Here is a 576,716-nt window from a genome sequence, read left to right on the forward strand (position 1 = left end):
GGATATGGCTATGTGGGTCTTAATCCAGAGAGCCTGGGATCTCTGAGACCTTAGAATGCAGAAATGGATGAGTGCCCTGAGCAGCCACCTCATTTCAGTAGAGAAGACCTGAGGCAGCTTAGTCTGACCTGAAATTAATTCCCGTTTTTAATGAATTGCCCAGGGAATTCCTTTTCCAATTTCCCTTCTGGTTTTATAGTTTTCTTTAGATTTCCTTCCCTTCATTGTTCTCTCCATCCCTCCTGGGTCTGGAACTGGGAAAATGGTTTCTTCTCGGGCTGAGCCCTCATGGTGTATGGTCATTGGTACTGAAACTTCCCTGTGGCCCCTGAATTCCCCACTCATTTCCTTCCCAATAGGAAGCAGCAGGTTTAAAGTGGTGGCACTGTCTTCTTTCCATGTCATAAAATTTTCTTCCATGTGATTTAAGAACCTCTGGGACGTCGCACGGGTCTCCCAGTGGACAACAGTGGTTAAACCCCAGCAAGCACACTGCTAGTGTTAGATTCTGGGTTTATGATGACGTGTGACCCCAGCAGCCAAGCCATCACCAGCTGGCTTGGCGAAATTTTCAAAGCACTTAAAAAAATCCAGCTCTCCCTACACACCAATGAGGTGTTGATTAATATGTCTAACTTTAATGTAGTTGATTAAGGCCATAAAATCCATGAAGGTCTGTGTGGCTTACCCAGGCCCCTTCATTTAGCCCAAAGACAGACCATTTTTGCTGTATTGCAAACCCTGCAGGAGGAAACAAGAAAAGCTTTATTCTCTGTGTCCTTGTGCCATTTGGAGGCTGCTCCCTTTGCTCCTCTCCTTCCCATTACCCCCACCTACCCCCACCCACCCCTAGAATATAGAAAATGGAAAGCATAACTTGCCTAACGCTGAAGAGAAAAGTAGATATGGATGCAGTGTCTTTCATTTGAAAAGTGCCCTTCCTCAATGAATGCAAAGCCTTTTACAAAACTGCCATTTCCTAACACAGAAGAAGAGAACATTTATAAAGATGGAAGAACCCAGGCACAGATAGAGACAAGATGGTCCAAGGTCACCTTTGGGAGCTGGGGGTAGAATAAGGAAAGGTTGTTGGACTTGCCCAGAACTGCACAGTGTGGGGACAAGCTACCATGATGATGGCCTCTGAACACCAACTGCTGAGCAGGCAGTGGTTGCGTGAGAGCAGTCACTGAGAGCTGGCCTCAGACCCTTCTTTGCTTGGCATTTTCTCAGGACTCTTAGGGCCGACAGGATCTTTCCCTGATCCAGGTCCACACTGTCAGTTTCCAAGAATTAGTCAGAGGCTCCTGTGTGTTGAATGAACTGCCAAGTCATCACCAAGCCTTGGCTCACAACACTGAACTCATAATTACACCAACACAGGTGACCACAGGGGTCCCAAACTAGGATGCTTGACATTTACAGATAGCAATGGCATGACTGCTCATGTAAATTATATCATAAAATGCAAAGGAATTTAATTATTTTCTGTTGCTTTGGCAGCAACACAAAATGATTTTAAATAAAATATTTAAGAAGGATTTTTTTTTCATGTTGAGTCCTGAGAGATTTACTTTCTGGAGTAGCTATCCATTCATAAACAGTTAAAAGAGAGTTTATGTAAATATAACCTAATATTCATAATTAAAATTGAGTAAAATGTTGATTTTAAAAACTTCCTTTTTGGTATGTGTAACCAGTGGGTGGTGGTGGATGTGAAATAGCTTCTGTGCTCCATTTTGTTAAAACTTTTCATCACAGTACTGTAATGAATGGTGTAAGGTGAAGGCAGTCAGTGTAGTGGTGCGAATCCAGGCTTTGGAATCATTCTCCTGGGGTCAAGTCCCAATTCTGCTACTTACCAGTTATGGGACCCTGGGCAGTAATGTGGCCTCTCTGAACCTCGGTTTTGTCTTATGTAAAATGACAATAACCATCCTCTAATCTGTAGAGTGGAGGCTTAAATGAATAAATTGTGTGAATCTCTTAGTTCCATGCCTGCTACATAATAAGCACTTGAGAAACAGAAGTGGTTGTTATGAAGAGGAATGTGACAAATTTCAAATATGTCAATGCAAAGCATGATGGAGGGGGAGGGTGGAGGAGGAAGAATCTGGAGGGTGAAGAATCACTCACTATACTAGGCTACTACAGCTGGAGGAAGGGATATTTCACTTACAAAATGTGGACAATGCAAGAGAAAGATGGGTATTGACTCAGAAGAAAGTACCCTTCAGTAGCGTTAGAGAGACAGGCTGCCGGATTCTTTGAAGGACATAACCACAAGACCTATGGAGAAGACTCTATTGTGTAAAAGTGAGAGAGAGGAAGAAAACGTGAACAGTTGCTCAGACCATGCTAGCCTTTCACTGGTGTCACAGTATTTGTGTGGCATCTTGGCTAAAGCAAAAATATTTGGGGACAGACTTTTCCACTTAGAGCTATAGGCCCCTCTGTCCTCTGGAGCTCATCCTGGAAGCCTGCTACCTGCACCAAATCACCCCGTCTTGTATGGCTGGAGCTGGATGTCTGCAGATCCTCATGTCAGAGGATTTTCTGGGATGGGACAGCATCTATTGCTCCCTCGTCTATAAGTGAGGCAGGACAATGCACTATGGAGAAACTGAGGTGCTTGTAGGAGGTTCAGACCTCACTGGTTTGAGCAGGTCATGGAATGCTAAATTTCCATGAGGTGGGTCCATATGTCTCAAAGGTGCCTTGATTGTTCAGTTCTTACTCCAAAAAGGACATAACTAACCTTGGCCAGAATCAACCTTTTGCATTCCCTTCCATAACAGGAACAACTTTGGCAGTGGGACCAGAATATTAGTTCATCAGCCAAGGTCATCCTGACTGAGGCAAAGCCCTCTGTGCTTCTCCCTAAGAAAGCATGGGGGCTCTCCTGGGGCATGTGGATGGCCTAACAGATCCATGACACAAGCTAGTCCTGGTCCTTAAGGACACCCTTGGTGTTAGGCTCAGCAGATGAACATGTCTCCTTGGCAGGAACAATAGCCCAGGAACCAAGTCAGTTATGTGGAACACTCCACCTATGTTTTAATTTTCCCACCTATATACAGTGAGGATAATCCTAGCATATACTTCCTAGAATTATTTCAAGGATGAGCTAGTATACCTGAAGTGCTTAGAACAGTGTCTAGCATATTCAATGTGCCAATAAATAAAAATGTCACTCAATAAATAGCTCTCAATAAATGTCAGTGATAATGGTGATGAAGAAGAAGGGGAGGAGGAGGAAGGCGATGTCACCCAATGTCAACTAAATTCAAATTCCTCCAGAGAATTATCTTAGAATTTAGTAGGAGAAAAATTGTTTTCTCCAAGAGGAACCTATAAGAATATAAACTTTTTGTCCCTGCGTTTAGGATTCTCAAAGTTAAATTTTAATCCTCAGTTACCATCATGTTCACCCTCGTGGTTAGAATATTTGCTTTTTGTTCTCTCTTTGGTCCTGATTTTCTATTTTATTAGTCTAGTCTTTTATGTCCTTGATAGTAAGCTGTCTGGAATTCCAGTTACAAGAGGTGAGATATCAAAGATAAAATAAAGAGAAGACACTCCATAAAAGTTTGCTGAATTTATTGAATTGTTGAATCTTTCCACATAAACCAGACTGTTTCTGAAAAAACAAGTAGGTACAAGAGAGAACAGTAACAGAAAAACATACTTCTGATTTTCTTGTTTATATATCAAAATTCTACCTATGAGAGCAATCCCATTTCTCTTATTTTCTGTAGCCATAATGCAAATCCCCTCTTCCTTGTGAGAGGGTCTGAGAATCTGTGTGAGGGCAGATGCTTCAAGAGGCTGATGGTACAAGTTACACACCATCTGTTCACCCTCTGCCTTGAGGCACGTGCAATTTCTTGTTGGAGTGGGCAACTTTAACAGCTAATTTCAGCTCTATCTCTTATTATCCTTTCACCACTGCCCTGCCCTGCCTCATGGAGGGAGAAAGGAAGAAAAGAAAAGGAAAAGAAAAGAGAAGAGAAGCACACCTGCATCCCTTGAAGATCAAAGAGATCTCATTTGGAGCCATTCTTGAGGTTGCTATGGTGATGGACAATTCTGACCATCAGGGTGCAGGAGCCGCTGGTGCTGAGGAAAGCACTGAGCTGCAGAGTTATGGACACACAGGTGCAGAGAGAGCACCAGAGTGCCTCCTGGTTTGAGAAAATGACTGGCTTGTTCAGCCTACTCTCCACACTCCTGCAAAGCCTCCTGATGGAAAGTCAGCCTCTTCACATTCATCTGAAACATTATCTGTCCCTTCTCACAACTCTCAGCATGCTGTGGGGCTCTGGTGAGTCCTTTCTCCATCATGCTCTAATGGGCCGTCCAACGAACAATTTAAGGAGTGAACAATTTGCCTCTGAGTTCAGCTAATCCCAAGAGGAGACCAATTTCCCCTCTGATAGGTCCCTATGGGACTGCCTTTCCTACTGCACCCCCAAAGCTATAATCTTTTGCCTCTATTTCATACCAGGACTGGCTTTCACCTGTTTGCAGAGTGACAATAGGGTGTTTTAGGCAGACATGGTTCAAAGTCTAACCATTCAGAGGACATCCTCCTCCAAAGCTTTTTCTCCGTGTGCTTGCCCAGCCTTCTTTGCACGCCTCTGTTCCCTATCCAATTGTGTGCTTTTCTCACTTTGAGAAATGTTTGTTAAATCCATTAGATAAAATTCACAGCGTCTAAAACCTGAGCCGACTGGTTTGTGCTAACTAAAGCGAATTGGCAAGGATAGCAGTGAAGCAGAAAAAGCAGACAGAGACTGTCTCACACCCAAGGCTGTGGGCCCCCATGGAAAACAAGATGGGTGGAACCAACAAACATTCCCAGCCTTGTTCTTCTGACTGGCTCTCCCACAAAGTTGGGAAGGCTGAAGTCCCTTTTTCCCAGCCTCCCTTGAAGGTAGGATTGGCCATGTGACATCATCCTGGTCAGTGATGTCTGCTAGGAACTTCTAGAAGGTTACTGTTTTTCCCAATAAAAAAGTACCACCTTTCTGTTCCTCCTGCCTTCTTCCTTTCTTGCATGAAGACACGATGGCTTGAGTAGCCATGTTACAACCATGAGAGAAGTACCAAAGGATCCCTGTGGCCTTAGCCTTGGCACCATCAAACCTCTGAACCAACACCAGCGCCAGCTTAGCTCCAGATTTCTTGTTCTAGAGAAAAATAATCCCCATTTTTTTAAAACCATTGCAGTCAGATTTTTCTTTTACTGGAAGCTGAATGCTTTCCTCATTGGTATAGGCCCTCTCATTTCTACGTTCTCTTTCTCAGAATGTGTAGGGAGAAGCAGACGCCAAGGCCAATGAAGGGCTACTTCTTGGAAATTTTAAACTCAGAGTTATTTATCTCATTCAAATCATTTGACGATGCCTAGTGGTGTTCTGTGCATCATGTCTGTTGTTTATAGAAGTTGATTAAGTTAGGATTTTCTGATAGCTTCAGAAATTCTGCTGTTTGCTATGACGAATGGAACAGTATCCCAATTTCTTCTGATCAAACCATTTTGAAATGGAGGACGGGAAGAGAGATGGGAAAGACAGCACAGCAGAATGGTGAAGTTACCTAGCACTATAATTTTCTGCGGGCATAGATGAAAGGTCCCTTCAGTAAGAAAAAATTCCTAAATGGCACAATAATGAAGAGAGAAATGGAGCCTTAATTTCCTTTTTATTTTTTGTATAAGAAGCCTCAATCCCCAAAACTCAATCTTGGGTCCCTTTGAGAAATTGTCCACAGAGAAGAAAATGGAAGAGGGAACAAGGATAAATCCAACCCTCAAACATGACAATGGAAGATTACAAGACATTTTTCCAAACCACTTTTATTGCATTATATTCCCCAGTGATGTTGGCAAATGTTTGGAACTCTTCGTTCCACCTCCTAGACCCTGGACCTGTAGTTCATTCGAAGGTAGAGGTCATTTCCTCCAAAGTGGCAAAGAAAACAGGCCATCCAAGCACTTCCTACTTCCCTAACATTGCTTCTCCACCACATCCCCAGACTATACAAGAACAAAGTGAATCAAACTCCAGTCCCCCAGGTTTCTCATCACTTTCATGCTACTCCAAAGCTCTACTTCAGGTTTTTTCAAGGGACTTTTTCTCTTTGAAGTTGCATAGGTTCATCAGGAAACTTTTTTTTTTTTTTTTTTCAGATTTGCTACCCCATATCTGATCCAAGTTTCTGAGAGAAATCAGGGAAGACATAGACCACCTGCCCAAAGAGCTTAGAATGGTGCCTGGCACATAGTAGACACACAATAAAATATTTATGAAATTCATCTAGGAAAGTCATTTTGTAACAGAAGAAGATTCTATTACAAATGTTGAGTTTAGCTTTAAATTCTCGAAAGATTTTTATTTCATCACTTTCTAATTGCTTGAATGGCATTAGTATTTCACAATGGTACGATTAATTGACCAATTCTAGACCTTTGCTTAGAGGGCAAATGTGGCTTCATCACAGGAGAAGATCAGTATCTGAGCAGGGAAAGTGCTCGCCGTCAGTGGGGTGCTCCCCAGCTGCCTGCCAGGGTCCGGGGGGTCCTATCCCACTGGGAAATGGGGAATTGGTATGATGAGGCCCTGTTGATTTACCAGCCAACTGTTCTAGTTAAAAACTCAAAGAGCAATTTTCTTCTAAATGCAAATCATAGGCCCATTCACTAAATGAGTTAATTTGAATGACAATACGGTAGCAAAGAAACGCGGACTCTGCTCTTTCATCCCAGACTAGACCTCTATTTCTTAAAGAAAAAGCAAGGAGGAAGGGGAGGAAAGAAGAGTGAAAGGCAGGCAGGATCCCTGATGATGATTTGATGGCTCTCAGCTCCCAGAAATTACAATAAAAGGACAGAAAATTACAGCACCAATTTCTTCAAAATGGTCCTGTACTTCTTCAGGGACAGTCTGAGACACTGGCGTATTCATATATACAGTCTTTGAACTAGAAAAGATATTTGAGATCTCAGCCCTCCCTCTGTTAAAAGCCCAGTCCCCCTGCATCTGAATTGAAATCCAAACTGAAAAAGGTTTCTACCACCCCCTGGATCTGGCCCTGCTCCCACCTTTGTCCCCTCCCATTTGGGGGAGGACGCCTCACATCCATCACATTCCTAATCACTCAGCCTGGGGGATATGCAGGAGGGTGCTGGGACTCTGACTTCTGTGTCTATGACAAATGATGCCCTTTCTACTCTGTGACACCCTTCAGGTGACACCCACCTACATTCTCAGAGAAAAAGGATGCCATTTCAGTTATTGTACAGAAGAGAGGAATTTTAAATGGGGCGCCTACAGGTATTTTATTATCATTCTACTTATTAATTACTGGAGTCAAGATTTTTTCATATTACTAAGCCCTGGTCTCATTCACCCATTTCAGAGCTCAGACTAGGCTGAGTCATAGGGGGACAGCCTCAAGCATTTATTTTGAATAATGAGACTGTTCAGTGAGGGAAAGGAGAAAAATAGAGACTGCAAGAGGACAAGAGGAAGTGCTGAAGGCAGAAGTTTGGGCAGCTGTGAAGTCAAGAGAGTTTGCAGACATCTAGGCAGGGAAAGCTCTCATCCCCACTCCTACCCTCCACCCCTCCTTCCCTAGTATGTCGGGGTCTCCAAGACCACCCCACGTTCAGTGTTTTGCCAGGAAGACTCATGAGATTCAGTATTCAGTCACACTCATGGCTAAGATTTATTACAGTGAAAGGATACAAAGCAAAACCAGCAGAGGGGAACAGGCACAAGCTTCCAAAAGTCCTATCTCAGTAGTCATACAGGACACACTTAATTCCCCAGAAGCAAATCGGGACAACACGGTTGGTACCATGCTACCCAGGGAAGCTTGACAGAGACTCAGGGACCCAGTTTTATCAGGGGCTGGTCATGTAGGTGAAATGCCCAAGGTCGCGAGGCCCCTCCACAAGACCACCAGAGTCGAGAGTCAAAGCCAAACGGCAAGGGTCATTTATTGCAGGTTCGAACCTGGACCTCCGCGCACTCGTTGCCGGTGACGCTAAGAGGTTCTGGCGGAGTTTAGTACAGCTCTTTTATAGACCGGTACAAACATAGTCGCCGATTGGTTGACTTTTAAACAAAGACACTAGTCGCCGTCTGATTGGTTGGACGGTTGCAGTGGGGGGGTCAGCAAGCGTAATTACAGAAGCGAGAGTGGCTGGTTAAGTTTCGGTTTCCTGAGGTTTTGTTTCTCAATTGGAAATACTTAAGGCGGGGCCATGGTCGCAAAAAGAAATAGTGCAAACAGAAGGACTGATGCAACCCTAGCAGTGCTGCGGCCTCCACCAGCCCAACGGCAGGGCGGCGGGAGGCTGTGCGCCCAACTTCAGGCGGCGCTCCCAAATGTGGCAAGCCCAGCGCCGCGCCCTGGAATGGTCCTTTTTCGGCCCTTCTCCTCCGGAAAGAACAGAAAAGAAACTCCAGGAAAAGCACAAATTGAATGCAGGGCGTCAACTCAGTCCTATTCCCACCAAAGTAGAACATAGCCCCCTCATAGGCACCCTCTGCCTACCATGGCCACAAATTCCGGACTCCCAGAAGGAAAGCAGCTGTTGAGCATGAATCCCATTGTTCGCACAGTTTAGGTGCAGGGAGCCACTCTCACCAGTCAGGGTGGTGGGAACCTTCCTGAGAGCCAAGTTCCCAGAGCCAAGCTTGTGAGCAGGCCTTTCAAAGACAGTAGTCGCGGGCCTGCTGTGTCATCTCTGTCCACACACCCTCCGGGGTCTGCTCTTTGTCCCCTGTGGCACTATCCCCACCAAGAGGCCCACTCAGGGGGCTGAGGCCACTGCAGGGCCCCTCAGAAAGGGCCAGACAAATCTGTTTACATACATACATTTCAAGTGACCTTCTCTTCCTGGGGTGTCAGAGCTTCTGACAAGATCTCTTTGCCACACTTCACCGGCCCCAGCTTCTCCCTGCTCACCCCACTCCTCCACTCCTGAAGTCAGCCACCGTGGCTGGCTGGGTTTCATGGTCTGCCTGGCCTTTGGGGGTGAGTGTGGAAGCCCCCTGGCCACTCCCCACTCCAGAGGAGGTAGAATTCATTCATCAGGTATTTGCTGGGCATCTCAGGACACATAAATGGGCCACAGAAATGACAGAGAGTGGGGGGTTGGATACTGCAAATAGCTCCAGCAGGCAGGACCCTGATTTGAGCGTAAATCACTCTGGAAATCTCACCCAGAAGCACAAGTCAGGGATGAGGGAGAGAGTCCGGGGTCTGGGTTCAGATTCTGGCCCTGCTCCTTGCTAATTGTGGGGTCCCAAACTCTATGTTTGCAAAGTGGGGGTGATAAGCTCCACCTCATGTTTTTGGGGAGGATTAAATGAGATACTCAACATAAGTGTTCTCTTGCTTTTCATTTTTTCTTTTCTAAAGGGCTCCAAACCTTCCCTGGTTCTCTCAATAGCTAAATTCCAACATTAAAGGCGTTCGAAGTCAGCTTTGTAGTATAAACAATAACCTTGCCTCACCCTCCCAGCAAGGATTATTGACCCAGACAAGGTCTGTTTGCTCAGCAGGAAAAGACTCTGAATAGAAAGTCTCCCACGGAAATCCCAGAGCCCCAGAAAGCTGGGCTGAAAGAGAAAAAGTTTAAATAAGTTGAAGGTGAGAGTTGATCATAGTCAGCAAATAGTTATTATAGCCCTAGTCCTGAGATGGGTACAGTGGGGACTAAAAGAGAAGTAGGGGACGAGAGCTAGTGGTCTTTGCCCCTGGGAATCGGAGTTCTATTAAGAAGAGAAGCGTCAGACACTTGGGGTAATAAGACAGCTGTACAGAATAGAATAAAATCAAAAGCTTCGTTATAGGGAAAACTGACTCTAGAATATGCTTAAGGAAGAGTTGGGAAAGGGGTGAGATGTGCTGGGCAGGCAGCCTCTAAGATGGCCCCAATATCCCCCTCTCCTGGTATTCAAACCGTCGGTCATCCCCTCCCACGTGTCCTGGGCTTAATGACTTGGCTCTAATAAGCAGAAGTACTGGGATGTCATTTCCGACATTAGGTTATAAAAAGACTGCACCTTTCATCTTGGGTGTTCCCTCCTGACTGCTCTCTCACTTGCTCACTTGCCAACAGGGAAACCAGCTGCCATGTTATAAGATGCCCTAAGGAGAGGCTCACATGACAAGGAACTGAGGTAGGCCTCCTGCCAGTGGCCAGCAAGGACCTGAACACTGCCAGTGACCATGTGAGTGAGCGTGGACATGGTCCCGACTAGCCAAGATGAGACCGCAGCCCTGGCTGATGGTTTTCAACCTTATGAGAGACCTTGAGCCAGAGGCGTGTACCTAAGCCACGCCTTGACTTCTGACCTACAGGAACTGAGCTACTAAATGTTTGTCGTTTTAAGCCACTAAGTCTTGGGGCAATTTGTTATGCAGCAATAGATAGCTCATATAGCTGAGAAAGATGAGTAGGCTTGCAGGGGTCGGTGCCTGTAGGGGGAAAAGGAGGTAGAGGGGGAGAGGCACAGAGACAGGCAGACACGGGGGTGGGGAATGAATATAAGTGAATTTCAAGTGAACCCTTTAGTGAGAAAAACTATTGAGGAGTCCAGTTCCTGGTTAAAAAGCTATGTGTAATTGCATGATTTTTTAGGCCCAACCATAGTCAATTTCAAAGGCTTTGCCTGGCAGGCCTGTGAGGAGCTGCCCTCCCCACTGCTGCCCTGGTGCACAGCCCATGTCATCACAGTCTCTGGAGGGAAGTGCAGTCAAGGACTCAGGGCCCCCATCCTCACTCCACCCCCGTAGGTCATGCTCTTCGCATATTTATGTTCCTAGCTCAGAGGCACCTTCATTCCTAGGTCTCTCAATCTGAGGTCTTGGGTGGAGGTCCTCTTCAGGTGCCTGACTCTGCTGAGACCTCCTTATGTGGGGTGGGGGGGATGCGGAAGGAAAGGGAAGCCCCGTCTGACTCGGGACCCAGTACTTTCCCACTCTTAGCCCTTCCCCCACTTCCCCAACCTCAGGATCCGCAAAACTGAAATCTTTTGTGCTTAGAGCCCGCCCCCCCACCCCCCAACAGCTACGCTGATCCACCTGACGCTGGGCTAGTGTGCCTTTCCATGGGGGAAAAGGGGGCAGGAAGAGTTGGCATCTTTTCCAGCTTTAGACTCTTGCTTATACCATTGCAGTAAGTGATGAACAGCTTCACTGTTTCATTTTTGACCTGTTGCTTTCATCAGCTACTCGGACACCTGGCAGCTCAGCGCTCTCTCTCCCAGCTCACTTGAGCTCCTGACAGCTATCACAAAGGTATGGAGGGGGCAGTGTTTGTGGCTGAGGCTGGACTCCAGCTGGAGAAAATGAGAAATAAGAGCTCTAGAAAAGCTCAGCTCATCACCAAAGAAGATTCAGAGAAGGGGACCAAAGCTCCATATAGCGATGATGAATACAAAGTACGTTCCTTGTCATCGAATTGTCACCTTCAAGTAAGTCTCCACTGGTTTCCTAGGGCATCATCCGGTTAAGGACAAGTGCAACGTTCGCCCTCTAGGACCCCGCTGTACTGATGACTTTGCTATGCAAAATATGCTCCTTGGACCAGAAGCATTAACATCACCTGGGAGCTTGTTAGAAATGCAGAATCTCAGGCTCCAGGCAGACCTGCTGCATCAGGATCCACGTGCTCACAGATTCACATTAAAGTTTCAGCAGCACTGGCCTAAAACAGGCTGACAGACTCACACACTGAAACACAAACAAAAATAAAACCCTAAGGTTATTCAGTTAATAGGGGAAAGTTGAGAATGGGGCTTAACTAATTAATGTAATCACTTATTCAATTATTTATTTAAAAGAAAACATTTATTGAGCATCTGCACTGGACATACAAAGCTGAAAAAATATATGGCCTTGCCCCAAAAGAATCTACAGCTGGAAGGAGTGTCAGACATGTAAACAACCAAAGAGAAGGAGGTGTAAACGGCCGAAAAAAAGAGGTGTTACAAGTACTACTACGGATGTATTTACAGGTACAGAGGGGGCACAAAGGAGGGGACATTCCCTCCACAAAATGCAAGAAGGGTCAAGAAAAGCTTGAGCTGGGTCTTGCAATATGGGTAAGTTTTTTTTTTTTTTTGGCTGTGTTGGGTCTTCGCTGCTGCGCGCAGGCTTTCTCTAGTTGTGGCGAGCGGGGGCTACTCTTCGATGCAGTGCGCAGGCTTCTCATTGCGGTGCCTTCTCTTGTTGTGGAGCACGGGCTCTAGGGACACGGGCTTCAGTAGTTGTGACACGTGGGCTCAGTAGTTGTGGCTCACGGGCTCTAGAGCGCAGGCTCAGTAGTTGTGGCGCAAGGGCTTAGTTGCTCCGCGGCATGTGGGATCCTCCCGGACCAGGGCTCAAACCCTTGTCCCCTGCATTGGCAGGTGGATTCTCAACCATTGAGCCACCAGGGAAGCCCTGGGTGAGTTTTAACCAGAGTAGGGAAAGACATTCTAGGCTCAGGTTTATAAAAGCTTGGCCCACTTGGAAATAGTTTGGTGTGGCTGGGGAATGGAAATGGCAGGTGGGTTTGGCAAAAAATGATGCTGGAGCAGGATACAGGGCACACTTGTGAAGGCCTTATGTACCCATGCTAGGGAATTTGGGCTTTCTCTTGTAAGGATCCGCAGACAACGTCTCGGGTTGCTTTTGCCAGCAAGTAACAAAAGAAGGCCCATCTAAATGTGGCTTAAATGATAAGAAAATTTAATTTTCTCATATAATAAAAAGTCCAGCAGTAGAAAGTTTCAGGAACTCATCAAGGTATGGCTCTGCGTCAGCTTCCATCCATGATCACAACCAGGTCCAAGGATCACGCCTTCAACACACAAAATCCCAAAGCAAGACAAAAGGGAGCTTCTCTCACTTGTGCCTTTTCTATTAAGGAGGAACGTACTTCTCAGAAACCCTCGGAAGGGCCAGTTGATCAGAAGTGGGGCATATCCCTGTGCCCTCGTTGCAAGGGAATCTGGGAGGATGGATATTTGGCATTTCTGCATCCTTCCCAGGAGGTCAGCTCTGCCAGCAAGAGAGAAAAGTGTTGGGAATGGCTGGCGAACGGCAGCTATGAACACACCCCACAAATGGGTGTTGAGCAGGAGAACCATGTGATAAGACGAGCACTTGGAAGCTGGCTCTGGTGGCAGCATGGCAGAAGGACTAGATGGGGAGATAGAAAGTAATAGAAGTGCAGGTTGAAGACAGATCAGTGGGAGATGGGATGGTGGACCGTTAGTGGCCTCTGGAGGAGCACCTTTCTCCATGTACCCAAGTGAGATATCTCCTGAAACCCACAAAAATAGAAGCGGGCACTTTCAGGGGCTGAGGTGCTCCATGAGCTAGTGACTTCTGTGTTATTCCAATCTCTGTAATCCCATCTCAACCTGCCAGATGAAGAGGCCTGGGGAAATTAGGACTGCATAGCACGCACCGGAATTCATTTCCCTTAAAACTATAATGACAGTTAATATTGAGCAGCTTTCTGTTGGAAGGCTCAAAAAGGCTGCCTAGGTGCCAACTGATGTAAATATTTAAGAGGGTTTATAGAACTGGATTCCCAAAAAGCCTTTCAGCCTCACCTTCCACCAGCCGTCCTATGTACAAGTCACCTGGAAAGGGTTTTCAAAAGACTAAGACATAAAGCTCTGGCCTTTGAGAGCTCGTTCCTGGCTTGAGGAACAAAACTTACACATGTGTATGGTACAAGATGATGCTCTGATTAAGGATGCTGTGGTTGGAAGGGACTAAAGCCAATACAAACAAAGGACAGAGGATAGGAGACTGAAAATTCATGCCAGCCAAGGGTAGGAAGTGAAGTAAACAGAGCCCCGTGACATCACAAATCCCCGAGAGCTGAGGTCCTTCTTTCCTTCTCTCAGTGCATCATGGGTGCTTATACCCATGTGTCTCTGTATTGATTCCATTCTCCTGCTTCTTTAAAAAGCAAAAACAAAAACAAACTAGCCTTTTCTGCTTACTATTTCTGCACAAGGCCCAGTATGGCCACCTGGATCTGTGTGGCCTTCCAAGTCCATCGCCTACTGCCAACTAACCACAGTTTCAATATTTGGAACCAGGCCATGTCGTTAGCAGATGGTCAGCCTATGAATGGGGCTGCCCAGGGTCAGGTGTCTCTCTCTTGGTTCCAGTCAGCTGTACCTGGGGTCTCAATAAAGGTGGGAGAGAGGGGCAAGGCCAGATGTGCCTAGCATAGTCAGTCAGGACCTGGTGCATGTTGACATGGACACCCAGGAGGCTTAAGGCACAGGAACTAGGGGTGGAGAGTTTGTGGAGCCGGTGAGGAGACTCTGAGGTGGAGGTAGTCCTCTCTTTCTCCCATCGTCTCTATTTTGTGGATGTCCTTCCAAGATGACAGAGTCAGATCCCAGAAGTAGGAACATGAAAAGCGTGTAACTCTTCCCAGGCCACAGAGAAAAGGGAGCAGGGTCACTGGGAACCACATTACTAAGGTCATATTTTCTGAGAATTCAAGTCACTTCACCCTCCGAACCTCATTCCCTCATCTTAAAAATTAGAGGTTGCACTGAACAATTTCTAAGGTTCCTTCCAGCCATGTCATTCTATGACTGTGGGCTTTTTTTCTTAAAGAGACGGGTCAGAAGAATAAAGAAGTGAGGAAAAAATCTTCCCATCATAGAAGGAGGGCATCATTACTCCTTTGTTGCAGTACAGTGTTTTGTAAGCATTATCACCTCTCATTTTAGAGAATAATGTGACCTGGGAAGAATTAAGATCTTAACTCTGAGGTGTAATTAAACAAAACAAAAACAAATGACCCCGAAGGAGACCTCTGTTCCCTACTGCAGTCTGTTCTGATGGTAATGGAAGAAAAGATGCTGGAAAATCCTCTGTATGTGACATCTGAAATGATAACCTTCCATGTCACTAGGCAGAAAAAGCTGAGGGCAGCTCCAGGGTCTGGAGCCTGAGAGAACTGAGGGGCTGGGTTGCTCCCAAGTGACTTTGGAGGTTAAGGAAAGCACTAGGACTGGAAGGACAGGGTTGCATTAAACTGATAATCAGGAGGGTTTATGGAGGGGCAGTTACTACCATGGGTCTCAGAACTTTCACTTGGACTCAATCCCTCATCCTGAAGCAGCCAGGCCCCCTGGCTGCTTCACCTAGAAGAGGTATTGCAACCACCTGACATCTGTCTGAACCCAGCTGCCATTCGTGACAAACGCACTGGACTCTATCACATGGGAGCAAATTAACTTGACCTTTAGGAGAAAAGGAAATACGTCACCTTCCTAACACAGGCAGATAGGCAGATGGCCCCTGTTATGAAGAATAATCTCACTGTACAGCTTTTCAAGCAGGTAGAGAAAGGCCCTAAAAAAGAGCTGGGAATGAAACATTGAGATCAGAGCAAGGGCACATGGCACAAAGTTTAACTCTCATCAGCTTTCCACAGTGCGCTCACAAGTACCATTTTCTCGGAGTCTGATTTCTCTCCTTCCCTTCTAACCTTTCCTGGACATCTGATTAGCTTAGAAAGAGAGCCAGGGTCTTTTGTGTCACGAGACTGATTTGGCAGGGAGGTCAGCAGTGCCATTTTAGGGCATGGGATGTAAAGGGATAGGTTTCTTTCTAAGCAGGTGTCCAGGACAGCTTCCTTGGTGGTCCTTTGTGGGAAGGATGATAAGAAGGGGGGATGTGAGATCCAGATATACTCCCCCTACAACCCTACTCATGAACGAGCATCTTCCTTTGCAGAAAGCAGTGGGATCCAGTCCTGGTCAGGAGCCTCCGTCTTATTTCAAGACAATCTGTCCTGTCTAGGGCACTTTGTTCCCATCGACCCGGGCAGTGCTTAGCTGGCAAGAGACACATGGAAAGCAATCCCTCTGACTAGAGAGGAGCCTGTCCCAGGTGGCCTCGAGGTAGGTGCCATTTCAGTCAGCTTACACCTAGGCTTGAGGCTTTGCTGGTTCCCCTGGTGTAGCTGTATGGCATCTTGGAGTGAGAAGGTGGGCTGAGGCTCCTTGGAGAGAAATTCTTCTGGCCTGATGAATGGAGAAAGGTTGCCAGCTGTCAGGACGGGAGTTAAAGGCCATGGGAACAGGAAGAGAACATCCTTCCTTCTGCCTACACAAACTCACCCAGGCTCACCTCTTCTGTGAAACCTTCTCTGACCACTTCAACCTCCATTGACCTGCCCCTTGTCTGAACTCCTAATAGAATCATTGTCTGAACACTTAGGGGATCACAGAGCCGGGAGGATGTTTCTTAGGGATCATCCAGCGCGTTGAGTGTTGGGATGAGAGCATTTCACAGATGAGGAAACTGAAGCTTAGCAAGGTGAAGTGACTTACCGGAGGCTTACCAGCTAGTTAGTGGCAGAAGTGGAACTAGAACTGAGCTTTCCTGATCAAGCAAGTCCCTCTTTGTCACATAGCATATATTCCCATGGATTATCAGTGATCTTTTCATGTGTGTTTCATCTCCTGCTTTATGTCTTGTATGAGGGTCTTTGAAGGGGCAAAGGAAGGCCTTATTGTCCTGTGTGGAAAGGCTTATGTAATGAGTTCCGCAATCTCAGCATGGAGCTGAAGGGAATGCCAGTGACTCAAAGCCTCCTGATTGCCTCCAAGGAAGACCGTATGGCAGCCTTACTCGCTGATGCCCCAAGAAGCCTCAGATAAAAGGGCCACACTTCCCTCTTCACCCAGGCCTTCCCATGGGCTCCCGTCTCCACACGGCTGCCTGGGGTCCCTCCTGGTCCTTATGCCTGGATTGTGTTTGGATCCAGAGTCTTGGAAAGCATGGGTTCCCCCAACCCCTCATCTCCCAGGTGTGGGATGGGGAGAAACTCTCACCCTCAACATCTGGCTTATCTCCCTTTCTGGATTTTGTGGGTCATCTCTCCCCACTAAAGAAGAAAAATCTGCTCCAGCCTTCTTTTCTAGAAGAAAAGGAATTTACTAGTTTAATCCAAAGGGTGCAATAATAACAGCTAACCCTTATTGAGTACCTACAGTGTGCCAAGTACTATTGTAAGACTTGACATGTATTAACTCACTTTATCCTCCAGCAACCCTGTGAGGGGGATAACATCATCATCATCTCACTTTGCAGTCAATGAAACTGAAGCTCAAGAATGTGAACTTGCCCGAGGTCACACAGCTGGTAAATGGCAGAGCTGAGATTTACATCCAGGCTGTCTGGCTCCAGAGTCCAGTGGGGGAGGAAAAAGAGGGACACGTATTGAGTACCAATATATTCAATACGTATCTGTATGGCAGGGACCCAAATCACTTATTCCTCCATTCCAAAAGTCTATTGGGATAGTTTAATACTTTTTTGGAATAAGGTCCTAAAGAGCCCCCTGGGGCCTCTGAGTACTTCTGAATCTGGCATCCAGGATCAGGTGAAGAGTTTGTTCTTACCTGGGTGAGATGACAACAGCTAACATTTTCTGAGCACTTGCTGTATGTCAGACACTATGCTTAGCACTCTACAGAAAGTGTCTTATTTCCTCTTTATCACACAACTTTATTGTATGTAATCCCCTCATTTTACGGATGGGGAAAGTGATTCTTGGAGAAGTTAAATAACTTGGCCGAGAGTGCATGGGGAGTAAACGGCAGCGCCCCTGCTCTAAGCCCTGCCGTTGTGTCCACCTCATCCAGAGTGGCGAGCTGAGCAGCAGTGTAACTTGACAGCCCTGAGAAGTTTTACACCCTGTAGGTTCAGGACTTCCTGTCCCTCACCATCCACCTTGGCTGCTTACCCAGCAGGGCGGGCAGTGAAGTTCAGCATTGACTGTAGGTCTGATTGCAGCAGGGATCAGCGAGCTGATTCTAGCTATGACTGTGACCTTGGGCAGGACCACAAGCCACGAAGAGAGAACTGATTCATTGGGGATGGGTGAGGTCCAAGAGTAATTCTTTTCTGGCCATGATTCGTTACAGGTGGGCAAAGGGAAAGCAGGGATACAGGGAAGCAGTACAATGTAATGGTTGAGCGTGAGGATTCTGGAGCCAGACTCTTTGGGTTCTAAATCATAGACCTGCTACTCAGTAGCTACATGATTTCGAGAAAATTATTTAATCTCTCTGTGCTCTAGTGTCCTCATTCACAAAATGGAAATGATAATAGTATCTACCTCATGAGATTGTTATGAGGATAAAATTATGCAGTATTTGTAAAGCTCGTAAAATTGTATACGGCATATAACAAGTGCCACATAATGTTTGTTAAGTAAGGACGAACAGCAGACCGCTTAACTTAAAACTTTATACCTTATCTTTGTTGTTGTTGGGATGGAGGTGAGATGCCGTCGTCGAGGTGCAAAGTGGGGCTTACGCTGTGTGGCCATAAAGGGGAAGAGTTTAGGAAGGCCAAGCTTTCTTTGATTGATTCATCCCTCAAGTCATATTCCAGACACCTAGGAAGCAAGATTTGTGTTTCTCATGAGTTTTCATTCACCACAGTGACTGACAGATGGAGAACAGATACATAATAAATACACGTTGAATGATTCTCTCCGACATTCCTTACACTCCTGTAGCCCCTCTCCTAGTTTAGTCCCACATTAAGGCTTACCTAGATGACTGCCGGTCTTTTAATCGGCTTCCTTACCTCCATCTCCTGCTGTCTCTGACAGGTGCTGAACACAGCTGCTCGACTACCCTTCCCAGGGCACATGCCACCCCAGTGCTCAGAAACCTCTGACGACCTCTCTCTGTTCTCATCACGAGCCTCTTGGCCCAGACTTCGGGCTCTGCACAGTCTGTTCTCCGGGGACGTTTCTAAAACTGTTTCCTCCAACTTCGCTTTTGGCAGCTGTGTTCCTGCCAGACTGTTAGCCACCATTTCCCCACGGGTCTCTTCCACTTTCCCATGTCTGACCCTCCCCTCATCTCCATATGTTCAAATCCTGCCCTGCTTTCAAGAATTACTCAAATGCTCCCTGATCCCTCCAGCCAGAAGGGGCTTTCACTTTCTCTGAATTCCATAGCACTTTGAACTTGCCTTCCATGCTTATCATATCCTGGTCTGCCTTCTAGTTATGGATGAAGATAAATTACCTTCTCTTCTGCAAGAATTTAAGCTCTTCAGGGCAGGACGTGTCTAATGCATCTTTGTATCTACTATAGGGCCTAGAAGTGTCTCTCACACATGCTAAGCACCGAACAATTATTTTTTGGATGGATGGATGGATGGATGGATGGATGGATGGATGGATGGATAGATGGATGGATGGATGGATGGATAGATGGATGGATGGATGGATGGATGGATGGATAGATGGATGGATGGATGGATGGATGGATGGATAGATGGATGGATGGATGGATGGATGGATGGATGGATGGATGGATGGATAGATGGATGGATGGATGGATGGATGGATGGATGGATGGATGGATAGATGGATGGATGGATGGATGGATAGATGGATGGATGGATGGATGGATGGATGGATGGATGGATAGATGGATGGATGGATGGATGGATAGATGGATGGATGGATGGATGGATGGATGGATAGATGGATGGATGGATGGATGGATGGATGGATGGATGGATGAGCAGATAAGCTCTCTTGATGCTGAAAAAGTTTCCGTGGGGATTCCTTTCTCTTTACTTTTTCAGAAGACACTTTAGCCCCAGGATCCACACTCACTTAAGCGTCCTTCACTGGGACTCTAAAGTCTCGATTTGCTTGATCTGACACGTGTGTTAGGTGGCCCTCAAATTTCAAGATGGGGCCCTGAAGGGCATAGAAGTGGAAGAGTTAATGCCTAAATCCAAGACCTAAAGGAAATCCCTCTTTACTGGTCAATATTCAAACCATTTACCAGGATACTCAGGATAACTGTCCTGTGCCATTAGAGCTTAGGAGATAGATGCCCCCAGCGTTGAAATTATTTATCAGTCACCGGAGGTACTGAGTGTAGAATTTATAGCTGGGGGAGGAAAAAGAGGGACACGTATTGAGTACCAACTATGTCTTATAAAAAGAAGTCATCTATCCACAAAATAACCTTGTGAGATAAGCACTATTTTCCCCATTTTACAGATAAGAAAACTTAAAAAGGTAAAGTAACTTGCCCAAGATCACGCAGCTGAAAGTGGTGAAGCCCGGATGCAAACTCAACTCTGACAGCCATCCATCCTGGATCTTTTCACAAAGCAATAATGTCACATCCTTTGTTAGCCCTCACTGTGGTCTCGCCCAAGTTAGAAAAGTATATGCTTCCTTGTATTGATGCCTTGAATACTCCATTGCTCTAGGTAGCCTCTTCATTTCACACCTCCACTGGACTGGTCAAGGCAATTGACTTTAATGGTGGGAACAAAGCACTCTTGAAGTCTCAGTGGTACAACATAATAAAGGCTAATTTCTCACTCATATTAAGTTGAGTTGAGTTGGGCAATTCTCCTCCAAGCCATCACTCAGGGATCCAAATTTCTTGCAGCTTGAGACACTGTAACCTTAACATGTAGCTTCCAATATTACCTTGGAAGAGGAAGAGGATGGGGACAATTGCACAGGGGGTTTTATGGTCAGGCTTGGAAGTGTCATACCTGATCCCACTGAACAGAAGCCAGGTGCATAGCCTCAACCTAAATCTAAGCGAGAATGGAAAATGTAGTCTTCATATGTGTCCAGGAAAAGGAAATGGAATTGGTAGGCATTGGGCTCTGACACACCCGCTGTATCAATCAGGGTTTTTGTAGAAAACAGATGGCACACCTAGCTGGGACTTTGAATTTAACAAAGGTACTATTTACAGAGGTGTGAATGGGGTTAAGGGAAGGGATTTTGAAGCATCCAGGGACTAGCAGAAACAGGAATTTTATATCTCCCCTGTTTATGAAGTTTATAGCTCAAGGGCAAGGAGAGGAAAACATGTTATTAGAGCTCAAAAGAGCTGGAACCATGGAAGGAGGGCTTCCTGATAGAAGCTATGGTTGTAGAGGGATGCAACCACCGCTAGAACTGCAGGAAATACCCCAACCCCCTCTCTCCTTCTACCCTCAGATCTCCTGTCAAAGCCAATTGGGAGCCAGAGGGCAAGAGAGGCTAGGTGATGCAGCCACAGTGGTCATGCTTCCAGGGTGCAGAGAATAGCAGACAATAGATCTTGAGGATAGGGATTCACAAGAATAACCAGCATCCTAACCATTCCACCTGAGTATCTCCCTTCCCTAGGGAGTATCACTGTCCCTCAGACCCTGCCCTGTGTGCTCTCTCCCCATAGTTCTGCCTGTCCAGATTCATCTACCCCAGCTGGGCACCCTGTATCCCATGCCCCACACCCTCCCCTGTCCCCACCACACCCTCACAAATGGGATGGGGGAGAATGCCGGATTGCCAAGAATCCTTAGTTTTTTCCAATTTGACATGTAGAACCCAATACAGGGCTTTATAGCAAGTTATATTTCACTCTATAAGTCAGCCACCCTCTGTGAGGAGAAAGGAGAGGGTCAGGGTGGAGAGAACCCCAATTCTTTTTTTTTTTTTTTTGGCTGTATTGGGTCTTTGTTGCTGCGGGGGCCACTCTTTGCTATGGTGTGCGGGCTTCTCATTGCGGTGGCTTCTCTTGTTGTGGAGCGTGGGCTCCAGGCACGCAGGCTTCAGTAGTTGCAACCTGCGGGCTCAGTAGTTGCGGCACGTGGGCCCTAGAGCACACGGGCTCAGTAGTTGTGACACGCGGGCTCTAGAGTGCGCGGGCTTCAGTAGTTGTGACACATGGGCTCAGTAGTTGCGGCGTGCGGGTTTCATAGTTGTGGCGCACGGGCTTAGTTGCTCCGTGGCGTGTGGGATCTTCCGGGACCAGGGATCGAACCCGTGTCCCCTGCATTGGCAGGCAGATTCTTAACCACTGGCACCACCAGGGAAGTCCCGAGATCCCCGATTCTGAGAGACTTGACCTTCTAGGCCCTGAATGACTCAGTCCTTCACTGCTTCCCATGGTCACTCTCCCCTCCTCCACCCTGTCCCTGTCCTTTTCCACCTTCAGTAACCATCCCCCGCTCTGGCCCCCCAAACCTGCATCAGACCTGGCTCAGTGCTGATTGCGATGAACTGTGCAGATACGTTCACAGGAACTTGGCACTCTGGCAGGGCCTGGAGAAGCAGCTGCAGTAATTACAGTGGATTTCTGGAATGGAAACTAATGATGCAAGGTCAGATCTAAAGTGCTTTTGATCCTCTTCATCATTAAAAGGCCATTAAAAGTACAACACATATATTATTGGACATCAAATCTACACTGATGTAAAAAGAAATTAGGCTGATAATTGTTCCCAAGGCCATTATCTCCAGTGAGTGGGGGCACATTGTACCTTGTGTGGTTCCACAGAAAGGCTTTCATTGACCCTGATCAGTTCAGTTTAGACAACACTGATTAAGCACATTCTTCGTGCCATCTTAATCAGAGGTCTACTTCTGTGACTGCCCTGATTTAAACTGTGACTTTCAAGGACTTACACTCTGCTTTAAAAACTGAGCCCCAGGGGAAAAATAAACTTACAGGCCTTGAAAGACCACAAAAGTTCATGGCAACAGCACTGAAAGGGAGCGCATGACCTAGTGGCTCCAGCGAGAGAGGCAAAACCACGTGTAAAATGATAAAGAGACCACAGAACCATCTACTAGAGTGCATCGCATGTAATAGATATTCAGTCAATATTGGTTTAATTAAGAAATTAACCAATGACCTAAAAGATCTTTCTTTATAGACTTCATGTAAGGATGGGGCTTAGGCCATTCTTAATGGGCTTAGATCCTCACTACTTCCCCTGAACTACCAGCAAAGAAATTCTCATCCAGAAGCCTTACCACAGGCCAAGCCCTCCTCACTTAACCCCATCCCACATTTCTAATTATCCGGCAGCTACCACCCCCTTGTGTCACCATGGCGCTCCTGGCCTGGCTTCTCATTGCCACTATCCTCCATTTGTCACCCAGGGTGTGAGGTTAGGTGACAACACCACAGTCTTATTTCCAGGCTCTCTAACATAATAAAGAGGATGAGGAAAGTGTTAAGGTGGGAGAGTGGAACACTGACTTCTCCAGAGATAAGATTGCGGGTGGGAGACAGTGCGGAAGTAAACGGCGGTACAGAGAGTCTCAGAGAGAGAACGGGTTATTAAATACTGGGTTGGCCAAAATGTTTGTTTGGGTTTTTCCACACGATGTTATGGAAAAACCCCAACGCACTTTTTGGCCAGCTTAATGCATGGCACACGGCTCATCATTTCTTAGCTCCTGGACAAGAATAACTTCAGAACATGACGGACCCAGTCACTGCCAAAAACAGAAATAGGCAAAAAGGCTGTAACCAGTACAGGTGTGAGCTGTGACCAGAATAGGGTCTCTCAGAGCCCCTCACCCTCAGAAGTTGGGACCGAGATATGACAGTAATCTAGGGAGAAGGGGATGACTGCAAGCCCAGATGAGACCAGGGGCAGGAAGGTCATTCTTAAGGTGCAGGCTGTTCTTCCATCCAAGGTCACCTTCAGAAGATATCACCAGGGTTTAATGTTCACCAACAGGGGACTGGTTAAATAAATGATAGTATAGCTACCAATTATTGTACTGTCTGTATATTGATATGGAAAGATCACCAATAAAAGGAATAAAAATACTAAGGGTCATAAAGGTAGTATAATATACTACTGTTTGTATAAAAAAGGAGTGAAAAAGTGAAAAGAATAAGACACCAAATAACATTGGTTTCCTGTAGGAAAAGGAAGTGAGTGGCTGGACGTCTGAGGAAGGAAGGAGAATTTTCATTTTCATATTTGGATGTGACTATTACTTATTCAAAATATAAAATAAAGCAAAACCATTTTTAGGTGAATGGGGAAGGGAACTAGCATTTATTGAAAGTATATCAGGAGCTTTGCATATATTGTCTAAGTTGCTTCTCTCACTCCTATTGAATACTACTTTTTATTTTTATATGTATTTTTGATTTATAAAAGTAATACATACTCAATGAAGAAAATTTGAGAAACTTTAACACATATGAGAAACAAACATACAAACAAACAAAAAATCCCTAGCTGTAATCCCAACTGCCTTCTGAGAGGACTACTGTTAAAATTTTGGTGTAAAGTCTTTCAGTTGCACAGTTGTTTTTATGAAAATGGAATCCCCGTGTTCGTACTGTTTTGTAACTTGCTTTTCTCACTTCTCACCGTAACATGAATATTTTCCCTTGTCAACATTATTCTTCTAGAAGATAATTTTAAGTGGATGCATGATACTGTTTAATATGGCATGTCATTATTTAACAAATTCTCTACAAATACTGTTATAAACATTCTTTTATATGTATTTTATTTATAGCTCTGATTATTTTATAATCCTCATTTTTTTTCCCCAGAAGAGTTAAATAACTCCTTGAATTCACATGGGTAATAAACAGTACATCTGAGATTAGCATTCATTATGTCTGCCTCCAAAACTGGAGTTCTTTCTGCCACCTGACACTGCCTGCGCCTGCTTACTAAAGAGCAGATTTTTAAAATTTGGTTGTATGGAAATGTTGTAAGTATTGTCCTGCTCCAGCAGGAATACGTTTGAACCGAACATGACAGCTTCCTAGAGGTACAGAAAGTAAAACTAGATGTTACCAGAGCTACGCAAACCTCAGTTCTCAAAGATGAGACTTGGGGCAGTCATCTGTGCCGTGCTGTCTGTTGTCAATGCAGCACAGTCACTGCCTTCTCCTAAAATCTCCTCAGCATTGCAGGAGGGAAGTCTGGAACTACATTTCTAAGGATCTTTCTTCCTTCATGGTTCTGGGTTATATGCTGCCAATGAGAAGCACTTATGAGATTAAGAGAAGTACCTTTTCTCTGGTGGCAACTGGGGGCAAATATATAGGCAGATGGCAGAACCAAGGTTTGCGCTGACTTCTGGGCAAGCTTCTGCAAATCACCTGCGTGGGTAGTGCCAGCAGCTGAGATTGGAAGTGGCTTGAGATTCCAGTACGTTTTGATTTCCTAACCTTTAGCAGTGTCTTCCCCAGCCTTCACTCCTCCAGCTAATCCAGTGTTTGTCTAAGTCTCTAATTCCCTGTATTAAACCCTTCCTACTTGGAACAGCAAAGTAGTTTCTGTCTCCTGACCATCCATTAGCAAGACTTTAGAAGAGAAACATGGTCTTTCTGAAAATCAGGAAAAATCTTTTTTTTGGACCCCCTGTCCTCCCCTAAAAGACTTACAAAGCTAGTGGGCTTGTGTGATTTTTCATTTGCCGCTGTTCAGGTCACTTTTTAAAGATATGCTGCATTTTTTTCCTGACAAACATTAAAAGGGCAGCTATCATGTGTCAGGTTCCCTGGATGGTGCCGGAGATCGGAGATATATACATAGCCTGGTGGAAGAGGCAGTCAGAACAATCAATAATACAAGTCATGGTCAGTTTGGTAAGAGCCAATTGAACTAAGTCTCTTCTGTGTCCTATGAAAAGTATATGGTGTCCAGGTGTCACCTCTCCTTGGGAGCCTCCCTACCTCTATAAGCAGAATGGTTCTTCCAAGGTAATGTGCATGCGTGTACCTCCAGCATAGCTCTTAGATATAAAAGCCGATTTCAGCAATTTGGTCTGTCTCTACAAGACTAATCTCCTTGAAATAAGAGTGTGGCCTACTTACAGCATACTTATCTGGGTGCCCGTATATAGGCTCATTTAACAAAAGTTTGCTGAGTGAGTAAGCGAATGAATCTCTGCCTCTCACAGCCAATTTAGGATTATAGGTTCTTTCATCTTAAAATGGGAATTCTGTGCTCTGTGTAAATGCAGGGGTGTAAGTGGTGTTGAGCACATTAATTTCCTGAATGTTTGACCAATGAACCCTTGCTAGAGTCATGAAGTGCCCCATACTTCCCTTTAAAACAATATAAAGTTATGCTAATGCAATTATCATAATTATTTAAAAATCATGCATGCATAAAGATAAGGAAGGATTGAAGCGACTAGATAAAAATAAAAATAGTTTATTACACAGGGATTTTTATACGTTAGACTATGAGTGAACTTGTTCTTTAATTTTGATTTCTGTTAACGTTAAACTGTTTAGCAACAAGTACTCTAAAAATTGCTTGTAACAATGGCGGCCTCAGCTGTGCAGTTCCCTCATCTGTAGGTAAGGGTGGTGGAGTAGACTCCCCTCTCTTTGTGGGACTCTCTTTGAGTCCCACACACTCAATCTGTCAGCAAATTCTGTTGCCTCCACCTTCAAAGCATTCCCCAGATACGACGATTTTTCTTCCACTATGACCACTCTGGCCTGATCCACTCTCATCTCTCACTCAGAAAATATTAATAACAATAATAACATCAAATATAGAAGCAGCACTTGCTATGGGCTGTTACAAATATTTTAACTCATTTAATCCTCACAACAGCCCTATGTTCTAAGAGTTTCACATTTATTAACTCACTTAATCCTTACAAAAACCCTCTGAGGTAGGTACAATGTTTATCCCCACCGTATGGATGAGGAAACTGAGATACAGAGAGATTATGTAGTTTGCCTGAGGTCATGCAGCTAGTGGGTGGCATAGCTGGGATTTGAACCCAGGCAGTCTGGTTCCAGAGACTCTGCTCTTAATACCTAAACTCTATCACCCTTCTAGATGTATCTCCTAACTGGTCTCCGCTACTACCTCTATCCCCACAGGATATTCTCAAGGAAGCTACCAGACAAATCACTTTTTTTTTTTAGCTGAAGCCAGATCACGTCATTCCACTGCTCAAAACCATTCAATAACTTTCCATTTCATTTAGGCTAAGCCCTTATGCTGGTCTGCAGTGTCCTTAGTCCACCGGGTCTCCCATGACCTCTTTCGCCTCCTCCTGCCACTCTCCTCTCCAGTCACACTAGCCTCCCTGCTACTCTTTGAACAGGCCAGGCATGCTCCTGTCTCAGACCCTTTGCATTTGCTGTTCCCTCTACATGGAATGCTCTTTCCTTAGTTAGCCACATTCCTCACTCCCTCATCTCCTTCAGCTCTTTGCTCTAATGTTACCTCCTAAGTGAGGCCTCCTCTAACTGCCCCCTCCCCGCCATCCCCCACTTAAAATGTTAACCCTCCACCTCCACTGTAGCGCTCTTCATACCCCTTCTTTGCTTTTCCCCTTTCATAATTCTTATGTTTCATGTACGGTCGTCCCTCAGTAGCTGGTGGTGGGGAATGGTACCCGGAGTCCCCGCATATACCAGAATCTGCAGGTGCTCAAGTCCCATAGTTGGCCTTCCATGCCTGCCGAGTCTCCTATTCGAAGATTCTGGGTGGAATTTTCAATCTGCTGATGCGGTAACCCCCAAATGGGGAGAGCGAACCGTATATTCACTGAAAAACATCTGCCTAGAAGTGGACATGTGCAGTTCAAACGCTTGTTGTTCAAGGGTCAACTGTATTTATTGTCTGCCTCCCTCCTTGAGGACAAGAATCTTTGTTTGTCTTCTGCTCTGTCTCTCAGGCTTAGAACAGTGTTAGACACGTAGTACGCACTTAATAAATATTGGTTCAATGAATAGTTTCCAAGGTCCTTCCAACTACCGCCATGTTCCTGCTCACATTTAAAGAAACGAGTGAGCACTGCTTTGCTGATCACTGGGCATACACGCTGGCCGTGGGAATTGCCAACCACTGCCTTATGTGTGTGAGAATAAGGGAAACGAGGAAGGGGAGGATGGGAAGGTGAGGTGAGATGTGAGGAGCTCTGGGCCATCAAGCATAGCGAGTCTCCACTAGAGCTACTAAGACCTGCCTTATTAATACTTAGCCCTGCATTATAAATCACATCATTGTCTTAAGAATATATTTTGAGAATGAAAAAAAAAACCCAATTGTTCCAACAAAGCTTATTACTTTTTGTTGGTGGCTCCTTCCACAAATATGCTTGGGATTGGCTCTTCTGGGCTACTTGGCATAGTCCAAGTCTGTGAATTGGAGGAGTGCTGGGTTCTAGGGAACCTCTGGTGGGTAAGACCAACTCCAGGGTAACTAATAGAATCTCAGATAGCCTGCTTTTCTTAAGAATTGTTTTTGTGTCATGACTCAGAGGAAACTGTCTTGGAATACTTGTTGGAGGGGCTCCAAATGAGCTTGGAAGGCTTGAGCCCAGGAAGCTATAAGACTGGAGTAAGGGACTAAGTTAAAATGTTGGGGGAAAGTCACCAGAAAAGAACAGTCTTGGGGCAGAATAATTAATCCACTGGGCAGGCATCTCTTCAGGGGGGCTCCTGAGGTATCCATTGGGAATGTAAAGTACCTTGGTCCAGGAAGTATGAAGCATGATGGCCTTTAGAGGATAAAGTCCTCCTGGTCCCTGGACAGCTTCTTCCAGTTTTGCAGCCTCCTTGGAAAGCCAGGAAGAAGTCAGATCATCAGCCTTTGAAGCTTAGAAATCCTTCTTCCCCAGGTAGGCCATGAGGTGAGCTGATGGCGGTATTCAGCTGCTCTGTGCCAGCTCACCTGGGCATACGCCCAAACAGGAGCAGCTTCGAGAGGCCAGCTCTGATGGTCAATTGCCCCTCACCCCAACTTCTCTTCCTTAATTTTTAGGTCTTTCTGGCCTTTTTCCTTACTCTGCCACTGCTAGCTGTATGAGTTTGAACAAGTTACTTACATTCTCCGAGCTGTAGCTTCCTCATCTGTATAACAGAGTCTATTAATACCTAGCTCATGGGATTGTTGTGTGGATCAAACGAGATGTGTGTACAGCACACAGTAGCTACTCAATAAATGAGTGGTGGCTAATGGCGATGGTGATACCAGGCACAGAAATAAGATAGAAGGGGGTTGCTTGGCAGAAATGACCTTAGGGTCTTCCTGGAGGCTCCCAGCCTGAGGTCACGAGCAGGTCACTTTGAGTTTAGGCTGAGTACGCGGAGGGAGAAATGCCTGTTTGTACCATCATCACGATGCCCGCCCCCTTTCTTCCTCTACCACGTGCAAGCTGTGCACTGCCCTGTCTCACATCCTTTCCTCTCTACCCCATTTCCCCGTGAAAGCAGCTGAAGATGCACATATGATGGGCCCTCTGAGCTCTGTCTAATTGCCAAGCTCATAAGCGCTCAGCACCGTGCTGGCAAACGAGGCAGTGGGGATGCATAATGTTAAGCTCTGGTTATATGAATAAGGAGACATGGCCAAGTGATAAATAAGCCAACTCAAGAAGAAACATAATGTTAGGGAGGATAATATGAAAGAATAAAGAAAAGACTGAGGTAGAGAGGAGAGGGTGCAGTGGAGTTGGGTAGGAGGGGGTGGGATAAGGTGCAGAGCTCGGCTTGCTTCAGTGGGAGCCTGCAAGGACAGTGAAAAGAGCACAAGCTTAGGAGTCACACCCAGGTTTGCATTCTGCCTCAGACACATCAGCTATGTGACCCTGGAAAAGCTGCTTAAATTGTTTCCTCACCTAGGAAAATGGGACTAACAAGAACATACCTCCACTAAATGGCTGTGGGAATTAAGTGATGTAAAGAGCCCTGCAGGTTCAAGGAACACGGTAGGTGCTCAGCAAATGTTATTTCCCTCTGCATGCTCGGAATTCCCATAGCCTCACAGCCAAGCCCAGAAGAGGTGCCCTGGACCTAGCCCAGACTCTTCACCTCATCCTCATCTTGGAGCAAAGAAAGGAGCTGAGCCTCTGGGAAATGAGGCAGGTAGGAAAGCTAGGAGCAATGGTCAGTCCAGACAAAGCCAAGACTTCTCACCCTTTCAACCAAACTGCAGTGAGCACTTACAGTACACTCAGCCCTTGGGATACAAAGATGGCTAAAATGTAGACTGTATCCCAAAGGAGCCAGAGGTTGGGAGGAAGAGACAGACACATAATCATGATAGCTAAGGAAGGAGGAAGGGCTTCACTCATTTATGTATCCTGATTTCAAAGAATCTGCTTTATTGTCCCTACCATCTAATTTGACTTGGAGTTTGGAAAAAAATCCTGACAGTTTCCCCGGAGATCTGAGCAAAGTGCTGCAAAAGTGCACAGAATGATGAATTCTGCTTAGGAGAGGCAGGAGGCATTTGATCAAGGTAATGACAACGATGAGAGTTAACGTTTATCAGTGTTCACGGAGCACTAACATTTCGGGCGCCAAGTGCTTCACACATACTCATTTCAATCCTCATCACAGCTTTATGAGGGAAATACTATTCCTATTTTACAAGGATAAAGTCACACAGTTTGAAAGTGGCAGGATTTGAAGCCAGAGGATCTTATTCTAGATCCCACATTCCTAACGTCTATGCCAAATGGCCTCTCTGAATCTTGAGGAATAAATATCGTGACCATTCTGAGATCAAGGCCAGTTTCCCATCCTCCCCAACCCCGACTGGAACTACACCCAGACCAACAGAGATCAACCATTCATCTATTCATTTCATGTTCATTTAGCACCTACTCTACGTAAGGCTACGTAAGACTCAGAACTGTGGGACTTGTAGGGGGAGCAGCAACCTATGGCCCCCTTTCTCCACCCATGAGCTCTGTTTTGCTGTAATTTTCCATGACTCCAGAGCCTAGAGAGTGGAATTGGGACAGTCAACTGGGCTTCCTTCCCACCTCTGCCCCTGGTGGGCAGGAATGGTGGGACTGAGAGGCTCAAGATGTGAAGAAGGGCTCAAAGGTTTGGAGACTCAAAGGGGCTTCCAAAGCAAGGCTTTCTCCTCTATTTCAAGAGTAGAAGAATTCTCTAAAGGCAATCTTACATGAAGCAGATAAAGTGGAACTGCTGTGATAGAAGTGAGCTGGGGGTTTTAGAAACCCGCTCATTTAACATTCTCTATATCTTCTCCCATCTTCTCAGGTGACTCCTGAAGCCTCACCGTGGAACGCAGTTTGAAACCCCTGTCCTAGGTAGAGCACTGGCGAAAGCTTGATGGTGCCCCTCCTCAGCTCTGCTGGCTGTTGAACATTGGCAGCATCTGAGCAAGCAAATGAGGTCAGGAAGCAAGGGAGTCATCAATGACTACTGTCATTTGGAGGTTAATGACTGTTTACATGATTCTCTGCCTTACCGTGTGCTCTGAATAGCCTACCACAGAGACATAGGCTCTGGGGTGGGATCAAGGAGAGAGAGGGTCACAAAGGGTGGGCCAGGTGGGGCTGTGGGCAAGTGGGACTTGTGAGTGGAGGAGATGACAGATATTTGCTCCTTGTGGCAAATACAGGAGAGGTCAAGGTTGAGAGGAGATGGAAAAGAATTAAGTCAGAGAGCCATTCAGAATGAATGAAACCCTCACACTTGGTTATATCGCAGATGATCAAGGACACCATCATTAAATTCTGATCAAAAGGACACCATTCACAAGGGCAGGGGCAGAGCAGATTTTGGTTCCTTTCTGCTCTGTGTACTCTTCCCCAGAACGGGGGCCCGGCACTGCTTCTATAGGTGATACATCATGCTGCCTAGAAATTACTTCATGCCACTATTCATTCCCCATGGGGAAGTCCGAAATATTTAGGCAGTATTACAGGCTGGTGCAGAGACAGAGCTTGAGAGTCAGAGGTGAATCTGAGTCTAGGCTTTGTCACTTATAATTTGTTTGACTTGGGCAAGCTACTTATTCTTTCAGTTCCCTCCTCTGCAAAATGGGAAGAATACTAGTTTCTCTCTCATAGGGTTGTTGTAGGAATAAAGGAGTTAATACATACAAAGCACTTAAAACAATACCTGGCATATAGTGGTTACTCAATAAACGTTAGTTATTATCATCAAAGCTAAAAGGCCAAGTAACTACTAAGAGCCTCCTCTCATGTCAAAAATAGCTGGGGTCAAAACCTGGTTTGCCAGATTAAGGGCAATTCAAAACTGTATTTTTTTTTTTAAACATGATAAAGCCTTCTCTCTCAGTCACATCCAAGTCTACTGCAGGTTCATAGCAGAGTGTAGCAGGCGGTTTTGTTCCGTGAAGTAATTCAGAGGTCCAGGCTCATCCACCTAGGCTCCATCATTGCTTAGGAGTTGGGTTTTTTACTAATGGCATGCAGCCTGGAGGCAAGGGATGGAAGAAAGCTTAGAGGATCGTGCAGGCTTAGACTCACACTTGGAAGAGCCTTACATTCTACTGGCCAGAACCTAAGTCACATGGCCTGACTACAAAGAGCAGTCTAGCTACGTGCCTTGGAAAAAGATGAGAATGTTAGGAGAGCACTGGCCAGTCTTTGCTGCATCTTTCAACATTTTTTTTACCCTTAATTCAGATATGCATAAAAAGTGTTCATATGGAAAATACTGAAAAAAACTAGAGAGACTATTGTAACGAACCCCCATGACCTATCACTCGGCTTCAACAGTTTTCGTCTCATGGCCAATCTTGTTTCATCTATACTCCCACCTAATTCTCCCTCCCTCTTGTATTACTTTAAAGCAAATCCACGATAGTGCATCATTAAATCTATAATAATTTCAGCACAGTACATTTTCAAGCACTTACTATGTGCCACTCACTGTGTCTGCACTAGGAATACAATGATGAATAAGATACAATTTTTGCCTTTAAGGAGCTGCAGCTGAGTGAGGAGCTTATTGACTAAAGCTTATTGAGATAAGCTAGACTGAATCACAATGAGAAGAGAAAACAGAACTCTCTAACTTGGAAGGATATATCCTCCAAAAAAATCACCCTTGAAACGGGCAAAGTGACCACAATAATTAATAAACTTATTTCCCCTGACCTCCCTGCCTCACCAGTGGTTTTCCATAAGCATCTTCCCTCTTCCTTGAGAAGCTGCTCCTCCGAGAGCCACTGTAGCGTAGGAGCTCTGTAAGTCACAGGGCATGAGCTTACCGGTTGGTAGAGGAGTCTGATAATGGAGTGGCTGCTGAGAGGGGCTAAAAGAGGCCCTTTCTGGCCACGTGAGCTCCTGGGGCTCCCACTAAGCAATGACCTCAGGCTTTAACTCTGTCTTTTCTTGGAGGTGGGAAGGATAAGTGGCCTCCAGGGGTTAAGAGGCAGAATCTTAATCAAAAAGAAACTGAGTGTTGACAGCTCTGCTGGCTCCAGGCTCTCTCTGATCGGAGCTCAGGACACCTTCATGGGTCACTAACCTTGCCCCAGATGTTCTGCCCTAGATCATCGCCTGCACCTCAGTCACTCAGCATGCCAGGCCAAGCCAGGAAGAAAACACCACCCGTATCTTCCACCTCCTTCAGGGCCCCCACCGTGCAGAAGGCTAGAGTAGGAAATTCAAGTGCAAGTAGGCTTGGAAATTAGACAAACCATCATTAGGTAAAACATACATGCAGATCGAACTTCATATTAAAAAATGTTTCCATATATAAAATTCCAACATCGACTTCAGCCACAGAATATTCATCTGCATGAGACTGTGAAGCAAACCTGGGAAAACTGTTTCTGCTCGGAGGTGAAGCACAGAAGGCAAACAGAGTCACATCTAGAGTTCTGGAGGGGCTGGGTGATAGCTCAGATAGCCTTTTATTATAATCCAGCATCTCTGTGTGAGCACAGCAGGCTGAGCTGGGAACAGACACTCTGCTAGGACTCACCTTCCACAGGCAGCAGGCAAGCAGAGGCCCAAAGTGAGAGTGAGCTCAAGCAAGGCACCTCCAGAGCACAGGGTCAGTCTGTTGCCTCTCACCTCACAGAATCTCCACTTGTCTCACTTGCCAGTCTATTTTCTCCTGTTTTGGAAATGGGTAGAGAGTGAACAGAAAGAAGTATGGAATGCTAGTTCTAAAATTGTTGGAGAGAACCGGGTGGGGGAACAAGGTGAATCGAAGACCACGGTTAATAATGTCTCCCCTTAGTGTGAGCCTGGACGATCAAACTTCAAATAATCAAATGTGCTAAGGATACATGGGGTCTGGGTCACATAGTTTGGCTCTTCACGGCAGAAGGGCAACATTACACAGAGGCTAGAAGAACAGGCTGAAGAGTCACAGTCCTGGATTCAAGTCTCGTTCTGCTCAGCCACCCATCAGCCATTTGCTTTGTAAATAATTGATCTCAGAGCTTGCCGAACAGGCTGTAGATGCACCACAAATGCCGTCAATTGCAAATTTTCATATAATTATAAAATACTTAAAGCGATTTTTTAAACTATTCAACATTTTATAACAGTTGAAGTTATACTTGAACACTATTTGAACGGCTCCTTGTGAGATATCTTGAATACAGTAATTGTTATTTTGCTGCGTATTACTTTATACCTAGTACCCACTTCCAGAGAGCAATGAGTGACTCCATCATGTATACCTTTCCTGACCCTCCACTGAATAGCTTTGTCAATTTTTTTTTTTTTTTTTTTTTTTGCGGTACGCGGGCCTCTCACTGCTGTGGCCTCTCCCGTTGTGGAGCACAGGCTCCGGACGCGCAGGCTCAGCAGCCATGGCTCATGGGCCCAGCCGCTCCGCGGCATGTGGGATCTTCCCAGACCGGGGCACAAACCCGTGTCCCCTGCATCGGCAGGCGGACTCCCAACCACTGCGCCACCAGGGAAGCCCTGTCAAATTTTTTAATATCGATGTAGTGAATTTTTTACCTAGCCCCATATAGATGCTCCAAATCCCCTCAAATTTACCCCAGAATGCCAAACAAATATTTTTCTCTGTGTGCCATCTTGTGAAAAAGACTGGAAAGCAGTGATTTAATCTCTGAATAAATTTCCTCACATGAAAAATGGGAATAATAATAGTACATATAGGGTACTGTGAGGATGAAATAAAATGTATAAAACACTTAGAAGTGTCTGGAACACAGTAAATGAATAATAAATGCCAGATATTATTTTTCCTTCTCTTTAGAGATGGGGATAATAATACCATCTGCACGTGGCCGACGTGAATATTATGCATGTGAGATAAAGCATGTTAAGGGCTTAGTACACTGTCTGGCACATAGTAGGAGGTCAGTAAACGCAAGGTCAGTAAGTTACTCGTGCTCTAATTATTCAAATGTACATAACTTTTTATGTTAAATTGTAACTTTCCAGTGCAGTTCATATGTGTACAACTTTCTGGTTAGACTGTAAGCTCTTTAAACTGATTTCATTCTCTTCAGGACCTACTACAGTCCTAGAACCATAGAAGCTGCCCAAAACATGACTGGAGATTGATTCTGCAGAGCTGTAAGCCTTTACGAAGCAATTTTATGTCTACTCTTCTTACGTAATTTCTCAAAGCAACAACGAAGAGCTATCTATATTTTAAAGGTAAGAAAACTGAGGTCGAGACAAATTATGCAGCTTGCCTAAGATATCAGCAGGTTAGTTTCTGAGCTACAAGCAGAACCCAGGTCTGTTGACTCCAAGTAGAGTGTCCTTTTTACCAGATCCCATTACTGCACTGGGACTGCTGTATACAGCTGTACAGGGGAGTGCAATATTGTAGACACTGCAGATTTGTATACTTAAGTGATTTTCCTGGCAGATAGCAGTAAGAGTTTTGTTATACTAAGAAGTATATTACAATAATTGTTTAAAGGAGTACCTTCATCAAATTTCCACAATTAGGCACCTTCTAGATTAGTGGAGGGCCTAATGCACTACTACCACAACTAGATTTTCCTCTGATGATTCAAACAATATTTTAGGATATTAAGCCCTTTGGATTATCAATTTGAACCTAAAAGATACTTAGAGCAGGGGTCAACAAACTTTTTTCTATAAAAGGTCAGACAGTAAATATTTTAGGCCTTGGGGGCCACACAATCAGTCTTTGTCACAACTACTAAACTTTGTTGTTGTAGCCTTTGAAAGCAGCCATAAACAATATGTAACTGAACAGGCACATCTGTGTTACAATAAAACTCTGCTTAACAAAAAAAGGGCCTTAGGCTATAGCTTGCCAATTACTGACTTACCAAACTCTGGCTATTTGAATTATCAGTGAGAATTTCTTGAAAGAGCGTTACCTCAGTTAGATCAAACTTGTTGATCCTCAACAGGTGTGAAGCCAGAGTCTGAAACTAGAGCTATCTGATTTCAAACTCTTTCTTCTGTAACTTGAGCACGTGTATGTTCTCATTCTTGGTGTAGTGACCCGCCAGTACGCAGTGATCAATTGTGAGGTATGTTTGCAAACAATTTCCAGTGTTTATGGATATTACTTTAAAAATAATGGAATAGGTCAGAAGGGACTCACACTTGTTTTGAATTCTTGAATGGAAAGAACAATCAGATCTAGTCCAGAGTGGGTTGTCACTGCCACTCTTGGCTTCTAAGGAAACTCTGACTCCTCAGTTCTTTTGGCCTTTGTCTCTACAAATTCCTCTTCCCTTGGCTTAGATGAAAATAAAGCTGTGTTCTATGAAAGAAGCTTTAGAAGGAAACAAAGATAGGAAAGAAAACAAACAAAAGAGGAGTTTCCAAATTTAAACAGGTAGACTTACAAAGCCTGTTATGTTATGTAATGTAAGAAATTAAGTTTCTTGATTGTAACTGAGATAAAGAAAAAGACCCAGTCAGCTGGGAGATAAAGAAAAAGACCCAGTCAGCTGGTCTAGCAAACAGATAGGGCCTTGTTCCTCTTTGTTACCAGATTAAGCTGTCTAGGCTTCTAACCCAGGCAGCTTCAGGTTGGCACTACTTATTTCCTGGATGGAATTTCAGTCTCTACAATGTGACCATAAATCCATGACCATTTTAGAAATTTGGGGCCGGAAGGAACTTGGAGGTTAACTAACCCCTGCTGCATGCTTGAGGTTCCCTTTGGCAACCAGTTCTGCTTGGACATCCCTTCAAGGACAGGGAACTGTCATCTAGATTAGCTTGTGTCACGATCAACAACACTATTAGGAAGTTCTTTCGTGTGCTGAGTTAAACTTACTCTAATTGTTGCTGCTTCTGCGCACTGTAGTCACGTAAAACAACGCTACCTGCTTCTTCACATAGCGGCCTCACCAATATCTAAAGATGTTACCATGGAGTACCAAGCACAGGATTCAAGATGAGATTCAAGAATCCAATATTTTCTGTCTGGAGACTTCTGTTTTTGAGGGGTAGGGTAGAATGGGAGGGGGTGTCATAGCACTCTATTGGCAATACTGAGTTTATGGGCAACTAAATTCTCTAAGTCTTTAGTTACATCTCCAACAGGCTGAAGTGAGACACAACTGACCTTCTGAATCTAAGAATAAACTCCGTTTGTAAGCTGTACAGTATGTTAAGGGCTCTGGTATTCATTATCCAATGCAGCGATTCTAAGCCCTGAGTATATGCTAGATTTACCCTTTCATTTCAATTTTTAAGCAACTTTTAGGGGTCCTAATTCTCGCCAACAATATAATTTACTATTATCTCAGCTTTTAGTCGCTAAAGCTTTTGATTAACGATGCAGAAAGATAACAGCTCACGTTTGTTGAGCTTTGTGCCAGGCACCGGGCTAAGAGATTTTCATATGTTAACTTATTTAACACTCACAAAAACCCTATGAAGTAGTTATGTACTAGTACTATTTTCATTTAATCGATGGTTTAGTGAAGGTACAGAAAAGTTACTTGCTCAAGGTTGCAGTGCCAATAGGTAGAGGACCCAGGATTTGAACCCAAGTAGACTGACAAGAGAACTCATCCTTTTAACTACTATATCATATGGTTCCCATCACTGTCCTTTTTCAAAGCATTAATAAACTATGTGAACAAGTCGGGATAGAGCTCTATGGCAAACCAGCAGAGACTTGACTTAATCAAACCTTTTGAATGAAGAGCTGATTCTTAATACAACTACCTATGCTCATGCAGCCTCAGCTGCTCTATCTTATCCACAAGAACAGTTACTGCCATGCTGAAATCCTAGAGACAGTATGCAGAGACACAGTGATCCATGAGTGGTTAAAAGCCAGGCGGTCCGCATTTGTATCCTGGCTCTATCACCCTCTAACTTTATCACCACAGGCAAATTATTTAAGACTTCTGAGCTTCAGTTTCCCAGTCAATAAAATGATAGTACTAACCTTACTATTATGGTGATTATAAATTAACTCAGGTAAAGTATTTAGAAAAATTCCAGGTACATAGAAAGTGTTCGATAAATGTTAGCTATTACTGTAATGCTCTTTACTCTAAAGCCAGAAATACAATTAGTCTGGTATGTCTGGTTCTTACACAGTTATTACAGTTAACTTTTTAATAATCTAGTCTAAAACCTTACTTATAACTTACCGAATTTATCAGTCTACATGTTGGTACTCTACCTTCTTATTTTTAAAAATAGAAATATCTGCTCATTTTCAATCATTCAGCACCTCCTAGTTCACCATGCTTTCTTAAAGACTACCAAGAATCCTGATCTCTCTCTACACTGAGAACCACAGACTTGAAGTATACTCTGATATCTTGACATTTGGATGTAATGGAGAAAAACAGCAGGAACTCCCTAAGGTGGCATCTCAGTTTATGGCCTATAGAGTCATCACCAGTCTGTGAACCTGACTGTAAGAAATCAAGATTGGTGGTCAGGACAGTTGAAACAGAGCCACTTTCGATCCTCAAGGCCAAGTCTGAGAGGGGCCCAGGATATGAGCTATCACAGCACAGCTGGCATTTAGCACATTAAGTTACTTCTGAGCCCAGGATGAAAGCCAGCTGAGTAGACACTGCCCAAGAATTGGGACATATGCAGCATATGAACCTGAAACACTGCACAGCTGTTACCCATCTTACCAATCCTTTCCAGAGACAGAATCTTGAAGTTAGAGAAGAACTTTCTAGATCTAGTCCAACGGTTGTAAACTAATGGACCATGGACCAAAAGTAGCCACAGATTTCTTATTTGCCCTGCTTAGTGTCTTATATATTTTTTGAATTAGCTGCCAGTATTTAAAAATTTGAAATTTTGCATATAAATAGATTTGGCTCATCTTGAAAAACAAAGATCTGGCCACATTATGTCCTTAGCACAATAATCAGCTGAGCCTGAGTAGTAGCTACCCAGTTTAGACATATGGAACCCAAACAGACAACAACATTTGCAAACTCTGATTAAATCTAAACAATTCATTTCACAGGTGAAGAAAATTGAGCTCTAAAATGATCTGACCTGTCCACATTAAATGGCAGAGTCAACATTGAAGGCCAGGTCTTCTCAACCCCAGTTCCATGATTTTCAGTAAGTACTGTTGATCTTTCTTCTAGGGAATGTGAGGTACAGGGACTTACCGGCTTGTAGGAACAATGACAAGGAGAAACAAAACTTAGAACTATGTCTTCTGCCTTTGCACCCACTACCCTTCATTTCCTATGCTGGGCCAGAAAATTCTTAGGGGCTGCAATCCACTAGGGAAGTTAAGTCTAGCCAGAAACTCCAAGTCCCAGCATTCCTCAGACTGCTGACTACACCCACAGTTCAAACTATCTGTGCTCTCTGTACATAGCACTGCACATTCCCAGCCTCCGCCAGATGCTCTCACGCCCAGCTGGGTTATGAACAAACATGCTGCTTTCCCTTTGTTAATGGCCTTTTCTCTACCCACACAGGTACTTTGGGAACAATGACCTCCACGGGACACTGATGCTGGAGGAGAGGTTACAGTTACAGATGATAGGAGGTCAGTAGGAGCTCTGAACTCTCTTCCTGGCTCTCTTCCCAAAACACCAAATGGCTATGCCATGGCCTTCAATACATCGTTTTTACAAAAAAGTGCAGGTTCTGTCCTGATTGACAAAGGATGCCCTAGCCACATTCCCCTTGAGAATAAAGACACTGACCTGTGAGAATCTTTGAAATCTTTAGCTTAAAAGGCCCCAAATACACAGTATCATAGCATCATTATACCTCAGAGACAGCATTATATTACCTAAAACTGTCCAAGGGGATATCTAGTTTCCTTTCTATCTTGGAGATGACAATGACAAAACTATAGTCTGTGTAAGTAATTAGGATAGGAACTGCAGGAGGAATGGAATAGTTAACAAAGGAACCATTCACAAGAGATCATTTTCTGTAGAAATACAAAATCAAGATTGTCTTATTTAAGAATAAGGAGAGAGTGAAGCCACCATTAAAATCCAAAAGGAGGGGTTTCAGACAGCTTCCGGGTTGGTGAAGCAGAATGCCTCCATGTGCCACTGTGCCGGGCTCCAAACTCCAAGAGGACTGAAGTTTCTTTGTTCTCGACCTCACCCTATGAATCTCTTCATCTGGCTTTTGGTTCCTGTGCTTTAATACCCTTGGTAATAAACCACTCATCTGCTGTGTGGCAGACAGGGTCTTGGTACTCGAGCCTGGTGTCAGGTCTGAGCCTCTGAAGTGGGAGAGGCGAGTTCAGGACACTGAACCACCAGAGACTTCCATGCCCCATGTAATATCAATCGGCGAGAGCTCTCCCAGAGATCTCCACCTCAATGCTAAGACCCAGCTCCACCCAACGGCCAGCAAGCTCCAGTGCTGGACGTCCCATGCCAAACAACTAGCAAGACAGGAACACAACCCCACCCATTAGCAGAGAGGCTGCCTAAAATCATACTAAGTTCACAGACACCCCAAAACACACCACTGGACACGGCCCTGCCCACAAGAAAGACAAGATCCAGCCCCACACACCAGAACACAGGCACCAGTCCCCTCCACAAGGAGGCCTACACAAGCCACTGAACCAACCTTACCCACTGGGGGCAGACATCAAAAACAATGGGAACTACGAACCTGCAGCCTGCGAAAAGGAGACCCCAAACACAGTAAGTTAAGCAAAATGGGAAGACAGAGAAATATGCAGCAGATGAAGGAGCAAGGTATAAACCCAACCAGACCAAACAAATGAAGAGGAAGTAGGCAGTCTACCTGAAAAAGAATTCAGAGTAATGATAGCAAAGATGACCCAAAAACTTGGAAACAGAATGGAGAAAATACAAGAAACGTTTAACAAGGACCTAGAAGAACTAAAAAACAAACAAAAAATGATGAAGAACACAAGTGAAATTAAAAATTCTCTAGAAGGAATCAGTAGCAGAATAACTGAGGCAGAAGAACAGATAAGTTCCCTGGAAGATAAAATAGTGGAAATAACTATGGCAAAGCAGAAAAAAGAAAAAAGAATGAAAAGAATTGAGGACAGACTCAGAGATCTCTGGGACAACAGTAAACACACCAACATTCGAATTATAGGGGTTCCAGAAGAAGAAGAGAAAAAGAAAGGGTTTAAGAAAATATTTGAAGAGATTATAATTGAAAACGTCCCTAACATGGGAAAGGAAATGGTCAATCAAGTCCAGGAAGCACAGAGAGTCCCACACAGGATAAATCCAAGGAGAAACACGCCAAGACACATATTAATCAAACTATCAAAAATTAAATACAAAGAAAAAATATTAAAAGCAGCAAGGGAAAAGCAACAAATAACATACAAGGGAATCCCCGTAAGGTTAACAGCTGATTTTTCAGCAGAAACTCTGCAAGCCAGAAGGGAGTGGCAGGACATATAAAAAGTGATGAAAGGGAAAAACCTACAACCAAGATTACTCTACTCAGCAAGGATCTCATTCAGATTCAACAGAGAAATCAAAAGCTTTACAGACAAGCAAAAGTTAAGAGAATTCATCACCACCAAACCAGCTTTACAACAAATGCTAAAGGAACTTCTCTAGGCAGGAAACATAAGTGAAGGAAAGGACCTACAAAAAAAACCCCCACAACAATTAAGAAAATGGCAATAGGAACATACATATCGATAATTACCTTAAATGTAAATGGATTAAATGCTCCAGCCAAAAGACACAGACTGGCTGAATGGATACAAAAACAAGGCCCGTATATATGCTGTCTACAAGAGACCCACTTCAGACCTAGGGACACATACAGACTGAAAGTGAGGGGATGGAAAAAGATATTCCATGCAAATGGAAATCAAAAGAAAGCTGGAGTAGCAATTCTCATATCAGACAAAATAGACTTTAAAATAAAGACTATTACAAGAGACAAAGAAGGACACTACATAATGATCAAGGGATCAATCCAAGAAGATATAACAACTGTAAATATTTATGCACCCAACATAGGAGCACCTCAATACATAAGGCAAACACTAACAGCCATAAAAGGGGAAATTGACAGTAACACAATAGTAGTAGGGGATTTTAACACCCCACTTTCACCAATGGACAGATCATGCAAAATGAAAATAAATAAGGAAACACTAGCTTTAAATGACACATTAAACAAGATGGACTTAATTGATATTTATAAGACATTCCATCCAAAAACAAAAGAATACACTTTCTTCTCAAGTGCTCATGGAACATTCTCCAGCATAGATCATATCTTGGGTCACAAATCAAGCCTTGGTAAATTTAAGAAAATTGAAATCTTATCAAGTATCTTTTCCGACCACAACGTTATGAGACTAGATATCAATTACAGAAAAAAAACCTGTAAAAAAATACAAAGACAGGGAGGCTAAAAAATACGCTACTAAATAACCAAGAGGTCACTGAAGAAATCAAGGAGGAAATCAAAAAATGCCTAGAAAAAAATGACAATGAAAACACGACGACCCAAAACCTATGGGATGCAGCAAAAGCAGTTCTAAGAGGGAAGTTTATAGCGATACAATCCTGCCTCAAGAAACAAGAAACATCTCAAATAAACCAAAAAAAAAAAAAAAAAAAATCAGAAATAAATAAAGTAAACAACAGTAAAGATCAGTAAAACTAAAAGCTGGTTCTTTGAGAAGATAAACAAAATTGATAAACCTTTATCCAGAATCATCAAGAAAAAAAGGGAGAAGACTCAAATCAACAGAATTAGAAATGAAAAAGAAGTAACTGACCCTGCAGAAATACAAAGGATCATGAGGGATTACTACAAGCAACTATATGCCAATAAAATGGACAACCTGGAAGAAATGGACAAATTCTTAGAAAAGCACAACCTTCTGAGACTGAACCAGGAAGAAATAGAAAATATAAACAGACCAATCACAAGCACTGAAATTGAAACTGTGATTAAAAATCTTCCAAGAAACAAAAGCCCAGACCAGATGGCTTCACAGGCGAATTCTATCAAACATTTAGAGAAGAGCTAACACCTACCCTTCTCAAACTCTTCCAAAATATAGCAGAGGGAGGAACACTCCCAAACTCATTCTACAAGGCCACCATCACAGATACCAAAACCAGACAAAGATGTCACAAAAAAAGAAAACCAGAGACAAGTATCACTGATGAACACAGATGCAAAAATCCTCAACAAAATACTAGCAAACAAAATTCAACAGCACATTATAAGGATCATACACCATGATCAAGTGGGGTTTGTCCCAGGAATGGAAGGATTCTTCAATATATGCAAATCAATCATTGTGATACACCATATTAACAAACTGAAGGATAAAAACCATATGATCATCTCAATAGATGCAGAAAAAGCTTTCAACAAAATTCAACACCATTTATGATAAAAACTCTCCAGAAAGCAGGCATAGAGGGAACTTATCTCAACATAATAAGGGCCATATATGACAAACCCACAGCCAACATTGTTCTCAATGGTGAAAAACTGAAATCATTTCCTCTAATATCAGGAACAAGACAAGGATGCCCACTCTCTCATCACTATTATTCAACATACTTTTGGACGTTTTAGCCACAGCAATTAGAGAAGAAAAAGAAATAAAGGAATCCAAATCAGAAAAGAAGAAGTAAAGCTGTCACTGTTTGCAGATGACATGAAACTATACATAGAGAATCCTAAAGATGCTGCCAGAAAACTACTAGAGCTAATCAATGAATTTGATAAAGTAGCAGGATATAAAATTAATGTACAGAAATCTCTTGCATTCCTATACATTAATGATGAAAAATCTGAAAGAGAAATTAAGGAAACACTCCCATTTACCATTGCAAAAAAAAGAATAAAATACCTAGGAATAAACCGACCTAAGGAGACAAAAGACCTGTATGCAGAAAACTATAAGACACTGATGAAAGAAATTAAAGATGATACCAACAGATGGAGAGATATACAATGTTCTGGATTGGAAGAGTCAACATTGTGAAAATGACTCTACTACCCAAAGCAATCTACAGATTCAGTGCAATCCCTATGAAACTACCAATGGCATTTTTTACAGAATTAGAACAAAAAATTTCACAACTTGTATGGAAACACAAAAGACCCCGAATAGCCAAAGCAATCTTGAGAAAGAAAAACGGAGCTGGAGGAATCAGGCTCCCTGACTTCAGACTGTACTACAAAGCTACAGTAATCAAGACAGTATGGTACTGGCACAAAAACAGGAAGATAGATCAATAGAACAGGACAGAAAACCCAGAGGTAAACCCATGCACATATGGTCACCTTATCTTTGATAAAGGATTCAAGAATATACAATGGAGAAAAGACAGCCTTTCGATAAGTGGTGCTGGGAAAACTGGACAGCTACATGTAATAGTATGAAATTAGAACACTTCCTAACACCATACACGAAAATAAACTCAAAATGGATTAAAGACCTAAATGTAAGGCCAGACGGTATAAAACTTAGAGGAAAACATAGCAAGAACACTCTTTGACATAAATCACAGCAAGGTTCTTTTTGACCCACCTCCTAGAGAAATGGAAATAAAAACAAAAATAAACAAATGGGACCTAATGAAACTTAAAAGCTTTTGCACAGAAAAAGAAACCATAAACAAGACAAAAAGGCAACCCTCAGAATGGGAGAAAATATCTGCAAACAAAGCAACTGACAAAGGATTAATCTCCAAAATATACAAGCAGCTCATGCAGCTCAATATCAAAAAAACAAACAACCCAATCCAAAAATGGGCAGAAGATCTAAATAGACATTTCTCCAAAGAAGATATACAGAGTGCCAACAAACACATGTAAGGATGCTCAGCATCACTAATCATTGGAGAAATGCAAATCAAAACTACAATGAGTGTTCAGAATGGCCACCATCAAAAATCTACAAACAATAAACGCTAGAGAGGGTGTGGAGAAAAGGGAACCCTCTTGCACTCTTGGTGGGAATGTAAATTGATACAGCCGCTATGGAGAACAGTATGGAGGTTCCTTAAACAACTAAAAATAGAACTACCATATGACCCAGCAATCCCACTACTGAGCATATACCCTGAGAAAACCATAATTCAGAAAGAGTCATGTACCACAGTTTTCACTTCAGCACTATTTACAATAGCCAGGACATGGAAGCAACCTAGGTGTCCATCGACAGATGAATAGATAAAGAAGATGTGGCACATATATACAATGGAATATTATTCAGCCATAAAAAGAAATGAAATTGAATTATTTTTAGTGAGGTTGATGGACCTAGAGTCTGTCATACAGAGTGAAGTCAGTCAGAAAGAGAAAAACAAATACTAACACATATATATGGAATCTAAAAAAATAAAATAAAATGGTTCTCATGAACCTAGGGGCAGGACAGGAATAAAGATGCAGATGTAGAGAATGGAGTTGAGGACATGGGGATGGGGACGGGGAAGGGTAAGCTGGGACGAAATGAGAGAGTAGCACTGACATATATACACTACCAAATGTAAAATAGATAGCTAGTGGGAAGCAGCTGCATAGCACAGGGAGATCAGCTTGGTGCTTTGTGACCACATAGAGGGGTGGGAGGGAGACACAAGAGGGAGGGGATAGGAGGATATATGTATATGTATAGCTGATTTACTTTGTTATACAGCAGAAACTAAGACAACATTGTAAAGCAATTATACTCCAATAAAGATGTTAAAAAATATGTAATATTAAAAAAAAAAAGAATAAGGAAAGGAGAAAGCAGGTGGCAACTGAACTGGACCGCAGTTGGCAAGGCTGAACAGCTAAGCAAGTACTCAGAGTCAGAGCTTCTTCCTTGTATAAAGAACCAAAAGTGAATGCACTGTCGAGGGGCAAGTGCTCAAACATGCATAGTATCAATGAAAGTTGAAACCAAAGAGCTTGCCACGGCCTGCCTCTTCCCTTCCAAGGATCCTGGAACCGCTCCCTCCATGTTTCCAAAAGGGAGACTGCCATCAGGAACCAGTAAGTGTAGGGGCAAATTCTCCTTTGTGCTTCCTTCTGGGCATGGCACTTAAAAAATTCCCTAGAGTCTGTATCTGGCATAAATTAGGGTGTTAAAGCCCAGTCCCCAAATTGTCAACCCCTAAGCCACACATCTATTCTATATGAGACTACTGATCCTGGCTATTGCACAGCCTCCCAGGAGCGCAAATGAAAAATCAGGTGGTTGGCTATGGTCAAAGTGGACGTGTCTATTGCACCTTAAGTAAGAGAGATTTATTCTCATCGAGGCAGAGGAGATTCTTATAGAGGCACCATTTAGACTCCAGTACTTTTCCTGCTTACTGAGTATACAGTGATTACAGTCTCTCTAGCTAAAGGATGATGACAATCGCTCTATGAGATAGCTTTTTAGATGTGGTTTTTCTTTTTTAACTCTCAAGCCCCTCGGAAGCTGAGGCCATTCATGTTCTCAACTTTCTAAAGAGGGAACCCAGGAAACAGGTTAGGCTCTATATGATAGAAAAAAACTAAAGCTCAGAGAGGGAAGCAACTAGTCTCATTCACCTGGGACACAAAGAAACCCTGAATTAGGGCTGACAGCCCTTTGACAACAGGCATGAACTCTTTAAGTTCAGCTCAGCACTAAATCAGACTTGAGTGATAGGACCAGAAAGAACTTTTGTAACTGTTTTGTCATTAGTATGCAGGATGGTGGTATCCACATTCTATAAGCCCAGGCTAATAACTTTGTTTTCTAGGTAAGGCTCTTTCACAAATGGGTCTTGTAACAAGGAAAAGACCCAGATCTTCCTAATCTAGCACTGGTCACAAATTTAAAACCATGTAGAGTTTTACACGCAATTCAAAACCATGTAGGTTTTTAAAGTACCAGGCCCTCATGGTGAAAGTATAACAGTGGTGAAGAAATGTCAGTCCTCCCAACAAGGCAGCCTGTATAGTATGTACTTGATGATTTGCAAAAAAGTGGCTCAGAAAAGCTTTTCAGAAGGAAATGGTCAGCAGTATTCATTAGCCCTTCACACCTGCAGGTTTAACAATTTGGTTAGTTCTTCATTTTTCCTTCCTGCTTAAAGCCACTGGCTGCTTAACTATTAAGGTCAGAATCTAAACAGAGACCCTTCCCTCCCCCACCATACTTTTTCATTTTAACTCTCTGCTTCAGAGTTTCACTTCCTGTATGACAGAGTTTAAGCACCTACTGAACAGATCTTCCAATGGATAACAATGATCAACTTTTGACAAAATACAAAAAAGCTACCCAAAGTCATTGGATACTGAACAAAAAAAGCAGGTGAATTCTGGAAAGAGGCTGAAACTTAGAAGGGAAGGGTACAAGGTGAGTTTCTCATTTTTATGGCTTTTAGGCTGATAGAAAACTGCTGTCTTTCTGCCTGAAGAAACAGAGGACACCACAGAATCAGAGCAACCACAGCTGCTGGAAAGTGAGGATGGAAATCTCAGAAGATAGAAAGGCAAAAAAAGAGAGCTCCAAATTCTGTGTGTAAAATCTACCCAAATCTCTAGCTGACTCCTGAACCATACATGTGTGGGGCAGGCTCCAGCTAACGATAAAATAATTGGGATTTGCACTGTTACCCAAGACACAGGTTACAGTTTGAGTTCAATGAAGTTAAACGCCTGCTAACACAGACAAAAAAAAATCAGCATTCTTCAGAGGAATATAACAGAATCCACAACATTAACATTTATAACATGCAGGATACAATCTAAATTTACTCAACATTTGAATAACCAGAAAACTGTGATTCTTTTTCTAGAGAAAAGACAAATAGAGACCAACTTTGAGATGATTCAGATATTAGATTTAGCAGAAAAGGATTTTAAAGCATTTATTATAATGATGTTCAAAAAAGTAATGGAAAACATGCTTGTAACGAATAAAAACAGGAAATCTCAGCAGAGGAAATAAAAACCCATGGTTACTGATGTTCTGATGACAAGTGAGATGAGAATTAGAAAAATAACTCATATTCAAAAGTACCTCTGCTTAGTTGGAGATTTTTGTTTCAAATGACTTATTTGTACCAAAACTAAATTGAAAATTGCTTACTGACACTAGATGGTTAGTTCTGGGAGACCTGAATGGAGAGGTAGAAAGCATATAGGGAAGTTTGGTGGGGATATTTTACATACAGGTATTTTCATTTAGAGATGATGTGAAGAACAGGGCTTTTCTGTCTAGGATTCCTGATATTTAATACCAGGCCTGCTACTGGTTCCTACATGGATCAAATTTTTCTTTCAGAAGGTAAAACAATGCTATGAAATACTCCTACCAGGCATCTAAAAGAGGCAGGCTACAGAAAAGAGGAAGTGTTCTTATAAGGAGAAAAGTGATGTTTAGAGAGAAAGCAGAGAGAGCATCAAAGTCTTGTCGTCCAAAGTGATTCTGATGTGGAATTACTAAAAGGAAGTATTTGGAAGAGTTATTCCCAAGTCCATTTTGGGTCTCATACTGGTTCCTCTCTCCTTTGTTCACCAAACTCTATGTAGTATGAGATGCATACTTCAGAAGAGCCAGGGACCTCCCTCGTGGGGCAGTGGTTAAGAATCCACCTGCCAGTGCAAGGGACATGGGTTCGAGCCCTGCTCTGGGAAGATCCCACATGCCAGGGAGCAACTAAGCCTGTGCACCACAACTACTGAGCCTGCGCTCTAGAGCCCTCGAGCCACAACTACTGAGCCTGTGCGCCACAACTACTGAAGCCCGCGCACCTGGAGCCTGTGCTCTGCAACAAGAGAAGCCACCGCAATGAGAAGCCTGTGTACCGCAACAAAGAGTAGCCCCCGCTTGCCGCAAATAGAGACAGCCTGTGCACAGCAATGAAGACCCAATGCTGCCAAAAGTAAATAAATAAATAAAGTAAAAAAAAAAAAAAAAAGGAAACAGAGCCAGCTTCCCAACCCCACAGATTCCTGGTACTCTCAAAAGCAGGACATGATAGGAAAGGGCACAAATCATTTTCTGGATAAAACAACAGGTCTCAACTCACAAAAAGTGACAATAGCCACAATAAGAAACAACAAGCCTGAAATTGTTAGCTTGGGAGTGGAGGGGATAGTTCCTCTGGCACTGAGGAGTATGATTATTTGATTCAATTAAATCAAATAAACAATGTCCAAAATAATAAAATAAAATTTCCCTAAGATGGTTCTGATCAACTCTGTAATGTGCACCAACTAAACTCAGTTTTCAGTGTTAAAATGGACCAAGGACTCTCTGAGCTAAGCCACTCAATCTGAAACAGGAAAAAAAAAAAAAAAAAGTAAAGCATAACTATAAAACTCTTCTTTTTATCAACATTTTCCACTATAAAGCTGGCCACATCATCATCTAATGATATAATATTCTAGAAACTTTACAAAATTCCTTTTTAAAATTTATTTTTTGTTATCAAAGAGAATGTCCGGAAACATTGAGTACTAAAGAATCTGTTCATGGTATTGTTTTACAAAAGTTCCTAATGGAGTATGAATATTTTATTTTCTGTTGTATCCTTCACTTATTAATGATGAGGTGGATGAACTGGTACAATTACTCAAAAAAAAATTCCAGACAAAAACATCCATTCTCATTTTGAATCTGTTGATTGGAGTGAATTCAGTGGTTACAATACCACCACTGGCTAAGAATCAAGCTCCCCGCAGGAGGGAGCTATTTGAGTCATCTCGTTAGGTCACATAGGTCTCTCAGATATAGGCACCATGTTTGAAGTCTCACACAAAATGTCTGTGTCACTTAAATTACACAATGTGGCAGTGTTTGTTTCATGGGGACATAATCTTGAAAGAACGGGCAAAGTAGAAAACAACCTGTTTGTATGTTATACGTGAGTACATTATCGGACTGTGCATGGTTTTGAGGGCACGGTAGCCCTTGTTAAAGAGGAATTCCACCAATGAAGCATCTGTCAGATCCCAGCTGCTCCTGGCGCTGGGGGTGTTGACTCATTTAACCGTGAGTTGTTAGGTTGGGGCCTTCCTCATCTACTGTTTGGCTCAAACGGTTTGAACTGAGTTTGGTTGTCTTTCCCATCCATCTTTATTTCTCAGCCTCAGGATATGTGGGGTACTTGACTGTTTCTATCTTCTCTCGAACTTTGTAGGAGGGATAGAGGCCCGTCCTTCCCAGTTTTCTGTTGACACCTTTAGAATAGCCATCCCAATGATTTCCAGCCACACCAATGATATCTCCAGGTTCCATGGGGATTTCATCTGCAGTTCGAGGCTGGTGAGGATAAATGGCAATCTGGTTGTGGGCATTTTGACCTCCAAAATAGTAGATGTCATCCAAAGAATGGAAGTTTGCAGAGGCATCGGGATGCAGTGTCTGCATGATTTCATAAGCAACTCGACAGACCTTGGGAAAGTATGAAAAAAAAATTGGTTAGTATGTGTAAGATCTCCTTCATAGCAATCCGAAAGCTCTTGGCCAAAGAGACTAGGACTAGACTAGGACCAGGACTGAGAGAATGAGAAGCAGTGGATTCTAGTCACAGGTTTTCAGTCCATTTGCTCTCAGATGATGGTACAAGTCATTCTTCATTTCTGTGCTTGTATCTTTTTTTTTTTAACATAAAAGATAATTACAATTAAGATCTCTCAGAGAAAAAAATATGTGTATATACAGTGCAAAGTATTTTATGAATATGAATTCATAACTTTATATTTATTAAAATATAAAATTTTAATTTTAATAAAAATTTATTAAAAGCCACAGAGTGTTCCATGTTGGGCACTAGTGGTACAAAAATGAGTAAGACACAGTCTATGCCCTTGGTGAATTCAAGGTTCAGGATTAGAATCAGGATTATAAATACTTTACACAAATGCTGCTGCTCCCTTTCCTTCATTCAGTGTTAATCAATCACATACTCTTTTCTGCTAATTTGGACTGGGTCTCAGAACTCTTCTCAACCGAAATTCATGTAATTACTGACAATCAACTATTGCCAAATGAGCTAAAATATATCTGCCACTTCCGTTCTAAAGTGTGATGTGTGTGATGTGTAGACAGTAGCATCTAGACTGAAATCAGATGAACTAGGCTTTGGGGACGAGGCATCTACCTGATGCACTTAAGGCTACTTAAAAGATTCCTCTGTCCAAAACATACCTACCATTCCCACTGGATGGCAGCTGGAATTTCACAATCTGAGCTTCCTTGCTTGAGCTTCATACTTGGTGATAAACTATAACTATCTTAATGGAGGTATAACATTTTAAGCAATTAACAAATATATTCATTATAGAGTAAATGGGTTTCAGAAACTTTTCTAACAATAGGTGAAGACCAAAGAGAGAATACTATCATTTTGCTTAGAAAATTCTTCCATTATACACTGTGAACACAGGACTCGACTCAGGTCAATTTTCCTACATCTCCAGTTGTAGTTACCTCCGTTAATGAAGTTTTATTGTCCCTACACCAATACTTTTGCACATACTTAAAATGATACTAATAGTAATTGTTAATCTGCTCAGTGGAGCAATTTAGGATTACCCAGCAGTTCTTTAAAACTTTGGCATTCATGATATCAAAAACTAAATTCTTAAATGTTATGAGCAAATGGAATCTGATTAGGTTAATCATCAACTTAACTCCTTAAAAAGTCTGAATTTTAGGAACCCGAGGGGAGGTTTTCACATGCTATATGTAATTTGTAAATGAAACTAAGTTTAGATAGTATTTTTAATTTTGCAGATAGGGACTAAAATACAAGGAGATCTGCCCAAATTCTAGTGCTAGAATTTCAACTAGACATGGAACCAAGAAAATAACTTTGCTTTCAAATTTGCTACTTCATCAACAAACTAATTTTATATTGGTACGATTGAGATCACTGGTTGAATACTGAAACTATAACAAAATGAGGCTAAAAAAGATTTGGAACTTGAACTTCAAATTCAGCCAAAGGCCCACACAGCACAAGCAAAATCAAGTTAAGCCTTTGGAAAGAAACTAAATAATTAAAACAAAGCGGCTCCAATAATAGCAAAGTACAATAACAATGATAGAGGCATATTTACTGAGTTTTTTCTGTCAGACATTGTTTCTAGGTCTAATTTAATTGTCAGCAGCCCCATAAAATTTTATCATGCTCGTTTTATGGATGTCAAAGGTCAGTTAAGGAATATGCTCAAGGTTACACTACTATTAAGTGGCATATTCAGGTTTTGAACCCAGGCAGTCTGTGTATGCTTGTTAACTGCTAAGCATATTTTTTCTTGCAGATCCTATTCTCCATGTTCACATTTTAATAGCAGAAAGATATCACTTAAGGCCAAGGCTGGCCTTGGGAAAACCTGAGAGTCTTATATTCAGGGCCCCTCCACCCACTTGTCAATTATCCCTAGCCAGGGATGCAAGACCTTGTACTGTCTTTCGGATGACCACAAGGCCCACCGTGGTAATGAACCCTAATGTGTTTCCTCCTTTCATTAATAAACTTCTCACTCTCATAAAAACAACACTGCCCTCAGTCCCATACCCTTAGGGATGTGCTTTCTTTTGGGGTAACCCTAATAATCAGTTTATGTTTTGGTATCAATAGCTGTTGATGTATTAGGCTGCTGGATAACACATGTACTTTCTTTTTTTTATTTTTTTTGCAGTATGCGGGCCTCTCACTGTTGTGGCCTCTCCCGTTGTGGAGCACAGGCTCGGGACGCGCAGGCTCAGTGGCCATGGCTCACGAGCCCAGCCGCTCCGCGACATGTGGGATCTTCCCGGACCGGGGCATGAACCCGTGTCCCCTGCATCGGCAGGCGGACTTTCAACGACTGCATCACCAGGGAAGCCCCACGTGTACTTTCTTAAGCCAAAGAAATTATGAATGGTAGAACTTGCAGACACAGAGTGGACCAATATAAGACTCTTTGTCCTTCTCATAATAATGGCAATAATGAGAGCAGCTGAGCTTACTGAGCACTGTTCTAATAGCTGCGCTTGCATACATGCTTCCTCTCAACTCATTGAACTCTCACAACAACCCTATGAGTTGGTTACTGTTATTATTTATATTCTACAGCTGAAGAAACTATGCCAAAGAAAGATTAATTTCCAAAAAATAAAAAAAATGAATAAAGGAGCTAGTAAATGACAGAAATGTAATTAGAACTCTCTGTCTCTAAACCATACACTGAACTGCCTTAGGTTCTGAGGATAAGTACCTAGTACAGTGCCTGCCACAGAGTAGCCACTCAGTAAGTACCTTCTGAATGAATACTGCTCCATGCATAATACCAGTCCAACTGGTGATATTTAATCCTTAAGATCCATATATAACATTCTGAGTAATTAAAAATTTTTCTCTATATTAACCATGGGGCAATATACTGCAAAGGGCAAGAAAGATTACTATGGTGTCAACGTTTGCATTTAATCACCCTAGGCTTCCTCTCTGGGCTTAACAAATCCAAATCACGTGACAGGTAAATGAGGTCTTTCAGTTGATGTCAATACTCAGGTTTGATACTTGACACGTAGCATGATTGAGAGGGGTAGTCTACGGTTTGCAAAGCAGTGCTTGGCCACACATATGTTTTATTTCATTTGCTGTTGATGTGGCACTATATCATTTTTAGAACACTACTAAGCACACAGTAATGAGTAAAAGCAAAAATCCTGCCAAAGGATAAAACATAGATATGACTGTATTTACAAAAAAAAAATTAAAAAGTGGAGGAAGGTCCATTAGTTTGAATTTTATCCCTGAGTAACAACCAGCTGAGCTTTGCATGAGCCTCCAAAGCTTTCTCAGAGCAGATGGGATCTTGGCTTTTGTCAAAATTGACAGGGCCAGAAGGATCTCCTAGTGTGAGAAGTTGGAAGTGGGCTCTTGTCTCACTGCGTGAGGCTGGGATATCTGTGAACTTTTACTGTAAACTGCTTTGTTTTGCTATTCAATGAGAGAACAGTATCTACTGTCGTTTCATGAACCATACCTCAGTGGAAATTCCTATCGAGAGCCATCTGTCTAGAATAAAATGAATGTAGTATCTGGTTTCTCCCTCTGGGCTTTCCAAAATCTGATTCAAAACGTGACGAGGCCAGTTGTGTTGTGTGTGGATTTGGAATGAAACAACAGAGAATGCCAGGAGAATGTCATATTAAGTGCCACAAAGAGAAGTGTCTCAGGGGGAAAAAAAAGTAATTTTGTCCTATGGTGATTTTAATGATTGAGAAACTAATGAACAATGTTGACTGTTCCTTAAAAAATGTTGATTACCCATAGTCTTTAAAATGGACATCTACAAACCATTTTTGTAAATCAGATTCCAGAGTTATAAAATCTGATTCTAAAACTTGATAAACAGTATTTTAAAAAAGAAAACCTTTCTGATATTTTGCCCATCTACAACTGAGTGAGCTGTCAACTGCTGGAATTGGAACTCCAATTCCTTTGCTTCAGATTTTAGATGGTTTCATTAAATATGAAAGTAACTTAAATGACATAGGAGATGCTTAGGGCATAGGCAACTTCCAGTAACACAGAACAAGATTAGAGTATTTGGTAGAATAGTTTGGAATGCGATGCACTGCACAGCTTTCAAAACTTACTTGATGCTGTTGAAAAGTGTTAATATTGCCTCTAATTTTCAGACTAAATCCTGAAGATTGTTTTCTTCAATTTATGAGGCTTTTAGGACAAACTTGGCTATGAGAAAGAGCTCTGATGAAGGAATTCAGAAAACTGAGTGCAACAATAGTAACAAAATTAGAGAGTAGAGTCATATTCTTGGCTTTTAAAAACTTTTCACTTAAGGAGAAAGAATTCCCAGACCTCACTTGTGGATATAAAACCAAGAATGATTAGAAGCCGTAAGACTGAGAAGAATGGGTCCAAAACCTTATAAAGAATCCTGATTAAGGTGCCATGACATTTGTGCCTACAGTTTCTCAAACATCAATCCGGCCTTGCAATTTCCTTCTAACAATACATTTCATTCTTCCAGTATTGTCTACAATAGCACATGGTCAACAGATAAACTCTATTGTCATATAGCATAAAAGTCCTCAAAGGGTAGTATACAGGAGACAGAAAGTTTACATGACTGAAACTTCAGGATTGTCAAAACATTATGAAGAAGATACTAAACTTTTATCCCTTCTAACCATCTCTTGAAATGAGATTATTCTGGGCTGAGATTTGGTTCTCATTGTTTTATTCTCTTATCACCCTTCTGGATGTAAGGCTTTAGTCTTCTTCTGGTTTTTGCAGGAAAGTCTGCAGATTAATTTCCCTAAAGTCAAAACATACACCAGTTTACCTGCATTTGCTAAAGCAAATACTATTACTTATCACTCACCCTTTGGGAATGAAGAGCTTTTGTTTTTGAAAATTCATATTATATGGTGACGCTCTCTTTCAATAAGCTTAATAAAATAGAGTTAAGGTGGTACCTCGGCACAGGAATTAATATGCCGAATGTTGCCGGTTATTATTCTTTATGAAGAATTGTTACACACATCCAATGCACACAATGACTATGTGGAACCTAAGCATCACCCGTGACCATAAGTAGAGGTAATGGAGTCCTTGAACAGCATATTTCATGTTCCTTCTAAAACGTGAGATCATATAGTCTGAAATGGGGCCATGTGAAAAAAAGCTGTTAAAATAAATACTGTAGAGTCTAACAGGCAAAGATATACCTATACCTATTCCTTTATAAATAATAATAGCTAACATTGCATTTAACATAATGCTGAGTACTATTCTCAGTGCTTTACATATAATAACACTTTAATCCTCACAAAAACTTTATGCAGTAGGTATTACTGTTATTACCATTTTTACAGGGAGGGGGGAAAAAGTCAGTGATAGGCTAAGTAATTTGTTCAAACGCCACAGAGTCACTAAGTGGTCAAAGTTGGATTTAAACCCAGGTAGTCTGACTCCAGAGCCCACAATGTCTCATTCTTGTTCTCTGTCTCATGAAGTCAATGGCTTGATACTTTGATGTCATCAGTGACGTTTTCTCAAACTCCACTGCTACTGCTGATGAGACATTTTGGGGGCATTCTTCAAGCGATTCCGATTTTGGTTTATGGCAATTTTGGTTTGGTTTATGCTACAAGCCACCAACCAACTCGTTCACACCACAAAAATATTAAACTGTACCAAATGCCTTTTTACTAAAAATATTTTCAAAAAATACTGGGGTGCAGGACTTCCCTGGTGGTGCAGGGGTTAAGAATCCGCCTGCCAATGCAGGGGACACAGGTTCGAGCCCTGGTCCGGGAAGATCTTATATGCCGTGGAGCAACTAAGCCCATGCACCACAACTACTGAGCCCATGTGCCACAGCTACTGAAGCCTGTGTGCCTAGAGCCCATGCTCTGCAACTAGAGTAGTCACCGCAATGAGAAGCCTGTGCACTGCAACAAAGAGTAGACCCTGCTCGTCGCAACTAGAGAAAGCCTGCACGCAGAAATGAAGACCCAATGCAGCCAAAAAAACCAAAAAACCAAAAAACCAAAGAAAACCGGGGTGCAAGGAAGCCCAAAGATTAATCACTGAATGTGGAATTATTCCACAGTCTCAAATGCTACAGCTGTTAGTCACCAAGAAAGGAGGCGATCACATTTAGCAAACTGCTACTCACTATATAAATGTAAGGTATTTTTTACTGTTAAACTTTTATTCTGAGCCCTAACATGTTTTGAGGTATTCAAGTCTATCTTGGGACACAAAATATTGGTTTAAATGATCAGAGTTATTTTGGATGAACCTTGACTTGCCAAGAGTTTTTAGGAACAATATAATATATAATCACAAATCTTATTCCTTTGGATACAACCAGACCTCTCATTACTACGCTTTCTTCATATAAACTGTTTCTCTGGATCTGAGGTCTGAAGAAGACACAGAGGTTGATATTATGCATAAACTAGAACAAAGTAGTGTGAACAATATGCTCTTCAAACCTGGACAGGTTTCCAGTATCATGAAGTGACAGAGGCCCTGACTTCTGGGTCAAAACTAGACTTATGAGGCTATGAGGATCAAAAATTCTACAGCACATCCTTGAAAAGGGAAATAAACAAAAGATTTTCTTTCCAGAATGAGTCTAATGGCATTATTAAGGAGAGCTGGACAAAGGAAAGCAAAACATAGAGCACGTCCTTGTAAGTCTCAGTGTCTACCTCCATGTAAGGCTAGTAAATGTTTAGACATGTATATATTTATTTACTTTTAGAGCTTTATAACTAGAGCAGTGGTTCTCACAAGGGTGATTTTGCCCTTCCACTCCCCCCACCCGGGACATGTGGCAATGTCTGGAGACACTGTTGGCTGTCACAACTTGAGGTGAGGGGCTACTGGCCACGGACGCTGCTAAGCATCCTATAATGCACAAGACAGCACCTCACAGCAACTTATCCAGCCCCAAATGCCAACGGTGCCAGGCTGAGAAACCCTGGACTAAAGGAATAGACTTTAGGAAGGCCTAAAATCTAGACCTACAGAGGAGGTGGTACATCTGGGAAAGTGACTCTTGATTCAATCATTCTAACAAGAAGCATTCGAAAATGTGTTATTTGCACCTGTTGATCATGTAGGCCCATAGCCAGATTCTCAAAAGCAGTTGAGAGGGACTAGGTAGTTACAACTCCTCCCCCCATCCCACCCCCTTCTCAAAGATAGGATCCTCACCCCAATTAGGGAGAATATCAGCTATGGATGCCTTCATGTTTTCCCTCTGATGAGGACTGCTGCCATGTGACTCCTGTTCTGTGCAGCTGTCTTTGCGTCTTAAGTTGTATTCTTATGCCACATTGAAGGAACTCATACAGGCTTTGCTGGGATAAGTATCTTTCCAACAATCATATCACCATACCATTGTGACAGTGTGCACTGTCACGTAATAAAAAACTGTCCATTTCTTAATACTCTCTGCAGTATAGTCCCATGTAAATGATGTGTCTTTCCTTTTCACACTTTCTTTTCTCTGCTTCTTCTAAGCTTTCAGACGTATACTTATTTTACATGGCTTATATTTCTTTGTAATTATTCTCTGGTTATTTCATGTGGATATTTTGCTCACTAGATTCTGGACCAGGGTAAGAGCTGTATCTTCGATCTCCTTTGAAATTCCCTCTACACCTAGTATAGGTCTGAGCATAGACAATCATTTAACAGCGTGTTGAACAAACTAACCAATAATATGCACATAAATGAGACAGTTGAATAAAATCCACAATAAATCTTTCTATGCTGATATTCCACTGGGCATATAAGGCTGATTGGAGCACTCATAAAAACACACACACCAAACCAACAACATATTAAATATCTATAACAATAAACTCAAAGAATGATGATAATATGGTATTGCTTAAATATAATGTACAGTTTCTTGCTTGGTAGAAATGTTAAAAGGACCTGAAAGAGGAATTACATTTACTCTTTCTTATTTTCTATAAAGCAATCAAGTGAGGCAAAATGCTGAGCATTTAAGCCTCTCAGTATCAGTGCACTGAGGTGTAGAAATGGATGGGCTCTGGTTACGTACTGATTGTATGCAAAATCAGCAAGTATTAAGTAAACTTAATTACTTGCTGTTTCTGTTAAATGCTGTGAATAAGCCAAGTACTTTAAACAACCCCAGTAGCTGGCTTCAGTAGAGATGTATTCAACAATTGCTTGCAAACAATTAAATATTCAGTGCACTCAAATAGCTATGTTTTCTGGAATCTTCTCATTCTTTCACAAAAGGGATCATTCCCCAATATTAAAAACATTGTACCTGAGTCTTGAAAACTAACATTTTTTTAAAATCCAAGAACTTCCTGACCCAATATAACCAAAGAGTATTGATCACTTAAAAATGCTTACCTGGGATGAAAAAGTACACACTAGGAAGTCTGCCTGGGAGAGAAAGTGTATATCCAGGATCACACCTCGAAGTGAATTTTCTGTGTATCGATTATGTAGTCCAGCTGACCAAGAGATAGAGTTATCACTAATAAATTCATAACTGGGGTACCTGAAAAAAGAAATAAATTTATACAAACTCACTGAAATCATAGAATTCTGTCAGGAAATAGTATCCTATCAGCAGGAGGTAGCCAGCTCCTTTAACCAAGAGTCCCCCTCTTTCTGACAGTAAGGAAAGCTTTAATTCTGGCATTCAATAGAGTAGCTGACAAAGCATCTTTGAATCCATTGATGGGGCAGAAACCATTCTGGGGTGTCCTGTATGTTAAAAGTTATTGGCATGACATAAAATACACATATGCACCAGAATGTCCCTTTCAATTCATGAAAGAATGGAAAACAGAAAGCTCTTTATTTTCATCGTAATAAGTGGTTTTTCAACCTGCTTTCATATTTTTTTCACACAGACACATTTTCATTTTATGCATTCCTTTCCCACTTTTATCCTTAAGCATATATCTTTATTAAAATATAACTTATACATTGCTTTTGCTTCTTCCAGTTTTATTGAGGTATAAGTTTTTAAAAGATCTATTATTTTATTTGTTTTTGGTTGCATCAGGTCTTAGTCATGGCATGCGGGATCTTCGCTGAGGCATATGGGATCTTTCATTGTGGTGCACAGACTTCTCTCTAGTTGTGGCCTACAGTCTCCAGAGCGCGTGGGCTCTGTAGTTGTGGCGTGCGGGTTCCAGAGCACATGGGCTCTGTAATTTGCAGCACATGGGCTCTCTAGCTGAGGCACACGAGCTCAGTAGTTATAGCGTGTAGGCCTAGTTGCCCCGCGTCATGTGGGATCCCAGTTCCCTGACCAGGGATTGAACCCGCGTCCCCTGCATTGTAAGGTGGATTCTTTACCACTGGACCACCAGAGAAGTCCCGATTGAGATATAATTGACATACAGCACTGTATACGTTTAAGGCACAATGATCTGACTTACACACATCATGAAATGGTTACCACAATAAGTTTAGTGAACTTCCATCATCTCATTACAGACAAAATTTTTAAAACAGGAAAAAAAATTTTCCTTGCGATGAAAACTCTTAGGATTTAGTCTCTTAACTTTTGGTTGCTGTGGCTAGGACTTTCAATACCATGTTGAATAAAAGTGGTGAGACTGGGCATCTTTGTCTTCTTCCTGATCTTAGAGGAAAAGCTTTCAGCTTTTCACGGTTGAGTATTATGTTAGCTGTTAGTCTGTGATATCTTATGGCCTTTGTTATGTTGAGGTATGTTTCCTCTACACCCACTTAGTTGAGAGTTTTATTATAAATGAATATAGAATTTTGTCAAAAGCTTTTTCTGCAACTATTGAGATGATCATATGATTTTTATCCTTTGTTTTGTTAATGTGGTGTGTCACATTGATTGATTTGCAAATATTCAACTATCCTTGCATCTACTTGATCATGGTATATGATCCTTTTAATGTACTGCTGGATTCGGTTTGCTAATATTTTGTTAAGGATTTTTGTATCTCATCAATGATATCAGCCTGTAAGTTTCTCTTTTTGTGGCATCTTTGTTTGGTTTTGGAATTGGGGTGATGTTGGCCTTGTAGAATGAGTTCAGAATTGTTCCTTCTTCAACTTTTTGGAATAGTTTGAGAAGCATAGGCATTAACTCTTCTTTAAATATTTTATAAAATTCACCTGTGAAGCCATCTGGTCCTGGATTTTTGTTGGAAGTTTTTTGATCAATCTTGATTCAACTCCATTACTGGTAATTGGTTTATTAATATTTCTTCCTAATTTAGTCTTGGGAGACTGAAATTTTCTAGGAATTTATCCATTTCTTCTAGGTTGTCCATTTACTCACATATAGTTGTTTGCAGTAATCCCTTTTGATCCTTTGATTTCTGTGGTGTTGGCTGTAACATCTCTTCTTTCATTTCTGATTTTATTCATTTGGGTCCTCTCTCTTTTTTCTTGATGAGTCTGGCTAAATGTTTATCAATTTGTTTACCTTTTCAAAGAAACAGCTCTTAGTTTCATTGATCTTTTCTATTGTTTTAAGTGTCTATTTCACTTATTTCTGCTCTGATGTTTATCATTTCTTTCCTTCTACTAATTTTGGGCTTTGTTCTTCTTTTTCTAGTTCCTAGAGGTGTAAGGGTGGGTTGTGTGTGTGTATAATTATTTCAAGTGGATCTTAAGTTTGAACACATTCTAACAACTCCACAGTGTTTATTCCTGCCTTCCCCTGCCCACATTTAATGTTTTTTGATATCATATTTTACATCTTTTTGTTTTGTGTATTCCTTAACCACGTATTGTGGATATAGATAATTTACTACTTGTCTTTCAAGTTTCCTACTAGCTTTACAAGTGGCTGATCTTCTACCTTTACTGTATGCTTGCTTTTACCAATGAGATTTTTCCTTTCATAATTTTCATATTTCTAGTTGTGGTCTTTTCTTTTATGCTTAGGAAAGTCCCTGTAACATTTCTTGTAAAGCCTGTTTAGTGGTGCTGAACAATTTTAGCTTTTGCTTGTCTGTAAAACTCTTTCTCTCTCTTTCAAATTCGAATGGTAGCCTTGTGGGGTAAAGTATTCTTGGTTGTAGGTTTTTTCCTTTCATCACTTTGAACATATCATGCCACTCTCTTCTGACCTGCAAAGTTTCTGCTGAAAAGTCAACTGACAGTCTTATGGCAGTTCCCTTGTACATAACTAGTTGCTTTTCTCTTGCTGCTTTTAAGATTCTCTCTTTATCTTTATTTTTTGTCATTTTAATTACAATGTGTCTTGGTGTAGACCTCTTTGGGTTGATCTTGTTCGGAACTTTCTGTGCTTCCTGGACCTGGATGTCTGTTTCCTTTCCCAGGTTAGGGAAATTTTTGGCTATTCTTGTTTTAAATAAGTTCCTTACCCCTTTCGGTCTCTCTTTTCCCTATGAGATCCCTATAATGTAAATGTTGGTATGCTTTTGTTGTCCCAGAGGTCTCTTAAACTGTCCTCACTTTTAAAATTCTTCTCTTTTTTTTGTTCAGCTTGGGTGATTTCCACTACTCTGTCTTCCAGTTTGTTGATCTGTTCTTCTGCATCATTTAATCTACTGTTGATCCCTTCTAGTGTATTTTTTACTTCAATGATTAATTATTGCATTCTTCAGCTCTGTTTGGTTCTTCTTTACCCTTTCTCTTTGTTAAGTCTGCCACTGTGTTCATCAATTTTTCTCCCGAGTTCATTCAGCATCTTTATGATCATTACCTTGAACCCTTTATTGGGTAGACTGCTCATCACTTTGCTTACCTCTCCTTCTGGGGTTTGTTCCTTCATTTGAAACACGTTCCTTTGTCACCTCATTTTGCCTAATTCTCTGTGTTTATTTGTATGTATTAGGCAAGTCAGTTATGTTTCTCATTCTTGGAGAAGTGACCTTATGTAAGAGATGTCCTATGGGGCCCAGCTATATACTCCTCTCTGGTCACCAGAGCTAAGGGTGCCTTGTATGTGGGCTGAGTGGGCACTTCTGTTGTGGTGGGGTCAACTACTGTGGGCATGCTGGTAGGTAGGGCTAGTTCCCATCCCGGTTGGCTGCCAGGTCCTGCCTCATGTGGAGGCTGCTAGCTGTTGGTAGGTGGGTCTGGGTCCTGACACAGCTGGCTACATGGTCTGGGAAGTCCCAGGGCCAGTGCCAGTCCACTGGTGGGTTGGGCTGGGTCCTGGTGTGCCTGGTTGCAGGCCCGCAAGTCCCAGGGTTGGTCTTGTGTTGCTGGTGGGCAGTGCTGGGTCCCAGTATGGCTGGCTGTGGGGTTTGGGGATCCCAGTACTGGTGCTAATCAACTAGTGGGCATGTAAGCCCCTGGTTCTAATAGGCTAGAAGGAGGACTCCAAAATGTTGTTTGCCAGCACCAGGGTCCCTGTGGTAGAATGAGCTTCCCACTGCCTGCTGCCAGTATATGTGTCCCCAGGGGGAGTCCCAGTTGCCTCCTACCTCTCTAGGAGGCTGCAACCTGCTTTCAAATTTGGTCACTGAGCTTTTCCTTTAGAATATAAACATCATGATTAAACTTCATTTAAATTTTTAGTTTAGAATTTGTGATAACTGAGACTTGTCTCCCTTAACCCCCATAAGCACCATCTTAACAAATAATGGTGACAGAAAACCATTCTAATAAATTTATGAAAGCAAATTCCTTGTAGATGTCCACCAACTAATATTGTGGTAGTCCTGAGAAGATATGTGTTAAAAAATATTAAAACAGGATGTGTTTAAAAAGTCTACTATATGTTCAAATGATTCTACTCTGAATTAGAGGTTTAATTATACTCTAGTATAGAGTGAATAAATTTTCTCAGTGCATGAGACAGATCAGAGTTAAGTTGTAAACTTTCAGAAGTTACATGCAAAGGGGATAGTCATTGTACCTACTTTATATGATTTTTTAAGAATTAAATAAACTAAGCAATGTAAAGTGCTTAGAAGAGTATCTGACATGTAGTAAATGCTCAATAAATCATTAACTGTGATTGTTAAACATTCTTTCCCCATATATTCACCTGGTTTTATCTCTTACTTCCCTCTTAGATCTCTGCTCAAATGCTGCCTAATTAGTGAGGAGTTTGGCAATCCCTAACCCTTTTACTTGCTTAATTTTTCTCTATGGCTCTTACTATCACTGAACATAATATATATTTACTGTTTATTTACTGTCTGCATTCATTCCCCACCTCCATCATCCCTAACTAGAATGTAAGCTCTATAAAGAGAGGTATTTCATCTGCTTTGTTCACTCTATTATTCTCAGCACCTAGAAGAGAATCTGGAATATAATACAAGGTCAATAAATATTTGTTGAAAGAATAATAGTTCCTATTTATAAGCCCTGAGGCAGCAGGAGTCAGCTTACATGTCTTTTTCCCACACAGTATTTCCCAAAGGTTAGGACTATGCCTTATTTTCCTTTGCATCACAGCATCTAGCACTCCACACAATGCTATGTGGATGAATACATGAACAAGTTAGTGTTACCTATGTCTGGGACGTTTTCCTAATTCCCTAACAGCTGCTTCAGATTTCTCTTCATTCCACAACCTCCAAGGCGTTTTCTCTCATAGCCTCTAGTAATGACTGTGAAGAAAAAGTCTCTGAGCACTGTTTCAGTGATTGGTATTCAGTGTTCAGATCCATTTGGCCTCATTATTTTTGACATTTTGCCCTCCTCAACTTTGAATCAGGGAGATGAAGGAAATGTCACATTTGTTCTGAAAAGAAAACCACCAAAAAAACTTTTAATGTGATTCCTGTGAAGATGCAGATCCAGTCATGGGACAGAAACAGAAACAAATAAATATGAAAAGGCTGGAGGGTGGAGGAGGGGGGAAATCGTTAAAACACACCAGTACAGGTTTTATCCTAGAATAAAGACTAACTCTGTCAGCATGGTTTGGGTGCTCAGTGAAACAAACACAAGAGGTATCCTTTTACTGAGAAGTGATGGGAACATTATGCCCTTCCTAACTTAAAGGCCTCTTCCTGGAACCAAACCAAAAGGTCATCTAAGTTCCTCAGGCCTTATCTCTATATGCAAAAGATAGTTTGATGAAGGATACTGAGTGTTGAAAAACAGAAACAAAGTGAATAATGAGGGAAGGAGATTTTGTACTTCCAATAATGAGCATGAAACTTTCCACACAAACATGCTTCTTTCTTGTCTTACGCCTACAAGTATGCCAGCAGAAGTCTTCCACTGTGAGGCTGCAGAGATTGGCAATGATTAAAAAAAATATTTTTTTCTTCTTCCATCTTGCAAAAATTTATTTTTTATCTCACCCACAAAGTTGTAACTTGAAATTATAAACTAACATCAAATTTTCTTTTGTGAGGTCTTTCTCCAGACGGGGGGATACTCCTCTTCTTGACTTCACTACCTAGTATACAACTCCTTCAGGACAATTATATAATGACACTGATTATTTGTTACCCGTATACCGCCTACCAGTTGGATACGCCCTGAGATAAGGAGCCACATATTATCTTTTATTTCTTTGTGTATTCCTAATGCCCTGTAACTGTCTAGCATATTACATGTAGTTCAAAAAAATAGTGAAGAACTTTACCACTATTGCTGATTCTTCATTTCACATGGCAACCAAATGCTTTACAACAACTTTTAAACAAATTTCCTTACCTCTATTCATTTAAATGAACCTAATTTTAGGAAGAGCTTGTCCAGCATTTTTGATAAAGAGCAAACTAAATATGTAAATATTTAATCTGAGAGATTTTTAATGGCTTGTTTTTTCTCCTGTTTCACTCCTAAACCCAGTCTCCACAATCTTAGAATACAATGCTGGATAGACAACTTTAATAGTTCTTACTTCTTTGCCAAAGATTCTGTGATTTAAACACTCTAACAGTGAATTACCTAAGAGAGAGAGCTCCACATTATCAGCAGCTGTCACAGTCACTAGGATGCTGGTGCTAAAATCTCGTGAATGAACTCAGTCTTAATCTAGAGAGACCTGAGGTGTAATACTAAGCAACAAAGCATTAACTACTAATCTTGACCCCTTTTACAAAGAATAAGCTAGTCAGAAAAATGGTTTCTTCTCTAACTGTACGAATACTATGCCTCATTTAAGTTTAATTCTCCATCTCTTCACCCTCTTGAAGCAGAAAAGTCTTATAATCACCTTGGATTCCATACACCTTGTTGAAAAATTAATTCATGCTTTGGTCTCCTAAAACAATAACAGAAGTTTTATGATTTGCTTAGGTATCAAAACCAATCCTGAGAGGTCAAAAGCAGAATTAATTCAGAGTGGAAAAAACATTTAAGTAAAATAATGAAGGAGAAAAACGGTATTTAAATTCCTGAGAAAAACATTAAAATGACTCAGAAAACCAAAGAATTTCCAAAGAGGAAAAAAATATGCACAAAATGCTATTGCTACATTTATAACAAAATGCTATTGCTACATTTATAAATGCTATTGCTACATTTATAGCCTGGAATACCATGGGGAGAGGAGTTACTAGCTTCTGACCACACACACATACATACACAAAAGAAAAAATCAAGCTTTACAATTCTTACAATCCAAGTAGATACTACTGCCATCTGTACTATAAGGGTTGCTCGGTGTAAAAATATCATGCTGTGCTATGGATCACAGCTGTAAAATATTCATATCCTTTTATCTAAATACTTCCAAGTCCAGAAATCTAGATTAAGGAAATAATATGGATAATTTCAGGCATACCTCATAGCACTGGAAATTGGAAATAACCTGTCGAATATTAAGAGAATGGTCAAGTAAGCAATGGCATTTCCATTCAGTGGATATGTAGTCACTAAAAAAAGAGATTTACAATGACTTTTTTTAGCAACCTGGGAAAAGGGATCTAGTGCTGTATTAAGTAAAAAAAGAGTTCAAATTATATAGAATATGATCAACTACAAAAATGTATAACTACATAAATGACTGAAGGGAATATGTTGATATTTAAATAGTTGTTGCCACTGAGTAATGAGACTGTGGGTAATATTTTTTCCTTGCTTGTATACTTACCAACTCCATATTTTCTAATGAGCATGAGTTATTTTGCCAGTCAAGGGAAAAACTTATGATGCATTCAAGAACAAGTCAAAGAGTAAATAAAGTAATACTTTAACATTTTTTCAACTAAGCTACAAATTCAGTCTGATATTTTAAAATGAAGGACTAAGATGAACTATTTCTACTTTGTTTCTCTCTAATAGGTCTGTAATATCAAACTGGAAAAATATCTGTGAAAATTTTTTCTTGTTTTATGTCCAAATGTTCATTTAATCCCTAACTCTTATACTTAAACAAGAATTATAACTATATAACTTGGCTTATGTTTGGCTGATGAATTTCTTGGTCTTTTGTTTGTTTGTGCGCACGCACACCTGCGTGCGTGCGTGTGTGTGTGTGTGTGTGTGTGTGTGTGTGTGAGAGAGAGAGAGAGAGAGAGAGAGAGAGAGAGAGAGTGTCTGTGTGTATAATCAATAGAGGGAGCCTTAAAGAAAAAGCAATTTATATCAGGTTAATCTAGATTCTTACGAGGTAGAAATAGGGTTTAAATGATTATCCAATGATATGGATAAATACCTGCATTATAGTATTCATTCCAGATTTGTTTTTCTTCCCAACCCACATTTGTGACATAAAAGAGGGATTGAGAAATAAATTAATTAAAAGTCAAAAAGGTCAAATGATAATTGCTAATAAAATGTTTTCAAACAGATAGGACTGAAATGAACATAATTCAATACTTACTGGGCACTTACTAGAACTAGGTATAGTTTCTAAAGTGCTTATAACCTAGTGAGGGAGACAGAAGTAAGCAAGTGCTAAATACTAAGAGGAATGCACAGAGGAGAACCACTTAGTCAAGGATTCAGGGATGATTTCTGGAGTAGATGGTATTACTCTATAGTAGCACTACTCATACTGTATTGTAACTGTCCATTCCCCTACTAGATTGGGAATTCCTTGAGAGCAGAGAGTGTCTTGCTTATCATGGAATCCCCACCACCTAGCACAGTGCCTGAAATACAGGCAGGCAGGCTCAATACAGCTCAGTACAAGTTGGCAGTCCTTATTATTTCACTTACAAAACTCATCTTTTGATTTTTTGCCTTTTTAAAAAATATAATTTCCAAATTCCAGAAATTTTTATAAGATGAAAACTTACATCTTACACATGGTTTCAGTTGCCTGTGATTGTTGGTGAAGATAGTAAGAGCAAAATGGCAAGCACCTGGTGTGTTTTATTGCTAACAGTCTTGTGAGTTGGTTAGTATGATGGACTAAATGTTTGTGTCCCCCCAGAATTCATATGTTTAAGCCCTAACCCCCAATGTGATAATATTTTGAGGTGGGGCCTTTGGGAGGTACTTAGGGTTAAATAAGGTCATGAGGGTAGGACCCTCATGATGGAATTAGTGCCCTTCCTTACAAGAAGAGACACCATTAAGCTTGCTCTCTCCCTTCCAAGCACATAAAGGTCATGTGAGTATATAATGAGATGACTGCTGCCTACAAGTCAAGAGAAGGGGTTTCAGAATGAAATCTACACCTTGCTGGCACCTCACATATGCTTTGATCATAATAACAGTTGCACAAGTACACAGTTGTTTGAATTTAAAACCCCCAATAATCAGTAATAACATTCATTGTAACAAGAATCACAAGTCATGGGAATTAAGGATTCCTTTCAACTGAAAAGAGATGGTTCACTCTAGAATCATTAGTTCATCTAACTTACTTTGTTTTTGCCTCCTTTAATAAAGAAGGGTCATCTGTGGCCAAATATACTCTTTTTTTATCCACTTGCATTCTGCGAGCAAGAAGCTGAAAATGTTCTTCAACGTGTACCATGTATTCCTCAATGGGGTGGAAGGCTGCTTCTGTTCCCACTTTGTCTGTGCGTCTGACATGGACTCTGCGGGGGCAGAGGGAGAAAGTCAGATTCTGCTGATAATGTTCTGATCCACTGAGTACTTTTAGGGTACTCAGCTTTATACCCCTATTCATGGTGGCATTATGGACATTTTAAACCAATTTTTCTTTCATTTTCACCATTAGAAAAAATAAAACCAATATTTAAAAAAATTCAAACACATATATTCTAAATATATTTGCATATTAATACAAGGGGAATTAGACAAAATAAGTTAAGTCTTTGAAGAATGCTTTCTTATCAAGAGAAAGTAATTGGCATTAATAAGGAATAAATGGGAGATTCCAGAATTAGACCGCATATAAGGCAGCAAATACCAACCAGCCTTCCAGAAAAAACTGGATATAATTTTTAATATATTTGACAATAAAGGATGCCAAGATTCACAGTTGTTATTATGGAACATTAAATATATCATTTGTAATGTTTTGATGCCAAGTTTTCTTTTTCTTCATTTTATCCTGTACTGTCACTGTAATGCCAGCTTGTTGAATTTAAAGTTGTGCAAGGAAAACTCAGACCTGTACGGATTCTTCCTATAGCACAATCAAGGCAAGGCAAACCTTTTAAGAGTTCTTACTATTTTAAGTTCATGGAGCCATGCCAGCCTTTTTGTTGTAGGCATAATGAATTTCCTTTCCCGGCTTTTTACTCTATCAAACACAAGCAGATACTGATCTCATCTGTCCTATTTAAGGAAAGCTCCAAAACTGTAAAACTGGGGACACAGATTTGCATTGTCCTGCACTGAATAAGGCATTGACTTCCAACAGTATTTTAATGAAAACAGGAACAATAGTTAGAGTTTGTTTTCATAAGTTAAAACACTACTTAAATTTGCTCTTCCCACATCTCCCCTCTTCCCAAATTACTAAACCACTATTCAAATGTTGGAAAAGAAAAAACGTAGATTTGTTTCCTTTAGGTCACAATATGTAGGCACGCCTTAAGTCAAGCTTAGGGCCAGCTTTTTATTATGTATCTGGAGTGAGGGTTTAACTTCACTGGAGTTACTCTGACATCTTGGTGGCTGTTCTTTCCTTTGCATTTCAGGTGATAGTCCAGATGTGAATACTATCATATGAACACCTATCGTATCATCTTTTCCTTCCCACGTTCTTCTTAGTCACTGGTTCTCTCAGGAAATTTGGAATTGTTCACTGTGCTCCATGGAGATGAGATAGGGCAGAAAGAACAATTCCACTGAATTTCAATGAAAAGTTTCATGAGAAGAAACACTATTTGAAACTCTGATTTTACTGTGTTCTTGCTTTAGCTCTACTATTTAGAACAGGGGTCAGTAACTTCTATACATATGAAGACTAAGAAACAGGGAAGAAACGGGGTAGGAGTATGAAAATAAAGATAAAAACAAAGGAGAGCTATAACAAGAAGGAAAAATCAAAGGAAGAGGAGCATTTGACATAGTGGCAGAGTACTACTAAGCAATTTTCTCAATTTTCCAAGTATTCCTGAAATTAGGCCTGGACCAATAATTTGAGAGAGGATCTTAATGGAATTTTTATGAAGAATCAGAATGTTAGGCCTGTGAAGGATATTAGAAGTCATTTGGTTTAATGTAACTCTTTCATCTGACAGTTAAAGAAACTGATGTCTCTGAAGATATTTCAGGGAACAAAATGACAATATAAGGCAAAGGGAGGCTGGTTTCTTTCACATACATTTTAACCCAGTCTTTACAAAAGTAAAAGTTATTTGTGTACTTGCCTGATTTTCACTATCTATCAAAGCTCCTCCAGGGCAAGGAATCTGGTTTTATTTATTCCCAATTGCACCAAACACAACAAATGAATGAATGAATGGATGATGGGCAGACACAAAAATCTAACTGTTTAGTATATTGTAAGTAGAAACCTTAGCTACTACTACCTAGCCTAGCATTTTCTTTTGTTTTGTTTTGTTTTAATAAATGAAAAAAAGAGTGACAATTAATGAAGGCCCAGAATGACCAAGTAAGTTGTCCAAAGTCACATAACTTGTTAGTGGTGGAAGCCAGATTGGACCCCCAGATTCTTGAACTCTAATGCACCCCTCTTTCATTACAGCACACTACTTAAGTGTGCAAATAACTTAGCTGTCTGCAGTACTTCAAGTTTCTATATTTGGCCAATTCTCAATGTGGTGGATACTCCACGAAAAATTAATACAGGTAGTTTTCTGGTATGTAAAACGACAGGAAGTCCAGACAAAGTTAAGCAGGTGTAAGTCCTGGTTTTGCCTTTATAAACCCTGGAACTTTGGGAAGAGATTTTCTTTCCTTAGTTTCCTCACCTGTAAAGTGGTTATCTCTGCCCACATCACAGGATTGTGTTACAGAACCAATGGGATAATGCAGTTGAAGTTACTTTGGTAATGTAACTACTATAATGTATCTTTCTCCATCTTCCAAGATCCTGTTCAAACACTGCAGCTATGAAGCCTTTCTTGGTCCTTTCTTGGGAATGGAAGTGCATTTCCCCTCCCTCGACCTCTCATAAAACTTTTTATGCTTTCTCTCAGGGCATGTATCACATTCTGCTCATATAATGTTAGTTGTGTAAGTCTCTTTTCCCATGGACTGTGAGGAGTTAGAAGGATCCATTAAAAAAAATGTAACCTCTGTCCCCCACAGTAGCAAGTATTCAATAAACATTCTGCAGATAAGTGAATGAATCAACACATGTATTAATATTAACCAATAGCTGACTTTATTACAAACAATAGAAGCTGCAGAATGCCATAGTCTAGCCTACAAATCTATTTTCAGGAATTACTTAAGCATCATCAGTCTCTCTGAAAGGTAATAATATTTTACAGTGTATATTTTTTCCCACAGAACTAAAATCCTTTTTCATCCTTATATTATCACATCATCATTTTTAGGGCAGGTATTGCCTTCCCTATTTTACAGATGGAAAAAAAAAATCAAAGCTCAATAATACTATTATTAAGTAACTTGGCCCAGAATTAGGGAAAAGCCAGGAATATTACTGAGGTCACTTAACTCTCAGTCTAGTGTTCTTCCCATTAGGCCAAGAACATTTCCCGTGGTGTGAAATCTGGCATCAGGACCCAGGAAAACTCCTTACTCCACAACTTTTTATGTATGGGTATAGGAGCACATGCTTGTGAGCAAAGATGCTCTTTTGGATTTTTTTTTGCTTCCAGGATTTCCTGATATATCTCCCTTAACATAAGCATGAGACTGTACATATATACATGATAACTCCCAAGTGGGCCAAGAGATAACTTTAAACAATAATTTTAACATTATCTTACATTACTAATGATATCTTTATTCTCAAAGTAGCTTTCAAAACAAAAAAGAAAACAGAACATCAAAACTGCAAAAGAATCACCAGTGGCAATTAATGAAATCCAAGAATAAGGTGCAATAGAAAAGCTATAAGTATGAGAGCTTCATCTCGTAACCCTGTTAGAGTAAGACAGGAGTCATGTATAGCATCTAAAATATTCCCAACAAAATAAGATTTTGCTGGTTTCCCCAGGAGAGACTGTTAATTTCAGAAATATGGTTTTATATATTTGTTGAATGAATAAATGAACAAATGATTAAGGGTGACTAAATTATGATGACTCAGCTGTTCTAAATGAACAAAGGAAGAATAATCTCCCTGTGGCCTAAGGTGAACTCTGGAACCTCTGTTTTTGGGTGGGGCTACGAAAATCACGCTATATCTTGTAAAGTTCACACTGTATTGTAAAGGTATGTATCCCTGCTACTACATATCCCTTTTAGGAGGAACAAATCAGGTTCTTACCCAATAACTGGATGTTTGAAGCCTAGCTTCTTGGTGGCCTCTTCTATTTCTTTTTCCAGCCAAGGTTGTGGGCGGATCAAGTATTTGACAAACTGGGACACCCACCACACTGCAGGATCACCATGGACTCGTACAAGTCGATCTGCAAGGTCTTCTGGTACAGCCAGGGGTAAATATGGAGGACGAGGATGAAGACTGTCTACAATGGGGAGCTCAACCACCTGAACATTTTTGTCCTTTACTTCACCTGAGGGAATATCAAAACGTATCATCACCACATTGTATTCCTTGTACAACTACCATTTGACAAGAACTCACTCTGGGTGCTTTTATCTTCACAGAAACTCTAAAGAAGTAATATAATTTTCATTTTACAGAGGAAGTTAAGTAACTTGCCCTAGATACCAGAGTAAAAGTGACAGAGCTGAATGTCACATTCAGGTTGGTCTGCCCCTCAAGTTCATGGCCTTTTCTTTTCTATCATAATGTGCTGCCATATCAACACTTCATACCCCAGATAACAATGGTACCCATTTTTCTAGATTCCATATATATACGTTAATATATGGTACTCTTTTTTCTCTTTCTGACTTACTTCACTCTGTATGACAGACTCTAGGTCCATCCACATCACTACAAATGACTCAATTTCGTTCCTTTTTATGGCTGAGTAATAGAGGGGTGGGATGGGGAGGCTGGGAGGGAGGCTCAAGAGGGAGGGGATATATGTATACATATAGCTGATTCACTTTGTTGTACAGCAGAAACTAATACAACATTGTAAAGCAATTATAATCCAATAAAGATAAAAAAAAAAAAATGGTATCCGGCACTCAAAGCATCTAATCAGAGAATAACCATATCGCCAGTGGACATGGCTCCCTAGGCAAAGGTTCTGTTTTTTATACTTGTTTTTTAAAAATTTTTATTGGAGTACAGTTGATTTACAATGTTGTGTTACTTCTGCTGTTCAGAGAAGGACAAATATTGTATGATATCACTTATATGTGGAACCTATAATTGTTGTTTTTGAATTAGACATAGTGTTCTCAAAACTTCCAGCTTGCCATTATAGCAAATGGCTCTTGCATACTTTCATGACAGACCACAATGACTCTAGAGATATCTAAAGATCACAATTTTAAGGCAAGCATCTCTCTCTTTTGAAGAAAAAAATTTGATAGTTCTAAAGTATTTTTTTTTTCTTGGCCAAAATTAGACCTATTATATTCTCAATGATGATGAATAGAATCTGTGTTGATTGTTTACCTGGATATTTTAAATTTAAAGTTAGAACAGAGATAGAGAATTTCTGTAGATGACGACTGGTTTAAAAACCCAACTTCTATATACCATTAATGTTACTGCTGTTCTATCAACTTTATAATGCAATGAGAACAAACCAAAATGTGATAGACAGCATCCTTAGAGTTTACGTCACATACTGAAGACCACATGGTAATAACTAGAAAACACAAAGATATCAGGCAGAAAGATTTCACAAATGTAAAACGTACTGACTTAAATTTTCAATAACAAAAAGTATTAACCTGAACATACAAAATAACTCCAGTTAAGATGTTGTCATTGTGCATAATAAATTAGAATCACAGTTAAACACTGGACTGTCAAAGGAAGAATGTACTTGTAGAGAACAGACCTAGAATATGTTTAAAATGTATCCACCAGAATGAAGCACAGTCCTTAAATTCTGTTTTTCTACATATATGAAAAGTATTTTTAAATAAATTACATGATCTGGGTATGTGATCACTCAAACCAATTGCATAGTTATTAGAAAGTCAGTATAACTAAGAATTAAAAACTTCTGGTTAATATTCTCTCTCTCTCTGATATATAAAACTCATTTCAGGAGTCTTAGAACAAAGCCCTTGAAACATGACATTTGTTGAGGGAATAAATGGGAATAAACAAATTTACCACCAGTATTTCAGTTGTCTAGCATGCCAGTTAAGAAAGAGTTGGGCCCCTTTATCAGATGAGAAACTGTAATTAAGAGTGTGTGGGGAAAGAATGAGCTGCATTTTAAATTAATCTCTAATAGTCTCCTTAAGGCAAGGAAAACTGGGGTGCTTTCCCTGATGTGGAGATGATAAGTAGTACATGTATGAGAGAGGAAAAAATAAGGAAGAAAGGTAGCTCTTTTTTCTTATAAAAAACAAAGAGGGAAAGAAAGAAAGATCCTAGCTTCTCATATACAACCATAAACAAAAGCAAAATTAGTACGGCTACCTTCTTTTTGTGATTACTTCCTGAAAAGGTTATTCTAAATGTTCCATGTTAACTAGCTCCAAACTTCATTCATGTGAAAGTATTACCTTCTAATTGTCCTAAGACCTCAAACTTCTGTACAGCTAGCCCTATTGACTATTTCATTTCAGAAGTGAAAACTATGCTTGTACCTTCAAGACACAGAACTCAGTTTATTTTTATTGACTCTTTTATTCATTCATTCATTCAAATATTTACTGAATACTACTATGTCAAACTCTGTACTAGGCAGAGTATAGAGTGATGACATGGTTCCTGCCTGTCAAGATTTCCAGTTCAAAAACCTCACCCAGAACTAGGCTGCTTTTGGTGAAAGAAAAACAAACAAAATAAAACAAACCATCATCACCAACAAACATGCTACCCAAAACATATCGATACTCAGCTGCCTAGTAAAATATTAAGAAAGGGGTATTCATATTTATAAATGAAAAGAACTGTCACAGCATGAAAGTTTAGCCTCCTCAATAATGATACATTTCAAAATGAAAGATAATTACATAGTACACACTATGTTAGAAGGTCTTTTCTTTTACTTGGTTTACCACATAACATTTTTCATTCTATTGGAATATACATTCAAAAGAATTTAAATCTGGAAGAGATCCTAGAGATAATCTTACTCAGTGTTTTCTAAACTTCAGTCATTTAAGTACCACCTTTGTAATTCTCCCCATATCCATATACCATCTGTACTATTTAATGTTTTAAAAATTCACTTTTTAAAACTTAAATTGATTTATTTTATAGATGGTAATTAAAAATATAACTTCACTAAAAACAAACCATGTTATTAAACTCTATACAGATACTATTGCTTATAAAGAGTTCTGAGCTCAAGTCAGATTTTTTTTTTTTTTTTTGGCGGTACGCGGGCCTCTCGCTGTTGTGGCCTCTCCCGTTGCGGAGCACAGGCTCCGGACACGCAGGCTCAGCGGCCACGGCTCACGGGCCCAGCCGCTCCGCGGCATGTGGGATCCTCCCGGACCGGGGCACGAACCCGTGTCCCCTGCATCGGCAGGCGGACTCTCAACCACTGCGCCACCAGGGAAGCCCTCAAGTCAGATTTATATTAAAAAAGATTATTAGTGAGGTTTTAAGGGGTGATAATTGCCTCTCCCTTTATATCTCCTATGAGTTTGAAACCAAATGAAAAGCAGAGAGAGGAATAGAAAGGCAATCAAAATATCAGCTTGATTACCAATAAAGATGAACTGGAGAACACAGTTTTGTGTTCTGGATCGATGGTCTCATGGGTTTCCTAATAGTTCCCACCCAGTCCTAAGCAGAGTTGGTCAACAAAGGCCTTCTATGCACATGGTGGAGGAGGAGCGTGTCTTCTGAGAATGCGCCACACCATGAGATGAGCCAGAAAGGGCTTGACCTCACATGTTTGGTTCTTCCTCTTAACTCACCAGTTGTATAACACAGGACTTTCCTTCCAAGTAGGGGTGAAATGAGGTAGACAGAGCAAAAAAGCACTTCTGTACTTTTCCCTTCTAAGGAATGGAATTAACTTTGCTTCTATAGAGATTTTTGAGGAATAAACGATCCACAGTATCTGCCCCCACCTACCTCCATCCCCAAACAACTATCCAGTGTTAAAGAACTATTAAAGATATCTTGATATCAAATTGAGACTGATATAATCAGAAAGACTGAACAAGGAATAACTCTCTCAGGTATGAGATTCAATGTTCATTTTAATGTTTTATCAGAAAACCACCTGACATTATCACATGTGCCACCTAAAGTCACCTCTAGTAATCTGTGTGGTAGGTTTCAGAATTTAGGAAACACAGATTTATTTAAACTGCCTCATTTTCCAGAAGAAATAGACTAAGAGAGGTTAAGAGAACTTCTCAACGGTAATACAGCTAATGATCAGACTCTAGTGTTTACTCCACTACTTGTATTACCTTCTGCTTTCTGGAACATAAATTTTTAAAAAGCATTTAAGTATGGCCCTATTGACCAATCAAGAGTGCCCTGCCACTCTAAGAGGACTCTAGTGTTGGTTAAAAAAAAAAAAAAGCACTGCATCAACCTTCTAGCAAGAGAATATTTCAGATGTACAAATCATACATAAGTCAGTACTATTCATCTGTAAAGAATCAGTGCAAACTAGCCTGGGCATTACACAACTGACTGCCCAGTTCAACTTGAATTGATTCGGTCATTATTAATTATCTCATATTCAAGACTACCTCTCTTGTGGATAATCCTCTTTTATCAGGTCATTTGCTGAGGGCAGCTCTGGCAGGAGCATAGGTAGCTCTTTGAAAGGGATGATCTCCACAGTTACAGGCAAGTACCTTTAGAAGAGCCCTCTTCCCTGCTAGTCAATTCATGAGAGCCCCATTTAAAAGCACTACTCTGTCATCATTTCATGTAACATTAAGTCAGAGACACCAGCCCTGCAGCTAGTCAATTAGAATTATTAGTCTTCCAAAGACTCAATAGAAAGGGCTTGAGAAGCTTAATATCCACCATAAATGAATGGGTTCTGCTATAATGAAAAATGTTTCAAGGATAGAAAGATTTTGGGTCCCAGTGCATACGATTTCTTCTGTATTTACTGTCTTGTTGTGAGAGAAGCAGCACTCAGGAGGGGGAACTCTCCTAAAAACAGAATTCATAGAGCTCAGAATTGTCAAGGCAGAGAGGTTTGGAATACGGTTGCCAGTTGAGAAAAATCTTCAATAAGACATCACTATCTAGAACTTAAATTCACTTGGTGGGAGGAGGGGGTTATTAGTAACTTATCTGAAAGTTCTGATATTCTATCATCACTAACTTGACCAAAATTCTGTGCTATACTGAAAGTACAGAATAGCAGTACGTTGTCTAAACTAGTAATACTTCCTGCTCATATTACAGCAAGGAATTTGTATGATTAAATTATATCCACAAAGACTACCTGGACTTTTGGGATTTAATTTTCTTTGCCACTGTGTGGCCAAATAGGACTGACTAAATTCTCACTCAACTCTCTGAGACTTGTTAGAGAAGGCAAGAGTAAAAGACCGAAAGTTAACTAGCGTGGTGAGACCTCTAGAGGCACGGGGGAGCGTTCTTGATTTTACTTGATTTATAGATGGCCGTTTAAAAAAAAAAAAAAAAAAAATCACATAAATGTGTGAGCTCTGTTCTTTTGGATTTTAACATGACGACATTAATATTTATATCCTCATTTAATGACTGAGCTCTGTTCTCGTTTAAAATATGAAGGAAAGATACACTATTAAAAAGTGAACATCTGGGCTACTTTCCTTTTGTTTTACAACCACTGCGGCTGATAGAGATCTCTTCCTGAACTTGAATGAACAACTGTCACCTGCCATATGAATTCCATCACTGCTCTACTTAAGCAACAACTCAAAAGACTGTTATTACTGCCAGTTTGAAGCCTTGAACCAACTGAGTGAAAAGTTCTAAATTCAATCATATGAAACCCACTGCAGTGTTAGCAACATTCTTAAGAATTAGCATATCACACTGTGGGAACGACTGTGCAGCATTCTTATGAGGTGCTGCCTTCTTTTACTAGCAACAGAAATGCCTGGCAAAAGCAACCAGACTCATGGTTCACGGACCTCAATGATATTCTGACAGACTTGACTCTGGATTGAGGACTGAAAGAATAGCTAATGGAAAATATGTAATAACTTAGTGAATTATGCAGTTCAGGATAAAGTAGGCAGGACAGTGTCAAAAGAAAAAAGACCAAAGATATTTGTTTGCTCTGTACCACTAAACAGAAGGTTTCCTGCAGTCATTCTTAATGTTTCTGAAACAAATTTAGTCATTTAACTTTTATATACATATGTGTTGCTTTGCCAAGAGGTTCCAGACATTCCACAGACAGCTTGCTCATAAAGGGGATGCTGCCAATAGTTTCTTTGATCATTCAGATTACGCAGGCCCTGGAACTCCATGGCTAGAGATTTTCGGGGAGTTTGTTGTTTGTTTCTTAGTAATACTTTCTCCTAACTTAGAACCTCCTACTAACCCCAAGGATCCCAAGGAATCCTTGAACAGCTTTTCTCATTGGTAAGAAACAAGAGAGTGGAGGAACGGAAAGCAGTAGAAACAAAGACAAGGCTTAATATCATCAAATTTAGCGAAGAGCCAAACCCCAACCTTTCTTTCCCCCATTCTTGTAAAAAAAAAAAAAAAATCACAATTCCATTCTCATATTCCTCTTATTCTTTCATCACATGTCATGTCTCCTTGAAAGAAATAGCCAGGAGGAAGGACCTCATGGTAACACCAGCCTTTCATTGCTTGAGAATCCCTGCAAGCGGTGATGGAGTGAGCAGGTGCGCTGTCAGGATCTCACTGGATAGAGCTGTCAGTTGGCATGCTGCATTCCCTTCTGCTTTGGGGGAATGTTATAGTTGCCTCTGTGGTTAGCACATACCTGGAGAGTTAGGAATGCGATATTTCATGCTGGATTCACAGCTACTTGTAATTTTTATGCTGTTAGCTTCCAATTATGTTAATCAGGAAGGCCTAATTAGGGTTCCTTGATGATAGGGTAAAGGTCCATCCTCATACTCTAAGATACAAGAATTACAACAAGAAATCCTGGATATTCCATGAGAGAAGAAAATGAACATACAGTCATTTTGGAAGAAGGAGATAATAACAAAATAGTTAAGACTTCTGTGGGATGTGAGGAGAGAAGACAAATTAAGTGTGGCACCATGCTAAAGCACTGATAAAACAGACAAATATCTTGGCCTACTAAAATAGGGACTGGAACATCAAACCTCCCTCATATTGTATGCTAGACCAATCCATAAAGTACCAGCAGCTCCAAGAGTCACCCTGCCATCATGCCCATCTTTAGCTCCTGCTGCCACCTCAGACTGCAGCGTACGTCTTCTTCCCCAGCTGCCTCCTCCTCCACTGTGGAAGAAAACAGATGGGCAATGGGGTACGGCTTTACATGACAAGCCACAGCTCCTGCTGTCACTGAGGCTCCAATCTGGTATAAGTCACCTGTTCCTCCCTCATTTCTCCTCTTCTGGGTTGTATTAGATCTCTAGAAAGAGAGCTAGTACTTCACAATCTCCAGCCTCTGGTGGCAGAGCTGAGAAAAATACTATAAAGACATTATTCAAAACATGGCTATATTTTACCCATTCTGGTTTAAATGGAGGAAGAGCAGGGGATATCCATAAATAAAGAAAAAGAACTATGAGGCAAAAGGCATGAAACCTTAATTAATGGAGCATGGAAAGGGGAGGGAGGAGGAAGATAAACATAGCAAACAGGGTAAAGAGGAGAAGTCTGAGATGGAGAGTAGTCTTTTGATTATTACTGCTTAAAAAAGATAATACTTTGTACAGGTTTGATACTTCACACGATGGCTCCCATGACACTTTTCGTTTATGCAGGGACTGCACAGCCACAACCTTCTTTAGAATCTACGCTAGAATTTGCAAAGGAATATGTCTATCACTCCTTTGCCAAGAAGATTCCTACTATTTCTTATTATATGCAACATATTTTTCAACCTGTAGATAGTTATCTATCAATAAGCCACAAAGTCTTACCTGGTAGATCTCTAAATCAGAGGCCACCATTTATCATAATCCCATCTTCATCTCAACTGATAAGGATTCTGGCAGGGATACAGGTCCAGAGTCTGTTCTTTCCACATGCTTTACTCCTTGTCAATCACCCATGCTATAAGCCACTTCTAACACAGCTCCTGCATCCACCCCCTCCCCACCTCACCTCTCTATCAGCATCTTGAATTAAGAGCTAACATTTGCTGAACAACTATATGCTAGGTACTACACTAAACATTTTCCATACATTATCCCAATTAGTCTACAAAGTCTTTATGAGGTGAGTACTCATTTTACAGACGAAGTTAACTCAGTCTGTTCAAGGCCACCCAGCTAGCGTTCAGAAATAGGAGCTGAACTTAGACATTCTGATTCCAGAGTTTAAAGTCTTACTCCAACCCTACTCCATTACCTATAAGTTTCAGAGAAAGCCAAAGTGACTCCTCCTGTAATGAAAAACAGAGGCGGGAGGGGGCCAGGCTCCAAGTGTGAGTTTAAATAGCCAAAGGAAGAGGTAGCAGAACTCCCATGTGTAAGGTACAGATCTCTCTCTACAGAGTGCACTGGATCTAGAAATTAATATTAAGTAAAGGATATAAAAACTTCAAACAGTTATCATGTGTACCCATATAAAGCTATTAGAAGCCATGAATTATGGCTTAACAAAACAATTTCATTCATTGTCATTTTGGGTTCACACTGGGATCCCATAAGAAACAAAAATAATAGCTAGACAGCTGACCTCAAATTTAAATTATTTGTATGAAATAATTAAGGTGCTTTTTAGTCAATTTAAAGCTCATGGTTAAGAGTTAATAATACCTTCACAATTTGATTGTAAAGAGAAAATATGAATTAGACAACCTATGACAGTCTTATTTCCTAATAATGATATAATAAGCTTTCCATGAAGAAGAAATAGCCTACTTCAGAACAAAGAATCAGGAAGCAAAGTTATTATAAAGAGATTATTAAATTTGTAAACCATTCTCCCTATTACCTATTTACATACTTATTTTCAACTATTAAACATTAAAGCAAAACATATTCTACAATCTAAAATACTTCTGTCCTTAAAAAATACTTTCACCTTTAATTTCTTAAGTGGTATATTTAGGGATAAATAAAAATAAACAAATTTCAATTTATTCATAAAGACCTTATAAAACTGACTGAAGTATCTACTCCTGTTGATATGATCCAAAATTCAGGGTATAATAACTGATGGCATCCAAAATAAACCACAAAATAAATACAAGTATTTTGTATTTTCAGAAAAAATTTCAGCCTTGATTATTATAATAATTAACTTTATTCATGTCAGAAGAATTTCTGAAAGATTAAAAAATATCAGAGAAAGAACTTTTAGAGGGGATACAAAGTAATTTTAAGTCAATTCAATAGTTTACTAAGTTGAACATACATAAAAGGGGTAATCACAATTGTGTTTATATATAAATTAACTTGTGCAGTTCAACTACTACCTCTCAAGAATAAAAAGAAATAATGTTTTTTAAGAGGATGGAGATCTTCCAAATGACAAGAGGATGATTCTCTTCTATCTGAAAAGATGAAAGCTGAGAGGGGATATGTTCAAAGCCTATAAAAATCATGACAGATTTAGATAATGTGTTCAAGCTGTGTTCACCAAACCTTAGAATTAGGAACCTTTCACTGGTGCTTGAAAAAAGTACTTTGAGAATAACTAAAATAAAGCCCATTTTACACAATAGGTAGAATTCTTACAGAACTCAATATCCCAAGAGAAGATAAAAGTCAAAAATGATATGTTTGGGGAAAAATGTAAATGTTCAGACCTTGACATCATGGATGGCAACTATATCTCCTATAAAATGTCACTGAGGACTACTGTTAAATCAGAGTTCTGAACTGGATAAATCAACGATATGACCCAAAATGTCCTTAGGCTTCAATGCATAGGAAACAATATATACAATATAATAAGACTATGTTACATTTTGGCTATAAAGGATGCTTTTTCTTTGTGTACTAACAAACTATTATTTCTTTTCCTTGCAGTATGGACATAAGAGGCAGATACACCATTGAAACAATGATACAAGGAAGAAGAATAGAATATTACTTATGCCTGCTGATATTGCTTACTTGGTTAGAATAGATTATAAAATTCATAAAATAAAGGATACTGGAGTTCTGACATTGGTACCTCATAGTTAAGTTTTGTAGAACAAAACTCGTACATGACTATTTGCTCTCACCAGTATCAAACAACCAAAAAAGGATTTATTGAGAACTGTTTTAGTCAAGGTCACTTGTTGCAAGGACTAGAAACCTGATCAAGTTAGCTCAAGTGAAAAGGACATTACTGAAAGTATATAAGGGAATTGCCAAGAAACAAAGAACAAGAAGTACAACTGTATCTTATAGAAAATGGGAAGCCTGCAATTCTTACTACCTCTCTGTGGCCCCCTGGTCTGGGCAGGTCAGCGACACTTTCTGCTAACTGACTTCTCTCTTGCTCGGGGCCCATCTTGTAGCCATCATCTTTAGACTACAAGATTTTACAACTTAGTCTCACCCTCAGATAAGCTAGAGTCTCTGTCTTGTAATGATACTAACATTTACTGAGACCATGTGCTGAATACTGTGCTAAATGCTTATGAATATTATTTCTCTTAATTAACAAAACTACCCTACAGGGCAAGTACCCTTATAGATGACCAGTGAAGGAGTTAGAATCCAGAGCAATCGGACTCCAGAGCTGGAGTGCTCAACTGTAAGATTAGATTACCTGTCAACAGGTATCTTATTGGCACAGCCCAGCCTAAAGGATTAGTTTCTCAGGATCAGGTAATCACCTTGGCCTGTACAGCTGTAACTACCTGTGTGCGCACACATATGTGTGTCTGTGTGTGTGTGTGTAGGAGGGGAGGAGTGGTTACATGATATACACAAGGCAGCAAGAACTGTATTGTCCAAATAGATGTTATTAGATGAAGTGCGAGGAGTTAATAACTGATGTATAGTAAACCATTGGCTTTTAGGAATTTAAAATTTTAGGAATTTCACTCTCAGAACATAGGGTAATTTTAAGAACCATCCATGTACATATCTCTATCACTGCATTTACCAAGTTGTCTTATAATTATGTTTTTGTAGCTGTCTCCTGCACAAGTCTGGAATGATGACATAAACCTTAACATATTCATCCTATTGCCTCATCAACTATCACTATCCCAGGCATACAAAAGGCACAAAATTAAGTTCTTAGTTGAACGACTGAACTTAATATATAAAGCACTATAATCAACATGAATCCCACAGTCTGCTGTAGGAAATAATCACTTAGTAAGTGAGACGACCATTCAGCATCACAATCTCAACACTATAGGTAAATTTCGAGATTTGAGAATATCACCAGTTTTATTGCTTTAAGATGCAAAATAGTCAAAACTACTCAGGTACTGCCTTTATTTAAGAACTTTAGTTGTCTCTTAGATAACAAATACATGAAAAGTGGTATAGAAATACTTGTTAAGCTATATTTATATAACAACCTTATTCTTCTTGTTACTTGCACAGTACTTCAGAAATATATAGGCATTCTTCCTTGGATCTACCAACCATTTTAAAAATATATACTACCTAAATAGGATAGAACAGGAAAGAAGACAATACTCTTGCTTTTGTTATGGTTTCACTGTACTTTTTGAGGGAGTTGAATGGACCCAAAGAATTGTCTTTGAGAGTGACAAACACTATAGAATCTATATTTCAGTTATAAAATAATATCAGAATTTGTAGTTAATTTTTACATGATGTACAGAGCTTGATGGAACTGGAAATTATGCTAGACATGTTTTAGGTATGTTTCATTGCTAGAACAAAGTCTGTTCCTTCATTCAGAATTTGTAAGTTTCACACTTTGTATTAACTGGAAGTAGATAATTAAATTAATTTAAAAGAGTTTCACTTAGACTATTTCTACACATCATAACCAAAAATACAAAAATAAATTGAACCTTACATTTAAAACTAAGATTTTCATGTCCCTTGTTATTGCTGCTTGCGACCATTACTATCATTATAATAAAACATAGTATACTTTTTTTTTAGTTTCAGAGAATTTTCACATATTAGTTCAGCTTATTTGCAACAGAGCTCCTTATTCTCCTTAACAAGACCTACCTTCAAGAGAAATTATCTACCAGAGCCTAACCTATGGAAGTTTTACTGAAGCCTAAGCAACCTGAGGGGAGGGAAATATCCATCTCAAGTTCACTAAAAGACAGACCTAATCATAGGACTATAGAATACTTCCTTTCCCCCATGCCATATTACCACATCAATAGAGCTGCTGAATAATAACAAAGGATTACTGCTGAAAGAACTGCCTATTAAAGGAGTCTCTAAGAAAACCTAGAAAAAAACCAAGAGAGATGAAAAAATGAGGACACTAGAGGAAAATTTAGCATCTGACACCACAGCTAATAGTAAACACAGCCTAACTCCTAGCCAGATAAACATAAAACCTCACACTAAAGGCCTATCTATTTCAGTTCAGTTTTTACCTAATACATCATGTCCAGTTTTCAGCAAAAAATTATAAGATATGCTAAAAGGCAAAAAAAGAAAATACAGACTGAAGGAACAAAGCAACCATCAGATCCAGACTCATATATGGCAGACATTTTAGAATTATCAGACCAGGAATTTAAAATAACTATGATTAATATGCTAAGAATTCAAATGAAAAAAGTGGACAAGCTGCAAGAAGAGATGAGTAATATAAGCAAAGAAATGGAAACTCTAAGAAAGAATCAAAAGAAAATGCTAGAAATAAAAAACACTGTAACAGAAATGAAGAATGCCTTTGATGGGCTCATCAGTAGGCTGGACATGACCAATGAAAGAATCAATGAGCTTGAACATATGACAACATAAACTTACAAAACTGATTGGAAAGAGAAAAAAAATGAAAAGGATGAAACAATATCCAAGAACTATGAGACAATTACAAAAGGGGAACATATATGTAATGGGAATGTAGAGGAGAAGAAAGAGAGAAAGGAAGAGAAGAAATATTTGAAGTAATAATGCCAGAGAAGTTCCCAAAATTAATGACAGACACCAATCCACAGATGTAGGAAGCTCAGAGACAAATACCAAAAAAATAAATCTATACCATGAATGTTATACTGAAACTATAGAAAATCAAAGACAAAATCTTGAAAGAAGTCAATGAGGTAAGGGGAAACCTTATCAATAAAGGAACAAGAATAAGAATTACATAGGCCTTCTATTCAGAAACTATGCAAGCAAGAAGGGGGTGGAATAAAATACTTAAGTTTTGAAAGAATAAAAACCCAGCTACTTAGAATTCTGTATTCAGTAAAATTGCCTTCAAAAGTCAAAAGGAATGAAGACTTTCTCAGACAAAAACTGAGGGAATTTGTCACTAGCTTCAGAGAGAAGGAAAATGATATGTCGGAAACTCACATATTCATACACATGTATACAGAAAACAGTATTAGAGAAGGAATAAATTAAAGTAAAATTAAATCTTTTCTTTTTCATATTCTTTATTAATCCAAGAGATAACAGTTTGTTCAAAGTAATAACAGCAACAAAATATTTGGTGGTCATAGCTTATAGAAAAGTGAAATAAATAATAACAATGCTTTAACGGATGGGAGGAAGGAATTGGGAATACTCTGTTATAAGGTATTTGAAGCGCTCATAAAGTGGTGGTATACTGTTATTTGAAAGTAGACTTGTAGTAGTTATAAATGTGTATTACAATCTTTAGGGCAACTACTTAAAAGAGAAGTTGTAATTTATATGCTAAGACAGGAGAGAAAATGGGGTTATATATAATGAGCAGTTAAAACCAAAGAAGGCAGATGAATAGAGGGAGATAATAAAGAAACAAGGTCAACACATAGAAAAGTCACAAGTATGGCTGATATTAATCCAACTTTATCAATAATCACTTTAAATGTAAGTGGCCTAAATACTCTGATTAAAAGACAAGGACTGTCAGAGTGGATTAAAAAGCAAGACCCAACTATACGTGTCTACTACTTTAAGTATGAAGACACAGAGACATTAGAAGTGAAGGAATAGAGAAATATATACTATGCTAACATTAATCAAAAGAAAGCTGGAGTAGCGCTATGAATTTCAAACAAAGCAACAAAAATTACCAGTGATAGAGAGAGGCATTATATAATGACAGAGGGTCAATTCTCCAAGAAGACATCACCATCCTTAAAATATATGTGCCTAATAAGAAGGTGTAAGATTATATGAGGTAAAACCTGTTAGAATTGGAAGAATAAATTCACTATTTATTTTAATTCGAGGATTATTCACAAATTCACTATTAGTTAGAGATGTCAACACCACTCAATCAGTAATTGCCAGAATCAGCAGGCAGAAAACAAGTACAGATATAATTGAACAGGAAAGTATCATCAATCAACTGGATCTAATTGACATTTATGGAATACTTCATCCAATAACAGCACAATGCACAGTCTTCTTAAGCTCACAGGGAACGTTCACCAAGTTAGATCATATTCTGGGCCATAAAACACACCTTAACAAATTTAAAAGAACAGATATCATGTGAAGTATGCTCTCAGACCACAATGAAATTAAATGAGAGATCATTAACAGAAAGATAGCTAGAAAATCCTAAGATATTTGCAGATTAAACAACACACTTATAAATAACACAAAAGCCAAAGAAGTCTCAGGAAATTAAAAAACTTTTTGAACTAAATGAAAATGAAAATAAAACATCAAAATTTGTGGGGTGCAGCAAGAGCAGTACTTAGAGGGAAGTGTATAGCATTAAATGCACAAACTAAAAAAGAAGAGCCAAAATCAATTATTATCCAACTTAGGAAACTGGAAAAAGAAGAGTAAATTAAGTCCAAAGTAAGAAGAAAAATATCACTGAAAATGAAAGTAGGAAAAAATAGAGAAAAATTAACAAAACCAAAAGCTTATTCTTTGAAAAGTTCAATGAAATGATGAACCTCTAGTCAGGGTAACCAAGAAAAAAGGAGAGAAGGCACAAATTACTAATATCAGTAATGAAAGAGGGACCATGGCTACTGAACCTGTGGACATTCAAAGGATAATAAAGGAGTATTGTGGACAACTCTATGCCCACAAATTCAATAACTTAGATAAAATGAAGCAATTCCTTGAAAGACACAGTCTACCAAAATTCATACAAGGAGAAATAAGTCATTTAAATAGGCCTATATTGACCAAAGAAATTGAATAAACAATTAATAACTTTCTAAAACAGAAAGCCTCAAACACAGATAGTTTCACAGGTGAATAATACCAAATATTTAAGGAACAAATGATACCAATTCTTTACAATCTGTTCCAGAAAATAGAAGCAGAGTGAGCACTTCCCAACTCATTTTATGAGGATATCATTACACTAACACCAAAAGACATTATAAGAAAAGAAACAGGCCAATATTTCTCATTAGCATAGATACAAATTCTCAAGAAAACATTAGCAAATTAAATCTAATAATGTATAAAAAGAATTATACACCATGACTAAGTGGGATATACTCCAGGTTATTCAAGGTTCAACATTTGAAAATCAATTAATGTAATTCATCACATCAACAAACTAAAAAAGAAAAATCATATGATAATATCGATAGATGCAGAAAAAGTATTCCACAAATCCAACATCCATTCATGATTCATGATCCAACTCAATCTTTAGATTTAGCACAATCCTAATAAAAATCCCAGCAAATTACTTTCTGGATATCAACAGTGATTCTATAGTTTATATGGAGAGAAAAAAGACTCAGAATATCCATGACTATTGAAGAAAAAGGCCAAAGAGCACTGATACTACCTGACTTCTAGACTAACTAAAAAGTGACAGTAATCAAGACAGTGAAAGAATAGACAAATAGATCGATGGAACACCACAAAGAACCCATAAACAGACCCACACAAATAAAGTCAACTGATCTTTGACAAAGGAGCAGAGGCAATCCAATAGAGAAAGGACAGTCTTTTCAACAAATGGTGCTGGAACAAATGGATATCCACAGGCAAAAAAAAAAAAAAAAAAAAAAAAAAAAAAAATCTAGACACTAACCTTATACCTTTCACAAAAATTAACTCAACAAAGATCATAGACCTAAATGCAAAATGCAAAACAATAACACTTTTAGAAGATAAACATAGGGAAAAATCTAGGTGGCCTTTGGTTTGGCAATGAGTTTTCAGATACAACACCAAAAGTACCATCCATAAATGAAAAAACTGAAAAGCTGGACTTCATTAAAATTAAAAACTTTCACTCTGTGAAAGACATTGTTAGAAGAATAAAATGAAAAGCCACAAATGGGAGAAAATATCTGATAAAGGACTTACAACCAAAAATTTAAAAGAGCTCTTAAAACTCAACAATAAGAAAACAACCCTATTATAAAATGGGCAAAAAAGCTGAACAGAGACCTCACCAAAGAAGATATATAGATGGTGAATTAGCATATGAAATGATGTTCAACATTACAGGGAATTAGTACATTGCAAATTGAAACAGGATACCAGTACATGCCTATTAGAACGGCTAAAATATAAAACAGTGACACCACTAATGCTGGGGAGGATGTGAAGCAAAAGGAACTCTCATTCATTGCTGGTGGGAATGCAAAATGGTAGCGCTACTGTTACGGACTCAAAGTTTGTGTCCTCCCGAAACTGATACACTGAAGCTCTAACTTTCAATGTGATGGTATTAGGAGGTAGGGCCTTTGGGAGGTAATTATGTTTAAATGAGGTAATGAGAGAAGGCCCCAATGTTGAGATTATTGCCCTTAAGAAGAAGAGGAAGAGACACCAGAGCTTCCTTGCTCTATCATGTGAGGATACAGCAAGAAGGAAGCTGCCTACAAGCCAGGAAGAGGTCCCTTAAGAAGAACCAAATTTGCTGGCACTCTCATTTTGGACTTCCCAGCCTCCAGAACTGTGAAAAATAGTGTCCTGTTTAAGCCAGTCAGTCTGTGTTATTTTGTTGTAGCAGCCCAAGCAGACTAAGACAGCCACTTTGGAAGACAATTCGGCAGCTTCTTACAAGGCTAAACATAGTCTTACCATACAACTCAGCAATCCCTCTTAGGTCTTTACCCAAATTAGTTGAAAACTTATGCCCACACAAAAACCTGCACGTGAATGTTTATACCAGCTTTATTCATGACTGCCCAAAATTGAAAGCAACAAAGATGTCCCTCAATAGGTGAATGGATAATGTTTATCCATACAATTCAATAATATTAGCAATAAAAACAAATGCGCTGTCAAGCCACAAAAAGACATAGAGGAACCGTTTTAAAAAAAAAAGCAGTCAGAAAAGACTTCATAACATATGATTCCAACTATATGACATTCTAGAAAAGGCAAAATTATAAAGACAGAAAAATCAGTGACTGACAGAGACGGTGATTAGGGAGAGGAATGAATAGGTGGAACACGGGATTTTGAGGGCAATGAAACTATTCTGTATGATTATGTAATGGTAGACGCACGACATTATGCATTTAGCAAAGCCCACAGAACTATACTACACAAAGACTGAACCCCAATGTAAACTACAGACTTTAGTTAATAATAATGAATCAACACTGGTTCATCAATTGTAACAAATGTACCACATCAGTGCAAATGTTAACAATAGGGGAACTGGACCATGGAAGGAGAACAGGGAAGGGAAAAAGAGGGAACTCTGTACTTTCTAACAAATATTTTTGTAAACCTAAAACTGCTCTAAGAAATAAAGTCTATTAATTAAAAAATACAGGCATTCAAAAAAGACTACACATACACACACATATATTTAAGTCGTATTTTTATTTTCTTTTTATATTTTCTAAACTTTATGGGTTTTTCAACAATAGGTATTCATTGCTTTATATTTAAAAAAAATATTTAAAAATAATTATGCCAAATAGAAGGAGTACATTTAGCATTAGGTGAACAATATGATCCAGATGAAACTAAATCCAGAAAATTCTGATCTCTGACAATTTATCCAATTAACACAATCTCTAATCCTTCTTTTTCTTGTTTTATATTAATTAAAAATCATGTTACCTCCCCTTGGGATTGTTTTCTGGAGAGAACAAATGAGGAAAGTGCTTTAAAAATTAAAAACAAAGATACCACAGAAACTGTTAAAAATTATTAATGTTTAGAAAAAAATAAAGTCTTTCCTTTGACTGAAGAGGGAGCTAGGTCTGGGAAGGTTTCAATGAAACCTCTAACCAACTAATAAAGGCTAAACTTATCACAAATTACAAGCACAAAGAGAGTGTTCTATTAAATCAAAGGCTTTTTCAGTTGAACTGAAAGGATACGTGGAGAAACAGCTTAAACTCAATAAAGTATGAGTCATAAGTTACCTGAAACCTCTCCCATGGAAAGAAACTTGTTCTATCTCGAGGTATTTAATTTCTACTTCAGGGCAGATGCTTTCAAGTTCACAACCTTAAGGATTTTCTGGTCAATATTGATACGAAGGCTATAATTTGATATAAGTGGAAATACAGCTTTCTCAAAGTCCTCTTTCTTCTATGGCAAACAGAGACATAAAATTTGCCCTTATATATAACAGTTTCCTACTCTTTGCTAATTGATAGAATTTTAAGGCTTAAAAGAAATCAAAGAGATAATCAAGCCCCTTTCTCTATTTATTATCTCCAGACTGTTGTTAACAAAACAACTTTTAAAATTAACAACATTAACCCTTTATTGAAATGCCTTTCATGTAATAGTATGTCATATCCATTAACAGACCTCAACCATTCACTTAAGCCCATCTAAGTAGCTTGATCAGGTTCCATTAAAATAATGTACGGTTTCTTTCATTCCAGCATGACATAGCTAAAGATTTATTTCATATTGAACTTTTTAAAAAAATGGATTCAAGAACAGGTGTCTCAGGCTAGATTCGGGACTGCATAAATAAGCTTTGTGTTAGGGGATGATAAGAATACATTTAAAATTTTAAGTGAAGAATGCCAGGCACCAGAGGCAAAAAGCATGCAGTTTTAAAAAAATGCTAAATAAAGCCAGCTGCCAAAAAGGGCAAGCTCACTGGTGGTTACAGCTGTTCACCATGATGCAACAATAACATGAAAGTTCTCTATTTCTTGAGGTATGTCTTATCCACTTGGTGGACTATGGCCTCTGCACATCATTTTTCTATACCCTGGGGTTGAACGAAAAGTTACTTTTTGCATGTCTACCATTTAATATTACCTACAATTACATCTCTTCTAATTAATTTAGGAGAGTTGACTGCATGATTCTTACCGTTCTATTTAATGGCCTCTGAGAGAATGTCAATTCTTCCATTTAGTGCCAAGAGGGAAAAATCTGTCCAAAACTCTGTTTTGAATTAGGAAATTGGGTATTGGATTGCAAATATGTGTTGTCTCTCATTCCAATGACAAAAGGGACTGTAAAATGACAAGTAAGGGAGAAAAAAAAGAGCCTGAGCTATTACCTTCTCCTTATTTCTGGTAGTCACTACCTAAACATAGAAAGGAGGAAGGACAGGAGAAAGCAATGGGCTTTTTAAAAAAAATCCACAAACTGAAGTCTTTTTCTGTATCTCTTACCTGTGGTCCCTGTTACAAAATAGTATTTGATTAATTTAAATTAAACTAATTAAACATGGAGCTGAATAACAGCATATTATGTTTTACACTAAAAAAGCAATAGCTTTAAAATGCTAGTTTGCCCTTGACAACAGATAATTTTGTCAAAATATAGCTTGTGGAACCATTTATTTCCCTGTTATTTTAAAGAATGGCATGGCTAGATAGAGGGTTCAGACTATTTTTTAGCCACAATGCAAACATTTCATTCAAACTTTCTCCAAATGATTCTTTTTTCCCCTTTTCTTTTAATCTGCTCAGCACACTCTAAAGACACAGGTAATTCATTTCAATGAGAGAGAACTGCAAAGCAGTCTATAAGAAATTTACAGAAGTGTTTTCTTATGCATCTGTGGCCACTCCCGATTTTACTCAATTACATAGGTAAACACACTACTAAAATAGAGAGAAATATGTTTAAATAAATAGTTAAGGGCATATTACAGTTGTTATAGTAAAATATGCATTAGTCTTTTTGTTAAACTGAAAATGCCACTGAACACACATTTTTACATAAAATCTATTCCAAACAAAATATCTATATCAACACAAAAGACAGAAACCACAATTGCTATTTATCACTAATGTATATGTCTTTTCAGGCTAAGAAAAATGTTCAAAGAAGAGATTTCATTTAATCAAATGAGAAACATTTAATTTAAATGATCCACAGCAGACCAGGGAACAGTGATTTGTCCATATATACATTAATTACTTCAATACTAACATATTAATATTAATGATTCAGAAAAAGAAGTAGCTTAAAGCTATTATCAGATTTTTTTTAATGTCACAAATATAGACATAACATTTATTATTCATACAATGGATGCCAGTCTGCACAAACTACAAAATTAGGGAATCTTTATGCCTCCCCTGCCTTTATTTTTGGTGTTTGGAATATTGTTCAACTGACATGGAGTAATTTATCCTTTTCTCTCTTTGAGAAAAATCCCTCCATATCCAACCATTTGATTAATAATTTAACTGTCATATTCTAAATTATGTTAGCAGAAAATGCATCTCCTGATGTAGTTGAATACTTTCCTGCGTGCTTAACTTAGAAAGTACAAATCTTTCAGGGTGACATTCATTGTTTACATCCCTGCCACTATTTACCACAAAGGGTTGAGTAATAATAACAATGCCAATCCTATGTCATATCCTCAATTTAATTAAAACATTCCTAACAAGCAATTCTATATTAACTTGACTACTTTTGCCCATGTTCTTCAAAAGCATGGTTACATTTATTGTTTTTCGCAAATCATTGCTAATGTGTTATAAAATTATGTGTTGAATTCCTATAACTACAAAACCTATCACAAAAATTGCAATTACTCTGAATGTAAACATTGATTTTCAGTTTTACCTATTCAATGACAGTTAAGAATGAATGCAAAATGCAAGGTTTATTTAACTAAAGCACTAATATTTTCAGCTGAAATATATTGTTATTTTAAAGAAATACATTACAGCTGAAAAAATACCTGCACCTCGGCACCTTCTATCAGGTTTGTTTTGGAGTCCCTTGAGAAATGCAACATAATTAGCTCAGACTGATTTTTCAGTCACATTCTGCTAAAGGATGACTGAGAAGCAGATGGTTTAATGCTCTCTTCCATATAACTCAGCAAATCAGGGGCAGAAGGAAAAACAATGCCCAGGAGTTCTGATACTTTGGCACTACTCTAAGTAAGATGTAACAGGCACATAAGCATTTTTTATCACCATTCATCAAGCACTCCAAGTGTGCAGAATTCTATATCTAAGATTTCTGGTCATTTTACAATTTTTCCAAGACCAGTTCAAATGCCATTTCTTTCATTCTTTTCGCTGGAATGACTGTACCTCCCAACCTTGGGACGGTTTATATCTTTGGTCTCTTGTTTATATCTTTATAACATCACTAACCGCATGTTGCCTCATGAAACAGATATTTTAAAAATGTTTGCATTGATCTGCTATTTAGACTGGGAGCTTCTTGAGAACAGGAACTCTGTCTTAACCATCTACAATGAGATTGGCAAACTTGTCCTGTAAAGGGCCAGATAGTAAATATTTTACCCTTTGTAGTCCATATACATCAATGTCACATATTCTCCTTTTTCTAAAAACAACCCTTCAAAAATGTAGCCAGCCTTATAAAACCAGGCTTTGGGGGCTATGGCTTAATGATTCTGAGCATTAATGTTTAAAGATCAGGTTCTGAAGTCAGACTGGGGATTTCTTATTACCTATGGCAAATTATTGACCTATATAAAATGTGAATAATGATAGCACCTACCATATAGGTTTATTGTGAATATTAAATAAGATAACATATGCAAAGTTCTTAAGCACTGTTACATGGTAAGGTTCACTACATGTTAGCTATTGCTGTACATAATATTACTTTCATAATACCTGAGCTGGGAAAGTATTCAATAAATGTTTACTGAATCAAAGATATCCAAAGACACAGACATACACACATATAGCTGAGATTTTGTATAGGAAAATGCTTTAGTCCATAAGGTACTTTTAAACATAGCTATTTTTCAACATAGTAGTTTTCAGTAAGGCCATCATATTTTTGAAACATTTTCCAAACATTTCCATGCCTACGATCTCATGTGCACTGCATCAGAAATCTGTGAATCACATAGATTAGGCTATATTTCTTTTAGTTGATAGATTTGGAAACGGAAAGTAAAATTTTTCAAGGCTCATTTTGCTTAGAGGCAATTTAATTAAAAACAAAACCAAAAAACCAAGATTTCACACTAACTGAGTAACAGTTATTGGCCAGTACTATTAGGCAAAAAGGAGACAAAATAAATCAGACAAGAATCTCAAAAAAGTCACTATAAATGTAGTTAAAGAGACATGTAAACAAACTATTTAAATATAGTATATTCATAAGTGAGAACATGAGGTTAACTGGAGAGAAATATGACAAAGGAAGTGATACTAAAAGATAAACAGGAATTCATGGGGTGAAATGGAGGAAAGACATTCTAGAAAGAAGAAATATGTTCCCAGTATATAAATAAAAGTGCACAGAATTTTCAAGGAATAAATCTGTAGTTGAACTGGTGAGATCAGGAATCCTGGGCACATTTTGAGACATGGGCAGTAGCAGAAGCGGCTTATTTCTTGTATTCTAAGTAAGGAGTTAATATGTGTCTCTCTAGACACTGAGCAGCCATGGAAGTTTTTGAGAAACAAAGTCATATTTGATTTTGGCGATATCATTCTTCTGGCAGCGTGGAGAATGGATTAAAAGGGGATAAATTCTGAAAGCAGAGGGGATAGTTAGGAGACTATTGAACTAATTTTCCCATAGAGGGGTTAAGCATATGAAGACAACTTAAAGATAAATATACTTCACTATGACCTAGTAACACCACTTCTAAGCATAGGTCCAACTTTCCAATTCACATGTCAAAATATCTGATGGAAGATAAAAACTTGAGGTGTAAGGATAGACATAAAAAGAGCAGTAGAACAGGAGAGAACAGAAATAGATCCATACATTGTCAATTGATTTTTGACACAGGCACCAAGACAATTTGATAGTGAAAGGCCAGTTTTTCAACATGTAAGTCTGGAACAACTGGATAAACATACAGAAAACAATAAACCTCAACCCTTACCTCACACTACACACAAAAATTAATATGAGAGGGATCATAGACATAAATATAAAAGCTAAAAGTATAAGACTTCTGGAAGAAAACATAAAACAGTATCTTTGCAACCTTAGGATAGGCAAAGATTTCTTAGGACACAAAAAGCACTAACTTTTATAGTTATAGAAGAAAAGCAATTAACTGGACTTTAATAAAGTTAAAAATTTTGATCTTCAAAAGATACTGTTAAGAAAATGAAAAGGCAAGCCACAGACTGAGAGAAAATATTTGTAAATCATGTTTCTGCTAAAGAATCTGTACCTAGGATACACACATACACCCCGCCTATAAATTAAAAATAAAAAGTCAAATAACCCAATTTTAAAAATTAGAAAAGACTTGAACAGACAAGGGTATTGGTTACATTATCAAAACTCATTGAATTATACATTTAAGATCTGTTTATTTCACCATAAATTAATTTTATCTCAAATCAATAAGTTCATGGAAAAGACCAAACAAATTTAAAAAAACTATTCACAAATTTACAATGGTTGAAACTATATTTGTTTGTTAATTATTATTTTAGAGTAGGAGTCAGCAAACTTTTTTTGTAAAAAGCTAGATAGTAAACACTTTAGCCTTTGCAGGCCAGATGGTCTCTATTGCAACTATTCAACTCTGCCACTGTAGTATGAAGGCAGTCATAGACAAAATGTTAACGACTGGATGTGGCTGTGTTCTAGTAAAACTTTATTTACAAAAACAGGTGGAGGGCTGAGTTTGGCTGAGGACCACTGTTTGCCAGCTCCCTTTTTAGAGCATAAGATTTTATTTGTAACACACCGCCATAGAGATCTCTGTAGCTTTGCCATATACCATCACCTCCCACGTGATAATATGGGCAGTAAAAATATCTTTTACATATGGTATGATGTGCAAAAGTTTGATAAGCACTGCCCTAGAGAAACTAACACATATGAACAAGGAGACACACATAAAGATACTCAAAGATATATCTTTGTTTATAATGGCAAAAACGTGAAATAATTTAAACGTCCATCGATGAGGGAATCATGATACAAATGTATAAGAAAATACAACAGGTGAATGAACTAAATGTCCACTTACTAACACATATATAATACAAATGGGTGCCTCTAAGATGGTCATTCATGACAAGCCATAAGAAAATAATCTTTCCTCTGAAATAGAGATGTCACATCACTTTTAAAATGTAGATATCATATTCTTAAAAGACTATCTAACCTTCTGAAGTCAATCCAGGTACTAATGGCTAGACATTTCCAAAGGATGCATATAGATGCTCTATATATTCTAAAATCTCAATGTGGGTGGCCCTATGGTTGGTACTGAATATAATCTAGAAAACAAGGGACACAGAGTGCAATGTCTCCTTCTGCCAGCCCTATTATTGGGTATTCTCAACTGCATGGATCAAGACTGGCTAGAGATGGCAGCAGAAGCAGCTAATAAACCAGCCTACTCCCCAGTTCCTACTGTCCAATTTCAGTGGACACAGCAAGATGGGCAGTGACAGCAGAGAAAAGAAAATACTGGTGATTTACCCTTTTTTCAACAGCTTTTTCCATTATGCCTTAAAATCCTATTGGAGTGTTCCAGGCTAGTTTATTCTTAGCCACAACCTAGACATACTACACAAATAGCTTCAAATATAATATTTAATACCCAAAAACTAGAGAGGAGAGGAGCATGCGTCAGTGCTTCAATACTGTGTTTTGGGCTGCTTAACTAAACATAACCTCTGCTGGTCTGAAAAACGTAGTTCCATCTAGTCAACAGACAGCTACCAGACGGATGGTCAGTCAAAGGCCCTCACTTTTATGTATTTCTAATATTGAAATCTTCCATTGTTAGTGTTTGGAGAAAACTTCAATGAAGACTACCTCCACTTTTAGGCAAGTAACTTGGAAATCAGCACCTTGGGTATGTTCAGATTCCTAAGCATTCATTTTGACACAGCTCAAATGGAGCAGAACCTTCACAGGAATTAATTCTTGATTCTTTTAGTATCACCTACATATTAGAGCTCCAAGACACCATGTTTTATTCCAAATCCCGCTTCTCCCTCCCCAAATCATCATTTATCAGCTTGGAGAGCTAAAGAACTAACTGAAGACTGACGTTTTGTAAGGAAGGTTCTCTGATTGGGGTCAGTGATGGCTTCAGCTAAGAAGGCAACCCAGTCCCCCAAAATAAAGGGAAACAGGCCAAGTTTCCTTGACAGGAGCATAGTCTAGTCCCTAATTAGCCTAGACGCTGTGATTTTACTGGACAAACTAAATAAAACCCAAGAGAAGAAGGGGATGATCTTCAGTTGTGCTGGGATTGCTGGGGAGCTGAAGCTGGCTCTCAGTGAAAGGATGAGCAAAGGGGATGGCTGTCTTCACCTTGCTCCTCCATCATAATTTCCCTCCTCTCTTTTCATTTATATTTCTGAATGAGTTTCATAAAAAGCCATCAAGTACTTCTAAGTTTCATTAATGTTGGTTGTTAAAGTTTCTTACAAGAAGCCCTGCTGAAATCCCATGACCCAACTATGCTATTTTTATTATTTCGCTTTGTTCCCATAAAACTAAAGTGGTAATAACAACATATAGGGTGATTTAGAACATATAAAGCACTGTCAAATACAGTATCACTTTGAATCCTCATAACGACTCTGTAAGGTACATAGAACAGGTATTATGAAAGGTTGTGGGATACTAAAGTCACACAACTAATACCTTCTGATTTCATGTCAATGACATTGATCTGTCCTTGTAGACTATCCGTTTCCTCATTCTTTAAAGGCCCAGCTTATGCTCCCAATGATGCCTTTAATACCTTCAGCCAGAAACAGTTTCTCTATCTTCTGATGACCCACAAAATTCTATACCTCTCTTATGACACTTAACATATCCTATCTTTGTTACAATTATAGATCAGTGTGTCTTAATACACTCAGTGTAAGTTCCTGAAGGGCAGGGACTGGGTCTTGTTTATCTTTCTATTCCCCACAGCAACTAGAAACACTCAAATTTTTACATGATGACTAGTGCACTTCCCTGCTTATGTGGGCGATCCACATATGTATAATTCCACCAAAGACCATGGCCTATTATTACTTCCTATTCCATAGAATTAGCCTATAATTTATATAAACCTGAGGAAGAGAGATAAGGAAATTCTAGATTTATATCATACCCAGAGCTCTGGCATATAAAACCAACCAAAAGGGCTAGGAGGCATTCTTAACTTTCTTTAACATTTCAACAATTATCTTAATTATAGAATCATTCTAAACTTGAATGTGATCTACAGATTATAAACAAGTAAGACTCTTACCAAAATGCAACCAAATGATTGCATTTTGAAGAGAATATGAGAGAGAGAGAGAGAGAGAGAGAGAGAGGTAGGGTGGAGTGGGGAGAGATCAATGAACCAGGAGACTACTAGCTCATATGAGAATAAAAGATTCTTTACTTTATGAAAGAATTTCCTTTGGAATTCTTTTTTTATTCTTATCTCTATTTTTATTAAATAGATGCAGTGAAATTGAGATCATAGGTAAGAGGGATTTGCACATTATAAAATACCGTCAAATGTTATACAGTTTGCATAATGACAATCTATACAGAAGTTTTAATAATGTCAATAATATTATCTGACATTTATTGAGTACTCAGTTTATGTCAGGTACTCTTCTATGTGTCTGACATGCACTTATCTCATTTAATACTCCCAGTAAGTCTATGAAGGAAGTACTATTATTATTCCTATTTTACTTAAAAAAATTTTTTTTTATTGGAGTATAGTTGATTTACTATGTTGTGTCAGTTTCAGGTGTACAGCAAAGTGAATCAGTTATACATATACATATATCCACTCTTTTTTTTAGATTCTTTTCCCATACAGGCCATTACAGAGTACTGAGTAGAGTTCGCTGTGCTATACAGCAGGTTCTTATTAGTTGTCTATTTCATATATAGTAGTGTGTATATGTCAGTCCCAATCTCCCCCACCGCCATCCCTTGGTAACTGTAAGTTTGTTTTCTACATCTGTGACTCTACTTCTGTTTTGTAAATAAGTTCATTTGTACTCTTTTTTTTTTAAATTCTTTACATCAGGGGTCCCCAGACCGATACCAGTCTGGGACGTGTTGGGACCCGGGCTACACAGCAGGAGGTGAGCAGTGGATGAGCGAGCGAAGCTTCATCTGTATTTACAGCCGCTCCCCATCACTCGCATTACCACCTGAGCTCTGCCTCCTGTCAGATCAGCGGCAGCGCTACTTTCTCATAGGAGCACGAACTCTTCTGTGAATTGCACATGCGAGGGATCTAGGTTGTACGCTCCTTATGAGAATCTAATGCCTGATGATCTGAGGTGGAGTTGAGGCGGTGATGCTAGTGCTGGGGAGCAGCTGCAAATACAGATCATCATTAGCAGAGAGGTTTGACTGTACAGAGACCATAATAAATCAACTGCTTGCAGACTCGTCTCAAAACCCTATCAGTGAGTGAAAAGAAGTTCAGGGCTCCCACTGATTCTGCATTATGGTGAGTTGTATAATTATTTCATTATATATCACAATGTAATAATAATAGAAATAAAGGGCACAATAAATGTAATGCACTTGAATCACCCCGAAACCATCTCCCCCACCACGCAGTCCGTGGAAAAACTGTCTTCCACGAAACTGGTCCCTGGTGCCAAACAGGTTGGGGACCGCTGCTTTACAGAGTTCCACTAGAATGTTTAAAACATGACTTAATTTATAATAATTCAATTTACAGCAAATCTTTAAGAACACATAACATAAAAGGTGTATCAGTACTTACAAAAACACTGATAATTTCTGAGACAGGTATCAAGGTCATGTGGCCCAGACATTCCCACAGGAAATCCAGAGCACCTGGATTCTATTTCTAGTAGCCTTGGATAGGTTCTAAATAGACTTCAGAGGATATTTCAGAAACTTTTCCAGTGAAACTGTTTTCACTCCACAATGACTCTGATGCTAATTATGTACTGCTACTTCCTAAATCATATCTCTTTTAATCTCTGAACTCATTCTGCCAGATCTTTGTCTAAAAAGAGCAGGATATATTGCTAAAGAAAATTCATTCTTATTGATAGACTATTTTCTTAAAAAAACAAAATCTACAATTTAGTAAAAGTGCCTCACACAGCTTGCAGGGTAATAGTTTCAGATTTGGACCAGGATGCAGGAGAGGTGGGTTTTCTTTCTTTCTTTTATTACATTTATTGTGCTCTGGTCAAGTGTTTGACATTGTGTAAATAACCAGAAGACCTAGGTCCTGCTACCATCTGGAGTCTCCTTCAAGATAAAATAAATAGCTAAAAAAAAAAAAAAAAAAAAAAGCTAAAAATTTGAACACAGAATAGTACTTCTTAAAGTTTTCCTCCAAAATGCTCCCAACAGCAGAGGAGGGTAAACTTATAGTACTGAGGATATGAAGGCTGCACTAAACCTATGGGCTGAAGTCTGATGTTTCATCAAAATTTTCATTTTACACCATTATATAACCTGTTTGTTTTATTATCTGAAAATGATTTAGCTTACATATTAGCAAATAAAACTGATAGTCCAGAAGAATGTACCATGTTTATCCTGGCAGTTTGCAAACCTCTGACTCACTTTCCCCAGGTTTACTCATAACTCGAAAGGAAAAGCATTTGTAGGATAAATACGGAAATAAACATCTATGGTTGTGTTTAAGATGTGTGGGTACTCCGGGCAAAACTGTTGTGTGGACGAAGCTTCAGCTCCCTATTCCCATACTGTGTAACTATAACTGAGATACCATAGATATCCTCCTCTCTCCTGAAGTGGGAAGCTGAAGATAAAGGAGATATCATAATGAAAGGTAGTTTGAGTTTTTCTGCGATATACATATATTCTAACTGGTATTTTACATTCCTGAAACAAAAATCTTCCTTTCTTTTATGGACCATGAACAGCAAAACGAGTCTTATATAGGCTGAAATAAAAGTCTTTACGTACCTGCAGTGATATGTGTTTAGGTCAGTAATTCTCAAAAGAGTAAGGTGTAGGGCAGAGAGACCTATTAGAATCTTGAAGCTGGGATAGCGAGCTTTTCATCTACGCATGGTACCAATGCTGTCTTCAAATCTCCCTGAACCACCACCCCTTCCCCACAAACACAGCCAGTTTTAAAATCACTAACTATAGTGAGCTACTGTTATAAGTGGGAGTATACCTTCTATCTCAGGTGTGTTGGTATAGAAAAAAATATTAAGGTAGCTGCAGAGAGACTCTCTGACTAGTTCAGAATTTTACTATGATTAAACGGTGGGTTTATTAAGCACAGAGATATTTTAGCACTTAGAGGTTACTCTCAGAGGTTATTTAATTTTACTGTGATTAAACGGTAGGTTTATTAAGCACAGAGATTTTAGCACTTAGAGGTTATTCTCAGAAGTTATTTCTCCTCTCTGGATCTCTTTCAATTTTTCCATGTAACTTTATGATTTTAAAAGGGAAAACTGTCTATGACGCTCTTATAAAGGCCTAGTTTTCATCTTAGAGAAAAAGGATAACTTTTCTATTGTTACAGATTATAATCTAATAATGTATTCTATTATTATGTTTTTGTTTTAAAATTTGGGGACCAAACATAGACAGTGAAAATAAACTGTATGTGAAAATCATCTTAATACCTTTTATAGCCCTTAATCATTTTCCCTTGTGATTATAGCCCTATAAAAGTGGATAGGGAGATAGGTACTGAGTATCATGAGCTTTCTTAGGATGAAACTGAGGTTCAGAAGCTATAATTAACTGTTGAAGTTCAGAAAGCTAAAAACAACAGAACTAAGATCAGACATGGGTAACTCAGAGACCAGTATCCTTTCCTCTTCCTCATATTACCTAAACAGAGAAATAAAGACATTTTTGCAGCACAAGAAATCTAAAATATTATGTGTACTTATTTCATGTTTCTACTAATCAATCACCAAAGGCTGAAAATACTATTACTGTAAAAAATACTACATAGAAGTGTGTCCATAGCCTATCCTAATAGGTATGTCTATAGATTATCAACCATATTATTAGTTTATCAATCAGTCCATCTGAGATAGGCCATTATTAAGGATACAAGCTTGTTAGATTATTTAGATGACTCCAATAGACACCTGAGTAGTTTTGCAAATGTTACAAATACTAGTTTCACAGGAAAAAGTTAAAGTATAATTTAATTTGTGTTCAGCTTGTTAAAGATTTTCCTTTTGACCTTAGTGAGATATTTGCTTAAACGATAGAACTAACATATGATCCAGCAATCCCATCTCTGAGTAATATACCCAAAGGAAATGAAATCACTATCTTGAAGAGATATCTGCACCCCCATGTTCACTGCAGCATATTTACAATAACCCAGACATGGAAACAACTCAAGCATCCACTGATGGATGAAAGGATAAAGAAAATAGTATATATATACACACACAATGCAATATGATTCAGCCGTGAGAAAGAAAGAAATCCTGCCATTTGCGACCACATGTCTAGGCCTTGAGGATATTACACTAAGTGAAGTAAGTCAGTCAGAGAAACACATGCACTGTATGATCTCCCTTGTATGTGGAATCTAAAAAAACAAACTCATAGGAACAGAGAACAGATTGGTGGTTGCCAAAGGTGAAAAGAGGTGGGGTGGGGGTGGGGAAGGTAGGGGGGAAAAGGGTGACGGTGGTCAAAAGGTACAGGCTTCCAATAAAAGGACATATAAGCTCTGAGTATGTAACATACAGCATGGTGACTATAGTTAACGATACTGTATATTTGAAGGTGACTAAGAGAGTAAATCTTAAAAAGTTCTCATTACAAGAAAAAAAGTTTGTAACCATGTGAGGTGATGGATGTTAACTTATGACAGTAATCTTTTTGCAGTATATACATACCAAATCATTATGTTGTATACCTTAAACTAATACAATGTTTATATGTCAATTATATCTCAATAAAATTGGAAAAAAATTGCTCAACAAACGTGGAAGACTAAATTACCTTCCTATTCTCTCTATAAAAAATGGTAATGCAAAATTGTTATCATACGGAGATTACCCAAATTTTAAATAAAATGCAGGAAAAACAGCATTACAGAAGTGCTTTAGGCAGTTAATAAAAATATAATGTTTTTTTCTGGAGTATATGAGTTTGTGGTATTTGTCAGCTTTCAAAACTTTACTGAGTGAACGCTAAAAAATATTAAAAATGAAATTTTTAATTAAAGAGTTATGGCTCCTAGATGACACCAAGAGCCAACTGAAAGCAATCTGGCTTCTAACGTTGCCCAATCTCCGAAGCAAAAGCAAAACAAAGAGCTCTGACACCTGAATTAAAACCTGGGTTTTAAGGAGGAACACAATCATACAACCATCCAAACGGAAACCCTGTAAGTAACACGTGTTTTCAAAATGAAACATAAGTCTCTCAGTATTCAAACTTTACAACGAATTATTTCTAGTTTCCCCAATGACTTGATGTTCTCTTGCCTCTTTTCACATGTTGTGCCCAATGACAGAAAATTCTTCTATCATATCTCTACCTGGCTGACTCCCCATACTTTGGGTCTTAGCTTAAAAATCACTTCCTCCAGAAGAATCCCAAATACATGTTAGATATGTGCTTCAGAGTACTATGGACTTACCCATAACACAATACATTTTAATTGTTCATTCAAGTTGTCTACCTTTCCCCCTAGGCTGCCCCTGACAGCATGTAGTCCAGCATGGTGCCTAGCACATAGCAAGTACTTTTATTAAATTACTTCTAGTTTAAGGTTGCCTCCATGTAAGGATGCCAACTAAAACTCTTTGACCAAAACCTTTTTTTCAAATGAGGTATGGAGAGAAGGTAACCATCCAGTTTAGGTAATTAAATACAGCAAGTGGCAATCTACTTAAACATGCACTTAAATCAGACACCTCTAGGGCATTAAATTTTATCATATTTACAAACAGTTTCTTACTAGTCATTATTTTCATTTAAAAGAAAGCTTTTCAATTAGATTTATCAAATTAAGTAATTCAGTTCAATTTATGACAATCAAATACAAGAGAAGGAAATGCAAACACCCAAATGGTTTAACTGCTAATCTGAATAAATGTGCAATTTTTAGAATGGAAAAAATAGTGGAGAACTGAGTTTAAATAGCTGAGGTGCCCTATTGCTAAATCATTTATTCAAGAGTATTTTTCTAGCAACTAGAAAAGCATCTTGGAAGCTGGTCGCCATACATAGCCTAAAACAGTCAAAATACTTTTAAAAACAAATCAATTTTTGTTGAAAGATACTTCAAACTATTAAATACCAATATTCCCATTCTGAATTATCATAAGGAATCTAGTTGGAAGAATCGGGTCTATGAACATGTAGTTAGTTCAGGTTTAGGAAACATTTTGCGATACAGAAGAATAACTGACCATTTTATCAACAACTTTAGAACAGACAGGACATCTATAGGTGACAGGGAAACGATATTACTAACTGGAAGCATAATTTCTAATATTTTGCTTCACGAAACCAAATTATACTACAAAGGATACGGTTTCATACACAAATATAAAAAAATGAAGGAGAAAAAAGGAACTCAACTTACACCAAGGCATGATTTGGCTATTCAAATGATCAAACGTGCATACTAATTCCTGTGCTGGTGACAGATTTGAACAGAAGTCACTAAATTCCACCTGTAAACACATCATGTCAAGTGTGTATGAACAATAATAATCTCATGGCAGTGGTGCCAAGGGAAATATCCCAAGGTTCTTTGTACAAGTCAGAAGAATAACAGATTTAGTTGATTTATGGCTAACTGAAGGATTAATGTTATGAAATTTCATTCTGATTCCTCTGATTCTAGAAATAGGTTAGTTTCTCCAAAAGGTACATATACAGATAATATACATAAACAGATACCGAAGTGGATGGCAACCATACTTCTCATAAAAATGAAAGTATTCTAAGTTCAAACATAAACTTCTTCCTTCTTTTAGATATAAGATTAGCATCTAAATTATTTTAGTTATAATGAGTTCTGCAAGAATACTGAAAATAACTGCTAGTTTAATTAACTAAAGGTGTCCAATAGGCACAGTTTAATTCATTAGCATGGAGAAAAATATATGATTTTATATAATACCTGCAGTTATAAAGGAAGTATCTATTTAATTAAAATTATAATTCTATGCTGCCATGATAAAATGATTTCTTTGATCAAGGACGGCAAATGACTAAGAAGAAAATACCATTGGTAACTCTTCAGTATCTAAAATTATATGAAAGATTTGGAAAAAGTTACAGAATAGGGGGAGGAAAGAGGACAGAGATATTAAATTCATCATCTTATTTAGTTCCCAAACATTCAGGACAGTTTCTAATCGTTATTCTGCTAAGTAAGGTGTTTGACATGAGCTTACTAGGAAAGACTTAGACTGGATGTAGGTAGAGTGAACGTACTAACCAGAATTCTGTCATTTGTAAGCTGTGTGATCCTGGAAAAGCCACTTAGTATCTACCAGGCCTCAAGATTCCACATAAATAAAGGAAGGATAATTTCTAGAACCTGTTTAATTGTAATGTCAAGAAATTCTGAATGCTTCAAATTCAAGCCATTGTTAATCTTCATGTTCTGTAGTTGCCACTACAGACTACAAGATGTATGAGGAAGGCTTACAATCAAACAAACCAAGTACCTAGTTGTAACATATAGGCATGGCCAACCTACACACTGAATTTGACAAGTCTAGTAAGGCTAACCTTTTACTTTTTTATTAACTGACTGCTACTCAGAAAGCTGCCTCTCCCTAGAAACAGTGAAACATAAGAACTTTGTCCTACGCTGGCTATATGCTTCCACAATCAAAGAAACTTGAAACTGAACTAAGTTCACAAAATGAAAAAGTTAGCCACAGTGAGACTAACAGAGTTGCTTTTCCTGTATCTTCCTAACCTTGACATCTAATCTGTACCAGCTATAAACTACAGACCAGTCAATGGAAGAGGTAACCTCAAAACTAAAACTCAGGTAGGTTCTAGATGAAGAGGTTCACTTTAAAATTTGAAGTGAGCTACAAAGAAAGACATATGTTGATATACCGAATAAGGTTCCTAAATAATCCTACGGAAAACAAAACTCATATCACAAGATAATACTTTAAATCCATATAGCACATTTTATAGAGCAACTTAAAGCATTTTATAGAAATTACCCAATTGACTTTCTTGACACTTCTGTGAAGTCAAGTATTACCTGTATTTTCCAAAGAAGGCAAAAAGAAACAAAGGAACTAAAGTTACTTACTTTGCCAATGACATAGCTCTCCATTGCACATCTAGGGTTTTAACTTGTGACAAAAGGTGCTCAGCTCCATAAGAAATTACATTAACTGAAATGCCTCAGCATTTTGAAAAATACTGGACTTCTCACAAGAAGTGAGTGCAGAGATAGTGTACTGACTTACTTAGCATTTCACCTGGTCACTTAGTTCAGTATCTGCCACACTGTCGGCACTCAATGAATAAGGGCTACTAAAGATAGCTAACAATTACTAGAGCTCATATATCAGGTACTGTGCTAAGTGCACTATACATATTAGTTCATTTACCTCAAAGAGGCAAGTAAATTATTACTTTTCATTTTACTGATGAGGAAATGAAGGCCTAGGTTAAGTAACTTGCCCAAGATTACAAAATGATACAGCAAAGATTTTAACAAAGGTAGCCCAACTTGGGACCTTGTTTAAAGATTGTCGTTGTAGAAAGAAGAGACTAGCAGTAAGAAACTCTATCTATACTCTATTCCCTGTTTCACCAAGTCCTTGGAGAGAAGAGAAATTTCTTGCTAATCTTTGTATCTCTTCTCAGGCCTAGCATGGTACCTTAATCACATTATTCCTCATTAAACGTTTCCTGAATAAAATTAAAATCACATGAACAAATTAGGCTTCATTGTCCTCAATTGTAAAATGGAGATAAAGGTACCTGCACTGTCTGCCTAAGTAGTTCTCATAGTGTGGTTGGTCCCTGGACCTGGAAACTTTGTCAGAAATGCAAGTATCAGGCCCCACCCCAGGCCTATTGAATCAGAAAATAGTATTTTCTGACTCAAGGTGATTCTCACACATGCTGACATTTGAGAACCACCAGTCTACCTTAAAGGATAATTTGGAGGATCAAATGAGTAAAATAATGTGAAAGCACCCAAAAAAGTGGAAGTATATCATCATCATAATCATTAAAAGAGTAAATTATGTTCCTTGAAAAAACTTAGTGATTTTGCTAGATCCAGATAAAAATGAACATCAGAAATGAAATTATCATGAGGGAATTCCCTGGTGGTCCAATGGTTAGGACTTTGCACTTTCACTGCAGGGGGCATGGATTTGATCCCTGGTCAGGGAACTAAAATCCCAACATGCTGCGTGGCACAGCAATAAAAAAAAAAAAAAAAAAAAAAAGAAGGAAGAAATTGACCATGAAACATTTTGTGAATAAAAATTATTATTCCAGATTTTATCTGGATAATGTATAGCACTCACTGGATGCAGAGAAAAAGACGACTGTAAGCCATAAGGTTGTACGTAGGAATCTGATAACTTGGTTATGCAGTGGTTCAACACAGAGAGATGACAAACTACACAGGCTTCTTACCTGACCAGTGTCCAGTGGAGATGCCAGATCTGTCTGTGCAGGTCTCACTTACAGGTCTAAACACAGTTTCCCATCCCCCAGTAGCATAGCGCCAATTGTGAGATTCCAAGATGAGTGTTCGCTGGGTGCCATATGCAATCATGAAGCAGTAGACCACATGATGGAGCTGACAGCCATAGCCACAGCCTTTGTTGATATTACACACTAGTTTCTTGGCTTTGCTGCAGTCCTTGGGATTCTGTCAGTAAGGAAGAGAAACAAAGGTGAAGATTAGCTGTACTGAGAGGTTAACTTCTCTTTATAGGTGACAAATGTCAAAAATCATATAATAAGCCAGGACTAATCCAGTATATCTTATTAATTAAGCAAGGAATTCAGCTTTAAATTATATTTCAAAGAATCCACTGAAGATTTTATGTGCATACTTACGGAGATGGCAGTGAAAAACACCAGTTACTTTGGAAACATCACTAAACAAACATGAAATTAAGCAGTTACGTTTTAAAAAATATTCTTTCACTTCTCTATCACTCAGAACATGCAAGTATGATCTTCTCTGAACTCAGAGTTGCACACACTGAAATCTTTATAAAAGAAGCAAAATAGTTCGCTTATTCCAGGTGCAGTTCAGCATTGAGATTATTACCTTCACGGATGAAACAAATCATCTTAAAAGAAAAACTATAATTTAACTAATAATTCCAACTATTCCAGAATTCGAGATGTCACCAACAAAATGTACTTCTTCATTATGGAAGTAAAGCCACTGAGTAAAAGGATATCTGAGTTCAACAATTAAAAAATATCAGTCATGGGACTTTTTCACAAAACCAATATTGATGATACCAGTAATTTTTAAAATAAAATGTAGAGCATGTTTTATATTGGATGTATTGAGAATGTGCTACGCCAATGTTTAATCAGGAGATCCATTTTTCTATTTACATGTTTTGCTATAAGATGAATAGCAAGTGGCTAAAACATTTAATATTATCTAACAGTGGGTGCAATGGGGTTAAGCAAACGTGAAAAATTCTTTTTTCCCATTCTAAAGTTTCAATTCCACTGTAATTTGTATGGGCTGTTGCTAAATATCCCTAGGCATCTTAGTTCTTCAAATAAAAATTTGTTTTGACAAGGACTCCTTAGCCTGAGAAATTTTGCAAGCTGTTCTGTCTGCAAGGGAAGAGAAAGGATGGGTACCTTCAGGAACAGAATCTTTTCTTCCACATAGCAAGAAGCAAGGTAATCAGTTCTCAATTTATATGAGGCTTTAATAAAGCAGTTGCCAAACCACAAATCTACAACTATTTTCTAGGGATACCATCTGCTCCGTAAAGTAGAGCCCTAGAAACAAAAGCTAGGATGGTAAGGTTATAAAATGATTCTGAAAGAAACGCAGCAAAACGAAAATGCCACACACCGTTACTTTCAGAAGAAGTATCTTTCATACTCAGGCGTGCCACTGCAGGCTGGTCCTTTCAGATCAAAGCAGAACCTATACCATCAAGAGCCTTCTGAAGAGTTAGAGCCCTTATGAACCCAAGAGAGCCCAGATAAAATTCAGCAAGACGTGGTCAATACTGTTTCCTCAATCAAGTCCTAGAGTTGCTGAATTCTCTTCACTTGAGACTTTGAACTCATGGCAGGCTCCTAAGGCAATAAAGATGCCCACTCAGGTGCTACAGCCACAAAAGAGTTAAGAAGAACAGAGGGGGTGTGATGTTGGGAGACCAATTTATCATTTACTTTCTTCTAATATTATACAAGGATCTGGGAATAAAGAATATTCAAAGCTTTATTATTAATTCAATAGTTCAGAGAGAAAAGAATATCGACATTTGTCAGATTTTTCATGAACTGTAAGAAATACAGCACTTTGAATATCTCTAAAATTCATATGAATGAAAATGTCCTTCATATATTTTTCAATAAACATTTCCTTTTACAGCTGCTTTTAGATGTACAGAATTATTGCAGAGTTAGTACAGAGATCCCATATACCTCACAACCAGTTTCCCATATTATTATATCTTATATTAGTCTTCACATTTTTTAAAGGAAAAAAGAGTAAAGGAACATAATAACTGAAACAGATGAACTTTAAGTTTTCAAACTGTAGATTTTTTACTTAAAAGAAGACACATCTGCATGAAAAAAAAATACATCTACTGTGTTTCTTAAGAGTTTAATTAGAACCCAGTATTTCGAGCACAAGAACTGAGGCCTAAGAGAAAGAAGAGGGTAATTTATGATATGAAGCGTAATTCAAGAGTCTTAATGTGTCTCAAAGTAAGCTGAAGAGAGAATATATTAAATCTTTCTGTTATGTATTGATAACACAGAGAAAGGGGAAAAAATCTATTATGTATGGTTCTGGAATGAGAAAGGTCTACATAGACAAGGTAACCAATGGAAGAGTCTAAGGCAGGAAGTGATAAGAGAAAATGAATGGCTGTTTGGAATGATAACAGTTAAACAAAACACTGAAAAAGCTCAGCGCCACAGCCCGATTTCGTACTGAAATAATAGTTAAAAGTCTGCAAAATTCAAAGGATCTTGCTCATAAAAGATTCAGAAATAGGAGAGACAGCGAGAAACAGAAAAAGTATATGTGTTTCTAACACAAGATTAGGCTCATCAGAACAAAGATCTAGAAAAAACAAGCAGATATATAAAAGGTAAACAAAGCAACAACTCAGATGGATAGGGATTTACTCTGATGGAAAGGAACCTTACAGAAAATCCCTTATCTGACCTAAGTTTTTGTTATCCGCCACTGTTATCAAGTAGCAACAAGTAAGAGATTTATGGGAGTCTATAAAAGGGAAACAGAGCCATCGTTATACATACATACATGCATATATATAATCCTCAAATTTCTTACCAAATAGACTTTGTCAATTACCACTGATCCTGGTTTTATACTTTTCTGTTGATGTCTGCAAAAAGCTTGAAGGTTTGTCTCATCCATAAGCAATAATATAGAGAAGGGCCTCATTACTAAAAGAAGCTTTACTTTAATCATGTTATCTCTTTAACAGGGTAGCTATTTCTGATGATAAAATCTGTTTTTCATTTGCTTCTTGTGTGCCTAATCACTCTCTTGTATATTTCTCTACCAGTAACGCCAAAATGCAGGCAGATAGTTTTGTTCTGTTATATTGCTTTATCTCTTTCCCCTCCCTCCCGTCTTATGGTACTCCCTCCACTCATCTCTCTCTCTCTCTCAGACACACACACACACACACACACACACACACACTTGAAATATGATAGACTCCAAGCAGATTTAGGCTCACTAGGAAGCACTTCTTATTCGTGAGTGGGAGATGGGGAAATACAGATTGAAAATGCTACCCCGTAAGTCCCCTGGGAGAGCGTCCTACTTCTCCGTCCTTCTGCCTTGAGTATCACTCACTGATCAAGTATAGGCGAACGTTTGTTCATTTAATAAATATTTATATAAGCACTTAACTTATACAAGGAAACTTGGGAGATGACAATCCAATAGAATAAGAAATTATATACGTAAATAACTACAATAGACAATTTAAATGTTTTAAGACCATGGTAAACAAGGAATTAAGGAATGGAAGAGGAAAAAAAAGTCACTTTCAGCTGGACTGGAAAGGGCTATGAATAAAACTGCATTTAAAATAAATCTTTAAGATATAATTTATCGTGTTTATGAAACGCTAAGTAAATGTACTTTTTCCATTATTCAATGGAGGCCTATATTGCAAAGAATAATTGTGAAGGGCAAGGTAAAATTACTTTATAAACTCTACATATTATATTTATAACGTCGGATTTTTGTATACAGGGCCTTCTTAAAGTCAGACTCATCAATAGGCACATGAATTCTTGCTTCTTTCGATGATGATGTTATTTAAGCTTTAGAATAGGAGGCAAATTTGTCAAAATTACTTAAGACAACGTGTTCTAGTTGAAGAACTGCAGAGGTTTAAGATACAATTTTTTTTCTATTTCAAGCTCTGTTATGAATTCAATTGTGTAATTCTGCTTCAATCTGGTAATTTAAAATTGAGATAAAAATTACCTCCCTCCATAACCTCTTCCTGCTCACCCATCCTTCCATCTCAGAGACACTATGAGGCTAAAATACATGCTATATGCTCAAAACTAATTCAAACATACTTCTCATTTATCCTCATAATCTCAAGAGACATTACTTCACACTGGATAAATGAACTACTTTTTTGCATTTAGTGCTACAAGGTGGCCCAGTCATGGGCCCTTGTAAGCTAACAATGTTATGTAACATTTTTACAGTTATAATTCTGCAGCAAAGCTGTCACCATAGGACATATAAGAAACAAGGACTTAAGATAAAATGGGGTTCTTCTGTATTCAGTTTCCTTTTGTTCAGCTCTTTAAAAAAATTTTAACACTATCTGAGGCATTTCTTATGATGCTGTTAGTTTCCAAGAATGACCCTATCTCAACAGAACTGAAAACTATACTTGCTCTCACTGTCCTATAAGTCAACATTGGGAAGTATATTTAAATCAAGATTCCTCTAACTAACAGTATATTAAAGGAAGCAGCAGCTCTTAAACCTAAATGATTACTAATTCGCTAAAGGCACCATCAAAATGCTAAAATATCTATTTTACTTTGGTTACAAATATGAAAATAGTCTCTCTTGGATATATTTCAAATAAGGAAGCCAGTTTAATTTCTACTTTGCTAAAAAAGAATAATTTGGAATCAACTAGTAAACCACAAGCATTATTATATTACTTAGGCACTGCTAGGATTTAGAGGTTTCTACTTCCTTCACTTAGTAAATTAGTAGTAATTGTGAATTAATGATATAATATTACAAAATATAGTACTGATTCCATGGCTTTTAAATTAAATCACAGATAAAGCCTTTTGCCAGGACTATCTAGATTTTCCATACAAATTAAAGCCTCTTCAGAGGAAAATTTTCCAGCCGCAATGTAATTTCCCTCACTTATCTGCCCAGTTACTACAGACCAAAACACTGCAGAAAAAGCCTAAATCAACAACAAATAGAAAGCATTTAGTCAATATAAACTGGATATAATATCTCCAGGCGTCTCTTGCAAAGAAAAAATGCTCAATAACAATTAGTTCAGAAGAACTGCATGTACAGAGACAAAGGTGATGTCAAATCCATTGTCACAAAAATACACTAATTGGTGGCAAGTCAAAATTTAGAATTCAGGTCTCTTAATCCATCGCCCAGTGCTCTTATCCGCCCCCCACCCCCATGATGTCTTCAATACAAGATGCAGCAAGAAACACATGCTCAGAGCACTTACCTGGTCATTGTTTCCCCAGATTTATGGATGTATCCTTGACAAATAAAATTTGATTATATTTAAGGTGTACGGCATGATGTTTAAAAATATGTAAACACTGAAATGATCACCACCATTGAGCTAATTAACATATCTATCACCTCACACAGTTACGATTTATTTTTTGGTGGGGAGAACAGTTAAGATCAACTCTCTTAGCAAATTTCATGTATACAATACAGTATTAATAACAACAGTCACCATGCTGCACATTAGTTCTCTAGAACTTACTCAACCCACATAACTGAACCTTTGTACCATTTGATCAACATCTCCCCCTTTCCCCCACCTTCCTGACCCTGATAACTACTGTTCTGCTCTCTGCTTTTATAAATTTTTTAGATTGCACATATAAGTGAGATCATGCAGTATTTGTCTTTTTTGTGTCTTATTTCATGTACCATAATGTCCTCCAGGCTCATCCATGTTGTTGTAAATAGCAGGATTTTCTCTTTTGTTATGGCCGAATAACATTCCATTGCTGTTTGTACACACACACACACACACACACACACATTTTCTTTATCCATTCATCCACTGATAGAACCATAAGTTGTTTCCATATCTTGGCTATACTGAATAATGCTGCAATGAACATGCGGGTGCAGATATCTCTTTGAGATACTGATTTCATCTCCTTCAGATAACATACTCAAAAGTGGGATTGCTGGAATCATATGGTAGTTCTATTTTTAATTTTTTGAGGAACCTCTATATTGTTTTCCATAATGGCCATACCAATTTACATTTCCACCAACAGGAATGGGGACAAAGGTTTCCCTTTTTCCACATCCTCCACAACACTTATTATCTTTTGCCTTTTTTGATAATAGCCATTCTAACAATTATAAGGTGATATGTCTCTTTGTAGTTTTGATTTGCATTTCCCTAATGATTAGTGATGTTGAGCACCTATGCATATACTTGTTGACCCTCTGTATGTCTTTTGAGAAATGTCAGTTTAGGTTTTCAGCCAATAATATGATCAGGTTATTTGGTTTTTTGCTATTGAGTTGAATTCCTTACACATTTTGGATGTTAACCCCTTACCAGACATCTAGTTTACAAATATTTTCTCCCATTCCATAGATTGCCTTTTGATTTTGTTGTTTCGTTTGCTGTACAGAAGCTTTTCAGTTTGATCTAGTTCCACTTGTTGATTTTTTTTTTTTTTTTTTGTGATACACGGGCCTCTCACTGTTGTGACCTCTTCCCTTGCGGAGCACAGGCTCCGGACATGCAGGCTCAGCAGCCATGGCTCACGGGCCCAGCCACTCTGCGGCATGTGGGATCTTCCCAGACCGGGGCACGAACCCGCGTCCCCTGCATCGGCAGGTGGACTCCCAACCACTGCGCCACTAGGGAAGCCCCCACTTGTTGATTTTTTATTGTTGTTGCTTGTGCTTTTGGTGTCATATCTAAAAAAATCAAATGTCAAGGAGCTTTCCCCCTTTGTTTTCTTCTAGTAGTTTTAGAGTTTTAGGTCTTACATTTAAGGATTAAGAATCAGAACCCTGGGGATCCTTCCAGCTCCTCTCTAATAACATTCCTTCTATAGGGAGGAGTTAAACCACAGATAGCTCCAATTTCCGATAAAGAAAGGTCACTAAAGGAATGAGCCAGGTAAGTTAAATTTTATTCTGCTCTTTGTCTGCTCTAATCATAAGACTAAACAGTTTTTAATTTGCTTGTTTAAAAAGATTTGCAACATTTAGCTTTAAAAAGATTTGCAACATCTAGCCTCTCAATAATGAGGAAAAGATTCATTAATAGCGTGGTGAAAGCACTTCATTGTATTGGAAACAATTTGATTTTATTTCTCTAAAATTATTTTCAAAACCAAAGCAGAATATGTAATGAAACAAACAAAAGAACTGAAGTACTACACAGTGGTAATTAAAATAAAGACTCTGGGCATAGTTAACCATGAAAGAGAAAGTTAAAAAGCATTCTCATTTTTAAAAGCCAAGACCAGAAATCACTGTCTCTTAACATATTAAACAAGAATATTTTCATAGCAAAGTTAAAGGTAGTTTCAGAGGGGTGCTTTCCACCCCTCTGGCAGAGAACAATCTGTTTTAAGTAGTAAGAACAACACAATAGCTGACCCACAAGTAGGCCACCCAGTGCTTCAGGAAATCAATTTCCCTGGGGTATTTCATAAAACTTCAAGAGTATAAACTTAATGGAGAAAAGATATCAAGATATATAGTTTACAGGCTATTATCCTGACGGATTGAAGCAAAAGGTAGATAGTTATTACACAGTTATAGAAGAGGCAAGCATCTTCTTGGTAAGTAAAGCCAATTAATTGGCTTACTTTAAATGCATTTTTTAAACTTCTGCTCTTTGCCTAGAAGTCTCTACTGAATGTCTGGAAGCCATTTTTTAAAAGATAGAAATCCTATAGATCCAGTTGAAAGCATGTGGGGAATTTCTTCTGCTAATGGTCTTTGAGACAGTATTCTGTCATCTCTGGGTGTTCCAGGTAGTCTCTAAAAAACCTCTATCTCAGGTTCAAGTACATCAGAGCAACCTTGGTAATACTGTCTGCTTCCATAGAGGCCACAAGGGGAAGGCAGACAAAGAATGAGATGCATCCAAGTTTAATTCTCTCACTCAAAATCTAATGTAAACACAACTCCCTCCAAGGCTAGAGAAGAAAAGTTAAGTTACCTGAGGAGCCAGATTCTGCCAATCCTACATAAATGCATAGAAGACCTATCTCCTCAAGCACCTTCAACATTTCTCCCTAAGTTTATAGCCTGATTCCCAGGTCTCAGAACCAGCTGAACTGGTCAGGTTGAAAATAGCATGCTTACAAAATTAAGGTTGAATTCCAGAAAGGCCCTCCACCCACCATCATTTTTTTACTTAACAGGATTCATGGGGTTCTCTCCTCAAAATCAAAATACAGGCATGCTATGGCAGGCAGACACTCTCTTAAAAAAACAAAGAGGGAGAGAGGAAAAGGGGGGAGGAAGTAGTAGTATGGGAAAGAGGGAGGAGGAAAGGAGAAGAAGGGAGGGAAAGCCAGAAGAGAGAAGAGAGAAGAGAGAGAGGAAAGAGGGAAGAGGAGGAGGGGGTGGGGGTGGGCAGCGGAAGAACAGGGGAGAAGGTGAAAGAAGAAGAAAAGTAAAAGCAAGCTCCAGAATGGTTAACTCTGCCTTATACAGGATTCAAAAATAAAGTAGATAGCAGACACAGAAGAGAGACACTGGCTGGAACTTTGTTCTTGTGCAAAGGCTGCTGCAGGTGCTTTGTTTTTTGTCTTAAATAAAAGTCAAAATAACTTACAAGGTTTTGCCAGCTCTTCCATTCTGCAAAATGTCATTCTTCAAGGTAGAAATGGTACTGATAGCACTTGCTTACTCACTGGCTTTTAAATCAAACCATCAACAATAATTAACCCAGATGTCAAATCTTGCTACTTTTTCTCCTGGAGAGAGGCTTGGCTCCACTTCTCCATGCAGCTAGCCATGCACTGAGAATCCACTATTAGCAGAGCAGAAATTTCTTTGGAATCCCTGGTTATTATTATTTCGATTAAAAAAACCCAACCTGTTAAGATCACTTTTCTCACTGCCTCAGTTTAACACTGCTCTAACCAATTCATGTTATTTTCTTTACTTTTGAAAATCTTAGACTCTGCATTTTTTTGCTGTTTATTTGTAAATAACTTAAGACCCTTAATAAATGGCAAAAACAGTAGAGCTACTGTGTACCTTTCACACAGCTTTCCCCAATGAGAACATCTTACTTAACCACAGTACATTATCAACATCAGGAAATAGACATTACACAACATTATTAACTATAATATAGACCTTATTTGGATTCACCAGTTTTTACATGCACTCATTTTTTTTTTGGTATAGTACTATCAAAACATGTAGAGACTCATGTAACCATTACCATAATCAGGATATAAACTGCTGCATCAAAACAAAGAAATTCTCATACACCATCCCCTTTAGAGTCACACCCTTCCCCAAACCTTAATCCCAGGGAACCAGTGATCTCTGTTCTCCAATGATCTCTTTTATCACTTGGCATAATGCTCTTAAGATCCATCCAAGTTACTGTGTGTATCAATAGTGCATTCCTTCTTATTGCTGGGTAGTATTCTGCTATGTGGAAGTACCACAGTTAATTCACCCATTGAAGGACATTTGGGTTGTTTTCAGGTTTTGATTATTACAAATTAAGTTGTCATGTACGTGAGTGTACAGATTTTTGTGTGGACATGAGTTTTCATTTCTCTAGGATGAGAATACAGCAGTATAACTGCTGAATCACACGGTAAGGACATGTTTAACTTTATAGCAAACTGCCAAACTATTTCCCAGAATGGCTGCACCATTTTATATTCCCATGAAGAATCTATGAGAGAGCTGGTTGCTCAGCATTACTTTAGCCATTCTGATAGGTGTGTAGTGGTATCTCATTATGTTTTTAAGTTGCATTCCCCTAATAGTTTATGATTTTGAACATCTTTTCGTGTGCTTATTTGTTATCCGTATTTACCCTTTGGTAAAGTTGTCTATTCAAAACTTTTACCCATTTTTTGACTGGATTGTTTCTTACTGTTGAGATTAGAGAGTTCTTAATACATTCTGGATACAGGACCTTTCTTGGATGTGTGATTTGCAAAGACTTTCTCCCAGCCTATGGCCTGTCTTTTCATCTTCTTTAACAGGGTAACATTCTCAGATCAAAAGTTTTTAATTTTGATAAAAGTCCAATTTACTTTTTTTTCTTTTATGAACCATTCTTTTGGTGTCACATTTCAGAACTTTTAGCCTAAGTCACAAAGATTTATTCCAAAGATTTTCTTTATAGTTTTACATATAGAAAGCTTTATAGTTTTACATGTCACATTTATTTTATCTGTCAGATTTACTATCCATTTTGAGTTAAATTTTAAGTAAAGTGTGAGGTTTAGGTCAAGGTTCATTTTTTGCTTATGAGATGTCCAATGATTCCAACATTATGTATCGAAAAGACTATGCTTCCTCCATTGGATTGCTTTTGTACCTCTCTTAAAAATCAATTGCCCACTCATAGGGATATACTCAAAAGAACTGAAAACTGATACTCAAACAAATACATGTAGAGGCATATCATAGCAGTGCTCAAATAGCAAAAGGCAGAAACAGCTCAAATGTCCATCAGTGAATGAATGGACAAATATTGGTATACCCATACAATGGAATGTTATTCAGCCATAAAAAGGAATGAAGTACTAACACAAGCTACAACATGTATGAAACTTGAAAATATTATGCCAAGTGAAAGAAGCCAGACAGAAAAGGTCACATGTTGTATGATTCCATTTACATGAAATATTCAGAATAGGAAAATCCATAGAGAATGCATATTGGTGGTTTCCAGGGGCTGGGGGAAGGGGAAAATGCGGGAATGGAGAACCAATGCTTAACGGGTATGGAGTTTTCTTTTGAGTTGATGAAATATTTGGGGACTGGATAGAGGCAGCGCTTGCATAACCTTGTGAATGCACTGAGTGCCACTGAATTGTTCACTTTAAGATGGTTAATGTGATGTTATGTAAATTTCACCTCAATGGAAAAAAAGGAAGTTAGCGTGCCTATGTGGGTTTATTTTAGACTCTGTTCTGTTCCACTGATCTAAATGTCTAACCTTCCTCCAACACTATCTTGATTATGTTAGCTCTACTTGTAAGTCTTAAAGGTAGAAAGTGTGATTCCTCTAACTTTATTCTTCTTTCTCAAAATTGCTTTACCTATTTTAGTTATTTTGCCTTTCTATTTAAATTTTGACATCAATTTGTCTATACATACAAGAAGAAAAAGACTTGCTAGAGTTCTGATGGGAACTGTGCTAAGCCTATGGATCAAATTGGGAAGAACTGGCAGCTTTGCTACGCTTAGTCTTCCAACCCATGAACACAATATGTCCACTCATTCATTTAGGTCTTCCTTCATCAGCATTACACAAGTATTTTAAGTATTGCTTTTTCATTTTTACGAATAAGTGTAAATGGCATGATGGCATAAAATTTTGGTTTCTAATTGTTTCTTGCTGAGATGTAGAAGTATGATTAATTTTTGTGTGCTGACCATATATCCTGTGACTTTGCTAAATTCACTTAAATGTTCTAGGAGTTTTTTGTTTGTTTGTTTGTTTGTTTTGCGGTACACGGGCCTCTCACTGTTGTGGCCTCTCCCGTTGCGGAGCACAGGCTCCGGACGCGCAGGCTCAGCGGCCATGGCTCATGGGCCCAGCCGCTCCGCAGCGTGTGGGTCTTCCTGGACCAGGGCACGAACCTGTGTCCCCTGCAGGTGGACTCTCAACCACTTCGCCACCAGGGAAGCCCTAAGAGTTTTATTATCGTGTGGTTGTTGTTTTTTGGTAGATTATTTGGGACTTTTCTATGCAGACAATCATGTCATTTGCAAATACAGACAATTTTCTTTCTTCCTAGTATGTATGCCGTTTATTTCTTTGTCTTGCCTTACTGCCCTGCACAGAACTTCCATTACTATGTTGAACAGGCGTGGTAAGAGCAGACACCCTTGCCTCATTCCCAATTTTAGGGGAAAAGCCTATGGAAATAGTCTCTCACCATTAAGTGTGATATTACCTGTAGGTTGTTACCTGAAGATGCTTTTTTAACAGATTGAAGAATGTCCTTTCTATTCCTAGTCTGCAGTGTTTCATCATGAATGGATGTTGGATTCTGTCAACATTTTTTTATCATATGTCAACATATTTTTTATCATTTTAATATATATATATATCATGACCGAGTAGGGTTATTCCAGAAAAGCAAAACTGGCTAAGTATTCAAAATTCATTCAATGTAATCACGTTAACAGTTTAAAGAAGAACTACATGATCACACCAATTAATAAAGAAAAAGCATTTGACAAAATCCAACACCTATTCCTGCTTTCCTGTGCATGATCTGAACTGCATTTAGTATTAAATTTTGGTTCGGCTATAGTGTTTTATTTTTTTGTAAGTACATGCCGTCACAGAGTATTTTAAATGGCTGCTCTGGGGGTTACAATTTATATACACACAGTTTATTACAATTTACTCATACCAACATTTTACTGTTTCAAGTGGAATGTAGAAACCTTGCTATAACTTTCAGGTCTGTTTACTCTCTCCCCTTTTGTCTTAAAAATTACCTTTATATCTCAGGGAAAACTGAGAATGAAAAAAAATTACACTGAAAACTGTATCAGACAATATTATAAATTTTGCTTTTTACCATCCATCCATTTAAAAAACTTAAGGGGAGGAAACTAGTCAGTTACCCTGTATCTACTCTTTCATTTGTACTTTTTTCATTCCTGATAGCCCATGTTTCCTTCTGTCATCACTTTCTGTCTGAAGAATTTCCTTTTTTACAGCAAGTCTGCTGGCAAAAAACTCTCTTAGTTTTCCTTCCTCTGAAAATGTCTTAATTTCATCTCATATTTTCACTGGACGAAGAATTCTGGGTTGATAGTTCTTTACTTTTGGCACTTTAAATATGTCTTACTACTTCTTTCTGGCCTCCATGTTTTCTGATTCAGATGCATTGCAGGTAATGAACTGCTTTGCTCTGGCTGCTTTAAAGAATTTTTTCTTTGTCTTTAGTTTTCAGCAAATTACTTATAAAGTGTCTGGGAATGGATTACTTTGGGTTTTTCCCTTTAGGAGTTTGCTCAACTTGATGAATATGTTGGTTTGCCAGATTTAGGAAGTTTTCAACCACTTCGTCCATCCTTCACTCTTAATTCTCTCTGAGACTCCAAAGATACAAACATAAAAAAAAAAAAATTGTTATTGCCCCACAGATCCCTGAGTCCCTGTTTACTTTTTAAAAAATCTTTATTCTCTCTGTTGCTGGAGTGGATAATTTCCATTGATCTAACGTCAAGTGCAGTGATTCTTTCTTCTGTTATAGCTATTCTACTATGAGTCCGTTTTTTTCACTGAGGTTATTATATTTTCTCAGTTCTAAAATTCCTATTTGGTTTTTCCATGTATCATCTATTTCTTTACTGAGGCTTTCTATTTTTTTACTTGTTTCAAGTCTGTAATTGCTTATTGGAGCATTTTCATTACTATAGCTTCTTTAAAATCCTTGTCAGGTTGTTCCAACATCTGTGCCATCTCAGTGTGGTGTCTGCTGATTATCCTTTGTCATTTGAATTATGATTTTCCTGGCTCTTGGTATGATGATGAATATTATCATATTATCATAATATTATCATACTCTGCTTTCTATTTAAATTATCTATTTTAGTAGGCAGTCAAACTGTTTGGACTCCTACCTCACGTTTATGAGCTGTGGCTCAAATGTCAATTTAACTGTTAATGGCTTTTCAGTGCTCTTTTGTCCTGTTCCACTTGTGGGCTACCCAGAGGCCAGTCTGAAGCCTGGGTGGTATATCATACCTAAGTTCAGTTCTCAAACCTTTTTCTATATTGATTCTGATAGGTTTCATGCATGGGATATTCAGAGGTCTGCCCAGGGTTTCAAACATAGATTCTAAAAGTCCCTTTATCTAGCTCCCTCCTCTTCACAACCCTCCCTCTACTCTAGCGGAGGGAAATGGGAACTGCCTCATTACTGCAGTGTGGCGATGGTGAACAAGGCTTTGCCCAAAGTCTCTGCAGTTGTAACACCAGTTGGGAGAGGTAGGGGCAGGGCAGGTATGGAGGACATGGCTATCTGCTCGTCCTCTACAACTGTGACACCTGAGGGGAGAAGTGGTGAAACATTTTTCATTATGCTCACTTGTGATAGGGTAGATATAATAAAAATGGGGCTTTTTCCAGCTCCATCCACTGATATTTCTAGTTTGGAGGATTCTCCAGCACCCCCACCCAGAATATACAGGAGGCAAAACAAACAAGCAAACAAACAAAACACAAGAAAACCACTGTGTATAGGATTTTTTTTTTCAGTTGCAATTAACAGGAAGAATAGGGTATAATGTATTTACTATATCTTATCCAGAAACAGAAGCCTGTATTTTAAGGCCAAGATATTCTCAAACATTTAATGCATATTTAACTCATATCTATAATGCTACTTACTTATTGGCAAACGGATGACTTTGTGTTTCCAGAGGCATTTGATCGTATAAGTTCCTTTTAAAAATGGTAAGCTGGGGCTTCTCTGGTGGCACAGTGGTTAAGAATCTGCCTGCCAGTGCAGGAGACACGGGTTCGAGCCCTGGTCTGGGAAGATCCCACATGCCGCGGAGCAACTAAGCCTGTGCGCCACAACTACTGAGCCTGCGCTCTAGAGCCCACGAGCCACAACTACTGAGCCTGTGCGCCTCAACTACTGAAGCCCGCGCACCTAGAGCCCATGCTCCGCAACAAGAGAAGTCACCACAATGAGAAGTCCGTGCACCGCAACGAAGAGTAGCCCCCCTCCCGCAGCTAGAGAAAGCCAGCGCTTAGCAACAAAGACCCAACGCAGCCATCAATCAATCAATCAATAAAACAATGGTAAACTAATTTTTTTCAACAAGTTTAAACTTGAAAATAATATGGCACTGTATCGTCCTGTGTAAAAGGAAAACATAACATTTGTTTGAATTAAAGAACTCTAGTAGTGAACACGAAGAGATCATTCAAAGCCTCTATAGGATGTAGGCTTTAAACACAGGAAGGATTCCTTATACATAAAAGCTTTCTCTTAGGGTTCAGCTTTATTTCCTTTTTCATGAATTATATAAATAGGAAAGGCAGGGCACTAGGTCTTTGGTTGCAAAGCCAAACATAGTATCTATCCTGCCCCTAACCCCTTACATATAATCAATCCTCTCACATGGCACAGTATAACAACCCCTCCTCATTTCTGATGACACTTGCAGCTTCAAGATATGGTCTCCTCTGCTAGCCTTCATACTTCTAAACCCAGTAAGTCCAGCCACCTTTAATCACTCCAGGTGGAGAGGATTCAGACCAAAATTCAAAATAAAGCACATAAACAAACAAAAAAACCTCCAAACAAGCAAACAGACAAAAACCCACCAACCTCAGGTAGATCTGAGCAAGAGAAGCGTCCAAAGCCACAGGACTATTCTATTGTCAGAAGGTTAACTAGAATTCTTCCAAGCATCCTAGATAGCCTCTGATATGCATCAGCTTGGTAGAAGAAATAACGGTGTGAAGATATATAAAAATACTGAATTTGTATAGGTGATGTATTTTGTTTAACAATGAACAGTGGTTATGACAATAAAAAGAGAATGCAGTAAAAGTGCAATTGTTATGGCAAAGACATGAAATAGTTGAGAGAAAACAGTAACAAACAATGGTGAAAATAATGACCTGTCTCTATCCATTCGGATATACTCAGTGACTCCCTACTTCTCCATATTGAAATCTCTAGGTGCTTCTTTTTCTATCTGCATCTTAATCTTTTTGGATATTAGACCCTCTTGTGATAGCATGACAACAATAGCCCAAATAAACCAGCAGAGCTTTAATATAGCGTAAAACAGAAGAAAATTATGAACTAAAGGAAAACTGTTACTAACCCTCATTCCCTCTCCACCTCCAACATGTAAGAAATTGAAGATAAAGTACAATGAAAACTGATTTCATTAGCACAGATGCTTCAAATCCCCTCTTGTAGACCCTGATAGTATTCAGAATAAATCAAGATTTTGTTCCAGTATTTAAGCAGGCATCATTTTGCATTTGAAAGCTTCGCTATCATTAACGTTATTCCTTACTATGTCTTAAGAGGATCACCGTGCTCTTAATAATGATTTTAAGTGAACAGCTAGTGCCCAAAGTTTGTGACAGAGCAGAGAGTATATACTCCTGCGTCCTTACAGACCGTTCATATCCAGTCCCATGATCTAATGAATGGGAAAAATAACTAATTGTTTGGGACAGGATCTTCAGCAGGTGGCTGACAATGGGATATGCCCAGAGAGCTGACATCTCAAATACAGACAAGAGTTCATATATAATTGAAGGAATCAGAGGAAGAAATAAAGGTAAATAGAAGGCAAAAATATTTAAGAATTACTTCCATCACTGTCTAGGCCACGGTTGGCAAGCTTTTCCTGTAAAGAACCACATAGTAAATATCTTTGGCTTTGCAGGCCACATTTTCTCTGGCACAATTATTTAACTTTGCCACTGTAGCCTGAAAGCAGTCATAGATGATACATAAACAAATGTGCATGGCTATGTTCCAATAAAACTTTATTTACAAAAGCAGTTGATGTGGTTTCGGCTGGAGTGCAGTAATTTGCTGACCTCTGGTTTAAGCCAGTAAAATCTGTAAAAATAGTGTGGCAAAAGGAAAACCAAAATCAGGTAAGATGGGTAGGAATACATGCTCCCTAAGGATATAGGAAATTATATCTTCTTCTATTCTGTATTCTACTGTAACAGGGAAGAGATAATTTTGACTCCATGTTGGATCTGTTTCTTTGACTTTCGCCTTTGCTTTTAGTTGCTTTTATTATTATATTTATACATAATGGCCTGCCTCAGGGAACCCTGCCCACCTGTGAATTGGCTGTAAGAAAGAAGAAATTAACACATCCCAGGCCGAGACTGGCTGGAGATGTTTTGCAAGACTGGTGGCCTGGGCTTCCCTGGTGGCGTAGTGGTTGAGAGTCCGCCTGCCGATGCAGGAGACATGGGTTCGTGCCCTGGTCCGGGAAGATCCCACATGCCGCGGAGCGGCTGGGCCCGTGAGCCATGGCTGCTGAGCCTGCGCGTCCAGAGCCTGTGCTCCGCAACGGGAGAGGCCACAACAGTGAGAGGCCCGCGTACTGCAAAAAAAAAAAAAAAGAAAAAAGACTGGTGGCCCTTTTTACTTTACTTCTTCCCTGCCTCTCCCTCTCTATTCTGCCTTTTTTACTTTACTTCCTTCTCTGATTCTATAGAAGAAACTGGCATCCAGACCCCTATAAGATGGTTTTTTGGGGGACCCTAGTCCGCCATCTTCTCAGTCTGCGGGCTTTCCGAATAAAGTCATATTCCTTGCCTCAACACCTCGTCTCTCGATTTATTGGCCTGTCTTGCGGCGGGCAGAGTGAGCTTGGACTCAGTAACACTACTTTGAGAAAACTTCTGAGACCTCTTATCATCTGTGAGTCACATAGATTTAGTCCCTCAATAAACCGAAGGAGATTCTCCAATGCCCACATTACTTTCTATTTAAACAAGCAGCATTCTTTTCCTGATGTGTGAGCTGCTAAAATCTAGACTCATCTTTCTGACGACTAGTTTTACCTAGTGAAACTGAGTTCCCTTGAAACCAAGTTCCCCCGCCAAATGCATGATTAACTTCTCTGTCCAAAACTGTATTCCTTTTTTGTTCTGCCCATGTTGCCCCTCAGGATTGAGGAGTATCAAAGAAAAGGGGAACTGAAACTGAGCAGGACCCTGTGGGGCCCTCCCCAGTACTAACAACCCTCTTTGTCCCCCATTTCTTGTTTGTATAAAAAGGTTTTAGTCTCCTAGGTCTTCCGAGTTCCAAAGAGCAGACTCAAAACAGTTACTAATTAGGGAAGTGAGGGAAAGCAGAAACAAAGCAGCAAGAAAAGTAATGATTGTAAAACACAGCCATAGTTCCTCCTGAAGGGATATACACATAACAATCTGACGCATACCTTTGAGTTGTTCTGCAAAAACTAAGACCCTCACCTAGGTGGTAGATGGTGACCACAAGCACACAGACTCCAGACTAGTTGGAACCAGGAAGACAGATGATTGAGATTCCTGAAACCTCACCACCAACCAATCACAAGAAAGTCCACAAGCTGCAACCATCACCCCAAATGTTGCCTTTAAAAACCCTCCCCAGAAAGCCATTGGAGGGTTCAGGTTTTTTGAGCACGAGCTACCCATTCACACACTGCTTGGCACCCTGCAATAAATGCTGTACTTTCTTTCACCACAACCCAGCGTCACTAGTTTGGCTTTGCTGTGTGTCAGGTGAGCAGACCCAAGTTTGGTTTGGTAACACTAGTCCATAAATATACTTGGAATATTAAAGGATTTGTTCTACTACATATAGAACAAAACTGAAAACTGGATGGGAACAACTGATATTCATTTTTTACCAGCTGGAAAGAAAGATGCATGATAGATATAATAGGCAGGTCAGGATATGTTTAATTTCTTCTGTGAAATAATCAGGCTTTCTACTCACACCTCTGAGTTTTAATCTACTTAGCACATAATTCTATATTCTACCACAACTGAGTTAAACTTTTTATAATCCAGAGAGAAAACCACCTCTCATGACAACTGTTACGATTAAAGACAATAATGACACTTTCCATAGGATTTCCATATTACCAACCTCCTATTTTCTTCAGATTTGTTCATTCCTGAAAAAAGAAATTTATATTCTCTACTGACTTTTGCAAATTTCTGTGTATTGCACAACTGGTAATCTCTTATAATGATAATGACGAAGACAATCATCTTAAGTGGAAAACACACACACACACACACACACACACACACACACACACACACACACACACACACACACACACACACACACACACACACACACACACACACACACACACACACCAGGCAGAATCCATGTCTGGAAACTTCACATTTTATGGTCCTACTCATTTAGCTATTTAAAAGTTATACCTCACTTTCCTCTATTTTAATGTAAACCCTGACAGTTAGCTTTTCTTTCCATAAAAGGCAAGTACCTGTCTTCAGCTTTGATTGCCAAAGCATCCAATTCAAAGAGGGGTATTTCCAATTAATACAGTCCAGCCTCAGGACTAGCTAAAGACCCACAGTGCCCGCCCCCCCACCACCACCACACTGAGGCTCCTTTGTTTTAGAGATCTCGGTTGATTTCAGTAACTGACCATTTGGGCCACTTGTTTTTTCCCTTCCCCTTGCTCTAAATTCCTGCTCTTTTGTTTTATATTTGCCAATAAAGAGTGAACTCCTGAAGGCCCTAAAAATCAGAACCCCAAGCCCACACGTTCTCTCTCTCCACACACACACACACACACACACACACACACACAACCTGGCTGTGTGGCTCCAGGTGTGCTATGTAATTCCCAGGTCGTGTAAGTAATAAACCTTTATTTCAGTTTCCTGATGATTATTGCTAATGGGTGTCTTGCAATCATAGTAAGAACCACAAGGGCCAGTCCAACCACAACACTGCTTTCTAATAGGCTGAGACCAGCACAAAACATTTATTAACTAAGTACATGAGAAACCTAATTGTCAAGGTTTCTGTAGCAAGGTCCCATTTGCTAGTGATGGGTAAATGCAAAAGAGGATGTGGCTTCCCGGGCCAATATTACAAGCAGCCCTGAAGCTTATACCCAGTCAGTCACCTTCAACAAACCACCAAGAAAAAACAAACACTGGCTCTTCAAACTACTTCTTAAATGGTGAATATAAAGACTTGGAGTTAAGACTCTTCCTTTTCCCTCTGCCATTTACTAGGCAAGTTATACAAACCTCTCTAATCCTCAATTTATTCTGCTTACTGAGTATAAAACAACACCTGCCTCATGAGAGTTACTTTGCATAATACCTAGCAATACAGAAAGTGCTTAGAAATGGCAGCTTGCAAACATTCTTCATTCTCATAACTTCCTTTAATGCACCAGAAGAACAAGAAGAAATATCTGCTCCCTTTCGCCTTCCCAATTTAAGGTCTTTAATGAGACCTTGAGATATCTGGATGTTTCACCATCTATTTTCAAAATGCCTGACCCAAACCTTGAGCCCAGTATAACACCAACGTAATGACTTGAATGACTCAATTTTCCATAGAGAAACAAGAATCAGTGCAAACCTTTCTCAGATGGGTTTTTGAAGTGATGTGAGCTATGCAAGTCACATACCCCACCCCCTGATATTTATCACAACTGGCATTTTTGGTTTAGGTAGGTCAGATTTATGATCGCATTCCACATAAGACATCCAAGCACTCAAACATCCAAGCTCTTTTAGAAAGGCTATCACAGTACCATAATGGATGTGTGAGAACTATCATGCCCATTTTCTAGGATCAGAGCGTATCTATATATATTATAATTAATCGCACAGACATGTAATTGTATGCTTTTATGATATCACTGAGCCCTACTTATGATTTATTTGATCTTCGATCCTTAGTCAATACTCTACCCTGAGCTAAGCAATTACGGGCAGGGAGCAGAAGGTGTAGTGAGGCGCACTGAACAGACAGAAAAAGTCAGGGGATAGGCCACTCAGTTTTGGTCTACGGTAACCAGGACTCACACCTACAGCATAGCTGCCTTTCGCAAAAGTTGTAGGCAGTCAGTTAACAGAGGCTGATAATTATAAGATGGTCAATTTGAGAAAGTGCTGCATACTCCAGGGAGTGCTGGAGAGTGAAAGTGAAAGTCCTAGTCAGAGGTTAGCACTCTTTAATGGAAAGCTGCTGTTCCAATATCAAATTAAAGCAAAATTTTAACTGGAGGCAACGTAGTCTTTATTGTATCTATGTACTTGAGACAGAACCCACCCAATCTTAACAGTCAGCATCTATCACTTTTCATCTAATTTTGCAATGTCTTTCTCTATTTCAGGCTTCTTACCGTTAGTGTTCTTGGGTAATCTTATGTCTCTGGAGCAGGACTGAGAACCCCCTAAAGGGACTTCAGGTTCCCTCCTACTTCAATGAGAAGAGCTTTCTTGTGGGCAGAGTGGATTTACTGAGATGTATTGTAACAGGAAAGAGCTAAAAGGACTCTGTTAGATCTGTTTCTTTGACTTTAACCTTTGCTTTTCATTGCTTTTGTTATTATAATAATACAAAATGGGCTGCCTCAGGGAACACTGCCCCTCTGCTGTTCAACTCACAGGGAGACAATCTGACCCTGTCCACCTGTGAATGGCTGCAAGAAAGAGGAAACTAACACATCCCCTCACCGAGGCTGGTCAGGAGATGTTTTGCAAGACAAATGGGCCTTTTTTTTTTTTTTTTTTTTTTGGTACACGGGCCTCTCACTGTTGTGGCCTCTCCCGTTAAGGCGCATAGGCTCCAGATGCGCAGGCTCAGCGGCCATGACTCACGCTGACTGGCCATGACTCACGCTGGCCATGACTCAGCGGCCAGCTGCTCCGCGTCATGTGTGATCTTCCCAGACCGGGGCATGAACACGCATCCCCTGCATTGGCAGGCGGACTCTCAACCACTGCGCCACCAGGGAAGCCCACAAATGGCCCTTTTACTTTACTTCCTCACCGCATCTACCTCTCTGATTCTATAAAAGAAACTGGCAACCAGACTCCAATAAGATAGTTTTCCGGAGACACTAGTCTGCCATCTTCTCGGTCTTCTGGCTTTCCGAATAAAGTCGTATTCCTTGTCTCTGGCTCACTTGTCTGTCGTGCAGTGAGCAGAGCGAGCTTGGACTCGGTAACAGTATGCTTCAGGGACGCTCATTTACACAGGTCCCTTCAAAGGCCCTGGGAGGAGGGGGACTTGTGTAGCGTGTTCACCTGGTCAAAATTTGCAAAATTTGTCTACAATGAGTTAAAATAGATGTCTCTTTCCACTTGAAACTCCCTCCCCTCCACTTCACTTCCCCAGTGTTGGTGTCGGTATTGGGTGGAAATGAAGTGGCCTTCAACATTTCTGGGGTCCTCTTATGGGAAAATTAAGCTGGGGATTCACTTAGTTTAGATTTAGAGGGACACATGTATGTGGTTCACGGTTGCTTTTGTGCACAGTTATTTTTGTGACATAAACATAGGTACAGGGCAAGAGGTTGCACTATGATGTGAACGTGCCCCATTGGTGCCCAGGATGAGAAGTATCAGGTAATAAGAGAAGTGGAGTCAGTTCTCAGTGATGCCTAGTCCACACAAAAGTTTTCTTCTCTCATTAATAACCTCAAAAATGTAGCGTATACGATTTAAAATGCAGCATAAAACAATTATATGTCGCATACTTTTTTTGATGAGAATCACATGAAACAGAATTTATATGAATTCCTTTGTATGCAGGGCACAAGCTTATAGCAGTACTATAAACACAACGTATGTCTGTATGTGAAGTTGCAAATGTTATGTATCACAAATATTAATAATTAAAAAAACTTTTTTGATCAACCATGCTAGAGAAAAATCTGATTTAATCTTCCCTTTTTCTTTATAAAAAATATTACAAAATCACTGTCAATTCACCTTATAGAAAATATTACAAATTGTAATCAAAGAGTACGCAGCCAAGAAATGTGGGGAAACAATATTATAGTGTCAGGCAGTTAACAAAAATTTTTATTCTTCTGGAGTTTTGTGTTTGTGGTATTTGTCAACTTCATAAAATCTATAATTTGTTGGGATGTTTTTCATTATAAATAGTTGATCCTCACTATCCGTGGATTCCAAAATTGCCCACTAGCTAAAATTTATTTGCAACCTCAAAATCAATACTTGAGGTGCTTTCAGGTCACTTGTGAACATGTGCAATACAGTGAAAACTGGGAGCCTCCTGAAGCACAAGTTCTCAGCTGAGGTCAAACAAGGTGCCACTTGACCTGCTTGGTTCAGCTCTCATATAAGAACAAGTATCCTTTTTGTGGTCTATTTAGACTTAACAGTATTTCATGTTCACTTTATGGTTGAAGAACTTTTCAAATAAACATATAAAAGATTAAGACCTTAAGAGAATTACTTGGTCCATTCTACTTGAGCCTAATAGTATACCTGGGGTTGTCTTCAGTAAGATTATTATAATCTTTTACTCATTTTAGTCTTTTTATACCATGCCATAGGGCCTTCAACTCTGAAGAGAAAATAATCTTAAGACAACCACAGAACTTTGTCCCACTGAAGTCCAGTTGCCCTAGTTCCTTTTTATTTTCCAGTATCTTGTGAAATTGCTTCTCCCAAGTAAAACCAAGGTATGTGATAATAAATGAATGGAAATCTAAAATTGAGACCAAACTTAACTGTACTATATGATTGTAAATCAAGCAGGATTTTCATGAGACATAATGATATTTGCTCAATTCAAAGGACTGGATAACCGCAGAAAGAGAGGCTTAGATTTAAAGGACGCTTATTATGGATCAAGACAAGGGATTTTTTTCCTCCCCACTTCTGGAAATCAAGCTTCTTTTTTTAAAATTTAATTAATTAATTAATTAATTTTTATATAGCAGGCGACAAGGGTTTAATCTAGGCTTTTTTCTTTGTACTAGGTCTTGCATTATACCTTAAACAAATCAGCATTTCTAAAAAATGCTTGTGGGTGATAATGAGAAGTGACAATAAGTTTCATGAGTATAAGTAAAAATCTAGTAAAACTGAAAATGTTTTCAACTATACAAACCAACTGAAAGTAAATTATAAAATTATCTGAATTATTTATCAAGAATACAATAAGGTATGTAAATGACTAAAATCTCCCAAAGAGATTAAAAATGTTAAAAATATTTGCTTTTATTATATCTTTTCCCTATTATTTTCTACTTAGATACAAATTATTACCATCTTTATATAACAGCTGGCTGATGGCTAAATAAGGAGAGCCTTCTAAAATCTCCATCAATAAGTTACATGAAGTGCTTATTTTTATTTTGAATACAGGTACCAAAAGTCAAAGATTTTCTCCTTTATCCCCCTTTTTAGCTTTATTTCCTAGTATACTATTTATTTTCTAAGCCCCGTTGAAGTCTTTCAGAATCCAAGTTGCTTAAATAGTCTTTTTACAGTAGTATTTCACTTAAAGTAAAGGTATGGAAACACCAGTAGATTTGAATATCAATAAAACATGCAATGGAAAAATGTAATCACTCTAAAAAAATCTGTATAAATAGCTCAACTCTTCTGATTAAACTCTCTAATCCAATTAGTTAAACCAGTGACAAATCATTCTTTTTAAAGGAATAAAAATTCAAGTCAGAAAGCATTCCTTACAAATACGTATTTTTAATTTTGTTGGAATGGGTGAAAGGACCCTTATTCACCTCCAACCAGAGAAGTTGAAGAGTGACTGGCATCTTTAATCTCTGAAAAATCATACGTTACAAATACAGTTCTTAACCTCAAAAATGGAAAAAATGATTGTAAATACATTGAATATTTAAAGAAAAATATTTTTCTAAAATATGGCTTTTCCTATTGAGATTTTCCCCATCTCCTTTAATATTAAAAATTGCATTTTCTTTTCCAATATAAAAAAAGAAAAGCATGAAAGTAAGCATTTCTTAATTAATATTTGAAACTGAAGTTAAGGTCCATGTGAAACAATGTTTTACTGTAAGTCTGAAAGATTTAAAAAGCCAATATAGTTTTAAATCATTAGCATGATTTACAAGTGAAATTCTCTAAAACAGAACCACAGAAATCAGCACATAGAAGATGAAATTCACACTACTGGTGAAAACACTTGGCCACTCAAAAACCAAGAGGAAAAAAGAAACTAAAGCAAGTGGCAGGTACTTGTTACTGGCAGGTTGGGGGTGGTGCTAAACTATGGCCAAATCATAGTTTAAATATAACTTTTGTGGTGTGAAAATTTAATGAATATGTGGAAATGGAAGAAACTCAGAAACCAGAGTTATTTCCATTTCAAATGAGGATGATAGTTCTGAGCCACCAGCTGTTTACAGTTCATTGAATGAGGTTCTAGTTGATAGGAGATAATTACCTCTTCCCTACAGGAGGCAAATGTTTCTCATTCTACAGACACCTCTGATGAATGGCCATGGGGGTATTAGACCAAGAAATCATGTCAAGATCAGTTTCATTTTTAACGAACTCTTGAAACACCTGATTTTCTGCTTTTTCCTATTTAAGTATAGGAAAATGTGCATCTTAAAATATACAGAATAAAGTCACTGGCTATTATTTTGCTTTTATAAAGCACCTTAACCTTAAAAGGAAAACAGAGTGATTATACACAGAAAGTATATATACCATCAATAGTACTAGAAAAGGATGAGCACGATCATTTCAACTTCAAGCATTTGGAGTATTAAATTCTATTTACTAATACATTGTTTTCCCCTGATTTAAGTTTCTTTTCAGTTAATGACACATTACCCCATTCATTCCAGCTCCTTCAGCTACTTGTATAGGCCTATCAATTTGATCTTCCCAAACTCTCTCAAATTTGTCTCTTCACTTCCAATGCAAACTGCCACACACCTCAGTATTTCTCAGCTTCAGTATGGTCCTCGTATCCTAAACGCTCTCCTTGCTTCTAGTCTCTTACAATGAATCCAGTTCAAGCAAAATACTACTTTTCAGATTAATATCACTAAAGCAGCACTCTCATCATGCCACTCTTATGTATAAAAATCTTTCAAAAGCAGGTTGTGATTCCAAAATAGAAAAAAGCTTATGGCATATTAAGCAAAAAACAAAATTTAAAAGTAAATCAATACTATCCTTACAAATATGTAACACTGGGTAAGCATATTAATAAGAGCTAGAAGAGAACACACACAAAAAATGAAGAGAATATATTTTAAAGGGCCTGGGACTTGGAGTTTACCCTTGATTTATATTTCCCATTTGTTGTTATAATGATGTTTATACAATAAATAAAATCGTTCAGCAACCATTTACTGCTTATGCACTATAAAGCTTAACCTGTACCCAAGGACCTCTGCAATCTGGCTCCCAAACCTACCTTTTCCAACCCTCCTTTTCACACAACCAAAACTCCAGACAAACTAAAATATTCTATTTCTCATTGGGTTCCTGTACTGTTCTTTCCCAGGTATGGACCATTACTTACATCATATGCTCCAGCTAGTATGCTCTTCTCCATTTCTGGGTGTGTAAATCCTACCTAATTATCCTTTACAGCTCAGTTCAAATAATACCTTTTCCACATAGCTATCCCTGACAGGTTCCTCCAATGAGCATTTCATCTAATCTCTCACATAAATGCAGCACTTCCTATTTTGCACTGTAGTTTTTGTATGTCCGTGTGTCAGAAGTAGCCCCCTTTAGGGCAGGGACCTTCTTTTAGCTATCTTTGTATTCCACTCAAGGAGTAACATACAGTCTTTTTGAATAAATAGGTAAAATGAGTGAACAAATACTTTCAAAAAGTGAGGGCTAAGAAGACTAAAAACCAACAGCAACTCTTACTTTTAGTTTTATTATGATTCTCCTTTTTTTCACTCAAGTTAATTTCTTAACCTAACCTTCTTACCTGAAGATACGTTATTCTCCGCTGGACCAGCTCTGTCAGATCTTTGGCCTCTTTTTCCCGCCAATCACCTGCTCCATCTGTTTGACTGAGGTAGTATAAATCCGTCATTATAGACCTATAAAAAGCAAACAACATTGTGGGTCTAACTTATTTGTATTTCATCACAGGATTACACAAAGTCATAAGAAGAGAGTCAAATTCTTCATAAAGATTGATGCTCACACTGATGCTGGTACTCATTTTTTATTTTCTATCAAGACTGTGAAATTCAACAGTGTAGTCTCTAGCAGCCGAGATTCATTCCTATAGTAAATCTTTACTGTTGAGAAGAACATACTCCCCAGACCCGCCCCCCCGCCCCAGGCCAATTAGTGCACTTATATCCCAACACAGAGCACATCAGAGATCAGGGGAAATTGGATACCCATAGCAAAGAAATAGGTAGACTAACATAAGGGAGAGAAATACATTGGTGACAGCATTTGAATATTACCTTTTTGTTCTCTCTACTGTCACCTCCTGTCCCCTCTTAAATTTCTTCTTCATACTTGGAAAAAGATCAGAGGAAAATTTTGGCACAACTCTTACACAACGGTCGAAACCAAGGGTCAGCAAACTTTTTTCAATAAAGGGCCAGACAGTAAATATTCTACGCTTTGTGGGCCTCTGTTGCTTTTGTAGCAGGAAAGCTGCCATAGACAAGATGTAAAAAAAAAAAAAAAAATGTGCGTGTCTTCCAATAAAACTTTATTCACAAAACCAGGCTATGAGCCAGATTTGGTCCTGAGGCTATAATCTGACAATTCTTCTTCTAAATTAATAAAATGATTGTTAAGATACTTTCCCATCCTGCGTAGTAGTTTCAATTACAACATGCTCAATTTCCTGCAAAGTAAACTAAAATACCCAGTATACTGACTGCTGGTGGAGATGGTTTCATTTATATTACATTAAACAAAAGCTATGACTTGCATTTACCAACAAAGAAAAGTAAAAAGCAAGACTCCTCTCTTTCTCTGACGCTCCCTACCAACCCATCAGCAAACATTTCGCCAAGCTCTGAACAAGTATCACCACTGGCATTGCTACCAACTGAGCCACCACTTTTCTCACCTGAATTGTTACAGTAACCTCTGAACAGGTCTCCCTGCTTCCACCCTTGCCAATGTCTACAGTCTATCCTCAATGTAGCAGCCACATCCTGTCAAAATATCAGTCAAATGATGTTACTCCTTTGCTCTTATTGAACTGACTCTTCATCTCAATCAGTCAAACCCAAAGTTACTAATTTGACCTACAAGGCCCCAGACAATATGGCCTCCCTTACCTCTTTTTATTTATTTATTCATTCATTCATTTATTTTTTAAAACATCTTTATTGGACTATAATTGCTTTACAATGGTGTGTTAGTTTCTGCTTTATAACAAAGTGAATCAGTTATACATACACATATATCCCCATATCTCTTCCCTCTTGTATCTCCCTACCTCCCGCCCTCCCTATCCCACCCCTCTAGGTGGTCACAAAGCACCGAGCTGATCTCCCTGTGCCATGCAGCTGCTTCCCACTAGCTATCTACTTCACATTTCGTAGTGTATATATGGCCATGCCACTCTCTCACTTTGTCCCAGCTTACCCTTCCCCATCCCCATAACCTCAAGTCCATTCTCTAGTAGGTCTGCATCTTTATTCCCGTCTTGCCCTTAGGTTCTTCATGACCTTTTTTTTTTTTCTCTATTAGATTCCATATATATGTGTTAGCATATGGCATTTGTTTTTCTCTTTGACTTACTTCCCTCTGTATGACACACTCTAGGTCCATCCACCTCACTACAAATACCTCAATTTAGTTTCTTTTTATGACTGAGTAATATTCCATTGTATATATGTGCCACATCTTCTTTATCCATTCATCTGTTGATGGACACTTAGGTTCCTTCCATGTCCTGGCTATTGTAAATAGAGCTGCAATGAACATTGTGGTACATGACTCTTTTTGAACTCTGGTTTTCTCAGGGTATATGCCCAGTAGTGGGATTGCTGGGTCATATGGTAGTTCCATTTTTAGTTGTTTAAGGAACCTCCATACTGTTCTCCATAGTGGCTGTATCAATTACATTCCCACCAACAGTGCAAGAGGATTTCCTTTTCTCCACACCCTCTCCAGCATTTATTGTTTGTAGATTTTTTGATGATGCCATTCTGACGGGTGTGAGATGATATCTCACTGTAGTTTTGGTTTGCATTTCTCTAATGATTAGTGATGTTGAGCATTCTTTCATGTGTTTGTTGGCAACCTGTATATCTTCTTTGGAGAAATGTCTTTTTAGGTCTTCTGCCCATTTTTGGATTGGGTTGTTTGTTTTTTTGATATTGAGCTGCATGAGCTGCTTGTAAATATTGGAGATTAATCCTTTGTCAGTTGCTTCATTTGCAAATATTTTCTCCCATTCTGAGGGTTGTCTTTTCGTGTTCTTTATGCTTTCCTTTGTTGTGCAAAAGCTTTTAAGTTTCATTAGGTCCCATTTGTTTATTTTTGTTTTTATTTCCATTTCTCTAGGAGGTGGGTCAAAAAGGATATTGCTGTGATTTATGTCATAGAGTGTTCTGCTTATGTTTTCCTCTAAGAGTTTAATAGTGTCTGGCCTTACATTTAGGTCTTTAATCCATTTTGAGTTTATCTTTGTGTATGGTATTAGGGAGTGTTCTAATTTCATTCTTTTACATGTAGCTGTCCAGTTTTCCCAGCACCACTTATTGAAGAGGCTGTCCTTTCTCCACTGTATATTCTTGCCTCCTTTATCAAAGATAAGGTGACCATATGTGCGTGGGTTTATCTCTGGGCTTTCTATTCTGTTCCATTGATCTATATTTCTGTTTTTGTGCCAGTACCATACTGTCTTGATTACTGTAGCTTTGTAGTATAGTCTGAAGTCAGGGAGCCTGACTCCTCCAGCTCTGTTTTCTTTCTCAAGATTGCTTTGGCTATTCGGGGTCTTTTGTGTTTCCATCCAAATTGTGTAATTTTTTGTTCTAGTTCTGTGAAAAATGCCAGTGGTAGTTTGATAGGGATTGCATTGAATCTGTAGATTGCTTTGGGTGGTAGAGTCATTTTCACAATGTTGATTCTTCCAATCCAAGAACATGGTATAACTCTCCATCTGTTTGTATCATCTTTAATTTCTTTAATCAGTGTCCTATAATTTTCTGCATACAGGTCTTTTGTCTCCTTAGGTAGGTTTATTACTAGATATTTTATTCTTTTTGTTGCAGTGGTAAATGGGAGTGTCTCCTTAATTTCACTTTCAGATTTTTCATCATTAGTGTATAGGAATGCAAGAGATTTCTGTGCATTGATTTTGTATCCTGCTACTTTACCAAATTCACTAATGAGCTCTAGTAGTTTTCTGGTAGCATCTCTAGGATTCTCTATGTATAGTATCATGTCAACTGCAAACAGTGACAGCTTTACTTCTTCTTTGCCAATTTGGATTCCCTTTATTTCTTTTTCTCCTCTGATTGCTGTGGTTAAAACTTCCAAAACTATGTGGAGTAATAGTGGTGAGAGTGAGCAACCTTGTCTTGTTCCTGATCTTAGTGGAAATGGTTTCAGTTTTTCACCATTGAGGATGACGTTGGCTGTGGGTTTGTCATATATGGCCTTTATTATGTTTAGGTAAGTTCCTTCTGTGCCTACTTTCTGGAGGGTTTTTATCATAAATGGGTGTTGAATTTCGTCAAAAGCTTTCTCTGCATCTACTAAGATGATCATATGGTTTATCTCCTTCAATTTCTTAATATGTTGTATCCCATTGATTGATTTGCGTATATTGAAGAATCCTTGCATTCCTGGGATAAACCCCACTTGATCATGGTGTGTGATCCTGTTAATGTGCTGTTGGATTCTGTTTGCTAGTAGTTTGTTGAGGATTTTTGCATCTATGTTCATCAGTGATATTGGCCTGTAGTTTTCTTTCTTTGTCACATCTTTGTCTGGTTTTGGTATCATGGTGATGGTGACCTCACAGAATGAGTTTGGGAGTGTTCCTCTCTCTGCTTTATTCTGGAAGAGTTTGAGACGGATAGGTGTTAGCTCTTTTCTAAATGTTTGATAGAATTCACCTGTGAAGCCATCTGGTCCTGGGCTTTTGCTTGTTGGAGGATTTTTAATCACAGTTTCAATTTCATTACTTGTGATTGGTCTGTTCATATATTCTATTTCTTCCTGGTTCAGTCTCGGAAGGTTGCGCATTTCTAAGAATTTGTCCATTTCTTCCCGGTTGTCCGTTTTATTGGCATATAGTTGCTTGTAGTAATCCCTCATGATCCTTTGTACTTCTGCAGAGTCAGTAGTTACTTCTCCTTTTTCATTTCTAATTCTATTGATTTGAGTCTTCCCCCTTTTTTTCTTGATGAGTCTGGCTAATGGTTCATCAATTTTGTTTATCTTCACAAAGAATCAGCTTTCAGTTTTATTGTTCTTTGCTATCCTTCCTTTCATTTCTTTTTCATTTATTTCTCATCTGATTTTCATGCTTTCTTTCCTTCTGCTAACTTTGGGTTTTTTTTGTTCTTCTTTCTCTAATTGCTTTAGGTATAAGGTTAGGTGGTTTATTTGAGATGTTTCTTGTTTCTTAATGTAGGATTGTATTGCTCTAAACTTCACTCTTAGAACTGCTTTTGCTGCATCCCATAGGTTTTGGGTCATTGTGTTTTCATTGTCATTTGTTTCTAGGTATTTTTTGATTTCCTCTTTGATTTCTTCGTTATTAAGTAGTGTATTGTTTAGCCTCCATATGTTTGTATTTTGTTACAGATTTTTTCCTGCAATTGATATCTAGTCTCATAGCATTATGGTCTGAAAAGATACTTGATACAATTTCAATTTTCTTAAATTTACCAAGGCTTGATTTGTGACCCAAGATATGATCTATCCCGGAGAAGATTCCATGAGCACTTGAGAAGAAAGTGTATTGTGCTGTTTTAGGATGGAATGTCCTATAAATATCAATTAAGTCCATCTTGTTTAATGTGTCATTTAAAGCTTGTGTTTCCTTATTTATTTTCATTTTGGATGGTCTGTCCATTGGTGAAAGTAGGGTGTTAAAGTCTGCTACGATGATTGTGTTACTGTCAATTTCCCCTTTTACGGCTGTTAGTATTTGCCTTATGTATTGAGGTGCTCCTATGATGGGTGCATAAATGTTTACAATTGTTATATCTTCTTCTTGGATTGTATCCTTGATCATTATGTAGAGTCCTTCTTTGTCTCTTGTAATAGTATTTGTTTTAAAGTTTATTTTGTCTGATATGAGAATTATACTCCCCTTTCTTTTGATTTCCATTTGCATGTAATATCTTTCTCCATCCCCTTACTTTCAGTCTGTATGTGTCCCTAGGTCTGAAGTGGGTCTCTTGTAGACAGCATATAATACGGGTCTTGTTTTTTGGATCACGGGACCCTGGCAGTGGCGGGCTGCACAGGCTCCCAGGAGGGGAGGTGTGGACAGTGAACTGTGCTTCCACACAGGATTCTTGGTGGTGGCAGCAGCAGCTTTAGCGTTTCATGCCCGTCTCTGGGGTCCACGCTGATAGCCGCTGCTTGCGCCTGTTTCTGGAGCTCCTTTAAGTGGTGCTCTTAATCCCCTCTCTTCACGCACCAGGAAACAAAGAGGGAAGAAAAAGTCTCTTGCCTCTTCGGCAGGTCCAGACTTTTTCCTGGACTCCCTCCTGGCTAGCCGTGGTGCACTAACCCCTTCAGGCTGTGTTCACGCTGCCTACCCCAGTCCTCTCCCTGCGATCTGATCGAAGCCTGAGCCTCAGCTCCCAGCCCCCGCCCGCCCCAGTGGGTGAGCAGACAAGCCTCTCAGGCTGGTGAGTGCCGGTCGGCACCGATCCTCTGTGCGGGAATCTCTCCGCTTTGCCCGCCGCACCCCTGTTGCTGCGCTCTCCTCCGCAGCTCGGAAGCACCCCCACCCCCCTGCCACCTGCAGTCTCCGCCCGCGAAGGGGCTTCCTAGTGTGTGGAAACCTTTCCTCCTTCACAGCTCCCTCCCACTGGTGCAGGTCCCGTCCCTATCCTTTCGTCTCTGTTTATTCTTTTTTCTTTTGCCCTACCCAGGTACGTGGGGAATTTCTTGCCTTTTAGGAGGTCTGAGGTCTTCTGCCAGCGTTTAGTAGGTGTTCTGTAGGAGCTGTTCCACGTGTAGATGTATTTCTGATGTATTTGTGGGGAGGAAGATTATCTCCGTGTCTTACTCCTCCAGCTTGAAGCTCCTCCTCCTCCTCCCTTACCTCTTTGATCTCATCTTCTACTACTGTCCTCCTTGTTTACTCTATTTCAGCCACATAGTCTTGTTACTAACCTCTGAACATGTCAGCCATGTTCCTACTTTAGGACCTTTGCATTTGCTCCTCCTTCCCCTGGAATGCTGGTTTTCCAGATACCCATCCACATGGCTCACCCAAATGTCCTTCAAAATTTTGCTCATATGTCACCTTCCCCAAAAGGCTATCCAGACTATCTCACTTAAAAATTCAACACCCAGTCCCTTGCTTTTCCTTCTCCTCTTTCCCTGCAGTATTTTTCTCCAAGCAATTATCATCTTCTAATATATATCATTTACTTCTTTATTTTATTATCTTTCTCCCCCTACTAGAATTTAAGCTCCATGGCAGCAGGGTAGTTTTCAAACTCCCCTCCTTGCTCCCAAACCAGCATTTAGAACAGTGCTGATCACATAGAAAACGTTCAGTATATATCTTTGAATAGATAACTGAATGAAAAAGTGGCAAAAATTTTCAAGAATTTTAGATGAGATAATATTGAGAAATTTTACCTTCCACAAATCCAATTTTGTGCTAGAGAATTTCTGGGAATAATCCTTAACTAGTAATAACTCCAGCTTTAGCCCTTCTCTGCACTTTATATTAACTCTTCTGTTCTGGGAATGCTTATAAGTATGTGTTATTTGCTTGTGAAAATTATAAAGTTAGAAATTTATTTCTATTTATCAGAAAGTATACAGCTGTCCCTTGAACAACTCAGGGGTTAGGGGTGCTGAACCCCCTACAGAGTTGAAAATCTGCATATCACTCTTGAATCCCCAAAAACTTAACTACTAATAGCCTACTGTTGACTGGAAACCTTATCGATAACATAAACAGAATTAACACATATTTTGTATGTTATATGTACGACAATCAAAATGTTATGCACCAACAAATATCAAAGTAAGAGGTCTGGAGTACAAAAATGTGGACTCTGTTCATTGTAAGTATGCAAAATCAGAAAGATTTTGAATCAGAGGAAAAAAAGCTTTGAGAGCCAGACAGATCTATCTCTCAGTTTGGGATCCAACTCTTACCAGCTTTGTGTCCTAGGAAAGTTATTTTGACATCTCTGAGACATAGTTTCTTCACTTTAAAATAAGTATTATAAAACCTTCCACACAGTTTTTAAAAAAGGATTAGTGATAATACAAACAAAGTAGTATATGTGGTGGCTGCTTGCTACAGACTGAACATCTGTGTCTCCCCCAAACGCATCCACTGAAACTTAATGCCCGGTGTGATGGTATTCAGATGTGGGGCGTGTGGGAAGTGCTTAAGTCATGAGGGTGGAGCCTTATGAATGAGATTAGTGCTCTTGTAAAACAGACCCCATAGAGCTCTCTAGCCCCTTCTTCTGTACGAGGGCACAGTGAGAAGGCACTGTCTATGGAGCAGAAAGAGGGCACTCATCAGACACCAAATCTGCCAGCACCTTGATCTTGAACTTCTCACCTTCCAGAACTGTGAGAAGTAAATTTCTGTTGTTTACAAGCCACGCAGTCTATGATACTTTTTTGTCATAGTAGGCCAAACAGACTAAGACATTGCTATTTATGCTAGAATGCCTCAGAGAGTTGCTTCAGAACTTTTACCTTGTGTCTGAAGAGTACCTACTAATAATTCCACAACTAAGAGGAAAGATCAATTGGGTATGAGGGTGACAGTAATATGTGGGACTGACAGCCAGTCAGAAAAATGACCCAATACTCAGTGCCTTATAGCACCCTGAAGAAAGGGATTGATCAGTGAGGACTCATTTAACAGATGATGAAACCAGCCCACAACAACTGTGATTTATCTAGGAGTACATGACATAGTCTCAGTTCTCTTCTATTCCTGGTTCTTAACTAGATGATAAACCATTTAGGAGCAAAGCAATGGAAGCCCACTGGAAAAATAATTAAAGTCTTATTTACTATCATAGAGAATTATCAGAACTACATACGGTTAACAGAGAATACCTGATAATAGCCCCTTTGAGTAAAACAAAACTATTAGTAATATGCAAATAAAAATTCAAAATCATAGCCACAGTTTAGAATATTCACCCAACTAATAGTGGAATAGCTTTATACAATGCTTTGGGATAACAGGGTCATCTGTGAAGCATTTCAGGCATTTGTTCAATGTGTCAACATTATCCATGCACAGGACACTTCACAGCTTGACTATTTCCATGTTTACCCTTTTAAAATAGGACAAGAGTCTAATATGTGATGCTTTATCTGTTTTTATATTATTCCCACCTAAGATTCAAAACATTTCTTTCATGAAAAAGAGTAATTTTAGTTGGAAAAACCATATCTACAACTTACTGCCTCCTTTAAGAAACTAACTTACAGTCTTACACACTGAACAGAGGTTCAAGTTTTTTTCAGATTATGAAACTAAGGCCCCTATGGGCTATTATGTAGCCTATGGTATTATTTTATAGTTGCTGTGAGAAAAGTTACCACTCATGAAATTGTGTGAGTTGATCATGGAAACACAGGAGATGTCTTTCCTTATAATGGTGTTACAGGGCTAAGCTGAAGTTTATTTAAGTTATTTTCTCAGTTTTATAGGCCTCTTTTCCGTTACTTTCATCACACCCATTATTTTTCACATTTCATAGGTTTCATCATAACCAAACATGGTCATTTGCTTTTTCCTACCCATCAAATAGGAGTGATCACAAAACTTGTTGAAAGTCTCAACTTTAAATAGCAGTATTGTTTCTGGAGATGTAGTACAGTGGGATAAATAACCAGTCTATCAGCAAATGCCTGTTGAAGGAATAAAGGAAATTCAATATGCTCTGCATGGCGTTACATTAAATTAAAGATACACACACACACAGACAAATAGCACTACATTCCATGACAATCAGTATATAGCCCCAAGCAGGTAAAAAACTACATTAGGTGTAATTTAGAGGGGAAAATTCTTTGAAATATATAAATTGACATGGTTTATGCTTTCATGTCATAGTAATCAAGCCATCACTTTACCACTGGGAATGAAAGCTGATCTCTGTATATTTTAATAAATTAGAAAACATAAAAGTGAATGTTTTTACCAAGTTACATCACTACTAAGTCTTAGCAATCAGTTATTTATATTTATCCCAATATCTGTCAAGAAAGTGGAATAACCACTTTATAACTAGAAGACCAAAGACCAAAAATAGTACACTAAGTTTTTATGATAATGCAGTCAGAGTCACAGTATAAGTCACTCTATTCCAACAGTCAACTAAAATTAAGCTTCCTTTGTAAAACTTTTTTTCTTGGCCTCCCCAGTGGAGACCACGTAAGGAAGACAAGCCCAGGAAATGACTTTAAATTCAACCTACAGTTGACCCTTGAACAACACCGTCTGAACTGTGCGAGTCCAGTTATACGCAAATTTTTTCAATAAATATCGGAAAAATTTTTTGAGATTTGAGACAATTTAAAAAAACTCACAGATGAACTGCATAGTCTAGAAATATTGAAAAAATTAAGAAAAAGTTAGGTATATCATGAATGTATAAAATATATGTAGATACCAGTCTATCCTTACATAGGCATAAAGGCATTAAATTCTATAATTTAATATAAAATTAATAATGTGTTAGTTTTCTTACTGTTTTAAAACTTTGCTTTCAAAAAATTACATTACCATACAGTATGCCTTCCTCATAACTGGAGAAACTGCATATCAGCCGATCATCATAGGTTAAGTGTTTTTTTTAAATTTAACAATGTTTCCAATACTGTATTATGAATATGATTGTAAAACTGTATGCCATAAAAATTTTAAAACAATTCATTTATTAGTGTATAGGCTAGGCTACCATGAAGCAATCATATTGATTACACTACCTCCTTTAAAGCAATCATTGCTGTTACAGGTATAATGCATGTATTGTTATAGCTGCACATAAATGCATTTTTTTCATGTTATCTTTTCATTTTTGCTTTCTAACATTAGTAATACATATAATATCTTCAGTGTTTTGTATCATATAAGACAATATAGATGTAGGTACTGACAGACAATTCATCTTGTAAACAGAGGACATAAACTTCCAGTATCAATAAAGATAGTACAGTACTGTAAATGTATTTTCTCTTTTTTATGATTTCCTTAATAACATTTCCTTTTCCCTAGCTTATTTTAAGACTACAGTATATAATACATGTAACATACAAAATATGTGTTAATCGACCGTTTATGTTATCAGTAAGGTTTCTGGTTAACAGTAGGCTACTAGTAGTTAAGTTTTTGCGAAGACAAAAGTTATACGTGGATTTTTTTACTGTGCCGTGGATTGGTGCCCCTAACCCCCACATTTTTCAAGGGTCAGCTGTAGTTCTTTGCTAAGTCAATAATGTTTAGACATTACCATCCTGCAAAATTTGTCACCTTTTAGCCAAAGACATGAGGATAATCAAACAGAAAGTTTCAGTTCTGGCCCATTATTGGGAAACATGGTGCCTAAAAACCATTCTACAGAAATTCCGGATTTTCAGTGACTCCATTCTCAAATCAAATCTCCTAGAGGTATCCCTCAAGCTGGTAAACTGGATGTCTTGGTTTTGACTATGAAGATACCAAAAAATCTAGGACGTGGGTGGTGAATCTAAAGGCCTGAGGTATTAAAAGCCTGAGAAATACAAACCCAGGCAAAGTACCAGCAGAATAGTGCTAGTCATTTGAGGGTAGAATACACATGCCTGAAGATAAGTGATAGACTAGACCAACATCTGTGACTCTAAGAGAAAGCCAGCTATGACAGGCATCAAAACCTCTTCTTCAAAAACTGGGCTACATTTATGTTCTTTGTATTTTCTGTTAATTTTCTTATTTTTATACCTTAATATTCACAAAACTCTTTTTAAATGTTCTAGTCTGTCTCAATTATGCCAATGAAGAACCACAAGGAGAGTATTTTGCTTATATCTTATTCAAAATGTTGAAGAGGGAAATTCTCCCTGAGGGCCAGCACAGAGCAGATATAATTCAAGGAAGAAAAGTCCAAGGTGAAGGAACTGACATTTATTAAAGTAAATGTGACTAAGGGAGGCTACACCACAGAGCCTAATCCATAGGTAAATATGGATCAAGGGCAATACTTTGGTTTGCTCCTGGGGCAGAAGTGAACAGTGCAAAGGATAAAAATGTGACCAGGAGACAGACAGGCAGACAATGCTCCCACTGCCTCCCATGTTGTCTCAGCAGGAATTTTAGCATACCACCATTCTGACAGCTCACATGGGTGGAGAGCAGTCCAGGAGGGCAACAACAAATACAGCTCATACTACCACATAAGGCAATAATTATGCTATTTGGTGAGTGATGTCCACTAGGCTTATGTTTAGGTTCCAGATTTTCCTATTGAGCACTGTGACAATCTCCCCTTACCTGTGCCTTCCTTGGAGGATCTAAGAATTTTCTATTTATATCCTCTTACAGGACTTTCCTTGTGCAGGTCTGAGTAGAGTCTACCAGAACCTACAATGTGTCAGTGACTGTGGAAAGTGTTTTATATATTTTCCCACATTTAATCATCACAATGCTGTAATACAGCAATTATATCTCCACGTGTAGAAGAGAAAAATAAAGCTCAGAGAAGTATTTAGCAATTAAGAGAAAGGAGTTTAGAATATAACAGCTCTGCCACTTACTTGCGTAAGCTATCTAAATTCTCTAGGTCTGAGTATAACTTTATTTATAAAATGAGGAGGCTATCAATATTACTATGTTGACAAAATAAGATAATGAATGGAGAGCCTTTATCACAGTGACTGGCATGTAGGAAATCCTTAGTAAGTAGGTTTTTTTTTTTTTTTTTTTTTTTTTTTTGCAGTACGCGGGCCTCTCACTGACGTGGCCTCTCCCGCTGCAGAGCACAGGCTCTGGACGCGCAGGCCCAGCGGCCATGGCTCACGGGCCCAGCCGCTCCGCAGCATGTGGGACCCTCCCGGACCGGGGCACGAACCTGCGCCCCCTGCATCGGCAGGCGGACTCCCAACCACTGCGCCACCAGGGAAGCCCAGTAAGTGTTATTTTTAATGTCAAAATAATTCTTGAGTTTGGAAACCACACCCAAGGAGATGTAAGGTGGGGGCAGGCAAAATAGAACTAGGGCCACAAGATGAGACATACTTTTCCACCTGTAGGTTCTCCTCCCAATGCAAATTTTATTTTAGGGGAGAGTGTTCCCTAACACAAGATGGAGAATCACAATCTGGCTGATAGAAACTAAGTGATAAGCAGAATAAGGACCACTTCATATGACAATGTCTCCCTTTGTCCAAGGATATTAAGAGAAATGTTCTAGTACCACTTAAAAATAAGCCTGGATTCCTTAGTAGAAAAACAATCATACAAAAACATTTTGTCCAAAGGAATTAAAAGCTGGAGAACGAGTACCTACATTCCAGCTTAATGTAAGAATCAATTAAATCACACATCAAAGAAATTAAGTGTGTATGTAATGAAACAAAAAACAAAGAATAATAGATTTGAAGGTTCGCAAAACTATTCAAGAGTGAAAATTTCAATTCTTGGACCTTTCAAAGACAGTTGAGTAGAGTCCACCTTATAAAGAGAGTGAAAACACAAGCTACTGGACCACAATGGTTATGACCAGCAATTCTGATCAAATAGATCCATAAGCTATTAACCTACCAATCTTGCCCTATAACCAGTCAGATATTGTACCCCTTATCTGATTTGAAGTGCTTTTGTTACATAGTCCCCTACACACAGTAGCAAAAAGCCAATCAGCTTAATTAGCCATAAGTATCATTCATCATTTTGGAAACACAGCTGATCTCAGTCTTAGCAAAGCTGCTTTACATATTACTGATAATGAGATGATGCAAACCAGGCAGGAGTGATGAGATTGCTACTTTACTAGATTGTTTCTCAATAGTTTCAGTCAACTTAATTGAGAAATAGCTCATCAGTCCTGTGAGCCCTCCTGTCCTTTAATAATTAATATAATTTAAAATAAGAAAGAAGCAACTCCAGTAACTATTTCATAAACTGGTGTTTGGCACCATAAAGATGACAAAAAGAGCCAAAGTGACAAGGATTAAGTTAAATGTATCTCTGGACAACCAAACAGCGTGGTAAGACAAACTCTTCATGACACCCTCAGAGGTTGAGGGCGAAATCTATGAGGCTGTACATCCAAGCACTGAGCCTACAACTATTACATAAATAATAAAACCATAATGACAAAAATAACCACTCTCAATTGCTGATTTCCCACTTGCTATTTCAAAGAGACAGGCCAGGGTCAATTCATGATCAATGATATCAAAAGCACCAGGTAAATGTGACTGTATTACTAAGAAGTGTGGTCACATACAATCATTAGAATGAAATCATCAACTGAAAAATCAAATAATACTAATGCTTGAGATCAATACAGCAGGTAATAATAATACGCTACTCTGTATTTATTTATTATATCATCAGCCCCTCTAAATTCTTAAAAAACCCTCTAAAAGACAAAGAATATTACTAATTAATTAGCAGTTGATCACCCAACTGTAGCAGCAGGCAGTGATCAAGCTCTACTAGATACTAGCTCTCAAGTAATAGGCTAATCAGGTCAATAGCATTTTGCTAAAAATCTCAGGTGAGCTGAATCCCATATCAAATATGATATTTGGCATCCAAGCTGCATTAGTGACAGGTATTTTAAGTAATGAACCGTGGGAGCCACATTCTAGAAAAGAAACATGGTCCCCTCACTAAAAGGAACAGCACCAAGTGGGGAGCAGAAGAAGAGTCTTTCCCCACAGTTTACAGATAGGTCCACTAATCTACAGAGAAATGTGATTTTTTCCAAGAAACCTAGACAATCTCTATCAGTGGTGAACGCATAAAGAGAACCAGGGATTCTGTAGAGCCTTAGTTCTCAAAGACCAGCAACTTCAACATCACTTACGAATGTGTTAGAAATGGAAATTCTAGGGCCTCACTCCAGACCTACTGAATCAGGAACTCTGAGGATGGGATTTAGCAATCTGTATTTTAAGAAGCTCTCCAGGTGCTCCTGATGCCTTGCTGAAGTTTGAAAAGCACTACAGTAACAACAATGACACACAAAATTTCTTAACGATTTAGGACGGAGCACTTTTGGCTTCCCTACTTTCTAATTTACCTATGTGCTGAGAAGAGACTGTTGTGAGATATGCCTCTATTTATCAGATGATAAGTACTGAATTTCAAATATCTTCAATAGTATCTATGACCACGACTTTACAAGTTAAAATGTTTGGAAACTAAATTTTTCTACTTAGTATGACAATTGAGGACATTAGCAATATTTGTGATTTACTCAACATTTAGTTTTTTATGTTAGGGTTCTAGGAAACTTATTTAGAAAATAAATAAGAGTTCTGCTCCTAAAATGGACTTAGTTAAAATATACCTTCCATAATAACAGTGCAATAAACCATTCATATTGTTCACACATATAAAAAGAAATCTAATATACACTAATAAACATATATAAAAGGATTTCTGATTTATATACTTTAGGTATGGTGTATTACCTTTTGAAGAATTAAGATGAAAGATATGCAATTTTATTTATCACATTAAGCTATAAAGGTCTAAGAGGAAATAAAAGCTGAGTATGAAAGACGTGTAAAAAGTAAGGATACATTTTTTTTCCTTTTCAATATTAAACTGAAGTCCCAGTTTTGTCGGTAAAGCAAGTAGATAGATTGATTCCAAGAGCTCAGGGTCATCAAAAGAAAATAACATTCCATATTCACTTTACTCTTTCTCCTCTCCTTGCAAGGAGAGTAGCACCATGGAACAAGACATAAGATCTAAACCAGTTCTCTGAATCTAACAACCTTAATAAGTTTAGGATGAGGTGAAGTGGGTTTTTTCCCTCAATTTCAACAAATTTTTAGATGCATTTAAGAAACTACTGAGCAAACAGTCCACGAAATGTAAACAAACAATTAGATGTATTTGGTAAGCAACATTATTTTTTATCATTCACATTCAATTAAAAGAAAGTCCATACTTCATTGCTTAGAATCAGAATTACACTCCAAATCAGAAACACTATGATAGTTTTATTTTTAGTGATTCATATATAACTGAAGTCTCAAGACTACTTTTAGATACAGGAATCACTTAAATCCTCCAAAGCAAATCAAACATGAAGTCAAGGGCACTGAGTACAAAAATCCTTCTATGTCAGGTTTTCTTCCAGTCCCATCATGCTTCCTATCAGCCCATTTCCTTCCCTATATATCCTTGACTTCTAACAGATACTCTCTGTTTTGCAGAACCCACTGTTAAAATTAACTGGAGCTTCCAGTTTTATTCAGAGGTAAAGGACTTTACTCCTACAACTTGCCCTTCATACCTTTTGTGATTCTCAATTAAAGGAGAATATTTTGACCTCAATTATTTAATTTTCTTTAGTTGCATAATATTCATAAATCTTTCAATGGAACAGGATTATTTTTACAAGGAGGTACAAAGTAGAGTGTGAAATAATCAAAGAATGCACATACATGCCTCCCCAGCAAATTAAAAAGACATAGCTTACTGAACACTAACTAAATACTGAGTGCTTAGTACTGCAGGGTAGAGAAGAAACTGAAGTTAGAGTTCCAGTCCTCAGGAGATTACACTTTGTCAGGGAAAAAAGCCAAGTTATTACAAAAGAAACAATGATGTCCATTTATGAAAGCTGTCCTCCCAGGAAATTACAAGTCCTCAATTACTTTTGAGTCCCCCATCTCCCTATATTAGATCAGTTACCAAGTTCTACAGCTTCCATTTTTTATGCATTTATCCCTTTCTATTCCTACTACCAACTACCCAGGTCCAGAAGCTCATTATCACTTACTTGGACTTCTGTAAAATCTTTCTCATTTCCTGACAACAGACTTTGCTTCACACAGCTCTCAGAATGAGCTTTCTAAAATGCACCAGTTAGACTTGTATCCAGAATAAATGAAGAATGCTTATAGCTCAATAAAAAGAAAAAAAATTCCCCCAAATTAAGCATGTGATTTGGAAAAGACACTTTACCAAGGATGATATATGGATGGCAATTAAGCACATTAAAAGATGCTCAATATCATTAGTAAGGAATTGCAAATGAGAACCATTATGATATACCACTACACTCCTGTTAGAATGGTAGGAGGAAAATGTAAAAATTGACAATATCAAGTGCAACAAGGATACAGAGCAACTGGAACTCTTACACACTGTTGATGAGAATACAAAAATAATACTACCCTTTGGGAAACAGTTTGGCGATGTCTTAGGGAATTAAACATTCACTCCATACATCAGCAGTCCCCAACCTTTTTGGCACCATGGACTGGTTTCATGGAAGACAATTTGTCCACAGACAGGGTGGAGAGGAGGGGAGTTCAGGCAGTAATGCGAGCGATGGGGAGAGGCAGATGAAGCTTTGCTTGCTCGCCCGCCGCTCACCTCCTGCTGTGCGGCCCAGTTCCTAAGGAACTGCCATACATGACCCATCGAACCCACTCCTACGTATTAATCCAAAAGAAGTGAAAACATGTTTCCACAAAAAACGTGTATGTTAATGTCTATAGTAGCTTTATATATACATAATCGCCAAAAAAATGAAAACCCAAATGTGCTTCAACTGGTGAATGGATAAACTAACTGTGGTAGATCCATACGATGGAATATTACTTAGCAATAAAAAGGAATGAACTACCCATACACAAAACAACATGGGTGAATCTCAAATGCATTATACCAAGTAAAAGAAACCACACTCAAAAAACTACATAGCGTGATTGCATTTACATAAAATTCTGGAAAAGGTAAAATTATTGGGGCAGGAGACAGATTGGGTGACTGTAAGGGACAGGTGTGGGGGTGGGGTGGTGCTGACTCTAAAGAGGCAGAAGGAATTTTCCTGGGGTGGCAGCAGTGTTCTGCATCTGGATTGCAGTGGTGGTTACAAAACTATGAGCATGTGTCAAAAGTCACAGAACTACAGACTAAAATATGTACATTTTACTGTAAATAAATTATGCCACAATAAAGTTGATTTAGAAAGGAAAAAAAGGAGGATCAGTGTTTCTATCAGAACAAAGTTCTAAGATAGAAAGAAACCCCTTCTGAAGAAACAAAAGCCCATAAGTTACTTCTCTATAACTGATGTCTTTCTAAACCAAAAAATGATGAGTGATTCAAAGGGAAATCTGAACAAGAAAACTGATAGACTCAACCTCTGATTCTTCAGAGAATACAGGCAGTCCAGAGACAACTTGTACACTGTGATTTGGGCAAGTGTAAAAAGAAAATGGGGATTTTTGTGTACTGTAAAAATCACGAGAGACAAACAAAAGTCTTTTAATTTTAATTCTTACACTTATCTTGGAAATTACCAGTAAGACGGCATATTCTACATACATACAAATCCTCTCTATTTGTACATTCGTTACTTTAAAGGTTATTTCTCTAATGTTTGGTTGTCCTTTGCTCATTATTTGTATCACTGCATTCTAATCTGGCTGCCTGGAGTTAAATTACTACCCTGCGAAGTTGTATCCCAAGTTCATTATAATTTCTGCTTAAGACAGCAAAAGAAATCGACTTGGATATTTTGGGTACCTTTCCTTTTTTGTTTTCAGTGAAATATTATTATTTAACATTTACTAAAAGGTAGTGTCAAGAAACATAATGTATTTAAACCGGAACTCACAAAAAACTTAACATTGATTTACATCAACTTTTCAGGGCCCAACATTTTCATTTGTACATGTTTTCCAATTTCTACATATAGTCACAAAATATATGCACAAAATAATTTATAAGTAATTATTTTAATTTGGAAGAGACCAAACAATGAAATCCTCAAGTAATTAAATCACTCAAACTTTACTTTTTTTTTTTTTTTTTTTTGTAGTGTGTGGTACGCGGGCCTCTCACCGTTGTGGCCTCTCCTGCCGCGGAGCACAGGCTCCGGACGCGCAGGCCCAGCGGCCATAGCTCACGGGCCCAGCCGCTCCGCGGCATGTGGGATCCTCCCGGACCGGGGCACGAACCCGTGTTCCCTGCATCGGCAGGCGGACTCTCAACCACTGCGCCACCAGGGAAGCCCACTCAAACTTTAAAATTAAACATTCTATCAGTAGTCAAGAGCCAAAATTATCCTTTAAATACCATACAGGCTTCCCAACTCAAATCCTCTTCAGATGTACACTTTCCTATAAAACTGCAATAAGCAAAGCACACAAGCACACTGCTCCAAATAACATAACTTTGGTGCCTAGAATCAGCTTAGGGTAGAGAAGCATTAAGGACAGAATTAGTCAGTATTCGGTCTAGTGGTCTAAGTATGGCTTGATTGCAAGCTAAGCTAAAAATTTCAAAGGGACTGCCAGATCTGTGGCCTAATAAGTCAATGCCCCTTGAAATTTATGCCATCTTATTGCTGTAGATTCACTAATGCTAAAATGATTCCAATAAACTGACAGATTTTATTTGTAATTTCACTTAAAACAGCAGAGCAATGTTTCAAAATCACTACAATAATGCTGATGATGTTAATATATATGAATCTGTTGGTGGTGGGTAATTCTTTTCCTCTTCATAGTGGTAGGTTGTGTTAATACAACAAGTTTTCTTCTATTGTTCACTAATGAGACAGTAATTGCCAACAGAATCCTACTGGGAATACAGACTTGCATAAATAATAGGCCTAAGGACAGGTTTTACATATCTATAATGATTCTCAGGTACATTTTGTTCTGCATGAACACACTAACACCGAAACGTGTCCTTTCCTATGGAGGATAAACTCCATATCTTCAGAAATGTGCAAACAAGAGGAACAAATTTAACTAGGCAGATTTCAGGTTCTTCTTTCTAGCAACTATATGGAAGAGAAATTAACAGAATGCTCCTTTTTATCAAAAACTTATTACCCTTTCACTAGAAGCCCTAAAAAGTTGCTATTTTAAAGTTTTCAATGCTTCAGTTAGAAACATAACTGGCAGCCTCAGTATGAGTTCCAATGAATGTACTGTAATGTAAAACTGTACATGTCACTTCAAATATTGGTTGTATAATAAGGAAGTTTAAAGAAGACATTTTAATGCATTGTTGGCTGACACCACTATCTTCTGAGTTTATTTAGGGTATAAAGATTTCTAGAAATTCATTTAAAATAATATTTTCTGGTGATGAACTACATTTGGCAATTATTGTCCACTGAGCCCTCAGGTACTCTACTGCTTCTAAACATGGTAGGTATCATTTACCATTCAGCAGGGAAATTAACAAAAGTTCCCATTTCCCATTCTTAGATTATAATCTTTACTAAACCCCAAATGAAATGTAAATGTAGTACCTTTCATGATGTCCCAAATCTGACAGAAATTCATCTGCATGTCTTTGGAGTTCATTTCCTTCTAAATTCTTTAATTTCTTCAACTCACTTTGTAGAAAAAACCAGAGCTCTTTAGCTCCATTTTCAATCCTCCTCCTTAGGACTTCATGATCCTTCCCAAGACCTGCAGTCAAAGAATAGAGAGCATCAGCATTTCCAACATTTTGATGAAAGGAAATTTTCAATTATTTGTGCTAATGTCAACATACTGAAGAGGAAAAACAATGTATCGTTACCTACCATTTCTAGTTTGCTTCTTATAATTTTCAATCTGTTCTTTGGCCTTCACAAGCTGCTCTTCTAAAGCACGAACCCTTCCTGAAGCTGGCCCCTGATCAATGGGGCCTTCTGGTATTCTGTAGTTCAAGGAAGAAAATGTAAACATTTAGCTTATAAATTATGCAACAAAATACATGTTTACTTTGCTAAAACATTATTTATTGGTAACTCTAGAAGTCACTGGACCATATCATATATTAGAAGTACCAAATGAAATTCTTCTCTCCAAAGCTATAGGGTAAGATGTAAACACTGGAATGAAACTGAACAAACACACACAAAAAAATCCGGCTCATAGATGTATGATCTTCTAGGAATTAAGGAACCTTTAGAACTGTCTCCTAAAAACTTTCATCATACAACTTAGAATAACACCATCAGTGGCAAAGCGATCAATTCTTCATTAGTGCTGAGAATAACAAAGTTGAAGGAGAGGGCGACAAAAAGGCTTAAAAGGAGTAAGAAAGCAAATAACTGAACCTGTGTCTGTGTTCAAATAGCAAATACAAATTATTTCTAAATTAACTATAATATCAGATATAAATCTGTGTTCTGATTCATGAACTCATGACCTCAGATTACTAAGCATGGGTTTTATAAAGAAGGGAAAGACAAGGATAGAAGATGAAGTACACCAGAAAAAACACCTGAAGATTAATGTTCTGTTTACGTCAGGAATGGAAAAGATCAGTCAACAAGACAAAATGTTGGAATATAGCAGAGGAACACCAGGATCCCTTGCTTATATTATCAACCTGTACAGCTTCTTTCCAAACTGTCCTTGTTTCTAACATATTTTGTTTTTATGTGACTTTTGGCAGTATTCTGTACTCCATTATGGCCATAAAAGAGATCCACATCCTAATCCTGTAACCTGTAATGCTACCTTAGGTGACAAAAGAATCCTTATATGTGTGATTAAGTTAAGGACACTGAGATAGGGAGACAGCCCTGGATTACCCAGATGGGCCATAATTGTAACCACAGTTGTTCTTATAAGAGGGGAGTAGAAGGAAATTTTATTATAAAAGAGGAGGAGGTGATGGGGTTAATTAGTTTTGAAGGTGGAGGAAGGGGTCATGACCAAAAAATGCAAGGAAGGCATCTTTAGAAGCTGGAAAAGGCAAAGAAACAGATTCTCCCCTAGAGCTTCTCTAGTGAATGTGGCCCCACTGACACCTTGGTTTTGGCCCAGTGAAACTCATTTCAGACGTCTACCCTCCCAAACTGTAAAAGAATAAATTTCCATTTATTGTTTTAAGCCACAGAGTTTATTGTATGTGTTACAGCAGCAATAGGAAACTAATACATATATTTACATACAAGCATACACATACATATATACTTTCTTCTTTTTTTTTTGCGGTACGCGGGCCTCTCACTGTTGTGGCCTCTCCCGTTGTGGAGAACTGGCTCCAGATGCGCAGGCTCAGCGGCCATGGCTCACGGGCCCAGCCGCTCCATGGCATGCAGGATCTTCCCGAACCGGGGCACGAACCCATGTCCCCTGCATCGGCAGGCGGACTCTCAACCACTGCGCCACCAGGGAAGCCCTACATATATACTTTTGAAAAAATATTAAGAAGATTAAATAATGGCTGATTTTTCTTCCAAAATCTATTTAAATGAGAAACTGCCACTAAAAGTACAAAGCACAGTGTCCGTCAATAAAGCTTAACAGGAATATTGTATCTGGGGTCAGTCATTCTACAGATGAGCTGTAATATCAAAATGCCTGGGATATCTATTCTTACCATCACAATCACTTTTGGGAAACAATTTCTAAATTATACTTGACAGAACTTAAACTTAGCTATCAACCTGAGGAGAAAACTAATACAAAGAGGGCAGACAGCAGAAGCAAGAAGAACTAAATCCTGCAGACTGTGGAATGAAAACCACATTCCCAGAAAGATAGACAAAATAAAAAGGCAGAGGGATATGCACCCAATGAAGGAACAAGATAAAACCCCAGAAAAACAATTAAATGAAGTGGAGATAGGCAACCTTCCAGAAAAAGAATTCAGAATAGTGATAGGGAGGATGATCCAGGACCTCGGAAAAAGAATGGAGGCAAAGATCGAGAAGATGCAAGAAATGTTTAACAAAGACCTAGAAGAAGTAAAGAACAAACACCTAGAAGAATTAAATAACCAACACACAGAGATGAACAATATAATAACGGAAATGAAAAATACACTAGAGGGAACCAATAGCAGAATAAATGAAGCAGAAGAACGGATGAGTGACCTGGAAGACAGAATGGTACAATTCACTGCCATGGAACAGAATAAAGAAAAACGAATGAAAAGAAATGAAGACAGCCTAAGAGAGCTCCAGGACAACATTAAACAAACAAACATTCATATTATAGGGGTTGCAAAAGGAGAAGAGAGAGGAAAAGGACCCGAGAAAATATTTGAAGAGGGAGTGGCACAATATATTAAAAGTGATGAAAGGGAAGAACCTACAACCAAGATTAATCTACCTGGCAAGGATCTCATTCAGATTCGACGGAGAAATCAAAAGATTTATAAACAAGCAAAAGCTAAGAGAATTCAGCACCACCAAACCAGCTCGGCAGCAAATGCTAAAGGAACTTCTCTAAGTGGGAAACACAAGAGAAGAAAAGGACCTACAAAAAGAAATCCAAAACAATTAAAAAATGGTAATAGGAACATATATATCGATAATTACCTTAAATGTGAATGGAGTCAATGCTCCAACCAAAAGACACAGGTTTGCTGAATGGATACAAAAACGAGACCCATATATATGCTGTCTACAAGAGACCCACTTCAGACCTAGGGACACATACAGACTGAAAGTGAGGGGATGGAAAAAGGTATTCCACACAAATGGAAATCAAAAGAAAGCTAGAGTGGCAATACTCATATCAGATAAAATAGACTTTAAAATAATGAATGTTACAAGAAACAAGGAAAGACACTACATAATGATCAAGGGATCCATCCAAGAAGAAGATATAACAATGATAAATATATATGTACCCAACATAGGAGCACCTCAATACATAAGGCAAATGCTAACAGCTATAAAAGAGAAAATAGACAGTAACACTGTAATAGTGGGGGACTTTAATGCCTCACTTACACCATTGGAAGATGAACCAGACAGAAAATTAATAAGGAAAGACAAGCTTTAAATGACACAACAGACCAAATACATTTCATTGATAGTTAAAGGACATTCTATCCGAAAAATGGACTTAATTGATATTTATAGGACATTTCATCCAAAAACAACAGATTACACTTTCTTCTCAAATGCACATGGAACATTCTTCAGGATAGATCACATCTTGGGTCACAATTCAAGCCTCAGTACAGTTAAGAAAACTGAAATCATATCAAGCATCTTTTCTGACCACAACGCTATGAGATTAGAAATCAATTACAGGGGAAAAAAACGTAAAAAACACAAACACATGGAGGCTAAAGAATACATTACTAAATAACCAAGAGATCATGAAAGGAATCAAAGAGAAAATCAAAAATTCCTAGAGACAAATGACAACAAAAACATGACAATCCAAAACATGTGGGATGCAGCAAAAGCAGTTCTAAGAGGGAAGTTTAGAGCAATACAATCCTACCTCAAGAAACAAGAAAAATCTCTAATAAACCATCTAATCTTACACCTAAAGGAACTAGAGAAAGAAGAACAAACAAAACTGAAGTTAGCAGAAGGAAAGAAATCATAAAGATCAGAGGAGAAATAAATGAAATATAAATGAAGAAAACAATAGCAAAGATCAATAAAACTTAAAAGCTGGTTGTTTAAGAAGATGAACAAAATTGATAAACCTTTAGCCAGACTCATCAAGAAAAAAAGGGAGAGGACTGAAATCAATAAAATTAGAAATGAAAATGGAGACGTTAAAACAGACACCGCAGAAAAACAAAAGATCATAAGAGACTACTACAAGCAACTCTATGCCAAAGACACCTTCAAAATGGTAGTCATGAAAATGGAAAACCTTAAGAAATGGACAAATTCTTAGAAAGGTATAACCTTCCAAAACTGAACCAGGAAGAAATAGAAAATATGAACAGACCAATCACAAGTAATGAAATTGAAACTGTGATTAAAAATCTTCCAACAAACAAAAGTCCAGGACCAGACTGCTTTACAGGTGAGTACTATCAAACATTTAGAGAACAGCTAACACCCATCCTTCTCAAACTCTTCCAAAATATTGCAGAGGAAGGAACACTCCCAAACTCATTCTATGAGGCCACCATCACCCTGATACCAAAACCAGACAGGGATACTATAAAAAAGAAAATTACAGAACAATATCACTGATGAATATAGATGCAAAAATCCTCAACAAAATACTAGCAAACAGAATCCAACAACACATTAAAAGGGTCATAAACCATGATCATGTGAGATTTATCCTAGGGATGCAAGGATTCCTAAATATATGCAAATCAATCAATGGGATACACCACGTTAACAAATTGAAGAATGAAAACAATATGTTCATCTCAATAGATGCAGAAAAAGCTTTTGATAAAATTCCACACACATTTATGATAAAAACCCTCCAGAAAGTGGGCACAGAGGGAACCTACCTCAACATCATAAAGGCCATATACGACAAACCCACAGCAAACACCATTCTCAATGGTGAAAAACTGAAAGCATTTCCTCTAAGATCAAGAACAAGACAAGGATGTCCACTCTCGCCACTATTATCCAACATAGTTTTGGAAGTCTTAACCACAGCAGTCAGAGAAGAAAAAGAAATAAATGGAATACAAATTGGAAAAGAAGTAAAACTGTCACTGTTTGCAGATGACATGATACTTATACATAGATAATCCTAAAGATGCCACGAGAAAATGACTAGAGCTCACCAATGAACTGGTAAAGTTAAGGATACAAAATTAATGCATAGAAATCTCTTGCATTCCTATATACTAAGAACAAAAGATCAGAAAGAGAAATTAAGGAAACAATCCCATTCACCACTGCAACAAAAAGAATAAAATAACTAGGAGTAAACCTACCTAAGGAGGTAAAAGACCTGTACTCAGAAAACTATAAGACACTGATGAAAGAAATCAAAGATGACACAAACAGATGGAGAGATATACCATATTCTTGGATTGGAAGAATCAATACTGTGAAAATGATTATACTACCCAAAGCAATCTACAGATTCAATGCCATCCGTATCAAATCACCAATGGCATTTTTTTACAGAACTAGACACAAAAAAATCTTAATATTTGTATGGAGACACAAAAGACCCCAAATACCCAAAGCAATCTTGAGGGAAAAACACGGAGCTGGAGGAATCAGACTCCCTGACTTCAGACTATACTACAAAGCTACAGTAATCAAGACAGTATGGTACTGGCACAAAAACAGAAACATAGATCAATGGAACAGGATAGGAAGCCCAGAGATAAACCCACGCACCTATGGTCAACTAATCTATGACAAAGGAGGCAAGGATATACAATGGAGAAAAGACAGTCTCTTCAATAAGTGATGCTGGGGAAACTGGACAGCTACCTGTAAAAGAATCAAATTAGAACACTCCCTAACACCATACACAAAAACAAACTCAAAATGGATTAAAGACCTAAATATTAAGACCAGACACTATAAAAGTCTTAGAGCAAAACATAGGAAGAACACTCTTTGACATACATCACAGCAAGATCTTTTTTGACCCACCTCCTAGAGTAATGGAAATAAAAACAAAAATAAACAAATGGGACCTAATGAAACTTAAAAGCTTTTGTACAGCAAAGGAAACTATAAACAAGACAAAAAGACAACCCTCAGAATGGGAGATAATATATGCAAATGAATCAACGGACAAAGGATTAATCTCCAAAATATACAAGCAGCTCATACAGCTCAATATCAAAAAAAGAAACAACCCAATCAAAATATGGGCAGGAGACCTAAACAGACATTTCTCCAAAGAAGACACACAGATGGCCAAGAGGCACATGAAAAGCTGCTCAACATCACCAATTATTAGAGAAATGCAAATCAAAACTACAGTGAGGTATCACCTCACACTGGTTAAAATGAGCATCATCAGAAAATCTACAAACAACAAATACTGGAGCGGGTTGGAGAAGAGGGAAACTTCTCACACTGTTCGTTGACATGTAAGTTGACACAGCCACTACGGAGAACAGTATGGACTTTCCATAAAAAATTAAAAATAGAATTACCATATGACCCAGCAGTCCCACTACTGGGCATATACCCAGAGTAAACCATAAATTCAAAAAGACACACGCACCCCAATGTTCAATGCAGCACTACTTACAATAGCCAGGTCACGGAAGCAACCTAAATGCCCATCGACAGATGAATGGATAAAGATGTGGTACATATATACTATGGAATATTACTCAGCTATAAAAAGGAATGAAATTCGGCCATTTGTAGAGACATGGATGGACCTAGAGACTGTCATACAGAGTAAGTCAGAAAGAGAAAAACAAATATCATATATTAGCGCATATATGTGGAATCTAGAGAAATGGTACAGGTGAACCAGTTTGCAAGGCAGAAATAGAGACACAGATGTAGAGAACAAACATATGGACCCCAAGGGGGGAAAGTGGGGGTGGGGGTGGGGGGATGAACTGGGAGATTGGGATTGACAAATATACACTAATATGTATAAAATAGACAACTAATAAGAACCTGCTGTATAAAAAAATAAAATTAAAAAAAAGATATGAAATTTTTAATACCTTTTCTAGCATTTTTATATAACAGATGAAGACAAATTAACTGTTAATTACTTGACCACTTCAGAAATGCATGTTTAGTAAAGAAGCTCCTGTTACAGTTATATCAGAGTAAATAAGGTATTCTATAATTTCACATGAACTTGTATGCACTAACACTGAACGTTAGCAGGAAAGATAGCCATCCTCTAAGCATGAGTTTTCCAGGCTACAGAATTTGAATTTAAAAAGCCTTCATTTGTATACAAACAACAGAATAATGATAAAATGAAGAGAGTTGGTAGGTGCACAATTACCCAGTTAATGAGCACAAATATGTATACATTCATAAATGAGGCATTTCCTGGTATATAGTTTTTAGAACTTGGCTTTTACTTTCTGAATTAGATGGCTGGGTTTTAGGAAATAATTTCAAACAAAATAAAAGTACCACCCCTTGTAATTTAATCAATATTTTAGCAGGAATATACCATAGGATAAGCATTTCCTTTTCAAAATATACTTTAGTGATACAAAATTTCACAACAGAAAGATATGTCTAGGTCCTCCTTTTTATCTCATTTCTTCATACGTTGATGGAATAACGTTAGGGGAAAATAGGCATGAAGAAATAGCATAAGGTCTTTCCAGCAGAGTTCCATTAAGTACTAATGCCAATCTAATTCTAATAAAATAGAAATGAATTAGTGATTTCTAATAATTCATTAAATTATTAGTGATGCAATAATCTAATCCAACTGTGGATAAACTATAGGTAAAGGAAAGTAATAGAGAAGTCAATGTAAAAAATGTACAGAATAAGGACTATTGGAAAGGCCTATTCTTTCCAAACCCCATAAAGAAAAAAGTCAATCTGCAAGAACAGTCTCTTTATCTGAATATTTAGGTAATTGAATGTTTTATTATATTCATTGTGCAAAAAGATATATAGAATGTCTTCTGGCCAAGACGAAATAACAGAGATCAGATTTACCATTAAGCCTGAAACAACTGAAAACCCAGATAAATTGTATGAAACAATGGTTTAATAAAACTGGAACCAGGAGAAAGATGGATGGCAAAATATGTGGTTCCTGAGTTCAGTCCCTCTCAGGGAAAGGGAAACTAGCAACTATCCATAGACAAGATTCCTTTCTGAAGATCCCAGAACAAAGAGGTGAGTCTGAAGCATCCCTTTCGACCACAAAATCTGAGGAAAACAGCATGAGAAGGGTAAGAGGAGTGTTTTCACTTTGACCACAGCCCCCCCACCAAGGTCAGTTCAGTGCTGCATTGAGGGGATCCCCTGGGCCTAAAGTTTCTCCTGTGGGAAAAGGGGAGTGCAAGAGGACATGAAGCTTCCCCAGCATTCCAGATACTTCCTGGGAGTGATACCGAGCAGGGTCCTATGGAACTCCTGGACACAAAGCTTTTCTGTGCCCCCCATTTCTTTGATGACAATCAATAGCCTTCATCAGCCTCCATGACATTCCTTGAGTTCCAACAGGCAGATTCAGGCAGTTGTTAACTAGGGATGGGAGGGGATGCAAGACCAGGGAGAAACAAACAGTCAAGAGAAACAACAGTGCAACCTTGGGGGCAAGGTCCTGGTTCCCTATCAAGGGATACACAAAACAATGTCTTTGAGTTGTTTTGCAGATACTGAAACCCCCTCCAGGTGGGAGAAGTTAAGATTAACTATGGTATGTTGTCCACAAGCATGCAGACCCTAGACCAGCTGGAACCTGAAGGTTGATGATGCTGACTCCTACTCACCCCACCACCAACCCACCAGAAGAATGTCCACGTGCTGATCATGCCCTCTTTAAACCATTACTATATAACTTCTCAGTATCCTCTTCAAGTTGGGCCACATAGTTTTTCAAAGCAGTCACCTGCTGTGTCCCCCTGTGCCTGGCAAAGTAATAAAGCTATCCTTTTCTACTTCACCCAAAACTCTGTCTACGAGATTCAATTCGGCACCGGTGTACAGAGAAGCTGACCTTTCGGCAACAGGAGGCCCACTTAAGCACTCACAGGGATTATCACGGCAATCAGTTAGAGAAGGGGAAAGGGGCTCACAGCAATGACTGTGCAAATCCTGGCAGACTGCATTCCTGCTAATGGTTGGGCCTGAGCGGAGATCCCATCCAGCGACTCTGACCATTTGCAGAGCTGAGCCCGTGACCCCAGCTGGTCAGGGAATCTGGCTGGCATTTCTGCCTTATTGGGTCCCCAACCAGAGTGCTATCTCGGTGGAGGACCAAATTCTAGTACCCTCCCTATACAGGGAAGCAAGTCAGCAGCCCCACCCAACTGCTAGGCATAGCCTCCAACCCCACTTAAGCAGGAAGCCTGTCCTGAGATGCTAGGCAGTCACCCAGCACATCCTACGGCCCACCCAAGCAAGGAAGCAAGTCACTGGCCACACCCAACTGCTGAGCATAGCCTCCAACCTCACCCAACAGTGAAGACTGGCCAAAGATGCCAGGCAGTTGCGGGCTGCCATGCAGTACATCCTACGGCCTTCTTAGGAGGAAAGCAAGTCGGTAGCCACACCCAACTGCCAAGACTAGCCTACAGCCAACCTGACCAGGAAGTCTGGCCAGGGATTTAAGGCAGACACAGAGCCCATTCTACAGGCCTGCTCAAACAAGGAGCCGAGCCAGAAGCATACTGTTGAACATAGTCTCCAGCCTCACCAGGTTGCCCAGCCAGAGACCCTGGTCAGCTCTAGAGTCCATTCTACAAGCCCGTTCAGGCAGAGAGCCAAGCCAGCAGCCTTGCCCAACTGCAGAACATGACCACTGGTTCTGTCTGACTGAGGAAGCCCAAAGAGTGACCCTCAGCAGCTTTGAAGCCTGGCCTGACTGTGTGGAGCCCAGCCTACAGTGCTGTACAGCAGCACATCATAGCCTACAGCCCACCCAGTTGCTAAGCATAGCCTGCAGACTCACCCAATTTTGGGGCAGAGCCTGTGGTCCCAATCTGATCAAGGAGTACGGCCTGAGTTCCCATCTGATCACAAAGTCCTGTGTATGGCTTTGACTGAATGTAGAGTCCAGCCAATGGCACCATCAAACCAGGGGGGCACAGCTTGAGGCTCCACCCAACCATGGATGAATGTGGAGCCCAGCGTGCGGCCCTGCCCATTCCCAGAATGCAACCAGCAGCACTCCCTGAACACCAGGCCAGAGAACATGGCCTGAAACCCTGCCTGAGCAGGTGACTGCAGAGCCCAGCAAATATCCCTGCCTGAACACAGATCCTAGCCAGCAGTTCTGTTTGAATGTGAAGCCCAGCCATGAGGCCTACCCAAATTCAGAGAAATGACAGCCCTCCGGCTCCCCAACCTCAGAGCACGTGCAGTAGCCCCATCTAACTAGAGACCCTGAGAGTAAGCATGGCTTGTCCAAGGCTGCTACCAGCTGCCCATCCAGAACCCCAAGCTGAGCTGTCCAGTAAAGGCCTTTCCCTGCTGAAGCAAATCTGTAAAGGCTGTAAAAGAGATCACTTTCTCAAAGGAGCAGATATCCACACAAGGATAGAAAGATCATGAGGAATCAGGTAAACATAACACGATCAAAGGAAACTAATAAAGCTACAATAACTATACCTAAGGAAATGGAGATCTATCAAGTGTTTAACGAAGAATTTAGAATGGCCCTCTTAAAGAAATTCAGAGAACTATGAGAAAACATAGATACACAGCTAATAAAAATTAGGAAAACAATGCATGTAACGAAATTGTAAATTCAACAAATAGAAACCATAACAAAACAGAAACAACAGGAATCCTAGACCTGAAAAATACAATGACTAAAGAATTCAACAAAAAGCTTCAATAGCAGACCTGACCAAGGAGAAGAAAGAATTAGTGAACCTGAATACAGCTCATTTGAAATTATCCAGTCAGAGGAGCAGAAAGAAAAAGAGTGAAGAAAGATTAAGGGAATTTATGAAATTCCACAAGCAAAACAATCTATGATTATTGGAGTCCTAGAAGGAAAAGAAAAGGAGAAAGGGGAAGAAGTCTTACTTTAAAAATAATTCCCAACTCTGGTGAGTGATCTGAACATCTAAATTCATGAAGTTTATAAGTCCCAAGTAGAAAATCTGATGGAGTTTTAAAAATCTGCAGAATACAAAATCAACATATAAAATTCAATGTATTTCTACATTCTAGGAAAAAACAATGGGAAATTGACATGTCAAAACACATTATTACTTAACCATAGTGTAAGAACCATGAAAAAATGAAATATGACTCAGTAAAAGAGGTATAAAACCTCCAAACTGAAAATTATAAACTTTGCTTAGAAATTGACAGGCCAATTCAAAACTTCATATGGAAATGCAAACACCTAAAGCAGTCAAAACAAATCTGAAAAAGACTAAGAAAACTGAAAGACTAACATCATCTGATATCAAGACCTACAGTAAAGTTACAATAATCAAGATGGTGAGCTACTGGCATAAAGATAAACAGAGATCAATGAAACAAAATAGAGTCTAGGAATAGGACCATACATATATGTAAAACTGATTTTTACAAAGTCACAAAGGTAATTCAGTGGAGAAAGGATACCTTTTACAACAATAAAACTTCTGGAAGAAAAAAAGATATATACCTTTATGATCATCAGTTAGGCAAAGTTTTCTTACATATGACACCAAACGCATGATCCATAAAAGAAAAAATTGATAAATTAGACTTCACTGAAATTGAAAGCTCTTTATTTAGAAAGACACTCTTAAGACAATGGAAAGACATGACACAGACTAGAAGAAAATAGCTGCAAATCCTGTATCTGTTAAAGGATTTGTGTCTAAGCTATATAACGGATCTAATCATCAGAACACAATCCAAGCAAAACAAAAATAAAAACAAAAATGGACAAAGAGGGCTTCCCTGGTGGAGCACTGGTTGAGAGTCCGCCTGCCAATGCAGGGGACATGGGTTCGTGTCCCGGTCCGGGAAGATCCCACATGCCGCGGAGCGGCTGGGCCCGTAAGCCATGGCCGCTGAGCCTGCGCGTCCGGAGCCTGTGCTCCGCAACGGGAGAGGCCACAACAGTGAGAGGCCCGCGTACCGCAAAAAACAAAAAAAATGGACAGAGAGATTTGAATAGATACTCTGCATACAAAAAAAAATTAGAATAGCAAATAAGCACATTAAAAGATGTTAAACATCATTAGTCATCAGGGAAATGGAAGAAAAGTATACTGTGTGGCTGGCCTGGTTCATTGCTTCTATTTAATGTCATGGAATATGAAACAGGGTTTCTTGTAGATAATCCTCATTCCCTATTAAAAAAAAATGCCTACATGTTCAGTTTTTCTGACATGATGTACATTTTAAAAATTATCAAATTCTCCTGAATAAGACATTTGAAGAAAATCTTCATTCAAATATGAAGTTGCCCGTCTAATACACAAACATAAGCCCCACTCTTCAGGGAATTCAGCAGATCTGTCCAAAAATATGAAAACCAGTAAATTCCTGCTTTGCAGTCAGAATATAAAAAAACACTGAATTTGTAGCCTAAGTGTAGTGATTATACAGCTCTCTCAGAGAAATTAAACTTTTGTCATCAGAAATATATTTAATAATTCATTTAAAACAGGTTGCCTTTCTTAAATATCAATACTTTCAATGATTTTGCCATGAACATTGGAACAGTTAAAGATATTAATTTAAGAAAAAGAACCTAGGCACAAATAAACAATATTAGGAATCAAAAGAGAATCATAAGCACAGGTAAAGAATTTTAAAACTCATCACAAAATACTACGAATATTTTCAGGCACTTAATTTTAAAATATGGAAGAAATAAATAACTTCCAGAGGCAATTGAATTACCAAAATAGATTCAAGAAGAAACAGAAATTGAATCAGTAATCAAAAACCTATTTAATTTAAAAAAACTCTAGGATCAGGCGTTTTTATACATGAGTTTCACAAATGCTCATAAGACAGCTATCTGAATTTTTTCCTAGGGAATATAAAGAAATGAAGTTCCAAAATTCCATTCCTGAAATTAGTATAAGATTGATAGAAAAATAGCGTAAAGGTCAAGAAAAGGAAAATTAAAGACCAATTCAATTAAAAACTTATTTTTAAAATCCTAAGTGATATATTAATAAAGATAGCAATGTTTTAAAAAATGACTTTATTCCAAGAATACCTAGTTGATAAGGAATATATAGCAAAAAATCCCTAGTAAAAATCACATTCCATGGATCAAATAATTAGAAGTATTCCTTTTAAAGTTAAGAACAACAGAAAAAATGTCTGCCATCACTGCTCTGTTCACCACTGTGCTGGAAGTCTTAGCCAAGGCAGTAAGAAAATGTAAGACTTACAAACAAAGGAAAGGAAGAAACAACTGTTGTTATTCACAGATGATATGGTCTTTAGTGTAGAAAATCCAATATAATCCACAAACTAATTGCATTAAGAGTTCAGGGAAATTTCTAGATACAGTATTAAGATATATAAAAATTAGTTTAACGTTCCTAAACAACAAGAATTACAAAATGTATCTTTTTTAAAAATCACATTTAAAATAGCAATAACAAAGTGATAAAGTACTAAGGAATAAATCTAAACAAATAACAAGATTTGTATGAGAAAAATCATACATTTTCTGAAGAATTAACCATTCCCCAAATTGACTGGATATAATTCTAACAAAAATTACAAAAGGATTTTTTAATTGAATGACAAGGCGATCCTAAGAGTCAAATGAAAGACCAAAATCCTCAAACAGACTAGAAAATTTGCAAAATAATAAACAGGAGGGAGGATCTACCCAATCAGATAACTAAACATAACTTTAGTGTGGTACTGGCATAAGGTCAGATCAATTAATGGAACCAAAGAATAAAGCAACCAGAAACATCCCAAAATATATGATGGAGGTTATCATTCTAAATTATTAGGGTAAGATAAAGTAGTCAATAAGTGCTTGCTTAGACAGCTGGCTTCCTACTTGGCAAATGTGAAAATTAAATAATCAGACAATCAAAAATTTTAAATTTTAGAAGAAATTTTATATTCCTCATGACCTTGGAAAAGAGGTGAATTTCTTAAACAAGATTTTAAAAGCCCAAACTATAAAAAGAGAGATTGATAAATCTAACTGCCTTAAATAGGAACAGGAATTTGTATGCAATAAAGTTTATAGGCAGCTCACCAATGGAGAGAGGATAATGGAAAGTATCTAAATTGTTACCTAGGTTATATAAAGAACTCCTTCAAATCTATAAGAAAAAGACAATCTAATAGAAAAATGTACAAAATATATGAACTAGCAATTCTCAGATGAGAATTTTAATGATTAATAATCCTGAGAAGTGATCAACTTTAAAATTTTAGTTGCCAGGATATTCAAATTAAAACAGAGATAGATACCATTTCTTACCTATTAGAATGATAATAATTAAAAGTAAGACATAGGGGACTTCCCTGGTGGTCCAGTGTTAAAGAATCCGCCTTCCAATGCAGGGGACATGGGTTCAATCCCTGTTCAGGAAACTAAGATCTCACATGCTGTGGGGCAACTAAGCCCACATTCCACAACTACTGAGCTCATGCGCCTCAACGAGAGAGCTCGTGTGCCGCAAACTACAGAGCCCACGCACCCTGGAGCCCGTGCGCCACAACTAGAGAGAGAAAAAAACCCACATGCCACAACTAGCAAGAAGGCCGGGCCACAACAAAGAGCCCACGCCCCAACAAAAAGATCCCACACGCCTCAACAAAGACCCCGCATGCCACAACTAAGACCTGACGCAGCCAAAAATAAAAAATAGATAAATAAATAAAATAAACAAATATAAAAAAAAAGACATTGAATGTTAGTGAAGATATAGAGAAATTGGAACTCTCATATGCTGTATTAGTTTGCTAGGGTTGCCATAACAAAATACCATAAGCTGGTAGCTTAAACAAAATAAAATTATATTTCCATAGTTATGAAGCTAAAAATCCAAACTCAAAGTGTTGACAGGTCTGGTTTCTTCTGAGGCCCCTCTCGTTGGCTTGCAGGTGGCCAACAGGCAAATGAAAAGACACTCATCACAACTAATTATTAGAGAAGTGCAAATCAAAACTACAATGAGGTATCACCTCACACAGGTCAGAATGGTTATCATCAAGTCTACAAATAATAAATGCTGGAGGGTGTGGAGAAAAGGGAACCCTCTTGCACTGTTGGTGGGAATGTAAATTGATATAGCCACTATGGAGGATAGCATGGAGGTTCCTTAGAAAACGAAAAATAGAATTACCATATGACCCAGCAATCCCACTACTGGGCATATACCCAGAGAAAACCATAATTCAAAAAGACACATGCACCCCAATGTTCACTGCAGCACTATTTACAATCGGTCATGGAAGCAACCTAAATGTCCATTGACAGATGAATGGATAAAGAAGATGTGGTACATATATACAAGGGAATTTTACTCACCCATAAAAAGGAATGAAATAATGCCATTTGCAGCAACATGGATGGACCTAGAGATTCTTAAGTGAAGTAAGTCAGACAGAAAAAGACAAATATATGATACCACGTATACGTGGAATCTAAAGCATTATATAAATGAACTTATTTATGAAACAGAAATAGACTCATAGACATAGAAAACAAACTTATGGTTCCCAAAGGGAAGGTGTGGAGGAGGGGGAGGGGGAGATAAATTGAGAGTTTGGGATTAACATATACACACTACTATATATAAAACAGATAAACAACAAGGACCTACTGTATAGCACAAGGATATATTCAATATCTTGTAGTAACATATAATGGAAAAGAATCTGAAAAAGAATATATATATGTAAATATATGTGTGTGGGTATATATATATACACACACATATATAAAACTGAATCTCTTTGCTGTATACTTGAAACTAACACAATTTTTTAAATCAACTATACTAAATTATATATATAATTAAGTTTTTTAAAAAGTAAAAAAAGAATACTGCTATAAAAATATCAAGTAAAATATCTTTTATTTAGAAGAGATTAATCAACATAGCTGTTCATCAACTACCTAAACTTTTAGTCATTACTATAGAGGACTAGAACAGCTAAGATCATTTCACCCAGTAAAAACAATTTTTTAAAAAAGCAATCTAGAAAGAGACTGTATATTATTGGCATCCTGCCAATTAACTACTAAGACTACCATAAATTTGGACTATTGATAAATATGAACTAAACTGGCTGAAAATTGGCATTACACTGAGTAACTCAGAGACGCTCATTTTTTATTTGTTTTTTTTTTTCAGTTAGAATTTTAAGTGGCTACTCATGGAACTAAAATATTCCCAGCAAAAGCACAAAAAGTAATTACATTTATTCAAATGTCAAGCTTTGCCAAGAGCTTTGTCAAATTAGACAGATGGAAGAGACCTATCAAGAGAAAATATCATTTTATGCAAATGAACTGCTTCCTGTGGTTATACTTATTCATTTTAGCTAGTGTGTAAAAATTCGAAATGGAACCCAAGAAGGCGTAGAAGGGTCAAGCAACAACATCAGTTTTAACAGAATAATCACGTGGGAAAATCTGTATTGAAATTCAGCTCTAAGGTACTGTGATATCAACACAAAATAGGTCTCAGGCTCAATTCTCCAAGGAAACCTGTGACCATGTTTATTTTGACAAGTGAAATAAAGTGTAAACCAGACCATTCTTTCATCATCCAGCAGCCAAAAACAGAACAATCTAGAGTGACAGTTGTCCTTGCTCACTTCAAATGTGACAACAGCACCCCTGTTAATGTAATTGCTTATTTATTTGCTTATTCAGTGTACTGCTGAATTTTCTTTAAATTTTACTTAGAGTTTCACTGAAAACATAATACATGAATAGAGGTTTCTTTTTTTTTTTATACAGAGGTTCTTGTTTTTTTTGTTTTAATTATTTATTATTTATTTATTTATTGTGGCTCTGCTGGGCCTTCGCTGTGGCACGTGGGCTTTTGTTGCAGTGTGTGGGCTCTTTGTTGTGGCATGTGGGCTCAGTAGTTGTGGTGTGCAGGCTCAGTAGTTGCGGCACATGGGCTCAGTAGTTGTGGTATATGGGATCTTAGTTCCCTGACCAGGTATCAAACCCAGGCCCCCTGCACTGGGAGCATAGAGTCTTAACTGCTGGACCACCAGGGAAGTCCCTAGAGGTTTGTTTCTTTCTTAAGGTACAACATTGTATACAATGAATAAGTCTAGTCCCCATGGACCCTCAACAGAGGCAAACACTGTTGACAGTGTCTTATGCACTTTTCTAGAAATGTAATATATATGCCTATTTATTAATAGCTACAAAATATTCACTTCATGGAGACATCATAATCTATTTAACCCTTCCCCTACTGATGGTGATTTAGGTTGTTTTTATAACCACTTATTTGATTCAAGTGCTTGTCTCTCCTCTCTGCTACGTTAAATCTGTGAGGGCACTGTTCTATATCTAGCACCTAAACACATTCTCTGACACACAGTAGTTGCTTCATAAACACTTTTGAATAAATGAACTAACAAACAAATCACTGGCTACCAGAGCCAAGGGGAAAAAGAAGAATGAGGTGGTAAAGGCAAGGATAAAAAACAAAGCTCTTGTCAAGTCGTCAGCTAAAGATCAGAGAGAAGTGAAAAATAAAGCACTCGTAAAACTGAAGTATGAGTAAATGGAAAATCCAATTACTTTGTCAAAAATCTAATTGACACACTTTTTTTAAACTCATGCTTTGCATTAAGAAATGAATACCTTTAAAGGAAGAAAATGCCCAAGATACAGGTTGTAGCAGGAAATTTAAGCATATTATTCTAGGTTTTCTAGGTTGAAATATTATCAAGCTATTCTACTTTTAACACTTAGTGGGTTTTGGAGAAATTTCTACATTTCAACAACATTTCTCAATAGTAAGAGCTAATTTTCTTCATATTCTCAAAAGGGCAAGAGTCTGGTGAGAATATCTTCTGGGCATTGGATTTACAGCAGATTACTGAATTTTTGCCAGAGCTTATGTACCAAGTAGACCTCTTAAAATAAACTATTATTGTGGGGCTTCCCGGTGGTCCAGTGGTTGGGAGTCCACCTTGCAGTGTGGGGGATGCGAGTTTGATCCCTGGTCAGGGAACTAAGATCCCACATGCCGCGGGGCAGCTGGGCCCACACGCCGCAACTGCTGAGCCCTCGCACCTCAACTAGAGAGCCCGCCTGCCGCAGACTACAGAGCCCATGCGCTCTGGAGCCCTTGCACCACAACGAAGAGGCTGCCTGCTGCAACTAAGACCCGACGCAGCAAAACCCCCACAAAAAACAGGAAAACAAACAAACAACTATTATTGGAAAGTTCTTCTTACAAATTAAGGGAGCAGTGAATGACTTTATTAAGAAATGGAAAGACCTGGATGGTCTGCCAGTTCACACTACTGCAAATCTTTTAGATTTGCAAGGTTCAAAGGATAAAATGATTAACACTGCAACTACTAGTTCAAAACGTGAAGCAGAACCCTTACAACAAAACCTTGCAAAGCACAGAGTATACCTGGATGTCTGGCCCAGGAATGTAGCCTCAAATTCTTCTAAGCAGATGCTTCCTGTAACACAGTGGTAAGGCCTTTATATGACACAGGCCCAAACTTGAATAGCTTGCTTATAACCCTATACCAGCCATTTCCTAGCATGAGTAAAAATTTAGAACATCTCAGAAAATACTCATATCAAACTAAGAATATTTTAAAATAAATAAAATTAATTTTTTGAAAATACATTTCCCAAAGAGTAATTTTGTCTCCTTTCAAACATACCTTCGAGGGCTTCCCTGGTGGCGCAGTGGTTGAGAGTCTGCCTGCCGATGCAGGGGACACGGGTTTGTGCCCCAGTCCGGGAAGATCCCACATGCCGCGGAGCGGCCAGGCCCGTGAGCCATGGCCGCTAAGCCTGCGCTTCCAGAGCCTGTGCTCCGCAACGGGAGAGGCCACAACAGTGAGAGGCCCGCGTACCACAAAAAAAAAAAAATACCTTCGATTTTTAAGAAATGCTTCAAGATAAGGCAGAGTTGAACCACTTAAAAGTATGTGTGGAAAGGAGGAGAAAAACACAAGTAATTATCAATGAGTTTAGGTTGTTCTCTTTTCTCCTCTCCTCCTCCAACTTCTTTTCAGAAAAATGATTATCTTATTTATATTCCTGATATAGAGTGGACACCATATTCTGAAAACATATATTTTTCTGTTTTTGCTGATGACTGGTTCTGTCTTTGCTTATTTCACATTTATAAGGTGGGAAACTGGGCTCAGGCAAAAATTAAGTTCTTATGTTCAAAGGTTTGTTTTAAAAACATTTAAAAAATTATTAAAATATCTGTAAATTTTTACTAAAATTCTGAATAAATGATGTCTTCAAACAATATTTCAGTCTTTGGAATAGATAAGTGTAGTATTACGGAAACATAACATTATTTTCCTCCACAACTCAATGATGAAAATAAACTCAGTTGAACTAGGGAAATAAGCATAAGACCCCTAACCAAACACTCAATGCTAAATTAGTCTAGATTTAAATAGATGCATACGTATACTCTTTTCTCCAAAAAACTATATATATATATATATATATATACACACACACACACATATATATAGACACATCTAAAAGTAGAAACATGTATACTTATACTCATAATAGAACTCCTTCTATTTTATTTTTTTTAATATTTATTTATTTAGGCTGCGCCGGGTCTTAGTTGTGGCAATGCGGACTCTTAGTTGCAGCATTGTGGACTCTTAGTTGTGGCATGAGGACTTCTTAGTTGCAGCATGTGAAATCTTAAGTTGCATGCATGTGGGATCTAGTTTCCTGACCAGGGATTGAACCCAGGCCCCTGGCACTGGGAGCATGGAGTCTTACCCACTGGGCCACCAGGGAAGTCCCTAGAACTCTTTTAAATTAAATAAATTGACAGATTGCTAGGACTATAACATTTTTGGGGGTTTATTTGTTTGAGCAGAGAAAGGCTTATTGCAAGTACCAAGCAAGAAGAACAAGTGGCTTGTACTCAAAAACCCTGAACTTCAGGATTATGTTTTTAAAGTAAGGGTAGTTCTCATTAGTCCATCTGAATGCTTATCACCAAACTGCTGGTTTCCAACGGGCTCAATTTTGCAAAGCAAGTTTTGTTGTTGTTGTTTTTTAAATTTATTCCCTACTCTTGTTGTTCTACATCAATAATGAAAATGATAACAGTACAGTAATAATAGCTATTATCATATATGGTACTCTCATTATCTTCAAGGTACTATGTTTAGCATTTAAGATAACTATTTCATTTACAGCAACTCAGAACAATCATGAAAAAAGAAGTATCCTTATACATATGGAAATGGAGGTCCAGAGAGGTTAAGCACCTTTGTTCAAGGTTCCAAAGCTAATAAGTGGTGTAGCCAGAACTGGAATCCAGGCTTTTTATTATTCTTCCCTCCTGTTAGTTAACAGAATAAATTAAAATACATTAAGAACAAATTCACTGTGAGATGGCATAAGCTGTAAATACCCACCTCAATGTTACCAGGATTTATTTGTCTATATTGGGCAGTGATGCTAGAGCGAATTATCCTCAGCTATTTTAAGATATGTGTAAAAAGTTTCCAGGCCTCCAAAGAAAACTTTCACTCTTTACTCCAAGCCAAGCCACTCTGGGATATATAACATTCCAATAAGTGTGACTAAATCAGATTAATTCACCACCATCACTGTAACTGCTGATTAGGGCAGCAGTATAGACGTTAAAACCACAGGTTTTAGAGGAAGTCAGACCTTGATCAGGGTCCTACTAGCTGTGTGATTCTAAACAAGTTATTTAACTTTTCTAAGCCCCTGTTTCCCTATCTGTACTATGAAAATAACAAGAGCACCACAAAGACTCACATTGAAGAAGAAATGCTTCAAAATAGTGGGGGCTCAATAAATGTTACCTATTAACACTTCCACTGTGTTCTATTGTGGAACAGCACAGACTACTATGGAATATCTTTATGGTACATCCCTAAAATTTTATAAAGATTATAAAGAATATGATGACAGCTTTGCCTTATGAATTAAGGTGCTGAGATAACTAGGATGACTGATCTTTTAAAAATGTAATAACATTCTAAGTATCAAAGTAAGTGTTTATACAGGATCATGCTCGGAAAACTCAATATACTACAATATAGAAAGTCCTATGAGAGAAATTTTCACAAATTTTAAGCTACGATTTATTTTTCAAAAAGAATCTCTTAAGTCATCAAAGAATCGTGTAGTTTCTTATCTGGTTTCTTATTATGCTATCTTGGAGATGTTAGCTGAAAACTATTAAAAGGATAAGATTTAGTAACTTCCCTAGCTATTCTGCACACCCCCACTATAGTCTCCTAGGAAAATCTGAAGGAAAATGAAAATGAAAGAAGGGTGGCTTTTAAAAATGTCAGTCACATTAAAATAGCTTATCATATAAAGAAAGGAATACAATCCTTCTCCAGATACCAGTCTTCATAGCGGCTGTAAATGAATTAAAATCTTTGGAAAGAATTCTATATAAATTATACGCCAATACCGAGAATTCTAATTGAACACTGCTGTTGTCAAAGCAATGATCAATAAGTACATTTAATCTTTATGCATACTCACAACCAAGTAAAAACTGTGGTTTTTATTATATAGTAGATCTATAGTTAAAATCATACTACATCCAGTTTGCATATGCATTTGCATGGGATCATCTCTGTGTATGTTTATTTAACTCAGTTAAAGAAATAATCATTCCAAAAGGGCAAAAAAAAAAAAAAAAAAAAAAAAGTCAACAGAATCTAAATGGGACAAAAATTAATTTCAATTCTACTGACAAAGATTAGATTCCAGATCAGCAATTAGTCAATTCATTTTACAAACTTCTTTTCCATTGTTATTAGGTAAGTTTGTATTTTCTAGCCCAGATGATATTACAGTATACTGATACTTCAAGAAACATAGAAGGGCAAAGTAATTACGTTGTTTGAAAAATAATAAGCATTTTACAAACAATAACCTCTTATCATTGCTAAAGAATTTCTGGAAGACTCAGTGAAGATATGCCACAGTATCATGTGAAAGGTAATTGTAAATATTATCTGTTGCTTTGAAAGAAAAAGGAAGGGAGGTGGAGAATACCCACTACATCCACAAATAATAATTCTCTACTCAGAGAGCAGCTACCATGTCATATTCAATTCCATGAACATGGCATGGCCCAGCCCAAGTGCTGACATATAGTAAATGCTCAAGAAATGCCTATCAAATGAATGATGCATTAAACAATGACTAGAGATAGTTTCCCACCAAGCAAAAGAGAGGAATATTTTCCACAAAAGATAGAAATACATGAAATGCATTATTCCCAATGCTGATAAACCCACACAAGTTCAAACAAGATTGCAGTAAATCATTGGACAGCAGATCCACAAGGATTATTTTAGGGGAAAAGGTGATTAAGCATGCCTGCAAATTTTTAAGGTTGTATCCTAGAGGATACACTGTCCTATAACAAATTGCAATGTCCATTAGTATCATTATTAGATAGAACTAAGCTATCTGCATGAAAGAATGACGTTCCTTAAATGCAAGTCCATCCTCTGGTAGAGTCCTCTTTTGCTTTCCACCAAAGGTTGAAGTTTGAAGGACCCTTTATGTCTTTGATAATTAAGGAAGACCTCACCACTTGTGTATTCATCCTCTAAGAGAACACAATCACATCCCCTATAAGAAGCCATTGCTAAAATAAATAGGAAAAAAAAATAGGTCATAGGTCACACCCCTCTCCCACCAAAACTGATTGTTCTTTTGTCCATAAATTATAAATGTATACTTTATTTCAAGTCACACTCACACAATCATTTTTTGTGAACTACTTTCCAGCAGAGAAACAATGATGACACAAAACCAAAGTGAAAAATCCTCATATGTATCCAAAGGCATTCAGTGCCTGTTTTAAAAATGGAGCTGGCAAAAAACCAATTGCACATACGGCTGCAAATGCACAAAACTGCAGAAAAGCTTTCATAATTAATCCCTCAGTTAATAAGCAACTGGGAACTTCCTGAAGAACTAGGAGGTGAGATCTAGAAGCAATGATCTTTGTTTATTCCCAGTTAAAAAATTTTTTTTTATTGTTTTGCAATAGATTTTACACCTTTCTAGTCACAACCAAGTCATGCAAAGAATTGTTTTAATCAATCTGTGACTTGCTTGCACTGTTAACCGTATCTGTAAAGTGCAATGCTACTAGATTATATATCACACACACGCACACGCACACATACCACAAAAGCTTGCTTTAAAAATACACATTTTTCTTGGTTACACACCAGAATAGTTTAAGAGAAAGGCAACAACTAATTTTCAGCTGAGATATTAAAGGTGGGGCCCACTTCATAAAGCGTTCTAGCCTCAAACTACACTACCTGAGAGATTAAGACCAAGGTAGCGATTCTCCTCAGCTTCCTCTCCTGTCACCAATGAAAAAATGATCACTGGTTTGCAACAGCACAATCATAACAGCACTACCAAACCTTTACTAACTTAACAGTCTCTCATCCAGCAGTATCAGGCTGCTTTGCCAATGCTAAGGAAACGATACAAAACCCCAGTGAGGTAGACATTATCAACAACTGAGGGTTAATCCTTTCAAAGAAAGACTTGGGTTTTTCTTATATACCATCTTGCCTTGTCAGAACAAGGAAGTTAAAGTTAAAAGATATAATGTATTTTAAGCTTTCAGAAGTAGAATCTTACGCCGCTTTCATGTTCTAAAATACTTCACAGTCTAAACCTGAACTAAATATCAACATTTTTTATTTGCCTTTCATCAAAGACGGTGACAAGTGATAGGCCACAGACTATTAATATCAAGTTCAAAGATAAATTTGAATTTCTTCATACTGAAATGGGAAAATTTTAAACTAATACCACACTCACTTAAGTAACAAATGTATTCACACAACTATTCTTATGAGGGAACAATTCATCATATGCCCCAAGACTAGGCTTTGTTTCCAAAGCATCAACAAAGTACTTCCTGTTTTCCTCCATTATTATACAACACTATGTATTAAATACGTGTGTGTTAACAAAACATAGATAAAATAACCCAAGCTTGCAGGATATAACATTTTCCTAAGTCAACACAGAAATGCTTTTGTTTGTTTTTCCCCTCCAATGAAATTACAAATGTGTAAAGTTCTCAAAATATAGCACTAACACCACTTCTCCCCACAGAGATTTTTGTCAAAGCAGATGGAGTGGCAGAAGGAGGTGAAAGATTAGTATCCTTTGCCCTCAGGCATATAATTACAGCCTGAAGTATGAGATCTATTTCCAAAGAACACCAGGAGCCTAGGAAAACAATGTCTCAAGTAGGATTTCACTGAAGTACTGAACCCATGTAACTATACATGGTAGCGTCTTGAAACCTTTTGTCCGGAGAAAAAATTATAGGTTTTTACTATAAAACCGACTTCACAAAAGGACTGTCGTTCTCCCATATGCCTAATATATTCTGAACACTAATCTACATTTAGGAAATAGACAAGTGACACACTGGGTGCCATGATGCTGCCATCTAGGCAATGAAACCTTTTCCGTGATTAGTATTCCCCATTGTTTGCTAAAGAGGAGAGAGACATTTCAAGGGATTTTCCCAATGGTATCTGTTTTTTGACCCCATGATGCAAAGATATAAGATCAATTCTACGGCTAAGTCAAGGTGTTCAGATTTCAGCAAAAGCACAAACTCTGCCCCTTTCCTCTCTCTTTATATCCCATGTGACAAATGAACTGGCTTTGTTGGGTTGAAAACACTCACTGCAAAGTTATTTCAAATTCCAGAGTCTTAGAATTAATGTTTTTCATGGTTTAAGTGACTATTAAAATAACAAATTTTCTGCCCATGAACTCATGGTCAACAAGTGATTTTTATTTTTATGCAATCATAAAGGAAAAAATGTGAACTTCTAGGGACAAAATCAAGTAGGCAGAGCTCTCAAACACACAGCTAAAGCAGATTAATCTGACCAGTCCACTGGTGTGTCATGTATTTGTTTCTTTCCTCACAGAGAGGGAGGATATCTCTGAATGGATGCACAAGAAAGTGGTAGAGGCAACTGCCTGTGGGAAGGGGAACTGAGGGGTTGGAGGGTGGGTTGGTGCAGGAAATTGTCATTGTATACCCTTTTGTAGTATTTGAATGTTTTACCATGTCTATGAATCATCTTTTAAAAAACTGGAATCTCATGTCAAATATTATTAAAGTAAGTTACATATACCTTTATTACTGTGAGAGGAAGGGAAAGAAATGAGAGGAAAGGTCTTCATACTGAATGACTGATGGTGAACAACTCTGAGTCAATACATTTAACAAGGTCCTTGACAAACAAAGGGTGAGTATCAAAGCAAAGATCTGGGAAGCGCCATGGTGTTCTCTGTAGAATTTTAAGTCTCAGTGCCAAATTCTTATTTTCAAGCTTGTATAGACTCACCGTTCCTTGTTTCTTCTATGTGCATACAGTTATATAATGCTATTAATAGACTCTGATATTGCAAGAAGAAGTTTCTAATGAAATCAGGACTCTTTCTAAACGATGTTCCACCATAAATAAACTCACCCAGATAATCTGTAAGAACAAGGAAGTAGTAACCATTGGTAGATTTTACGACCCTTTTTCCCTGCCAAACACTCACTACTTAAAATTGCCTGTCTTCTGCATATCATTGAAGAAAAAAACCAAAACTGAGGAGGGAGGAGGGGAAAAAGGAAAACAGTGAAAGAGAGGTTGGAGAAAGAAAAGAGAAGGAGGGAAAGAAAGGAGAGAAGAAAGAAAATCTGATAATACGATCTCTGCAGGACTAAGAATCACTGTTCAATCAAAAGACAATTGTTAGTGCTTCTTACATGCCACGTACTTAAGGACACAATCATGAATCAGAAACATCTACTACCCTCAAGGAGTTCGCAACCTGGTGGAAGAGTCAGGCACAAATGCTGAAATATGAATTACATTACACAATAACAGTTATGACTTTGTATATAAGAGTTTGGACTACAGCAAGAAGACACAACGTCTGGTGTAGCTAAGGACTTAAAAGGGCATCCTGAAAATTAAGGAAGAGTTTGTTGGATGATGAAGGAAGGGAAAGCTATCTGAGCAGAAGAAAGAGCATGAGGAAATGAACAGCAGTATGAAAGAGCACACTGTATTCAGGAAATGTGGATATAATTTTATATGGCTGGAGCGTATGGCACATAGGAGAATAGAAAGTAGAAGTGAAAAGGAAGGTTTTATGGTAGAAAAAGGAACAGTGGGAAATTAAGCTAAACGAGCTACTAGGGTCAGTTTTCTTAAACCATAGAAGAATATTTGTTTTAAAAGTAAATTAATTGTATAAATATTCACTGGGGCAAAGGTTGGTGTTAGTATTTTAAAGAAAAAAACAATTCTTTTCAGAACACAAATACAGTAATTATTGATGTATAAATGGATGGTACTATATATCAGGTCCAGTGGGCTCTCTAATTAGAAATAGTTTGTTAGACTTATTTTGGTTTACATGAACTCCAAAGCAGTACAGCTGTATTTATCTTCAAATGTTATATAACTCCCAGTTGTCATTAATTCAAATTGATTACTTTCCCCTCAAACAAGCAAATCAGTAATGTTACCACACAACTAATACATGGGTACATTTGCTTTTATAAAATCAGGCATGCATACACAAAGTATTTCTGCAAATCTAAGCCCCAGTAATGTTTATATTTAGCAATATTTTAACAGTCCAAGAATGCATGAGATTCAACGTTAGGACTGTACTGTCATCTTTTACGCCTAATTTGTAAAAGCTTCTAAATGCTACCTAAACTATATAATTTTATTCACAAAATAGTAATAGCACATATACTAAAATAGGTAAGTTTGCCTAAATAAATAATTTCAGCCTATTATGTACAGACACATACACACAGATGTGCAATGCACACACACAGGGCCTATTATTTGCTCTCTTTGTGATACAGTGTGGCTCTATACATCACTACCCTAAAAATATCTCAATTCCATCTATTATTACTTGTATAAGAGAGGGAAAAGAGCAGTAGAAAAAGAATCAGAAGACTCGGACTCTTGTCCTAGTTATAAAACAAACTAAATATTTGACTTACATCATTTCTGGGCCTCATTTTTAAAAAATCTGTTAGTCATAACTTTTTCTAAATAAATACATACTTTAATAATTTTTGTAAAAGTTATTACATACTCTTTGAAAGAATTAACGTGACTTAAAAGGAAGTACGAAGAGAGAAACCTCAAATAAATACTACCACATAGAAAGTTAAAATAAGTTAACTTTTACATTAAGATAATTCTAGTCATTTTAATGCCTACATCAAAATAGATTTGAAAGCTTTTATAAAAGTTGGATTATACTGTTTGTGCTTTTAAAATATAATACACTTAATCTTACCTGAATTTAATAGAAACATGTCAGTGAAAATTCATGAATTTCTCAATTTCAAATGGATATTTTCTAAAAGATCTAAGGTTAAAAAAATGTGAAAATATTAATAGACTGGAGTGTCTTTATAAGTACATTTAAAAATTTAGATATTATTAACTAAAACACAAGAATACTCTTATGTACCCTCAACTCAAAATTTTGTTGGCATGTTATTTTTCACACTGTCAAACTTTATAACAAATATACCAGATTCCATAATCACAAATTGTATAAATGTCTTGTATTTCATATTAAATAGAGTCACTGCCAATTTTGTTACCGATTTGTTTTACCTTTTAATTGGCTGTATTTCATAATTAAGTGATTTTTTTTTTTTCAAGAAGGACTCATGGGTACTTGGGAATGTCTGCCTGCTGAATTTATACTTACTTGAATGGTATCTTGGCTAGGAACAATATTTCTTGATCACAGTTTCTTTATTTCAGAAGTATATAGCTATTGTTACACTGATCTCCAGCACTGACTGTTCCTGAGAAGACGTTTACTAAGAGCTCCATTCAACCTTCCTCCTTTGATAGTCTTTCTGAAAACCTGGAGAAATATCAAAGTTCTATCATTTAACCTATGTATGCCAAGCAATCAAAATCACTAGGACTCAAAATATTATTTTGACTTGAGGACTCAATTGTTAACTCTTTTCAAGAAAACTTTATTATATCTTTGAATAATTTTTCTCTTCCACATTTTCCATTCTCTACTTCATGCAAGTATCTTAATGCTGGATCTTTGCTGGTACTCCATATCTATTACATTCTGTTTTAATTCCTTGCTTTTTCATCTTCATTCTCTGTGATATGTCAAGCTTTTCTTCAATGTCAGTAATTTAATATTTAGCTACTATTTCTATCCCTTGCTATTTCCACTTTATCGTTTCAGTAATTATATTTTAAGATACCATATAGCATGTATCTTTCTGAGGCAAGGCAGTCTGACTTCCATATGCTGAGTCCTGCCAGCTCTGAGGAAATCAGAAGCTGTTATTTCCAAAGGAAACTATGATAACTAGACATGCCACTCCTCAGCCTTCATTGTTACATAACAACTTTTTAAAATCCCTTTAATAATATTTACTCTCCTATTTTGGCTCCTTGTATCAAGTTTTAATAAAAACTACAAGTAATCATACCTCTGTCAAAAGGGGAACAGCTTAAAATATCCATATTTTTATAAGTGCATGTTAATGTTATTTCCTGTTACTTCCTATTATTTATAGCTAGAACCTAACCCTGGCTATCATTTCAAATCAATCATTATTCATGTTAAGAAACCATAAAATTGAGAAAGAGAGAAGGAAAAAGACAGAGATAGAATATCCTAAGAGTTGATGTGGGAGGGAAATGAGATAAAAGTGTTTTAAAATAAAGTAAATAAGAAATATATGAACAAGTAGGAATATTTATTAAAATAATTAAATATTTAGTTTACATATATCCTCAAATTGCAATACATTACTACAGCCAATGGTGACATTATAAGGTCTAAAAGAACAAAGTTGTCTTGAAGTTCAGAAGCTTGGGTTCTAGTCTGGGTGCAGTCATGCACCTTGGGGAAAATATTCAGTAAGCCAACCGATATTCCATCTCTTCAGCTGCAAAAATGAAAGAGTTAAGAGAGATAACCTTTAAAGTCCTTTTCAGTTCTCAAATTCTATGAAGAAGTAAGTAATGTATGGTACAAGGTATGGTAGCCAGACTACAAAATGGCCCCAATGAGCGTCACCTCCTGGTGTGCACTCTCTTGTAGAGTCATTTATAAAGTAAAAAAAAACAGTCATCAACTGGAAGTACAGACCATGGTCTTATAAAGTTTTTAAACATCATTAATAACCTTAGCAGTTAAAGTCAAAGAAACATCTCCAGGCCTACTCTTTCCTAGTGATGGAATATTTGGAGAGGAGAAGGGTAGAATTCAGTAAAGAGAAGAGAGGCAAAATGGCAACCTATATGGCATGCACTTTAAACACCCATCTTCCTACAGCTACCATCAATTCTTGTCAATTTTTACACTTTGACATAAAGCTACATATATATTTTTTTCTAAAAGTCCAAATACCATTTACAGAAAATGTCAGGGTGCTTCCCAAATAAATTAATCTCAAGAATTTTACCTTGAAGCAGTTTGGATTCAACAAAAGAAAAATAAAGAACAGGCAGAACAATCAGTGAAGAAAAAAAAAGAAACATATTAATCCTTACAGTGAATTTCTCTAGAATATTTTGGTATTAGAATTCTAAATAAATGCATTCCTAAGAACATATTGAAAAGTTACTCTGAAGGAGGCACTATAGAGTATAGAAAGATGAATGAAACAGCCCCTGCTTTCAAGGTAGTTACAAAGGAAGAAAGGGGTTAAGATAAAACAAATCCATAAATGTTTTTAATACAATGTCTAGTAAAATACTATGAGAGATAATATGAGACTGATTTTATGCTAGAAGGAACTGAGGAAAGGCTTTGGAGGAAGCTGACTGGACAAGAGCCTTGAAAAGTGGACAGGATTTCAGTGGACAGAAAGAATTCTCAGGGCAGCAGAGAAGAGTATGAATGTATGGACATTTAGACATGCACAGATGCATTTAATATATACAGAAACTGCATTCTCTTGAGGCTTGAACCTTGAAAGCAAAATGCACTTTTTAATTTGCTTGGTTCTCTAAATAGAGAAGTTTAAAATATTTAAATTAAGTCTGTTATATCTTTGCACATTAATATAACCCATAATTCAATTCAGCATATGCTTGCTTGTTTTCACTTACTAGACTAGTAATAATTGTTCATCTAGGGCTTCCCTGGTGGCGCAGTTGTTGAGAGTCCGCCTGCCGATGCAGGGGACACAGGTTCATGCCACGGTCCAGGAAGATCCCATATGCCGCGGAGCAGCTGGGCCCGTGAGCCATGGCCGCTGAGCCTGCGCGTCCGGAGCCTGTGCTCCGCAACGGGAGAGGCCACAACAGTGAGAGGCCCGCGTACCGCAAAAAAAAAAAAAAAAAAAAAAATTGTTCATCTAACTTAAGATTTCTTACCTGACTACAGATAATCACTTTACAGATGACTGCCCTACAGGTGTAACACTGTAGACTATAGTTGAGATAAGTGGTCATTAAAAGAACCATTTATGTAAAATATAATTTCTACAAAACTTTCTATTTCCTTTAAATGAGTAGACCAGGCAAATACACGACATCTGATCTAAAGCAGAAGTTCTATATATACAAATATTAGAAACAAAGTAAGATAAAAACCATAACTTACCATACAGGACTATCAATAATATTAGATTACTCAGTCTCTATACAACTGTGCTACAATGTCAGTAAAATACTTTAAAATATCGTACCACGTGGTATATGTGTTTGTGTATACTGGTGTAAGTGTGTTCTAACCTACACTCTAGGAATAGTAAAATACTTTATTAGGGAATAAATACTTAAAGATGTGCTTATATTTTGTTGCTGAGAATTTTTGCACATTGATCAGAGATAGTGGTCGGTAGTGTTTTGTTTTGTTTTTGTAGAGTCCTCATCTGGCTTTGATATCAGGGTAATGCTGACCTCACAGAATGAGTTTGGGGGTATATCTTCGTCTTCAACATTCTGGCCCATATAATTAATAAACTGGCATTAGTAAATCCTTACATATCAATAATTGTTCTATTTGTAAATATACTGACTTCTCCAATCAAAAGACATAAAATGACTATAGATACATGTTGTTTTTAAGCTGGCTAACATCTATTCCGCAGTCCATGGATCAAGGAGTAATTTTGATTTTCAAGTCTTATTCTTTAAGAAATACATTTTGTAAGGCTATAGCTGCCACAGATAGTGATTCCTCTGATGGATCTGGGCAAAGTCAACTGAAAACCTTCTGGAAAGGATTCACCATTCTAGATGTCATTTAACAACATTCGTGATTCACGGGAAGAGGTCAATATATCAACATTAACAGGAGTTTGGAAAAAGTTGATTCCAACCTTAATGGTAGACCTTGAGGGGTTCAGCACTTCAATGGAGGAAGTCCCTACAATGTGGTGGAAACAGCAGGAGAACTAGAAGTGGAGCCTGAAGATGTGACTGAATTGCTGCCATCTCATGATAAAACTTGAACGGATGAGGAGTTGCTTCTTATGGATTAGCAAAGAAAGTGGTTTTTTGAGATGGAATCTACTCCTGGTGAAGATGCTATGAAGATTGTTGAGATGACAAAAAAGGATTTAGAATATTACATAAACTCAGTTGATAAAGCAGTGGCAGAGTTTGAAAGAACTGACTCCAATTATGAAAGAAGTTCTACTGTGGGTAAAATGCTATGAAGCAGCATTGCATGCTACAGAGAAAACGTATGTGAAGGTAGAGTCAATGAATGCAGCAAACTTCACTGTTGTCTTATTTTAAGAAATTGTCACAGCGACCCCAACCTTCAGCAACCACCACCCTGATCAGTCAGCAACCATCAAAATCGAGCGAAGACTTTCCACCAGCAAAAAGATTATACCTTGCTGAAGGCTCAGATGATGGTTAGCATTTTTTTAGCAATAAAGTACTTTTAAATAAAGTATAGTTAAGTAATTTAATTATATACATATTTTTAGATATAATGCTATTGCATACTTAATGGACTACAGTATAGTATAAACTTTATATATGCACTGGGAAACCAGAAAATTTGTGTGACTCACTTTATTGCAATATCTGCTTTATTGTGGTGGTCTGGAATTGAACCTGCAATTCTCCGAGGTATGCCTATATATGCTGCCTAAAAGAGACTCATTTCAGTTTTAAGGACACACACAGGCTCAAAGTGAAGGGATGAAAAAGGATATTACATCTAAAGATCTGATGCAATCCCCATCAAAATTCCAATGACATTTCCCACAGAGATAGAAAAAACAATTGTTAAAGTCGTATGGAACCACAAGAGATCCTGAACAGCCAAAGCTATCCTAAGAAAGAAGAACAAAGTTGGAGGCATCACACTTAATGATTTCAAACTATAAGCTATAGTTATCAAAACAGTACGGTACTTGCATTAAAAACAGACACATAGATCAATGGAAAAGAATCAAGAGCCCAGAAATAAACCCTTGAATATGTAGTCAACTAACATTTAATAAGGGAGCCAAGAATACTCACTGAGGAAAGGATAGTCTCTTCAATAAATGGTGTTGGGAAAACTGGATACCCATTGCAGAAGAATGAAACCAAACCCCTATCTTACACCACTCACAAATATTAACTCAAAATGGACTAAAGGCTTAACAATTAAAACCATAAAACTCCTGATAAAAACAGGGGAGAAAGATCACTGACATTGGTCTTGGCAATAACTTTTTGGATATGACACCAAAAACACAAGCGACAAAAGCAAAAATTAACAAGTGAGACTACATCAAACTAAAATGCTCTGCACAACAGAAATAATCAACAGAATGAAAAGGCAATCTATGGAATGGGAGAAAATATTTCAAAGCATATATCTGATAAGGGATTAATAGCCAAAAATACATAAAGAACTCATGCAACTCAAGAGCAAAAAAAAAATCTGATTTAAAAATGGGCAGAGGGGCTTCCCTGGTGGTGCAGTGGTTCAGAGTCCGCCTGCCAATGCAGGAGACACGGGTTTGTGCCCTGGTCTGGGAAGATCCCACATGCTGCGGAGTGGCTAGGCCCGTGAGCCATGGCCCCTAAGCCTGCACGTCCGGAGCCTGTGCTCCGCAACAGGAGAGGCCACAGCACTGAGAGGCCTGCGTACCGCACAAAAAAAAAAAAAAAAAAAGGCAGAGGAACTGAATAGACGGTTTTCCAAAGAATACATAAAAGTTCCCAACAGGTACATGAAAAAATACTCAACATCACTAATTATCATATCAAAGAAATGAAATCAGTATCTCCAAGAGATAGCTGCACTCCCATGTTCACAATACCCAAGACATGGAACCAACCTGTCTGTCAACAGATGAATGAATAAAGAGTATGTGGTATATATACATACAGTCAAATATTATTTAGCCATGAAAGAAGATGGAAATCCTGCCACTTACGACAACATGGATGCGCCTTGAAGGCATTATCCTAAGTCAAATAAATCAGAGAGAGAAAGAAAAATATTGTATGATCTCACTTATAGATAGACTCTAAAAAAGCTGAACTCATAGTTCTGGTGGTTCCCAGAATCAGGGGTAGGGGGGATGAGGGTGGGGTAATGGATGAAGGTGGTCAAAGGGAACTAAGTGACCAAATTATTAGATGAATAAGTTCTGGGGATCTAATGTACAACATGCTGACTGTGATTAAGAATATTGTACTGTATACTTGAAAGTTGCTAAAAGAGTAGGTCTTAAAAATCTCACACCACACACACACAAAAGGTAACTATGTGAGGTGATGAATGTGTAACTAACCTTATTATGGTAAAAATTTCACAATATATACATATATCAAATCATCACGTTGCACACCTTAAGTGAACACAATGTTATGAGTCAACTGTACATCTGTAAAGCTGGGGAAAAGCTCATATCTCAAAGGCAAAAGCAATATTAAGTTCTTTAGCCAACTATATTTCCAATCAAAGGTAGTTTGTTATTAGCTAGGTAGATACTAGAAATATTATTTCATTGGTAAAATTAATTCAACATATATGAAAATGGGAACCAAGAAATGCTGTAGAAGCACTTTGTGAACAATTTTGTAAACAACATGTACGAATGTAGTAAATCCAGTAGACCATAATCTTTCGAATGACACCTTAGGCCTAGGTTTCAAACCCATATGGTGTCCAGCGGCTCATTCAGACATTCTCTGACACCTGAACAGAAGGTAGACCAAAACCTGTTATGAGAATAATGTCACAACTGCCTCAAGAGAACCTTTCACAAAAGATACTTCAAGAATAACTAAAAAGACTGAAAGCACGGACTTTGACAAAGTTACACAACAGACTGTGTGACTGTTTTTGCACCTACTTACTAACATTTGTGTGTGGCAGAATTCAATCTGAGTCTTGCCTGCACTGTAACACATATTAAATGTTAGCAAAACTATGGGGGAGAGGCCTATCTTTCTCACTGACTTCTAGCTTTTGGAAGCTACCAATAACTATCAAAAAAATCAAATACTAATGACTTGGTTGGTTTGCAACGATCTCCTGTGCACTTGCGCACATGCATGTATGTGTGCACGTGCACCCATGCATATGCACAGTACACAGTACCATCAGTATTGTGGAGAAATGTACTCTTCATAATGCTAGGAAGCCAGAGGCATATTTATTATTGAGATACACAAAAAAGACTTTTGCTTTCTTCTCAAGGATCAGAATAAGGTTTTACTGTTGTTAGGTTTGGCTCAAGAACTAACAGATCCCACAGTTTGTACACATCCCCTTAAATGGAAATGCACATATTGTTTGTGTACACTCTTCCAAAAAGGTGACGCTGTGCCCAAATATAAAAGGATTATTATGGCATAGTAAGAAATAAACTCAGATCTGTTCAAGATATTACCTTGTGTGGACAACTGCACCGGCAGTTTATGACTCCATCAGGGACTCTAAAGGGCCATAGGAAGCTACATTTAGATGTATTACATCTATTTCTACTCCATATGGTCACACCACTTCCAAGACATTTATGTATGGTTGACCAAATAAATTTAGAACTTACAGTATGTGGTTTCTTCCCACAGATTCTATGACCCACGTGAAACACTGCAGTACTGATCATAGTAAACTGCTGTGTCAAATGTGCTACTTTATTTATACAGATTATAAGCTATTACTGCAGTTAAGCTCAATAAATATGAAACAGAATCCCCATAGCTTACACAGGTGCATCTATATAACTTAAAGATGTAGTGATTCAAGTGGCCATTTCTAATACTGATATATGGAAACCTCTGATCATATTTAACAATTACCAAGGGTAACTGTAATAATAACTAGGATAGTTTGTCATTATCTGTAGGCTAGTAAAACATATTGTCCTGAGATAATATTTAACAGAAGAGGAACTTGAATAGGTATAAAAAAATGACAGCATAGGCAGTGTACTTAAAATTAGATCCTACTTCGTAATTCCTTGGAAGATTCTATTTTTAACTTCTGCCATTGACTTACAGAAAAATGGCTAAATCATTTTAGCTTTTGTATATATCATATGGTAAGAGATAATACTTTTGAAGTGCTACTGAATATAAATGAGAATTAACATTAAACTATACTTTTGGGTGTCCCTTTTGTCTCTATTTGCAGATACAGTATTCCATATTTATTACTCCAAACATCATACTCTCTTATGCATTTGACGTAAAATATCTCTGCCAAGCAACAGCTTTTGCATACATTTTAAAAGAACAAAAGGATTGTATTAAAATCAAACTTATTTTATTTGAACCAGCAACAAGAAAAGCACAGTGTGCTATTTTATACTATACCTCCTTCTAGCCATTGTAATTCATAAGCTAACTCTAATTTATTGAGTTAGAGTCTTTTTATATTTACATTGAGTCTTTTTGTATTTATTTGCTTTCAGACAGCTTTGTCTAGAATACTGATCAAGCTAAACAACCACTGTTTCATGATTTTACCTAAATGAATTATAAATGTCAATATGACATCTCAAAAATATTTTAAAAACAAACAAAAAATCTTCCCAGTGAAAAAATTCACCTAAAAGAAATGTGAGAAATAGCCCAGTGAAGTTTTTTTTTTTGGTACACAGTAATAGCAGATTATGTGTCATCTGTAAGTCAAGTGACACTGAAATTGATGAATCACTATGGCCATATTTACTGTTACTATTTATCTTCCATTATTAATAAGTGTCTGGAACCATAGTCAGCTCAGTAATACTAGAATAAAAGAATAAAGAATAAATGGTACAGGCTTCCCTGGTGGCGCAGTGGTTGAGAGTCTGCCTGCCGATGCAGGGGACACGGGTTCATGCCCCGGTCTGGGAAGATCCCACATGCCGCGGAGCGGCTAGGCCCGTTAGCCATGGCCACTGAGCCTGTGCTCCGCAACCGGAGAGGCCCCAACAGTGAGAGGCCTGCGTACCGCAAAAAAAAAAAAAAAAAGAGAATAAATGGTAAAAAATGTTTAATCAAGCCCCTAAACTCAAATATTCACACATTATAAAATATTTAATGCATACTCACTTTGCCTATATGACATTTATAAATGGAAGAGAAAATTCAAACTTAAAGTTTTTCAATTTAGTTATTTAAGATTTTAATATTATTATTCATGTGACACCTTTCTTAAAGAATGGTGCATTCTTCCCTAGAGGCCTTTCTGAGTAGTTATAATAAATAATTAAAATTCCTATATTTTAAATAAAGTTCATGATGGGCAACTATAATTCTCATATATAAAAGCACCAATCGTTTAAAAAAAATCATATAATTCAGTCATGAGAGCCAAAATTCTAAGTAACAAAGCCTATTCTATACTCCTTTGTAACCTAGTATATTATTCAACCATTTTGTCTCTGTAAAGACTTACAAATTTATTGAATGTGATCATCTATCCCTATCAACTTTCTCTAGTTTCAGATGCTAGTCCCAAAGAGGTTAACTGATTTTTTGGGGGTAAATGGTCACTCTGAAGAATATGTACATTTCATGAAATCTAATCTGTTATGCTAAATATTTGATATAAGATAATTTTTTCTATTAAAAAATAAAAACAAGCATTCTGAGTTCTATGAAAGTTTGTAAGGTCATGTGCTTTTTAAATTGTCAACTACCATTAGCTAAAAAGCTATTTATTGATGAACTACTAATAGATAGGAGTTCTTCTAGATATGCTTTTAAATATCATTTAAAACTTAACAACACTGCAAAATAGAGATTATTATTACCATTTTACAGGTGAAAAAATTGAGGGTCAGAAAGATTAAGTGACTTTGTAAAGATCATTAAGTTAGTAAGTGGTAGACTTGGGATCCAAACCCAAATCTGAGAAACCCACGCTCCTTTCATCTCACCCAGCTGAGCCTTGAGATGAAACCCCAGACCTAACCACCACCTTCTGCAGCCTTGTGAGAGACCCGTAATCAGAGGTACCAGCTAAGCTGTGCATGGACTCCTGATCCAGAGAAACTGTGAGATAGTAAGTGTGTATTGTTTTTTACCACTGTTTGTGGTAATCTGTTGTACTACAATTGATAATATACCTGTTTAACAGGTTAGATATAAATAATTCGATGCATTCTGTTTTAAAATTAGTTCTAAGGAACCTAAAATAAACTAAAGAACAAATCATCAAACATGACTCCCCTTTTTACTCCACAATTTATCCAGTGCCTTTCACTAAGCTTTGCCATTTCCTTCCTGTTTATAATATTAGTGGCCTACATTTTTTGATTTCAGAACTACAGAAATTCTACTTGACTCCATTTGCTCTTCAAAATCATGTAAACAGCTCCAGAAATCTTACACTGTATTTTTTCCCCAAATACTGAAAGTTAATTTACTCTAATTTTCTCTGCTCAGTGGTGATTCTGACATTATATATGAGTGTACCAAGGCAAATGAGGAAAGCGATTATAATTCCTAAGCAGAAAGCATGATCTTACCCTATATTCCACAAAGCTGGCTTTTATTAAACCATCTTTGTTGGAAATAAGAAGTGGGCAGAGCTTAGAATGAAGAGGAAAAGGAATTTTTCTCTACAGAATGGACTTCCAGCTGACTCTATAAATAAGAAAAAATGTCCACAGTCCAATCCTCTTCCCTGCCCCCTCTCTAAATACACAGACTTCCCTATTCAATATGTCAAGACAAGCTACAAGAAATTATAAAGGAAACACTCCTATCCAAGCAGAGAGCACATCAGAATAGGAGGGTTTTCAATGGTAGATGTGTATTCTGTTGTTTTTGAATATTCTATAAATGTCAATTAGGTTAAATTGATTGAGAAAATGCTGTTCAGCTCAGTTATATCCTTACTGATTTTCTGCCTGCTTGATCTATCTATCACTGAAAGAGGGATGTTAAAGTCTCTAGGTAAAATAGTGATTTATATATTTGTCCTTGCCTTACATATTTTGCCTCATGTATTTGATGCTCCGTTGTTAGGTGCATACGTGCTACGAATTGGTTGTCTTCTTGGAGAACTCCTTGATCATTATGAAATGCTTCTTCTTTATCTTTGATAATTTTCCTTATTCTGAAGTCAGTTGAATGGTTAATGGGGAGGAAAGGAATCTGACAGAAATATTATGGTCTATGTTCTAGTCTTCTGGATGCCCCCCCCACACACAACAAGCAAAGAATATTAGGACAAAAAGGATTGTGGCACTTTTATTCTGACATAGCAGTTACTTTTACAGGCACCATAGTAATGTGATTACAAATTTGGATTATGGAGGGATAAATTAGGAGTTTGGGATTAAAATATGCACACTACTATATGCAAAATAGATAACCAACAAGGACCTACTATATAGCACAGGGAACTATACTCAATATCTTGTAATAACCTATAATGGAAGAGAATGTAAAAAATATATATATATATTTGTGTGTGTGTGTGTGTATATATATATATATATCTGAATCACTTTGTTGTACATCTGAAAGTAATGTAACATTGTAAATCAACTATATTTCAATAAAAATTTTTTTAAAAAAGAAATTTAAAAAAAAAGGAATTTGGATTAGGGAGTCAGTGTCTGGATCTGAACTTCAGATCTACCTTTTACAGTTATATAAATTTCAGCAAACTACTTAACTGTGCTTCATTGTCTACATCTATAAAATGAGGATAATGTGAGTATTTAAGTCATAAGCCTGCTGTAGGGGTTGAGATAAACTGCTTATAATATGGCCTAATACACAGTAACAGCCATTATTATTTTGCTGTCTTGCTGTTCCTGCAACTAATGTTGTTGTTTTTAGAACAATCAAGAAGCTGGGAGTAAAAGCAGAAGCTAACATCTTGGCTTTGAATCAGCCAATGAAATACACATAAAACCCTGGGTATGAAGAAGAAAATTAAGAGAACATAATAAATGTTGATGAAAACAGCATGACATCTTCAATATGCTATTCTTCTACTAATGTTCTGTCCCCATAAAAGCTAGTAATGATAATCGTGTGGAAAAATATATGTGGTCCTATGGTTCTGTGCCACATAACCAATTGCTATATCCATGAAACAGGTGCAGTGGTTGAAAAATTTCTTGTCATGGAGATTGTTGCTGACCCTACAAATAAGAGTATGTTAATGCTATTCCCACACTTCCTCCTCTCCAAACCCATGATTACTGTGGGTCACCTGAAATGAATGGAGGAACTTCTACCTTGTGCAACACATTTTCTGGCAATTACTTCCATATGGATGATTCCCAAAGGTATCTTCCTCTCTCATCCTGGCCTTTTCCCTGATTTCTAGATTAACTTTCTAACGTTCTACTGGATAGGTTCTGCAAGCACATCAAGCTCAATCTATCTAGATCTCATCTTGATCTCTTTCTCCTAAGAGATTCACTATATTGGTCAATGAAGCAGAGATTACTCTGATAGTTAAAAACTTCCAATCCACCCAAACTCCTCCTTTCCTTTAACACACACCTGGGGATACAATGGGAGAGAAAGTTAAAAACAAATCCAAGAAAAACCTGAAGAACCCGGTCTTAAAATGGTCAAAAAATCCCACAAAAGGTTTTGAAAATTTGGAAACTACAGGGGCACTAAACACATAACCAGTTTTATCCGTGGTATATTAGCTTAATTCTGGGGCTCCCAGGGAGACTAGAAAGCAATTTTAAGACAGACTAAAATTTCTCAGTCTTGTGATATTACAAGACAAAGTTCTGTTTGAGACTTATCTTAAACTCATAGCTAGTGTTTTTATGCAGTGTTTGCCATATTTAGATGCTACATAGTGTAAGAGGCCAAAGAGCAAAGCCTGAAACATCTAAAAGGCAGACTAAATTTCCCACAGTATTTTAAGTCTTCAAAGAAATCCATCAAGTTCTTAATCAAAAGCATGGAAGATTTACGCCTGAGGAACAGGGAAGGAACAGAAGTGGGTTAAGTTTTACTAAAACCATAATGCAGCCATGACCCAGCTCAATCCCGATTGCACTGAATGAGATAATAAGCCCAGAGATAATATATCCCTAACAGAAGGAAACCTCTGTAACCTCCATACTAGTTTTACACAATATTTTGTCAAAATATTTTGTCACAGTATCTGACAAAAATAAAAATTACTAGACATGGAAAGAGTCAAAAAATGTGACCATTAATCAAAAGAAAAATAAAAGTTGATCAAAAGATGATACAGATATCATCCAGGTATTAGCAGACAATATAATAGTTATAGCAGAATAACTACTTAAAGAAATTATAAAAAACATGGACAAAGTAGATGAAAAATAAAGAATTTACAAAGAAATTTGAAATTATCCAAAAAAATGGACTAGATATTCCAGAATCAAAATATATAAAAATTAGTATTGGGTGTGTTTAACATCAGAATGAATGCAGAAGAAGATAGATTAAATAAATTGGAATACAGTTCAAAAGAAAATATATAAAATGAAGTACAAAGACAAATCAGATTGCAACAGACACATAAAAGGCACGTGAGACACCATAAAAGGAAATCTGCTAATATATGTAAGTGGAGTTCCAGGAGAAAAGAGAAAGAGTAGTCCAGAAGCAGTATTTAAAGAGATAATGGCTAAGGATTTTCTAAAACTGATAAAAGACATCAAACCTCAGAATTAAGCTCAGTGAATTTCAAACTGGATAAAAACAAATAAAGTCATATCTGCGTATCATTGTCAACTTGTATAACACCAAAGACAAAAATTAAAATGCAAAGTAGCCAAAGAAAAAGATATACTTCGATTAAAATTGCCGACTTCTCAACAAAAACTATGAAAGCTAGAAAACAACAGAATGACGTATTTAAAGTGTGGTAAAAAATTACTGCCAAACTAAATCCTATGCTAGCAAAAATATCTCTCAACTAAATGTTTTTAAAAAGTCTTCAGAAAAAGAAAATCTAAAAGAGTTTATTGCCATCAAATCTGTACTACCAAAAATACTAAAGGATATTCTTCAGGCTGAAATCATCAGCATGGAAGAATTAAACTGCAGGAAGAAGTAAACAACATTAAAAAGAAATAAACAACATTAAAAAGAATAAACATATAGTTAATTATAAAGGAATATGACAATTTAAATCAAAATTATAAAAACATAATGTGCAGTTTATAACAGACATTGGGTTAAAATATATGACAATAAAAAGACCAAAAGTGGATGTGGGGGAGGGGTGTTAAAGATTTAAGTAGGACAAAATTCTTGCACTGTTCTAGAAATGATAAAAATATTACTTTAAGATAGATTGCATTAAAAGGGTGTATTTGATAGTATCTAGGGTAACCATTAAAAGAATAAAAATGTATAACTAAAACTATTATAATTGAGAAAACAGAATAACAATTAAAAAAACTGTTTAATCCAAAAGGAAACAGCGAAGAAAAAAATAAGAGATGAGACCAAAAGGGAGGAAAAAATAGCAATGTGGTAGACTTATACCCAGTAATTACATTAAATGTAAATGGATAAAACAACTGAATAAAAAGGCAGAGATTAACAGACTGAACAAAAAAAACAATAAAATCCAATCCTATTCTTATAAGAAACACTTCAAATAATTAAATCTGTTTAAATATATTTAGTAAAAAACACATGAAGGTTAAAATTAAAAGGATGAAAGAAATGTCATGCAGACACTAACACAAAGAAAGTTAGTGTAGCAATATTAATACTGATACCAAATAAATAAGACTTTATAGCTAAAAAAGTATTATTAAAGACAAATGAGGTCATTAGAAAATAAGATATTCCTGTAGCAAATGAAATAGCTTTAGATGTATCAAAGAAAGTTGACAGAGGTGAAAAGAAATAGATCTGTAACCACTGCTGGAGATTTTTAACATGGCTTTCTTTTTAGCTGATAGAACAAGCAGATTAAAAAAATAATGCTATATAAATTTAGAAAATACTAGTAACACAGTTAACCAACCTAACTTAAATGACATGTGTAGAAGAGCATATCCAACAAGAGCAGAATACACATTTCTCTTAAAACATTCATCAATGTAAGTCATTTGCTGAGCCATTTAAAATTTCAAAGAACTGAAATGATACAGAATATAATTCTATCTGGTTGAAGAACACTCTAGAAATCAAAGCCAAAAAGATAACAGAATAGTCCCACTTAGAAATTAAGCAACACACTCCTTTAACTGTGAGTTAAAGAACAACAACAAAAAAAAAAAATCACAAAAGAAATTTGAAAATAGTTTTAATTGAATAACAATTAAAATAGGTCACTGTCAGAACTTGCAAGATGCAACTGTGCTCTCTAAAGCTGTGCTTAGAGAGAAATTTACAGCTCTCCAGGCAAATGTTAGAAAAAAAGCAATGCTTAAAATCAATAATATAAAATTCTTTCTGAAAAAGCTTTAAAAAGAACAGAGAAACAAACCCAGAGACTATAAGAAAAAAATTATACAACTAAGAGTAGAAATCAATAAAATAGAAACAGACATACAACAGGAGAAAAAAACAACAACCAGAGATTCTTTGAAAAAGTAAATAAAATCAATAAACTCTTAGCAAGATAAAAGGAGAAAATACAAACAAATAAACAATATCAAGAATGAAAAAGGAAACAGTACTACAGATATTACAGGTCTGAAGAAGAAAAGTAAAAAGGAATTATGAAAAACTTTATGCAACTTTTGAAAACCTTGATAAAATGGACACATTTCTTGAAAAACACATTTTACCAAAACTGACATAGGAAAAAAATAGAACATGTGAATGGTCCAATTTCTATTAAGAAGATCAAATCTAGAATTTAAAGCCTTCCCACATGTCTCCTGTCCTTACCCAAACCAAGCTCCACTCCCCTGCAGCCAAAAAAAAAAAAGACTGCAGGCCCAGACAGCGTCACTGAAATTCTAACAAAGATTTAAAATAGAACGAATACCAATTTTATACAAACCCTTCTAGAGAATAAAATTTTCCTGCACAGACTTAATACCAAAACCCAAAAGACATTATAAGAAGGAAATATTAAAGGTAAATATGTCTTGTTAACATGGAAAAAAATCCACTAGCAAATCTAATACAGCAATATATGAAAAGGTTAATACAAATTCCAGGGAGAAGCATCTGATTGTCAGACTGAGAAGGCTAGGAATCTTGAGTAAAAATCTCACTAAAATATTCTAACATAGGGAAGGAGTATTTTCCATAAGGAAAAATAAGATATTCTTTTTTAAAAAAAAATTTTATTTATTTATTATTTATTTTCTGGCTGCATTGGGTCTTTTGTTGCTGTGTGGGGCCCTCTCTACTTGCGGTGAGCGGGGGGTACTCTTCATTGCAGTGCATGGGCTTCTCATTGCAGTGGCTTCTCTTGTTGCAGAGCTCGGGCTCTAGGCGCGCGGCCTTCAGTAGTTGTGACTCACGGGCTATAGAGCACGGGCTCAGTAGTTGTGGCGCACGGGCTTAGTTGCTCCGTGGCATGTGGGATCTTCCCGGACCAGGGCTTGAACTCATGTCCCCTGTATTGGCAGGTGGATTCTTAACCACTGCGCCACCAGAGAAGCCCAGATATTCTTGATACCATAAGGAATAAGGGATGCAGGGCTGCAAAATTAAAAGTAAAAAAGAATGGAAGGTTACAGCTAGATATTCTACACACTCCAACCCATTCACTTGCTGTAGGAATACAAGCAGTACACACTTTATAAGCGAGATGAGCGATTATGGAGAGGATTGCTAACAGCAAATCCTCCAACCAACTAACAGGAACAAACACATCTCCAATTTCTAATACCAGCTTCTCAAAAAGAAGAAGTAAGATATGACCTGTGAAAAATCCTACCAGTCTCCTTTCTACCCATGTCAGTGTTTCATAATTTTGTTGCCTGAGACAAATTTTTCCACCAGAAGATTATTGCTTCAGCTCTAATCCAACCGAGGAGACTAGTACGTAGCTCAGAAAAACAGATAATCGTAAGCTAATTATACTTCCTCTGTGGTCTGTAAAATTTACAGTTTATAGCTAACATCTAAATTCCAGAAGAAAATTTTTCTTTCCTGGACCAAACAAACAAACAAACCTTATTAAAAGGCCACAAAGTCACATTTGAATTTTTTAAAATTATGCTCCCCAAAATAAATGGAAATAGAATAAGGAATTAAGTTAAGAGGAAAGCTGTCAATTAAGCACTCTTTAAATGTTACAAGTTCTGTCCGGTTCTGACTTCTGTCACTGAGGTTCACTGCTCAAGGGGTTTCTGAACAAGGTTCAATAATTTTCCAGGTGTTTTCTGCTAAATTTCAACTCTGAGAGGAAGATTGGCAGGTTCAAGTCCTAAAAAGAAAAGATCCTGTGAACTGATAGCAATTTCACATTACTAAAGGTTAAGACAAAACAAACATGAAAGATGAAAGGCATTCCTGTAGGGTGGCAGGCTTAAAAAGTGATGATTTCGGGCTTCCCTGGTGGCGCAGTGGTTGAGAGTCCACCTGCTGATGCAGGGGACACGGGTTCGTGCCCTGGCTCGGGAATATCCCACATGCCGCAGAGCGGCTGGGCCTGTGAGCCATGGCCACTGAGCCTGCGTGTCCAGAGCCTGTGGTCCGCAACTGGAGAGGCCACAACAGTGAGAGGCCCGCGTACTGCCCAAAAAAGAAAAAAAAAATTGATGATTTCTAAGTTTTTAAAAGAAAGACTACTACATGTATACTCAATGTGCTGGCAATCAACAAATAAGGAAGGGATGTTTGGGGAAAGTCAAATAAAAGCATGAAGGGAACATGGGAAAATAAGCAGGTGTACCTTGGTACCAAAGCCAACAGATTAAATCATTAATTTAGGTCAGCATCACCTCGTGACTAGATTAATACTGTATTTCCTAGTTAATTTCACTCCAGTCAAGCACATGGCCCAAATCCATCTGAAAATCTCAATCTTCCTCAACCATTTTCACTAACATCAATCCTCTGCTGAAAACCCAGTTACAGTTCCCTATTATCTATCAACCAAGCCTACACTAAACTCTGGCTGTTCAAGACCTCCATGATTTGACCTAATCTATTCAACATTACTTCTAGAGATGAGAAGAGTGGGTTAAATATGGCTACAAATTCTTTGCAGCTCCTACCTCCATTCCCTGAATATGGAGTATCCCTTTGATTTGCAAAGACTAACAGAATGTGGCAGAAGTGACACTGTGCAACTTCTCATGCTTGGCCTCAAGAGGACTTGCAGTTTCTGCTCTTTCCCTCTTGGAACACTACAGCGTAAGAAACCTGGGCTATCCTGCTAGAGTAGCCAGATAGAAGGGAACCAGCTGATGGCCCCAGCTAACCACTGAACATGTGTTAGGTCATCTGGACTGACCAACCACGATGGAGCCATCAGACGGCTGCAGCCACATGAGTGACCCCATACATAATTAGGAAAACAGCCCAGCTAAGGCCAACTGAAATTGAATAATCAGGAGCAAATAAATGTTTATTGGTTTAAGCCACTATGTTTTTATTTTATATATACGCATATATATAAAATATTTTATGTTATATATAAAACCCCAATTTCTTAAAAAAATTCAGTAAGAAAACAAATAACTTAATTTTTAAAATAAGCAACAAATTTGAATAGATACTTCACCGAAGAAGATATATGAATAGCAAATAAGCACATGAAAAAAATTGTTCATCATCGTTAATCATCACGTAAATGCAAACTGAAACTATGAGATAATACTACGTATCTATTAAAACATAAAGTAAAAATAGCTGACAACAGCATGTGCTAGCAAAGATGAGAGCTATAACTCTCAAGCACTGTGAGTGGGAATGCAAAATGGTACAGGTACTCTGGAAAACATTTTGCACAGCTTCTTACGTAAAGTTAAAATGCACTTTACACGTGACCCAGCCATTCCACTCCTAGGTATTTACCCAAGAGAAATAAAAACTCACTTACACACAAAAACTTACAGGGCAAATGTCTGTAACAGCTTTGTTCATAATTGCCAAAAAAATGGAAACACTAATAACATCTTTCAACTGGTGAATGCATTTAAAAACAAACAAGACTGATACATGCATACTATGGAATACTGCTCATCATTAAAAAAATTTTTTTTAATAAAATGAACTACCAATACACAAAGTAGCACTGATGAATCACAAGTATATTATGCTAAATGAAAAAAGCCAGACTCAAAAGGCTACCTACTGCATGATTCTATTTATATAACATTCTGGAACAGGAAACACACATAGGACAGAAAACAAATCAGTGGATGCCAGGGACAGAAGGTTAGAAGAGAATTTAACTACAAAAGGGCACAACAGAATTCTGGGGGGAGAAAGAATTCTTCTATAATTTGATGGTGGTACTGGTTACATGACTATAAGGATTTGCCAAAATTCATAGACATGTATGCTAAAACAAGTGTATTTTACCATACAGAAATTATTCATCAATAAGGCAGAATTAAATATACATACAGATACACATGTACACACGAAGATACACGCAGCAATCTCCCATACATCGTATTAAAACGTTTGTATCCCTCAGAGTAATGATTTTCAAATTATTTTCCTAAATTTGTAGTAGTATCAACAAAATTAGCAAACACTGGCTAGAAGGTTGGGTAAATGCTTTTTAAAATTATTGTCCTGAATCTTAAAAATTGTAGTTTCAGGCTTCTGTAGTTTCAGGCTTCTCTTTCCAATTCTAATCCACACACCATATCTCAAAGAAATGACCTAGTTTACAGACATCTGAATTAATCCTTTATAGTCTACCTTCTGAATATACTTTCTTATAAGAAAAAGACACAGAAAAAAGACACAGAAAAGTATGAAATATTACAATAAGGGGAAAAAAGAACACCAATGCCACTAGTGCCTCCACTGCTCTTCCTTTTATGCCAGGGGCTCTAAAATAATAATCTCTTTGAATAAAACACAAATGGCCCTACCAATAAAGTTGATGGAAAGGCCTGAAGAGGTTTTCTTCCCTAATTATTTACATATTTTCCTGAAATTATACGTGTGTGTGTGCATGTCTCTGTGTGTGTGTGTGTGTGCGTGCGTGTCTGTGTGTGTATGGGCTCATTTTCTCCATCTGTACTTTCAGATTGTATTTATGATGTTATAGAATGACATATTAAATGTCTCAGCTCTTGGAAGTTGTCTCTACATTTGTAGTAGTTGAGAATTTAATTTTTTGCCAACATGAAAGACTATAAAGAAAGTGACTTCAGAGATCCAAAGATTATTTTGCAGAAGGAACAACTCATATTAAAGGCAAGCTTTCCTTCATGCAATAGAAGCAAATACTTGGAAGTCAGACAAGCCAAGTGAACTATCAATATTTAAGTTGAAATTAGGAAAAAAGTGAGCAATTTTTTATTAGCCTAAATTGTTAAGAGGCAATATGTTTTCAAGTAGTAAAACTCTCATAACGTAGAACAAGATCTTACTACAAAGCATACTCCAAAATCAACTACTCTTGCTGATCTCCTACGTGAGATGTTTAGTTGAGATTTCTGAATCATTTACTTCTCTCTGGTTTCTATTCAGAGAGGCAAAACCGTTCATCAGACCCCTGGCTTTCCAGGCATACTGCCAGGATTCAAAGTAAGCTCCATCATTTGTGAGAAGTGTGACCTAGGGAAAAATTAAATCACTTAATATCCCATTGATTCCTCATCTGTAAAATGGTTATGAAAACAGAACCAGCATCCCATAAAGAAGCTGTGGAATTCAATGAGATAATCCATGCAAAGTCCTTGGCACAGTACCTGGCACATAACAAACTCTCAACAAATGATAGCTATGATTACTAACCTCCAAATTATCAATCTTTGGTTCCCATAACAAACGATTAAGACTCTACTGAAAGACCACTCTCTCCATGATCCTTCCTCCCTGGCTCTCCCCAAAAATAAAATAAAATGATACACAAATTCAAGAATTTAGCTGTCCACTTTCTAATTCTTGCATACTTTGTATTTTGCTGAATGGTACTACTACTCCTACAAATGACAGGGCTGATGTTTCATTCATTGAACCAGTAAAACTCTTAATACCTAGCACAGCCTTCCACAGAACATAAAGAGATCAAAATGATATCATGGTGAAAAAATGTTATGGAACTAAACAAAAGGAAAGAACTGAGTTCTAAATAAAGAGTTGAAAGGCAGTGAGGGAAGGGAGGCTCCAAGGGTGTATGACACTGCCAACTACATTCTTTCGTCACAGAAGGCTCCTCGGCCTCCACAAAATAGCTCTCTCCCCTTCTCCTTCTCCAACTACTCTGAAAATTCTATGCACAACAGAACGTTTCCACTTTCGACTCCTCAATGTATATTTTTCTCAAAAAGAAATGAATTTGTGCTCTTTTTTTCTACGCTAATTTCCTTTAGAGTCAATTACCACCTCTAGACGACTCTCACCTCTTCATCTTCTCAAATCTCCGACCTCTGTTTTGAGAGACAGCAAGCACTAAGTATACAGTCACCTTCATATTTAAGTATGAGGAATTAGAAGATACTAGATAATTTCTAAATTCAATAACTTTGAAAACAAATAGTACTATCTATTTAACACTATGTTCACTTGCTTCCTGAAAATAAAAGTCTTTGTTTTTCCCAATAGTTGATGACTTCTAACGCATACATGTCACTTTTTTTTTTTTTTTTTTTTTTTTTTTTTTTTGCCGCACCACAGCTTGTGGGATCTTAGTTCCCTGACCAGGGATTGAACCCAGGCCCCCGGCATTGAAAGCGCAGGGTCCTAACCACTGGACTGCCGGGGAATTCCCCATGTCACATTTTTTAATAGACTGGAAGTAGCAATTATAATAATTCTCTAGATTCCAGACACAGTTGTTTTATTTAAGAATGAACGTTTTCATTTAATAAGTTATAGTTAGACTAACTCAGCCTCTCAATTATTATGTGTTTGTTATAGTCCATGATGAAAATTTTAATATGTACTACTTTAAATCATACAAAGTTTACATTTATCAAAATTATCAAGATGCTGAAGATAATTTTAAACAAAATATAAGTAAATTAAACGGCATAGTTTTTCTATATTAAAATTCATAGGCAAAATAAGATTTGCCATTATAGAGTAACTCTCTATGTTAAATACATAGAGATATCACTAGCACAAAAAGTACCTTACTAAGATATTTAAATTTTTGCAAAAATAGCAGTTTACAGAAATCATTAAGTATTTTTTAATAGCTGACTGAAGCCTTGCACCTAAAAACAAAGTACAATATTTCACCATTCTTCCCTCAGTTTTTTAGAACCTACCGGAGAGATTCAGCCATTCGTCTCAAGTCTTCATTTTGCTGTTTTAAGCGTTCAAGCTTTGCCAAAATCTTGGACAGTTCTCGGCTAGAGTGATCAGGGTGGTCATTATCTCGTACCAAGTGACCACCTATATAAAATAGCAAGGTCCCCCAGGCAAAAAGAATGAGCATAATCCAACGCCAGGAACCAGTCCATGGCCGCATTTTCAGAGTTTCAGTTCACTCTCCTGGGTTCCTGGAACTCAAGGAATTGAAAACATCGTCACTCTATTTCTAGCGAGTGCAAAGGTAGTAGCCTTCTGTTCTTTCAACACATGATGCTTCAGACAAATTAGTCTCTCTGGTAGTGCTGTGATGACTCTTTCCAAGAGATCCTCCTGGTGGTATGAGTAGGAAGCTTTACTGTCCTGTGCTTCATGGACTCTACATGCTGTGGAAAGAATAAAAAATGTATTTCAATTAGTTAGGATATGTAAAATGGCATATGCTGAGATTCATGGAGTTAAAAGAACCATATTGGTGTTGACTAGCCAACTGGCTGGCAAATAATGTAATTGCCTAAAGTAAGTAAAAAGCAAAAGCTTTTAGGTCTGCATATTAAATCAAGGCTGTACCAGATACATTAATTAGCTCTAAGCCTGAAAGTCCTCCAAATGCCATCATCACTTTTCCTTCTAACAACACTGTGCAACAGCACATATACGGAGATTATAAGATTGTTATCTTTGAAAAACCACTCAAAACCAAACAAAATGTACTCAACTACATATTCTGGGCTAATGTTTCCATTATCTCAAACTGAAACATGTTCTCTGCATGAGTGAATTCATTCTTACAAAATCTCAACTCCACCCCACACCATCTCACTGCTCAGCTGCCATTACACCACTTAACGCTGCAGGTGACAGGCATATTGTCACTTTTAGGAAAAGTTCTAAAAGTGGCATGTATCAAGCAAAGGTTATCACAGCCACCAAGCAGCTGGCAACCACTCCAAACATCACAAGCAAAGGTTCATATGTATTATGGTAGATTATTCCTTTCTCAAATTTATTTAAAAATACCAACAATTGCAATAGAAGTCTAATACCAGTTAAATCTCAGTTATGGAGCATCTTAAACTACAAAATGCTTTCTCAGGCTTGGTTATTGGTTTCATTTGTCACTTCTCCATCATTAGGCTTAGAACTTCCTTTGAAAACAAAACAATTTTCTTGCCAAGGAGATAATTTGTAGGCAAAGATATAACTTTAATACCATTTGATAAGAAAAGTCTTTTCTCCAGGCACAGAGTTCCTTATAAAAGAGAAGAAAAGAAATAGTTTCTATATACAAAACTGAATGTGATGAGTACTTAACCACTAATAAAACAGTTATGAAAGACTAGATAGAAAAGTTGGAGAAGAGGTTTCAAAAATTAGAGCACAGGACTACTATTATCCTCCTTTTGAACCTCAAATCTCAAATGCTTCTAAATGGCCAAGTATTCAAAGAAAAGAAAATCTCTTCAAAGGAGTGTCCCAGAAACATTCTACTTCCTTCCCATTTATTCCTACACTATTTTCCTCATTGTTTCTGGTTTACACTGACTAAACAAAGGATGAAAAAAATTGTACTCACTGAGAATGTCAGAAAGCCAAATAAAGTAATAATCCAAAGAAAACTTGGTGTTTTGTCTTTTGTTTTAATATCTATTCTTAAGTCTAATGAGAACATTCTTTTTATTGACTCCACTGTTCATTCTGTCTCTTTCTCAAAATCCTTTCTCAAAACCCTATTCCTCTAATTTCAGGTAACCCCACTATTCACTAAACATAAGAATAATTAAAGTCTATTCAACATCTCAGGTATTCAACATCTCACAAGATCCAGTCATGTGAGGTCTACTTTTTATATTATATAGAAAAAATGCAGACATTCAGGGATTCTTGGTTAAAAAACAAATTAAAAAATCCACTCTGATGGTCTAAGGGATGGATTTAATTCAGTAAGTCAACAAAAGAAGTATTAACATTTGAGTTAATAATACTGTTTGTGACAACACATGCAACCCTGTAAAATGCTGTCATACCATATGCTGAACCTATAATGTATCCTAGTCAATTCTAAGCTACACCAGTAAGATATTAGAAATGTTTAATCTTTCCCTTCATAGAAAAAGTTAACTTAGACAAGTGTGAAAAAAAAAGACAAGTGTGATAAACAAAAGTACAGAGTTTTCTAAACAAGAATCATTTCAATAACAAATAAGAAAAAGTTGTTCTGTAACATTTTACTTAGAATTATAACAAAAAAATTATCATTAATATTCAAAGCCAGCAAAAGTATAATATAATTTGAACAGAAACAAGTTTAGAGAAACATAAATTTTGTTATACCAAGTGCTTTGGGATTTTATAAACCACCATCAAAAGTATCCAAGATATTAAATTACTATTTTTTGCAGCAATATTGATAATGCATGAGTTATAAAGCAAGAAATTATTGTAGGAGCAAAACATGGTCATTTTCTTAATTAATAGCATCATTTTAACTCTGTTTTTAGAGAGATATTTCCCCAAATTTTGTTGTTCTTAAAACAGTATTTTTAAAGGGATCAACGAAAATAAGTCAAGCTGAAAACCAAGTAGTTTTCTATGTAATTTTCCTTAGCATGGTTTAAAAGAGCAGGTATAGAATTTCTTCCTTATCTATAATGAATGCCTGCTTACTTACCTATCATGTTTACTGTTTATTTTTGAACCATGCCTGCTAAAATGTAAACTTCATGATTTTTGTTCACTGACGTATCCAAAGTACTTAGAGCAGTATTTACAACTTAGTAATAAATATTTTTTAATAAATAAGTGAATGAGTTGAGTGAAGGATGTCATAATGGCATATGACATATGACACCGAATCTGAGAACTTATCAGCTTCAACTGCATTTTATGCCCCACTTAAGAAAGCAAATACAAATGTAGAATGTAAGACAGTGCTATTATAAGGAAAATAAAATCATTCAAAACTTTACGATTTATTATTAACATATATTTTACAAGACAGCCTCAAATTATTAAAATAAACTGGTCTAAAAGGCCAATAAGTCAGCAATCTTATGGTTACCCTTCAGCCATGAGAAAATAATTCTCTATGTCGTATTTTCCTCATCTAGGAGATTCACTTTGCAAAAACAATTGGATAACTGAAGGAAGTAAATACAGCCTTTGATATGAAAGCCACTCAATCTATTTGTGAATGAATTTATTAGTGAAAGTACTTCAAATTTATTAGTAAAAATATTTCAACATTAACTACATGAGCTAATTTCTGACTAAAATTTATATAGCAGTATTTGCTAAGATTTCTTCTGAGTGGGTTGTTTTCAAGTATTTACAAATTCATTCCTGTTTGAGATTCACATACTACCCTTCATCTGCAGAACAGTAAGTGGATTGAAATGTGTCAGGTTTCCTTCTGCAAATTTATTTAATTAGCAATACCACTTTTTTAAAGTAATAGGTATTTAAATGATTCATTTCTTTTGGTATTTACAGAGACTCTGGCTTATACTGTTTAATGTCTCTGAAACAAAAAAAAATATGTAAAAAATATATGTAATTTTTCAAAGTAATTTCTTGAATCTGGAATCTAAAGCACATCATCAGTAGTAAGATCAGAAGCTTTAATGGAGTTATTATGAGGCTTACATGAATAAAGCACTTACAAGGCTTGGCACATAAGAGGTGCCCAAAAAAAGGAAATTCTATTTCAATGCTGACAAAATACGCAGATTAAAAATATGGGTGCTAGAATCGGCAAAGTCTGAACTAGAGTCTTGGTTCTGCTATATCATAGTTAGGTAACCTCACTGAGCTTCAATTTCCTTATCTGTAAAATGGATATATTACATACTACCTCTCCCACCAAATACTGGGAGAGGCTTAAATAAAATAATCTGTGGGAAGCACTTAGCACACCAGTGGCAAACTGTTATTATATCATACATATTAATACTGTAACATTATTTTAAGACACAATTATAATATTTTATATAATTTATATACCATATGTTTTTATAAGCAGTTTCTAAAATGGCTGTCAATGATCCCTGTGTCCCATATTCGTGCTGTTATGTAATCTCCTCCTCCAAGTGTGGGCTGGACCTAGTGACTTACTTCTTATACACAATAGAATACAGGGAAAATGATAGGATTTCACTTCTGAGATAAGGTTACAAGAGATATAAGCTACCACACTGTGAGCTGCCCTATGAAGAGGCCCATGTGGAAAGGAACTGATTCCTGCCAACAACCATGTGAGTGAACTTGGAAATGGATCCTCCATCAGTCAAGCCTGGACCACGCCACTGTAGCTTGGTTCACATTTTAATTTCAGGTTTTTGAAAGACCCTGAGCCAGAAGATCCAGCTAAGCCATGGCCCAATTCCAGACCAACAGATAATAAATGTTTTCTAAGCCTCTTAGTCTTAGGGTAATTTGTTATGCAGCAATAGATAATGCACATGTCTAGTTTCCTACTAGGCTGAGTACCTGGTCTTCAATTCATGTATTATTCTGTCTGTCCCCAGCAAGCTGTACGAAGTCTGGGGTACAGCGTAGGCATCCAGGATGCAGGACAGAAATGAATCTTAATTACAGTTCCTTAATATCCTGCTAATATCTCTTACAAATACTATAAAAACTAAACTCAATTTATAGCAAATAAGAGATCTGGTAAAAGTATAATTATTAGTTTTATATTATACCAGAAGTCTGAAAGCATTTCTATTAATGTTTACTAAACAGACTTCCACTTCTAACCATGAAAGAATAACTGGTATTGTATTTGTCCTCACATATAAACAACTAGAAAACTCATATATTCTTTGTTTTTTTTCTTGTTTCTTTACAACCCTTTAAAAATGTAAAATCCATTCTTAGCTCAAGGGCTGTAGCCCAGATCTGCTCATGAGACCAGTCTAATGACTCCAGTCACAGAATAAAGGCTATGCTAACAAGATCCATAACAAAACTTAAAAACAAGCTACAAAAACAAGCTAAAGGTGATCCAAAAGTAAATTAATGCCTATCAAAATAAACTCAACATTCTTTAAAGAAAGACAATAAAATACAGATACTCAACAATATAAAGTTCACACTGTCCAGCAACTAATCAAAACTTACAAAGAACATGGAAAGAGATCATCCGGTGACGCAGGCATCCAAAAACCTGCTAAAGGCTAAGGGTGGACTAGAATACAGAGCAAACACTCCACTCCAAGCCCCAAACCAAGAATAAGGCAGCAGTAGTCCACCACCTCAGGAGTTTTAAGTCTCTGCAAAAACAAGACAGACAAAATTTCTGCCCTCAAGAGGTAATATTCTAGTGGATTCTAATCACAAAGGGAAGTCACTAAAACAAGCCCCAGAGAAGCCTCTTCTTGCAACAACTAACATTCTGAGTAATTCAGTAGAAACTGAATATAAACCATATCACCTAATTACTTTCTTAGAAGTAGTGTAATCATTCCATTAGAAGCAACAACGACGACAACAAAATGCAGTACCATTTACAACACTATCAAACTGACTTTTCTTATACCTAACATATAAGAAAATGACCTTCTACTTCTTTTAGCATCTGACTATGCGAAAATGATATTTCCAAGAATCACATTCAAGTGGCTTCACTTTAATGCTAAGGCCAAAAGATGGAATCTGTGACAACGTGTTACAGAATCAAATGACTAAGAGCCTGGCCTGTTCTGCTGTGAACCATGTTCATTAGAAGATTGTCCTCTAAACTTAAAACTAATTCAGTACTTATTTAAGTAATATAAATATGTATACCCTATGCAAAGGGAAATATAGCATTATATGTCAAATATTTGCATAAACATGCCCTTTGATGAGAAACTCCACTAGCAGGAATTTATGCATTTTAACACGTGAACAAAACATATCACAAGGGTATTCATTACAATGCTGTTCGCAATAGTTCCAAACTGGAAAAAACATAATTGCCCATCAATAGAAACATGGTTGAAGAAATTATGAATTACTTTTCCAGAAATATGTATTTTTTAACTATGATGCCAACAAGTAGGAAAATGTGGCCCATAACTAAGAAGAAAATCAGTCAATTTAAAACAGACCCAGAAGACAGAGATGATGATAATAGCGGATAAGGACACTAAAACAATTACTATAAATATGTGTTAGGATTTAAATTTTTAAAAATGAATACATTGATTAAAAGAAATAAAAACTAACAAACATCTATAATTTTTTAAAAATCTAAAAATTAAAAAATTCTCTGGAAATGATTAAGAGCAAATTAGATACTGCAGAGGAAAAGTTAAGTGAATTTGAAGACAAATAGAAAATATCCTGATCACAAGAAAAAAATTACAACTATATATGGTGACATATGTTAACTAGATTTATTATAGTGATAATTTAACTATATATATATCAAATCATTGTGTTGTACACCTGAAACTAATATATGTCAACTTAGAAAAATTACCCAAAAAGAAAATTATCCAGGAAGAAAAAATCTGAAGGAGGTTTGTTTAATAAAAAAGTAAATTTTTAAAGTAACCACTGTTTACAGCACTTCAGATATCACGGTGTTTGACAGCTTTCAGCACAGTCACAGCACATTACAGTAACTATCATCGTGAACTAAAAACTGTTCAGGAGCTAAAACTCTAATAAAAGTCACCCATCAACATTAGCAAGAAAACAACTTACATTAATCAGCTTTGGAAATGTACCGGCATTCCCCATTTTTGCATTCAGTTTGAAAAAGGACTTCTCAGAACAAAACCTGTCTCAAACCTGAAGTAATGTACATTGAAAGCTAGCTTAGTCACGGGCATATAAAGAATTTCCAATGTATTTTTAAATACAAATAAAACCATAATTTGGAGGAGAAGATTAGTCACGGTGGGGCGGGGGGGGGAATACATAAGTGTTAAAAAGAGTTTCAGGGGGCTTCTTATTGGAAAAAAATACAAGCAAGTGGGCAATAGAACAACATCTTTAAAAGTGCTGAAATTAAAAAAAAAAAAACGGCAAAACTACACTTTGTTATCCATTGAAAATACCTTCAAAAACAAAAGCAGGGCTTCCCTGGTGGCACAGTGGTTGAGAGTCCGCCTGCCGATGCAGGGGACATGGGTTCGTGCCCCAGTCCGGGAAGATCCCATATGCCGCGGAGCGGCTGGGCCCGTGAGCCATGGCCGCTGAGCCTGCGCGTCCGGAACCTGTGCTCCACAACGGGGGAGGCCACAACAGTGAGAGGCCCGCGTACAGCAAAAAAAAAAAAAAAAAAAAAAAAGCAGGTTTCTGTAAGTTTTCATTTAACTTGGGTAAATACCTAGGATTGGGGATTGCTGGGTCATATGGAAAACATACACTTATAATAAGAAAAGGCCAAACGGTATTCCAAAGCAGCTGCATCATCCTGAATTGTTACCAGAACAAATGAGTGTTCCTGTTGCTCTACAGTTTCTCCAGCATTTGGTATTTTCAATTTTTTTTAAAGTAATTCAGATAGTTGTGTAGTGGTTCAATCTGGTTTCCATTTGCATTCAATTTCTCTAATAACAAATGACATTAAGCATGTGATCATCTATTCATGTGCTTATCTGCCAACCATATAGCTTCTCTGGTGAAATGTCTATTCAGATGTTTTGTACATTTCTATATTACATTGTTTACTTTTGAGATTTAAGAGTTCTTTATATATTCTTGACACAAGTCTATAATCAGATGTGTGACTTTTCAAATATTTTTTCCCACTCTGTCACTTGCCTTTGCATTCTCTTAACAGTGTCTTGCATGCAGCAAAAAAATTAATTTTTTGACAGAATATAAAAAAAATTATAATTTTTAAAAATAGATTTGGTTTTTTTTAATAGATTGTGGTTTGAGTATTATATCTAAAAATTCAATGTCAATCCAAGGTCACATATATTTTCTCCTACATTTGCCTTAAGAAGTTTTAGTTTTAGGTTTCAAAGTTAAAAATACACTTGCCCAGGATTCCCGCTCCTACCTAGGTATCACCTCAAGAAAAATGAAAGCTCATGTTCCCACAAAAACTGGTACACAAATGTTTATAGCAGCTTTATATATAGACAAAAATTGGAGGAAAAATCAACATGGTCTTCAACAGGTGAATGAGAACATTCATTTATCAAAACAAATGATCATGTATCAAAAACAAAGGACTACTACTCAGCAAAAAAAAAGGAACAAGCTATTGGCTCACTCAACAAAATAGGTGAATCTTATGAAGAGCCCAGAGATAAATCCATGCACATATGGTCACCTTATCTTTGAGAAAAGAGGCAAGAATATAAAACGGAGAAAAGAAAGCCTCTTCAATAAGTGGTGCTGGGACAGCTACATGTAAAAGAATGAAATTAGAACACTCCCTAACACCATAAACAAAAATAAACTCAAAATGAATTAAAGACCTAAATGTAAGGCCAGACACTATTAAACTCTTAGAGGAAAACATAAGCAGAACACTCTATGACATAAATCACAGCAAGATCCTTTTTGACCTACCTCCTAGAGTAATGGAAATGAAATCAAAAATTAACAAATGGGACCTAATGAAACTTAAAAGCTATTGCACAGCAAAGGAAACCATAAACAAGACAAAAAGACAACCCTCAGAATGGGAGAAAATATTTGCAAATGAAGCAACTGACAAAGGATTAATCTCCAAAATATACAAGCAGCTCATGCAGCTCAATATCAAAAACACAAACAACTCAATCCAAAAATGGGCAGAAGACCTAGATAGACATTTCTCCAAAGAAGATATACAGATTGCCAACAAACACATGAAAGGATGCTCAACATCACTAATCATTAGAAAAATGCAAATCAAAACTACAATGAGGTATCACCTCACACAGGTTAAAAAGGCCATCATCAAAAACTCCACAAACAATAAATGCTGGAGAGGGTGTAGAGAAAAGGGAACCCTCTTGCACTGTTGGTGGGAATGCAAACTGACAGAGCCACTATGGAGAATAGTATGGAGGTTCCTTAAAAACTAAAACTAGAACTACCATATGACCCAGCAATCCCACTACTGGGCATATACCCTGAGAAAACCATAATTCAAAAAGAGTCATGCACCACAATGTTCACTGCAGCACTATTTACAATAGCCAGGACATGGAAGCAACCTAGGTGTCCGTCGACAGATGAATGGATAAAGAAGATGTGGCACATATATACAACGGAATATTACTCAGCCATAAAAAGAAATGAAATTGAGGTATTTGTAGTGAGGTGGATGGACCTAGAGACTGTCACACACAGTGAAGTAAGTCAGAAAGGGAAAAACAACATATGCTAACACTTATATGTGGAATCTAAAAAAAAAAAATTTTTTTTTCTGAAGAACCTAGGGGAAGGACAGGAATAAAGATGCAGACATAGAGAATGGACATGAGGACACGGGGAGGGGGAAGGGTAAGCTGAGACAAAGTCAGAGAGTGGCACTGACATATATATACTACCAAATGTAAAACAGATAGCTAGTGGGAAGCAGTCGCATAGCACAGGGAGATCAGCTTGGTACTTTGTGACCACCCAGAGGGGTGGGATAGGGAGAGTGAGAGGGAGATGCAAGAGGGAAGGGATATGGGGATATATGTATACATATAGCTGATTCACTTTGTTATATAGCAGAAACTAACACAACATTGTAAAGCAATTATACTCCAATGAAGATGTTAAAAAAAAAAAAGGGTGAATCTTAAATGCATTTTGCTAGGTGAAGAAAGCTAGAACCAAAAGATACATATTGTGTAATTCATTTACCTAACATTATGGCAAAAGGAAAACTACAGGGTGAAAAAATAGATCAGCAGTTGCCAAGGCCTGAAGCTGTAAGGAAGGGCTGATTATCCAAGGGGCTCCAGGGAAAATTTTTACACTGATGAAACAACTCTAAATGGTACTGAAGAAGGGCACATTATCTCTGTGGTATTCAACCCACAAACCCATAATTCCAGTCTAAAAATGAGAAAAAATACCAAAAAATCCCAAACTGAGGGTCATCCAACAAAATACCTGAGCCAAATATACTTTTCAAAACTATCAAGGTCATAAAAAACATGAAACAATGAAGAAACTGTCCCAGATTAAAGAAGACTAAGGAGACATGGTATCTAGGATCAGATCTTGGAAGAGAAAAGGGACACTGGAGAAACTGGTGAAACCCAAATACAGTCTGTAGTTTAGTAAATAATATCGCACCCTGTTAATTTATTACTTTTTTTTTTTTTGCGGTACACGGGCCTCTCACTGTTGTGGCCTCTCCCGTTGCGGAGCACAGGCTCCGGAGGCACAGGCTCAGCGGCCATGGCTCACGGGCCCAGCCGCTACGCAGCATGTGGGATCCTCCTGGACCGGGCATGAACCCGTGTCCCCTGCATCGGCAGGCGGACTCTCAACCACTGCGCCACCAGGGAAGCCCTAATTTATTACTTTTGACAAATGTACCAGGCTATGTAAGATGTTAACATTAGGAGAACCTGGGCAAAAAGTATATGAAAACTCTCTGTACTTTCTTTGCAAAGTTTCTGTAATTCTAAAATTATTCCAAAATAAAAAGCTTTTAAAAGATAAAGGCAAAATAAATACATTTTCAGAAAACAAATGCTGAAAAAAACTTGTTGCCAACAGATACATTCTACAAGACATATTTAAAGGGATGCTTTTCAGGCTTAAAGAAAATCATTGTGGATGGAAACTTGAATGTAAACAATGAACAAATTTATGAGCAGGTATAAGTGAAACTTTTTCTCATTTTTAATTTCTTTTAAAATAAATTTGATTCGAAAAACAAAATACATTTGATTCTTTAAAACTAAAATAACAAATACTATAGGGTTTGTAACAATGTCATAAGATGTATGACAGGCAGAAAAAAGGATATGGTTTTTAATTTTTAAAAAAATTTTAAAAATTGATTTCTTTATTTTTGGCTGCATTGGGTCTTCATTGCTGCACGCGTGCTTTCTCTAGCTGTAGCGTGCAGGCTTCTCATTGCGGTGGCTTCTCTTGTTGTGGAGTACGGGCTCTAGGTGCATGGGCTTCAGTAGTTGTGGCACACAGGCTCAGGAGTTGTGGCTCGCAGGCTCTAGAGCACAAACTCAGTAGTTGTGGCGCACAGGCCTAGTTACTCTGCGGCATGTGGGATCTCCCCAGACCAGGGATCGAACCCATGTCCCCTGCATTGGCAGGCAGATTCTTAACCACTGCACCACCAGGGAAGTCCCAAGAAAATGGTTTTAAAGTCCCTACGTTATACTTCAAGAAGTGTGAAAGTACTTGAAAGTTTGGTGAAATAGGTAAAAGCTTCACATCGTAAATTCTATCAATGAAATATAAAACAGATAAACAATAGAGGGAAAAAAATCAATGAAACTAAAAACAAATTCCTTGGAAAGATCAATAAAATTGATAATATTCTAGATGAACTAATCAACGGGAAAAAAAGAAGACAAAAGCTGCCAATATAAGGAATGAAAGAGGAAGCATCACTACAGATGCTACAAAAGGATAATAAGGAAATACAATGAACAACATTGGGTCAATAAATATGAAACCAGACCTGAAATGGATAAATTTCTTAAAATAAACTGCCAATGCTCAATCAAGAAGGAATAAATAACCTGAATAGCCACAGAGCCTTGTATCTATTAAAGATGATGAATGTGTATTAATAAACCTTCCCACAAAGAAAACTCTAGGCCCACCTGGCTTTATGTGTGAATTCCACCAAATATTTATAGAAGACACAACAGCCACTTTATTAATGAATCAAAAATTTGAAAAACTCCAAGTGTCTAACCAACAGCTAAATGGATAAATAAACGTAACACATTCATATAAATGGAATATTATTCAGTACGAAACAGGAACAAACTACTGATTTACACAACATGGGTGAATCTCTAAAACATGCCTGGCAAAAGATGTCAGGGACAAAAAAAGAATACACATTTATATGAAGCTCTAGAACAGAGAAACTAACATATAGTGACTAAAATCAGACCACTGATTGCCAGGGAACAAGCAGACAACTGATTAAAAAGGGGAATGACAGTTATAAGAAGGTATAGATTTAAGAAAAATCATCTAAGTGTACACTTAATATATGTACATTTTATTGATGTAAGTTATGCTTCAATAAAGTTGAAAAATCATAACAGAAAATTTAAACTATCTCCATTTTGTGAATATAATTGAAAATGTCAATAATTAAAGGATGCCAATTCATTAAATGGCTAAATTATGTGCTTGCATTTTGAGTTTCAATGAGACAGATTTTCTTCAGCAAAATCATCATTGTACATTCCTACTTTTAATGAAAAAATCAGAAGTAATTATTCTACACATATGATCAACTTCAATCCAAATGTTAATGTGAAAATTTTATCTTTTACACATTTCAAAGTGAGAATCAACTAAAATAACTAGTAATATAATTAACAAACTATACTGAAACTGTTCTGAATCTTCTTCGTAGCCTATCTTTTTCTCAAAGTGAAAGAAAGCATCATAAATATTCAAATAATAATGATTCCTTAGATTGTAATAAATATCTACTATAGTTTAGAGTTATCATCTTTAGAAGAATTTTTTAACAACTGGAAAGAATAAAAAGCAAATCATTGTTACAGAGTGCTTCTTAAGGTAATTCAATGTAACAGAATAAACTGAAAATTTCAACAGAAAAATAAAATAAGTTATTCAGCAAATTTAATGAATGACTACTATAATGTAGCAAAGGTTAAGCATGACTGTTATATTTTAAAGGCTGATAAAGAGAAATATAAATGAAATTTTTAGAGAAAAGCTATTTATCAATTACAAAGTACAAATATTTAAAGAGCCCTATGCATATATAATTCAAGTCAATTCTAAATTAATATAGGTCCAAGACTATATATTTAAATATCTTCTCAACTGATCTCAGTTCATTTTCAAATTAAGTACTGTTGAAGAACTTATTTAAAATCTTTCTTACTGTCCAGCCTCCATATATGGGAAAAGGGCAGTAATAAAATTGTGTTTATTAATTTAAGAAAGAAGTAGGAAAAAGCAAGTAAAAACAGTATCATAAATTAAGATGGTCCTTTCATGCTAGTTGAAATCAACTTATTTGTATAAACGCAATTGGTGAAATAACTAAACTGATGTGTGGAATGAAGGGAGTAAGGCAGGGGAGGAAGGAAAGAGAGAAAGTGAGGGAAGGGAAAAGCATGGAAGGGAAAAAGAGGGAAGGGCAGGAGAGGAAAGAAAAGGAAATTTTTATAAAGCCCCTACCAAGATTATAAAATTCAATTTTCATTCATTACTTACAGAGTCATCTATCATACTCTCACTGTATGCTTATCAGTAAGGTCACAGTATATACACATATGAACTTAAAATGCCAGGTATCCTGACTACATGAGCACAAAATATTAATTCACTGAGACCAGCCAATATCTTAGAAATTAATCTTCCTAGTTATGAAGTACAAACACATAACCACATTTATGAGGTTTCTATCAGGAGCATCTCATTCACCTTAACTCAAGATAACACACCAGGTTGTGTTTACTGATGCAATTAATTTATACTATTCAAATGGATCCAGAAATCTGGCCTTTGCATCTGTACCTTCCACCTTAAATAAATCAATACCGCTGAAATGTGGGAACACTAACAAATTCAAATAAAATGTATATTTTACCATTTCATCTGGTTATGAAGTATATACATAATATACACTCGATTGGCAACATCATATAGTAGAAAGAGCAACCATTTCAAATCAATCACTGGCTATAAATATACGGGCAGTTTACCAAACTACAAAATGGTCACTTCACTTAATTGTGAAGATCACATTAAATAATGTAAGTAAAAGTGGTTTAGAAACTGTAACACAATTTATAAACATTGTTACTATTATCTTTCCCTTGCCATCAGAAACTAGGTATACCAGCCTTCTGCCAGTTTTTAGAATACGTCAAGTTCTTAACCTATCATGGGGCCTTCATTCTTGCTGTTCCTTCTACCTGAGCTGAAATCCCTTTGGCTTATTCTTATAATTCAAACCTCTACTTAAATGTCACCTCTTTTCAGGGACAGTCCATGACAATATGTATCAATTATGACATGCTAGGACACACATAAGAGAAAATCCAACTCAAAATGGCTTTAAAAATAAGGAAATAAATTTCTCAATTGACAAAAAGTTAATTAATTCAATTGCTCCATGAAATAGTCAAAAAATTCTTTTCATCTTTCTATTCTACCTGCTTGGCATGACAGACTCTGTCCTCGTCCTAGCTCTCTTCACGGTAACAAGTTAGCTGCCTCAATTCCAGCCACAAGTAATTATGTGTAAAAGAACAATTGGTAATTTCTTCTAGTCAGTCTCATTTTAAAGGAAACTACTGAAAGAAGTCTCCCTCAAATTTGCATATCCTATTAACAAGAGTGAGTCACCTCATCCTTTGCAAAATCAATCACTGGTAAGTGAAATGGGATTACTATTATGGCTTAGACTAATCAGGATTTATCCCTAAGGGTAGGCGCCAAAATAACATCGGTACCCTGAAAGCAAGAATGAATGACTACAAAACCCTACAAGAATGCTACAATATCTTGTCTTTAAAAAAAAAAAAAAAAAGCACTCACCACCCCCCATTATTCTCTATCACAATACTTATTGGCTTATTTATTTCCTATAATAAAAGATATGTACCAATAGAGCAGGGATTTAGAGCACAGTGCCTAAAATAGAACAAGCTTTGTATTAATATTTGTAGAAAAAAGTGAATGCATGAATATTACACAATGTGCATATATTTATTTAATATCTATAGTCAAAATCCTAGGCAAAATAAAAATAAAGTTTTCGAAGAATTAGAACTAAGATTCAAAGTCATTTTCATGTTTATTCATTTATATTTACATGCAGAAAATGTCAAAAGTAGATGCTCAGAAAGAAATATATCCAAATATAATTTCAAAACAAAGACACTCAAGCCAACTCTTGATAACCTGCAGAGTCCTCCAATACTACATTTAATAGTTAATAAGGGCCCACAGATGTATAGCAAAAATTACAAGTCTCATACAACAAATAATGACTAAAGATGCACAATCTTTCTAGAGAACTCTTTCTAAATAACAATAGAGATTTAAAAATTCAGATTCAAAGAGATTTAAAAGAGTTTCTACAGAACAACAGAGATTCAAAAGTATAATAAACATATTATGCTACTGAAAATTTTAGTGGGATATACATTTTTTAAAAACACATTTCAGGGCTTCCCTGGTGGCGCAGTGGTTGAGAGTCCGCCTGCCGATGCAGGGGACACAGGTTCGTGTCCCAGTCCTGGAAGATCCCACATGCCGCGGAGCGGCTGGGCCCGTGAGCCATGGCCGCTGAGCCTGCGTGTCCGGAGCCTGTACTCCTCAACAGGAGAGGCCACAACAGTGAGAGGCCCACGTACCACAAAAAAAAAAAAAAAAAAAAAAACCAACGCATTTCATATAAGAGGCATGATGCCCTTTAAAGGCTAATCTTTACTACTGCATGTATAAAGAATAGTATACCGATATTATTGGCTAGCATTCAATTCATTAATACATGAACCAGATGGGCGGCATAGAGACAATTTAAATATCCTAAAATAAGAGAAGTTTAGATAAATTATGGTGCAATCACTGGTGAGATGTTATAGCTCGGTTTAAAATGTAAAGTATGAAGACAAATACACATAATATAATGTTAGGTGAAAATGCAGGATGCAGAGGGATTTGATGATGTTGATGCATAGCATCATACCTTGGAAAAGTATATGCTGTAAGGTCAGACAGCTCTGGGTGTATTTCCTAATAATACTTAAATAGAATTGGGCCAGAAAAGAATCGGGCAAGGCATCTTACTTTCTCTGAGCCTGAATTTTCTCTCCTTGAAATGACTGTAATAATTCCTATCATATGGGCCTATCATTCTAAGTATAATGATGAAAACAGCTACATTTATATAGTGCTTCCTGAATGCAAGGTACTTTTCTCTTTACTTCACAATTATAATACTATTTAATCTTTTCAACAATCTTATAAGTACTATTATCCCCATTTTACAGTGGAGGAAATTAAGGTACATTGAGATTAAATAAAGTCATAAAGTCAGTAAGTGGCAGAACCAAAATCAATGATACCTTTTTTTTTTATTGTTATTAAGAACCTGCTCACTTCAAGAATTGCAAGGGAAGCTAGAAAATGTCCTTCACACGTACTTTTTAACCCAAGGATAAGCAACTATATCACTAGGATATGTCGAGTCTAACTCAATCCAGAGATTTAAGGGCCTCAAGCTTTTCCTTCTAAATAGCATACTATTAGGAAAACTAGATAAAACAACTCCAGCTGACCTAATATTTTTAAATTTAAAGTACAGTGAAGCAACTTTCAGTTCCAGACCAAGATGGAAAAGATGTACTTCTCCCCATCCCTCCCACTATGAACAGCTAAAAAACCCTGGCCACTTTTTTTTTTTTTAACACTTAATGGTTTATTAATGTTTGTTTTATAAAAGCAACCTCAGTTTCCTCACTGGGTTACTTACACATTTCTTTACTCTTGACCACCAATAATTCTCAGTATTCTCAAAAGCTTTTACAATAAACATGTAGTTTTTTGTTCCCCATTTATAGTAAATATTGTTGACTGCAAAATTCTAAAGAAGTAAGCTGTCATTCGTCAAACAATTCGCCTGAGGTAGACAGATTTGGGATATTTCTCCTTAAGAGTCGGCCACTGAACAATGAAGTAATCAGAGAGGTGAAACAAGATGACTGTGTAAGGTGGAAAGCAAAGGCAGACCTGCTAGGGATCTAGGGACTAATGGAACAACACGGCAGGCAGTAAGTTCTCTGAGTTTTCTTTTTGCTTCTTAAATCCAAGAAGGAAGAAAGAGCATAGGAAATAGCAAAAACATGGGTAAATATAATATACTCAACCTTCTGTTCTTGAGTTTTCTACATTATGTTTGACAGGTGAAGCAAAAAAGTATACAACTGTTGTAGTTCTAAATATATGTGGAGGAAATATTTAAGACCATCATGTGAGAGAGAGTAATGGAACTTTAGAGGTAAACTTTCTACACTTCACTCAAATTGGTAAAACATCAATACACCAGTAGATTGTAACAAGTTATGTATTTTTAATGCAATACTTAAAGAAACTAGTAAAACACCTATACAGAGATGCACTCAATAACATTTAGCAATGTAATCATCGGAGGCTTAATAGAGGGTGAGTTTTAGAGTCAACTAGAACAGTGTTTGCCCATTTCCTCCACTTTCTAGCTGTGTGACAGTGGCCAAATTATTCAACCTCTCTGTAAATTAGGTAATAACATTCATTATGGACCAGTTAGAGTTAAAACATAATAACTACAATTATTATAGCTATTATTATTATATTTTGGTTGAGTTAGGCTATTAACTCTGTCTCTTTAATTTATTTACTTTTGCTAGTTTAAATGAATATTTAAAGTAGTCTTGAACTGAGATATGTATGGAAAGTGCTAGTCATGGTGACTAGCATGTAGTATGGGATTGATAAATAAAAGCTATGATTAATTATCAGTAAATAAAGGAGTTATGGTTAGCCTTTCCTTAATTCCATTGACTTTGCACCATAAAATTTTAACGCCTTCTTGACATCAGTCTTGGCAGTGATTTTTTTAATTTGACATCAAAAGCAAAAAAGGGAACAGAAGCAAAAATAAACAAGTGGGACTACATCAAACTAAAAAGCTTCTACATAGCAAAGGAAACCATAAACAAAATGAAAAGGCAACAACCTATAAAATATTTGGAAGCCATATATCTGATAAGGGATTAAGATCTAAAATATATTGAGAACTCATACAACTCAACAGAAAAAATAAACAATCCATTTTAAAAACGGACAGAGGATCTAAATAGACATCTCTCCAAAGACAACATACAAACGGCCAACAGGTACATGAAGAGGTGCTCAACACCACTAATCATCAGCAAAATGCAAATCAAAACCACAGTGAGATACCACCTCACACATATTTTTATCAAAAAGACAAGAAATAACAAGTGCTCATAAGGATGTGGAGAAAAGGTAACCCTTGTGTATTGTTAGCGGGAGTGCAAATTGGTGCAGCCACTATGGAAAACAGTATGGCAGTTCCTCAAAAAGTTAAAAACAGAACTACCATATGATCAGCAATGCCACTTCTGGGTATTTATCCAAAGGAACAAAATCAGTATTTCAAAAAGATATCTGCAGCTCCATGTTCACTGGAACATTATATTGTTCACTAGAACAACAGCCAAGATATGGAAACAATTTAAGTGTCTATCAAGGGAGAATGGATAAAGAAAATGGGATATAATATATATAATGGAATAGTATGCCACATAAAAAAAGAAAATCCTGCCACTTGCAACAATATGGATGAAGGTTGACAGCATTATGGTGAGTAAAATAAAAGAGACAGAAAAAGACAAATACTGTATTATCTCACTTATATGTGGAATCTAAAAAAAACCCCAAATCACAGATACAGAGAACAGATTGGTGATTGCTAGAGGCTGGGAGTGTGGGAGGTAAGTAAACTGAGTGAAAGTGGTCAAAAAATACAAACTTCCAGTTATGAGATAAAAAGTCCAAGGGAAAAAAAAATCTCATAACAATAAAATATTCCTGTATTTTTTAAAAAGTGAAGACGAAGTATTTTATTGTTTTATATCTGGGTAGTGCTATATAATTTATGATTTCAATTTATTCCTCAAAAAAAACTATAATTATGATTTGCCACCCCTTTACAGATGAGGAACTGTAGCTCACACCAATTAAGTAATTTGCTCAAAGCATTTACAAAGCTAGTATAAGCTAAGGTCAGAGTAGACGTCTTTTGTCTATAAATTTAATGCCCTTTCATGACACTATGCTGCCAATCAATTACAAAAACATATTCAAGGTCACATAATTAGTAACTAGAAGACACAGAATTCAAAACCAAGTAAGTTAAGCCCTCGTGCCGAAGACTTTATTATGCGGTTGATACAAATGATTAAAATATAGATAGACAGATGGATATTCAAGTTCATTACTAAGTAAAGATACGTTAAAACACATCAAATTAGACACATCAGATACTCCAAATTAGCAAAGATTTATATTAAAGACTGAAAAACTAATAATATTATAATGGAATATTATACTGCCATCACCAAAAGGAATTTATTCTTGAAGAAGATATTCTATCACATAGAATGGATAGCTAGAGATTTGAGAGTATGCGGTATTTCCACACCACTCAAGTTACGTGTACTGTCCAGGAAAATCTATAAAACAAAGAAGAAAAGGAAATAAGATGATAAAAAATGACGAGTAAAGTATGTACAGTACTTAATTGTTACTAACCTTTAAATAAACAAAATTTAAATGATAAGAGATATATGGAAAGGAATGAATAGATCCACAAGGAAAAACAAAGATCAAAACTATATAGGAAACACATTTGATAAACTACAATAAAATGTATGACCTCCTGAAGTCTTTCTAGGCCTATAATTCCACACTACCCAAATAAAACCAAATCATAAATTAGGCAACATGATTAAAGAGACTGTAACATTCTCAGCTCAGGCATCTAAACCTTTGTCTATCCAAAGCTACTGAATTAAATATGTCAAGTCAATTATTCTGGTGTCACACAAACCATTTAAAAGTGAGGGCCCAGGTATCAATACATAATCAACTTTTTAGAATAAGCTTTATGTAACAGAGTGAAATAATCTCAACCATTTGCTGTATAGGCTTCAAAATAATCTCTTCTCAACCTCTTCTACAGAAAATAGCTAATCCAATGTCTTCTAAATTTTTTTCCATATTTGCCAATCCAAAATTTTTAGAGGAGACACCCGAAGTAGCATTAATAAGAATATATTTACCAGAAAAAAACTACAAAGTTATGAGTACTTCATTTAACAATAGCATAACAACCTAACAATAGCAACCTATGAAAAATTGTTAATATTCTAATGACAAAAATGATTTATGCTCCGCCATCAATTTTGCCAGCTCCTCTAACCACCCCCAATATCCAACAAAATGTAATTTAAAAACTAATTGTACAAATGTTACTGTATTGTTAAAATATTTTTCCCATAAAATAGCTTCATGTTTCCCATTAATCTAATAAAATTTCACCAGTATAATCAAAGTAGATCCACAGTCTTCTCAATCCCTGAGTCATTTATGCTACTCCCCTCCAATTCTCATTTATCTTAAGTTCCCCCACACACCCCACGTTGTACAACAGCCATTAAATCTCAGTGGTGCTTTATTATTTATGCTCCTTCCCCTCAGGAATATATTCTACACATTACAGAATACCCAAACACAGCAGTAACTTGGCCTAAACAAGATTGAGGTTTATTTTTTCCTTTTGTAAAAGTTGTCTACAGATAGGTGATATAGGAGACAGTGGTTGCAAGTATCCTCAGGGGCCAAAGCTTCTAACTTTTCCACCACTCTAGGTACCTAACTTCCATCATCAAGATCACCTCATGGCCCAAAATGTTTGCTAAAGTTCCAGTTTCCATGTCTTCAATACAGGTCAAAAAGAAGAAAAGAAACTGAACAGCAAAATGGGGTCTCTTACAGCTGAATCAGTGCAAGAACACACATAATGCTTCTACTTCTATTTCTTTTGCCAGAACTTAGTCACATAGCTGGGAAATATAGTCTTTTCTTCCAGGCATCAATGTGCCTAAGCTAAAAAAAGATCAGGATTCTATTACTACAGAAGGGGAAAACAGATTTTAGAGTTGGGTAGAATCATAGGAGCCTGCATCATGACTCGCTATCCGTTTTTCAAAACTTCTAAATAACCCTTCATATTGAGAAAAGTTTTATATTGTATCTTTAATATGGCTGATGTAAAAGATTTTCCCAATAAATGCTTTTACTTCCTTGGCCAGCTGTGGAGTGTGGCCAATCCCAAACTGTATTACAGTAGGTACACCAAGATTGCAATTCTGAAGTCTTATTGGATAGAATTTTTCATCTACCACATCTTGTGCACCAGCTAGGATATAAAAGATGATTTGTTCTGTATAAGTGACCTAACAGAATGTTGGAACACACTGTGTTGTCCTCACCAATTAGCAACGAAGCTCCAGTATGGTCTCTTCAGTTACAAATCCTGAATCTACGCTTACTTCACAGGCACATCTGCTGCATCATCATAATATTAATCCCCTTAGAGTACCATCATTTACTGAACATTTACTAAGTCTCTGTGCAAAGTGTTTTATTTATTTATTCATTCAGGCCTCATAACATCTTTATTATGTTATTTCTGTCCTCATTTTATAGAAGATAATACTAGCAAACATGTATGAGTGCTCACTACATGCCAGGTAGGTATAAAACACTCCAAGTGTTATACAGATAGATACTATAATTATCTCTAATTTGCAGATGAGAAAGAGGAAGCAGAAAAGTTAGTGACCTGCCCAAAGTTACACAGCTTATTAAGTAGCACAACCAGGATTCAAATCCTCACAAACTGGCTCCAGTGTTCACTCATTTAACTAGTAAACTATACTAATATCAAATATACCAGCAGAGGTTAAGTAATTCACCTAAGGTCACAAAGCCAGAAGGAGCCAAGATTCATAGCCAGATCTATTTCGTTATGGAGTCCTGTTCTCGACTTCAAATGAATCAAAGCAATATGGCTTGGCTGACCAAAACCATTATTATTGAGGGATTATGACTCTTTAGTAGCAAAGTAACAAGGGAACACGCAACCAAAATAACAAACCTAATCCATGAATTTCAATGGTAAACAATTTAGAAAGATGAAATACAGTGCATCCATGTCACCTAGGTAACACTATGGGTAGACACATCTCTTTCAGCAAGAACAGACCAAAACCAAAAGCAGGTTTGACAAATGGATCTAGTGGCTGTCATATATCAGTTTAAATTTTCTCACAAGTGAACAGTCGTTAGTATCTAAAAGATTTTGAATAATTAGGTATCTGCATTTTGTATCTGCTATCAAAAAAATTAAAGAGTTAAACAATCTTTTGCTGTACCAAACCTAATAGCTGTATCTAGAAGCAGTAATTTTTACAGGTATCATTAAACAGTTTTTAAGAAATAATAAAAGTAACAAAAATTCAGACATTTTGGTACCATCTGTTAGAGTTAGTGCATTTATAGTTCTCTCAACTATAATTATAACCCTGACCCTTATCCCTTGAGAGATATGTAAATCATGGCTATAAATTTCCTCAGAATTTTTTCTTAAGATTTACTTACAGGCAATTCTGATGCTAGAGACAAAAATGCCTTCTTTAAGCCTGAGCACACAACATTCAAATCACAATGCTACTACTGACTCATTTTCAAACATTCCCCTAAGAATTTCAAGTCTCTCAACTAAGAACACCATAGAAAAAAAAAATGACTACCAGATAGGGCACCTTGTACTTAGTATAGTAACTGAAACACTGTAAACACTAATGATGAAGGATGAAGCTCATGTTGCCAACCGAAACAACCATACGCATACGTCTTTAACTCTTTCATGAGCACCTCAGATCCTTTAAAAAAAAAAAAACAAAACACTTTAGGCTCACTGTATCGTTTCACCAAATACATCCTTTTTTTAAATTCCAAACTTAATGAGACATTCTCAACTTCACACCAGTTTATATCTACATTCTACTTCCAATTACCAATGCTTTTAAACTAATTGGAAGAGTTTTAAAGAAATAATGAGCAGTACTAAATTTATACTATTTCACTGTATCTCAATAGATGGAATATAAAACAGATTTGTTTTTTATTAGCAAAAAGTTTCTGTACTAAGTAAGACTTATGTTAAGGTTTCTGTTTTTGTTTTATAGCTATATTGAATCATGTTTAATCGAAAAAAAGTACCATAAAAAAAACAGTGCTCTTCAGAGAGGCATAAAAGTACCCAAAAGAATCAGCCTATTAGTTAGGGTTATACTAACTTTAATTTAATGCATCAGTTGACTAGTAACTAGTATTAGACGAAAAGCAGCCAAAGTAGGTTTTATTTACAGGATGTGCAGGATGTATCACTTGCTAAGAATATCATTCTTCAATTTAAAAGTGTTAAGAGATCTCTACTTTCACCCATCAGGGAGTAATATAATCCAGAATTAATTTTGATATGTAAGCAACTAGAAAACTGGACAAACTACATATATGACATTGGACAACAGGTAGCTCAAAAGTGATTTCAAAAAAAAGGGAAACAAAAAAGGTGAGCCCTATAATTACCTAGCATATCTTTCTGAAAGGACTTTTGGGACTGCAGGATGCTGGAGCAGAAACCCAAACAGAAGTCAGTACATTGCTGAGTTGAAAAGACAGGTGAGGATAAGCCTCTTTAGATAGACTCATCCACCAGAGGACAGACAGCAGAAGCAAGAAGAACTACAATCCTGCAGCCTGTGGAACATAACACATTCACAGGAAGACAGACAAAATGAAAAGGCAGAGGACTATGAACGAACAAGACAAGACCCCAGAAAAACAACTAAATGAAATGGAGATAGGCAACTTCCAGAAAAAGAATTCAGAATAATGATAGTGAAGATGATCCAGGACCTTGGAAAAAGAATGGAGGCAAAGATCGAGAAGATGCAAGAAATGTTTAACAAAGACATAGAAGAATTAAAGAACAAACAAACAGAGATGAACAATACAATAAATGAAATGAAAACTACACTAGAAGGAATCAACAGCAGAATAACTGAGGCAGAAGAACAGATAAGTGACCTGGAAGACAGAATGGGTGGAATTCACTGCTGCAGAACAGAATAAAGAAAAAAGAATGAAATGAAGACAGTCTAAGAGACCTCTGGGACAACATTAAATACACCAACATTTGCATTATAGGGGTCCCAAAAGGAAAAGAGAGAGGGTAAGGACCCAAGAAAATATACGAAGAGATTATGGTTGAAAACTTCCCTAACATGGGAAAGGAAATAACCAACCAAGTCCGGGAAGCGCAGAGAGTCCCAGGCAGGATAACCCCAAGGAGAAACATGCCGAGACACATAGTAATCAAATGGACAAAAATTAAAGACAAAGAAAAATTATTAAAAGCAACAAGGGAAATATGACAAATAACATACAAGGGAACTCCCATAAGGTTAACAGCTGATTTCTCAGCAGAAATGCTACAAGCCAGAAGGGAGTACTCAATATATTTAAAGTGATGAAAGGGAAGAATCTACAACCAAGATTAATCTACCTGGCAAGGATTTCATTCAGATTCAATGGAGAAATCAAAAGCTTTACAGACAAGCAAAAGCTAAGAGAATTCAGCACCACCAAACCAGCTTTACAACAAATGCTAAAGGAAATTCTCTAAACGGGAAACACAAAAGAAAAGGACCTACAAAACCAAACCCAAAACAATTAAGAAAATGGTCATAGGAACATACATATCGATAATTACCTTAAATATGAATGGATTAAATGCTCCAACCAAAAGACACAGGCTTGCTGAATGGATACAAAAACAATACTCATATATATGCTGATACAAGAGACCCACTTCAGACCTAGGGACACATACAGACTGCAAGTACGGGGATGGAAAAAGATATTCCATGCAAATGGAAATCAAAAGAAAGCTGGAGTAGCAAAACTCATATCAGATAAAATAGACTTTAAAATAAAGAATGTTACAAGAGACAAGGAAGCACACTACCTAATGATCAGGGGATCAATTCAAGAGGAATACATAACAATTATAAATATATATGCACCCAACACAGGAGTACCTCAATACATAAGGTAAATGCTAACAGCCGTAAAAGAGGAAATCGACAGTAACACAATAATAGTGGAGGACTTTAACACCTCACTTACACCAATGGACAGATCACCCAAAATGAAAATAAATAAGGAAACAGAAGCTTTAAATGACACAACAGACCAGAGAGATTTAACTGGTATTTATAGGACATTCCATCCAAAACCAGCAGATTACACTTTCTTCTCAAGTGCGTACAGAACATTCTCCAGGATAGGTCACATCTTGGGTCACAAATCAAGCCTCAGTAAATTTAAGAAAATTGAAATCATATCAAGCATCTTTTCTGACCACAACACTATGAGATTAAAAATGAGTTACAGGGAAAAAAATGTAAAAAACACGAACACATGGAGGCCAAAGAGTGCGCTACTAAATAACCAAGAAATCACTGAAGAAATCAAAAAGGAAATTAAAAAATACATAGAAACAAATGACAATGAAAACATGACGATCCAAAACCTATGCAATGCAGCAAAAGCAGTTCTAAGACGGAAGTTTATACCAATACAAGTCTACCTCAAGAAATAAGAAAAATCTCAAATAAACAATCTAACCTTACACCTAAAGGAACTACAGAAAGAAGAACAAAGAAAACCCAAAGTTAGCAGAAGCAAAGAAATCATAAAGATCAGAGCAGAAATAAATGAAACAGAAAGAAAGAAAACAATAGCAAATATCAATAAAACTAAAAGCTGGTTCTTTGAGAATATAAAGAAAATTGATAAACCTTTAGCCAGACTCATCAAGAAAAAGAGGGATAGGACTCAAATCAATAAAATTAGAAATGAAAAAGGAGAAGTTACAATGGACACCACAGAAATACAAAGCATCATAAGAGACTACTACAAGCAACTCTCAGCCAATGAAATGGACAATCTGGAAGAAATGGACAAATTCTTAGAGGTATAACCTTCTAAGACTGAACCAGGAAAAAACAGAAAATATGAATAGATCAATCACAAGTAACGAAATTGAATCTGTGATTAAAAATCTTCCAACAAACAAAAGTCCAGATGGCTTCACAAGTGAATTCTATCTAACATTTAGAGAAGAGCTAACACCCATCCTTCTCAAACTCTACCAAAAAATTGCAGGGAAGGAACACTCCCAAACTCATTCTGTGAAGCCACCATCACCCTGATACCAAAATCAGACAAAGATACTACAAAAAAGAAAATTACAGACCACTATCACTGATGAATATAGATGCAAAAATCCTCAACAAAATACTAGCAAATACAATCCAACAACATATTAAAAGGATCATACACCATGATCAAATGGGATTTATCTCAGGGATGCAAGGATTCCCCAATCTACACAAAACAATCAATGTGATACACCATATTAACAAAATGATGAATAAAAACAATATGATCATGTCAATAGATGCAGAAAAAGCTTTTGACAAAGTCAACACCCATTTATGATAAAAATCTCCAGAAAGTGGGCATAGAGGGAATCTACCTCAACATCATAAAGGCCATATACGACAAACCCACAGCAAACACCATTTTCAATGGTGAAAAACTGAAAGCATTTCCTCTAAGATCAGGAACAAGACAAGGATGTCCACTCTCACCACTATTATTCAACATAATTTTTGAAGTCCTAACCATGGCAATCAGAGAAGAAAAAGAAATAAAAGGAATATAAATTGGAAGAGAAGGAGTAAAACTATCACTGTTTGCAGATGACATGATACTATACATAGAGAATCCTAAAGATGCCACCAGAAAACTACTAGAGCTCATTTGTGAATTTGGTGAAGTTACAGGATACAAAATTAATGCACAGAAATCTCTTGCATTCCTATACACTAAGAACAAGTGATCAGAAAGAGAAACTAAGGAAACAATCGCATTCACCACTGCAACAAAAATAATATAATACCTAGGAATAAACCTACCTAGGGAGACAAAAGACCTGTACTCAGAAAACTACAAGACACTGATGAAAGAAATCAAAGATGGCACAAACAGATGGAGAGATATACCATGCTCTTGGATTGGAAGAATCAATATTGTGAAAATGACTGTACTACCCAAAGCAATCTACAGATTCAGGGCAATCCCTATCAAATCACCAGTGGCATTTTTGCAGAATGAGAACAAAAAAACCTTTAAATTTGTATGGAGACACAAACGACCCCAAATAGCCAAAGCAATCTTGAGGAAAAAAAAAAAATGGAGCTAGAGGAATCAGACTCCCTGACTTCAGACTATCCTACAAAGCTACAGTAATCAAGACAATATGGTACTGGCACAAAAACAGAAACATAGATCAATGGACAGGATAGAAAACCCAGCGATAAACCCACGCACATATGGTCAACTAATCTATGACAAAGGAGGCCAGGATATACAACGGAGAAAAAACAGTCTCCTCAATAAGTGGTGCTGGGGAAACTGGACAGCTACATGTAAAGGAATGAACTTAGAACACTTCCTAACACCATACAGAAAAATAAATCGAAATGGATTAAACACCTAAATGTAAGGCCAGAAACTATCAAACTCTTAGAGGAAAACATAGGAAGAACACTCTTTGACATAAACCACAACAAGATCCTTTTTGACCCACTTCCATAAACAAATGGGACCTAATGAAACTTAAAAGCTTTTGCACAGCAAAGGAAACTATAAACAAGATGAAAAGACAACCCTCAGAATGGGAGAAAATATTTATAAACAAATCAATGGACTAAGGACTAGTCTCCAAAATATACAAACAGCTTATAAAGCTCAATATTAAAAAAACAAACAACCCAATCAAAAAATGGGCAGAAGACCTAAATAGACATTTCCCCAAAGAAGACATACAGATGGCCAAGAAGCACATGAAAAACTGTTCAACATCACTAATTATTAGAGAAATGCAAACCAAAACTACAATGAGGTATCACCTCACACCGGTTAGAATGGGCATCATCAGAAAATCTGCAAACAATAAATGCTGGAGAGGGTGTGGAGAAAAGGGAATCCTCTTGCATTGTTGGTGGGAATGTAAATTGATACAGCCACTATGAAGAACAGTACAGACGTTCCTTAATAAACTAAAAATAGAATTACCATGTGACCCCACAATCCTACTACTGGGCATATACCCTGAGAAAACCATAATTCAAAAGGACACATGCAACCCAATATTCACTGCAGCACTATTTACAATAGCCAGGTCGTGGAATCAACCTAAATACCCACCAACAGATGACTGGATGAAGAAGATGTGGCACATATATACAATGGAATATTACTCAGCCATAAAAAGGAACAAATTTCGGTCATTTGTAGAGATGTGGACGGATCTAGAGACTGTCTTTCAGAGTGAAGTAAGTCAGAAAGAGAAAAACAAATATCGTATGTTAACGCATATATGTGGAATCTAGAAAAATGGTACAGGTGAACCAGTCTGCAAGACAGAAATAGAGACACAGATGTAGAGAACAAACATGGACCCCAATGGGGGAAAGCGGGAGGGGGTGGTGGTGGTGGTGGTGAGATGAACTGGGAGATTGGGATTGACATATAGACACTAATATGTATAAAATAAATAACTAATAAGAACCTGCTGTATAAAAAATAAAATTCCAAAAAAAAATTTGCAGTCCTCATCTTAATTACCTGAAATATTTGAACTGATTTATATCTTCCTCCTTCATATCTACCCTCTTTTTTTTTTAATTGGCATCTATGGCCCACTCTCTCCCAGTTTTCCTCCACCTTATTCCCCATTCTCATCACCTTTGCTTATTTCCCTTCAACTCCCTGACCTCTGAACTCTGGAGTGTTTTCTACGTAGACTCATCTCTAAGTTGAATTCACTCTCACAGCTTTCAATACCATCATATACTAATGAATCTCATATTTATGATGCCAGTCTCAGCCATGACCCCCAAATTCCAAAAAAACAGAAAAAAAAAGAAAAGACAGGTGAGGTCAGAGCACAGAAAGGCCAAAGCAGCAATTATTTGGCGGGGGTGGGGGCGGGAAGTCCTGAAGTCAGAGAACAATGAAAAGACCAGTTTTTTTAAGGGGGGGCGGAGGGGAATTTCCACTAAATTTTACCTGAATACCGATTTGCATATGCAAATTAAGGTTGAGCAAAAACAACTTCTGGGAAAGAATAATTGCCAGATAATAAAAGGTGAATAATTCCCAGCTTACACAGGGCCAGGAATCATCCATGTTCTCACAAACAAGATAAAAAGTCCTCAATGAATCCTTGGGACATTCAGTAAAGACACAAGCAGAGAGGTCCACCTTAGTAATAAGGCTAAGAAAGCATAAGAGTGAAGATTACTCTTTACCTGTCCCCAGAAAACCTTAAGAATATTAACATACACAGAAAGGGAAGAGGCAAGAAAAGAATTTTGATGCTGCTAAGTATGTCTTAGAAAAGCTCAGTCTCAAAACTCTTCCACACACGTGGTTCCATATTACCACGTGCTACTTTGTCCTGTGTGCCACTCAAAGGAGCAGCTGCCACTGCCACCACAGGAAAGGAATTTGAGATGCTGGGAAGCATTGCCATGCCCAAGAATAAGGGTAAAGAAGGTAAAAACAGGTACAAGGGTAAGAAAGAAAATGAATCCAAAAACGGTTGGTGTGTAAAGCGTATGAATAAGCGTATGCTCAGGTAATCAGAACGTTGGGAGATGAATGAGTAGAAGCAATGTGCTTTGATGTGTAAAGAGGCTATGCCATATCAAAGGAAAAATGAGGAAAATGGTTTAAATAAATACCTCAGATATCTTATTGGTTGGTCTGCCTATCAGGATAACAAAGCTGATGTAATTTCAAAATACAATGCAGATAAAGCTATAAGTCTGAAGGTATATGGCAAGCTTCCAAAACATGCTAAAATCAATGAAAAAGATATATTTGGTGCTGGAGATGATGAAACAATCCAGTTTGCTGATACTGGAGATGATGATAAAGACCATGATGATATATAAATTGAACTCACTGTTTTACATTACAAGTTTCCAAGATGATAATGGCTTCCTTTTCCTTCAGAAAGTTAATGAGACTTCTATGTAGCTTTGCAATTTTATATTGGCATCCCTTTCCTAAATGAATACATGAACTCCTGATGCTCAAATACTCTTAGTAGCAGTTCTTTGGTCTTCCTGATTGTTTTCTCATTAGTTAGATAAAACTCTGACACATGTTAACAGATAACTTTAAGAAGTGAACTTTTATAGAACCCAAGAATGTCTGATTCCAAAGTCCTATTTTCTTAAATGTAATTTCCTTAAAAAAAAAAAAAAAAAGAATAGTCTACATGAGTGGTATATTAGAAGATTAATGAGAAAATCCCAATATGCAAGAGAAAATGTTTAAGAGAATACTGTAATTGAAATAACAGCATCTGTCTTACAGATAAGAAAACCAGGGCAATTAAAAGGAAATAAAGGGGGAGGGTCACACAGCGAGCAAGCATCAAACAGGAATTTCAACCCAGTTATTTGAGTCCAGATTCTACTGCAAGGAGGTCTTCCACAGCAAGTATCTTCCCATGTCTAGACCATCCATCTAAACAAAGGATACCCTATCAATAGCTAGAATAAGAGAGAAAAATCATTGCCATCACAAGAATGCTACCATAATGAACAGTGACCTTTAGAAGAATCATTCTTCCTCAAGAGCTCTCTTGTTTTCCACCTAAGAAGACCTTTGAAGCTCTAAATATCTTAGTAGTATGAACTTAATTTAAAAAAAATAAAGATTCCTCCAAAATTTCCCCTCATCATTCATGAATTCAACCATAGTTATTCACTGGCCCACTGCCTACCATGTGTTTGGCACTATACTGAGTACCAAGGATACAATGATGAGCAAGACAGAGACGGTCTTTCCCCACTGTTTTAGTGGACCTTAGAATCTACTGGGAAAGAAAAAAGTGAAAGAAATAATTACACAATTAATTTCTTAGGTTTCTAAATATGCTGAGCCTGTACCCAACACAGGGCTTTTGAACTTCTTGTCTGAAACACACTTGCCCAAATATCCACCATAGTCCTTCCCTCATCAAATTCAGTGTCACCCTCTCAGTGAAACCTTCCCTGACCATTCTATATAAAAATGGTACACTCCCCACTCTGACATTCCCTATTACCTTCCTTGATGTAGTCACCTTTCTCTAGAACATTTATCACCATCTGACATACATATTTGTTTAGTTTCTTTCTCTCTACAAGTGTATAAGCTCCATGAGATCAATAATTTCTATTTTGTTGACTGGTATCACTCAGAATCTAGAACAGTGCCTATAATATAGCAGACACTTAATAAATATTGCTGAATAATAAATAAATGAGTACAATAAAGGAAAGTATGAGTATCATGAGAAGGTATTCATTTCATTTAGACTAACGTACACAATGTTTTTATCCAAATACATGTCTTTTATAACAAAATACCAATTATAAATTCTAACTATCATTCATGTATATGGTATTAATTTAGGCATCGTTTAAGTTTTTCTATAATTCCTTTTTTTATAAATTCCTTTTAAACATTTTAAAGTATTTACAATAGAATGACTTACTGCTAAAAAGATTAATATTTTTATACTAGAAGGGAGCCAACACCTAACAAAATGATTTATTCTCGATTTTATAAACTAGCTCACCTTAAAAAATGAAGACAAGATGAAATGTACCATTCTACCTGGATTTGATATTACCACATTCACTGAACTGGAATAGGCATCTTACTTTTCAGAAATAAAAAGAAAAAAAATAAAAATAAAAGAGAAAGAGAGAAACTATCTAAAAAATCACCTTCTATGGCACATAGCTAAATATCTAGGGAAAAAAATTGTTTCAAATTTAGCATACCACAGTCCAAGGGACTTTGTGGCCTGACAAAAACTCTTATTTTGAAGAGGAATAATACTTTCATTTATACCTAAATAATGTTAAAACAAATGTTAACCTTTAAAGGTTAACATGATCATTTAAACAAGTATTTAACAATATAATTTAAAAAAGATAAACAGACCCTGAGACAAGTTTTCATATTCAATCACATATCATTTGGAACTCCAATAACTAGAGTCAACATGACCCTCTAAAGGATTAAAAATAAGTAAAGTTGCTACAGCATTTTTAATAAAATGAGTTTGTTACAAACAATCTATGCGTAAAATGGAACATTTTTCACGAGTCCATTAATTTCTCCTGATACAAACACAAGTTATTGGAAGAAATTAAGAAAACAGTCATGAAGTAACAATATGACCTGCATGACTATACTTTGAAAATCTAAGAATATTGACCAGATGTAATCAGGACTCCCAAAATCCATATGTTCTCTCCCCTAATTAAGAAACTTAGAAGTCATACTAATCAAAGGAGAGGGCAAAAACAAATCTTCAGATATAAAATGCAGTTCAATATAATATCTATTAATAACTACATCCAAACTAAGTTTTCATATACATAAAAAACCTAAGAATTTTCTCAGCTCTCCACCATCTAATTATGTAGACATTCCTCAAAGTATCTACAAAACAAAATTAAAATTACTACTAAATATTTTTCAACCATTACATACATTAAAGAAACATCATTGTTCATTTTAAAACTATACCTTCTGAGTGTTAACAGTAAATGTTAAATGTAATCATTTCCTTCTGGTTAATTATATTCTTCCAGAAACAAAATGCAGAATTCCTTAGAGATTTTTTACATTTACAGGACAATGGACCATCAACCAGTAACTATGTTTACTGATACAGATATTAAGTTTAAAAAAAATTTTTTTAAATCAATTTACCCCAAACATTTAAAATTAGCTTATTTTTAAATAGTCACTGCAAAACAAAAGACAGAAATACATAAAAGATAAAGGAAAGATCACAGGAAACTCACCTCCTAGAAAACATAATTCCTTATTACCATTTCTCCACCATCTCTCAAGATATTTTACACAAATGTAAATAATCTTAGATTAAAGGAATCGTTCATACATCCTATTCTACAGCCTATTTTGCTTAATTTTTTTTCTTTCTTTTTTGCAGTATGTGGGCCTCTCACTGTTGTGGCCTCTCCTGTTGCGGAGCACAGGCTCCGGACGTGCAGGCTCAGCGGCCATGGCTCACGGGCCCAGCCGCTCCACGGCATGTGGGATCTTCCCGGACCGGGGCACGAACCCGTGTCCCCTGCATTGGCAGGTGGACTCAACCACTGCGCCACCAGGGAAGCCCTATTCAAATTATTTTTAAGAGCCTATTACGTTCTACTCACTGTTCCAGGCAATCTAAGTTCCATGAGTGTAGGTACTGATTCTATTTTATTCATTGCTTTGTTTCCAGTGTTTAGTGGAGTGTCTGGTACACAGTAGACTTTCATATATGCGCTGAATGAATGGATGATCATCCTTGTTCATTCATCCTTCCTCACTTCTACAATTATCTCCTTTTTTTTAAGTTTTAACTTTGAAATTATTTCTTTCATTTTTTTTTGCCCTACAAAGCAATAAGCCTATAAACGTCTTCACCACTCAGCATTCAGGATCTCTACTGGAGTCAAGAAAATAAATATGGAGGAAAAAAAGTAGTGTTACAATGTTACCTCTTGGAAACTCTGCTCAGCTGTGTTTAAAATTCTCAAAGTTCCTTTTTTGAACTTCAAAACATCATCCAAAGGAAACGTGAATCTAACAGCTGGTTGTAGGTCTTCCTTTGGTCTTGCTAACATTTCAGTGGAAAAAGAGCAGTATCCAAAAGGTCCAGCTGGTGCACCCAGAAAAACCTTAAAAATCCAACTAAACTGAAAAATTATGACTGAATTCACAAAAGATTAATTTTGCTTTTCCAGAAAAAATACTCTGAGAGAGGGAAAAATACCACTGAAACATCAAAACACACCAAAATGTTTTTATTCCAATCAAATTTTGGTCTTTTAAATTATTATGAAATAGATCTGTTGAGAAACCTCTAGACATACTAATTCTGTTTTCTATCATCTGGAAATCCAGGTACTATAGGGATTAAATTAGAATCATAAGCCTGGAAAGAACCTTGAGACACATATAGAGTTCATCCTTCTGCATTTTACTCACTTAAGCCTTTTTACATGCATAAGAAATATATCCACAACAAAAATTTATCCAACTCAAGGTAGAGGTGGAGATAGGAGATTAAGTCAGAGTTAAGGAAGGAGTTTGGACAAAAAGATATAAGTCATTCAAAGGATGTTGTTATTGGAAAAGACTGTTTTGGAGAGTGTCATGATCCAACTTCCATTTTAGTATGATCACTCCAAAATTCATGCTTGAATGTTAAATGCATGTGTTAAATACACATGCTTGAATGGAACATGCTTGTCGATTATGGCCATGTATTTTGCCTCTTAACTGGTTAGGATGACATGCAAAAATCTTAGCGTGAGAGGATGCTGGTTTGGATCAGATTGTGAACATCTCTTCAGCTTCAAAAAGTATATGCTACCAGTTTGTTGTGTTTTCATAAACACACCTTATTATTCTCATTAGATTGTAAGTTCTTCAGAAATAGTATCATGGTTTTATTACTCTTTATATCCCCAATACACAGTAAGTATTCAATAAATATTCTCTTTATATCCCTTAGAATACACAACAGGTATTCAATGAATATTCACTGATATCAGTGAAAATACAGATATTCATGTAGGCCATTCAAAGAGAATTTCATTACCTCAAATATCCTTAAATGTTAAAAAATATATAAAAATACATGACCACAGTTGAACAGACATTTGCACACCAATGTTCATAGCAACATTATTCACAACTGCCAAAAGGTAGGAACAGCCCAAATGTCCATTGACAGATAAATGGATAAACAAAATGTGGTACATGCATAAAACAGAATATTAATCTTAAAAAGAATGAAATTCTGATACATGATACAACATGGATGAACCTTGAAGACACTATGCTAAGTGAAAGAAGTCAATCACAAAAGGACAAATGTTGTATGATTCAACTCACATAAGGAACCTAGAGTAGTCAAAATCAGAGACAGAATAGTGATTAAAGGGCCTGGGGGTCAGGGAGAATGCGGAGTAAAGTTTTTTTTTTCTTTTCATTATTTTGACTTTTTTTTACTGAGGTTTAGTTGATGTACAATACTATATAACATAGTGTATATGTTATACATATACACTATGTATAACATAGTGATTATGTTATATAATATACATGTATAACATAGTGATTCACAATTTTTAAAGATTATACTCCACTTATAATTATTATAAAATATCAGCTATATTCCCTGTGTTGTTCAATACATCCTTATAGCTTATTTTATACATAGTAGTTTGTACCTCTTAATCCCCTAGACCCTATATTGTCCCTCCCCTCCACCGTCCCTCTCCCACTAGTAACCACTAGTTTGTTCTCTATATCTGGGAGTCTGTTTCTTTTTGTTATATTCACTCGTTTATTTTTTAGATTCCACATATAAGTGACAACATTTAGTATTTGTCTTTCTCTGATTTATTTCACTTACCATAATATCCTCCAACTCCATCCATGTTGCTGCAAATGACAAAATTTCATTCTTTTTTATGGCTGAGTAGCATTCCATTGTGTGTGTGTCTGTGTGTGTGTGTGTGTGTGCGCGCGCGCGCGTACGTGCACACGCATTCTGTATCTTCTTTATCCATTCTTCTGTTGATGAACACTAAGGCTGCTTCCATATCTTAGCAATTGTAAATTATGCTGCTATGAACATGTATCTTTTCGAATTAGTGTTTTCGTTTTTTTTGGATATGTACCTAGGAGTAGAATTGCTGGGTCATATGGTAATTCTATTTTTAGTTTTTTGAGAAACCTCCGTACTCTTTTCCACAGTGGCTGCACCAATTTATAATTCCCACCAACAATGTATGAGACTTCTCTTTTCTCCACATCCTCACCAATATTTATTTGTATTCTTTTTGATGATAGCCATTCTGACAGGTTTGAGGTGATATTTCATTGAAGTTTTGATTTGCATTTCTCTGATAATTAACAATGTTGGGCATCTTTTCATGTGTCTGTTAGCCATCTATATGTCTTCTTTGGAAAAATATCTATTCAGATCATCTGCCCATTTTTTATAGGGTTGTTTGTATTTTTGATGTTGAGCTGTATGAGCTATTTATATATTTTGGATAGCAACCCCATGTTACAGGGGCTGGGGGTCAGGAAGAATAGGAAGTTAATATTTAATAGGTACAGAGTTTTATTCAGAATGATGGAAAAGTTCTAGAGATGGATAGTGGTGATGTTTGCACAACAATGTGAATATACTTAACACTACTGAATTATACACTTTAAATGGTTAAATGGTAAATTTTGTTATATATTTTTTACCATAATAAAAAAGGAGAAAAATATATAAATCATATTACTTTATGAATGACTTGTCCAAATAATACCTTGCAATCACAGAATTCTAACTGTTCTTAACATTAAATTATTAAGAAAAATGTAGTTTAAATTATTACCCAGTTTTATACTTAAGTATCTGGCTTTTTTAAAAACAAACACAATACCCCCCCCCCCACAAAAAAAAACAAAAACAAAAAAATCCTTGAAGAAAATAAAGTTATTTTGATCTCAGCCATACCCATAATGCATTTAATCTAACTCTGTAAATCCTCTGCTTTACAACAAAAATACTAAATGTGGCCATAATCAACATATCCATATGTCCCTAACATTCACACATACATTCATATCCATCTTCTCAGCAGAAGCTTGTCTTCGCTCAATGTTTTTGCAATTCAGTTTTTATTGTATTTTCTTCTATTCTTTTTTTTGCAGGTAAAGACTATGCATGCAAAGACTATACTTTGTGCAACATTTTCAGGGTTGTTAATAAGCATCTAATAAGGAGCTACATAATGTCAAATAAAATGATAAACTGGGAATTCTTAAAAGTAATTAACACTTTGTATGCTAATTATTTCCTAAATTTTGGGAAATGTGTAAGAAAATAAGTTAAAGTTTACATTTACATTCATCTGATTACATACAAAAGCTGACTCAACTGCTACAAAATATAAAAGCAATAATATTTTGCTGCTGGTTTTTATAAAAGTGATTCATATTCAAATAAACCTAACTGAAATTCATGGAATTATAACATCGTTAAAATACAAACTTCCCAGTTCGTCAATCTACAACCCTTCAATACAATATACCACATATACATCAATTCCTATTCCGTGATTATGTCAAAGAAATTATATTGATTTAACACATAGCTAAGTTCACCAATAATACTGATCTAATTCATAACTCATTTAACATGATTCATTTATGAGTCTTGACCTTAATTTACTAACTAAAATTTAGTATTAAATTTTAATACTGGTTTATTATTCTTTCTCTGATAATTATCAAACCAGAAAATTTTCAGTACTGAATAATTTTCCAAGGTCTGCCCATAAAACCATTACTGTACACTGAAGTCTCCTTTTAAAATAAAGTCACCTAAGATAAAAAGAACAAAAGCAAAGAAATAGGTACATTCAAGTGTTTGGACTCCCTAACATACTGCCCTATGCATATTCTTTCTAGAAGTAGCTATTGGGTTGGCCATAAGGTGCCTTTGGTTTTTAAGTAAAAATAAAAGATATGTTTTCATTTTCACCAAGAACTTCATTGACCAACATATTCACCCTTTTGTTCCACTGCCTTCTGCCATTTTTCAGGCAACTTCATAATTCCATCTTCCCAAATCTTTTTATCATTTTGAGCAAAGAACTGTTCCAGGTGCCTTTTACAGTCTTCCAGGGAATTGAAACTTTTTCCATTAAGAGAACTTTGTAAAGACCGAAATAAATCGCAATCCGAAGGTGCAATGTCTGGTGAATACGGTGGATGGATGAATCAGAACTTTCCAGCCAAGCACTAACAGCTTTTGCCTGGATATCAAAGAAACATGCGGTCTTGCATTATCCTGATGGAATATTATATGTTTTCTGTTGACTAATTCTGGACGCTTTTCGTAGAGTGCTGCTTTCAGTTGGTCTAATTGGGAGCAGTACTTGTTGGAATTAAACGTTTGCCTTTCCGCAAGAAGCTCATAATAGAGAACTCCCTTCCAATCCCACCATATACACAGTATCACCTTCTTTGGATGAAGACCGGCCTTTGGTGTGGTTGGTGGTGTTTCATTTCGCTTGCCCCACGATCTCTTCCATTCCACATTATTGCACAGTATCCACTTTCATCGGCCATCACAATTTGTTTAAAAACAGAACATTTTCATTACGTTTCAGTAGAGAATCACATGCAGAAATAGTCAAGAAGGTTTTCTTCGCTTAACTTATGTGGAACCCAAACATCAAAGCGATTCACATAACTAAGTTGGTGCAAATGATTTTCAGTGCTTATTTGGATATTTTGCATATGTTGGCTATCTCCTGCATGGTATAATGTTGATTGATCTCAGTTAATGTCTCGATTTGATCGCTATCAACTTCAACTGGTCTACTCGACCATGGAGCACCGTCCAGAGAGAAATCTCCAGCACAAAACATCACAAACCACTTTTGACATGTTCGATCAGTCACAGCACCTTCTCCATACACTGCACAAATCTATTTATTGCGTTTCAGTTGTGTTTTTACCTTTCTTGAAATAATAGAGCATAATATGCCAAAAATGTTGTTTTTCTTCCATTTTCAATACGAAAATGGCTACACAAAAATTCACCAATTTTGATAAGTCTTTTTTTAAATGCACATTGCTATGACAGCTGTCATATACAGTCTAACAAAATTATTTTGAATAAAGTTAAATACAACTAAGCACTACTAGAGCCATCCTATGGAAAAAACTGAATGAACCTTTTGGTCAACCCAGTATTTCAAGCGAAAATAAATTCTTCAATCTTGAATACTTTGAATCTTTCAATACTTGATTCAATATTTGAATCTTTCAATACTTGAAAATAAATTCAAGTATTGAAAATAAATCCTTCAATACTTTCCCAATGAATTGTATTAAGCAAAAATTAAGTAAGCGAGTGTAGAGAGTCCTCCCATTAAAAAAAAAAAAAAAAAAAACCTAGAGATTTACTTTTCCTTATTACATTCCTCCTACTATATATTCCTTAAAAATATTCTGGATTTGGTGTCCAAAAGATCTAACCAGTAAAACTCACATATTTATATCAGTTTTTTAGCAACTTAACATTCAGATTTAGATTCAACCAAAACCTCCTAGACTATATGAGGAAATGAATTACAACCACAACTTTACAACATGAGTATTAATGATTTTATGTCAAAGGAAAATTAGACTTGGAGAGACAAAATAATTTGATTTTACAATGGTCTCATGACGAGTAACTAGTGAATTCAAGGACTGGAATCCAGACATTACTACTGATGCTGAAAGGAACTAGGAGGAGAAGTAACACCGGTGCATGCCAAATATGAGCCGGGCACCTTGCATGCATTTTCTCAATTAGTTCTTACCAGTGCTCTGTAAGGTAGGCACTATCTTCATTTTGAAGATGAGGAAACTGAGGTAAGAAATGATTTGACTTCATCAAGGTTTGTACAGCTAGTCAGCAGCTAAGACAGGACAGAAACCATGAGATTACACATTGATAGATTCTGTCCTCAAACCACTACTTGTGATCCAAGGAGGAAAGTTCATTTGATGTATTTTATTTTTGTGTTTGGTTTGGTTTGATTTGGTTTGGTTTTTAATTCTACAGAGAGGGGAACAATTTCACTGAATCCATTTTAACAAGATTTCTAAATCCTGTCTATGTTATTAATCCCTGTAGTGTTGCTATCATAAGTCTGCCAGACAGACAAATGATAACAATGAATATTCTCTCCCTTTACAAATTCTCCCCTGTCCTTTCTCATCTGCTTCTGCTCTTCCTCTAGATCAGGGGTCCCCAACCCCTGGGCCACGTACTGGTACCAGTCTGTCAGTGGAAAAACTGTCTTTCATGAAACCAGTCCCTGGTGCCAAAAAGTTTGGGGACCAATTGCTCTAGATCACTCAAAAGAATATGGATACCTAGAGGTCTATTATTCAGGAGCAGAGGTCAATAGTTATCAAATACTGGCTAGGGCATGGAGGATTCATACATATTTCACAGTTTTCAAATTTTGCTACATGGAACCAAAGAGTTGTAGGAGGTATTCCTTCCTAATACCAGTAAATGAAAAAGTGCCAGGTAGGTTTCATTTGTAAAAGTAACCCCCATAACTCTTTCATTCATTATACCAAGCTTGAGGTAAGAAAAATGTTTAAGTATTTTAAAAAATCAAAGTTTTAAAATTCTTACTCTAAAATATGTAAGAGGTAGAGGTGAGGTAGGTGACAGTTTGTTGTATTTTTTAAAATGAGTTCCTCATCTTTTTTCTTTCTGATCACATATTTATGATGTGACTCCTACTAAAAAAAATTTAAAACTAAAAAGAACTCTCATATTCCCTGTTGTTGCTGGATTACAGATGTCAATCATATCCAGTTGATTGATGCTGCTGCTGAGTTCAGATATATCCTTACTGATTTTCTGCTACATCTGTCCATTTCTGACAGAGGAGAGTTGAGGTATCACCTACTACAATTGTGGAACGATCTACTTCTTTTTGCAATTCTGTCGGTTTTTGCATCACATATTTTGACGACCTGTTAGGTGCATATACATTAAGGATTGTTAAGTCTTCTTAAAGAATTATCATTATATAATGCTCCTATTTATCCTTGAAAATCTTCCTTGCTCTGCAGTCTGCTCTGTCTGAAACTAATATAGTTACATCAGCTTCCTTTTGATTAGCGTTAGCATGGTATATCTTTCTCCATCCCTTTAATTTTAATCTATATGTGTCTTCATATTTAAAGAGAGTTTCTGTACACAACATATAGTTGGGTCTTGACTTTTGATCCAATCTGACAGTCTGTCTTTTAGTGTATTTAAACCACTGCTATTTAAAGCAACTATTGATATACTTGGGTTAATATCTACCATATTTGTTACTGCTTTCTACTCATTGCTTTTGTTCTTTGTTCCTGTTTCTGTCTTCCACTCTTTTTCTGTCTTTTGTGGTTTTAATTGAGCATTTTATGATTCCACTGTGTCTCTTTTCTTAGTATGTCAATTACATTTTTTTAAACTTTTTTTTAATGGTTGCCCTAGAGTTTGCATTATACATTTCCAAATAATCCAAGTCCACTTTCAAATAACACTATACCACTTCATATGTAGTCCAAGTACTTTATAAAAGAATATTCCTAATTTCTACCTCCCAACCCTTGTATCACTGTCATCATTCATTTCACTTATATATGAGCTATAATCACTGAATACATTGTTGCTACTATTATTTCAAACAAATTATGTTATCTGTTAGATCTATTAAGAAAAATAAAAGTTTTTATTCAAGCTTCACTTATGCTTTCTCTAATCTTCTTCTTCTTTTTTAAGGTAGATACAAGTTTCTGGCCTATATAATTTCCCTTCTCTGAAGAACTTTGTTTAACATATCTTGCAAAGCAGGTCCACAAGCAACAAATTCTCTCAATTTTTGTTTGCCTGAAAAAGTCTTTACTCTCCTTCACTTTTGAAGGATAATTTTACAGGATACAGAATTCTAGATTGTTGAGTTTTCCTCTCAACACTTTAAATATTCACCCCACTCTCTTCCTGTTTTCATAGTTTCTGAAGAGAAGATCTCTGTACCTAAGGTAATTCTTTCTCCTTTGGTTTCTTTCAAGATTATTTTCTGTATCTTTGATTTTCTGCAATTTGAATATGATATCCCTAGATAAAGCTTTTTGGGCACTTATCTTGCCTGGCATTCTCTGAACCTCCTAGATCTGTGGTTTGGAGTCTGACATTAATTTGGGGAAATTCTCTGTCATTATTCTTGTTTCTTTTTCTCCTTCTGGTATTTTCATTATGCATATGTTGTACCTTTTGTAGTTGTCCTACAGTCCTTGGATGTTTTTTCTTTTATCCAGTCTTTTTTCTCTTTGCTCTTCAGTTTTAGAAGTTTCTACTGACATATCCTTAAGCTCGGAGAAATTCTTTCCTCAGCCACGCCCAGTCTAATAATGAACCCATCAAAGCCATCCTTCATTTCTGTTATAGCTTTTTATCTCAAGCACTTCTTTTTTATCCTTTATTAGATTTTCTATCTCTCTACTTATATTATTCATCTGTTCTTGGTTGTCTACTTTTTCCATTAGTGCTCTTGGCATATTAATCATAGTTGTTCTAAATTCCTGGTCTCATAATTCCAATATTCCTGACACACCTGAGTCTGATCCTGATGCTTGCTCTCTTTAAACTGTGGTTTTTGCTTTTTAGTATAGTATGCCTTGTAATTTTTTTGTTGGAAGTCAGACACGATGCACTGGGTAAAAGGAACTGTAACGAATAGGAATTTACTAATGTGGTTAAGGCGTGGAGGGGAGTAGAAGCATTCTACAGTGCTATGGTTAGGCCTGCGCCCACCGAGCCGTGAACTTCACAAGTTCTTTTCAGTCCTATGCTTCCCTCCAAGGTGGAACAGGATGGCTACAGGGGACTGGAATGGGATATTTCTCTCCCCACCATGTGGAAGGCTACAGTTGGGTATTTCCCTTCCTCCAGGTCAGTTAGTCTCTGATAACACCTTAATAGATTAGGCCCTGGTAAAATACTTTCTCTTGATAGCAGATCTTGTTAAGAAAAACATGATGCCTTGGCATATTTCAAAATGGTTACTCTTCCCTCCCCCTGCAGGAAGCACCAGGCGCTTCTTCTCAGATATTCACTGTGAGGACCTGGTAGAGCTCCTAGAAGCAAACTCATGAAAGTGTGGGGGGCTCTCTATGACTGGGTCCCCCTGGAGTTTTTACCTCAGGCTTGTCCACATGGAGTCTCCCCAATTTGTTAATCACACTTTAGATTTTCCTACCCACTAGTGGTGCCCTTGGAGGTTTTTGCTAGGGTAAGTTGTCATTCTCTATATTTGCCTGTCTGTCTCTCTAATTTGAGAGCAGAGGTTTGCCCTGTGACCTCACTTCTCTGATGGATCTAAAAAGAGTTGTTGATTTTTCAGTTTGTTCAGTTTTTTACTTGTGGTTAGGATGGAGTGATGACTTCTAAGCTCCTTACATGTCAGATCAGAAACAAAACAAAACAAAATCCATTTTCAATTTTTACCTTTTAACTAACTGATAGAGTGATATATAGCACTCTTATGATATTAGGGAGAGAAGAAACAAATGGAAATCTAAATTTGTCTCAATGGCACATGAATTACCTAAAATATGATTATTCATAGTGTTTACCCTATAAATAATACCAAAATGCAAATTATTAAACAATACACTTCATCATTTCTTTCTGAAACAATGAAAACACATAGATGAATATCGTAGGTTATCGTTTAGATCCCGCATCATTATTAAACACTAAAATATTTCCTAAATAAACACTTGACTAAATTTCCATAAGAGCTTTTAAAAAAATCTATCAATAAGTATTGCAATGCACTGGTTATCCCTACTGTTCAATTGCAGAAAAATAAGCCTGTTTCTTATTCCTAAAGTAGCATTATAATGTCTTCTACATAAATTTAAGTTTTAAGATTCTTCCTCTGTGGGAAAAGAAAAATCAGTAGAAAGCTAAGATTTGTAGGTGAAATTTGACATTTGGATGCCAATTCCCAACATTTTCTATTGCCATGAAATTAACCTTTATCAAAATTACTTTACTTAGAAAATCTTAGTCAACTGTGCTATCTGCTGTTCTTATAAGCAAGAAATACAACTAATTTTTTTTTCCAAATCACACTGTAAAACAGCTCATTACTTTTTATATCTCCGACTTAAATTGTATTCAACTTGAGTTTTAACATACTTAATAAGCCTCCAAACACAGCAAGAATATCAGAATGGCCAAACCCAAGGGAACATATTAGCAGTATCTTCGCTTTACATAAATGTAAATTTTATTATTATTTCCACATCTGTGGTGCATTAGATACAACAGACATTTCTGAGCCCTTTGCACAGTGAACAGATGGTGAACCATTACAAAATTAGGAGCAAGCGTTACATCTTAAGGAATTAATAATGTTATTTATATTAATAATTATTAATAATGTTATTATTAATTACAAAATTAGGAGTGAGCATAACATCTTAAGGAATTATTAATAATGTGATTATCCTTCATTCAGAGGATAACTACAGAGTTGCACATATAATTTTCCTAGGAGGATCATGAGGAATTAGAGTGAGATATACGGAGAATGGTAATAGGGATAGCCACAAAAAGAACTGGGAAAAGAGACCACACAGTAACAAGTGAAAGATTATATAAACACTCCTAGAAAAAAGAAAATCTACCCAAAAAAGGATTGTCAAATGAGAATGAAGATGGATGCTTGTGAAAAATGGAAAAGAGTGCTCTAAAAGTTTCACTTTTAATTTGCTGAATATAAAATATATTCCTGAGACCCCACATTCCTGAAACCCCAAAACGAAGTCAATGTCTAAGTAAAACTGAGACTTAGTACTTGACATAGTTTCTAGCTAAAGTAATAGCCAACAAAATGGATCCAATTACGGCAGTTTACAAGAGATAAATGAAAACATCAAAAGCAAAAACAAAAATATTAAGACTATCTAGTCATGTCAGGTGGTTATATATGTAAAAATAAACTATTCAGCTGAGAATGGCTATGTAAAAGGGACAAGATAGCCTAGCAGACAGAGCACAGAACATAGTCCTGCTCCAAAAAACTGTATGATTGTTTTGAAACATCGTATCATCTCTAGAGCTGAAATAATATAGACTCAGTGGAATCTTTTGAGGAATAACGATATGACATAAATAAATAATACAGTTTCTTCTGGGTGAGAAAACACTACCTAAAGAGAAAAGGGTTTTCTAACCTTTTAAAAGAGAAAATTCTGATTTATTTACAAAGTTACTTAAATATTAAGCGTGAAAAATGGCTTACCTTTCTTCCCCTAGAACATAAGATGTCGAAATCACATATTTCCAATGGAAGATATTACTGCTTGAATCTGGGTCACTAAAATTACCAACTGTTTAAAATGAGACAAAAGAAAGCAGTAACATTAATTATCTACAACTATACATTTTCTTTGTTGTTAACATAAAACTTACTTACACGAAACCTCAAGGCCCCTCAGGCCTTGAAGAGATATATGTCCCTAGGTTTGAACTCTCCAGGGAAATCTTTGAAGCAAAGATTGGACAAATAGTTAAAACTATTTAAACAATTCCTGTTCACGAAATGTAAATGGTTTTCTTAACTAAAAAAATTTTTTTAGTATTTACTGTTATCACCTTACTTTAATCCTTTTTCCCTAAAAAGGAAAACACTGAAGTCCAGCTAATATAAAAAGGCCTCACTGTTTTGTTTTTTTTTTTTTTTTAAAAAAAGGGGGGGGGAGAGGAATATTTAAACAGCTTCAAGGACAAAAAGCATGTTCTAGACCAGCTCTTATTTACAGTTCCTCATCTAGAATTCAACTAACATCCAACTGCAGCAATCAGCCAAGCTTGGCAAATTAAAATAACAGTAATTTTGACAGATTATCTTCTATAAATATTCAAATATGGACGTTTGTGTGCATGCAAGGGTCTCTATATGCCAATCAAAATGCTTTGTTTAGGATCCTAAAATTGAGCATTTTTTCACCCCTCATTTCTGTAGGGGTGCCCTGAATCCTTAACTTTCATTTTAACTCTTTCACCTCAACCGATAAAGAGGCCAATTATTTCAATTCCGTGACCTGAATTGTATTATCTACAGCCTGAATTTTAAAAATTTAAGAGTAACATTCATAAAAAGACAGAAACAAAGAACCTAGGATCTTAAAAACCTAGGTCTGTAAAGACAAAAGGAAAGATCCAGGAATTGGGGTTAGGGGGGATGAGGGAGGTAGGCAGAGGATCTTGAAGGATGGCAACTGAATAACTTTTTAGTCATGTGATCAGGTATGCCTTGGTAAAGTAAAATCCAAATGTAAAGAGCAATTAATAACTTCATAAATTTGGGCTGTATGCAAAGTTCAATTAAGGTAGATTACCATTTATTTGGCTCAAGGAAAGAAGATCCTCTGCTTTGATGACAACCTGAAGGACATCAAAGTGTCAAAAGCGGAAAAATGCATTTAGTATGAAATTCAAACCAAATTTTTAAAATCCATAGATAGCCCTATTTAATCAAGAATAATGGCTTTAGTGAACACAAGCTATCTGATGCCATGAATTTTCTAATTGTCCTCCTATCCTATCTCCCATTAGTTTCCCTTAAACATATACACAATTACTGAAAAGCCTCAGATGTTCCAGGAAAACTACAAGTGATTGGCATGCCTCTGCGTCTGGAGCAGCATCAAAATTATGGAAGGAAAGTCAACCTATTCTGAGGCACTGTCCTTCTAGTGCCACCTGGAAAGAAATGGCTATAAATACCTCTACTAAAATTGCTCAAAATATTTCTAGAAAGTGGCCTTGCAAGAAACTCTTCCTTAATGATCCACTCCTTTCAACCACCCAAAACCAGGTCCAACAATGGATCCAAGCCAGACCAGTGGTTTGTTCTCAAAGCAGGAAAGAGAGAAGAAAGTTTGGTCTAGGGACTAGTAGCTTCAGCCTCCACTGGGCGCTTCTTAGAGATGCAGAATCTCAGGCCCTAACCAGTGACATACTGAATCAGAATCTGCATTTTAACAAGATTCCCAAATAATTCACATACATATTAAACTTTGAGAAGCTCTGCAGGAAGAAGAATATTAGAATGAGAGAGAAGGTATAATCTTCTGTTCAAAGATTAGTTCCACTGTAGGCCACTGTTTGGCCAATAAGCAACCAATTTTTTTTTTTTTTTTCTTTTGCGGTACGCAGGCCTCTCACCGTTGTGGCCTCTCCCGCCGCGGAGCACAGGCTCCGGACGCACAGGCCCCGGACGCACAGGCCCAGCGGCCATGGCTCACGGGCCCAGTCGCTCCGCGGCATGTGGGATCTTCCCGGACCGGGGCACGAACCCGTGTCCCCTGCATCGGCAGGCGGACTCTCAACCACTGCGCCACCAGGGAAGCCCAAGCGACCAATTTTTAACCTCTGGTTTATCAGTACTCCTACAATGTTTGTATTTTGAATAAGGGATCTTGAAAAACAGAAATCCCTTTAGAGTCAAAGGAACGAGTAATGGACTCTCAGTTCCCAAGAAAGGCTGTGACAGTTATCTTAGAGCACGTAGTCCTGTCTCATGCCCCCAAATCACATTAGCTAGACAAGTAATTTAAAAATAATAATAATGACTCCTTTCATTCTAAATCCTAGACACTAAGAGCATGCAGGATCCCTGTAGCTAAGAAAGAGACCAAGAGAGGAGGAGAAGGCTATATGTGCTGGTTATTCAGCTACAGTCTCTCAGCAGCAAATCCACCCTTTAATACTCAGCTCAGTAACGCTGAAAATAGAACTCTGGAAACTACTTTTCTCTTTTGCCAGCTAGCTTCCTCATACTGCCAATGAGAACACTAAAAGGAGAAACTTGCTTTTTCTACTCAGCATTGCCCTAGCACAGGCCCTCCACCCCAGCAGCAGCAGTTGGTGACAGCCACAAGTTTTCTCTGGCTCTCTCAGAAGTACCAGCAACAGCCAGAAGTTTTGAGCCCCAGCCCTCTGGATGACTGATGCTTTCTGCAATTTTTGACTCTGTGTTACTCCAGTGTTCCCCTTTTGCCTTTTCAGCCTCTGACACCTGATAACCCACTCCCTGTATTAAATTTTCTTGGTAGAAATATCTAGCGTAGATTGTTTCCCTGTCCAGATTCTAAATGATATATCATGACTAGATGGAATAAAATTTCAGCAAGATTTGATCAGTTTGGAAAACTACTTTCCCAAAACATGATAGTCCACGAGAAAACATTTACTGCCTCTCCTCAAAAATATGTACAAGAAGGGAAACAGAGGCAAGAAGTACAGTTGAGAAAGAAAAAAGAGGGAATATAACCTAAGAAAGTAATGTACTAAAACAAATATTATGGTAGAAAACACACTTTAGCTCCCAAAAACATAAAGAAAGGGCCAATAAAAAGTCTGAAACAAATATAAGTTTTCCACCTTAATAAAAATCACAGAATTTAAGAAGTGGAAGGAACTCTATTCTTCTGCCTCTGCCACTGTTCAGTTTTGTTAAAGCAACTTTATATTGAGTTTGAATTACTATCCTTTCAGGAAGCTGTTGAGAAATTAGGGAGAATCCAAAGAAGATTATAAAAATGATGAAAGCAATAGGAGATAGAAGCCATGAAGAAGGGTTCAAGGAGTCAAACTTTTTAGTCCAGGATAGTGTGAAGATAACTTCAAGCCAAAATTATTAGCTGCCTCCTAGTTAAAGAGTTCTGACCAGCTATGCTTCATCATCCCTACAGATGCTTAAAGGGATAGAAGAGAACAGTAAATGAAGACATAAAATGGAGCTACTTAGCTTACTGACTCTCCTTCACATCACTAAAGTAGTAGCTCTTAATGCTACTCACACATGAGAATGACCTAGAATATTTTTTTACAAAAAAGAAAAAAATGATAATGATGATGATAATGTCCAGAACACTAATGCCAGAGATCTGATTTAACTAGTCTGGGGTAAAGCCTAGGCATGTTTTTTAAAAAACAAAAACAAAAAACACCCAAGTTTTTATAAAGTACTGACAGAAGGATTCAGAACCGCTAGTAGGACATTCTATAACTGTAATACTCAAGTTATGATCTAAAGACTAGCTACATCCAGATTACCTGTGGAGCTTGTTAGAATGGCAGCAGCTCAGGCCTATTCCAAAGCTAGTAGGAATCTACATGTTACCAAGATCCCCAGGTAACCTGCATGCACATCGAAGTTTGAAAAACATTGTTCTGTAACAGTTTGAAAAGGGTGTGTGAGAAAGAGTGTGTGTGAGTTTGTGTGTGTGTGTGCGCGCGCGCGCGCACGTGCACACAAAACTCCAGCCTAAAAATAACTTTCTAAATTAAGCTTTTCTAAAGTTTTAAAATATTAATTTTGTTAACTTTTAAAGTCTATTAGCATCTACTGAGACTACTATTTTAGTGAGTGAATAATAACTAATACATGTTCAGCCTGTACTATTGCAGGCATTGTTCTTTGCTAAATGATTTAATCCTCAACACGTGTAAAAAGTAGATAATTTTATAATCCCTGTCTTACAGATAAAACCGAGGCAAGAGTTATATAAAATAAATAACCTGCCCCAGTTCACACAACTAGTAAGTGGTAAAGCTGAGAACTGAACCCAGATAGTCTTGTTTAAGAGTTTAGACTCTTAACCACAAAAAATAATACTATGTTTACCAATACCATACCAAAACATTTTGAAATAATTCAGAAGAAAAGTATAATTATTGGAAATAAAAATGCTATAAGAATAAAGGGAAAAAAATCAGTGTGCTTTTCTCTGATTTAAAAGGAAAACTATCAACAGTTATAATAGTAATATAATCACATCAATACTGTTACGGGTTTGTGGCCCACACTTAAAACAGAGAGGAACATGACAGAAAAGGCAGTAACTCAGATTACCTGTAATGCCAACACTGTCAATATTTTGGGGTGAGTGATAAACATACCAATACTGCACACGGGCCTCCTATGAAAGAAAAATGTCTGGAGAAAACCACTTTGCTCTCTGTATTTGGGAAATAACTGAAACCCCATGTTAGGAGACACATTCTCCGTGATGCCTCCTTAATTCACCCTGCACTCTTACCGCCACCGCCCCCTCCTCAGAAAAGAAAAGGACATAAGGCTATGATTATTTTTCACAATGAAACAGGCGTGATATAAAATGTAGTCTGATTTTTCTCCTCTTCTGTACCCACTGCTCCTAACTTCTAAAAAAGTTCACTCTCTGCTTCTGTCACAACAGAAGCAAAATCTCCAGTCCCAGGAAGACCCAATGATTCTTTCGAAAATGCTGAAGACTACTTTTAAAGAAGAGGTCAGACAACAGGCTCAATAAAAGACCTACTAGAAAGGTTTAATAATTCATGTGAATTCTAAATAGCACAACAGAATATAGCCAAAGTTCCCAGAGATAAATAATATTATTGTATTGGCAAACAGATTGAGTTTAAAATATGCAAAATTATATCCTATGAGTATTTAAAGCAGAGCAACAATGTCTATGATGTTTAAGCTTCATTCAGTCTAAGGACACTCCCCAAAAGTGAAGTGTACAATACCTTTTTCATTAACAATGACAAAGCCCTGGTGACCTCATTTCTGAGAATGAACAAAACTACAGACATTAAAAATGGAGTTGCTTAACCCACAGAGTTATTAAAGTGGATGCTGGAGCCAGAAAGATTTGGGGGGTAAAGATACCAATGCAAAGACTCACTGAAATGGAGTCTTCTAAAGACCTAAGTGTAAAATTATGACTTGAAGCCAATTCATTGGTTCCTTTAGGTAAGGTTTTACATGAAGAATCTAAGAAAGCTGAGGTTCATGTGAAGAACTGTAGGGATGAAACTTGACTTCCCAAACTGTGGATCTGGAGTAAGACTTCCCAGGAAGCCAACATAGACAAAACCCAGAAGAAGAGTGTTCTTAGGAGGGAACACAACCGTCGAAAAGCACAGAAGCTGAGCATTCCTGATATGACTCTTTCATTAACTAATATGACTAATAAAGTGACCCATACCAAAACTCCTTGAAAATTTCCATCAGGTTTTAATTATTCATATTAGTTATGTAAATTATTTATAGTTTTATTTTCCTTTCTAGTTAGCACCAGAAAACCACTGTCTTCACCTCTCTACCTATCTTCATAATAGTATGTTCTCAATCTGCCTTACTTTCCTACCTTATTCAAAAAGACTACATTATTTGAATAATAAGTAAAATATGCTATATTTATGAAAAAATTAAAATATACCTCAAAGAAGTGATATTTACTAAATAAAAGTTGAATGAACAAATATCACTACCCTCCTACCCTCATAACATGGAAAAAATTTAATGGAAAAAATTTACCAGCTCCATCACCAATAAAATAGAAAGCTTATTATATCAAAGAAACACAACTATTTAAAAACCACTAGAATCATTTTTTAATCATCAGGAAGAATAAATTTAAAAAGATGATTCTCAAAATTCATGGTGAATCAGAATTATTTATTAAGCTCGTAAAACTGCAGAATCCAAGCTCCGTGACCAGAGATTCTGATTCATAAAGTCTGAGTTTCTAAAGATGAACCCAAAACTCTACATTTTAACAAGCTTCCTAAGTGATTACCATGCAGATTATCCTTGAACTACACTTTAATATATACTTCACCTTCGAATCCACTGTCAACTCCTCAATAAGTCTTTGAAGTCTGGTCAGAATGTCCACTCCTGAGTCTTATCTTAACAGCCTCAACTTCTACTTAAACTACATGCTTGGAACTAACACAGAGAAAATAATTATAGCAACCAGTTATTGGACATATATTACTATGGGCTATAAAACTTTGCATGATCTATTATATATACATAAGAATTAAATGATATTTTTCATGTAAAGTACATAGTACAGTGTCTGCCTAAAACAAATAAATGCTCAATAGAAGTAGCCGCTAGTTGAAAACTAATGTCCACACAAAAACCTACACATGGTTGTTTATAGTAGCTTTATTCATCATTGCCAAAACTTGGAAGCAACCAAAATGTCCTTCAGTAGGTACTGAATGGATAAGTAACCTATGGTGCATCTAGACAGTGAAATACTTACTATTCAGTGCTAAAAAGGAATGAGCTATCAAGTCATGAAAAGACATGGGGGAACCTTAAAGTGAATGAAGTCAATCTGAGAAGGCTACATAGTGTATGATTCCAACTAATATGCCATTTTGGAAAAGGAAAAACTATGGAGACAGTAAAAGGATGAGGAATTATCCAGGGCTAGAAGTTGGGGAGAAGGGATGAAAAAGCACAGAGGATTTGGGGGCTGCAGTGAATGTACTCTTTATGGTTTTACAATGATAAACACATATCATTATATATTTGTCCAAATCCACAGAATGTACAACATAAAGAGTGAATCCTAAGGTAAACTGTGGACTTTTGATTATGATGTGTCAATGAAGGTTCATCAATTGTAACAAATGTACCACTCTGGTGGGGAATGTGGACAATGGAGGAGGCTATGCATATGTAGGGGCAAAGCATACACAGGAACCCGCTGTACCTCCCTCTCAGTTTTGCTGTGAACCTAAAACTGCTCTAAAAACAACTGTCTTTATTAAAAAAAACAAACAGTAAACTGCTATTATCCCTAACATCAGAGATATTATTTTGTGGGGGTCCTCCTAACAACCCTAAGAGGTGGTTGCTACTATTTCCAAATTGCAGTTAAGGAAACTAAGGTTTAATAACTTGCCTGGGCAAGTAACTTGCACAGAGATAGTTAAGGAGCAGAGACAGCATTCAAGAGAAACCAAGTAACTCCAAAACCCGAACCCTTTACTCTAACCTAACTTCCTGAAGCAGCCAGGCAACAACAGCCACTACAAAACCACTCCAACAGTCATAACCACCCTTTACAAGAATTTTCCTGAGCCATCTCCAGGTCAGTCATGACCTAAGCCCACTCTCACAACGTTCCTGTAAGTCTAAGAATTAAAGAAGGACAGGCATAGGACTCTGATGGATGGCTGAGGACAGGTAATCGTAATAACCAATATTAAGTATGGGTTAATGAATGAACTGCTTTGCACTAAGGAATGTTCTAATAAATATAATACTTAGTGAGTGTTTAATGTTTTCACAGTACTTTAGAATTATAAGTTACTAATAACTCCATGACAAGGGTCAATATGACTGTTAACCTTCCAGCAGAAAATATGAACAGACAGGTTAATAAAATCTAGTCTAAAGTTAAACAGCTAACACTAAATAACTTTAGATTTCATTAACCTGTCAAACTCAGTCTTGGGACTCTCCACAGATAAGGACTATGATCCTTAGTTAAGAGTCTAAGAAGCCACAGAAGGGGTCAATTCAAAATAACTAAGACTTCTATATTTCATCCACACAAAATATGAACGTAATAAATATGAAATTCAAAGTTCTCTAACATGATGTTTCCTACGCAAATTTCATAAAATTTTATGTTCCTAATGATTAAGTTTTGTATATGAATCATTTATTTTTTAAAACACTGTAACTTTTCTCAAAATATCTGTTTTTCCCCTCATCTCAAATTGCTCCCAGGTGGCTACTGTTTTCTTTCTTCCAAGTATATTTCTAGCTTGCTTCTTCCCACAACCCATCCCCCAAATGGTAAGCATTGGTTTCCACAAACCTCCCTTACCCCCACCTGAACCACAACTACATTCACAACAAATAAAACACAATTAGTCATGGCAAAAAAGATTTATATACTGATAACATCAACATAGCACTAAAACTACAAACTCAGAAAATGAAAATTACTGGTAAAAGTACATTCTATTCTGTTAAACTGTACAGAGCAGAACTTGTATTTTAACCCAGTATCTCTTAACAAGTTAACACAAGCCTTACAGCTGTTACTTAGTTTTATAAATCTTACAGTTTTACAGATAACTAAGAAAATTTTTAATGAAATGCATTAAAATTAGGCTCTTAGCCAAATAAAATATGATACATAATACAGGACAATATACGTATTTAACTCAGCCAGAAAAAACACATACCTCTTATTTGTTCACTGTCTTCTTAAAGGAAATAAAATCTTCACTACCTGTCCCATACAGAGAGTCTGATTCACTGGAGTGCTACTGCCCAAGGAACCCCAGTACTACAGGAGGAAGCCAAAGAGTGAACACTTCCTTCTACTGGAGATCTGTTCATTAAACACGTAAAAGTATGTACCTCCATTATCTAAATTTTTACAAAGAACACATATTACACTTTCATAGTTAGAAAAGATTTAGTCATTTTTTTATGTGATAAGTTTATTTTGTTCAGGTTTTTCTTTTCTTTTTCTCTTCTTTTTTTTTTTTTAAGGAAAAAGCAGATTTTAGAAATCCCTGCCTGAGGAATGATGTAACCTTAAACATATTAAATCCCATAAAAGCAAATCAGTGAAATCAGTGAGGTTCTGAAGGGTTCCAGACAGAGGCACAGAGTCCCTGAACCAACAGACACCACATTTCATGAGTAAGAACTGTGTGCTTCTCTTCCAGAGCTGTCTACAGAAAAAGCACTATGCTCTTTATATAAAACCAGGGCCCAGAACTTATATAAAGACCACAGAAATTATTTGGAATGCCCTAGAAGTCCCTCTAACTATAACGCACAGTACCTCAAACAACAGGAAGCCTAAATGACAGGAAGCCTAAACATTTGGTAAATCCTTCCCTACCTCTTCTTACTAAGTATAAACAATGTTCCCCCTCCTGAGCAGATTCTCTGGACACAACTGAATAGTGATGCCTTTCCACCTCAGATTGCCCTCCACTCCTCCACAGGGGGTGAATAAGCCATCTAATTGTAATTCAGTCAGAAATTTTTTAAGAACATATCTTTTAATGGTATAAAAATGCACTGTCCATTAAGGTAGTCAGTAGCCACTAAGCATGTGAAATATGGCTAGTTTAAACTGAGAAATGTTGTAAGTGTAAAATACACACTGATTTCAAAGACTTAGTAGGAATAAAAGAATGTAAAATATTTCATTAATTTTTTTATTAATTAGTTTAAATAATATTTTGATATATTAGGTTAAATAAAATATATTATTAAAACTAATTTAACTGTTTCTTTTTACCTTATTTAATGTGGCTACCAGAAAATTTTAAATTACATGCATGGTTCACATTATATTTCTATTGTACAGTGCTGATCTATATAAACTAATGATCATAAGCCCTTACTAAACTTCCTATATCAAGTTTTCATGCTTATATAGCATCATAAAATCTAGTCCTTACAAGAGCCTCACCAAAATTCCCTTTCCCTCTGATTTGCATAGTAGATTATATTCAGGTTCCTTCCTTTCTGATACCATCATGCAATCTTAAAATGTTGAATAAATTCTATATTTCACGTCCTCCACCACCACCACCTAAACCAAGTTATTACCAGCCTTAAAATGTTCATCTTTTATCTCTAATGGCTATCACATTTAGAGAAGGAAAGGCAGAGAATTTTTCCCAGAGGGGCCTCCAAGTTATCTTTAAAAAGCAATATGTGGTAGCATTAAAGGTTTGGTCTCTAGAACCAAAACGCATGAACCCTGCCTTCTACTGTGCAAAGCTCAGCTCCCTCATCTGTAACAAGGGTAAATACTATTAAGTTAGCACAATGTTAAATTAGTATTTCATTTAACTAATTTCAATATTAAAATATCAATACCATAGGTTGTTGTAAGATAAAATAAGAAAAGCATTTAGGACAGCATCTGGGACTTTAGTGCTAATAAGTGTTAGCTATTATTGTTATCATTATTTCCTTTTTTGTCCTGCTTCCTGAACCTATCATTCTCTTTCTACTCCTGGCTGTTCCATCAACAGGTTCTCTCTTCAGTCAAGCCTGCAACATATCCAACAAAATGTAAAGTATACACAACAGCAGATGGAGAGGGAGGTCATTTGGGGCCGACAAAAACAAAGAACACCAAACACAAGAGCCCATAAGAAAAGTGTACTGCATCACATAACAGAAAGATTCTTCGGTATGAGGAAAGCTAATTTTGGGACCCTGTAAAAGGTATCTTCAAGGGGGTTGGAATAGATGTTCCTAAAGTCCCCTTTTAATCAAACTCTATGCCCCTGTCAAAGTATCCAACCCAGATGTTAAAATCCGGAACCTATTCTATTGATAATATTCAACAAGACTAAAAACCGTACATTCTTTGTGACACTTTGACTCAGCTACTGACTCATATCGTACACCCAAAAATTAACAAGCTCCTATCTGCATCTATTGTAGAGCCTAAGTTTAGACCTCTATCACATGGCAACCCATGTTAAAAATCTGTCCACTCTTACCTAAAAACTCAAAAAGCAATATATATATATATATATATATATATATATATGTACACACATATATGAAAAGGTCAAAATGCTCACTTTATCACTCATGAACCTAGAGCAGATTCAGGTGAGATTAAGGTTTATTCAACCTTAATAAACCTTAATATTATTTACCTTTGTGAAGTCTTCGGTTTTTAAAACAATTTCACTTGATTATTCCAGTAATCCTATAGTCACATCAAAGATACAGTCTCATTTTTTATGCAGTACCTGAATTTCCAAAGTCTGATTAATTAAAAATTATTCACTTTAGTATGTCTTAATAAGCAAGCTTTTAGTCCAAGACCATGCTGGTCATAAGTGACAAAAGCCAGAACTGCACTGCACTATATCACACCATGCTAGAGCCTTTCTCAGAGAGAACCCGTAAGGGAAGGAAGAAAATGAAAGAAGACAGTGACAACAAATTTTGATAATGAGATAAATGTATGGCCAATCCTTAAATAAAACTGAATTGCTTTTCACATTTCATTTTTCCTATCTTATTAAAGTCTCAAAGTTTTATTTTCCTTCCTAAGAGTTTCTGTTAAGTTTCTTCCTTTATCCTCACAGTATTAGTTGTACTTTCATCAACAAAGTATACTCCATCTCAAATTTTACCGCTATCTGCCCTCATACATATAAGCCAAACTATGTTTTAAAAGTTATGCAGTTTAAAAGTTTCCTCATTCTGCTTTAATGAATGTTTTACTATTCACTTGAATTCACCAGTATTCTCTGAAATGGCTTTTGTTCAAAGCTACCCTCTAAAAATAACCTACTATATAAGTTCACATTCTGCTGATATATCCACTAGACTTATGTGAGAAAAGAATTGGCAGCTTCTCTATAAAGTACCTACAATGAACAATCAACATTAGCTGACACTAAGATAATAAAAGCAAGTTAACTTGCTACCTATTGTCACTACTGAGTTCATATTTAGAACGTCCTATAAACCTCCCTTTTAATCAATGACTTAATGTAATTCACTTGACTTCACTGAATCTGTTTCCTTACATGCAATAAAAAGAAAGTTGCTCTAGATATTTGGAATTTCTTCTAAGTTCTAAAGAGTTCCTGAGCCTGGGGATTTAAATCCAAGTTTATTTACCCTCTAAAAGTTGATTTATTATTTTAATGAACATATTTTGCACCTTTTCTATCTACTGTACTTGAAGGTAAGAACTATATATCTTTGTATCCTTACTCCTTTGAACGTGGTGCTATGCACATACAGGCATGTTTCAGCTGCCTTTCTACCTTAAGAGTTGAATTGTTAGCTTTGGCAGAAGACTCTTTCCATTCCCTATGTGTGATTCAATGGCAAATCACTACAATTTCTGAGAAGATAACACTGTAAAATTAGGTTAAAATCCAAGTTATGTTATTATAGCCCAGGATGGATATTCAGCATGAGTAGCATCCACAAAAGAGATGGTAATTAACTGGGACAGGGACACTGGCCCTAAACCTTGCTCTTAGTCACAGTTCTTCATAACCCTTATATCCGTTTCCCAACTGATGAATTGAAAACCAGACCTTAGAATGACATCCACATCCTTAGATCATAAAACTATAGGAAGGAAGAGTGAGGGAAACATTAACATCGATGTGTATTTTACTTCTGATTCAATCTAATAGAACTTGCTCCAAAAATTAAGAAATTTACCAAATTTGTTCTTAGACAAGGTGAAAGGCAATTTCCTATTACAGTAAAATTTGAAGAAATATTTTTTTTAAAACATAGACATAAGGTTTTTTTTAGGTATTTCCAGTCAACCTGTAATAATGTCAACGTTATCTTAAATTTAGACTGAAAGCCTATTATCCCTCTAAGTATTTTTAGTAGATGCCTAGGCCTTGATAAAAATCACTAAACTGTGTTTGGAATACTCATACATCTATAAAATTCAATGCAGAAACAAGCAGACAACAATCGTTTAACTGTGCACAGAGCAGTAGGAAAACAAAAGTTTCTGGGAACCTTAATAAAGAGTCACATATAATCATTACATCCGCATGCAGTTAAACACATGACACTCCGCTTTCGGGAATCCTGAGTTTACCAAAACTTTCACAACTAAATTTGGGTTACTTGGGGTGAGGGAAAGAGATGCGAAAGGGGAGTGAGGAGCCTTTAAAAACCCCTATTTTGACTAATCTGCAGCTGTAATTACAGCTGTTCTGAAGCTTTTCTTGGAACTGCCCAATTACATTTTTTTAAAATAATAATAACCAAAAGTAGTTTAATGAACTGAAGAATTTGATAGGAGGACTTCTTCATAGTTAAAGGCTATTTCTATTGTTTTTGCTCTGCAACTAATAGATAAGGATTGTTACATAAATGCAAGAAGCTTTCTCAGCTTCCTTGAATGTTGGCGTTTTAACATAAAAAAATACATTAGAAAATGCACTGCACTTCCTTCCTTTAGCACTTCTGCAGAAACTCACATTTTATATTTCTCCTCCCTCGCCATGCCATCTATTTGGCATACCTATGAAACAAGTCTATGACCCAAAGCAGAAATATGTATGATATCAATAAACAACACATTGAATCTGTAACAGAGAAGAGCCAATTTTGACTCCATGTTGGATCTATTTCTTTGACTTTAGCCTTTGCTTTTCATTGCTTTTGTTATTATGATCATACATAATGGCCTGCCTCAGGGAACCCTGCCCACCTGTGGATGGCTGCAAGAAAGAAGAAATTAACACATCCCCTCCCCGAGGCTGGCCATTCCAGAAGATGTTTTGCAAGAGTGATGGCCCTTTTTACTTTACCTCCTCCTGCCTCTCCCTCTCTATTCTGCCTTTTTTACTTTACTTCCCTCTGTGATTCTATAAAAGAAACTGGCATCCAGACCCCTATAAGATGGTTTTTCTAGGGACCCTAGTCCACCATCTTCTCAGTCTGCCAGCTTTCCGAATAAAGTTGTATTCCTTGCCTCAACACCTTGTCTCCCAATTTACTGGCCTGTCGTGCAGTGAGCAGAGCAGCTTGGACTCAGTAACAAATCCTTTTGATATCATTCCAAATATATTCTCTAATAGTGTATTTACATTTTAAAAAAAAGGTTACATCATACACCAGCACAAATGGAGTTATACACATTGTAGACTCATTTTTGTGTTATATTTTAGATATGATCAGCATCTCAGTTCTCTCGATAATTATTCATTCAAAGGGACAAATATTTAAAAATCACAAATGTCATTCCGGTCCAAGATGGCGACATAAGAGGCTCCCAAACTCACTGCCTCCCACAGACACAATGAATCTACAGCCAAACACGCAACAAGTTTCTCTGAAGGAAATTCAAGAACTAGTGGAGTGACTACTACACATACAGTGAAATGAGAAAAAACCTACATGGAATAGGTGGAAAGACTGAGACAGTTGTTTCGTAAAACCCACTCTCAGCACAGCAACATACAGTTGGGAGGGAATTCACAACTACCAGCTGCTCCCTAAAGAATGAAGAGTTTAGACCCAACATCTAGCACCCCAACTTTTAAGACTTCCATCTGAGGGATGGGCCCCCAAAACACCTAGCTCTGAAAGCCAATGAGCTTGCATCCAGAAGACCCAGAAGCTAGAGCAAACAAAGAAACAGTTCTTGGCGGGCTCTCTAGGGCTGTGGCTATCCCCCCAGGGCTCAGTGCAGAGGCAGCAGACAGAAACAGCCTGAAGGTCAGGTTTTTAATTTAACACATATCTAAGGGCCAACTGCAATCCTCTCCAGAGATCAGGGAGGGCATCAATGTTCTCCCTCTGCCCCACTCCAGGTCGCCAGTGCACACATCTGGTGCCTGGATTTTGCAGCAGCTGCCCAAAGGACACACCCCTTCATAGGCTGGCTCTGGTACCCATCAGGGCTGTGTTCACGGGTTCAACAGGATTGTACCAAACAAAGAAATAGTTCATAACTGGCTATCTCCCTTCCCCAGGGCCTGACACAGAGGAAGGGGACAAAACACCCATCTCCCAATCATTTCCTGAAAGAGACCTAATTACCTACTTTAAAAGCTGTTGCCTGAAGGTCAGGCTTCTAGTTTAGCATGCATCTAAGAGATATCAATCCTCCCTGAAGACCATAAGCAAGCAGACTATCTTGCATTCTCCCTGTAGATCACTCCAAATCATGCATATCTCCATGAAAGGAGCTGTACACATCTGGCACCCTCACTATTGTGACTGCTACCCGGGGGGTTGCACCCCTTGATTGCCTGGCTCTGGTACCTAGTCAGGCTTATGTCCACAGGTCCCACAGACATTAGTAAACAAATAAATGGTTCTTAAGTGGCTAATCCCCAGGGCTCAACATAGAGGGAAAAGACAGAAGAACCCAGTCTTTACCTGAAAGACATCTACTTGCATACTTTAAAAGCTGCCACTTTAGGGTCTAGCTTCCAATTAGCCTGCACAGAGGTGCTAACTGGTCTTCCCTTCTGGGACACTTGACAGGTCTTGTCATACGTCCAACTACAGGAAGCCATGAAGAAGGTGCCTTGGACAATCACAAAGGTTTGAGAGACAACCAAGAGCTACAGCTAAACTGAATGAAAAGACTCATCAACTATAATACATGAGGCCATTCCATCAAGTCTAGGAGAGGTGGCTATTTATTTAATGCACAGAAACCAACACAGAAAGTCAAGGAAAATAAAGAAAAAGAGGAATATGTCCCAAACAAAAGAAAAAGACAAAACTCCAGAAACAAAGCTTATAAAAATGGAGATAAGTGATTAACCTGATACAGTTAAAAATAATGGTCATAAAGATGCTCACCATAGATGAGAATAACACATGAACAAAGTGAGAATTACAGCAGAGATAAAAAATATAAGAGAGGGGCTTCCCTGGTGGCGCAGTGGCTGAGAGTCCGCCTGCCGATGCAGGGGACACGGGTTCGTGCCCCAGTCCGGGAAGATCCCACATGCCGCGAAGCGGCTGGGCCCGTGAGCCATGGCTGCTGAGCCTGCGCATCCGGAGCCTGTGCTCCGCAACAGGAGAGGCCACAACAGTGAGAGGCCCGCGTACCGCAAAAAAAAATTAAATTAAAAAAAAAAAAAATATATATATATATATATATATATATGAGAGTACCAAACAGAAATCACACAGCTGAACAACACAATAAGTGAATGGAAAAACTCAATAGAGGGGTTCAACAGCAGATTAAATCAAGCTAAAGAGAAGATCAGCAAACTTGAAAACAGGGCAGTGAACTTCATCCAATCAGAGAAGCAAAGAGAAAAAAAAACAATGAAAAAGAATGAGTATAGTTTAAGGGAATTATGGGATATTGTCAAGCTGACCAATACACACATTATAGGAGTCCCAGGAGAAGAAAAAGAGGCAGAAGGCTTCTTTGAAGAAAAAATGGCTGAAAACTTCCCTAACCTAGGGAAAGAAACAGACACTCAGATACAGGAAGTCTACAGTGCTTTAAACAAGATAAATCTAAGCTGAGATACATTATAATTAAATTATCAAAAGGTAAAGACAAGGACAGAATCTTAAGAGCAGCAAGAGAAAAACCACATGCTAAGTAAAAGAAAACCTCAAAAGGATGTTCAGCAGATTTTTTCAGCAAAATCGGAAAATTTTTTAAAGGACAGAAGGAAGTGGAATAATATATTCAAAGTGCTGAAAGAAAAAAACTACCAAACAAGAATACTCTCCCCAGCAAAGCTGTCCTTCAAAGTTGAACAAGAGATAAAGGGTTTTCCAGGTAAGTAAAAGCTTAATGAGTTTGGGGAGAGTTCCCAAGAGGGTGGAGTAGAAAGACCCTGAGTTTACCTCCTCTCATGGGCACACCAAAATTATAACTATTTACAGAACACTGAAAAAGACCAGAACTACCAGAAAAGATCTTCTACAAGTAAAGACATAAAGAAGGAACCACAACAAGATAAGTAGGAGTGGGTGATGTCATGGTACAGTCAAGACCCATACCCAACAGGTGGGTGGCCCAGAAACAGGAGAAAAATTACAATTGCAGAGGTTCTCCCCAAGAAGCAAGCGGTCTAAGCCCCACTTCAGGATCCCCAGCCCAGGGGTCCTGTGCCGGGAATATGAGCCTCCAGAACGTTTGGTTTTGAAGGCCAGCAGGGCTTACTTTCAGGAGACCCAGACGGCTGTGGGAAAAAGAGAGTCTTAAAGGGCACATACAAAACCCCACATGCTCAGGGATCCAGGGCAGCCAGGGAAGAAGCAGTAATTTGAAAGGAGTCTGCATCAGACCTACCTGTTGTTAATCTTGGAGAGTCTCCCAAAAAGGAAGGAGGCAACTGGAGCAGACACTGGGGACACAGACACTGGAGACAGACATTTTGGGGAGCTCCTTCTACCACGTGGACACTGGTGCTGGCAAGCATCATTTTGGAATCCTTCCTCTAGCTTATCAGCCTCAGGACCCAGCCCTGCCCCTGCTGACAAACCTGTAGGCACCAGTATTGGGACACCTCAGGCCAAGCAACTAATTGGGAGTAAACACATTCTCATCCACCTTAAGATCCCTGAGCCCTGGATAAGACCCTGCCCACCAGAGGGCCTAGGACCTGACCACACATGCCAGTGCACAGGCATAGACCTGGGACACCCCCCATCCCCCCCATCCCCCTCCCAGGACCTTTAGCCATAAACCCCAGGACTCAGCTCTGCCTACTAGTGGGTAGGCACCAGCCCCACAGTGCACTGTGCTCTAGCCTCGGGACTAGCCTCACCAACTAGCAGAGGGACACTAGCCCCAAAACAACCACAGAACCATAGCCTGCTGTGCCAGGACTCTGCCCACCTACCAGCGGGCCAGAACCAGCCCTGGGACCAGAATGAGGGGGGCCAACCAGACTGGGGGCAACCAAGCCTACCAGACTACTTACTAGTCAGACCATCACAACAGAAGGACCCATGCAACCCACATAGGGACACCCCTAGAGCATATAGGTCTGGTGACAAGAGGTATCACCTCATACCTGTTAGAATGGCTATTATCAAAAACACAAGTGATACCAAGTGTTGGTGAGGATGTGGAGAAAAGGGAACTCTTGTTCACTGCTGGCAGCATTGTAATTGCAGCTACTATCAAAAGCAGTATGGACGTTCCACAAAATATTAAAAATAGAACTACCATATGATCCAGCAGCCCCACTTCTAAGCATATATCCAGAAGAAATGAAAACAGAGCCTCCAAGAGATAATCTAAACCCTCGTGTTCATTGCAGCACTATTCACAATAGCCAAGATATAGAAACAACCTAAATGTCCATCTTCATATGAATGAATAATGAAGATGTGGTGTATATATACACAGTGCAATATTATTCAGTCATGAGAAAGAAAGAAATTCTGCCATTTGCAACAACATGGATGGGCCTTATACTAAGTGAAATAAGCCAGAGAAAGGCAAATACCACATAGTATAACTTCTATGGGGAATCTAAAAAAAAAAAAAAGTCAAACTCATAAAAACAAAGAGTAGAAAAGTGCTTGTGAGGGACTGGGAAATGGGGGAAAGGAGGGTAGAGAGAGGTTGGTACAAGGGTACGAACTTTCAACTATAAGATAAAGTCTGAGGATCTAATGTAAAACATGGTTACTATCATTGATAACACTGTATTGTATAACTGTAATTTGCTAAGAGAGAAAAATGTTCTCACACACACACACACAAAAAGATAAATAGATAAATAGGTGAGGTGATAGATGTGTGAATTAACTAGATGGTGGGAATCCTTTCATAATGTATACATAGATCAACTCACCATGATGCATGTACACTTTAAATATTTTACGATTTTATTTGCCAATTATACCTAAATAAAGCTGGGGGGGAAAGTAATAAAAAAAATCACAAATTTATGGAACTTTCTAAATAACTGATTTGTTAATTTTAAAAATGTCCTAAACATCTGAGATTTTACATAGCATGTTTTTATTTCTGTCTCTGGGTAACAGGAATTTCTAGAAAAACATCAAGAGTAAATGAAGATACTTTCTTGAGAAGAAATAAAAAAGGATGTCTTTCAGAGTTCCCAACATTTAAAGATAGGGAGACTAAAAAAGATACTTCCCAGAAAATTAAAGAAAGCTAAAGTAGTGAACATTTGCTTTATATTGATATTATCAAATGTTACAAGTGGAGGAGAATGTCGTTTAGGGAGCAAAGTAATATATTACGAAGGAAAGGTTTTTGCCAGTGACTTACTATTTAGATGTAGATAAATCTGTTCTCTAACTTCCTCTGAATATCAAAAAGAGAAAGCCACATTACTGAACTTTTTGTGATCTTATGCAGAACAAAAAAAAATAACTTTCTCATAAGTTATGGAAGAGTACTTAAGTACACATGGTAATACTAAAATACTGATTACATCTGACACATTTACCCTGAGAGCTTCACAGTATATCAAATATATTTTTCATAGTTATGGTAAGCATATCCATGTAGAAATAGCAGATATACTAATCTTCATATTTTTTTTCATTCAAGCTGGTTTGAAAAGTACAAGATTTGTGGTGAGCTTGATCAGGAAAGAATAGGAAACTCACTTCTCTTTCTATATTCTGAAAAGGTAGGAAGAAATGCCCCAATAATCCTAAATATGATGGCTAAACAATGATATTTTCCTAAAGTCTAAAGAGGCCAATGTCTTCCATGGATGCTTGTACTTAAACTGAAAGGTAAGCAAGCATTACAGGAAGAACACAGGGAGCCACAAAGCAAGAGGCAAACTCAACAGATAATAAGAGGATTTGCATATTCAAAGAGGACAAGGATAATTTAATTTAATTTCAAAGCATAGATTATATTTATAGGAGATTGTATACACTTGTAGTCAGAAAGTACCTCATAAAGGCAAAGAAATCACATGAAGCAGACAAGTCACCAAACTCAGAAATGAACAGTGTTAAGTACCAGCTCCTAGAAACCAGTCATGCATTAAGATAAAAGAGAATAGCTAATCCATTCAGTCACAAACTGAGCTCCCTGAAACACACCTACCAAAGTTTGCAAACTAGCTATTAAAAATGATCTCATTTGACTTCTGTTAGAATCATTACAGAAGGATAAGGCAAAAGCTTTTGACAAAATTCAACACCCATTTATGATAAAAACTCTTCAGAAAGTGGGCATAGAGGGAACCTGCCCAACATAATACAGGCCATATATGACAAACCCACAGTCAACATCATTCTCAATGGTGAAAAACTGAAAGCATTTCCTCTAAAATCAGGAAAAAGAAAAGGATGTCCACTCGCACCACTATTATTCAACATAGTTTTGGAAGTCCTAGCCACGGCAATCAGAGAAGAAAAAGAAATAAAAGGAATACAAATTGGAAAAGAAGAAGTAAAACTGTCACTGTTTGCAGATGACATGATACTATACATAAAGAATCCTAAAAATGCCACCAGAAAAATACTAGAGCTAATCAATGCTCTGGTAAAGTTGCAGGATACAAAATTAATGCACAGAAACCTTTCACATTCCTATACACTAATGATGAAAAATCTGAAAGAGAAATTATGGAAACAATCTCATTTACCATTGCAACAAAAAGAATAAAATATCTAGGAATAAACCTACCTAGGGAGATAAAAGACCTATGCAGAAAACTATAAAACACTGATGAAACAAATTAAAGATGATACCAACAGATGGAGAGATATACCATGTTCTTGGATTGGAAGAATCAATATTGTGAAAATGACTATACTACCTAAAGCAATCTACAGATTCAAGGCAATCCCTATCAAATTACCACTGGCATTTTTCACAGAACTAGAACAAATCATCTTAAAATTTGTATGGAGACACAAAAGACCCCGAATAGCCAAAGTAGTCTTGAGGGAAAAAAATGGAGCTGGAGGAATCAGAGTCCCTGACTTCAGACTATCCTACAAAGGTACAGTAATCAAGACAATATGGTACTGGCACAAAAAACAGAAAAATAGATAAATGGAACAAGATAGAAGGCCCAGAGTTAAACCCACACACCTATGCTCAACGTATCTATGACAAAGGAGGCAAAGATATACAATAGAGAAAAGATAGTCACTTCAATAAGTGGTGCTGGGAAAACTGGACAGCTACATGTAAAAGAATGCAATTAGAACACTCTCTAACACCATACACAAAAATAAACTCAAAATGGATTAGAGACCTAAATGTAAGACCAGGCACTATAAAACTCTTAGAGGAAAACATAGGAAGAAAACTCTTTGACATAAATCACAGCAAGATCTTTTTTGATCCACCTCCTAGAGTAATGGAAATAAAAACGAAATAAACAAATGGGACCTAATGAAACCTAAAAGCTTTTGCGTAGCAAAGGAAACCATAGACAAGATGAAAAGACAACCCTCAGAATGGGAGAAAATACTTGCCAATGAATCAACAGACAAAGGATTAATCTTCAAAATGTATAAATAGCTCATGCAGCTCAATATTACAGAAACAAACAACCCAATCCCAAAATGGGCAGAAGAGCTAAATAGACATTTCTCCAAAGAAGACGTACAGATGGCTAAGAAGCACATGAAAAGCTGCTCAACATCACTAATTATTAGAGAAATGCAAATCAAAACTACAGTGAGGTATTACCTCACACCAGTTAGAATGGGCATCATCAGAAAATCTACAAACAACAAATACTGGAGAGAGTGCAGAGAAAAGGGAACCCTCTTGCACTGTTGGTGGGAATGTAAACTGACACAGCCACTATGGAGAACAGTATGGAGGTTCCTTAAAAAACTAAAAATAGAATTACCATAGGATCCAGCAATCCCACTACTGGGCATATATCCAGAGAAAACCATAATTCAAAAAGACACATGCGGGCTTCCCTGGTGGCGCAGTGGTTGAGAGTCTGCCTGCCGATGCAGGGGACACGGGTTCGTGCCCCGGTCCGGGAAGATCCCACATGCCGCGGAGCGGCTGGGCCCATGAGCCATGGCCGCTGAGCCTGAGCGTCTGGAGCCTGTGCTCCGCAGCGGGAGAGGCCACAACAGTGAGAGGACCGCGTACCGCAAAAAAAAAAAAAAAAAAAAAAAAAAGACACATGCACCCCAATGTTCATTGCAGCACTATTTACTATAGTTAGGTCATGGAAGCAACCTAAATGCCCATCGACAGACAAATGCATAAAGAAGTTGTGGTACATACATAGAATGGAATATTACTCAGTCATAAAAAGGAATGAAACTGAGTCATTTGTTGAGACGTGGATGGATCTAGAGACTGTCATACAGAATGAAGTAAGTCAGAAAGAGAAAAACAAATGTCGTATGTTAACGCATGTATGTGGAACCTAGAAAAATGGTACAGATGAACCTGTTTGCAGGGCAGAATTTGAGACCCAGATGTAGAGAACAAACATATGGACACAAAGGGGGTAAAAACACGGTGGGTTGGGGATGGTGGTGTGCTGAATTGGGCGATTGGGATTGACATGTATACATTGATGTGTATAAAATTGATGACTAATAAGAACCTGCAGTATAAACAAACAAACAAACAAAACAACTAATACTAAACGTTCTTTGGGTTATTTGTATGGAAATAAGTTAATATAAATGTTTCAGACATTACATGAAATTTCTAAAAATCTTATATGTTCTGGTATAATGTTATAAGTCATAATTCTAGTTATTACTTTAAAATGTATATCTCAGAAATAAATTTCCTTGTCAATTGCATTATTATGACCTTTCATCAAATCTTTAACCGTGGTCATTTTTAAGTCTTTTGTCATTTACAGATAGTTCTGGGTGTACTCTGATGCTTCTGCAAATATGTTACTATAAAACGGTTTCATCTTCAAGGAATTCACGGAAAAGACTCTGACAAGTACAGGTTTCTGGTAACTGACTATACTGCTGAACTGAATGACTAAGCATTTTCAGAACTCTAATGGAAAACTGGGGAATTCATAAAAGTGCTAACAAAAGATCAAGATAAAAAAAAATAATTACATGGGACTGAGTGAACTGATGAGGATGATTATAATTTTTGTGACTTTCTGTTTGAATAAAAAAAAAAGAAATGATATTTGAAAATAAAATACTTTTTAAAACCCAAGTATTACACATGCAAAATAATTGCTTTTACAAAGGAGGTGTTTTTTGGGGAAAAAATTGTCAATACAAAATTGTGCACGACGACAGACACTTGCATTAGCTAGGGTTGGAACATAAATAGATGGTAATTCTCATCTCAACAGACACACACAAAAAAGCATTTGACAAAATTCAACATCCATTCCTGATTTGAAATCTCTGCGAACTAGGAATAGAAAGGAAATTAATCAATCTAATAAAGGGTCTAGGAAAAATCTGTAAGTAACATCATACTTAATTGTGAAAGAAAAGATACTTTCCCCCTAAGATTAGAAGAAAGACCAGGATGACCACTCTCACCAGTTCTATTCAACATTATACTAGAGGGTCCAGCCAGTGAAGTCAGCCAAAAAAAAAAAAAGGAAAGAAATAAAAGGCATCCATTATGGAATGAAAGAAATGAAACTCTTCATTCACAGAAGATATGTCTATGTAGAAAATCTAGTGGAATCTAAGAAAAAAATACTAGAACTGAAAAGTTAACAAGGTTTCAGAATTCAAGGCCAATATACAAAAATAAATTGCACTTTTATATGTTAGCAATGAACAAATGGAATTTTTTTTAAATACCGTTTATAAAAGCAGAAAAAATATACTTAGGAATAAATCTGGCAAAATATTGAAAATATCCGCACACTGAAACCACAAAACATTGCTGAAAGAAACTAAAAATCTAAGTAAATGGAGATAGCCTCATTCATGGGTTAAAAGACTCAACACTGTTAAGGTTTCAATTCTGCCGAAATTTATCTATAGATTCAATAAAAATCCCAGTAGGCTTTTTAAAATAGACATTTACAAATTGCTTCTAAAATTCATATGGAAATGTAAAGGACCTAGAATAGTTGCATCACTGTGGATCCAATAAGGAGAGAAGCCACACAGAAATTTGAAAAGCAAAAGTTAAGTATACAGAGTCATTAACTATAACAGGAGGTTGAAGTAACAACGGTTAACTAGTGAGAAGTAAAGAGAATCTAAAGAATACAAGACAGCCAATACCTCCTAGGTCTGAGACAGAGTGCCTGAGCAAGAACCTCTCCCTACTCCTCCCCAGTCATTCCTGGGCTGACATCCAGACCTTGCTGGAGAGGGCACAGGCCTGTCTCACTGAATGGTAGAGAAGTTGCTCTGGTGCCATGCCAGCAGAACTTGTTCCATCTGCCTATGGAACTTGCCAGAATTCCAGCCGTCAGGGAGCTATGAAAAGCTGCTCACCTGGAAGTGTCCCACCAAGGCACTGTGCTACAAACCACATGAAGGAGAGATACAAAGAGAAGCTGCTAGCTCTGGGCTGCCGGCTGCTAAGTTCACTGCCCTCTGTGCACTGCAGAAGCCTAGTAGCGCTGGTAAAGCCACACATGCTCAGGGGATGTACAATGAGAAAGCTAGACACTAGAGAAGATGAACATGCTGCTGGAGTCCACGAAGCAAGCACACAGGAAGCAAGAAGCAAAACTCTTTCCTTCTGCAATGTCTTTCCAGCATTCTCTATTGACAAAGCTTAACACTGTGCCAGTTGGCAAAAGAAAAATATTTAAAGGACCTGATACATTTTCACAGAGCAGGCAAAAAGGATAAATCTGGAGCTGAGAGCCAATAAATTGACAACCAGAACAATGGCCAATATTTTGGCTGGAAAAGAAGAACGAAGTTAGATGGGAAGCATGACCTGGCTTCATGACTTCTTATAAAGCCACAGCAATCAAAACAGTACTGGCACTGAGACAGACAAAGAGATCAGTGGAAAAAATCAGGTAGTCTGAAATAAACTCACACATACATGATGAGCTAATTTTTGACAAATATCAAAAGGACAGCCTTTTCAACAAATGGTGCTGGAAACAACTGGATATCACTATGCAAAAACATAAACCTCCATCCAGTTTTTGTTCTATATTTTAAAAAACAATTCAAAATGAATCATAGAACGAAACATAAAACCTAAAACCATAAAACTTCCAGAAGATCACCTTGTAGAAAACCTTTATAACCTTGGATTAGGCAAATATATCTTAGATACAAAAACAAAATCATAATCCATATAAGAATAAGCTGATTGCCTGGACTTCATCAAAATTAAAAATGTGTGTTCCTCAAAAGGTACTGTTAAGAGAATGAAAAGACAAGCCACAATCCAGGATAAAACTTCTGCAAAGCATAGAATCAAGACTATATAAAGAGTGCTCAAAACTCAATAATGAGAAAACAACCCAATTAAAATAATGGGTAAAAGATTTGAACATTTTACCAAAGAAAATCTACAAATGGTAAATAAACACATGAACTGATGTTCAATATCATTAGTCATTAGAGAAATGCAAATTAAAACCACAAGGAGAAACCACCACACACCAGTTAGAATGGCTAAACTTTAAAAGAATGACTATACCAAATGTTGGTAAGATACAGAGGAACTCTCATACACTGCCAGCAAAAAAAACCAAAAAACAAAAAAATGGTAAACCTACTTTGGAAAACTATTTGTCAATTTCCTAAAAAGTTATACACACACCTACTGTACGATCTAGTCATTTCACACTTAGGTATTTACCTAAGAAAAATGAAAATATGTGTCCATACAAAAACTTGTATATTAATGTTCATGGCAGCTTTACTTGTAAGAGCCAGTAACTAGAAAGAACCCAAAATGTCCATCAACAGATGAATGGACAAACTGTGATATAGCCATATGTGTCACTTATCAATTTATTGCCACCTCAGCTCTGAATGCATCCATCAATATATGCTGTATGATAAACAAGAAAATTCCTTTCAGTATTCCTCTTTCAACATGCCCCATGTTCAGCTCTCTCAGTAGAGGGCACTCAAGAGACATTGAAGCAAAAGAGGCTCTCCAGCAGTTTACTGAAAGGACTCGAGGGGGAAAGAATGTTAGGTGTGGGTATGAGGCTTCCAGTAGAGTGCTATCCGAGCCACCTGCAGAGAAAACAATCCTTCTGTGACCTTGAAGCCTCAGCCTGGCATAATAAGGCATCAACATCCCTCTTGACAAGGAAGCCAGAGCCCCTAAGCACTCTGAAGGTCTCTTGCCAGCACCGTACTCCCTCTACAAACCCGCATTGAGACTGAACATAGTTGTCTGTGGCCCAGATGGATACACACCAAACTGTCTCTCCTGTAATCCCCCAAGGCAGTGCACACACTCCAAAAGTTTCCTGCCCCTGCTGGTACCTGGACTCTCACTACACACCCATTCCGCCAGTTGCTGATCCCCTGCTCTCCTATTGCATTCCTATGAGTTGCCTATTGCTCATCTGGCAAGTTTGGACCACCTCTGGCCTATAAAAACATGAACTTATCTGCTGCCCCGTAGACTGAACCACATCTTCTCCACTGAGGTCTTAACCTCTTCTAAATTTGTCCTCCTTGGGTACCCTTCCAAAGCTCTACAGTACCGTATAAAGCTTCCTTATATCTTATAGTTAACTCTTTTGTCATAGTTAATAATTCTTGATATTAAACTTTCCCTACTTAACCTATTATATGGTTTCTGTCTCCTGACTGAACCCAGATTGCTACACCATTCCAGAGAATACCAATCAGCAATAAAAAAGAATGAAATAAGGATACATGCAACAACATGGATGAATCTCAAAATAATTATGCTGAGTGAAAAAAGCCAGCCCCCTCCCAAAAGTACATACTACAGATTCCGTTTTTTAACACTTTAGAAAATATACTAATTTATAGTGACAGAAAGCATATCAGTATTTGTCAGAAAAAGGGGAAGGTCAGGATGGGGTGAGGGAAGGAATTACAAAGGGACAGGAAGAAATTCTGGGAGGTGATGGATATGTTCACTATCTTAATTGTGGCAATGGGTTCACAGATGTATACATATGTCAAAACTTACCATGTTGCATATTTCAAATATACTCAGTGCTTTGTATGTCAATCATACGTCAATAAATCTGTTTTTAGAAAAATAAAAACACACTCCCTCATCACCCCCAAAATATACAATATTGAAGTCTAAGAGGAAAATGAAATATATGCTACAGAATTATAAATTAATTAATTATAATTGTTTAATTATCTGGGAATTAATATCCAGATAAAGAGAATTAGATTAATATCCAATACGTAGAGAATTCCTAAAACTCAACAACCACCCAAAACAAAAAGCCCAATTCAAAAATGGGCAAAGGACTTGAACAGACATTTCTCCAAAGAAGATGCACAAATGGCCAATAAGTACATGAAAATATGCTCAATATCACTAATCATTATGGAAATGAAAATAAAAACCATGAAGAGATACTACCGCACACTCATTAAGATGGCTATTAGCAAAAAACCAAAACGTTAAGTGTTGGCAAGGATGTGGAGAAATTAGAACCTTGTGCACTGCTAGTAAAAATATTAAATGGGGTGGCCAATATGAAAAACACTATGGTGGTTCCTCAAAAAATTAAAAATAGAATTACAATATGACTTAACAATTCCACTTCTGGGTTTATACACAAAAGAATTAAATACAGGGTCTCAAAGATATTATTCATGATAGCCAAAAGGTGGAAGCAACCCAAGCGTCAACTGACAGATGAACTGATAAACAGAATATAGTATATACGCACATCGAAATATTATTCAGCCTTAAATGGAAATTCTGACACATCACACAACATGGATGAACCTTGAAGACACTATACTAAGTGAAATAAGCCAGTCATAAAAGGATAGATACTGTATGATTTCACTCATATGAGGTAGGCAGAGTAGTCAAATTCAGAAACAGAAAACAGAATGGTGGTTAACTGGGGTAAAGGGCAGGGGATTGGGAAGTTACTATCTAATGGGAATAGCTTTGCAAATGAAAAAAGTTCTACGGATGGATGGTGATGATGGTTGCATTAACGATGTAAATGTACTTAATGCCACCGAACTGTACACTTAAAAATGGTTAAAATGGTAGATTTTATGTTATATGTATATTTTATCATGATTTTTAAATTTTAAATAAATAATTTTAAAAGAAAAAAACAGAGTTTGCATTTCTATACTTTGTTATAGTTTTATTAGTCCCCAAATGCAGATGTTACTGTAATAGTGGGGTAGAAAAAACAGATTCAGATAAAAAAGCAATCATAGTCAACAAGTATTCTAAACCCCCCACACATGGGTTGACATAATACGAAGTACATATTTATAGGACTCTGCCTCTGATCACTGACACAGAGCTCTAAAACCCTTGTAACTTCCTGAGTGATAGGGGTGCCAGGAAGATCTTTTGTTCTTATATTTGGTCTTTGACCCTAGTTCCTGACACAGAGTTCCCAAAACCCTAGTAATTACCTGAGTGAGGGGGTGGCAGAAGCATCTTACACAGAGCTCCTAAATCCCTTGGAATTTCTTGATGGAAGCGTCTTTTGTTCTAATGAGTCTACTCTTGGTGGAGTTTCAGGGTGGAGGCTGGTCACCAGAAAGACCAAGCCATGATTAGAAGCTTGGAACTTTCAGCTCCACCTCCTAGCCTCCAGGGAGGAGAGAGGGGCTGGACACTGAGTTAATAGCCCATCACGTCTACATAACGACACCTCCATAAAAATCCCTGAACTACAGGTTTGGAGAGCTTCCAAATTGGTGAAATAATCAATTTACCGGGAGAGTGGCACACCCCAACCCCACAAGAACTGAAGTTCCTGTGGTCATGATCATTCTGGACGTGGTCCTATGTACTTCATCATCCAGCTGTTCATCTTTATCTTTTACTATAGCCTTTAAAATAAACTCGTAAACATGTTTCCCTGAGTTCTGTGAATGATGATAGCAAATTATCATACCTGAGGAGACTGCGGGAGCCCCCCACACCCCCAATTTGTAGCCAAGTCAGACAAAAGTGTGGGTAGCCTGGGCACCCACTATTTGCAATTGATGTCTGAAGTGACAGGTAGTCTTGCGGAACCGAGCCCTTAATCTGTGGACTCTGTGCTAACACTCAGTTGGTGTTCTCGGAGAATTAGAGAATCGCTTGGTGTGGAAAACCCACACACCTGGTGTCAGGAGTGTAGTGAGTAGAGTAAATGAGTTTTCTTTTAAAGGGCCAGATACTATGAGCCACTGGGGACACAAAGATAAGCAGTCCCCATAATTAAGGGGTTTCTGTTGTAATCATATTTACACATAGGCAAGAAAGCAAAACAAACAGTTTCATTAGATGACATTATTAACGGCATTATTTGAAACGGATTCCAATACCACCCAGAACCAACTGCAATGATCAGTTTTCAAATGACAGTAGCAAAATACTGGTTTCTTCATACTAGAAAATTTTAATCCAATTCTCCCACTCTCATACTGAAAAGGATCACTCCTGAAACATACCATTTATGAGAGAATAGATGGAAATACATAAAAGAATCTTGCAGATGTGTGACAGACTTAACATCTAACATCATTGGCCATATCTGCAGAGTATCAAAATCACTCCACCCTCTGGACAACAATTCTTGTTTTTAGGCATTGCCTTCTAGCCTTATCATTCAACTTACTACTGCTGATAAAAACTAAGAACTTTAGGTATGTGAGAGAACCCACATTAAAAACAGACAATTCACCCCCCCAAAAAAAAGAGGGAGGAAGAAGCAAAAAGAAATACATATCAAAAAAGTATGAAAAATGTCAAATCTCACTCATAAACAAAGAAATACAAACTAAAATAAGAGATCCTTTTTATCAACTAAGAAATCTTAAAAGTTCAATAATACCCAGTGTAGACAAAATATGAGGAAAAGTTTGTAAATTGGTACAACCTTTCTGAAGGGGATTTGTTTCTGTGAATCAAGAAACTCCAATAATTAAATCTTTTGAGCCAACAAGTCTCTCTCAAGGAGTTAATGCTAAGGAAAAATTAGGCAAAATCGTTTTGTACACTAATACACAGGCTATATATAATACATATGCCATATGCCATGGATATCTGTATTTTTAAAAAGCTCCTCAGGGAATTCTTATGATCACCTGGTTTGGGAACCATGACTCAGTGAACGAATATACGTATTAAAAGAACACCTAATCAGCAACTTTTGTGAGCCTGGCACTATACTGAGAAATACATTATCATGTTTAACCAAAAGAGATAGAGGGGATGTTTTAAAAGCCCCATATTCCAAAAATACTGATAATAAAAGCCTTAAAAGGAATTTTCACTGTTCTATTTATTACCTCACTTAACAGAATTCATGTTTTTTGTTAACTGTAAGGACAATTTCTAGTTACCATCTCAAATTTTCCCATTAATTTATATTACAAAATGGGAGTTATTCTCAAAATTAGATAAAAATGACATTTAAAAACACAACATAACAAAAATTAGTGGAGTACCCATGATATAACTGAATAATCAAAATAAATTTCACAGTACAAATATCATATCGAAACATCCTAATAATCTTATCTTAAAAATTATAATTAACTGGATCATTAAAATCTTTGAGAAAATATCTATATCAGCTATATCTACAATGAGGAAATGTTCTATATATACACTATTTGGTAGCCACTAGCTATAGTGGCCGTAGAGCACTTGAAATATGGCAAGACTGAAGGATTAAATTTTTAACTTTTAAAATTTAAATAGCCAAATGTGGCTATTGGCTACCATATTAGACAGCACTTATCTATATAATAATCTGTTTCCTTGCAATTAACAGCTCAGGCAACCCTCTGTTGCCTGTTGCTCTGTTCCTTCCCCCACATTCTCTGAAATCCCCAAGCTAATAAACTAGCAGTTACTATCATTCATTATGTATTGACTACTTCCTATGGGCCAAACACTGTGCAGAACCCGCATAATCCGCTCATAGAACTCACAGCTGGGACCTATCAACCAATCCCACCACCACTGGCGATATCTTAGCCTTAACTTATTTATTTAAATAAATTTATTTATTTTATTTATTTTTGGCTGTGTTGGGTCTTCGTTGCTGCGCACAGGCTTTCTCTAGTTGCAGCAAGCGGGGGCTACTCTTCGTTGCGGTGTGCAGGCTTCTCATTGCGGTGGCTTCTCCCGTTGTGGAGCACAGGCTCTAGGCTCATGGGCTTCAGTAGTTGCGGCATGCGGGTTCGGTAGTCGTGGCGCATGGACTTAGTTGCTCCGCAGCATGTGGGATCTTCCCAGACCAGGGATCGAACCCGTGTCCCCTGCATTGGCAGGTGGATTCTCAACCACTGTGCCACCAGGGAAGCCCCTCAGCCTTAACTTATATTTATTCTTTTTATTCTTCTTAAAACAGTTTCATCTAGTAGTTACTATATCTCTTACTAATAAATATACTTTGGTTTTACTTAGAACAGGCATTGATAACAGGATTAATCTTTTATTTATTCTTTTTTTTCTGTGAAAGATTTAATTTTTTTTAAATTAAAAAAATTTTTTTTATTGGTGTATAGTTGTTTTACAATGTTGTGTTACCTTCTACTGTACAGTGGAGTTTCCTGTGCTATACAGCATGTTCTTGTTACTTAACTATTTCATACATATTAGTGTATATATGTCAATCCCAATCTCCCAATTAATCCCACCCTCTCACCCCGACTTTCTCCCCTTGGTGTCCATACGTTTGTTCTCTACGTCTATGTCTATTTCTGCCTTGCAAACTGGTTCATCTATACCACTTTTCTGGATTCCACATATATGTGTTAATATACGACATTTGGTTTTCTCTTTCTGACTTAACTCTGTATGACAGTCTCTAGGTCCATCCACATCTCTACAGATGACCCAATTTAGTTCCTTTTTATACTTGAGTAATATCCCATTATATATATGTACCACATATATGTCTTCTTTACCCATTGGTCCGCTGATGGACATTTAGGTGGCTTCCTTGACCTGGCTGTTATAAATAGTGCTGCAATGAAAATTGGCATGCACGTGTCTTTTTAAATTATGTTTTCCTCTGGGTATATGCCCAGTTGAGGGATTGCTGGGTCATATGGTAATTCTACCTTTAGCTGTTTAAGGAACTTCTACACTGTTCTCCGTAGTGGCTGTATCGATTTACATTCCTGCCAACAGTGCAAGAGGGTTCCCTTTTCTCCACACCCTCTCCAGCATTTATTGTTTGTGGATTTTTTGATGATGGCCATTCTAACGGGTGTGAGGTGATACCTCACTGTAGTTTTGATTTGCATTTCTCTAATAATTAGTGATGTTGAGCAGCTTTTCATGTGCCTCTTGGCCATCTGTATGTCTTCTTTGGAGAAAGGTCTATTTAGGTCTTCTGCCCTTTTTTGATGGGGTTGTTTTTTGGATACTGAGCTGCATGAGCTACTTGTATATTTTGGAGATTAATCCTTTGTCTGCTGATTCATTTGCAAATATGTTCTCCCCTTCTGGAGTTGTCTTTTCATCTTGCTTATGGTTTCCTTTGCTGTGCAAAAGCTTTGAAGTTTCATTAGGTCCCATTTGTTCAATTTTGTTTTTATTTCCATTACTCTAGGAGGTGGGTCAAAAAAGATCTTGCTGTGATTTATGTCAAAGAGTGTTCTTCCTATGTTTTCCTCTAAGAGTTTTGTAGTGTCTGGCCTTACATTTAGGTCTTTAATCCATTTTGAGTTTATTTTTGGGTATGGTGTTAGGGAGTGTTCTAATTTCATTCTTTTACATGTAGCTGTCCAGTTTTCCCAGCACCACTTATTGAAGAGACTGTTTTTTTCCATTGTATATCCTTGCCTCCTTTGTCATAGATTAGTGGAACATAGGTGCATGCGTTTATCTCTGGGATTTCTATCCTGTTCTATTGATCTATATTTCTGTTTTTGTACTAGTACCATACTGTCTTGATTACTGTAGCTTTGTAGGATAGTTTGAAGTCAGGGAGTCTGATTCCTCCAGCACCATTTTTTTTTTTTTTTCCCCTCAAGATTGCTTTGGCTATTCAGGGTCTTTTGTGTCTCAATACAAATCTTAAGATTTTTTGTTCTAGTTCTATAAAAAATGCCATCGGTAATTTGATAGGGATTGCATTGAATCTGTAGATTGCTTTGGGTAGTACAGCCATTTTCACAAAATTGAATCTTCCAATCCAAGAACATGGTATATCTCTCCATCTGTTTGTATCATCTTTGATTTCTTTCATCAGTGTTTTATAGTCTTTTGAGTGCAGGTCTTTTACCTGCTAAGGTAGGTTTATTCCTAGGTATTTTATTCTTTTTGTTGCAATGGTGAATGGGATCGTTTCCTTAATTCCTCTTTCTGATCTTTTGTAGTTAGTTTATAGGAATGCCAGAGATTTCTGTGCATTAATTTTGTATCCTGCAACTATACCAAATTCACTGATGAGCTCTAGTAGTTTTCTGGTGGCATCTTTAGGATTATCTATGTATAGTATCATGTCATCTGCAAACATGGACAGTTTTACTTCTTCTTTTCCAATTTGTATTCCTTTTATTTCTTTTTCTTCTCTAATTGCCGTGGCTAGGAGTTCCAAAACTATGTTGAATAATAGTGGCAAGAGTGGACATCCTTGTCTTGTTTCTGATCTTAAAGGGAATGCTATCAGTTTTTCACCATTGAGAATGATGTTGACTGTGGGTTTGTCATATATGGCCTGTATTATGTTGGGCAGGTTCCAACTATGCCCACTTTCTGGAGAGTTTTTATCATAAATCGATGTTGAATTTTGTCAAAAGCTTGTTCTGCATCTATTGAGATGATAATATGGTTTTTATTCTTCAATTTGTTAGTATGGTATATTACATTGATTGATTTGCATATACTGAAGAATCCTTGCATACCTGGGAAAAATCCCATTTGATCATGGTGTATGATCCTTTTAATGTGTTGTTGGATTCCGTTTGCTAGTATTTTGTTTAGGATTTTTGCATCTATATTCATCAGTGATACTTGTCTGTAATTTTCTTTTTTTGTACTATCTGTGTCTGTTTTCGGTAACAGGGTGATGGGTGCAGAGGAGTGTTCCTTCCTCTGCAACTTTTTGGAAGAGTTTGAAAAGGATGGGTATTAGCTCTTCGCTAAATGTTTAATAGAATTCACCTGTGAAGCCAGCTGGTCCTGGAACTTTTGTTCGTTGGAAGATTTTTAATCACAATTTCAATTTCATTACTTGTGATTGGTCTGTTCATATTTTCTATTTCTTCCTGGTTCAGTCTTGGAAGGTTATACCTTTCTAAGAATTTGTCCATTTCTTCCAGGTTGTCCATTTTTTGGCACAGAGTTGCCTGTAGTAGTCTTTTATGATGCTTTGTATTACTGCGATATCTGGTGTAACTTCTCCTTTTTCATTTCTAATTTTATTGATTTGAGTCCTCTCCCTCTTTTTTTTTCTTTTTTCTTTTTTTTGTTTTTGCGGTACGTGGGCCTTTCACTGTCGTGGCCTCTCCCATTGCGGAGCACAGGCTCCGGATGCGCAGACTCAGCGGCCATGGCTCACAGGCCTAGCCGCTCCACAGCATGTGGGATCTTCCCAGACCGGGGCACGAACCCATGTCCCCTGCAATGGCAGGCGGACTCTCAACCACTGCGCCACCAGGGAAGCCCTCTCCCTCTTTCTCTTGATGAGTCTGGCTAGAGGTTTATCAATTTTCTTTTTCTTCTCAAAGAACCAACTTTTAGTTTTATTGATCTTTGCTATTGTTTTCTTTGTTTCTATTTCATTTATTTCTGCTCTTATCTTTTTTTTTTTTTTTTTTTTCCGGTACGTGGGCCTCTCAGTGTTGTGGCCTCTCCTGTTGTGGAGCACAGGCTCTGGACGCACAGGCTCAGCGGCCATGGCTCACAGGCCCAGCCGCTCCGCGGCACGTGGGATCCTCCCAGACCAGGGCACGAACCCGCGTCCCTTACATCGGCAGGCGGACTCTCAACCACTGCGCCACCAGGGAAGCCCTCTGCTCTTATCTTTATGATTCCTTTCCTTCTACTAACTTTGGGTTTTGTTTGTTCTTCTTTCTCCAGTCCCTTTAGGTGTAAGGTTAGATTTTTTATTTGAGATTTTTCTTGTTTCTTCAAGTAGGATTCTATTGCTATAAACTTCTCTCTTAGAACCACTTTTGGTGCATCGCATAGGTTTTGGATCATCTTGTTTTCATTGTCATTTGTCTCTAGGTATTTTTTATTTCCTCTTTGATTTCTTCAGTGATCTCTTGGTTACTCAGTAGCATATTGTTTAGCCTCCATATGTTTGTGTTTTTCATGTTTTCTTTCCTGCAATTAATTTCCAATTTCATAGCATTGTTGTCAGAAAAGATGCTTGATGTGATTTCAATTTTCTTACATTTATCAAGGCTTGATTTGTGACTGAAGATGTGATCTATCCTGGAGAATGTTCTGTGTGCACTTGAGAAGAAAATGTAAACTGCTGTTAACCTTATGGGAGTTCCCTTGTATGTTATTTGTCATTTTTCCCTTGTCGCTTTCAATAATTCTTCTTTGTCTTTATTTTTTGTCACTATGTGATAACTATGTGTCTCGGTGTGTTTCTCCTTGAATTTATCCTGCCTGGCACCCTCTGTGCATCCTGGACTTGGGTGGCTATTTCCTTTCCCATGCTAGGGAAATTTTCAACTATAATCTATCCAAATATTTTCTCAGGTTGTTTCTCTCTCTCTTCTCCTTCTAGGACCCACAGAATGCAAATGTTGGTGGGTTTAATGTCCCAGAGGTCTCAGGCTGTCTTCATTTCTTTTCAGTCATTTTTCTTAATTCTGTACCACAGCAGTGATTTCCACCATTCTGTCTTCCAGGACACTTATCCATTCTTCTGCCTCAGTTATTCTGCTATTGATTCCTTCTAGTGTAGTTTTCATTTCAGTTATTGTATTGTTCATCTCTGTTTGTTTGTTCTTTAATTCTTCTAGGTCTTTGTTAAACATTTCTTGCATCTTCTCAATCTTTGCCTCCATTCTTTTTCCGAGGTCCTGGATTATCTTCACTATCATTATTCTGAATTCTTTTTCTGGAAGGTTGCCTATCTCCTCTTCATTTAGTTATTTTTCTGGGGTTTTATCTTGTTCCTTCATCTGGGACATATTCCTCTGCCTTTTCATTTTGTCTCTTTTTCTGTTATTGTGGTTTTCTTTCCACAGGCTGTAGTTCTTCTTGCTTCTGCTGTCTGCCCTTTGGTGGATGAGGCTGTCTAAAAGGCTTATACAAGCTTCCTGATGGGAAGGACTGGTAGAACTGGGTGTTGCTCTGGTGGGCAGAGCTCAGTAAAACTTTAATCTGCCTATCTGCTGATGGGTGGGGCTGGCTTCCCTCCCTGTTGGTTGCTTGGCCTGAGGCGACCCAGCACTGGAGCCTACAGGCTCTTTGGTGGGGCTAATGGCAGACTCCAGTAGGGCTCATGCCAAGGAGTACTTCTCAGAACTTCTGCTGCTGGTGTCCTTGTTGCCCCGGTGAGCCACAGCCACCTCCCACCTCTTCAGGAGACCCTCCAACACTAGCAGGTAGGTCTGATTCAGTCTGCTACGGCATCACTGATCCTTCCCCCTGGGTCCTGCTATACACACTACATTGTGTGTGCCCTCCAAGAGTGGAGTCTCTGTTTCCCCCAGTCCTGTCGAAGTCCTGCAGTCAAATCCCACTGGCCTTCAAAGTCTGATTCTCTGGGGATTCCTCCTACCATTGCTAGACACCAGGTTGGGAAGCCTGACGTGGGGCTCAGAACCTTCACTCCAATGGGTGGACTTCTGTGGTATAAGTGTTCTCCACTCTGTGAGTCACCCACCCAGCAGTTATGGTATTTGATTTTATTGTGATTATGCCCCTCCTACCAACTCTTTGTGGCTTCTCCCTTGTCTTTGGATGTGGGGTATCTTTTCTGGTGAGTTCCAGTGTCTTCCCGTCGATGACTGTTCAGCAGTTAGTTGTGATTCTGGTGCTCTTGCAAGAGGGAGTGAGCGCACATCCTTCTACTCCACCATCTTGAACCAATCTCCTATTTACTCTTTCATAAGCATAATCACTGTGTGGTAAATTTCAACCCCCTCCCCCCTCAGGGAAGATTGTTTTAGTTGACATAACATTAAACTATTAATATTATGTCATATTCTTCATTAAAAGCACCATCATTGATTTAATATAGCTTTTTGGGAGGAGGGGCACACTAACATATTAACCATACTCATCTATTTTTAGGATGTATTAAAATAAGGTGAGTTTATCTTTGAAAAGAAAAAAAAAACTGTAAATGAAATAGAAGCCTAGAAGAAAATCTAGACTAAGTTCTTTTCTTATTTACATTGGTAAATGGGCAACTTAATCTAACTCTTTCACTCCGTGAAGACACAAGCAATAGTAATTCCATGAGTTTCTTCAAGTCCATTAAGGACTAAGTGATTTTTCATTGCTACCAATGCAAAAAAAAGTTTGAAATCAATAACTGCAAGAGAAAAGCTTTGATGACTCTTTCCTCGTCCCTTTAGGCAATCATCATAACTTTACATAACTAAGTAATACAGATTTCTTTGGCAGGGCAATTAAACCCTTTGGAACTTTATTTAAGGTAACACTGCTAAGAAAATAAATACAAAACTTTCTACCATGGTATTAGTGCACTGGTCAAAGGCTCAAACTTTGGCTACCAGAACTCAAAACACTAGAGAGGCTTGCCCTCTATCTTTCATGAAAATAAGGGTCTAGCTATAGATAAGAACAAAGCAGAAAACAATTTAAAGCATATTACAGTTGACCCTTGAACAACATGGGTGAACTTACACATGGATTTTTTTAAATAAATACATTGGAAAAGTTTTTGGAGATCTGTGACAATTTGAAAAAAAATCACAGATGAACTAGGCATCCAAGAAATATCAAAAAAAATTAAGTATGAATGCATAAAATATATATACTAATCTATTTTGTCATTTACTACTATAAAATATACAAAAATCCATTATAAAACATTAAAATTTATCAAAGCTTAGGCACACAAACACAGACAGTACATGGTGCCATTCGCAGTAGTGGAAAATGTAAACAAATGTAAAGACGCAGTATTAAAGCATAACTGCATAAAATTAACTGCAGTACATACTGTATTACTATGATAATTTCGTAGCCACATCCTACTGCCATTGTGGTGAGTTCAAGTGTTTTGAGTATCCACTTAAAAGGCTGTGTGACGCCAATCATCTCTGCATGAGCAGTTTCTCTCTCCAGTAAATTGCATATTGCAGTAAAAAGTGATCTCTTTTATTCCTGTGTATTTTTCATAATGTTCAGGGCAGTACCATAAACCTTGAATAACACCATGGGACCCAAACAAAGTGCCACTAGTGATGCTGTAAGTGCTCCCAAGAAGCAGAGAAAAGTCATGACAATACAAGAAAATGTTGAATTGCTTGATATGCATCATAGACTGAGGTCTGCAACTACCAAGACCCGCCATTTCAAGATAAACGAATCCACTGTAAGAACCATTGTAAAAAAGAAAAGAAAATTCATGAAGTCATTGCTGCAATGAAGCCAGCAGGCACAAAAACCTTGCACTTTTTGCAAACTACCTTTTTTTTAATCACATATTGAAAATTCAACTTTTATGTGGGTGCAGGATTGCTATACCTATAGAGTCTAATATGATTTGAGAAAAACCAAAACCATTATATGACAACTTCAAGCAAAAGGAAGGTAAAGGACCTAAAGCTGGAAATTTTTATGCCAGCAAAGGATGGTTTGACAATTTTAGAAAGAAGTTTGGCTTAAAAAATGTCAAGACAACAGGAGAAGCAGCTTCCATCAACCAAGAGGCAGCAGACGAGTTCCCAGACACCATTAAGAAAATCACTAAGGGGAAAGAATATCTGTCTGAACAGGTTTTAATGCAAATGAAAGAACCCTATTCTGTGGGGGGAGAAAAGCCATAAAGAACATTTACTCGTAAGGAAGAGAAGTAAGCACCTGTGATCAGGACTGTCCTTATCTATAAAGGTGCTAAACCCCTAACCTTGAAGGGAAAAAATAAACACAAGCTGCCACTCTTTTGATTGCACAACAAAAAGGCGTGGACAATGAGAAGCCTTTTTCTGGACTAGTTCCATTGATGCTTCGTCCCTTAAGTCAAGGAGTGCCTTGCCAGTAAGTGATTGTCCAATATCAAAAGAACTTTAAAAGTCAATGCCCATGGTCACCGAGAACCCCATGAGTTCAACACCAAAGGCGTCAAAGTAGTCCACTTGCCCCCAAATACATCTCTAATAGGACACTTAAGGCTCATTACACACAGTCCTCTATGGAAAGCACTGTCAATACGATGGAAGAGAACCCGACACATCATGAAAGTCTGAAAGAATTACACCACTGAAAATACTATCACTGTTACAGAAAAAGCCGTGAAAGCCATGAAACCCAAAACAACAAGTTCCTGCTGGAGACAACAGTGTCCAGATGTTGTGCATGACTTCACAGGATTTATGACAAAGCCAATCAAGGAATCGTGAAAGCAACTGTGAGAGATCATGAAAGAGATGGCAAAAGAAAGTTGGGGGTGAGGGGGGGTAACGAGTTTCAAGATATGGATCTTGGAGAAATTCAACAGCTAACAGACTGGGAATTAACAGACTGGAAACACCAAGGAATTAACAGAAGATGACTTGATGGAGATAAGAGCTTCCAAACCAGTGCCAGACAATGAGAAAGAAGACACAGAAGAAGGAGTGCCAGAATAATACCCAAAGCAATCTACAAATTTAATGCTATCACTATCAAATTACCCATAACATTTTTCACAGAACTAGAACAAATAATCCTAAAACTTATATGGAACCATAAAAGACCCAGAATTGTCAAAGCAACCCTGAGAAAAAAGAACAACGCTGGAGGCATAACCCTCCCAAGGCTTCAGACAATACTACAAAGCTACAGTAATCAAAATGGCATGGTACGGGCACAAAAAAACAGATATATGGATCAATGGACAGGCTAGAGAGCCCCAAAATAAACCCACACACCTATGGACAATTAATCTTCAACAAAGGAGGCAAGGATATACAACGGAGAAAAGACAGTCTCTTCAGCAAATCGTTTTGGGAAAGCTGGACAGCCACATGTAAATCAATGAAGTTAGAACACTCCCTCACACCATGCACAAAAGTAAACTCAAAATGGCTTAAAGACTTATATACAAGACATGGCACCATAAAATCCTAGAAGAACACACAGGCAAAACATTCTCTGACATAAATCGTAATAACATTTTCCTAGGTCAGTCTCCAAGTCAATAGAAATAAAAGCAAAAAATAAACAAATGGGACATAATCAAACTTATAAGTTTTTGCACAGCAAAGAAAACCATAAACAAAATGAAAGGACAACCTATGAACTGGGGAAAAATATTTGCAAAAGATGTGACCCACAAGGGCTTGATTTCCAAAATATATAAACAGCTCATACAACTCAATAACAACAACAAAAACAAAAAACAACCCAATCAAAAACCAGGCATAAGACCTAAAGAGATACTTCTCCAAAGAAGACATACAGATGGCCAACAGATACATGAAAAAATGCTCAAGATTGCTAATTATTAGAGAAATGCAAATCAAAACTACAATGAGGTATCACCTCACATCAGTCAGAATGGCCATCATTGAAAAGTCTACAGACTTTGCTGGAGAGGGTATGAAGAAAAAGGAACCCCTCCTACACGGTTGGTGGGACTGAAAATTGGTATAGCCACTGTGGAAAACAGTATGGAGGTTCCTCAGAAAACTGAAAATAGAATTGCCACATGATCCAGCAATCCCACTTCTGGGCATATATCCAGAGAACACTAATTTGAAAAGATACATGCACCTCAATGTTCACAGCAGCACTATTTACAATAGCCAAGACATGGAAGCAACCTAAATGTCCATCAACAGATGAATGAATAAAGGAGATGTGGTATATATATACACAATGGAATACTACTCAGCTGTAAGAAAGAATGAAATACTGCCATTTGCAGCAACATGGATGGACCTAGAGATTATCATACTAAGTGAAGTAAGTCAGACAAAAAAACAAATATCATATGATATCATTTATATGTGAAATATTAAATATGATACAAATAAACTTATTTACAAAACAGAAACAGACTCAGACATAGAAAACAAACTTATGATTACCAATGAGGAATGGGGGGGGACAAATTAGGAGTCTGAGATTAGCAGATACAAACAATCATATATAAAATAGATAAACAAGGTCCTACTGTATAGCACAGGGAACTACATTCAATACTTGTAATAATCTATGATGGAAAAGAATATAAAAAAGAAAACTCATCTAAGGTGTACGTGTGGTCTTCCTGTGGAAAACTTAATAACTGTACAGCAAGAACTGTATGAGATTTTTTGTATCATTATCATCAACATCACCCAAGTATTCATTGTGTAGAACATCGTGCAAAACTTGTATTGAAGTGCATAGCCTATCCTTACATAGGCATAAGGTGAGTGGTATTTAAAATAAAATTAATAATGTGTTCATTTTCTTACTGTTTTATAACTTTGCTTTCAAAGAATTACATTACCATACAGGATGCCACTGTCTCATAATTGGAGAAACTGCTTATCGCCACAGGTAAGTAGGGTGTTTTTAATGTAACAATGTTTCTAATATTGTATTATGAATATGACTGAAACACTGTATGCCATAAAAATTTTATAATGATTCATTCATTAGTGTATAGGTTAGGCTACCATGAAGCAATCATATCAATTACACTAGGCTACCATAAAGTAATAATACTGCTGCCTCTTTGTTATCAATGCATGAACTGTTATAGCTGTAAATAAATATGAATTTCTTTTTCATACTATCTTTTCATTTTTGATGTCTAGTGTTAGTATCAGATATTACATCTACAGTGTTTTGTATCATATAAGATAATATTGATGTAGATACTGACAGACAATTCAGGTTCATCTTGTAAACAGACAATGTAAACTTATGATATTTACTTAGAGGATTTTCAACTGTATAGACTGGGAGGAGGTGTCAGTGCCCCTGAACCCTGCATTGTTCAAGGGTCAACTGTATTAGCAAGGGCCATAGGCACAAGTTCTGATCCTTCACCCCAAAAGGTTAAGAGAAAAAAATTTTTTTAATTATACATGGCTAAAAACCTACCACAATCTGGGAATGAAGACACCTCTCAAGTGTCTGAAATCAGTTCTCAGGAATTTACTACCTACAGATTAATGCAGTTCTCAGGAAAAAATTTTATGCAGAGAATACTAAGTGTCAGACACTGTGTTGGACACTGAAGATAGCACTAAACAAACTGAACTTATTAGTCAATGGCCTTAAGGAGAGTCCATGATGGATCCAACACAATCTAATTCAACAGCAAGTTGAAGGTATTACTTCTGGGTTCCTCCATCTAACATCTGTTCTAGGGCATTTTTCCTGGCTGTCATTTAGCCTAGATTGGCATGCTTTGGCAATCCCTATCCTACTTAAAGCCTACTTTATACTCCTTTTCTCCTCCAGATTCTAGAATAAAGGTCTACTTCAGAGATTTTTCCCTTAACTTTTTTCTTTTAGTGATTTCATGGTACTCAAGTTTTTCTAAAATTTTAATTATATTTATAATTTTATCACAAATCTATTATCACTTCATCAACCAAAATTTCTCTTGAATTCTCAATTTAATTATCACGATTTATATTTTCCTTTAATAGGTTACAGTGATGAAAACCAGCAAGCCTTAAAACTAATGAGTTCTTAATTCTTCACTTTTAAAGTGTTAAAAGGTATTCTTTTAGCATGCAGAAATATTCTCCTGGCACAGTCTTTATGAAAATGAATTAAAGTTATTTATATTTCACTCAAATCTGACCCTTGCTAGAGGAGTAAGGAGGAGGGGGAGGGGGAGGGGGGAGGAGGAAGAAAGAAAAGAAAAGGAAATCCTCCATTCATCAAATACTTTTTTTTTTTTTTTTTTTTTTTTGCGGTACGCGGGCCTCTCACTGTTGTGGCCTCTCCCGTTGCGGAGCACAGGCTCCGGACGCGCAGGCTCAGTGGCCATGGCTCACGGGCCTAGCCACTCCACGACATGTGGGATCTTCCCGGACCGGGGCACAAATCCGTGTCCCCTGCATCGGCAGGTGGACTCCCAACCACTGCGCCACCAGGGAAGCCCCATCAGATACTTATTGACCACCTATTCTTTGTGTTAGGAGGTATATTTTAAGTGCTCAGGATATGTCCTAAGGGGTTGGCTGGAAGGAATGGCTCTGTGTCCTTACCCCTGGCTTCATTCCCCTTCACCAGAATCTTGCTCTGGGATATTTATCCCCTCCTTTGCATGCCATAGGACTGGCCCAACTATGAACAGTAGAAACTCTGAGAACAGGAAAAAGGAGCAGCAGTTTTCCTGGTTTTAGCCAGGCACTCCAGCCTTTAATAGCGCGTACATAATTCAGGCCCTGTGCATTTAGGCATTTAATAAAGGTTTTCTTGAAAAAGAAGAAAAACGTTCCTCATAGAACTTTCATTCCAGCATGAAAATAATCAATAAACAAACACATACACATATGTGTACACAGACACACACACAGAGGGGGAACAAGACTGTTATACATAAGATAATGTGACAAAAAGTTACAAGATGCTTATTTCAGACTGAGTAATCAGGAAAAGCTTATCTGAGGCTGGCAACTAATACAATCTTCTTGATAAAGTGTCACTGTATAACACTATCACTCCACAAATTCTGACTTTAATTTAACAATATGTATGAAAAGTACCGTTGTAATTTTCTTTTTTTTCGCCGCACCACACACCATGTGGAACTTCCCCGACCTGGGATCGAACTCGTGCCCCCTGCAGTGGAAGCATGGAGTGTTAACCACTGGACCACCAGGGAAGTCCACCACTGTATTAATTGACTAACCAAGTATTTCTGTAAAGCATTCTCTAGAATCTAAAATTAGATCAATTAAAAACTCTTACTTTCAATTACAATTAATCAAACTGTCAAGTAATCTACTGGTATGTAAAAGAAACAAACGTTTTTAAGCCATCCCCTTTCCCATGTAGCAGTTTTTTACAACTCCTAAACTACAAAGTGTATACAATAAATTAAACTATCACCAAAGGATAACTCTCCTAGGATTTTTAAGAACATACCTGTATTATGAAGCACTACTACTACCTGGTAGTAGTGCACAGGAAGTAATCAATATTTTTAAAATAAGATTTATCTTCTATTCTGCAGCTGCCTATATCATATTCCCTCAAGTCAGGAACTCAGAACCTAAAACACAGTAACACCATTGTTCTAAAAATCTAAGTATCTAAGATAGATACTATCTAGGGTGGAGGGTAGAATATCTCTTTTCAGAACATTAAACATACAAACAAAGATTTCTGTGACTGTTAATGCATTTCCAACCTCCACTGCCCAAGAAAAAAGACAAAGAAAACTCAAAGCCATCAAGCGTTTGACTATCATCAGGTCCCCTTAGAAGGTCCCTCAACATTTTACAGACCTGGTTCTAGAACCTAACTGAAAAGATTATAGGAGATACAATCTAGACTTGACTACATTTGTCTCTTGACCTTTCTGCTGCCTTCATCAGTTATCACTGATAACATCTAAAATAAGTTATCACTGACAACATCTATATTTTTAAATACAGAACTTTAAAAAAAAAGACATCTCTCCCTACAGTTTGGCAACACAGTTCAGATTCCTCTAACTTATCCCAAGTGAGTCAACTTACTCAGACTAGAAGCTGTGAAGAGTTTCTCTCATCAACCCTTGCTATAGGATTATGCCTACATCACATAGGGAAACCTAACCAACCTGTGGTCTCATTCTATGACAGAATTTAAACATAAACCAAGAGCCTGTTTCTTCTGTACTACTCTTTTACAATATTAGGGTTCTTCAAAAATTTTTCAGCACTAAATTAGCTTCAGGTCAGAAAGGCACACCCAGAACAGGTCATTCTATAAACAATATTCTCCATATAGGTACATATGCAGAGAAATAGAATGGTCTTATGTACTTTACTAAAGTTAAAACAATGCAAAAAAACATGCTCAATGAATAAATAACTAAATAAAATGGGGCTTCCTAGAATCTAGTCTTGGCAAACTCAGCATCTAAGTTAACTATCCAAGCACAGCTAGTAAATCCAAATCAGGAATCAGACCACATCTGCCTTACTCCACAGCTTACACTCTTTAGAGCAATTCTAGAACTCACATAAACATCCTGATTGACCTGAATGCTCAGAGAAGTACTAAGAATCCTCAGGAATAACAACAAAAAAAGCGCTTATATTTAACTAGAGAAAAGCTTTACATCTAGGTTGATTTTTATTTGGAATAAGTCTAATTATAAAAGTTTAACCATATTATCATGCATAAAATAAGAGTTACCAAGAAACATAAAGAAAGGGAAAACACAGGGTAACCATTCATAACTAGAACTTGAATAATCCGAATACTTTTTGAAAATGAGGGTAATTTTATTAAGTTTTTGTGAAATAGTCACTTTTTTCTCTTGAAAATCATGCCTAAAACTTGATCTAATCTCCCATCTTAAATCTGTAAGGAATATAAAGTTGTCCCCAGTAAAAATAAGTATCATCTAGTAAAAGTAGCAGCAGCAGCAGCAGTAGTAGTAGAAGGAACAGGAGGAGTAGCAGTAATAGCGTTAGAAATAGCACTGTACTAACAACACAGTAGTAATAGTAATGGAAGAGGCAGATGCAGTAGCAGTAGTACAGTAGTTATAGTAATATTACTAGTAAGCATAATATGCCAAGAAAAATATAATTTTGCTTTGTTGATCCTGAACCATGTAAAATATCAGGGTCCTTGTTAGAAGCAATAATTCTTTTTCTACAGATCCATGACTGAATGCTATGGCACACTGTAACTTGACCAGAGAAGTCTAGAGTTGAAGAAACTTTGGAGAACAGGTACTTGAAGTTTAGCTTTAAAAATATCTCTGCAATCAACTCAACGGTCATCTCCTTCAAGTGCCATTCATTCTCAAACTCCTTAATCTTCCACTCTGGGGATATCATTACTCCCTCCCTATGTTCACAAAGCATATTTTATATGAGCACAGTTCCCTATTTGTCATAACTGTAGAGACTTCTGTCTTTCCTTTGGACTTTTGCCTCCTCAAGACTTTAATTCATATCTTATCCATGTGGTTGTCTTGGGCACTCAACAGAGTACCTGAATCACAATAAAAGTTCAATTAACAATTGCCCCATTTAAAAAACATTCAATTATCTAGTGTATAATTTACAATGAAAATTAACTAATGGTTGCTAAGAAGTTGCTGAAGATTGTGCATAAAGAATTAGGTGGGTTCAGAATCATCAGACTCAGTAGAAGTTTCTATAAGTTTCTGTTAGTACTGACTTTCCATTCAAATGACTAGACTCAATTCAACTCTAAACACAAAGTCACAGGACAGAGGAAAAGTCAGAAGCCTACAGAGAAATCTAATAAGGAATCCTGACAAAGATGTCAAATTAAACCCACAAACATGAGGTAAGAAAAATCCAATTTGTAAGTACAACATAAAATATTAAATTATTTGACTAAACACAATTTACAACCTAAGGGTGAGAGTCTAGAATACCAAGTTTGACATATCTAAGAGATCATTTTTATCACCTAGTTACAAATTTTCAATTTTTTCGACTAGAACTGTGTGAATCACTTTGGCAGTATAAGCCCTAAAGCATTGTTTTCTAATCATATGAGGAAAAAAATCCATTTTTCAAGATCCAGTAAAAGTTAATTAGCCCTGTGGGAGAGAACATGAAATACATAAAATATTCCTTAAAAGAAAGACAGAGAAACTAAAAGAAAGAGAGACTGAGACCTCTGAAAATCCAGGCAAGGAAACAGCACAGAGAAAAGCTAAACCAAAAGACATGGAAAAGCTAGGGCTTCCCTGATGGTGCAGTGGTTAAGAATCTGCCTGCCAATGCAGGGGACGTGGGTTCAAGCCCTGCTCCGGGAAGATCCTGCATGCCGCAGAGTAACTAAGCTTGTGTGTCACAACTACTGAGCCTGCGCTCTGGAGCCCGAGTGCCACAACTACTGAAGCCCACGCGCCTACAGCCCCTGCTCTGCAACAAGAGAAGCCACCCAGTGAGAAGCCCCGGCACCGCAACGAAGAGTAGCCCCTGCTCACCACTTAGCCCGTGTGCAGCAACAAAGACCCAACACAGCCAAAACTAAAAAATAAATAAATTTATTAAAAAAAAAAAAGACACAGAAAAGCTAAATGCACACACAGTTTATCACAGTGATAGGTCTGATCAACCTAATAATACCTTTCTCAATGAAAAAAATATTACTATTAAAAACACAATGATGCAGAATGAGAAAACGCACTACTAATTGCAAAAAGAAAAGCACAGATTTAAAAATAAACTATGATCACAACTATGTACAATAATCTATACAAAAAAGGACTAGAAAGCACATACACCCACATGGTAACTATAGTCATGTTACACTGGTGGAATTAGGGTGATTCTCTTATTTTAAGAAGAAGTTGTCTAAATTTTCTGTAACACAGTAATTTTTTAATATGAATGTTTTACAAAAGAAAATAAAGAAAACTACATTTTATGTATAATTTAGACCAATTTCTCTTTTTATGTCTCAATTTCTACCAAGATATCTAATACTCGTGATGCGCATTAAGTTTTTTAACACATCACAGAAAATTTAAGGATTAACATTACCCTATTCTACTCATAAAAATAATTAGTGAGCAATGTACTAATTAAATTAAGACACCCAGTCTAAATAGGTCATACAATTAATTGGTTCCATAAATACAAAGTATCAGCACAAGGTTTTAATAACCACTCTTAGCATCATCAGTATATTTATCAGAGTGCAAATCAGTGTAATTTGACACGACCCTATTCCCAAACAGGCTGTAAAAATCTGGTATTTTTTGTAAGGTATACACGTATAAAAATGAAACTTTGACTATCAACATAGGAAACAAAGGTGGCTGTCGCCCCCAAATACACTTGCCAACAGAATAACAGTAAATGGGCTAAGAACAAGCCATCTCACCAATAACGTAAGTCAGTCCTAGTATCAACTTCCCTCTAGAAAAGTTCTTTACTCGTTCTTGCAAATTACAATGCATGACCTCAAAATGTACAAACCTGATGCCAGAAGGAAATCACATTCCAAATGAGTAATACTGCCAAATCAGGCAAAGTGTTTTGTACCAAGTCTTTACCATTACGAAACTGTGGAAAAGATTCAAAACTAATCTTCAATCAGGTCCAGCATGTAAAGAATTTGGAATTCATCAACCTTGTCCTTACAACAATAAAAAAGCTGAAAAGAAAAAAAGAAAATCAACCACTCTTCTTAAATCTGTCAGAGAATTAAAGCCAGAGAGCAAACCTCCACCCTGAAAACTAGAGAGAGAGACAGGTAGATACAGAGAATAGCAGTGTGCAAGAAGCAAAAGCCCAGGAAGATAAACCCTCAGATGGAGCCGATATTAGTAGGAACACTTTAAACAGTAAATGACGAATTGCTGGAGACTCAGTGTAGACTAGCTTAGAAGGAAAACCTGTGAGGGGACTCAGTCTTTGAAAGGTCCCAACAGTTTCTTGAGTTTTACCTCCAGAAGCCCTACCACGTTTTCAACTGTGATAATCTGAGAAAAATTTCTTTGTTTCCAGCAGGGGGAGGGGAAAAGTAATCATTTTTAAATATACCCAGAGCTCTCTGTTCTTCTTAAAAAGGACTGCCTGAAAAAATAAACAAAAAAAAACTATTTTAACAGAGCCTAACATACCAGGACTTCACAGTGTCTAGCCAACCTGGGATAAAGGAAGTACCTAATTCCAGCTCCCTCTACCCTTCAGACAGGGGAAGAGATACCCAAATCAGGCTTAAAAAACTGAGACCTAATCACAGTACTACAGAACTCCCACCACCTTACCTCCACATCAATACAACTCCTGTACAATAACAGAGGATTACAGGTAAAGGAAAAGTTTGAGACCCTATTTAAGGATTCTCTATGCAACCCAAAGACAACACAGCAAACCAAAACAAGGACACTACAAGAAATATTAGCCTCTGACACCACAGCTACAGCAAATAGTAAATGCAGCCTAACTCCTAGTCAGATAAACATAAAACCTCACACTAAAGGCCTATTTACCTCCTCTTTTTTATATAATATATCATGTCTGGATATCAACAAAAAAATTACAAAACATTGTAAAGGCCAAAAACACAATCTGAAGAAACAAAGCATGCCTCAAAACCAGACTCATATACAGCAGAGGTTTTAGAACTATCACTGGGTTAAAAATAGCTATGGTAAATATGCGAAGGGCTCTAATGGAAAAAGTGAACAACATGTAAGAACAAATGGGTAATACAAGCAGAGATATGGAAACTCTAAGAAAAGATCAAACGGAAATGTTACAAATCAACAACACTGTAACAAAAAGAATGTCTTTGGTAATACGACACCAAACCAGATGCAGGAAGCTCCGTGTACATCAAGCAAGATAAATACTTAAAATATATATATATTTTTATATATATATATATATATATATATATATAAAAAATACTTATACCCAGGCATATCATAATAAAACTACAGAAGAATAGATGAGAAAATCGGAAAAGAATCAAGAAAAAAAAACAGAGAGAAGGAAAAATAAACCCACCTAGAGAGGAGCAAAATAAGAATTACATTGAACTTCTCTTCAAAAACCATGCAAGCAAAATTAGTAGAGTGAAATACTGAGTGTTAAAAAAAAAAAAAAAAACCAACCTAGAATTCTGTATCCAGCAAAATTATCCTTCAAAAGTGTAAAAGAAATACTTTCTCTGACAAACAAAAATTGAGAGAACTGAAAACCTACTGACCTGCCTAGCAAGAAATGTTAAAAGAAGTTCTTCAGACAGAAAGAAAATTACATAGGCAGAAACATGGATTACATAAAGAAATGATGAGCATAAGAGAAGGAATATACAAAGGTAAAATTAAATCTCTTATTATTCTTAATCTAACAGACAATGTGTTCAAAGCAATATATTTTGTGATCACAGTTTACAGATAAATTAAATGAATGACAGAAATGCTATAAGGCATGTGAGAGAGGAATTGGGAATACTCTGTTATAAGGTACTTGTAGTATCCATGAAGCAGTGTAGTGTTATTTGAAAATGAACTTGGATTAGCTATAAATGTATAATTGCATACTCTGAGCAACCACTAAAAAAAAAGTTTTTTAAGAAATATAATGATATACTAAGATAGGATAGAAAATGGAACAATATAAAATGCTCAATTAAAATGAGAGAAAGCACAAACAGAGTGGAAGGCCAAAATAAAGAAAAAGGAAACCAAAAACCCAAGAACAAGAGCAAGGACTAGAAAACAGTTAAAAATATGGTAAATATTAATTCAGGTATATCAATAATTACTTTAAATGTCAGTGATCTAAATATACCAATTAGCGTGAAGCAAAAGACAAGACCCAACTATAGCTTGTCTGCAAGAAACCCACTTATAAAGGCATAGATCTATTAAAGGAAAAGGGATGAAGTTAGATACACTATGCTAACACTAATCAAAAGAAAACTAGAGTAGCTATATTAATTTCAGAAAAAGCTGACTTCAAAGCAAGGAAAATTTCCAGCAATAAGTAGAAACAGTATGTAATGATAGAGGGTCAATTCTCCAAGAAGATATAACTATCCTTATACACATGCAGCTAACAACAGAACAAAATACTTGAGGTTAAAAACTAGTAGAACTGCAAAAAGAAATATATAAATTCACTATTATATCTGGAGATTTCAATACCCCTCTATGAGTAACTAACAGAACCAACAGGCCGAAAATCAGTAAAATATCATAGAACTGAATAGCACCATCAGTCAACTGGATCTAATTGACATCTATAGACTACTTCATCCAACAACAGCAGAATACACATTCTTCTCAAGGTCAAAGGGAACATTCACCAAGACAGACTACATTCTGGACCAGGAAACACACCTTAAGAAATTTAAAATAACACATTATAGGAACTATGCTCTCAGACCACAATAAAATTAAACTAGAAAATAATAACAGAAGATAGCCAGAAAATCCCCAAATATTTGGAGAGTAACAACATACACAAATAATACATGAGTCAAACAAAGTGCTGAGGAATTTTTAAAAAATTTTTTTAACTAAATAAAAATGAAAATAAAGCATCAAAACTTGTGGGATACAGCAAATGCCATACTACATTTTCTGTCTGAGAGAGAAACTTATATAACACTGGACGCATATATTTAAACAGAAGAAAGCTAAAGTCAATCACCCAAGTTTCTGCCTTAGGAAACTAGAAAAAGAAGAACAAATTAAGTTCAATATAAGCAGCAGAAAAGAAATAATAAAAATCAGAGCAGAAATCGATGAAATTGGAAACAGGTAAACAGTAGAGAAAATCAACAAAACTAAAAGCTGATTCTTTGAAAAGATCAACAAAATGAATAAACCCCTAGCCAAGCTTCCCAAGGAGAAAAGGAAAAAAGAAGCAAATTACTAATATCAGATATGAAAGAGGGGCCATCACTAGCAATCCTACAAACATTAAAATGATAATAAAGAAATATTATGAATAGCTCTATGCCCACAAATTTGCTCACTTAGAAGAAATGGACCAATTCTTTGAAAGGCACAATCTACCAAAGCACACATAAGGAGAAATAGATCATCTGAATAGGCCTGTATTGATCAAAGAAACCGAATAAACAATCATCTTCCAATAGAATACTGTAAGTCAATTATACTTCAAGAAAAAATAAAGAAAAGGAAAATATGTGTTCAACATGGTTTTTCCTTCCTTCCTTTTTTTCTATGGAGCTGCAGGAGTAGCTGGGGAGGAGGGGAAAGGATTCCTCTAGGTTCTCAAGCATCTATAAATCAAAAAAATAAACACTACATAGAAAGTGAAGGCTGTGAACCATAAAAGAAATCAAGTACATCCATACCCTACCATCATGCTCACTTCAGAAAAGGTTATTTCATTTTCTGAACTCAGCTGAGACAGTGCAGCAACAACACATTCTTCTAACTTTAAATGAATTAACTGACCTGAAGAATGTCTCCCTTCTAAATACAATATTCAAACTGAAAAATAAAATATGTAAGTCAGAGAGATGGGCTAATTCCATGTTTACCTAATGTCTTCATTAATGATCTTCACCCAAAGCATAAATTAAGTCAGAATACATTCCCAAGTCAGAATCTATCAGGTCAGCACTTAAGCATTCTATTTCTTTTTTCAATTATTTCACTCCAACAAAATGAATACCAATATGGTATATAGCAGACACTCAACAATTACATAACTTTAGAACCTGAGAGCTAGAAAGGCCCTCAGAGATCCATTCCTCTTTTCTTCTTCCAGACGTCCCATTTTACCCATTGAGAAACTAACAGTTGGAAAAGACAGTAACTTTCCCAAGGTAGTTAACAGCAGGACAGCAACTACAACTAAGGCACCTTGATTTCCATATTGGTATACTTTTCACTACACGTCATGCTGTTGTCAAGAACTCTGATGAGCCTGAGATTCCTACATGCAAGCTAAGCAATCGGCCATGACAGTTTCATGGATACTGAGAACCAAAACCATCTAGCCACACACAGATTGAACACTGAGGATCGAAACCATATACTCCTTGTACTGCATTGAATACTGTCCCCCCAAAATTTATAAACACTAGAACATGTGAATTTGACGTTGTTTGGACACAGGGTGTTTGCAGATGTAATCAAGGTAACATGAGGTCATACTGGATTAGGGTGGGCCCTAATCCAATGACTGGCATCCTTATAAAAAGAGGGAAATTTGGACACAGACACAGAGTGAAGATCACCATGTAAAGATGGAGGCAGAGATTAAAGTTACGCTGCCACAAGCCAAGAAACACCTAGGCTTGCTTAAAAATACCAGAAGCTAAAAGAGAGAGGAAAGAATTCTTCCCCTAGGGGCTATTATTTTAATCCACCAATTGTGTGGTAATTTGTTATAGTATCCCTAGGAAACTAATACACCTACACACACACACATCTTTCTGTGTACATTAGCCTGACTTTACTAGTCCAATGCCTTCATTAGCATACTCTACTATTCCAGGAGATTCTTGCAGGGACATAACTTGATTGTTCATTACAGAAGCTTCAGGAAAGACGCATCAACTCTTCAACAGAAAGCATCAACAGTTTTTAAAATCCTTGCATTGCTGTTTTGACCAATTCTACTGTAAATTGTTATATCATCATACTTATTCACTCTTAATCAAGCCCGATCACCACCACTGCAAACTCAAATTAAATCAAACTTCAAATTCTAAAATTTTTACCTTGACTTTGCCCCTCTAAGGCACTACCAAAGTTCTGTCAAGGTGGTGTTCTCCTTTACTGCAGTAAGCAATAAACTCAGCTTTGTTTTATCAATAGGTTGTGTTAGTGATATTTGGTGAGCCAGCATCAAATAATCCTGGCAGAAAATATGACACTCCTGGGTCACAGACAAAGAAAAGTTTACTCCTCAAAACAATAGCAGTAGCCACTGTATCATCTTTTGCATTGGTTCCCAAAGCTCTAATCCCTAAAGGGCAATACAAGGAGAGCCAGATGATGCCTGCACATACAGTGAGTTACATTACAGGAGAAGAAAGCTGAAGCTTATGAAACACCAATATTTTAAAGGAGTTGCAAATGTACCCCACCTACTCCCCAGAGGGATTATCTTGACTATCCTGGACAGCAAGGAAATCTGCCCTCTGTCCTTATGGTAATACAATTTCTATCTTCCCAGGCTGTTTGCTATGCAAATTTCCTTGAGAAGATTGCCCTCAACAAAAGCTGCCAATGCCTCTGCTCAGAAGATGTGCTGAAGCACAAGAGACTCATGGCGAACCAGATCCCAATAGGTGTCTCCTCTGTCTTAAGGGGCTAAAGATACTAACTTCAGGATGAAGTTAGTGTAATAAAATGAGCAGAAAATGTTCTAGGAAGAAAAAAAATTAGAGCAAAGAGGTATACTTCCTGTATAACTTAAAACCACTTTGAGTCTCTTAAACATGGCTTCAACTCTCTTAACATGGCTTTACATCAAATATCCAAAAGTAAATGTTTGATTCCTATTTTTATTTTAAATTATTCCATTTCTAAAACAGTATATTGAACAAGTTTTTTTTGCTAATTTTCTAGGCTCAGTAGTGCTCATGAAAAAAAAAAGAAAACTGTTTGGTATTTCTGAACTTCACCAATTATACCTGTAAATAAGATTATTAAATGAAATCCTCCAGAGCCGAATATAATTCACATTTTAGGGTCCTTAGATTTTAAACAAGAAATCTAAGGTCCATATCTATCTAAAGTTTGTAAAAATTTGGGTCTTATTTAAATATTATACTTTTTTTTTTTTTGCGGTACGTGGGCCTCTCACCGCTGTGGCCTCTCCCACTGCGGAGCACAGGCTCCGGACGCGCAGGCCCAGCGGCCATGGCTCACGGGCCCAGCCACTCCACAGCATGTGGGATCCTCCCAGACCAGGGCACGAACCCGTGTCCCCTGCATCGGCAGGCAGACTCTCAAGCACTGTGCCACTAGGGAAGCCCTAAATATTGTACATTTTAAATTAAGCCAAATAAAAATTTTTGAGGCTGTTGAAAAATAAAAAATAACTTCTTAGATTTTTCTAGCTATATATTTAATATTAGCATATTTTTTGCATCTGTTTGAAAATTAAGATCATATCTCATATCATTTCAATAGTATCCTGTTTTAACTTAAAATCAATTGAAAAAGAAATTAAAACTGAGTTTCGTAAATCAACAATTTTAAATTGAGCAATTTAACTTTATTCCAACCCTAAGATCAAGCAATGATCCCATGAGGAAGAGAGGCAGGATGATGAGTAAAATGAGCACTACATAACACGTCTCCAGCTATCTGTGTGACTAAAAGCATATCACCTCACCTCTCTGGGTCTCCATTTTCCTATTTACAAAAAAACAACAGGCATTAGACTAAATGTTCAAGGTCAATTTTGCTTACGAGTTCTATAAGGAGTACAGCTTTCACAGTTCTAATTCTATTTTCTCATGATTTCAGAAAACTGACTTCCTACTTCTTGCCCTGACAATCTTGAAGAATCCATGGATGAAATGTGCTCTAGTGAACTCAAAGTAGCCCACTAATGGGTGGGACTAAGTCATTCATTCAGCAAGTAATAATACTTGCTGTAGGAATATTTACTTCAGAAAGCACCAAAATCTAAAATGATCCTTGACATCAAGAAGTTCAATCTTCTATTTGAGAACTCAGAAGTAAGTATGTACATGAAATTCTAATAAACTTTAGGAAATATATGATATTTGTCTTAAAAATTTATGCCTTGCTCTTTGGCAAATGGAATCTGTATTGCCAGATGCTAGCTATTCATCCCTTTTCTAATATTTGACCTTCAGTAATATTTTTGATGTTGTATTATAACGTTATGCCAATTGACTTTTCACACCCGACCTTTGTCCTCTTTACGTACATTTTTTTTTTTTTTTTTGCAGTACGCGGGCCTCTCACTGTTGTGGCCTCTCCCGTTGCGGAGCACAGGCTCCGGACGCGCAGGCCCAGCGGCCATGGCTCACGGGCCCAGCTGCTCCGCGGCATGTGGGATCTTCCTGGACCAGGGCACGAACCCGTGTCCCCTGCATTGGCAGGCGGACTCTCAACCACTGCGCCACCAGGGAAGTACATTTTTAAAATAGGAGAATTCTTATAAATACTTGTCTTCTCTAAACAGGTGACTCTCGGAGCTACCTATATGTGAGGGTTAACTATATAAAAACCTGTAGATTTCTGATCTAACTGCATACTCAAGAAAGCTACCTGATTTTTCAATAATCAGGAAACACCATAAGTTTCAATATACCCCCTAATAATTTTGCATCACCTCTCTTCTTTTACTCAAAATGAACATAAATTTTAGGTATCTTCCCCTACCCACAAGATCTGTTAAATTTTTTCTAGTTTACTTTTAATGACATTTTTAAAAATAAATGCAACCCCAACCCAAAAAGGCAACAAATCATCATGGTCTCTTAATAACAACAACAAAAAGTAACATTCTTTTAATAAAGAATATATAATCACGGCTTCCCTGGTGGCGCAGTGGTTAAGAATCCGCCTGCCAATGCAGGGGACATGGGTTCAAGCCCTGGTCTGGGAAGATCCCAAATGCCACGGAGCAACTAAGCCTGTGCGCCACAACTACTGAAGGCTGCGTGCTCTAGGGCCCATGTGCTGCAACTACTGGGCCCACATGCCGCAACCACTGAGCCCACGTGCCACAACTACTGAAGCCCACATGCCTAGAGCCCGTGCTCTGCAACAAGAAAAGCCACCACAATGAGAAGCCTGCACACGGCAACAAAGAGTAGCCCCTGCTCGCCACAACTAGAGAAAGCCCATGAATAGCAATGAAGACCCAATGCACCCAAAAATAAATAAAATTAAATTTAAAAAAATATTTTAAAAAAAAGAAAATATAATCACATTTTTATTTTAAAATTTATGGCTCCATAGTAAACAGTGGAACTTATTCCTGAATTGTAAGGAGAGTATAACATACAAAAATTAATGTATTGGGTTGGCCAAAAAGTTCATTCGAGTTTAAGTAAAACTAAAAGAAACATTTTTCATTTTCACCAATATTTCAACATATTCATTAACCAAGAGAACTCTTTGGCCAACCCAATAATATGCCACATCAACAAAATAAACGAAAAACTCACATGATCATCTTGATGCATAAAAAGCTTTTGACAAAATACAACATCCTTTCATGATAAAAACACTCAACTAAATAGGAATAGAAGGAAACTACCTTAACATAATAAAAGCCATGTATGAAAAACCCACAGCAAACATCATACTCAATGGTCAAAGACTGAAAGCTCTTCCTCTAAGATCAGGAACAAGGTAAGGATGCCCACTTTCTCCACTTCTATTCCATATAGTACTGAAAGCCCTAGCCAGAGCAATTAGGTAAAAAAAAAAGAATACAAGGCATTCAAACTGAAAAGGACAAAGTAAAATTATCTCTGTTTGCAGGTAATGTGATCTTATATGTAGAATACCCTAAAGACTCCACCAAAAACAGCTGTTAGAACTGATAAATGAATTCAGCAAAGTAGAAGGATACAAAGTCAAAGACAAAACTCAGTTGCATTTCTATACACAATGAACAATCTGAAAAGGAAATTACAAAAATAATTCTATTTACAGTAGCATAGAAAAGAATAAAATACTTAGGAAATAACCTAACCAAGGAGGTGAGAGATTTATACAATGAAAACTACAAAATATTGCTGAAAGAAATTAAAGAAGACATAAGTAAATGGAAATACATCTATGGTCATATACTGAAAGACTTAATATTGCTAAAATGTCAATACTACCCAAAGCAATCTACAGATTCCATGCAATGCTTATATCGAAATCCCAGTGACTTTTGTACAGAGACAAACCTATCCTAAAATTCACATGGAATCTCAAGGGACCCTGAATTGCCAAGACAATCTTGAAAAAGAACAGAAAAACTGGAGGATTCACACTTCCTGATTTCCATATTTTACTACAAAGCTATAGAAAACAAAATAGTGTGGCAATGGCATAAAGGCAGAAACAGAGAGCTTAGAAGTAAACTCTCACATATGGTCAAATGATTTTTGATATGGGTGTTAAGACCATTCAATGAGAAAAAAGAAGCCTTTTGAACAAATGGTGCTGGGAAAACTGGATATCCACATACCTAATATCATATACAGAAATTAACTCAAAATGGATAAGTACCTAAATGTAAGACCTAAAATAATAAAACTCTTAGAAGAAACAAAGGGCAAAAGCATCATGACACTGAATTTAGTAATAATTTCTTGGATGGGGGGCACCAAAGACACAAATTAAAAAAGTGAAAAACAAGACAAATTTGATTTCATGAAAATTAAGACTTTTGGGCATCATAAGATACTACCCACAGAGTAAAAAGGCAACCCACAGAATAGAAGAAAATATTCGCAAGTCATATATCTGATAAGTGATTATTATCCAGAATATGTAAGAACTTCTAAAAATCCACACAACAGCAACAAAAATAACAAAAAACCAGCACAACTCAAAACTGGAAAAAGGACTTGAAAAGACATTTCTCCAAAGGAGATATACAAATTACCAATATGAAATGCCATGAAAAGATGCTCAATGTCACCAATCATTAGGGAAATGCAAATGAAAACTATAGTGTGATACCACCTATTAAGATGGCTACTTTAAAAAATAAAGAAAGAATAAATAGATAAATAAATAAACAAACAAACAGAAAATAATAAGCATTGGCAAGGATGTGGAGAAGTTGGAACCCCTGTGTATTACTAGTGGAAATGTAAAATGGTACAGCTCCTGTGGAAAACAGTATGGTGGTTTCTCAAAAACTTAAAAACAGAATTATCATATGATGCAACAATTTCACTTCTGAGTACATACACAAAAAGAAATGAAAGCAGGGTATTGAAAAGATCTTTGTACACTCATGTTCATAGCCGCATTATTCACAGTAGCTAAAACATGGAAGCAACCCAGCTATCCATCAACTGATGAGTGGATAAAAAAATGTGGTATATACATACAATGAAATATCATTTAACCTTACAAAGGAAGGAAATTCTGCAATATGCTACAAACGGGTGAACCTTGAGCACACTATGCTAAGTGAAATAAGTCAGTCACAAAAAGACAAATACTATATAATTCCACTCATATAAAGTACTTAGAGTAGGCAAAACAATAAAGTATCATGGTGGTTGCCAGGGGTTGGGGGGAGCACAGAATGGAGAGTTACTGTTTAATGGGTACAGAGTTTCAGTTTTACAAGATAAAAAGTTATGGGGATGGATGGTGGTGATGGCTGTACAACAACGTGAATGTATTTAACACCACTGAACTGTACATTTAAAAATGGTTAAGAAGGTACATTTTACATACATTTTATCAAAGGAAAAAAAAAAGAAAAAATAGTATGACTGCAATAATCACCAAAAACTAGAAACTCCCCAATGTCCATCAGATGGTGAATGGATAAACTAACAGCAGTATATCCATACAATGGAACACTGCTCAGCAATAAAAAAGAATGAACTACTGGTACACACAACATGGGTGAATCCAAATGCATTATGCTAAGTGAAAGAAGCCAGATTTTAAAAGCTACACACTAAATGATTTCATTTAAATGATATACTGGAAAAAGTAAACAACAAGGACAAAAAACAGATCTGTGATTTCTAGGGATTGAGGTGGAGAGAGAGGTTGACTACAAAAAGGCAACGTGAGTGAATTTCAAAGATTATGGGAAAGAATATATATTTGTCAAAACTCACAGACTGAACAAAAAACAAATAAATAAAAATTTGAGTGTATAAATGAAATACAAACAAGAACAAAACTTTTTTTTTTTTTTGCAGTACACGGGCCTCTCACTGTTGTGGCCTCTCCCGTTGCGGAGCACAGGCTCCGGACACACAGGCTCAGCGGCCGTGGCTCACGGGCCTAGCCGCTCCACGGCATGTGGGATCTTCCCGGACCAGGGCATGAACCCATGTCTCCTGCATCGGAAGGTGGACTCTCGACCACTGCGCCACCAGGGAAGCCCAAGAACGAAACTTTTAAAAGCTACTAAAAATTTCAAACAATTTTAAGATGAGCTGTTTATTTCAGCATCAAATATGCCACACAACGATGCCAAAAGTACAGTGTACCATATTCAGCCACAACTTGTTTTATCTTGCCCTTACTTTACAGTAAAAAACTATAAAACAGGAAATAAAATATTTTTCCATTTTATACACTACAGATTGTACATAGTAGGTAGCATAGCAGGTACATAATTCAATAGAGTTTAGATTGACCTGGCCCTTCTACTTCACTGGCATATACATATGTAGCTTTAAATACAAAATTATCCATTTCTCAAAATATTAACATATAATTGGAAGAGAGAAGTACTGTCCACAAAATCTACTAACCTGAATTTGATCAGCTAATCAATGAAGGCAATAGAGCCCTTTATTGTGAATGGAAACATCATCAGGGTCATGGGTGCTCTCTTAGCAAAAGCAGCAACCTAGAACAAATAAACAAACAAACAAGCATTGGCACCGCCCACTGCCCAAACCTCACCCCTGCTTAGGCCCCACCCTCCACAGCCAAGGCCTTTTCCAACTTTTTAATTTCTCCTCCTCTTTTTTACTACTGTGGTTCTGTTTTACCTTCCGATTGTTGTTTCATCTATATTTTAATTTTTTTTCTAACATATCTGTTAGTTCCCTAGTCTAACTTTATTGTTTACATTGTTATTGTTCTCCCTCTTTTTTTTTTTTTGCCACCCCACTCGGCTTGCAGGATCTTGGTTCACGAGATGGGGATCAGGCCGAAACTCCTGCAGTAGGAGTTCAGAGTCCAAACCACTGGACTAACAGAGAACCTCAGACCCCAGGGAATATTCATCAGAATGAGGTCTCCCAGAGGTCCTCATCTCAACACCAAGACCCAGCTCTACCCAACAGCCTAGAAACTCCAGTGTTGCAAGCCTCAAGCCAAACCACCAATAAGATAGGAACACAATCCCACTCATAAAAAAAAAGGAAAAAAAAATGAGACAGCAAAAGAATATGTCACAGATGAAGGAGCAAGGTAAAAACCTACAAGACCAAATAAATGAAGAGGAAATAGGCAATCTACCTGAATAATAATTCAGAGTAATGATAGTAAAGATGATCCAGAATCTCAGAAACAGAATGGAGGCACAGATTGAGAAAATACAAGAAATGTTTAAAAGAGATCTAGAAGAACTAAAGAAAAACAAACAGAGATGAACAACACAATAACTGAAATGAAGGGATTAATAACAGAATTACTGAGGCAGAACAACAAATAAGTGAGCTGGAAGACAAAATGGTAGAAATAACTGCCGAGGAGCAGAATAAAAAAAAAAAGGATGAAAAGAATTGAAGACAACCTCGGAGACCTCTGGGACAACTCTAAACACACCAACATTCGAATTATAGGGGTCCTAGAATAAGAAGGGAAAAAGAAAGGGTCTGAGAAAATATTTGAAGAGGTTATAGTGGAAAACTTCCCTAACATGGGAAAGGAAATAGTCACCCAAGTCCAGGAAGCACAGAGAGCCCCATACAGGATACACCCTAGAAGAAACACACCAAGACACATATTAATCAAACTAACAAAAATTAAATTCAAAGAAAAAATATTAAAAGCAGCAAAGAAAAAATAAAAAACAACATACAGAGGAATCCCCATAAGGTTACGAGCTGATTTTTCAGCAGAAACTCTGCAGGCTAGGAGGGAGTGGGAGAATATACTTAAAGTGATGAAGAGAAAAACCTACAACCAAGATTACTCTACCCAGCAAGGATGTCATTCAGATTCCACTGAGAAATCAAAAGTATTTCAGAAAAGCAAAAGCTAAGAGAATTCAGCACCACCAAACCAGCTCTATAACAAATGCTAAAGGAACTTCTCTAAGTGGGAAACACAAGAGAAGAAAAGGACCTATAAAAATAGACCCAAAACAACTGAGAAATCGTAATAGGAACATACATATGGATAACTACCTTAAATGTGAATGGATTAAATGGGCCAACCAAAAGACACAGACTGGCTGAATGGATACAAAAACAAGACCTGTATATATGCTGTCTACAAGAGACCCACTTCAGACGTAGGGACACATACAGAGTGAAAGTGAAGGGATGGAAAAAGATATTCCACGCAAATGGAAAGCAAAAGAAAACTGGAGTAGCAATACTCATACCAGATAAAATAGACTTTAAAATAATGTTACAAGAGACAAGGAAGGACACTACATAATGATCAAGGGATCAATCCAAGAGGAATATATAACAATTATAAATATATATGCACCCAACATAGGAGTACCTCAATACATAAGGCAAATGCTAACAGCCATAAAAGAGGAAATCGACAGTAACACAATAATAGTGGGGGACTTTTAATACTTCATTTAAACCAATGGACAGATCATCCAGAAAAAAAATTAATAAAGAAACGCAAGCTTTAAATGACACAACAGACCAGATAGATTTAATTGATGTTTATAGGACATTGCATCCAAAAACAGCAGATTACACTTTCTTCTCAAGTGCACACAGAACATTCTCCAGTATAGACCACATCTTCGGTCACAAATCAAGCCTTGATAAAGTTAAGAAAACTGAAATCATATCAAGCATCTTTTCTGACCAAAGTGTGAGACTGGAAATTATTTGTAGGAAAAGAACATAAAAAACACAAACACTTGGAGGCTAAACAATATGCTACTAAATGACCAAGAGATCACTGAAGAAATTAGAGAGGAAATCAAAAAATAGGTAGAGACAAATGACAATGAAAACACGATGATCCAAAACCTATCTGATGCAGCAAAAGCAGTTCTAAGAGGGAAGTTTAGAGCATTCAATCTCACCTCAAGAAACAAGAAAAACCTCAAATAAACAATCTAACCCTACACCTAAAGCAAGTAGAGAAAGAAGCACAAAGAAAACCCAAACTTAGCAGAAGGAAAGAAATCATAAATATCAAAGCAGAAATAAATGAAATAGAAACGAAGAAAACAATAGCAAAGATCAATAAAACTAAAAGCTAATTCTTTGAGAAGATAAACAAAACTGATAAACCCTTAGCCAGACTCATCAAGAAAATAAGCGAGAGGATACAAATCAATAAAATTAGAAATGCAAAAGGAGAAATCACACCTGACACTGCAGAAATACAAAGGATTATAAGAGACTACTACAAACAACTATATGCCAATAAAATGGACAACCACAAAGAAATGGACAAATTCTTGGAAAGGTACAGTTTTCCAAGACTGAACCAGGAAGAATTAGAAAATATAAACAGACCTATCACAAGTAATTGAAGAAACTGAAACTGTAATTAGAAGTCTTCCAACAAACAAAAGTCCAGGACCAAATGGCTTCACAGGCAAATTCTACCAAACATTTAGAGAAGAGCTAACACCTATCCTTCATCAAACTCTTCCAAAAAAGTGCAGAGGGAGGAACACTCCAAAATTCGTTCTACAAAGCCACCATCACCCTGATACCAAAACCAGAAAAAGATATCACAAAAAAATTACAGACCAATATCACTGATGCAAAAATCCTCAACAAAATACTAGCAAATACAATCCAACAACATATTAAAAGGATCATACACCATGATCAAGTGTGTTTTATCTCAGGAATGCAAGCGTTCTTCAATATATGCAAATCACAATGTGAAATACCACATTAACAAATTAAGGAATAAAAACAATATGATCATCTCAATCGATGTAGAAAAAGCTTTTGACAAAATTCAACATCCATTTATGATAAAAACTCTCTAGAAAATGGGCATAGAGGGAACCTATCTCAACATAATACAGGCCATATATGACAAACTCACAGCCAACATTGCTCTCAATGGGGAAAAACTGAAAGCATTTCCTCTAAGATCAGGAACAAGACAAGGATGTCCACTCTCGCCACTCTTACTCAACATAATTTTGAAAGTCTTAGCCATGGCAATCAGAAGAAAAAGGAATACAAATTGGAAAAGAAGAAGTAAAACTGTCACTGTGCGCAGATAACATGATACTGTACATAGAATATCCTAAAGATGCCACCAGAAAACTACTAGAACTAATCAATGAATTTGGTAAGCTGCAGGATACAAAATTACTGCACAGAAATCTCTGGCATTCCTATACACTAACAATGAAAAATCAAGAAAGAGAAATTAAGGAAACAATCCCATTTACCATCACAACAAAAAGAATAAAATACCTAGGAATAAACCTACCTAAGGAGGCGAAAGACTTGTACTCAGAATAAAACACTGATGAAAGAAATCAAAGATGACATAAACAGATGGAGAAATATACCATGTTCTTGGATTGGAAGAATCAATATTGTGAAAATGATACTACCCAAAGCAATCTACAGGTTCAATGCAATCCCTATCAAACTACTAATGGCATTCCTCACAAAACTAGAACAAAAAATTTTACAATTCATATGGAAACACAAAAGACCCCAATAGTCAAAGCATTCTTGAGAAAGAAAAACGGAGCTGGAGGAATCAGATTCCCTGACTTCAGACTATACTACAAAGCTACAGTCATCAAGAGAGTATGGCACAAAAACAGAAATATAGATCAATGGTACAGGATAGAAAGTCCAGAGATAAACCCACGCACATATGGTCACCTAATTTACGACAAAGGAGGCAAGAACATACAATAGAGAAAAAACTGTCTCTTCAGTAAGTGGTGCTGGGAAAACTAGACAGCTACATGTAAAAGAATGAAATTAGAACACTCCCTAACATCATACACAAAAATAAACTCAAAATGGATTAAAGACCTAAATGTAAGACCAGACACTATAAAACTTAGAGGAAAACATAAAAAAAACACTCTTTGACCTAAACCACAGCAAGATCTTTTTTGACCCACCTCCTAGAGTAATGGAAATAAAAACAAAATTAAACAAATGGGACCTAATGAAACTTAAAAGCTTTTGCACAGCAAAGGATATCATAAACAAGACAAAAAGACAACCCTCAGAATGGGAGAAAATGTTTGCAAACGAAGCAATGGACAAAGGATTAATCTCCAAAATATACAAACAGCTCATGGAGTTCAATATCAAAAAAAACAAGCAATTCAATTTAAAAAATGGGTGGAAAACCTAAATAGACATTTCACCAAAGAAGACATACAGATGGCCAAGAGGAACATGAAAAGATGCCCAACATCACAAATTATTACAGAAATGTAAATCAAAACTACAATGAGGTATCACCTCACACCTGTCAGAATGGCCATTATCAAAATATCTAGAAACAATAAATGCTGGAAAGGGTGTGGTGAAAAGGGAACCTTCCTGCACTGTTGGTGGGAATGTAAATTGATACAACCACTATGGAGAACAGCAGGGAGGTTCCTTAAAAAACTAAAAATAGAACTACCATATAACCCAGCAAACCCATTACTGGGCATATACCCTGAGAAAACCATAATTCAAAAAGAGACATGTACCACAATGTTCACTGTAGCCCTATTTACAATAGCCAGGACATGGAAGCAACCTGAGTGTCCACTGACAGATGAATGGATAAAGATGTGGCACATATATACAATGGAATATTACTCAGCCATAAAAAGAAACAAAATTGAGTTATCTGTAGTGAGGTGGATGGACCTAGAGTCTGTCATACAGAGTGAAGTAAGTCAGAAAGAGAAAAACAAATACCATATGCTAACACATATATATGGAATCTTAAAAAAAAAAAAAATGGTACTGATGAACCTAGTGGCAGGGCAGGAATAAAGATGTAGACATAGAGAATGGACTTGAGGACATGGGGGGAAGGGGAAGCTGGGGTGAAGTGAGAGTAGCATCGACATATATACACTACCGAATGTAAAAGTTAGTTAGTGGGAAGCAGCAGCATAGCACAGGGAGATCAGCTTGGTCCTTTGCGATGACCTAGAGAGGTGGGATGGGGGAGGCTCAAGAGGGAGGGAATATGGGGATATATGTATGCATATGGCTGATTCACTTTGTTGTCCAATAGAAACTAACACAGTATTGTGAAACAAACTCCAATAAAGGTCTATTAAAAAAATTGTTATTCTGAGACAGAACAGCCTATAAAAACATTTAATAAATAATTGCAAACCAAAAATAAGCACATTTGTATATTGCCTTATTATTTACATTACCTGATAGCTCTCATTGAAAAGGACAAACGACTGCCAAGTCAACTACTCCCAGGGGCCATAAACAGACAATTCCTAAATAGCCATTAACTATAAAATCTGTTAAGGCTCATTGCGATTCCTTCCTAAAATTTCACCCAAAAGTCTTTACCAACCTCCCACAATAATCCAGTATTATGGGATTTATGCTTCTAGCCATTATGGAGTAACTGGTACCGGATTTCTCTTCAAACAGTAAAAAACTGCAAAACTAGACAAAATATAGGACGCAACAGTCTCCAGACAATGGAAAACAATTAGTGTAGATCTGCATTCTCTGAGAGAAGGAAACAAGCTAGATAAGCCTACATGCACCTTGACTTTCTGCTATGAGACAAGTTATAGACACTACCGCAGGCAGGGAGATTCAAAGCAAAGCACAGCAGTGTCACTAACGTGAAAAGACAAAGATCAGAGTTCAGAAAGTATAGGTGGCAGGAATTACTGGAATAATGTACCAGAGAGGAGGGAGTAATGCAGAAAAAAGCTCCACACATCTTCTCTTGAGTCTTTGACTTAATACTAATTTGCACATATTTGGGGGAAATTCCATAATGCAAGAGGAAAAAAAAATCTGCTGAGGAGCTTAAAAAATGAACAATTCAAGGTTCATACAGAGCTAGGGACATTTGAGTTGCAACTAACCAGAGGAGAGAGACCTTGTATTGTACTCTGGACAATAAGTAGAGACCTCAGCAGGGCTAAATTAGTCCCAAAATAAAGATTAATCTATAACGATACCAGCAGAGCTTAAAAACGAACCCTGAAGGAACAACCTGATCTTCAACTTAACGTCTGTAACCAGATGGTTAGCTAAATGGAAAACCTCATAATTCACAGGGCATCAGGTAAAGTATTCATAAAGGTTCTGCCTCAGGAATACAGCAAAATTACATTAAATGGTCCCAGTAAGGAATACCTTAAAGGACTAAATACTTCCCAAGTAACTTAAATACATTCCAGAAAAAACTTCAAGAATATTTACAGGAATACAAAAATATCCAGTACCCAACAAGGTAAAATTTACAATGTCTTCTTTTCCATGCCTGACAAGCATTAACTAATGTGCCAAGCAGGTTTTGGCGGAGGGGAGGGGCGGGGAGTCAAGAAAGTAGAGCCAAATGAGGAGAACTATCAATCAAAACCAACCCAGAAATGACAGTAGAACTAGGAAACTAGGATTTAAAGTTATTATAAATGTGTTCCATATGCTCTAGAAGCTAGAGAAAAGACTGAGTGTAATTTAAGTTAAAACATAGAAAAAGGACCCAAATTGAACATCTAGAAATGAAAACTAGAATGTTAGAGATGCTCTACCTGACACTCAGTGAATTATATTTTCCACTCTGTCTGATGGATTCAGGCTCTATTCCTGACATTGTGTGAGCTCTTTATTGTTCCCTCAATTCCTTTTGGGTGGTTCTTCCTTGACCTCAAGCAGTTTCCTCACAGGTCTGTACTGATCAGTACTCAACTGAATTCTTGGAAGGGACTTCTGCAGATGTGCAAAATTCTCTTGCAGCTCTCTCCTCTCTGGTACTCTGCTCTCTGAACTCTAGCTGCCTTGGCTCCTTAGGCTCCCAGCACCATCTCCTCATTTCAGGGAGATCTCTAGGCTCCTCTGGGGTTCTACTGCCCTAGCCCATACCTAGAAACACTCTCCAGGCAGAGCAAGCATAGGTCTCATCTAATCTGTTTCCTGTCTCTCAGGGATCGATGTCTTTTGTTGCCTGATGGCAAATGCCTTAAGAACTGTTGTTTCATGTTTTTTGTCTAGTTAGCTGTTTCAAGTAAAAGGATACCAATCCGTTAGTCCAACTTGGCTGGAAGCACTGTCTTAAATATTTTAAAGGGAGACTATGAGTTAAACCAACTTTGTAATAGCACTGAAAGCTAAAATTTTCCAAAAATTAGATGTATTCGGTTAACAACACTCACATGTTAATAAGTTATCCTGAACCATATAATAAATGCATACTATGTGGTAGAAAAGAACAGTAACCATGAAAGTGAAATAGGCAATACCAGCTGAGTGTAAAGAATAAATGGCATTCAGTAATCAGAAATAAAGAGTCAACACAAGGAAAAACTAATTTCGGGAAAGATTTCTCTGAAAGAAATGTACATGGGAATATATAACCAAGGATACAGCATATGATTTCACATATGCTCAAATCAAATGTATGGAGAAAATTATTCATTTAAGAGGAAATGCTGGGGCTTCCCTGGTGACACAGTGGTTGAGAGTCCGCCTGCCGATGCAGGGGACACGGGTTCATGCCCCAGTCTGGGAAGATCCCACATGCCGCAGAGCAGCTGGGCCCGTGAGCCATGGCCGCTGAGCCTGCGCATCCGGAGCCTGTGCTCCGCAACGGAAGAGGGCACAACAGTGAGAGGCCCGCGTACCGCAAAAAAAATAAGAAGAAGAGGAAATGCTATATGTGCTTATCAGTGGCATTGGAATTCAGGTCAAATGTTACAAGATCTGCTGTAGACTAATCAAAGGTGAAGATACTAAAGGAAGAGAAGCAAAACAAATAAGTCTTCAGGAGAAATACAGTAGAACCAAATGAACATCTTACTCTCCCCATGACAGGTAAAGGAAAATATAAAGAAAGAAAAATCCTTTAGAAGATGTTTAAAGAAAGAACTGTAAAAAAAAAAAAAAAGGTTAGGAATTACAGGTTTTATTTTCAATCTCTGCTGTTGAACAGAGTCAGTCATTTTTATCCATATAGGAAGGAAACAGACTGTGAGCTAAACTGAACATACTCTGAGTAGGAAAAGAAAAAACAGCACATGGCCCGTTGATTCTTATCGTCAAAGAAACACAACTGTCCTGTTCTAAAAAAGGAAACTACACACACAAAAAAATCATCACATATGAAATGAACAAAAAAGTAAATTTGTGGGAAAATCATGTTTAACAGATGACAAAAGAAAATGTCAGGGATGAAACTGGTCACTTTTAAGAAAAAGAGAAGAGAGGTTCTGCATGTTTATATAAAAAGCTATTTACCCATAGGTAGTGAAGCTGTGAACACATGTAAATTAAAAATCTAAGTATAACTCAGGCAATGCAGAGCCTTATAACACTGATGATCCCAAGACCATTCTAGGCTGGACTTCAAACAAGGAGGTAATGCTGTATAGATGAGACTACCAGACTGAAGTGGGTAAGGGTAGGAGTAGGGACAGCCTACAGGAGGCTGTTTGCTAGGAATAATTTTACTACTAGAAATTTGTCAACCTCTCTATAGTATGGCTTATAGTATGGCTTAGATTTGAAAAGCAGTAAGATAGGACCTCGCCGTCTTTTAGCTATGGATCAACATTAAGAGAGAAAACACACAGAGGTAGAAATAAGCCCCAAAGGAGAAGAAAATACTGACTATGTTGTACCACTCTTTCCCTCTCCTTTCCCTGCAGCATTAATTAATACGCTAATGAATCTGTTATAACAAGGGAAGTTGCTCCTTTTAGCATACTTTGTAAATGGGCAAATAGACATCACTGAAGTAGGTGATATTAAGAAAATATGGGCCCAGGGGCCAGGGCCTCTGTGACAATCAGCTGCCCCACCAGAGGTAAGGAAGATTTGAGTTTGCAGTCTTCAACTGGGAACAGCTTTGGGTTTTAGCTTTCTCCAGGCCACTTAGAGTAGTTCACGGCAAATCTTTTAATTAAAGCATGGAATACGAAAACAGAAAACTTCAGCTAGTGCTTTAGTCTCATAAGAAATTCTACAGGCATGTGTCTTATAAGCAGTATATGGCAGAATTTTAAACCAATCTGAGAGTCTCTGTTTTTCAGTAGAAATTTCAAGCATTATTTTTGACTACTACTTACTACTGAATGTTCAGTTGGTGAAACTGAAGGTCTTTCACTCAGAAGGAATAAATCAAGAAGAAGGTCATGGATGGCTGAGATTAAATGGAGCCCCCAAAAGGTTGTACAGTGTTTAGCAGCTGGAACCTGAGGCTCGCGTGCTCCTGAGGGGCTGTGAATGGATGGCCCCGGCCCTCCTGAGCACCCCACCCTTCCGAGTAGGATGTCACTGCGATCCCCCAAATGGAGCCTCCTGCTGCTGTCATTCCTGAGTTTCCTGGTGATGTGGTACGTCAGTCTGCCCCCACTACAATGTGACAGAACGCGTGAACTGGATGTACTTCTACGAGTATGAGCCCATTTACAAAAAGACTTCCACTTCACACTTCAAGAGCATTAGAACTGCTCTCATCAAAACCCATTTCTTGTTATCCTGGTGACCTCACAACCCTCAGATGTGAAAGCCAGACAGGCCATTAGAGTTACCTGGGGTGAAAAGAAGTCTTGGTGGGGATATGAGGGTCTTACATTTTTCTTACTAGGCCAACAGGCTGAAAGGGAAGACAAATTGTTAGCATTATCCTTAGAGGATGAACACCTCCTTTATGGTGACATAATATGACACGATTTTTTATAGACACGTACAATAACCTGACCTTGAAAACGATTATGGCATTTGGGTGGGTAACTGAGTTTTGCCCCAACGCCAGGTACATCATGAAGACAGACACTGATGTCTTCATCAATACTGGCAATTTAGTGAAGTATCTTTTAAATTTAAACCACTCAGAGAAGTTTTTCACAGGTTATCCTCTAATTGATAATTATTCCTATAGAGGATTTTACCCAAAAAACCCATATTTCATACCAGGAGTATCCCTTCAAGGTGTTTCCTCCCTATTGCAGTGGGTTGGGTTAATAAGTATCATGTCCAGAGATTTGGTGCCAAGAATCTATGAAATGATGAGTCACGTAAAACCCGTCAAGTTTGGAGATGTTTATGTTGGGATCTGTTTGAATTTATTAAAGGTGTACATTCATATTCCAGAAGACACCAACCTTTTCTTTTTATATAGGATTCATCTGGACGTCTGTCATCTCAGATGTGTGACTGCAGCCCATGGCTTTTCTTTTAAGGAAATTATCACATTTTGGCAGGTTATGCTAAGGAACACCACATGCCATTATTAATTTGACATTCTACCCAAAGCCTAGAGAAGGGAGGGATACTTTCTGGAAAATGTTAAAGTTAGGACTGTGAAATCTCCAATGGAAAACTCGTGGGAAGGTCACTGTGTGGCTTACACGGAACTGAAACTCATGGAAGAGCCCATAGACTGGAGACTGGAGGGTTGCACTTGACCTGTGATTTATTTTGACAACAGTCAAGTCAGCCCTTTTAAAGATGATATTCAGAGGAATTAATAAGCATCTTATGAAGGAATGGGAGGTTTCTGTTAATAAAACTAATAGGATCAAACAATTTGAAGATGTCATTCCATAGACTAGAACTTCTTAAAAGGGTTTCATTGAATTATAAGCTCATTTGTCCATAACAACAAAGCAGTGTGGAGTATTTTTCATTGAACAATCTAGTCAGTTCAGGGTTTTGTGTATATCTTACATGGATTACCAGTTTTTTTAATATATAGTTCTGTGGAAAACAACTGAAGCTATACCAAACAAAATTTCATCTGTTTTTGGTCATTCACAAGATACTTCAAGATGTTGCAATATTTCAGAGTTAATATCAATTATTATTTAATATTACTTAGAGTTTTACACTTCCTGGGTGTTTGAATGTTACGGTTGTTTCAATACTATATAAATAGAATAGTGAAAATCACTCTTTATATTTACATTTTTTCCAATTACTTCTCTGATGAGTTTATTATGAATAGCTCCATTAATGTGAAGTCATTGGTCATTATCGCATATCAGTAATCTCTTGGACTTTGGTAAGTATTTTGTCGTGGTAAAATAGAGAAGAATGAAAGCAAGAAGATCTGACTTATTGTCTTATTTTTAAAACTATAATCCCCATTGTATTTAGGTGTCACTTCATTGGTCTCATTTTTCCACCTGGAAATTAGGAATAATATAGAATGCCAGGCAGCATATTTCCTTTTGGAAAGGACTCTGAAGCCAAAAAGAAAAGAGAGAATGTGATGGCCAGAAAGAATATTATGAAAGGAGTGTCATATTTCAGTGCTTGAGTTGGAAAGAGAAGACTAAATATTCAAGTGTCGTTGTTAATCGCTCCATGTTTTTTCTCATTAACAATCAGTTTGAGAATAAAAAGGAAAAGAGAAAAAAAACCTGATAACCAATATGAATTTGAAAAATAAACAAAAAACTGAAAAGCCTGTTTTGTCCACTTTTTCAATAAAAATGAATTCATTATTCTAAAACTGTTAAACTCATATTTATTGGTAAGCAAATGTTTACTATAATGATCCTGAAACGTAACATTACTTTGAAGCAAAATAAAAAACCAAGTTAGGAACTAGAAGTCCTCACTACTCCCTCTCCTATTCTGAAGTTGTCTACCTTGACAACATAAACTAGTAGTGCATCAACTTTACTCTATCGATCTTCTTAACTGTTAATAGGGCCCAGTTAAATTTTTATTCATATTTTGGCCTAGGTAAATTTGTAAGTCCTGTTTGACATTATAATGTCAATTCCCTTTTTTTCTTCCTCTTCCTCCAGCCAGCCCTATATGCCAAAAATCATTGAAACAGAAATTTAAGTGACTTCTGTCATCCTTAGTCCATAAATTTGTTCAGATAAGCTTTGTAGAATCACCTAAAATAAAAATAAGATTTCCGAAAAATTAGAAAAGAAAATTATATCTGTATCTATTACAGTCAATATCCTTTTATAGTTATAAGCCTTTCAGTTAGTCTGAAATCAGAAGGCAAAGTATTACAATTTCCATCATTTATAACACCATCACTCCTTTTAAATTCCCATGGGAAATAACTTAACTTTCTAAATCTTTTTCAACTTGATTTACATTATACTTGGCTATTTTCCCCACCCCGTCCCCCACAAGACTGTGCACACCACGAGAGCCAAGACTATGTCTATTCATCTTTATATCTTTTAGTGGTTTCTAGCACACTGCTTTGACACACATTAGTATTTAACATTTTCTGCTCACCAATATCCCTTCTACCCATCTCACAAGGATACTGCAAGGATCACAGAGTATATTTGTGAGAGTACTTCACAAAATAAAAGTGTTTTGCAGATATCAGATGAATTTAATTTCATTATCGATGATTATTCTAAATCCTACCTGGCAAGTAGTGGAATGTTCTAGGGAATGAGAACAGAACAAATGGCATTCGACGAGCAAGTCTGATGGTGGCTCCACAACCTCCTTTACTCTGTCCTCCATTCTATAGGTTCTAGAGTCCACTTAGTCATGGTAGAAGCTCTCATCACTCTGACATCATCCACATCACTACAGCCCAAAAATCTTCTGGCATTTTATGGTTTCCAGTGCCAGGTCCTGTTCTAGCTCCCCAACTATAGTTCATAACAATTGGCCTACTTACTATAATCTTCTAGCTAGCCCTTCCCTTACTGGATTAGATATAGAGGTAAAAATCAATAAGCCAGTCTTATGACCTAACGTTACCTCTGGGATATTGAGTAAATGACTTGTGTTTCGGTGCCATTTTTTAAATGCCAGTATAAGCATGTAACATTGCCACAGCTGCACTCTAAGTAGGATATGAAGATCCCAGTATCTGGATAATCGTGGCTTTTAAGAACACATTCTGGCACTGAAGAAAGAATCCTGAAACAGAAATGAAGAGGCTTAGGTTCTAGTCCCAGCTCTTCATATTAATTTACTACATGATTTTGGATATAACGTATCACTTTCCTAGACTTCTAGTTATTCTTCTATTAATGAAAGAATTGGAATAAATTGTAAAGGTCTCTTCCAGGTCTAAAATTCTGGGACTGAAAGCCTGAACTACACCTTCTAGGTGCCGTTAAAATTCTTCAGCTTATATTTCAATTCAGAACTCAACTGTTAACTACTAAACATGCCCTCTTCCCCAACAACATTCTAAATAATTCATCTACACAAGATATGATTTGAGTAACCAGTTCTAGAAGCAAATTTTTCTTTAATCTTTTGCTAAAAAAAATTTCTCTCCAGTACAAAAACTTCTTTTTGTTTCATTATTATAAAACAAAGATATTTTCCTACAACTCTTTACCATAAATATATGATTATACCTCCCAGAGTTACTGGAAACTGACAAAAACAGCTTATATTCACCAAGTTCAGCAATAAACTCACATAAAATTCACTTTACAAAACCAACCCAGGACACGTTCAGCACCACTACATTAAAAGTTTTTTTTTAATTTTAGCATAGTTTTACATTACAGAAAAGTTGCAATGATAATACAGTGTTTCCACATACCATATACCCAGATTCCCCTATTGTTAACATCTTGCATTACTCTGGTACATTTGCCGCAATTAAGGAAACAATATTAATATATTACTATTAATGAAATCCCATGCTTTAGTAGGATAAACATACTCAATATCAAAAAAGTTTTTCAAAACAAAATTCTTCAAAAGAGCAATGGAAACATCAAACATAGTAAAAGACACATAGCAAACAGAATACAAACAGCAAATATAATAAATAATTGTCACAGCTAAGCTCAAGATATCAGTGTCAATAGTAAATGCAAAGAGCTTAACTGCTCTACTAAAAGGAAAAAGATTTTTGATCAGCTCATGACCCAAAACCCAACTGTACACTATATACAAGGAGCACCTAAAACAAAGTAATTAAGAAACATCAAAAGGAAAAGATATGAGAACAGGTATAACAGGCAAATACAACAAAAAAGAAAGCAGAGGTTATGATCTTATTAACTGACAAGGTAGAATTTAGGCCCAAAAAAGCACCTAACATGACAAAGTAGGATTTTTTTTTTTTAATGCTAAAGTACAAATTGACAATGAGGAAGATAAATCAGTTACGAATATCTATGCACCAAAGAGCAGTCATAAACTTTGTAAAACAAAAATCTACATTAGATAGATGAAGAAATTAACAGAAACAAAATAATAGTAAGTAAAGCTACAGAAGACATAAGCTATGTAATCAATAAGGTAGATTATATTATATTGAACTTACTATACTTAACTTTGTACTCTGATAGAGAAAACAATCTCTATTTAAGTGGACGTGGACTATTCACAAAAACTGATCATATGAAAGGTCATAAAGAAAATCTCAATAAGTTTAACAGAGTAGAAATAACACAAACTATGTTCTCTGATCACAATACAACTACACATGAACAACAACAAAAAGCCCTTCCTCCTGCAAGTTAAAAAATATTCTATTAAATAACTTTTGAATGAAATGAAAAACAAAAACTGCAGAATACATAAAATCCCAAATGGATCAGGAAGTAAAACACAAAAATTAAAACTATGAATATCCTAGAAGAAAACACAAATGATTCCAACTATATCCTGTAATGAGAGAAGTCTAGCAGTGACTGAAAATCCAAAGGCAAAAGATACAATTTTTAATTGATACATTCAACAATAAAAACTGATTTTTGAAATATAGATGGCCAAAACTGCCAAAAACTATAAGTAAAGGCAAAACACAAACTGTAAGAAAATATGTGGCTACTGAGCACTACTGCATACTTGAATTGTGGCCAGTCCAAATCCAGATATGCTGTTAAGTGTAAAACACACACAAGATTTTGAAGACTTGGTACAAACAAAAGAATTTAAGTATCTCATTAATAGTTGTTATGTTGATTACATATCAATGATAATACTCAAGCACTGACATGGTAGTATTTTAATACATGTGATAATATTTGGATCTATAATTAACTGAAACTTTATTTTTAATTTTTTAATGTGTAATTTAAGCTTTCTTTTTTTTTTGTTTTGTTTTACAAGTTTTTGTGTGGACTTAAATCTTTATTTCTCTGAGATAAATGCCCAGGAGTGCAACTGTTGGGTCATGTAATTAACTGCATGTTTTATTAATTATTATTATTATTTTACAAAGCTGCCAAACTGTTTTCCAGAATGGCAATATCATTTTCAATCCCACCAGCAATGTATAAGTGATCCAGTTTCTCTGCATTCTGGTAAACATCTGATATTGTCATTATTTTTTTTTTTAATGGAAAGGGAATCTAAGAGAGTGGATATATATATATATGTATAACAGATTCAATTTGCTGTACAGCAGAAACTAACACAACACTGTTAAGCAACTATACTCCAATAAAAATTAACAAAAAATAAATCAATAAAAATAAATTTTAAAATTGAAAAATAATGTGTAATTTAAGTTTTCTAGTAGCCACGTGTAATTTAAGTTTTCTAGTAGCCACATGTAATTTTACATTTCTAAGAAGTCTTAGAATAAATGATGCCCCTGAAAAATGAACGTAGAACCCAGATAATAGTATCTAAATCTTATTCTCATATCTGAAGCAGGGAATATATAAAGTGAGCCTGGGACATCATTGTATGCTTGACAGAAAGAATTCAAAGACGAATAAAGGCCCATCAGAAAGACACAGAGAACACACACCCATACACACACACACAAAAAAACCCCACAAAAGTAAGCTTGAAGGGGCTCCCAGTGGCCAAATCTGAACATCAAAAAAGAAGTTACCTTAAATGACTGTAAAATATTAAATAAATTAAAATCAATGAGACTATGCATTCTTTTAAAAATGGGAGAGTGGGTAAGTTCCATCTCCAGTATGGTAGAAGCAGCTTATCCAGACCAATCCTCCTCTAGACAACAATTATAAAACTTGACAAAAAACACCACCAACCTCTGAAGGCACAGGAAAATAAACAAAAGCAGACAGATTCTGGAGGGCATATATACTTGGAACAAAAAAATGGCAGGAGTAAGTTTCTAAATATACTGTGTATAGCTGGAGGGCAGGCCACAATCAGTGGCTGCACAAACTAAAATTCCAACAGAGAACCACAGTTTTTATGTGCAGTTTTTTTCTGGAGTGCCAGAGGAAGCTTTCAAAGCAACCACCAACACCGGAAAGTGAGGGAGAAATTCCAGAAAGAAGAGGATCAGACAGGGGAAGTCGTAAACCCTATGTTTACCTCTGCCCAAATCTTTGGCAGACCAACCAGCTGACCAATTAACTGCATATATGGAGGATACACACCAGCTAATGATTAAAAAAAAAAAAACAAAAACAAAAACCCGACAGTTGAACTGTCTCCTAAGACACAGAGTTTGAAGTATGAGTACAACAAAATTAACTGCCTGCTAAAACAAAGATATCAGCCCTTTTATGGAAGACTATAACAGAATCCATAACAATCAAACTTAAAGATTATAATCCAAAATCATTTGAAATAAAGGCCAAGAAAACGAGACCAAACAAAGAAACAACAACAAAACAACAAATAACAAGCTTGTGGAATCAGATGTTGGTGATTTAAATCCTTTAAAACAAGGATTTTAAAAGAGCTATTATAATTATGCTCAGCAATAAAGGAAAATATGCCCACAAGGAAATGTAAACCATAAAGAAGAACCAAATGGAAATTCTAGAATAGTAAAAGAGTATCTAGAACAAGAACAGATTGGAAATAACACAGAAGAGTCAGTGCACCCAAGCTCTTGTACCAGTGCACCCAAGCTCTTGTACCAGCTTCCACTGATAAAAACTTTTCCTTGCTTTTCTCTAAACCTTGGTCCAGAGAACCATTCAAAACCAAGACAAAATTATTTCCTTTTCACTGTTCTGAATCTTTGGAATTGTTAAATAATCAGTATTCAAGACTGGTTCCTCTCAAGAACCTTCTATCACCTGGATTCCTTAAAAATGTACAGTAATTCAAAGCTTTGAAATTTATCTCAAAACAGAAAATTGAACAGGAAAATTCACGTAAAAAAAAAATCAGTAAATAACTATCCTCTAATAACTAAAAGATATATCCACAAATTGGCCTACTGCATATAAAGTATGATCCACGAATCAATTGGGATCCACAAGGGATCCACAAGGACAAAACTATTTTCATAATAACACTGAGATTGTAACTGCCTTTATCACAGAGTTACCATTTGCATGCACAGTGCAAAAACAAAGATGGATAAAAATGATGGTGCCTTAGAATGAATCAAGGCCCTGTCATCAAACTATATTAGTAGTCAGTGTATGCTTCACTGACACACAACTGGTGGGGAGTTGGGGGAAAGGTGGAGGGAAGCTAGTTTTATAAGAATATTCTTGATAAAGAGTAAAAAATTTGGGAATCCCAGGTGGCGCAGTGGTTGAAAATCCGCCTGCCAATGCATGGGACATGGGTTCTGGCCCTGGTCCAGGAAGATCCCACATACTGCGGAGCAACTAAGCCCATGTGCCACAACTACCGAGCCTGTGCTCTAGAGCCCGCGAGCCTAGAGCCCGTGCTCCACAACAACAGAAGCCACCACGATGAAAAGTCCACGCACCACAACAAAGAGTAGCCCCCGCTCACAGCAGCTAGAGAAAGCCCGCGTGCAGCAACGAAGACCCAACACAGGCAAAAATAAATTAAAAATAAATTTTTTAAAAAAAGAGTAAAAAATTATTTTTATTTTTTAAAATCTCAAACCTTCAGAACAGATCTTAAGTCTGTGTATTGAAATGGAGGTATGCAATAAAGCATTTCTGTGTATACCGAAAGACAACTGTCTTGAGGAAAGCCACCTGTGAGATTGAGTAGCAAGCTGAAAGAGCCAATTTCCATGGAACACTGTTTTTACCTGAAAGAATTATGGTTGTTAGACCTGCGTATTTGGTAGACATTTTCTTGAAAATGAACAAAGTAAGCCTACCTCTTAAGTGACAGTTGCTAATGATAACATTTAAACTTTCAAGTGAAAATTACAAGTTGGGGAAACATGTATTCATCACCATGGGTTTAACATCTTCCCTTGAGATCGGTGATGCTATCAACAAGTGGTATTTTGATGTTATATAATGAAACATGTCAACATTTGGAAGATTTGCATAACTCAATGAACCCGTATTTTCCAGATGAACCAAGTTTAATGTTATAAAACCATATACGGGTTACAGATCCATTCAAAGTACACAGCATAGCCATGGATTTTAATGTAATAAAGTAAAAAGGTTCACTGATATAGTTTCAGATTTCACAGTTTAGAAAACTACCATTTGTCAAGTTTTGATAGAGAATCAAAAAAAGATCACAATCATCTAAAAATCTAAAATTACTTCTCCCTTTTCCAACTACATATGAGGCCATATTTTCTTCACATACTTCAGCCAAAACAATATATCATAATATAATAAATGCAGAAGCAAATATAAAAATCCAGACATCTTCTATTAAGCCAGACATTAAAGAGTTCTGCAAAAATGTAAAGCAATGCCACCCTTATTAAGTTTTTTTGTTTTGGAAATTAGTTATTTTTAATTAAAATGTTATTCACATAAACATGTAATGAGTTTGTTATTTTTAATGAATTAATAATTATATTAAATTTGTTTTAATCTAATGTGGTATCAGTATAATCCCCCAGAAAGTTTCCTGTAGTATCCCTCAATAATTTTTAAGAATGTAAAATGGGTCTTAAGGACAAAAGTTTGAGAAATACTACTATAGAGCAACAAGCTGATTTGTCAGAAAACTTCCTCTAATCTCTATAGAATTAGAAATAAGAAAAAAAAAACTGACTGTTATTATTATCACCATAGTTCCATTCAATTCAGTACAAGTAAAAACAAGTGTTCCTCAAATACAACAAAACATTGCTATTAATCTTAAATTAAATTATTTTCCCTCAGTAAATAATCACACTTATTTTTTTCAAATATAAAAGAAGGAAATTTTAGAACCCCTAAATATTTTCTCATTCTAAATTTCTCTGTTCCTATTGTATCATTAATGTTGAAAAATGGTCAATGGTTTCAGATGGAATGGGATACATTTAAAAGCTCAAAAAAGAAAATAAAATTGTCAGCTCTTCCTGCTTATACTGACATTCAATGCATAAGAGTATCACAGTACTGCTGAGAATTCTAAAATTCCAAACTATTTACTTAGCAGCTGTTATCACCATCCTTTCAGATCTATATAAAACTATGACAAGTGAACAAAGTTTATGAGATTTTTCAGGATAAGAGGCAGCTATGAAAATAAAATGCCATCGAAAATACATGGTTTTAAAGTAAAACTTTTAAAGTAAAACTCAGCACTGCTTAATTTTCACTGATAATGTTAAAATTATTGTCTACCATTAAGTTTATATTAATACCTCCCTTTTTTTAAAGTCAATAAATTTGGAAGTACTAAAAGAAATTTAAAAAAAAACAAATAATGAGATTGTTTGCATCCTTAGTCATAGAGTTTGTAAGACATTTCATACCAGTAGCTATTGCTTATTGCTGATGAAGTCACTTTGTTTTTGCCAAATTAAGATAGAGTCTACAGAAGACTCAAGTAGCCAGGTACAGTGTTTAGGTTATTTGGTAATGACAACAATTTTTTTTTTAGTACTTACTATGTTCCAGGCATTGTTCTAAGTGCTTTTTTCTTACATGAGATAACTCATTGAATTCTAATAACCCTCTAAGTTCTAAGCTCATCTCTACTTTATAGGAGAGGAAACTGAAACAACACGACTTGCTCAATGACACAGATTGATCAAGTGGAAAATGGGATTTGAACCCAGGCAGTCTGTCTCTAGAACATGGGCTTTAAATGACTATATGACACTGCCTCCCTAGTGATGTATGCTAAGATGAAAACTAATGCTTTCAGTGACTGCCCAGGTTATCAATGACCATGGATTGCTTTCAATTTTTACTGAAACTCTCATTATCCCTGATAGTGTGGATGACTCTTCTTCAAACACTCCAGTCTTGACACCTGTTTTTGTTGTTCTTCTCTCAATATATGTTAGTTCTCCTTTGCTGATCATTTTAACAAATATTTGCTGGACACCTAATAAGACCCAGGCATTACACAAAGTGCTAAAGATACTGCAACTAACAAAAGTTAAGGATCCCTACTCTTCTGCCTGTCTTTTTTTAAAAAATAAGAGCTAAACTATATACTGCAAAAAAATTAACATCTGCTTAATCTCAGTGGTGGATACTGTCTGCTATATGATATACTATACTTTTTTAATATGTCTGAAATGTTTCACAGGTTAAAAAAAAAATCTCAGTAAAGACTATTGGAGGAAAGGGAAACAGGGAAAGAATAGGGGGAAAAAAAGGGAGGAAGAGAAGGGGAAAGAAAAGAGGAGGGATGAGAAGAGGGCAAGGAGAAGGGAGTGAGGAGAAGGGGAAATAAGAGGAGAGGAAAAGCATGAATGACCTGCTAACTCTACCTTCCACAAAGCTGGCTGGACATTTTAAGTATATGATACCCATAAACAAATTTTCTCTAGGTATCTCATATTTACTATGGCCCAGCCAAATAACATTGCTTAAATGAAGCACTTGTTATCTGAGACAAACTTTCTTACAAACCATTTTCAATGTTCAAGGCCAAAAGCATTATTCTTTTTGTTTAATTATGCTTAGCTTGTTAACCTTAAACTGAACTGCAAACATTATTATATTAACTAAACTTGTATATTTTTATCATCAGGTTCATATAAGAACAATTATCAAATTCAGTTACATTATAAGGTTTCTATGTCACTTTCACCGAAATAGCTTTATAAGTCAGTACTGGCTACTGATAAACTAATTTGCATTTCAGAGGCATATATGCATTTCAAAAGTTTACTATTTCAAAACAGGAAATAAAAATTCACCCAATCTCCCTATAAAATAAGACTTCCTGCAGAAGCAAACATTAATTGGAAGAAAATATAGCACACTATTTTATTCATTGCTTTTACTTGAGCTTTCCCTAATAGATAAGTACTTAATAAATGTTGTTTATGAGCATTATAAAAATGTGAAAAATTAAGAAGCTGTCTTTAATTAACATAGCCAAAGAGATATCAACATATACTATCACACCTATCTACTATTATGCGTTTTAAAACATAATTCTATGCTGTACCTCAGTAAAACGCTCGCTTTTATGTATGTCTTTACGCTAAAGAACTAAGTGCGAGGAATTTAAGGATCTAATGGTATGCTACTGAGTGTTTAATGTGTACCAAGTGCTTTGACTAAGCACTTTATATGGGCTACTGCTAAATCATTTAAAATCTCATAAACATTCTGTAATTATCATCTTCATTTTACAGTTGAGGAAACAAATACAGTTAGTAAATAGTCGGGCTAAAATTTGAACTCAGATCTGACTCTAAAACCATAGTGTTTTCCACTTTACCAAGTTACACAGATTAAAACTTACAGTCTTCAATCATTCATTAACAAAATATCAGCAATACTATCATTCAGCCTCAATTACACAAAAATGTAAATTATCTGCAGTACATGGCTTAACCCCAAACTGAGATATATAATCCCTAATGATTACAAACTAGTAAATGTACCAAACATTTCATGCTTGGCCCCTGGCAAGCAAAAAGGTCCTCATATATAAAGTAAATAGGCCATCATGAATGAACTGGCTATTCCAAAACCTATTCAGACCTTAGAATGCACTTTCTTTTTATATGGAAACAAGCTAAAAATGGTAACTCTATTCCCAGGCCAAGCTAAATTTAAATAGTAATTTATGAACTATATCTACCTACCATTTATAAATATAGGGAAATATACATGTTGGGGGGCAGGGCGGGCAGTGTGGGTGTACTAATATTCTGAGTTCCAAGTTGTGATCTCAAAAATTCACTTGCCTCCCTGTTTGTCAGTGAGAGCAGAGACGTCCCTGACACCCAAGGCACCATGGCAGCCTTGCAGAGAGGCAGGGATTCAGCAGCAGAATCTGGGGTCAAAGAGAAGACTAATTAATAGTGCCTGCTGGAAAATCTGAACAATCACATAAAAGACAGAATTCCTCTACAGAGAGATCACTCACTTCCCCAGGCAATTTCTATTCCATAGGGCACTTAAATCTAGAGTGTGTGTGTAAGTCAAAGACTTACACAGGTTAATTTGGTTAATTTGGTGTACAGCAGAAAACACATCTTTACTTTCCTTTTTTGTCTATTTTTACTTGACCAACATAAAACTATAAATACAATGCTTATAGCCAATTTGGCAAACACTTTAGTTTAAATTATTAATACATCAACCATTATATCTACATTCATTTGCAAAAGGAAATCTATACTGCCAAGCTAATTTTTGTTACCCAGGCTGCTGTTGGGCTGCTTTCACCCCCCAATTAGCATATATATCCCATGTATTTGGTATTTTGCTTTGAGATTAAATAAAATATAATTAGATAATTAGTTGAAGAAAATACATAAACCTAATAACAACAGGAATACTAATTACAGCTAAGTTCTATTAAGCATCTATCATGTAACAGCCACTATGTTGATTATTAAACTTATTGATTGGCATTAAATTACTTCAATTAAACTTCTAATAACAATGCTATGAGCTAGTTGTTAACCCATTTAACAGACAGAGAAATAGAAATTTGTTAATTTACTTCTCTCTTCAAGATCATACAATTAATATTTGGTGGAATGAGGTCTGCTATCAAAGGCCATGATCTTATTCATTATTCCCTTCACTACATTGACTGAGCACCTCTGAGCCAGGCACTGTGAGGGAAAAAAAGGTACAAAATCACAGAGGTAAAGATATTCACATCCTAATATCCATTCAACAAATATTTCTTGAGTTCCTATTATGTTCCAGGAACATAATGTTTTATGCTGAATCAAAGTTGCTTTTACTGGTGGCTCTTAGTTGAGGCTCTCCTCAACTAGTATTAACTCTATTATATAATCATCTCCATCGCCAGGGAATTTTGGAGAAATGTCTGATTTCACAGAATCGGCAGAAAATTACAAAATAAGCCTGGAACAACTTTTCATACCAGCAGCAAGAAAGCAATAAAAGACAACTAGGGACATATAAAAGGATTCAGAAACCTCTTAAAGAGGCTCCCACTAGTCAAAGATGGGACAATTTGAGCTTTATTAACCATATTAATTGCAATGGATTAAAATCTAAATAGGTCTAAATCCACGAGCTCATAATGATCCTTAAATAAACTAAAACACCTTCAGAGGTTTTTAGAGCACAAATTCACTACCTTGAAAACTGGTAACTAAAAATAAAGAATTAAGCATTTATCCTGCCTTTCCTTGTAAATTGTACTATTTAATAACAAAATAGCAGTTGAAGAGAATATTCTATGTAAGTACCTTAAATCATAAATAAAAGAGAAATAATTTAGAATATCACCATTCTGCAACCCCCAATGAATTACTGGATCTAGGCATTAAATATCAATGGCTGCTAACATCACAGAAGAAGACTCATCCAGATATCAAGTGCCTCCTGATGAATGTAACACCTCATATAGTCTTGCCAGGATCACACCTGATTCTGATCAAGCCTCTAGATCCCACGGAAGATCTGCAGGACACATAAATAAGAGAAAAACATGCTGAATTACACCATTAGTATGCAATCAGCAGAACCAAACTGTGGGAAACCCTACAAGTCATTCAGGGTTCAGTAGCTAAACTGTACGGAAAAGAAAGAGATGAGAGAGAAACCTACAGATTAAAAGGCTCAAAAGACATATCAAATTCAAAAATAAAATAGGTAAGATTAAAGTGTACTATCTAGTAGTACACACTTGGGTGATGAAACTATGGATTAGCTGGCTGAAATTCCAGCTCTATCACATTCTTGTGTGATCCTGGCAAGACATCTAATACCTCTATGCTTCAGCTTCCTCATGAGTGAAACAGAAAATAATAACCATAATAATGAGGAAAATATAGTTAAAATGTTTAGCGAAGTGCTCACTGGACAGTATTATGATTTCAATAACAATTATTACCTATTCAAAAATGTGACATTGTACTTCTAGGTCAAATTCTTTGCACAGAATGATTATAGTACTAATTCTTTTAATATAAAAATTTTTCTGTATATCAGTCACTTTTTGTACAAATCCTTCAAAGTTAAAAAAAATCTAATAAAGAAAACACCAAACAATACTTAACCAAAGTTTATTTAACCAGTACTTAGACCAAATGCCTTATAAAGCAGACATGTATTTAATTTGAGGGAACATAAATTCATTCCTCTTGGGCAAATACCTAGTGGTGAGATTTCTGGGTCACATGCTAAGCGTATGTTTAATTTTATAAGAAAATGCCAAACTATTATCCAAAGTGGCTGTACAATTTTGCATTCCCATCAGCAATGTATGAGAGTTCCAGTTGCTCCACATCCTTGCCAACTTGGTATTTGTCAAAGTTTTGTTTCTATTCTAAAAAGTATGCAGTGGTATCTCTTTGTGGTTTTAATTTGCATTTCCCTAATGGCTAATAATGTTGATATACTCAGGAGTTTTATTAATATGACATTAAATTCTTGTTTAAGGACTATTTTTAATATTTAGCACTCAGCCTGTTAATAGAATGAAATAGTTTTATAAACTAAATGAAGCTTGATGCAGAATCATTTACAATACTGCTAATTTCAAATTGGCCTCATAAGCAATAATAGAAAGTTTATGCAAACATTTTCAATTCATTCGGTATAAAATGTATTCAAATAAAATCAACTCAAATAAATTTTTGGCAGCTTTTTTCATAAAAATTGAGAAAATTAAGTAGCTTCTTTTTCAACTTCCTGCTTCTCATCTTTACAGAAGCTCCTTCCACAAAATAACCTAACGGTAACGGTGTCACACAGCATTTATTTAGTGCCTATTTTGTGCTAGGCACTATGCTAAACCTTAAGTATACAAATATGAATAAGTCAAATGACCCTGTCCTCAAGCAGTTAATTTCATATATTTTTAAAAATAACTACTTTCTCATTTTTTTTAAATAGCCTTTCTCTTTTAGAACAGTTTTAGATTTAAAGAAAAATTCACTCCATATACTGCCCTCCCATTCAGTTTCCCGTAATAGTAACATCTCACATTAGTATAGGACATTTGTGAAAATTAATAAACAAATTCTGATATATTATTACTCACTAAAGCCCATAGCTTATTCAGATTACCTAAAGCCCTATTTCTGTTCTAGGATCCTATCCAGGGTACCAAATTATATTTAGTTGTCATGTCTCTTTAGGCTCCTCCTGGCTGTGACAGTTTTTCAGGCCTTCCTTGTTTTTAATGACTTGACAGTTCTGAGGTATTCTGTAGGATGCCCCTCTTTGCCATACTCAGTTTTAAACTTAAAAAATTTTACTCATTAAACAAATCTCATTGTGAACCAAAGCTTGGTTCAAAATTTTTAATTACTAATAACACAGGTATATTTTTCTAAAAATACATGAAAATATTCTAAGGTACAGTACTATAAACCGTAATTAAACTGACATCTATGTTTCAACAAACCTGATCTCTAACTCCATCACCATAGTGTATAACAGGTCTCCATATATGAAATAAGGAAGGAAATAAATTCCCAAAATTATAATGAAAATAAGTTACCTGTCAATGTATTGTCTCTGTCAAAATATCTTGCCACTTATCCAAGATACCATCTTAATAAGAAATTAACCACTTAAAATGTGTGAAAATACATTTCCTTCTGTATAAATTGCTTATTACATTTATTCATCTTTTCCTCTTTTATTTAAGCGACAGATGTGGTTTTGATTATATTATGAAATGTAGTTCTGGGACTTCCCTGGTGGTCAAGTGGTAAAGAATCTGCCTTCCAATGCAGGGGACATGGGTTTGATCCCTGGTCAGGGAACTAAGATCCCACGTGCCGCGGGGCAACTAAGCCCATGTGTCACAACTACTGAGCTCACACGCCTCAACTAGAGTCCACATGCCGCAAAGTACAGAGCCCACGCACTCTGGACCCTGCGCGCCACAACTAGAGAAGAGAAAACCCACATACCACAACTAGAGAGAAGGTGCACGCCGCAACGAAAGATCCGCATGCCTCAACGAAAATCCCGCATGCACAGCTAAGGCCCGACGCAGCCAAAAATAAATAAAATAAATGAATAATAAATTTTTTAAAATCTTTTAAAAAAATGTAGTTCTAGTTCTGTTACCTTGGGTCTAAAATAATGACTACAAGATTCAGCTGTTATAAATTACTGCACAGGTAAGGAAGTTTCTCCTCAATCTCATTTAGGTCAAGGGTACTTCTCATCTAAAACAAAAGAGATAACTGGACTATGGTAAAATGTTCCCGTAATTCTTGCTATGGTATCTCACTTCTTGCCTTTATTGGTTCTTCTTTATTGCCCTAATAAACTCTAGTGCTTGTAACTTACATACTAGCCACAAATGTCATAAAAATCTAAGAGGTTTTTTTTAAAAAAAGGCTTTAAATCACCAGAGAAGTTAAGTCTTTCCCATCAAGAAGGACTCTGGATGGATGCAGAGTTCACAGAATTCACTTAAGACACAGAAGTCACTTTCTGCAACTAATTGACAACCTGGAAAACTAGGTTTTATCAAGAGGAAGTAATACAAATAAAATGTGTTGCAGCAAGTGCTAATAATTCCAAATCTAACTAAATTCTATCAGAACAAAACCAACAAAATAAAACTTTATTTTTTCAACAAGTCAACAGCATAGAGAAAAAGAAGAGAGGAGGCAGGCTATTCTAATTTAAAAGAAACAAAACACATTACACAACCAATTATAGTAAGTAGACCTTTTTAGAAGAAACTTAAAACAGGTGTTACATAACCAATTATAGTGAGTAGACTTTTTGCAATCCTGACTCAAACAAACCAAATGCAAAATGAGTTTGTACATAATTGGGGAGTATTAATTAATTTTAAGGAATTACAGTTAGTTGTTTTTAGGTATGATAACAGCACTGTAGTTACACCACAAAAAAAAAAATTCAAGTTTCATCCTAAAGTATTTATGGATAAAACAGCATGATTTCTGGAATTTTCATGAAGATACATCAACAAAAAAGTGTTGAGGGAAAAGACAACAGGCCCAAAATGGAGTCACTTGTGCTAAGCCCCATGTCCACAATCCAAGACTTAATACCTAACTTAATTGCAATTTCAATCTCTCACAGGAATGTAATCTTAAACAAGTCAACCTGGAATTTCCTGGTCAGCAGTAGTGAGTTAATCAGCCTGATAGACCCCTTCAATTCCCCCAAAGAAAGATGAGGTAATCTGCTTTCTCCTTGTCCCTGTCCCCTTCTCCCTATAAAAGTCTCCCATTTTGTTCAGCTCTTCATAGCTCCTTTCTATTTGCTAGATGGAATGCTGCCCAATTCATGAATCACTGAATTAAGCCAATTAAATCTTCAAATTTATTCAGCTGAATTTTGTTTTCTAACAGAGGGTAGAGGTTGAAGTCGGGTGATGTTTCATGGGAAATCAATATAATCTCTATTTTTGCTTTTGAAGTTCAAAATTACAAACAGAATGAAAAAATAGGTAAAGCTTTAGTACCTAGAGATTAAAGTGTCTTCTCTTCGAGCAATTTAGCTTCTGTTGACATAAATGGGACCTAATACAGTGTCTGTCATATAGTACTTTCTCAATAAACAAACATTTGCTGAACAAATTATTGAACTGCCTAATCAAAGAGGAAAACAGACCTCTGAGACAATAAAAGTGTCCCTATTCAAAAGAGGTGACAAAAATTTCTAAGAAAATGTGCCTCTCTGTCAATTCTGGGCAGCAGTACTGACAAGTTTAGGAAACCACTCAGTTACAAGAGCAGGAATTTCACAGACAAAAGAAAAGCTATCTAATAACATTCTCATGAAAGGTTCAGAAGTACAGGGAAAGGTTGCCCAGAGGCAGCAGGAAAGAAAATTTGTGTCAGGAGGGGGAAAATGGGATATTTTGAAAACTAGTTCATTCTCAGGAGTAACATATCCTTAGGATGATACCTAGTAAGATAACTTCTCTCTGACGCATTGCCTTCTCCTTTACCTGTATTGCAATTTAGGTACTTCTTCATCCATTTATATTAAAACCAGTGTGGCATTACTAAAAGTATTCTGATCACTCTTTACAAATTTTCTTTCAATTGCCTATCTATTGGTCTATCAAAAACAAAGACTTTAGGAAAAATCTCTAGTTCTAATTTAGAAGAGTGAAGTATATGATACTGCTTAAGAAACCACAGATGATTCTGCCATAAAAGGAATACTGGGCTGGCCAAAAAGTTCCTTCAGCTTTAAAGTAAAAATAAAAGACTTTTTCATTTTCACCAAGAACTTTATTGAACAACATTTCACCGTTTTGTTCCACTACCTTCTGCCATTTTTCAGGCAACTTCTTAATTCCATCTTCCCAAAACTTTTTATCTTTTTGAGCAAAGAATTGTTCCAGGTGCCTTTTACAGTTTTCCAGGGAACTGAAACTTTTTCCATTAAAAGAATTTTGTAAAGACTGAAATAAATCAAAATCCGAAGGTGCAATGTCTGGTGAATACAGCAAATGAATCAGAGCTTCCCAGCCAAGCTCTAACAGTTTTTGCCTGGTCATCAAAGAAACATGCGGTCTTGCATTATCCTGATGGAAGATTATGTGTTTTCTGTTGACTAACTCCGGATGCTTTTCCTCAAGTGCTGCTTTCAGTTGGTCTAACTGGGAGCAGTACTTTTTGGAATTAATTGTTTGGTTTTCTGGAATAAGCTCATAATAGAGGACTCCCTTCCAATCCCACCATATACACAACATCACCTTCTCTGGATGAAGACCTGCCTTTGGTGTGGTTGGCGGTGGTTCATTTCGCTTTCTCCATGATCTCTTCTTCCATTTCACATTATTGTGCAGTATCCACTTTTCAGCACCCGATACAATTTGTTTTAAAAACGGAACATTTCATTGTGTTTCAGTAGAGAATCGCATGTGGAAATATGGTCAAGAAGGTTTTTTTCGCTTAACTTATGTGGAACGCAAACATCAAAGAGATTCACATAGCCAAGCTGGTGCAATTGATTTTCAGTGCTTGATTTGGATATTTTGAGTACGTCGGCTATCTCCCACGTGGTATAACGTTGATTGTTCTCAATTAATGTCTCCATTTGATCGCTATCAACTTCAACCAGTCTACCCAACCGTGAAGCATCATCCAGCAAGAGATCTCCAGCACGAAACTTCGCAAACCACTTCTGACACGTTCAATGAGTCACAGCACCTTCTCCATACATTTCACAAATCTTTTTTTGCGTTTCAGTTGTGTTTTTACCTTTCTTGAAGTAATAAAGCATAATATGCTGAAAATGTTGCTTTCTTTCTTCCATCTTCAATATTAAAATGGCTACACAAAAATTCACCAATTTTGATAAGTTTTTTTTAAAATGCACACTGATATGACAGCTGTCACAAGACAATAAAACTGCTTCGAATGAAGTTAAAGACAACTAAGCACTACTAGAGCCATCTTACAGAAAAAAACCAAACGGATATTGTGGCCAACCCAATACTTTTTGCATTATAAAAGAGACATAGGGAACTTCCCTGGCGGTCCAGTGGTCCAGTGGTTAAGACTTTGCGCTTCCATTACAGGGGGCATGGGTTTGATCCCTGGTTGGGGAACTAAGATCCCACAAGCCTCACGGCCAAAAAAAAGGAAAAGAGACATAAATATTAAATGAATTACAAAAGACAATATTATTTTCAATAGTAGGGATAGAAAAGTAAATGTTTTAAGCTCTGATCAGATCCTACTATTTACCATCCCACACTTCAAAGGACCAGTATAGTCACTGGTTCATAACTTTCCTATACAGTATTCCTAAAATAAAAACAAGATCATTTTCTCTTTATAAAGAGGTCCAAGAAAAGGACTAGAGGGCTCAGTACTTAAATGATGGTTTCTTAGCACTAGGAGGTTTCTGTGCATATTTTATTATTGCTAATGTTTAGGGGCACGTGGGCTTTTTTCCTTTAAAAATTCTCTGCATCCATAAAGAAAAACTTGTAGTTTCTTTTCTTCTCCATGAAACATTATAGTTTATCGAATAAGTAATTTGCTTGAATAACTGAGACAGCACAAATTTTGTACTAGGCAGGAACTTTCTTCAAAATGACAAAGAATATAGCTTCTATCATCCTTTTAAATTTTTTTAAAATATATTTATTTAGGACGTCCCTGGTGGCACAGTGGTTAAGAATCTGCCTGCCAATGCAGGGGATGTGGGTTCAATCCCTGGTCCGGAAGATCCCACATGCCGCGAAGCAACTAAGCCCATGCACCACAACTACTGAGCCTGCATTCTAGAGCCCACAAGCCACAACTGCTGAGCCCATGTGCTGCAACTACTGAAGTCCGCGTGCTCTAGGGCCCACGTGCCGCAACTACTGAGCCCACGTGCTGCAACTACTGAAGCCCATGCACCTAGAGCCCATGCTCCGCAACAAGAGAAGCCACCACAATGAGAAGACTGTGCACTGCAACAAAAAGTAGCCCCCACTTGCCACAACTAGAGAAAAGCCCACACGCAGCAGTGAAGACCCAACGCAGCCAAAAATATATATACATATATATTTATTTATATTTAGGAATATAGTTTTAAAGAAACTTCTGTACCTTGACTTGACCCTCCAGTTCAAGTGCCCAACACAGTCTGACTTGAAATTATATCTCAGTTGCAAATTATCAGAAGTTACTAGAAAAGAAATTCTAATTAGCCCAGATGATGTACACTATCCATTTTCTGAGAAAAAGACTGGATTGTTTCCTTCCATCTCTATTTCTGCTTCTAAGTATTAGTATGATTCTCCTAAACCAGCTTTTCCAGATCCTTACAGCCTCTTTCTCTGCTAGGTGCAATTCCAAAAACCAAGAACAGAGCTAGTATTTGCTCATCTCACATAACCATCCATAAACTATGAGGTAATAAGCTTCCATTTGGACCATGTGACTAGAGTAGGGGTAGGATGAGTTCTCCAAAAGAGGCAGGTAAGAATGAGGGTATTAGTGATTTAGACATAATCACTGGAGGAGTTGATGGTGGCTAATTAACCAAACTAATCTATGTCTACCACCACTGGGGGGCAGGGGACAGGAGGTGGTGGTGGCACTTAACGGCTACACATTATTTTTTGGAAATTATATCTCTTTCAATAGAAAATAAAATACCAGCAACTACACATAAATTCTTTTATATTCCAGTCTAAAAATTTTCTTTATAAGTAATTAAAATGTCAGAAACCATATATCTAGCATTTACAACTGCTTCTAATTGTAATTCTGTGTCTGTGAAAAAATATAGCTGAAAATGTTGGAAGTAGAGACTTTCGGGATTTAAGAAGTGGGAAAGTGAAATGGTACCAAGAGTTCAACCACAGACCAGGAAGCAGGAGAATGGGAGGTGCCTTAGGATAGAGGTGGGGGTGGGTAGTAGATTCAACTATGAGTAACAAAACAAAACAAATTAACTGCACCTTAAATAAACCAAAAGTTTATTTCTCTCTGACATAAAATAATCTGAAAAAAAGGCAATCTAGGGCTGTTCTACCATGTCATCAACATATGGTATCCTTCCACTCTCCAGTCCACCATCCCTAAAGTACAGTCCATCCTCATGGTCTAAGTTGGAAGCTGCAGAGAAGAAGATAAAGGTACACCTCTCCTTTTAAATAAAACTTTGGGAAGTATCACATACTTCCACTTACCATTTATCAGAACTTCTTCACCAGGTTATAAACCTATCTGTAAAAGAACCTCAGAAACTTAGTCTTTCAGCAACTAGCACTATCTCGTGCTCACTAAATAGCTAGGTTTTGTTAACTTGAGAAAAAGACAATCTGACATAGTAGATCAAAGGCAAGAAAAGACAGATGAAAAAGGAGATGTGAATGCAAATCTTCCTTCTCTAATCTAAGCTACAAAATGACTGGAATGAAATATTACTTACCTGAGAGAGAAGAAATGGAGAAAGAGGAGAAGGATCTTTAATTCTATTTCTTAGGCTATTTCTTTCTCCTCCTCATATTGCTATCAAAAAAACTCACTTGAGAAGTAACAAAAGTGTAAGCCAAAATAATTTGACTCAAAGTTGTGAAACCTCCTTACTATACAGAAGTAGAAACCAACTTGTTTAACAAACAGAAAACACCAAGGTAGAGAGATAGTTTAAAACCAAACCAAAAAACAAAAGCACACTATCACTCTTCTACAGTTAAGACTTTTAAGTTACTTCCCAGGTCCAGAAGCTCAACCCAAGCTCCTCTTCATACCCACTCCATTGTTTGGTAAACCTCTCTCTTCGTATCCATAGAGCAGATCTAATATAATCTCCCTGGTTCCCCTGCCTTGCTGTTTTAAGGATTTTACTGTAGCTACCATAGACTCACAAGAAGAAATTACAAAGTTTAGAAATATCTTATAAAATTATCTGGGATCTCAAACATTCTCACTTCACTGGACAGAACTAATGATGTCAACTAGTATTCAGTCACATATCTTCTTGTCTCAAACAAGCAAAGTGTATTTCTAAGTCCATAAACAGTTAAATATGTTTCAAAGAATCTTTCTTTAATACAGGCATGATACAGAGGTGGCAGCGGTGACAGTGGCAGTGGTGGGACCAAATTAAGACCTTTAGAGGCTCCAAGTACAGAAAATATAATAATATAATCCTCTACCTCCTCCCTACGAAATTCTAAACTAAGATTAAATTATTCCAATAAATTCTTTTTTTTTCCCAATTACTACTTCCAAAATTTTTTTTAATATTAAGTGCTTTTAATTTTTTTTCAAATTATTTTTCCTTTGCTTTGTTGGTACCCTAAACATTTGTTGGATATGCCTTTTGGGTAATCAGCATAAGCAGTGGTAGGAAATAGAAGTAAAAGCCGCTGCAACTTGAGGAGGTCCACTCGGTGTCAGGTATTTTACATGCATTATTGATAATTCTTACCACATCATCTACAAAAGGGAGATATTATCAACCCTGTTTTGGTGATAAAGAAATGGCTTCAGAGAAGCTAGATAAGATGCCCAAGGTCACTCAGGCAGTAAATGGAGGAGCAGAGTATTTGAAACAGGACTTTCTGTCTCCTATGTCTGATCCATCAGACATATTTCCTGTAGGGCATTTCTTCAGAACCTGCTCCTGGACAAAATTTCATTTCAGGGAAACAATGAAGAATGATTTTTAAATGCATCATTTGATAGTACTCAAATCTTCCGTGGAACCTAGTCACTGATAATCCTAGATGATGGCTATAAACATATAGCCAGGACTGTTGCATTGCACAACTCCATAGAGCACTTTTTTTTTTAGTATGAATGGTGTCCTCTGGATTGTGCGATGTCGCAGCTATAACCCAAATGCTTGTCAAAGGCCTTGTCAAGGCCACTTACTGTACTGTTCAGGAAAAAAATGCAATCGTTTTTTAAAAAGCAAATACACACCCTCAGAGTGTTAAAGAAATGTATTTTAAAGCACAAGAAAATATACTCAGTATCATGAGTCATTAGGAAAATGTAAATTAAAACCACAATGATAAAAATCTCCTAAAAGGGCTAAAAAAAAAAAACTGACAATACTAAGTGCTAGGATGAAGATCAGCTGGAACTCACGCACGTTGTTGTTGGGAACACAAAACAGTACTGTCACTTTGGAAAACAGTTTGGCAGTCTCTCATAAAATTAAACTTACACTTACCATATGATTCGGCAATCCCGCTCCTAGGTATTTATCCAAGTGAAATGAAAACTTACGTTCATACAAAAAGTTATTCTCAAATGTTTATAGAAGCTTTATTCATAATTGCCAAAAATGAGAAACAACCCAAACATCTCTCAACAGATGAAGGGATAAACAATGTACATCCATACTTAGCAATGAAAAGGAACTATTAATACATGCAACAACATGAATCAACCTCAAAAACATTTCCTAAGTGAAAGAGGCTGACTCAAAAGTCTACATAACTGTGATTCCATCTATACGACATTCGGAAAAAAGCAAAACGCTGACCATAAAGAACACATCAGTGTTCACTACGGGGTTGGAGACAGAGGGAAGAGGCTAACTATAAAGGGGCAACAGGAGCTCTTGTGGTGGATACATATTCTGTGCATTTATCAAAACCCAAAGAACTGTATTTATCACAGTGTGAGTTTTAGTGCATGTAACTTTTTTAAGACTTCTACTTTTTAACACATGGAAAAATACAGGAAATATGCCAAATGAAGAAAAGAATAAAAAAGAAAGAAAAGGTTTTTAAAAACGACTATTCTAGAAATGGTTATCCTCTGGAGATAATATAGCTGCCTCCACTGAGGTGTGGAGATAAAAAGTAAAATGCTTAACCCAAGGCTTACCACATAGTAGATTCTCAACTAATACTAGTTCCTTTCCCTTTCCCTGCTTCCCTCTCCTATGTATGCATTTCTCTTTCCCTGTGTCTCGTACTCCCTTCCTTTCCTCCTCCTCTCCAATGGCTATAGATGGTTTTTGCCTACTTCACATTCCTTCTCCCATTCCTCTGGTTTATAGTATTCCCATCCTTTGGGGAACTAATCCTCCCCCATTTTATGTGGTTCTGATGACAATGCCAATGACAATTCTCCACAGTGATTAACTCAAGGATGGGCCCCATTAGAGGCCTTCCTTCAGAAACTTAAACTCTCAGTGGTCTGAGTCCACACATCTCTGCTATGAAAGAAGCCTTCTAACATAAGAAGATAATAAGACCAACACAAAGAAAGAAGTAAAGTCAGGAAATGGAGAGGATCCTGAAGACATCATTTAAATTTCTGGATCTGGTTGTTCCTGGACTGCTCCACCTCTGTTCTTCCTACTTTATAAAGCCAGAAAGTCATCTTGTTTTAACCATTTTAGAATTGTTGTTGTTTTTAATCCTTCCCATTTGAAAAGAACAAAACATTTTGTTTCCCTAAGGGAACAGAAATAGTAAATCATTTCTTTACTTGCTGTGGCCTTCAGTTAATTTACTTTTAGTATTAGTGGCTATTAATATAGAGATATTACCAAGCCCTACTGTAGGGCAATCAAACATGTGTGGAGTGTGGAAAGAGGCAAAAATAAAAGATAAAGCCAGAACTTCCCTGGTGGAGCAGTGGTTAAGAATCTGCCTGCCAATGCAGGGGACACAGGTTCAAGCCCTGGTCTGGGAAGATCCCACATGCCATGGAGCAACTAAGCCCATGTGCCACAACTACTAAGCCTGTGCTCTAGAGCCCACGAGCCACAACTACTGAGCCAGCATGCCTGGAGCCTGTGCTCTGCAACGAGAGAAGCCACTGCAATGAGAAGTCCACGTACCACAACAAAGAGTAGCCCCCGCTCGCCATAACTAGAGAAAGCCCGTGCACAGCAACGAGGACCCAATGCAGCCAAAAATAAATTAATTATTTAAAATTTTAAAAAGATAAAGCCATATATAAGTACAGCTGACCCTTGAATGACATGCATGGGTTAATCCAAGTATAATTTATAGTCAGCCCTCCATATCTGCGGTTCCTCCACATTCACAGATTCAATCAACCACAGACCTTATAGTACTGTAGCATTTACTACTGAAAAATATACAGGTATAAGTGGACCTGGACAGTTCCAACCTGAGTTGTTCAAGGGTCAACGGTAGACTGAAAATAGCTACCCATTAAAGATTTACATTCCAAGTGTCAGGAACATTAAAGACAGCCTTTAATGTAAATTTTAATCTTTAGGTTTTAAGTCTTCAATGCAAATGGTGCTCACTTTTCACCCCTTCACATTTTTACCACTCTACTCACTCAAAGTGAGGTAATACAGATACATGTTATTTTGTGTCACTCTGGTTTTAGATTGTTCCAATATCTGAAGAAAAGCAACAGCACATGCCAATAGGAAAAACACCCACATGCAGTAAGGATTAAAGCAAAAGTCTTAAGAGTTGACAACATATGATAAACTTCTAGCAAGTCTTTCTTCAGTTTGCCTGCCTGGAATGTCCCTACTTATTCTTTGATGCTAAGCTTAAATGTCACTTCCTTTCAATACAGCCTTCCCCACCTATCACACCCTAGTAGAACTGCCTCTTCCTCCTCTCCCTCTATTATAGCAATTACAAAATTATAATTATTTATATGTTAGTAGTAATGAGAACCTAAACTTCTGTGGTTAAAAAAAAAAGAGGAAATAGAAAAGAGTTGATAAAGTAGAGAAACACTATAGTATTCACAGCTTGACAACTGAATGGATCTGATTGGGAATTCAAAGATAACTTCGAATTCAAGTTTGGAAAATGGAAGGGATAAGCCAACAATAAAGGAAGGAAAGTTAGAAAGAATAATACATTTTAGATGAAAGAAAATGAGCACATTGAGCTTGACTGAATAACAAACAAGTGGAGCTCTCAAGCTGGAAACTGAAGTTCAACGTTTACTATATGGGTGGGAGCTGTCTGAAAGAGGTACTCACTGAAGATAACATTACAAGGAAAAAAGTCTAGATTAAGAAAAATGTATAAGGCAAATACTTAATAAAGAAGTTGACCTTGTAAATGAAAAGGAAAGTTGCTAGAATATATAGGAGAACCAGGAGGACTACAAAGTTATAAGGAAAAGCAAGGAGGAAAAGGGATTCACAGTGTCAAATCTGAAGAATTAAAAAGCAAAAACTAATACTAAAAAAAGTCTCCATTGGGCAGTTCAGAAGGTCACTGGTAACAACAGAGAGAATGGTTTTACTGAAAAAGAAGGTAGAAAAATTGAAATAGGCATATTGCTCTTTCTTTGGGCTGTGGGTAATACCAAAAAAGGCCGGGGATGGAAAGGGCAGGATGTGACAGAAAGAATAAGGAAAGGTGGTTTGGGGTTTGCTTTTTTGTTTTTTAGGCCAGTAAAGATGTTGTTAGGGGAGACTGAAATTAAAATGATAAAGGAGTGAACTAATGAACCTTATATTCTAAAGGGTAGCAGGGATAAAAAGTAGTCATGAAGTAGTCATGAAAGCCTAACGGACACATCCCTGACACCAAATGGTACAGAGGAGGGGAAACTGCACAATTTACAGATAAAGAAAAGCAAAGCTGAGGAAGCCTCTGTTTGATGGTCTTAACCTTCTTACACTTTTCAAAAAAAAAAAAAAAAAAAGTAAGTGAAATAACCTGCAAAGTCTGAGAGCAGTATGCTGTTGGGGGCTAGGAAAGAGGTAGAAAAGGGCTGAAACAGCCCCTGTAGGAAGTCAAGCAGAAAAGAATTGTTAACAAATATAAGTAAGTATTTTGGAGCACCCTTTAAAAGTTTTCTAAAACTTTTAAATTAATCATTTTTACTGCTTTAATGCGGTTCTAGTCTTGCTCTGATGCTTTGCTTAAATATTAAATTAGTATTTCATTACTCAAGAAATCTATTTTCTTAAGGACAAGTATTTGAAAGAACTATATAAAGAACAAGAATTCTAAACCTAGAAATGGCTATACCTTCTGACAGTTGCTCACTTATTATTATTAAAAATTAAAATTACCTGGGAAAATATGAATGATGATCATCTTTAATATTTTGGAGCTTCAGAAGTTATAGAAAGAAGTGTCTCTTTCCTTTACACTGAAATTTTTCCAATTACATAATTCATATTTAGGTATTTTATGTGTAGTACAACTTCAGTAGGACATTTAAAGTATACGGTATAGCATATATTCAAAAGAATATTGTTGCCATAAAAACAGTCACCTTAGAAAGCTTTATTACTTATTCCTAGAATGCTGCCATTGCATAAAAAGCTTTGGGATTCAACTTTTGGAACTCCTTATCAGTTTTAACACAATCTTCATAATACTGTCAAAAGTGACAAATCTTCATTCATTTAATATAGGTTTGCTTTGGGGATATTTTTGGTGATAATTAGATGACTTATGGTATTTATTAAAAATACCATTCTGAGCAAAAAGTGTGACTATAAAGCATGAAACAAATTTTCTTATGCTGCTCTAATGACACCATCAGTAAAATATATTTATAGCTACATTCCCCTCCTTCACAGTGCCTGCTCTGTGGGTTACCACTCACGTTCTAGTATGTTAGGTAAAAATAAAAGTTCAATCATTTTATAGCCATACTTCCTACTACTTATAGATGATATAAGAAGCTCTGATAGTTTCTAAGAGTCAAAATTATTGAATATTTGAAAGTAGTCACAGTACTCTTATTTTTTAATTTAGCTAGTTGTTATTCAATGCCCTATCTTTTATTATACTATACTGAAAATGCACATTACCCCCTTGGAATATACCTGATACCAGCTACTCAGTCAGATGTCTATACCTGCTACACGTACATAAACACATGCACAAACATATTTTTTAATTCCCTGTATACATATTTTTTTCCTAATTTGTCACCTGAATATTATCTGTCAGCTTTGCCTCCAGATGAGGCCTAGGACTATCTTCCCAACAGTAGCCATACACTTCCTTCGGTTCTTCTTTGAAAAACACTCTAATCCCACTTGGCTGCCTTGAGCCCAACCTGGCTCAAACATAACTAAAGTTGCTCCACCCCACCATCTACTTCCAAAACAAAAGAAATAACTAAAAAGCATAATTTTTTCCTATGTTCATAAGAAGCTTCAATCACTTTTAAAGCTCTACCTCTGACAATTATTCAACTCTGCCTTTATTCTCTTCAAAAGTCTTAATTATTAACTCAGCATTTAAGACTACCGCTATTCTCAAAGTTGTACACAGGAACTAAGAAATGCCCAAGAAAAAGTTTAATCAGCCATCTTGATTTTTCAAGGCAATCTCAAATTTGCCATTGCTGAGTCATCTCTTCAACCATAAGCCTTGTTTTTGATTCAGAAAAAACATATGTTGACATAAAGTGCTTACACTTAAGGGGAAGAGTTAAGGTACATTCTAGGGAAAGGTCAGTGAATGTCTACCCAGGTGTGAAAACTGGAATAGAAGAAAATCAAAATAAATCATTTTATGGAGAAAGAAGCAGAGGCCCAGAGAGGACAAATGGCCTACCCAATTTACACAGCTGGGTGGCAGAACCAATACTAGTATCCAAGTCTCCTGATTCCAAGTTCAAACCTTCTCTACTTTATCCATTCTTTCAAATTACTAAACAGGGCTATACTAAGTGAAAAGAGCCAGACTCAAAAGATTACATATTGTATGATTCCATTAACGTCAAATTTCTAGAAACGGCAAAACTATAGAGACAAAATACAGACGAGGGGTTGCCTGGAGCTGGGGGTAGGAACACGGGTTGGGCAAACGGGCAAAAGGGAGCTTTCTGCAAGGTGAAAGTGTTCTAAAATTGGATTGTGATAACTGTTGTACAGCTGTATATATTTACAAAAACTTGTGAATTTTATGGTATATAAATTATACTTCAATAAAGCTATCCAAAAAATTACTATGAAATAACTCAGATTTTAGCTTTACATCTGTGGAGCTCTCAAAAAATTTTATGTCAAAAAGCATCACTAAAACACAAAGAAAACATCCTTTTTTCCAAACTTCAGATCCTTTCCCTTCAGAATTTCCAAAAGTTAGGTACCTTACTTTCTAACCTTACATTTGCCATGGAAAGAGAAAGTGACAGGTACTATGCAAATCTACACAGAAGAAATGTGCACGATTCTTGTGAAAATATTTTAGTTATTGATCACTATTTCCTTTTAGGTAGGATTCTGCATGGCTCTAAGTGAACCTCTGTAGACAGTTATAGAATAGAGGATGTGCTCTTTTATCTGTTATCTGACAAACTGCTCCAGAACAGAATTCTTCCATGATTTCATTTTCATCATTATAATTTGTGCCATTATAAACACTTATAAGAGTCCTTTCATTAAGAGGACCCATTCCTAACTGCATATTAGCAAGTTTCTTTAGTTTATTGTTTGTACATCCTTATTAGGTATACATCTCTTCAAGCCTACTCAGCACAATGAGCATAGTCTTCATTTACTTACAAATTAAAAATAACATTACATCACTCATTCTATGAATGCTTTACACCTATAAGTATCAGCTGATACTTCTACTGTTTGGACCTTAAAAATAAACAGTTTTAATTAGTGAAGGCCCAGATGTCTGTAATCACGTCAGAGGAAGCAGTCAGAATTACTCAGTAAACCTACATTTCTCATGGCTGAGACTCATTTTACCAATGCTAAGGAAAGACCTTTTGGCCCAAGAGCTTCAATTACCACCCTCCTAAACCTTAGAGTTTCACTAAACTTTCTAAAAGAGAAAGAAAGGGGGTTACAGTCAAGATGGCAGCGGAGGAGGACTCACAGTTCGCCTCTCCCCACAACTAGGGCACCTGCCAGATGCTGGTGGGGGACCTCAATGCCCAAGGAGATGGGACAAACCCCCAAGCGACTAGGTAGGACATGGGAGGACTGAGGGGGGAGGAGAAGTGTAGGCCGGACAGGACCCGTGCCCCTGAGGGGTGGCTGGGAGGGGGGAGGGGTTCTAACACCTAGAAGGACCCTCAGAGGCTTGGAGGATCAGGGTGAGCGTGCCTATCATTTCTCCTGCCCAATCATTCCCAGGAAGCCTGTGGGGCTCCCAGGCCAGGTCCTCCGCCCTCCAAGGTCCCCCTCTGGGCCACGTTGGTCCTAGGGATGTAGGAGGGAGGCAAGGGAAGAAGAGGAGAGACGGATTAGGGAGGGGTCCTCCGGGATTGGAGGATCTGGGGAGGTGCAGACGGCATTTCCCCTGCCCACTCGGGCCCCCGGAAGCCTGCTGGGCTCCGGGGCCTTGTCCCCTCCATTCTCTGGGGCCCCCTCCGGCCTCATGGGTTCTAGGGGCATGGGTGGGAGGGAGGAAGGGGGAAGAGTAGGAGAGGTGGACAGTGGGACCCTCCAGGGCTGGGGGATCAGGGGAAGTGTTGTAGGCGTTTCCCCCACCCACTCGGCCCCAGGTAGCCTGTTGGGCTTCTGGGTCTGGTCCCCTGCCTTTCGGGACCCCTCCAGCTACATGGGTCTTAGGGGCATAGGAGGGAGGATGTGGGGGAAGAAGAAGAGAGGCCAACGGGGGGGTGCCCTCCGGATTGGAGAATCAGGTGGAAAAACACCTAGCATTTTCCCCACCCACTTGGGCCCAGTGAGCTGCTGGGGTCCTGGACCTGGTCCTCCACCCTCCAAGGCCAAAGGCACTCCTAGGCCCCTCCTGCTGCCTTGAGCCTAAGCCCCATCCCTCACAACCCCCAGAGCCTTTTCGGGCCCTGTGGGTCCTAAGCATAGGCCCCACCCACACCTAAACCTCACCCCCGCCTAAGCCCCACGACCCATGGCCAAGGCCTTTTCGGGCTTTTTTTTCCTCCTCTTTTTTACTATTATGGCTCTGTTTAAAGCTTTTGCCTTGAGCTTAGGGATATGGATGCTCAGATACTCCATCTGTTCCAGGATTCGATTAGATATATTTCAACTTTGTTAACAGTTTTGTGTGTCTCACACAAAGTATTAACTGTGCAACTGTGCCGTTTAAAAAAGAAAACAGAACATTGTTTCTACTACCATCCTCAAATATTAAGTTCTGTAAATTTATTATGTGCTATACAAAGTACTACCATACTCAAGATTTTTAAAGAGTGCTTCCTTGGTCCAGGTTTTCCTGGACTGTGGATTTCATAATTTTGTAATTCTGCCACGTTCCTTCTTGAGCTAGTCCTTTTTGTATGAGTCCCAATAAATATCTCATTATGACAAAAAAAAAAAAAAAACTTCCAGGTGTTGTTTCATCTATATTTTTACTTTTTTATTCTTTCTAACATATCCGCTACTTTTCTAACCTTATTTTATTTTTTACTCTTTGTTATTGTTCTGCTCCTTTTTCTTCTTTCCTTTCTTCTTTTTTTTTTCTTTCCTTGCCACCCCACACGGCTTGTGGGATCTTGGTTCATGAGCCAGGGGTCAGGCTGGAGCTCCTGTGATGGGAGCTCCGAGTCTGAAGCACTGGACTAACAGAGAACCTCAGACCCCAGGGAACAGTCATAGGAGTGAGGTCTCCCAGAGGTCCTCACCTCAGCACCAAGACCCAGTTCCACCGAACAGCCTATGAACTCCAGTGCTGGAAGCCTTAGGCCAAACAACCAGTAAGACAGGAACATAAACCCACCCACCAAAAAAAAAAAAAAAAGAGAGACAGCAAAATAAAGGAGCAAGGTAAAAACCTACAAGACCAAATAAGTGAAGAGGAAATAGGCAATCTACCTGAAAAAGAATTCAGAGTAATGATAGTAAAGATGATCCAGAATCTCAGAAATAGAATGGAGGCACAGATTGAGAAAATACAAGAAATGTTTAACAAAGATCTAGAAGAACTAAAGAACAAACAAACAGAGATGAGCAGCATAGTAACAGAAATGAAAAATACACGAGAAGGAATCAATAACAGAATAACTGAGGCAGAAAACGAGTGAGCTGGAAGACAGAACGGTGGAAATAACTGCTGAGGAGCAGAATAAAGAAATAAGAATGAAAAGAATTGAAGACAATATTAGAGACCTCTGAGACAACACTAAACGCACCAACATTCAAATTATACAGGTCCCAGAAAAAGAGAAAAAGAAAGGATCTGAGAAAATATTTGAAGAGATTATAGTGGAAAACTTCCCCTAACATGAGAAAGGAAACAGTCACCCAAGTCCAGGAAACGCAGAGAGTCCCACACAGGATAAATCCCAGGAGAAACACACCAAGACACATATTAATCAAACTAAGAAAAATTAAGTTCAAACAAAAAATATTAAAAGCAGCAAGGGAAAAGCAAAAAATAACATAGAAAGGAATCCCCATAGGGTGATCAGCTGATTTTTCAGCAAAAACTTTGCAGGCCAGAAGTGAGTGGGAGGATATACTTAATGTGATGAAAGAGAAAAACCCACAAGCAAGATTACTATACCCAGCAAGGATCTCATTCAGATTCAACAGAGAAATCAAAAGCTTTACAGACAACCAAAAGCAATGAGAATTCAGCACCACCAAACCAGCTTTACAGCAAATGCTAAAGGAACTTCTTTAGGCAGGAAACACAAGAGAAGAAAAAGACCCACAAAAACAAACACAAAACAATTTAAAAAATGGTAATGAGAATATACATATCAATAATAACCTTGAATGTAAATGGATTAAATGATCCAACCAAAAGACACAGACTGGCTGAATGGATACAAAACCAAGACCCATATACATGCTGTCTACAAGAGACCCACTTCAGACATAGGGACACATACAGAATGAAAGTGAAGGGATGGAGAACGATATTCCATGCAAATGGAAATCAAAAGAAAGCTGGAGTAGCTTTCTTTTACTCGTATCAGATAAAATAGACTTTAAAATAAAGACTGTTACAAGAGATAAGGAAGGACACTGCATAATGATCAAGGAATCAATCCAAGAAGACATAACAATTATAAATATTTATGCACCCAACAAAGAAGTACCTTGATACATAAAGCAAATGCTAACAGCCATAAAAGGGGAAATCAACAGAAACACAATAACAGTAGGAGACTTTAATACCCCACTTACACCAATGGACAGATCATCCAAACAGAAAATAAATAAGGAAACACAAGCTTTAAATGAAACAACAAACCAGATAGATTTAATATTTATAGGACATTCCACCCAAAAGTGGCAGAATACGCTTTCTTCTCAAGTGCACATGGAACATTCTCCAGGATGGATCACATCTTGGGTCACAAATCAAGCCTCAGAAAATTTAAGAAAATTGAAATCATACCAAGCATCTTTTCTGAACACAATGCTATAAGACTGGAAATCAATTACAGGGAAAAAAACTGTAAAAAACACAAATACATGGAGGCTAAATAGTGCACTATTAAATAACGAAGAGATCACTGAAGAAATCAAAGAAGAAATAAAACAATACATAAAAACAAACGACAATGAAAACACAATGACCCAAAACCTATGGGACACAGCAAAAGCAATTCTAAGAGGGAAGTTTATGGCAATTCAATCTCACCTCAAGAAACAAGAAATATCTCAAACAAACAATCTAACCTTACACCTACAGCAACTAGAGAAAGAAGAACAAAGAAAACCCAAGTCAGTAGAAGGAAAGAAATCATAAAGATCAGAGCAGAAATAAATGAAATAGAAATGAAGAAAACAATAGCAAAGATCAATAAAGCTAAAAGTTGGTTCTTTGAAAAGATAAACAAAACTGATAAACATTTAGCCACACTCATCAAGAAAAAAAGGGAGAGGACGCAAATCAATAAAATAGACATGAAAACGGAGAAATCACAAGTGACACCGCAGAAATACAAAGGATTATAAGAGACCACTACAAACAACTATATGCCAATAAAATGGACAACCACAAAGAAATGGACAAATTCTTGGAAAGGTACAATTTTCCAAGACTGAACCAGGAAGAATTAGAAAATATAAACAGACCTATCACAAGTAATGAAATTAAAACTGTAATTAAAAATCTTCCAACAAACAAAAGTCCAGGACCAAATGGCTTCACAGGCGAATTCTATCAAACATTTAGAGAAGAGCTAACACCTATCCTCACTCTTCCGAAAAAGTGCAGAGGGAGGAACACTGCAAAATTCGTTCTACGAAGCCACCATCACCCTGATACCAAAACCAGAAAAAGATATCACAAAAAAAGAAAATTATAGACAAATATCACTCATGAACGTAGATGCAAAAATCCTGAACAAAATACTAGCAAACAGAATCCGACAACATATTAAAAGGATCATACACCATGATCAAGTGGGATTTATCCCAGGAATGCACGGATTCATCAGTATACACAAATCAATCAATGTGAAACACCATATTAACAAATTAAGGAATAAAAACCATATGATCATCTCAATAGACTCAGAAAAAGCTTTTGACAAAATTCAACACACATTTATGATAAAAACTCTCCAGAAAATGGGCAGAGAGGGAACCTACCTCAACATAATAAAGGCCGTATATGACAAACCCACAGGAAACATTATACTCAATGGTGAAAAACTGAAAGCACTTCCTCTGAGATCAAGAACAAGACAAGGATGTCCACTCTCGCCACTCTTACTCAACATAGTTTTGCAAGTCCTAGCGACAGCAATCAGAGAAGAAAAAGAAATAAAAGGAATACAAATTGGAAAGAAGAAGTAAAACTGTCACTGTTTGCAGATGATATGATACTATACATAGAAAATCCTGAAGATGCCACCAGAAAACTACCAGAATTAATCAATTAATTTCCTAAGGTTGCAGGATACAAAATTAATGCACAGAAATCTCTGGCATTCCTATATACTAACAATGAAAAATCAGAAGGAGAAATTAAGGAAACAATCCCATTTATCATCACAACAAAAGAATAAAATACCTAGGAATAAATCTACCTAAGGAGATAAAAGACTTGTACTCAGAAAACTATAAAACACTGATGAAATGTGTTTCATCAGAAATCAAAGATGACATAAACAGATGGAGAAATATACCATGTTCTTGGACTGGAAGAATCAGTATTGTGAAAAAGACTATACTACCCAAAGCAATCTACAGGTTCAATGCAATCCCCATCAAATTACCAATGGCAGTTTGTACAGATCTAGAACAAAAAATTTTACAATTTGTATGGAAACACAAAAGACCCTGAATAGCCAAAGCATTCTTGAGAAAGAAAAATGGAGCTGGAGGAATCAGGGTCCCTGACTTCAAACTATACTACAAAGCTACAGTAATCAACACATTATGGTGCTAGCACAAAAACAGAAATATAGATCAGTGGTACAGGATAGAAAGCCCAGAGGTAAATCCACGCACATGTGGTCACCTAATTTATGACAAAGGAGGCAAGAACATACAGTGGAGAAAAGACAGCCCCTTCAATAAGTGGTGCTGGGAAAACTAGACAGCTACATGTAAAAGAATGAAATTAGAACACTCCCTAACACCATACACAAAAATAAACTCAAAATGGATTAAAGACCTAAATGTAAGACTGGACACTATAAATCTCTTAGAGGAAAAACACTCTTTGACATAAACCACTGCAAGATCTTTTTTGACCCACCTCCTAGAGTAATGGAAGTAAAAACAAAACTAAACAAATGGGACGTAATGAAACTTAAAAGCTTTTGCACAGCAAAGGAAATCATAAGCAAGACAAAAAGACAACCCTCAGAATGGGAGAAAATGTTTGCAAACGAAGCAACGGACAAAGGATTAGTCTCCAAAATATACAAACAGCTCATGCAGTTCAATATCAAAAAAACAAAAAACCCAATTAAAAAATGGGCGGAAGACCTAAATAGACATTTCTCCAAAGAAGACATACAGATGGCCAAGATGCATACGAAAAGATGCTCAACTTCACTAATTATTAGAGAAATGTAAATCAAAACAACAATGAGGTATCACCTCACACCATCATCAAACAATCTACAAACAATAAATGCTGGAGAGGGTGTGGAGAAAAGGGAACCCTTTTGCATTGTTGGTGGGACTGTAAATTGATACAGCCACTATGGAGAACAGTATGGAGGTTCCTTAAAAACCTACAAATAGAATAACCATATGACCCAGCAATCCCACTACTTGGTATACACCCTGAGAAAACCATAATTCAAAAGGACACATGGGGCTTCCCTGGTGGTGCAGTGGTTGGGAGTCCACCTGCCGATGCAGGGGACACAGGTTCATGCCCTGGTCCGGGAGGATCCCACATGCCGCGGAGCAGCTGGGCCCATAAGCCATGGCCGCTAAGCCTGTACGTCCAGAGCCTGTGCTCCACAACGGGAGAGGCCACAACAGTGAGAGGTCCACGTACCACAAAAAAAAAAAAAAAAAAAGAACACATGCACCCCAGTGTTCACTGCAGCACTATTTACAATAGCCGGGACATGGAGACAGCTTAAATGTCCAACGATAGATGAATGGATAAAGAAGATGTGGTACATATATATACAATGGAATATTATTCAGCCATAAAAAGAAACGAAATTGGGTCATTTTATAGATATGTATGGACTTACAGAGTCTGTCATACAGAGTGAAGTAAGTCAGAAAGAGAAAAACAAATATCATATATTAACGCATATACGTGGAATCTAGAAAAATGGTACAGATGAACCTATTTGTAGGGCAGGAATAGAGATGTAGAGAACGGACGTGTGGACACAGGGTGGGCAAGGGGAGGGTGGGACGAATTGGGAAATTAGGTTTGACATAAATACACTACCATGTGTAAAACAGATAGCTAGTGGGAACCTGCTTGTATAGCACAGGGAGCTCGGCTCAGTGCTCTGTGATGACCTAGATGGGTGGGATGGGGGGGATGGGAAGGAGGTTCAAGATGGAGGGGATATAGGTATACAAATAGCTGATTCACTTCATTGTACAACAGAAACTAACACAACATTGTAAAGCAATTTTACTCCAATAATATATATATATATATACACACACACACACACATATACAATAAATAAATAAGGAAGAAAAATCTGAAACTTATAAAAAGAAAACAAAATATTTAGCCTGGCTTAAGCTCTAATTTTAAATAACAGATTTTCTCAAAATTACAATCTTTTGCCATTTGGTAACTGACTGAATTAAGAAGTTATTCACAAAACTCAAGACACACAAAAAATAACAATCTCTAGTTAATACATCTCTTTCAGGTATAAGTACAATTCCATGTGTTAAAGAAATCGAATCAGTCAGATCTCTAATGATTAGGGCCCTAATTATCAAACATACACTTTCTCCTTATGAACTTTCCACAATAACTGGCTTAAATCTGCTAAAACTACTGCCATGAATGGAGAACACTGCTGTCCATTTTAGTTTCAGAGCTGGTTCTCTTCAATGGACACAGGTTCTTATTGTTTGGGGCAGTTTTTTTTTTTTTTTTTACATTATATTATTGCAATGAGGGACACGAAGAAGGTGAAGAGATATTCTAAAAACAATTCCTTGTATTCAGAAACTCCATAGATGAAGACAGAAATAGCAGAGGAGGCATGAGACTGCATTCCAAGAAACTGGAAGAAGGGATTACCATATACTAACAGTAGGCAGAACAATAATGTGACTGATACAGGACCCTTAACAATGAACCAAAATCTCCCATACCCCTTTTATACAGAGTTACAAAATCATTTTTAATAAACAATATTGAACCCCACATCAACTGAACTTCAAGTCTCTTGCCTACTGCTGCAAAAGAAAATGAAATCATTATAATAAACTTATTGTAACATAAAAGGTAATGTTGTACTAGGAAATGTTCTATGAACTCTAAGGAAACAAAAACCCTACAAAGATGGTAAACTCCCACATTTTCCACCACTGTTGGGAGAGGAAAGACAACAAACAGGGAGAAGAAGGAAGTGGATGGAGAGGAAAAAACTGAAGAAATCTCCCTTAACTCCAAATAAGGCAGGCTCATCAACCAGTACACCCTCTCTCTCAACCCCCCTCCCTTCACTGACTGTCCCGAAGCTACAAACTATATTTTTCCACCTTTACTACTTTATCAAGATATTACAACAAATTATATTTTAAAAATTATACAAGTGATTTTAGAAACTAGATTATGGAACGTTAGTATGCTTTACAGTTTGACGGTTTGTAAATATCATTTTTTACTACAGGCAAATTTACTCTGGCTCTAGGTATTAATGGCATATTAAATGGCATTTATCTCATCTAAGGGATAAAATGTAAATAACCAGCCATAAATTAGTATAAATTTAAAACTCATTCATGGTTCATTAACAGTCTTAAATGAATCTTTACAGACACAAAACAGGTTCATTTTAGTTGTATATTTGAGGTAAATCAAATATAACAATCTCCCATTTTCACTTTACTTTTGTTCATTTATAATCAGAAAGTTACAGCATTTAAAGTTCATATAATGTAATGCTTCTCATAACTCAGATTGTAAAATAAACATGACCTTAATTTCCCATTTACATCTAAATCTAAGATTAGTATCAACACTTTATTTTGTAATGTGAACTTTATTTACACTAACCAGTCATAGAGACTGTGACAAGTAGAAATGCTACGTCTGATCTTCTTAACATAAATGTTAAGTCACGTTTACTCAGTTTATCCTTGAATCAGTTTAATTAAAAAAAAAAACCCAAGTTCTAAGATATAATAAATATAGGGAGCATTTCAGTAGTGATCTTCAAAGTTTTATTCCAGTGCTTTAATGAAGAGGTTATATTACAGACCAGTGCAAAAGAGAACGACAGCAAAGGCAAGTTTGAACTACATCTGTACCAGCCTTATATTGATATAATTTGTCAATTTTTTAAAAAACTTAAAATTCAAAACACATTTCCCCTTTGCATGTCATTTTCTCACACAAAAACTATCACAAAAGATATTTTTAAAAAGTAGTAAATCAGTGTGGTATTGGGTTTTAGCAAATAAAGTCTATTTTTTTAAAAAAGTAAATGAAGTTAACCCTATAGCTCTACTTTCTGTAAAGAGTATGAATAACTCTTACATTGAAATACATGGCATAAACCCCTTGGGCCCTTATGTGCTCTTCCTCCATTAATAGGAAAATCTACAGTATTGTATAGTCTAAGCTATATGTTTAGAATATTGTACAGATTGATATAAAGTCATTTAATCAAGGAAGAAAAAGCTATGCCAAGTGAATGATATGATTCATTTTATTGGTTTGAATTCCTAATTATTCCAAGGAGAAAACTGTGGGATGACGGAGGATGGCTGGAGAAGGGGAGATGTAGGCAGGAGAGTAGAATGTAGAGAGAAAGGAAGGTTGAGACTTGAGACTGATCTGTTTTTATATATATATATATATATATATATATATATATATATATACATACACACACACACATACACACACATGTATATATACACATATATATACATATATATATCTTAAATGCATACACATCCCCATATAACATTCTTCTGTTCGGAATTTTAAAAGGGTTTTTTTTTTAAATCAGTTGTAAACATCTTTTACTTTTAAACATGTTTTTCTCATTATAACAAACTACAATTTAATAACAATTCAAACTGCAAAACCATATACTATTTGGTACAGAAATATAAGCCAGAGAATCATCAAGAGAAGAAACAGGGAAATCTTGTAGCAGTCTCTAAATCCTACACCTACTATACTACAGTTGACTGCAGAAGACTGGAAGTTGATGTTTCATCTGAAAAGTACCAATAGGACCAGTACTGAAGCAGAGTAGAAAATTACTATAAAAGCAATACTTCTGGTTTCAGAGTTGTTTAGAATCTTAGTTTTGTTTTATTTTTAAGTAAAGAAACTTATTTACATGTTTATTTTTATATTTACTCTTATGATTATGAAATGAAAACACTTTCTTTTGCTTTTATAAATGTGCTATAATATGAAATGGGTGCGTTCACCATTTAATTAAACCAAGAGATTTACTAAATTCACTTTATAGTAAATCAAAAATAATCATTAAAGAAATGAAAAAAGATATAAAAATATTCTAGAATGTCTTATAAAACTGATTAATTTACAGCATTAACCCCTTAAATATAGTAAACACCTTACTATTCTGTATCTTACAGATATTTTAATTTTTTTCAAAGAATCTATTTTTTATTTTAGCAGCATTGAAATTCTATTTACACAATGAAGAGCAATGGAGGACAACCAACCAAACCACTACCCTCAGAAAACTAAATATTCTATTGATTTTAATATACACACTATCAATTCTACCCTTGAATTTGAAGAATATGTGACCTGTGAGAAGTAAAATCAAAACCTAACTGATTACGGTTCAGAAACCTAAATAAAGTGCCATAGATCAAAAAATAACTGCTTCATATTCAAAGGCACAAGTTCAACTTCACAGATCGTCTGGACTCACTGCATTATACTGCAGGAGAGAGAGGTTAAGAAGTGACCTTGGGATCCTGCTCTCCAGATGTCTGAGGGACCCATTTCTTTATTAAAAGTATCTCTACTTTTGATAAATACCTAGCTTACTACACACTTGATGTCTTTGCTCTTATAAGACTCTACTTGAAGCTCTTTTGAAATTTTAGGACTGTAGATATTATAAAGAAAAAATTTAAGAAGATGCAACATGCACAAAGGGTCAACATATACTCCTTCCTTTCTGACGCAATGCACAAGAAGGTTAAGAAACTACTACCATACACCCTTAAGTTTAGGGACATATTTTCAGAGATTTTAAATCAGAAATTCAATAAACGTTACGCATTTACTTCCCATTATTTCAGATCATGAAAGATATTTTTAACTAATTTGTAATATACTATATATATATATATACTCCACAAATAACGATCTACAGACATACATCCATATAAATATTCCCTTATTCTTTTAACTAAAAATTAAGTTTATGTTTCTTCTGGTCATAAAAATCCAGTTTGGGGTGTTTTAAAAGTTCAAACATATACTAAGCCATGCTTTGCTTTGGCACTAGCTCCCCCTCCAGACCAACCTACTGATATAACTGCACTTAAAAAAACAAACAAGTAAGAAACACAAGTTTTTCCAAGCCACTAGCAATTTCAAAATTCACCACTTTTAAAGACACTCCAATTCCTTAAAATAACTAGTTAAAATCTGTAACCAAACGCTGCAGAATGTAATCAGAGGTACTGTTTTTTCAATTCCATATGTCTCAAATAAAACTGACTTGTAGGGAAACAACTTCAAGTGACTATTTCAATTTAAGAACATCCTAAAGTACAATCTATATGATGCTATATTTTATGGAAATTATTTTGATCACTAGCCTAATAAACCACAACATACTCTTCATGTTAACTCACTACTTGATCAAAGACACATTTTGCATGTTTCTGCAATCTATGCAACTTTCATTCCAGCTGTTCAGCAATTCAAGAATTCTCAGTTTATAAAGCAGGAAAAGAAAATTCATGCCTCCAAACCATCCTTCTATGTTCCTTAAATCCTATTCGTTTCTAACTCCCCACATTTTTACATATTAAGCTGTAAAATCACAATTTCAAATGTTTTAATTCCCACCCTATCCCTACTATTGTAGTAGTTATAAATCAAGTAATTAAGACTTTCTATATACACTTTATGATATATTTCACAAGGCTAGCAATGTATGCAGCCTTATTATACGGCATAGGATTTCAGGTTAATTTTAAGTTATTTTTGAAGAAAAGAGAATACAGCTTATACTTCAGTATAACTCTACAGTGCTGCAAATTTCTCTCCTAAAATGTTTCCTATATGATGCACCCTTTAAAAGAAGTATGCATAAAGACAAAATTTAATCAAAAAAAAAAAATATGCACTTAACCCCAAGAATAACAGGGGATAAAGAAACTATAATTAAACCTTGCCTGCAGTTTCTAAAGAGAGCCAAGCCAAAGTTCAATCAGTTACTTGTGATGAGTTTAATTGTAAACTGATAGAAAACTTTTGTTGAAATTTGGTCTGCGTTCCCTTGAGGTTTGTGGTTTCTTTAGGAGGTTCTGGCTTTCCCAGGTCCACTTTCTTTAGTTGGCTTAAGTCAACTGTAAATTAATTCAAACATGGGAAGAAGAAACACCACCTCTCCCTGCCTCTATCCAAGGCCTCAATCAAAAGTAATATACAGCAAAACGCTAAAGCTCACCAAGGATAAATTTTAACCACGACACTGCCATTTAACTTAAGAAATACACTGCATCTCCGACGTTCTGCGGGGCTGAGGATTGCAAACCCCACTGTGAGTGAAAAACAGGTGCTGCACACGACAGCCCACTCACTCTTGCAGGGCAAACCTTTAACTAATAAATAGGGACTCACTTAACCTTCCCAAATAAGTTTGGATACTCTAAAGCCGCAAACTCATCATTTCCACATCAAACGGGGGTGCAGCGGCACTCACACCGTGCACTGCCCTGGCACTGGCCCCTCGCCGGGAGCGGATCTTTGCACGGGTCCACTCCCCGATTTCCAGCCGGAGAACCACTCACGAAAGCCCCTAACGCACAGGAATGCTCTTCCCCACTGTCTGTAACAACATGGAGCGAGTTGCTGGCGAAAAGGTAGGTAGGTGTATTGGAGAGAAGAGGGACACCTCCCACCCCCGCCCCCATCCCTTCTCCTCTCCTCGGCTTCGGCCCCTTCCCTAACCAAGGATGCGCGACGCCGGGGGCAGCCGCCGCGCCGCTACACGCCCCTGCCGGGGCGGCAGGCGCCCCTAGTCCCCTGCCCGCGCCCCCCGGGCACCGCAAAGGCACCCACCAGAGGGTCCCGGGGGCTCCCTCCCCACTTTCCCCGGAGCCGCTGGATAAGCAGCAGCAGTGGCAGCAACAGGCCCGGGGGGTTGCCTGGGGAAAAAGAGCAGCGACGGCCGTCAGGCACCTCCCCAGAGCCTCCTGAGATCCCGCGCTTGCCCAGCCCCAGACCCCAAGACGTGCGGGGCCGGCTCCCAAACGCCCCCTTACCCGAGGCGGGAGCAGAGGCGGTCTCCGCAGTTCCCCAGTCGCCGCCGCCGCCGCTACAGCCCTCAGCCGCAGCTGCCCCGCGTTGGGGTAGTGGGAGGGGTGGCTGGGTGGAGGATGCTATTCCCTACTGAAGGAGAGGAAGAAACGGAAACAGGAACCGCCGCCGCCGCCGCCGCTGCTTAACGGAGCCTTAGGCGCCACTGACTGAGGGAGAGCGCGAGGCGGCGCGAGCCAAGCAGTCGCTGACAGCGCGAGACCGAGCGTGAGCCGGGTCCCGGGCGCGCGACCCCGAGCAACGCCGGCCCCATTCCGCAAGGAGAGGAAGGGGACGGGGCGGCCGAGGGCTGGGAGGGGGCGGCGGCGGGCGGGGGCCTGGAGCGGAGGGAAACCGGCTACTCCGGTCGGCCGGAGATAACACGCGCACGCGCCGGAGCTGCTCTGACAACGAGCGCAGGCGGGGAAGCCTCGGCTAGCGCAAGCGTGCGCGCGCGAATGGGGGCGCGCGCCCCTCAGCGTTCCAGGCTTCTAGGAGAAGGCGCGCATGCGCTGGCCGCTGCCACCTACGGGGACCCCGGCATGTGCCAGGGCTTCTCCCTGCCCCCTTATCGCCGCGCCCGTTGATAACGTAGTCGCAGCATCCACCGCCCGGCTGAGTTGCGGGCTACAGCGGGACCCGGAGACTTCCAGCAGGGCAGCAGATGTGCGCGCGGGCGCCGGCTCCGACACGAGCGTAGGCCGCCCTCTACCGCCTGAAGGCCGGAGGCTAAAGGGGGCGCGAGTGGAGCCGGGCTCTCCACTCCAGGGAGCGCCACCTCCGGGGAATGCCGTATTCTCTACCGCCGGGAAACGGACGGGCCCGTGCCAGTTCAGCCCGCGGCCCTAAGGAGCACTGGTATTGGAGATCTGCAGCAGGCTCCTTGCTACTTTTCAGGAGTGATCGCTGCTGCTCAGCCCCTGCAGCCCAGGTCTGGCCGCTCCGCTGCAGCTTGCAGCACGATCATAGAATGGCATCGCAGCCACATGCGACTAGCGAAGCCCTGTTTTATCTTGTGAGAGCTGGTCTTCCACATTCACCCCGACAGAAAGACCCACACACACACACCCCCGCCGCCACGAGGGCCCGAGTTCGGTGCCTGGCCTCTCCCCCGACCCACGGCTGCAACAGCCCCTCCGAAGCGGAAGTTTATTCAGTACGGGAAGGAGAACATGGGGCGGGGGGGAGGGGGCTATTCCCTAGGATGCTTCCTACCGCTCGGACTCGGGAAATTCCTGGCGCCCGCGATGCAGAGCAGTGGGCCGAAGAGCTAGACCAGTCAAGCCCAGACGGCGAGCTGAGCCGGAGGACCTGATCGCGCAGCCCAGGCACACAAAGTAGTCGCGGGCCGAGGGGAGTGCCATGGAGGCCAATCAGAGACGCGAGCCGCGTGAGTGGAATGCGAGCCGGCCAATCAGAGGGTGGGAGGATGAGCTTCCCGTACCGAACTCTTCCCTGTAGCCTGCGGACCCAGATCCCAAGCCTGGGGTGCAATACCTTGGGAAAGGAAATGGTGCCCTAAACACAAAAAAATTATTTCTCTAGACTTGGGTGTTTTTAAGTAAATGCCTTAGGTACTTATCCCAGAGCAAAGAGCGGCGGCCTTTTACATGCCGAGTATGAACGGATCACAGAAAAGAGACTTAAGAGGCAGTGGTCTGCCAAGACTGCAATCTGCCTAAAAACACTAATAAATTTACATTTTTACTGACACCTTTTTATAGGCCAGAAACTGTATTACAGAAATACAAATAAGATGCTGCTGATTCAAAGAAGAAAAAAGTTCCTGTCCTCAAGAAGTTCAGTTTCCTCTGAAAGAGGTTTGCTGGACCTTATGACTGGTATTTATCCTCAGACCTTTAAACAAAAAGCTGTCAGCGAAGTGGTAGTTTCCAGTCATTTTATGATTGTTATCTCCCTGTAAGAAGAGAAATTTGAGAGAAAAGTAGACTGACTTAGCTAAGGTCACACAAAAATATACTGGCAGAGCCAGAATGATACTCTAGCTCAGAGTTTAGACACCATCATTCAACCATCATTTATCTAAACCATGGGTGCTATCCTCCACTGAAGAGGTTTCTGCTCTAAGCTTATAAATTGAGCAAAATTCTGCTATAAGAGCCACATACTTTAGTTGTTGGAAATTATCAGAAGTTTTAGGCTTATGACATAGTAAGATAGATTAAAGCCAAAGTCTTATCAGTCAAACTCTAGGTAATTTTTAGAAGTCAGAGATGAGGTGGATATTTACTTTTTAATTTAAACAGCACTTTAAAAAAATATTTTAGCAAGCATGTTTAAAGCTTACCTTGTATAATATTTTAAGATCTCCAACTTCAAAGCTTTAATTTATATTTGCCTCAAAACATCTGGGTTTTTTAATCTGGGCTTCATTTTTCCTTTCCAAAAACCTAGGCATTGAAATATTTATATTCTCTACCTCCTTCTGCTAAAAAAAAAATAAAAAATTCTGTCCAAGTAATGTTCATCTAGGATTTAGTGCACTTTAATAGGGTGGCATAATATATATTGAAACACCAAATAACTTTGGTGTCTCTAAAATATACTCAAAAACTAGTTCTTCAGCAATTAGGATTGTGTTCTGTTGAGTCAGTGTGCGTCACAGCCTCTGACAGAACACTGTTATCAAAGCCCTTTCCAGGACATGCCCAGCAGTTAGATGCCACCTCAGAACTGGAAGTATCAGTTAAACAACTGATTTGTGAGAACCAATCTTTACACATTGAGGTCCAGGCCAATAATGAATTTCCATAAAATTCCCAACAATTCCAGTTTTTAAAAAACACATTTCTTGGGGCTTCCCTGATGGCGCAGTGGTTGAGAGTCCACCTGGCGATGCAGGGCACGTGGATTCGTGCCCCGGTCTGGGAAGATCCCACATGCTGTGGAGCGGCTGGGCCCGTGAGCCATGGCCGCTGAACCTGCGCGTCTGGAGCCTGTGCTCCGCGACGGGAGAGGCCACAACTATGAGAGGCCCGCGTACCGAAAAAAAACAAAACATTTCTTTTACTCTCACAAGAGAGATAATTACTGAAACTCTGCCTTCTTCTTGCTAGGTTAAATTTCTGACAGAGAAAATATCCCCAAAAGATTCTAAACATCTCTGGCCACCAGAAGACATCTCTGTCAAAGGCTGTTTTCTCCATAAGCTCCAGCCTCCCCCTCTGCTTCTAGGCCCTCTAGCTCTTCTTACCCCAGCTGCCTGCCTCTGCCTCTCATCATCCCTAGTTTCTTATATTTGCCTGAGCAAGTAGAATTGCTCCACCACTTCCTCCATGGCTCCCTCACCAACTAGGTTTTACGCCTATCTCTGCCTATCTGAAAACTTACAGGCAAGTTCTGCTCAACAAAACATTGTACAGAACATTCTTCATGACATGTTGTACTGAGAACTAATCATTGTACAGAACATTCTTCATGACATGTTGTACTGAGAACTAATAGAACCTTGTCCATACATTTTATTCTTTTTCATAAGCCTGCGTGAAATTCTTAGTCATCAACTAGAGCTGTGGAGTCTTGTGGATGGGGTGAGGAGGAATTAACCATTAGACAATGGAAAAGATCAAAATGAAAGTTAGTGAGTACATGAGTGGCCATTTTATTGAGAGATTAGCTAGATCAAAGTTAATGAACTTGAATACTATCACATTTCCAAAATTTTGAACATTCATGTAGGAACTAGTTTGAAATTGACTACCATTTCATTAATGACTATAATAAAAATAATAGATGAGGTGTAATATTGCTGAGTGCCAGGCCCCATAATAAGCTCTTTACCTCCGTTATTTAATTCTCAAATCAACCCTTTGAGGTGGGCCTCTTATTACAATGGTTGGGGGGATCAGAGAGAAAGGTTGAAGAGGCTCTCAGGAGGTTCAGCAGCAGCTACTTACCAAATAGTTTAGAAAATTCTCCATCTCTGTCATTGTGGACCAACTGAATATCAGCCCTAGAAACATTTTTTTTTTTTTTTTTTTATTTTTGGCTGCATTGGGTCATCGTTGCTGCACACGGGCTTTTCTCTGGTTGTGGCGAGCGGGGGCTACTCTTCGTTGCGGTGCGCGGGCTTCTCATTGTGGTGGCTTCTCTTGTTGGGAACACGGGCTGTAGGCGCACAGGCTTCAGTAGTTGTGGCACAGAGGCTCAGTAGTTGTGGCTCGCGGACTCTAGAGCACAGGCTCAGTAGTCGTGGCGCACGGGCTTAGTTGCTCCGCGGCATGTGGGATCTTCCCGGAGCAGGGTTCAAACCCATGTCCCCTGCATTGGCAGGTGGATTCTTAACCACTGCACCACCAGGGAAGCCCACCCTAGAAACATTCTTGATAAATTTTAATTGCTCTTGTTTTCTAATTGTTGCTCTAGCTACGTTTTACTTAGAGGATTCCTTTTTGCAGCAAATCATCCAAAGGACAGCATTGTTATTACTACATGCAAGAAGGTGTGACCTTGAGATAATCATTTTACCAATTTCGGCCTTAGTTTTCTCATCTGCAAAATAGAAGGGTTGGACTAGATAAACTTTAGTTGTTTGCCAGTTCTAAAACAATAAACCTAGCTAGTTTGACACACCATTGGTAGTAACTACAACAATGAAATATGGAAAAACAGTCCATACTTTCAAATCCAATAAATATTTTAAGTCACTTTTGAGCCAACTCCTTAAATAGAAACTCTGTCTAACTACACCTACTCGTTAAAGAGCCAAAGCCAGTCTTTCCAATCAGAAGGTTAAATAAAGTGACTGATGTAAAGACTGATGAAACTGGCCAAACTATCCCTCCTTGCCTGCATGGCTGAAATTACTGTCTTCTCCATTAGGATAAAGTATCAGATAGTTCACACTGTTGATTTCTTATTCAACATCTACTCCTGTTCCTTCCTTATTGAGTTCCTTGTTTTTATTTTTATTTGTTTGTTTTCTAGGTAACCATCCAACCTCCGGCTACAGAAGGGCAACTCAATTAGTCTGAGTCAATCAGTAAATGAATTCCCTTGTATGGTAGAGGCTCGTAAGGCTTACCCTGTCTTTCCAGGCACGTACAGAGATTACATCCCTGCCACCCACCCCAACACTTGTAGTTCGGTGGACCATGTGACTAGTTATAGTCACTAGTCTATAGTGGGTTGTGGATAAAGGTGATATGTGTCACTTCCAGATAAAACACCTAATTGCAAGTATAAGTCCATCTAGTGTTACTCTTCCCCAGTCTCAAGACCAGTATTGTTGAAGATGATACAGCCTTTGTCAACCTAGGTCCCCAAGAAAGAACAATGTGGAACAGCCCACCTCCCACCCTTATCAAGTCAGAATGGATATATAGTTTGAGTAAAAACTATACCTTTGTTGTTTAAGCTACTGAGATTTGGGGGTTTTTTTGTTTTTATTGCTGTGTGACCTAGAATCTAAGTTATGCTAGGTCCTAGACTACCCTAATTATTACACCTGAAAACCATTGTAGTCCTGGGGTAAACTGGTCCCATCAACTGAAGGGAAGGATTTTGAGCCCATGCTTTGGGGAGAAGATTCTCTCTTTCCTACCAGGTATGAACAGGTCAGCCTATAACCCAGATTGCCACTGGCAGCAATCTAACAACCACAAGAGGAACTAAACTTAGAATGAAGTCGACACACTAAGGATGGCAAACAGAGAGAAGAACACTTGAAGATATGATTGAGCTGAAGGTTATATCACTCCTGAAGGCTAATCTTCTGTGGACTTCTAAATCTGCAAAATAATAATTCTGCTTGTTTGCTTCTCCAAAATGCTGTAAGCAGAAAATACACCTTGAATATCATTAATTTCATCACATTTCCTAACACAGATCTAGCTCAAGAAGCACTCAAAAATATTGGATGAATTAAAAATATAATAGCTCATACTCTTGCCTTCAGAAATAAAATATTACTTGCATTAACAAGGGGGAAAAGTAATTTGATTCAACTCAGTCTTTTTACAGGTGAAGAGAAGACCCAGGTATGTTACAAAATTTATGAAGTTCACATAGCATCGTTATGGCAGAACTGAAGGGGAAAAAAACCTAATAATTGCTTCATCAGAAACGACCGTAGTCTGGGCATATACCCAGAGAAAACCATAATTCAAAAAGACACATGCACCCCAATGTTCACTGCAGCACTATTTACAAGAGCGAGGTCACGGAAGCAACCTAAATGCCCACTGACAGACAAATGGATAAAGAAGATGCGGTACACATATACGATGGAATATTACTCAGCCATAAAAAGTAATGAAATTGGGTCATTTGTAGAGACGTGAATGGACCTAGAGACTGTCATACAGAATGAAGCAAGTCAGAAAGAGAAAAACAAATATTGTATATTAATGCATATATGTGGAATCTAGAAAAATGGTGCAGATGAACCGGTTTGCAGGGCAGAAATAGAGACACAGATGTAGAGAACAAACGTATGGACACCAAAGGGGGAACGCAGCAGGGTGAGGGGGGGAGCGTGGGATGAATTGGGAGATTGGGATTGACATATGTACACTAATTTGTATAAAATAGATAACTAATAAGAACCTGCTGTATAAAAAAATTAAATTAAACTTTTAAAAAAATGACAATAGTTTCCAACTCAAGATGGAGAAGTAATGAGACAGTGTATTACCCTGGTAGTTAAAAACTTTGAAATTAAGACAAAAGTAGCTTACTTATTAGCTATATGATCTTGGAAAAGGTACTTAACCTCCATGAGCCCTGGTTTTTCCATCTGTAAAAGAGGATAACAATCTCTAACTCATAGAGTTGTGAGGAATAAGTGACTCAACATATAAAAAGCACTTAGCGGGCTTCCCTGGTGACACAGTGGTTAAGAACCCACCTGCCAATGCAGGGAACACGGGTTTGAGCCCTGGCCCAGGAAGATCCCACATGCAGCAGAGCAACTAAGCCCAGGCGCCACAACTACTGAGCCTGAGCTCTAGAGCCTGTGAGCCACAACTACTGAAGCCCACATGCCTAGAGCCCGTGCTCCACAACAAAAGAAGCCATGCAATGAGAAGCCCGCGCACTACAACAAAGAGTAGCCCCCACTCGCCACAACTAGAGAAAAGACGGCGTGCAGCAACAAAGACCCAATGCAGCCAAAAATAAAATAAATTTATATAAAAAAATAAAAAGCACTTAGCAAAATGCCTGACACATAGTAAACATTCTATATATTGCAGCCATATCAAAGGATGTTTATTCATTGCTAAATCAACTTTTTTTTTCATTAAGATAGATCCTGTTCTCCTTTATCATTTAATTCAGGCCGCTGACCTATGTTTTTCCATAATATATAATTATAGTGAAGTCTATACAATTGTGTAGCCAGTATACACTTTTCCTATAAAAACACTCCTCCCATTTCACAATTCTATCATATGAAGGCAGCTAGAGAAGTCATATTACCGCTGACTGTCCCCTTGACCACAGCTAACTGTTCAAGAGGTGGATATCAGACCCAAGATGAGCCAAGGAAGCCATTCCTCCAAGATTTTTAGACTTTGGAAGAGAGGTCATGCCAAGTCTCACCTAGATATAAAATCTGGGAAATGTCATTGGACATGTTTTTTTGCCAAGTGGAAAAAGTACATTCTGTATTGAGAAAATACAGTCAATGGACAGGAAGCAGAGAAGATGCAGAAAATGTCTTTGTTATACTGGAATTCCCAGTTCCAGGTTTTCTTGACCATTGGTAGAATCTCTGCCTTTCCTTCTGCTTAGGTTTGCCTCTTCCAAGGGTTCCCCCATATTCTTCCTATATATTTCCCATTTTGCATAAGCGAATTCCAGGTGAGTTTACTTTAGATGCAGTTAATGTAATGATATGCTATATGATATCATAAAATAAAAAGGGAAAATCTTAGATTCATTATCTTTATTGACAACTTGAATTCTACCTCTAAGAATATAATTGTCAAGTTTATAAAAATGAATCAATAAATTTTTATCAAATGCCAACTACAGGAAAAGTACCTGTGGCAGAGATTTCATATTCCCCTCTCTTATCTATTCTCTCGTTCCTTCATGGTCCTATTGCCAATCAACTAAAATCTTACATTTCCCAGTCTCCTTTGCAGTGGCTGTGGCCACATTACTAAATTCTGGCTGTTGAGATCTAAGCATTATTTGGGACTTCTATTTTTTTTTTAAAGAAGTCATAAAAAGAAAGGAGTTATACTCTTTTTCTGCCTACTCTCCATCCTATTACCTGGGACATGATATGATGACTGGAGCCCTTTCAGCCATCTTGGACCACGAGGAGAATAGCCATACCCTAGGGATAGCATAATAGTGAGTAGGAAAGAGGCTGGCTCCCTGACAAATTTGTGAACCCTCCATGCCAATCCTGGAGTGCTTACCTCCAAAATTCTTTTATGCAAAAAAGAAATAAGCTTCTATCTTATTTAAGCCTCGATCATCTAGGTTTTTCTGTTACATGCCACTGAACCTAATCCTGATACAATGCCATAGTAGTTTGATAAATTATGTTGAGTTAAGTTGGATTGTTAATGCTTTGCAAAAAGAGAAACAAATCCCAAAATGTTTGAAAACATTTGAAAGAAATCTAACAAAGACAAGTACATGCTACTACTATACTTTAAAATTTTAAACCAAAACTAAAACTATAGTCTGGGGAAGGATGGGATAGGTGAAAGAGAAAGAATTTTTTCAGAGAGAAAAATTCCAGCCAAAAAAATAATTACCCCTGTCAAAATGTTATAAATACTTGCTCCAGTAAGAGTGAGCTTCGCTGAAGTCACCAAAGTTCCAATGTTCCACTTTACAGGGGCAAAAACTCTATGACTTCACCCGAGGAAACATTGGGTTCTGAGGGGAAAAACTAACTCTAACCAAACTGACAAAAGTCTGAAATACCAGAAGGCCCCTTGAGGGCAGAGATCCTGCCTGTCTTGATCACCGCTATGTAGCATATCTGTTGAATGAGTTCATTCATTTTCATTGCCATAGACCTGCCAAGGGGAAAATCAAGAAAGTAATAACCTCTGGCTAGTCAGGATCTTCTACAGTTTCCATGGGAACAAGGCAGTATAGAGTTGTGGTTCAGAACGTAGATTCTGACTATATTTGAATCCTTGCTCTGCCACTTAATAGTGATGAGACCTTGGGAAAGTTTTTAAACCTCTGTCTTATTTTTTCATTCATGTAAAATGGGAATGATAATGTTATCTGCCTCATCGGGTTGTTGTGACTGTATACTGAGTTATTACTTATAAGGCTCCTAACAACAATGCCTGGCACAGAGTAAGCACACAATAAATGTTAGCCATTTATAGCTCTACAAAAACCCTGAGCTAAAGCAAGCCTTTGTGAACACTACTGTTATTATCTGATCTAAATCCGGTCAAGATGACATGAAAACAGAATCTCAGGAAGAAAAAAAAAAAAATGATTGACAAGATTTCCTGGACCAAAGGCTGAATATCATTTCATTTCTGCAGTACATGCTACAACACAACTCTTGGTATTTAAAACAAAGAGTAAAGATTTTAAAAACAACCCCCTATAAATTGTGCTGGCATGATTTACAAGTAGACTTGTAAACTCACACAGATAGGGTCAAGTGGGGCTAACTTATATGTATTTCAAAGTTGATCATTTAAGTTTAAAATACATTGCCAGTCTTCTGGGCTCTTACACTCACATGTCAAACAGCTGAGAAGTCCATTCAACTTCCAGAGAGGGAAATCTTGTTGGGTCTTCACGTCTTTCTTTACTCAGTTACATCATAGATCTTCTGGCCTTCAGTCAGGTATTACTTCTGATCCAAACTACCGTGTCAAGGTCGTGGAGGTTGCCCCTTCAGCAGGGAGTATGGGCATGAGCATGGCAGACCCTTTAGTAGAGGCAGGAGGTGGGCAGACAAGAATTGACATCTCTGGTACCCAGCTGTACTCCTTTTCCTTGCTTTCTCCTTCAATTTTTTACAACTCCACTAATCCCTCTAATGTTCACATGTAGACCTTACAACTCTATCCTTCTACTTAGCAATTCAACTCAATCTCAGCCTTCATATTGGCCTATGAAATTCCCCAGTCCAGTAAGTTTGTTTCTAGTAAATGTCAGTCTTGATTTTGTTTATGAAGTCAGGTGGGCTGTGTTGGAGTTTGTCTCCACGTGGACCATCGAGCTCCCCACCAACTAAATAACTTGCCTGCCTTACAATGGTCTGATCACAAGGTGAGCTCTGGTCACAAGAAGAAATCATAATCTGTGTAAATGCAACACTTGGCTCCTTTTAAAAACAGCAAAAAGGTAAAAGCCCTACGATAATGGGACAAAACTGTCTTCACATAGGAAAGACAGACATTTTAAAAGCTAATCTCTAAACAAGTTTTATTAAAAGCTAATGCTGGGCTTCCCTGGTGGCGCAGTGGTTGAGAGTCCGCCTGCCGATGCAGGGGACACAGGTTCGTGCCCTGGTCCGGGAAGATCCCACATGCCGCGGAGCGGCTGGGCCCGTGAGCCATGGCCGCTGAACCTGCGCGTCTAGAGCCTGTGCTCCGCAACGGGAGAGGCCACAACAGTGAGAGGCCTGCATACCGCAAAAAAAAAAAAAAAAAGCTAATGCTATCATGTGTTGAAACAAAGAGTTTACGAATGTCTAGTATATAAATAGTAGCAATAGAAGTCATATAGCTCTGAATTAACAACAAGGGAGACTGGAACTAATGTCTCTGCCACACGCAGCAGATGACCTACACAATCATATGTGGCATGGCTCTGGATGCAATAATTTAAGAAATAACCAAGAGATGAAATGGATAGCAGGAGGTGAATTCCAGAAATTATAAAAGACATTATAACTGGTTAGGTGAAAAAGTGACTAAAGATAAGTGAGATCTGAGGCTTGAGTGAATCATTATTTGATACCATTAAAATAATTCATGGTTGAGTATAACCACAATTAGAATTCAGGTCTTCTGATCCCAAACCAAATATTCTTTTCATTGTGTCAGGCTCAATATTTCATTTACAAAAAAGCAAAATTATAACAATCACTGAATCAGATGGATTTATCATTGTTATCCCTAGCGTCTGGAATAGTGCCTGGCCTCTTAGATGTACTCAATGAATAGTAATTGACTGAATGGATGAGTGAGTGAATGAATGAAGAAAGTGGAATTTATTTCCACAGAAAGGATCTGACTAAATAAAAGTAGTTTTGTCTTTACATGTTGCTAGATCTTGCAAATGGTTTCCAATAAATTTCTAATAGCTTTTAATAGCTATTTTTAAAGGATCATAGGAAACCTTATATATACTTATGTCCACATTCCTAAATAATAGAAGAAATCCAATTAACTTTGTCTTTCCTTTTATAGGAGTATTCTTCATTTTAAAAATAAGTGCCTAATAAAATAATCTATACAGTCCTTTCACTTTTAACATTCTGTGTGCCTCTAAGAGAAAATGTGCTTGATTAGTTCTCCTCCACAACTTACAATGAAGGAATGTACCAACTCCTCCCAGATAGATATGGCTGTGGTGGCCATATTTTTTTCACCAAGTGGAGTGAAACTAAACCTAACAACTAAACCTAATACTTAAATATGAATTTTCCTGAAAAGCCTAAGACATATGGACACGATAGGGATGAGTCTGAAATACGTATTTAAAGTCTGCATTATAGTTATGCTTCCTCACAACCATGCCCTTAAAGTGTCCTTGGCTGTATAGCAGGGCTGATGTTGGCCAATACGGCAAAATTCTGATTAGTCAGGAGTCTATTTTTATCGTCTGAGCCCATGTAATAGTATTTTGAATATTCAAAGAGTATATCTGTCATCTATGAGCTTAACTTAGTAGCAGGGGGGCTAAGTGAAGCTCTGGTAAACAGGATTGCACACAGATAACTTTGATTTTGTGGTAGGAGAGTTTTTATCCTTCCTTCACTCTCTCCCAATTACTACTTACCACTTTGCTCATCAAAGGACCTGGGATAAATTTTACATTCATCACATCAAATCTAGAACTCCACTATCAGCTGCAGATGAAGACAATTTAAAAAAAAATTTTATTGGAGTATAGTTGATTTACAATATTGTATTATTTTCTGCTGTACAGCAAAGTGAATCAGTTATACATATATCCACTCTTTTTTAGATTCTTTTCCCATATAGGTCATTACAGAGTATTAAGTAGAGTTCCCTGTGCTATATAGTAGGTCGTTATTAGTTATCTATTTTATGTATAGTAGTATGTATATGTCAATCCCAATCTCCCAGTTTATCCCTCCCCCTCTCTTTCCCCCTGGTAATCATAAGTTTGTTTTCCACACCTGCGACTCTATTTCTGTTTTGTAAATAAGTTCATTTGTATCATTTTTTTAGATTCTACATATAAGTGATATCATATGATATTTGTGAACTAAGACCAATTTTTACAGGTAGAAACTAACCTGAATAGTTTTGATTTTGGGGGGTTTTGTTTGGTTTGGTATTTTGGTTTTAGGCTTAAGTCAGTCATGCTCTGACAGTATCATGGACCATGTAATATCTGGAGATTCCTCCTGTATTCATGACTCATAATTTTCCACTTATATAGTTCTAGAAAAACCAAACTGCTGGGTATGGATACTCATTAAATTGCTTTGCACAAAAGAAAGGATATTGCTCTTTTTATTACAGTCAAAATGAAAACTGAATAAAGTGTGTCAGATTTCCCCTAATATCCCTACAATCTTCTCCAACTGCTAGAATCATCTCCCAAAGCTTTCTAGACTCAAGAGCACCTCAAGTTACTGTCCTCCTTTATGTTTCCCAGCCTCTTTGGTAGTCAGGTTGGAGCCATGTTCTAGCCACTAGGATGTGGACAGAACTTATTTAAGTCACTTCCAAGTCTGGTCATAAATGCCCCTGTGAAAATCTCCAGCTCTTTCTTCCCCTGCCTCGGTGATCTTGGAGCCTGCATATTCCACATGATCTCACGCTAAGAAAAAGGTAGGCATCCCAGATCCCTGAGTGTCCACTAGGAGGAAAACCACCCTACAGGCATTGGACTGTGACATGAGCACGGAATAAACCTTTATTGCTTTAAGCCACTAGTGTTAACTAACCAACAACCATACTGGCTGAGAGAATAATGGGGAGCTAAAATCCACCTCCTGACTTAATTACCAAACCACATGCCTTGGCACAGTCTTTTACCAAAATGAGTGAGCTTATCTGCATCTCATCCTCCTCTAATTCACACACAGATGCCATAGAACTAGCATGGCCCTGACTGAATCTCCACTCAAATGATCATCCTGCCTCCACTTTGCAATCCCTCTATAAGAGGATGCCAGATTAATGTTTCTAAAGCACAACACTGATCATGCCATTTCCTGCTCAGGAACCCCCAGAGGAGCCCCACTGCTTCATGGATTAAGGCCCCAATCTTTAACATGGTCTCCAAGACCCTCCACAATTCATTGAACAAATCCACCTATGCATCCTAGTTACTACCTTTGTCTTCTCACCCCCCACCCCGTGTTCTCTGGCTCTGGAAGCCTGCATGGCATGAAGCCAGGAGCTCCCTCAGCCTGACTCCACAGAACAGGCATTCATTTTCCTAGCTTATGGAACCTCCACCTTCACTGACTCCGAGAATTTCCATAGTATAGAATTTCTTCAAGGCTTCCAAGCCTTCTGGAGTCACCTTTTCCTTTAATATCCAGATTCAAAAGCTCGTCTTTCATCCTGTGTATTATAAGGGCACCTCCATCTGCTAATTTGTGGGGGGGAGGGGGAATCTGTCTCACAGCTGTTCTTGAGTTCTTAATTCACTTTATAGCCTGCTCCTCCATTTTGGTTCTGCAGCATAACAAGAAATCAGCTGTATTCTCACCCCTGGTTGGACCCTACTTGTGAGCAGTGTGTCACTAGCAACTCATCTTACCATGAGGGAACCAAGAGGTGAGGGAAAGACAACAACATATAATACAGCTACTCCTACTCTGTGTAGCAGCTAGGATTCGCAGATGAGATACAGGATGTCTAATTAAATTTGACTTTGAGATAAACAGCAAATCATTTTTTTAGTATAAGCACATCCCAAGTATTGCATAACATACTTATGCTAAAAAATTTTTTATTTACCTGAAATTCAAATTTAACTGAGCATTCTGCATTTTTATTTGCTAAATCTGGCACCCCCAATAGAGGCCTCCCTTTCGTTAAATTCTTGAGCTTTGGTTCAGACTGGGGGTGGGGACGGGTGGAAGCAGGACTCTTCTGGCCAATGCATAATCCACCAAAAACACTGCCGTTTTAAATAGCATTTCCCCCTCCACGAATGCTTTTCTCCCTGTTATTCATGTGTTCTAGTAATTTCTACACAGTAATAGCCCACATATGACAAAAATAAGCTTCGTGAAGTCAGGAATATTATTCTTCCTATTCTTTCATTGGCTGGCTGGACCTCGGAGCCATCTTTCTGGCACTGACTATCTACTTGCTACATTAGTGTTTCAAGAATTCAAAACCAGCAACAGCACCAGAAATTTTAAAGCAGATAACAGAGTCATAAGAAAATGCCTTGGGCATCCTAGCACTTTCTCTGACTTACATTATGAGCCATGGATTTTTAATTTTGGATTTGCACATGTTTCCACATATCTCCCCCTGTCTTCCAGGAAATATTTGGCTGGGTTTTACCTGAGGCAAATCAGACACTCATAGGAACACAGGTTATGCCTAGAAGTCATTCCTTTAAGATAGCTTGCCAGAGATGTAACTCTCTCCCTCAAACATAAAAGGTAGCACCTCCACTTGGTGGGTGTTATTTCATTCTCTTCTAAGCACACTTACATGTTACCTGCAGCCTTGGAATGGAGCAAACGGGCCATGAGTTAACATATTGTGAATCTCACAGCCTCACTGTCCAGCTCCTGCACCCTGTACTTTCTTGGTTGCTCATCTGGAAGCCAGAAAGATGGGTGGGTTAGATTATAAAGGCTAAACACCATAAAATGTATATAGGACCATTAGAAACAAATGGCCTTGTTCTCTCAAGCACCCATATTCAAGTAGGCATTAGGCTCCACAGTCATTAGGTATCTAGCACGATGATTCTTTTCATAAGGAATGGGAAATTAATCACAGCCATGGAGGTACCTGTACTTTCCTAGAGTAATAGTAGAAAGAGTAGGTGTGGTCTGGTTCCTTTAAACACATAATCTAGAGATGGGGAAATTTCCCAGACTGCTTTATGGAAATCTAACCCTTTTAGAGTATTTCAGTTACTTCACTAAAAAAAGTGTACATATATATATCCAGTAGCAAAATTTTTTAAACTAGATAACATATACACATCATTAAAAAAATTCAAAGGATATGTACAAGGACATAACAAAATTCAAAGGATATGGAAAAGTCCCTCTTCCATACTGTCTCCTAATCTTCCTCCCCTGAGGTATCAGTGTCACCAGTTTGTATATCTTTCTAGATGTATTCTCTGAATATACAAGCATGTATGTATATGTTGCCTTAAAACAGATTTAATTCCTTTAAAAACCTTCTTTATTGCAAGAGTATAAAATATATATAGTGATCTTTTTTTTTAATTTAATAATATAATCTCTCGAAGCGTTCCATATTAGTGCATGGCACTCTGGCTCAGTACTTTTGACTATAGTATAATATTTCATTGCATGAATGTACCACTAACCAATCCCAATATTGATCGACTTTTTGTTTATTTCCAACTTTTGCTATAATAAAAGCTTTTCAATTACTTCTCCCTGTTAGCAAAATGGCTTCAAGTACTACTGAGCTATTCAACAGATATTTATTGAACACCCATCTAATACACAGCACCAGGCCCTGTAAACAATAATGAAACTAAGAATATTCCTACACATTTCCCCTTCTTCAAACTGTTTGGTCATTTTACATGTGTGTGCTCTGGGATTTGTAATTGTCCCTCCCAGGTCTGTAACTAAAGACTCCTTCTATTAAGGACTCATAACTAAAGACTCATCTATTAAAACACTAATCTTCTCTTCTAAATTCACTTTACTATGGCAAAGTGGGAGTTCCATAACTACAAATCTTTTAACTATCACATCGGAGACTATATATCAAGTCTCTGCAAAGATACACCTGTGCTTAATTTAGAATTACAGAATTTAAGAGACAGGGAAAAACCTAATGATCATACAAACCAACCTCTTTATTTTCTAGATGAGAAAAGTAAAGCTAAGAAAAGGAGAAATGGGGCTTTCCTGGCGGCGCAGTGGTTGAGAGTCCGCCTGCCGATGCAGGGGACACGGGTTTGTGCCCCGGTCCCGGGAAGATCCCACATGTCACGGAGCGGCTGGGCCCGTGAGCCATGGCCGCTGAGCCTGCGCGTCCGGAGCCTGTACTCCGCAACAGGAGAGGCCACAGCAGTGAGAGGCCCGCACACCGCAAAAAAAAAAAGGAGAAATGGCTGGGCCATGGCCAAACTCTAGCTTATTTTTCTGATACAAATTGGTTCAATATACTCCCCCATCTTCCATTTAAAAATAAAAACTGATTTTCACTTGTGGCCATGTTGGAGTAATAGGGACCTGATTTACCCTCTATCTTAAACAAATGGAAACCAGACTAAATATATATAAAAAACTGTTTTCAGATATTAGACAACATGCAGCACAAAACAGTCATCTCTGAAAGAAGAAAAGCACATGACGTGAAACTATAATTGCCCCAGCTTACTGCCTAGAGAGATTCCAGGCTACAGTACAGGCAAGGGAACCCCACCAAGCCTGGCAGCTTCCCTGAAGTTAAGAATTCAGATTGGCTAAGGTAGCTAGAATTTGTAGGGTAGGAAAGCTGCACAGAGAGAGACAGAGAGTTCTAGAGTTCCGCAGGGCCTTCCTCTTGAGTCTTGAGCTGAATACTGATCAGCACACATGTGTGAGGAAACTACCTGGGGACAGGAAGAGAAACACCTGAAAGGAGCAATTACTGGCATTCACACAGGGCTGGAAATAATCCACATTCCCAGCAGCCTGAATGGAAAAACCTTCTAACACACTGGGTGTCGTGTTGAGTACTCAGAAAGGCATTGCCTCATTAGCAGGCCAAGTGAGCCCTATATGAAAGGCGGCTCTGCTTCTGCCCACCAGAGTTTAAATGCAAGCCTCGAAAAGATCAAACTGTTTCCAAGTAACTTCACAGTGTCCCAGAACATAATTCAAAAATATTTAAAAGAATAAACCCCCTCCCCCCAAAAAAGTCCAGCCTCAAACAATGTGAAATTCACAATGCCTGTGATTCAATTTTTTATCGGTACTTTTTCTTTAACCAGGCATTCAGATTGAAGCAGGAAACCCCAGAATGAGGAAAACAAATAAATCCTTCAATAGAAACAGAGCCAGATATGGCACAGGTGATAAAATTAGTAGGCAAAGACATTAAAACTGCTATTATCGACAGCTCTTATAACTGTGCTCTATATGTTTAAGAAGGTAGAGGAAGGAATGAGCTTGTTAAAGAGAGAGAAGGAAGACTTTTTTTTTAATGAAGTTCTATTCTTTTTTTAAATTTTATTTATTTATTTATTTGATTTTTGGCTGTGTTGGGTCTTTGTTGCTGCACACGGGCTTTCTCTAGTTGCAGGACCGGGGGCTACTCTTTGTTGCGGTGCGCAGGCTTCTCATTGCGGTGGCTTCTCTTGTTGCAGAGTACAGACTCTAGGCACGCAGGCTTAAGTAGTTGTGGCATGCAGGCTCAGCAGTTGTGGCTCGCGGGCTCTAGATTGTGGGCTCAGTAGTTGTGGCACATGGGTTTAGTTGCTCCACGGCATGTGGCATCTTCCCGGACCAGGGCTCAAACCTGTGTCCCCTACATTGGCAGGTGGATTCTTAACCACTGCACCACCAGGGAAGTCCCAGAGAAGGAAGATATTTAAAAAGACCAAAGTTGAGCTTCGTAAGATGGAAAATTCAATATTTTAGATGAAAACTCTGAACTGCTATGGGAATTATAATTTTTGCCATTATTTCCATCTTATCAACACCATAATGAAAATAATATTTTCATTGGGTCTAAAAATACTCCTTTTCATATAAAAATCTCAATATGTATCAAAACCACCAATGTAGAGTAGTGTTTGCCCAGTAAAAATTTGTCCGCTGCACTCACTATTGGTATTTATAAAGAACAGAGCAGCGCACAGCTTTTTCTAGATGCAAAACATGTCAAGCCAAGCATAACTCCTATTCAGAAGTGTTTCAAGTCCAATGAAGAACAAAAAATTGGGTTCTGGGACTTCATTTTAAAGCTTGGTACATGTGTAAATTAAAGAAAAAAGTTCTATATGTACCACTTAGACATAAAATAAAGCTAGAGATTTTTAGACCCTTGCCGGGATCGGTGATGTTAGTATTCCCAACAATTTGTTGATGAGCTGCAGTCTAAAGTACCTAACCTAAGAAATAAAGAGAAGAAGGAGAAAATGAAGCAAGAAGCAGAAGTAGGACCCAAAAAAGTAACTCTTATGTAAAGTGGGAAAAAATGTGAGGACTGCGGTTTACAAGTGCATATGAATCTCCCTGACAGAGGCTGAGGAGGAGATAACATGAAAGTGCAATTAAATTTAACCAACAGTTATCGAGTGCCTGTTATCTGCAATACACTGTACCAAATGAAGTACTATCCCTTTCCTCCAGCAGCACAAAATATGATGTAAGAGATGGATGCAGATACATAAATAATCGTATCATAAGTCAGATTGATAGCTGCAATAACGGAGACGTAACAACAGCTACAGGAGACCAGAGGAATGAAATAACTGGTTCTTGGGGTAGGAAAATAAGGGAAAACTTCACATAATAGGTGACATTTGAACTGTGTGCTAAAAGACACAAGGGATTTTACTATATATAAATGGGGATTACCTGGTTATCCTCCATTTAATTTCCCCCTCCCTCATACCACCATTTATTCTCTGCCTCTCTCTGCCCCAATTTTTAATCAATAGACTGCATCATCTGACCATTCTTGGTGGTTGGCTGGCTCCTAGTTGAGTTTGGCCAATTAAAGACACCTGCCAGAGATTAGCGGGAGGAGGAGAGTTTGGGGTGTTTATTCACTGTCCCCTCTCTGCTACGGCATGTGGTTTGGCAGTGGCTCTAACCCTCCCTGCCTACAGTTCCTAGTGATGGCCCTCTCTCCAAGGCTTCAGCTCTCACCGAGATGTGGTAATGGTATTTCACCCCCTTGGCCTTTGAGCCTACAGAAAATAAGAGCATCCCACTCTGTTACTCTATGGATGTCTCAGCCACTCTTGTAGCTTCCCTTTACCTTGACTGTATCTCTGTAAGTCGTCCCTTTGTTTGAAGCATCTGAGCTGAATTCAGTCCTAGACAGAGAGAATAGTATAAGCAAAGGCAAGAAGGAATATATGTCATGATTCAGGAACCATGACTGCACTATGGGGAACCTCATGGGGTGGGAATCTAGGCTAGAAGAGAGTGGTTTTAGAGAACGGGGGTCAGATTGTGAGCACCTCACTAAAGAATCTGGGCTTTATTCTTGGGTAAGCGTAATCCAATGGTGGTTTTTTTCCCCCCCAGTGGTGGTTACTGAGTGGATACAATCAGGTCTGTGTTCCAGGAAGACCTTTCTACAAGCATGTGGAGGATGGAATGAAGAGGAAAGAGACTGAAGGTGAAGATGCCAAGTAAGAAGTTACTGCAACAAGCTCCTAAAATGGGGCATAGGATGGTGGTAGGGAGAATGGATTTGAAATGGGTCAGTATTAAAATCTACAAGGCATGGCAAATAAGTGAATTGAGCAGCAAAGCCAAAGAAAATTTTAAGGGTGACTTCTAGGTCTCCAGCTTGGGATAATGTGAGAATGGTAGCCCTATAAACATAGACAGAGCTTCTTCGAATGAGGAACATGAGTTTCATTCGGATCACCCAGAAAGTGAAGTGCTGTGGAGCATCCAGTCTGAGATGCTCAGCAAAGAGCTGGAAATCTGGGTCTATGTATCGGGAGAATGTAAGACCTAAAGATAAAAATTGATTATTCTAGAGCTGTGGTTCTCAGTCCTGGCTGTACTTGAGAATCACCTAAGGAGCATGTTAAAAATAGATGCCAGGACTTCCCTGGTGGCACAGTGGTTAAGAATCCGCCTGCCAGTGCAGGGGACACGGGTTTGAGCCCTGGTCCGGGAAGATCCCACATGCTGCAGAGCAACTAAGCCCGTGTGCCACAACTACTGAGCCTGTGCTCTAGAGCCTGCAAGCCACAACTACTGAGCCCACGTGCCATAACTACTGAAGCCTGTGTGCCTAGAGCCCATGCTCCACAACAAAGAAAAGCCACCGCAATGAGAAGCCCGCGCACTGCAACAGAGTAGCCCCCGCTCGCCACAACTAGAGAAAGCCCGTGTGCGGCAACAAAGAACCAACACAGCCAAAAATAAATAAATAATTTTTTTTAAAAAAAGCATCTGTTTAAAAAAAATAAGACAGATGCCAGGATTCAACCCCCAATCAATCAAATCCAATTTCTTGGTGGTATCAGGAATCAGATTTAATTGGTATGGATTTAATCAGACTTGATTGGATTTAATCTGGGTTTGCACGATAAAAGAGCTCCCAGGTAATTCTTATGTGCATCCAGATTGAGAAGCACTAATCGAGCAAAGTAGGAGCAACTAAGAATGGGTACTTGAGGACAGCAGCATTTAAGGTACTGACACGGGAAACGATAGAGTGGCAGATAAAGATAAAGGCAATCAAAAGAATTTAATCAGGAGAGTAGCTAAGCACATCACATGCCATGAACAGGTGGAAGAGGAATGAGAAGAAGTCATTACTGATCTCCGGGAAAGCAGTCTTAGTTGCTGCAGAAGCCAGCTTGCAAGAGGCAAGGGGTAGATTTTAGATAAGGAATTGGAAGGAGGGAGGGTAGACTACTCTTTCAAGGTTGGCTATGTAGGAGAAGATAACCGGTAACTTAAGGAGCAAAAGCATTGAAAGTTTTTTGGACTTTAAGAAGGAATGCAGGGCTTCCCTGGCAGCACAGTGCTTAAGAATCCGCCTGCCAGTGCAGGCGACACAGGTTCAAACACTGGTCCGGGAAGATCCCACATGCCGCGGAGCAACTAAGCCTGTGCACCACAACTACTGAGCCTGTGCTCTAGAGCCCACGAGCCGCAACTACTGAAGCCCGCGCGCCTACAGCCCGTGCCCGGCAAGAATAGAAGCCACCGCAATGAGAAGCCTGCGCACCACAACGGAGAGTAGCCCCCCACTCGCCGCAACTAGAGACAGCCCGCACACAGCAATGAAGACCCAACGCAGCCAAAATAAATAAATAAAATAAATTAATTTTTTAAAAAAGGAATGCATTAGTTGATGACGGTAATGAAGATACACCGTAGAGAAGGGGTTACTGGAAGAGCAGGGCTGCAGAGGAGCCTGGAGGGGGTGGCATCAAGGTTATCAGGGGAGTCAGACCAGGAAAGGCATACCAAAGAGACGGGTTTCATTTGAGAACAGTTGAAGGAGTTCAAGCCATTTTTTTCATAATGAGTTGGAAGACATGGGTGCCTGCAGAAAGCAAAGAAGGCACAAGGAAGAGGGAAACAGGGCAGAGAAAAGTTATTGAGAGCTTCCCACATGCCAGGCACTATGTTGAAATTCTACCAAGTTACCCCATTTGATAATTAAATGTGCTTTTGAAGGACAAATATTGTCAGATGGAATAAGAAGCAAATAATTAGGCTTGTTCTGCCCAATTTCAGCCATCTAGTCACCTTGCTCCTCTGGTACCATTACTAATAAATGGCCCTTTAAAGCTTGGCCTGCAATTAGTTTTAAGTTAAATGCTCATTTCTACCTGAATAGGGAAAGATTTCAGTTACGATAATATTTCCTTAGTTTAGTTTAAAGGGAAAAGCCATGGAAGAACACTTAAGAAAGAGAAAAGGCCTATTATTGGGAACGTTTCATTAGTGAGTGCAAGGAGAACTGGAGTTTCAAAAAGTTAGTGTTCAATGGTCTGAATGAATGGCAATAAATATTTAGGAAGTAGAATTAACCTGCGTATTTTTAAGTTCCTCTTTTAAATGTAAAAATGTAACTTGAGTTTACAAGTCCATCAAGGGCTAGGGCTGTGCTACCTCCTTCTACAATGCCTGAGCAATGGTGTGGACTCAGTGGGTAACAGCTGAGGACCGAGCCGTCCTACTTTGCCAGACCCTCCCATTATTATCCACGCCTTGTGGTACAGGCAAGCAGGCCAGCAAGCTAGATGACTTCCAATTTTCCAGATGCAAATGGAGCCTCTAGATGGGAAACTTGGGACACTGGCTATCCTATTCTCTTAGAAACACTCTCCAAAGTGGGGATCAGGACCGTTAGAAGTAGCTACCAAGGGTTTCCTTCACTGACATCCAGTGAACCAAACGGGGAAGTGGGCATAGCTGCAAGGAAAGGCAGAAGACTTGACCAACCTATTGGAATGAGCCTTGGGGGACCCCAGAAGGATGATCTCTCAGCTTCCAGAAGTTCAGTGGGAGTGGAGGTGGGGATGAGGTTGCAGGAAGGCTGGGAAAGGCTGGGATGAACTCAGGGTAGCACCCCTATTTGCCTCTCCACAGCTTAAATACTGAACCACTATAAATTATTTCCAAAGCCATTCTTGGACCCCTTGCCATAGGCTGCTGAGCCTTGCCTTAAAAGAGTATAGTGCCTGGCATGTAAGGAGGTCGGTGCTCACTAGGTAGTTATTGAATGTGAGAACTTTGCTCACATGATTCCGCTTTCTAGTGTTCCTACATATTATTTTTATTTGTTTAAAATTTTCCTTGTAAAGTTTTAAGTATTACTATATTTTTTCATAATTCTTTACATTAAATAGTCAAAGAAAAATTTTGATGCTATAAGGTATACTCACTACGTAGACAGGCAGACGTTTTCCTAATCGTCCTGTGGACTTATTTTGCCTATAGTCCTGAACGTTATCTAACACAGGTGTACTGAGGGAGTATTAATTTGAAACTCCAGGGTGTTCTGTCCTCTGTTTCCGAAATTAATAGCTTTCAAGTGAAATTGTTGTGGCTAGAAGACCTTCAAGGGTTACATCACCTGACACTTACTTAATGCATTTCTTAAGAGAACGCGTTATTTCTCTCCCAGAGGCTAGTTTTTCTCTATTACATCCTGGGCAGGTAGATACAAGACAAACATTTTCATTTCATCTCCATTCTAAAAGTCAAAAGGACGACAAAATCAGAACTAGAACCCACACCTTTGGCTTCATTGCAGATTTCATCCTATTTAACTTTTATCCACAGGCCTTCTGTTCCTGGTGGCTGGAATTATAGACAAACTGGCTTAAAACAAACCTCAGCTTTCTCTCAGCTTTTTCCTTAGCAGCTCATCTTCTTAATTCATGACCACACCAGCTTGGTCAAGTAACTCCTAAACTATAATAACGAGAACAGTAAACATAATTTTATATAGGATCTTTCATACAGCTCCATTGCAAAGTGGTTTGCCAACTTAAGAGTTATAGAATTACAGAGTAGCATTACTGAATTAAATAATAAGTAACAGCTGGTACTAATAATTAACTTAATTTATGGTCTAGCAGAACTGTCACAACTGAGGCAGCTCTCCCTCCACCCCCGGCTCCGTCTTTCCTTCCCCCTCCTTCCTCCTTCGGCAACAGCGCCCAAACCAAGTGCTGAGATTGTTATGTTAGTCACCATAAAGTCAAGTCATTTCTTTACTCTGTAGCTTTAGGACCTTATGCTATTAAGAATTTCTAACCTTTTTGGAGTTGCATTACCCCATCATTGTTTAAATTCACAGCTGCTTCTCCTGATGTCATGCACTTGGTGGGAGGGGCTCACTAGGAGAGATTGAAATCTCTCAGGAATTTGCAACAACCTCAGAAGGGCTCTTGCTTTTCGCCAGGTCAAGGTTGACAAGTACTGTTCTACCTGGTAACCTTGTAAAGAGGTTTCACTTATATCAAGGGACTAAAACTCAGACACATCAGCAAGGTCATACTGGAGTCACACGGCAGAAATTGGGAATGATTCTGTCTTTCCAGTGTCTGTGTATGGCAGCTTTCCATGGACACTCTGATCTCCATGGTAGTTGGAAAGAATTCAAGAATGTTCTTATACAAACCTGAGTTAAATACCCATGTAGCTTAGATTTAATACGGAATGCCGATTTTATCACATTTATTAATCACTTACCTCCCTATCTACTGACCCCTAGGCTCTAAGTTCTAAAGCAGGAATATGGGCTTTCCCTTCAATCAAAATAATGAAACTTGGTGACCAAACTCTCCAGGGCCACCAAAGCTGCTCCTTCTGTAAGATATGTTCTTGGGGCCAAAGGGAATTAGAACTTGGAGGCTTTTTACATTGTCTGCAGCAGCATGAGGGATAATTGTCAGTGTCCTCTAACTCTGATAAAATTGCCAACTTATCTGAATGAAATGTATCTCAATAACACTCCATGTTGGGGAGGGGGCCCTGAGCAGGAAGCAGCACTAATGTTTTATGTACCTTTTATTATTGTGTAAAATGATTAACTGACAATTTATTACTAGGCTAAGATATCAAAACAATTAAAATGAACATAGAAATCTAACATTGCCAGACTCTTCCAGACTACATGAGCATAACTGACATAACGCATCTTTCTCCTTCTCACATGAAACTTTTCACAGGAACTCAGCTGTCTCTCTAACACCTCCCTACATAGAGGTGACAGGCAGGCCCAGGTCTGGGTCCCATCAAGCTTGGAGTTGTTTTTGTGTCAGGGCAAGAGGTCTCTTGGTTTTCCTGAAGATGAGCTTATCCACTATAAAATAAATCAGTGCTGTTTAACTGTGGACTGAACCAAGAGAGATTCCCAGTTCTTGCCATACATTCTTCCTGATTTTGTCTGGCTGATATTACCACCAAAACAGAAGACTTCCCGACAACTGTCCACCAAATCCCACTGCCCTGCAATATTTGCTAGAGAAATAATCCATTGTGGAAAACTCTGTTTGCCAAATAGAATAGGAAATTTCCTTCTACAGAAAGTTCTTCAGTTTTACCCTTTGCTTTCCCAGAATGAGTACAGACCTTTTATATTCTTAAATTCAGAGGGTCTAAATCCCTCTCTAAGAGTCAGCGTCAGACAGACTTGATTTTAATACCAGTGGCACTAGTTACTTGTTATAAGGCTCTCTGAGCCTATTTCATCATCTGTAAAATGGGGCCAAGTCTAGTGAGAGCTCATGGTACCCCTGCCGCATTCCTGCTATTCCCTTCCATTCCTTGATTATGGTGATTGTCACCCTGAATTTTACTGCCTACAATATTTGCCATGTGTAGCAACTAGTTTAATTATGATAATATGAGTTGGTAGAAAATAAATTTTTGAAAGTGATCAGACTAATTTTGCAATTTCCTGGGCTCATTTCAGAGGGTGGTCCAAGGAACTAGGCAAAGACCAAGGTTCTCAGTCCTCACTGAGCCTTGGGAACCCCCCTCACCTTCCAACTTAACAAATGACCCTGGATGTTTATTTATTAGAGACTGAAGAGCTTTTGTAAACCAATTACCACGAGCAAACAGCACTTACTGTAAAGCAATAAATAACAGTAAACCCTACCGTATCTAAATTCATTGCTCTAAGCCACAGATTGTAGGGAATGGTTAGGTTTAAAACTCACAGTTGGTTAAGATTGAAGATTTATAGGCACTCTAGTCCAGCTCTCCTTGGGGAGCCAACAGTGCCAAAGTAACAGGTCTAGAAGGCCAAATAACCTGTATCAGTGTCACCTTTGATGTTTCATTGAGGGCAGGGGATAAAAGGGAGAAGAAGAGAAAATCCTGGGTTTACCCAAACACCTTTTTCCCAGGACATTTGAGTATGTAACACATTACAGGTATACTGACTAATAAAATAAATAGAAAAATCGTTGTTGTCCAGTTAAACATGGCAGATTAAACACTCACATTTATCTTTATTCTCACAAAACCAATTCAGCAAAGGAATTTTCCAGTGACATAAACCCACAAAGACTAAAATACACTAGATAAAGACACAGCAGATGAGAGAAACAATAGTCAAAGAAAGCAGAAAACTCAACTTACAGGAGAAACAATCAGTCTCAGAATTCCAGAAAGACTCAGACACTGGGGCAATGGATACCTCCAAAGGTCGGAGTGCTGGACAGGCCTAAAAACAGGAGGATTGGTTGAAAGTTTGTATAAAACCCATTCAGATCACTTCTAGTTCCCCCCTGAACCCTCCCTTCCAGGCAGCTGCCCCTCCCACACTCCTCCAGGATTTTATTTGGGAGAGGGACACTAGACACAGTTTGAAGAGGGGTGGATAGTGACACTGAAGACAGTCTGAACACCGCTCCCTTCCCACACTTGGTCTGTGGCACATTAGTTACTGGGCTTATAGCCCAAAGGTCAAACTGTGGGATTTTTCTGAGAAAACTGACAGGCCCAAGAAAAATTGGGATCCCAGTTATTGACTCAGAGCCCACCTAGATTGGCCAAATTTAGCATATAAAAATACAGCATGCCCAGGTAAACTGAATTTCAGATAAACAACAGATAATTTCTTAGTATAAATATGTCCCATGCAATATATGGAACATACTTATGTTAAAATGTTATTTCTTGCTTATCTGAAATTCAAGTTGAACTGGGCATCCTGTATTTCATCTGGCATCTCTATCTTCCCCCCCAAATTCCAGTCGGCTTCTTAGTGCCTCATTCTTATACAGGAACAAAAGCTAAGAACATCAGATATGTGAGAAAAGCCTCTGACAGGAAAGACAGGGGCCCAAACCAACTAACGGTACAAAAGAACTCAGAAGAAACGGAAACACTGAAGGAAACAGAAGAGAACTAAATGTCCTAGAATGAATGTCATCAGAGAGATCAGAGAAAAAATGCTCATGAAACAAGAACAGTATTCTATTTAAAAAAGAAGAAGAAAGGGAGAAAGGGGAAGAAGGAAGAAAGTTCAGAAAATAAGAAAATTCTTGGAAATTAAAACTTTACTATAAGGTTGGAAGATAAGCAGAGGAAGTCTGGTGTGGGGTGTTGGAGCCCAAGGCAGGTAGGAAGATATCTGTGCGGAAACGCCCCAGCACAAGGCAGGAGAAGTACAAGGTAAACCTGAAAGAATACATTGTGCTGGAAAGCAAAAAACTGCTTAAAGAATGATGGGGATATGTCAAAAGGACATGACAGGCAGCTTGAAGGACTCCTATTGACTAAATTGGGGGCAATCCAAGCATCAAAAGACATACTGAATAAATTAAACATTTGATGAGTAATGGGATATTTGTATAGTACTGTGGGGGGCAGGAGGGTGAAAGTAATTAATAGCAATTTATTGATGTTCTGTTTTGTTTTGTTTGTTTTTTCCCCGCACTGCGCAGTTTGCAGGATCTTAATTCCCCGACCAGGGATTGAACCCAGGCCCACGGCAGTGAAAGTGCTGAGTTCTAACCACTGGACTGCCAGGGATCGCCCATATTTGTATATTTTAAATTAACTCCCCACTAAATACTTATTTTTTTTCTTTTTTTTTTTGCGGTACACGGGCCTCTCACTGTTGTGGCCTCTCCCGTTGGGGAGCACAGGCTCCGGACGCGCAGGCTCAGCGGCCATGGCTCACGGGCCCAGCCGCTCTGCGGCATGTGGGATCTTCCCGGACCGGGGCACGAACCCACATCCCCTGCATCGGCAGGTGGACTCTCAACCACTGCGCCACCAGGGAAGCCCTAAATACTTCTTAATTACAAAATAACTGGCCTGTAATTTTCAAAAGCATCACAATCATGTAAGTCAAAGAGACTAAGGAATCTAGACTGAAGGAAACTAAAGACATAACTGAGACAACTATTAAAACTTGAATGGGACCTAAGTTATTGTATAGTAATATATCAGTGTTAACTTCCTAATTTTCATAACTGTATTGTGGTTTTGTAGGTTATGTCATAGGAAATACACACTAAAACTTGGGGGGTGATAGGGCAACAAATCAACAATTTACTCTCAGTGGTTCAAGGAAAAAAGTTCTGTACACTGTACTTGCAACTTTTCTGAAAGTGATTGTTTCAAAACAACCAAAAAATATATATACCATGCAGTTGTCAGGATGGTTGAATGGGCTAATATATATAAAAGACTATGGGTGCTATAAAACAGTGGTTTCCTCACATTTGGACTTCATGGTCCGGGAGCACTAGTTACCATCTTTTTATTTCACTACAGGATGACGTTAAGAAGAATAAAACTACCATCAATTATTACTAACATTTCATAAATAATTATTTCTGTGAGGGGCATCTTACTTTGGCAGGGATACAATCTCTTTAAAATTGAATGCGTTTGCCTCTAAGTGAAACTCAGCACATTGTCTCTCTTCTTGTAATTTTGCTACTGCACCAACTTGTGAAAACATCTTCATGAACCAGGCTATGTTGCTAGATTTGGGACCCAATTTTTCCTCTCCCCCTGCCCACTCACCTACCCTAAAAGGCTGCACTGTCCAATAAGGTCACTAGCCACGTGGGGCTATTAAGTTCTTGAAATGTGGTCAGTCCATTTTAAAACGTGCTGTAAGTGAAAAATACACACTAGATTTCAAGAACATAGTATGAAAATAAAAGATCTCTCCTGAATAATTTTTATATTGTTTTCATGTTGAAATAATAGTATTTTGGACATATTGAGTTAAACATATTATTAAAGTTAATTTCACCTGTTTCTTTTTTACTTTTTAAAACATGGCTACTAGAAAATTTTAAATTACATATGTGGTTCATTTATTTTCCCTGAACAGCACTGTTCTAAGGTCAATCCTGTCTTTTCCAAATCAGTTTACAGGCTTTTGTTATGCTGAGTTGGAAGATAAAGAGAAATGGGATTGGAGAGGAGGGAGGAAAGGGAAGGGGGCAATGAAGAGGGGGAATGAGCATGTGGCCTGGGTACGGGGGACAGTTTGAGGGGTCCCGTGAGTAAAAGTCTCTGTCCGGTGCAGATTAAGGAGAGAAAAAGGAATTTAAATAGTATTCCTGGGTTACAAATCAGATTCCTTTTAGTGTTCTTTTAGAGTTTTGCATCTCTACAGGTTGTAATGCAAGTTTAACTTCTTCTTGGCTCCTGGTTTACCTTCTTTGATTATGGTTCTGGGAAACTGAGCTTCCTGAGGGCTTCAGGATTTATTCAGGTTACTTTATTATTCTAAATATTCATTGAATTAGTCCAGATAGATTTTTAGGACTTTTCTTTCCATCTGTTTTCCCCACTTTTTTCACCCTTCCAACTGGGGCCCAGAGTATGAGAGTAGGTTGCTCAGTGCTGGAACGACCCCTCCGGATTCCCACCCCACCCCATCCACCCCATCTCTTGTCCCATTAAACCTCACACAGCATTCCTGTGGGGTTGACAGGTGATAGTACTAATGGAGGTCTCATCCCAATTGAGACCTGTCTTACCCACTAGGCTCCCTTTTAGAAATGAAGAATCATTTGCTTAATGAGATGTCACTTTCCTACTGTCCCTGGGCATTAATTATTCGGCACTTTACACTTCCTCTGAGGCATACGGTTCCAGATACACACTGCTCCCTCTCATGGGGAAATCCACCTTCTGAAATGTAGGAACAAGTCTTCAGAATGGGGGCACAAGAGACAGACACCAGCCACAGCCAATGCATCTGACCAACTCCAAGTGTGCCCGCCTGCCTCAGGCTCTGGAGAGGTCTAGAGAAGCTGCAGTCCCGTCCCTAGGGACTAAATAAATTGCTCAAGGACACACAGCCTTTCCACCTTTCCATTTCCCATTTCTTCAACTCTTCCCTCTCCCCCAACTTTCCTTTTCTAGTTCTCTCTTGCTCTCCCTCTTCCCCTTCCAGAAAGAGTCTGTATCTTCTGTAGAACCATAGTGTGTATGCAGGGCCAGTTTGCTACTTCTGACGGTATTGCATTTTAAGCCTTTTAACTGGCTACAGAATGGAAAACTGGTTAGAAAGACTTTCAGTCTCCAGGATACAGTTGGAAACTCTAGGATATTTTGAGGGGCGGGAGCCCTTTCCCAGGGCTCTGAAAGCATAACACTTTAGTAAACTGCTTAATTTAGCTGGGTGAAGTAGATCTTTTCAGGAGTCTATTCTGAGGGATCCTATAGCTCATTTGCCACTACTGCCACTACTGACCAAAGTGATGCTTTGAAAAGGGCACAGAGCTTTGGCAGGGCATATGCTGAGTACTTGATCTGGTGTGCTGGTGTGTATTAACAGCAATAATTTATAATAATGTCATTGTGATCAGAGTGTAAGACTTTCTAAGGATTTCCTTTCATTGCAACATACCAGAGAAGTATTAAAAATCAGAATAAAAACTTGTGTAACAGCTTTCCAGGGCCCAATCTTTCCAAGGTTGGTTCATTCAAGTCTTACCTCAAATGTCACCTCCTCAGAGATGTCTTTCCTGACTACTTACTCTACAGTAGTAATTCCCCAGCCCCATTCACTCTGCATAACACGACAGTGTATCACTTTCTCCATAATATTTACCACTACCTTAAATTTTCTTGCTCACTCATTAACTGGCTGTCTTCCCCATGAGAACATAAATGCCACAAGAGGATTATTGTCTGTCTTGTGCTGTGTCTCCAATGCTTGGCACATCTTAGGTGCTCAATGATTATTTGCTGAATGAACAAGTGAATGAATGAGAGAGTGAGCAAAGGGAAGAATTTATCAGGCATTAGGAGAGGAATCATGCCCCTCTTTGCTCTTTAGGGGGCCAGGGTAATTGCAAACACTCAGCCACTCATTGGAAATTGCAGAATATTTAAATGAAGCCACAGACAGTCAAGGGTCTTGCTGGTAGGCTGCCCAATATATCTGAAAGAGAAATCCGGCGTGCTTTAACTGGAAGTGATACTCCCCAAGATAAATGTAGCCCCAAAGGGTAGAATACCCTGGGAAAGTTCTCGCCAAAGAGATTAGAATAGAGTGAGGGAGAAAAGATTAATGTGAAGTTGATCACTCTGAACTTCAAAAGGTACATACTGTACCTGGGAACACGGCCAAAGCACGAGGGGCGGATGTGGACTGCAAACCCTCAGGTGCAAGCCCTGGCTCAAAGAGAAGGCATGTGTGGCCCAGGAAGGATGTGACATTGTAGAACATGAAATCAACAGGCTCATTAATGATACAGATGTAACTAGATTTCAAGAAGGACTTGGGCCTATTAGGAGGGTCATCCCAGATCCCTTTTGGCAAGATTTCAGGCAAAAATATGTGTGGTCCTATAGCACTCTATTGGGAAAGGCATAAACCTAGGTGAGCCTGTCTGGACCAAGTGGACAAAGGCAGGTCAGTGGAACTTCCCTCCCTTCAAATGAATACCTGCCAGCACCTAGTGGGGTAGGGGCAGGATGCTGTCAGCTGGGGTCTGCTCCCTTGAGGCAAGAGGATGCTTGCACTTGTATGAGCTCTTCACTTTTCAAAATGGTTTCATGTCTGACACCTCATTTTACTCCCATTTCAAACCCGTGAGTTTGGGAGGGCAGTTGCTGTTTTCATGGCCGTGTATAAACATGGAGACTGAGCACAATAAGTTTGTGGCTTGCCTAGAATCAACTTGCTTAAAACAGTAGGAGAAACAGTGCTCTCTCCACAAGTTTCTAAACATGTAGAATCCTGCAACAGAACCACTTGAGAAACAGGGCTTCCCTGGTGGCACAGTGGTTAAAGAATCCACCTGCCAATGCAGGGAACACTGGTTTGAGCCCTGGTCTGGGAAGATCCCACATGCCGTGGAGCAATAAGCCCATGCACCACAACTACTGAGCCTGCGCTCTAGAGCCTGCGAGCCACAACTACTGAAGCCCGTGCGGCTAGAGCCCATGCTCCACAACAAGAGAAGCCACCGCTGTGAGAAACCCATGCACTGCAACGAAGAGCAGGCCCCATGTGCTGCAACTAGAGAAAGCCTGCGTGCAGCAACAAAGACCCAATGCAGCCAAAAATAAATAAATAAATAAATTTATATAAAAAAAAGAACCACCTGAGGAGCATATTCTAAATGACCCGCCTCATAAATCCTTAATAAGAGGACCCCTGGGGTCAGGGTCCAGAAATCTGTGCTTTTTTTTTGAATTCCAGGTAATTCTTATGCATACGAATCATTTAGCCTGGAATACCATCCTCAACTCTAAAACAGTTTGTAATCCCTGGAGCTCTTAGCTCAATTCTGAGCTCATCTATTCCCGTGTTCTTTTTCCTCAAATACTCCCTATTTGAACTGGAAACACAAGGAGTTCCTTAGAAGAGAGGGTTGTGTGGTTATTAAGAGAAGGGTGAACAAACGTTGATAGGGACTATTTGAAGCTCCAGCGAGGAACACGTGTTAAACAATCATTATTAAACTGCAGGTTGTAAAACATGGCAAAGCCTGGGAAGCTGCTTGCTCTTCAGTGATTAAAGCAACTTGCAACCCAACTAGCTGATCAAGTGTTCCAGGACTCAAAAGAATTGATGAAGGGCTTTAGAGTCATCACAGCTGGCAAAACCAAAGCTCCACTGGCAGGCTGGAGGGTTGTTAAAACAAGATATGTTGCAACAAGTTCTGGAGCAAAATAAAGCAAGCACTTTCAAACAGCTGTTGAAAGTTTACAAAGTAAGGATGAGGGGAGGATCTACCACAATATCCAAGGCAGTTTAAGGAAAAAGGACCAATAGAGAATGGATTCTTCGGAAGTGGGGAGCGGGATTTAGAATCCATTTTTGATGTAAAATGTTGTAAGTTTGTATAAGTGAGTCACTAAGAGTGGTGTCCTTACTTCTATAGTAAATACCTTACATTTGTACAGCTCTTTATGGCTTAAAATCCTCCATGTAACAACTCTCAAGGGATCCTATAGCACCTTAAAATTACAAAGCCCTTCCACCATACTTCATTACTTATAATCTTTATCACTGCTCTGCAATATTTATCATCTCCATTTTAAGTTAGAAAAGTTAGAAAAGACTCATAAAATTAAGGGATCTGCTGAAGATCGCCCAACTAATTTGCAGGAAAGCTGGAACTCAGGGCTTTCCCATTTCTTCAACTGCCTCCCTATTGTTGATTTCTGCAAATAAATAAAATGTAGCTCTGGCTATCGTAACATTTGAGGGCTATCAGCCAACTTCCCATTTGACAGATGAGAAAACTAAACCACTTAAAGTGGAGGCTTTTGCCCCAGATCACATGGTTATGAAAAGAGTTCAGATGCTGGATCCCCATCTTCTGATCACCCAGTTCAGAGTTTGTTCTTTGTCTTGCTTCCTCTTGTATTTTGTTGGCAGCTAGATAATAAATCACACATGTTAATTTGGAACTTGGAATGAATACCTTTAATAAGACAGCCCCCTAAAGTATGGGAGCCTAACAGGTTCCCATTAAAATTTTTTAAATTCATTAAATAGATTTAAAAGGGCATCTCTGACCTTTTACATTTGGTGGCTTTAAAAGCTTGGAGCTTTCAGCTTCTCACACCTTGATATTATTATAATCAATATACTTGCCACATTAGGAAGCATAGAAATATCTGCTTTGAGCAGTGTCCAGATTGTTCTTATAGATGGCTGTAAGCTTCAGATAATGGCAAAACTGAAGGAGTAGTTTTATGTTAGACTTTAGTAAAAGGGAGAAAATGATGGAAAAGAAAATTGGATTTAAAACATGTTTTCTAAAGTTACCAGTTACTGGAGGCGGCATGAGGGCTAGCTCCAAGATAAAAGGTAAAAGTGAGTGTGCCTTGCAGGGTGTGAACAGATATTTATTCACCCATGTTCATAGCAGCATTATTCACAACAGCCAAAAGATGAAAACAACCCAAGTGTCCACCAACAGACAAATGGACAAGCAAAATATGGTATATCCATACAGTGGAATGATATGCAGCCTTTAAAAGGAAGGAAATTTTGACACGTTGCAACATGGATGAACCTTGAAGACATCATGCTAAGTGAAATAAGTCAATCACAAAAGGACAAACATTGTAAGATTCCTCTTATATGAGGCTCTTAATAGTGAAATTCGTAGAAAGTAGAATGGTGGTTGCTAGGGGCTGGGGGAGAGGAGAATAGGAAGTTAGTGTTTAATAGGTTTAGAGTTTCAAAAACATGAGTGTGCCTTGTTTTTTGGTTTCCTCCCTCATTTCCTATGGGCAGTAGAATTATATGTCCTTGGGACAGCCCAGGGACCCCAGATTCAAGCTCCAGGTTTTTCCATCCTATCTCAAAATTCCCACTGAAAACAGCAGTGCAAGGAGACAATAAGGCAAATCCAGAACGTGGGACATTTTACCAGACAGACGGCCTGGCCTCTTCAAAAGTCAGTGGCCCTATAAAAGAAAGATGGGATTCTAGATTTAAAGAAACATAACCAAACACAATGCATGCATGTATGATTGGTTCCTAGTTGGAAAAAACACTCTAAAAGACATACTGGGAACAACAGAAAAAGTGTGAATGTTGGCTCAGCATTAGAAAATATTTAAAAATCTTTGTCAATTGTTTTAAATTTAGTAATGGTAATGAGGAGAATCTCATTTGGAGTAGCTACATGCTGAAGTAGCAATATTTAGGAGTGAAGTGTCATGATGCTTGCAACTTACAAATGACTGAGGGGAAAAATACACATGCACATGATAGCAAAATAACCACACAAAATCATGAATAGCCCGAAAAATGGCAAAGTCAAAGAGAAAACAATTACTGGATCTAAATGGTGAGTATAAAGGTGTTCACTGTATTACTTTTTCAACATTTTTGTATACTTAATAATTTTATTATAAAATGTTTAAAAATCGAGTATTTGTGGATTAATAACTATTAAATCACTAATTGATGGCTTCTCTAGCTAAAACCACCATCACCACCAGTTACTGAGTGTTGGGTTTACCAGGCACTTTGCTAAACCTTTACTCATACTATTTCATTTAATTCCCAAACACTCTATAAAGAGGGTACTTTCATTAGTCTTACTTTTATAGATGAGCAAACTGAGATGCAGAAATTCAGTAACTTCTTCAAGATTCTCAGCTAGTGAGTACAGCATCAAGATCCACACAATCTGGCTGCAGACTGGGTTACCTCTTCAGAACTCCTGGAAGCACTGGAGACAACTTTAGGCTCTGAGGCAAGCCCGTGACAGGGATGTGTTGGAACCGGAAAGCCTTGCAAAGCCGCTCAAACCGTGGCTATTAAGGGGGTATTTTACCACCTAGGGGTAGTGTCTATTTAACCTGCAGAATCCCAGGTAAGAGCCTTTGTTACCTGGATTGTGGTGGCAAATCCAGGTATTTTGCCCTTCCCAGGGAGGCTCCAAGAGGGTTTAACAGCTATTATTTCATCTGTAGCCCTAGGCAGGCGGGAAGCAAGTATAAATAATTGTTTCTAGTTGCAGCTCCACAGGCTTGCCTGAGGCCCCTGGTTCTGTGATCCACCTGGCTTTAAACAGACAACAATAACTACAACAGTTACCATTCATATAACACTTGCAATGTGCCAGGCACTCTTCTAAGTGCTTTAAATATACTAACAAATCCCCAGAACACCCCCATGGAGTAGGTATGTTATTATTTCCACTTTAGGGAGAGGAAAACTGAGGAACAGAACATAAGTGCCAAGGTTGCACTGATTCCAACAAGAGGCTGCTTGTAGCTTCTGTTAATAACGATGGGACCCAGGAGCTGCCTAGTGGTTCTTGGCAGTCCTGGGGAGACCTTGTCCCAGTGCTTGCCCCTGACCCTGTGAGTTTAATGAAGTCACCGCCAATCCCCACCGTAGTGGCACTAAATGAGGCCTCTGCCCTCAGTGCCTTGCCAGACACTATGTGAACCTATGTTCTGATTCCCTCCTCATTCTGAACTTGGCCTTGTCATTCTTTGTTTCTTATAAAACAGCAATAACTCCCAGGTGATTTGATATCCAAACTAATCACCCCACCTTGCTACCTCCCTAGGATGCAGTGACCCAGCCCTAATAATCCACAGGAAATGTGCAAGCTTATCTTCAACAGAAAGAGGAGAGGCCTTCCTGGTCAGCGTCACTTGATACGGCCAACCACAAAGCCAGCCACTTGACCTGAATGTAAAGTGGGGCAAAGCTAGGCCTCCCCAAGACACACATTCCCCACCCATATTCTCCCACCTGCCACTGTCTGGCTGTGTCAAATGAACACCTATTAGTAAGGTGCCTGCAATACTTTTTTTTTTTTTAATAAATTTATTTATTTATTTTTGGCCACGTTGGGTCTTCGTCGCTGCGCGCAGGCTTTCTCTAGTTGTGGTGAGCGGGGGCTACTCTTTGTTGCGGTGCGCGGGCTTCTCACTGTGGCAGCTTCTCTTGTTGTGGAGCGTGGGCTCTAGAGTGCAGGCTCAGTAGTCATGGAGCACGGGCTTAGTTGCTCCGCGGCATGTGGGATATTCCCGGACCAGGGCTCGAACCCGTGTCCCCTGCATTGGCAGTCGGATTCTTAACCACTGCACCACCAGGGAACTCCGGTGCTTGTAATACTTTGTTAACTTTGCCAAGGGGGCGTCTTAGGATCCCTTGGAGGCAGCAATATCCCACATGAAGCACTGACTCTCTGGTGACAGAATTTCAGCTGTGATAATCAAACGAGGCTTATTTTCCTTTCTTCTATAGGGAAAAAAGAAAGAAAAACAAATGAACAATTTCTGTTCCTCTTCACTGGCTCTACAAATCAGCCAAGGCTTTATGTTCAGTGGTCTCGGCTCCTGATTTTTTCTTGGGGGATGACGGCAGTAAGCTAATGAGCTAATTAACGGCTTCTCTACAATTCAAGGGTCAGGCCCAAGAAAGAATTAAGCTGGAGGTGCCCCAGAGGATGGAGTGGGGATGGGTGGAGAGAAGCTGGAGCTTCCTGAATGAAGGAGAGAGTTGAATTCTATAAGCCTGGGGGGACATTAACGGGGAGGCATCCTCAAATGGTGGAGATCCTGCCTCCTCTGTGCAGGGCTCCGGAGGTTGTAGGGCTCTGGGAGAGCAGTTGGTGCCTAGCAGTTAAGCCTCCAAAATGTCTCTGTAGGAGGGTCTCAGTGGCAGCAATCTGGGGAGAAGAGGAGGATGCTCTCAGCTGTTTATCTGGCTATATACATGAAAATGAGCAATTATATTACTCATATAGCAAAGAATGGGGAAACTGACCCAGATTATGGGCGGAAGATCTAAAGTTTCCTTAAAGCTCCTTCTACCCTCCCTCTACCCCAAACTTGGCACAAAACTATTGCCTCAGGGACAATCTCTAATTTATGACCTTGAAGACATGGTCAAGGGCCCTCTTACGGCAGAGCCTGCAGTGAAGTAGACACTATGATTAGAAATCTTTTAGTCCAATATCTGCATCTCATAATAAAAGAAGCAATATTAATAATGGTGGCTTTTTTATAGACTATCTCAGACCCTTGTCCCACTTTCCTGTTTCCAAGCAGATGCCTGGATTCTAGTACTGCCCAGTGCAAGGGAAGAGGGAATTTCAATAATAATTAAGGGAATAATAATTAAGGGAAGAGGGATCCCACCAGCCAGGCCAAGAATGGACTCAGAGCTTCATTTCAGTTGATTTGGAAAAATAAAGAGCTGTGCATTTCCTTGCTCCTTGATGAAGTGGAGCAAATTCATATCAGCTATTTAGGCATGGGTGGGAGGGCAGTGGTGGAGGAGGGGAGCGGTTAGAGTGATCCTCAAATCACCAGGCACCTGGAGAAGCTGCCAGGCTCTGCCTCCCTCCATTTGCCTTTAGTTGGCAAAAGACAAATTAACCCAGCACCTCCTGAGCCAGAGTTTGCAATGCAGAGTCTGCAAGAATGTTTGCTCGGGGAGCCACGCTGTTCTTTATCTCAGCAGGTGTAATTCCATCACATGATTGTTTTGTATCTGCTTTTCCCTGCTCCAGCCCAAGCTTGCCAACTCAGACAAGCATTGCTGAGAAATAAATAGTCCTTCTCTGTGTCAGCCCAGAAAGTATTGGGGGTCCCTTTACATAGAATATAATGAGCATTTCCTAACTTCTGGGGTTAGAGAAGGCCTCTCTCTCTGCCCTGAGGCCTACAGTTGAATTTCCTCTTTGCAGGCAACTCACTGGCTTCTTGGGGGAAGCTAGGCTGACCCTGCAGATTCCCCTTCCCTGTCCCAAGCTTCACAGGTCATTAGCAGTCCAGTCAAAGACAGAAGACTTCAAGGAGAGGCAAAAAGCCCAGCTCAGGGCCTCCATAGGGACACAGCCACAAGAGCTGTGCTGCCTTGGAAACTTCCAGAACAACCTTGCTGTCTCTAGCCCCAAGGGTTATTTCCCTTGTGCTTAACATTACCTTGGGCAGATAACTTTCACCACCTGGGAACCGCTGACAAGGAAACCAAACTCCCCAGCCCAAGTACCAAAGGTTCAGCCACTCACCCCAGGAGCAGGGGAAGGTAAGACTTGTCCACGGAGGGTGCCTGCCCATTGATACCTAAAAGGCTTGTGGGGTCCTGTGAAGCCAGGTCAGGGTCTGACCTTCCTCTTTCAAGCCACAGACGTTCCCTATGCATGTCTGTTTAGGACTGAGCTGGCTTGGGAGACTGGGATTCTGAGCAGCTCTGACAGGGACCAAGAGAACCTAGGTACCCGGTTGGGGTCCTGGGACTCCTCAGGAGGGGGCTCAGACCCTTGTGGTGACCTAATGTTTCACCTGCCCCAAGTTCTCTGAGTGTTTTTAGTTTTATAGGCTCTTACATGAACATTATCATGGGAAAATAAGTTTTAGAACTCACCCCTTCCCTTGTCTATGTGCATACATACTTTTTGTGTAGAGTTGTTTTCTCAACATAGATAACTGTTACCACTTTCCTACCAACGTAACTGCTACAGCCCAGCCTTTCATTTTGTAGCTCCATGATTCTAAAAGTTGTGTGTGCATCATTTGGAGTGCTTGTTTAAAGCTCAGATTTCTGGGCCCCTTCCAGGGTGAGACTTGATTCTATACGTCTGGGAGCGGGGCACAGGATTCTGCTCCCCTCCCCAGATACAAGACCATAACACTTAAGGATAATACATTTCTTAGAAACATACTACAGGGTAATATACACAAGACGGTAGAAAGGAAATCTTACTGTTTTCTTCAGTGCTTGTTAAGATACACAATAGCCACTCCTGTCACTTAGACACCTCTGATGGATGTTGGATTTTCTCCATTTGTCCCTCAGGATCCATTCTCTCCCCTTCTCCACCTGCTCTTTGCCCCCCAACACTGAGCCACGGGGACTGCATCCATGGGCTCCCTTTGCTCTCTAGCCTCTGGAAGAGTTGGCCAATGAGGGTGGCATATTTATTGCCCTGGTTCCTTCCTGCCAGGCGGCCCTCTCCATCTGCTTTCTTTCTAGGTTCCCTTAACTGGATCAGGGCTCCCTTGCCCTTTCAGGTCTAGTGGTGGTAATGGCTCCTGCACCTACTGGTCTAAGAGTTGTGTAGCATCCCTTGTTCTTTATCTCAGCCCAACACGTCTCTTGCAAATAGTGCCTTTATTACAATATTCTCTAATGACTCAATATAAGGCTTTTTGCGGGGGGGGAAAGAGGGGTCAGGACCCTGACCGATGTAACCTTTAGAACATTTTGCTTTTATTAATATTTCTAAGTTCATAGGGGGAAATTTTTAACTTGATTTTGCCCTTTCCCAAGTTTCTGCAAGTGAGATTTGATTTTCCCTTAGAAAAAAATTTCCCTAGTAAAGCTAAAGTAGCTTTTAAAAAATTTTTAAATATAGAAAATAATTTTTGGTCTATTGTGAGAAATGAAATCCTTACTATATTTGCTTTCAAGAGATTATTTTGGATAAACAAGAAAAATATTCTTATAAATTCTGCATATTGAACAAGCACTGCCAGGTGGCTCTGATGCATGCCGGTTTAAGAAGCGCTGGGTAAGTGGACTCTTTAAGCTCCTCACAAGGCAGCCCTCTTAAGACATCAGCCCACTTAAGACATCCAAAGTGGCAGGATGTCCCTCCACTAGGGCCCTTATCAATGAATTTGAACAAAAACAAGTTTATGTAAAAAGCCAGCCTGGGACTACGCTGGTGGTGCAGTGGTTAAGAACCCGCCTGCCAATGCAGGGGACATGGGTTTGAGGTCTGGTCTGGGAAGATCCCACATGCCGTGGAGCATCCAAGCCAGTGCGCCACAACTCTAGGGCCCACGTGCTGCAACCACCAAACCTGCGTGCTGCAACTACCGAAGCCCGTGAGCCTAGAGCCCGTGCTCCACAACAAGAGAAGCCACTGCAATGGGAAGCCTGCGCACCGCAACGAAGAGACGCCCCCACTCTCCGCAACTAGAGAAAGCCCACGCGCAGCAACGAAGACCCAACGCAGCCAAAAATAAATAGATAAAGTACGAGTAGTATTTTTTTATTAAAAATAAATAAATAAATAAAGTACGAGTAGTATTTTTTTTTAATTTAAACTCAAGGCTTTCCCTAGCATATGCATTTCTTCATGTTCCCTATTTTTAAAGTTACCTATTTGTCTCCCAAGTTCACAACAGCTTTTCTGTGAAGCTCTTTATCCTTGCATATCTGAAATGAGAACATTACAAGTTGCACTGCTTCGGCAGATGGAGCTGTGCCCAACAGAAGCCTAAGCCTGGATTCAGTCCTATACCTTCTTTCCCAGCATGAGCACCTGACTCAACTTCAGAAGTAGGAGAAGGTTCTGGAACATCATCTTGCCTTAGTCTACCTTCTTCAACTTCAGTCCTACCCACTTATCCTTTTCCTGGTCTCAATGGATATCCAAATTCAATCCCTTTAAAGATGTTCAATAGGAGATTTGTTTGATTATAAACATAGTATGCTCATTATTGTTCGATTATAAATATAGTACGCTCATTATTGTTCGATTTAAACATAGTACGCTCATTACTGTTCGATTATAAACATAGTACGCTCATTATTGTTCGATTATAAACATAGTATGCTCATTATTGTTCGATTATAAACATAGTACGCTCATTATTGTTCGATTATAAACATAGTACGCTCATTATTGTTCGATTTAAACATAGTATGCTCATTATGTTTGATTTAAACATAGTATGCTCATTATTGTTTTGAGTTGTTCATTGGAAGCTGTTGCTGAGTACTGCTAACTACTAAGCTTTGTTTCCGTGGTCCACTCCCACCCCCTGGAAGGGTTGTACATGGGTTAGGCTAGGACAAGTTCTGGCACATGGGAACTATAGGAAAATCTGGAACGGAGGCCAAAACTGACCCAGGAATCAACTCTCCTTTACCTTGGTGTGTGCCCTGCTCTCCTCAACAACTTCACACTGGCCACTTCTTGACAGCCTGCCTTAGACTTGACTTTGATTTTCTGACACTTGTCTGCATCAACTTACACCATCTTTGCTTGAGGCTCCAGTTGCTAGTTGTCAGGCTGCCATGTCTTCTGTTCTCTGAGCTTCCCCTGTGGGCTCTGAGCAGCGAGCTGCTCCCTTGCAGACTCGAGCCTGGCCTGACCCTTTTTCTGATGAAAGGCAGGTCCCACTTGATTGTCAGTTTTATCTGACACAGAACAATGAACAACCAGAGCCACTTACTCCCCAGCAAGCAGGAGTAGTCATCATCAAAAGCTTCGAGGCAGGTGATGACATAATCAGAGCCTTGTTTAGGGAATATATATATATTTAAAACTGGCCATAGTGAAATGCAGACTTGCCCCCTAAGGTCTGCGCAGCCCAGGGAATTAGTACAAGTGGAGGTCCACATGCCACATGTCTAAAAGTTATAAATCACACCAACAAACTATGAAGTAAAATATGTTCCATCCTCCCATACTAACAAATAACCCTTCATAACAATGTGAAAGTCCAGGTTCAAATACAGAGTTCTTGAACTTCTCAGAGTTCCATGCTGGGACAAGGTAGAATGAGGGAAAGTTGGCCCCTGGCCCCTGGCCACCCTCACTTCTCAACTCGGGCTCCATCCCACATGACAAGGAGCCTTGAGTACATTCAGTGGACATGTCCAAGCTCTGGTCACAGTCCTGCTCCCACCTTACCATACCTCTCTCCAACAGACAACTATCCCTTGGGCACCTTTTAAGCCTGGGAGTAAATACAACAACTGTGTGGTCTGCCCTCAGGAGAATGCACGTGGAGGAAAAGGCTGGCCCAGGCCCAGGAAACAGGCTCTAGAAAGGGAATTGTGGCTTTGAGTGGAAGCATTCACTGGCCCTGTGGATTCTTTCCTCCTAGAAAGTTATAGCCAAAGTGGGCCAGAGGGGGTCCCTCTAAAGCATGGGACCCAAGGCAGAGGGCAGACTGGTGAAATAAGACCAACAGCAGGGAAATCACTAGAGAGGTCGTGAAGGCCTCAGGTAAGATGGTTAGTCCAGAAAAGGAGGGAGAAGTTAAAGAGACATGTAGGAACAGAACGTGAGCAGACATGCAAAGAGGCAGAGACCAGTTCCTCAGCAAATTGCCTGGCTTCCTGGGTGCCTACTAGGTCCTGGGTTCAGCCCCCGCTGAGACTCACCCTCGCTTTTCCACTGGGCTCTGTAGACACCTTATAATGTAAACCCTCCTTTTGCCTAAACTAGTTACTGTTACTTGGGGAAAAAAAAGTCTCAACTAAAATACCACCAAAGGAAATCAAAGTTTTCCCAGACAGAGGAAGAGTAGAGAAAGAAAAGGGCTAAAGACAGAAGCCTGTGGGAGTTACAAACTGAGGATGCAGAAAAAAGGAAAAAGAGCCAGAGGAAGAGCTGTCAAGGAAGCAGGGGAGAGAGTTAGCTCACTAGGGGAGCGTTTAAGAAAGGGGCTGGTCAGTTGGAAGATGAGGCCTGAGAAAGGCCACTGGATTTGGTGACTTAAAGGTCACTGGTGACCTTTAAGAAAGCACAACTGGAGGGGCTTCCCTGGTGGTGCAGTGGTTGAGAGTCCGCCTGCCGATGCAGGGGACACGAGTTCGTGCCCCGGTCCGGGAAGATCCCACATGCCGCGGAGCGGCTGTGCCCGTGCGCCATGGCCGCTGAGCCTGTGCATCCGGAGCCTGTGCTCCGCAACGGGAGAGGCCACAGCAGTGAGAGCCCCGCATACCAAAAAAAAAAAAAAGAAAGCACAACTAGAGACAAACATTGGCAAATGGACAACCGACACTGTGCTGGGGAGATTGTCGGAGCTGCAGCTGTTCACACACGGCTGAAGCCTTTCTCGTTCCCTGTATTGGCAGTGGGGATGACTGCCCTTGCCCATGCTTCCCTACGCCGTCCACTGGGCATTCTGGGGAACACTGGCACCCCCAGGGCCAAGGCTGGTTTGAAATGTATCAGAGAATAGAGACTGAGGTGTCAAGATCCTGGATGGGACTTCTTAAGGACAGAATCTCTGGAAAGAAACAAAGAAACAAACAAAGAAGCACCAGGTTTTTGGAGATCCCCGGTCTTCACCTAAAACTCTTAGAATTCCCTCTTTCTCTGTCTCAACAATACAGGGGTAACAACAAATAAGTAAAAATAACTTCTTATTTAAAGAAGCGCCATTCCTGTCTTCCTGTTAATACATCTGATGACAGAAGGACCCAGGATGTGAAGGCTGCAGAGTTTTCCAGGGAGAAAAGGAACAGGCAGGACAGCCTGTGCCCAACTTGTCCACTGTGACTGTTGCTCAGAGACAGTCACAGAAGAGAGAACCTCAGAGTGTGAGGAATGAGCCTCAAGACGTAACAAGCACTCAGATTAGCTTCTCCTTTGAGTCCCCACCCCTGACCCCATCCCACTCCTCCCACCTCAGCCCTCAACCACAATGTCCACCCTGAGTGACCTCCAGGCTGCACGACCCCTCCACACCTCCTGCAAGGGGTAAAGGGAGGACAGAGTCCAACGTCTAGTCCTTCTTCCGAAGTTTATGCAAAAGGAACACTGTCAGCATCTCTCCCCTCCAGAGGCAGCACTGTGCACTGTCAGCACCTCCAGACACCCCCTGACCTCCTGCTCCCTGGAGAAATAAAAAATAACTGCTCATTGGAGAAATGGGAGAGCCCTGAGCTTTTCCCATTGATTTCTCCCCCCCGCCTTTTTTTCTTTTTGCGGTATGCGGGCCTCTCACTGCTGCGGCCTCTCCCGTTGCGGAGCACAGGCTCCAGACGCACAGGCCCAGCAGCCATGGCTCACGGGCCCAGCCGCTCCGCGGCATGTGGGATCCTCCCGGACCGGGGCACGAACCCACCTCCCCTGCATCAGCAGGCAGACTCCCAACCACTGCGCCACCAGGGAAGCCCTCTCCCCTTTTTTGATTCAAACATCTGCAGCCCCCGGGTGTTTAGAGCCCCCTCTTAACTTTCTCTGCAGGGCTATTCCTTGAGGTCTTTCCTCCTCAGGAGACAGAACTTTTTCAACCAGGAGCTGAGATTGCTTTTCTCCACTGAGGAAAAGGAAGGAGTTTACGAAACCACACCATATTTTCACATATCGATCTCCTTAGTTGCCTTGTGGGACAGGTATCGTTATCTGCATGAGAGAGAAATAGATGTTCTGAAGGTCCAGTGACTTGCCTAAGGCTGCTGAGATCCTAAATGCTGGAGCCTAGGACTGAACTTCTGCCTTTGACTCTAAAATCTGTGCCAGGCTGATAAAATCTAAGGCTGGGGGCCTGGCTTGGGGTGGGAGTGTGGTGTGGGAGATAGAATCTCAAAGCCCTGTCTTTCCCTGTTTCTGGGAGCCCAGACTTTAGAAGTACAAGAACACACGCTTCAAAGAGAAAGAGGAAAGAAAATATATTACCCTTAGGGCAATGGCTTTAAACTTTTTTTTTTTCCAAACACATAGACTTTTTTTATTTTTTTATACAGCAGATTCTTATTAGTCATCCATTATATGCACAGCAGTGTATACATGTCAATCCCAATCTTCCAATTCATCACACCACTACCCCCACCCCCACTTTCCCCCCTTTGGTGTCCATATGTTTGTTCTCTACATCTGTGTCTCAATTTCTGCGCTGCAAACTGGTCCATCTGTACCATTTTTCTAGGTTCCACATATACACGTTAATATACGATATTTGTTTCTCTCTTTCTGACTTACTTCACTCTGTATGACAGTCTCTACATCCATCCACGTCTCTACAAATGACTCACTTTCATTCCTTTTTATGGCTGAGTAATATTCCATTGTATATATGTACCACATCTTCTTTATCCATTCGTCTGTCGGTGGGCATTTAGGTTGCTTCCATGACCTGGCTACTGTAAATAGTGCTGCAGTGAACATTGGGGTGCATGTGTCTTTTTGAATTTTGGTTTTCTCAGGGTATATGCCCAGTAGTGGGATTGCTGGGTCATATGGTAATTCAATTTTTACTTTTTTAAGGAACCTCCATACTGTTCTCCATAGTGGCTGTATCAATTTACATTCCCACCAACAGTGCAAGAGGGTTCCCTTTTCTCCACACCCTCTCCAGCATTTGTTGTTTCTAGATTTTCTGATGATGCCCATTCTAACTGGTGTGAGGTGATACCTCATTGTAGTTTTGATTTGCATTTCTCTAATAATTAGTGATGTTGAGCAGCTTTTCATGTGCTTCTTGGCCATCTGTATGTCTTCTTTGGAGAGATATCTATTTAGGTCTTCTGCCCAGTTTTGGATTGGGTTGTTTGCTTTTTTAATATTGAGCTGCATGAGCTGCTTATATATTTTGGAGATTAATCCTTTGTCCGTTGATTCATTTGCAGATATTTTCTCCCATTTTGAGGGTTGTCTTTTCATCTTGTTTATAGTTTCCTTTGCTGTGCAAAAGCTTTTAAGTTTCATTAGGTCCCATTTGTTTATTTTTGGTTTTATTTCCATTACTCTAGGAGGTGGGTCAAAAAATATCTTGCTGTGATTTAGGTCAAAGAGTATTTTTCCTATGTTTTCCTCTAGGAGTTTAATAGAGTCCAGTCTTACATTTAGGTCTTTAATCCATTTTGAGTTTATTTTTGTATATGGTGTTAGGGAGTGTTCTCATTTCATTCTTTTACATGTAGCTGTCCAGTTTTCCCAGCACCACTTATTGAAGAGGCTGTCTTTTCTCCATCGTATATCCTTGCCTCCATTGTCATATTAGTTGACCATAGGTGCGTGGGTTTATCTCTGGGCTTTCTATCCTGTACCATTGATCTATATGTCTGTTTTTGTGCCAGTACCATACTGTCTTGATTACTCTAGCTTTGTAGTATAGTCTGAAGTTAGGGAGCCTGATTCTTCCAGCTCCATTTTTTTCCCTCAAGACTGCTTTGGCTATTTGGGGTCTCTTTTGTCTCCATACAAATTTTAAGATTTTTTGTTCTAGTTCTGTAAAAAATTCCATTGGTAATTTGATAGGGATTGCATTGAATCTGTAGATTGCTTTGGGTAGTATAATCATTTTCACAATATTGATTCTTCCAATCCAAGAACATGGTATATCTCTCCAGCTATTTGTATCATCTTTAATTTCTTTCATCAGTGTCATAGTTTTCTGTATACAGGTCTTTTGTCTTCCTAGGTAGGTTTATTCCTAGGTATTTTATTCTTTATGTGGCAATGGTAAAAGGGAGTGATTCCTTAATTTCTCTTTCAGATTTTTCATCATTATTGTATATGAATGCGAGAGATTTCTGTGCATTAATTTTGTATCCTGCAAATTTACCAAATTCATTGATGAGCTCTAGTAGTTTTCTGGCAGCATCTTTAGGATTCTCTATGTATAGTATCATGTCATCTGCAAACAGTGACAGTTTTACTTCTTCTTTTCTGATTTGGATTCCTTTTATTTCTTTTTCTTCTCTGATTGCCGTGGCTAGGACTTCCAAAACTCTGTTGAATAAGAGTGGTGAGAGTAGACATCCTTATCTTGTTCCTGATCTTACAGGAAATGCTTTCAGTTTTTCACCACTGAGAATGATGTTTGCTGTGGGTTTGTCATATATGGCCTTTATTATGTTGGGGTAGGTTCCCTCTATGCCCACTTTCTGGAGAGTTTTTATCATAAATGGGTGTTGAATTTTGTCAAAAGCTTTTTCTGCATCTATTGAGATGATCATATGGTTTTTATTCTTCAGTTTGTTAATATGGTGTATCACGTTGATTGATTTGCGTATATTGAAGAATCCTTGCATCCCTGGGATAAATCTCAATTGATCATGGTGTATGATCCTTTAATGTGTTGTTGGATTCTGTTTGCTAGTATTTTGTTGAGAATTTTGGCATCTATATTCATCAGTGATATCGGTCTGTAATTTTCTTTTTTTTTTTTTTTTTTTGCGGTATGCAGGCCTCTCACTGCTGTGGCCTCTCCCGTTGCGGAGCACAGGCTCCGGACGCACAGGCCTAGCGGCCATGGCTCACGGGCCCAGCCGCTCTGCGGCATGTGGGATCCTCCCGGACCGGGGCACGAACTCGTGTCCCCCACATCAGCAGGGGACTCTCAACCACTGCGCCACCAGGGAAGCCCTGTAATTTTCTTTTTTGTAGTATCTTTGTCTGGTTTTGGTATCAGGGTGATGGCGGCCTCAGAGAATGAGTTTGGGAGTGTTCCTTCCCCTGCAATTTTTTGGAAGAGTTTGAGAAGGATGGGTGTTAGCTCTTCTCTAAATGTTTGATAGAATTCACCTGTGAAGCCATCTGGTCCTAGACTTTTGTTTGTTGGAAGATTTTTAATCACAGTTTCAATTTCATTACTTGTCATTGGTCTGTTCATATTTTCTATTTCTTCCTGGTTCAGTCTTGGAAAGTTATCCCTTTCTAAGAATTTGTCCATTTCTTCCAGGTTGTCCGTTTTATTGGCATAGATTTGCTTGTAGTAGTCTCTTAGGATGCTTTGTATTTCTGCAGTGTCTGTCGTAACTTCTTTTTCATTTCTAATTTTATTGACTTGAGTCCTCTCTCTCTTTTTCTTGATGAGTCTGGCTAATGGTTTATCAATTTTGTTTATCTTCTCAAAGAACCAGCTTTTTGTTTTATTGATATTTGTTATTGTTTTCTTTGTTTCTATTTCATTTATTTCTGCTCTGATCTTTATGATTTCTTTCCATCTACTAACTTTGAGTTTTGTTTGTTCTTCTTTCTCTAGTTCCTTTAGGTGTAACGTTAGATTGTTTACTTGAAATTTTTCTTGTTTCTTGAGGTAGGCTTGTATTGCTATAAACTTCCCTCTTAGAACTGCTTTTGCTGCATCCCATAGGTTTTGGATCGTCGTGTTTCCCTTGTCATTTGTCTCTAGGTATTTTTTGATTTCCTCTTTGAATTCTTCATCTCTTGGTAACGTATTCTTTAGCCTCCATGTGTTTTTTACATTTTTTTCCCTGTAATTGATTTCTAATCTCATAGTGTTGTGGTCAGAAAAGATGCTTGATATGATTTCAATTTTCTTAAATTTACTGAGGCTTGATTTGTGACCCAAGATGTGATCTATCCTGGAGAATGTTCCGTGTGCACTTGAGAAGAAAGTGTAATCTGTTGTTTTTGGATGAAATGTCCTATAAATATCAATTAAATGTATCTGGTCTATTGTGTCATTTAAAGCTTGTGTTTCCTTATTAATTTTCTCTCTGGATGATCTGTCCATTGGTGTAAGTGAGGTGTTAAACTCCCCCACTATTATTGTGTTGCTGTCAATTTCTTCTTTTATAGCTGTTAGCAGTTGCCTTATGTATTGAGGTGCTCCTATGTTGGGTGCATATATATTTATAATTGTTATATCTTCTTCTTGGATTGATTCCCTTGATCACTATGTAGTGTCCTTCCTTGTCTCTTATAACATTCTTTATTTAAAGTCTATTTTATCTGATATGAGTATTGCTACTCTAGATTTCTTTTGATTTCCATTTGCATGGAATATCTTTTTCCATCCCCTCACTTTCAGTCTGAATGTGTCCCTAGGTCTGAAGTGGGTCTCTTGTACACAGCATATATATGAGTCTTGTTTTTGTATCCATTAAGCGAGGCTGTGTCTTTTGGTTGGAGCATTTAATCCATTCACGTTTAAGGTAATTATCGATATGTATATTCCTATGACCATTTTCTTAATTGTTTTGGGTTTGGTTTTGTAGGTCCTTTTCTTCTCTTGTGTTTCCCACTTAGAGAAGTTCCTTTAGCATTTGTTGTAGAGCTGGTTTGGTGGTGCTGAATTCTCTTAGCTTTTGCTTGTCCGTAAAGCTTTTGATTTCTCTGTTGAATCTGAATGAGATCCTTGCCGGATAGAGTAATCTTGGTTGTAGGTTCTTCCCTTTCATCACTTTAAATATATCATGTCGCTCCCTCTGGCTTGTAGAGTTTCTGCTGAGAAATCAGCTGTTAACTTTTTGGGAGTTCCCTTGTATGTTTTTTGTCATTTTTCCCCTTGCTGCTTTCAATAATTTTTCTTTGCCTTTAATTTTTGTCAATTTGATTACTATGTGTCTCGGTGTGTTTCTCCTTGGGTTTATCCTGCCTGGGACTCTCTGCGCTTCCTGGACTTGGGTGTCTATTTCCTTTCCAATGTTAGGGAAGTTTTTGACTATAATCTCTTCAAATATTTTCTTGGGTCCTTTCTCTCTCTCTTCTCCTTCTGGGACCCCTATAATGCGAATGTTGTTGTTTTTAATGTTGTCCCAGTGGTCTCTTAGGCTGTCTTCATTTCTTTCCATTCTTTTTTCTTTATTCTGTTCCACGGCATGAATTCCACCATTCTGTCTTCCAGGTCACTTATGCGTTCTTCTGTCTCAGTTATTCTGCTATTGATTCCTTCTACTGTCTTTGTTAAACATTTCTTGCATCTTCTCGATCTTTGCCTCCATTCTTTTTCCAAGGACCTGGATCATCTTCACTATCATTATTCTTAATTCTTTTTCTGGAAGATTGCCTATCTCCACTGCATTTAGTTGTTTTTCTGGGGTTTTATCTTGTTCCTTCATCTGGGACATAGCTCTCTGCCTTTTCGTCTTGTCTATCTTTCTGTGAATGTGGTTTTTGTTACACAGGCTGCAGGACTGTAGTTCTTCTTGCTTCTGCTGTCTGCCCTCTGGTGGATAAGGCTATCTAAGAGGCTTGTGCAAGTTTCCTGATAGGAGGGACTGGTGGTGTGTAGAGCTGGGTGTTGCTCTCTGGTGGGCAGAGCTCAGTAAATCTTTAATCTGCTTGTCTGCTGATGGGTGGGGCTGGGTTCCCTCCCTGTTGGTTGTTTGCCTTGAGGAGACCCAACACTGGAGGCTACCAGGCTCTTTGGTGGGGCTAATGGCGGATCTGGGAGCGCCTACGCTAAGGAGTACTTCCCAGAACTTCTGCTGCCAGTGTCCTTGTCCCCATGGTGAGCCACAGCCACCCCCCGCCTCTGCAGAAGACCCTCCAACACAGGCAGGTAGGTCTGGTTCAGTCTCCTATGGGGTCAGTGCTCCTTCCCCTGGGTCCTCATGTGCACAGTACTTTGTATGTGCCCTCCAAGAGTGGAGTCTCTGTTTCCCCCAGCCCTGTTGAAGTCCTGCAATCAAATCCCGCTAGCCTTCAAAGTCTGTTTCTCTAGGAATTCCTCCTACCATTGCCGGATCCCCTGGTTGGGAAGCCTGACATGTGGCTCAGAACCTTCACTCCAGTGGGTGGACTTCTGTGGTATGTGTTCTCCAATTTGTGAGTCACCCACCCAGCAGTTATGGGATTTGATTTTATTGTGATTGTGCCCCTCCTACCATCTCATTGTGGCTTCTCCTTTGTCTTTGGATGCGGGGTATCTTTTTTGGTGAGTTCCAGTGACCTGTCGATGATTATTCAGCAGTTAGTTGTGATTCTGGTGCTCTTGCAAGAGGGAGTGAGCGCATGTCCTTCTACTCCGCCATCTTGAACCAGTCTCTCTGGTTTTAAACTTTTTTGACCATCATCCATAGTAAAAAACACATTTTATTATCTTGACCCAGGACATCATATAAATATAAACATAAACATAAATATAAATATAAACCAAAAGTTTTACCAAGAGGATGCACTCGGATATATTTTATTCTAATCTTTTTTTCATTTTAATAATGGTTTTAACCCACAAAATTGATTTCATTGCCCAGAAAGAGACCTTGACCTGCAGTTTGAAAAATGCTGCCTTAAAGCATAAACTCACATTCAAAGACAAGCCCTCATACTACTCTTGTATAAAGAGCCAACTGGGACAGTGCCCAACACATAATATGTGTTCAGGAAATATTTGTTGAACTTCTGGACTTTTAAGGAACCAATAATCCACAAGTTAAACAATTTGTTCTGTAAACTCTCCAGTTTGCTGTATGTGGAAAAGATAATCCTAATTCCAAATTTCAACAAGCAAATCATTCACAAACACAAAACTCTAAGTTGATTTCTGTTGTAAATATAGACTTGAAACTCTAAATACTAGCAGACACATCATTCAACAAGCATGAGTTAAGTGTCTGTTCTGTACTGTGCAATGTCCTAGGGGCCAGAGATACAGAAACAAATCAGACCCAGCCCCTGCCCTCACGGATCTGGGATGTGGTGGGAGACTGGGAGGCGAAGCCAGCTTTAGAATGCAGTGTGAAGAGGGTGGCACAGGCTGCATGGGAATGGAGGAAACAAAGTCAGTTTCCTAGAGGAAACAGTCAGTTTCCTGGGAGCCAAACCCGAGCCTATACTGGAAAGATGAATAGTAGTTAGATGGGAGGGTAAATAAAGGAGTGCTGTATCAGGCAAAGAGAATAACATGTGCAGAGTTGTGGCAGCCATAGTCGATTGTCCCCCTACAGCCGATCCACATGTTTCTTGTTGGTCGTGCCCCAATTACTTTTGGAGGGCAGGGGATTGTCCCCTGCTACTCCATATAATTCAGGGAAAACTCCTGACTAACATGAACCAGTTGTGATGGTCCCATTCTCCATGCCAGTTATTGGTTTAGGAATGGGCATAAAACTCAGATCTGGCTAATGAGATTCAAGGGCATATCTTCTGAAAGGGGACTTCAGGAAAAGTTGCCTTGTTCTTAAAAAGAGACTCATGGTAAGAAACATCCCTCACCTTCTACTGGTTGCTGCATTGTCTCTATGGGATGCCTGACTGTAATGCAGCCATGTAGTGACCATGAAGAGGGCGGCAATCAGAAGGATAGAAAGACCAGGGACCTCGGTGACCTTGGTGAGTAGCTGAACTAACTAATCCTAAAGCTACTCTATCCCAGGACATGATGTCATGTAAGATAAAAGATTTCCCTTATTGTTAAAGTCAGTTGAGTCAGGGTTTTATGTTACTTGCAGTCAAAATGAACCTAAACTGATGCAAAAGCTGTGGAGATATAAAAGACATGTTCTGGTTTCTGCAAGGCAGGATTTGAGATGCAAAGGCCAGATCATACTATGCTACAAACTTCAGCTTCAAAATGAAACAAAAGTGACTGTTAAACATATGAAAAACTCAACTTCACTTTTAAAGAGAAATGCACTTTAAAGCTACAATGAGATGTCATTTTTCATCTCCCTATTGACAAAGATCAAAAAGCTTGATAATATCCAATATTGCCAAGGGGAAACCAGCACACCCATTTGTTGCTGATTATAAACAGTATAAATCTATGGAAGGCAATTTGGCCATAACTGTCAAAACTAAAAATGCACTTGACCCAACAACTCTACTTCTAGGCATTCATCCTATAGACACACTTCCATGTGAGCAAAATAACATGCACAATGATACTAGTTACAGCATTGTTTGTAAATGCAAATTGGCTGAAAACTAGCCATTTGACCAGCAGTAGGAAACCAATTAATAAATCACATTACATTCATATTGAATTATATGCAGCCATTAAAAAGAAGGAAACAATTGTGTTTGTACTGACATGAAAATACATCAAATAAATATTGATAAGTGAGAAAAGCAATATGCAGGATAGAATAATATAGAATGGTGCATTACTATTTGTGTGTGTGTGTGTGTGTGTGTGTGTGTGTGTGTGTGTGTGTGTGTGTGTTGGATATTTGAAAATGCAAAAACCATGTCTGGAATGATAAACAAGAAACTGATAACATCAGTTGCCCTCAAGAGGGAAGTTAAGTGGGTAGAAGTCAGAGGAGGAAAGACTATTTTCATTATATAGCTTTTTGTACCTTCTGAATTTTATGCCATGTGTATATTTTAGCTTTTCAAAATGATTCATTAACAAAAGGAGGGGTCAATCTCAATGATAAAAAATACCTTAATTGAAGAATATCATAAGATATTAAACTAGAAAATTTTAAATTATTTTTACAAATGCAAAAGGGTATTTAATTTTCCATATTCATTCATTTTTAAATGTTAATAGAGGAATTCCCTGGTGGTCCAGTGGCTAGGACTGTGCGCTTCTACCACACAGGGCACAGGTTTGATTCCTGGTCAGGGAACTAAGATCCCCCATGCCGCGTGGTACGGCCAAAAAAAAAAAAAAATTTTAATAGCGATAGAATGAGTCTTCTTCACATAAGAAAGAGTGCCTAATATTGGACATCATATTCAATGGTGATTTTGTAGAAGCTGTTGTCACTTCTTAAAGATCACAACAAGATGTTATCCAAGAAACTGGAAATAAAGTTGATTTCAATATTAAATTGGTAAGATTTCCCCCATCACAAACATGACTGGTTATATACAGAGGTAAATCTAGAGGTTGTAAATTTGTGACTGAAAGGTTGAGAAGAGCCAGCATTCCAGCCCAGGTGCTCCGGGAGTAATTTCAGGGGAGCACGGAAAGAATGCAACAGTAGTGCAGAACACAGAAACTTACACATAAGTTGAAAAAAGACCCAGTACATACAAGGGAATTAGTCAGCCAAGCAAGCACACCAGTTCCCCCTAAACACAGCTAAGGGAAAGGAATCTCTTTACTAAGCAGACTCCCACATACACTTCCAGCCATAGAGGGCTGTGATCTGACTTAGCTGAGAAACACTTGAGATCAGCTCCGTCCTTGGTCTGATTTCATGCTTCCTAAGCATTGCCTGATAATCTGGCTGCCCCTGAGGCCAATCTAAGGAGACAAAATGTGATCGTCAGGCTGACTTGAGCAAGCATTCTGATCCACTCAAAAATGTCATTAAGACTTTAGCTGGTAACAGAACAAAGATTTGTAACAAAACAATTCACAAAAGAACAAATATTAATAAATATGTAAAAATATTTCAATTTTACTAGTTATCAAAGAGAAGCAGATTAAAAGAAGCATGGTATTTCTTTCACTAAATTAAACTTAACCACCCCCCCCAAATTAAAATGCAAATTTCTAAATCAGGAGTTGATGATATTGGCACCTGTATTCATGGTGGGTAGTATCATAAATAGATGTAATCAATTAGGAAAATAATCAAGAGTCCTAAAAATGTTCATGTCCTTTGACCTAATACATCTCTTTTAGAGACTGGATTCAGAGCAGAGCAGCAGAATCATGAAACCATTGCCAAAGTCCAGGGTTCCATCCTGACATGGCCTCCCTGTACAGGGCCTTCCCAGGCCATATTCCCATGTCTGTGCTTTTCAGTACAGTAGCCACTAGCCACATGTGGTTACTGAGCACTCGAAATGTTGCTAGTCCAAACTGAGATGTGCTGTAAGTGTAAAATATACACCAAATTTCAGACTTAGGGGGAAGGAAAAAAAAGAGAAAAATAGATCACTAATAATTTTTATATTGATTATATATTGAAATGATAATGTTTGGATATTGGCTTAAATAAAATATACTATTAAAATTAATTTCTTATCTTTACTTTCTTTTACTTTTTTAATACGGCTAAGAGACAATGTTAAACTACCTATGTGGCTCACATGCTATTTCTTTTAGACAGCACTGTCCTAGTATTTCTGTAACATAGTGACCAGCATCTTAGGTAATCAGCTCTATTTCTAATCAACATGGTTCTCTGTAGCTAGTGCTGTGGCAAGGCTGACTTGTTTTCTAGAAAAAGGAAGAGGAAGGATAAATGTATGACCCGGCAGAGGAAAGGGCCTCTGCCATAATTTTTCCCCCAATGCCCTTGCTCCCATGCCTGAAATTCTCCATTGAGCCACAATGTTGGGTTGGGTTGTTGAAATGGAAGGAAGCCACCTGGCAGTGACTGCTTTCCCAGACTTATATCCCTCTGTCTCCCACATCCCTCCACTTGGGTCCATCCATGATGTCACCAGAAAGATCTACAAAGATAAAAAGGTCATATCACGCCCCTGCTAAACATCCTCCAGCTACTTCCCTTGTGACTTAGAATAAAATCTGCATGCCTACCTTGGCCCCAAAACCAAAGGACATGGCCTTGCTTCCGTCTCTGGCCTCTTCCTTCTCCTTTCTCTCCCTAGGCTACAGCCACACCAGCCTCATTTCACTTTGTCAACCTGACTGACTCCTTTCCCTCTTTAAGTCTCCTGAATGTACAATTCCCAACCTCAGGAAGCCTCTCTAGTCCCTTTCTAGCACATCAGTGTATTTTATTTCCTTTATCATACTTACAACTTCCTAAAAGTATTCTTATTGTGTTTCCTTTGTTACCACCTGTCTTTCCTTCACAAGGTAATAAACTCCATGAGAAGAGGGATCCTGTCTATCCTGTTCACTGCAGCATCCCCCATCTTAGAACAGCATCTGGCGCATAGTAGGGGCTCCACAAATATTTGTTGAACAAGCCTATGAATGAATGCCAAATTACTCCACCTACTCTTTCCCAAATGTGCATTGATTTCTCTTGTCTCAAAGGAAATCTTGCCTCAAAGTATCTTTGATTTTGCTATGTCTTCCTACCTAAGGTCTTTATTCCTCATCTAAAATGACTTACTTTCCACTTCAAGCAAAAACTATCCAACTCAAAAGCGTTTGATGAGGGACTTCCCCGGTGGTCCAGTGGTAAAGAATCCACCTTCCACTGCAGGGGACGTGGGTTCAATCCCTGGTCAGGGAACTAAGATCCCACATGCCGTGGGGCAACTAAGCCCATGCGTCACAACTACTGAGCTAGCATGCTGCAAACTACACAGCCTATGCGCCCTGGAGCCCACACACCACAGCTAGAGAGAAGCCTGCGCCACAACGAAAATAAAAGATCCCGCATGCCTCAATGAAGATCCCACATGCCGCAACTAAGACCCAATGCAGCCAAAAAATAAATAAATAAAATAAATAAATATTTTTTAAAAAGCATTTGATGATAAGGAGGGTATTTTTTGTTTTTTGTTTTTTTAATCTCACATAATAAGAAGTCCAGAAGTGGCACAATTCCAAGGTTGGGTAACTCAGTGACTCAACGATGTCCTCAAAGAACCATGCTTTTTCCAACCTTTTTCCTCTGCCACCCTCAAAATGTGGCTGTTGACCTCATCTTCTCCCTTTATGTTTGCAAGATGACAATGGCAGCTTGAGTACCATGTCCTTACACGACAGCATCTCAAATCCAGGGCATCTCAGACTCAGAAAGTTTCCCAGAAGTCCCTTCTTCAGAGTTCCCTTTTACATTCCATTGCCCAGAATTGTAGGGCATGCCCATTCCTAAACCAGCCCATTTCTAAACCAGTTACTGGCAAGAGCAAGGAATTTCCATGATTGGCTTAAAGAATCAAGATCTGCCTCTCTTGGGCTGGGTGAGTCCCTTGTCTCCTGTAGTAGAGGTACTAAAATTTAACAAAGGAGTGGGTTTGGGGTGGTGTGATGGGGTCTAGGAAGAAAAAATGTCTCAGAATAAGCCACTGAGAATTTCCACAAGCCACAAAACCCTACTAGTTTTTTCAAGTGCAACTCAAATCTTAGGTCTTTCATTAATCCTACTCTGATTAGCTGAGCCAGAAGCAGCCACTCTCTCCTATGAATGTAAAACCTTCATTTCAGGTAAAAAATTTTGGTGTCATTCCTAATTTCTCTGTTTATAACCCCATACCTTAGCTATTTTGTCTACCTTCAAAATATATGCAGAATTAAACCTCATATCACCAACCTCAGTCCTATCACTTCGGTCTAAGCCATCATCATTTCACCCCTGGATTATTATAGTAGCCTCCTGACTGGCCTCAGGCTTCTCCTCTTGCACCCCTAAATCTACCCTCACACAGAATGATCCTTTCAATGTATAACTCAGATCACGTCACTGCTCTGCTCAAAACTCTCAAAACTCTCTAATGGCTTCAGAATAAAATCCAAAATTCTTCCCACAGCCTCCAGAACATTGGTGATCTACACTTGTCCCTTCTCTAACCTTATATCTTGCCCATCCCCTCTCACTCACTGCCCTCCAGCCACACTGGCCTACTTGTCCTTCTTAGAACCCACCAAGCACACTCCCGCCTCAGGGCCTTTGCACTTGCTATTCAGCTTGCTTGGAAAATTCTTCCAGATATTCTGATGTCTTGCTCTCCCTCTTTCTTCAAGTTTTGACTCAAATGGCACCTTATCTGGGAGGCATTCTCTGACCTCCTATCTAAAAAAATTCACCTTACTCTACTTCATTTTCCCTCAGAGCACTTGTCACAAGTTGATGTATTATATATTTATTTGTTAACACTGTCTTGTCTCATTAGAATCTAAGATCCATGAAGCCAGGGGTTTTATCTGTTTTTTCACTGGTTTAGCATGTAACATAGCATATAACAAGCACTCAATATATATTTATTGAATAATGCATAATCCTTTAAGCTTTGTTATCTGTTTGATTCACTTGACATGGTCCAAAGCTATTACCTTTGCATGTGCATGTCTTGTCTCTTCAAGCTTCTTAAGGGCCAGAGCTGAGTCTTAAAGCACAATGTCTGGTATAAAGAGGGCATTCCAAAGTTTATGCTGTTGACAGATTTGGAGAAAAAATATATTAGGATAATGAGAGTTATCATTTTTCTAACCTGGTCTTGGCAGGATGATGAGAAGATGAAGTACAGGATAGGACAGCACATTTAAGAGAGGGCTTGGGGTTTGCCCTTAGAATAGGGTCCTGATTAAGTCCTTGAGGAAGAGGAGAGAAGCATCTCTCTGAAACTGAAAGGAAAATACAGGAACACATTTCCTCCTCCACAGTGTCCCCTGGAACTGGTCTTTCCAAGTTTGTTCACATTCTAACAGTACAGGTATATGTTAGAGATATTGTGGGTTCAGTTCCAGACCACTGCAATAAAGCAAGACACAAATATTTTGGTTTCCCAGTACATATAAAAGTTATATTTACACCATACTGCAGTCTAATAAGTGTGCAATAGCATTATATCTAAAAAATCAATGTACATACTTTAATTAAAAAACACTTTATTGCTAAAAAATACTAACCATCATCTGAACCTTCAGTGAGTTGTAATCGTTTTGCTGGTGAAGGATCTTGACTCGATGTTGATGGCCACTGACTGATCAGAGTGGTGGTCGCTGAAGCTTGGGGTGGATGTGGCTATTTCCTAAAATAAGACAACAATGAAGTCTGCCACATAGATTGGCTCTTTCTTTAATGAGCAATTTCTGTGTAGCATGCAATGCTGCTTGGTAGCATTGAACCAACAGTAGAACTTCTTTCAAAATTAGTCAATCCTCTCAAAACCTGCCTCTGCTTTATGAGCTAAGTTTATGTAATATTCTAAATCCTTTGTTATCATTTCTACAATCTTCACAGCATCTTCACCAGGAGTAGATTCCATCTCAAGAAACCACTTTCTTTTCTCATCAGTAAGAAGCAACTCATGTGTTCAAGTTTTATCATGAGATATAGTAGCAATTCAAGTCACATCTTCAGGCTCCACTTCTAATTCTAGTTCTCTTGCTATTTCCACCACATCTGCAGGGACTTCCTCCACTGAAGTCCTGAACTGCTCAAAGGCATCCATGAGGGTTGGAATCAATTTCTTCCAAACTCCTGATAATGTTGGTATTTTGACCTCTTCCCATGAATCATGAATCTTGTTAATGGCCTCTAGAAAGGTGAATCATTTACGGTAGGTTTTCAATTTACTTTGCCCAGATCCATCAGAGGAATCACTGTCTATGGCAGCTATAGCCTTATGAAATTTATTTCTTAAATAATAAGACTTGAAAATCAAAATGACTCCTTGATCCATGGGCTGCACAATGGATGTTGTGTTAGGAGGCATGAAAACAACGTTCGTCTCATTGTACATCTCCATCAGAGCTCTTGGGTGACCAGGTATATTGTCGATAAGTGGTAATGTTTTGAAAAGAATCTTTTCTCTAAGCAATAGATCTCAACAGTGGGCTTAAAATATCCAGTAAACCATGTTACAAACAGACATGCTGTCATCCAGGCTTTTTTGTTCTTACAGAGCACAGGCAGAGTAGATTTAGCATAATTCTTAAGGGCCCTAAGATTTTTGGAATGTTAAATGAGAACTGGCCTCAGCTGAAAGTCACCAGCTGCATTAGCCCCTCACAAGAGCGTCAGCCTGTCCTTTGAAGCTTTGAAGCCAGGCATTGACTTCTCCTCTTCAGCTACAAAGTCCTAGGTGGCATCTTCTTCCAGGACAAGGCTGTCTTGTCTACACTGAAAATCTGTGTTTAGTGTAGCCACATTTATTAATGATCTGAGCTAGATCTCCTGGATAATTTGCTGCAGCTTCTACAACAGCACGTACTGCTTCACTTTGTACTTTTATGTTATGGTGACGGCTTCTTTCCTTAAACCTCATGAACCAACCTCTGCTAGCTTCACACTTTTCTTCTGCAGCTTCCTTTTCTCAGCCTTCCTAGAATTGAAGAGAGTTAGGGCCTTGCTCTGGATTAGGCTTTGGCTTAAGGGAATGTTGTGGCTGGTCTGATCTTCTATCCAGACCACTAAAACCTTCTCCATATCAGGAATAAGGCTGTTTTGCTTTCTTATCATTCATATGTTTACTGGAGTAGCATTTTTCATTTCCTGCAAGAACTTTTCCTTTGCACTCACACCTCAGCTGACTGTTGGGCGCAAGAGGGCTAGCTTTCAGCCTATCTCGGCTTTCAACATGCCTTCCTCACTAAGCTTAATCATTTCCAGCTTTGATTTAAATTGAGAGACGACGTAGGACTCCTCCTTTCACCTGAACACTTAGATGCCATTGTAGGGTTATTGACTGGCCCAATTTCAATACTGTTGTGTCTCAGGGAATAGGGAAGCCCGAGGAGACGGAGAGAGATGGGGAATGTCTGGTTGGTGGAGAAGTCAGAACACACACAACATTTATTGATTAAGTTCACCATCTTACATGGGCACAGTTCATAGCACCACAAAACCATTACAATAGTAACATCAAAGATCACAGATCACCAAAACAACTATAATAATAATGAAAATGTTGAAATATTGTGAGAATTACCATAATGTGACACAGAAACACGAAGTGAGCAAGTGCTGTTGGGAAAATGGCACCGATAGACCTGCTGGATATGGGGTTGCCACAAACCTTCAATTTGTAAAAAAAAAAAAAAAAAAAAGCAATATCTTGGAAGTGAAATAAAGCAAAGTGCAGTAAAATAAGGTATGCAACTGAATAGGGCCTCACTCCGGCAAAGGTCTACTTAAGAGAAGCTAAACAGAAGAGAGCAAAGCCACAAGTGGTTTAAGGTCACATGGAGTCACTGCTCAAATTTAGGAAGGAAATTCAGACTTACTCCAGGTCCCACCCCCAACCCCCCGTGCCCCCCCGGTACTCCAACCTCCCAAGTACGTTGGGGAGGTCCCAAGAGGGGCATTGGAGCCCCGGGAGAGCAGGTCCTGTTAGCCCAGCTCTCACTTCTGCCCACGGTTCTCACCCTAATTCTAGCAGCAGGGCCATTTACCAGGCTCCAGGGAACCAGGCCACTTTCAATTGTCAATAGCATTACACTTGCCAGAGGAGAAAGGGACAAAGGAGGAGACTGAAGACAGTGCTTTAAACAGAAGAAGAAAACGATATCATTGGCTGTGCCCTAAGCCAAAAAAGCAAATGCCAGGAATAACTGTGAGCGTTGTGTGAAGCCAAGTCTGCGCAGACAGGACCCGGGTGGAGGAGGAGGCAGGGCCTGAGGTGGTCTGAGGACGCAGAGCTAGCGCCCCAGGGGCAGGGCAGGAGGAGAGGGACATATCGTAAGCAACCTTAAAAGACTCATTTTAGCATTCCGCAGGAAATGAGAAGCAGATGGGTTGGTGTGGAACTTGTTTACGTGTTATTGGTCTCCGCGAAGCTTCCAGGGCAGAGTTAGGATTGGAAAAAAGGGGTATTTTAGGCAAATATTGACATGGTCTCCATTCTGAGAAAGTGGGGCCTCTCTTAATTGGATCATCTTCCCCTTGAGATACAGGCATTTAGGCTGAAGGACCCTCATTGCCCCATACTAGGGCAGGCCTGGCTAGGGCAGTACTGACCCGCTTGCACCTTCTTAAGGGAACTGAGTTAATACATCTTCTCTCTTGCTTTTTGTCCCTACTGGACAGAGAAGCAGAAACAGAGACCTGGACATGCGGAGGATAATGAAATGGTTCACATCAAAGGTCCTGAGGTTTGCAGAAGGCTTATTAGAACACAGATTACTGGGTCCCACCACCAGAGTTTCTACTTAGTAGAGCTAGGGTGGGGCCCAATGGCCACACATTGGATCACCTGGAGATTAAAATATACTGATGGCTGGGCCCTATTCCCCAAGATTCTGATATTAACTGATCTGGGATATGACTTGGGTGTTGTCTAAAGCTCTCTCTGTATTTCTAAGTTACAACCAAGGTCAAGATTCATAGACCTATTTCTCTTTGACCTGCCATCGTCATTACATCCGTGGCTTAATTTCAACCTACCTTCAAAATATGGCCTCCAGATGGTTAGGACGACAGGAGACCACGGGATCCAAATCTGGCATAAACCGAGATTTGGAAAAAGAGGCTAAAAAAAAAATCACTTTCTGAGACACAAACTATTAAAAATCTATGCAAATGCAGGCAATTACTCTCTTATGTAATCTGTCCAGGAAATAGAGCTCCTGAAAGATGTTTTGTTAAGTAAGTTGCTGCCAAGAGGCAGAGAAAGTAATCGTCTTTAATGCTTATCAAGCACTTACTACGTGCCATGCAGTCTTCCCAGTGCTTTCATTTTAAACTCATTTAATTCCCACAGTAACACGAAGGTAGGGGGTATCACCATCCCCAATTTAACAAATGAGGAAACTGAGGCCCTGGGAGGTGAAGTAATTTGTCCCAAATCACACAGCTAACAAGTGACAGAGCCAGCTCTCAAACTTTGGTGTGCGTCTGAATTACCTACAGAGACAGTTCAAAATACGACGACCAGGCCCCATCGCAGATCAATTGGATCAGGATCTCCTGCACTGGGTCTTTATCAAAATTGTTTTTAACAAACTCCTGGAGCGTCAGTGGTTCACCAAGGTAAAGAGACCATAGTTAGGATTTTAAATGAAGGCTTTGAAATTAGATTACCCTAAGTTCAATTCTTTCCCCATCACTTATAACTGGAATCTTTGAACAAGTTACCTATCCTCTCCTCGACCTTTCCCTTCTTCATCTGGAAATGAGAATGATAATAGTTTGGGGGATTGTTCTGAGGATTATGTGGGTCTAAGGCACAGAGTGCAGTGACAGGTCCCCTGCCAGTGCAGCAGAAGGACATTCTGAGACATTAACTAGGTCTTCCTTGCACCCATCAACACTGCACACTTCACTGTCCTCTCCCACTGTGTCATCCAAGGCATGCCCTGTGCTAGGGAAAAGTGATGCTGCTACAGCTGGAATGGCAAGAAAGTCAGTGCTTAGCTTTTGATATTCAAATTAGAGTACTGAACACAAGACCTAGACTTGGGAGAAAGGACTTTCTGAGCTTTCAACAACTATTTGAGCCTAACCAGTAGACAAATAGGACTGATCCAAAAGAACCGTCCAACATAACCAACCCTCAGGCAGTCCAGTAGGGTTACCTGGACAGTAGGGATGCGTGGTCTCCAAGAGAGGCCCCAGCCCCCTGTCATCTTCCCAGGGTGAATCACCTCAGAAGAGAGGGAAATGTGGTTGGGGGTAGAACACCAGATGAGCTTTGAGGAAACTGAGAATGGAGGAGGCTTGTGTCTACTTCCTATCTAGGGAGGGCAGCTGACTCCACAGATGTGCTTATGCCACATTGATATGGGGTCAACAGAGAAGAGATGGCTTTACAGGTGATAAAGGAAGAGAACTCAGTGACAGCCTTGTTTCCTGTGGCCCCAAAGAGGTGTGGGAGAGGAGCTGAACCCTACTCATACTCTGAGAAGTTAGCTGAGAGTGACAGCCAGCGGCCCGAAGGAGTCACACCATGGAGGAACAACCATGGATGGCAGAACAAGCTAAGCAAACCAGATGGGCATGCAGCCACCTTTGAGGATAACTCTGGACGCCCAGTGGGGAGGACCCCATGCTCAAAGACAAGATGGGGCAGCTACTCATCTTGGGAGCTACCAACACAGAGCACATGGTGTTACATGGTCCCCCCTCTCTCACTCCGATCCCACTGAGATTCCATCTAAAGTGGAGCAAGGGAGAGAATGTGAGTGTGAATTAATCTCCTTGGTAGTTCCTAGATTAATTTTTCTGCATCGCACAGAAGGGGAGTCTGAGATGAAAACTATTCTGTTTTAGAAAATCAAAGACACATATGTATGTACCTGAAACTATCTTGTAAAATTAACATCTACTACTTAAGACTATCAAGTTTCCTAAACCTCAAAAGACATCTAGCATGACTCCCTCAAAATATAAATTGATTTAATCAGCAGAGTCAGCAGATATCTTGGAAATGGCAGCATGTCTATGATGAGGAGTAAGATTTTGGTGACTTGTAAAAAATTTTTAAAAAATAAATAGCGAAGGGCTTCCCTGGTGGCGCAGTGGTTGAGAGTCTGCCTGCCGATGCAGGGGACACGGGCTCATGCCTCGGTCCGGGAAGATCCCACATGCCTCGGAGCGGCTGGGCCCGTGAGCCATGGCCGCTGAGCCTGCGCGTCCGGAGCCTGTGCTCCGCAACGGGAGAGGCCACAACAGTGAGAGGGCCGCATACCGCAAAAAAAATAAATAACTATAAATAAAAATAAATAAATATTGAAAAAGGAGAGTTTAAGCCCAACATTATTGCAACACTATTGGGGGGAGAGAGAGACACTGTGTCTGACTGGATTGCTATTCCAGGTTCTGGGTGGTGTCCCTGTAGTCAAACACCCAGGGTTCCCATGTTCTACTGCAGCCTGGATGCACAGCCCATGAGCCTGCTTTACCACTTTACTACAAGGTGGGATTCACCAACCATGGCAAACTTGGTTTTCCAAACAAACTATCTGTACAGTGGTACAGATAGTAGGCGCAAGGACTCTAATATGTGGAAAGGTGTACCCTGCCCTGAAAATCCACACACTGGCATTCTGACTTATAAATAAGTCTCTGGTGAGTTAATTAATGGAAGCCTCCTAGATTGGGTTGCCAGATTTAGCAAATAGATATACAAATATTGCAGGGGCAATACTTATACTAAAAAAATATTCATTGTTATCTATCGAACTCAGAACTGACTGCCCTGTATTTTTTCTGTCAACCCTACTAGAGCCTGCTCACTGCCAAGTGGACTGATAAAACGGAGGTCTGCATACACAAGACTGAGAGCCAGCGCTGCCTCTGAGACCACCTTCACCAACACCCTATGGAGGGCTCACCTAAGGTACCAGCCCAGGGTTAGGGTTAGTCAGTCTCTCTCTCTGTGTCTCTTAATCTTTATTCACTCAAAACCTTCTCTTCACTTATACACAAAGTAAATAACCTCCCTTATTAAGCTTCCCAAGTCTTTTACTACCTGTTCATTCCAAGACCAAATTTACAACTTGGACAATAAATGCATAAAATTGAAAGCCACTTCTTGGTGGCTTCCAAGGAGGTAATTAACATTATCAACAACATCTATTACGTTGTAAGATTAGTTTCTTCCCTGCAGTTGCTAGTTAAATATGAAGTTTTATTAATCTTTCAACGAAGAAGTTTTCTGTCCCTTGACCTGAATTTTATCTTTTCCCTGATTTTTGACTCAACCACAACCCTAGTCTTTATATCCATTGCATGGTGGGATCCCCAGACTTCAGATCACCTTCTAGAAAACTCGGACGCCTGTGGGGAGGACCCCATGATCAAACACAAGATGGGGCAGCTATTGATGGATCTCTGTAGGGCCATTTCATTTGTGCTTAGGGAAAAATTAAAGTAGGAGGAGCACCGCAGAACAAGCAGAGGAGCAGATTTGGTTTACAATTCAGTGAGCAAGAAAAGATCTTTCTCTTTATCCAAGCCAGCTCTCCTTCTCGGCACTAACATATCACAGGAAATCAGTGTCTTATACTTGACTGTGCCTTCCCTTTGTCATCTTCTAAAGAGGTCTCTGCCCATAGAGAGACAATATTGATTCGTTATCCCTAGACCAGTTGGAGCTAAGTTCATGCTACTTGACTCAAGCCATCATCAGCCTCCTCCATTCTAGAGATAAACTGCAACTTTTGCTAAGGAGCTTGAAGAGTGTCTCTGGTGAAGTAGGATTTAGGTCATTCCTCTGGAATTCTGGTTTTAATTCATTGCTGGCATTTCTGAAGTAGTTTAGGGTGAACATCTGAGATAAATGAGTCATCTCAGTCCTTCTATTTCTTCTATTTCCTATTATTTTCTAACTTAAACATTTCAGAACTAAGAACTAATATATCTTCCCAATGCTGGAAACAGGCAAGTCATTCTGTAAAATAGATTGGGAAATTAATGGACTTCCATCTGGGGAGAAGTAAACAAAAGTAGATTATGATTATATACATGCCTGTTTATCTATAGACCTACAGTATTGGGAGCTGAAGAATGGTTGAGCAGTTCTAAGCCAGGCTTGTCATTAGGTTAAAAAAAAACCCAACCAGCCAACCACCAATTTGGTTTTTCTCCAACTGTCAGCTGGAAGCAGGGAGAAGTGAAACGTTAAACTGAACCAAAAAGGGATTTGGAGTTTTTTGAGGGGTGTTTTAAAGAGCTAAAAGGTGCCCCTTGTTCTCCACCAAGTCAACCGTCCTTAGATTCTGGGCTCCCAGGAGAGGTTGGAAGAAATCTCTGCTCCCATTGTGGCTGTCGCCTTATTTGGTGAAATAGATGTGATTAGGAAACTTCCTCAGATCAATCACCCGGGTGGTTCGGGGGACAAAGGTGACCAGAAGCAAGGCCCAGAGGGGGCTAACAACTCCTTCCACGGTGAGCACTTGACAGCAGGCAGGACCAACTACATTATCAACCTCAGTGTCTGCTCTTCTCCCGGTCCAAAGTGCAAACGTTCTCCCCTAGCTATGGCACAAGAACGCTATGAGAAGCATCCAATCCATTCCTATATAAATGTATCTTCACATTACATATGGTATTTTGATAACTAATATCAGTACAGCACCCTACATTTGTAGAGAGCTCTCAGATACATGATATTATTCGATCCGGTTACATACAGGCCTTATCAAGATGAGCAGGTGTCAGGAGCAATCAGGAAACAGTGGGGGTACTGACGTTCCCCACAACCACTGGGTCAGAGAAACCCATCAGTATGATCTTACAAAGAAATTCAGTTTATTTGATAACTGAAAAAAAGAAAATTGCAGGATAGTTTGTACATCGCGAGCGCATTCGTGCAAAAGAAATATGGTTATGCCTATATATGTACATACACAGATAGCTTTATTCATTGTATCTATACTCACATATGCAAATATATAGATACATGTATATGAGTATATATTCAAATGTTTATATATACAATCTTACAATGAATATTATTATTTTACGTTGTTAATTTTATAGACATTTTTCCATAACAGCTTATAGAAAAAAGCCGAATGAATTTTTTGGCCAAACCAATATATTTATAATATTTATAATATATGATATTTTATAATTAAAGAACATTATAACAAGGTATGTTTAAGAAAAAAGCTAATTGGTGTTAGCATTTCTTTTTCCCACCCTCACTTAAGGGAAGAGAAGTGGTTGTTGTTAAACGTGTAGATTGTACTATATTTGGAAAATTGGCCTTAAAAGGGAGGACTCTGATAAGGCCAGGACCCCACTCCAGTAGTTTTGTCCCCTTGGCCCTATGCAAACCCCATGTTGCAGAGGGCTAGCATGACAGCTGTGTTGTTGAAGGACATCTGTTTCTGAGAACAACTCAAACTCATCCATGGGTGGTTCAGTCCATGCTTAAGTCAGAGGATCAAAAATACAAGGCTGTACATACCCTCTCTCTGATCAACCAATCATACAGCCGTAGATGTGCACACATTAGGGTTAAAAGAGAAAACGATGGCAAGTCCTGCACCAACTTCCAGGAAGGTAAACAGATGGAGTGGGAAAAATAGGGAATACGAATCGAGCACTTGTGAGTTTGAACCCCAGCTCTGCTGCTTACTTACTTGTGTCCACAGGCATGATCTTAGGCTCTCTGGGCTTCAGTTTCCCTCTGTGTTAAATGTGCCCAATAATACCTATATCACAGGACTATTTCATATACACATCTCAAGTGACACTCTCTAGAAAGGATGCTGAAAGCTTGGTTGTCAGAGCACACCAGGCGACCAATCAGATTTTGCTGATATCCCACATTCACTGCATCAGATAGAATTTCTGCTTCTTTGTGTACATTGTTGGGTTACTCCCATGCATTCGTCACAACTGTGAACAAATTGGGTGTGTTTTGTTTGCCAGGAAGTAACACTGTCAATCCTTCTACAAACAAACCAACACAAGAGGTTGCAGTTCTGCAAATAAACCCCACATCCTTCAAAAATGAAGGAAGCTTTGAGAGACACTCAGGAGAAGGAAAGAGACTGCCACAGTCCGCTCCCTTCCCTTTTCTAATGTAATCTTCATTAGAAGTCAGCCACCTATCCCACCCTTACACTTCCAAAGACCAAGAATACCATACCTAGGGAAGCGGACCCTGAAAAACATGACAGGTCTTCCTAGCCATCTGGGAAATTCCCTAGAAAAAGGAGGTTTGGGTGCAAGGAGATTCAATTTGCAAGAAGTTATACAATCTCTTTAGTCCTCAATTTCCTCAGCTGTGAAAGAAAGAACTAATGACTCCTAAATTCTCTCTTAATCCTAACATGTTATGACTATAATCCTCTCTCTCAATCCTCTCTGCTCTATTCCCATTGCTCCACCCTGGTTTGTGCGATCATCAGCTCTCCCCTGGGTTGTTGCAACTGCCTCTAGTCCTGCTCCTCCAAAATCACGCTTCACAGAGCTTTGCAAGATGAACTTTCTAAACTGCACATCTGCCTCAAGTCCTTTTGTGACTCTCCATTACCTCCAAAATAAATTCCAGTTTCTCAGCACAAGCCTCAAAGACGTGTCTACCTTCCCAGCATCATGTGTCACATTGCTACTCCTGTAACTGAGCAGGCAGAACTCCTTAGACTTCCTCTCTCACCTCCACGCTTTGCTATTCCCTTTGAATGGAATGTCCCTCCCCACATCTGCCCAGCCAACTCTTCTTTCAAAGTTAGCTCAAGCAGCACATTCTCCAAAAGGCAATTAGATGTCTCTCCTCTGCACCCCAATAGGACCATGTGAAATAATTGTATCATAGCATGATATTTTCATACAGCATTTAGAGTTGCTGTTTCTGAGTAGAGACTGGCTTTCTGCTCTGGCAAAGGACTCAGTACTAGTAGCATCACTGGTGCAGGTGACACTCATAAAAGGGGCAGGTACGCACATCCTCTGTTCTCTCTGGATCCTGCAGAGAGGCAGGGTCGGGTGGGGTGTGGCTGGATGTGCTCTGGAGCAGCGCTCCTAAGGAGGAATCACTTGTTGCTCTTCCTTTTCATAGGTCAGCTTGAGAGGGGCTGTGCTGAGGGGGTAAATATCTTGGGGTTCAGACACTAAGCAGTATGAGCTTAGGGGCCCATTGCTTAGGGAAGTGCTTGAAATGCCCAGCTTGAGGTCTCCGGGTCCCACAGGAAGTTGAGATTGGGTACAGCTGGTCCCCCTGTTGGAGAAAGAGGGAGCTAGCCCACTGCCTGGCAACCCAAGGAAAATCTCCTGGGATAATACATTGGTCAGTCCTACTGGTCAAACCACTTTCTACACATATGCCCCCAACCTACTATATAAGGTACCTAGTACCTAGTATTTTAAAAGCGCTCAATAAATAATTACAGACGCCACTTACTGAGGGCCTATTGCACGCCAGTAACTTGATCTATTTTATTCCTAGTTCTCACAATGACTGTACAAGATTATTAGTTCCATTTTACAGATGAGGAAACTGAAGCTTGAGAAGGCTAATCGACTTGCCTAAGATCGTACGGCTAGTAAATGGTGGAGCTGGAATCTGAACTGACATCTCGATCACTCCAAAACCAGTGCTCTTTCTCCCCAAGCTATGTAGCCTCTCAGTATGATGTTCTCTCCCTCTCTCTGCAGGGACTTGTCACTTATTGTGCTCAAATCCATGCCTTGAGTGCCCTCCTACTGAAATGTGTTCCTCCAGTGAGGCCTCTGGACTCTTCTGCCTCATTATAAGCTGACCTGCAGTTTTTTCCTTACCTTCACCCAGTCTGATCTGCTCTCTACCCTCCAAACCCAGTGTGTACTTGAACTCGTCTGCTGTTGGTAGAAGTTCCAAGTAAGTACATGCAATGAAAAGTCAGGAGCAGGAACAACAAGGCGTCTTGGAGACAGGAACCAAATTTGATTCTTTGGCAGGGCGCTTGGAGACAGAATGACCCCCGGTTAGCCATGTCTGGGCCCTGAAGTGGGAAAGGCCTCTGGCCTTTTCACTCAGCATGACGTCCAGGGAATGACCCAGAACATGATGACTCTGGCAGAGGTAGCTGCTCTATTCCCCAGGCACTTGTAAACCGGAACAATCACCATCTTCCTCCCCAACTCTTCATCAAAAGCTTTTATTAAATAGCCTAATTATTAAACAAGGCAGGTGGAAGAGAAAGGTAGGAAATTGGAGGGTTGAACTGAGCTTTTTCAAAAGCCAGAAAAATGACTCAGAGTGTGTAACACCTCATCTGGAGAACAAACTGGATGTTCCTGATGCAGCCGGGTGCATTGTTAAACCTGTGGAGAGAGATAGGGAACAGACCATTTTCTTTCTCTCTCAGTCACAAATAACTGCGAGCTCAGAGCCGAACTGGTGAGCTTTTAGAATAAATCCAGAAGATTTATTCTCCCAACAAGGGCCAAAGAACGGACAGAATCACAGGAGAGAAAAATATATACTATCTGTTCAAGTCAGTGTTTAGAATATTCTAAGTGGGAAGACATTTTATTAGCAAATCCACTAGACTATAAGCTCCTTGAGGTAAGAAATTGTGCTCTTATTTATTCTTGATTCTAGGATGGGGTCCAGTGCCTGGCACATAGTAGGTGCTCAATAAACGTTCACTAGAATAAAGCTGAAGGCAGGAGCTGAGTCTTGTACAACGTTGCATCCCTCTCAGTGCCTAGCACTTAATGAATGAATGACAGGGGCATTCATGAATGAGAAATGCCGTTTTAGACTTGCCTTTGAAGAAAAGCATACGCCTTTGCAAGCAGCGGTGTCATCTCCCGAGTTATTCAAGAAGTCTGTGTTCACTTCCTAATTACATCTTGATTTTTACCTCCTTAGAAGGCAGAACTTTTGCTAAAATAATCTGGCTGCCAATAAGAAACAGTTCTGCTGGCTTTTCTTCATCCTCATGAAAAGCCAATCTGTCCTGAACTTCTGGAGCCACCAAGGCACAGGCCAGGCCTTGGATTCTCCTGGGAGCTGGTCTAATTTGCTTCTAGCTTTTCCGGTTCCCTCCCTTCTACTCTCTCCCGTCCTCCTTGTTCTGGGTCTCGCGCCAGCTGAGTTTTGACTCCCTTTGTCAAGCAGCTCTGCTTCTGCCAATCCAGTAAACCTCACCTCTCTCAGTTTAGCATATTTACAGAGACAGGACACCAGAAACATATGGATAGTCAAGAAATCACATAATGTGTAGGAAACTGAGGCAGGAGCAGCGAGAGGCAAGAGCTCCTCCTCACAAGTATCCTGAGCAAGGGCTTGAGGGCCATGCTGGTTTTCTTCCCCTCTCACAGAGACAGGTGCAAGTCACTGATGGGGCTTCGTGTGGGAGCTGAGTCTTATACAGCTTTGCATTCCTCTCAGTGTCCAGCACTAAATGAATGAATAACGTATTAGCTCCCCTCACAAACACATAAAACCTCTCTGTTTCACAGCTGAGGGATGGAAACTCAGAGAGCTCAGTAGATCAGCCCCTCCAGGCTGAGCTAGGTTCCCCTTCTCCGGGCACCCCTGGTGGGACCTTACCTTAGCATTTACCACAATGGGATATCGTTATTTGTTTATATATCATTTTCTACTCAATTTTCTGTGTGCTCCCTGAGGGCAAAAACTGTGTCTTTCATCTTTGCACTTCTCAAGGATAAAGCCCTCTATAAAAGTTTGCTGAATGAATGACTTGCTCAGGGTCACCCAGCTAATACGAGGCTGAGCTGGGACCAGAACCAAGCCCTCTGTCCCCCCAAATCCTATATCCTTGCTGTCCTACCAGGACACTTTCTGGAAGAAAGTGGGAAGTGGACCTATAGAGAAGCTAATTAAGCATTTGGCAGGTTTATGAACTATGTTGAGAGGTTTTCTTTTTAACTTTCCTTTTCCTTCCTTCTTGATATTGGTGGGAATTCTCGGCCGCTACTCTGAGCTGAGCCAGGGTCACATCTATATTCTTGCTCCTGAAATAGCTGAATTCATCACCTCTTCAGAGGAGGAAGTCTCCACAGATGGCTTTGAAGCTCCCTCTCCTGCCCTCCTGCCAGGTGTGAACAAACACTTCGAAGTAATTTGGGGATGACTGGGAGAAAATGTCAAAGGCTTTGATCCATGTTTCTTGAAATATTGGAGAGTTTTCTGTTCTTGTTGGTCCTGAACAACTAGGCTGGAAATTTCATGAGCAAAGGTTTGTTTCTCCCCGCATCTGGTCACACATGTTGATTGTGGAGGACCTATTCTGGCCACCCACAAGCAAGATGCCGGTACCTGACTTTGATGAAATGAAGGTGGCCACGGTGAAGAAAGAGGTACTCAAGCCTGCACTGCTGCTGAGAGTGGAAGGGACTTCCTGGCTCCAGAGGAAAGCCCAGAATAGAAAGGCAGCAGGCACAAAGGGTCCTAAGGACTGTATTTGGAGTGGTCGAGAGTTCGGGCTCTGGGACTAGATATGCCTTAGGTTCCAGTCCTAGTTCTACCACCTACTCTTACCCTGGGCAAATTATGTAACATCTCCATGCGTCAGTCCTCATGTGCCAAAATCAATGAGCTAATTAATCCATGAGGGTTTATTACTCTCCATAATAAACCCACCCAGTTGCATTCTCCACCCCTTTCTTCATCCCTGCTCTGTGCCCTGAGACTGAGCCTTAGAGACTAACCTCTAAGCCTGTATCACCAAGTGTCCTTTGTCTTCTGGCTTCTGGTTGGATTCAGCCAAAGGGGAGATACTAGTAGAAGAATAGCTAATCAGAGGAATAAGAACCCATGGTATTTATTCCCCTGGCTTTCACAATGGTGGGCCACCGTTTCAACAGAGGCTGTATACCTCTACCTCCATCCCCAGCTCCTGTCAGGCAGCCCTGTCCTGTAGCTAAGCTCTCTAAAGGTTCCATTAACTCTGCTTTCTCACCTTAGACCTTCACACCTAGAGATGCTCATGGCCTCAGCATCCCTTGTTGGGCACCCTAACGCTATGCATACTTCTGTATATAGTCCTTTTGTTAGATTCTCCCTATTTTACCACTTGAGTGTCCCATTTATCTCCTTTCAGGACCATGTACTAATGTGCCTGACATATAATAACTGTTCAATAAATGTTTCGTGTTTCTCCTCCTCCCCCTCCCCCATTCCTTCATTATCCTCACCATCCTCTTTATTATCTCAGTATAAAGCAGAAGAGCTAGAGGGAAATTGTACTGGTGGTCTACTGTTGTGTAACAAGTTATCACAAAATCAGCAGCTTACAACAACACACGGTCGTTATTTCACAGTCTCTGTGGGTCAGGAGTCCAGGGCTGGCTTAGCTGGGTTCTCTGCTTTAGGGTCTCACCAGGCTGAAATCTGGGTGTTGGTGGGGGCTACAGTCCATCAAAAGCTTGACTGGGGCAAAATCCACTTCCAAGCTACCTCAGGTTGTTGGGAGAATTGACCTCTTTGCAGCTGTAGGACTGAGGCCCCCATCTCCTTGATGGCTACTGTCAGCTCCTAGAGGCCACCTTCAGTTCTTTGCAGTGAGATCCCCTCCAGTGGCCCTCTCACCACACGGCAGCTTACTTCTTCAAAGCCAGCAACAGAGAGAAAGTTTCTTGACTTCAGGGAGGGCCCAGGTCCTCTTCAAAGGGCTTCTACCTGATTGAATCAGACACACCCAGGGTAATCTCCCTTTGTATTAATTCAAAAATCAACTGACTTTGGACCTTAATTACATTAAGAATCCCTCCACTTTGCCATATAATGTAAACTAATCAAGGGAGTGACATCCCATGACCTTTGCAAGTCACAGCCTCTCCCTGTGGTTCAAGCACAGGGGATTACACAAAGGTAGGGACACAGGAGACTGGAAATCATCACAGGGCACCTTACAATGACACAGAGATCTCATCAGGAGGTAGAACAATATTCATTCACCAGCTACTTTTATAGAGTTTTTCACTAAGGTTAGGAGAGGTGCAGGGGGAGACAGGTCTTGCCAGTGGGGAAGGACAGAAGCTAACGCTAATGGAACACTTGCTTTGTGCTCTGCACTGCGTGCTCCACTTTCTACCTCTGGTCCTCTACCATCCCTATAATTGTCTACTATTCTTCCACCTTTCAAATGAGAAAGCTGGAAACAAAGAGTTTGAAGCAATTCACCCCAAGTCACACTGATACCACCTCTTCAATGGTTCTCAAGGCTTTAGATAAGAAGGAACAAAAGTTATGGAGGTCAATGTTTGGGAGCTAAAAGGGGCCCTCTACGTACATTCTTCTTTTTCATAGAGTCGGTATATATGATTTCAGGGAAAGGAGATTCAGTCTTTTTTTTTCTTCCCCAGAAAAGACTTTGCTAACCCCAATAGCATAACCACTTAGCACAAGAGTCATGTATCCAGAAAAAACATTTAAAATTCTCAGGTGGGTGAAAGAGCCACCACCCTGTGTATCTGTCAATGAACACTTCACTTCCGTTCAGGATACATATGAAAAAAATCACAATTTATTGGGTTTTGGCTAACCCTATACTATGCATTAGTGTTTTTTAACTTAAAAGCATATCCACATGTATTCCAAAGCTCTATGCTTTCCCTTTTTAAAAAGGACCAACTTTAGAAATCTCTCAAGAGCATGAATATTTAGCTTCAGAAGCTTTGGGAATGGGATGGATTCTTCAAGGGAAAAAAATAACACTTTCCACCAATGCCAGGAACTCATGAGAGGTTCTTGGATCAGCAAGTTTAGTACATCAGTTGGCAAAGTCTTTACTGGCCACTTTAGCCAGTATCTAATCTAGTATGCAGCCTGCTGCATAGAAGGCTTTTGATAAAAATATGTTGAGTGACTGAATTAGTGAATGTATTTTTTGGTCCTAGCTACATGCTCTTTTTCAGTTTCTTCATCTTTTCCTTGTTACGTCATGAATGTGTTTCCTCATTTTTCCCTTATTTCTTTTAATTTTAAAAGATTCTATAGGCTTGTAAAACAAAGAAATGGCAGAAAGGTATAAAATAAAATTTTAAAACTCCATCCTTTCCTTTACTTTGTTCTCTTTAGAGGTAACCACTGTGGACTATGTGATGTGTATTTTTATTACAAAAGTGAGAGTATACGATATATTTATTTGCTCCTTGGTTTGCCTCATTCTTTTTAATGGCCTCTTCGCATTTGTTAGCATATGTAGCAGACACTGTCCATGATCCACTCATATCCCTTTGGAAACCCTTATCATTTCCACACATTACAGCCTGACTGCCAATGGGCAGTACCTCGTCCTTTGTTGGGTAGCTCCCTCCAGCCACTGAAACCAATTTGCCAATGGATGGTTGAGTGGAAGTACTTGAGAATTAATGTCCCTCTGGGAGACAGTTTCAACAATGACTAAAAGTTGTAGGAGTATAAATACCCCAGCTCCCTGGCTCATTGGCTAGGATAATTCCAAGTCACGTGCTTTGCACTACCTTCAGAGTTTTCCTGAAAGATTAAACTTTAGTCACTCACTGGCTTAATAACACACCCTTTACTGGTCATCTGTCCTTCCCTGCATCACTTCCCCAGTTCCCTACTTACACTCCCCAAACATCTTGCACTTGAATCCTAGTCACAAGACCTGCTTCCAGAAGAATATAAACTGAGCATGGACATGCTCCCGTTTATTTAATCATTTTCTTATTAATGCCATTTATTGCTTCTGATTTTCAATAAAAATAATACTTCAATAAAATCTTTATCCACTTGGCTTAAGCATATGCACATATTCCTGAATTACAATTGCTAAGTCAATGGGAAAACTACATTTGGTATTTAAGAGACGATGCCAAACTGGCCCCCAAATGGTTTATTAATAACATCCTTACTGGGACTTCCCTAGTGGTCCAGTGGGTAAGCCTCCATGCCCCCAATGCAGTGGGCCAGGGTTTGATCCCTGGACGGGGAACTAGATCCTACTTGCATGCCGCAACTAAGAAGTCCGCACGACACAACTACAAGCCCGTGTGCCACAACTAAAAGATATCCTGCAATGCTGCAACTAAGACCTGGCGCAGCTTAAATAAATAAATATTTAAAATACCACCCTTACCAACAGCTTGTTGGAGTTTACTTGGCCTCACCTCTTGCCAGCGCTGGATATTATGGGTATTTTCATTTGTTCTGTTCATTTAGACAAAAATAGATGTATCATATTTTGAACTAAATTTCTTATATTAATTAGAATAAACATTGCAGCATTCCAGGTACTTACCAGTTGTTGGGAGGGGAACACACAAAACACACACACACCCAATGTAGAAAAAAAATTAAAGTCTGGATGTAATTGGCCAGTGATATACAATCTTATCAGCAGTGGGGTGGCCACATGGAGCAAAGGTGGATGTCTCAGTGCATCTTTCCCTGGCCCCAGGCCTCGGGGTGGGGCACACCACACCTACAAGGGGAGTCAAGCCAGATGTAGAAAAATTCAAGTCTGACTATGCCTTAAACTTTCCATACTCAGAGTTTTTGTTCCCTTATACACACAAGCCATATTTCTGTCTAAGGAAAGGTTTATCCAACTTGAACTCTCCTGGTTCTTGAAACAAATTTAAGGCTGGCTTTCCCTGAATAATAGCTCTGCCTATACCTTTTCAGTTTTCTGGAAAGCCCATTTCCCTGAAGACCATCCCTTGCCTATGATTTAATACTCTTGCCTAGATGGTTCTGAAACTTATGTGATTGGCCAGTTCATGTCCTTTGTCCATTTTCCTATTGAATTATTTTTATTTTTTGTATTTATTTGTTGAAAAGTTTTATATATTGTGGATATTAACCTTTTGCTTGTAACATATGTTGCAAGTATTTCCTCTTACTCTGTTGCTTCTTATTTGCCTTGGTTTACAGTGGTTTTTAATTTTTGTTCAATCACATCTGTACGTCTTTTCTCCTATGATTTTGGATTCTGTGTCTTGCTTAGGAAGGTCATTCATTCTACCCAAATATCATAAAAATATTCACCTATCTGTTCTTCTAGAACCTTTATCAACTTGTTTTTTTCTTTACATTTAGATCTTTAATCCATCTAGAATTTATTTTTGTGGATGAAATGAAGGAAAAATCTAACTAGACAATTTTATCATTTCTCTACTATTATAAGTGAGATATTTTTCCCATTGCATTTTCTGAGTGTTATTGCTAGTATATGCACACGTGCTTGCTCTGAAGATTCAATTCCATCATTTCCCACTGTCTCATCTCAGTAGGGACTAGATCTTTGTGTTAAAGGAAGATCCTCTCAGACTGGTCAGCATGCCTGCTATGTAGCTATTAAGTTATCTTGCTTAGCCTTTGTTTCCTCATCTGTTAAAATGGGGAACTTGGACCAAATGCTCCTTGTAGTCCTTTCCTGCATTAATAATACTAAGGCTTTAAATAACTTTTTTTCTTTCTGGTCAAAATACAGTTCAATTTCAAAGGGGAGAAAACAGTCCTGTAGTTCTAGTTGCTAAAGGGCGTTGAACCTCTTTACATTTGAAACTGATACCAAAGGTGGTGAAACTTAGCATTCTCTTGCTCTTGGGTTCAATGTCTTGGCTATTTTTAGCTAGATCTGGCAGTAGCATCTGGGAATAGGACACTTGAAATACAGAGCTAAGAGCAAGGTAAGGCAGCCACTCAGCATTTATCTGCTTTCCGTGAAATAATACGCTTCCTTCCAAAGAAAGGGCAAGGGGATGCAGCAGTGGTCTCCTGCTTTTAGGATACTCTTTTTCTAATGACCTGGCTTTACAGAGTTTGCCAAACCTGCCCTGGAGGCTGTCTACCCATGACCAAGGGATTCACAGGATGTGAGCCCATATACCTGGTGCTATCTCCCAAATGGTTTCAACTGTAAATTCAAGGAGAAGTTTGATGTTTAGCTACTCAAGAGAAGCACAAGTATTCACTAAGTGCCAGATAACCTACAATTCCTACCAAACCTCTGGGTCAGCCTTGATTTGTGTTATATTGCTGTCATTTAATTTAAAATATTTCAGCATAGTTAACATGACAAATGTGTCACCTCCACTGTTGGAGCAGTTATTAACATTTGGAGTCCCCAGAAAGAGATGTACTCTTCAGAGATGAATAGCATCTGAAAAAAAACCCTAAGCAGAACTCGAAGCAAAAAACACTCTAACAAGAGAGGGATACCACAACAACTTCAACTACCTTTATCTATAATAACACCGGAGGGCTTGTTAGTTAGCATAGTATATGTTAGATATTAGTTTTCACTGGTAAAATGAGTTGTGTTCAAGATAGGTGCATTGGCTAAAAATATAGTATAGGTGTTTTATGTTGCCCAAACAGTTCAATAACTGATGTCCTTCAGGATGGCCTAAGCCAAGGATTCAATCTGATCCAGTGAAAGCCACCCAACAAATGATTCTATTACCTAATCCCAACTAGAAGGTTAGTTTAATCCTGCAGGTTCTACTGGCAGATCTAACAGTTACTGTCGCTTTGAAGCAGTGATGAGCATAAAAAAGATTTTAAGATAACAGGAACAACAGCAAAGTGATAAGAAAATATCTGTGATTTTTATTGGTAACAAAGTCATAAGTTCTGTTAAGACTATTGAAGTTTATTGCCTACATCATTATTGAAGGAAATGCTGTATTTCATTTAGAAATTAGTAAAATTTTTTTAAAAATGTTTTTCATTCAAGTACATAGAGTCTCTGAATTCTACTCACTGACCTCTTAGGGGGCATAGACTCAGGGTAAGAACTCCAGTGCCTAGTGTACTGAATGTTTCATACTAGAGAAGCCCCTCAAAAAAGCCTTATTGCTAATGGTGTCCATCAGGCGATGCCAATGTCCTCGCCAAGGGGGTCTCTCCTGGAGATGCCAGAGCAGCCTGTATGGCTGGGCCCCTAGCAGATCTCCCCAAATCTGTGTTGCTTGTGCCCAGGGTACCAATAAAACCCTTGCCAAGAGCAGGCCCATCATCTACAGTGAGCTATGCAAAAACATAAGCAAGCTTCAATGGGGCATCAGCCTGGCATAGGCCAAATTCTCTCTCAGCAAATCCAGTGTTTCCTAAGAAAGCATAGCGGAGACCTGTACCAGACTCCAACAACAAATACACTCATTCACTTTACCACCCAGAGAACTTCTCTCTTCCAGCCACTGTATTCCCACATTTGCATAATTAAATGGGCCATTACATTGGTTTTCCCAGAACCAAGTAACCATCTGCCCTAAAGCTGTATCCAAGTCTTGCATCTTGCAAAACCCAAGGCTCATTTATGGACTCTTTAAAATCTGGGTTTACTGTGATTTTCCATATGTGTCTTCTATTCTCTTCACGAAGATTTCAAAGGTCTTTAGGACAAAACTCAGTCCCAGTTCATGCATCCTGTGCTCCCTTCTCCCTGTACAGTCTCTGAAGCACATGGCCCAGCCCTGCAACCATGACACTGAGATCTCCTTCCCCATCTGTGTCACTGACCACCATTGCTCCCACACCACCCAGTGCCCTGAGGCTGGTTTTGTTAGGGAAACCACTGACTGAAACTGCCCGCCCTGGCCGGGCAAGATAGTAACCACTTGCATGAGTTCTCTTACAACAGGAGGTCCTGGTAAGGAACGCAGAACTAACAAGCTACCACCAACCAGAAGAATTCTGGAAAGGTCAAAAGGAGAGAGGACAAACCAGTCCATATGTCCTACCACCCTCCCAGAATCCTTCGCTCTGGAACCCATCTTGGCTGAGTGATGCGCGTGCCACCAGGAAGGACCCTGAGTCAGAAAGATTGGCCAGAGACAACCCAGAAACTAACCCCATTACTATAAAACCTGAGACTGCAAGCCACGTGGCAGAGCAGTTCTCCTGGGTTCCCTTACCCTCCTGCTCTCCATCCAGGCATCCCTTCCCAATAAAGCTCTTGCTCTGTGAGCATGTGTGTCTCCTCGGACAATTCACTTCCAGATGTTAGACAAGAGCCCATTCTTGGGCCCTGGAAGGGATCTCCCTTCCTGCAACAGTTTTACAGCAAGAGTCACTGACCAACATGACACTGCCGTTCATGGGGCACGACCTGTGAAGAAAGGCAGAAGAATGGCTTTCTCCACTTCCAGCTCCTTGTTCTCTCTTGTTCCCAGGCCAGGAGGCAGTTAGTACCCTGAGTGACTTAGTCATCAGGAGACAAAGCACAGAATCAATCTAAATACGCGAGCTGTGATTTATGTCACAGAGTGTCTGCCTATGTTTTCCTAGTTTGATGGTGTCTGGCCTTACATTTAGGTCCTTAATCCATTTTGAGTTTATTTTGGGGTATGCTGTTAGGGAGTGTTCTAATTTCATTCTTTTACATGTAGCTGTCCAGTTTTCCCAGTACCACTTATTGAAGAGACTGTCTTTTCTCCACTGTATATTCTTGCCTCCTTTATCAAAGATAAGGTGACCATATGTGCATGGTTTATCTCTGGGCTTTCTATCCTGCTCCATTGATCTATCTTTCTGTTTTTGTGCCAGTACCATACTGTCTTGATTACTGTAGCTTTGTAGTAGAGTCTGAAGTCAGGGAGCCTGATTCCTCCAGCTCCGTTTGTCTTTCTCAAGATTGCTTTGGCTATTCGGGGTCTTTTGTGTCTCCATACAAATTTTAAGATTTTTTGTTCTAGTTCTGTGAAAAATGCCAGTGGTAGTTTGATAGGGATTGCAATCCTTTTTGACCCACCTCCTAGAGAAATGGAAATAAAAACAAAAATAAACAAATGGGACCTACTGAAACTTAAAAGCTTTTGCATAGCAAAGGAAAACATAAATAAGACGAAAAGACAACCCTCAGAATGGGAGGAAATATTTGCAAATGAAGCAACTGACAGACGATTAATCTCCAAAACATATAAGCAACTCATGCAGCTCAATATCAAAAAAACAAACAACCCAATCCCAAAATGGGCAGAAGACCTAAATAGACATTTCTCCAAAGAAGATATACAGATTGCCAACAAACACATGAAAGAATGCTCAACATCATTAATCATTAGAGAAATGCAAATCAAAAATACAGTGAGATATCACCTCACACCAGTCAGAATGGCCATCAACAAAATATCTACAAACAATAAATGCTGGAGAGGGTGTGGAGAAAAGGGAACTCTCTTGCACTGCTGGTGGGAATATAAATTGATACAGCCACTATGGAGAACAGTATGGAGGTTCCTTAAAAAACTAAAAATAGAACTACCATATGACCCAGCAATCCCACTACTGGTCACATACCCTGAGAAAACCATAATTCAAAAACAGTCATGTACTAAAATGTTCATTGCAACTCTATTTACAATAGCCAGGGCACGGAAGCAACCTAAGTGTCCATCGACAGATGAATGGATAAAGAAGATGTGGCACATATATACAATGGAATATTACTCAGCCATAAAAAGAACGAAATTGAGTTATTTGTAGTGAGCTGGATGGACCTAGAATCTGTCATACAGAGTGAAGTAAGTCAGAAAGAGAAAAACAAATGCCGTATGCTAACACATATATATGGAATCTAAGAAAAAAAAAAAGAAAAAAATGGTCAGAAGAACCTAGGGGCAAGAGGGGAACAAAGATGCAGACCTACTGGAGAATGGACTTGAGGATACGGAGAGGGGGAAGGGTAAGCTGGGACAAAGTGAGAGAGTGGCATGGACATATATACACTACCAAATGTAAAATAGAGAGCTAGAGGGAAGCAGCCGCATAGCACAGGGAGATCAGCTCGGTGCTTTGTGACCACCTAGAGGGTTGGGATAGGGAGGGTGGGAGGGAGATGCAAGAGTGAAGAGATATGGGGACATATGTATATGTATAACTGATTCACTTTGTTATACAGCAGAAACTAACACACCATTGTAAGGCAATTATACTCCAATAAAGATGTTTAAAAAATAAAATAAAAATAAATGCACGAGCTTGTCTCTGCCACACCTCCCTGTGGGAAAGGCCGTTTGAGGTGTGAGGAGCTGGTGGGTGGAAGTTGTGCAGAGGCAGTGGGGGAGGGAAATGACAGGGGGGAGCAAATGGGCAGGGCCTCTGTCTTCCCAGCCTCCAGGAAGTACTCCGTCACCATGGTGGAGGGTCGTGCTATTGGGGTCAGGAGGGGCAGAGACAAAGGCCTGCCCCGGCACCTCTGCACTCAGCCAGTACTCGTGGCCTCTGTGCACAGGCTGCCTGCCAGTCTGGGCATTCCTACCCTGGTTGGTTGAGGGTTGCCAGGGGGTATTTATTAGCACGGGGTCTTGTTACCTAATTGTAGCATGGAAAAGAGGATAAGAAGAGAAACCCTTTGCAGGAAAACATCCCTTCTCTCCCAGCTCCACAGGCCCTTTACCCCTCTGACTTGATCCCTTAATTTCTCCAGATTCATGACCTTTCTTTTAAGTGGTCCCCTCTGGGGTTCTGACAGTGGTCATCTCTCCAGGGACTCCTAATTACGGCCCAAGAGAAGCATTAAAGTGTTAGCCTCCACACCCCAGGTTACAAGCAAAGAGAAGCCACAATTAACCTCTATTCCAACGAAGGATTCCATCTATAGAAGCTCATTTGTTTCCCCCTCTGCAGCTGGCTGGGCTGGTGGCTGGGAGTGGGAGACTTCTCGGGCACTTTTTTCGTAAACCTTTCTTTTACATCCAGGAAGTGACCAGTTCTACAGTTAAAGTGTGTGTTAAGGGCATCCGGGCAACCAGCTAACTCCTCGTATTTCCTGCTTTTCTTTTCCCATTAAAATAGCAGAGGAGTTGTTTCACTTAGGCACTCCCTTTCTGGATCTCGAAGCGAACCCAGAGGCTATTTTCAGCCCGAGGCCTCCCTGTGAGTGGTGTAAACCCCACCCCATGGCTGCCTTAAACTCACCACCCTCCCTCAGTACTGGGAAGCTTAAGGCAAGCACCGCAGGCTCTGGAAAGAGCTGGATACCCTACCACCTCCATTCCCCAGCCCCCCTGCCACCAAAGTTACCCAGTGTGGCGTTAATGCACTAAGAAGAGCCGTGCTGTCCACCTTCCTAGCTGCGTGTTCAAGGATAAGTTAGTTAAACTCTCTGAGCCTCAGAAGAAGGATAATGATAATGATAATGCCGACTTGGAAGGTTTGCAGAGATTAAACCAAGTGGGTTTTGTAAAAGGTGCTTAAGAGACTTTAGAAGCCTATTCAAGTGTTAGTCACACCGTTTCTCAGAACGTGGGGCTAGCGAGGGGCTCTTCAGAACTCCCCATGGAGCCCAAAGTATCAGCACCTACAGTGGCTCTGATAATAACCCTAGAGAAGGAGCCCTGAGAAGATGAAGTGGGGCTTTTGTCCTGTGTCCTCCAAGGACAACCACAGAGGAACCTCAGCGCTAGACACACAGTAGTCTATCAGGAAACATTTGCCAGTTTCCCAGTGGTTTGGGAGAACTGGCCAAGAGGCTTAAGAAAGTACGTAAAGCACCTACACCTGCCTCAGATAATCTGAGGTGACAGCGTCACCCACAGCCCCCGAAGCTGTGGTTGCCCAGGGATAACAGTAGAGAAAACCACCCCAGTTTCAGTCTGACTGGATCTCATGCCTGGTCGCTCCCATCCCATGCTCTTTTACTCTCTCTTTAGCAGAAGTGGTGATGAGCCAGTCTGTCCACAGAGGGTTAGTAACCTTCAGGCTGTCATCCAGGTGATGCCTTAACTGGAGTCCAGACTCCTATTTACTGCCACATAATTCTTTGCTTTGACAATTGTGCCTGAGCGTTTTAATGCCTGGCCAGCCCTGCTGTAGTCTGTTTGACCATGTTTTGAAAAGGGACTTTGGTGCATGTTGTGTTACTTAGCACAGCACCATGGGCTGGTGACGTGGCGATGTGATGGACTGGAGCAATTTGAACAGAGCAGCTGGTTTATTTTCTGTGGCTTCCTTCCGCTGCTGCTGTGTGTCCACAGGCACCACGTAGCCAAGAAAGACACCGGGCCAAGGACCTTCTGTCTGATAGGTATGCACGGGGTATGGAGGTGTTTTTCTCTTAGATGTCCTTCTAGACCTCTTATCCTTGATCACACAGCTAGGAAGGTAGACATCAGGGCTCTTCTTACTGCATTAACTCCACACTGGGTACTTTTGGTGGCAGGATGCTGGGGACTGGAGGTGGTGGGGTGATGGTAAGATATCCAGCTCTCACTAGAGCCTGAGACACTTGCCCTAAGCTTCCTGGTACTGCGGAGGGTGGTAGGTTTAAGGCAGCCATGGTGGGGTTTACACCACTCACAGAGAGGCCCCTGGCTGAAAATAGCTTCTGGGTTCTCTAGCCGGTATTTTCCAATGGCTCATGGTGGAAAAAACTCTGATGCAGTATTTTTGCCTGTGACATTCCTTTGGGGTCAGTGTCCACCAGGTTAATTCCAGGGGAGTGTGGACATAAAGGAAGACCACCCAGATGAGAACAAGCAGAGACTGTTTTTGCCAAGCTTGCTATAGCAACGGACTCAGCCATGATCACTTGCTTTTGACAGAGACTCAAAGACAGGTAGTGGAGTGGGAAAACCTCATGGTGAAAAACAGGGAAGGCTTCAAGGCTTCAAGGCTCTGATGGGAGGTTTTGGGCATGAGGCTACCTGGAAGCAGAACACCCTATGTGATTGTTTTGGAAAGCATATCTGACTGTCTCTGGTTGGTCCTGACTTGAATGCAGGGGCAAAATGTAGGGAAGTTGGCGATTATGGGCTGATGGCTACAGAGGTTGTAATTTGGCTTCCTGGGCCGTTGTTGCAGAGCTTGTGGGTCAGAGTTCAATTTTCGTATATGGTCTGGCCATTGTTCATCTGTATAGTCAGGCTCTCAACAGAGACTAACTTTGAGACTGCTAGTTAGTCTAGATTACCTAACTTCATTTTGGGACAGTTATGAGACAGGCTGGGCCTGGGACCCTTTGCTGCAGCGCTCGCACCTGGACAAACATCTCCTCAAACAACAAAATACAAAGAAACTATAAGGGACTAAAAATAACTGCGGACAGATTATGGACAAAAGAGACAAAAAGACCAAAAAACCCAACTGCCACTTCTGAAGAGCCCGGAGCAAAAACAGGGTGTCAGGAGCAAAAGCGGGGTACTGTGTATGCCCCTGTACCCAACACCACAAAAGGGGTGGGCAAAACACCTAAGCCACCCCTGCATACCCTCACCCCATATAAGGAACCCGCTTGCCGCATCTCCAGGATGAGCCAGGGAAACTGTTACTTGTTTTCACTCCCTCCTGCAGCTGCAGGAGCCCCAGTAAAGCCTTGCCTGTCCTCTAGTCAATTCCTATTGATTGGGGAAGGCCAAGAACCCTGGTTGGTATCAGACAAACTGCTGCTCAGTAAAAAATTATTTGCAAACAAAAAACAAGGGTGGAAACAGCCAGAATGCTCAATTTTATAGAGTTAAGAAAATTAAGGTACACCCATATTGTACAAAAACTTTGAAAATATGTCTCCAAAGAGATTTTAATGACATTGGAAATGTTTATAAATGGGATGCAAAATGACAAACAATTCAAAAATTATACAAACCATGTGGCTACAGGTATAAGTAAGCAGAGGTCAGTCAGAGGGTCTTCCTGGCCCTTAATTTTTAGCTAAGATGTGCTCAGACACCCATCACACAGGTACAGACAGTGTCCCATGTGCCCCCTGGGAAAACTTGCTGGGGATGTGAATGGTCTCTCTGTGAGCTCCTGCTTCCCCAAGGTTATCTGAATTCTGGAATAGTGTCTCATCATCCCCACACACTGCTTCAGAACTGTGCCATGTCAATCTAGTTGTGGAGCTCAGCTTTTTCCTTAATTTCAATGAAAACTCACTCATCTAAGGCCTTTTCACAGTGCACAGAGGGATTTAGAGCCAGCCAAGCATACCAAAAAATGGATATCATCTCTCTCGGTCTCTCATTCCTCAGGTGTTTTCCACGGCTCTCAGACCTCCTCTTTCTCTTCTGCCTGTTTTCATCTCTGCTGCCATCCTCAAGGGAAAAACAGATTCTTCCTATGATCTATGCGAGCAATTCATCTCTCTCCAGTCCCTACTTGCAAATGCTGCTTTCCCTTAACATGTCCAAGGACTCTGTCAAAGCTTTAAAGTCACCCACTGTACTTTTTGAGGGCCCCAGATTACACTCACTCTGAGAGACAAGGCTCTTTTCCTCCCAGGCCTCGTCTAGTGAGCATGGGAGGGAGTGGACGGGGACGGGTGGTTTTTTCCAGTAACACAGGGTGGAAGACTAGAGATAGTGTATGAAAAGCTCCTAGCACAGCCCCTAGCACTTGTGATAGCCCTTGTTTCGTCAAACATCCCCAAAGGGTACCTCCTCTAGTTCTTCTGAGTTTCCCAGCTCCATCAGCTTTTGTAGATCACTGACGCCAGATGTGCAGGTAACTTCCTTGTCACTGATTTTGGTGCAATTTCGCCCATCTGTTAAAGGTTAGGACTTTTTTACCAAATCATCTCAATCAGTGCCCCCTTTGTTTTTCTAATGTTTATCCAAGAAGTCCTTATTTTGAAATCTCAGTATTAAGTTTCTGTTGATCAGCTCTGATGGTCCCAAGAAAGTTATGTTTTAACCTTTACTGTCGATTTTTCCCCTTTTAAAAGTGGCGAGGATCTGGGCTGGAGACAGCCATATTTATTCTGGGGCTCAGACCTGTCAGGGCTGGTCTAGAGAGCCAGTGGGGAGGCCTGTCAGGAACCTATTTGTATGAGGGACCCAGGAACCACCAAGGAAGGACTCTTTCTAGGAGAGGAAGAAACTGGTAGACACGAGCTGCCACAGATGACTTGTGGGGGAAGGACTGGTTTTGAGTAACAGTTGGTGTGTGCCGCTCAGATTGTTCCCACCCAGCAGGCTATGGATGTGACCAAGTCCCGGGATGGGCCTGGGGTGGTGGAGAACTGAGGTAGGCACAGTCACAGAAAATTTCTGTGAGATATTGGGGTGCACAAACAACACAATGGGGACATGGGGAAAGGAGTGTGGATCAGGAATACTCCTCAATCTGCAGAGTCATTTGGGACCAGGGTAATAGGAACAGCCTAAGCATGCTTCCTGCTTCAGCAGGGGGATTCTTGTCCTTGGAAGCAACAGCCCAGCGAGGTGGCCTAGCAGAGAAGCACACGGTGACTTTAACGGGCAATGATGGTGCCTTTGGTGAAAGCTTCAGGGGGTGGCAGCAGCAGCAGTGGCCTCAGTGCTGTTGACTCAGTGTTGACATCATTGGCTTCCAGTAGGAGGCAGTGTATCAGCTCAGATATTAGCACCCTACATGGTGGGCACTGCAAAATGGCAGTGGAGAACTCAGCATCAGACAAGACCAAAAGAAACCAGAGCAGAGGAGGTGGAAGCTGATGGGGAACCCAAGAGAGGAGTGGGATTCTGTAGCCAAGAAGACTTACTTGTGAACGTACCTAAGGTACCCCTGAAGACTCAGAAATGTTTAAGAGGAACGTTGAGGAACAGCTGGATTTCCAGGAATTTTTCTGGTAAGGACAGAAGCCATACCTAGCTACAGTGTATTGAGTATTTGACATGAATTAACACATTTAATTCTCATAGCTATCTAAGAGGTAGGTAATGTTAGCCTCATTTATTGATGAGGAAGGATGAAGTTAGGGAGAAAAAATAACTTACAAGGGGTCACATAGCTTGTAAGATTTGAACCCAAGTCTATTTGATTCTAAAGTCAATGCTCTCCCAGTACACCAGTGTCTCCAAAGAGGATCAGAATTTAGTCAACAAATTCACTCAACAAACATTTATTGAATGTCTATTATATGCCAGGTACTGCTCTAGATGCTCACCATATGGCAGTGAACAAAATTCCAGCTCATATTAGGTTTAAAATGTGGACGTAATTGAAATTATAGCCCTAATGTTGCTTCCAGGCTGGTCTAACCTTGGACACGTGGGTTACATAAGCAAACCTGAATAAGTCTGAGGCTTGAGATAACTTGGATTCCTAGTACACCATTACTCAGCCATGCTCAGGGCCAGTTGCCAGTGTCTCCGCCACCACTTGGCTGTACATAAGCTGCTCCATTACACTGATTTAGAAGAAAAATATAGTTCACTTAATCTCTGTTCTACAAAGAATGAAAAGAACTTATGCTGGAGAGCACTTAAGAACAGGGGAACAAGAATGCCTCACCCAAGGACAGAAATAGAGGACACAATGCTTTTGACAATTGCTGATGCCTATGCAAGAATGTGTTGCATTTAGAAACAGCACCTACCCATACAGTTTATACACCATTAAGTTCTCAGCCACATCCCTTAGAACAGATAGAAGGCCAAGATAGGCAGGTCAAAAACACTGTGAGTAGAGTTATGCTACGGATGCTATGGCAATACTGGCAAGGGGGCCTGCTGAGAGTCAAGCTTAGCACTATTGCTAGAAGCTTTCTATACCCCAGTGTGAGAGGTTCAGAGTACATGGGGCCATGATTTGACTTCCGATTTAACTAAATCAATGACAAAGGTAGTATAGCATAATGGTTAAGAGTGTGAACTCTGGAGAAAAACTACTTGAGTTTGAAACTCTATTGTGCTAAGTTACTGGCTGTGGGATCTTGAGTAAGTGATTTAACTCCTCTTTCCTTCACGTCCCTCATCTTTAAAATGGAGATAACAATAAAAGCTACCTCACAGGATTATTATAAGGATTAGCAAAATATGTGTTAGCTATTATCAATAGAGTAAGATTCTTTACATCATAGGTCACGATGAATATAATGCAGTGTGTTTACTAAATCCTATTTCACTTTTCCTCTTTCAGGGCACAAAGGAAGTTGATATATCCCATTGTTCCTTTCGCTTATGGTTGGGTTTTCACCAACTGCATGTTGGTAGAAGTGATATAAGCCACCTACAGACTTGGGTCATTTAAACATCTTGCGTGATACTGCAGATTTCTTTCCCCTGCTACAGCAACCCTGGAAGCCATATGATAAGATGGTAACATTCCAAGATGGGGAATCTCCATCAGCCTGGGTCCCTGGGAGATTATATGGAATAGAGCTCACCCCACTGCACTGTTATCTGTATTGGACATGTAACATGAGCAAGAAATAAATGTTTATTGTATCAAGACACTGAGATTTAGAGGTTCATTGTTACCATAGCATAACCTCTCCTATCCTGATGAATTTATAAAGCTGTATCGACCAGTTGCTAGTGCTTCTTCCCAGCACAGTGGGCTTTCACATTCCAGAGAGACCTGGGGTTTTAAATGCCTAAGTGCCAGGTTATCTGCTCAAGTCCCAGGGTATGGAGGTGTCTTCATTTAAGCCCTTTAACTTCTTAAGAGCCATGGGGGTTTTTTATACTACTGAAAGCTATCCATATTTTAAAGGAATGATGAAGCATTTCCCCCTTCCTTCTCAAGCTAGATCTCAGCAGAAAGTCTTGTCACTGTTTTTCCAACTGCCATACTTATTCATTTTACTACACCCTGACTCATCAAGTTTCCTTCTCTTGACAGGCTGTCCAGTTCGTGGCCTAGCCTCCATGAAATATAAAGTCTGCTTAAAATATTAATGTTTCCCTTTTCCAGAATTTTTTCACACTTACAACTAACACTGGCACTTAATAACACAGGATCTCATTTGGGGGACTTTTTTGGAGTTTTTCACTCCAGTGAGATTAAGGGCAGGGACCTTCTTTTAGATCTCCAAAGGGCCCAATGCAGCATTAGTCTTCAAGTAGATGGCCTGTAAACACTTACTGAATTAAATTTCTAGGCAATGTATTTAAACTCAGGCTTGCCACATTCCTGACCCTTTCTTCCCAGAACAGGTCTGTGGGTGAAGAAAGATGGCTGGAAATATGGCCACACTCTGGCCTTTTCTCCATGCTCATTGGGAAGGTGGATGTGAATATTGTAGGGAGCTGGGAAGGGGTGAGAGAGTCGGGGAGTTGACACAACATTTACTTCTACTTCCTTAAATATCAGTTAGTAAATATAGTTAAGTTCTTATCATGAGCTGGGAATATGTACTGACTCTATAGGTAAGCCATAGCATTCTCTGAGGACAGGGACCATGTTTTCTACAGATCACATATTGACAGTTCTTTCATTTCAAATGAGACCTAGTGATAAGACCTTGTATTTGTGTAATTATTTAAAATAATTATACACTTTTAATTATGGAATTAAATTACACATCTTGAGGTACTTTATAATTTATTGTCTCATCTGCTCTTTAGAATAACCAAGATTCCAAATACTTAGTTCAAGACTTATTCCAAGAACTACCAAGTTCAGAAAGAGGTTTGAAAATGTCCCTTAGGGGCTTCCCTGGTGGCGCAGTGGTTGAGAGTCCACCTGCCGACGCAGGGGACACGGGTTCGTGCCCCGGTCCGGGAGGATCCCACGTGCCGCAGAGCGGCTGGGCCCATGAACCATGGCCGCTGACCCTGAGCGTCCGAAGCCTGTGCTCCGCAACGGGAGAGGCCACAACAGTGAGAGGCCCGCATACCGTGAAAAAAAAAAAAAAGTCCCTTAGGATTTTTTTGAATTTCTATCTACCCAGCAATCATTTCCCTCACTTGAAAGTTAGTCCTGGGTTCAACTCAGTGCCCACTGCTAAGAGCTAGCACCTTACGAGTGCTGCTAATCTTGGCTGGTGTTGTTTACGAGAGAAGAGGCAACTTCCTGTTTCTTTAGCCCCAGTGGCTAGGCAAATGCAGAGTTGTTTATCCTCTTAAACTCTACTTTGGGACAAGCAGAAAATGATCACTGACTGAGAAACCCTTACCCAGGGTATCACTTAAGATCCCAGACACCAGAATTTAAAGCTTCACTCTTGCTCCAGTTGGTCTGGGGCCTGGCCCTGGAACTAAACCAACTGCCAGGCTTCCCAGGAAGCCATCAACTGCTGCTGGGAGGTGGGGTCGGGGGAAGCTCAGAGGTAACTCAGCCTTCCTGGGCTCAGAAAGTTAGAACCAAACTGGTCTCGGGGGAAGAGAGAAAGGAGTGGAGACATGTCCTTATCAGAGCCCTCCCCTTCCTTGGGTTCTGTGAGGAAGCTCCAGGCTGCTTTTCCTCTGCCTTTTCCAACCAGTCCTTCCCCTCCTTCTACCTCAGTGGAAGGGCCTTCTTAGGCCCGTCTCAATTTGCCTGACACTCAGGCGGTTCCCAAGCTAGATTTCCAGTTTTTAACTCAGGAAAGTGCTGGGCACCCTAGGACTAGTTGGTCACCGTAGGCTTTCCCTAGGGCTCTGAACCCATGTCTGGTCTCTCTCTCCATGGTCTCCTCAGGAATTTCACTGATGCCAGAGCTTCCACCAGCCTTTAATGCTTAATTCCCAGAGTGCCAGACCGATCAGCACTTGGGCCACCCGCCTGATAGTGCTGTTTGCACATCTAAACTTAAATTCCATGGGCTCTGAACTAACTCACCACCTCACTCCTCCACTCCACCAACCCTGGCCCCACTCCTCTCCCAGTGTTTCTGTTTTTGTCAATGCCACATCACTGTCCCAGTTGTTCAAGATTTCTTTACTCGTATTTGTTGAGTATCTACTTTGTGCCAGATTCTGTTCTAGGTTCTGGGGACTTGGCAGTGAACAGAAGTCACCAAGCCTTCGTGGAGCCTGCATTCTAGTCAAGAAAGACAGAAAAGAAATATATATATATATATATATACACACACACACACACACACACACACACACACACACACACACACATAGTCAATGAGGGGCTGAATACTACGGAGAAAAATTACGCAGGTATAAGGAGTGCTAGGATGGGGGTTGTAAAAATAAACAGCTCGAGGGGAAGTTCAGGGAAGCCTTTCTGATGTACTGCCAGCTGCGCAGAGGCCTTGAAGGAAGTGAAGAAATGAACCACGATCTATCTGGGGTAAGAGTGTCCTGAGCAGAGGGCACAGTCAGCACAAAGTCTAGTGTAGCTGGGCAGACAGGGCAAGAGGAAGAGCTATGAGATAAGTACAAAACAGGGTGGTCAGGCCTTGCAGATGAAAACATTTTATTTTGACTCTTCTACCCTCTAACATATTGCAAACCCATGACAATCCCACCTCTGCAGGCTCTCTCCTTTCCATTTCTGTGGCTACCACCTCATAAAGATCCTTATCACTTCTCATTTGAATCATCAGATTGGCCTCCTGGGTAGACTTTTTGCTTCTTGTCTCTCCCTACGCTAATCTTACTCATGACTCTGCTATAATCTTCTTGGAGCGCAGATCTGATTGTCATCATCGTAAGGTCATTAGCATACACTTATGTAGCTCTGAATAAAAGTGTACTCAGAAAGGAGGGGGACGGACACAGGGGATGTGTTCCCACAACTTCCCAGCATGTCCTTGTCAGAAATAGATAGAACTGTCGAAAGTATGTTGTCAAACATGTCAGACTTCTCTTTTTACGCCACAATGTAAAAAATGGCAAATTTTTCATCAAAATAAAAGTAAATAGAAAGATGAATTAGTCAGAACCCCTTTGGTTGCCATTAACAAAAACCTAGTTCAGGCTGTCTTTTCAAAGGCAATATGTTAGCTCATGTAATTTAAAACTTGACAGCTTCAGGAATGGCTAGTTTCAGGTGCTCAGCAAGGGCAACAAGAACTCTACGTGACTCTGTCTCTTGGATCTGCCCTCTCCCTCTGCTGTCTTTATTCTCAGGTAGACTCTGCCCATGCAGTGGCGAAGGTGGCCACCACTGGCTTTGGCTTACGTCTTCTCAGCTTAGCAACTCCAGTGGAAAAAGAGTGCCTCTTTCAGCAGAAGTGCTGACTCTCATTGACCCTCCCTGGACAAAGGACTTCCTCCTCAACCAATCACTGTGACTGTGGTTGGCCAAGTCTGGGTCATATACCTGCCCTAGAAGCAGAGTGGGCGTGGTGGGGTGAGGTCATCCCCACCTGAACTACATGGAAAGAGTGGAAGACGGGTGGTTCCCAAAGGACCCTTTGGTATTGAGGAAGGGGGAGGGGATGGTGTGTAGGCAAAAACAAGTTTCCACAAACAGAGGCTAGGAGCTCTGCTGCTGGTGAGCCCTAACCTCAAACACCTCTGAGTAATCAGCAGGCCTCCACCCTCAAATAACAGTAGTCCTATTGTGCCTATATTTGATTATTTCAATAATGCTCTTCCTCCAGAATCTTAAACGGCTCTCCCCTGCCCCCCCTTGCCAGTCAGCAATCTTCCTGCTGGGTCTACTTCACTTGCTTGACAAAAGGGCCAAGGATGAATAGGGTCTCTATCTATACATGATCAGGCTCGCAATAAACTGTAGCTGTTGTTAGGGAGAGCTATGGTAATGGGCACAGGCAGTATTATTGACCCCTCAAATATCATAGGTAGGTGTCTACTGAGACTGCGGAAAGGAAGAGCCACTTGTGTAGACTGAGAACAATCCCACCTCTCTGACATGAAACGTCACATTACTCTGTCCTGTCCTGCCTTTGCATTATATGCGTACATAATATATATAAGTATATATTTGATATATATATATATACACACACATATAAATTCATTTAATAGACAACAACCCATGAAGCAGGCAGGATTATCCTCATTTCACATACGGGGAAGGTGAGGCACAGAAATGTTGAGCACCTTGCCTCCTGTTTCACACAGCTAATAAATAGAGGACCCGGGATTTGAACCCAGGGCTCTCCGATCCTAAGCCCTGCTGTAAACCCACACATCATCCGGTTTCTATGAAGGGGAGGGAAATGACTCCTCACATAAAGCCACCCACAGCTCTCAAAGCACTGGAAACTCACCAGCGGCCATGACTGCCTCCCAGGCAAGTAGGTGGCCAGATTTCACCTCATTCTACTCCTTTAAGGGGCACAAAAATGGAGCAGAACCAGGATTAGTAGCTTGACAACAGTATACTCAGAAAGGCAGAGGAAGTGGGGGTGCTCAGGCCCCCTGCCACGCTCTCACCTCAAAGATCCTTCCACCAGATAGATACCGCCCACGTCTGAAAGCTGTCAGTTGTGGTTGGAACAGTATCTGTGTAAATAGAGCCAGGCCCATCGTACCCCACGCTGCACCCTGCTCTGTCTGAAGACTGTCTGCAGTCCCAGTTTACTCAGTGCCTCAGCTGTTTCCACCCGCTTCGGGCTGATGGAGGTGTCTCAGCCGCGGATAGGCTCCTGGGCATCTCACAAACAGAGCCTACTGCCCCTCAGACCTCGGGTGGGGAGCTGAGCCTGCAGCCCCACCAAGGCCCCAGAGGGCCAACTGCATAGCCCTTCAGCAGAGAACTTTCAACCCCCAGTGGCTCCAGCTCAGAGGCCCCTGCTCCTACCGACACTCCGACTGACCCCTGGTGGACTCGGGTGGTAACTCTTAGCCGACGTCGTGAGGGGGTCCTGCCTAAACCGCAGAAAGCTCAGGGCCTTGAGAGGACCAAGTGGGCCTGAAAGTCAGTCTCAGCAGAGGCACCAGGGGAGCATGCGCAGCACGGAGGCCTAAGAGCATCCTGAGCAGGTGGCCAAGCGAAGCAGCAGGTGCAGAATATGGGTGTAGGTGTGGTGCGTGTATGAAGGGAGTGTGCTGGCCTGGTGCTGGCAGGGCACAAGGTTTCTGCAAACAGTCAGCCAGAAGCTAACGGGCTGGACTCTCTGAGGGACGGGCAAGGCAGCAAGGCCCTAATGAATCCGGCTCTAAACGCGCCCGCTCTGGGCTAGAGCTTAAGGACTAGGGGAGGAGGTCCACAGCGCAGAGCTGGGAGGCAGGCCTCAGGGGTTAGGTCACGGGGTAAGAGAAGTAGGGCCCAAGAGGAGCCTCTGGGTAAAAAAGCAGCAGGGTGGAGCTGAGCTAGCATGTGGGAGAGAGTGCTGGGGAGGGAGGGCGCCCTGCCCACAGTCAGACCTGGAACCCAGAGCCTTGCATTTTAATGGTCATGTAGGAGACGTGAGACAAAAATCTGTGACGAAGAAAGGTAAATATCTACCATATTAAGTCCAATATATTCAGATTTCATTGTAAGAAAATATTTTAAAATATTGAGTCCACCATTTGATAGAAAGAGAAGTCTAAATAGACTCAATTTTTTAAAATATATTTTAAACTTTTTACTGTGGAACACTTTACCCACACCATCACCTGGATTATCTGGAAGCAAAACCCAAACATCCAATCACCTCACCCATAAATATTTCAGTAAATATCTCTCAATTTTATGGTAGTAGTTCTCAACCCAGTGCCATTTGCCCCTCACCCCACCCCGGGGACATCTGGCCATGTGTGGAGACAATTACTGATTGTCACAACGTGTGTGTGGGGGGGGGTGCTACTGACATTTAGTGGGTAAAATCCAAAGATGCTGGCAAACATCCTACGACATACAAGAGAACACCCCACCACAAAGAACTGTCTGGCTCAAAGTAACAATGGCGCTGAAGCTGAGCCGCGCTGTTTTAGATTCTAAAAGATAAGGAAGGACGTTTTTAATACATAAGTACAATATTATTAGCATACAGAAAAATTAACAGTAAGTCCTTAATATCAAATATCCAATTAATATTAAAATTCCCTCAATTATCTAAAATAATTTAAAAAAATATTTTTGTTTAAATCAGGAGCCAAATAAGGGTCACACATTGCAATTGGTTGGTGTATTTCTTGGTCTCTTTTATCTATAGGTTCTCATCCCTCTTTTTTTCCTTATAATTTATTATAAAAGAAATATATTTTTAATTACGGAAGAATACATGAATATATTCTTGATATAAAAATTAAGACATTACAGATAAAGCTAAAATTTCCCTATCACTGATACCTAATCCTAGTCATCTCTCCAAAGAGTAACTAATTTATCAAAATTGTGTGTATAAGATTATGCTCAGCTATGGTTCAAAAAACAAAAAAACAAAACAATAACAACAAAATTTCAGGTTTATTCATTTTTCAGGAAAATAAGCCCAAAGGTAGGCAGTCCAGGGCTAGTCTGGTAGCTCCATGAAGTTTTTAGGGTCCCAGGCTGCTAGCTCTCTGATCTACCATCTGTGAATGTAGTTCTCATTCTCAAGGCCAAGATGACTAACGGAGGCTCTGCCCTCTTATCTGCATTCCAGGCAGCAGAATGGAAAAGTGGTGAAGAAGGGAGTATCTCTCTGTATTAGTTTGCTAGGGCTGCTGTAACAAAGTACCACAAACTGAGTGGCTTACACCACAGAAATCTATTTATTAACTCATAGTTCTGGAAGCTAAAAGTCTGAAATCAAGGTGTCAGCAGGGTTGGTTCCTTCTGAGAGCTATAAGAAAAAACCTATTACATGCTTCTCTCCTTTCTTCTGGCAATTTGCTGGCAATCTGTTGTCCCTGGCCTTTGGAAGCATCACTGCATTCTCTGACTTGATCTTCACATGGCATTCTCCCAATGTGTGTGTGTCTATGTTAAAATTTTCCATTTTTATAAGGACACCATTCATATTAAATTACAACCCACCCTAGTGAACTCATCTCAATTAATTATATCTGCAAGGACCCTATTTCCAAATAAGGCCATATTCTGAGATACTGGGAATTAAGACTTCAGCATATGAATTTGCAAGGGTCCACAATTCAACTCATGTCACTCTCCCATAAGAAGATTTTATAGAAGTCTCTTACACCTCTCTGCTTAGACTCCTTTGGCCGGAACTTAGTCTCATAAATACACCTTGCTGCGAGAGATACTTGGGAAGCTAGGCTTTAGCTGAGTACATGGCCATCCCCTCAAAAGTCAGTTTTCTGTTATGGAAAAGAAAGGGAAAATGGCTACCAAGGCAACAGCTAGCAACGTGCCACGGAATGTATCCTACCAGACACTTTTCTACACATTGCAAACATATCTACGTACCTTTCAGGAGACACTTAGTGTTCAAGTCTTTATCCAGACAGCTTTAGCTCTCACATAGCACCCACTAGAAGCCAGGCACTGCGTAGGGCTTCATGTTTTCTTCTATAATCCTCAGAACACCCTGTGACCAAAGGCAGGCTTAGTTTAAGCCTCAGGGCCCCTCACTAACACAAGGCCCTTTCAAGGCCCCACTCCTCATTGAAACTCTGGATTCTTTTTTTTGAAAGGGTCCCTAAACTTATGCATGCCTCACATCCTGGATCCGTTCCTGCCTACGAGGTAGGCATTATTTTCCTCATTTTATACAGGAACTTGAAGCACAAAGGAGGCAAGTAGTTTGTCTAGAGGCACAGAGCCAATAGTGACGTTGAGCTTTAAACCGAGGTCTATTTCCAAAATTCAGGCCGTTTCCCCTATGCCTTGCCCACCAATGGTTGCTGAAAATACCCCAGGATGCGTTCTCCCATGCAGATGCTTGGCCACAGCCCCAGATGGGGGTTTGGACTTTCTGAGAGTTAGCTGCTGACCGGGCCATCTGAGGCTGTTCTCAGACAGATCTTCTCATAGGGGGAGGAAACACCTCCTGTTGAAGAACCTGAGCTGGGGTCCATCCCCAGGGAGCTCACTTGTAGTAGCTTCCTGGAGCTTCTGTAACAAAACTAGGTGGCTTCAAACAACAGAATTTATTCTCTCACAGCTCTGGAGGCCAGAAGTCTGAAATCAAAGTGTCAGCTAGGCCACACGCCCTCCAAAGGCTCTAGTGGATAATACTTTCTCGCCTCTCTCAGCTTCTAGTGGCCTGAGAATCCCTTGACTCGTGGCCACATCACTCTGCTTCCATCTTCACATAGACTTCTCCTCCAGGTCTGTTTCTTCTCCTCTTGTCTCTCATAAGGACACTTTGCACCGGAGATTTAGGGCCCACGCAGGTAATCCAGGATGATCTCATCTCAAGATCCTTCATTTAATTACATCTACACAGACCCTTTTTTCAAGTAAGGTCACATTCATAGGTTCCAAGATGTGGACATATTTGGTGGGGGTGGGGGTGGGGGGTTGGGTACCATCCAACCCACTACACACTTTGTCCCAGAACAGCAGATTTCATTTCTGGGACCAGGGGAAGGGGTAGGAAAACACGGTTATACACACTGTCCTTCTGGTCCATTTTAATTAGCAATGGCAAAAGGGACCATGGTAGAACTGCAGGGCGCGTGCTACTCATTTTGGAAAAGCGTTAAGTGGACACAATTACCCAGAGCCTTAAAGCCAGGGAAACTCTGAAGGTTCTGCCAAGAATAGGCATGTGGGTGTCAAGTTTTTCAGTAGAATGGTGAGATATGCTGGCATGTTTTTCTGTGTTTGCTATCCACTTTAGAGAGGTCCCTGTGAAGTGAATTTTAAACCTGGAAGCCAAGTCAGGAGGGGCACGGGAAGACAGAAGGATGAGAGAAACATTTCCCACTTATCAAGCTATGAGTTCCATGGCCTCACTTCTTACTTAAGAGCAAGGTGTTGGCTAAGGATAATGATGGAAAGTTCCTGATGCCAGGTTTTGGAAGTGGGAGAAAGAAATCGTTTCAGTCCTGTACCTGTCGCCGCCATGTCTTTTAACTGATTCGAATTCAGTGTTAGCAATGTATACTCGTTTACTGAGAGCACATCAGGCAGGCTTATTTTCTTAGGTATTATTACTTTTCTCCACTTTCCAGATGAGATGTTGAGATTCAGGGAGATTGAGGGACTTGCCCAAGATCACGGAGCTGTAAATGGTTGAAACAGGAGTTTAGAAAGTGTCTTCTGGTTCCTAACTCGGTGCTCTTTCCACCACAGCACAAGACATGAACATTCCTTCCTACTTGCTGGCTCCCATACTGGTGAGGAGGTAAAGATGGGAGCAGGCCTGTCTCCTACCCACCAGATTTTGGTGCTCCCTCCCATTTGAAGAGCGTGCTGTAGCAGGAGGCATGCAATCAGTGTGTCTGTAGGTCTCCAGCAGGAGCACAAGAAACAGCCTAATTAAGGTCTGCAGCACGCCCCTAAGCCTCCGCAGCCACTGGAGTTGATTCCCATGTGTTCTCAGCACCTGTTTTTGTGGTGCGATGCACTGTGCTCTATGAGCACGAAGTATTAGTGAGCAATTTCTCCAGCCACACAGCTCCTGAGCAACCGGAAGCCATCTTTCTTCTAATTTATGAGGGACCAGCATGTGCAATCAATAGGTGTCCCACAGGTTATTAAAAGAGAGAAGGATGGCCCCGGTGGCCCTGTTTACTAACAGGGAAATGGTCTTCTGGCAGCTTCTGGCACATGGCCTTTGAGAGATTTACATTTCCTTTTCAGTCCACAAACAGAGCCCTGCCCTTTCCATCTCAGCCCTGAGCCTGAAGACAGCAAGCTGGTGGAGGCTCGATCTGAGAGAACCCTTCCCTGCACTGTCATCCCAGAGGGGACACAAGAAAGGAGGGGCCTGGGGGTGAGTGTCAGCCCAAAGCTTTAATAAGGCCATTTATGTTTTAAGGCCCCAGAGAACACTAGCGTTCCAGGACAGGGCGGAGACTTAAGGGGTGGGAGAGGGTGGATGGATGTAAGATTAGTCCAGTGAAGCAAAAAGAAATAGGCGGGGCTTCCCTGGTGGCACAGTGGTTAAGAATCTGCCTGCCAATGCAGGGGACATGGGTTCGAGCCCTGGTCCGGGAAGATCTCACATGCCGCGTGCACTACAGCTATTGAGCCTGTGCTCTAGAGCCCGCGAGCCACAACTACTGAGCCCGCGCGCCTAGAGCCCATGCTCCACAACGAGAAGCCACCGCAATGAGAAGCCGGTGCTCCGCAATGAACAGCAGCCCCCGCTGGCCGCAACTGGAGAAAGCCCGCATGCAGCAACGAAGACACAACGCAGCCAAAAATAAATTAATTAATTAATTTTTTTAAAAAAGAAGAAATAGGCAACTCCTGCCAGGCTGCCAGAGGGGAGGTGGTGCTTGGTCAGCCTTTCAGGCTTTGGAGAAACTCCTTTATTCACTCTTTTGCCTTCTCTCATTGTTTTGGGTCTTTTGGTTTCAGGTATTTGCAGCACTTTTGCCGTTTACTTTTTAACAGTTTTGGAGGAAGAGGGCATGTTGGATTTAAAAATAAAACAGCAATAGCATTGATTTATTTGGGTAAAGGGGAAGGAAGTACATCCTCCAGCCCACTTTCTGGAAGGCAGCATGGTGAAATGTAGCGGCTCTCAAACCTTTTAGTCTCAGGACCCTTTTACTCTTAAATTTTATGTAGGTTATATCTATTGGTAGAAAATCTAAAATCTTTATTAATTAACTTAAAATAACAATAAATCTACTACATGTTAACATAAATTACATATTCTCATTAAAAAACTTTTAAAACAAAGAAAATTAGAAAAGTGACATTGTTTTACATTTTTGCAAATTTTTTAAAGGTCTGGATTAATAGACAGTCAGTGTTGCAATATGTTGTTTTGGTTGAAGCATGTGAAGAAAATCTGGCTTTACACAGATATGGAGCTGGAAAAACAGAGTATTCAATAGTCTTTTTAGATAATTGTGGATATTCTTTTTTGATACTGCACCAAAACGTAACAAGTTTCTCAAAGATTAGTTGCAATGTGGAATCTGAAAGCATACCAATGAACTTCTAGTGTTCTGTTACATTAAAATCCATTTGACCTATTGTGCACCTTGAAGGAATCTTTTACCCACGTATGGTTTTGTAATACCACGCAGAGGTCATTGTAAAATGTTGCTTCACTGAGTTATGGAGACGTTCTAAATGTTGACCCATTTCATCATATAATATCAAAGAATCACATTCGTAAGTATCACCATTGATCTCTATGGAAAAATCCTTAAGTTTGGGGAAGCTGTCAAGCTCCACAGTGGTGAATACAAGTTTTCCAATTCTAGTTTTTGCTTGTAAGCTCAAATTTTATCATCGGCAATAAATACTATCACTTGTTTTCCTTGAAGTGACAGAGGCCCCCTTTGTTCATGTTGAGAAAACAGCTGCCGAACACCCAGCCTGAAAAAGCATTCTTGGCCTTTTAGTCTTTCAAGCAAGGGAAAAAAAAGAAAAGATGTTCGATGAAAACAATGGCTATTTCTACTCACAAACTCACAGTTCCATTGCCTAAGTGCTTTCCCTAGAGACAACCATCACACTTCAGAATGCAATGAAAGTACTTTTTGCATACCGCCAACTTTTATTACACAGAATGTTGTGAAGAGTGTCAATATTTAATAAGATTAATCATTTTTACTGCTTCATCAAGGACATTCTTAGATGAAACTGGCATTTGTCTTTACTGCAAGTGTGTGGCAATGATGACTACTACAACTTGGTGCCTGCTTGATTCATGCTCAGATGGTAGGAATTTTACCCACCACTGCTTTTGCACCTTCAGTGCAAATGTCAGTAAGGTGAAAAGGGCAACAAATGTTGTAATATTATTATGAAGATAGTTTTAACTTCATGAACACCTAGTAAGTGTCACAGGGATCCCTCAGAGGTCTATGGACCACACTTTGAGAACAGCAGGTATAGGAGATGCAACGAATGACTAAAGGTCAGTGAACTCTTACCCCAGCTTTGCCTCAGGCTAGCTCTGTCTACTGCAAGTCATTTCACTCAAGTGTCTCTGTATTTGCCACATAAACAAGTTGGATTAAATAATCTCTATCATCTCACTGTCAATTTAGGAGCCCTGTGGGACACTGAACGATCTTTATCATTGACTTATCAGTATTATTGCCTGTTTGTTTCTGATATGGCTTGCTCTTTCTGGTGTGCTGTTGTCAGTATATACATATGGGCACATACTCTCTTCCTATCCCTTTACAAACGGGAGGGCAACTGGCTCTCCCATAGAGCAGGTGTTCTATTATAGAGGATGGACTGAATACACCACCTCTACTCATGGGGAGAAACTTGCACATCAGAGATATGCTATTTGAACACAGTACCACATGTCCTGAATGAGCCTGCAAGGGGCATTTTCAGTAAAGGAGGCACTCTTTTTTTTTTTTAATGGCTATCTTTTACACATTATAAACTATAAAATCCATTAAAGGGGGCACTCATTTGCATGAAATCCAGGCCAGGAAAATCAGGGCCAAGCCATAATGATAAAATAAATATAAATTTCTAATGCAAAATAAAGAAGGCCAGACTGGGTGATTTTCTGAAGAAATCTGCATTTTGGGGGTAGTGATTTACATTTGCCTCCAGATGGAAAGAAGCTAGTCTTCCCCTGCTTCTACTCTTTTACCCTCCTCTGGTACCAATCACATACCGGAGTTCACCTCTTCCCCCCTACAGAGCCTGCAGAAGCCTGAGCTAAGGGAAAACGCAGTGATACTCACTTGGTGCCTGAGAGACAGGACCTGTAAGGCACAAGAAAAGACTGGCACTGGGGCTGCATTATCCTGAGGGAAGAAGTGGTATCTGAGGAAGGGGCTGGGACTCCTGACTGGGGAGATACATAAGGGAGGATTGTGGAGAAAAGAACATCTCACATATCATGAGATATCACACAAAAGGCAACACAGAGGCATATTTTTCCCTTTAGAAATTTTATTCAAAAACACAAAACAAAACCTAGCTAAACAAAAGTACAAATCCTGGTCTCCCCCACCTTTGTAAAGCTTTGGAATAAGTACTTGAGCCCTTCAATAAAAGAGTGGCATAAGCTACTCTCAAAGTTCAATATGCATATAGTCTGGGGAAGATAGTGAATCAGTGTGGCAGAAGCTCTTAAAACTGACCTCCACCTGACAAGTCACCAGGTTAACGGACGCTGTTCCCTCTATAAGCCCACAAGTGTCCATGGCGTTCCAGATACTCAGGTAGTAGAGGTCCTCTCAGGGACTTCTGCGGCCACAAATTGAGCTGTGTGCTCACCAGGGTCGGTGCTATCTGTTCCCAAACCCATTTCTGCCTGTTGTTCTTGAAACTCTGATTATATAATTTAATTATTATGAAAACCAATGAAATGCGAGTGCAAAAAGAGGTTTTGTTCCTGTGACAAATGACGCTGTGTACTTTGGAAAGGCTTGACGAGGACAAGTCACACACACAAAATCCCTGTTGAAGTGGTATGGGAACGACATGTGGAAAAGGCTGGGAAAAAGTCCTAAACATCTTAGGATAAGTCTGTACTCAGATTGCCTCGTGTCTTTAAGTTCTCGCTCTAATTTAAAGAAACCCGAAATGGAACTTACAGAAGATTCTAGTAGAATGTAAGCTCTATGATTATGGAGACCTTGTGTTGTTCACTGAGGTATCCCCAGTGCCTAGAATATGCCTGGCATGTAGTAGGCATATTCTACAAATAGATTTATTACTGAGATATTTATAGATATTAGGCTGGTAAACAGAGAGTGGATGGAGAAGCCATTCCTTTGAAACTTGTCTGACCTAGTAGGCTACAGTGAGGACGTGTGATGGTGACAAACGCCTCCCCCATTTCAGGCTGCACTGACACTCTTTGGATTTGGATTCAGAGGATCTGGGTTCAAACTTCTGTATATTAACTTTGTGGCCTTATGCTAGCACACTTCTCTAAGCTAGAACTTCCCAACTGGTGGACAGGGACTGGGTTATAGGTGTGCTGAGATTTTGATCTTCTCAATGCTTGGAGTAGCCAGGTAAGGCCCAGGGCAACCAGAATCTCTGGGCTCATCACCTCCAGCACCAGCAACCGCACCCCTTTTCCATAGTGAGATATGTACATATACACACACGTGTATGTATATACAAGTATGTGTGTATGTGTATGCATATATGTATGTACATATATACACATTTTTTGCAATGTCCTATGTGTATCATAATATGGAAAAGGTTGGAAGCACTAAGAGTTGCAGCGTTAGCTCCTCAGCTAACAAATTCTGTCCTGCCTTTGTCAACAGGTTGCTGTGAGGATCACATGAGATATAGGATGAAATGCTTTCAAAACTGCTGATGGTTATACAACTGGAGGCATCGTGACAGACCACAAGCCTGGTGTCATTCAGTAGCACAAGGAGAGTTTGATTCCATGTCTCCAGTCCTAGTTTCCTCACCAGATTCCCAAATCAACAAAGAAATAAGAAGAACTAAAAAAAGAAAAAGATGGCATATGGAGGTCCAAACATTACCCTATTTCTGCTAAGTCTGTATTAGCAAGTATAGCTGTAGGCAAGTGAGCTTCCTAACTCTGAACTTCAACATTAGGCCAATTCACCCAGCCAATCCCAGGCAACTCTGGACCATACTTCCCCCCCACAGGGGAAAGCTTGTCCCTGGAACTGCAGAGGGAAAAACATACTTCCTGTGGGCAACTTACTCCCAAAAGAAAGAGAAGGAAGGACTGGTTCATGCATGTCAAGTTTCTTCTTCCAAATCTACCAATCAGATACGTCACTCCACCTCCCCTGGGAAGGGGTGTGTGAAGGGATGGAGGGAGTGCAGGAGGGTTGCACTAGCAGAGCTCCTCCACATGGAAGAATGCACATCAGATGCACCTTCTTAAGATGTGAGAGGAGAGTGTGGTCTGTTTCACCTGCTGTTTCCTGGCAAACATGGTCATGGAGGCACTGGACTTTTGTTCTACTATCAGCAGAAGTCCCAGTGCCCCGTCACCAGCTTCCTGGGTACAGAGAAGCAGGAAGTGGGGCATCCATTTTCGCCCAGGCAGACCAAGCAGGGACAGTCTGGCCCTGGAACTGGTTTCCTGATCCCTAAATATGGATAAAGGGTGTAGTTCTGGAGCTACACTTGCTGTGGTGCCTTCCTGATTCCCCCAGCTTCCCCACTGTGACACAGGTAGCAGCCACCCTAGCCGACGTTTCTGCAGGGCTCTGCAGGTTACTGCTGGAGGTATAGCCTAGGACCTTCTCCTCTAGCCCATCCATAGATTTTTAAGCACCTAATTTTCTAAATTACATCCTTTTCTGCTTAGAGTGTTCAAGTGGTGTCTGTTATCTGAAACATAACAATGATTGAAGAACATTTTATCAGTATTAGCCTTTCCCAGAAACCTTCCTTCCTCTCCCCTTCCTGTCCTCCTGCATTGGTTCTTTTCATTTCTTCTTGACCAGCACTGGGTCACATACCTATGACCTAAAACTATCACTAGCCAAGGGAATACAAGTGCATGTTTGGATTATACTAATCATCGAATCACCAGTGTGGAATGAGGAGCATTCCACTTTTCTAGACCTGTATCTTCCCATCTAGCAGCCCAGCTCTACTTATTCTCTGTCTTGCGGTCCAGTGTGTAGAACTAAAAGAGAAATTGTCAACATACAAAGGCCAACTTTCTTCTAAGCTCCAGATTCCTAGATTCTTCTCTCCTTACAATCTAGGCTGTTTGAGAGTTCTCTTGTCTTAACCTACACAATAAATATCTGTTGAATTGAATTGATTTAATTTCTGAGTCTGGCAGTTTCATAGGCAGCCCTGGGTTACCCACAAATAAGCCACTACTTATAGAGAGCAGACCACAGAGCAATTACACTGAAGTTATAGGCTATTCAAGTCCACACCTTAGAACGGTAGTAGGAAATTCAGGTGGAATTTACTGCCAACCCCTCCTCTCCAACTCACTGCTTGAAGAACACAGGCCTCTAGTGCCCTTGAAGTAAGGAGAGTGCTGACTTTCTCATAGTCACTTGGGTTTTTTTCCTGGGGTAATCAGGTCTTTCCTCCTTCCATAGTCTCAGAGAGTGATGACATTTTTGAGTATTCTAGTGCCTTTGGTTAAACTATCTTTCCTCTTGGAGATTCAGGTCAAATCAGTGAGTATATATATTGAGTATTCACTTCATGCAGAGAACACTTGGGGCTGTAGAGTACATACCTCAGTTCTTATCCTCAAATGATTTATAATCCAATGGGGCAGGGGGCAAGAAATGCATAGATAATGATTTTTCTTGTTTATTTTTCACTACCTAGGTCACTAAAGGGATTCCTAAAATTCATACTTCTGAATCATTTGAATGTGTGTGTATGGGGAAACAGGAAGTAGTTTTACTTCAGCTCATAAAAAGTCTACAGAAAACTTTTAAGTCTTTTTCTGGAGATTGAATGAAACCACTATTCCAGGTCCAAGAGAATTGCTGGTCATGATCCCTTCAGGGTCCTCTCTGCTTGAAATGCAAGAATTGTGTCTATTTGAACCATTTTCTTTAATATTTAGCACAGCTGAACTGTAAACTCATTCTGGCAGGAACTTGATGACATTAATCACCTGTCTATCTGCAGTTGCCCAGCCCATTTTAGATGCCTGACAAATATCACAGGATTCAGGAAAGAATGAAGGAACGGGTGACACAGCACAAGAGAAAGTACTAAATACATGTTTTAGAAGGGGATGACTTGACATTCACCTGCCCTGTCTACCTTGACCAATGATCTCTCCTTGCTACGACTGGTCAAACTCAGCCAGTGCACCTGTTTCCACATCAGTAGCTTCTGCTAGTATTGAAAGTCCCTTGAGGACATCCCACCTAGGAAATAAATTCCTGGTGAAAACAAAACAAGAGAGAATTTGAAGGACAGATGAAACTTCCAAAAATCTTTAAGTCAACGTGAGACTTTTTTGTAAAGGCATGTCGCCTGATGAGCTCTCAGCCCAAGGCATGGCAGTCAAGTTGTGTAGATGATAAAACCTCTCAGTGTCAATGAGGGGGCACTGTTAATATCCAAGTATGTGATCTGGGTCCTATGCACATATATCGGATAAACAGTGCCTACACACTTGTTATATGCTCAATTGTGTGCCCCAGAATTCATATATTAAAGTCCCAACCTCAAAATATGAATTATCTGAGACATCTGAGTTACCTCCCAATGTAACAGCGTTTGGAAATAAGTTTTTAGAAAGGATATCAAGTTAAAATGAGTCTGTTAGCAAGGGCCCTAATCCAATCCAGCTGTCCTTATAAGAAGAGGAAATCTGGACACACAGAGACACCAGATGTGTGCACTCACAGAGGAAGGACCATGTGAGCACACAACAAGAAGGTGCCCGCCTGCAAGACAAGGAGCGAAGACCTCAGAGGAAACCACACCTGCCCACACCTTGATCTTAAACTTCAGCCTCCAGTCTCCAGAACTGTGAGAAAATGTCCGTTTAAGCCACCCACTCTGTGCTTTTTCTTTATGGCAGCCCTAGCAAACTAATACCACATATATTACAGAATTCCTCATTGAGGCGTTACCACAAAGTTGTGTTTGTGCAACACATTCATGTACTCACTGGCTCTGGGTAACTGGGATTACAAAATAAAGCACAACTGACTGATAGCACAAGAGATCAGGTTTTGCTAGAGGGAAGCAATGGGCAAGACTTTCTACAGTCTCAGGAAATTGTATACCCCTTGGCACCCGTAGTTAAATTTTCTTACCACTAAAAATGATTCTTTGAAATGTTCCTTTTTATCTTTTCACTCCATACCCTCTTCTCTTCCCACTTTGCCCCCCTTCTACTCTTCCCTAAACCGTACCCCCTACACCACCATATCCACTTGCCCTCCAGCAAGCCCTAACATCCATTTCTAGCTTTGCTTAATAAAAAATAAAATAGCTGATTTGTTTGTTTTTAAGGCTTTAAGCACATCTCCCCAACCAAAAGTCAGGAGCAAGTTTTAAAGCCATTTTGTGAGGGTAAGATTTTCAACGTGGCCTCACATCAGTGGAGACGATGGGCTCAGAAAAGCAGAAAGTCATCCTGAGGTACCAGGAGGGGGTTCATTATGGGAGAAAAACACCTGAAGGCTCAGCTGGAGGCCCACTCCATCTCCAGGGCAAAGGGGCACAGAGGACGCAGCTTTAGGGAAGACACCTATCTGAGCAGAGCAGTGAGAGTCTCTGAGGCTTGGGGCCGAGGGAAGCCCCTATTAGTGTCTGCAGGAGTCTGTCTCCCACTTTGGGTGCCATGGTGTCATCTTCCTCATATAAAGCAGTGGACTAGGCTCTGGGAGACCTAGAGAAAGTCACTTCACTTTTCTGGCTCTGAACTATAAAAAGTTCCAGTTCCTGACCATAATGTAAGATTAGACCAGATTAGTCACTTTCCATTGCTTTTAATGAACTTTGGAAAAAGAACTGTGAAAAGAGCTTTAATGTGAAAAGAACTGTCCTCACACAAAGTCTTACACATAAGTTCATATTAAAAACAAGCAAACACATTGCTGGCCTAGCTCGGTGCAGAGCCCCACGTACTCTCACCTTGCCCAGCACCACCTCCTTCTCCTTCAGGCAGCAACCAAGCCCCCTCAGCGCATCCTGTCCGCTGAAACAAGGTGAGAATCACCAGATCTGATTCTCTCTAGGGCCAGGGTGCTGAGGAATGTTTAACAGCAAGCTTGGTCGGGGATGGGGGTGCTGATTTGTAGTGTTTGCTGACTTCTGTGGTGTAGATACTACCACCATGGCTACTTTCGGGCTACTGATGTCACATCACTGAACTGAAAAACAGCACAGAGCTAAAACTAGGTGGCCAGCCAGTGAATGATACAACCACCCAATGAGGCGATGACACAACTCACACTCAATAGGCTGTGTACTCTGAGTGATTTGTTCAATCATTTGTGGGGATTTATACCCATCCAACCACATTCTGTCATCCAGCCTTCCATGTGGTAGGAGGTACCAACCGTGGCTACAAGCTATCAGCAATGCACTAAGTTAGTGGGGTCTCCTTACATAACCTACAACAGGGACTTCATTGATGGCCCAAGCTAATTATGAGTGAAAACTCAGGCATGCCTAGAGGCCTACACGGGCTCTACCTAGACCTCCAGGCAGCCATGATCACACTGCCCTGGTTGGCTATGATCTTATTGTGTCTTAGCACTCCTCCTGGTTACTACCTCCTACAGGTGGGATCAGTGTTTAATGCATACTTTTGTCCTTCCATTTTCCCCGGAGTCTTTGAAAACAGCAAGGGCGTTCAATAGCCAAGTAGCCTGGATTCTGAACCAGATTCCTTGGCACCAAAAATTTTAGTTTTGTCACTTATTAGTTGTGTGACCTTGGGCAAACTGCTTAACTTCTCTGTATCTCAATTTCATCCTCGACAAAAGGTGCATAATAATAGTACCTACTTCACAGCATATGTGGGAGGATTAAATGAGTTTCATACATATAAAGGACTTAGTACAATGGTTGGCACATAGAGTATGCAATTTAAATGTTACCTATTATAATATTATTATTACGTTAGTATATATGTATTACCTATTACCATTATGTGATAGATGAACGCATGCAGGCGAACAAACATGGGAAAGAAGGGCCTGAATGGATGCGCAATGGGATTCTTCTGCAAAACAAATACCAGGTTTGAGTTTATAATAGTAATTATAATACTATCTGTAACCTTGGCTAGCATTTATTAGATATTTAAAGTGCATTTTACAAACATTATTTCATTAACTCCTCATAAAAATTCTAACAAGAAGGAACTACCACTAGCTGGATTACACAGATAAGAAAACCCAGGCTGGGGCTTCCCTGGTGGCGCAGTGGTTGAGAGTCCACCTGCTGATGCAGGGGACGCGGGTTCGTGCCCCGGTCCGGGAAGATTCCACATGCCGCGGAGTGGCTGGGCCCGTGAGCCATGGCCGCTGAGCCTGCGAGTCCGGAGCCTGTGCTACACAACGGGAGAGGCCACAGCAGTGAGAGGCCCGCGTACCGCAAAAAAAAAAAAAAGAAAAAGAAAACCCAGGCCTGTGGAGGGTAAGTAACTATCCCAAGATCACATAGTTAGTGAATGACTCAAATACAGACCTTTGGACCACAGAGCTTAAGCTCTTAACCACTAGTCTTTACTGCTATTAGCCAGCTCCTATCCTCCCACCCACTGCCTTCTCTCCTCTGTACTGTACCTCGCCCCCTGCCTTTCTTCCCACCCCCATCTCTCCATCTCTTCACCTATCCCTTTGGGTCCATCAAAGACCTCCTTTCTGAAGACTTCGCAGACTGTTCCCCTTAGTATGACACTCTCAGCACTTCCATGTACTGTGTGCCCCTCACTCTCTCCCACCTATGGCTATGCTACCTGAGACTCTCTCTGTGCCACACAAGTAGCAGTCTGGAGGTTTTGCAAGATCTAGGTTGAATCCATGCTCAGGTTAAGACACTGCCCCAAGCCCCATGATGCAGTCAGTCCCTGCTGAAAGCTACCCTGTATATCCATCAGGGTTCCCCAGAAACCACCCTCTGCTGCTAGCCCTGATGTCAGAGAGGGTAAAACGGGAACAATGGGAAGTTCAGCTGGGCAGAACCAAGCCCTGTTTAACCAAGCCCTCTTGACTCTCAGTCACCTAGGCTCAGTGGTACGGAAGAGGGTGTAGAGCCAAAATCATCTAAGAAACATTCAAGCTATTTCTAAGGAAACAGAAATTTTCTGTAGAAAATTTCTTCTACCGAAGAGATGATACAGCCTCTACACTCAAGATGCCTACTGCCTGCTCACGGATGCTGAAGCCCTTTAAGAACATCTGCAGAGCGACTCACAAGTGAATGCAAATACAGTACAGAGCACAGAGAAGAGAGATGCTGAGGGGGCGGGAAGTGAAAAGGAGTGCTCAGAATGCAGCAGAACCCTTCAGGGAAAGTTTCCTAGAGGTAGTGAGTAGATTTCATAAAAATTAAAAAGAATATTTTCTTGGTACAAATTCTATACATGCCCATGACCAACAAATCAGAAAATGCAGACAAGCAAAGAAAGGAAATTTCAAAAAAAACACCTACAATCTCACCCACCCAAAGACAACTTCTGTTAAGTTGTCTTTAAGTCTCTCAACACCTTGACAACCAGATTTTGCAGGAGGCAAGGAGCCAAGCTGGAGCATAGGTTGGGTGTGTGTGGTTGAGGAGTGGGGGAGTGGGGGAAGGAGGTAGTCCTGGCATTTTAGTCTACGCCGGGAGTAAGTAATAAGAAATCTATTTGATGGGATGGAGAGGTAGAGAGTTGAGGAAGAAGACTAACAGAAGATCTCTCAGACCAGGCAGAGATGAGAAACAGGAAGTAGTACCAAGGAGCCTAGCTGAACAGTGACATGATTGAAATAATCATAACAGCAATAACAGTGAACATTTGTTGAGAACTTACCATGTGTATGACATTGGCCTAAGCACTTTACATTCCATCATCTCATCATCTTATTTAATTCTCATTATCACCCTATGAAGCTTTTGCCCAATCTCACCAATTGATATTTCTTTCTTCTTTTTGGCCGCGCCGCATGGCTTGCAGGATCTTAGTTCCCCCACCAGGGCTCTAACCACTGGACCACCAGGGAATTCCCAATGTTGCTTACAGGGTACTCTATAGGCTACCTGCATCAGAATGCCCCAAGGTTTTTGTTAGATCTGTTTGCCCCATGGTTAGATTGCAGGTCATCTCCAGACTGAAATGCTTCAGGTCAGAGTCACAAATGAGCTTGCCCAGAAAATAACTGTATAATGGGGAATGCCCATGGCTGCCTTCTGAGTAACCCACAGTCCCATTTCCTTCCAAAAATGCTCTAAGGATGAGACAGACTGAGCAAGAGCCCAGCCCAAGATATGAGGCCTGTGGGCTCTATACGCCATCATTGTCCTTGGGTTAATCATTCCATAACCTCACAACCTAGAGAGACCCTTCAGCAAGAGGTATGCTGGCCTCAGACGCAACAAGAAGATAGTACAGGTCAAACATTCAAAAGCACCTGAGGATCCAGGGACAGAACCAAGACTGGGAGAACAGGGTGATAAGGGAAGGTTGGGAGAAAAGAGCCCGCACCCTGGTGTTATTCGCTTATAAATTCACATGACCTGAGCCAAGTCCCCTGGCTGGCCTCTCCGGGCCCTTATCTGTAAATTAGGGAGTTGGCCTTAATGATCTCAAAGGTCCTTTCAGCTATGGGTGGGAAGATAGTATCAATCCAAGGGGCATATACTGCTGCTCTTGTTTACCTCTGAGGCAAGCCCAGAAGCCCAGGAGTCCCAGCGCCACCTGGAGGACTGGGGCAGATACAGGCTGACAGGGACCTCCATGGCCACAAGACGGATGACCCCCACAGAGGAGGTGGGGAAGACCAGGAGCCTCCCAACTCCGAAAACTCAAAGGTCTTTCACTTACATTATCTCACTGGATCCTTCCCACTCCCTAGTGAAGTTAGTATTTATAGTAGCCCCAGGTGTGACCATAAGGCAGAGATGGAGAGAATGCTTATGGGAATGGAAATGTATTTTTAAGAACACCCAGGAACCCGAGGTAGGAAACAGGCAGCCTGCTTCCCAGGCTCTCAATTCCAGGCTGTGAGGCAGGTGTCGCATGCTACCAGGAATGTTTCTCCGGCAGTACTGAGGACCCGCCTTCTTTCTCTTTGACTCACTCTCATTGGCTGGCTGGCTGCCACTCACCATGGGGTCAGCCCTCCTATTGGGCTGAGTTTACCCAAGTCGCCTCTGAGGTACCTGTGACAAGATAATTGCGATGTTAATTCACTTGCTGTATTTTTCCATTGCCTCCTTCTCTTTCCGGGCAGGCACTGCTAATCAGGCTTTTTGTTTTTTCTTGCCTTAGGAATTCTTGCAGGACAGAAAGCAAAAGCTCCTTGAAGCTAACTGATCTTCCTGTCTGGGTAGAAGCCCTGGCTTATTGAAGAGATGATGCAGATACTCAGAGGGAGAGGGGGGAGTCGGGGTAAGGGAGAGGAGGGCTTTGAAGGATCAGGAAAGGGCAAAGAGAGCCATCAGAAACCAGAAAGATAGAAAAAGGTAAACAAACAAACAAAAACAAACGCTGATTATGAGAACCCATTCCAGGGTCCTGGGTAACGGCCAGATCTCAAGAGGACGTGAGGCCTTAGGCACTGAATTTCCAGTCTCACCAAAGATCCTGGGGTATGACTCGGAAACAACAAAATCACCAAACTAGAAGAGACCTGAGGCATCAGAGGAAAACTCAGTGTGGACTATAGGCTGATGAGTGGATTGGACACCTCTACACTTTCACCCAATTACATACAATCTTTCAGGGGCTTGAGCCCCTGAAGTGACAGATTAATCAGCCCACTGAACAGGACTGGGGGCTCAGAATCAGGTTTACTTTGATTAAAGAGAAAAAAAAGAAAAAGCAGAGGAATACAATATCCCTAGCTCAGCTGGGTTGTAAAGTAAGAGTCACATCCCGACATGCATAGCTGCATGAATGACCCCACTGTCCTGGCAAAGATACCAGTTACATCACCTTAATACCCAAACCTTATTAGCTCTAAGCTCCCATCAGCTAAGAGAGAAATTCCAGTCCCATGCTCTGTTGGCTAGGATGCTCTAGCTGCAAATAATAGGATGCTTTTGCCACAAGTAAAACAAAACCCAGATTCAAACATATAAGGAAATACATTAGAAGGATTTCTATGTATTTAGTAGTGGATTCCAGGTGTAGTACAAGGTGTGCTCAAGGTGTAAAGGACTCAAGTTGTCTTCATCTCTGTTTTGCTGTCCTCAAGATGTTGGCTTTGTCCTCCAGCTGGCTCCCTATGTGGTAACGAGACGTCTTCATCAGACACAGTAACATCCTGAGGAAGCAAACTCTTTCTACGTCTGCTTCTTAGAAGCATGGAAACTTTTTCCAAAAGTCCCCGGTAGAATTCCTTTCATGTCTCATTAGCCAGAATTGGGTACATTCCTGTTCTTAAACCAATCTCTGGCAAGGGGAGTGAGATCATTGTGGCTGGCTTGAAGGGAAGCTCAAGAGTCAACCACAAAGGACCCTAATAAAGTACTTTCCACCTTCCAAATGCAGCCTTGCCCACTGTGAAATCAGACAGATATAGTTGAGCTTGGATCATGCTTAATTTATGTTAAATGCTTTCTTGGGGACCCTAGCATCCCCTTCTATAGCCTGGAAGGCTCTCAGATTTTCTTATCCATTTCTGAATTCCACATGCAAATGCTGCTCGTTTCCTTTCGCACGAGATTCTTCAGCAGAAACAGCTCCTTAGAGAAATATATGCCTCGGGAGAGAGGTGGCGCTCTAGTTTTCTGTACGCCAGATAAATCTAACTTCAGCTCTGGCTTAGCCAAGACCTCCAGCTTGTACCCTAGACCATATCCTATCTTCTGCCTCCAGGAGAGAAAAGTTGGGCCACCAGCAACTTTTCATAAGCCATGGCAGCCACATTGAGAAGAGACTAGCTGTGCTGTTTTTCTCAGGAGGCTGTGTATTTGGTATCATGGTTTCCCCTTCAGGTTATTCAGTACATTGATATTAACCCCATTTCCCATAAGAGGAAACTGAGGTGCAGACTGGTTAAGTCGTATGCTTAAGGTCACTCAGCTAATTAAGTGGCAGAGCCAGGAACATTCTTATATGAGTCTCTTTGTGGACATATGTTTCTATTTCTCTTGGGTAAATGCCTAGAAATTTAATTGCTGGTATAGGGTATGTGCATGTCTTACTATGAGAAATTGCCAAGCCGTTTTCCAATATAGTGTATGAGTGCTCCAGTTGCTCCACACCCTCATCAACATCTGGTGTTGTCAGTGTTTTGATTTAGCCATTCAGTAGGTGTGTATTTGTTTTAATTTACATTTCCCCATTGACTAGTGATGTTAAGCACTTTTTGATGTGCTTACCAGCCATCTGTATATCTTCCTTTGTGAAGTGTCTGCCCATATTTTTTAAGTTGGGTTACTTTCTTTCTTATTATTCAGTTGTAGGAAAGCTTTATATTTTATTAATAACATCTTTTGTTTTGCAAATACTTTCTCCCAGTCTGTTTTGCCTATTCATTTTCTTAAGGGTGCAGAAATTTTCAATTTTGATGCAATCTAATAGATTGGTTTTTTTTTTTTCTTTTACGGTTATTGTTTTCTGTAACCTGTCTAAAAAAAATTCCTTCGACTACTCCAAGGTTGTGAAGGTATTCTCTCATGTTCTCTTCTAGAAGCTTTATAGTTTAGCTTTTACATTTAGGTCTATGATCTATCTCAAATTAATGCTTGTGTATGGTGTGAAGTAAGGATCAAGTTCATTTTTTAAATATGGAAATCCAGTTGTTCAAGCACCATTTGTTGAAAAGACTATCGTTTTCCCATTGAAGTGAGTTGGCAACGTTGCCAAAAAACTACTTAGCCATATTAATGTAGGTCTTTTTCTGGACTCTTTTCGATTTTGATCTATATAACTATTCTTATTCCAATACCCTACTCTCTTGATTACTGTAGCTTTATAGTAAGTTTTTAACTCAGCTACCTTGAGGTCTCCAACTCTGTTCTTTTTCAGAATTGTTTTAGTTATTCTAGAGCCTTTGTTTTCCCATATATTTTAGAATTTGTCAATTTCTACCAAAAAAAAAAAAAACCTCTGCTAGGACTTTGGGATTTCATTGAGGTAGGTAAGTGTAAAAGGAAAAACCTACAGCTTTTTCCTTCCTACGTAGAGAAAAACCCGGTTCTTGCTTACTGCGTCTTTCTTCTCTGAGTCTCCGTTACTACTCACACAGAACGATTCACTTCTGACACTTCTAGAGGTCACCAAATACATGTGGGGTTTCCCCACGACAACAATCAAGTCTCAGACACAAGCTGGGTATCCTAAAATTTACCTTAATTCTGACACTGTCTACCTGGAGAGAGTGTCAGATCTCACAGGTAAGGGCTCAGTCCACAAGACTGCCCACCCCCCAACTTCAGATGCCAGTCACAAGCTCAGGTTTTCACCTCTGCTTCTGACCCACCAAAAATAGCTCAGAGGTTCCAACAACCTTCTCCTCAGGTTCAATTAATTTGCTAGAGCAGCTCACAGAACCCAAGGAAACACGTTGACCAGTTTATTAAAGAATACGACAAAGGATACAAATGAACAGCCAGATAAAGAGATACACAGGGCGAGGTCTGGGAGGGTCCTCAGTCAGGAGCTTCTGTCCTCATGGAGTTGGGGTGTGTCACCTTCCCAGTGTGGATGTGTACGCCAGCCTGGAAGCTCTTCGAAGCCCCCACTGTTGGGGTTTTATAGGCACTTCCTCATGCAGGCATGATCAATTGTTAATTCCATTTGTAGCCCCTCTCCCCTCTCTAGAGAATGGGGGGCAGGGCTGAAAACTCCAAGCTTCCAATCATGGCTTGGTCTTTCTGGTGACCAGACCCCATCCAGGAGCCATCCAGGAGTCTACCCAGAGTTATCTCATTAGAACAAAAGATCTCCTAGTGTTCCTACCACTTAGGAATTATAAAGGTTTTAGGAGCTCTGTGCCAGAAACTGGGCAAAGACAGATATATATATATTACAGTATCTCACAGTAGGGTTTTTACAGAGATAAAGGCAAGGTGCTCCAATTTGAGGGAGCAACATCAGTCCAACTGAAACGGTTTTATGTATAGAGGAGAAGTAGGGCATGAAGCTGGAAGGGTCAAGTGAGGCCAGATAGTGAAGGGTCTTGAATCCTAAACTAAATACTTGGGACTTCTTTCCATAGATGGAGAAATGCTAAAGGGTTCTTGAGCAGGGGAGTGAAACTGGGGAGAAAAGGTGATCTCTTGGGAAGTTCTTGGTTAGGGTGCAGTTTTCACCACATGTTTTCTGAGGTCCCTTCCAGCCCAGATCTTTTGTAATGCTTCGGTCTAAAAAGGGGATATTGAGGCAGGAGTGACAATAGCCTTCAGTCTGTTAGGCTCAGGGCAGAGACTACCAAATCCTTAGTCCAAGGTTTTGACCCAACCAGTGGGTCAGATTTCTAGGGGAGGGGTGGTCATCAAATGCCCAGTAGCCTGTGAAGTAGAGGTTTGAGGAAGATGGAGTACAAGTTCGTCCTCTTTCCTCATGGATAATCTGTGTAGAAATAACAATTTTCCCAGAATTTTGAGTTTATACCTCCAAGGATTCTGCACTCAATCCCAATATGTGTAGGGTGTTCCCATAAAAGAAATTCTCTGTGACACCAGGTGGGTGTCCTACAATTCAACTCAGTTCTACCATCTACCTGGAGATAGGGTCAGATTTCACAGATTCAGGGCTCAGCCCCACAAGACTACGTCCCTCTTTCCCTCCACCTCATCCGCCAGGTTGAAGGTTGCTCAGGTAATCACCTGTGCTTCTGACCAACTGGCTTAGATTGGAGACAACAGATTCTTAGAAAGATTATCCTAGCTAGATTGGAGGTTCCAATGACCCCCTCCTTGGGTTTGATTAATTTGCTAGAGTGGCTCATTGAACTCAGAGAAACATTTCACTCACTCGATTATCAGTTTATTACTAAAGGATGTAACAGCCAGATGGAAGAGATGCATAGGCCAAAGACCACACCCTCTGAACTAGCCACTCTCCCCTATTCTCCATGGATTCACCAACCCAGAAGTTCTCCGAACCCCACCCTTACTGAGGTTTTATGGGGGCTTCATTACAAAGCCATGCTTGATTAAAGCGTTGGAGATTGAACTCAATCTTCAGCCTTTCTCCCCTCCCTGGAGGGCGGGGGGGAGGGGGAAGGACTAAAAGTGCCAACCCTGTAATCACTAGGTTGGTTCCCCTGGCAACCAGCCCCCATCCTAAGGTTACCTAGGGGCTTTCCAAAAGTCAGCTCATTAACATAACAAAGACACCTTTATTGCCCTCCTCACAAAAATTTCCAAGGGTTTTAGGAGCTCTGTGCCAGGAACCTGGACAAAGACTGACCAAACATATATTTTTTATGAATATTTCTCTGTGTACCAGTCCTCTCCAACTTCTTTCCTGTTGCAAAAGAGAAGTATCCCTCCACATTTTAAGGGCCAAATTCTCCACCAAACTTCTGATCCCATCTCTGTCTGGCTCCTCTGTTCTTTCTCCAACATTTCAAACCCTCTTTCTCCAGTGGCTCCTGCCATGTCTTCAAACCCTGCATTTTTTTAAAAAATCCTGAATTAAGTTCAAATGACCATTAGCATCCATCCCACCCCTGCTTTCCCCTTCTAGGATTCTCTTCAGTTATGTATAACTGCTGCCTTGCCTTCGCACACATCTGCTCATTTCTTACATCCTTCCAGTAGAAGGTCCACCCTCTATCACTTTCTAGAACTTCTTAAATATTATGAATAATCTCCAACTTACCAGACCCAGTGCCTCATCAGTCCTCAGGTTCTCCTTTCTGTGGCGCTGTGCCCAGGAGGCTTTCTCTATCTCCCTCGTGGACCCCTCTCTTCTCGTGACTCCCCTTGCCCTGCTCTGCTGCTTCTCCTTCCTTCATAACCGTTTCCACCATTGCTTGGTGGTCATAGAGAGACTACAGGCCACCAGACAAACACCCCCAACTTACCACCTGCAAATCTAAAAGTTCATCATTTCTCTGATTAAAAAGGAACATTTGTAGGGACTTTCCTGGTGGTCCAGTGGTTGGGACTTTGTCTTCTGATGCAGGGGGTGCGGATTCGACCCCTGGTCAGGGAGCTAAGATCCCACAGGCCTGGTGGCCGAAAATCCAAAACATAAAACAGAAGCAATATTGTAACAAATTCAATAAAGACTTTAAAAATGGTCCACATTAAAAAAAAAATCTTTAAAATAAATAAATAAAAATAAAAGGGAACATTTGTCTCTTCCCTGACCTGCAGCAGGTCCTCCATCTAGAAGGGAATCCCATCCCTTCCCACCTCCTCAGGGACCTTTCTCGAACAATTAGCCTCTCTTGTTCTTAAACTCCTTGCTCTCTTCTTTCTCAACATCAAGAAAACGTCACCATCTCTCTCCTTTTTTCAAAATTGTCTTATTTTTACTTCCTTTTATACCTACTTCACTGTCAAACTTCCTAAAAGAGTTGTGTGTTCCCACTGTCTCCCCTTATACCCTTTCTGGTCACTCCTCAGCCCTCTGAAATGTGGCTTTTGTTTCCAATGTGTCAGTAAAAATAACCTCACCAAGGTTACCAATGACCTCCTTGAGGCTACAATCTTTGGTTCCTTATAGCCCCCTTGACCTATTCTTGACAGCATTGACATTATTCACACCCTCCTCCCTCCCCATGACCGCCTCTCCCCTCCCCATGACCACCTCCCCACGCCCCCCCCCCCCACCCCCGGCCCTCTGACTGCTTCCCTTCTGCCCCTTGGCACACATCTCTCCTCCTGGGCCTCATTCTTTTCTCACTTTCCCTGAGTGATCTTACCTACTCCTTTACTCCACAAATATTTATTGAGCACCCACTGTAAGTCAGATCAAGAACTGATTTAAGCCCTGAGGTTATAACAAGTTCCTGTTCTCATGGATTTGACATTTGCCAATGGTGTTAATTCCATCTGGATACTGCTGACACATAAATCTGCCTCCAGCCCAAACCTCTCTCTTTTGCCTACCTGGTCTGCTTGGCTATTCCACATACACCTCAAACGCAGTATTTCCAAAACTGAATTTTACATCCTTAGCCCACCTCCAGCTTCTCCTCCTGTCTCAGTTACACAAGCCAGAAAGTGCTCATCACTGCCTTTGATTCTTCACTTTCCTTTGCCTCCTAAATCTAATCTGTAAAGAAGTCCTGTCGATTATACCTTCTAATCTTCTGAAATCCATCTACTGTCCTCCATGCCAAACACCATTACTCTAATTTAGGCCAACATTTGCTCTTCGTTGATTCCTAACAGGTCCCTCTAGTCTTGAGCACTTCCATGCCCCATCCCACCTTTAATACATTGTCCACACTGTGGCCATAGTCATTTTCTAATGTAACTATGATCACATGACCTCCCTGCTTAAAACCCTCATTGCCTTTAAAATAAAAGCCAACCCCTTTAACAAGGCCCAGAGAGCTCCTATTACCTGTCAATCTCATCTGTCCCCACCACCCTCACCACTCTTAACTCGTCTGTCACATAAACTTTTTCTTTCAGTGACCTGGATGTGCCATGCTTTCTCATGCCTCCAAGCCTCCCTTAGCCTGAAACACTTCCTCATTCCTGACCCCCACTCCTTCTCCTGGCTAACTCCCATTACCTCAGTGTCAGCTTAAATGTTACTTCTGGAACACTTGCCTTAAAATCTGTAGTCTGTGATAGTTCCCCTCCTCTGTACTTCAGTGCCACCCTGTCCTATTTCCCTATTATGACTTTCTGATTTCTTTTGTTATTCTCCATGTCCTTCTTTCCATTAGACTCTAAGCCACAAGAAGGGAGGGGCAAGGTCTATGTCACTCAGGTGTTGATTGGTACTTTCTAAAGTCCCAACCTTTAGAAAGTACCAATCAAGGCATATTTGTCAAATGAATGAATAATTTCTTGCCCTCCTCCTCCTGCCATCTAAATACAGACATTGCTTAAGAATCATGTTTCTGAGCTTTGCTCAATTTCCTTCTTTATATCTATGATTTCAGTGATCAGGCCAGTGTGAAGAAGTCTCCAGTCTACCTACAGGCTGGTATCTCTCAGCTCCAAGCCTGTATTTCCAACATCATGCTAGACATTTATGCGTGTAGATTTTTTCATCATTTCAGATAAAGGACATACAACATTAAAAGCACGCAAAGATTTGTATTCAAGGATGTGTAATGCATCATTGTCTATGATATTGAAAAACTGGAAACAACCCAAATGCCTATCAAAAGAGAATTGGTAAACAAATTACAATACAAGTGCAGAGCCTTAGAAAGACTAAAAAGATTTATATATTAATGGGAAAACTCTACTTGATACACTGTTAACTAAAAAAGGAGATTTCAGAATGATAAATGTTTTAGTTTCATCTTATTCAATTATTCAACATGCATTTATTGAGCAGCTGCTATGTTCCAGTTTCTGCTCCAAGTGCTGGGGATGCTCAGAGAACAAGACAGTCCTTCTCACAGAGCTTTCTAGACAAACAGTAAACATGTGTGTGTGTGTGTGTGTGTGTGTGTGTGTCCGTGTGTGTGTGTGTGTGTGTGTATACATGTTAGATAATGATAAGTGCTATGAGATGTGCCATCTTAGGTAAGTTGATCAGGGAAGGCCCATCTAAAACGGTAACCATTTGAGCAGACACCTGAATAAAATGAGGGCAGGAATCTTGTGACTATTTGAGGAAAGGACATTCCAATCAGGAGGATCAGCCACCCTTCTGGTAGTAGTGGCAAGCGTAACTGGCTCTAGAAGCAGCAGGGAGACCCCTGCAGCTGGAGCAAAGTAAATGGGAGGGGAGAGTAGTGGGACACAGAGCTACAGAGGCCAGGCAATGGGGCCAGGCCATGGCAAAGGCTCTGGAATCCATTCTAAGTGTGATGGAAAGTCAGTCTTTGGAGGTGTGTCTGTTACAACATGTTAGTGTTTCAATGAAAAGAGTTTAAAAATATATATATCCAACTGTTAACAGAAAATATTTCCAGGACATGGGATTACAGGAGACTTTCATTTTCAAAACCTTACACTTATGTTGTGCACTACAGTGTGTTTTATAGTGAGTGTGTATTAATTTGGTATTCAGAAAAAGAAATGATTATTTAAAAAATTTGTGTATACCCTTTGACTCATCAACTCCCTTTCAAGAAGCACATCCTTTAAAATAAACCGGAGGGCTTCCCAGGTGGCACAGTGGTTGAGAGTCCGCCTGCCGATGCAGGGGACACGGGTTCGTGCCCCAGTCTGGGAAGATCCCACATGCCGCAGAGCGGCTGGCCCCGTGAGCCATGGCCGCTGAGCCTGCGCATCCAGAGCCTGTGCTCCGCAACAGGAGAGGCCACAGCAGTGAGAGGTGCTCGTACTGCAAAAAAAAAAAAAAAAAAAACAACTGGAGAGGGCAGACAGCAGAAGCAAGAAGAACTACAATCCTGCATTCTGCAGCCTGTGGAACAAAAACCACATTCACAGAGAGAAAAGATGAAAAGTCAGAGGGCTATGTGCCAGATGAAGGAACAAGATAAAACCCCAGAAAAAAAACTAAATGAAGTGGAGATAGGCAACCTTCCAGAAAAAGAATTCAGAATAATGATAGTGAAGATGATCAAGGACCTCAGAAAAAGAATGGAGGCAAAGATCGAGAAGATGCAAGAAATGTTTAACAAAGACCTAGAAAAATTAAAGAACAAACAAACAGAGATGAACAATACAATAACTGAAATGAAAACTACACTAGAAGGAATCAATAGCAAAATAACTGAGGCAGAAGAACGGATAAGTGACCTGGAAGACACAATGGTGGAATTCACTGCTGTGGAACAGAATAAAGAAAAAAATGAAAAGAAATGAAGACAGCCTAAGAGACCTCTGGGACAACGTTAAACACAACAACATTCACATTATAGGGGTCCCAGAAGGAGAAGTGAGAGAGAAAGGATCAGAGAAAATATTTGAAGAGATTATAGGCGAAAATTTCCCTACATGGGAAAGGAAAGAGCCACCCAAGTCCAGGAAGCGCCGAGTCCCATACAGGATAAACCCAAGGAGAAACACGCCAAGACACATAGTAATCAAATTGGCAAAAATTAAAGACAAAGAAAAATTATTAAAAGCAGCAAGGGAAAAATGACAACATACAAGGGAACTTCCATAAGGTTAACAGCTGATATCTCAGCAGAAACTACAACCAGAAGGGAGTGGCATGATATTTAAAGTGATGAAAGGGAAGAACCTACAACCAAGGTTACTCCACCCGGCAACGATCTCAGTCAGATTCAACAGAGAAATCAAAAGCTTTACGGACAAGCAAAAGCTAAGAGAATTCAGCACCACCAAACCAGCTCTACAACAAATGCTAAAGGAACTTCTCTAAGTGGGAAGCACAAGAGAAGAAAAGGACCTACAAAAATTAACCTCAAACAATTAAGAAAATGGTCATAGAAACATACATATCAATAATTACCTTAAACGTGAATGGATTAAATGCTCCAACCAAAAGACACAGGCTTGCCGAATGGATACAAAGACAAGACCCATATATATGCTGTCTATAAGAGACCCACTTCAGACCTAGGGACACATTCAGACTGAAAGTAAGGGGATGGAAAAAGATATTCCATGCAAATGGAAATCAAAAGAAAGCTGGAGTAGCAATACTCATATCAGATAAAATAGACTTTGAAATAAAGAATGTTACAAGAGACAAGGAAGGACACTACATAATGATCAAGGGAATCAATCCGAGAAGAAGATATAACAATTATAAATATATATGCACCCAACATAGGAGCACCTCAATACATAAGGCAACTGCTAACAGCTATAAAAGAGGAAATCGACAGTAACACAATAACAGTGGGGGACTTTAACACCTCACTTACACCAATGGACAGATCATCCAAAATGAAAATAAATAAGGAAACAGAAGCTTTAAATGACACAATAGGCCAGAAAGATTTAATTGATATTTATAGGACATTTCATCCAAAAACAACAGATTACACTCTCTTCTAAACTGCACACGGAACATTCTCCAGGATAGAGCACATCTTGGGTCACAAATCAAGCCTCAGTAAATTTAAGAACACTGTAATCACATCAAGCATCTTTTCTGACCACAACGTTATGAGATTAGAAATGAATTACAGGGAAAAAAACATAAAAAACACAAATACATGGAGGCTAAACAATACGTTACTAAACAGCAAAGAGATCACTGAAGATATCAAAGAAGAAATAAAAAAATACCTAGAGACAAATAACAATGAAAACATGACGATGCAAAACCTATGGGATGCAGTAAAAACAGTTCTAAGAGGGAAGTTTATAGCTATACAAGCCTACCTCAAGAAATTAGAAAAATCTCAAATAAACAATCTAACCTTACACCTAAAGGAACTAGAGAAAGAACAAACAAAACCCAAAGTTAGCAGAAGGAAAGAAATCATAAAGATCAGAGCAGAAGTAAATGAAATAGAAACAAAGAAAACAATAGCAAAGCTCAATAAAACTTAAAGTTGGTCCTTTGAGAAGATAAACAAAATTGATAAACCACTAGCCAGACTCATCAAGAAAGAAAGGGAGAAGACTCAAATCAATAGAATTAGAAATGAAAAAGGAGAAGTAGTAACTGACTCTGCAGAAATACAAAGAATCATAAGGGATTACCACAAGCAACTCTATGCCAATAAAATGGACAACCTGGAAGAAATGGACAAATTCTTACAAAGGTATAACCTTCCAAGACTCAACCAGAAAGAAATAGAAAATATGAACAGACCAATCACAAGTAATGAAACTGAAACTGTGATTAAAAATCTTGCAACAAACAAAAGTCCAGGACCAGATGGCTTCACAGGTGAATTCTATCAAACATTTAGAGAAGAGCTAACACCGATCCTTCTCAAACTCTTCCAAAAGATTGCAGAGGAAAAAAAAAAAAAAAAAAAAGATTGCAGAGGAAGGGGCTTCCCTGGTGGTGCAGTGGTTGGGAGTCTGCCTGCCGATGCAGGGGACATGGGTTCGTGCCCCGGTCCGGGAGGATCCCACATGCTGTGGAGCGGCAGGGCCCATGAGCCATGGCTGCTGAGCCTGCATGTCCAGAGCCTGTGCTCCGTAACGGGAGAGGCCACAACAGTGAGAGACCCGCGTACAGCAAAAAAAAAAAAAAAAAAAATTGCAGAGTAAGGAACACTCCCAAACTCATTCTATGAGGCCACCATCACCCTGATACCAAAACCAGACAAAGATACTACAAAAAAAGAAAATCACAGACCAATATCACTGATGAATATAGATGCCAAAATTCTCAACAAAATACTAGCAAACAGAATCCAACAACACATTAAAGGATCATACACCATGATCAAGTGAGATTTATCCCAGGGATGCAAGGATTCTTCAATATACACAAATCAATCAATGTGATACACCATATTAACAAACTGAAGAATAAAAACCGTATGATCATCTCAATAGATGCAGAAAAAGCTTTTGACAAAATTCAACACCCATTTATGATAAAAACTCTCCAGAAAGCAGGCATAGAGGGAAACTACCCCAACATAATAAAGGCCATATATGACAAACTCACAGCAAACATCATTCTCAATGGTGAAAAACTGAAAGCATTTCCTGTAAGATCAGGAACAAGACAAGGATGTCCACTCTCACCACTATTATTCAACATAGTTTTGGAAATCCTAGCCATGGCAATCAGAGAAGAAAAAGAAATAAAAGGAATCCAAATAGGAAAAGAAGTAAAACTGTCACTGTTTGCAGATGACATGATACTGTACATGGAGAATCCTAAAGTTGCCACCACAAAACTACTAGAGCTAATCAATGAATTTGGTAAAGTTGCAGGATACAAAATTAATGTACAAAAATCTCTTGCATTCCTATACACTAATGATGAAAAATCTGAAAGAGAAATTAAGGAAACACTCCCATTTACCATTGCAACAAAAAGAATAAAATACCTAGGAATAAACCTACCTAGAGAGACAAAAGACCTGTATGCAGAAAACTATAAGACACTGATGAAAGAAATTAAAGATGATACTAACAGATGGAGAGGTATACCATGTTCTTGGATTGGAAGAATCAATATTGTGAAAATGATTATACTACCCAAAGCAATCTACAGATTCAATGCAATCCCTATCAAATTAACAATGGCAGTTTTTACAGAACTAGAAGAAAAAATCTTAAAATTTGTATGGAGACACAAGAGACCCCAAATAGCCAAAGCAGTCTTGAGGGAAAAAAACAGAGCTGGAGGAATCAGACTCCCTGACTTCAGACTATACTATAAAGCTACAGTAATCAAGACAATATGGTACTGGCACAAAAATGGAAACATAGATCAAAGGAACAAGATAAAAAGCCAGAGATAAACCCATGCACCTATGGTCAACTAATCTATGACAAAGGAGGCAAGGATATACAATGGAGAAAAGACAGTCTCTTCAATAAGTGGTGCTGGGAAAACTGGACAGCTACACGTAAAAGAATGAAATTAGAACACTCTCTAACACCATACACAAAAATAAACTCAAAATGGATTAGAGACCTAAATGTAAGACTGGGCACTATAAAACTCTTAGAGGAAACCATAGGAAGAACACTCTTTGACATAAATCACAGCAAGATCTTTTCTGATCCACCTATTAGAGTAATGGAAATAAAAACAAAAATAAACAAATGGGACCTAATGAAACTTCAAAGCTTTTGCACAGCAAAGGAAACCATAAAGAAGACAAAAGTCAACCCTCAGAATTGGAGAAAATATTTGCAAATGAATCAACGGACAAAGGATTAATCTCCAAAATATATAAACAGCTCATGCAGCTCAATATTAAAAAAGCAAACAACCTAATCCAAAAATGGGCAGAAGACCTAAATAGACATTTCTCCAAAGAAGACATAGAGATGGCCAAGAAGCATATGAAAAGCTGCTCAACATCACTAACTATTAGAGAAATGCAAATCAAAACTACAATGAGGTATCACCTCATACCAGTTAGAATGGGCATCATCAGAAAATCTACAAACAACAAATGCTGGAGAGGGTGTGGAGAAAAGGGAACCCTCTTGCACTGTTGGTAGGAATGTAAATTGACACAGCCACTATGGAGAACAGTATGGAGGTTCCTTAAAAAACTAAAAATTGAATTATCACATGACCCAGCAATCCCACTACTGGGCATATACCCAGAGAAAACCATAAATCAAAAGACACATGTACCCCAATGTTCATTGCAGCACTATTTACAATATTTACAATAGGTCATGGAAGCAAACTAAATGTCTATCGAAAGATGAATGGATAAAGAAGACGTGGCACATATATACAATGCAATATTACTCAGCCATAAAAAGGAACGAAATTGTGTCATTTGTAGAGACGTGGATGGATCTGGAGACTGTCATACAGAGTGAAGTAAGTCAGAAAGAGAAAAACAAATATCGTATATAAACGCATATCTGTGGAACCTAGAAAAATGGTACAGGTGAACTGGTTTGCAGGGCAGAAATTGAGACACAGATGTAGAGAAAAAACGTGTGGACACCAAGGGGGGAAAGGGGCGTGGGGTGGGGGTGGGATGAATTGGGAGATTGAGATTGACATGTATACACTGATGTGTATAAAATTGATGACTAATAAGAAAAAAAAACTGGTTAAGTTCATAAAAATGTGTGTATAAGGATGTTCATTACAGCGTTACTTATAATACCAAAAAATTGGAAATAAATGTTTGACCATAGGGAACTGATTAAGTAAATTATGGTAAAATTATACAATGATATCATAGGAACCCGACAAATTATGTCACAGAATATCACCCCAGCTTAGTTCAATTCCCAACTCTATGAAACGTTTTCTGGCACTCCTGCCTAGAATGATCTCTTCTTCCTTGAAACCTATTTGTGCATGTAGTCTACAGAACTCTTGTGGCCCTTACTACATACTGTTCCATTACGGAACAACAACTTTGGTTCACACTTGGCTCGCCACAAGCTATGGAAGGAGAACAGGGCAGAACAATTCCAAACAATAGATGATTCATTCCTTTGCAAATGTAACACAGCATTTATTTTGCAGTGGATTCCTGACTAGCTTTCCTTATGTTAATATTGAATGCAATGAGCATTTCCAAGCACACACACAGGTAGCAGAGGCAAGAGACCCAGAAGACTGAAGTTCCCCTGGGTAACCCCCAGAGTGGATGAAGCAGTGGGGTCTGGAGAGTTGTCAGGGCCTTTCCCCTGCACAATCACCTTCTACCTTTTCATGGAGAAATTGGAACACTCCCTCTTCTCAGGCTTCTATGCCTATTTCCCTCAGCTTGCAAGGCTGGGCTCCCTGAGCTTGGTTCTGAGCCCCTATGTGCATGCATTTCTCCTCCCAGAGCTCACACTGTCTTGGGGCAGTGAAACAGCTGCTGATGAGTCATGCAGGGTCTTCTTCCTCTAGGTCCGTGGCTGACTCAGCTGCTCCCACAGAGACCAAGGCACATTCCTTCCACCCACACCACAGTGGCCTCCTTTGGAAGGGGCACTGGGGAGAGAGAGGCCACATGAACACAGCCATCGTAAACCGAGCTTCCTTTGCTTACACAAAGGCTTACTGTGGACGCCTCTTCCTTCCAGCAGCCCTGAGAGGCAGGCAGGGTTTCCTACCATGTGGGACATTTGAGGGGGCTGGAAAGAAATACCCCTCTTCCCCACCAAGTCCTCTGCCAGCTGAGGACTTATGAGTTACAAATGAGTTAACAGATGGAGGCCATATTTATTACTGATAAGTGCTGACACTGCTGAATATGTTTCTGTCTAAGGGCCACCTAATTCTGAAGTACTCTCTGCCTAGACAGTCAGTCTCTTAAACGTTTCCTTACTGATCCCAAAGTGGACGTTTGGGTGTCCCAGTTCAGCTCCCTTTGCAGTAGCTTAGCAACTCTTATTAGGAAAAAAAGAAAGAGACAGACAGAGATAGGATATTGGGTTTTGTGGGGCGGGGGGAGTGTTGTCTTTGAAAATTCCTGGGGGGAAGAAAATCTATTGTTAAAATTCCATCTTTTTTTCCTTCGCTCCTCTCTCTAACTCCCTTCTTTCCCTCCTCCCATCCCTACCTCTCTTTCCCCACTTCCCAGTTCAGCCCATCAGTCCTCTCCCTCCCCTCTTAGATTCCTATCTCACCTCCTTACCCCAGACAGGAGCTGAGAGTGGTTCTAAAAGGAGATGAGATGCTACAAGGTCTTGCAGATGCTGCAGATGTCCTGCAGCTCTCAGACAGACCCAGAGAACAAGCACACTTATCTCCTGTCACCTCTCTTTGGCACCATCCCGTAGTCCCAACAGCCTCAGAATAGAATTCTGACTTCTTTTAAAATCCTTAGAAGGCACCATCCATAGCCCCACTGATTGAAGTGCTCATGATCAGTCCTTTCCATGAGCAAGATGATGCCTTTCAAAGTGGGATCTGGGACTCCAGAGCTTAAAAAAACAAACAAAACAACAACAAAAATCTCTCACTCCAGAGTCCCCTTGTTCAGCTAAACAAAGATTTAGGTGCCAGGTGCTATTCCTGGGCATAAACCCAAAGGTGGGGAAGCCCTCATCCCTGCTCTTGGGGAGTTCCCAGCCTAGCTTCTCACAGCTAAACTTTTCTGGAAAACACCTAGTTATTGGCCAGCAGAGTGAAGCCACCTGGAGGTGGAGGTGGTTGGAGGTGGTCCCCTTCCTGACTCAGCCTCTAAGAAATGTGGCAATTCTGCTTCCTCTCAGAGTCATAAAGGTTCTGAATGTGAAGGGTCCTTTGGCCCCTCTTTTTCAGAGATGGAAATGGAGGCCCAGAAAGGAGAACTGTCCTGAGCAGGTCACACCACTGGGGCTGGGCTGCACCTGTTTCCTGTTCCCCCACATCACCCTGCCTCCCGGGCACTCCCTTGAGCTAATGAGCCAGGCAGAATCCATGACTGCTGGCTGCTTCTGAGCTTGTTCTGATTCTTCCTTCCTCTTGGGAGTTGCCCAGACAAACTTCGCCAGCATGCTGAGAGGCTCTCCTCCCAAGCTGGAAGGTCAGGAGTTCTCCATAAGGATCAGAGCCAAAGAAACTCAGTCAGGTTAGCACTGATACCTTCATGCTCTCCACACACGTTATTAATAAAATTGTCTCCTGCCCTATGGCCAGAGCCCTCCACATGGCCAAGGGTCTGATATGTGCTTAAGAACATGAATTCTTGGCCCTTAAAAATCATCCAGTCCAGGGTTCTCAAGCTAGTGGTCGCAACCCATTAGTTGGGTGACAAAAATCTAATTTTTTAAAGGAAAGAAAAAAATAGAAAATATCAGAGTCCATCATATTTGTGGTAGGCAGAATTCTCAGATCACCTCCCCAATGACCTTATGTGATCCCCTCCCCTGAGTGTAGGCAGGACCTGTGAATATGATGGGATATCATTCCCAGGATTATGATAGTTATATAGAAAAGGAAAGGATTTTGCAGAATAATTAAGGTTCATAATGCAGGCCAAAAACTGTTGCCTGCCATTTCACTAAACAATGAATGTTGCCCACCATCAGCACTGCAGCCTTCCCACGGAAAGGAAAAAAACAGATACTGGCCCTAGATAGTTAAGATACAAATCAAAGGAATAATTTCAACGATCCCAGTCTCTTGCATCTTCCCACACATAAAAAAGGACTAAAATCATTAACTTGAGATTTCTGTCTTTTGTGATTAGCAGTAATCTTTTTATCTTCAACTACATGTTTTGTTTTGTTTTTTTCAGCAAAAACTCCTATACGTCCTGTCTCCTCCCTTACCTCTTCAGAACAGTTCCTCAGAGCTATCTGAGAGGCTGCGTCCCATGCTATAGTCCTCAATAAGATCCCCGAATAAAACATAACTCACAACTTTTAGTTGCATATTTTTCTTCAGTCACCAATAATTAGTTGACTTTGACATGATCAAAAGAGAGATTATTCTGGATGGGCCTGACCTAATTACGTCATCCCTTTAAAAGAGAGGTTCTCCTGCTGGCCCTGAAAAAAAAGCAGGCTGCCATGAATTCTACAGCTGCAAGGAGATAAATTCTGCCAGCAACCATATGCGCTTGGAAGAGGACCCCAAGCTACAGATAAGACGGCAGCCCCAGCCAACACCTTAATTGCAGCCTTGTGAGACCTTGAGCAGAGCATCCAGCTAAGCTATGCCTGAACTTTGACCCATGAAAACTGAGATAATAAATGTATGTTGTTTTAACCATTGCATTGGTGGTAATGGTTTAATGTTTTAAACCATTGCATTGGTGGTAATTTGTTGCACAACAATATAAAACTAACATAATACCCCAATAGTAAGGATAAGTACTATACTATGCAACTTTTCTTCAGTTTTATATATATATATATATATATACACACACACACACACATACATATATATATATATATATATAACTATTAGACCATGGTGTAAAATGTATATTTTGTTTTCAGAGGTGATCAAAACTTTGAAAACCACTGATCTAGTTATAGACTAATTAATCCAAGGTCAAGCAGCCATTCACAGACAAATCAAAACTAGAACTCAAGTCTCCCCGGTCAATACTTTCTCCATCAGGGAATTCCCTGGTGGTGCAGTGGTTAAGAATCCACCTGCCAATGCGGGGACATGGGTTCTATCCTTGGTCTGGGAAGATCCCACATGACGCAGAGCAACTAAGTCCGTGAGCCACAACTACTGAGCCTGCATGCTGCAACTACTGAAGCCCGCGCACCTAGAGGCTGTGCTCTGCAACAAGAAAAGCCACTGCAATGAGAAGCCCACGCACTGCAATGACGAGTAGCCCGTTCGCCACAACTAGAGAAAGCCCACATGCAGCAACAAAGACCCAACGCAGGGGCTTCCCTGGTGGCGCAATGGTTAAGAATCTGCCTGCCAATGCAGGGGACACGGGTTCGAGCCCTGGTCCGGGAAGATCCCACATGCCACAGAGCAACTAAGTAACTAAGCCCATGCGTCACAACTATTGAGCCTGCATTCCAGAGCCCGTGAGCCACAACTACTGAGCCCATGCAACACAACAATTGAAGCCCGCATGCCTAGAGCCTATGCTCCACAACAAGAAAATCCACTGCAGTGAGAAGCCCATGCACTGCAATGACGAGTAGCCCCCACTCACCGCAACTAGAGAAAGCCCACGTGCAGCAACGAAGACCCAATGCAGGGGCTTCCCTGGTGGCGCAGTGGTTAAGAATCCACCTGCCAATGCAGGGGACATGGGTTTGAGCCCTGGTCCGGGAAGATCCCACATGCCGCAGAGCAACTAAGCCCGTGTGCTACAACTACTGAGCCTGTGCTCTAGAGCCCACAAGCCACAACTACTGAGCCTGCATGCTGCAACTACTGAAGCCCACGAGCCTAGAGCCCATGCTCTGCAACAAGAGAAGCCACCACAGTGAGAAGCCTGCGCACTACAACAAAGAGTAGCCCCCGCTCATCGCAACCAGAGAAAGCCCACGCACAGCAATGAAGACCCAATACAGCCAAAAATAAATAAATAAAATAAATTTATATATAAAAAAAGACCCAATTCAGCCAATAAATAAATAAATGAAAACAAAAAAATACTTTCTCCATCATACCACACTGCTTAATGTTGTTAGGAAATGAAACAGAGCAGTGTGGGGCCCTTCTGAGTACAAAAACTTTTTTGTGCCCCCATTTCTTGTTTGTAGGAAAAGACTTCGGCCTCCCAGATCATCTCTGAGTTCCAAAGGGCAGATTCAAGCAGTTACTAATTAGGGAAGTGAGGGAATGCAGAAACAAAGGACAAGCAGTCAGGAAATAATAGTGGAGCAACAAAACAGAGTCCTAGTTCTTCCTCAAGGGATGTACATAACAATCTGATACATATTTTCGGATTGTTCTGCAGGAACTAAGGCCCCCACCCAGGAGGAGGATGGTAACTACATGCTGAGACCCCAGACTGGCTGGAACCAGAAGGCTGATGATTGAGATTCCTGGAACACTGCCCTGTTACCTCACCACCAACCAATCAGAAGAAAGTCACACACCCTGCAGCCCTCACCCCAAATGTTGCCTTTAAAAACCCTTCCCTGAAAACCATAGGGGAGTTTGGGTCTTCTGAGCACAAGCTGCTCATTCTCCTTGTTTGGCCTTTGCAATAAAACTTTCTCTGCAACAAACTCTGATGTTTCAGTTTATTTGGCCTCACTGTGTGTTAGGCACATGAACTTGGGTTCAACAACAGTATATATCCAAGGGAAATCAAAACATATGTCAACACAAAAACTTGCACAAAGATCTTCATAGAAGCATTATTCATAATAACCCAAAAGTGGAAACAACTGTTGCAGGAAAGAAAGTGGGGCCGGAGAGGATGGTCACATCCCAGGTCACATCCAAGTCCCTGAGACGGCTGCCAAGTGTGGGTTCTTGGCTTCATGCAGGAAAGAATTCAAGAGCGAGCCATAGTAAAGTGAAAGAAGGTTTATTCAGGGAGATACACACTCCACAGAGCGTGGACCATCTCGGAAGGCGAGAGAGGCCATGGGAGAAGCACACTCCACAGACAGAGTGTGAGCCATCTCAGAAGGTAAGAAGCAGCAGGATAAGGGGTTGTCAGTTTTCATGGGGGTGGGTAATTTCATAGGCTAATGAGTGGGAGGATTATTCCAACTATTTTGGGGAAGGGGCAGGATTTCCAGGAATAGGGGCACTACCCACTTTTTGGCCTTTTATGGTTGGCCTTGGAACTGTCATGGCTCTGGTGGGTGTGTCACTTCGCATATGCTAATGCATTACAATGAGTGTATACTGAGGCTCGAGGTCTAGTGGAAGTCGATCGTCTGCCATCTTGGAGCTAGTTGGTTCTAACCAGTTTATGTCCTGTCCTCAATGACTATGTCATTCTTTTAAAGGTTGCACCCTGCCCCCTTCCTGTCTCACAACCTAAATGTCCACAAATGGATGACTGGATAGCCACAGAATGTGTTATCTCCATACAATGGATTATTATTTCTATGTAAAACTGAATGAAGTTCTGACTCATGCTACAACGTAGATGAACCTTGAAGACATTATGCTAAGTGAAAGAAGCTAGTCAAAATAGACTATGTATTGTATGACCCCATTTATCTGAAATATCCAGAATAGGCAAATTCACAGAAACAGAGAGTTGATTTGTGGTTGTCTGAGGCTGGTGCAGGGATGGGGGCTGCAGCAGGAATGGGGAATGATGGCTAATGAGTACAGACTTTCTTTTGGGGGTGTTAAAAATACTCTAAAATGAGATTGTGGTGATGGTTGTACAACTCTGTGACTCTACTAGAAACCACTGAAGTGTACATTTTAAATAGATGAATTTTATGGTATGTAAAATCTGTCACAATAAAACTGTATAAAAAAGAAAAAGAAAGAGAAATAGAAGCAGTCCAGCTACCCTCCCAGAAAGACCATATGGAGAGGCCACATGGAGAGAAGAGCCCTGGAACTACGTGGGGGAAGGAGAGGCTCTGCTGTCCCAGCATCTAAATCAAGCCTTTCAACAACTCCAGCCCCAGCCACCAGATACTGCGGCTGTACTAGGGAACCCCAGCACGATCAGCAGCAGAACTGCACAGCTGAGCCCAATCTGCACATAGCACTGTGGAAGATAATGACATGGATCTCGTTTCAAGCCACTAAGCTTTCGAATAGTTTGTAATACAGCAATAAAGAACCAAAGCGGCCATTTGGGAAAAGATACCACAGATTCCAAATGGATCAAAGACCTAAATGCAAAAACTGAAAACTGCACAAGTATCGGAAGAAAATATGGGTAAATCCCTCTACAACCTGAGTATGGGGAAATTCTAATTAAGTCTCAAAATGAAAATGCAATAAAATATTGATAAATTTAATTACTTTTAAAAAACTAAGCTTTCGCAGGGCAAAAACTCCATAAACAAAGTCAAAAAATAACAACAAATTTACAGAAGATATTTGCAATATATATCACAGATAAAGGACCAAAATTTCTAATATATAAATAATGTTTTAAAGTTGAGGGGAAAAGAACAAAAATCTTCTATAAAAATGGACAAAAGACATGGATAGAAAATTAACAACAAAAAAGATGTAAAACTCATCCTTAAATATGAAGAGATGTACAACATCACATAATAAGATAAATGCATATTAAACCATACAGATACAGCATTTCTCACTCATCAGGTTGGCAAAAATTCAAAATCTTGACAATATATTCTGCTAGTGAAACTGGAGAAACAGGCACGTATATATTGCCAGTAGGAACAAAAAATGAAGAGGAATTTGGCAATATCTAACAAAACCGTAACTACATTCACCTTTTGACCCAGCAGTCTCACTTCTAGGAAGGTAACTTGAAGATACACCTCCAACAATTTAATATGATTCATGCATTAGGTTGTTCATGCAATGTTATTTGTAAGTTCAAAAATTATTAATATCTTAAGTAGCCAAACACAGAAGATTGGTTAAATAAATGATAGAGTTTGGTTTAAGGATTATGAAGAACTATAAAAATGACTGTGATTTCCAGAATATAGTAAATGAAAAATGCAAAGTGCAAATAATTATATATAATATGCTTTTGTCTAAAAGACAAAAGGGAATAAGAAAATATATGTATCTACTTAATTTTGAAACACACACCCATGAAGAATAAATGAGAAACAATGAAGTAGGGGTACAGGTTGAAGGGATAGGCAAGTGAGGACACTTCCCTGGGCACATTTTTATGTATATTTTTTATTCTTTTGAAACATATTAATGTTCTATATATTCAAAAATAAAATTTAATAAATAAGGATGGGAGAAAATCTAAATGTTAATGCAAACAAGAGCAAATAGACCCAAACATGCCTACTACTGTCTCTCAGTTCCAAGCCCATCCTTTTGTACTCTGCTTTGTGAGGTTGGAGGAAAGGCTCTGCAAACCACATTTCCACTTTGCCTGCTGCCTCTCTATTGGACTCTGCCTATCAAAGCCAAGAGGGGACTGCAAGGTTGGAGCGGGGAGAAAGGGCTTATTCCTTCTTGTTTTCCTCTCTGGTGATAATTCCTTTGAGTCTCACTCCAGCAACGCCTTCACCCTGGCAGCAGGAGCTCCTTCTCAAAGCAGCAGTGAAATGCAGCTTACAGTTTTTCCAACACGTACAAAAGCAGTCTCATTACACCACTTCAGAGACACCAGCACCAACCAGCAGGCACCTGCTTCTCAAGCTCTAAGTTTCCAACCCTAAGGGCCCCTTCCCAGGAACTCATAGAAGCCAGTGCCAGCCAAGTGTCCCCTTTCCCTCAGAGGAGGTCTGAGTTTCAACTCCACAAGTCCCTTGTAAGTTTCTAAGTTTTAAAAATTCAGCTTCCTCTTTTTATTCTCTCAACACTAGAGGTGGTAACTATTTCCTGTTATTGCTACTTGAAGAACTTAGAGCAGCAGTTCTTAAAGTGTGTTTTGTGGATCCCTGTGGAGGGTCCTTGAGGCTTTTCAGGGGATCCATGAGGTCAAAAATATTTTCAAAATAATAATAAGACATTATTTTCCTTTTTCTGTGTTGACATTTGCACTGATGGTGCAAAAGGAATGCTGAATAAGACTGTTGGCCCTTTAGCATAAATACAGGCAGTGCCACACTAGCAGTCACTGTATTTTTTACCACCATGTACTTGCAGGGGAAAAAAATCCAGTTCTACTTAAGAATCACACTTGATGAAGCAGTAAAATTAGTAACCTTATTAAATCATGATCCTTATGTTCAGATCACTTCAATATTCTTATGATAACTGAAACACTTGTGCTGTAGAGTGAAATGTGATGGCTGTCTTAAGGAATAGCACTTGTGCAATTGTTTGAGTTGTTAGCTGAACTGGCCACTTTTTTCATTGAACACCATTTTTACTTGCAGGAACGATGGACAAACTATGGTTATTCAGACTTGGGCATTTAGCAGACATTTTCTCGAAAGTGAACAAAGTAAACCTTTCACTTCAAGGAAAACCACTGACAGCGTTTGTTGCCAATGATAAAATTTGAGCTTCCAAGCTAAATTTAGAAATTTGGAAAATATGCATCTGCCATTGTGAGCTTGACAGTTTCCAATACTTAAAAACTTTCCTGATGAGATTGGTGGTGATATTAACAAATGTGAATTTTTTAAAAAGTGAATAATGAAATATGTCAACATCTGAAATATCTGCATCAGTCAGTCAACTGATATTTTCCAATGAGCAATGCATGGGATTACAAAATCACGCACGGGTAAAAGGTCCGTCCAAATGGTAAGACAGACCAATGGATTTTAATATAACAGATTAACAAAAAGTTCTTTAGATACAGTCTCAGATTCTACACTGCAATCAATCTTTAAGAAACTACTATTTGTTCAGTTTTGGTGTAAGATCAAAAATATAATCATAATTATCTGAAAAGTCTATTAAAATATTCCTCCCTTTTCTAACTACATATCTGTGTGAGGCTGGATTTTCTTCACATATTTTGACCAAAACAACATATCACAATAGACTGAATGCAGAACCAGATGAGTATCCAGCTGACTTCTATTAAGCCAGATATTAAAAAGATTTGCACTCTTCCCACTAAATTTTTTATATAGTTGTTTCTCATAAAAATATTTTATTTATGTTAACATGCAATGAGTTTGATGTTTTTATTTTCAGCTTTATTGAGATATAATTGACATATAATGTAAGTTTAAAGGGGTACAACATGATGATTTGATATACATATATACTGCAACATGATTACAACCATAAGATTAGTTAACAAATCATCACCTCACATACTTACCATTTTGTGTGTGGGGGCGTGAGAACTTTTAAGATCTACTGTCTTAGCAGCTTTCAAGTATACAAAACAGCATTGTTAACTGTAGTCACTATGCTATACATTAGATCCCTAGAACATATTCATCTTATAACTGGAAATTTGTACCCTACGACCATCTTTTCCCCTACCAATTTCCCCCACCCATTTCCCTCACCTACTTTGCCTGTTCTTTTTTAATGAATTAAAAAATAAATATTGTAAAAAATTCTCAGTTTTAATTTCTAACACTGGTGATAAATACTACTGGCTTTAGCCAACATATAAGCTCCTTGAGGTCCTCAGTGAACTCCTGAAACTGAAAAGTTTGGGAACTGCTGCCTTAGAGTTTTTTTTAATCTGTTTAGGTACCTACTTAGCAACTTAATACCTAATTAACAAATATTTATATTAAATTCTGTGTTAAAATTAATTTTGTGGTTTCTGCTCCCTGACTGGACCCTGACAGATACACAAATATATTTTAATTGTATAACATAATCATACTTAAGTGAGGAGGAAAAGAATTAATTCAAATAATTTTTGAGCATAACATTTTGATTTTATACATTCAATCTAGTGAAAAAAAACTTGAACTTTTCTTAATAAGTTTATTTTTTATAGTAGTATAGTCTCTAGCAGTATAGCAGCAATTCTGAAACTATTAGGCAAGTGAATACATATGTCTATGTTGTTGGGAGCCAGGGTTCTTACCATGGAGAAGTGTTCTTACCATGGAGATACAATTATGGGATGGGTTGGATTGGAATTGAATGTGTTAATATGAACTCATGACTTCTAAAATCCAAACATACACACTTCCACAACCACCACCATCACCATTGCTGTCAAGGTACAAAACACTTTATCACCCCAAAAAGTCCTTCTTGTATTCCTTTGCAGTTAATCCCCCTATACCACTCCTGGCCTCAGGAAACCTCTAATTTGCTTTCTGTGTCTTTTTTCTCTGGCTGTTAAAGAATTCTCTGTATCATTGGTTTTTAGCAATTTGATTATGATATGCCTTGGTGTGATTTTCTTTATGGATATCCTGCTTGGAAATGGTTGAATTTCTTGAATATGTGAGTCAAAATTGGAAAATTTTTCAGCCAGTATTTTTGCAGAATTTTTTCTACTTCTCCCCTTGTTTGATTACTACCATCATATGTGTGTCAGACCTTGTGATATGTTTCCATGGGTCATTGAAACTTTGTTCATTTTTGTTCATTCTTTGTTCTTTGTGTGTTTCAGTTTGAATAGCTTCTATTGCTGTGTCTTTAATTTCACTGATATTTTCCTTTGCAGTGCCTAATTCTTCATTTCAGATGTTGCATTTTTTTAGTTTTAAAAGTTCCATTTGGTTCCTTTTTATAGTTTCTATTTCTCTCTTCATCATGGTTATGTTAACTTTTTAACAGATGCTGGACATTATAAATGTTATACTGTAGAGAGACCAATTTTTTTTTTTTTGTCTTCCTTCAAAGAGTTTTGAATTTTGTTTTGGTGGTTTGTTTAAGTCTTTTATGGATCATTACGATACTTTTGAGTTTGCAAGCTTTGTTAGGGCTGATCTAGAGTAACCTTTACTCTAGAGCTATTTTGGTCTCACTCCTAAGGTCCTTCTTTTCTGGGGTCTTTACTGAATATTCCAGATGTTCACTGAGGTCTCTTTATTCTAGCTGGTTACAGCTCAATAACTCCAACTGTGTACAAGTTTCTGGAGGTGTTCAGTCTGCAGCTCCCCAGTACTTGTTCTTTCCCCCATAGCTGCTCTTTGTCCAAACTCATGGAGCCTATACACGTGTCCTGGTATTCAGCCAAATCCTTATGAGATTTCCTGTGAAGCTTTCTAGAGGTCTTCCTCTATGTAGTTCTCTCCTCCCTGGGTCTCTGTCTGGCAAATTCCAATTGCTGAAGCCTCCCCTGGTCTTTGTCTCCTCAACTCAGTAGGACTCCCACGTTCTGCTTGTTTCCCATCCCTGGGCTGTGGCCTGGAATGTGCTTCTAGACAAAAAACTGAGGCAATCTAGGGATCACCTTATTTGTTTCCGTTCTCTCAGCAAATGTCTGAAATTTGTGAAAACGGTTGTTTCATATACTTTGTCTAGTTTTCTAAATGTTTACCACTGGAGAGCTGGTCCAATATTTGCCTGCTTGGTTTTTGATCGTGTGAATTGACATGTACACTTTCCCTACTTCTAGGCACTTCTACCTGATCCTCCTTCTCTATATGCACATAAATGAAAATAAATGCTTAAAACCAAAGGTCCTGGATTTTAGTCCTTTAGGACTAAATCCTGCTGGTCTGTGAGCCCTGTTCTATCTTAGCCCCATAAAACTAACTCTCTGAGGATTACTGGAGAGCTAGTCACAAACCCCAGTGCTAAAGGATATATCCCTCAGACCCTTCCAAAAGATCAGATAGCGCCACTGCACTTTTTAATCAAAAAAACTTTTTCATAAATAGGTATAAATTAGCACAGAAAAAGAAAACTAGAAGACGATACACCAAAAGGTTAACAATAATTATCTTACAGAAATGAAATTTTGAGTGTTTCTTCTTTTTTCTTTTCTAGAGTTTCTAAATTTTTAAATAATGAACATGTGCTACCTTTTTAACAAGAATAAGAATGATGCCCTATATTTGTGTACCCCTCCCATATAACATTTCACTGTGTCTTAGTACAAATGTAGAGGCCATAGGTGTAACTGATGGTTGACGATACTAAACTCACCTGGGTGAGCCAAGTTCTGCCCCTACACAACAGAAGAACAGGCCTATTGAATTCTGACACCCTTCTTACCCTCTTTTCACCAAACAAAAGATTACTTGAAGAGTTTCCTTGTTCTCTAAACAAATGATATCAACTTCAAATAACATTTTTCTCAGAAGCTTTTCCAGAACATTCCAATAAAGCCAAATCTCCTACAGGTGTGGAATCAAGGAGCCAGGAGAAAGAGGAGATGCTGCCGGGTTCCGCATGGGCACCAGCATGGACTGTGCCCTATGTTCCAGGGCATTCTCTCTCTTTCAGCACAGCTAAGGGCAGAGGAGAGGACAGCGTTTCTGCCAGTGGGACTCGCAGCTGTCTGCATCCGAACTCTTACATCCCCTTAAAAACAAAACAAAACAAAAAATCGGCTCCTCAGAATCCAGACCAGGAACTCTGGAGACATTAGCATATTCTGGCAAGCAGCCTGACGGCTAATAGATAACAGGTTATCCCGGAAATAATTAGAAGCCTGCGCCCACACGGATCAGTTGCAAACACTGACCTCTGTCATTCAGGATATGGCCCTGAAAGTAACGAATCCTTTCTTCTTTCACTTTCAGGGGTTGGGGAAATGTCAGACCTCTCTCCCTTCTTACATGCCGTGACAAGTTAACAAGTGCTGAGTCTCCAACAGGCACTTATGCCCCCCTAAGCTTGGAGTCAGGAGACCCAGCGGGTCCACTCCCATGAGGCACTGGGGCCGGGGAGGAGGGAATCAATCCCTCAGGCGCCAGCCGCAAGGTAGGAGGCCCACGCCAGCTTTCTTTTTCACCATTTCCTGCCCATGTCTCCAGTCTTCTTGCCCTCCTTGCCCACACTTCTGCCCGTGCCCTGCTCCTTTCAAAGTCCATGCCTGGCTTTGGAGGGAGATATTTCTAGCCGTGCTTTCACACACACACACACACACACACACACACACACACACACACACACACACACACACACACACACACACACACACACACTGTTTGATTTGGGCGGAGGGGTGGAGGAAAGGAGCTAGATTCAGAAAGAAAAGCTTTTGTTCACATTTAAGGCATACATGTGCGTTTACTGTTATAGATTTTATCTTTTGTGTTTCGTCACTGTTTCTTTCAACAATGGCTTTCAAAAGAGAAAAACAAATACTGTACGCTAAAACACATATATGGACTATTAAAAAAAAAAAAAGTTCTGAAGAACCTAGGGGCAAGATGAGAATAAAGACACAGAGCTACTAGAGAATGGACTTGAGGATACGGGGAGGGGGAAGGGTAAGCTGGGACAAAGTGAGAGAGTGGCATGGACATATATACACTACCAAATGTAAAATAGATAGCTAGTGGGAAGCAGCCGCATAGCACAGGGAGATCAGCTCGGTGCTTTGTGACCACCTAGAGGGGTGGGATAGGGAGGATGGGAGGGAGGGAGATGCAAGAGGGAAGAGATATGGGGACATATGTATAACTGATTCACTTTGTTATAAAGCAGAAACTAACACACCATTGTAAAGCAATTATACTCCAATAAAGATGTTAAAAAAATAATTAACCATATTAAAAATAATAATAATGGCTTTCAAAACTATTTTCTCTTCAAATCTTCTTTATCCTTTTCTCTAGCAAGATGTACAGAATTCACATGTAAACAGGAATGCAATGACAGATTGAGGCTTTTTCACTTTCTCTTAAGTAGATGGATACCTCTAATAATTCTTTTCTTATATAGCAGGTAAAATCAGTCAGACAGACAGACTTTTCCTGTCTGTACATGGGGCTCATATTTTTCTCTCATAAAATCAACAGTAACAACAGTAGGTACCATGTTTTGCACACTAAGATGTGCTGGACTGTGCTAAGCACTTTGTGTGCATTGCCTTATTTAATCCTTTCCACAGTCCTGTTTTATTGTTCCCATTTTACAGATGAGAAAATAGAGGCCTGGACAGATTAGATAACTGCCCAGAGTTTTTTTTTTTTTTTAAAAGGTAGAAACAGCAAAGACTCTGACATTCAAATCCCTGTCTGTCAGATTCCAAAGTTCCATCCTCTATCACCTACATACTAACTCCTTTAAGGAAGCAGCAGGTGAGAGTAGAGTCCTGGCTCCTAGGAGGCGGGCTAAAAGGGATAGTGATCTGCAGGGGAGGAAGCTGGGAGCCTGTGGCTGATGTCATAGCATCCAAAATTGTCCATCACGCTTGGAGTCTGCCCAGTGCTCCACAAGCATCATCTCATTTGAAGCTCACCGTAGCCCCATGAGTCAGGCATTATTTTTCACCAACCTCTGCCACCCCATGTCACACATAAGATTTAAGCTGAGGGTCAGAGGAGAAGTGATGTGTTCAAGGTCACAAAGCTGGTAAGTGGAGGTGGAATGTGGTTTTGAATTTAGGCTTCCAATTCTCAAACCCACACTTATCTTACTATATCCTCTGTCTTTCAGCAACCCTTGAGTTAGGCCTCTTAAAACAGTGTGAGGAATGGGGCCAGGCTCTTTGGCTCTTTGTTTACTCAGTGGTCAACAGTTTGAAAAGTACAGTGAATAGATAAAGGTGTGGGCTCTAGAATCAACTTGCCAGAGTCAGAATCCCAGCTCTTTCACTTATAGGTGATGCGACCTTCGCAAGTCACTGTGCCTCAGTTTCCTCATCTATAACACAGGGGATAATAAGAGTGCCCACTTCTAAGGTCACTATGAATGAGGTATCTGAAAAGTGCTTAGGATCGTGCCTGGCATGAAGGGAGCTATCAATAAACAGAAGTTATTACTGCTACTTAGCAATTCCGGCTAGCACCCAATAGCTGGATTTACAGAGAAACTCTCATTTCCGTTAATATAAGTTACATTCTCCTGCCAAAGAGAAGCCCTCCAGACTTCTCTGCCTTGGCTTGAGTCTTCCCCAAAAGCAGACTCCAGGGCAAAGATTCAAGTACTTGATGGGGGTGGTGATTCCAGAAAGCCCTTTGAGAGAATGGGGAAAGTGAGACAGGAGGGGAAGCAATTCAATAAAGGGTGTTACTGAGCAGCTTACCACTGGTGGGAGGGGTGCTCTATCGTACTGGGATCCCTGAGGACCCTGGCACACAGACACCACAGGCATTCGGTCCCTGTCGACCTCAAGCATGCTCCAGGGGCCAGGGCACACCTGCAGGCAACAAGAAGCAGGCAGCTGTTGGTACAACAGGAACATGTTGCAGGTGACCCTGGGGCAGGCCAAGGACCTATGGGTGGGCCCTGCTTGCCAGCTACACAGTAATCTCTCAGTGTTGCTAACACTCTAGGTGTTCTTTGTTTTTTCCTCAGAAACACTTGCCAAACAGTCCTATTGTTTGCTCTGGATCTAGTTTTAAAGGGCAAAGTTTCCTCTCAGAACTGCAAGTGCTTAGCAATGTCTTCAGAAATTCTGGATAATCAAGGTCCCCTTAAAGTATCCATTATCATGACAGTCTGGTTCCTGCCTGTGCATTGTGCCTTCTAGTTTACAAAATACTTTTGCATATATGATCTCATTTAATCCTCATGGTGAACCAGTGAGGTGAATGACAGTCCTCTGAAGCAATCCCAGTTTTCAATCCTGCTACAAGGGGTTAGAAACAGGTTAGTGATTTCAGTTGAGAGATGATTCCAAGGCCCTGAGGGAAGTTTCACAGCATCTCTCCTCTATCTGAACAGTCCCTAATGGACCTGAAAGGAATCATTCTGGCCATTTTCCTCCAGTTTGAAAGCTTTAAGCATATTTATGCTTTTGAAATAGTAAAGCAACCCAGTTACTTTATTCATTTTTCTGAGTACACATGTAACAAGATGTTAGAAGTTTTGAAGGCAATAGAGATCACATTCCAAGAAGAGGTACCAGACCACGGTGCAGGCTTTGGAAGAAAGGAAGGCAGAGAAAATCAGTTTCTTGACTCTTGTACCCCTCATTCATAGTGACAAAACAGCCAGGAGTTTGGAGATGAGAAAAGAGGATTTCTGGACAAAGTTTTTGCTGTGTTGTGAGTCCACTCCCACCCCTGGGGGAGAGAAGGGAGTATAGCCTAGGTAGCCTAGGAAAGGGGGGTTCGACTTGTCCACTGAGAGAGCTTAACATGTGTCCCTTGTAGCTAAGGGGACCCAGTGCACAGGTATAGAAAAATCTGAAGGACGAGTGATGGGCTGACTATGGCTTTGATTACGGAGTAGAGGGAAGGTCAAGGGGAGGAAGCTATGACAGCTGGTGCTTCAAACCTAGCCTTCTGTGCTCAGCCTTGTGATCTGGAGCTGGGACTCTGCAAATCATATTTCGGCTTTGCCAGCTGGCTCCAGATTAGCTCTTCCAATGCGAGGCACTAGAGGGAGACAGCATGGCTGGAGGAGAAGCAAGGGGCTTGTTTCTTCCGGTCTGGGTTTCCTGTTCCTATCCATGTCACCTCAGTCTCCCCTCTTCACCTTGGCAGTGGCAGCTCCCTCCTGTAGCAGGATATGTATGCAGTTTGCCACTTTTCCAACACTTACAGCACCAGCCTCATCACACTCCCCCCTCCCAGGAGACACCAGGTGCCCCCCCCACACACACACCCCAGGCCCCTCTGCAGCTCAGAGATGCCAGCTCAGCTGAGCAGATCCTCCTCCTCAAAGTCGTTCAGGTTTCTAAACTTCAACAGTTTCCACCTCTTCCCACACCTGGTCCTAGGGCTGGGGGCTGCTCCTGCAGTTGCTACCTCGGTGATACCTTAGTGCACTCTTTTTGTCTTTTCAGTTACCTAGTTAACAAGTTTACACTTAGTTCACAATCATTAGATGACCCTCTCTGTTCAAATAACTGATGTTTCTGGCTCTTGGCCAGTCCCTGACGGATACCCGTTTTAATGAAAACTGGAGAACTGGAGTATCTCAGGGGACAGGTTGCGGTGAAGAATCTTTGAGGTCTCTGGAGGAAAGGCTGGAAAATGCTTAGAGCAGTTTCTTAATCTTTCTTGAACCATGGAGCTCTCTGAAAGACTGATGAAAACAATGGCCTTTCTCTCTAGAAACTGTAAATACCTGCCAGCACAGTCCCCACCTCCAGCCCTTGCACACAGCCTTGTTGTAGTGGTTGGTGGACCCCAAATCTCAGGTTTATAACTCCTGCGGTAGAATGCTCGCTAGGCTGAGTCGCCCTCTTGGAGAAAATCTGGTTGGCTCTCAGAGGCTGTTGCCTGAGCCTAAGAAAAGTCTAACAAAAGGACCATCAGTGCTGGGTTGCCAAGGAGCTGTCCTAGATTTTCAAACCCTCTGAATCTGAGATAAATATCCTGACTGGACCTGCCAAGCGTCCTGGATTTGCAGTTGCTTTTGCATCTGAAGCCTTAAAATTGTATCTTTTTCAGCAACTATTGTACTTATGGGGGTCTAGCCAACAAGAATGAGGCATTCTGAGGCAGAGCTTTGTTTGGGGGACTCTCCAGAGAGGCCCTGGCTGACCCAGCCAGCTGACCTGGCCGGGTCCCAGTAGCTCTCTGCCCTTCAGTGACCACCTAGAGTGCAGCCGTCCTGGAGAGAAAGGCGAGTCGCCATCTACTGGCCGGCGCTATTATTGCATGCCAATTTTCCAGAAAGCAATTGGTGGTGTCCAATTTCTAAGGATAACAGCTTCCCTTTTACTGTGAGTTGGTTATCTGGATGTGTTTTGTGGATAATTATGCCCTAGGCCATTAAAGGGGAGAACACAGAGTTTGGAAAAAGTTAGTACCTCTGGGCCTCAGTTTTCCATCTCTGAGTCAAAGCTGGCTGTTACCGTAACGCTGAGAAGTCTATCGCTGGTTTTCCTTTCTCCATTAAACTGCCCTATTGGGCTTTCCACGTTAGAAGGCAGCACCATAGAACAGAAGAGAATTCTTCCCTTACACAGTTAGATAGCCACCATATGTCTCTGCAAAGCTGTCTTATGCTTCTTAGTTGAATGTTATCTTTTAAGTTATTTAAACACTGCTCAAAATGTAGACTGATTTTTTTCTCTGTAGATTAAAAAAGGCTTTTTTGTTTTATTCATTCATTCTGCAAAATGATTCATTCATTCAACAAATTTTTATTGAATGACTACTATGTGTCTGGCACTTTCCAGGCACTAGGTATACAACCATAAACAAACAGACACAAATCTTTCCCTTGTGGAGATTCTCATCTAATGGAGGAGACAGACAGCAAATAAAATACATAGTGTGTCAACTGAAAGAGGATGTGGGCTAAGAGCACTTGTTTGTTTTGCTTTGCTTTTTAAGACAGGAGAAATTACAGTATGTTTGTCTGCTGATGGGAATGATCCTGTAAATAGGGGGATGATACTGATACAGAAGAGAGGAAGGGGAATTAGTGGAATGATGTCCTTGAGTAGATGAGAGAGGATGGGATCCAGTGGAGAAGTAGAGAGGATGAGTCAAAAATTTATTGAACCCCTGCCAAGTGTCGGAACCTGGGCTAGCGCTGGAGACAGGGCAGTGAAGAAAACAGACAACATCCCTGCCTTCCTGGAGATTTCATACTAATCAGGACAATGAGCAATACAAAAAGTAAACTAATGAGTGGATCCATGGTGCCCATGGACTGGGATAAGTGCCATGAGAGAAACACAGTGGTCACGGAAGTACTCTTTGAGAAGTGACCGTTAAGCTGAGTCCTAAAGCATGACAGACCGACCTCCACGTGAAGAGCCTGAGCAAAGAGGATTCCAAACAGAAAGAAGAGCGAGTACAAGACCCTGAGGGGGGAGAAGTTCGGCCCATTCGTGCACTTGTAGGTGAGGCTGCAGAAGGGTAGTTATCAAGAATGAAGCCTGAGATGAGGTTACAGAGGTTGGTTGTTGATGGCTTTTTTTGAACAGCCAATAAATTTTATGAACAAATTTGTGGATGACTCAAGGCTAGGAAGGAGAGCAAACACTGTTAAATGACGAAATCAGAAATAAAAAACATTTCAATAGATGGCATGTGACAAATCTCCATGTCAGGTCTTGCATTTAGGTTCCAAACACCAAGTGCAAGAAAACAGTAAAAAGATCAAGTGTACCACTCGCTCCCATACAAAGGGTTTTGGGTTTTCCAAAGAGCAGATCCTAAAACAGAGGCCTAAGTGTCAGCTCTTCCCTGGGGAATGTGATGGAAGGAGCAGAAGTAAGGAAGGAGGGGATTGAAAAAGAAGAAAAAGGAGCCAAGACAGAGCTATGTCTGGAGTTGGCCATGCCTCCAGGCTACTGCTTGTGTAACACAATCCCAGGAGACCATGGAGTTACTGTCTGAAAGGTGTCTCAGCAACAACCAAAAGGGGGGAAGGGGGAGGGGCAGCAGCTCTCCACTGCCCCCAGACAACTGGGCGAAGGTTCTCCCCGTGGACATCTATGTTGCCCGTGTGTGAGAGCCAAGCATGTTACCATGTGGCCCCACGGACAACATTACTCAGAGGCCTGAAGGCAGAAAGTGAGGCCACAGAGTGGACCTGAGGTGGGTCATGGTCATCTGCACCTGGGGGAGCTGGCTGCCACCCCACAGAACTGGGCACAGCCGGAACAAGGGACAGGTGAGATCCAAACCTCTGAAGTGATTCACAAGTGGTGTCCCATACACACACATTGGCGGGGAAGGACAGTTCCCTCCTTTTACCACTTTATCTGTCTTCTTAGGCTTTTCGTGAAGATACGTGTGTATAACTAAATCTCATTGGCAATACTTTCATGATATTTAGGTCCTTATAGGTAAAAAGGTCCCCCAAAATACTGTCCCAGAAGCCATAATAATCCCTTCTTTAAATCTAATTCAACAAAGGAATCTTTATTAAATATTAACCTAAGATTTCTAAATCTTTATAAGATGCTGCACTTATATAAACTACCTACTTCTGCTAATCCAAGGGCTATGAGGGAGGGGAGTATTGTGTTGGGGATACCCAAGAGTTAAGATTTGATTCAGAGTTAAGATTTTGATTCAGAGTTAAGATTTTGATTCATCTCCAAATGAGGTTATACATACAGTCTCAGAGCTACACTGCAACAACAATGAAAGAAAATGCTGTTTGTCATACAACTGAAACACGTGTCCCCATTATCCAAATCAGACTGCCTGTAATACATTACAAATTAATATATTTTAAAAGTCCTATAATTATCTTGTGAATAACTCAGTGCCTTTGGTGCTAGATTATACCAATTTATTAAATGCAAGGTTTTAAAAAAAATCACAATTTTTGTGATTCTGTTTTGATATTTCTCCTCTTTTTAATATACCAGGAGCCTTAAAATATGAAAGTGGCCCATGTATTTCTTGATCTCTGAGAGCTCCTGCCTTATCCCTCCCAACTTGCTGAAAGTACTGCTGATGGAAGTTCCATTTTCCCCCATTCTGAGGGCTCATTAGTCCCGCAACTTTTGTCTGCACAGGGAAAAGCAAAGGAGAAATAACTAGAGGATAAGTGAGGAGCCCTTGCTCCTTTTCCCAGCTCTGAAGGTGTTGTAAATACCACCCAAGGCAGTCTGGTATTGCACTGGAGATTGGTTTATTTTTCATCTCACAAAGGGTTAGGAGTCCCTTTATGTAACTGCTGCTGTGGAGAGCCAGCACTTCTAGATATGTCTCTGTTGGATACCCAGAGGATTGCCTTCTCTTACAGTTTCTTTAACCTATTTATTCTCTAGGTTTCTTCAAGTTCAAAAATCAAAGCTGCATACTCTCATTACAGCCCTGCCCAATCTCTAGTGGTGCCTTTCAGGGAGGCCCTGTAGGAGCTGGGGGTCATTTATCTCTGCCCTGCACACCCTAAACTGGCTGCCTGCTGGCTGCACTACACCACTGTTCACCTCCTCAGTGGGCTCCTGGCCTCTTGTCCTTGCCCTTCGGGTTCTAGATAAGGGCCACAGATATCAATCAAAAAAGGACAGCATGCACTTGCAGAAATATCTACTGTATATGGAGCAAACACCATGACATTTGGGCCAAAGTGCCTCTCCTTAAAGAAGCAGAGACTTAAGCCAGACCTCAGTCTTATCATTTCTAACATGACTGGTTGTCCTTGGCCTACGTGTACCTGTCCTTGCATGATGTTTAAGATGACTTATTCCTGATGCAGGTGCTGCCCATTTAGCTTTCCTCTCTTTTAGTGGCCCAGAGCCTCTCTCTCATCACCCAGCCATGCTATCTCCATGTTAATCTTCCCTCTAAGCCTAACCCTGTGGGTTAGAGAATAAAACAGGGATGAGAGGAACAGAAATGGTTCCAATAATCTGCTTCCCAGACAGGAGACTATTGAAAAATAAGATTCAAAAAGTGATTTGGGGGGGGATTCCCAGTCCTGAAGGAAAGCCACAAGAAATGCAAGGCAGTGGTCTCATTCCTCATCCTCCCAGTACAGACCCCAATCTGCCTCAGCTGTCAGGTTCAACTGGGACTCAGATCTCTCCATGGGAAACTTATCAAGACCTGTTTGGCACTAGAGTGGCCACCTCTCTGGGAACTTCTCTTCCAGTCCAGAGAAGCCAGATATTAGATCTAAGTCTGGGCCCGGAGCAGAAGCAGCTGCTTCCCTTCCGGTCATTCACAGAAGCCCAGCCTGGCCAGCAGCACTGTTCCCACCCAGTGGGGCTCCTCACCAGTGAGGCTCAGGCAGCCTGAGAAGCTCACAGAGGTCCAGAGCAGAACCCCACAGTGTGCCTGGGTTCCAGGAACTGAGCATGAGGCTTGGTGAAAAGGAATGGGGGTGGGTTGGGAGAGAGAGCACAGAAACGTCAATCTGGGCAGAGAAGAAAGTTTGTAGCATCGACGAGATTCAATAATTCTTCCAAGCTTTGTGGAGCAAGCGCTCTGCTCAGTTTCTACTTTTGAGACACATGCCCCTTATGGGGAAATGCAACACAGCCACAAAAGAGACTCAACAGAACAGGAGTCAGCCCTCTGACTTCATGCCCTTGGAGAGGCAAGGGCAGTAAGGGAAAGAGAGAGCCTGATGGCCAGAGCTGTAAGGGAAGCCTTCGTGAGGAGGGGAGCTTGAATGGGCTCTGGATGGGAGGGACAGTTGGCCAGGGAGGACATTCTGGGCCCAAGAAGGTAAAGAAATAACTTCACGGAACTCCATGGAAGTTCTTTCCATTGGGTGAGTGCAAGTTCTAACTCTGAATATGGTTCCCTATGTGACCTCCCTCAGGACAGAGAGAGAGTCTCTTCTTGCCCTTTATTCATTCCTCCAAGTAGTCTCTAAGGAACCAGAGCACCCCAGAACCTGGTGGTAATCTGAATACTGTTATTACCACCACTAATAATAATAATAGTGCTCATGACTATCATTTACTGAATGTTTTCTCTGCTCCAGGCACTGTGTTAAGTGCTTTACACACGTTAGTCTCATTTAATCTTTACAACTACTTTACCATATGAGTACTATTATTATCCCCATTTTATAGGTGAGGAAACTAAGACTTGTAGATGCTGGATTATTTGCCCCTATGAATAATAACTGGTAAAGCCCAGGCTGGAACTGAAACTTTAACTCCAGAGCGCTAACATTTAAGCACTAAGCATATGATCCCACAGTCCTCAAGTATGTCTTTGCCCAATTAGACAATGGATGCCATGTTTCTAGAAGATGGATTTATCCAACTCCCCTCTGCTCTTCTTGAATTAGGGAGGCCTAGTTCAAGTCTCATCATACCTCTGAGACCCTCCCCAACCCCTCCAGCCCTCACAGAGCACCCCTTTTCCTGAATTCCCACAGCACTTAAAGCACGAGTCACTGATGACAGTTCGTCATCCAAGGTCTCAGGTCATTATCTCATTCAAGGAACATCTTGTCTCTCCAACAAGGCTGCAAACGACCTCAGGTAAGGACGTGTCTCACTTCTCAAGGCAAGAGAAATACTTGGTGAATTGGACGAATAACTCCTCCTCCAAGTTGACACAAAGGCAAGCCTGCAGCGTGCCCTCCAGAGGGCCCTGCTCCAGACTTCAAGGTAGCCGTGCTGGCCACTGGTTTATCTTGGTGGCGGCCCCTCTCCATACACCTCTCCTTCCTTGCCCTGTATCAATATCCTCACTCACTTGCCCATTCTTACCTGGCAAACAGAAACCTGGCAGCTTTCTACCGCCTTCCTGATGGGCTGCCTAGCTCTTTCCTGCCCAGAGGAGTCACAGCAGCCTATTCCCAGAGAACTCCTGGCCCTCCCCCAGGCCTCTCACCTGGGTGAGATGTGGCTTCCCTGGTGTGCTTCCCTGGAATGTCACTGTGCAGCATCTATGTCCTGATCCCCTCAGTACTTTCTCCATGAACTTCCGAGGAGGAATCAATCAACGCTGTAATCATTGGGGTGGGGGGGAGGGCTGGGAACTGATTGATGGGTCTAGTTGTTTTATTGTTAGCCAGTGTAAGTTAAGTAAGTCCAATCAATAAATTTTATAGGCCTCCCCAGATGGCTCCAGAGGCGAGACCCAGCAGCTTTCACCTCAATAGATTTAGACCCCTGCCTAAATAAAAAGCAATACTCACCAAGAGAAGCAGTTTGATTTCCTTTCGAGAGAATCTCTTATTGTCCTTGAGCCTGTCCTGATTTAAATCAATAACCTTAACAGCTTCCAAGAAGAAATCAGTTGCCTTTGGAGTGTCTCTGTGCCACCACCTGCTCTCCCCGGCACATGACAATTTTAGATTCCTGGATTGAACCACGCAAAGCAGTGAGGACTAATACCTCTGCCTGTCCTGTCCCTGGGCACCAGTCCCTCCTCCCAGCCCTGGCAGGCCAGACCTCTCCCCTCCTTTTACGTTCTCTTTCTCCTGTCCCACTGTCCCAGATCTCTCCCCAACCAAGACTCCCCATAAACCCACCCCTGCTCTGCATCCCTGGCTTCCAGAACCCTGTGTGACCAGGCTGATTACCAAGGAGCTGGTCTTCCTTGTCACTTTCAGGGTGGATGTTATAGTCCCTCCATGTGGCACTTTTGTGTCTTTACAAGAGTATCTAGGAAGCAGAGTGAAGATGGCAGTAGTAGTAATAGCCATAGTAGTAAGATCTCAGTGGAGTGACTACAATGGTGAGGTTTTCAGGCCGTGGGCTGGGGAGTCTATCTTGGGCCAGTAACCTTTCAAGTTATTCCTCAGAGAGAGTTACCATCTCTGCACACTTAGGGCCCAGCCTGGCCCTACCTGCCAGGACTGGTTTAAGGGTCAGCCTCATTGCCTTAACTCTGTCCCTTCATCAGGCTGGTGAGTCTCCACTTCCCTATTCTGCAGGGGCAACCACAATGGAGCCAGAAGTGAAATGGTCTGTCTAGGGGCCAGGAGCCAGCAGGAGCTCAATGCCCAATGTCAGGGCATTATGCCCATGAAAACCCCCAAGCCACCCATCTGGGATGGTGGGATGGGACCAAACTTCTATTTTATTTTATATTTATTTATTTTTGGCTCATGCCAGGTCTTTAGTAGTGGCATGCATGCAGGATCTAGTTCCCTGACCAGGAATCGAACCTGGGCCCCCTGTGTTGGGAGCGCACTCTTACCCAATGGACCACCAGGGAAGTCCCCGGGATCAAACTTTTAAATACTGGTATTTCCATGGTTGCTCCAAAACCCATTCTGTGCTGCCAAGACAGATTCTCCAACCAGGCCATTAAATGGTCAAGATCAGCTTGTGTTAAAACAATTCCTATGCTGGAAAAACCTTCAAATAAAATGTCGAGTCTTTGTCCTAAAGAGACCCAGGAGTTCCTGCAGCCCAGAGGCCATCTCCGCCTGAGAGGCTAAGCAGACCTCGGAGCAGTGGCGTGTTAGCTCCACGGGCAGATCATTTTTAACATCCTCCTCCTCCTCCACGTGACAACTTTGAGCAATAATCAGGAAATGAAACAAATGATAATAATGGCCAGAAAAGGACAGGTTTTTCAGAGATTCATAAAAATCCCATTTCACAATTAATTTCAGAAGTTGTAATGCTGTCCACATATTTGTGTGTTTGGGATCCATTTTAGCTGCTTTCAAATGGTCTCCACAGTCAAAAAAAATTCAGCTAAAATATCTTCATCAGAAAATTCACCATAAATTTCTATTATAGTTGGTAAACTTCTGAAATTTTTCTTCTGTAAAAAAATCAGAGAAGGGCTTCCCTGGTGGCACAGTGGTTAAGAGTTCACCTGCCAATGGAGGGGACACGGGTCCGAGGCCTGGTCCGGAAGATCCCACATGCCACGGAGCAACTCAGCCCATGCGCCACAACTACTGAGCCCGCGTGCTGCAACTACTGAAGCCCACGTGCCTAGAGCCCATGCTCCACAACAAGAGAAGCCACCGCAATGAGAAGCCTGCGCACCGCAACGAAGAGTAGGCCCCTCTCGCCGCAACTAGAGAAAGCCCGCACGCAGCAAAGAAGACCCAACGCAGCCAAAAATAAATAAATAAAATAAATTTATTTTTTTTAAAAAATCAGAGAAAATGGCTGAATGACAGTAAATATTGGAATTACTTGATACGTTGCTTTAGAACGAGCATCCAGCTCTTGATGAAAACAATCAAGTCATTTAGACATTGTTCTTTTGAGTTCTTCTGGTATGGTCACATGGACAACAAAATGGAACTATCTTGTATTCTGTTTCTGCATGTTTACAATCATTTGCTATCACTGTTATTTTGACTCTATTGTTTACACACAGGAATATGTAGTTCTACAGAGTTTGGAACTGAAGGGTTTCCAAATCATTAGGTACTTATTCTGGAAACAAATGTCTGTGGGTGAATCCACTTGAGTTAGGGGCTAATTCTCCAAATAACGTCCATGTAGAACAGAATATTCATCAATAGATAAGTTATTTAAATGTGTTAATTTGAAGCATATATAGATATATTTAGATATAGATACAGATATATTTAAAACTCAACAAGAACCATAGCAATTATTTAGAACTTAGACCAACAAAAGATTTTTTTTCAAGGAGGCTATTTTTATCACTGACCTTGCTCAGGATTGCCAACACAAGTTGATCATAAAAGGTAGACTGAATTTTAGTTTGTTTTATTGTTTTAAAATCTGCTACAATGTATCGCTTATTGGCTGCACATGGGATGGACAGATCCCACTGTCTGCTCCACCCCTGGGGCCCCACTGCTCAGATGAGCGGCAGGGATAATTGCAGCCCCTGGCCAATAGCAGGTCAACCTATGAGTCTTGCATTCAAAACCTTGCAAGGGGGACTTCCCTGGTGGTCCAGTGGTAAAGACTCCCCCTCCCAATGCAGGGGGTGTGAGTTTGATCCCTGGTTGGGGAGCTAAGATCCCACATGCCGCCAGGCCAAAAAACCAAAACTAAAAAACAGAAGCAATATTGTAACAAATTCACTAAAGACTTTAAAAATGGTCCACATAAAAAAATCTTGAAAAAAAAGAAAAAACCCTTGCAAGGAAAGTCTGGGTGAGAACTCACAAAGTAGAGGGCTGCATCCAGGTCACAGACCTATTTTGGGGGGCCTGTAATATTAAAAGAATAAATAAAAATATAAACCCCAACAGACAGTACCTCAGTGTCTTCTGGCAGGGTGTGTGCTGTAATTTACCACAGTCTCTACCACTCCCCATTTCTACCTTGTCTGATTTGCCCACTTGAGTCAGCTGCCTGGCCCTTGTAGGCATCTGAGTTTGTGACCCCTACTTCATGACTGTTTCTAGCGCTGTCCTGATAGTAACCTAAATGTTTTCCAGTTATTTCGTTTTGTAGGGTCTGCTCTGTTCTTCTTTGCCCTCACTGACCAGAGCTCATGGGCCTCTTCTGAAGCCTTCAGCTCCACACTTCAGAGACCCTTTTCCCTCTTGTTTAATCTGGTGGTTCTCTTCCCTTACATCTCATGTCACCAGTGCCACTCTGCTTCAGGAAGGAGCACTTGGGCAGCCACGGAATGCTCCTTCCTGAGCATGAGTCAGGCAACTGCCTCCCTCTGAGTGGGAAACTTGGACTTCAGCTTCATCTGTGACCCCGCAGAGAGGCCAGCGAGGTGTGGCGAGCACGCACTCAGCCTCCCACACTCAGAGTCCAGCAAACAGCTGTCTTCCCTGGTTGGCAGGTGGGGAAACAGAGGGGGAAAACCCACTTTCAAGCCCTGAATGTACATGCCGAGTCCCACCGTGGTTGGCTTAACTGAGCATCATGCAAGACACACTCCTGGCCAAACTGCCCCACACCAACTTGAACAAATGCTTTCAGCCAGTGGTGTGTGGCAGCTGGCTTGTGCCAATTCCTGAGAAGCAACTGTTAAGCACTCTGGAATTTTACCAGCGAGTAGGTACCTTGAAATTAGCCCAAGTAGAAGTATTTACACCAAGGAAACTGACACATGTTATAAACCAGGGCTTTATAGGGGGAAGAGGGGGAGGCAGCTTACCAGCATACCACTGCTTTTAGCCCAACTCAACCTTTCCTTTGAACCCAGACAAGGACTAGAAACTCTCACTTATGCTTTAAGACAGACTGTACAGTGCAGTAAAGAGGTGGGCTCTGGAAACACACCACCTGGGTTCAAGTCTACCTCCTACCTGTGGGACCCTGAGCACACTGTGAAACCTCTGTGCTTCACTGTTCGCATCTCGAAGGTCAAGGTAGTCATAGCACCTTCTCACAAGACTTCCATGGGCTTAAACGAGTTGATACATGTAAAGTACCCAGAGCAGTGCCTGCACATAAAAGGCACTGCACAAACATTAGCTATTATTATTCTAAAACTGAAATATCTTTTAGTTCTCTTATTTCAGCTGTGTAGTTAGAAGATGCAAATATCTAGTAACCAGTTTAAAGCCTGCATGGCTTGCTGAATATAAATATCACTAATATACACTCTTTCAGGTGAGTGTATATCAAGTCAACTCATGTCCTCTTCCTGTCAAAAAAATAGCAATGACACATGGTAAAAAGCTTATTAATACAATTATTCCAAAATATGGGTATTGGTTTTGCATCTTAATCCCAGAATTAGAAAAAGTCTCCTCTTGTTAGTTTTTTGTTATAAATTCTGCTTTTTATTTTCTTCATTTTTAAAATGCAATGTATTTTTTACATGTTAACAGCCATGGAATCAGGATGGGTATTTGAACTGATGTGTACATATGACGTGACCACGTTTCTTTCTCCCGCGCTAAAAGCAGTTATTAAATTGATGATGGATCTTACAATCAGTGGTGTCTGAGAATCTGGGAAAGGCAGTAATAATAGTCAAGGGCAAAGTCAGGACAGGACCCAGGACTCCAGCATCCATGTCTAGTGTTGTGTCCCCAAAATGGACTTTTTTTAAATGTGCAAAGATTCATCCTCATTCTTCAATTAAAAGCGCAGTGCACCATCCCAGGGGCTGCGATCTGACCACCAGAAAGGAAAGCACTAAGACAACGTGAAAGCAAAGGGGACATAGGAACTAGGCTTCAGAGCAAGGGACAAGCACAGTTGTGCCAGGCAGAAAACACACACACCGCGCTGGTATTTGGTTCTACTCACCCCCTTCCTGGTTTCACATGTTTGGTCTATACACCACACTTTCTCTATAATCTCAGTTTCCCCCACCTGGTTTCTTCCCCAAGCAGCTTGTGGAGTTTAAGAAGGAGAAATCAACAGAAGACTCAAAGGGCCCCTCCCCAGCTGTCTCCTGAGCACACGCTTCCCTCAGTCAGTCGCTCTGGGCACCTTTAACAACCACCGTGGGAGACCCCGAGCCATAGACCCTGGGGTGCACCTGTGTGAGGCTGAGGCGCAGCTACTGGGACCCCGAGAGAGCTGCAGCCAGAGCAGAAGCCACAGGAGAGACCACGCACAGAAGCCAGTCTATCATCCACACGCCAATGTCTTTTGTTCTTGTTTTGTTCTTACTCTGTGTCCTGTGCTCCAGATCCCCAACAACACAGCAGCGGGAGGGGAACACGCAGAACACGCAATCCAGGGCCTGGCCCGTGTGGATACGGCAGTGTTGGCAGCCCTGCCCTAACCCTTTTCCTGTTTGCAGGAGCCAGGAGACCAGGTAGAAGAGGAGGAAGAGGCACAGTCGTCTCTGGCACAGAAGGCCTGCAGTGCTTTGCAGCAGGAAGGCGGAGGCCAGCTCCACCCCGCCCCCCCCCCCACTGCCCCTTCCTGGCTCCAGAGGCACGCACATGGCAGCCATAATATGTACCACTCAGCCTTCCTGCTCCAGGGAGCAGGCCTGGCTGGAGGCCCCCGCTGCTGCCCCCCAGGATCCACCCCCAGATCCACATTGAGACCACACTCCCCAGGCCTACTCCCAGCAGATGCTGAGCATGGGGGTGGGGGAGGACTCTCCCCCAGGTCCCCAGGAGTCCTTCAACAGGCAGCTTAGGCTCCAGCGCTCCCCATCCACCTGCCTGAACCTTTCTCAGAGCTGCACTACTGTCTGAGACTCTTCCTACCTGTACAGTGAAGAATCTAACCTTGCCCCCAAAGTGGTCTGGCCTTTGCCCTTGGCTCCCAGGAGATAATCTGTTTGCCTGGGGCCTTGGGCTGGCCAGAGAGTAACAGTGTGACTTACGGTAGGGACTAGCCAAACCAGAAAGACCAACAGTTTAATTTAGGGTGGGGCTTTGAGTCATGCAGTATCAGTCAACCTGGTGATTGAGATCAACTACATGGGCAATCAATGGATCATGCCTACATGACGGAGCCCCAGTAGAAGCTCTGAATACCAGCGCTCAGGTGAGTTTCCCTGGTTTGTAATACTCCATGCATATTGTTACACATCAGTGCCAGGAAAGTAATACATCTTGACTCCACAGGGAGGAGACCAGGGAAGTTCAGAGTCTGGTACTTCCCTGGACTCTATCCTATGTACTTGATCCCTGCTGATTTTAATCTGTATCCTTTCCCTGCAATAAACTGTAACCACAAGTAAAATAGCTTTCAGTGAGTTCCCTGAGTTCTTCTAGCAAATTACTGAAACTTGAGGGTGGTCTTGGGGGCCTCCGAACCTGCAATTGGTGTCTGAAATGAGGGAAGTCTTGTGGCAACTGCTCCCTCTAAATTTTGCAGTTGCCCATGCCTCTCCTTCCCAGTCCCTGCACTGGGGCCCAAGCTCACCCCCTTCCTGGGCTCCCACCCTTTCATCATCCACAGACATTTCCCCACCAAATTTCTTTTGTGTTCAATCCCATCTTGGTGTCTCATTCTCAGTGGACCTGAATGAACATAGGTGGTCTGTGAGCCACCAGCACTGGAAATGCAGATCCTGAGCTCTACCTCAGGCCCGCTGAGCCAGACTCTCAGAGGTGGGGCTGGGGATCCACCCTGCGGATGACCTGCCCACATGATGCAGATGCCACTGGCCTGGAAGACTGACAGTTCCTGAGCAGCTGCTGCAGTGAAGACTCAGAGAAAAGGCTGCCACCTGTGGGAAGTGAGCTTCTGAAGCACCACCGGGCTGCTGCCCTTGGTGTAACGCTAAGTTCTCGGCCGCAGGGTAGGACGAGTGCAATGACTGTAGCAGCTGGTCCCACACATTAGGCCAGGTGCTTCCTGCCCCTGGCACCCCTACTCCTTATCTGAGGCATCAGTCCATCATCCTCACACTCAGCCTGCTCTTTGGGAGCCCATGCTTCAGAACATCTCCCTGCAGCATCTCTGACTATATTCTTTTTCCCACCAGGATACTGGGGCCCCAATTCCTTTCTAGGGCTTCTTGTAGGCCAACGTCACAAAAACTCAATCATTCCAAAGCCTGACAAACACAGGCCACTTCCTCTTTGCATTTCCTCGTACAGATTTCCATTTTTTACAATACTTCCATTTATTCAACGAATATTATAGAATACTTAGTACGTACCAAATACATACTAGAGTAATTGAACCTAACCCCTGAGTGGAATCAGCCCAGACACAAGGGACCAAAGAACTGCAGAGCTTGAGACCACATAGGTATCTGATCTCGTAACAAGAATAATAAGGTGGCCAGATTAGTCACCTAGAGATTGTCCTAGAAATAAACGACCATGAAATCCAACACGTGAATGCACTGCTGATGTGATTAAGGTGCCTCCAAAACTCCCCTGGGAGCTTGGTTGGTATGAATCAGTGCTCCTGACCTTGATGACCACATCTCTCATCCTCTCCTCCAAGACCTGAACCTAGATGGCTGAGGACAATAACCTAGACAAACAGCTCTTAACACCTTTTGGATTAGGGACCTCTTTGAGAATATGATGAAAGTTATGGACCCCTTTCTCCATAAATAGCATCATACATGAAAAATTGTGTATACATTCCAAAGAGTTCCATCCCCAGCTCACAGATTTAGCTTCAAGGATGTTTATCACAGCATTACTAATATTAGCAATTAAAAGAGAAAACTCTCTCTCTGCTCACACTTCCGACTCCAAATGTTTGTGAAGACCAAATATATATATTTTATTATGTCACAGTAATAAAAACATTATAAATGACCTAAATGTCTAATAATGGAATTAAGTATAGAATGTCCATATAATAATGTATTCAGAAGCCATTAATATATTTTTAAATAGCCTTGCTGACATGGTAAGAGCTAACACATATTGCTTATCCTATGACAGACAAGATTTAAGTTCTTTAATTATATTAACTCATGTGATTCACACCAATACCCTACCAGGTATATTTTAATTTTACCCTTATTTTACAGATAAGGAAGCTGAGGTAGAGAAGTTAAGAAACTTACTCAAGGTTATAGCATTATTAAGTGAATCCATTATTAAGTGGATTCATTATTGAATCCAGGAGATCTGAGTTTATAAACACACAAAGGTAGGATACAAAGCCACATGTATAATAAGATCCCATTTTGGTTAAAAAAACAAAAAACAAAAAACTGACTGGAGATCCCCTGTAGTGTTTTTAATATACATCCACAATTTCTTTGATTCTTTTTGTTTCAAGAGTTGGAAGTTAAATCCTCTCCCCTCGAGTGTGGACTTGACTTAGTGATTTTCTTCTAACAGAGTGTGGCAGAAGGAACAGGGTGTGACTTCCAAGAAGGTCATAAAAGGTATTGCAGCCTCCTCTTTGCTCCTTCTCTTGGATCACTTGGTCTGGCAGAAGCCAGCTGCCATACTGTGAAGACACTCAAGCAATCCTGCAGGAAGTCCACATGGTGGGGAACTAAGGCCTCCAGCCAACAGCCTCGTGAGTAAGTCACCTTGGAATCAGATTCTCCAGCGCCACGCAAACCATTCATATCGTTCCAACCCTATGAGAGATCCTGAGCCAGAACCACCCAACTAAGCTGCTCCCGAATTCCTGACCCATAAAAACTGTAAGATAATAAATGTCTTTTGTTTTGAATGACTAAGTTTTGGGGTAATCTATTATGCAGCAATAGATGAGTAATACATCCCTAAACTGTTAGCCATAGTGAGATTATGGGAATTTTCATTTTTAATTTTGTCTTATCTGTATCTTCAAATTTTTCAATAAACCTATATTATTGTATATCCAAACAAGCACATGTAAAATAATATATTAAAAAGACTAGAAAGAATAAAGAAAAGGACAGCCACCCACCATTCTGGGTTATGGACATCCCATCAATTACAACTACTCTGTGAGACGTTTGACTTGAAACATCTGAATCATCTTTTGCAACATATGTTCTATTAACCTCACTGGGGATGAAGCTGTGAAAGGAGACGTTGTGGCTCTAAAGGCAAAATGGCTGAGCAGAGCAGGTCAACCTGGACTCCTTCCTGATTCCTGATGGAGTAGGGTAGGGTGGAAACAGCCCTGAATCTGTGCCCAAGAGAACTAAGATCTCAACTTGTATGTGGCCTCAGGCAAGTCACAAGGTCAGCAGGTCCATTTTCTCATCTGTCAAATGAGCATTACTTCTGCAGAATTCATTAAATTAGATACTGCCAAATATATACCATCTTAGTCTGTTCGGGTTGCTGTAACAAAATAGCACAGCTTCGGTGGCTTAAACAACAGGAATTTCTTTCTCACTGTTCTGGAAGCTGGAAATCCAAGATCAGGGTGCCAGCACGGTCACATTCTCGTGAGGGCCCACTTCTAGGTTCATAGCTGGTATCTTCTCACTATGTCCTCACACAGTGGGAGGGGCCAAGGATGTCTCTGGAGTCTTTAATAAGGGCACTAATCCCATTCATGAGGGTCCCACCCTCATGGTTAAGCACTTCCCCAAAGCCCCTCCTCCTCATACCATCATTTTGGGGGCTAAGGATTTCAATATATGAATCTTGGGGGGACAAAAACATTCAGATCATAGCATTTATATTTATGATTATATGTAATATAAAATAGAAACATTACTTCCCTGCAAGAATGATTCCTGCAACATATGGTTTTGTGAATGTAATACCATGAGCTAACAACTCTTGTTTTTAAGCTTGCTTAGTTAATGCTGAAGTATTTTAAAATAAATTATAGATATCATGATATTTCACCCCTAAATACCCTCTCTAAAAAGTAAGAACACTTTCCTGCCTAATTGCCTGACATTTTGGCCAATCAAACAGCAAGAAAATTCAGCCAATCAGAATTCAGGAATGACTGCATTACCCTCACAAATACCTTGCTTATAAGCCTAGGTTATCTGGATCCTGTAATTTAATGGCAGTAACAGTTGATTGGTTGGCCCTTTGTAAATGAACTGAAATGGACCAGCTGAAATGGAGAACTATCCATACCTAGAAACTTACAATAGAATAGGTTTTACCCATCTACAATGTGAGGTAGGATGCAGTCTGAAGAGGTTACACAAGAAACAGAAGGGAGCCAGAAAGAGACTTCCAGTCCCTGCCAAGTTGGCAGATCAGGAGGGCTGCTGGCTCCCTTTCCCAAATCCAGGCTAGAGAAACTACAGAGGAAAACAGGGATTCCAGGAATTAACAACAATAGCAACAAGGCGTGAGAAGCCCCTGGAGAGATGGCTCAGAGAAGGGCCTGGCCTTGAGCCATTTCCTGTACACCTCACCAGACAAGCAGCCAGTGCTCCCAGGGAATATGTGCCCCCAAACAGGGCACTGTCACTCCTTCAGAAGAAAAATAGCAAACTACACACGCTGCTATCTGAAGAAGAAGCAGTAGAATATGAACAAACAGAAAAACATCTAAAACAAGACTCAAGTAAAACGAAACAGATAAGACAGAAGTGATATTAAACAAAAAATTTAAAGAACAAGTAGAAATGTTATGTATGAAAACTCTAATACTGAATAGTGGGCATAGGTCCAGGTAGGGTTGAAACAAGACCTAAGGACCAAGCCAAAGAGATAACAAAGTAGACCTGGACAGGGAGACTACGGAGCTGATTCACCACCTCCCATCCTTCCCCGACCCCAGTCTGGCGTTTGCCTTGAGAGCTTTCTCATTAAAGGGGTTGACAGAGAAGCTGGCATCCCTAATCTCTGGCGCACTTGCTCTGCTATGCTTGCTGTCATTGGACCTGCACCTTGGAGGTCCCTCTCCCTTCCTACCTGGCCTTTTGGCCCAGTGACTCCAGGTGAAATTTCTCCCTTCTGATGCCCAACAGGAGGGACTGGTTACATAATCTGTGGGTCCCGGTGCAAAATAAAAATGCGAGGCCCCTCGTTAAACAAATGATTAAGAATTTCAAGATGGCAACAACAGAGCATTAAACCAATGGTACGGCCCTTCTGAGGGTGGGTCCCTGTGCGACTGCTCAGACTGCAAGTCCGCAAAGCCTACTCGGCCCACAAGGTTTGGGGGCTCCAGGGCCTGCCCAGCCCCACCCTTGCAGCTGGGAATGCGTGGATTCCACTTTTGTCAAAATCCACCCCAAGCCATCTCTCCTTGCAGCATTCTGGCTAAATCTTACCAGAAAGTTTTGCCTTTTCTCACCAGAGTCTTCCCATCAGATGAAACCTCAGAGCAGCAGTTTCTTTGGGAACCTCTTGAGGCCCTGAATTGCTCCCAGGCAAGCACTCCCGCCCACTCAACCTCCAGCCTCCAGCTACAGGGGTAGGGGGCTGCCAGCAGCCATTCTGGGGCTGGGGGGAGGGGGTGTCACTACTAAAAAAGAAAAAATTAGGGCTCATCCCTTCCCTAGGGCCATCAGTTCATAAAATTGCATTATCAAAAAAGCCACCAGACTTAGAAAAATTTTGAGTCAGGCTAGGAAATTCTGTTTATCTGCTGACTGAAAAAAGTGGAAGGACAGTGAGGTAGCTCAGAGTCATTAAACCCCATGGTAAAAACCTAAGGGTTCTGGCATTTTTCATCCTTTCAGTGGGTTCTGATTGGGGCAGATGGGAAAGCCTGTGCACTGAGGGGGAAGGGAGGGTAAAACATATATATCATAAAGTCTAACCATTTTAACCATTTTTTAAATGTACATTCACACTTGGTGGTGCAACATCTCCCCTATCCGTTTCCAGAACTTTGTCATCATCCCAAACTGAAATTCTGTACCCGTTAAACAATAATTCCCCATTCCCTCTTCCTCCCAGCCCTTGGGCCACTCCATTCTACTTACCGTCTCCGTGGATTTGTCTATTCTAGGTATCTCATATAAGTAGAATCATACAATATTTGTCCTTTTGTGTCAGGCTTATTTCATTCAACATAATGTTTTCACTTACTATACACGCTGCAGCATGTGTCAGAATTTCATTCCTCTTTATGAGTGACTAACATTTCATTGTATGTATATATCACACTTTGTTTATTCATTCATCTATTGATGGACATGTAGATTGTTTCTACCTTTTGGCTATTGTGAATAATGCTGACATGAACGTTAGTATACAAGTATATGTTCAAGTCCCGGCTTTCAATTCTTTTGGGTATATACCTAGAAGTGGAATTGCTGGATCATATAGTAATTCTGTGTTTAACTTTTTAAGGAATCACCAAATTATTTTCCACAGCAGCTCCGTAAGTTTTCATTCCCACCAGCACAAAGGCTCCAATTTCTCCACATCCTTACTAACACTTATTACCTTCCAAGTTTTTTGTTTTGTTTTTTGTTCACTTTTATAACAGACGTCCTAATGAGTGTGAAGTAGTATCACATTGTGGTTTTGATTTGCAATTCTCTACTGACATTAAGCATCTTTTCACGTGCTTATTGGCCATTTGTGTATCTCCTCTGGAGAAATAGCCAAGTCCTTTGCCTTTTTTTTTTTTTTTTTTTTGCGGTACGCGGGCCTTTCAGCGTTGTGGCCTCTCCCGTTGCGGAGCACAGGCTCCGGACGCGCAGGCTCAGCGGCCATGGCTCATGGGCCCAGCCGCTCTGCGACATGTGGGATCCTCCCGGACCGGGGCGCGAACCCTCATCCCCCGCATCGGCAGGCGGACTCTCAACCACTGCGCTACCAGGCAAGCCCCCTTTGCCCATTTTTGAGTTGCATTTTTGTTGTTGTTGCATTTCGGAGTTCTTTATATATTCTGGATATTAATCCCTTATCAAATACATGATTTGAAGATATCTTCTTCCATTTTGTGGGCTTGCTTTTCACTCTCTTGATAGTGTCCTTGATGTACATAGTGGGGAGGTTTTTGAAGAAATAATATTAACATGGCAGACTACTGATGCCTAAAAAGGGTGCAAGATATTTTTCATTGGTTCCCCCATCCCAGATCCACTCTCCAACCTTTCCCACCCGGCTTCCATCACTAGGTGGCTGGCTTCTAGGTACAGCAATGTAGGGGTCCCTTGCCCTCTGCTTCCCAACTGGGTTAAGTCAAGAAGAGACATCATCAGGAGACCTGCAGGGCCACAGGTTGCCTGTACCTCTACCAAAGATGACAGTTCCTGTCAGGTGGCTCTATGATTTCCACGTCTGGTAACTGGCTCACCCTCGTGCACCTTAAGGCCTTTCACATTTAGGTGCAATAATGGCTCCCTGCTAACCCTAGCCTACAGATACTGCACCATGCATGTCTGTTTCCCTTAACCCTGAGTAGGGGAAGGAAACCTCACCTAGGACCCTCTTAGGGTCCCTGGTTGGGTCTGAAAATTAAATGGACAAAGACAGATTAACAGGAAAAACTATACAAATTTCATTAAAATTTTACATGTACATGCGAGCCTTCACAAGAGAATGAAGATATGAAGAAGTGGATAGATCAGGAAGCTTTTATACCTTTTAGACAAAGAAACAGTAAATTTGTCAAGATTTGAGAAAACAGTGGGGTTTGGGCTTGGGGTAGTCCATAGTGAAGAAGTATCTAGGAAGATAAGGGCTAGATTAACAATATTTGTTTGTACAGATTTCTCTGCCCCAAATTCCCATCTCTAGTGATAAGAATGTTCCTCCTGGTACAGGGAGGGTACCTTTCACGTGGGAGTTCAAAATGCCAAGGTGTCACGTTTTAGGGTAGCTTGTCCTGAACCCCATCCCTGCCTACACCTTTGTAAGCATCTCCTTTCTTAAACTCTCCTCAATTACTCCACTTGAGCATTTCCTGCTGGAACACTGACTGATACAAATGGAAACACTTTAGAGGCACTTTAGAGGCAGGAAGACCACAGTTCAAGTCTTGGCTTTACCACTCAATAACCACTCAACCACTTAACCACTCAACCTCCGACAAGTTCATCTCTCTGAGCCTCCTCGTCTAGCAGGTGGAGAAAATGACCCTTACCAAATAGGGTTGTTGGGAGGATGGAAAGAAAGAGCAAACGTGAATACCCAGCATGCAGTATATGCTCAGTAAGTGCTAATTCCCTTTCCTTTGCTGGACAAAGCTGGTCTTTGGCCCCTCTCCCAGCCTCCTTTTCCTTCCCTGTTCTGCTGTTCTTATGTAGAGCTCCCTATCTTGGTGCTTCACCACTGGTCTGGTCAAGTCCTCACAATCTAGATCTCTTCCTTGCCACCTAAGTAGCCCCCTAAACAACCTCACAGACCCTCGTCTAAACCAGCACACTCAACTGTCCCATTCCTTTAGAAGTCTTCCTGCCTAATGGAGTGGGTGAAAACATGTTTTCCCAACAAGCTCATCCCACCCCTTTACTCATGCAAACATGATAGTCCCAGGTAAGAAACATGCATAACTCAATTAAAATTCCAAACTCCTTGAAGTATATGTAAAGCTGAGAAGAAATGCTCAGGACACTTGGCTAGAAAGTCTCCCACAGTCTGGTCCATTACAACTTCTGAAATCCTGCCAGATGTGTACTGGGATGGTGGGAGGCAGCACAGCAAAAAGCCGAGACTGAGAATGTGGCCTCTGGAGTTGGTCGTCCTGGGCTTAGATGCCAGCACCCCCACTCACTAGCTGTGTGACTTAGGCAAAGACCCAAACCACTCTGATCCTTAGTTTCCTCACCTATGAAATCAGGGTATTCATGGCAACTTCATAGGACGAGGGTGCTGATTACATAAAACAATCAACTGTAATAACAAAGTGCTGAGCATGGTTCTGGGTACATGATTCCCACTCAATCAAATTTAGTTATTTCAATTCTACTCCACACTAATGTACTTAGAAGGATCCACAGGGCACAGTGGAGGCAGGCACTACAGGCAAATGTTTTATCATATTGTTTTTAAAATGTTTCTTTTTTGTTGTAAAGGTAATGACTATTCATTGTGTAAAGTTTGGAAACTATGAAAACATATAAAGAAAAAAATAAAAGTCACCTGTAATCTTACATACAAATACAACCACTTTTCAGTGACTTTCCTTCAGGATCAACATACATTTATTTTCTTTCATGTGTATTTGTATTCACAGGTGGGTAGTTTTTATAAACCAAGAATTTTTATACTGATTTATCACTGCCACGACCTTTCCCCCATGTTGCTGGTCTTCTAAAACATGATTTTTAACTTAAGCCATATATTGGTTTAGTTGCACATACATCTTTAAAATCACGTACTGTATGAAATAACACACTAAAGTAGAAATACGACTTTCTTCCACTCTCACATTTCATGACATAATGTATTCAAAGTTTTCCCATGTCTCTTTCACATTTAGTGTCTCTGTCATCTCCTGAGCCACTTTTTGAGTCATCTCACAGTTTTCTATAGTACATTACCTTCTCTTCCATCTCAATTGTTTCGAGTTATAGCACTTTTTGAATCTACTTGCTGTTACTGGAAATTTTATCCTAAAACACAAGTAGAACAGTTAATTCTACCTAAAACAGTTCTGTTTTTCTTTTTAAATACAATGTTAAATAATAGAAGGTAGATTTTTCATGTGCCATGTGATCTCTACAACGTAATTATTTATAGTTTATTTTTCAAATGTTACCTTTCTAACATTTGAAAAAAAAACTATTTGTATTATAAATACAAATCAGTATTATATGGACATGATACAATAGCAAAAGAAAAGGTGATTTTTCACTGATTCAAAATTTTCCTTCTTAAGATAGAATGTACTTAATCTGTCCCCTATTAATGGATATTTAGATTCTTTTCCATCTTTCATGGAGTTTATATTTGAAATGGCTTGGAGAAGAGCTGGGAGAGAAAAAAAAAATCAAGATCCACTTCAAGCAATAACCTCTATTTTTGACTGTTCTTAGCAGCATCCTGCTGACCTCCTCCTACCATCTTCAGAACTGATGTTCATTGACTGTCACTAGTACTCAGGCGGCTGAAGCCCCAGGCTCAGGGATAGTTCAAGGTCAGAAAAGGAGCGGGTCGGGGGCAGGGCAATAATTTGTCAACCAGCTCCGCTTGCCCCCTGCTAAACTCCAGATGCCCCGGGAGCTGCCAGCCGCAGGGATACAGCCCAGCAGGGGATCTGGTCATCAGGCAGATGCCCAAGCCTACACATCCCCGAGTTCCTGCAGGCCAGTGTCCCACCCCTTTGCCAGTTCCTCATTTTATATAAATCAAGGTCTCAGGCCTCCAGGGAGTCACCAACTGAAGACAAGTCAGGACTGAAAAAGGAAAGAGAATTAGAACAGGGATAGTCAAGCAGAGGCCTCTGGCCCAACAATGTGACATCTAGGATTGGAATACCCCAACAGACAAATACACCATTGACAGGGGACTATCAGGGACACTGACAGTTGATACTCTGGAGTCTGTCTAGTGGAGTATAGAAGGAAACAGAGCATTTCTCTCCTGAAAATTCCCCCCAGTTGCCTAATACCTCCAGAATCTACGCAGTTCACTTTGCCAAAGTCATCCAAACTGAGTGGCAGGATGAGTTTTTCGTGGCGATTAAGCATTTAGAATGTTCAGAACCAAGTGAGAGTCCAGAAGCACCTGAGGAAGTTGGGTTCTGCCCAAAGGTGTGCTGGTAAAGGTTTAACAACAGGCTCTCATATGTGTGGGGTTGGGGAAGCCGGAGCCCCAGCAGCAGCACTTGCCAATTTCTATGGTGTGAATACTCCCATCATGGCCAATTTCCAGCTATGAACATGATGTCATTGAATGCAGAGTTGTAAAGAGATGTGCATTATATAATATTTCCACCATACAGATACAATAGGCAGAAATAACCTCAAGAGCATGGATAATAGCATAACAGAGTAAAATAGTTATGATGTGATAAGTTTTATGCATTTATTACCTTTCATTTTAATATAATTTATTTAATTATAAGCTTACATAATTTAATTTTTAATAACACGTGTTTGACGGCTTGCAAAACTTCTGAAAATCAATCAGCTTTCATGAGCTGGTACAAGACAGCACACCATTTTGCCTTTCACCCTCCCCTATCACTGGCATGTCTTTAATCCCCACTTTGCTGTAGAGTCAGGACAGCAACCTTGGGCAGAGTGAAAATGCCATGTTGAATCTGAATGGCATTTGGACTGTTTCCTCATTTCCCTACTTCTCTGATGACACAACCTGTATTAGTCAGGATTCTCCATAGAAACAGAAACAATGGGATATAGATAGATGGCAGACAGACAGATACATAGAAAGATGAGACAGAGAGAGAGAAGAGGAGATTTATTACAAGAATTGGCTCACATGGTTATGGAGGCTAAGAAATCCCACAACCTACTGTCTGCAAGCAGGAGAACCAGGAAAGCCAGGGTGTAAGGCAGTCTAAGGCAGTCTGAGTCCAAAGGCTTGAGAACCAGGGCAGCCAATGGTATAATTCCCAGTCCCAGGATGAAGGTTTGAGAACCAGAGGGACACTGTTGAAAGTTCCAGAGTACAAAGACCCAAGAACCTGGAGCTTCAATGTCAGTGGCAGGAGAAGATGGACATCCCAAGTCAAGAAGACAGAGAGAGAATTTGCCCTTCCTTGGCCTTCTTATTCCATTTGGTTCCTCAACAGATTGGATGATGCCTGCCTACATAGGTGCAGGCAGATCCTCTTCACTCAGTCTACTCAATCAAATGCTAATCTCTCCAAGAAACACCCTCACAGACACACAGAAATAATGTTTTACCAGCTATCTGGGCATCCCTTCACCCAGTCAAACTGACACATAAAATTGACTGTCATACAACCCAAAACTCCTCTTTAAAATTTGTTTCAGGGCTTCCCTGGTGGCATAGTGGTTAAGAATCCGCCTGCCAATGCAGGGGACACGGGTTCGAGCCCTGGTCCGGGAAGATCCCACATGCCGCGGAGCAACTAAGGCCATGTGCCACAACTACTGAGCCTCTGCTCTAGAGCCCACGAGCCACAACTACTGAGCCTGCAAGCCACAACTACTGAAGCCCGCGTGCCTAGATCCTGTGCTCCACAACAAGAGAAGCCACCGCAATGAGAAGCCTGCACATGGCAACGAAGAGCAGCCCCTGTTCACCACAACTAGAAGGAAGCCCACACATAGCAGTGAAGACCCAACGCAGCCAAAAATAAATAAGTTAAATAAATAAAAGATTTTTTTAATTTAAGTATAAAACTTGGCAGATGTGCAAATAAAAAATGCACAGACAATAATATAATGAGAATTTGTGATTTACCCAGTTTAGAAAAATAAAATATGTCAAACTCACCTGAAGTTTTCTGTGTATCCTCCTCGTCACATCCCCTTCCCTCCTCCTCAGAGGGGACTACTGGCCTGAATTTGATGATTACCATTCCCACATTTATCTTCATAATTTTAGTACATGGTACATATATTACATAGTATATATGTATGTATGTATATACATGTATGTGTACATATGTTTCTAGTCTCTTTTTACAGATAGGAAAACACAGAACTCAGAGTCAACCTTGCTTGAATAAAAACATCTCTTTTATTAACTTTTTCCTTAAGTGTCTGAAGAAAAGAGCTCACCCAAAACAGCCTTGGTAGTGAAACTGGCCCCTTTATTTCTAGCCTAAGGACAATTTAGAAGGGTGGGTGCACAACCGCCCATTTCAGGACTGGAGTAAATGCTAACGAGCAAAGGGGAGTCTTTTCTAAGACTTCCAGATGATGGCCTGTCTTCTGTTTCCCTGTGAAAGCCAGCAGCAGCAGACCATGGTTGTCACTAAAGATACCATCTTCTGGCTTTTCACAGTCTTTCTTTATAAATGCCACTATGAAGACATCTTATTCCATCATATTATTATGGAATCCTTTACTAACAGTAATTTCCGTCTAAGAGGTAAGAGTTTACGTAGTATTTCTATCTTATCCCTTTTTAAAATGACAAATATTGACAAACATCAAGCAGGAAGATGTTATTAACGAAGATTGTCGTAAGCTAAAAATTACAAGAGGAAGATTTGTGATTCTTTATCGAACTTGATTATAAAAGTTTTTATCAAACGCTGTCAGATTCGTAAGCTGGGGAGAGACTGCAGCTTTATAACTTGGACCTAAATGTGCAAGAGCAGATGTAAAATCTTAGAATTTAACATCAGCTTTGAAAATGTTAAATTGAGAGTTTGAGCCTTTTTCACTTTATGAACTGGCACACTGTAGAAAGCAAGGGCTGTATTGATTTCTGACAGAAGAGGCCGTCTCTCAAATGGATTTGAGCCTTTTCATATTCCATTTCACTCTAAAGACACACTTTAACTGATGTCCTCTTCATTTCCATTTAATGTGTGTGACTTAATTGAAGAAGAAAGAAAACAGCTTTACAGAGAAGGAACTCTTCCTGAGAGCCTGTTGGGGTCACTGCGGGGGTGGAGAATATAACCAAGAAAATCTGCTCACTGACATGAAGTTCATGTTGCGGATTTTTTCCCCCAAGTGTTCTAGTTCAAAGCAGATTCAAAGCCCTTTCCTTGGGCTATTTTTGCAAAAGCCCAAGAAGAAAGTTGCCCTTTGTGTCACTCTTTAATTTTTTCACCAACCATCCCTCCCTGGAGAGGCCTCCTCGCCACCTCTGTCTGCCCACTTACTTGCCTTTCTGGGAATGCAGTGCTCTCACCTCAAGGTTTTGGGGATGGGAGGAGGGCCTGGTGAGCAGTGAAGGACAACTTCTGGGAACCTGCTTATCTGGGCAGAAACTCACTTTAGAATCAGTTGTGCATGTTATGAGACATAACCAGGGTGGCTTTTATGCTCAGGATTCCAGTCCATTGGTGTCTGTGTAGAGACCCAACATTGGCTGGCAAAAAGGCTAAGCAGGTCTTAGTGTAGCCTGTGATCAAAGGATGTTGGAAAGGAGCCTCTACCCCAAAGATATCCTCTGTGTTAGTTTTCTACGTGTAATTCTGTTACAAATTATACAAATTTAGTGACTCAAAACAGCACAAATTTATTATCTTACAGTTCTGGAGGTCAGAAGTCCGAAATGGGTGTTATGGGGCTAAAAGCAAAGGTAGTGTTCCTTCTGGAAGCTGTAGGCAAGAATCCTTGCCTTTTCTAGGTTCTAGAGGCCTCCTGAATTTCTTGGCTTGTGGACCCCTCACTTCCATCTTCAAAGTTCATCAATACAACCTCTGCTTCTGGCATCACATCTCCCCTCTCAGCTTCTGACCCTCCTGCCTCCTTTATATAAGGACCCTTGTGATTCCATTGACGCTATAATCCAGAATAATCCCCATAGCTCATGAGCCTTAATTTAATCAATCTGCAAAGTCCCCTTTCCCACATAAGGCAACATATTCTGGGGACTGGGATGTGCACATCTTTAGGAGGCCATTTTCAGCCCACCACACCTCCCTACTACTAACCTGAAATTATGCCATTTGAGAGACATTCCTTTGGGTCTTAAATTTCATTTGTTTAAGAATCCCTTTTAAAATGCAAACACTCCGCTAACTTCCCTGGTGGTGCAGTGGTTAAGAATCCGCCTGCCAATGCAGGGGACACGGGTTTGAACCCTGATCCAGGAAGATCCCACATGCTGCGGAGCAACTAAGCCCATGCGCCACAACTACTGAGCCCGTGTGCCACAACTACTGAAGCCTGTGCGCCTAGAGCCCATGCTCCGCAACATGAGAAGCCACCGCAATGAGAAGCCCGCGTACCTCAACGAAGAGTAGCCCCTGCTCGCCACAACTAGAGAAAGCCCACATGCAGCAACAAAGACCCAACACAGCCAAAAATAAATAAATAAATGTATAAAAAAATAAAAAATAAAATGCAAACACTCCTGGTAAAGGTGATGCCAAGTGTATCTGAGAAAGACCTGGCCTGCTCTTGAGTTCCCTCTGCCCTTAATTCTGCTACCCAATAAGGCTGAATTATGTTGGTTTATGGAAGCCACCACCCTGGCCCTAAAAACCATGAGACAATGAGGAAAATAAGATGATAAGATTATATAGGTGAATTCATCCCTTAACTGATCAGACAGAGATGGCCAGAGTCACCGTAAAGAAAGAAAACGAGCAGGAAGATCCCTGTGTAACCAGATCAAAGGAATTATTCTGGAATGTCTCAAGCAGAAGCAAGGTGATCCGATAAGGAAGCATGGGAAAGAAGAGGCACAATGCTCACAGGCCCACACGCCCAGGCTCTCTGTCTACCTGTCCAGATCCACTCTCTTCCTTCTCTACCTCACTCTGTGATCTGAGAGGCTGGCCTCTCTCAAGCTTTTCATCTTCCAGCTGTGTTCAGATTGTGGAGGCCACAAGCAGGATCAGGGGACAGTAGGAGAGACAGGCCAGAGTATTTCCTCCCCCCATTCCCTCCCTGCTAGACTGTTTTGGCAATGGCCGTATTCCTCCACCAAAGGCCATGGATCCTGTGGAAATGCTCTCCCTTACAGCTGCAGTTACAGCTCTCTCCAGGTTCTGGTACTGCTTCTTTTTTCACCCTGGAGGTGGTAATTACTCCCAGAGTTGCCAGATTGGAGATAGACTGGGGGTGATTCAACATCCCCTGTTGGTTTTGAGATATGTTTGAAAAGAATCCCTTCTTTAAACTCTCTGCAATTACTGTTCCCTTTTGAGTGTGCAGTTTTTTTTTCTTCCTGGGCCTAGTCTGATACCTGCCGTGTCCTAGCACTGCCCCGTTTGACGGGAGCATGCGCCTAGCCATTGTGGCCCCAGACTTTCATGCTCAATGCCATTAAACTCTGGTCTTTACCTAACTCCCCCTGTGCCAATTCCGGAAGCCCTGAACAACCAGCTGATACCTTGATTCTTCACGTAGCTTCTCACCCCACGAAAGAGAAGGCACCCATTGGGCTAAAGTCAGCTTAGCAGGTTTGTGTCTTATTATACATTAATAAATCAGCTATTTTTGGTTTATATTTCTCTTTGAGCCATGTTACTGTAGGTCATCATTGTTGCATCCAATCAAACTTGGGGCATGAGAAGACAGTGTCTGGACTGGCAAGGCTGGAAACACACCAGACGCTGGACCATAGGAAATGCCTGAAGGTCAATGCCACCTTGCAAGGTTTCCTGGTAGCCAGGCCTTTTGGTGCCTCCTGTGATGTCTGTCTCGGCACACACTTGCTTTTAGACTTCCACAGCCTTTAATATCCTTCACTGGGCTAACACTGTATGATCCTCCCACAGACTGTTATCAGCTAACACCTTGCAGGGATTATGACAGCTGGCTCAGAGCAAGAACATGTAGAAATGGGACATGGCTCAATGCCCAGAGGAGGGAAGGAGGTAGGAGGGGGAGAGGTGGGGTGAATCTGAAGCAGGACGAGGCTGACAATAAAGGGGCGGTCAACTCGATTTGTGTTACTTTTTTGCAGCTGTTCCCTGGAGCTCTCAATCCCTGTCCCCTCTGTGGGTCCAACTGCTAATGTTGGCTCTGCCACTAACCACCTGTGCAAACCTTATCTTCTTCAGATAATGATTTCTTCAACTGAAAAAGGAATGCTAAAGATCCATGAGTCTATTCTACATGCATTTAGAATGTTACATTCAAGTATTTTTTTTTTAAGTATATCAGAGCAGCATCTAGTTGGGAAGGAGAGATTGAGTTTAACATGGGTTGTTTAGACTTCAGGTTTAGAGCACAGGAGACTGAATGAATTAAGGCTTGGAACCCAGCTCCACTACTTAATGGTGACCCTGAGCAAGTCATTTAACCTCTCTGAGCCTAAGTTCCTCATCTATAAAGCAAGAAAATGCTTCCCAGCTTGCTCAATTGTAAGGATGATATGAGATAATGTCTACGTACCCCGGACGTAAGCCAGGATCTCATATCCCCCAGGCTCTGCACAGAGTTACAGTTGAAGAAGACAATTCTAAAACCAAATGGAATTCATAAAGTTTTCTAATCATACCAGCAGCACTCAAAGAACATAAAAGGGGATCCAATTCACTTGAGGAACATAAAAGGGGATCCAATTTATAAACCACAGCATAAAAATAATCTTTTCCTCTTCTGCCCAATTCCCCTACCTCTCACCCACCTACTACGTCAGAATCTCAACTCTAGAAATCTCACAAAACTCTCCCAACACTAGACTTGTCAGATTTAGCAAAACAAAACAAACAAGAGAAAGGATGCCCAGTTAAATGTGAATTTCAGATACACAACAAATCCCTTTTTTTTTTTTTTTTTTTTGCGGTACGCGGGCCTCTCACCGCTGCGGCCTCTCCCGCTGCGGAGCACAGGCTCCGGACGCGCAGGCTCAGCGGCCATGGCTCACGGGCCCAGCCGCTCCGCGACATGTGGGATCTTCCCGGACCGGGGCACAAACCCGCGTCCCCTGCATCGGCAGGCGGACTCCCAACCACTGCGCCACCAGGGAAGCCCCAAATCCTTTTAGTATAAAAATTTCCCAAGCAATATATGGGAGCGTACTTATACTCAGAGATTATTTGTTATTTATCTGAAATTCAAATGTAACTGGTGTCCTGTATTTTATCTGGCAACCCCAACTAACACCCAACCCACAAAGGTTTTTTTCTGCTTTTCATTCTTCCCCATCCCATGTTTGTTATGTAGGTTTGTCACAGCAAAGCCCATTAACAATTCCTGGGAAATAAAAATAGAAACTGGGTAATAAAGGCTAACCTTTCTTTTTTTTCTTTTCCTTGGTGCTTCGTCTAGTTTCCCTTGCTCACGGGGTGCCATATGAAGAGGTCTCGCGCGCGGCACTTCACACCACAGCTCCCAGTGCGACACGCCTGCACCACCACCTCAGCTGGGCGGGGCTGGGCGCAGAAGCGCTGAGCACGACGTTCAATTCAAGATGGCGGCAGCGGGCCGAGCGCAGAGATGCTGCACCCGGCACCGCGAGCTGTAGCCTGAGCAGCCCAGCTGTAACAGATCCCGCGAGAACTCGCTTCCCTCCCTGCTGATGAGATCCCTATAAAGCAGCCCCACCGGGGCTTTTGGGGAGAGACTGTGTTATAGAGCAGCGGTCGCCACCTTTTTTGGCATCAGGGACGGGTTTCATGGTAGACAGTTTTTCCACGGACGGAGGTGGGGGGATGGTTCAGGCAGTAGTGCGAGCGACGGGGAGCGGCAGATGAAGCTTCGCCCGCTCACCTCCTGCTAGGTGGCCCGGTTCCTAACAGGCCATGGACCTGTACGGGTCCGCGGCCCGAGGGTTGGGGACCCCTGGTCTAGAGCACAAGCTTGTGCTTCTCCATTCTTGGATCCAAGAATAAGGCTTTCCTTTGCTTCTGAACCAAACTCAGCCTATTCTATTGGCTCCAGTGATACTGGGCAGGGGGGATCCTTATTGGGTCCCAATTTGAAAAGGTCAGTAACAGGTTAACTCACTAAGTTTCTCTCCCTTCATTTTTTTTTTTTTCCTTCTACACTTTCCCCAGTACCAGCCTTGTCCACAGCAAAGGAAAGCTTTGGAGCTGTCCCAGCAAGAAGAGTCCTTTCCCTTCCCTCCTGCCTCTCCAGTCCTGCCTCTCCGTACCCTGATTCTATATCTTCCAAAGTTCAGTAGCCAGGAAAACTCTGAGAAGGCAGGAGAGAGGAAGAAGCTAACTGTCAAAGAGTAAATTTTTGTCGGGGTTAGGGAGTGAAGGCAGCACTCTCACACATTCATAAAGAACGTACTTAGCCCAGGGTCTGGAATATAGTAAACACAGAGGGCACACCTGCTCTTACCCCAGCTCCTCCCCATGACTGCTACTAGGGAGACATCCTTTCCCACCCACCCAGCCCAAATCTGCAGCCTCGTTCTTTATAGAACACTCTAGGAAGCTTAAAAGCCTAAAAGAGGCCTGCCCATCCCACTGCTCCCACACAGATACTGTGGTGGTCCTAAGTCCCCTGGGGCTGGATCCACGCCAACTCACAGTCCCCATTCCAGGAACAGTCTCTGCTCTGCTGCTTAGAAGCCCCAGGTAATCATAGGATCCCTCTGTTTGCAGGGTCACATGACCCACTCTGCTGGCCACCCAGGAAGTTCAACATTTCCAAAGCACCCAATGAGCCAGGGGCGCCTTCCAGGACAGTGGCCTTGGTTCTTGTTCCAGATGCTGCAGCCCCACTGCTGCTGAAGACAGTAATGCTCCTCCATTCGGGGCCACCTGAGGGAGTTAAATTCCCGTTACAAAGACAAAGCCCACTGAGCTGGAAGAGAGTGGTCCTGAGTGCCAGCAAGAGCCTTGCCTCAGTCCCAAAGGGGTGCCGGGTCCATTAAAGCTTTGCACGGCTGATTGCTCACCTGTTCTTTATTTTCCACTTCACTCAGTGCACTAAACAGTGTCCTGGAGAGAAGGACCCAGCAGAACAAACCAATAAAATTGAACATTTCCCCCTCAATGCTCTTTGAGGCAGACCCTCCAGGCTGACTTCCCTTTTTTCCTTCTAAGAATGGGAATCCAATCTGAGACAGGTCAGAGCCAGGGCTTTAAAAAAAAAAAAAATTGCCACCACATTCATTTCCCCTTATAACTACCAGGGGGTTTCTCTACTGTTCTTTCTTCTTTCTATATCATTGCTACTTCCCAAAAAGCATCACATAAAAAACAAAAAACAAGCTGAGCTGCACGGGACACTTTCTAATTTCAATTCATTTCAACAAACATAGGCTCTGAGGAATCAACCCAACTTGGAGGATACAAACTAGGATAAAGCCAGCACCCATCCTCCTGATGCCCACAGTTTTGTGAGAGACTCAGATGTAAGCAGCACAAAGCAGGCCTGCCCTCACAGAGAGGAGCTGTGTGCACGGGGAAGGGGGTGGGGACAGGGCAGGGATGAGAGCTGGATTTAAAAAGAGGAGCAGTGTTATTGTGTGTCTGCTTTGTTATTGTGTTGTTTTGTTCTGTTGTTTTGGTTTTTTTACTTTCTTTCATTTTCTATTCCCCTACTCTTTTTGTCATCAAGCCCATCCCCCAGGAAACGGGATGGCCGAGCTTGAACTTCATAATCCTCCAAACCCCTCAACATTTCCCCCACCTCTGACTCCAGAAAACAGACCATTTTATCTAGCTGTTTCTATAGGTCGTTCTGTCCATAAGAGGTGCAGTATGCAATATATATTTTTTTAATTGAGCATTTACTATGGAAAGCACTGAGAAAATGGCTCTGGAAAACAGCCATGAGCAAAACACATAGACCCCACCTTCATGGAGCTTACAGAGCAGCGTTGAGCATAAAGTTAAGGTTTTAAATGCACACACTTTGGAGTTGAAAAGAGCTGAGTTGTCTTACCATGCATGAGACTGTAGGCCAATTAAATTCTCTGTGACTCATTTTGCTGATATGTAAAATGGGGACAGTAATACGCAACTCAATGGTTTGTTATGAGGTTTAAATGAGATGTGCGTAAGTGCTGGGTGTGTGTCAGCATCTATTATTAGTGTTTGTGGTGGTATTATTGTAACACATATTTCGGCACCAAAAACGATAATGCTGACATTACTGTGCTTTGCTGTTTTCAAGTTGTTTCACATGTGTCTGTTTCATTTCATCAACAATATCATAAGCTTCTTGAGGGCATGACAGCACATGGTAAGTATTCAACAAATAGCTGTTGATTTTAGGTTGCAGGAGAATGTGTAATTTTTCTGTAAAACCACTGAGGTTTCCATTTTAGGCAAGAGCAAATGGGTGTCAGAGAATCTCCATGACTGAAATGCCAAATGCACCCGTTTGCTCAGCGAATAAAGCAGAGGGAAGGATCAAGTGAATTCCAAGTGGGCTGTGACAGCCTCCTGTGACAGATAGCCTGCGGAGCAGAGGAGAACACAGCTGAATAAACCCAGGCATAGAGAGAAATGAGTGCAGCCATGGGGACGCCCGGTGGCATGAAAGATAGTGGGCCAGTGTGAGACTGGAGAGGAAACCTCATTACTTCCCAGAGAGAAGCAGGGGCTGCTCTTCAGGTGGAGTGGTGCTCAGGAAATTCCAGAACACGGCTGCATGAGAATCCAATGGAACAGCTACTGAGTGGCAACGACCAACTCAGAGGGTGGGGAGGTAAGTGATCAACAGATGCATAATTGAGTGGAAGGATGCTTCTTTTCAACACCCACCCTCACCCCCTGCCATCCTCCACCTTAGAGAGCCAGGTTCCACTGGAGAGAAGCCTGTGTGATACGGAGAGATTGGGAAATGTTTGTTTTCCTGGGAGATCCCACAGATGACTGGAGGATAGAAGGTGGCCAATAGATATTTACGCATGATTATTTGAATTCTAAGAATCAGAAATCTATAATGCAGTGCTATAAGGGGATTATCTAGGCCTGTCTCTTTGTTTATTGGGTGGAAAACTGGTCCAGAGAAGTCAAGTGACCTGCCCAAGGCCCCGCAGGTCCTGAAGTAGCTGGGAATCATAGATCAGATTGCCCACGTCTGGGCTCATTGCTTGTTCTTTAGGCAAACCTGTCCGCAGTTAGCAGCGTCTCTGTCTCTCGTGGCTGGAGCCTCAGCAGCACCTCCACCTTCATTCAAGCTAAGGTGGCTTCACCATGGTGCTTTCCTTTTCCCAAATTCTCCTCCAACCTGGATTACATAGCTGCTGTGCCTTGTTTCCTCCCCCCTCTGGTTCTAACCACACCTCTTTCAAAGTGTGAGAAACCTTAGTGATGAGCCAACATTCCTTCCTTCACCGAGCAGAAGCCTCAGTCCAGCTTAGCTCTTGTTATTAACACTGTCATTATCATTATTATCATTTGGGCACCAACTACTAGCTAGGCCCAGGCAGTGACAGGCCAACGACTGAGCTGGTCCCCCCCTGCCCGGCACTTAGAGCCCCTCTGTCCCCTGGCAGACACTGCAGGCCTCCTGCAAGCCTCCCACAGCCAGGAACAGGAAGAAAAAAAACGAGTTGATGCTGGCCTGAGCTGAGTCATAAAGACTCAGACCGCAGAGTCTGAAGGAAGGTGACTGGATCGTCTGGGCTTTATGAGCAAACAACTCAGAGGCTGTAGGAAGATCACTCCCGGCCCCTCCTGGTGACAGAGTCCCTGCAGGTGATCTGCAGGGCCCAGGATGAGCTGGGGCTCCTCGAACCAGCGTTTTATTGCTGATTTTTAAAAACTGCCAGTCATTGCCAATCCCTGTTTTACACCTTTTAATTGTTTCTAAATTGTGTGCTCTTTGCCCTGAGGTGATTGGAACACCAAGGGCAGCACTTTATAAAATAAATAGATAATGTATTTGCTTCGCTGCAGGATGGAGATGAAGCAAGCAGGAATGGGTGGGAGGAGACACAGAAGGAAGCCTTCTGAGGGTTTGCAGGGTGCAAGGCCTCCCTCTTGGCAGGACCTTCCTTCCGTTGTTCCCCCTACAGTGCTACACTGGGCTTCTGAGCGCCAGCAGGAGCCAGAAAATTGGAAGCTAGGAAGTTGCCTGGAGTCATTTGGAAACGTCTATGGGCTTTGCTGCTGCCCACCAACCAGGCAGAGCCACCGTGAGAAGATGGAACGAAAGGGACTGTGTCCTTGTGGAGCCTCAGAGAACATAGGAGGGGAGAAGTAGGATTAAAAAGGAAAATCTAGGGCTTCCCTGGTGGCGCAGTGGTTGAGAGTCCGCCTGCCGATGCAGAGGACGTGGGTTCGTGCCCCGGTCCGGGAAGATCCCACATGCCGCGGAGCGGCTGGGCCCGCGAGCCATGGCCACTGAGCCTGCGCGTCCGGAGCCTGTGCTCCGCAACGGGAGAGGCCACAACAGTGAGAGGCCCGCGTACCGCAAAAAAAAAAAAAAAAAAAAAACGAAAATCTAGACCAGCAATTCCACTCCCAGGTATACATCTGGAAAAAACAAAAACACTGATTCAAAAAGATACACGGACCCCAATGTTCATAGCAACACTATTTACAATAGCTGAGATATGGAAGCAAACTAAATGCTCATCAACAGATAGATGAATAAAGAAGATGTGGTATATATATATGCACAATAGAATATTAGCCATAAAAGGAATGAAATTCTGCCATTTGCAACAACGTAGATGGACTTAGAGAATATTACACTTAGTGAAATAAGTCAGACAAAGACCCTATGATATCACATATGTGGAATCTAAAAAATATTGATAATACAAACAAATGAACATAGCAAAACAGAAGCAGACTCAGAGATATAGAAAAAAACTAGTGGTTACCAGAGGGGAGAGAAAAGGGGAGAGGGACAAATTAGGGGTATGGGATTAAGAGAAACAAACTACTACGTATAAAATAGATACATAGATAGCAACGACATTGTATTGTATAGCACAGGGAATTATAGCCATTAGCTTGTAATAACTTTTAATGGAGTATAATCTGTAAGAAAAACTGAATCACTATGCTGTACACCTGAAACTAATATAATATTGTAAATCAACTGTACTTCAATTTTTTAAAAAGAAAGAAAAAAAGAATAATCTAGAACATCTTCCCCAACTCCAACTGAAAGGCCAAAAGGCCAACCAGGAGTTGCTGACAGCCTCATTGTATTCCTTGCAAAGTGGCCAATTCAGCCTGGTGATTAAGAGGGAGAAAGTTCTTTGGGAGCTTTCCTGGTGGTGCATTGGTTAAGAATCCACCTGCCAATGCAGGGGATATTGGTTCGAGCCCTGGTCTGGGAAGATCCCACGTGCTGCGGAGCAACTAAGCCCGTGCGCTGCAACTACTGAGCCTGCACTCTAGAGCCTGCAAGCCACAACCACTGGTGTCCGCAAGCCTAGAGCCTGTGCTCCGCAACAAGAGAAGCCACCACAGTGAGAAGCCTGCTTGCAGCAACGAAGACCCAAAACAGCCAAAAATAAAATAAATATATTTATTAAAAAAAAAAAAAAAGGGTTCTTCGGGATCAGATCTGGATTCCAGTCCCCTGCTCTGCCACTTACTTGATGTGTCATTTTGGGCAAGTGGCTTCACTCTTCAGAGTTTTAGTTTATTCATCTTAGTTAATTAAATGGTGATAAAGAAGGCAAAAACACCTTATTCATATAAATGTTGGGAAAAGCAAAAGGAGATGGATAATCCAAGTAAAGTGCTTACTTTGCCCAATGCTGGGCACATGGCAAACAGTAAATATTAGTTATTATTGTTATTATGTATTTAGTGCTGTATTAAGCAATCATGGGAGAGGCAAAAAGAGCAGAAATAGTCACTGTCACTGAGAAGTACGTTCTCCAACATCCCACCCTGTCTCTTCTCTGCCCACCAAATCTGATTTATGTTCAGAAGCTTCTCCAGGGAGTGCAAAGAGCCTGGATTTGTGCCCCAGCTCTGCCGCTCCCCAGCCCTATGCCTCTGCATACATCACCTAACTTCTCTGAACCTCAGTTTCCTCTTCTGTAAAATGGAAATAGTCATAAAGACTCTGCCTACTTCATAAGGTCGCCATGAGGTTCAAATGTGATTATGTGTGAATATGCCTCAAAAGTTGTAAAGTTCTGCAAAAATTAAAAGTTATGATCCTACCCAATCCTATAGGTTTCACTCAAGCCCCACCTTTTCTGAGTGAAATCCAACTCAAACTGTCTGAAGTGGGAAAAAAAGGATTTTCTTAGCTCTTGCAACTAAAAAATTCTGAAGTAGCTGGCGCCAGGTTCCCAAAAGACAAGCTTTTCAGAAATCTGGTTCTCTGCTTTTCTCAGCTCTGCTTTCCTCTATGTTGCCTTTATTCTCAGGCAAGCTCTTCCTGTGAGGTGGCAAAGACAGCCACAAGCTGCTCTGGGCTTGCAACCTATCAGCTCAGCAACCCAAACAGAAACCATCCACCCCTTTCTTGAAAGATCAAGCAAAAGTCCCAGAATTGAGTCTCAGGGGCCTGACCCAGGTCCTGTGCCTGTTTATGGCCATTTCACCTGCGGCCAGGAGAATGGAATATGCTAAGCCTGGGTCATGTGCCAGGTGATGAGGTCATTCCACCCCCAACCACATAAACAGAATGAGAGGAGGTGGTCCCTTAGAAGCAAGGCAGGGCGATGTTGCTAACAGAAGGGAGAAGGAGATTCTGGACAACAACATGTCCACCACACACAGATTTTACTCTTGTATTTTCTGGTACGACGTAGGAAAAAGAAGTAAGAGACAAACAAAAAATCACAGAGAGCAACCAAACACTTGCTTGGTGGTATGTGGTTGAATCAACAGTTTCTTTCCCTGGAAAACTCTGCCTAGTAATATGACTTCAGGGAAATGAAGGTCCCAGCCCATTTCAGGAAGAGAACCCTCCTCCTGCTGAGAAACACAATGGTGAATGATAAAAGGAAAGAGAAACCTATTTCCTGACTCATTAAAGCAAGAGAGTATTTAATAAATAGTATTTGATGATAAAGTTCTGACAAGGCCACTCACTTAATAACCATGATTCTGACTCTGATTCCTATTTCACTTAAGAATCTGCATGACCCCAGAGTTCCGGCTGCTATTAATAGAGTTCATGTTTTGGGCAGGCTGCCTGAAGCAGGTTCTGTGCACAGGAGGGCCAAATACTGGGTGGGGGCCCCATGAAACCACAGTTATTTCAGTCTAAGTCACAACATCATTTCAGCCCAATTCCACTTCCCGTAGGGGCCTGGCAGACCCTGCCATCCTATCACTACTTCTGCCTCCTAAATAACACTTATTTTACTGTTTTATCATATTAGAAAAGCTATATTACTTTTTGAGTTTCCTGAAAAAAATGTACATACTTATTTCAGGAAACTCAAATAAAAGCATCAAGTTCCCATATACTACTCAGTCTTGTTGCAAATCCTCACATCTTTTTCCAGGCATATATAAATACAGTACATAAGATTTTTAAGTGAGATCATATTGTTTCATAACATATACTGGGAATACTTCTCTATGCTTATGACACCCTCCTATAGCATCAATTTTAATAAATTCAAGATTTTTTATTATATGAATGTACCACAAATTATTCATACAGGCCCCTAGTGTTGGACAGCTAGATTGTTTCCAAATGTTACTATTATGGTATTCTCTGGAGACATTAAAAAGTAAAATGAATGCACACCTAGATAATGGGGTTACAGAAGGGAAATATAATGGCCAGACAGCTAGGGTAGGAAATATGGGGCTCAGTACAGAAAAGGAGCTATGAGAAAAAAGAGTTGTTCTCAGAAAAATATTATTCCTGTCTGACATGTAGACCACAGCTGGAATCCTGGAGTTTTTCTGGGCTCTGCTCCCAGCTCAGTGGAATTTTTGCTATTTGAAGAAGCTTTATCCATCTAGGTCCCCTTATCTCCATCTGGTAATAATGGATGGGTCACTAATTCCATGAGCTTTGATTGTATATGTTTTAGTTAACTAACTAGACAATAAATCACCCCAAAACTTACTGGCTTAAATCAACCATCTCATTTGCTTATGATTCTGTGGGTCAGCAAACAGGGCTCTGTTGGGTGGTTCTCCTGCTCTGTATGCCACTGGTTGGGGTCACTCATTTGGCTTCATTTACCTGGTGGCTGAGCAGGTAGGTCTAAGAAGATTACTCACATGTGGGGGACCTCAGCACTTCACCACATGGTCTTTCTCTCTCCACGTGGTTAACTTGGGCTTCCTCACAGCATGGAAGTCTCAGGGTAGCCAGACTTCTTACATGGCAACTGCTTCCAAGGAGGACAAAATTGGAAGTTGCTGATGTCTTTAAGCCCAGCCTTAGAAGTTACACTGTATTATTTCTAGTGTACTCTGTCAAAGCCAGTCTTAGGATCAGTCTAGACTCAAAGAAAGAGGACATAGACTCTACCTCTTGGTGAGAGGAGAGGCAGAGAATTTGCATCCATCTTTAACCTACCACAGTAAATATCATGAGGACAAAAGGTTATAGGTTTCATCTGTAATGAAGAAAAATGGAACATTATCATGTTGCAAATCACTAAGTCCCAAGTGTGGACTCAACCAGCTAAAAGAGTTTGCCCCAATTCTGAGCTATTAACCAAAAGAGAATCTTACAAAGGTGGCATGTGGGAAATGGAATCCCTGGCAGAACTCACAGGAGACAACAGTAACACTCATCCTGACCCACTGTCCCCACCCACAGTGCTGGAGAAGGGTACTGGGTCATGGGCATCTCTCCCAACTCCTCCCTCTGCCGTGGAGCTTCCTTGTCCCTGGGCTCCAGCAAGGCATCTGCTTCTCCTTTTGCAGATTCCTTCCTCACTCCTTAAATATAGGAGTTCCTTCCCAAGTCTATGTTATATGAGTTTTGAGATCTTAGTAAGAACTTTTTTTTTGTTGAAATTACAAATATTGGTTCTGAAAGTGTTGATATGCTTCCTAAGACTGGTGAAATAAAAGAAGGTATAAGTTGCCCTATGAAAATAATGAATTTCCTATGTAATAATAATAATATTTTAAAATAATATTTTTCCATATGGGAGACTTGAAAAAAAAACTAAAATCCTTCTCATGTCATTGGGCCCTAGAGGTCTGATGGAAGGACCCTGACTATCCCCGTCACAGTTACTGGGATGGCACAGGGAGTTTCTTGGTCACTCCCACTTCTATCTGAGAGCTAGTTTTATAGTTTCTTACAGGTTTGTCCCAGTGCTGAGCATGGTCTAAATTTTATATCAAGTCATTTATTGCCTGATTCCCACTTGAATGATAAAAAAAAAAATGCTGCTACCTGGTGTATAGTAACTCTGAAACAAAGCCATGTGGCAGTAGTATGTGGGCAAATGGGCCACATGATGGCAGGAAGTTGGACCCTCTATAATCTGTGCACAACTTCAGACCCAGCCATGGAGGTCTACCTTCTCTGCAGAAACATACAGACTGTGGCCTCTTTAAAAAGGGCTTACACTTAGTGTCTTTACTTTTCACTCTAAACTGATCAGATTAGAGCTGACCAGCTCTTAAATATTTAAAGTTTCTTTTTCACGGTCCAGCCTGAAGCCTTGTGCCTATTTGATTTTTATACCTCATACCTAGCTGATGGTTGATTGAGACAAATATCATCTTTTCAGAACTGAAAATGACTCCACTTTTTTCCTTCCCTGTGCCTCCCTCCAATCACAAGGCAGTGGTCTAAAAGCTGAGGGTGGAACAGATGCCCACTTCCAGGGGCGAGGGGAGCTTCTACCCCACCCAGCCCTTAGGCTTCTCTTGTTATTGTCCCTAGACCACTGGGAAGAAATCAAGACATTATTTCATTTGATCAGGATCACTTAGAAATAGCAGAACCATTTTCTGCTTCACTGCAGCTCACAATATTGAGATGAATGAATTAAAGTAAATGCCTATTAGAGAAAGCAGTGGAGTGAATTTTAATGCAGCGCATGGAAGACCTTCCTTTGGAATCTTTTCATGTCATGACCATTGTGTAGACATTGGGGCATGTGCTTTGGGACTTGTATACCAGGTTCTTGGCCCTGGATACAAGCTCTGGACAGGCTGAACCAAATGTAGGAAGATAGGGCACTGGGCCTCACATGGTCCTCCCATCCACCTTGCCACCTTCTAAGTCTGAAGTTAGCAGGTTTCCACATACTGAGCTGCCTTCCATGCTCCCAGAGGAAGAAAGCGCCCCCTTTTGTGGAGAGATGTTCTGTCCCTGATAGAACGGGCTCGTTCACCAGGTACCAGAGTATTTGGAAAGATTCTAGGAAATAAGAGGAAAGTGGGGTGTGTGTGTGTGTGTGTGTGTGTGTGTGTGTGTGTGTGTGTGTGTGTGTGAAGGGGGGGTGGGCGTGAAAGAGAGAGAGAGAAAGAATGAGGGTTCATTCCCTGGCTTTCTCACATCGTAGGCTGGCTCTCAGCTCTCACTGAGCTGGGTCAGTACATCCCACCCAGGCCACGCCCTCCCTTCCCTCAGAAACCTGAAAGGAGTCACTAAGGGGCGTTTGACTTCATTTCCCGGTCTGATCTGGGCATTGTAACAAATGACTTTATCCTGGCTTTATGTTTGGCCTTTGGTGACACCCTGAGGGAGATGCTGCATCTTCCTCACACACACAGGCACACATAAAGTACACCCACCTCACACTCCCCCATCATGGCAGTACTTTCCTGCTCTGTGCAGGAGCTGTGAGGACCTAAACACTACAGTGTAGCATCAGTGTGCAGGAAAGAAAAGAATGGAAGGAAATTTCACTTAAAACGACTTTGAGTCTGAAGATGGGCTATTTTTTAATCTTTATTTTGAAATCATTTCAGACTTATAGAAAAGTACTTTTTACAGAAAAATACAAAAGTACAAAGAATTCCTGTACATGCTTCACCTCATTTGCTTATCATTTTCTATCTATCTATCTATAATCTATCCTGTATACTTTTTTCCTAAACTGGTTGAAAGTTAAGTTACAGATACGATGCCCTTTTATCCCTAAATACTTAAAAAATGGTCATTCCCTCTTATGACCCCAATACAGTATCAAAATCAGGAAATCACTTTGATTCAATAATAGTATCTAGGGGCTTCCCTGGTGGCACAGTGGTTGAGAGTCCGCCTGCCGATGCAGGGGACACGGGTTCGTGCCCTGGTCCGGGAAGATTCCACATGCCGCGGAGCGGCTGGGCCCGTGAGCCATGGCCGCTGAGCCTGCACGTCCGGAGCCTGTGCTCTGCAACGGGAGAGGCCACAACAGTGAGAGGCCCACTTACCACAAAAAAAAAAAAAAAAAAATAGTATCTAAACTACACATCTTTTTCAAATTTCATCAGTTTTCCTAACAATGTTCTTTATAGCAATAGACAAAAAAATATTTGATCCAGAATCCGATCCAAGATCACCATTGTCAGATCTCTTTAGGTTTTTTTCAATTAGGGTAGTTCCTCAGTTTTTGTCTTTCATGAATTGACTTTTTTGAAGAATATAAGCCACTTATTGAATAGCCTGTCCCTTATTTTTGGACCTTCTGATGTTTCTTCACAGTTAGAGTCAGGGTGTGCGTTTTTGGCAGGAATACCACAGAGGTGATATTGTGTCCTTCTTAGCATATCACATCCGGAGAGGCATGATACTGGTTTGTCCCATTTGTCCCTTGTGATGTTAACTTTGATCATTTGGCTCAGGTGGGGTCTGTCAAGCCTCTCCACTGCAGTTATTATTTTTCTCTTTGAAATCAATAAATATTTTATGAGGAGGTATGTTGAGATTGTATAAAAATACTGCTTCTCATCAAACTTTTACCCACTGGTTTACACATCCATTGACAGTTCTTGCCTGAAGGCTGCCAGATGGTGATTTTCTAATCCTATCCTTTCTTCTACACTTATTGGTTGGAATTTTACTGTAAGGAAGGGCTTTTTCTATTCCTCCATTTTTTTGTTTGTTTATATCAGTATGAACCTATATTTTCTTATTTTATTCAATGGATTACAAACCACTACTATCTTTTTTGTTTTTGTTTTTGAAGTTCAGATTGTCCCAGATTTGGCCAGTGGGAGCTCCTTCCAGCCATCATCTCCTTTGTCCTTTTTTTTTTTTTTTTTGCGGTACGCGGGCCTCTCACTGTTGTGGCCTCTCCCGTTGTAGAGCACAGGCTCCGGACGTGCAGGCTCAGCGGCCATGGCTCACGGGCCCAGCCACTCCACGGCACATGGGATCCTCCCGGACCAGGGCACGAACCCGTGTCCCCTGCATTGGCAGGCGGACTCTCAACCACTGTGCCACCCGGGAAGCCCTTCCTTTGTCCTTTTGACAGGTCCAGGCAGGGCTATTTTTGAGAGAGGATACTCCAGAACTGGTCCAGAATATTTCTCCAAACTATGAAAATTTCAATAGCAATCAGGAATCTCATTTTTAACATTATGACAAAACAAACATTATACACCAAGGAATTTTAGAGTGCCAATGGAATAACAAAATGTTTATTTAAATACATTTTATTGCCTCTCTATGTACCAGACTCATGTTACTATAAGTGAGGGCTTGACTCCTTCCCCCATCTCCTGGCAAGTCCATGTCACAGTGGACCTACTGAGGAAATAGCAGGGGAGAGAGACGAGTCAGGGAGGTGAGGGAAGGAGAGAGTGAGGTAGAGAGGGAAAGGAAAGGAAAAGAAAGAAGGAAAGAGGGGGACTCCTCTCCTCACCTCATTCATTCAGACCAGCCTGGCACCTACAGCCTCCTACCATTCCACATCCACACTGACCCCCTCCAGGAAGTCAGCCCTCTGCTGCCATGAGCATTCGTGTTGGCGGAATGAAGGATATTTTGTCAGAGGTTAGAAACAGTCACCTTCACCTCACAAAAGGCGCAGGGAGACAATCTGGGTTGTATGGAAGGAACTCGGGTTTCTTCAGCCCAGAAACACCACCGGAAGGGAGGGAGGAGAGAAAACACTGGGTTTGTGATGTCCGCATCTCTCTCCTCACTGGGACGCGCATCACAGGCTGGAGGCGCTTCCGGCAGAATTGAGCGCTGGGGAAAGCCGGCAATAAATCAGCTCTGTCTTTACTAGCCGGGGGTTGCTATGGCAATAGGAATACACTGTAGGGTTTAAGAGATGTAATTTTCTGTGATTCACTGTATGTTTTTAGCCATTTTTCTTCCTGTGTTATCTCCGTGTGGCAATTGCCTATTAATGCTGGTCCACACCTAGACTGGACTAAACTGTCCCTTCTCAGAAGTGATGAAAACCCTGGAGACCAGTAAGTACAAGAGGGTTATGGCCCATGAACCAAGGGTAACCTGGGAGAACAGCCAGACTGGTTCAGGACATGGGTCACTTAGCGTGGGTCATGCCACATGTAAGGAAGAATAGTGGAGAATGAAAGGCCCCAGAAATGTGGCGCTGGGTTGCTTGGAATGGGAAACTGAATCACAGTACTCACTGCAGTCAGGGTGCTCACATGGTGTCAAGGGCAAACCCCATGAGTCAGTAACAAACACCCTGAAGAGGGAAGCTAGGACCCAGGTTTCTGGACAAGGAACTATGAAAGCATACTAACCTTCTGTCAGTCTAGCTCAAGGTTTACTGCTGTGTGTTATTCCTTCCATTTCTTCCTTTCTTCTTCTTTCCTTCCTTTAATTTTACACCTTTTTTTTCACCATAAGATATGGAGGAGGGACTGAGAGGAAATAGAAAACTCCATCAGTCTGCTTGGCTAGTTGTTAATAGTTGTATCAGTAGCCTTTTCATTTCAGGAAACAGAAAACCCAACCTAAACTGTTAAAGCAGAAAGAGAACTTACTGTCTCTGATAACTGAAAAGTCCAGGGCTTTGGGCTAGCCTTAGGCACTACTGTCTTCAGGGGCCAGATGACATCATCAACATCTGGGCCCTCTGTCACACTAAGTTCTACCGATATTTTGGCGTTTTGGCTGTAATAACATAAAACTCAGCTAATAGAGGCTTCAAGGAAGTGAGGTTTCTTTTTCTCACACAAGAAATCTGGAGGTAGGTTTATTTTTCTCATATAATAAGTAGCCCAGAATAGGCATAGATGACACTACCATGCAGCAGCTCGGTGATGTTATCAAGAACTCAGCCTCTGGGGCTTCCCTAGTGGCACAGTGGTTAAGAATCCACCTGCCAATGCAGGGGACACAGGTTCAAGCCCTGGTCCAGGAAGATCCCACATGCCGTAGAGCAACTAAACCTGTGTGCCACAACTACTGAGCCATGCTCTAGAGCCCGCGAGCCACAACTACTGAGGCCGTGTGCCACAACTACTGAAGCCCGCGTGCCTAGAGCCTGTGCTCCACAACAAGCCAAGGCACCACAACGAGAAGCCCGTGCACCGCAACAAAGAGTAGCCCCACTCGCCACAACTAGAGAAAGCCCGCACGCAGCAACGAAGACCCAGTGCAGCCAAAAATAAATAAATTAATTTAAAAAAAAAAAGAACTCAGCCTCTTTCTTCATTTCAGCTCCGCCATCTTTAGAGTCATAGGAGGACGGCTCCAGTTCCAGACATTCAAGGCAAAAAGAAGAGGCTAGCTGTATCTGATTCTTTTATCCAGAAAAGGAAATCCTTCCCCAAAGCCCCTAGTTGTTTCCAATTGATTGGACACATAAGTGTCACGTGCCACATGGCCACCTAGCCACTAAGGAGGCTAGGAAAGCATGGTCTTGGGTTTTTCTGGTTCCTACAGCAGAGGCAGGGTTTGTCATTGTTGCTGTGTTTTTTGTTTTGCTTCAGCTAATAGTCAAAGAAAAGCCATACCCAGTATTGTGGAATGGTTCTGCCTCTTCGTTACAGGGTCTGACTGGTTACTCCATTGTTGTCATTTCCCAGCCAGGAAGGGAGAAAGTAGAAGAGAAGGGCAAGAAGATTCCTTTTAAGGATGTGATGCCGGAGTTGCACTGATTACTACTCTTCTGCTTGCATCCCACTGGCCAGAATTTAGTCACATGATCAGAACCAGCTGCAAGGGAATCTGGGAAATGTAGAATTGGGGTAGCCATGTGCCCACCTAAAACTTGAAGAGTTCTGTTACTAACACAAAGAAAGGGAGGGGTATTGGGGGACAGTCAGCAATCTCCTCCAGAGCAGTTATGCAAGAAAGGGTTTGAATGGGTATTGGATGAGCCAGCCAACCATTTCTGCCTCTGTCTTATTCTCAGAGAGGCTTACCTTTGAGGAAGTAAGACAGCGTCAGCATCACCATCCTGACACCCTCTCTGGTCCAAGCTCATTTGTAAAAGAGCCCAATCTCTTTGCAGCTACCCTGGCCACTCTCATTAAATCTCCTTGGTTCTGGTGGGTCCCCCACCTATTCCCGAACCAAGGGGATGCAATACAGTGCTCTGATTGGTCCTACCTGAGTCACCTGCTCTGCCAAATCACCAAGACCTTTATGGGCCTCAATTTGTTCTTCTGTAAGATAGACATAAGAGTAGAATCTACCTCACAGGGTTGGTGGAAGAGTGCTGCGGGTAGCCATTTTCCATAAATGCATCCTCACTTGGCCTACTGACCAGACTCACCCTAACAATGCCATCTTAGAAGACCTTTAAAAATCAAAGCAAAAAAAAAAGTTGTACAGCTGCCTATATTTCATCTCACAGCACATTCCAAAGTAAACCTATTTATTCAGCACTTGCTTCAGGCACCTGGCACTTTGCTAAGCACGCTACATACATTCTATCATCATTGTCACAGTAACTCCATGGGAGAGATGCTTTCACTGTTTTCACTGAACAGATAAGGAAATTCAGCTCCTGGCCCTAAGGTCACAGCCAGCGCAGCAGTGGAGCCACCAACCTAGGAGTAACTTTGAACCGCCACACTCCACTCCCTTTTGCTGGGTAAAAATAAGCCAAACACTTGTGGGATCGTGGAACTCTTCTTGCTGATTGGGGCAGTCACAAGAGAGTACCACTCAGATCTCCCTTAGGGAGGGAACCTGCTGCAAGGGACGTAGCCGGCTAGCCGCCTCCAGCCACGGCACCTTTGGGACCCTGCAGCTCACACACTGAGCACAGCAGGGGAACCTCAGCCGGGACAGGACACTCCTCAGCTCTTGGGCTCCCGATCAGCCTGGCCAAGACTTTCTCAGCTTAGCTGGGCTCCAGTCTAAGGTTCTTCCTACCCAACCCTCTTTCCTGTCCTCTCTCCTTTGGCAAGTCTCAGACCTGCATTGTTGCCTGAAGGCTCTTCTCACTGACCTCTGCTCCCCTGCCCTTTATCCTTCATAGATATTCGTTTATTGCATACCTAACTCCATCCTGGTGTCTGTTTCTCAGAAGCCCCAAAATGACATGCTTCTTGTACCTGCTTTGACTCACTGCGTGGACTACACCACAGGTATGCATGTTTCCAAAGATTCTTGAGTGTTAAAAAACAAGCAAGCAATGAACAGAATAATTCAAAATTGGGGGTGGGGCGGATCTAATGCAGACCAATGAGGAGGCTCTTGGCCTGACACTCAAAAAGTGGAGGCTCCTTCTCTGAGCAAGTTTCTAAATAGAGAACAACAGCCATTGCTGATCTTTTTTTTTTTTTAATATGTCTCAAAATAGATTTTTTTAATATAAATTTATTTATTTATTTATTTTTGGCTGCATTGGGTCTTCGTTGCTGTGTGCAGGCTTTCTCTAGTTGCAGTGAGCAGGGGCTACTCTGCATTTCGGTGCACGGGCTTCTCCACTGCGGTGGTTTGTTGCAGAGCACGGGCTCTAGGCACGCAGACTTCAGTAGTTGTGGCACGTGGGCTCAGTAGTTGAGGCTCGCGGGCTCTAGGCGCACAGGCTTCAGTAGTTATGGCTCATGGGCTTAGCTGGTCCGTGTATGTGGGATCTTCCCAGACCGGGGATCGAACCCATGTCCCCTACAACAGCAGGCGGATTCTTAACCACTGCACCACCAGGGAAGTCACAGATTTTTTAAATTATACAATCCTCATTTTTTAAATTATACAATCCTCATAACACCTTGAGGAGGTAGGTACTAGGTCACTCTCATTCTAAAGTACAGAGGTTAAGTCATTTGTCCAAGGTCACACAGTTACAGTCTGGAGGAGTCAGATTCACACTCAGGCATTTTGGTTTCAAAGTGTATGGTTCAATCCTCTTAGTTATATGTCTCATACTCAGCCCACACTGGCACTTTTTGGTAAACTCATTTTGAACTTTCATAACTAATCTGCCTCTTAGTTTGCTGTTGAATCTGTTGAAAAGAAAAACCAGTATATAGAATGAAAATTGGTAGTTTTAGAAGAGGTTTAATTAAGCCATATTTTGTATTCTATCCTAATTTAAATCTTGAAGTGATTTTTTTTTTTTACTTTAGACTGTTATTTTTTTTTAACTTTTTATTTTATATTGTTTTTTGGTTTTTTGGGGGGGTTTTGTCTTTTTTTAAAATTTGGTTGCACCGGGTCTCAGTTGCAGTATGTGGGCTCCCTTTTAGTTGCGGCAGGTGGGCTCCTTAGTTGCAGCTCGCTGGCTCCTTAGTTGTGGCATGCGACCTCTTAGTTGCGGCATGCATGTGGGATCTAGTTCCCTGACCAGGGATCGAACCCAGGCCCCCTGCATTGGGAGCACAGAGTCTTAACCACTGTGCCACCAAGGAAATCCCCTTATTTTATAGTGTTGTGGAGTTGATTAACAATGTTGTGATAGTTTCAGGTGTACAGTGAAGTGACTCAGTTATACATATATATGTATCTGTTCTTTTTCAAATTCTTTTCCCATTTAGACTGTTACATAATATTGATCAGAGTTCCCTGTGCTATACAGTAGGTCCTTGTTGGTTATCCATTTTAAATATAGCAGTGTGTATATGTCAAAAAAATCCAAAACAGTGCTGATCTTAAAAAGGTGGAAACCCAGCTGCTTTGGGTGTGTTGGAGGGAGTGGGGGAGGGGTTTGAAACTTGCCTGGAGTCACACCGCAGGGTTGCAGATCGATTCCAGTTAGTCTAATTCTCATCCAGATGTTTCCCACACTATTCAGGCAAGGAATTGATTCTTTACAGAAAGAGCAAAGACTTAACTCAGCCAAATGGAAAAAATGATCAATTAAGCACAATATCAATACACTGGCTTTTGACAAGGATCTCCAAACTGCCGTGGGATTGCCCTTGCTGCCCCTGGAAGCATGCGTCACAACTACCCCACCGCACCTTAAGGCTTATCCAGTGATTGCTAACTGGTAGCACCGGTGGATGCAGCCTACAACCATGTTTGACTTGCTCCCCACAGTGATTTTTATAAAACTTAAAATTAGTTGACAAGATTTATCAACTGGGATATTTTACATAAACATCTGGACTCCTTGCTTCTGCTGCAAATCAGATGATCTGACCATGCTCATTCTGCACATCCACTTCCTGCTTCAGACAGGGCCGGAATCCCCACTACTGCTATCTTACTACACCTGCTGGCCCTGAAGACTTTTGAGTTCATGACGCCAGGGTTATACTGCTCAGCACAGTAAACTTCCCTGATTTTGAGCACTCAGGTTCAGATTATGAGGCCTGGAGAACACTGGGCTGAAGTTAGCCGTGAGCTCCTTAAGAAAAATGAGTTACTAAGCAAATTAATTTGGGATTAAGGATTTCAAGAGGGAATTTTTTGAAGTACTTTTCAAGCATTCCAGCAGGAATGATGAGCATTATTAGCCCAGCTGGGAGGTTTGTCAGCAGTGACAGTTTGGGGATGGGTGACGACCAGAGGCAGAGACCTTGTATTAGAAGAGGTGGGACTTCTGTCCTGGCTTTGCCCTTACCCATGATACGATCTTGAGGGTTTCCTTCACGCTCAGATCAGGTGCCTGGTGTTATAACAAGAATAATAAGAGCTAACGTCTGCTGAGCGCTCATTACCTGCAAAGCAGTTTGTTAAGTGCTTTGCGAACCTCCTCCCATTTCACACCAAGCCTCCAAGTCAAGTACCAGTGTTACCTCCAAAGCACAGGAAGGCTTCGTGACCTGTCCAAAGTCAGAGAGTCCGTAATTGACACAGCCAGGATTTGAAGCCCAGACACTGACTCCAGAGCCCACACGTGTATCTCCTACATCCTACACTGTGACGCTTCCACCTGCTTCACGGGGTTGTCCTGAGAATTTTACAAGATGATGTAGGTCAAGTGCTTTTATAAACTATAAAGTGATATAGCAATGTTCACTATTATCTATCACTTGAGCACTGCAATTTTTTTCAAAATTGGTGCTTTACCTAAAAATTACCAAGTCAGTTTGGGCCGTTTCTGTTTCTTTCAAATTAATGATTTTTTTTTTTTAAGATAATCGGAGGAAGCCATAACTCAAACATCATTAGTCCTGTAGTGCCCTCTGCTGGCAACAGTCAGGAAAATTATGAAATTATAATAGGTGAGAGTGATTCCCTCGTCCCCCTTGAACGACTATTTCTGGAGCACGTACTTTGTCCCGGGCATCGTACCAGCTGTCACCTGGCCTAGAGGACACAGGAGGTCCCTTTCCAGCCCAGCTTGCCCCCTGTGATTTAGGTATAGGAAAATGAAAACCACAGGCCAAGGGTGACCCCACTTCCCATCCTGACATCACAGAGAAGAGCCCAAAGCCAGACAGCGTTGTCATTATCTCCCTTAAAAGGACAAAGTGAGCCCCAAACCATGAGGTAAAGGGTACTCCTGCCCAGGGATATGCAGGTAAATGTTTGACAGTCAATTCTCTGGCAGGGAGAAGCTCTGATTTGTGGCATTTGTCCATTTCGATGGTGGAAATACTCCCACTATGACCAGTTTCAAGCTACCAGCATGACGATTCACAAGATGCTTAAAGTTTTAACAACTGGCCTCTCAAAAGCTGGCAGGAGCTGGCCCCAACACACCACTTCTTTCATCTCTCGAAAAAAACAGACCTTCTCATCTTCCTTCCCGATCAACTGGACTCGAGAATTCTTCCAGCTGGTCCACACTAACGATCAGGGACAGATCAGCCTCACCCCAGCAAGGCTGACATCTAACAGAGAAGGGCGGACTGCCAGCTGGAGTGTTCCCTGAGCATCCTCTGGTGGCTCTAGCCAATGGTCCACTTCACCTTCCCTCTTTCCAGCTCTGAAAGGGAACCTCCTTCACATTCCACCTTCCTGTCTTCATCTCCAGATTCCCTGCCTCAGCCCGGAAGCCTCCACTCCAGCAGAGGGCACCTCTTAGCTCCTGGAGGAGCCCGGGACCAGGGCATAAGCAGGCAGGCCAACATTGGACCGTATGCCTCTCACTTTGTCCAACACAAGGAAGAAGCCCTGCCTTGGGCCCAGGAAAGAAGGAGGAAAGAATGGGGCCATGGGTGACCTGGGGAAGCAGTTCCCCATTGTATCCAACTAGAGAGGTGAGCCAGGCAGAGCAAAACCCAGCTGCTGGGAGCTCCAGAGGACCCATATGCCGAGGGCAAGCTTTCTATTCAGCCCAGAAATCATCCCTGAGACCCACCAAATAAAACCAGAAGAATGACCACAGTTCTCCAGACAGCAGCTACCAGCCTCCACCTCCCATGAGGTTACCATTGCCCCTTGCCTCCTGCCCCAACCTGCCCTCAGATCTCCTTCCGCAGCCTCAGTCCCCTCATCCCCAGGTTCTGGCATCCTAACGGATGAGGAAACCCACAGTGAGAAGACTGGGTTCCACTCTGGCTTGCATGGGTCCTTGGGAAAGTTTCTAAACCTCCTGAGGCTTGTGTTCTGAAGCCAAAATAGAAAAAGTCATCAGAGAGTGCTGTGGAGAGGATTAAATTAGAATGTATGTGAGAAGGACTTGACAAATCAGAGTGTTCCATAAATGTTTGTTATTTTTCTACCTGAGAGAAGTATTTATTTATTTTTGAACTTTATTTTATTTATTTTTTTATACAGCAGGTTCTTATTAGTTATCTATTTTATACATATTAGTGTATATATGTCCATCCCAATCTCCCCATTCATCACACCACCCCCCTCTCCCCCCCCAACTTTCCCCCCTTGGTGTCCATACGTTTGTTCTCTACATCTGTGTCTCTACTCAGAGAGGTATTTATGTGGGGTGGGTTTTTTTCTCTCTTATTAAAGGAACATATTTTTTGTGGAAATTTTGAAAAATACATTTGGGTATTAAAAGAAAAAAAATTCAAATCACCTACAGTGAGCCACCATGCACATCTGGTATTTCCCCCAGTCTTTTTTTCTATGTATATAGATACACCTTGGTTAAAAGAAAGGATGAGGATATTAATGACTCAGGGGCAGTGGTCTCTCCCTGCTCCAGCCTGCAGGCCTGACAACAGCGTTTCTCTTCATCCCTGCAGTAGGAAAGAGGGCAGTTAGTCTCTCACTAGAAACAAGGCCTGCTGGGATCCCAAATAAAGAGACCTCGGAAATCGAACCTGTTCTTCCTGATAGAGGCCTTCAAACTTTTTGTTCTCCAAGCCAGTTTGGAAAGACCACATGGCCTTAGGGATCTCCTTGCCTGCCTATCGCGATTTGTAAAATCAATTTTTAAAAATTAAAATTGGGAAGCTTTTCAACTAGTAAAGCATATATTGCTGCAGTCGTGCTGTTCAAATGCTGATTCTCAGGCACTTTTCAATGTGGAACTGAATTTGCCGTAGGAAATACTTTTGAAAACCTCACCGTCTTCTGTGGCTGGCCCACGAATCACCAGAGGAACCCATGTAGAACATCAATGCAAATCTGTTCCGCTGGGCTCTCTCTCGGTATCTGACAAAATGTCATCTTTTCATCGACGTTACCAAGATCCTCTCCCTCACTTCTGCCCTAAAACAGGTGTTTCTTTGGCTATCAGAAATGACCTGGGTCTCTCTTCCTCTATAATGATAATGGCTGGGCCCCCCTGCCTGAGTCCTACTCACCCTGACTTCTCCAATATTCCAATCCAACTCGGAGTAGGAGGTAACTCCAGGTCTCCAAACACTTGGGAGGGGCCTGAGATGCTCACATGACTTAAGTGCATTGATGGGTCCAAAGAGCCATGTCCCGAATGTCACTTCTGTGAGGCTGCATGTACTAGAAGAGCTTGTGACTAAGTATTTCCAGTCCAGATGTTTCAGGCTAGATAGTGCGAAAACCAGGACAGGCACTCTTCCCCTAAATGCCTAGGATAAGTCCAGCAGCTTCTTGCCACTGCTTCTCTCCAGACACGCACAGTAAGTGCAAAGAGCAAAGGACACCCCCTGCATTGGTCCTCTCTCCTGCTGCCAGAGCAAAGGTCTCAGTGACTTCTGTCTCCTAAGAGAATGCTTAGCCCCACCCAGAGGACAGGTCCTGTCATATTCCTTCAGGGTCTCTTACTGTTTGTGAGAGGTCACCTCGTATCTACGGTAAAAACCCGAGCTTGGGACTCAGCCTGACCTCGGCTGGAATGCTAGCTCCACCTCTTCCCGGGAAGTTTGGCCTCAGGCGAGTGTTTCTACCTTGTGAGCTTGAAGAAGGGGCTGTGAGTGTGTCCAGAGGTCATTTGTGAAAGAACGCTTTGCAGGTGCTCAGCGAATGGTGATGAGGGATAAGGGGCTCCTTCCTGAAACAGGCCGCTCAACACTTCGCTCTCAAGCAAAGCTGCAACAGTAGGACAAGCTAGCTAGGCTCAGCAAAGGTAGTCTCACTGCTCTCACACCCCTGTTGGCAAATGTCTCTTTTCACTGAACTTTCACAGTCCCCTTGCAGCCCTTCCAAAGTCAGCACCTACCAGTCAGGACTCTTCTCTTTGGTTGAGCTGTGCTTCTGAGTGGCCAACCCCGAGGCCTTTCCCACCTCTTAACCAGGACGTCCCCTGTCAGCAGGGAAAGGGAAAGGGAAAGGTGTTGGGCCATCACCAGCTCTTGGTAAAGCACATCACCTTTTTATGATCTCCTCTTTGTAGGCTCACTTCCCAGCACCCAAGAACAGAAGTCCAGGGTTCCAGAACCTACTTCAAAGCAGGACAAGACGTCTCCGGCTCCTCCCCACCCACCAGCATGCATGCAGCCTCCCTTTCCAGGGGCAGAAGTCAATGCAGAGGCAGGAGCTCCAAGCCCTAAGACCACCCAGATAACTTAAATACGTCTTCACCCCTCACCACCAGAACCCAGGACATCCAGTTCATCCCTTATCCCTGACTCCCTTCTCCATAAGGCTCAGATGTCACCTGTCAGTGAGGCCAGCCCTGAAAAAGCACACACCCCTCACCATCCCCTGTCCCCAATTCCCTATTAAATGCAAAGTCTGATTTTCCATGTAGAAACGTTTTAGAAAAGCACTTCTCTTCCCAAATTCTCTTGAGATGTGACTCAGACAATGTCACCCTGCCAACTGCTTAGAGTCCTTCGTAACTCTCAGGAAGCCAGCCTTCCGGCCCCTCCCCCAGCCCTGGGAGCAGCTGGAGCCCCGTGGGCTCCGTCGGATCGCTCTGGGAAGCAGCCGTCACATCTCCCGTGGGTTCACATCTTTCGGGGCCAGCACGGCGGTTATGGCAAGGCACTTTCCCAACATCCTGATCTGACAAACGGGGAGCCCCTTGGGCCGGGGAACAGCCATGGGGCTAAAACCCTTGCTGGTTTCCCCACCCTAAACAGTCTCCTTCCCCTGATACAGGGCCCCCCCCCCCCCCCACAGGCCTGCTGAGAGGAAAGCTGCGGAACCGAGAGAAGCAGCTTGTGAAGCAGCTTGTGACCGGGAAAGTGAAAGGAACCAAAGTAAAAAGGCTCAGATTACTTGTAGCTGGTCTGGGAGGCCACGGTCAAGCTTTCAGCTCAGAGGAGACAATGAAGAGAGTGTGGAGACAAGGAAAGTGAAACTGAACCTGCCATGGCCGCTGCTGATCCACTCGCCACCCAAGGAAGAAGTCACTGCTGCATCTGCTTCCAGTACTGCCGAGACCCGTAATCACAGAGTGCGGCCACAGCTTCCACCAGGCCTGCCTCATCTGCTGCTGGAAGCGGGCCTCACCTGCCCTCCTGCCCCCCTGCCTCCAGTGCCACCAGAGCCTTCAGGCCAAGAGCTTCAAACGCAACAGGTAGCTGGGAACCGTGGATGTCACCAGACTGCTGCTGGAGCAGGAGGCAGGGCCCTTGCATCTCCGGTCTGTCAGAAGCACCTGGAGGAGACTCCCCTGGTGGCGCAGTGGTTAAGAATCTGCCTGCCAATGCAGGGGACACGGGTTCGAGCCCCGGTCCAGGAAGATCCCACATGCGGCAGACCATCTAAGTGACTAAGCCCGTGTGCCACAACTACTGAGCCTGCACTCTGGAGCCCACAAGTCACAACTACTGAGCCTGCGCTCTGGAGCCCGTGAGCCACAACTACTGACGCCCGCACGCTTAGAGCCTGTGCTCTGCAACAAGAGAAGCCACTGCAACGAGAAGCCCACACACTGCAATGAAGACCCAACACAGCCAAAAATAAGTGAATAAATAAATTTTTTTTAAAAAAAGAAGAAGCACCTGGAGGACTAAAGCCATTGGTGCGAAGGACCAGGAGGCCCACCGTCTGCGGGGTTTGCCTGGACAGTGGAGCAGAGTGACGATTCCCATTCACATGGGCTGGCAGGGTTTAAGGCAGAGGGATGAGAAGGGGGTTTAACCTGGAGATGATCAGAGAAAGGGAAGGGAAGTGGGGGAGGGATGGAGGAGGGATGGGGAAGAGAGGGGAGGGGACCTGGCAGGCAATGCCTAGTTTTAGTGGAGTGGAATATTTTCCCAGTATAAGCCACCATCATGTTCACAGAATTATTCTTAAAAGCTTTACAGGAGAAAGTCATTTTTTCAAGTGGCCTGGTGGTTAAGAGTTAGGGATCTACAGTTAGTCATATAGATTCAAATCCATGCTCTGCTTCTTCCCCCAGGGGTTGCCTTGGATAAATGTCTTAACTTCTCTAAACCTCCATTTCCTCATCTATAAAATGATGGCAGTAGTTCCTACCTTTAGGGTTCCTGTAAGAATTAAGTGAAGTAATGTTTATAAAGCACTTAGCACAGTGCCTGGCACATAGTAAACTCTCCGTTACTACTCTTTTTATTATTATTGTCACGAGTGGTAGATAAGCATCTGAACGAACAAGGTTTTCCACAGCTAAACCTTATGGAAGATGCATGTCCAGCCCTAGGACAACAAAGATCCAGAAGAACAAATTTCAAAATAGCCAGTGTTAGGGTGCTAATGGCTCCATCTATATAGTGTTCAGTGGATACGGCTTGATCTACGAAGTGTATAGCCAGACTCACTGCAAACATGTTCCACTGACAAAAGCAGACAATTTGATTTCCCTATTTCTTGGTTCTTTTTCTTATAATGAATTTTCTCTGCCTTCCTCCAAGATTGGATCTGCAAGGCCTGAGGATCTTATTAATTCACAGGAAGGGCCAACAGAAGCGGGGAGAGCACTGACACATCATGGCCCAGTTCCCCAGACCTGCTCATGGCCGTAACTTGGGCTACGAGCCTTCCTGTTCCTCCCCTGAGAGTACACGGAAGGTGTGGAGATGCCATGATGCAATCCACCTCTCAGGACTTAACCCATGGTATCAGGAGATGGACTCATCGTGGCCGCCTTGAGGCCAGCCCTACAAGCTCAGTTTTCTCAAGGTCACCTTTATATCTTCAAATCAGAGAAGATCGCAGGTGCTTGAGCTATCCAGGTATGATCCTAGCTCCATGGCATGAGTTCAGAGGCGCTGCAAACCACGCCCCCCAAATCTCCCTGCCAAACCCCTGTCCCAACACCTGCTATCTAGACCAAAAAGGTCACTCCTTGTGTCACAGAAATGACAAATAGGTTTCATTGCAAGTGCCAATTCCAAATTATTGGGATTGGATTTTGTTTCAGAAAGATTCTCAGGCCTTTTCTGGTCTCAGCAGCATGTTTGCAATCAATCAGCAGTATCTGCAATGGAGACTGGAAAAGAAGCGCCAATGGTTTTGCACAGGACTGTCATCCTTAAAAGAATTCTTGTTACATTTACAGTGCAACTATACGCCAGTCGAGAACACATGAACTTGTGATGACTAACCACCATTACTAGTAGGGCCTTGAGGTCACAGGAGTCAGAACAGGGACTTTCTGAGAAGGGGGTTTGAGAATGGCATGCTGCCTGAGACCTGGTGCTGGTGGTTGAGGAGGACCAGCCCAGATGGGGGCGCAGATGGGAAGCTTGGGTGCCTTTGGAGCAGCCCCAGGCCTTGGGTTTCTTGGGAAGGGAACAAAAGGAAGGTAGCTGCCTCCAAATGGGTCACCAAAGCAAATTCTAGTGCAACCTTTTGAGCCCCACCCTGCTGCCAGTCTGGGGCACTCCCATGCCCTCTGCCCAGAGGGAAGCATACAAAATTCTGACTGCACTGGAAGTAGCAGCCATCGCGTACCTTCTACGCTCCAGCTCCAAGCTTGGTGCCCTCACACACGCTGGACACATTTAACCCACTCCCACGTGGTAGGATTTTCCAAATTCTCCAATATTATATGTTATTGACCTATTTATTATAATTATCCTGTGCTCATAGTTTTTTAAAAAAAAATCAAATAGTACAGAAGGGTCTCAGATGAAGAGTAAGCCCCAGCCCCACTTTCCAGAGATAACTACTCTTCAAAGTCTCTCATAGGACACCCATGTCTGTGGCAGCATTATTCGCAATAGCGAATTCATGGATAAACAAAATGTGGCATGTATGTACGATGGAATACTATTTCGCCAAAAAAGGAGTGAAATGCTGACACATGCCACAGCATGGATCAACCTGGAGGACATTATGCTAAGTGAAATAAACCAGACACAAAAGGACAAAAATTGTATGATTCCACTTACGTAAGTTTATCTAGAATAGGCGAAACCAATAGAGAGAGAAAGTAGAAAGGTGGTTACCAAGGCAAGGGGGAGAAGGGAATGGGGAGTTACTGTTTAACAGGCACAGAGCTTCAGTTTATGACGGTGAAAACATTCTGGACATGATGGTTGTCCAACACTGTGACAGCACTTCATGTTACTAAACTGCAGACTTAAAACCAGTTAAAATGGTAACTCATGTATATTTTACCACAATTTAAAACAACGACAACAAAAAAGCTGTTCTGTACTCTTCCATGAGGAAGTAGAGGTAATCTCACTTTGCACAGCAGTGCAGGACCCTAAACATGACTGTGCAAGCTGACACCATTGAAACTGACCTAAATAGTCAATGCGAAAAATGATGATTGTTCTATGACCTTTAAATGTTTTGTCAAAACGTTAAAAACTCTCTTACTGTCCATTATAAATGTAGAGGGAAAAAATAGTAACTCTATATAATACACCGTTATTTAAAACATTAGGAATTTTGAGAGTTAATTGTTCTATTTCTTGGTAAAAAACTTATCAAGAGTAGTTTGAACAGTGCTTGCCTTCTTTTTCTATTCACATAATTTACAATACAGAGCAAGCATCATTTGCATGACTTCATGAATTTTCATGCTTCTTTGGATCTTTCCAACATTTTACCCATTGAACATTCAATGTCGTGAAATAGATCTAAGGGGTTCTTTAGTGTCAAATGTTTATTTATTCTATTTTTTGGCTGCATTGGGTCTTCGTCGCTGCGCGCAGGCTCTCTCCAGTTGCAGCGAGCGGGGGCCACTCCCCACCGCGGTGCGTGTGCCCCTCATTGCGGTGGCTTCTCTTGCTGCAGAGCATGGGCTCTAGCCACGCAGGCCTCAGTAGTTGAGGCTTGCGGGCTCCAGAGCGCAGGCTCAGCAGTTGTGGTGCATGGGCTTAGTTGCTCCGCGGCATGTGGGATCTTCCTGGACCAGGGCTCAAACCCGTGTCCCCTGTATTGTCAGGCGGACTCTTAACCAGTGTGCCACCAAGGAAGTACTCAAACGTTTTTTTTTGTGTGTGTGCTTTTTGGTTTTTTTTTGCGGTACGCGGGCCTCTCACCGCTGTGGCTTCTCCCGCTGCGGAGCACAGGCTCCGGACGTGCAGGCTCAGTGGCCATGGCTCACGGGCCCAGCCCCTCCGCGGCACGTGGGATCCTCCCGGACCGGGGCACGAACCCGCGTCCCCCGCATCTGCAGGCAGACTCTCAACCACTGCGCCACCAGGGAAGCCCTACTCAAATGTTTTTTGATGTCACTTTTTTCTGAGACTTCATCCTTTTTGTCACCACCACTTTCCTCATTTATCCTGACATGCCCACCTTCACTAGGTTCCTCTGCCTGCACATCTAGAGTCTCTGTAATGGCAGCAGTGTCAACATTCCTATGGCCATCTATTTTTTTTTTTCTAACTTCATTTACATTAGACTCAAATCCTGCAAAGTTATTTGCACAGTGGAGTAAAAGTTACTGCCACACTGCACGGAATCCAAAGTAGAAATAAATGCTCCATTTCAACCATAAGCAGCTTTCTGTTCCTAGTACAATTTAAACTACAAGATGTTGCTACCAAATGTAAAATAGATAGCTAGTAGGAAGCAGCTGCATAGCACAGGGAGATCAGCTCAGTGCTTTGTGACCACCTAGAGGTGTGGGATAGGGAGGGTGGGAGGGAGACGCAAGAGGGAGGAGATAAGGGGATATATGTATATGTATAGCTGATTCACTTTGTTATACAGCAGAAACTAATACCATTGTAAAGCAATTATACTCCAATAAAGATGTTTAAAAAAATAATAAAATAAACTACAAGAGGTTGAAGGGACTTGAGCTTGCTTTTATATTCATTGGACTTTTTCAATATAATTCGCACCGTAGCTTCGTGCAGGTTTAGATCCCATCCTACCTTTGCTTTGACGTTGCCATTTTCAGATTTTTTTGTCACATACAGTTTTACTTCCAGTGTTATCCCTTTTCATTTGTTTGCTGCACTTCCATCTTTGTTGGCCAATTCTCTTTTTTGATTAACTATCTCCGTAAAATGGCATGTGGGTTTATGACCGGAAGACAAGGAAGCAACGCAACCAAGTGCTTTGCTGTCTTTGCATGAACCGAATAACAGATGTGCGTGAATTGAATAAACAGATTGGTTTAATAACCAATAGGCTTTAAAATAAGTGACATGACTGGTCACTGATCACGATGTGCATCTGTTGTTTATGTAGTGATCTGTGGAATGAAGAGCTAGCAGTGAAGTTTGTACTTTATGCAATTACATTTAATATACAGTGGTAACTGAAATTGGACACGTTATTGGGGGACTGATGTTCCTTAAAATGTGGTAACTTAAGTTTGCATATTGGAACTACGCAAAGGAAGGACTGCCTGTAATAATAATGGGTGTTGGACTATTTGTTATATACTGGGCCTTATTCTAAGTGCTTTAACCTATAATCCTCCCAACCGCCACTATTAGTTCCCATTTTACAAATGAGGAAACTGAGTCACAAAGAGCTAAAAGGCCCAAGGTCACACAGCTGGCAGTGGTGGAGCTGAGTCTGTGTTTTAAATTTATATGCTGTACTTCCTTTGGTAGAGATGAGAAAGAGTGATTTTTTTTGGGGGGGAGCATGTCATGTGGCTCATAAAAGTGGCAGCGTGTGTGCCAGTCCACCGCAGCTGCCTCTCCCTCCCAACCTACCTAGGAAGATTATCATTCCAACAAGAGTAGTTATCACCACTTTCCCTGCTCACAGAGGAAGAGGTGTGCAGCCTCAAACACCACCTTTGTTTCTTAATTTTTTTTCCATTTCTTTTGGAACAGGTAATACATTCACATAAGCTAAAATTCAAAAGGTACAAAGGACTACATCACCCTCTCCTCCAGCCATGCCTCTCCTCCCCAGAGGCAACCAAGGGTACCAGTTTCTTCTCCCTCGACTCTGAAGCTGTCCCAGAATGTCTCATACTACCTGCCCCTCCTTTCATGTATCTGCTAAAACTCAAGTTTGAACAGGGTCAGAATCCTGGGTTATAGAAAATTTTGGAGTACAAGAAATAATAAAAGCACAAAATTCTTTAAAAATTATCTTGGGTTTGTTTGTTTCCAGGGACTTGAGAACCACTTGGATACCATGAGGAAACGGAGTTTGCTTTGGAATTTGAGGACGGAGGAGCAATGGAGAACCAAGAACTCCTGGTAGGATGAATGGGCCAACAGGGCTGCTCAGAGAGGGCCCTGACTCCCGAGGGGAGGGGAGAGGAGGGGAGGGGAGTTCCGCAGCGCCCTATCCCACCTCATAGTCTGCCAGTCACTCATGCTCAGAGCGGGCTCTGTACGCAGGCTCTGAATCTCATACTGTCTAGTTTTTAAAGGACTTAAAGGGCAAAGAAAAGAATATCTTCATCTACCATTCTGGCTTTTTCAGGACAATATTGATTTCAAATATTCTATCCTGCTGTCCCCTTGAGCTATCACAAATGTTTTAGAAACCCCAACTTTGCAGTATCCAAAGCACATCTTCAAAACGGCCTCTCTCCTCTAAACCTCTTATCTTCTGCAGCACAAAATCTTCTTTGAACACGGATCTCAAATTTGGGGCTCAGATAATAAGGTAATCATAGAATACGTCAGTAGAAGGAACTGGCAAGTTAAAGCAAAAGGGTGGGACAGTCAGTGTAAGAACACACCCTGGCCCATTTTTATTGAGAGGCCGTTTAGTGTAGCACTGATGGGCATGGATGCTGGAACAAGTCTGCCTGGGTTCAAATCCCAGCTTTGATGCTTACTAGCTGTGTGTCCTGGACACAGGGGTTAACCTCTCTGTGCTTCAGTTTCCTCATCTAGTAAAATGAGGGGATGGGTACCTGGTTCTGAGGGGCTTTGTGAGGATTAAGTATGTTAATACAGGATAGTGCCTGGGGCAGAGTGGCGCTCTGTATGGAGCCGGTCTAGCCACTGGGTCCTCACCCTGTGCTGGCTGCTAATCTCTTTACACACACGAGTTCATCTAACCTCCACAGCGGCCCTCAGTACTTCCACTTGACACGTGAGGAAATTGAGACCCGCAGAAGCTAAATGAGATGCCCAAGTCACCCACCCGACGCAGAGGAGCCAGAATTCAATCCCAGCCCCCAGACGCGCGCATTTGCCCCCACCCTGCACAGTGCGAACGCACTCAGGGGCACAGTGAGAGAGCTGTTTTTAAGCAGGCCAAGTCCTCGTTTCTCTGCAGCCTTGCACTTCACCGTCTGCTCACCTGAGGTTGCTCAAAACCACTCTGGTTGCCTCGATCCAACGGCTTCTCGATATCAGCCGCTGATGAGTCCATGTCCACCTGACTCCAGTGAAACTGTCATCACGTGCGAGAGTCAGAGGAAGGCCTTCTGACAGGAACGACATCCTCCAGCCAAATGAGGTATGGGTGGAATGAGCTTCTGGGGCCATTCTGCTCTCCAGCACCATTGCCGGGAAAGACTACAACAAAATATACCCACATCTCACATATATACAATGGAATATTACTCAGCCAATAAAAGAGACGAAATTGAGCTATTTGTAATGAGGTGGATAGACCTAGAGTCTGTCATACAGAGTGAAGTAAGTCAGAAAGAGAGAGACAAATACCGTACGCTAACACATATATATGGAATTTAAGAAAAAAAAAATGTCATGAAAAACCTAGGGGTGAAACAGGAATAAAGACACAGACTTACTAGAGAATGGACTTGAGGCTATGGGGAGGGGGAAGGGTAAAAAAAAAAAAAAAAGAGGATGCAGGCATTGCAGGAAGGAAGAAATACAAAAGGGGCATGAGGAAATTTTTGCTGATGATGGATATGTTCATTATCTTTATTGCTTTGACTGTCTCATCAATGTCTACCTATGTCAAAATGTATCAAATTGTACACTCTAAATATGTATACAATACAGTTTATTGTATATTGATTATACCCCCAATAAATCTGTTAAGTTTTTAAAAAAAAAAACAAAAACAAAAACAAAATATACCCACATCTGCTTAGAGGAGGATTAGGGCAATGTGGAAGGAAGAAAAGGTTGCGGGAATATATGATAGCTTGGTACACACTTTGAAGCCTTTGGAAATTATCACTGTCACTGTTTGGGCACCTTTCACCAATTAATCAATATGTCTGATTAGCTGGGATCAAATTTAGGTTAGCGAGTTATTAATACACGAATATAACGTTCTCACAGAGGTACATGATGACTATCGATAAGAATATTCATGGACAATAATGTAAACAGGGTAACATAAAGACCATCAGACCTGGAGTGGCCCAAATGAAACTAATTAACGGGCTGCATGTGGCTATACGGACTGCTAGGGGCTGGGTGACTTTGGGCAAGCCACGTCACATCTCTGTGCCTCAGTTCCTCACTGGAAAGGAAAGGGTTTGACCGGGCCATCTCTTTCAACTCAGCACCAATCGAGGCAACAGTTCTGAATGTCTCACAGATAACGCTCCTCATAGCACCCTATGTTTCCTCCATGACGCTTCTCACGATGTATAATCAGGCACTTGTTTTCATGTTTAATCACTGTCTACCCAGCCAGACAAAGCAAGGACCACATCTGACTCAACCACAACACGTAGCACGGGGCCTGGCACATGTGTATGAGTCGGTTCATGAATGAAATGCAGGAAACGTGTTAGACACACACTATTCACTAGGACATAGTGTGGTATTTACTAGGCCAAGTATGTGAAGAGTCTGAACTTGCAGAGAGCAGTGATTAAATCTAAGAGAGCGAAGGACTGAGAAAGATTTTCTGGAGTTTTGTTTTATCTGCTCTGGGTCCCAGAAGATCCCCAGGCAGATATATATGTGTTTGCCGTGCAGGGGAGGATTAAAAACTGGGAGGAGGGAAAAGAGGAATCTTGTGTATTAAGACTATCAAAGAAAGGCCGAAAATACATGTTTGGGGGGAACTTCGAGCCATCTGATATTTCTGGAGCATACAGTGGGAGGCAAGAATAACCTGGAATAAGAGACAGCAGCACCATTGACGGGTCAAGGTACCAGAGGAGGCCAGGGAGTGAGGATCTGTAATGTGGAGCTTGGCAAGCACCAGGGCCACATCCTCTTCTGAAGCAGGTAGTGAGGAGGAAAAGATAGGAGAAGGAGTATCTGAGCTCTGAGGGGGAAGGAGTCTGTTTCTGTGTTCCTTTGACACAGAGGTCAGCAAACTTCTTCTGTAAAGGTCCAGACGGTAAATCTTTTTGGCTTTGTTGACCACATGGTCTCTGTTGCAACTTCTCGAGTCTGCATGCGTGAGGCCAAAGCAGCGACGTACAATACTGAAATAAATGACGTGTCTGTGTCCCAATGAAATTTTATGTACGGACATGGAAATCTGAATTTTACATAATTTTTACATGTCACAAAATAGTATTCTGCTTTTGATTTCTCTCTAACCATTTAAAAATGTAAAAACTCTTCTTAGCTTACGGGCTATACAAAAACTGTAGTTTGCCAGCCCCTGCTTCGAAGGAGATTTATTGAGTTTCTACTATGTGTCAGGCACTAAGCCAGGTTTTTAGGATACAAGATCCCTTCCTGCAGGACTCACAGAATGGCACAGGAATAGGACATAGAAACAAAAGACTACAGTTATATGCAAGCCAAACCCAGTGCCTGAGGACATGAATAAATCAATGTCCTCAATAAAAGTATTGCATCAAAATAGCAACATGTATATAAGTTTGGACTTTGACCACCACGAGGGCTGCATATACCATGCACTGCACAGATCCAGAAGGTACCATTCACATAGGCTCCAGTGTAAATGGTGCCCCCTGGAGTTGTGTGAGGGCCCTGGTGGGAGCCCAGAGGAGAAATATGAATTCATCCTAAAGTTGTACAGGAAGGTCTCACAGAGGAAAAGCAATTTGAGCTGAATCTTGTAAGTTGAGTAGGAACTTTGCCAGGCAAATAAAGCAGGATAGGGCATTCCAGGAGAAGAAACGGCATGAAAGAACACAGTATGTGCATATAGAAAAAAGCAAGCAGTTCAGCTGGAGCTCAGAGTGTGGAGTGGTGAGCCACAGAAAATGAGGATAGGAAAAGGGCAAAGGGGCAAACCGATGAGTCCTGAACAGCTGTCCTAAAACAGCTGTTTATCATACTAGCTACCAAAAGTTTCAAGAAGATGAACAACAATCTTAAGATTCTTCTCAAAGCATTATGTTCTCCAGTATTTACTGAGCGACTGCTACGTGTAAGACATTGACGATAAAATGAGGCATGAGAAATATGACCTCAGTCCTCAATCCTTGAGATAAAACATTTTAAATCAAACAAATAACATTAGATACCAAATGCCATCAATCCCCTCTACTATTTCATGTCTGGTTCTGGAAAAGTGATTTATCTCAGGCTACTACGATTAACAAAATATCTGAGCAGCTTCAGGACCTTCTGGATATGTACACTTAAGAAAGAGTAAAAGGAGTTTCACCTCTCAGCAAAAGCCAGTAGAAGCTCACTTTCTTAGATATGACTGAATAGGTTGGGCTTAGCAAGCAGACAGACCTGGGTTTGAATCAGGGTCTAGCACTTATGGCTGCATTACTGTATACAAGTGTAACCTCTCTGAGCCTCGGTTTTCTCACCTGTAATACAGGGGATAATTACCTGGTAGAATCAATTAAGTGAGATAGTACATGAGAATGGCTTGGCAGAATGCCTGATACTTGGAAAGTGTTCAATAAATAGTGGCTTAGGGCTTCCCTGGTGGTGCAGTGGTTGAGAGTCCGCCTGCCGATGCAGGGGCCACGGGTTCATGCCCCGGTCTGGGAAGATCCCACATGCCACGGAGCAGCTGGGCCCGTGAGCCATGGCCGCTGAGCCTGCGCGTCCGGAGCCTGTGCTCCGCAACAGGAGAGGCCACAACAGTGAGAGGCCCGCGTACCGCAAAAAAAAAAAAATAGTGGCTTATATCAGTCATTCATTACTGACTTACTCAATGCTGTCAGCTGGGCAAGTGAGCTAGATATGGTCACTGCCTCTCTTCCCCCATATTCTCCATCATTCGATTCTGATCAAAGGCAGGTTGATTGGGCAGAAGCAGTTCTGCTCCCCCTTGTCTTGGAATTTTTTCTGGAAAAGATGCATTATGTATTCTTTATTTGCGAAGAGTGCCTCTTGGCCTATGGCCAGTTTCTCCCCCAAGTCACATGGGAGTTGAGGCATGAAGTAGGAACCAGCACTTGAGCTAAGATCTATCACCATCATTTTCTGCTGATTCCTGTCACCAGTGATTAATAGTGACAAATTCAGGGAGCACAAGACCACAGTGAGATTTACTTCTAGCATAGGGAAATGAACACAGTAAAAATGGACTATTAAATATCCTCAGATGATTTTTACATATTTTCAACACGTTCCCCATGAAACATCAGTCATACTATGGGAAGCCCAAGTGTGGGCCATCTGTCTGTTTCCAAGCCTTCCAGCTGGCTCTGGTCACTTGCATGGTTGGAAACCAAAAATGTCCGCATGCTCCTAGTTGGGACTGTGTTCTCATGGCCACCTCTGGTCCAATTTCTTGTTTATGCTGAAATCTGAATCTCCTTCTAGCCCTGCCTCCTTACTACTGTTTTGTTCCCTTTGCTGGCATGGACCCAAAGAAGGAAATCGGTCCTTTTTGCATTTAATTTGCCAAGGCAACTGATGACCCAACACTTTTTACCAAGGGTGTGGAGTAATTTCTTTTCAGAAAGTAGACGTGATTACGCAGCACCAGACCTGGCTTCACACGTGTGCAACTCATGCCCTCCCACAAGCACTGGTGCTCAGAGGGGCCTGCACTTAGGGTTTCATGCTCTGTGGTCACTTGTCTTTGAAAATCTTTCCAAATTCTTGAAATTTTATCTCTGAATTTGTGCTCTTCTGAGTGAAGTCTGATTGATCAACAGAGCATGCGTCTGGGACTCACTCGCAGTCCTCCCGCCAACTCCTTGCCTTCCTGGGGCAGGTTCTCAGCTGCACCCCTACTCCAATCCCTATCCCCTGCAACTACCTCCCACCTCTGCATGGTGCCCCAGGCCCCCCTTCCCACCCTCACCCTGTGACCTACACCCAGCCTCTCACATGTCCACGGCGGGGTGGGATGGTGGGCACGTGGGAACTGGAGAAGTTTGGTCTGACTTCCTGGCCCAGGCCGGGTCCGGAGCGGGGAGCTTACAGATGGTGGGCGGCATGCGCGTGCGCCGAGTCGCAGCTGAATCCGGGCGCCCACAAGGACCTGCACTTGTGGAGTCCCCTATGCATGCGGGAACACGGGTTAAATAGCAAATTAAAACCAGCGAGACAGAGAGAGACTGCAGTTGAAAGAAAAAAGGCTTTATATTTTAGTACCTGTAACGTAACCTTTTGCTGCATTTTGAACGTTTTCATTTTGCAACGGGCTCCACAAACTCTACAGTCGGTCCCGGCTGTCGTTCAGTGCGTTTCTGACCGTCAACATTCCTCACCACGTTTCTTTGATTCTTCTTGACTCCCATGGAGGCTGCTCATCTCCGTCTTTTCCTGTTCACCTCTCAATCCTTCCTCCGTGCCCCGCCCCAAACCCCAAGTTGTCCTCACTGTGCTATGCAGAGTTATTTAACACTCTTTGTTTCCATTTTCCACCTACCAGATCCAATTCCTGAAACCTAACTTTTCATGACCAAATAACCTAGAAAATGTTTTGTGAAACAAAAAACAGGTTTCCCTCTGAGAGAAATTCTACCATCAGTTTTTTTTGGGTTTTTTTGGCTGCATTGGGTCTTTGTTGCTGCTGCGGGCTTTATTTACCGTGAGCAGGGGCTACTCTTCCTTGCAGTGCAGCAGGCTTCTCATTGCAGTGTCTTCTCTTGTTGCAGGGCACGGGCTCTAGGCGCTGGGGCTTCAGTAGTTGTGGCACACGGGCTTCGTTGCTCCACGGCATGTGGGATCTTCCCAGAGCAGGGCTCAAACCCATGTCCCCTGCATTGGCAAGCGGATTCTTAACCACTATGCCACCAGGGAAGCCCTACCATCAGTTTTTAATTAGCAGGATTTTTTTCCTCGATTGTGTGTGTATAAATCACCATTTTCTTTTCATCAGTATTTACCAAGTCATATTCCCTGGATCATTAGTCCCACAGAAGAGCCCATTTGAAAAAGAGAAAGAAAAGAATTCCAGGGACAATAAGCATTTGGGAAACACTAAATACTCTGCTTCCCTCCTCCCAACTTTGTTGTTGTTGTTGTTGTAGATGTCCTTGTGGCATTACTTTATTAAAGAAACTGGTTTGGGGACTTCCCTGGTGGTCCAGTGGTTAAGACTCCACACTTCCACTGTAGGGGGCGCCGGCTGGATCCCTGGTCTGGGAAATAAGTTTCCACATGCCCAGCGTTGCAGCAGAAAAAAAAAGAAAGAAACTGGTTTGATTTTATTTAAAATAGCATTTCCCAATTTATTTGTCAATGGAACTCATTTCTTGGGGAAC

The 576,716-nt window shown here is 39.6% G+C and overlaps 1 protein-coding gene and 2 pseudogenes across 4 annotated transcripts; 2 read left to right on the forward strand and 1 right to left on the reverse strand.

Annotated features, from left to right (window-relative positions):
* Positions 1-49,406: 49,406 nt before the first annotated feature.
* On the reverse strand, positions 49,407-363,862 carry FUT8 (fucosyltransferase 8). Of its 4 annotated transcripts, XM_060004385.1 has the most exons (12): positions 258,084-258,343; positions 250,424-250,469; positions 249,325-249,412; positions 204,391-204,819; positions 154,619-154,734; positions 154,340-154,502; positions 134,647-134,761; positions 108,118-108,355; positions 72,203-72,449; positions 68,226-68,402; positions 58,876-59,026; positions 49,407-50,393 (listed from the first exon to the last, which is right to left on the reverse strand). In XM_060004385.1, exons 4-12 carry the CDS (start codon positions 204,591-204,593, stop codon positions 50,076-50,078), a joined length of 1,728 nt encoding a protein of 575 aa, XP_059860368.1. In that variant the 5' UTR covers positions 204,594-204,819; positions 249,325-249,412; positions 250,424-250,469; positions 258,084-258,343; the 3' UTR covers positions 49,407-50,075. The 4 variants fall into 4 exon arrangements, with proteins under 4 accessions (XP_059860368.1, XP_059860369.1, XP_059860370.1 ...); XM_060004386.1 differs by lacking the exons at positions 250,424-250,469; positions 258,084-258,343 and adding an exon at positions 363,826-363,862; XM_060004387.1 differs by lacking the exon at positions 250,424-250,469.
* LOC132419516 (eukaryotic translation initiation factor 1A, X-chromosomal-like) lies at positions 233,878-234,303 on the forward strand (annotated as a pseudogene).
* Positions 319,485-320,493, forward strand: LOC132419517 (UDP-GalNAc:beta-1,3-N-acetylgalactosaminyltransferase 1-like; annotated as a pseudogene).
* Positions 363,863-576,716: the final 212,854 nt, after the last annotated feature.

The sequence above is a fragment of the Delphinus delphis genome, chromosome 2 (assembly GCF_949987515.2).
Source record: "Delphinus delphis chromosome 2, mDelDel1.2, whole genome shotgun sequence".
NCBI lineage: Eukaryota > Metazoa > Chordata > Mammalia > Artiodactyla > Delphinidae > Delphinus > Delphinus delphis.

Coding starts and splice junctions, on each gene's coding strand:
- FUT8 (XM_060004386.1), bottom strand. CDS start 204,593: ATGCGGCCATGGACTGGTTCCTGGCGTTGGATTATGCTCATTCTTTTT. Junction 154,503..154,618: donor TAAGAAGCAAACTAGAAATG/GTAGGTAACGAT, acceptor CTTTGACTGCAG/GTCTTGGGAAGGATCATGAA. Junction 108,356..134,646: donor GGAGAATAACGTATCTTCAG/GTAAGAAGGTTA, acceptor CCTTACTGACAG/AATCCCAAGGACTGCAGCAA.